We start from the raw sequence: 449,914 nt of genomic DNA, 5'->3' as shown, positions 1-449,914 counted from the left end.
CTTTCCCCAAGCCACAAGAGGGTATGTGGCACTAACAGGCCTCACTGAAGAAGCATATGGAGGAGCAGGACTAGAGCAGAGATTCCTCTACCAAATGTATGTATTGGGGAACAGATTCCTTCTTCGGCTTTTCTGTCAGAACTTCTCACTCACTCCACATGCTCAAGGTCTCTGACTGACAAAAAGATGAGGCCACATTAAAAACCTCTGCAAGGGAAGAAAATACCTGGAATAAGTGGAATAGATTTCTGCACAAGGACGTGTCTATGCCTGAGCAGCTTGAGAACAAACTTGAATTACCTCTATTATTTATATTTCTTCTAGATATCCATCAAGCAATAAAGGCTTCAAACTAAAAATGTTATTGGTATTTAATTAGAATGGAAGTACCCCCTTCCTCTAGGAATACTTATTTCAGATATTTTAACAAGGGCTATCTTAAAACATGGGTCACATCTGATAACATTCCGTTCTGAGAGTTCAGTTTTTCCCAGCACCCCTTTGCTGGATGGACACACATTATTCCACACCTTTGGCTAAGCTGGTAAAGAACTCTCACCAATTACAGAAACAGAAAGATTATCTAAAGAATGTATGGCTTTCTCTTTCTTAACCAAGTAATGATGTGCATGTGACAGCCACGGTAGTCACGTGTAAGGGGGTGAGGCCATGTGAACAGCCCAGCAGTCACGTGCTGGGGGAGGACATGACACCCCCAGCAGTCACGTGTACAGAGGGGTGGAACCACGTGACACCCACGGAAGTCACATGTATGGGGCAGGGCCACGTGACACCCCAGCAATCATATATATGGGGGCGGGGCCACGTGACACCACTAGCAGTCATGTGAGCAGGGGCATGGCCATGTGACACCCCCGGCAGTCATGTGGTGGGGGGACGACATGACACTCCCAGCAGTCACGTGTATGGAGGGGTGGAACCACATGACACGCGTGACAGTCACGTGTATGGGGCGGGGCCACATGACACCATGGGAGTCACATGTTTGGTGGGGCATGGCCATGTGACACCCGAGGCAGTCACGTGTATGGAGGGGTGGAACCACGTGACACCCGTAACAGTCACATGCCTGGAGGTAGGGGCATGTGACGCCCCCGGCATACAGAAATAACTTATTTTAACCAAGAAATGGTTAAAAACAAACTAAACCAAGCTACTAAAAATAACCGAACACAAAACTCCCAGCCACAGCTTATTTAAAATAGAGTTAAAAATTAAATAAACCTAAAGTATATTTTACAATTTAAGTCATTTGAACACTTCATAAAGCCCAGAGATAACAGCCTTCAGATAACAGTTCCTTAAGTTACTATAATAAGTCCTGTAATACCAATTCCTTGTGATAAAGTAAGTCATTGCTATTTTCAGGAGGAAATAGGAAATAGCTGAAAGAGCTTTGCACAAAACTGTGCAAATGAGAAAAACAACATCTGCTTCCCAGAGGTGACTAAAGATAAAATTGTTTCCTGGTATGTACTGCAGATACCTGGGAATACATGGTTCTGCTTGCCCTTTGGACAAGTTGGTAAGGCAAGCATTTTTCTTCGTCTATGTTTGCAAAGAGATGTTTGCTGCTGGATCCTGCTGTATATATGCCCAGCTTAGTGAATCTGATAAATTAAGGTTACTTTTCCCAAAAGAAAAAAGGAAACATACACTAGAAAAGACGATTTTTAAAAGGTATTTGTAAGCTAACTATAAAAATTGGGAGTTCATAACAAAAGTATTCTAGTGACCAAGTTCAGTATAGCCTGGGACCTTCAGAGAAGAAGCCTGGCTGGTATAACCACCACACAGAGATCAACAGTCAGGCTGCCTTGCATACCTGCTCAATGGGTTATCATATGAAAATATTTTGATACATTTATATTTTTATGTCCAGGTACTCCACATTTGGATTGAACATCATGACTGAACAAGAACTGTGACATGAAGTATGTTGCTGATCCCCCTGCAAGGTACTGAGAGACCAGAGCCTACTACAAAATGCCTCCTTACAGAAATACAGAAAGCACTGTGGTGGGAACAGCAGTTAAAATAGGTGAGTACAGAGTGAGCCAGTGCAGCAGTGCCCACACCTGGAGACAGGGGCTGAGAACTATAGCCCTGACCAGACCTGCTCACACCTGGCAGCCACTGTCATCATTACCTGCTGTTTGCAGCGTGGGACAGCACTGCCAGAGCATGGACACATCACTCAGCCTACAGTCTCTCGAAAAACTGAACAGCCACTGGGGAAGAGACCAATGCATATGAGCACTGACGTCTCTGCATTTTTCATTACTCAGTGGATATGAGTAAGACATTGCCCACACACCTCACACATTGCTCACACACAGAAGAGGGCTGGGTTGTACTTGGTTAAACTCCTTAAAACAAAAATGGTCCTTATGCCTTTCAATGCTTTATCCCAAATCCCAGTGTTTCTGCTCAAGCTTCTCAAGCATGTTTCTCTTTCCAAAAAGTCCTGCATACTTAAAATCATTGTCCTGTCAGTTTAGTGCTTGGAATAAGAAAAAAAATTGCCTATGGTGAATGCTGCTGTTTAAATTAGATTCAGAGTGGAGAAGATACCTCAGCACTAATGTGTTTCATACTAATGTGTGTGATGTGGGATTTTTCCTCTCATTTTCATAGATAAATGGTGCCTGATTTTCCTCAGTTTTAATCATTACCACTTGCAATGACAACATAATCTCTTTAATACATAAGCTCAGCTATCTAAGGTGCCTGAAGGCAATGGAATTCATCTCACATAATATAGATATCTAAAATGCAGCCATCTCAAGCTAAACTACTCACCCAAGGTCATTGCTGTGGTCGGCACAGAAGGATGGATACATTAGGGTGCAATTACTTGATCTGGTCTAGAGACTGATGAGAACTCTAGACTCTGACACAAAGCCTAAAACAATTATCTCACAGTAAATGAGTTCTGCAGAATACAGTTCTTAATTGATATCTTATGCAATTTTGTACAAAACACACTAATAGCTTTTTGTTAATTATATTTATCATCAATAGCTCCAGGCTATTCAGAAAATAGCTATCAAAACCATTCCTCATAGATTTTTTCCCTTGGCTTCAAAGTCATTACTTTTGGAAAGAAAGCATCTGTCAAATTAGAAAAATTCTGTTGATTTTATTTTTCATACTAATTCAGAATGGAGACTGAGCCAGTAGCATTTCTTAAGCAAATGTTAAGAACACAGACAGAAGCTCCTACAAAATTACAAATAAACTTCCAAGGCAAGCATCTGCCTTGGTACCTCCACAAACACTCCCCAACCCAGTGCCAGGACAAGTGAAAAATCAGTGAAGTGTGTCTGCCCATAGTCTTGATACAATCTCTGTGTTTAATGTACACCAAACTGTTTCCCTGAGCAGCTACTGATGTGTTCACACCAGTGAACCCTTGGGAAGGTCAAGTTGTGCTGAGCATCAGAAATGAGGGCTCTGCTACTTCCATCTCCATCACTGATACACAGAGTTGAAGTAGAAAAACTGAGTATAAAAGTCCTGTTTAGTCCCATACAGAGTGCTGCTGCTAAAAGTTCCCTCTTTTCTTCTGCACGGACTGTCATAAAACCACAGCACCCACTTTGTTTGACCACCCTCTTGGTTGAGAAATGCTTCCTAATGTCCAGTCTGAACTTTTCGTGGCACAGCTTTGAATCATCCTCTTAACAAGAACTCCTCTTCTCCCCCTGATTTTCTTTCCCTGTTGTGACTTTAGTATTAAATTCAAAATTGAAACGTTAGGAGATCAAAGTAGTACACTTCTTTTTAGTACCTCGTTTTACATCACAGAAAGTGGACTGGTTACTGTAGTTACCTAATTTGTCATAGAGTTGTAGGATTCTCTAAGAGAAAATGCACTCAATTTCCCAAACTTTCTATCTACAAGTTTAGAAGATACATTTAGAAAGGTATTTAAATCTAAGGTCTTAATGTAATAATCTCAGCACTTTTGTTAAACACATAAGAATATTTTGCAAATTTTTATGGTTGAGAAAGTGTATTTTAAATTTGACATATGGTAGTTTTATGGTCATTTAGCATTCAAGCAAAACCAAAAGACTTTTTTTTCCTAACTTAATATTAGTTTTGTCCATTGGGTTTCTGCTGTTCATAACTTCGTAATTTCTTGTTCATAACTTTGCTACATACTCAGAGAAAATTGTTCAACTTCATGACTTGATCCCTCATTTAACAGAAACAGAATTTGAATGGTTTACATTATTCTGGACTTTCTCTGAGTCTGGTTCCAGGTATTTCTACATAAGCAGCAAAATAGAGATTTTTTTTTTTCCACACTGACATTCAGATAACAAGTTGGCATTGGCATCCCAATACTCCACGACCCACACACTGAGGACAGGGCTTCATCGAAGACCAGCTGACAAGTAAGCTTTTATTGTTTCCTCCTGGAACTGCAAAGCAACTGAAGAAGGATCCTCTCCATCCTGGAGTACTTCTAGATGTCTCTCATTACTCCGGTTATTGGACTGAGAAATGGCCATTGGAGAGCGTGTCTTCTGCTCAGTGAAAGAACCCAGGTTTGGTGTGTGCCTCCAAATCTGACACTGGCTGGCACTGCGGGCTTGTGGAGTCTCCAGGCTGGGAGATATTCACAGCTCCACTCGGTGCCAGGGACTGGACTTTGTCATTTCTGTTCCAATCCCAGCCTGGGGTGCCTCGGTGGCTTGGCCATCTGCCAGGGCAAGGGCAGAGCAGGGCAGGGCAGAGGAGAGGATTGGAGGACATGGCAGAGAGGGGAGGGCAGGAGGGAGCGCAGCGGCCAGGCAAGGGTAGGAGCCGGGACAGGGACACGGACAGGGACAGGGACAGGGATAGGGATAGGGACAGGGACAGGGACAGGGACAGGGACAGGGACAGGGACAGGGACAGGGACAGGGATAGGGACAGGGACAGGGACAGGGACAGGGACAGGGACAGGGACAGGAGCCGGGGCCGGGGCCGGGGCTCGCACCCGCAGCAGCCGATGGCGCCATCTAGCGAGCGCGGGCGCAGCGCGGGCCGGGCCATGGCGCCCCGGGCTCGCCGCCTGTGTTGCCGCTGTCCGGAGCCAAGGGCAGCTCCTGAGCCTTGGCAGAACCATTGTCGCTCGGCAGGCGCGGATCCCCTCGGCTCGAGGTGTCCCGGACGTGTCCCAGCACGGGAGCGCTGCGCTGCCCCGTGGGCTGAGCCCTGCAGGACCTGGGCCTGGGCCCAAGGGAATGGGCTGCCCTGGGAATGAGAGGGAGCGCCTTCAGACCCATCATTAATTTTTTTAGACGGCTGATGAGAAAATGTCCTGGTTGCTCTTCGCTGAAATTGTCTATTTTTCTAGCTCAAGTCTGTATGTAAAATTTTTTTCTTATGTTTGACCTGTAAGTGAAGCAGAACTAGTAAAGTAATGGTAATTTTCTTCAGTTTCTCATTTATTTCTACGGTTTTTTTCCTTCTTCTCACAAGGATCATCACCTCAGTGTTCCAGGTAGCCATTTGCCATAATACACGACGTTATGGTTAGTTTAAACAATACTAGCAACAAAGAGAGAGGATGTGAGTGATTCACTGGTGGTTCTGGTAATCAGCTCAATACATGGCAAATCAAAAACTGTGTGACTCCATCTCCGTTGCTAATAAAGGGATAATGTGTGTTCGTCTCATAGAAGCATTATCAGGTAATTGCTTTTAAATCTCAACATTGAAAAATCTCCAGAAATGCAAGGAACATTAGCTTATTATCATTAGAGATACAGAACTGACAGGAATTCTCCTGGCTCAATTTCAGAAACTTGTTTACACACTAGACTTGCCCCTCTTGGGGATATAAATATGGTCACTTTCATTTCCAATGTTTTTGTCATAATGTCAGGATGAAGATATTTCACTGACTGCATCACTTGTCTTTCTGTAAATGTCCATTTATTGTCTTTCAGTAAATGTCTATTGTGTTGTTTTTATGGGGTTTTTTTCAGACTTTAATGAGGTACATTTATTTCTTTACAGCTTTCTGAGGAAGTGGAGTTGCAATTAAAAGTAATATGTCTTTGACACATCTGAGAGCATCAGTGTAATTGCAAATAGTTCTGGTTTTGTTGTCTCTTTAAACTGTTCACTAAGATGTTACTGACTACAACAGGTTGAAAGACTTCAAATGAAGCAAGAGTATTCAGTTATCTGCACAATGAGTTATATTTATTGTATGGGTGGGTAGTCATGTAGATAGCATATGTGCATGTCCATCTCTGCTTTTTGGTGCAAAAGCTCACAACAGAAAGCTAATCCATCCTAACAAGAGAAGGCCCTGTTAGTGTTATGCTGGGTGAAGGTCACTGTAACATTAATTACACTCTCCTCAAATTTTACATATGTTAAGAAGAAATCTTTGAAAGTATCTTAAAAGTTGTTCTGAAAGAACTAGAAATTGCTGCTTGCTCTATTGTATAATCTCTTATTGAAAAGATTACCAATTCCAGATAAATAGCAAGACACAAATACTACATCAGTTTCTAAAACAAGCTCTGTGTTTCTGGAGTACCTTACAATGGCTAATCTAATTTTCTATAAGGTAGACTGATAGAAACAATAATAAGGAAAGAATTAGGAAATAGCTATAATAACTTCTAGATGAGTAAATGTGAGGTTTGTACTGAAAGATCAGGCCTAACAACTCTACTGGAAGGCTCCAATAAATGTGGAGAATATAGATCATACCCTATTCAAAAAGTCCTAAAACACCTGGAAGAAAGAAGTAGTGATGGTGTTTACTGATGACTCACATGTACTCATGGTCGCCAAAACTAGAGCTTGAGTATGGACACCTGCAGAAGATTTTTCCACTGCTGAGCTATAACATAATAAAATGGAAACTAAATTTGGTGCTATATAAGTCAAATTAAAATACACGTTCAGTGACAGCTAAAATTAGCAATGTATTTCTCTCTCACATGTATCCACTGTGTTTATTCCTTTCAAGTGTTTCTTTACTGTCTGAAATACTTAGCTGACTTTCCTTTGTCAGGAATTCTGACAGTTAAGAGCAATGTTTTATTTTGTCTTGGAAAAGAAAATGTATGTTTTCATAAGACATTGCGAAATGTATTCTTCTACAGAAAATACTCATTCAAGTTTCATGCCTGCTTATATAATGGTTTTCCAGCATTTGAAACAAAGCTGAAATATGACCTGTTTATTTGTATGGAATCATTCATGGAAATCGATTTTACTGAATAGCAAAAAGACACTTTCTGTGACTCTAAAAGCCACATATGTGCTTCATCTGGGATGATTTCCAGCTCTATTTACTAAGAGACTGTCTTGAGGACTTCCATACTAGTGCTTTAGTATGAGATCAGAACGTGAGTGGAAATCTGTGTATTTGGTATTCTGAAGATGTTGAGTATTTCACTTCATCTTGTGCTCATGATGGTGCACTTGGAACTAAGTGATCTTTAAGGTCCCTTCAAGCCCAAACCATTCTATAGTTCTATGATTCCACTTATTATACTTTACCATTGATTCAGATGCTTAGCCAGTATGTAGGGCTATGCCAACTTGCTTGTATTCAAATACATATTTATATAATACAAGTGATTAATAGATTACAAGGTCAGAAAACAGCTTGATAATTGCCTTCTTTAATCAGGGACCAGATTGTAAGACTCTAGATCTGAGTCAATTAATGTCAAACTGTTCTTCTACCATATCTTTCAATTATTTTACAGAGCTTATATATTTTTCCACTACCATCAGCAACAGAAACACGTTAAACTGTCTCCCTGCTTTGTTCTTGTAACATCCGCTTTGTTTCAGAAATACTGCAAGATTTCCTTCATGGGCCTGTTGTTCCTTCTCACTTAGATTAAAAATATGCTTTAATCTTGCTTTGTGTCTAAGTAATGAACTTCCAGCACTGTGTTTATCTGTGCAGCATGCTGGAAATACTTTGTCCCTCAAATCTTAGGATGCTTGGAATGCCAGTTACTTAACCTGTAAAGACCTAGGATAGGGCAGCTTATAATGCTTTTCAAGATAGCAGCCTTACAACCACCATCCATTCAGCCACCCTATCAATTATTCAGAGATGTGTGCCTTGACTTTTAGTTAGTTTAAAATAAAAAATTTGAAGTTTCTTTATATTACAACAAATTATACTTTAACATCTTTTTTCTTTCAGCTTTAGTGAAACCAGTTTAAATATCAGTTTCAAAACTGACATAAAAGTGCTATATGTAAACAAGTCTGTAGTCATGCACAGCTGCTTCCTGAGAAATTTACTTGAAACTCACTGCTGCTGAAAATGTAAGCTGGGTTTATTGTCCCTAATGCAAACTGGATTTATTTGTGCTCCTATGTAGGCTCAGCTCACTCTAGGAAAATGCTCTATGCTGCATATCATGCAGTAAATGGCAGGACTGGAGCCTTACAGAAATATGATAGATGAGGTGAATTGGTAGATTCAAGTCCAATAATTTGTGAGCATCTAGCTGATGTGCTTTTATTTTTCTTTCCTTGAGAAATGTCTCAAGGGAATTTGAGACATCTTTTGTGATGGATTTTTCATGGCAAATATCAATCCCAACCAATGAGTTATTTTCTGCATTTAAATTGGTTTTGGAATGGCATATATTGCACTTACACAAATTTTGTCAGGGAAATGCATTACAGTCTTATAAATTCAGCAAAGGTTTCAGTGATTCTATCTTGTGTGCATATCCCACAATTTGTTATTCAAACATTGTTAAAGGCTGTGGTAACAAACTACGATGACTTATTTCGCCAATGAATAACTTCTGGACATAGAAATATTTTCAAATTATACAGTATAAATCACTTATTATCTAGTTGTACATTTTAATTTTTATTACAAAGGCTTTTTCCCCCCAATATTAAACATTAATCCAGCACTTTATATTAAACCATTAAGAAAGTAATCAAGAATTATTGCCAAGATTAAACAATCATTATGCAAAGTTATAGGTGCAGTACTTAGAATGATCAGTAATTTTACTGTTTCATCTTTAGTTTCTGTTTGTAGTAGATAACTTTAGTTATGGACAATTGAAAGTGCCATCTTTTTAAGCAAAAAATTTAAAACCTGTTCTCTAAACTGTGATGAATCAGAAAAAATGTATATATACAAATAACATAGAGCTCTAAATGATAAACTTCTCTTGTGGCCTCTTGCTTTCCCTGTTCAAAAGGACATGAATTTAAATCTGAGCAAAAGTACTTTACTGCTGCACAGGGAGTAAGAGACAAACTGGAAAGAAGGGAAATTTCACAGTCTGTTAGTTTTCTTTGACGTTTTCTGCTAGTCTGGATTTTTATGGCAATGTTGCAAATCACATAGCCAACAAATGAACTGTGGAATCACTACAAGTTAGAGTTCATGAATATTCATTGAATCAATTACCATATTAAGAATGAAAGCTTGGTAGGTTTTAGTGACAGTGTTGCAGCTGTCTTCCATATTTGTACAATAATATGTAATCAAACTAATGAATTCTTTGTCTTGATAATATTTTTTATTATGTTGTTGTGATCCTTAATGTTTCATATATGGTCCTCATTGATACATTACTTAAGACTCCATTCTTACCAAATTAAATGGATTCTTTACTAAACTAACCACTTAAGAAGGTGTTTTACACATCAGTTTAAGATTCTCAGCCTTGGGCAGTATCCTGGATGAGTTCCCAATTTGAATTGTAGCTAAGGCTAGAAATTGAAATTCAAAAACTTTTACTTGATAGGAATATTTAAATAAAACATCATGGAATGTGGCCAAATGTACAAGTGTTCTCTTCAGTTTCTTGTGGTTGAATAAGGCTGGATTCCTGTTCAAGCTGCTGGAATTATGTGCTGTTACAGAGCAGTGTATGTTGTAGCCACTGTAAGAAGACATCAGACCTAAAAGCACAAATGGCCATTTTCCTGATGAATGGAGCCTTAAAAATTTCATCAGTGATGACTCCAGTGTGTCCCAAACAGAAAAGTATTTTCTCAGTCAACAGCCAAACCAACAGTATTTTCTCTTACAGATGATTGAGAATAGTAGTACTGCAAAGGAAGCTATCAGCAAATGCCTTTGTACAGGTAGACTGTGTTTTAGGCAGGCTGACAGAACAAAGGCTGCCTGTCAGTTCAACTGTCCCATCTCTCATAAACAGCACCTGAAGTCATGCTGACAAATAAGAAAATAGTACCTGAGTCTCCAAAGGAAGTCAGTATATTTATCTAGTCTTCCCTCATACTGGGTCCATCCATAGCAGCTCTTTGCTGAACTATGTTAATAGTGGAAGTAGTACAGTGGATCTATTCCCCTGGCCAACAGAATCACCCGGGATTGATAAGGTAGGACTGTAGTCTGTACATGTGTCCAGTTTAGGCAGTTTCTGTTTAGGTACAGGCTCAAAGACCTTGGAGAGTATTAGACTAGTCTTAATCAAAGAAGCTTTGTTGGGTGCTTGATGCATTGGGTAACAGCTCTAAACTCCCTTGGGTGGTGATTCCCTTATTTGTGGAGCACTTCTCAAGACTTTATTGGCATGACATGGTGTGTCACTATCCAAGAATAAACACTCTCAATACATTATTCCAGTATAGCATGCTACTGGTGTGTTAAGAGCACCTGAAAGCAGCCACTACAAAAATGAAGACAATATATTCATATTTCTCATGAATCACTACTTAGACTGTTTAGTTTCTTACTCTTTTATACTAATGGTATTTTCAATTGAGTTGTCTGTTGAAAATGGCCTGTATTGCTAAAAAATTCAGAAGAAAACAAAAACAGACTGTATCCTGTCTTTATACAGAACTAGCTGAAATCTGAAAGAATGTAACATTAAAGGAAAATTATATCTTATTATATCTTCAAAGTAAGCAGTTTACCTTCATAGTTTCAATATGGGGGCATGATATTTTCTTTAGTGCAACAAGGATTCCATTTAGCTTGTAATTTAGCAATGGCAAGTTAAACATGAATCAGCAGTGCCCTGGCAGCCAGGAGGGCCAGCCGTGTCCTGGGGTGCATCAGACAGAGCGTCGGGAGTGGCTCAGAGAATGTGCTCCAGGACACACAGAAAAGGCTTAGAAACAGGATTTCTTGAGGAATACAGGATTTATTGTTCACGTGCAAATTTGGTAAATCCAAGCCATGTTTATTTGCAGTTTGAGTAAATTCCTGTAAAATGCTTAACTAGTCACCAGGTGAATCCATAGAGCTTACTCCCATGTCAGCAGCAGAAGGCATCTCCTTGTAATTTCTGTTTTCAATGTACATGCTGTGAGACAGGACTCTTGGAAAGAAAGGTAGGTGTTTTCCTGCCCTCATCCTCACTAGCCATAAACTTTAGTGGCCATCATGCTATACTTATCTACCTCCTCCCCACCTGCACACAAATTTTTCTTTTGATTTTTAGTGCGGGGCACCTAGCAGGACATGTGGGAGAACAGTGAAAACTGCTGCAGATTACTGACTTTATGCATCGATACCAATGTTAAGATGACCTGCAAAACAGTATCATTCCAGGAGTTGTATTATATTAAGGTGATAAAGTAAATTAAATGCCTGCTATTAGTACTGGCTTAGAAATAGAGGGGGAAAAGAAAGGGTTCTACTGATTCTGCTAAACCCAACATAAGGACATTCAGTGTCAGCTATGAGGAGTGTAGTGCTCTACTCATCCTGGGTATTGTTTGAAATGGGAAGGACATTGGGTTTTAATGGATACAAAAGAAAGCAAAATTATTTAGTGATAGAATAACTCTCTTATGAGAGAGAAACTAGAAGGAAAATGCCTAAATCTGGACTGGAAAAAGCTGATGAGACATATTGGTTTAAAATAATGTTTAAAAAATCAGAAGGTTGTGAATAAAATGGATACAGCACTGTTATTGATTGAATTTTACAGTATGCTAAAAAATTAGTAAGGAAGATTTAAGAGGAAATTGATTTTACAGGGATCAAAGAAAATCCTATTTTACATATGAGGTAAGGAATTTCAAAAATATTTTAACACAGGCTCTTATGAAGGCAGTGCAAAGATGGATTAGCTAAATGTGTGGAAAATGTTTATGAGCATTTACTAAAGGCAACAATCACGGGTGTGCTCTCTAACAGATTGTAAAGGCTGCATGTGCTGGGTGTGAGGGGAATGGACCCTGAACAGAGTCAGGCTTGCATGCACTGTCTAAATAGCATTTTCTGTTGCTGTGATACAATGCTGAGCAAGGTAAAACAGTGCTTCGGGTCAGTAGAGCTTTTCATAGCCCTTATGGTCCTCTGCTCTGGGTTATTCCTTTAATTTCACTTTCTATCCTTCTCTTCATTCGGTTTGCCTTGGAGTTTGTTGCTTATTCCAGTCAAAAAGTAATTTAAAATACTGAACCTTATTAAACAGAATAAAATGGACAAAAGCCATGGATTTTTTGGGGGGTTTTCAACAAAATCATGGATGTTTCAGAAAAAAACATGCCTCATAATTTGTGAATATGGCTAAATTCCTGATGTGCCTAAGATAAGGGATTTGTGCTGTAAAAATAAAAATGTTTCATTTTTAGGATATTGTTAAGATTCTGTGACAAGCACCATGTAGTTGTCTATGCCTTTTATCAGCCAAGTGCATAAGTAGTTGCATGTGTACCTATTTGAGAGTTTGTTTTCAAAGCTATGTTATGCCACGACGTAATTGGGCTGCCCTGCAGTGCAAGTTACATCTTCTCAGATAATAGGTTCATTATTGTTGGGTGTGCAGTATGGAAGAGTAGCACTTTCTTCTGAGATGTACAGATTGATGGATGGATTTAAAAAAAAGAGTAAGAAAGAGAAATGTTGGAACAAACTGTACTGTAGACTGTTCATAGACAATTCATGTTCGATCTTCTGTTCTTACTGCCTCCTCATTTATAACATTCATTGAGAGATGACATTTAAAAACACATTAACAGTAATGTCATGGATATTGCAGTATGTTTAATTGAGTCAAAATATCTCTTGAAGTAAGTCACTCTCCTTTGCAAAACAAATGTGAGAATATATTTCTTCATTGTATAATATATCATCTTTGATAATCATTTATTTACTTTGACAATTTTGAGTCCCACTGTAAAATTCACATTCCCCTGCTGCCAAATAAACTTCATTGCAAATTAGAGGAATAAACAAAAGCAATCTGGCATATGCACTTATACATCTACCTCTAAAACTAGTCATTCACCAGCTTAGTATGAAATAAAGACACGTGGAAACTGTTCCATGCAGCAGAGGGCAGCAATAGTAAAATGGTGTAGTAAGGAGGTGATTGCAGCATGTCTAGTTTTATAATCTTTAATACAGTGTAGCTCAAATAATAAAAACAAACAAACAAACAAACAACCTGCTAGAAGAAAACAAGTTAATCCTTTATTTCTTGGTGATGTTGATGCCAGCATTTATTGTCATTAATAAAAGAAAATTATTTTCATACATAGTTTCTAACTTCTGGGCTTGAATTACTGTGGTTTTCACTTCACAAAATGATCCCTGAACTTTCTACTCTGTTAAATTGGTGTTTTTCTTTGAACGAATCATATGAGATCTGGTTCTTAAGTAGCAAGTGGACTTTTTTTTTTTCCTGAAATCATAAATTGCTCCTTCTACAGATGCCTTTTATTAGGGATTGCTTCATTACATTCTAGTGGTCAACATCCTGTTATACTGCCTCACAATCAGTGAATTCTTTCTCATTAATATAAAAATATTGGAAAGTCTTTATAAATTAAACAAGTATCAGATGCAATGAAGATGTTTGTGTACAATGGCTTTGGATCTTTTCTTTGGATTACTTTTTAATAAAATGGTTTATGGTTTTACTTCGTGTTTGTAGTTGAATACTATGTCTGCAGCTTTCCTTCATGTAGGTACTAGTAGAATGCTTTTGCTAGTTCTTGTTTTGCATAAAATTTGCAGGAGTCTTGCATATTTTTGCTCTTCTGTCAGATATATTTAGAAGTGGTGAAATTGTTAATAACTTACTGGGGTGAAAGGAATGAGGGAATTCATACAGGGACAGGGAAGGATTTAACTGGCAAAATGTAATTAATAGTACAGATGACTACAGCAAAGGCAATCTCTCAAGGCTCTTTTAGCTGTCAAGGATGTTATAGTTACAGAGGTTACAGTGCAATTTTTCTCATCCAAAAGTTTGTTGTGGAACAGGCCTGACAAACTGCCTCCTAAAATACCTCATCTCTAATGACTGTGCAGGGATCCTAGGATGACAGGTCCAGGAACTTCGATATACTGCAAATTTAGATATGACCTTCGTAACTACATACACAGATCTTGTCAGCTTTAGCCTCTCTTATTCAGGAGATCACACTGAAAGAAAGCAAAAAAAACCCTCATTCTTAAATGAAAATTAAATAAAAGAAAGAGAAAAGATAAATAATTAAGGCTATATTCAATTATGAATAATAAAGGTTGAGAAGTATTTTCTTTTCTTAAAAAACGTGGGTGAAAGAGAATTAGTGGTTTCCATGCATATGTTAAAAGGCTTTTTGAAACTATGCTTTTACAGAAAATATTCAGATTAGACACCAAAGAGTCACAGGCAGGTTAAGGGTGCAAACTTTACTGTAAAGTTTGTAGATTTTTAAATAATTGATTCATTGACATAAAGCTAGAAATTTACATTTTGAAAGATTTAATTCAGCTTTATCAATATGTTAAAGAAGAGATAGCATAAAGGAGCATGCCAAAAGGGAACAGGATCTTTTTTTTTCCCCTCTCTCACATGCATATATTTTCCTCTTTCAATGACAGTAAAGGTAATCTTTGGCAGGTGTATCTCAAATTCCTTTCTGCAGTAAGAGAGCAAACTCAAGTTATTACACACACAAAAAGTAAGAAGGCAGACAATATACCAGTGTCATTCATTGACTTTAATTGGCAAAATTTATTTGCAGAAGAGTTCCATGTCCCTCAAAAGCAGGCATAGAATCAGTGCAATGAGTCACCATTCAGAAGATGAGGAGGAAAACCAGTACATTGGATCCATCCCTTCTCCATCTGAAAGTGCTTACAGACTTACACTACCCTTTTCACTTTGTCACTGGTTTATGAAGAGTCTTAATTATCTTGCTCTTACATAAAATTACCTAATTTTCTTCTTTAGTTATTTTCAAATTTTCTGCAGAAAAAAACCCCATTTTTAAAAAAAACAAAATTCTGATTAAAAAATCCCCCAACTCTCCTTGTAGGGAGTTAATTTTGAAAATTACTTCAATGGCCTAATGCTCTGCATACTAATCCACTTAGGCTTTCTTTTTCAAGCTTATGAGTGCCAGCCATTGACTTGTTCCACTTGGCTACTTTGAACTTCACACTGGGTTGCAGATTGTATATTGTTAAATGTAAGAAAGCGTATCCAATTGTTAATAATTATTTACGTTAAATTCAACAAAATAAAATGTGAAAATTAGGATTACACTTTATAATCATGGTTTTCCAAACTCCTGTGGGGGTGTGTGTGTATGTTTAAAAAAAGCAGTGGGGAAAGGGCGGTTAGAATGAACTTTCTTCTTGTGTACTTCAGAATCTATTTCCAAGTGTGTGGAAGGTAACGCGGGAACAAGAACCACAGCAAGATCAGATCTGCAGGAGGCTTGGTTGGTGTCATACTGAACAGATAAGTTGCTTGTAGCAGACCCTCAGCTCCAGGAAAGTTTCTGCTTTCAGTGTTCACAAGCTGCTCACATTGATCCCTTCAGTATAAATCTGTAGTACACGAGAGCTTGCTCACTGCTAAGTCAAAGTACAAGCACACTTGCTTAGAAGAGAATTAGCATGGACTGCATTTCAAGACCACCTGATTTTTTTTTTTTTTTTTTTTTGTAACAGATTTTTTTCTTGTCCTAATCTATAATGAGGAGACATGAGGAGCAAAGGAGAAGATAAATTCTATTTCTCTATTTTTGGAAGAATTTGTTTAGCAGAAGGAAAGGCTTGAAAAATCTTTACAGAGAGAGTATTGGTATCAAATTGTCACTGTGCTGCAGATTGCTGTTTTGCTTAAGACGTAACTTACACGTGCTTGTGTGCATTTCTAGCTCTTGCTTTTTTTACCTCATTTTAATCAATTTGTTAGCTTTAAGCTGAGCTTATCTTTAGCATAGTGCTTTGAAGATATAATTTCAGGATTTTCTAAAACTAAAGTTGCCTTAGACCCAGCAGATACATACAGCCTAATTCAAATTAAAGGCTACAGTAACTGATAGAAGTGGATTGGCCACTGCACTAACAGTTGATACCTACCAGCAATTCTTTTCTGGGAGCTAGTGATACAAAGAATTCTATGGCCAGCACTGAGCAGAATGAACAGTGTATCTTCTTGATAAAAAAATATCCAATATTGGATAGAACAATTCTACAAGGATATATGGTGTGTTTAACTCAAACTGTATTCACAAGGTTAAAATAGTAGTTAATTTTGTATTTTCTGTATGTTTCTTATAGGCTAGAAAAAAGTAAGCATTTAATTTGGAATCCAATAGTTGCATATGTACATTTATTGTGAATACTGGTATTCAGGTTAACTATGGTTATATAGAGAGAAACAATTATTTTGAAAGTGATAAAAATTTATTTCATAAAGTACAAACATTTTTTATTATGAGCTCCATTCTTAGTAGTCTTGTTACCAAGCCTCTGAACAATGAATATACCAGGTTATATGGGAGAGATAGTGGTTTGTCAGTAGTTTGAATAAAGATAGAAGTAAGGTCACTGTCATGCAGTGAAATTTGTATTTGGCTAAATTGTTTTATATCAATACTGGTTCTTTCATTGCCCTTCCATTCCAGGATTTTCCTTTTTTTTTTTAAATTTTCTTTTCATCTTTATTAATTCAGCATCTATTACTTGAAGCCCATCTAATCACTCAAATGTTCTCCAGGCTTTCCTTAATGTTGGTACCACTTACACACTTCCTGAATTTAAGACAAAGAAATGGAAAGAAACTGTCTTCTCTCATTCTGGCTTGTATTCATGACTCAGAAATTTACGTTTTTTCTTTTTTTGGGGGGGGTAGACTAAAAGACCTTGAGAAACATCAGTCATCTCTCAGACAACAGGTTTTTGCCTGAAATGACTCTTCCATATTGTGAGAATTTCTTTAGAACTGAACACTGAGTCATAGTTTAAAAAACAAGTAAGTAATCACTTGTTATCTCAATTTCTCTAATAGTAAAAATTATTTATGAATGTTTTATGAATATTTATATAAAGAAAAAAACACACAAGTACATAAAGAACATTTGGGTGATTTTCAAGCATAAGTTAATCAGCATCATCAGGAAAGGAAAAAATCAATATGCATCAAAATATTAGTGTTCTGTGCTGTAACACTACACAATATTTCATCTGAGATGTTTAAATTAATAGTTCAACATACATGGTGGGACTGTAAGTGCTTTGGACCGGGTCAACTCAGATCAACTCAGTTTTTGAGCCCAGTTTCTTTGGAAACCTAAAGGAAAAAATAAGAAACAATATACATAACAGTCTGATAACACTGCAGAACTAAACCATACAATAGACAGTGAAAAATTTAGAAACTGATTTTTGCATCTCTTTGGTATAAGAGGAAGTGAGATAACTGAAGCTGACTTGGTGGTCTAGTAGCTGTGCTTTAATGTTTAGATACCTTCATAAAAGTTAGGCTTCTAATATTCCTAAGAATTATAAACACAAGAGCATTTTTTTAAACTATGTGTTTTCTGTGTAAAAAGTGAGCAAACTTATATCCATATTTACAGAACCTCCTTTTTTTCATACCCAAGATTCTAATATCTCCCATTCTGACTCAGCTCTTGACAATTGCTATCACTGAATACTCTTGATGGTAACACCTACATCCAAATGTATTTTGGTTTTCTTTTTCTATTTTGTTTTAAACACAACCAGACAGTTAGCAACAGAGAGATTGTGTGAGGGAGAAGTCCTCCTCAGATGGAGGCAATTAACTTTTAGATCACACTTTCCATATAAATGAACACTTCCATTTCATTTCAAAACAGTTTTCTTGACATGAAAATTATTTAATGAGCAATATTTTAGGACAATAAATGTCACCTTAATTATGTAATATCTGAGAAGCAATCTCTGGAGGTATATTTCTTGAAATATAAGAGGGTTTGCTGGCCCAGAGTGTATAGTAATCTGTAACTTCTTGCTTGCTGTTCTACTTTAATGTAAATATATTTCTAGGTCATCTTGGAAACTTTCTGCTAACAAGTGAATTTTGTATTCCTGAACTGAAACAAGATTTGTTCCAGTGCTAATACATGTAACTCAGATAATTTAAATAATATTAAATTATTTTAGTTCATTGGCAACCTTAATATATGTGATATTGTTAAGATTGGCATATGATGCCAAAAAGACTTAATTGACTGTGGTAATTTTAAAGTACTGACATTTTTTATTACAGCACCCTGGCGTTACATTGGCAGAGATACTTTATGTATTAAAATTCTCCACAAATTACATGCAAAATGTAGTTCTTTCATATGTCAATATGCTGCCTATGGCTGTAATTATGCAATGTGCACACATCACATTAATAACATGGAGGAAAGCTGCAGTGCCAGAGGATTCTCTTCTATTTGCCATAATTGCTGCAATTAGTAAAATGGAAAAAAATGCATTTGCTTAGTCTATCAAAACAAGTTGCACAGTATTGAAGGAATAAGAGTTATATAGCTGCATTACCCAGTATGATGTGAAATTCTGCAGGGGTCTTGCTAAAATTATGCCTACATCCTCTCCCTCCTACTGTAAAAATAAAATAAAGCCATTTGTCATGTTGGTAGGGCTCATGGGAATGCCCTTGTCATCTCAGAGTGAGTCCCCTAAAGAGTTTTCCTGTTCCTGTACAATTTATTCACCAGTCATTTGAAACCCAGTAAATTGCAAAGTGCAGTTATCCATGGCATTTGTGAATGGGCAACTTGTTTTTGTTCCCACAGCAGATGTGAAGGTGGGAGAAACCAGATAAGCTGCAGTTAGTCTTACTGATTCACTCAAAATGAAAACTAACTAAATAAACCCCTGTAACTGGAGAGGCCTTGCTGCATGTTCTGTGTCTAGTTATGCCATTTCTAAATTGCCTTCACTCTTTTTCACTAAGACCGTAAGTTACTCCTATATAAGCTTTCTAAATCTTAAAAGATTGTATCTGTGGGTGGAAAAAAAATTTATATGCAGTTGTCTGGAATCATGAATCTGGTAAGGAAATAGAGTTTTGAGAAGTTCACATTTTTCTCACTCTTCTTTTTATCTTATTTCTTCCTTTAGTTTTTTTTCCTGGGTCATACACCTATGCCAGCAATCAGTTACTTTCTTGTGAGTACCCCAGCATGGTAATTGTTCAAACTAATTTAAAGATACTGGGTTTTTTCTGAAAATTCTTGATCTCAGATCCTTGCTTTAACATGCCAAGGTATATAAGTAAGTGTAAAATGGAAAAATAATTTTTTAAAATTTTTATTTAATCAGAAAATTCATCCTACCTTTGGTTTTGCTGTAGAGAGTCTGCTGTCATGTTAGAATGGTAATGTACTTCACTCTGAGTTACCCTAGTTCTTCAGTTCTCAAGGTTCTTCCATGCATATTATCATTCTACAGTAAATGGAGAGTCTCTGGCTTATGAACATTGGGCATGTAGTTTTTTTCCCCTTTATCAAAATTCCCCAAAAGTCGTGCAGTAAAATCGGAATCAAAATGTTAGTCTCATAACACGAGTTACAATATTAGTGATAGTTCCTTTGGGAGGGTTTAAGATACTAAACTGTATAAATTATTTATTTTTTTTCTGTGTATCTCAGTAAATTTCTAATGGGCATCTAACTACCCACCTCTGTAATTGTCGTGGTCCCATTTGATCAGTTGTCACAGCTTTGGGATGGGTAAGTAGTGGGGGAATAATGCTGCTGCACAAGAGTTTGAACAAAAAGCAACTGATGCCAGCAATTACTTCAGAAGAGGTAATCCAAGTGCTGTGTAGACAGAATAGTTCTTTAATGACAGTGGCATTACTGAAAACAGTGCCAAGGGTAAAAAAAGCAGAGGGTGAGCCTTGAGTCATTGCCAGTGATTCTGCCACCACTGAGAAGCTAATTTCCAAGCCAGAAGGGGTTTGCAACACTTAGTCATAAAAAGAGAAGTGAATTCCCCTTTGAGATCAGCCATAGTCACCTGTACCAGCTATTATCTGTTGTTTTTTAATGTAATGAATATTTTCTTTTTTTACCATCACTCTGTAATATAACATTAATTTGTAGCCAGTATTATTATGCAATAATAATTTCTCAGAAGCTTTCAATAGTTATGAATCATCAAATGTGTTTTTAAATGTTAGCTTTTCTCAGTAAACTGAAACAACTCACCGTCTCTTTGTACACTTTAATTGGATGGAATTAATTCTTAGTTTCAATTTGTAATTATACACAAAACATCAAATTGTATACAGATAAACCTATTCTATGTTTGTTTGGAGATTGAGCAATCCCTAGAATTAAATCCTGGAAGCTATTCCCCTATTATCTGAGGAATTATTTTATTAGTGGAACAAATCTGGACATGGTTAGCTTTGTTTGACAGAACAAATGATATAAAAGCCAGAGGAAATGCATATTATCATGTGTTTCTGCTTTTCATTCATTCTTATAAAAATATTTCTATGAAAAATTTCTGTAATTCTTGTTTTCATAAAGTGGTATATTTAGAAATGTTAGTTTGAGAAATATATTTTGTAATTTATGAAGTAAAATAAAAGAATATTTAAAAGTAAGACTGATTTTTCAAATACTCAGCCATCATCACAGAAGAATCTGTACAAGTAATTGTACTTTGCATTTCTGAGAACATTTGTTTACATTTTGCATTTTCCTCAAGCATTGTCAGTTGAATTCTTTTGTAGTCACCATCAGTTGTCAGTTCTCAATCTTGCTAAAACAAGGCTGTTCCCTTTGAGCTCACCACCTTGTAGGCAGCCTTACAGACGTTTTAGAACCCAGGATTTTATATTAATCTAGCTTTAAGGAGAATGATGATGTTTCTATTACTACAGGCTTACTGCTTCACAGGATTTGTTGAGGCAGCTGAGATGATAGTCCTTCCTAACAGCACGGAAGGTGTGGAAGGTGGGAGAATGATATGACTGGTGTACCAGTCTGTAGAAATCTGTCACTTGTGACAGTTTTCACTAACTTCCAATGCAGTAATATTGTAATGGCACGGTGATGTAAATGTCAACTTCGTAACAGCGTCCCTCTGGAAAATCTGAGTGGGTGGATGGCATTTTTTTTCACCACAGGCTGAGCTATCCCAGCTTTTCCAGTTGGTGCAAATGTGACACAGGATAAGTGGGGATGAAAGAGGCTGTTTTCTACAGACAGTGTTTTGCAAAGAAAAAATACCATTTTTCTATGGATGTGCTTGAAAAGATTTCTACTTCTATTGTGTGCTCATATTTTCAAAAAAGTACTAATATTTCAATAAAAAAAATCATGTTTGTAGTAGAATTGATCAAATAATTTAGTAACACAGAACAGTTGAGTGCTTGCATTTCTTATCCATTATAATGAAATGCATTCTTTAGTAGATTTTATACATCTTGTACTTCTAAAATAGACTGTTTACATAAAATGATAACTACAAGAATATGTGAAATAAATTCAATAATGAAATGCTTAGAACTTGCAAGTACAAGAAGAACGTGTACTAATTCCTATCCACCTCCATTGTTACCTTAAGGGCAGCTCTCTCCATAGCAACTGAAAACTTTTCAAGGCAGCAATAAACTAATCCTCTCCAGCTTCCAGAGCACCATCAAGGAATTTTAAAAACATTGGACTTCCAGCAGCTAAATACTTCTGAGGATTCAGAAGGCCACAAAGCTAGATACACAAGCATTCTTTTTCCCTTCAGAAGGTAAGCAAATAGCATTTAGAAATAAATAGTAACAATGAGACATATTCCTAATTGCTAACAGTAGAATATATCTAAACACCAAAAGATTTCCTAACATCTAAAAGCACACTAACTTTTATCTAAGTGCCCATTTGAATTCAGCAGTTCTTTTTCAATTTTAAATACTTTTTTTGGCAGAGTTTCCTGTAAAATAAGGTACGTGTATCATATTGCAATTGAAAGAAGATGAACGTATATGCGGCTGTTTAACACATGTGCCTTACTATCTGAATATGTATGTTAGAGCCAGCAGCTGCCTACCAATAAAATCAAAACTTCTGTGAAAAACAGAAGTGAAACTCTTTTATATTTCTTGTGCTTTGATATCAAGATATATTACTGTTAAAGCAGAAGTTGTTTATTAGGAAGGATTGTGACAAGAGAGATTTATAGTACAATATGTCTTTTGCACCTAGAGTTAACAAGTTGAGCTTGTTTGTCTTGTTTATTCACTGAGTTCTTTGAGTGAAATTATAACCTCAGCTTTGTAATTCTTCCGTCTGAGTAGTGATCACTAATTTTTAAATACATCCTTTTCCTTCTTTTTTTTGTGCTGTATAGCTGGAGTTTAGTAATGTTGGTAAAGTGTTTTGACAATATAACCTGCTTTATATTATTGCTATGTAATGTAATTGCTGCACATTCATATTAGTATTAGACTAGCAGTATTTATTTACAGCTATTTTTGTTACTAAAAACCTGTTTTCATGATGAAATGAAAGTGAAAGCCATTGTATTTTCCTATTCTTACTGAAAAGAATTATTAGTGAATGCAATAACATAACACTAAATGAAACCCATAGACTTTATTTTTAAGAAGAGGGAAGGGCACTTTGAGACAACCACTTGTTGGTAATTCTAAAGAAGTTTTGAGGCCATGGTTGTCTTAGTTTCATGCTGTTCTGTGCTGTAAAGCCTTTACAGGCTCCCTGTTGTTCAAAAACAGCTTGTCACTGCAAATCAGCTTAGCCGACCAATTAATAAATCCTTTAGAACATACTGCATTCGCACTAATTAAAGGGTTGGGGTTTTTTTCCCTCTTTACCATTCAGATTCTTCAAGTTTCCAGTTTAAGCTGTGAAGTGCAAACAACAATCCAACATTCAGTGCAGATCAGGCACTGCAGGAAGAGGAGATGTGTTTTCTGACCAAGCATCCAGCTATTGGGGTGGTATGTTCTGCTTTCATATTCAGCGTGCTCATTGCTGAAGGACAGCCTGGGGAAGAGCATGGGCAGGATGGCAGCAATCCTCCCAGCAGAGGCTCTCTGGTGGAAGTTTTACGCATTCTCTCAGCTGAAAACACTGAGCTCCACATGAACCACTCACGAGAACTGGTCAAAGTGTTACTGGAGAGAGCTGAGTGCCCACAGCGGATTTATGGCATGCAAGAGGATTGTAATCTGGTTAGTGCTTCAATTAATGAGGGATATCTTTACAGGATCATCAGTGAGTTCTAACATTCGTTAGAGTGATACTGTCCTAAACACAATACCTAAACATGTAAAAAACTTCTTGTTGCAGCCAAAAAATTGTCCCTGTTTTGTTTCATTTTGAATTTTTCTTTTTTTTTGAGTTCATAAAGAGCTATTCCAAACATGACAGACATTTATTTTAAAGTTCCCAAGTGTTTGCTTTCCAGCAAAAATTTTTCTACTGAAACCTGGTCTAACAAAAAAGCATGAGCTTGAATTTGGGGCATAGGATTCCACTGTGGAAAGACATAGGTAAACACTGGGGACCATTCTGCCACTTTTTTTGTTGTTGTTCTGGATTTTACTTCATAAAAATAAAACCCAGACAGGATTGTCTCAGATTTATGTGCCATTTCACTGAAATATTCAAGATTATGGGGAGGGTTTTGTAAGCAGTTCAGGTCAAGGAAAAGGAAAGGCAGCACAATGAATACACAAATCCAAACTGAAACTGGAAGTAGTCCAGGGTACAGTTGCACAGAGGGATTGGCTTCTACTTAAGAATATTTTCAGAACTCAGTCCTGATTCAATGAAGAAAGGACAGGGACAGTGTTACTGAGCAACTTAGCTGAAAGGGACGACAAAGGGCTTGGTCAGCCTTGGCTTTCATTACTCTGGCACTGTTCAGTGACCTACATACAGCACTTTTTATACCACACTTATGAAGATGGTCTGAAAGGTGAATGTTTTTACAAGGTGCTGTTTTCAGCAATCTGCTAAGCCAATGAAGTAGGAATTTTTTAATCCTTTGCAGTAGACAGCTGCTTACTTAATTGACCCTTTCTAAAAATGCTCCCATTTTTCATATGAGTCCAAATGTGAAGTTTCATATATAAATTTTGTAGATGCCTGTCATTACCTAAATGGTTATTTTTTAATGAAGGAGATTATTCACTTATGTGATGCAACAAATATGCATCAGATATAGGGCCATATTGAAAACTGACAATGTATTAAACATGGGTATATAGTCCTCCTAAAATTCACAAATTCACTAAAGAGGGGACTAGGTTTTTCTCTGTCCTTTTTGTTTTTCTTCTTGAGTGGCATGTTTTTTTCTTGTATTTGTGATATATTTCTGGAGAGCATGCCCACTGTGTCCTTGGATGGATTAAATCTCAGGGGAATTTAGCTGGGACTTACTTTGGTCAGGACTGCTGCTCTGTTCAGGCATCATCTTGGAAATTTTCTGTAGGAAGACTTTGAGAACTTTCACCATTTATAATACTCCTCAGTGTCATCTGAGTCAGAAACACTGTGCACATCCTGCACTGTCAGTGGTTCTGTGCCAGCACCACAGAAACGTGGTTTTCTGTAGGAAGTTCTTGAGAGAGATGTGGCATTTTCAGTCACATGGAGCCCCCGTGGTACTCTGCTGAAATCTTCCATGATGATTTAACGAGATTTGGTAAATCAAGACAGAAAAACTGTGCAAGCAGCACTATCCTTCAAGTTCATCAAAATTTGAAACAGAATGCCCACCTTAGCTTGGAATTTTCCTTCCTCCATTTTTTCCTACTTAAGTGGGAATCACTGATTGATTTCAGATTCAAGTTCCCTTCTAAATTCTGGATTCTTTTTATACCACATGACTTTGTTTTCAGACTTTTTTTTCTTTTGTTTTTACACTCTCTCTAGCGGGCATTTAAAAGCAGTGAAGTTTGACACTTTCTTTTGACCCCCTTATGGTTTGTTGTTGTGTGGTGGCCCTAATACTCTTTGGGCAGGGGCTGGCAGCTATTGAATGGCATCTGACATTTTTTTATCTCCTATGCTCACATAAGTCATGTATTTCTTGCATTAGTAAGAAATTTTTTTTTTAACTTCTAGCCACTTAGACAAAAGAAACTTAGACTTCTGTGCCCAAATTCTGGGCTTTTTTTGTGGGAAATAAGCATTTCTAAATCAAGGATGGATGGTTATTCCTGTAAAAATATTAGTAGCAGCAAAAAAAACCCCAAACTAACAAACAAGCAAAAAAACAAACAACCTAGTGACAAATCGCTTTATATTCTCTTAATATCTCTTCAAGGGTCACTCACCATGGGCTACTGCATGGAGTAACTGCATTTTTGCAGTGCATCTACTTCCTTTAAATTAGGAATTTTCTTTTCAGTCATGTTCCTTTCAATAGCAAACAATGGATTCACTGATTGCAATTTATCCTCTATGGATTTTAAAATCTCACAGATACCTTTGAAAATCTTCCACTTCATGCCATATGTTTATATGAAACTACTGTGTGTTCATAAAGGCTGGTTGACTTGAGGTCTTTGGGACAGAAAACAGAATAAACTACTCCTAATCCAAAGAGTAATTCTCAGAGACTGCATTAGGAAAAGTTAAAGACCTTGATAAACAATGTAGGCAGGACAGGACACAGTGAATCATACTGTAATCTAGCATATTTATAAATATTTTATTTGGATATTAATATCTACAATTTTCTTTTTTTTTTTCTTTTTTAAAGATACATTATTTTGAGAATTTTTGTTAGAGCTCTTCATATTAAAAAGTAGCAGCTCTCTCAGTTCCTCCAGGGAACTTTGGCTTCTGAACATGACAATGTTTCTTTCATTAACCCAGCTTCAGTGTTGGAAAATGAACTAATGTACAAGGTGAGCCCCACCAAACAACCCATCATGCTTGTAACAGCAAAAAATTTATTCTGACAAATTGGATTCTGTCTGGATTAATTAATTTATTAAAGTGCAGTGTTGATTCTTCCATGGTATCTCATGTGTTGTAGTTTCTTCTCTGAAATATACAGTTCAGCTGCTCTACTATTGTGGAGATTAGCTGACACATCTATAACATGCTTGGAAAGAAGTCTGCTATAAAAAATAGATACAGAATAAATAACATTAATTACAAGATCTCTTCAAGAAAGATTCTTTATTTTGGACTTATTTCTCATAGCCTGAGATAGAGCTCTATTAGTCTTTTGACCTGATTTACAGATTCACTTTTGTATGAGTGGCAAAAGTTTCTGAAAAGTGTTTTTATATCAATAAAATGTTGAGAGATAGATAGATACATAGATACATAGATAGGTAGATACATAGATACATAGATACATAGATACATAGATGGATGTGTGTGTGTGTGTGTGTGTGTGTGTGTGCATACATATTAAAAAATCTCTATTCGTATTTACTCTCTAAAGCCTGCACAGGGTTAATATGTAATTTCAGTCCCTCTTGAAATGCATTTGAAGGACTAAATGGGGTTGAGACCTTATGCTGGCTCTCTGTACTGGATCTTATTGTTGCAGTTAACAGAATTCATTGAGAACCATAAAAATAGCTGTGTGATTACAGGCTCAATTATGTATCTCAGCAGTGCACTGAATGTGCTATAACTTCTGTTTGCATAGCCTCAATTAACTGCAGTTCAGCAACTGTTTTTATCTTATAATGTAAACACATATAGAATGCACAGATGAAAATATGAATAGCCCTAGCCCTTATCTCATATATTTGTAACCAGAAGCATAATCTGCTGAAGCCAGTGGATGGTTTTTGCTCTCTACAATGATTGATCAGCATTATTCCTAATTGTAGGTAGTCGCAAAACACTAAATCATAGAATTATGGAATAGAATTATGGAATAGTTTGAGTTTGAAAGGACCTTAAAGATCACATAGTTCCACTCTCCCTACCATAGAACAGATTACTCAAAGTGTCATCTCTAGGACACTTAACTTTTCTTAAAATCAAATGGGGCTCTGGAAAAAAATCCCATGGTATGATCTTGCAGCCATAGAACTGCAATGAATTACCTGCACCCTCCTCCTGCCATTCCATCAGCCTGCATCTATGTAGTTGTGGGTTAAATATAGAATTTGCATTCTCCTGTTGTCCTTCCTATCTGTATTTGCAGATGCCTGGCAGAGTGTCACTTGAGTTGAATTTCCATTTATTTTTATTTCTTCACAGTGCCTTGAACCAGATGCTTTGTTAATAATAGCTGGAGGAAATTTAGAAGACCATCTCAGTGAAGAAGTATTTGAGAAAATTTCTCTTATTCTTCTCTACTACATTCTTCATCATAGAGATATGTGTTCTTCAGAATTCAGCTTGAATGATAAGGATTATAATTTTTACCTACAGAGTATGCTTAGTTTAAGGCATGATGAAGACTGTTATTATTTTTCACGGAATGAAACTGAAGATATTTTAGCTGCAGTAAGGCAACATTTTAAAACTTCTGAAAACCAGGTAAAGAAAACATATGTAAAAATAACTTCATCATTATTACAGGTATAACGCCTTTATGCTAGTATAGACACTATACCAGTAATCAGTCCTCCAGAAGACTGGTAAATGGAAGTGTCTGAGCATGGGTTGAACACTGGAATTGTGTTGTATGTGCTGTTTAATGCTTTTCTTTGAGTTGTTTCTGGCATGTGCCCCTTCCACAGGATCTGCTGTGAAGTGGCTGGGGAGATATTGCTCTTTAGGGACGATTCCAAATGGGTACTTTAGATGCAGTTGCTCTGCCTTGGGCAGATGGAAAAGAGCACAGCTGTGTAGATGCAAGATCTTACACTTGAGCAAATACTTTCTCATCTCTGATATTTTTAGTATAGATACACTATCAGTGATCTATAAGATCTAATTGAAATAGATCTATCTATAAGGATCTATTTGAGATCCTTAAATAGAATCTATAAAATAGAATAATATTCTAGATTTCAAAGTCGAAGTATTTCAATGGTATGAAGCAGAACAGATCCATTACTGGCTGGTATAGGAGAAATAATGAATTATTTTGCTGTGATGAAATCCTTGCCATGTTCTACACTTCCATGTCTATCCAAAGCTGAATGAAATGAGGAATCTGTCCAAAGATACGGTGGCTTCCTTCAGTTGGAGCACATACATTTGAGACTAATTATCTACCAGCATGGATATGCCTTGTAGAAAGATTGTTAAAGATAAGCTTAAAGTTGCAAAAAAACCTCCATATTGAGTATTTTCAGCTAAGTTTCTAAGTTGGGAAACATTCTGTGAGTTTTCTCAATGCTGTTTAGAATTCCTTATCTCAAATAGGATCTATAAATAATAGAATAATCTAGAGTTCAAAGTCAAAGAAAAGCTTTTCCTTGTAATGGGCAATAAAACAGGATTCTGCCAGATTAGATAACTCCTAAAATACAGGTTGACCTCCTGTTTATAGCCCCTTAGATCTGTTCAATGTATTGAGTTAAATTTGGTTTATACAAAGCTCAAATTTGTCCTTTTCATTAGATTTTAATTTATAGCATATTATAGCAGGGTTTTCTGCACAAACAGAAGATGAGTAGGAGACCGGGCTGTGTCCAGAATGTTGAGAGCCTCCAGCTCCTCTCTCTGTCTTCTTTGTGAGGTCATGTCCCACCATAAATTATTCATTGACCAGTCCTTTTGGTTTTGAGTCTTGGTGAACGTGCTGATTTCCAAGGACTCCAATGGTATCTGAGCAACTGTAAAGAGGCATTGGAGGGTATTTGGAATGTCAAGATAGAATAACAACCCATAAAATGCTTTACCGAGGGTTCTGTTTGTTTATGCTGGCAGTATAATCACTTGTCAAGCCTGTCCAGTAACTGAGCCTTCACCAATCATTGACTTGAGGGAAAAGAGGTTTCTTTTATGAAAGGTACACAAAACATAATAGCATAATACTTGGAATCACAACACTTGAGTTGTGGAAGAAGGCCAGTGGTGCAGGGTAGTCATAGAAGAAAAGCATTTTTAATGGCTCTTTATGTGTTTTGGTTTCACAGAAACCAAATATCCTCTTCTTTAGTCATAGCACCTAATATCTTGTTTTGAAATAAGAGATTAAATTTTGGGTTGTGAAAATTTTAATGTATAGTGAATGAGCAGGAAGAGAAATGGCAGCCTCCTCTCTGAAGTGTTTATGGTCTGCATAAGGAGAGATGAGTGTGTATGAAATAAATTACTGCTGTACTGGCTAATCTAGCTGACTTTTAAATTTTGTTAATATGAGCTAGAAAAAATTAAATTAAGCAATTTTTGCCTTTGTTGTTTTTGTTGTTGTTGTTGCTGTTGTTTCATTCAAACCCAACTATTTGCAGTGAAAATAAACAAGAAAAGGGAAGAAAATATGAAAAGGGAGATAAATTTCTGGGCAACTGAGAGAGTTTGCAGACCTCCACACACATGGCTGTGTACCACTGCCTACTGTTTTTATTTGGTCACCCAGCAAGAAAGTCACCCTTTATCAGCAAAATTGTATGTTTCCCTATTGTCCCATATAACTACTCCATTAAAAAAACTATTGATTCCATTGAATAGGTAAGGAACTAAAAACATTTAAAGCATTATTTCTGAAGTCTGAGATGAAGAGTTAAAGTCTGTCTGCCTTAACAAAAATTCCTCCCCTTTCTTCCACTTTCTGGAAGTATATGTGGATGTAATTGAGGAGGACACTTGGAACAATAGAAACAGCAGGAAAATAACACTAAGCAAAAATAACCTGAATGAAGGACTGTACTTTTTCCCCATTAGACACTGAGTAAATGTTCAAGATTTTTAATTCTATGCCTGTTCTCCTGAAAATGTCCTTTGATTAGCTGTCCTGCTGGCAATTACAGCTTACATCTTAGCATTTTTTCTACTCTGGCTGTCTGCGAAATTGTTCTCCCCAGTTTCTCCTCCTGTCACTCTAATTATTTAAATGGAGGTGAGCAGGACTGTCTTCATGCTGTTTTCTCCTGATTTCAGTGTGTTGATGTGAGCACTCTGGAGAAAAATGCTGATATAATGGACAGAGATGGTGCTGATGAAAACACTCTTCCACGCCTGGCTGCTTTAATCCTTACTCTGGCTCTCCAAGGAGTCTGTATGGGGAAAGCAAGTTTGCCTTCACCAGAGTTCTTTATCAAATATATTTTCAGTTCTCTAAATAGTACCACTGAGCTCCAAGTGACAGGTAAGCTGGAGTATGCAAAGTTCATTTTCTTCAGGAAAATTTATTGATGGACTTATCAGAAATGCTACTTAACCATAAAGAAATAGAAGTATAGGAGAGCTCTAAGTTGTCCAAAAATATCAAAACAAAAAATGTGAAACAAAACAAAATAAATGCCGAGCTCTCAGCAGCAGCAGCTATTAATTTATGTAAAAGGTTGTGCCTGCTTAGCAGTTTTAGAAGCTACACCATCAGTTCAGGGGCCTGGTATGGATTTAGAAGGTTGTTATAGGACATCTACTTTTCCTTTTTTGTGGCAACTGCTAACAGCAACAGTTTACTAGCTTTTCAAAGCATTTTTAAAAGTTACATTAAATATGGGTTCAAGCAGATTAAAAAACTTGAATTGAGCATAGGTAAAAACATTTTTAACATTCACAGGTTACACAGAAGTACATTGAATCACAGAAATAAATACTAAAAACATAATAATCCTTAGTCCTAAACTGGGATCCTAGATTGTATTCACATAAACTGGTTTGTCAGCAAAGCCCTTCCTTTAAAATTGCCCAGCCAGATCTTGTAAAATAACTCTCACAAGAATGGATGTAGCCATCTCAGCAGAGTGCTACTAAATAGCTATATATGGTGAAATCTGGGCCCCAGTGAAGATAACAGCAGGACTGTATGGTTGGTGGAGTTAGAATGTCCTTCAGAAAAACCAAGAATATTCTTAACCAGTTTGTTACAGAGCAAGTCTATTTTAAGTCTAATCTCATTATACTGTCCCTTCAAATGTATTTAAATTCTTAATAGTAACTTCAGGAAAGAGTAAGAATTTGGAAGCATAGAAAAAGAAAATTAGATTTTACTGCATTTAGAAAACAAATATACCTGTAGCTCCATTCAGATCTGCTTAAGTAGCCAAAAGAAAGTAGTGAAACATCATATCAGAAACATTTTTGTGAGATTTTCCATTAAGATTATACCATTTGCATTTTCTGGGTAACAAGATTTTAAAAATAATGTATTATCATATGGAAAAATTCCCATGAATCTAAATTTCTTTAAAATGTATTTGTAGACAACTTTTTAATGGACAAATTAAAGTTTATTGCTTCATTTGAAAGTGCAGGGGTGAAGGAAGGGGAATAGGATAGGGCCTGCCTCCTCAAATAACCAGGCATTCCATCAGCAGCAGCAGTGTTGAGGTACATCTGTGCATGGTCTCAGATTTGGATTAGGGATCCTGGCTCTCTCCTTCCTGTGTGTTCTGTGGTCAGGCATGCTTCCCAGTTAACCAAAGGAGAGAAAAAATTCACTGTCCTGTGCTGCCCTTCTGAAGTGCAAGGGCAGCACAGCATCCTGAGGATTGATTTCAGGACACCCGATAGAGGATCTGTTTCATGGTTCAAATACCTGGCTGTGGTCGCTTATTGTGGTATTCCATTTACACAGGAAAATTTTAAGAACAGTAAAGTTATTTAGCAACTACTAGATAACCTTGTCAGAGATGCTGATTAAATCAAAGATTAATTGCCTTTCAGTCACGTCTGTTTTCTTCTGAGACAGGCATAGGCAAAACATCTGAGTCTGATATGTATGAAGGAAAGGCTGAGGATCTGTGTGTCTGGAACTTACAGAGTTAAGCAGAAATTGCCTCCAGTACCAAACTGAGAAAAGAGTATTAAAATGAGGAATTTGAATCAATGTTATAACAACCAAAAAGAAAAAAAATACTGTATTTTAAGTGTTTTGTCTTTTAAGTGTGCATTTTCCCATGGTAACATATCTGTTCTCTAATGAATTACTAGAACTAGAACAACTACTAAATGTGCTTACAGCCAAAAAGACCTGCACTGTAAATGGACAATTTCACAGTCACAAAAGAAGACGTTACAATATGGCAATCAGAGATATTGGAAGAAGAAATACTCCAGTCAAAGGAAATCATATAAAAGGAGACTATCTGAAAGGCTATTTTGAAGATCGTGAAAGGAATATGGATTGGGATCAGGTTAGTTAATTTTTATATTCTTATAGTGTTGGTGGCAGAATTTCATTGACAGAAGATAAAATTGATTTGCAAAGCATGCAATATGTCTGAGGTAAAATGTATTAGTTTCAAAAAGTCATGCAGATATGGATGAAAATATATATTTATATAGCTATATTTGTTTAACTATTAATTGGGGAGAGAACTTTGTGGATAGGGAATGTGCAATTAAAGTCACTGGGAGAGTCTAAAAATGGTTAGTGTTTCATGGAATCTGGTGTTTCTTCAAGATACAGAGGACTGAAGTAACATGGCTTTGATGTTTTCATAGAGTTGTTAGAGATTTCTTGTGGTTTTATGTCACAGAGTTTCTAGGACTCCTTAAGTGCCCTGGTAGAAAGAAGGATTGCTTTTCACTAAGGAAAACAAAGTAAATTAAAGTTTCTATGTAAGCTGCTTTTAAAAGGCTTCTCTAAATTGAAGATTGGGCATTTCCAAACTCTTTTCATAGCCATCTATGGAATCCAGATGCCTTCTTTAGAAAGTATAAAGGCTGTAAAACAGAGCCTTAGCTACTCCCCAGTATCTTCTCTCAGCACTTTGAAGGACACTGGCTTATTGCAGGTGATTTTATCTTTATGCTAAGAATTTCAAAATAAATAAATTTTGTTTATGTCAATGATCAAGATGGTAACTGGCTTCATCCTTTAGACTGAGTATCATTCCTCAGATAAAAAAAGGATACTTCAAAATATATAAATGGTATGTGTTTTGATGTATACATTTGTAATATATACTTCAAAGAAAATTTTTATATTATTTTCAATCCTTTACCATTAATGTTAATTCAGTGGCAAGGTTTCTCCTCCATTTAGGAGAACTGAATGGTGTGCAATTGACTTTTTCTGTGTGGTCATTTTATGATGGGGAGCTCAGACAAATTTCATCTGGTTAAATGCTATTCTGATAGATATTTATCTGTGTAATTGTATTGCATTCGAAATGCATACTCGATCAATACGTTTATTTCTTTGCAGCTGACCAGAAAAAAGGATCATGCTGATCAGCATGATGAGGTTTTAATGGGGTCTCAATATAATCTTAAATTAAGGTCATTGTAAATGTGTTTCATATGAATTTTAAATTATGAAGGACAGAAATCAGTAGTGATTCTATCTGTAAAAGAAGTAAAACTGTTCTCCAGCAATTGATGTATTTTTAAAGCTCAGTTTTTGATTTCTTGAACTTCTGAGATCGACTGTAACTCAAAAGATAAGTGTGCAGAGGCATTCATTATCTGAGTCTTAGGAGTCAACTGAGAGCAAAATATTCTGTAACATAAAAAAAATCACAAAGAAACATCTGGACAGAAGATAATTTCTCTTCTGTACTAATTCCTAGTTTCTAAGTGGGTTTTTTCCATTCCTGTTCTTTTTAGCTATGCCTATTTTCCTTGACATATTCAATTAGAACACTTCATGTTTCACTGCTGTGTTGCTAATTTTGTCTCCTGTTTTCTGCACCTGTGATACCCATTGTGCTTCATTAGTAGCAGATTCTGCTGCATACAAGACATTGACTCGTCTATGACTTGTGTTTGCTAACTGCATTAAGAGCTGTAATTGAAATTTTATATAGGAATAATTATTTGAAACATTACCACAGAAGAAGGGTCACTGCTTTCTTTTAAACGTCATCATTGTCTCTACAATTAAAATGTATATAAAAAAGTAAGTGGCTGATGATCTAATAAGATAAATAATCTTAAATTCCATTAAGCTGTGTCACAATGTCTATGTATTCATTTATTCTTCCTCATTAAACGAGCATGGATTTTGGAAACCCAAGTCACCCAAGTCATCCATCCATCCGTCCATCCATCCATCCATCCATCCATCCATCCATCCATCCATCCATCCATTTTTCACAGGAAAATATGCAGAAACCAATTTGCTTATTTTTTTTATATCATCCTCCAGGAGAATGCACATAGTTGCTTTTATACTGGAGATAGATCTCTGACTCCTTATGTTAAAAAGCTTAAAATGCTGGGGCTTGCAACTAGACAAGATGTAGGTTCTCATTCCCCATGTCATACAAGAACATTTTACTAGTTACACCTTAACAGCTATTTTTTATGTATGGGTGGGCAGTTTATTTTTTACAGATGAGATTTTGCTTTTCATTTAAAATTCCTGTTAATAAATTCACGTGAAAATTTAGGCTCATAGTAATCCTGGACCTCATCTTGCCTATTGTATTTTTTCAAAAAAGAGCCAACTTCAAAGTCAGATCAAGTTTCACAGAGGCATGTCCAACTAAATTCTGAATGTATCAAAAATCCGAGTTTATACAGTCTTTTTTGGGAAACATATACCAGTGCTTTATTGCCTTCATCTTGATGGACTTCTTTATCAAATTGGAGTTTTTTGTTGCTGTAACTAATACTTTTTGCCTCTCATTCTTTTGCTGTATGCTTCTGAGAAGATTCTGGTTATCTCTTCCCTCTAAACTACCTTAGATAGTCGAAGACTTAAAATACCCACCAACTCTTCTTTTCCCAAAGGGAACAAATGCAGGTCCCTCAGCCTCTCCTGGCACATCATGTGCTGCAGTTCCTAGCCATCTTGGTGGCCCTCCACTGGACTTCCCTCAATTGCCCAGTGTCTTGCACTGCTGGTTATTAAGCTGGACATAGTCCAGATGTGGACTCACATGTTCTGAGTGGTGGGCAATATTCTTTCTCCAGTGCCTGCTGGCTCTGTTCTTGCTAATGCAGCCAGTGTGCAGTCAGTGGTCACTGCCACAAGGGCACACTGGTGGCTCATGTTCGTTTCCTGTCAGGACCCACCCCAAGAGCTTTTTCTGCAAACCTGCCTTCCTCTGGCCAGTTTTCCCCAGCCTTTATTGATGCATGGGGTTATTCTGTGTGAAGCACAATAAGTTTGTCGTGGCTGATCTTTATGAAGATCTGGTCAGCCCATCTCTTTGTCTTGTCAAGGTCCCTCTAAATAGCAGCCAGACCCATCAGCATATTGACTAGTGGTCTTAGTTGTATTTCACCTGTGAATGCCATCTGGTGCCCTCTGTTCCATCATTCAAGTTGTTGGTGAAGGTGTTGAATAATATCATCTCTGCTCCAACTGGTCAGCAGTGCTGCTCATAACCAGCCAAAATCCTAATCTTCCAAATTGGTACCAGATGTCAGTGTACCCTAGTTCTAGAGTCAAAACCACTTTGAACAGGCAAAATTAAGGTCTCTTCCAAATGGTAGCTCCTGAATTGTCTTCATGCTCTCCTTTGTCTTGAAGGCAGAACAGACTAGGTCCAGGTAACAAGATCATCTGTTATGCTAGAGACTTGAATGTGGTTTTCAGAAAAAAAAGTATCAGTGCTCAATTATTTCAGTTTCTTAGTGAACCCTAAGGCATATTTTACTTCACTAATAGATGAACAAAGGCAGGAATGTGTTGGGTTTTAACTGGATTATTTAAAAGTAATTATACTTAACAACTTCAAAAGAAGCTTAAGCTTCAGTAATGAGAGAAAGAATATTTAGGAATCCCTCGGGTCTCAGATGCAGACCAATTTAAATGAAAGAAAATTATTTGTTTTTAAATATTGAATCACAACTCATCAGATGCAATTAAGAACTGAAGATAATTCCTTTAAGTAAGGTAACATATTTGATCAGGAGTTTTTCTGTTTAAAAATTTTTACAGAAATTTCCACTGGAAGTTTTCTTATGTTAACTGCTCATGTTTTTACTGGAAGTTTCATCCTGGAGAGGAAAACCCAATTCTTCATGAAAATTTTTGAAATATAAATGGTCCCATGAAACATTGCTTCTTTTGACAAAGAGATGCTCCAAACAAGAACAAAAAGTAGTTGGAATTCTGAAGTGTATCTAATAATACAATTATTAAGCAATCTTTAGCTCAATTTTGAACTATGTAACATCTAGTTTGCTGACATGCCCTCATTTAATCAATTAAAAAAGCTAACTTATTTCCTTATCTTACTGAAGATCCAGTACAAGGAAGAATCTCAGTATTGCTTTGATGTAGGCAGTATCTCATATTAATAGCACTCTTACTGCAAATAATGTAGTTTCACACGAATATCTAAGAATTTAGTTGGTATTAGCATTAAAACATTTTTCTTAACACAGATAACAACAAAATATTGAGAGATATTATTTTGGAAGATTTTTATAACATTAAGTGGCTTCAGTAGAAATTGAGCTGCTTTATTCCAAAGATTCTGAAATATATAGTAGTATCAAGTTTACACAGTAAAATATGGAAGTAATTGAAGTAAGTAATTTAAGCAACAAAGAATATAGATATATAGCAGGATGCTTCTGAGGCTAGACTGTGTTCTTCTAAGATTCTGTATTTAACCTCAAAATTTAATTGCAGGTATTTGCAATATGTTTAGTAACTGTATGTACTTTTCTACAAAGGTTTGTTTCTCTGCCAATGAACTTGTGAAGATATTTTTGAAAAACAGTTCTTCCTCCATATCTAAGGACCACTTCAAGCAAATCAGTCCAGCTATCATTCAACAAATTTTGAGTTGTTCATGTCAGCTTCCCGACTTCAAACAGACAAAGCTTCCACCAACAACTGTGGAAAGTGAGTTATGCTCTCATTAATAAATTATTATTTAAATTCAGATAAAGAGGTGAAAGGACATCTGGAGACATTTCATTCATTAATAAACCAAAACATGGGATTTATGCTGTCTGTAATTTATGCATTCTATAATTTCATAACATACATGTCAGATAATAGTATTATATGGAGAAGTGAGGGGATTCAATGGTCTATTTTATAGTATTTGGAATTCTATTTCAACATGTAAGGTTTTAAACTTTATTTTCTTCTTTTGTTAGAGGACTTATTGATATTGCCTGCAGGTAGGCAGTAACAGATCCTCATCTATGGATTGCTGGGCAGTAAGGGTATTTATTTTGTGAAATTTGCATCAGGTTTATATTGTAATCATTGCATTGCTCTTACATATAGCTTCAAGGTTACATTAGCTGGCATTTCATACCATGATGTGGCAAATGCTTGATGTAGATAAGTTTTGCATGAATGCTACTGGTGTTTCAGCTTGTGATATTTTATAGCAGAGAAGCTTTGAGGATACTGATGTGGTAAGAAAAACATCCAGAAAAACAGTAACAGGACTGGAGGACCTGTGTGATAGAGCTGGAACAAGAACTGATTTACAGTATAATTAGGTTGTTTCCACTTGCAGTGCCTCTGCTTCCGGTGTTTTCTGCCCCATCTTTTCTGTGGATTCTACTTCTCCTGTAATCAATCCTTAGTCCACCTTATAAAAGGAAAACCTGAATCTGAGCTAAGGGCTTTCTAATGCGTTTTCTGGTTGTTGTTTGGGTTTTTTTCTTACTTTAAGCCAATGATATCTGGGAAGTGGTTAAAAATAAAGGTGTTCTGGTGTAATAACAGAGACATTAACTTTGGTGGGAAATTTGGGAGTGGGGAATGACCGAAAAGGAGTAGGTGTCTAACCATAATTGCCTGCATCTAGAGGAGCATTTTTTAGGCTACAAATCAATGTCTTCGGTATCTTTATCCTAACACCTACGTGGCCGGCTTTTGATGACTAGGTCTTTTTGGAGTTAATAAAGATCCTGCTGCCTAATGATCCTTATGGAGCAGCACATGAATTAAAAAACATGAAAGGACACATGTGGATATCCCAGAAGTAAAATGCATGGGAGAACACTCATGGATATGCCAAGAATTGTTATACTAGAGACATACAGAATAGGAAGAATAATTATGGATCTTCAGTAGGCAGCAGTCCCTCTTTCTTCTGTTATCTCTCTGCTCATTACCTGAACACCTTGCAGTCTTCACTGCTTTGATCTTTTCTGTGCTACACAGATATGACTATTTTTTAGATCGGGAATCAAGGGACAAAGAAAGAAGAGAAATGAACTTACCCAGGTCACATACAAGGTTCATACAAATGCAGTGTTAAGTGGGATTCTTCCAAGTCTAAAGCCATCAGCCCAATCAATAACATTTTAGTGATCTCATAAAGGTGAGAGATGAGAAAAATTGTGCTATTCAAGTGCAGAATAGAATTAATAAGATCCCTTCTGCAGCCCTTTCCCTGTGCTTTTTGACAAAGGAAGGTTTCCATGACCACAGGGACACTTCTACCGTCTTGATACAGATAAAGGACTCCATGTTTGACCTATGTGTGACCTAGTGACCTGAGCATAGGCTCATCAGTTTTATTCTGAGCTCTATTTTACTGACAGGCTCTGCTGTTTTGGCTAAAGTCACCAAGGCCTGACATTCCATATATATCTATTAAACTCTTGTATTTGGATGTGCAGTCTGTGAAATTAACTGTCTGATTTTATGAGGTGCTGAGCACTTGCAGTGCTATTAAAGTTTGAAATGTTAAGTGACAGTTTTAAATATTTTGGCATTAATTCCTTTATGTGTATTTATTATCTGTGTTTTACCTCCCATTATAAGACTTCCATAGAAATTAATCAGGATTCATATTGTGCAAAAGGTTGGAAATGTGAGCAGCATGTGACTCTGAGGAAATACAAGACTAACATTCAAAAACATCCCATTAACCTGGGAAAAATAGGCTGGTGGTCCTGGTGTGTTAACTGAAGGGATATATTTCCACAGCAGGTTTGTAAATATAATTTGGACTGAAATGTTTATGCTTAGAACCTAAATTAGATCACTACATTTATTTGAGGTTTTAGGCCTTGGTTTGTTTACAGAAAATGATTTGGTTAAAAATGTGATATTGACTGTAAAGATACACAGGTGTGGCATATGAGAACATAGAATCTCAAGCACAAATCTGTTAATAGAGGAAGCAAATGCAGAGCAATATTCACTGTGCTGCTCTGAGTGTTTCTAATTTACATAGCCACAGTCTGTTTAGCTTGTAAGGTCTGAAATTTGGAACTACCAGACTATTACATGTAAAGCCTGAAAAAATGAATATTTTCTGGGCTTTTACTTCTGTCATCTGTTCACACACGACTAGAAAAATCTACATGGCTGTTGTGGCTTAACCCCAGACAGAAGCTAAATACGAAGCAGCCACTCGAATGCTCCCCCACTGCCTCGCCTCACAGGGGTTGGGGAGAAGAACTGGACAAAACCCATCAGTTGAGCTATGATCGATTTAACAACTGAGATAAAGTCAAATATACAATTCGTGCTATTCCTCCTCCTCCTACTTCAATCAGTAATGGAAAGGAAGATTACAAACAAACAAACAAACAAACAAAAAAAAAAAAAAAAAAAAAAAAAGGACAGAGAGAGAGAGAAATAAACCCCAAGATAAACAAGTGATGCACAGTACAATTGTTCACCACCTGCTGACTGATGCCCAGCTCACCCCTGGGCAGCAGTCAGCCCCTCTTGGCCAACTCCTCCCAGTTTCTACACTGGGCATGATGTTGTGTGGTGTGGAATATCCCTTTGGCCGGTTTGCTCAGCTGTCCCAGATGTGTTCTCCCCCTTCCCCAGGTTCTTGTGCAGCTCCTCACTTTCAGAGCATGAGACATTGGAAAGCCCTTGGCTCAGGGTAAGCAACAACCAAAACATCAGTGTGTTATCAACATAATTCTCATCCTGCATCCAAAACACTGCACTGTAGCAGGTACGAGGAATATTAACTCAATCCCAGCTGAAATCAGACAGTCACAATTAATCACTTCTCCTGTGTGCTTGTATATAGAGGTATAAAAACATATGCTCAAAAGCAATTACAAACACAAAGCAAATTCTCAAACACAAATACAAATACAAATATTGGATGATTAAAGGTGCCCTTGTTTTGTTTCATTTGTTTTTCCCTACAGAATATGGTTACAGCACTGTTGCTGTTTTACTTATTACTATTGGATCTATGTTTGGTACAACTCTCATTTTATTTAACTCCTGTCAAGAAATCTATACACTCATTCTACAGCTGTTTGTCGGCTTGGCTGTTGGAACCCTTTCTGGAGATGCATTGCTACATCTTATTCCTCAGGTAATTGTGCTTTTAAAATGTTGACACATATCTGTGTGTGCAAACATGCACACACAGAGAAAAGTTTCATTTAAGCCTGGATAATACTCATCAGTTTATAAATAAAGCTTTCCACGAAATACCCCCAGCACTCCAATTATATTTGCACTCTGTAGCTCAGAGAGAAATTAAAAATAATAATAAGTAGACATCCATGATTGATTAATTCAAAGAAAGAAGGGCTCCTATTAAAAAAAAAAAAACAACTCAGAAACCCTACAAGTTCTGTGCAAGGCACGTCCTAGATGAGTATTAATTTCTTTCATGGGACAGATTCCGTAACACATTTTAACAGAAATAATTCTAAGGTTGTATGAGCCATGCACAATCCCCCTCCACAGATTGTTCTAGAGAACCAGGCACTATCAGCCTAATTAATCCTGATGCCTAGAATTGTAATAAAATGGGTGGCATGATCTTTTCCTAAACTCATAATCTAAATTTTAAGGACAGGATAACATGTAAAACAGAAACAAATCTTCCATTGTTTATTCACTTATTTTCAACAGTCTCCTCTGATATGACACAGATGTTATGAATAGACTTGTAGTGGTCACAGAAAGAGAGCTTCTCAACTTCACTTAAGATTCTGGTTAAAATTTTCTTTATGCTCAATGCATTATCTCTGGAAGCAAAACTGGGAGAGTGGTTTAAGGAAGGCAGTTCTCACTGAGTGTCAAATAAATGTGTTTCTTTCAGCAACACTTTTAAAATGTGAAAGTATTCTCCTTTACCAGGTTTAAGTGATGTATCCCATAGCCTTTAGACTCCTCACTTTCAGAGCAAAGGAGGGCTGCTGTGCTGTGACACTAGGGAAAAAAAGTAAGCATACCCACCAACAGAAATCCATTTTTGCATTAATTATGCATTACTTAATCTATGCATTATTTACACAGAATCACAGTTACAGAATTACAGAATAGTTAGATTTGGAAGGGACATCTGGAAATCATCTAGTCCAACCCACTGCCAAGGCAGGATAACTTAGAGCTGGTTACAAAGGAATGCATCGAGGTGGTTTTGAATATCTTCAGAGAGGGAAAATCCACAACCTCCCTGTGCAGCCCGTGCCTGTGCTCTGCCACTCTCAGTGTAAAGAAATTCTACTTCATGTTGATTTGGAACTCGTGTTTTTGTTTATGGCCATTGCTCCTCATCCTGTTGCAGGGCACCACTGTCTTGGCACCCACCTTTGAGAAATTTGTATCCTCTCAGACTTTTCTCTGGACTGAACAGGCACACTTCCAGCAGACACTCCTCATAAGAGAGATGCTCTAGTCCCCTAAACATCTTTGTGGCCTCTGCTGGACCCTCTCCAGTAGCTCTTTATCTATTTTCAATATTAAGTTTCAATATTAAGATAATGCAAGTAATTTTTATAGAATTTTAGCATCAATATACTGCAAAGAAAATATATCTCATATATATAAATGGTGATTTCATAAAACTGTCCCTAAAAGTAATGTTACTTGCACCACTGAGAGATGAAGTGTAGCTATACTCCTAATGATTCATTTCATCCTCTATTATTCAGCTGATTATTTCAAAACACAATTTACCTTTGAATGAACTGAGAAAATAAAATTCTGGGAATAAAATGAATTAACACATTGTGGCTTGCTCTAGCAAAAATTAAAACATCCATTTTAATTTTTTTAACTTTATCTCTTTTGCTTTAGACTCTTGGTTTGCATAAACATGAAGCACAAGATGTAGAACATTTCTATGAGGGAAAAGAATATATTTGGAAACTTTTGGGCATAATTGGAGGAATTCATGGATTTTTTCTGATAGAAAAGTGTTTCTTTCTTTTGGTAACACCTCGTGACCAGGTAAAACTTTGTACAATTCATGCTTTTAAAAAACTCTTGTATTTTGAGATCTTGCAGTGAAGCATTGAGAATTGTTTTACAAAGTGCTCCTACCAGATTGCTCTTCAGTTTCTATTTTGCTTTGCTCTGTAGATTGTGCTTGCTTCGTGAGTGTGTTCAATATATTTATAATTCCAGAAAGGGAACAGTTAGTTGAACGTATTCCATAAGCCTGCATTCATGACACACTGGAGCAGGTGAAAAGTGTGTATCCATATGAAATAGCAGTGACAGTTGTTTGCTGTAGGTTTGAAGAGGAGAAAGGTGCAATAGAAAGATAGGTGCAAACATAAGATATTTTCAAGAATAATTTCTTAAAAATTCCAAATTGTTTTTGATCCCTGTCCCAGTGATGTGAAAATCTAATATGTTGCAGTCAGTTGGACCCAATCTTATATTAATGAGATTTCCTTGCTCACTGCCATGCTTACAGTAATTCTATTACTTTGTTTCCGTATGGCCAGAGCCTGAAGATATGGTTCTGCACAAGAATAGAATGTAGCACAAAATGTGATGGCTGATTGAGTTTCTCAGCATGAGAGACAATCCTAACGTCACTTAAGAAGGCTAAACCTTTGGTTGTTCAGTTCTACAGTGTGTGAAGACTGGCCTGATTCACACACGCAGCAATGACTCCCTATTCCCACTACTTCGAGTCAGCCATAATAATATCATGTAAGATTAACAGAATGAGAGCATTTTGATTAGGGTGATATTTTATTTACTTCATGAAAAGGAGTCCATTTTGTTACTTGTTTGAGAGAAGGGTTTTATCATCATCCCACAAATGTTTAAAATTTTTCTACAGAGAACTAGATGAATCCTTAATGTTTATATCTACATCAGCTTCAAATTTGAATTTGATTTTTAAAATAGATTGAGTTTTATTAAACCATTGTGATTGTCACTGATTTATCTGATTCACTTTTCAGGGTTTATAACATACTAAGCATTACAAAATGTTGATATTAGCCAGTGATCTTTTTCAATAGATTTTGTTTGGAAAAAAAATTCTTAAAAATGCTAAATTTTCACAAAAAGACTAAGAAATGCTGCACCTGTGTTCATTGGGTTTCAGAACTAATTGCAAAGCATCTTCATTCAGCAGGGCCTTTCTTTAGTTAATGGGCACTGGGGACATTCCCATGATCTTCCAGTGGAGTCTGAATTAAATGAACATTCAGGCAGAGGCAAATCTACTTCAACCATACAGTTGGTAGGTTACCAATATGACATACTTCCCTAAATTTATATTCTTCTTTCTCTGTTCCTCAAAAGAAATGAAGAAAATTAATGCAATAAATCAGTATTATTTTTCAGTCTTTATTGATTTTTTATTACTTGACATGATTGTCAAGAATCTCTAGATTTTGAAGTTTATAATGAGCTTTCACAGAGATATCAAGAACAGATACTTTACAGTAACATTTTTAAAGTGTGTATCAGATTGATATAACAATACACTTCCTGTATTGTTATACATTTTGTTGATAAAATTCTTGAAGATTTTCCTCCTCCCTTCTTTTTAATCACATGCAGACTCTCCATAGGAAAATATTCAGAATTTCCTGCAATGAGAGTTAAGTGCATAATTAGTGAAAAGATTAAATCCTGGACTGTTCTTGGGCATTCTTCTACAGACTTGAAGAGTAATGTAAAGACTTGGATATCTGGGAATGGTGCTTACCTATAAGAAGTTACACACTTTAATATTTGTCTGTGGATAGTATCCTGACAGATAAATCTTTGCAAATTAAATCGAGTCATAAATTTTACCCTGTTTTCTCTTTCTTTCAACAAATCTCTTCAGTTTATATCGAGTATCTCGATGCACAGGTGAACTCCATTTTACTAACGCAGTTGTCATTGGCAAGAGCCTCATGAATCACCGCTAATCTCTAAAACACAGTTGGAAAACTCTTAATAAAAACCAGATCAAACAGAGGAGTGAAGCATGTTTAGTATTTTGTGAGACACATCAAAGCTTCCTGTTTATGATAATGAATGAACATGTCATTCCCTTCAGATGCAAGATCCCCCCAAAGTTCTATACAGATCACATTATCTATGTAGAATTAGCCTGGCTGAGCTGGTTTGTACAAGAGCAGCCAATTTTTCAGAATCATGTGAGTAATACTAAGACAAACACTGGCTGACTAAGAAAAACTTATAAATCCTTCAGATCAGTAATTAGTCTTGCATTTTTGACTCACAGTTCAAAGAAGTGGCATGTGAATAAATATTGTAGGAGAAGTGGAACAATTTCTGGAATTCATATAACTGGCTCCAATCATAGGAATTAGAGACATTTATTTTTTCTTTACAATGTAGAATATGAGAAACAATTATTTTTCCTTCTCTCCTCATGCTTCTACAGCACATACCCTTCATCACAACCAAGCTAAGACCAACCGATAAACATATCCTGTTTTGTAGTCAGTCCACATCTCTGGTACAGTTTTTGGAGTAGTGGCTGCTGTCCCTATCACAGAGCTCTTGTGCTGTTGTTAACTCCACTGACTGCCATAACAGGTTTTAACACACTTCTTTGGGGGAAAAAAACCTCAGGAATTAAGAATCATTCTTTCTAGTTTCAAGCAAACAAGTTTTCTTTTTTTTTTGCTTCTCTCTCCCTCACATGAATTTCTAATAATTTCTCCAATCAGAAAGCAAAGCCCCAAGGAGGCAGGGGCAGTGAGAGATTACTCATGTTCGCCCTTACCTCCCAACAGTTGCAATATTTATTAATTAAACGTTAAGGCTGGTGCATCAGTTTATCTCTCTAGGATAAGGAAGAAGACACTGTCTCTTTCTTCACTTGAAGTAAGGGTAAATTTCACCATGGAGTGTACTCCAGTGCTGCTATGCCCAGCCAGTGTTGCCTGGTGCTGAGTTGAAGCCCTTGCTAAAAGCCAAGACACAAGACACTGGAGGTTGCACCACTCTGAAGAAAAGCCCCTATATTTTGAAAGGGGATGACACCTACTGATGATCATCATTTTCAGTCTTGTGTTTTCACAGAGAAACTGTGAAGAACATGAGCACCTAAAAGACTCCGCCTCTTTTTCCCTGGAAATCCTATGGACACATTCTCCAGCAAAATACATTCATCCAGTCATGACAAAATCAAAACATGCCATTTTAATTATAATGTCCCTTCTGCTCTTGCATTTAGCTCAGATTTTTGTGTATTCAAGCAGAAATGTGGTTTTCTTGGGCTACAACAATGCCTATGAATGTATTTCTTCCTACCTGAACTAGACTTATCCCTCTCTAGGCGAGGCAGATTTCTTTTTTATGTTTCTGCAGTACCAATCACACTGCCAGTGGCCAGTAAATTATTCTAATGATATCTGTGCAAATAACCATTGACTATCTTTAATTCAAAAACTTGAACTTAATTGATATTTTCCTGTGTTTATGGCAGCAGCTTGAAGAGACTCTTAGCACTGATCCATTATCTTTGCTTTTAACTAGAGAAGCCCGGAAGATTCTGAACCTGCTGAAGTTCCTCCAGAGAGCAAGGTGATCAGCAAAAAAAGTTAGTATCAATAAAAAGACGAGACAAGACAGGAAAATCCTTCAGACCTAAGATGGAATTGAAAGTGTGCAGCTGGCTTAGCTCTGTGTTTGCTGTGTGCTACATCACATCTTGTGGCGCCTAGCTACATAATTTAATCTCTGCTTAAAGACCTTCTCAACTGCCAACTCTGTAATTGTGAAGTTCATTAATCTTACACTGTCCTTGCTTTAGTATTTGCTGTCTCACTGTTGCAATCTATTTTGCTAAAGCCTTTGCTTAAAGGGATATAGTAAAAAATTAATACAAAACATATTTTTATAATTTTAAACTTAGCTCATGCTTTTATTTCTGAAGGAGGTGAAACATTTTTTGTAGGCTTGATATGCTAATGTAATTCTGCATCCTTCTTCTCTTACGCAGTGAAACAATAGACTCTTTAAACCAGTAATGATTTATCACAAGTATGGAATTACAGCCTCATGATGGGTCTCAGTTTTAGAGTAATCTGTTTGCTTCTGAGAACTTCAAATAACTCCTGCCTTCTGTGCTTTTTTGCTGCTTAATAAAAATACAAAAACAGAGTATAAACCAAATTTTGCCTTTAACTGTACTTTGTGACCTTGGTTAATTCAGTAGAGATGAAGTCATTCAGCTGAGGGAATAATATTTTAATTGAAATCAGTTTATTTACTATAATTAACTCCCCTTTATTTTGTGATCTCAGATCTCAGGTCACAAGTTTGATTTATTTAATTGTGCCATTATCTTCTTCTAGGTTCTAATGTTCTCTTCTGTTCTTGTGGAATTCATTTCTATTTCTGAAGCATTAGAAATCTAGATTTTAATTTCTTCACTTTCACTCCAAAAATACACAATCTAGTGCTGGTTTGAATGTAACTACATAGTTCATCTCCAGATATTTCTGTTTGGTTCAATCATCATTACCTTCTAAGCATTGCTATTGATCTTTGTTCAGTTTAATTTTTCATCATACCTCAGTCTTACCTCCATAAATGAAACCTTAGTAGGGAAGGGTGGGAGGTTATTTGGGTTTTTTTTTGGGAATTTGTAATTGCAAAAGTTTGTTTCATTACAGTTCTTTTAAATAGCTAAGTGCATAAACATACCTGGGTACCTTGCTACTGAGTGAGGTGTTTCTTCCCCAAAACTGAATGGAATCTGCAGGTCTAAGAGAGAAGCCTGACAACTCCAGAACTGCAAAGCTTCACTGTAAATGCTTGTCAAGTAGGACTGCATAAAGGGTCAGTCACCATAGATAGTCAGGGAGTGACTTAGAAAGCAAGAAATTGTCTAAAGAAAAAGATGTCTGATTGGCCCTCTCTGCATTTATCCATACTCATTCTATCAATATCAGAGAAGACCAAAGAGTATCATTTTATATATGTTATACTTAGTGACACTTTACATTTACTAGAAATATTTTTTCTGTGTTAGTCATGGAAACATTGGAAAAGATCTATTTATGCATAAATGTTTGCTTTAAACTCTTACTCTAAACTTAAAATGTGTAGTATATGGCTGAGGTCTTGTGCCCATTAGTTTTATGAAAATTACAGAATAAAATTTGCTATGAGTTCTGATACCCTATTTAAGCAAAGAAAAAAAAGTAAGATTGTTGGAGAAGAAAAGGCATTGTAGAAATAGTTAACGTAAAAAGTTAATAGTTAATAGTTTGTGTTGGAATATAATGCAGTGAGATAATTGCCAGTAACAAAGCTGCTTTGTTAGTGAAAGTAAGCTGAAAGTAAAATAAGATAAACATTCAGATTTGTTTATACATGCATCTTCTTAACTTTCTGTCAAGTAAGTTCACAAAGCTTATATCTGTAATTGCTCCACAATGCTAACCTGATCCCTGTGTTATTCTAAAACACACTGGAATGAGTTCCAGTAATCATGATATATCTTCTCCAGCAATCACATACTTGAACAAAGCAGACTAATAAGACCTCAGGGCAGGCCATGGTTTCATCCTTGCCAGTGCTTATTACAAATCACAAACTTAATATAACACAGCAATCCATTATTTCTATGTAATTCATGCTCTGCGCTATTGATTATAAACTGCCCATAGTGTTTAGAAAGAACTGTGCAAACTGGGGACATCCACGTCCGGCTCTGTAAGCTGGCAGCAAAATCTAACAAGCCTGCCAATTTTACTGAACCCACAGAGCTCCCAGACAACCAGGGAGGGTTTTCTGAATATGGTTGTTAGGCTTTTATGTGCTCTGTGTGATTTTTATAATAGTCTGAAGACTTCAGTTCTAGCCAGTTTCTGTAAGAAAAATATCTCCCTCATCACTATAAAATGGTCATCTCCGAGAAACATTGCTGGAGTGAAACCTGGTAATAACTGTATTCAGACAGATCAGTGCAGCTTCATGTTTGCTCTTTAGTCTGTCATATTATGTCTATGTGGGGTCACCAAAAGTCAGAAAAATACATATTTAGGGCCCAAATAATGACCCTGCTCCTTCAGGTATGAAACCAACCCTTTCCAAAGTGTTCTGTCCATTCTGTGTAGAGGGAGACTGGATGAGTTTCTTTACAGATGTTAGGCAGTCCTGACTGTGGATAAAATGAATGAAAAAAGTACAGGATGGGGCAGCCAATTATGTGTTGCTAAGTTTAGACATTGAACCTATACGGAGCCTTGTTGCTTCTGGAAGAGATAAACTGCCTCCCTGTGAATCTGTTCAGCATTCCACCCAGCCTGTCTCTGTTACAGGCTGGGCAGGGAGATTGTCCCCAATTCCCTGGCTTGATTTCAGTGCTTGCATCACTAGTAGCACCTTTCCACTCCTGTCAGATGACATGATGCCATGAACTCCCAGTGTACTGTTCCACACTAAAACAAGGTCACAGAACGTCATGGGAAAGACAAACAGCCATGTACACCCATGAGTGGTGTTCCAGATAGGAGCACTGTGAGCATAACTGCCATTAATTGATTGGAACAAATGTTGGATATAAGCATGCTGTAACCCTGTACTATAAGTGATACTCCAAAGCTTGTCTTTCATTTCTATCTTTCACTGTAATACAATTGTATAAAAAAACCAGACCCTGCAAATATTACTCAGTAATAGCAAGCTTTACAGGATTAAAACAATCAGCTCCATGAGACCAAATATTTATCTTCACTTTAGCTCTGCAATTCTGTGAGCAATGGTGGAAGAACTCCAAATAACAACTAGGAAGACTTGTGCAAATTTCATAAAATAAAAAAAGATTGATAGAAAACCTTAGGATGCTTCATGAGAAGGGACTCAAACCTAATTTTTTGTCTAATAGTTGACCTAGTAAGAATAAGGAAGTTATTTCCTGGTATTTGCATCTCATTTTGAATTGTTCTGGAACCTACTTTTTTTGGTTTAAAATGTATTGAAGGAAGTGTAATAACAAGGACAAATCAGATAAACATTATTTCCCTCTGATTATTATAACTTTTTGTAATGTTGTGTGCAAAGTCACCAAAAACCCCATATCATGTGTAACATAACAAAACTAGCAACATCTGTTTGGGTTAATACTCGGATTTTTATCTGTTTGTTTTTCTTTTTCAAGGTAAAACAATCAGCTTGTTGGCAATAATGGTTCTGGTGGGTGACAGTCTTCACAATTTTGCTGATGGTTTGGTAATAGGAGCAGCATTCTCATCCTCAACAGAAACAGGTGTGACAACGACTGTTGCTATTTTATGCCATGAAATTCCTCATGAAATGGGTAAGAAATATATGTGTGTATTTTTCCTTATTGACTTTGCATTTCCAGGTTTCCCAAAAAGTTCTTTCCTGTATGGCATTTGGGGGAATTCTTGCTTATAGCATCATGAATTACAGTGTTACTGTGTAGACTGATACTTTCTTTGCCCTTCACAAAAACCAGGGGAGGCTTCTGCACTCATTACTGGATGCCTTCCCACTTGACCTTCTCCAGATGCAAATGACATCAGGTCAGGATTGACCTGTTATTGTTATGGGTACAGACACAAAAATAATAAACGGTGAGCAAGACCCACGTGTGTGTGAGGGCCATGCCTTGCACAAAGGGCTATCCAAGAGTTTCAATATGCAGTAGAGCTATTTAAGCAAGTATTCCTCTTGCTACCTTTATCCCTGCTGCTAATCAAGAACAATAAGATAATAAAAGGTGTATGACCTATTTTACTAGTGGACAGGACAGGAGAATTGTTCTGTTATATATTGCCCTTGATTGACTTTTTCTGGAAAAACTTCCACCATGGCTAAAGCTGTCCTGACACTGTGTTGATGAACATTTATAAATTGGGAAGTTTGATATGAGAACTGCAGGTTCTCATTTCTATCATTAAATGACTGAAGACTTCATGTGCTGTGTAGAAAACTCCTCCAAACAAAAGGTGGGATGGAGGATTGCTGTAAAACTGGTAACTCTTGTTTGCATAGCAAAGCAAATTGAAATGCTTTCCAGTTACCTCCAAAGACACCTTCTCAGTTCTGGGGAGTAGTGCCCCACTGTCAAAGTGACATTTTTATAGTCATGGAGCAAATTATTCAAATCTTCTACTTGTGGCCTGTTATGAAATCTTTTGTTTTAGAAGAAAAATCTGTGATGGGATTCTGACGTACAACTTACTCCAATTGATTAGGACTGAAATCAGTGGGGTTAAACTCAAACTGGGATCAGAGCTGAACTCAGTCTGGCATAGATTACTCTGACTTGCAGCACCTGTAAAACACTCAAAGACCATGCTGCAATTATACCCACATGATTTGAACTGGCAAGCTCCCAGTGGAGAAAGATTTAGAAACCCTGGGAAGCCATGTGACTTCACTTTTGCATGCATCCAAGTTGGAAATGGAAAATGTCACAGAACATAGAGAACTAACAGAAAGCCACTCCTCAGTACTGTATGCTATCTTTAGGAACAGCTAAACAAGTACAAATCAACATGACTTTTTTGTTGTTTTGAGGTTTTTCTTTCATATAGAATAAGTTGTTTATAACTAATTCTACAGAATTATAAAGGCAGCCCTCCCTCATTCACTATCTTTGTGCATATTTAAATTATTTTCTTTCATATTTTATTACCAAGAGCCTTCAAAATACATTTATCAGCTGAATAATAAATGTTCTTTTTCTCTATGCAGGAGATTTTGCTGTGCTGCTAAGTACAGGGCTCCCCACGAAGATTGCAATTTTGATGAATTTTATAAGTGCACTAACAGCATTCTTAGGACTTTATATTGGCCTTTCTCTATCGACTGACCCATCCATTCAAAACTGGATCTTTACTATTACAGCTGGAATGTTCTTGTATTTATCTTTAGCAGAAATGGTGAGAACTTCAGTTTGTTTTTATATTTTCCTTATAAGCATAGCCACATCAGAGAAGAGTGTCAGACAAATGCAGGGGGATGAACTTGGGAAGAGCATGTTGTCTGCCCTGTGTGTGCATAGTGCTTAGAGAAGTAATTTGTTTTTCTTCTGTGTCACTCTCATCCTAGGTGTCATTGTAATGAAAAGGGGAAATAAAGACCATTAAGAGACTCAAATAAGAGAAAGGCATAATTGACTTTTAGAATTTTTTTTTTAAATCTTTTAAAGACTTTTAAACAATGTATTTTTATTTATTTAATAAAACATATATTTGAACCTTCAGGGGATTTTAAGATCTTGAAAAACGGATTATTTTTCCTTCTTCTGCCCATTTCTTTATATATTTTTCACCCATTGTTTAAATGCAAATTAGCTGTTTCAGAACTAAAATGTAAGATACTTATCCTGAACACTTCCTTTCTGTCCTAGGGAGGTTTCAATTAGCTCTCAAGCAATAAAAAAGCCTTCAGATTACCTCAACTTTTTAATAGTTGCCCAATATTTTTAATACTCCCAGTTCAATAGCAACGATCTCCCTATAGAAAAATCAAGTGAAGGTAGGAGGAAGGTCTAAGGACTGAGCAAAAATGTGGAGCAATCATAGCTCATGCAGATGCCTCAGACTGCATAATTTATTGAAGAGATGGATAACTGTTGCACTTGTAGCAATGCAGAACTTAAGTGCCTGCCCAGCTTTGTCACATGGCTCTTTATCCATCATGTGTTGATGTAAAGTTTCTTGCAAGCTCCTCCACAAAGATGGAACGTTTTGAGTGAGTAGATCAAGAGGGAGGGGAAAAAAGTCTCTTCATAAATTATTACTTTGATTTTTTTCCCAGGGCTGTCTGTCTCTTCCTTGTGTTCATTATCACTTTATGCCCGAGATGCTCTTTACTAGGTTCAGGCAACATGCTTTAAACCTGATATACTATTCCAGTATTATAACCTATTTAAAATTCTACTTACAGTAATTGATCTTGGGCCTTGATAGCATTTTAGTCTATTTTTGCTATTGTAAGTAAAGTAAAATGAACATTCAGTTCACCTAAGAGCTGAAGAGGGAACTGCCAAAGGATTGTGGATGTGTCAACAGTCCTGACTGAGGTAGTAAATAACAGACAAGAACACTGTGTACCAAGTTTCAGCTTGTTCTGACAGAGAAATTTGGAAGTGAGGCTCCCTACCAACTGTGTAGGCATGGTTTTACTAATGGGGCTAAGAACGATGTACACATATTTTTCCTTCAGTGTAGGATCAGCATCCATCAGGGATCCACAAGCTCCTAGAACAATACCATCTTTTTCCCTGAGTCTTCAAAGCAATGTGCCAGCTGTAAATCTCAAGAGAAAATATAGTTCCAGGCAGAGACAGGGACATGTTTTCCCTTGTTCTCAGCTTGTCATCATAATCTTGGTCTTGGTGTGAAAGGAAGAAAGAAGGGAGAGAAAGGGAAGGAATTTATTTCTCTCAATCCCTTTTATTAATAAGACTCTAATCAATCTTCTCTGCATTTTCTCAAAATATCTGCTATTGGGTGGATCACTTGTTTATCACTGTCAAATATTGCAGGAATTATTTTATTTTAAAAATTATTTATTAGCACTGTGGGCTACATACATAGATATGAATAGTTTGGTATGTTTCTATAGTACATCTCAAGAGAAAATGATACATCTCAAGTCAAAATGAGCCATTCTTTATGTATTTTCCTACTTTCTGCACAGAAATAGGTTCTCTTCTCTGCTGCACTCTCATCTACAAGCAACAGTAATCAGTACTCCTGCCGATGGTGTACAAACACTTAATAGTACAAAAAGCTTGACTATAATTTTCAGTATTTATTTGTTTTATAGGCTTTCACATTTTCATGTGCTTGTCAGAATAGCAGTTAAAAAATGAACAGCCTCACTGGTTTCTGCACTGAGGAACATTGAGGGGTGTGAGTGGAGGTTTGTTGACAGAACAGCACTGTGAGACTGGCACCACAGACAAAGCAGCACAAATCTACTTCTGTGGTTAATCAAAGGTTCTTCATTTCTACAAATGGCATTGTAACTCCATTAGCAAGCCGGGTAGATAATTTCAGGAACTGAATAAGGGACAAAAGATAAAATCACTTATCTCCATCATTTTTCCCCAAGAAATTATGCAAAACTGAAGTTTACTCTGACTAATTTTAAAAATGTTTTCAATTTTGAAGATAAGGGAGTAGTTTTTAAAGTGATTTAAACACACACACACAAAAAAGTGGACTGTTGCAGTGCAGCAGCCAGGCCACGTGTGCCCATCTTGGTAAGAATTCTTTTTTAGCCAGTACATGCCTGAGAGCCTCTCATTCCTTCTTTCAGCATGCTGCTTCCTATTTCTTCTTATCTTTTGTGCACTCATGATAACATGAGCTGGAGTGGAACAGAGAAGTCCCTTCATTAGCCTGCCATTCTTTTGCCTCTGACAAACCTGAAGCATTAGCAAGTGTGATAGCTTCCAACAGCTTGGATGTGGCACTACATTCCCTTAATTTGTGGAGTGGTTTGCATCTGCCAGTTGAATGGGCTTATGCTTCTTAAACGACAAGATTCTCTCTGCTATACCACATGCCATTTTGTTCAGAGAGAGTTGAGTAACCATAGTGGATATTGTGACAGAAGCCATTTTATTTTAACAGATAAGCAGGGATGTCACACTAGGTATGGCTATAGAAATGGTTTGTGAGTTGATTATGTGCACATAGGTTAGATGGAGGGAGCAGATGTCAGCATTGGACATGGAAAGGTTACTGCTTGCTAATTCCTTTTGAAAACTCTCTTAGGAACCTACTGTGTATGTGTGTAGCTCCTAAATTGTCACTGACAGCAATAAATAAATTGTCACTGACAGCAATGAAAATTCAATTTTGCAGTGGGAGGGGAATATTTTACTGTTTGGACAACTTTTCACTCAAGCACTGGGGAAGAGGAAAAAATAGACTGATTATAAGGATAAATAAGAAAGAATAAACATCTAGACTGGAACTCTGGATGCAGACTAGGTCTTAATTAGCAGTTTTTACACATACATGAAAAGCTCTGACCACTTAAAACCGTCAGTTCAGATTTTGATTTACATCAGAACTTTGAGGTGTTTACACTTGCTTTAGACTAAAAGTTTCTGATTATCTATAAACACTGATAAAATATAACTGCATAAGTTTCTGTACTGTAATTTAAACCACTGCCTGGTTGTAATGAAGATCCAGGGCATTTGGATTTCCCTGATATTTTCAGAAAAAACTTGAAAGTTGAGGCAGTTTTTTTAGCACAGTTTTGTTTTGGGCCCATGCCAACTTCCAGAGAAAGAAGAATGCAGAAGCAGCAGCCCCAGAGACCCCCCTCTGACAGAGGGAAGGACAAGCATAGCAAACACTCCCATTAACCTCCTTGGTCAGCACCACTCCACTGTCTCCCAGTGGCTGCTGCTGTTACAGCTACTGCAAACAGCCTCCAAAATGCACAGGAACTCTGTAGTTTTATTCAAGTGCAGAAAAAAACACACAACCAAAACCAGAGGTCAGCACCAGACTATTGCTCTGTATTTATTTCCAGAATTGATGTGGCAGTATTAGCAGTCATCAGTGATTCCCCTGAATAAAGCAGAAATATTAAGAGAATTTGAGCCTGAGGCATCATGTTTGCAAGCTCTGTTTAGACACATATTTAGTTTAAACCTTTGATAAAATACACTGTGGGAGTGAAAGGTCAATGCAGGTAGCTTTTATTAGGATTATAACCAAGTGTTGCTCTATTACATGATTTAAAACTCACAGAGAAAAGTACTAAACATGATTTTTTTCAAGCATGTTTTAAAAGTTCTGTTTTCTACTTGAACATTTACTAAAGCCCAAGCAAATAGGAATGTTGCCAGTTATTTCAGAAAAAGCATGATATACTAAATATAGTACTGAAGCAAAAAATACTACAACTAGTTTATTCCCACAAAAGGAAATCACTAATTTTCCTAAATAAGCATTTCCTTGCAGACAGATGTATAAAATTACTACAAAATATTGAGAAGTTAACAAATTTCAGAATCTTATTTATAATTCTTGTCAGTGCTAGTAAAAGAATCAAAGTGGGTAGAATTTGATTAATTTAAATATTTTGCTGTCAAGGTCAGCTTTGTCAAAATGTACAGAAAATGCTACACATTAATAACTATAGTCAGAAGCTCAGCATTTTGAAAGTTGCTTTTTTTTAAATTAAGTTTGCCTTATTTTCCCATAACTTATTTTCCCACAGATGAATGTATCTGGCTCTCATTCTGCTGTCTTATTCTTTTTTTAGCTTCCTGAAATGACTCACATTCAGACACGGCGACCCTGGTTGATGTTTCTCCTACAGAACCTTGGATTACTATTAGGCTGGCTTTGCCTCTTACTTTTGGCTGTATTTGAACAGAAAATTAAAATATAAGTTTTCTGTTGGAAATCTCGAAGTACCACTTATGACAGTGGATAGCATTATTCACAATTTTGTCATGTCTGCCATAGTGATATGTAAATTAAGTTGCTGGGATTTTATATCTGAACAGTAGATAACTATTTTACTTTATTAACTTATTGTTCAGATTTTTGTAATTATTTTTTTGTAAACATGAATGTTTAGAATTATGTTTTGTTACTGAGTTTACCAGATCCCATGCTCAAACTCACAGGAGCTTTTAATTAGTTTTTATTGAGACAGTTCTAGTTGAATGCTCTAAGTGATCTCTGCCAGTCTGATTGAAGAAAAGAATAAAACACTTTTATATGCAATAATTAAAGTGGACTAACCATAGCTGAACAATTTGAATATGGAATGGTTTTTTGCCTTTTGGTACAAAGAGTTATTTCTTTAAATCTAAAATGCATAACAAAGCTAAACTGCTGAATGGCACAAAGCAATCTTAACAAGTCTGCACTTTCTACTTTGTCAGCATAAAGATTCTCATCAGTACTGGTCCACTGTGGCAGGAAAAAAATGCCAAGTGTAAATGTTGAAGTTTATGATACAGAAATTTGGGAATACTCTTTTCTGACTGCAATACAGTTTCTCATATATGTGAAGGAACCTGTGACAGTCAAGCACTGGACTAACCACCTTTTGCATTATCTCACCTCTGGTTGTTCTTATAGCAACTGCTTATGAAGGATTATAAAAGATAAGTTTAAATTGCTTTTTCCCCACTTCCAGGCTCCACAAATGAAGGGATTTTTTGACCCAAATGTTGCTTCTGAGATGTCATATTCAAGAAACCCTTGCCTTCCTGTCAGCAATTAGCTTAATCATAGATATGTGATATGCATTGTGGAAAGAGCTTTTTCAATTGCCTAGAATGCATGCAGCTTCACTGCAACTCTTCCCATCCTGAGTGATTTTTGTGTAATTAGTCCTCTTGATTTCAAGGTAATTCTGCACAAGTTGAGATGATTCATATAATTTAGTTTTGCAGAACTGGGTCTGAAACAAATACACAAATTCTGTCCTGATTCTGATGTGCTGAGCAGCTTCCAGGAGCTATTGAGCAACACTCAGCTGTGTGATTTCAGCTTCTTACATGCTTTCAATTTCTGATGCAAGGACTTCTCCCCTACCTTATTTATACATTTGTATGAGAACTAAATTTTGTCCTTTCTTTCTTTCTGCTCTGATGAGCTGTGGAAATAGGGAGAGCAAGTTACAGAACAGACATGTATTCTTTATGAAGCAACTGGAAGTTTTCTTTTCTCTGTCTAAACTCCGTCTTGAAATATCTCTGCATTATGACACAACATGACTGTCTCACAACGTGTCCTGTGTTTATTTGATAGCTCCTAGTGAAAGTACAATTATTCTGGAGGATACAGACTCTACTCTCCTACAGCAGACTGTCAAACCTGTTAGCTCTCAAAAGCTTCATGAACACCATACTAACTTAGCAAAATAGAAAGTGAAAAAAATACTGAATTTCACTTTTATGATAGCCCGCACTCATGGGCTTGTGAACCCTTAGTCAACAACTGACTAACCTTCAGGGAAAAAAAAAATGTAGAGATAATTTTAAAAGTAGATAAGCATTCATTTTCAGTGCCTGTTAGTTATGAGAATACTACTGTAGCAAATACCCCAATGCAAATCTAGACAAACTTAGACATGTACATAACTTCAGAAACGAAACCTATTCCCAAACAATTTATCCAAGGTAACACAGGAAGTCTCTATCTGGCAGGGGGGTGAACTGAGCTCTTATTAAGGCCCAAAGTACAATCCTAGCTTCTTTTATTTAGGTGTGCAAATATTACGATTGCTTTTTATGCTGATGAACTTTGAAAGGTGAGTTGAGAAGCCATGTCTAATGCTTCTGTTTTCAAAGTTTACATTTTTTCTTGGAGCTTGTGCTTGATTTTATTAAGGTAATATTTTTAAAAAGTGGTTTCTCAGTATTTCATCTGTTTGTATTGGCACTGAGTCACTTCATGACCTTCAGCTGTGACAGTCAATTCAAGCAATAGCAGGGCATCACTGGACGTAAGCAAAATCTATTCTTGTATCAGATGGTGCAAATGAATATTGGAAACATTAATTATTTCAAAGAGAAGAGTTACCATAGTTTGAATGCTTATGTATGCCTAATATTTGCTTCCAAGGAAAACAAGATTATTAATATGATCATGTTTTGGTAATGTTATTGTATTTTGAAATATTTGTCTACTATTTATTAATGTGTCTGAAAGAGGGCAAGTAATTTCTGACAGTGTGTATTTAAAGTTGCATAGGAGCATAGGTTTCCGTCCAGATATGTTCTGTGAAGGTATTGTATCCACACTTATTAAAAAAATGGCATCTTTTGGCTAAATCTTGATCACATTTAACAACCAAATGTACTTATACAGCTTCTACCACAGGCACAGATATGTTGATCAGAAAGCCACAGAGCTCTTTGGCTTTTGTGATATTTGTCAGTAAGTGAGAAATGGTTCTGTGACCATTTTGCCCTGGTGTCAAACCTGAGCACCTGAAATCTCATCTGCATATGAAAGCTCGAATTCCTGTGGCACTTAAAACTTACTTATCTCACTACTTAAGGTTAGGGCTTCTGCTGTAAATTTCTTTACATTTGTGTCTTTAAAAAAGATACTGAAGGTGGAGTATTACTACATGTAAATGAAGACCTCTAGCTTTACAAAGGGCTGGAAACTGGTCCTATAGGTCATTGAAACAGAAAACTAAAGTTTTGTACCAAAGAGATTTGCCTGTCGATTTCATCATTATAGTCAATGTTCTCTAAAAATTCCAAGAAAAATAATGGAATATGTTTTTGTGTCCTTACAAAAGACAAGACTCTGCACAAGTTTTCTTATGATGCATTCTCTTTTAGTTTGTTTTACATCTGTAGAGTTTGTCCATAAAGATTTGAAACAGACCTGTTTTTAAAGCCAGGTACATCCTTCTGTTGCTTCAAACCTAACAGACAGAGAGCATAATATGCCAATGTTTTCATTGAGTCAAATCCTGAGTAAGGACTGCAGAACTTCATCACTTGCAGCCCTTAAATCAGGACTAGGTTTCTCTGTAAGAGGTATGCAATTACTCAAACAGATGTTATGTGCTTGATGGAGAGATTACTTGGTGAGGTTTTACAGCCAGTCAGGCAGTTCTAACTAGATAATCATAATGCTCCTTTGAAACTTTAAATACATTAATCTATAGATAAAGGAATTTTTCTGGAAGAAGCTGTTTAGCGTTTCTCCCTTTCATCTATTCTTAGTTTTCAGGCACTTAAGATGAAATGATCTTGCTTTCCTACACAGAAAACTAGAGAGAAAAGGAAGGTTTAAAGAATTTGTTAGCTAAAGTATTTTTTCTTGGAAGTTAGATGGCAGAGGGCCTCACAAAGAATACTTCCAATTCCAAACTACCAGCACTCCTGAGAGCTGACCTTGTACCTCTCTTTTCTGTATATGTTACACATTATCCAGTGACTCCTAAGATAAATAGTTCCTTCTTTGCAGTCAGTTATAGTAATGCCCTCAGGTTTCTGGAGCTCATCTGCATGTTTTAAATACTGCCATCTTTTACTGTATTTTAATACTGCCATTCCTATACTGTATTTTATGCTTTAAGCATGAATGTGGCATTTTCTCCAGGGACAGAAAAATACCTTTTTCATATAAGAAAAGATAGTTTTGGTATTTACCCTTGATTTGTTTTTCTGTCACCCTGCCATTGCTCTTGAGAAAGCGAATTATCATTGATAAAGTTTTAAACAGGTTGATATCTGTCTGATGTATGAATTAGGGCTGATACCTTATCAATGTTCGCAGCCTTTTTTTTCTTTACTGTAACCTTTTGTCAAGCCTTTCTCTCATTTTAAAAATAAGCTGCCTTCAATTGTGAGTGTACCTGTAGGAATGTGACTACAGAAAATACAAGCAGTAGTTGCACAATGGCTTTAATCAAAACAAAAAGTCCTGCTATTTATTTTACTAGACCCACCTACATTCCCTTCTCCCCAAAAGAACAAAAAATCCCCACATGGAGCTGTTGCTCTGGGTCACGTAGGGGAATGTGAGAAGTGTCTCTTTCCTTTTATGTCCCTGATAACAGGAGCGAGTCCTGCGGGAGCCCCTGCGGGACAGGGACAGGCGGGGATGCCGAGGGGAGCCGCAGGGTGGCACTTGGGCTCTGGAGCCGGAGGATCCAAGGGTTTACAGCGATCTCTCTCACCCTGCAGCAGCCGGGCACGCTGCTTCGTGCTGCCTGCTCTGGGAGTGAAAACAACCGTGAAAGCGATTCCCCGTGAGAGCGGGCTCCCGCAGGGCAATAACCCGCAGGATCCCCGCAGTCAGGGTGAGCCCAGGCATTCCCAGGGAGCTCCATCCATCTCCGCTACCGCCGCAGGGCGCCCACACGGAGCGACACCCGGCAGGGTCTCTGTGCCAGGGTCTCTGCTCTGACACTGCCGGACAGCATTAGGCGCAGGATTAGCTGGCAACCTTAATCTGCCTAGCAACCATTTACATATGGGCCCAAGATAATGCCGAGCAGCTCTAACGCAGTGCTATAGATGTGTCTATATGTGACATCGTTTTGTTCCACTGCAGCTGGCTGGGAAACACTCCTCCTTTCCCTAGGGGCCAGAAGAATCTAAATTGACCCATCCAAGAGAGGTGACAAGAGATATGCATAGGGAAATGACTAGTCAATTATTATGACATATACCATATTTTTAATTTCAGATCACATCAAATTGTCCTCCATGGACTCTCAGGCTGCAGGGTGGGCAGCAGGACAATGATGCTCTGTTGGGAGCTGCCCAGGCTGTCCTTGTCAGGGTACAGATGAACAGCAGCCATAGCTCAGGAAGCCTCTTTTTAGCTTTTCTGGAAATGACTTTCTAGTGTTTGTCCTTCCACCTGCTATGCAAATACCATAACCCATATGATATAGGCTGTTACCTGTTCTTGTCCACCACCCATGAGAATGGTTTTGGAAAGGTTTTTGTGTTGCCACCGTTTATTTCTTCAGAAAGGAAAACAGAATGTTGGAGAATTAACTGAGAATCACATAGAAGGAGATATTATTATAAACACAGTGGTACCAGTAATGCAACTCAGTTTTGGGGAGACACTGCTGTGAGTACTGAGCACAAAGACAAGTAAGTCATCTTTTAATTTCACACTGAAGTGTGTTGGTGTTGTCTTGGTGGTCTTGGGTGGTTTTATCACTAACAACTGGTAGACTGCCCTAGTTTCAGGACTTCAAAGCCGTCCACATATTCCTGTGCAAAGGCATAGTATGAGCTCTGGAGGACGAGTACACCTACTTTTTGACTGACATCCCAATCCAGAAGGGGATGGGTATTGAATTTAAGTTTACAACCTAATGCCAGCTATATGCATGGTACAGTGACTCAGGAGCAGGTAGCTATAATTATCAGCAAGTTTAAAAAGCTGTCAATGGGCAATATACATCTGGTGGTTCAGTATGCCCAGGACAGCACAGCAACATTCAGAAAATATCCACACTGCACTATAGCCATGAATGCAATTCTTTTCCCAGGTACTAACCACGAGAAGTCCCATGCATGTTAAAATCGTTTCATTACACTCCAGAACATCACTGATGATAATTTTTTGTGCACTTTGCACAGGGTTTCAGAGAAAAAGATATAAGGTCTCTTCTGTAATACGGTAAAAAACTGAACACAAGTGGTAATGCACTGTAAATTGCACACTGATTCCTCATCCTGCAAAGCAAAAGTCCTCACACATGCAAAACATCTCCCTTTTCACTTTGAGCCAAACAGGGCAAAACTGATACAGAACAGGAAAGCCAGAACAAGGAACTGTCCAAGAGAAAGTTCTTATAGATGTGTAAAATGTATAGGTGTAAATGGCAAAACAAACAACAAGTACATAAATAATTACTCTCTTCTCATTGCAGTACCTTCTCGTTGCCAAACACAAACCCCACACAATTCTCCCAAATGTTGCTGAAAAATATTGTGGCCAAGAAGTCAAGTTTTGGCACTGGAAATAGTTCATATATTACAAAATAGATTACTTTTAATGACTCTTAAACTTGAGGCAAGCATTGAAAATATGATCTATATATTCATAGGCGTATAGCTTGGAAAATACATATTCATGGTTGATGAAATCAGTGTAATTTTGTGCACAGGATGTAAATTCCTTCTGAAGTAATGAGAGGGAAAAAAGAGTATGAGAGCATAGTCCATTTTCTATAATTTCCTACTCCCATAAAACCTATTTTTCAAATTGGCTTTTTGTACTTGCAATTAGCAATAATATGCCATTTGTCTAGACAACAGAGTAGCTGAATATCTGATGTATCTGGCATTATTAGGGTAGACTAAGAAAGCACATGACTATTTGTAAATTCCTTTTGTAAATTCCTTTCTAGCATGTAATATTTTAATACACCATCAAAATTCTTAGGTTGGAGTGCACACAATTAATTAATTAATTAATTGGAGTGCACCCTTCATTCTTGACTGTGATTCCTGCTTATGGAACTGTGTTTTCTAGATGTAATTAAAATGTATTTAACTTGAGTGAAGTGGCTTTTTCTGTTTCCTTCCCTTTCTCTCACTTAATTTCTCACGCCAATATAATACCTGCTTTGTGTTAAGTTTCAGTTTTGATGGAGAAGACCTGATTTTTTTAGAGATATTTCATTACTAGAGTGTGTGTTGGATCCTGGGCAGAGAGAGTTCAGAAAGGGTGGTTTGAATTCCAAGGAACCGTAAATAGAGCAAGAGGTTCCTACAAATTTTTTTGGTTGGTTTGTTCCTTGAGGTTTTTTAACTTGTTTGTTGTATTTTGCTATTAGAAAGTATACTCCAGCTTTAAAAGAAAAAATAAAAGGAACAACTAAAACCCCCCAAAAATATTTAAATATCAAGCTGCAAATACCGACACTGGTATTCACTAGTTTACATTAGACTGCAAGTGATCAGGTCTTCTGCACATCTACAATCACTCTTTTAAAGCTATTGCTTCCCAGCTGAGACATATTAGCTGACCTTGGCCATGTGCCTAATGTTTTGAAAATTCTCAGTAAAACAATTGCTAACCACTTTCATTTCTACAGCCTACTAGTATTACAGATGAAGACACAGAAAAACAGTTTCTAATAATGGATAAATACTGGATTTAGGCAATATTAACTGAAAATTGCTGATGACTTGAAGTACATATTTACTTGCAACACACTTTTGCAGTTTATAGTTCTGCTATGAATGTAAACTATAGCAATAACAAGAGTTGCTTTTGAGTATCTTGTATTGATTTCAAGTAAGAAATATTCCATATTTTTCCCTTTAGAATTCACAACAAAAAGAGTTTCTCAGACATTAAAAGCAAACTTTCAGGTCCCTGGCTTTCTCACAAATTACATTTTTGTGTGTTCAATGTAGCTATTTGAATAGTAAAAAGGCCCTTTCCTATCTTCTGCACTTTTGTCCTACTTGTTTCAGAAATAGCTACCTTTTACAAAGAATTGCCAAACTTGCTCCCCAGGGAAATTGGTGGTTCACATAGTAAGACACATAAAGTTTTGACAGAAGAGACATTTACATTCACTATATTCATGGTAAAAAAATAGCATCAGATGTCAGACTCAAGACTTTGCTCTCTAATGCTCTTAAAATCAGTGAGACTTTGCAGCATGTAAAGAATAAACCACTTCTGAATTGGTTTTCTATTGGCAAAATTGTACTAAAATCAGTAATTTCTGCTTCATGCAATTTTAAACAAAAACCAAAAAGACAACACGGGCTTTTGAATTCTTCATAACAAAACTCCCAATTCTGCACAGTGCCTCTGTTACTGAGATCTACATGATAAGGAGATCATTTGAAATCCAGCTGGCAACCAGCACTGTTTCTCAAGTACTGAAAGTTCCTAGGCAGTATGTTTGATGAAAAACACATTGCATGTTCATTTATCCCCTATGTCTATTTAAAATCTGAGATATAAACATCTCTACTACAGACCAACTCAAAAACCCTATATCTGGTTTACATCCTTCAGTCACTGCAAGGACACTTCATTAGCTAATCCATTCTGGAACTGATTTTTAACAAAATAAAAGCAAATTCAATTTGTTAAGTTTAACCAGATCATGTAATACCCTTCCAGTAAGTCTACAAGCACAGTTCTAGCTGCCTTGTGTTATTGTTTTCTGGTGACAGATAGGCTGCTGCAAATACTTCTACCATAATTAATCTACTCCAAGGGAAAAAAAAAAAAAAAAAAAAAAGGTTGAAAGTAAACTTCTAAATTACTTGGTACTGCACCTTACAGTGTGAATTGGTCCTTGCAGCTTTGAGGTCTATGAATGTAAGACAAATAAGACAAAACAATTTCCCATGCAGTGACAGGGAAGAAGCAGTGTTTGATATGTCTGTGATGCCACATCATAATCATCAATAGTAATGTAACAGTTTTGGCTCTAGTCTGCTTGTCTCTGCCTGTTGGCTACATCTACTCTTTTCACTCTAATTATACAGTGTTCCATATTACCTTCTTAAATGTGAGAATAATCAATCAAGCTCTCTCAGGGAAAATCTAATGAAGAAGAGAGTTCCTTCACAAATGAGATCTTTTCCATTTCTCGTCTCTCACATTATCTCATCAGCTGAATTCTGCAGAATGGCAAGGAAATTGAAAGAACTTCTGCTAGAGTTCAACAGAAAGCTCAAAACGTGAGGATTTCCAAGCAGTTTTAAGCAGCGTCTTTGGCTACTACTAGGATACTACTAGGGCTTGGTTAAGTTTGTCAATTCGTCTATCAGTAGTTAGATACAACAAAAAAAACTTCCTCAGCTCTGTGGTCTTATCTTTGTACAAGACTTTGTAAGGGAGCACAAAGGCACAAAAAAGCACAAAGGGTGGAAAAGAATTGACAGTGAAAAGCCACAAATATCTGCACAGAAATTATCTGTTTCTAGGTATGGTTAATGCAAAAGGTAGCAAAATTTATTAATCCTACCTTTTTCTCTAGAGTTTAGAGGCCTTGGAGAGTGCAAGGATAATCCAGTCTGGATAGAGAGAATTGGATGTAATCCTCTCCTGATAGTGCACACATTTTCTATCAAAGATCTGCATCTGATCACTCCTCTCTGTTAGAGATTAGTTGAAGGAGCCTATTCTGACAGGCCGTAGAAATGTAATTCCAGATGAGAATACTCAAAAACTAATCCAAAACTAGTTAATCCTATTTACAGAGACTGCTTGTGCATTTTCTCCAGAGCCTACTGTTCCTTGGAGCAAAGACTAGGATCCCAAAGTGATGAATTGGTCACCAGGCTGAGGAATAAAAGCCAAAGAAGAGCTGAGGTGGGCAAACACCTCTGGAGATTCTCTAGTCCAGACACCCTAGCTCAGAGCAGGCTCAGCTAGACAAGGTTTCCCACGGTCACATCCAGCTATGTGTTGAGAATCTCCAAGGATGGAGACTGCACAGCCTCTTGGGCAACCTGTGCCAGTGCCCAGTCACCCTGTTTCAATTTGTGCCCTTCACTTCTTGTCCTGTCACTAAATACCACTGGGAAGAGTCTGTCTCCATGTTCTGCACAAGAGTTAACTTCAAGTATCCATACTCATGGGTAGGATGTCCCCAAGCCTTCTCTTCCTGAGGCTGAACAGTCCCAGCCCTCTCAGCTTCTCCTCATGCAGCAAATGCTACAAACCCTTGAGCATCTTTGTAAAATTTGCTGGCCTTGTATTTCCATGTGTTTCTTGTCCTGGGAGGTTCAGCACTGGGCTCAGCACTCCAGGTTTGTCTCATCAGACCTGAGTAGAGAGGCAATGCTGGCAATGCTGACAGACAAGCTGGACATGAGCCAGCAACCTGTCCTTACAACACAGAAGGGCAAAAGTCTCCTTTGCAAAGCTGATTTCCAGCTTGATCCCAGCCTCTACTGATGCGTGGGGTTATTCCTCCCCAGGGACAGGACTTGGCATTTTGACTTTTTGAACTTGATGAGATTCCTGTTTGCCAGTTTCTCCAGCCCATCAAGATCCCTCTCAAAGGCAGCACAATCCCCAGTTCTGTACCACCTGCTGCAGGTCACATTCCTTCTTTGCTTTTTTTCCAACTTACTACCTTAAATTCATTCCTATGGAGTTCTGAAGAGAATAGAGGAGTGTCATGCCTCAGAGCTGCCAGTAAGTGTGATGTAAGCACAGTCCTTTGGGGAGTAGGAGGAGACAGGGATCTCAAGCTCCTCCTGACAAAAGCAACAAGGCAATATCCCCAGCAACGTTCTTCACACATTAGATATCTTGCCTAAGAATAGGGATCTGTGTTTTTCTCTCAACCATCTCTGGAAAGGCAGTGGTCATACTTTTGGTCAGAGGATAGTTCACAAATTAGGCAATTTTGAAGCATGTCTTGGCTGGGCCCTAGAAAATTCTTAATTTCTAGGTCTTGAATCCTTGGGAGATAACATTCTGAATTACTCACACTGTAGCAAACTGAATTTAGGGAGCTTACCAATCAAATTGAGTTATTTAACAAGTTTATGTAACTCTAAAAATTATTAATATATAGCAACTTTACCCTGATTTTGTCCTTTCCATCCAGCCTTATAGAGTTCCAAGAGCATACAATATTCTCTGTTAAAGTACTGCTACAGACTCTGGAGATGGGAAAAGAATGAGATGAGAGAACTATTGCATATTTTATTCTAACTCTCCCAGCCAGTCCATATCCCTGCAAATTAGTACAACTTATGCTGTACAAAAACCACTAGAGCTACAGATTTATATGCTAAAAGTTTAAACAAGAAAGCATTTTTGAAAAATAAAAAGTGCAAACTCTACTTACTACCATTTTCATTTCTGCCAAAGCTATGTCAACGTGTGAAGTACGCAAACATTGTCTCATAAATAAACTTGTTTGAAAATCTGAAATTCGAAGAATGATTTTTTTATTTTCATATGTTAGCAGTTTAAGTGCTATCAATAAACTCCTTCAGCTTCCTGCACTGCACAGACCTGACTGTACTTTCCCTGCTTTTGTTAATGTCAAAATGTGCCCATCAGATAAAGTTTTCTATTTGGATAGCATTTCTTGTCTTTCCAAAGCTGTTCATAAGTCTGGAACACAGGCTTTAAAATGCCAAGTTTGTAAGATGTCTCCTTATCTGAGTGGATGTGTCCTCACTTAAAGCAATAGCCTTTTACACTTCAGAGATTGCCTTAGGAGAAACCAGAAAGAAATTAAAGGCAAATGTGCATGAACTACAATAAAAAAACCTGAATATATTTCAAAGGTGATCTCAGTGCATTTATTTAAATTAAAAAAAATATAAATCACGAATCTTTTAATTAAAACAGTTTTCAGAGATCCTTAAAGAATCACTGTAGGAAGCAGTTTACCCTGAATCTCAATTGCTTATTTCTTGCTATCAAAAAATTATCAGTGTTTACAGTTGCAAATGTAGAAACTTGCACAATACTTCCTCTGTAGAAAATGAAAATTAAATTTTTGGAAGTTCACAAATACACACTTCTGTGGTGTTTTTTCAGGCAATTACAACTAGGCTGGCATTCACAAAGGTGCTACAAGATAGAGTGGAGGGTATTCAGCAGGCTTATTGCAGCAATATTTGTTCCTATTGACTTTTTTCCAAATTGTTCAAAATTTGGTTCCTCCAGGGAAAGCTTTTATTTGCCTTAAGACTCATGGTACAATGAAAGACAATCTTTTGTGCTGTAAGCAGCTATGGAATTGTAAATTACTTCTATTCACCCAAGAAATGCTATGTTTCAATAATATTTAATCCCATGTAAATGTTTAATGCAGAATCCTTAAAATGCATTTCCTTAAGTGTAATTCCTATCCTTCTCATAATACAATTTAGTGGGTTTAAGATAAAATAAGCTCATTGGTTTGCAAACCATGGGATTTTTTAGATATTGTTTCTTGACATATTTTAGTTATAAACAATAAAACAGAAGTTGATTATATGGCTGCTCTAGAGAAACTAGTACCTATTTTCTAAATGTAGTCATTTTTTCTAGGTCAGATATATATTGCTCATAAAGTCACAGAAAATAACAGTTCATGTCATAAGTAATTTGAAAATAACAACACTTTTAGTGGTGACACTACCTGTATATTGCATGTTTGCCCCAAGAATACATTTATGGTCTGAAGAAAATCTAGAGGCAATGAAAGTGGTAGTAAATGCATTCCTATGAATACTGTATACTTCATACTAATCCCTTATTTATGGTGTGGGCCAGATCCAAGGTCGTAGAAATGAAAATTAATAGATATTTTTCTGGCAGGAAAATTTAATCCATTATTATGCACTGGATATTACAACAAAGAAAGGCTGTTCCTTTTTGGGATCTCACGGTGAATTGACAAGACATTGGCTGTCATCCTTAAATTTTTTGGATATAAAAAACCAGGCTGTCCAGTAAATATTTACATTTGGTTGTGGTTTTTTTGCACTGTGCCAGGACCAAATGAGAAAAAGGCTTTAAGACTTCAAAATCTGCTGAAGTAATATCAATATCTTCTGATTTTATAGCACTCCTGCCTTTTGAATGCATTTTTACTTCTCATTTGGGAATTCCTAGCAAGATCAGATTTTAAACTAATGGAAGAGAAAATTTGGAAGCTGCTGTGGAAAACAGGTTACTAGGGTTACTAACCTGTGAACTTGTTCTCTACCCAAGATCTTGTAGAGGTTCAGAAGCTTAGGGCATTTCAGGTCTCTTATATTTTGTAATATAAAATTTGTAAAGAAATAATATTGGCTATCTGAATTTATCTCATTTTAAAGGTTTGAGCATTTAAAACAGTGGCTGGTGCAACATCTTGACGTGAAACTTGCATTTATTTATTTTTACCAAAGTAAGCTAAGTTGCATTCATGTGAAGGTACTACTGAGAAATGGAAAAGGTGGCAGCAATGTGGCTACGGCACTCTCTGCTTTTTTTCATCTCCCTGCAGAGCAAGACAGTCTCAGGATGAGAGCAGTGGCTTTGCCTGGAACTGTATCAGGGTGGGCATCAGATAAATGTGTGACTCGGGTTTGTTGATTAGGGCTGAAATTTGGATTCTTTGGTATTACAGTGTGAAATCGTTGCATCCATACAGGGAAGAGATGTACACTCAATATTCCAACCTGCTTTTCAGGCTAATATGCAAAAAGGGCTATGCAACAGCTGTTAGTGTTGTAAATCCTCCAAAGAACAATAACCTTAGCAAATTTAGTGAACTGCAATAAACCAACTTCACCTTATGGCAGTTTTAATACTTGATAGAAGCCCAGAGCACTGCAACAATCAAACTAGAAAAATCTGATCTCCTCTCTAGAGTGACTTATCTGGCAATTCTCAGAGAACCTGACCTAATTTGAGCTACTCTTCTTGCACCTGTACTAATGTGAAATGTGACAAGAGCACTTAAAACTATTCCTGAAAAAATCTCAGGGAGAAAGGGTGGCTTGTGTGTATATCCTACCTCATTACCCCAGCCAGCAGCTCTACAAACTGAGCTGCCTTAGCTGAAACTCAAATGACTCATCATTTTAAAGACAATTGTGATTTAAAGCATGCTTCTATAATAGCTTGAAATACTCCCTATGGATTGTAAATGAGATGACTGTTTATAAACAAGAGTGCATATTGATATTTTTAATATTTTCCTTGTCTCTGAAAGATTTATGATAATAATTCCAAAATAGTTTATCCTTATAAAATACATAAGAAGAGTTTTGTTGAGAATAATTGTTTTAAATTATTATTAAAATAACTACAGCTTGCCTGGTCTCTGCCTCAATACAGAGTTCTGCTATACGAGTTTATCAATCAAAATAACTAAGTTATCTCAATGGGCTGTTACTCAGCTTAGTCACTTTAGAACAGCTGATGTCACAGAAAGGGATTTTTTAAAAATTATCATTACTTCTATACTGGCTTGCTTGCTAAGAATCCTTTACTGGACTGGATTTCTATTTATGAAGCTGAAATAAAAACCTGACTTCTTAAAAAGTTTTGCCTAGACCTGGTACATTGTGATGTGATTGTACATGACACAACTACTGATGTGAGTATGATATTTACAAGTCTCTCAGGGGAGTTTTGTTGCTCAGAAGTAACACTGGTGAATCATTATTTTTGGAAGTGTTATCATATGTAGTGCTTTTACTAGCAGCATTCTTGTGCATGAGATTGGTGATCTTAGATATGTGTTCACATAAGTATTGTTAATCTGAGAAGCTTCAATGAGTGCTACAACCAATATATACTTAAAATAACCATGATACAACAGCTGCTGTAAAATTTTAATAATAAAGTCACCAGGAACAAATGCACTGATAACTCACATTACAATCAGAACGAATACCAAAGTATTTGGAATGGAATTACATGGAATAATATGGAACAACATTGAGCAATAGTGGAACTGTTGCTTTGATGAATAGGGAAGGAAACACCAGAGAGCAGATTTGGCACTTTTAGGTGCAAGAAAGTGATAAGATTTATTACACCACCAATTAACTCCATTCTATGTGGTGGCTTCAATAGCTACACCACAGGTATTTGGTTGATTGACACTTAATATGCCAGCCTGGTAGGTATGTTTAAGCAGTCATCAGATAAATTCCAAACTGAAATGCAGAATCATACTTCATTTCTGTCAATGAACTTTTTTTTTGATTCTGCCCTGCTTACAGCTAAAACGTTTTCTGTGGTACCTCTCAGCACAACGTAGTTTTTTGACATTTTCACTTTTTTCTAAGTGGGATGTTCAGCTCTAAATAAGATTTTATCTTAAACTTCATGAAAAGCGACTGAGGAACCATAGAAGCAAAGGTCTCTTGGCATATACGTACTTGCTATAGCTAAAGGGAATAGGTTATATAAGCAAACATTTTACAATCCTTCCAAACTAATTACCAGATGTTCAAAAAACTTTACCATTAGTGCAATCAGTCCTGATGTCCTTGCTTTGTGGTATATGTGGTTCTTGCCTTTCTGACAATGTATATTACTTCCTGTAGGGCTTAAAATGCTGCAGTTATGTGGGTCTTTTTGTGAACTGCTTTTACTGCACACATTTTTACGCTGGTTTCTCTTGGTTATGGTGCAATCTGAAAAGTGCCAGCACCGAGAGTCCAACCTGTCTGTGCTCCAAATGCATGGGAATTAGTGTTAACAGAAGTTGTGTGTGGGACTCAGTTAGAGTATCCAGAGAACAGCCAAGCATAATTTCCCATTCATGACATTCTGCTGTGTTTGTCTTAGGGCATTTTGGTCTCACAGTTTCCATTTGTGAGGTCATATCCACATGGAGAAATCTTCAGTTAAATTACTTTCCCTCTAAGACAATAAGGAAAACGAAGAGCAGAAGGGTTAGAGACTCTGACAGCCCTACATTTAGCTGTGAGTTTCAGCACATATCCCACTGTAGCCAAGGATCACACAGGCTGAAGCCATAAATCAAAGCAACCGCTGGCCAGCACAGAGACAGCACGCTTCCAGCAGGGCAGAGTGCAGTGCATGCCAGCCACCTGAGAACTACCAGCTTGCTCAGGTGGAATGTGCAGCCCTGGCTGGATACCAACACTCTCCTGCTGTCCCTGCCAGCTCCCTTCAGCCTTTCTCAGTACAGACTTCTGACTGCCAGGGATGCTCCAGGACACAGCTTTACACTCTTTGCTAAACCATGGAGTCACAGAGCCATTGTTGGTCTGCACCAAGCTTTCCTCTATCCGTGGCTTCAGAAATCTTTGTGGACCAGCAGTAGTGTTTCAAAAAAAATTTGAAGGAGGGGAGAAGGTAATGAAATAATTTGGATTTCCAATCTGCAGTGATTTGCTTTCAGCAAAGCCACCGACTGATAAATATTTAACAATACATATGTTTTGTGCTAGAAATGCAAAGATGTAATCTATCTGCAGATGTCTTTGTTCACAGTATTAACATCTTGAGGTATTTTTCTGGAGAGCAAGGGAAGTTGAAATAGAGATTATAAAAATGTCTCTTGACAAGGCAGGTTCTCGTTAATCTAAGATCCCAGAGAGAACTGTAATTTCCTACTGACAAAGATAATATTCAAAGATCATGTGGCCTTTGTAATCTAACAAACAGTGGAGGGTGCTGATTTTACTTCTGCACCAGGTATACTTTTTCTGTACTTACAGCCTGAAGGCTTCACACCTGAGACTTTACAGTACTGCTCTGATACCAGTGAAATGAGACAATTTATGGTAGTGTCCACAGCACATCTATGTTAACAACATGATTCTCCTATAGCTAGTCTGAATGGCTAAGTGAAGATCAAAGCTACTTGGAAATTATTTTATATTCTATAGAAAACAATTGTTTTTCAAATCCCTTTCTGTCTGTGTTTTCTCTTTTCAAAATTTTCAGGGTTTTAATATTTTTATTTTACTAGGAATTTTAATTTGTCTCTTTCTTTTATCTTTCTTACTTTTCCTTTTTCGGCCCAAACTTGACCTTGGGTCACAGACAGATAAACCTGTGCTAAGGGTTACACGTGGGGTTTATACTTCTGCCAATGAAGTTGACCAGTCAAATCTAGCCCTCCTTTTTTGCAAGGACACTAAACCCATTTATAAAATAACTGCATTGAATTATTCAAAAAAAGTTTGATTACATTTGTCTGGGAGATAAGAGTGGTAGCAAAAAGCAATTATAAGATACTAAGTCTTGAAAGACTTCATTTTGGTTTGGAGTGGGAGGATGTTTGGTTCTGTAATAAACTGATGCTATACACTTATTGTAAATGGCTCCCAGTCTGACAACTTTGAATGTAATACAATGCTACTTCTCACTCTCTGAGCTCTGAAAATATAGTCAAACTACATTTTCATATTATACTTAAGTTTATTTTTCAGTGTTTTCCCTACTGAAGTATATGTTCAGTAAGGAAGATGTGGAAGTGTTAGTGAATGCTGAATGTTCCATTTCTCTGGTAGGTTGCAATATAATATTTTACCTCCTGGGTATTTTTTGAAAGATTTTTTTCTGCTAAAGGAATTATTTTAAAAACACTTTGCATTTATAGTTTTTGTACTTGTTTGTTACATTTACACTCAGTCCACCTTTTTAATGCTTATGTCACTCATCATTAAAAGACAGTTGCATGCACAGACCAACTTAGCAAATAGTAACTACACCGAGAGTGTTTGTTTCTGTTTTTAAGGATATTTTGGTTTGTAATCTGTTTAATTACCCCAAAGCCAAAAAAGGTAATTTTAGAGTGTGTCAGATTTACCACTGTGTTTTCAATTCTTTTTGTCATGTTTTTCTGTTTGGAATTGACTTTGTTTTGTTTGGTTCAATACGTTTGGATTTTCGCTAAAAGATGTGTAGTATCTGTGTAGCAAATTTTAGCTACTTCTAAAATGTAAAGCCTTAACTAAAAATAGGATTACTCTCATAAAATGGGATCTGAATTGAAGTTCAGCAGTAGTAAAGAGCAAACCTGAAAAACCCTCTTGGCGTGCCAAGTGATCTTAAAGGCACTCAACTCAATGGACTTTGTATGTTGCACCTGGGACCAAAGAGTAAAAAGAGTATGCAACTTTTTTCCCTAAGAAACTCCTGTAAGGATGCTTGTATCTACAATATATATCTGTCAGGAAGTTCCTGTAACCATCCCAGGCAGAGGATGTGCCATCCCTGAAAGCATTCACAGTCAGATGGGACAGGGCTCTGAGCAACCTGATATAGTTGAGGATATCTCTGCTCGTTGCAGGGGTGTGGACCAGATGAGCTTTAAATGTCCCTTCCAACCCAAACTGGTCTGTAATTCTATGATTCTTTGATCATGAATGGTCTTTATTCTGAACACACATTTTGATAGGACAAGGAATGAGGGGTAAATCTTAATTTTTAATCAGACGGTTGAATATTCCAAGAAGTTTGAAATATGCTGAGATTTGATTCCTGTTCTTAAAGAACATTTTAATTTATCCAATGCCAATCAATATTTTGGTTAAACAGCCAGTACAGTCTCACCTTGGAAACACTGAATTGTTCTGTACTTCTTTTTCCTGACCTGCAAGTTATAATTTCACTGGCTAAGTACAATATTATTTCTAATCAACATTATATTTTAAAATGTTTTAAAAAAAGAAGATAGTATTTAAATTGTACAGTGCAAGCTATTTGGCAAAATTAATAATTAATAATTCTGCAAGACATTTAGAATAATGAAAGCATTAAATGTACTGGAGCACATATTTGTGCAAGAAGGACTCCTATCTTAGAGTTGTTTCTTCCCTTTCTAATGGAAGCATGGTAGCAAATGCAAAACAGTGGTGAATTTTCTGACAACATGCAGAATGTAGCTATGCACATGGAGATTATATATAGACACTATAGTAGATTGTGGTAAATGAACTTTCATTGCAGTGGCAAACAGCAACATGAATGTTAATTAGAAGGAGTTTATAGGCTTGTTGCACAACAACATATGTGCAATCCAAGAAAAGCAGAGCAGACACCCAGCTACGTAGTGATCTAAACTGCAGTGTGAAGGAGCACTTAGGAGCAGCACCTAATCTGTTTATGAACTCCCAGAGCAAGGAGGATATAACAAGTTTCTTTCTTCTACGTGATCTGCATGTAGATACTTTGGTGTGCATTCTGTTTTCATTGCTAATTGATAAAAAACATGTAAAAGCCCTTATTACGACTTTAACCTTGTTTATTTAGGGGGGGAATAAAACAAAAAGGAAAAAACACTTACTCTGGCAGAAGTTCCTAGTAAAAGCCGTTTTAGTTTACACTAATGGCTGAACAAACACTGAAAACAAACTGATGCCTCTTCCAGAAGGAAGTGCACAGCAAATGAAATTGGAATTGCTGGGTGGGTAACCACATTCAGCTGGCCACTTTGCTGCTTTGGGACATTGCTGCTTCAGCAATGGCTACTCTTCAGAGAACTATTACACTGAACATATGAGTGAGAATCAAGAATTAGTCTTGTTTTAAATTGGCATAGTGGATTTGAAACAGCAGGAGTTCAGGAGTTGATTCCTGAACAATAGTTTGGCTACAAACAGCTAAAATTTTGTCTCTGACCATCTCACTATGTTTACTGTCATTGTTTCCTTTATGCTGAGTGACATATAGAGCAAAACTAAATAAAACAGAACTGTTTTTTTGTAAAAGCATGCAACATAGATTTTCCTCCAAGAAGCAACCTCACAGTGACCGAACATGAAGAGCCCAGAGATTTACACTGGTAAGTAACATTTATGACATTTGCCAAATTACTTATGCAAGCAGCCATTCACCTACATATTAGTCTGTTGTTGAGAGACTTGCTTTAATACACAGTGTTTTCTTTTTTTTTTTCTCATGTGTTTGATCTATCTAAATGTTTTGTGTCAGCCTGTAGAAACGAAATCATGGGGTTTTGTGAAATATAGAATAGAATATGAAATCATGTATTGAATAGTAGATGAATATTCAGAAGATATAAGCACATTAACTACAGTAAATATTGAATTACTGTGTATAAAGTGCTAGACAAAACTTGCATGAAATACAAATTTTGTTAGTGTTTATAAGTCATACTGAAATATGTTCAATACATGAGAAATCATGTTTGGGATTCTGGCATCCAGTCAAAAACTAGTGTAGAGCACTTTGTAACTTATGAAATGTTCTATAAAACTAATGAAGCTACATCCATGAATGATTTTTAGGATTCCTTTTGCTACTCTGATATACAGCTCATTCACAAATCTCGGAAAACTAGGGCTTAAGTAACAGCTGAACAGGAATGGTTCTCTTTTTTGATGCTCCTGTCTTCAGGTGGATGTGAAAAATTGCAGGACTTCCTGAGCTTTGAGTGAATAAACAGATGCACACTGATTACATCAGAAAAAAAAAAAAAGAAAAAAAAGAAAAAAGAAAAAAAAAAGCAACGGCATGAAATTTATTTGAATATTGTCCAAACAAAGGCTGTAAAGTCTCATCCGTCATATATTTTGTTCTCAGTAAACTCCTTTATGGCTAATTACCAAAGACCATGATCTGCTTCTCTTCTTGAGGAGGAAATTTTTTAAGGCTTTGCTCATTATCACTCTTTGAAATGTATTTTTCTTCCTGTTGTGCTAGAATATGCTCCATGTATCTTTGCAGAATTAGGTCTCCGGCTAACAGGATGTTTCTTTAGTATTTGTTGCCATGGAGCTGCCTCTGCCTACTGAATTCACCTGGGCAGACTTCAGATGGCACACCAGAGCAGTCTGCCACTAACACCTGTCTTCAGTGATCACAGAGTTTCACAGGTGCCATAAGGAAAAGCAGTTCTGATCAGATTTCCTTTTAAGGAATTGTTTCAAGTAATACTAAATATTTGGTTTTTTATGGATGCTTTGTGAGATCACTGATGGCCTGAAATGACCTCCTTGAAAGAGCAATGCTTCCTCACTTTCATTCTTTGCTGCCTTTTTCAAAAATATGTATTCAGGCAACTAATCCAAGAGTGAACATGGATGTGTTTCACCATGGCTTTCACCAGGAGCAGCAGCTCCTGCACTCCCCACTAGTAGCACAGAGTGGCTTGATTTTTAAAGTCCTGGGTGGCACAGGCTTGGACACCAACACATTAGCTGTTGCTTTCAATAGATATGTGATTTTAGAAGTTGATTTTTTCCTATTGTTTTTATAAGTGTAAGTCCATCATGAAAAAATAAAAAAAAAAAAAAAAAGGCTTTTCCAAGCTATTCCTCCTGCAAAATAGACCAGAGTAAATTTGAAGGGAAATTTATTTTCTTAGCATGTAATGATGTAAGGAAGCCATACAGATTTGAGAAACATGTCATAGGAAGCATTTGAGTATTTAAACCATATTTTAAAATAGATGGTTTCAAAATAATATAATAGTATATATTTGCTTTCAAAATGTATAGTACATTTGATTGATACTTGCCACTGTTTTCTTTGCACATGACTGGGATCAAAATGCTGCTATTAGGCTTTTGGCATTTTTCTCTAGAGAAGTCAGATGGGATGCTGTTGCAATTTTACAATAAAAAATTATTATGTCAGTACTAACTTGATTTTTAGGTTTTTGAAGGACATTTCACGGATAGTTATCTCAATAAAATTCAGGGCAGCATGGAATCAGAGAAGATGGTGGAACCTTATGCACCATTTCATGTTTTAGGGGCACAAAGGTTCCCCTTGAAAAATTTTCTCTGGAAATGGATAACTTGGTTGTGATGGCAATTAATTGACTGTGGTTATTATAGCACTTACATCACAGTATTAATGTGACTGCTGATATTTTATTTCTCAGAATAATTTTTCTTATAAAACTTGAAGGGTGCTTTATTGAAAATCATTTTCATACAGCATGAGAACTTCAGTTTTGGTAAAGATTGGGTGAAAGTTGAGTAAAAGAACCTTACAAAAGAGGCAAACAAAAGCTTGAAGATTTGCCTTTCCTGGCCTCCTTTAGCTGCATAAACTCAAAGTACTTACCAAAAATTACTTTCCTGAAATCAAATCAGCATTATTCTGCAGTAATGTTCTCAAAACCAAGTCTTTGCAGTTTGATGTTTATAGCTAGGCTGCCTTAAGGGCTGGTGTGCTGCCAGGAAGGAATTTTACAGCCCTGCTCCAAGTTGTGTATCCCTGCTGTCTCTTCTTCCCCTTTCACCCTGGCAGTTGCACTACTCAGTCTTCATGGTAGGATGGCTTGTGGAGATAAAGCAGCAGATTTACCCTATGAAAAGGTAATTAATTTTCTGCTACATTTTACCTTTAGGTCTTGAGTGGAGTCCCCCTCATGCTCCAAGAGCCAAGCAGTGAGCCATGGAGGATCAGATTAGCACAGCCAAGGCAAGGAAGGAGGGAAGGAAATGACATCTGGCAAATACTCCCTGTTAAAACTGACTTGATGGCAACATGGAGTGGTGCCATCATCGATTTGCACTTCAGATCTGTGCATGTATAAATTGGCAAAGAATTTCAATACTCTCAGATGTATTAACTGCCAGCAGCCTTGGTAACGATGAGTTAACTGTCAACCACATTGATGGCTTTGCAATCTTCACACTGCCTAGAGGTTGTCACTGTCTTCTCTTACACCATTTATTCTGAATGAAATTTTGCTTCAGTGCCACAAATAAATGATTGTTGAGTTGACAAAAAGAGAAACAAAAAAAAACCACCTCCAAAACAAAACAAAACAACCTACCCAAAAGCAGAGAAGCCCGAACTGAGCACAGGGCTCAATGAAGGGTGGAGGAAAGGCCATCCCCAAAGAGCTGTGGAGAGCTCAGATGCTGTCCTTGGACACAGGCCACACACAATCTATTAAAATCTGTCTCTCATGTCAGTAACTCACATGGGCTGAGCATATTTGTGGGTGAGAATGCTATAAAGCCTTTTTGTGTTCTTGTGATTCAAGTATTTAATAAGAGAAAAATGATGCTATAAATAGGAACACCATAATTGGTAAGGACTGGGGATACAAAAGGAGATATGCAGTCTCAGTTATGACAGGAGAGCAAAGAAAAAGCAAAGAAAACATCAACTGAAACCAGCAACTTCTGCAGAAGTGCTTCATCAAACGTGAACTTTGTATACAAGCCATCGACAGCAAATTAGGCTCTTGCAAAGTGAACAGCTTGCGAGAGGGAGCGTGCCTTTTTTGGTCACGTTTTGCAAAGGGCTGAAAATATGTGCTTAGTAGGTGTTGTGGCTTTTTCAAGTATGGCGAGCCTTTCTGTGCATTAAAAGCATTTTTTGCCAGTGTTTATATATTGCTCCTATCTTCCATCATGTGGAAACCTTCCTCCTTCCAATCCTGTCTCCTCCTGAATACACTGTAAGAGTATCAATCAAGGCTTTCTTAGGTGCATGGCACCTATATCCAAGAATAAAACATCATAAACACGAGCTGGGAGAATGGATCAGTTCATTAAATCCAGCCAGGTGGTATTGTGCTCTGATACAGACTGATAATGGATTCAAATGTGAGCCTGTCTGGAGTGGCTTTCTTCAGGCTTGTGTGAAAGATAAAGTACTAAAATAAGAGGAATCCCTTTAATTTGCACTTGTGACAGGCAGCTTCCAGTTTATCACCGAAAAAGATGAACTATGTCTGTTTTGAGATGTTAAAACCAGGAAATCAAGTGAATCCTTTTTTTCACAATATTGAATTCCTGGCTATAATTAATTTTAGGCAGGAGGTGGCACAGACTAATAGATGGCCAGCATTACTTTTTAACTGAAAGTCCTAAAGAAATTCTCTATATCAGGACTTTAAACTTATGCTCAGTTAGAAGCATTTTATTAGTTTCATAAGAATAATTGTAAACTCATTGGGCTGTATTTGTAGAGGTTTCTAATGAAGTCCCTTGGGTCTAAGTTATTAGCTTTTAGCTGCACTTGCACAAATATAAGCCAACCCTCCTTGGCCTATTTTTGCACATTTAGGTGATAGTTACAGGCTAAACTAAACATGTACTTGCCATACATGGGTAAAAAGGTTAGTACTTGGTGCTGACACCACATTCTTATAGTGGTGGTAAAGAGCAATTAAATATGCAAAGTAATATAGCCCTCCTTGCTTTGAAAGAAATCTAAACTCTCATGCAAAATCCAGCTATTTTTGGCACCCAAATCAAGTTATCTTGTTTGTCAGCCTAAGCTTTTGGGGTTGTTTTTTTAAAGAAAAAAAAAGGCCTATGAACAAAACAGCTTGTGTTTTCTTCTGGTTTTCTAACATTTACATGTTTATAAAAATCCAAATAAGCATGCACAACACCTCTCCATTGCAGATAAACGTGTAAATAAATGCAGCAGTGTGGTTTTCTGCTGAGAACAGGTTAGGCATACCAGGTTTCTTTTCTCCCTGAGAAAGAACAAGCAATTTAGAATCTCTGCACATTTTTTTTACACATTGACCCTTATCCTGGAGCAGATGTGGCCAAAAACAGCATGCAGAGGGATGACTGCATGCATATGTGTTCAGCTGAAGGATTTTCACTGCACATTTCAAGGTTAGAGAACTTGGATTAACTGCTGAACAAAAGGGGTGAAAAAGAGAAAATACAATTATTTTTCTATGCTAATCTTCCAGCCACTCATTACATGAAGGCAATGAATGATAATTGCTGCTAAAGAACAGTTATGTAGAATATTTTTTTCAGAAAGAAAAATCAAATAAACTTACTAAAAATTCAGATGTTATTTGTGTGTGGGGGGGGGAAATTTCTTTCCCGAGTCTTTGCTTTCTACAGACCCTATATGTGTGTACATAAACAAGCAAAATCATTACCGTTATATTTTTCTAATGGAAAGAAAAAAAAGACCAACAAATCATAAAAGATATGACCAAGCACACAAAAAATGAACTTCAATTGATATATTCAAGCTCTAATTTATAAGAGAATAGAAATACTCTTTCAATCCAGATTCACAATTTATGGTTTTAGAAACTGTAATGTTTCAAAAATGATCACTAGTACACTTACAGAGGGATGGTATACTTAAAAAATGCTCTTATTTATATACACTTTCTACAGAGTGAAAATCCAGAAGGCAATACGAAGGGCCACTGTTACATGATTAAGTAACTTCCACTCCCTTCTCTGTGTGAGAGAAAACAGGCAATCCCTGACAGATGCCTGAAAATATATCAAGTAAATGTACTGAATCATGGTGGATCTGGATCGTCAAGTGCCTTTCCTAGAGCATGGCTTGAAACAGAAGGATAAATTGTTCCAAAACTATAAAGGTGCTAGAAATTAAAAGACAACATCTTTCAATAATAATATGCCACCCAGCAATCATTAACACGAATACTGTGTTTAGGTTTTTCAGTAAATTCCTTAATAATGATGATGGTCACAAAAAGTAGTTCCATTTAAACAATCTAATTTGTAAGTGTCAAAGAAATAACTACTTCAAGGCCTCTGTTAGAGGCTGAAGTATGCATTTTTCACATCAAATGTCTAAAAAGAAAATATATTTCTGGTTATAACCACTTGAAGAATATCTGGAAGCAGTCCAGGCTCCAGCATCTTTATAGTTTCAACATTGTACAGCATCTCTATTGAGTTACTTGAATGAAAGTTAAGCAATAAACCTCCCACATTTCACTTTAAATTATGGTTCTGTTTTTTCATGGACAATACCTTAAAAAATTCTAGAAAATAATTTTGAAATGTTGTCTTCAAAAATAAATATGAAACTTTTTGGACAAGTGAAAGTTCTTCAAACCTCAGAGCACTTCATTTTGCAGAGAAAGCTAATTCCTTCACAAAAAAAAAGGGCAGTTCCTGTAAGATTTTCACTATTCATACAAGAAAATCCATAGGGGTAAGCCAATTCAGAAAGGAAGCTTATTAGCTATTATGAAAAATTAAATAAATCAACCATGCAATCTGGACAAAGCTTGAAAGTACTTCTTGAAATTGATCTGGCTTTTGTGCTGTCTTTGGTTTGCTGGCTTCTTTTCCTGAAAGTGACTTTTATTGCTTTTAGTAACGGCTGTAATTTTATGTGTGTGACATTAGGCCAGTCAGTTTCTAGACTTAGTTTTCACTATTGTAAATCAGCGGAGAAGAGATTTCACAAACCATCAGAGAGTGATTTTGAAAACACAAGTTTCCCTCTCATGCTGCATGGGGCCCAGCTAGGTCCCATCCAGTGGAAGAAAGGCATCAGCCCATTGTGGGCTTCACAGGGTCACAGGGCTTGGTCTCTCTCAGGACAGGCATAAATTAGGCTGTCATAAAATGATCTGTCATTCATTAGAAATGACAGATCATCTTAGGGGTGGAGGCTGATTTTCCCAGACCAGATTTCGAACAGGTCTTTCAAAAGCCTCCCATGGGGTACCTGGTGGCAAGACTGAGATTGTGCGGACAAAGGTTATACAGAATTATACAGGGGACTTCATCTCACTCATCCTTTGTTGATACGTGCACAAGAACCTCCAAGTACAGCCAAAACCCCCATCAACATATGGAACTTTCTGTGTCGAAGTGCCGGGCTCTCACTAAACCCACAGCTCTTATCCGATGCGGGCTGAGGAGGCCATGCCGTGCTGCCAGGGTCCACATGTCCGGCAGGGCAGAAGGGAAACCAGGGCCCGACCGCACCCCCACAGCCCGGGCACAGCCCGGGCACAGCCCCAGCTCGGTGGCTCGGCCGCGTCCGGGCTGGGCCGGCGCGGATCCCGGTGTGGATCCCATCATGGATCCCGGCGCGGATCCCTGTGCGGATCCCAGTGTGGATCCCGGCGCGGATCCCGGCACAGAGCTCAGCGCGGATCCCAGCGCGGATGCCCGTGCGGATCCCAGCGCAGATCGCAGCGCGGATGCCGGCGCCGCCCCCGCCCGGCGCTGCCGGAGGGAGATGCTCGCTGTCACTTTCCCTCTTCCCCACGCACCGCCCCCTGCCCTCCCCCTCGCCCGCCGCCGGCGCTGCCCCGTGCCCGGCGCCGAGCGCTCCCCGCCGGCAGCAGGCAGGGCAGGGCAGGGCAGAGCAGAGCGGAGCCGGGCTGGGCAGGGCCGTCCGCCCGCTCCTCGGCATGGCCGAGCGCTGAGCGGCGCCCGCCGCCCCGGCTCGGCTCGGCTCGGCTAGGCTCGGCTCAGCACGCTTCAGCACGGCTCAGCTCGGCTCTGTCCTGCCGAGGGACTCGGCGCCCAGCCACCCGCTCTGCTCGCCAATGGTCCAGAGCGACATGTCCAAATCGCCCCCCAGCCCGGCGCAGGAGGTGCAGATGGAGCTGCTGGACAATCCCGTGCCCACGGCGGCGGCAGCGCAGGTACCGCGGGCTCGGCCGGGGCGGCGGCGGGCGGGGGCGCGGGGCAGCGCGGCGGAGGGGCCGGAGCTCCCCTCCTTCAACTTTGCTCACCGCCGGCAGAAAAGTTTGACGGCTCCCCTAAGACACCCGAAACGCCTGTCTTCGTCCCCACCCTCAAATGCCGTTTAATTACCATCCATGGGATGCTCTGTGCCGTAAAGAAGGATCGTAAGTCAAAAGAACCTTGCGGTTATTTGGAGGATGAATATGTAAGAATACATTGTTACTAAGCTGATCTTCCGCACATGTATTACTCGCAGGGTATGGCTATTTTTCCCTTCTCCTGTCACCTGTTGTATCTGTACCTGATGCTCACCACGCACGGCTGAAACCTCCCTTGCCTGTTCCAGGGGCTGGTGACAGTCTGTAGGTGAGGGAAGGCGATTCACACCACTTGTTCAGCAGGAATTTTGGGGAGGCTGAAGGTGTAGAACAGGCTTCAGATTTATGCTGCTCGATTTCCATGCAGAAGATGGTTTTACGGTCGACTCAGAAATTTTAACAACTCAGTTCATGTGCAGTATTCAGGTGGATGGGTGATGAGAAGGAGGCAGGGTAAGGCACACTTAGAAAAGACTTTATATTTTGAAAGGTTATTTCTGTTTAATGCATTAATGTTGTATAATATCTTCAAGTTTGCAATAATTGTCTACAAAGATTTCAAAGTGCTGTTTTTGACCCCAGTAAAAGGGTGGTAAAATCTGACCGTGTGCATTTCGGATTACAAACATACATGTTCTTGTTAGGACAGTTTTTTCCTTTTGGGGTGCAGTTTTTACTGCTGCTGCTAAAGCTATCTCTGATGGTTTGTTTGAGAAGGTGGGCCAGCTTCATCTCAGAAGTGCTCGATTGATAGAGGAGAATGCTGTCAGTCTGTCAACAGTCTTGGTGATTGATCTTTACTTACTCAGGCCTGGTGACAGCAGAACAAAATCCAGGCACTGAAGCAGAGACTAGGTTAAACTAAAAAAGAAAAAGTGTCTCTTTTGGATGTGAATTTGTCAGTAACCTCCAAGCGCAGAACAGATTTCGGTGGGACCATATGCTTTGCCAGCTTCTCCAGGAACAGTGGCAAGGGAGCTAATTCCTGACCTACAAATCCCACCCTTTTTATATCTTTTCAGCCCTAAGCACAGAATCAGCAACTGTCAAATCATATGGTACCTCTCTGCTGTGGACAAATGTCAAATACCGATCATAAAATTGTTTTCTCAACTCTCCTTTTTACTAGGCTTAAAGAATAGGCTTAAAGAGGAAGAATAGTTTGCTAACACCCACTTTATTTATGTTTCAGGTATTGCATTTATATTCTGTTTTTTAAAACAGGTTTCTGAACATTCACAGCCAAAAAGATTCACTTTTTAAGACAGTGATAATGCACCTTTTTGGTTCTGGCATGTTTTTCAGTTTTTGGAATCCAAGTCATTAGGCAGAACAGGAATCATCTTTTCAAAATGTACTTGTTTTAGTCATATATAAACCTTTGGTATAGAGGAAATAAGATTATGGAAACAAAAGACCCCTTTGTCTGAATAATACTGCAAGTTAATTTCTTAACAAGTACTGCATTTAGAGACAATTATTTTGATTTCAATTCTTGTTCCATGAACATTTTAAAAAACCCAATATTGTAAAATCTTGCTGCTTTAGAACACACAGTGAAAAGGAGAGGCTTAATGAGGACATGTGAATCATCAATTAGATTGCCTACAGGTACTTCAGTTTTGTGTACCGCTATCTTTTTCACGAAGGTAATTGAATATCAATCCTAGAAACATTTCCTGCCAAATAATCTGTCAGGGAAGAAAAACCCAAACCAACATGCAATCTTATGGAGTGATGTCACTCCTAAAAGTGTTCACTCTGAAGTGCTTCTTCTGGGAATTATGATTTAAGGAAATATTACTGGAGAGCCTTTGTAGAGTTGTACCAAATCACAACAGTTCTCTTATCCAAGAATTTTACTTTTGCAGAGCTAAGATTTCTTCTAACCTATCTAAACATCATGGTCAATATTTTGGGTTGTGCCCGTCCATCCATTTTGGCCAGACTTGTCACCATGGGGCAGAGGAGTGAAATGTAGTTAACACTCTAGAAGTAGTTCGCTTAAATGGCAGTTAAATATGTGGAATATTCCTGGATAGCATCTGTGTAAAAATCTATTTTGTATTTTCATAATGCATTTTCCTAACAAGATTTGCAAACAAAATAAAATCTCTTTGGGCGTTGATCATGACAGTTACACCGTATTTTTCCAGGGATGTTCTTTGCAACTGGGACAAGATATTGGTATATTGTTCTGTATTACCTAAAATTCTGTGGTTTTTAGGTCCATATGACTGTGAAAACATAGTTCTAGTTATAGTTCAGTATGATCTTAGTCTTAGATGGATCTCGGTCTTAGAAGGAATTGCAATGTAGTTTCAGATGTCCAGTTTTGTGCAGACAAATCTGCATGCTAACAGTTACACTGTGGACTTGTTCACAATGTCCAGGTATATGTCAGGCAAAGTGCTGGTTTTAGGTGTGGCCCTTTTGTAATAAAAATAGCATTAGATTTTCTGAAAGAAAAGCAGCAAACTGTTCAAAGGTGATCAGGTTTTTTTTTGTTTGTTTGTTTTTACTCAACCCCAATCTTTTTAGTTCTTTATTTAATGAACCCCTTATTTTTAGGAATCTGAATTAGTATTCAGTTTAATAATTTTAATTAACCCACATACTATTCTGATGTGTTTATAGTGTTTATAATATAACATAGCACATTAATGACTTACATGATAACTCTTAGCCGCTCTTCTTTTTTCCCTCCCTCCCATGTAATTTTCTTACGATTTCAAAGTCCCTCAGTCCTCAAAAATCATTAGATTCAATTTCTGTTGCTGTTTTCTCATCACAAAGCTTCCTGTGCTGTGCATTAGGGACAGTCATAGCAAATCAGATGAGTAAATTACACAAAGACATTTCAAAGAAAACATAAGGAAACCTTCTGTCAAGCAACTACAGACTACCTTGTGGAGGAAGAAGATATCTTACACTGGATGAATTCTTCCCAATTCTTCATTATTATTTTCCTCCTGTCCTTTTTTTTGCCTGCTTATGCATCATCTGTCAGTGCCTGTCCCAACAACCTGACGCATTTTAAGTGAAAACAATTCTCTTCTTGATTGTTTTCTTCAGCTCTTTTACCTGCATTTAGATTTCTCTGTTACATAGTACTGCTAAATGCTTCTGCCTTCTGAGTCTAAAGGTTTCATCATCCTTGGAGTGCTTGACTTGTTTTTCAGGTTGCATTGCAGAAGGTAAACTGAATGCATGAGGCTAGGAGACAGGCTTGTTTGGTTTTCCTTCTGTATCAACTGCGACTGATGTTAAAGTGAATTTTAGAGTGATGTGCATGTGGTGACTCCATAAAATCAGCTTAGCTACAGGCCCTTACTCTGGGTGTTGTCCTTCCTGAATCTCCAGCTACCTTCTCTGTTATATAGCACCATCCCTTCACTGCCTGTCTTGTAATGAGGGATGGAAAAATATCCAGAGATTTATTCTCAGCAGATTAATCGCACTGCCCTCTGCTGCTTTCAGCTGAGTTGATTTATCACAATTCATATCGTGTTTACCTGTTCTTCAAACAAACATTTTGCAACTATTTCCCAGTACTGATTTGCAAGAATATTTTGTAAGCCATAAACAAACAAAATTTATATCCCTTTGCTTACTTAAATAATAATAATAATACCCATTTGTTATAGAGGCATGGAAGGTTTTACTCTCTTCTGGCAGCACCCCTAGAAACCAGATCCAATGTGGCAGCAATTCAGTGGAGGATATACAAATGAGGAAGAGATAAAATCCAATTCCATTTGTTGGACTTCCTCATGGCCCTCAGCCAGAGGTAGTGTTTTCTCTCCTGATGTGGTAATCTCCTTTTCAGTGTTGTATTCCTTACTGACAAAAATAAATTGTAATAGTCCTTCACTGAAGAAAGCCCTTCATATTTCAGCTATTACTTCTCTGATAATTCTCTGCTCTTTGGGAGTTTTTTTGCATTATCCTATACTCGAGCAATAAAAGGTGATTTTGCATGCTCATCTCTGCCAGAGATGTTTTCCACTAGGGTATTGCACATTATCAGCATAAATGGGATATAATAGTTGTTCTTTACATTATCCTAGAGTGGAAAATCCCTCTGAAACAGTTCAGCAGTTTCAGTCCTAATTTATTTATTGGGTAACTGTCTTCCAGAGGCAGTCTCTGGTTTTGTCTTGTTTTGTCTCTATGGATGAAAAACTCCTGAGCTATTCCAAGGCTGGCTTCTCTGGAGTCTCAGTTACTTTTCTTCTGCATCTTTTACTCAGGTCTTTCCTGTGCTGGGATAGAAGAATTTAACAATCAAGGAACCAAAATTGCCTTCCCTGCCCTCCAAGAGGTTGCCTTGGTCTCTGTCCTCAGGGTAGCAAACCCTTAGCAGAGGGAAATTGTCTCACAGTTGGCTGTGGGTCGCCAGGCATCCTTCTGTCACAGAGTCAGGTCTCTCTCTGTTTGCTTGTGCAAGTGGAGTACAGAAATCCATGGAGAGCAGGTGGGGAGGTACAGGCATGTGGCCTACAACTCTAGTTGCCAGTTTTTAAAGGCTGCAGGAGGCACAGTGGGGTTTGGGCATGAGCTTCAGCACCTTCTGCTGCTGTGTGCTCCTGTTTTGCTGAGGTGGGAGCTGACATCTTCATCACTGGCATTACAAAAGCAGGTTTGCGCTGGGGTGGATTTTCAAGCCACTGGGGAGGAGGAGAGCCAGCCAAGTTCCCAGCTTCTTGTCTGGCAGGTGGAAAGTGCCAGATGACCTGGTCTGAGGCCAGGGTGACAGCACTGGGACATGGCTTACAAGTGTAGGAACTGGTAAGAAGAGGGCTGTTTCTAGATGAAGTGTTGGCAAGGCTTTATCACGGGCCAGCAGAAAAGAGCATCTAAGATATAACCATTACAGATTGCTCGGCAGAAATTAGTTTGCTTTTATTTCAACGGTGAAAAAAGAAGCATCTGTCAAATACTTATTTATATATCATATTTGCAAGTTTTAAGAAGACAATTATTTGTGGAGGTTTTATTTGGGGGTTTTGTTGTTTTGTTTGGATGGATTTTTGTTTTGGTGCAGGATTTTATAAAATGACTGAAATGGACTTTGCAGACTATCTCTGTAACTTGCATGAACTTGATGACTGCATTTGAGATCTTCCATTTGATAGGATTCCTGAGGGGAGAGGGGAAGTCCTGTCCTTCCTGAGTTTTTTCCCGATAGGAAAAGGTGTTTGGAGAAATCCAGGTTTTGAGACCTAAGCTGGGGATTCTTTTCTGCTATGGGGACATGAGTCTGTGCTCCTCAGGCACCTCCTTTGCTGAAGGTGTGTCACAGAGCAGGGTGCCTGTCACAGGGCTGCACTGTGGTTGACCACAGAGGGTGACTCAAAACCCTTCTCCCGAGGTGGAGGCAAGCCAGGATATATTGCTGTATCCTACCTTGCACTCTTGCCCTCATTCCTGTCATGGAAGGGAGCTGTGGATTAGTGGGGAACACATCACCAAGGTCCATGTACATATTCCAGCCTTTGGCTCTGTGGTCAGGAAGCTGACCTCTACTCCTTTATGAGATTAGTATGATTTGTGGTGCAAAAATCAGAGATATTCATGTCTTTTTCTGTTGAGTGAGGGTGTGGGGGATTGCAGCTATGCAGCTGATGCTGGAAGGTTTAATTTCTGAGGGGTGGTAAGCCTGGCCAGTGGCCAGAAAGGGCCCAGGGGGTCTGACCTACAGGGACATTTTTTTCCTTGTTGTAAGGAATTGCTTAAAGTGGCAGTGGCTGTTCTTTTAAGGAAAAGATGGAGCTGGATAAGTATATTCTGCACTGTCCTGATGTGCTGTGTGTGGAACATAGGCATCTTTAAACATTTTTGAAACTTTCACATGGGCAGGAAGAATACTTAGTGCATATTTGCATTTCTGATCTTCTAGCAATTCCCTAGTCCTTCAAGGGGTCACTTTTTACCTTTAGGTGTTCTTTTGATTTTTGTAGTTGGTCCCTTGTTCATCTGAGATGATGTAAGATTCAGTGTAGCACTGAAATTTTGTTTTCTTCTTTTGTTTTCTCCAATTTATTTCTTCCATTTTTGTTTAAGGACCTGACTTGGTGTCAGTGACTCTACTGCCTAAATCATCTGTACCCTTCCTGCATGAGACCAGTTTTTAAGGGTTTACCTCTACCACCTGCCATTAGTCTCAATGACTGGTGTGCTATTTTACCTATAAAAATAATTAAGTTAAATAGTTAAGGTTCAGACACATCCTTTGTATAGTCTTCACCACTGTTTTGCTATAAAATACCATTAGAGTGGTTACTGGTGAAGGGCATTTTAAGACTTTCATTGGAGACCAGTTCCCTGGTTGTAGATAGTTGGTAATTTTAAATGTTTTATATTTCCTCTTCCAGATGATAGTATTTTGCCTGCAGGGATAAACGATGCCTTCTGCTTGTCATGTGTGTTACAGGATTAAATGTTATGGATGCATGTGTTTTATGTGTTGAGACAGAACCTCATTAAAATTAAAGGGTTTCACTGAGTGACATTGATCTCATCTGTTTACAGTAACAAGTAATTGTGTATAAAACTGTCAATTATCAGGAAACTGCAATGTATGCCTTTAATGCTTCATATGATTCCCATTTTTCATTTGATTACATGAGCTGAATAATGGTTGCACAATGTCCTTTCTAATCAGAAGTTGGAAAGCAAAGTCTTTCTTTGCTGTGTTAAGTCTTGGTTGATGAAATGCTTTTTACAAAACTACTTTGGTTTGGGTTTTGGTTTGCATTTTTTTGGTAAGGTTTCATGTTGTTTTCCAGGTATTTTATGAAGCTTTAGAACATAAATGTGTGTGTTTCATTTCTCATCTCTGGCAACTCAGCCAATTTTAAAAGAATATCACACATCTGACTAATAAACAAAGCTACACTTCTGATCTTGTAAACACTTTCATGTATACATAAGTTTATGTTTGAGTAAGATGTTCTGCTAAAATGCAGTGAGGACATTACTGTCAGCAAACGTTTTAAAGAGGCTTGTTCTCAGGGCTGGAGTCAGTTGTGTCTGTGACAAGTGATGGTGTGCCAGCCTTGCCCTGCTGGCTTTTGGGGTTTTGCCACCACTGGGCACTGTGTCCTGGGGTGCTGAGGTGTTTGGTCTCCAGTGGTTGTTCTGTCAGGTACAGCTGCCTTATAGGTTGACTGCCCTGTGTTGCTGCTTTTACTGGCCAATGTCCTCATGTCGTGATTCAGCCCTTTATTTTTAGCTACTTAATTGCAGCCAACTGCTGCACAGAACACAGATAAGGGAGTGTATTTTAACATGAGAATCACAGTAACATATTGGGGAAAAATGTTCTGTTTTTTTTCCCTGAGAATTGAAAGTAACTGATCATTTTTTCTTTTATATATTTATTCATTTTAATGATTTTTTTTATAAAGGCTTCATTCTTGCATTAAGATCTTATGGAAAAAAATACACACGAAGAAGCAAAACATAATGACTATGATATGATGAGTATTCAAACTTTTCCGCACAGCAGAGATAATTAATAACTTTTAATAATAGATAAGATTGTTTTGATTACGGAAGGCTAATCTCATCTTCAGAAGAAAATTTCTGGCATTTCTGACTGTGGGAATAAGCTTGAAAAGTATGGAAAACAAATGTAGCCCCTAATTAGCATCCTTTCAAGTAATGAGAAGGGTCATCAAATCCCAATTTTCCCACATACCAAAGTTGTCCCCCATTCTTCTGACTGAAAACTGCTCGGTGCAAAGAAGCAGGTGTAAAACTGACTGTCTACAATCTGTAGCCACAACCTGCCATCATGTCAACAGCTTTTTTGTGTTTAAAGTTAGTATGTAGCTCATACTTCTGAAGAGTTTTCACTTACAGAACACTAGAACAAAAATGTGCATGTTGCTATGCACACAAAATAAACTCCTCAAACTGAAAAATCAAGGTGAGTTTCAGCCTGAGCTGCATTTGCTGTGGTTGCTAGAAATAAATGCTTTTATAATTTCTACACAGACAAAATGCACACTTCTCTATCTCTGCCTGTAATATATTCTTTTTCTGCTCTTGTTTGTTTTATCCTCATCACTCTAGACTCAGTCCCTCTTTTGCCTTTCTCACGATTTTTTTGTGTTAGCAAACTGAACACTATGATACTTTAAATAAAATACATATTGTAGAAACTGGAGACAAATGCAAAAAGGGTGACTGTGAGAGAGACTATGTATACATGTTTTTAATTATCTCCTTGGGAATTACACAATGTTGTGCTGTACACCATTAATGAAATTGCCTAGATAGTGTGGTCTTCATGTAGATCCTTTATATTCTTGAACTCCTTTGTGAATGTTAGAAATTCTTTATTTTTTGGTAAGTATTTTTCTATATTCTTCCACAAAAATTGTAGGAAAGGAGTTCAGAATATTTGTGGGTAACCACAGACAATTGTCTCAATGGGAACCATTCATAACAGGTAAATTTTGGCTTAAAGATGCTATATTTGAAGAATACTGCTGTCAGGGATAATTTTTATGTATTTTAGATACTTTGATATTATATTAAGTGGAATATTATATTAATTATATTGGGTGGAAAAAGATGGTTCTGGTAGAACTATTATAACTGGAGAATATTTTTAATAATGTGCTTGTAACAGTGGTTTCAATCTACTTAATTACTCTTATTGATCTAGGAGGACCTTTTCATTACCAAAAAGTTCTTCAGTTATAAAAGATTCCTTTTAGAAATGCAACCATGTAAAACTATTCCTGATAGAAATTTAATTTTATATTTTGAGACCTGCTGGGTTACAGTTCTAGACTCATCAGAAAGTCCTACTTTCACCCCCATAATGTTCAACATTATGATTTTTGTATAGTTCTGCCCTAACCAGCATGTGCAGAATCAATTTGGGTGCCTTTCAGAAATTTCTTACATGGTGTTTTGCAGTTTTGAAAATATCATATGAGCTTGGCAAAGTATCTTTCCCTGAAATCTGTTTTTTGAGGGATACAACATTGCTTTTGTTTTAGGTCATTGTTAGGTTAGTGAGATAACAGATACTATTTTTGCTGAGAGTGTGTCCAGCTGACAGAACTACTGTTCCTTGAGTCATCCTTTCTAAAAGATTTTGGTGTATTAAATTTCAACCAGTGCACCAAACTCACCCAGAATCAACACAGTTACCATTTGAGATTGTTCTCTAGCATCTGCTGGAGGCAATTACCAGGATTTGTCAAACGACCTGAAGTTAGCAGTGGCTATCTGTTGTCCTCCTCAGATAGTCTTAGACTATCTTAGGCTACTAAAATATTTAATCACACTTACCATATATGTTACTGCTAAGAACAGCACTCACGTTTTGAAGACATGATATTAAAAATCTGCCAGTATGAGATTTTAAGTGTTTCAGCCTGCACTGGGGCCCACTCTTCCCTACCATGTAAGTTCAGACCCAAAGCTCAGAAAGTTGCACAGCCCAGAGGTGGTGTCATGGCAGAGTTTACAATCTACACAGTTTGCACTCATTTACACACAATTAAGTGGTTGCAAATAACATAGTTTTGCACAAAACAAATAGCTTTTTGTGGACACACTCATGCATTTGCTTTGTTTCTAAACCATGATTTGATTTGCTGTGTTTCTAAACCATAGTTTTAAAGTTTTGTTTTAGCCAACCGTAGCTTTCTCCTCATGTCTCTTTAAATTCCTAGTAGATAGAAGTGATGCCTTGCTTTTTCGTAGCATTACCCCTTTCCCAGTTACACATATAGTCCTTTTTTATTGTTATATTGCTTTTACTTTCTCGAACTTATTGTAAAAAGATTATTATTGTAAAATGTCCCTCAGTTGTACGATTGTATCAACAAGTTGTTTGCCACTTCTTGCTGTTTAATGTTCCCTCAGCTGACTTGGCTCATAGCTGTGACGTACTGGAGGCTGCTCCAGTGCCTCCTTTCCTACCTTGTTTGCTTAAACTAACTGCACAACAAACTGTACTTTTTAATCACTGTGACTTGGGTGAATAATGCTACATCTATGTGAGTCTATAAATACTTTTCTGAACCCAAATGTGAAAAAATCCCAACAACAGCAAAACATTTAGGGCTCAGTTGACCAAGCCTGGTGAGCACTTTGCACATACATCCCGTCAGTTACTTACTGAATATGTGCTTATTGATTGGCACAAAGCTGATAATCTGAATCCCTGCTAGCCTAGGAGACACTGGAAGCTTTCTGTGCAACACAAACTAATGCTGTAATGATGTTTCTCTAATCTGTGTTTTGTTTTTTGTTTGTTTTTTTTAACAGTCTTATGGTAAAGGGGCAAGAAGAAAAAACCGATTTAAAGGGTCAGATGGGAGTACATCTTCTGACACTACCTCCAACAGTTTTGTACGCCAGGTATGGGTTTTCAACTTCTGAAAGAGTGGATGGCTTGCTGTTGTAAATGTTCAAAATATAATTTTAATTTTTTTTTCAAGTTGTCAACTCAGAGTGATGCTATAGTCTGAGAAATAGCAGAAGTCTCTTCTGGCACAATGAAAAATATTTGGTTGCTATTGTTTTGGTCTTGGTATAAAAATACTTTTTCATTTCTCATTCATTTCCATGTATAGTAGTTATCCTTATTTTTGTTACTCTAATGCTATCAGGTGATTAAAGCTGGAGGAGGAGGCAAAGTCTGATGGAAGTGTCTAAAGTGTCAACATTGGGAAGAAAGAATTAAAACCCTACCAGTCCTCAGGATTTTCCTGCTTAAAATAGTGCTGCATGAGGCAGTGTTAACCTAGATCCTTTCCTCCCACATCCCAAGGTTATTTTAAGGCATGGGTTGGAGGGGAAATCCCTGGCAGCATTTGTCCCCATTGCACTAATGCTGGAAGGAGCCTGGAGAAGATGGGATGGTGTTGTAGGCTTCCATGCCCCAGTGTCTGTCTCCTTCAAAGGGAGATCCTGGTGGAGCCTGGTGGGGATCCCAGACCAGTGTGGGTGCTTGCAGGACAGCTCATGCTGGCCAACAAAAGGTATCTGGAAGTGTATCCAGAGCCCAGGGTGGCTCGGGTGCTACTGAGGTTGTGCTTGTGGGGAAGGAGGGTGTGTGCCAATGAGCAGATTGGTACCCAGAACACCACAGTGACTGAGCCTGTGCAGTTTGAAACAGTTCTTCATGCCCAGCTGATTCAAGTCCTGGTATCTTCAGTGCAGACTTTCCCATCTTTTTCAGCGAGGTTCTGGAATTTGGGAACTTTCATAGCAGAGTTTTGAGGGTTTTTTTTACCATAAGCAGGCATCACACCTTCTCTACTGGCTTGTTTTGCATGTTCCTTCATCCCAAATTATTTAATAACTCCATTGATGTTACATTCATTGTGTCAGTACACATCTTCTGTTCACAAAATTCTTTCACTTTGTCCTGCTGTAATTGTATTGGTCGGTTTTGTGGCAGGCTGTGTATTTGTTAAAGTCACGCCCTCGTTGCATTTCAGTGTCTGTAAGACATAGACATGAAATATTAATTGATCATGGGAGTTTTCTGTGGAAATAAACTATATCAAGGTGGAAACCCTGGATCTAGGGAATTACTTGTTTGGGACATTTTGTCCTATCTTAAAATACTGTGAGTCAAAATAGTGTTTGAGAGTACCAACAGGATCTCCCAGTTCCAAGGAATCTTTGTAAGGAATTCTGTGTTGCTGTTTTCCTTAGCTCCTTGTGGATGCTCAATTCAGCCTGGAACATTTTTAGCAGAGTATGAATGTTTATTTTACACCAGCTGCACATGCTTCTTTGCCTTTCTTGTTTACCTAAATGAAACCTGAAGTTGGTCTCAAGTATCTCCTCTTGCTCCTCTTGTCATGGTGAGGAGCAGGACAAAGAGGATCCACAAGGAGGTGGATCATCAAACCAAGTAGGGATGATAGGTGGGCTCCTGTAGTCACTGGAGATCACAGAGTGGGAGGCATGGTTTATCAAATCTCCAAAACTAGCATAGAAAGCAGGTTTGGTGAGCTGTAGACTAAGTGTGTCTATATCTTTCCAAGGGGTTTAAAGGGAATGTGACTTCAAATGTAGATTTTTACAGAAGAGATTTATATATTTCCCTGAAATAAAATTTAGTAGTTACTCAAGTGATGTAATACAAATGACTGGATGGTGAATAGGCTTCTGTGAAAAATCAGAGCTTTCACAGATTGCTGAAACTAAACTCAGTTTTGAAATTATATGGTCACTGAAAGAATGTTAAGGGATAAATCAATTAATGAATAAATATATGTGAAATAGTCCAGAGTAAATTTAAAAAAAAAATCCCCACAAAACATTCCTAGCAAGTTATATACAGGCAGAGCTGTTCAAGTTCTAGCAGATGTATGAGAGAAATGCCTCTTCACAGTTACTGCTGAGGCATTTATGTCAGAGCTTGGATTCCATCTTCAGCAGGTTTTCCTGCTCTGGTTCTTCTCTAGGGACAGCCTGGTTTCTCTTGCACTGAGGAAGAATTGCCACCAACATGACCAGGGTGCCCAGTGTTCCAGATATTAAACAGAATGGGGGCAGAGTTTTCTGCTGGCTCAGCTGTTGTGCTCTTCCCAGAAACTCTCATGGTCTACATATTGTTTATCTCCAGCTATCTTGCAGGGTATTTTACATGGTATAAATGAACATAATTGTTTTGCAATAACCATTTACTTGCAGGGAAAAAAAATCCATTAATTTTGTATTTCTCCAAGATGGATGAAAATTGCTGAAAAGCAGGGCAGACAAATGAGTTTAAACCTTATAGAGTCAATGATGTACTGTTCATTTCCTGTTATTTTATTTTAGTACTCTCTTAAAACTAGGAAATAAGTTCTTGCTTAAAAATGAATTTGTGGAGTTGTTTAATGGGAGTTTTGATGTAGACATGGGATACACACAACCTGTTTGTTTCAGCAATGCTTATGTTGCCTATAGCTGCCTTTAGTTTCTCCAACCTCCTTTCCCTCCCTCAGTTCCTGTTTCCTTTCCTGTTTACTTTTTAACTTCTGCAACTTTTATGTGCATCTCTACACTGAAGAAGGAGTACTCTGCACTGAAGAAAGAATGCTGGGGTTCTCCTGAAAGTTTTTCATTAGGATCTGTCTGCATTCCTTATAAAGAATAAAGAATGTTTGGAAAGTGCTTTTGTGTCATATTTAGCTGGGGGAGCTGTGAGAGGTGTACAGGTTCTTGTCATAAGCACTGATGGAAAGTGGTAGTTCCTAACACAGAAATGTATTTTGGCTGGATAAAGGAAGAAAAATGAATCTAGTCCTAAGGAAATGTTATGCACATTGAAGGCAATTGAGGTATTTGGCAAGAGCAAGGACATAGGGTTCAGTCTTTTGAATCCACAGAGCTGCTGGGCATTTAAGTTAAAGCTGCTGCCGGAGGGAGGGACTTTATTGTTAATGTTGATAAAACTTTATTGTCTGGGTTTTAGTATTTCCTTAAGGACATATGCCCCTCTTGCTCCAATATATACCCAGCAACTTCCCTGCTAGGCATACCACATGCTACAGTAATAAAAATAATGCCAACTTTGTACTCTCGCCTTCAAATGAAACTAAGTAGCATTCAAATTGCTTGAAAACTCCTGCTGTTGTATAAGAAGAATGAAATGTCCTCTGCACAGCCCTGTGTGCAATGATCTTTTCCATTTAAATCTGTTTTGTGGCGTGCTGAAGTAGAGCAGAGCAATCTATCCAGTATTGTTTCTGATGTGTATAAAAGAAGACTTAAACTGAAGCAAGAGCATCTGTATGTAATATACAAATTAACCCCCCATTCTTTTCAGTCCAGTTAGAGCTCCTTTGTTCTGTGAATTTTATGTGTTGATACAGATTTTTATTATAATTTTTAGTTGTGACACTATAAAACCTTTGAGATTTTAGAGAAGTGTTTGGATCATGTTCTAGTTGTTTGTTACAAATAATGTTTGTTTAGTTTTGTCTCCAGCATGTTATTGATGATATTTGAGCTTAAAAAAATAACAACAATTAGGCCTTCTTTTTATTGCTAGCAACTACTGCTTGTCTTTTCAATAACAGGAGATGAAAATTTTTTCCTCTCTGCTATCTTGTGAAGTTGTATTGGCAATTAAGCTGTGTATTTGGAAAGCAGAAGCATCATTGCACACCAATCAGCTCCTAACTAAATGTAATCAGTTGTCTTTAGGGAACTAAAGGACATTGTGTTATATAGTTTTCATCATCTTTTTTGAGCTTTGGAGTGATAAGCAGCTTGTTCTTAGGGTTAGTTATGAAAGACTGAATTGGATTTGATCTGTAGTTGTTGCCATTTTGACTGATGCTTGGTAATGATTTTGTTCCCAAGGGTTTCTTCAAAATACAGATCAGACAAATGTTTTGCACACGTCACTGTGGCACTTCCCAGGAACATTATTTTAAGCAAATTGCATGTTCTGATAGCATTACATATTTTGTGGTTGTGCTGCTGGACCCATCTTTGTCAAGGTTTTATTTTAAATCGTAATGATTAATCAGAGAGGCAGTCTAAGTTGTTGGGATTTTTATGTATTGCAAAGGCAGATTAGATTGTGAAATAGGCTGTTGTCTATAGACTGGCTTACAGAAATATTTAAGGTTTTACAAATCTGTTTTTTCTCCTTTAAATATTGGCTTGATGCCTGTTATACTGTGCTCACTCAAAAACACAGCTATAAATAATTATGTAGGGAATTAATTATTCTTCTGCTTTCCTCTAAGGACGTTTGCCTAGCTGTGTAATTACCTATTGAATTTTATGAATGGTAAAACTAAGATTTGCTCTAAAAACCAATTTGAAAATATTGACTTAGTTTTGCTCATAAACATGCCTCTTAATCTTGATTTCACCAGAGAACTGGGCCATGTCAGAAATGTATTCCTCTTGTTTTAATTGCCTTTTTTCTTCCAGATGTAGAGCTCAGCTTTGATTTTTAATTTTTTTTTCGTTTTTATGAGAGGAAGAGCTTACGTATTCAGTGAGGCTGTGCATTTACAGGCTGAGCCACAAAGAGCTGCTGTAGAGTGGGCACAGATATTAGCTTTGGTCTTCATGCCCAGTACTAACAATCTTAGGCTGAAAACCTGCCTGTATTTAACCTGCTAGGACTATTCTTTCTTCTTAAAGACTATATGTGAACAACATTGTGGCTAGCCAGAAAATCTGAATAAATAATTACAAATATGGCTCATTTGCCAATTAAAATATTCTTACATCCTTTGTGTGCCTCAAATTATGAGACATATTTTGCTTGTAGAGAAAAAAGGAGCATTGCAGACTTGCCATTAGCTTTTATCCATTAAAAAAGGAGGTATGTGAAGCACTTTTAGAGGTATTGTGCAAATACTGATTGTAATACATAAAAATATATACCTACTGCTCAGGTTAATTTTCTCATCTCCTATTTCTGATGCAAATGTCTGAGGTTGTTTTGTTAGATTTTTTCTGGTCTCTTTCTGCACATTTCACTGAAAGCCACAGCGGTGATGCTTGTGGCCTGTGCTTACTATTGTGGTTGCATTGAAGCCTTACACAAGTGATAAATTCTAGAAAGTCTGCTTATTTCAAACACATTAAAACTGTTACTTTGTGGAGAATTGATAGAATTGTGGTGCCTTATGTTATTCACCATAAATTGTAAGTTATTGAAAGGAATACATAGCACTTGGATAAAGCAAACTTAAAGTGAGGTTGGCATAGGGAGTGTGATGTCTGTACTGCCCTGTTCTGGTGTTAGCCAGTGTGTGACTTTAAATCCTGGGCAGGCAGGATTTCAGGGTGACCTGCTGTTTGTATTGAGCAATGTAAATCAGTTTTTAGCCAAATCCACTGAGACTGCCTTTGTTGTGATACTACTCTAGGAGTAGTACTAGCATGGGAAAGCAACTGTTTTTTATGTACTTCTTGTTGTATGAAGTACACCAAGTTCACAGTGGGGTGAAGAGCTTAGAGCAGTGCAGAGATTCATAAGAAAATGTCAGTTCAGCTGTTGATGTAGAGTTTCATTTATGGCTCATAAATGAATAAGTAAATCGTTCTCAGTTCCTCAGTCATGTGGTAAAAAGCAGTTGGATGGGGAGTGGGAGGAGGACAGCTTTTAGAAGAGGCCTGGATTGGGAGAGTGGGGCTGGAGGAAGGGACGGGGGAGAAAGGGATTTTCCCTTCTGATGGTACTTGTGGAGCTGCAGACATGGAGGGAAAAATCACATTAGGCTCATTGAGCTATAGATTTCCTCGGCTGTAGTAAGAGTTTGAAAAGTCTCCTTTTTTGGCCTGGAGAGAATAGAACAGATGCCCCTATAAAGCACGGGATTTTGGCAGGCATGACTGGAGGGGAGATGGCTGAGAAAAAGCTGGCAGAAAGGAAGTTCATTTGTGGACTTCAATTCTTTCATGGGCCCTTTTTTGCCTCAAATGGTTTCTAAGAATAGAAATCAAAATGTTGCCATGTGTTTAAAAAAACCCCACACACCCTCTAACCAAAACAAACAGGCAAAACATCTTAATGCTCTTCTTACACGTCCGTTTATGCTTCTTGTAGCAGGGTAAGAGAAAATTACCGGGGGGGAGAGCAGCTAAATGAAATGCTTTATAAAAACAGAAGGGTAGGAGCTCTCTCTATAGCTGTGAATGGGTGTACATGTTTGATCTTACTCTGCATGAGCTGCAGTCAACACGTCCTTTTCCAAGCAGCAGTGGAAATTTTGAAGGTGGGGCTCACACCTGATGTCTGCTGAGATGATTGCCAGCATTGCTTTGGGCTTGCTAACGTGGTGGGTGGGTGCTGAGAGGTGTCTGAGAGGATCCGTGGCTGCTGTGAGAGAACAGGGGAGATGCAAGCTCTGAAGGGGGGTGGGTGGCATCCCTGGGGAGGGGCAGCTCTTGAACCTCCTTCTTTGGCATTCCCGTTGCTGCTGGCTATGTGCTTCTCTGGTTCTGTAAGGGAGAGGAGGAATGGGGCTTTCCAGTGGCTCATTTTGGGCAGACAGAGGTTTGAGGAGTTTTTAAGCATTAAACTGGTGAAGGATTTTTGGTAAAGATACAGTTGGAGACTCTTCCATCATAGTGGATGACATATGGAATGAGCAGAAGGCCTAAACTGGGTTAGGCTTAAGCCTTTCTCTTTGGCCAAATATCTTTATGGCTGGTGATTGCTCCGTGACTGTTTCCATCTTTCAGTTTCTAATCAGAGTGGGCTTGCAAGAGCTGAACCTCTCAAAAGCCTTACAGCTGTGCTGGGAACCTCCTTGCCTGTATTTGCTGCTCTTTTATGTGGGGTATAGCAGGAGCACCAAGGAAAAACTATGCAGCTGTAAAAAGTTAAGATCAAAATTAGGAATAGGATTGAGTGAGAATCAAGTGTTTTGTTTTATTTTGCCCCCTGCTTCTCCCAGAAAATTCAGTGTGGTTTCCAGTTCTTTGTGCAGCATTGTCTATTAATTTGTGGTGAGGTGCAAGGTTTGTTATAAGCTATCATAGATGTCTTCTAGTTATAGTAAGTACAGACATACAAAGTATCTGCAATGGAAGAAGGCTTTTAGTGCATATATTATAGCTAATGCAGAGACTGTAAAAATGTTTTATGAAGATAAATGCAGTATATTTTTGTAACTTTTACTTACAGACCTATCTAGTTAGAAATTTTTTTAACAAGGCCTTACAATATGGGGGTTCTTTTTAGAAATAACATATTTTAAGTCACTTGCAAAATTCAGTTTATAATTACATGGAAGCACGTTGTAAACAATTGCTTAGTTCCTGAGGTGTTTTTGTAGTTTTCAATATTGCATTGATTTTCAGGGTTTGCATTTACGCTGCGTGGTTTTGATTGGGACCGAATGCCTAACACAAGGGAACAGTTTGATCCTCCATAAAGCAAATGTCATCTTCTGCTCCAAAATGCAAGCACATTCATAGAAAAATAACTGCTGGGTGGCCAATGTGCAGCAAGCTGCTTCAATTTCTCCCCATCGTGAAGATGAGCTGCTCCCAGTCACTGGCAGGGCTCAGGGAGTAAAGAAAGATCCTTTGCAACTATCCAGGAGGATTTACTGGATCTTTTGTCTTTCACAGTACTCCACTAGTACATTCCTGCTTAAACTCAGGAGTGCTCAGTTCGTCCCTCACTAAATAGATACACTGCAAAATATATGTGCTATTTCTCTTCAGTTAGTCACAAAATTGCCAGTTTTATGGGCAGTTGCAGGAGAGAATTGTCTTCTCCTGGGCTATGTGTTTAGACCGTATTTCCAGTGCTGATTATATGTTACTGTAGACTTGAATGTTGCTTTTTTGTGTGATCTCACTCAGACTTCGCTGGAATACTAGATTCAATGAAAAGATTTATGCTCCAATACTTTTAAAATTAACTGTAAATCGTCTCAGGAATTTACAATATTTTTTTTAATCAAATTGTGGAGTGGCATCCATGTCAGCACAATTTAGTGAGTTGTTTCCACTGATGGTCACATAATATTTTAGTTCCCGAATATGACTGGCCTGAAAAAGAGTAGGATGTGAAGCAAACCTAGGTGTATAAAAACAGTCCCTTAAAATCTGATATTGTAGAATACATGAATTCTTTTTCCTTTGCCAAAGAAAGTAAGTAATTAATAATGCTCTTGAGATGTGCAGTGTTATTTCTTAGCACCATATAAACTTTTAGTCCCTTAAGTGTTAAATGGTTTTAATCATATGGTTGACTAATAGGATAGTCAGGTCTTGGATAGGAAAGAGAAGTGATTCCTGCAGACAGGTGGGGAGCTGAAAAAGGGACGATGGATGAAGTGAAAAAGGCACAGGAAAGATGAAGTGAAAAATGAAAAACACATTTATATATGCCTTTGATATTCTTCCTCCTTATTGTGTTCACTGCTGTTTTCAAGTTTTCAGTTGTTTTGCAGTTTGAGACTGAGGAGTCTGTTGCAGGATGAGAAATAGCCTTCTCTTTTATTCCATCTTGCATTTAATTGGTGTGTCTTTTAAATTAGAAATACAACTGTAAGCCATGGTTGATCAGATGGATCTCAAAAATGTCCTTATCAGATCCTGCTTTTGCAGGGCCTGAGCTGAAGGCAGACATCATAGTTCCTGTAGAAACAGTGAAGCATAGCTAGCTGGGTTTATTTTTCCTACAAAGGGTGGAAAGTACAGCATATGTTCAGTAATCTCCCCTTGCTACTTTTCTAAAAACATGTTATTGCATGTGTAGTTCTCTGAAAAATCAATCACTCTTTGTCCAACTTCTTTGACCTTATTTATATTTTAGGAATCCTTTTGAAAACAGTAATGTGTCAAGGAAATGTTTGTTTATAATAAGAAAAGATTAAAGACTATTTCAGCCTTGTCCTTGAAATAATTGCTGAGAAAATTGCCAGAGTTAGTAATAGAGTTTAATCAGAAGTTGGTTGGTTTTACACGTTTCTTTTCAAGAGTAGCTACAATTTATCCATCATCTGCCATCTAAACTGAAATCGAAATAAGGTGCTTTCCTAAGATGCTGGTATTGTTAAATAAAATGCTGAAATAATGTTAAAGCAAAATTTCCCATGCTTAGGAAAAATAATGGGTGCTCAAACTCCATAAGCAGTTTGAAGATATTAAAGGTTAAAATGTATAAATCTTCATGTTCCTGTTATTATCTGAGAAATGTGAACAGTATTTAAAATGCTGTTACAGACATGGCAAAGAAATGAAAACACATCAGTAGATTTTAATAATTATACTGTTACTATGCTTTGAAATCTGAATGTAGAAAATTAGTCAACACTTTACACAATAAATAAGTGTGATAATAAAGTGTGGTGTTGAGATAAAGCCTTGGAATGAGATGGCACAGCCAAGTGAAAGAGAGACAGCATCATTTGGAGGCCCAAGAAGCAGTGATTCATTGGAGATAGTCTGGAAGAATTGGCAGTGTGCCGTGTGCTTTTTTTTTATGGAAATAACTTAACTCTGGAAGGTTGAAGATTTTTTCTAGTCTTACTGATTCACTGCTCATAAACAAGAGCTACTCAGAACAATACTTGAATTTTTTTGCACAGTCTCAGCCTCCATAGGATATTTATTTATTTTAGAAAGATTCCTGGTTGATTGAACTACACAGGAGTATCACATTTTATCTTTCTTGAAAATTTTCTTACTCAGAGTTCAGCTCACAATTTACTTAATTTGGTGCTGTAATATGCCTAACAGACAAAAAGTGGCAGAATCCTGTTTAACACAGAATTTGGGATTTAATCTGGTATTCCTCCTATCAGAAATCTGCTTTCTGGTGTGGCAAAGTTCATTCCATCAGCTCAGTCCTTACACGGTACTCAGAGAATCCTTTGGTCTCCTGTGACATGTGATGTCACACTGTCTGTGTTATCCTACACCCTGTATTTTCTCTCAAAGCAAGTTCAGCTAAACCTAGGGTTAATTTCCAGCATGCATCAAATGTGTATCATTTGGAGAATGTCCTATTAGTTCTTAAATTTTTGGAAGGGTAAAGGGAGCCCAAAGCCACGGGATAATGTGTATTTTTGATACTAAGTCTCCTGCTTGTAACTGTAGCCGTGGTTGATTGTTGATGTGGCAAAGCACTTGTGGGTGGCTTACATTTAGCTAGGAGTTACTAATAGCCAGGGGAAACGAAGAGATGAAATAATAATGAAACCCACTGTTGCAGTGTTTGCTTCATTAAATAAAAGAGAGGAGGTTCATCCATGGGAACAAGCATACAATGTTATGATTTTAGGAGATGTGTGCATCATTTGTTTTTTTATCAACGCTGCAAAACAGAAATCCCAGCCTCAGTTCTGGAGTCTGTCTTCTCTGATGGTTCCCTAGGGGTTGCTCTGTAATGAATCTCCTTGTACTGTGCTTCTGACTAAAGACTGCAGCATATTGTTCCGAGGGTGGCATTGATCTTTTCTGTTTTTCTAATTTTTGTGCTGTAAAGTACTAACCTGTTTAGGCTTGCCAGTGCTGTTGGTTCTGCAGTCTGTTTGCAAGTAAAGACAGACCTTGCCCAGATGAAATTAGGATCTCTGCTGTTTCCATTACAGTTTTAATTTTCCCCCTTTGGAAAATTTGTAGTCAGTCAGCTTAAAATTCTGGATCAATTTATGCATCCAACAAGAAGAGTCCTTGATTTAGACGTTGAATGACCTCCTCTTACTGCCTGAATATTTGGTAGATGGACTTGGGGGAAATCTTATTCTTAGGTTGTAAAAAATTTAAACAGAAAGTTTCTAGGCAGACTTTCTTGGCAGCATACATAAGATTTTATTTTTCACGTTAGGAAAGTTCACTGTATTTATAAGACTGGCATTATTCATGGTTTTTCAGAACACGTGCTAGAAGTCAAGCAGCTGCAACTTACAGTTAATCTGACAAAAATTTACCTCTGCTTACTCTGAGTACTACTCAGGGATTTTTCTCTGCTAGCTAGAGAGCTAGCTTTAAGGCTTTTTGAAAGGTCTTACCAGTGTGGTAGTGCCAGCTGTGTTGCAGGACCTTAACTTGGTCTTATTTGTACTAATGGACTTTCCTTTCAAAATAAATAAATTTTTCTGAAAAAGTGGTATTTTAGTGGTCATTCAAGAGTTGGAAATACAATTTCCCTTATATTTCCAGGAAGACAGGATCTACCTGAAAATGCATCATCAGTTTTATTACATAAGTTATCCCCAAACCAGAGCCCTATGAAAATCTGAAATGTGTATGAACCCCATCTCTGCCAACTTGAGGAAGTGCTTGCCATTGCTTTGCACTTGTTTGGCAGGAATGTTGTCAGCCACGGGGACAAGGAGACTGCCTGAGACACGAGGGCGAGCTGCTGGGGAGTCATTTGCCAGTGCTGTGGCTCCCAAGCTGTGCTGGTGCTGCTTTGCTGGGCCAGTGAGGCTGCACAGGCTGCTCAGCTGGTGGCCAGGGGAGCGATTTGGATGCTTGGTCCCAGCAGGTGCCCTCTCAGCCCCAGCTGGTGTTGCTTGAGTGCTGCTTTGGGTCATGTGCTGCATGCAGCCTCAGAGGACTGTAGCAATGGTCCTGTGGATTTTTACTGTACACAGGACAGCCCCTGGCTGAAGAGTGTGGTTGAAGTCCTTATCATGCCAAAAGCCCTCAGACTTGGATGCCTTAGTCCCTCTGGTTTTGCCCACACTGTGGGAAGCCCCTGGGTTGGGAGCACACCCCTTGTGCAGCATGGCAAGCAGAGATGCATGTAAACACCATTGCCTTTTTCCTCAGCCCTACATTGTAGTTTCCTTGGAAGTGAAGCAGTTTGCAAGGAGGCCCAACCTGCTGTGTGTTCCAGAAGTTTCTGAGTTTGTACAATGGCTGGACCATTTTCTCCCTGTGACTGCTGGACATTTCTCCCACATGCTGACACCTGTCTTGTTGGCATGGATGTCCTCAGCTGCTAGCAGGAGACTTCAAATCCTGTCTCCAATGAATGTTTTGACAAAAACTATACTGGAAATCATGATATCAGCAGGTGTCAAGTATGAGATAGGTCAGGAAGCAGACAGAAATGGAAATTAAGGTAATGTGTCATCACAGAGAAGAATTCCCAGTCTTTGTAAGCAGAAAACCCAGAATACCAGGGTAAACAAAGGGAAATTTTCCCACTGTGGCTACAGACATTTTACAGGACCCATTTGCTGCTGTATAGAGTATTCTAGGGATTTCGGAATAGAACCAATTTATCAGATTGCTAGCAGTCTGTTGTTTGTTAGGTCTCTAGGCACCCTAAATGAGGGTGACTGAGGCATTTGGCTAAATGTTGTTTGCTCCTTATATGGTGTATCACTGCCATTTAAGAGAGTATCTATTAATTACTATCCACTTTGCAAACTTGTCTGTTTTTTTCATGAGAAGATAGGGTACAATTTGAACTGTTCTATTTTAGAATCCTTTTTTTCCTTTTATCCTGATTTTCTTAGGAGAAGAGGAGAACCTGGTACATAGTCTCTGTTGCTTAGCTCATTTAGGTTGCTTCCAGTGGATGCTGTTGGCATTAGGCAGGGAGGAAAGTACTTTTTCACTCTCACCCAAGCTAGCAGCATTATTGTGTGTGCTTGATGGTTATGGAGACAGACCATCTCTTCCAGAAGTTGATTTGTATTGCCTTAATTAGTCTTGTACTCTGAAACAGTCTCCAGAAGAAGGAATTGTAGTCCCACTGAGTGCTGGGGGAGCATTAACTGCCTGTGGTTGGTTGCTGTGAATGGTCTCTTCTGCTCATACCTGTGTCTGATGCTCAGGCTTTCTTCTTGGCTGATGTTTCTGAAGGTGTTTAACATTGACAGCACCAGTGTAGCTATTGAGCACAGATTCAGCACACATTCAGCAAAACACATACAGTGTTTTCTGTGTCTGTACATCTTATTTCAATGGACACCTTTTGCATCTATTCTAATCATATGTTCTAATACCTGTGGGGTGTAGAATACAGCAGCACATAAGCTGTTTTTAATTTTATTGCTGTTCTGCATTTAGGAGTGACTCATTGCTTTGGAGACTGAGTTGATAAAAAATTTACACATCTCATTAATCTAATACTGTAATTCCTGAGAAACATTACACTGAAAAAGCCCATTGTTCAGATGGTGCATGGTAACTTTTACTCTATGGAATAGTACTCTGGTCTGCATGAAACCATCCTAGGTGTAATTTTCTAGCAAATAATAAAACACAAGGAGTTCTTTACAGAAACCAAGAAAATGATGCCTTGGAACTCAGACCCCAGGGAGAACTGGATCAGGAGTTTTAAGAGGCTTCAATTTCATTCTGTTAGTCATATGATTCATTGTCATTTGTATCAACCTTGAAGCTTTTCTGAACAATTTCATTTTTTTTCCTTTTTCAATATAAATCTAATAGATTGATGACAACCACCTGATTGACCAAGAGATTGGATTTTAAACTATTGTAAAGCTCTTGTTTTATGTGATGGCAGTCCATAATGTGACAGCATAATAATAACAACAAGAGGAAACCCTTATGCATCTTTGCTCCCCTTTAGTTTTATGATTCTCATTTAGACAAATTTTTTAATGAAGAACATAGCTAAGTGAGCTACTTTAAAAATTTTTAGAACTAAGTTGATTATCTTCTTGTTTCACTATTTGTTTTTAGTTTGTATTGGAATATAGTGTCTCATGTCTTCCCTGCTTCCCTCCCCCTCCCAACAGAAAAGCCCAACACCAAAAGAGCTAATGAAAGGTCCCTACAATCCATTTTTGCATATAAAAAGTTTTGAAAGTAAGGAGAAACTGAAAATAATATTTGACGTGGCAAACAATCATTCCCAATATTAATTGTAATGGAATGTGTGTAAAGCAAAAAAGCAGGAAACAAAACCCGTGGAGAGAGCACTGGAAAACACTTGATCACAGTCAGTCTTCAACCTCTCATTTCAAAGACAGTAGCACTAGGTCAGTTTTACACCTACTTTCTGGAATCTGGGCAGCACAACTCCATGCGAGCTTGAACATCTCCTGTCTGGAGCAAAAGCTTGGTGTTTGCTGTAATATCCTTCAGGATAAGTGCCAGAGTTTGCAGCGTTTTTGTTTCTTCTGGGAGTAACAGTTTTGGTGTAGTAAAGTTGTTATGGTAATATACTTAGGATAAAAATTCTGAATGTGGTAAAATGTATGGATAGTTCTTAACTGAAGTCAGACTCCCTGGCTGTAATTTTTTTAATGCTGTAAGAAGACAGCATGATGAATTGCACATGTGAGTGAAGCTTTGCTTCACTTTTTTTAAAGTTATCCATAGGATGTGTGTGTGTGTGAGTACTTTATTTCCTTTTTGTCTGGAGGGCATAAAAATAGTTCTCTTGCCCTGGATTGTGGGAAGACTGGTGGGCACCTGATGTGTGAATTTAACCCCCATTTTCTGAAGGACAATAGTCCATGAGTTGCAGTGATTACTTTTTTTTGACTCATGTAAACGACATCTGCTCTGTTCAATGTTGTAATGCATTCCAGGAACTTTCTGTTTATTGCAAGTACAAACTAGGCACAGAAACTCCAATTTAAGAAATATTTCTTTAACTTTCTATAATCTGAGATTTTGACATCCAGTTTAGGTTGGAGAGTATACCTACATGCAATTCAGTCTAGTAAGTGGTGTTTTAACATGTCTTGGTTCAAGACAGAGAAATATAAATGAGTAAATGAGGAACAGGTAAATTGTATGGACGTAATTACCTGAAATTGTGGGAGAAAACTGCATAGACTGCAAACTTTTGGTATTTGTGAGTGTGACTTCCCCTGATCCTGATGAAATTCAGACTTAATAGACACAAGTGAGAGTGGCTGTATCTTGGAGGAAAGGCTCTTGCTGCCTTGAAGCAGAGGCAGCTGGTGCTTTGCAGTGACCAGTGCTGCAGTTCTGCGTGGGCTGTGAGCATCTGTCCTGCTGTACGTAGAGGCACTGGTTTGTAAATTAGTACATCCTACTCTTAATCTTTCTTTTTGAGCCCTGCTTTGTTTCATAGTACTTTATGCCATTGGCATTTGATTTTTTTATCCTGAGACTTAAAATTTAGCTACTATGTTAAGAACAGTAGTAAAGTAAGTGTCCATAATTTACTGAAGAAAACCTGAAATTGTATGCATTTAAGTTTTTTATAGTAATTTTTTGCATATATATTTATTCAAAACATTGGGAAAAAAATTCTGTTTGCCCTACTGGTGCTCTCCAGCAGTTCTACATCTGAGCTTTATACATTGTTCCACAGTTGCTGTGCTCCAAGTCCTTCCCTTGCTGCCTCCACACCACATTGTGTCATCCGTTTCTTTATCTGATAACACACAGCTATTCACAAAACACTGATCAAATTGATGACATTGAGTAGTTAGTATACTTTTAATTCTGGAGGCATGCCTTTTTTCTGTTCCTTGTACAGCACTTATGCTATTTCTTTATTTCTTCTACCCGTGGAATAACTTGGACTTTCCACCCTTATGTAAAGATGCTGGCTGCCATGCTAGACTACCAAAGGCTTGTGAAAGTTAAACATATTTCATTTTTATTCTTACTTTTGTGGGAGTTTTAGATACACAGACTGGTTCTGGTCATGATGCTTTTACATTTATGGCTTTGTTTTTGCTTGACAAGAAAGGATGCCAAATTTTGTAAGAAAATTAAATTTTCTCTTTTCTGGGATCAAGGTGCATTATATATAAAATATTATGCAGAAATCTGTGCATTGTTTTCTAAATTATGAATGTTTATTTCCAAAAGTAATCCAAACTGAATATGAACTGTAATGGAATAAAATAATGAGAGGATGAGGAGTTTTAAGTTTTCTCAGTAATGTCAAAAGTTAACATGCTAGTTGTCTGCTTTTAGATAGTGGAGGCATCACCAAAAGTGTGTTTTGATACCACTGTTGTTATGAGACCAAGTGGAATTTTTGCTTTTCATTATCCATGTATTTTCCTCTGAGTAATCTAAAATAATTACCTTACTTAATATTTTGGATACAGATTCTAAAACATATATCTGTCTGGACAATTTGTGAAAGGCTATGTGACCTGTATGTTGTCCTGAAAAAATAATCATGGACTGACTAAAATTTAACCTCTATTAGCTTGTTGTTTCATTTGCATGCTAAGCAATTTTAAAAAATTGTTTTACTGTTAGTCTGCATGCATTGTTTAATAAGGAACAAAGTACTACTTCTTCTGAATAAACCCGCAGGAAAATAGTTGAGCAGTATTAGCAATGTTACTAATAATTGATTGTACCAATTATCAAGTTGCCATAATGGTTTCATAATGAAACCTTGTTTGTGTAACTTAAGTTTTTAATATATAATGTGCTATATGCTTTTTACCTTAAGAGATGTAGCAAAAAAATGAATTACCTTTTTCCTAAAAAGGAAGTAAACAAATATGTTTTTATTGCAATTGTTAGTTTATAAAAATGTTAATTAAACGCATTAAATTGATTGAAGGTGTAGACAGGTTTGTTCTTTGCTTTTCCATTTGTCCTTTCCGTTCAGCTTTTCTAGTACTATGCATTTGGTTGCATGCATTTGACAGGTAATCTTCTTATCAGAAGCTTGCATTATCTTCTACTTAAACTAGATGACTCTAGTTAGTAAATTCCTACCACAGTATGTCCTGTTTGATGTACCACTAAATGGAATTCCCACTGTGTAACTCTCCTTCATGTTCCTTGAGCTTTGATCCTGAGAGCTCCAGCAGTGTGTGAGTCCCACCACAGTGGACAGAGTTTGAAGTTTATCATAATGATAGTTTGGGAGGAAGGGACCTTTGAACATCATCGCGTGCTACCCCAATAAGCAGGGACATCTTCACCAGGATCAGGTTGCTGAGAGCCATGTCCAGCCTGGCCTTGAATGTTTCCTGGTGTGGAGCATCTACCACCTCTCTGGGCAACTTCTTCCAGTGTCCCACTGCCCTCATGGTAAAAGTGTCTTCTTTGCATCTAGTCTGAGATGTGGTTTCCTTCCTGTCTGCTCTCTGTGTTCTTGAGGATGCTTGCACAGTGGTAGAATTTTCTTTCTTTGTCTATTCCTGTCCCCATTTTGGAGTTGTTTTGAACTCTAGAGATTACTGGAAGCCTCAAAAAGACTCCTTGGACCACACTAGTATCAATGAACGAAAGCTCAGTTATCCTGAATAATTTGTATCAGTTTTGGCTCTGTCTCATCCTGTAATTCCTAGAGCTCTCTTCTAAGAGGATCCACTGTGCTATCTTTTGCCCATAAGTCACTTCTAAGATAATTCTTTCAAGTAAAATGAAATCTATTCTTTAGTAGATACAGCTCATGAGCGGAGTAAAGGATTGCTCAGAGTGGCAATTTAAAAACAGGACTGTTTATAAGCAGGTGTGTTTCTTGTTTTATTCACTGGCTGGGAGCAGGGTTCAGGTGTCTGTAATCGTTCCCTGTGAGGGCTGATGCTATCATGACCAGGTTCCCTCTGCAAGGAGCACTCTGTCCTTCCCCACACCAGAGTGGACAATGGAATCTGCTCTTGGAGATGAGACAGGGGGCCCAACACTGGACAGGATGCAGGAATCAAATATTTCAGATGTTGTAGAGGACACTCTAAATCTTAGATCCAAGGGTGAGCTGGAAACAATTCCTGTGGAAGAAATCCAAGACCTTAAACCTGAGGATTTGCAGGAATCTGCTCCTGCTGAAGCAACACAGGACAGTAAACCTGGGACTGGACAGGTACAACAAAGGGATAACTGTGGATTAAAGGTCTGGGGCCTTTTTACAATTGCAGTAATGTATTTGTTAGCAATTATAGGCACACTGTTTTTCAGTTATACTGGAGAAGACTTGCTTGCATTTTACGAATTCAGCCTGCTATTTCTAGAGGTTGGATATGCCAAGCCCCAGAAAGGTGGTGCATGTCATGGGAATCCTTTTTGCTTTAACTAGGCAGAAGTTTATGTATGCTACTGTCATCTTCAGGGGGATTGGGTGGAATGAGAGTATCTATTGCAAGCTGACCTACATAGCCAACTTCCAGGTGTAATGCTGAGCACTCTCCATAATGGATAAATTGAAGCTGTCCTAATATGAGAAGAACTTTTGTGTGCCGTTTGAAATTATTGACCTCAGTTTAGAGAGAAGCTGGAAACAGAATTGTTCCTATTTGTGGTGTTGCGTTCCTCTGCAGAAAATTGCATTCTACTTTGATATCACAGTTCATGGAGAAATGTGAATATTGAGGGCTTCAAGTAGAGCAGGCATAAAATAGGTTTTCTGCATTGGAACAAACGTAAAATATTTTTTCAGTGTTTTTTAAGTGAAGAAAAGATCTCAGGAATGGGAGACAGGGTTTGATGACTGGTCCTGGTGATCTGACCTTTCACTGCAACACGAATCTTTGCTTTTCCGTGCTGCAAGAAGCAGGTGTCTGAAATGCTGGACTGGGTTCTTGCCCAGAAATTGTCTCATCTTAATGTTTCTCTATTAAATTTCCCCATTTGTATGAACTGCTCAGTTAGTGCAGCAGGCATTTGGAACATCTCCTAGGCACCAGGTGAGTGCTTACCTAGCAAGTATTTTCCTCCAAATCAGAGTCCAGATCTACCAGTAGTTGGATCTCAGCCTGCTATCTGCATCCCAAATGGGTGCCTTTCTGTTCCTTAAATATTTGTTTTGTGATAAATGCTTTGAGTTCTTTTAATCTGAAATTTTAACCAGCAGTCCTATCTTGAATGTGAGACGTCTGTCCCAAAGAAAATTATCAAAAATATATTTTGTTGCAAAAAGTCTAGCTAACAGATTAACTTCTTTTATCTCCAGTATTGTTCTTTTGAAAAACTCTTTAATCAAGAAATGTTAGGAAGAACTGCTTGTCAGAATGAAAAGATGAGTCTTGCTTCTGGATGAAAGAATAGTTAATAATACAACAAGAAAATTATCAAGTGTCTCACATTACAACACTTCACGAATCTGAAAAAGGGTTTTACAGAGTGCCTCGACTCTGTTGGAAAATATGAGCTTCTGATGTTGAGGGTTTTTCTTCTTTCTTGTTGGAGGTTTGAGTGTTGGGGAAAAGGGTCGGGGTGGATGGTTGTCATCTCCACCAGTGTGACATGCTGTCAGGATTGTCAGCAATGAAGCTTCATGCAGCTGCTCCTCACTCCAACAGCAGTGGGATTGGGGAAGGAATCAGAATGGTAATAGGCAGAAAACCTGTGAGTTGAGATAAAAACAGTTTAATAAGAAAGCAAAAGCCGCACACACAAGCAAAGCAAAACAAGGAATGAATTCACTGCTTCCCATGGGCTGGCAGGTGTTCAGTCATCTCCAGGAAAGCACAGCCCCAGCACGTGTGATGGTGACTTGGGAAGGCAAATTCCATCACTCCAAATGCACCACCCCTCCCCCTTGCCCACTTCCTCCTTCTTCCCCAAACTTTATATCCTGAGCGTGATGTCACATGGTCTGGAACATCCCTTTGGTCGCTTTGGGTCACCTGTCCCAGCTGTCTTTCCTTGAACCTCCCATGTACCCCCATCTCCCTTGCCAGTGTGGCAGTATGAAAAGCAGAAAAGTCCTTGGCTCTGTGCAAGCTCTGCCACAACAAAAACATCTCTGTATTATCAACCCCGTGTTCAGCACAAATCCAAAACACAGCCCATAGCAACCACTGTAAAGAAAATCAACTGTACCCCAGCTGAAACCAGCAGACTTGCGAAAACTCAGGTACTAAAGTTTTGAAGAACAAGTGCTTCTGAAACAGGGCTTTCTTTTTACTTCTAAAAATGATTTCTTGGTATGAACAGACTCTAAATCTTAGCTTTAATAATTGATTTTCCTATTTGTAAAATAACTTTCTTATTTACTAAATGAAAAAATTAAGTGTGAGGGAATTCTGAAGTTACACTTTAACAGTGCATCTTTTGTATCTCTTTATCCAGGTAACATTCAGCGTTGCTGAATGCAAGATATGATTGATTAATGAGCAGTTGTAGTAATGTGTCCTACATTCTTGAGGCTGGTTTTTAATGCCAAATTGAGAGGAAACCAGTGTCACTGTGCATCTTCAAATATGGAGTCAGGAAAAGACAAGGGTTATTTTCAAAACTTTGAGATTTAATCTTGGCGTAGTTTATTACTTTTCTCTGATGCTGCTGAACATACATTTTCAGAACACAGACACAGCGCTGTGAAAGCACCGCTTTGGCACAGCCCTCCCCTTTTCTTTGTTTAATAGCTGGGAACAGTTCTTGCTGTTTCATTCTGTAATGTTTCCTGAGTTCTTTTTGGTGCTGCTGACTTCATGTGCAGAACCTCATGTGTTTCAGGGTTGTATGTGTACATGGCCCCTTTCAAAATGAAGCAATTAATCATGTTGATAAAGTTGAAAAATTCTTGGCACATGCACAGAAGTTCTTTGCTTATATTCAGAAGCTCTTTTTATTGTTTTTAAAACTCATCTAAAGTACATCCCAGTATTCTTTAAGTTCCCTGAGCATTTAATTTAGCTAAAAAATAGATGGAATTCATTAGAAAATGTGTTCTCTATTAGGAAATTTCATCTTAATGCTTTTAACTAGATATAAATAAGTTTAGAATTATTTCCATTAGTGTTTTGATGTGAGGTAAATGAAAGCAAAGAACTATTTATAAAGAACTAAGGAAAGCTATTGTTAGTAGTGATACAAAATGCTCAATCAATGCTTTTAAAAATATTTCTGCCTTTTTAGGACTGTCAAGAGGCAAACTTTCAGTGTATTCTGGACGCTAAGCACTTGCATTATATAATGATGTGTGTGTAGTTCTTGAACTTTTAAAATAATGTTTAGTTTATGAACTTTTCAACTTGAGATACAGCAGATTCTGCCTGGTGACAGAAAGTAAACAGAAATTAGAACCTGCAGCTTCATTAGATGCCTAGACTAAATACAGTTTGTTTTCTAACGAAGCAGTGTGAATGCTATTCATTCCCCAGTCTTTATATTCAGGGAATTCTGGTAGATTTATGGATCTTGAGTGTCTTTTTCTTTCTGTTTCTTTGTCTCCCTCCCTCCTTTTCATTTCTGGCATCATTTCGTATGACTCAGATATTCCACTATTCTCTCTTTAAAGTGCCAGTAGTGCTTGCAAGAAATGCCAGTGTAATGGACTAGGAAATTCTGGTTCCTTTTCTCTCGAAACAATCCAGGCTAGGCAGTGGCCAGCCCAGCATCATCATATAGATGAAAAAGCCACCATTTCTTACCAGTCTTAGCCTATGAATGAGGAATCCTTAGTGGCAAATGACTGCCCCTAATAATAGCAGAATTATGTTCAGTTAGGGGAGCCCAGCCTGAATGGGGTACAGGAGATTGTTTCCCATATGATTTCCTGTAAAGTGTACATGTGCTTAATTAAGAACAATTAACAAAATGCTCAGCCAAGTATTTGGGGTTTATTACTGTCAAGGTGTCCTTCTGCATAGCCTCTTGTGGTTTTCCATTCTGCACTGTTTACTCTGCTCCTTTTCTCCATGCAAATAACTTTATAGATTTCTCCAGGTCAGTCTAACAGATCTCATGTAAAGAAACTAAGTTTGATTCAGATGGTCTCCTTGGTATAATCTATGCATTTATACTACAGTTTCTGCTGTTGGTGCTTTCTTTGGATGCAATTAGAAAGCATCCCTAAAAGGACCTGGAATCTGCAACATTGGCTCATTCCCAACAGTTGTTATATCATCCCTTCTTCGGGGAGTGCAGCTGTGTGTCATCTTCACATATGTTCAGAATACATTATGAATGGATGTTGCTCTTTCCCAAAGAATGTGCAGCTCTTGTTTGTGTTTGTGATCAGGAGCAATTTAGATTGATCATAAACGTGGAGGAATTAGTAATGGTGTATATGACGCATCTGAAGCAGTCTGATTTGTGTTCACTCTGCTCAGTAGCATCTTGCTTGTCAGAATTTGCAATGCCCATGATAATGGTTTTCCTTCCTTAGGGGGATTTGTGTACAAATTTCGAATCATGTGAAAACTTATTTACAGATCAGACTGCCTAATGCTGTGTGTGTTTTCCATGAACTGTTTTAATTGGAGTTGAAATAAGCCAAAAATCACAACAGCTTTCTTCTAGTCTGCATTAATGATCATTACTCCAATTAATTGTAACAGGGTTCACTTGGACATGGGGTAATGTCTGTATGATTGGGACCAGTGTTATTTACTGTTTTCATCAATGATAGATGAAGGTACTGAGTGCAACCCTCAGTGAATTTGCCAGTGACACCAAGCTGAGTGGTGCAGCTGACACACCTGAAGGACAGGTTGCCATCCAGAGGGACCTGGACAAGCTCCAGAAGTGAGCCATAGGAATCTCATAAGATTCAACAAGGCCAAGTACAAGGTGCTGACCCTGGGTTGGGGCAACCTCCAGTATCAACACAGGCTGGGGATGAAGAGATCAAGAGCAGCCCTACTGAGAAGGTCTTGGGGTGTTGGTGTCATGAAAGGTGGGACATGATCCAGCCATGTGCACTTCACTCACAGCCCAAAAAGCCAAATGTGTCCTGGGCTGCACCAAAAGAAATGTGAGCAGTAGTTCAAGGAGGTGATTCTGCCCTCTACGCTCCACTTTTTTACTGTGAGGATGGTGAGGCACTGGCACAGGTTGCCCAGAGAAGCTGTGGCTGCCCCATTCCTGTAAGTGTCCAAGGCCAGGTTGGATGGGGCTCTGAGCAACCTGGTCTAGTGGAAAGTGTCCCTGGTTATAGCAGGGGAGTGGGAATTAGATGATCTCTGAGGTCCCCTTCCAACCCAGGCCATTCTATGATTTCATTATGATTGGTGCTTGAGCGAGTCCTGCTTTATAAATGTATCATCCTGAATCTCAAGCCAATAACTGGAAATTATTTGGCTTCTCAAGCTGGCCTGCCATTTATTACTTTGCATGTCTGAACTTGAGGTAAGCCATTAGTTTGGAGGGTGAGTGTTCCATCAGGAAACAGCTGCTTCTTACAAGCTGTCCCTGGCCATGGTCAGTAAAGGTGGTGTTAAAAGAGGTGAAGCAAGTGTGCTACATGACTTACCTTACAGTGCTAAAACCCTCCAGAGTCACAGCCTACCCAGCCTGTGTGAAACCTGTGTGAGTGGCTGGAGAAGTATGAATCATTGCTCATAATGAGGAGCCATAATTCAGGCAGATATAAGTACTGACTCAGGGGACACTGAATTGTGAAACAGAGAAGAGCAGATTAGTTTCAGAGGGGCCCAGCAACCTCCCTTCAGCAAACCAAGGAGTGGAAAATGGCACATTAAATGCCAAATGATCCAAAATACGAACTCAAGTTATACGCAGGATTTCAGATGCTGGATGAAAATTAGGTTTCATAAATCAATACCAAAATTTTAGGAGGAGAAGAAACCATGAGGTTGAGATTAATTTACAAAATGCTTTTTTTGAAATCAGAGCATTGTGAATCAGATTTATTGTTCATGTCTCCAGTTACATAATTTAGACCTTACGTTATCTGAAATACTTAATCACATCAAAAGTGTTTTGTTGCACTTCAGTATTTATGTGGTTAATGGTGATCATCACAAATTCCTTCTCTTAATTTTAATGCTAAAAACACCCTTTCACCTACTTTGGCTCCCTCCCCTCATTTTTTTAAAGCTGCGCCATCTAAAGTTGTTCTTAATGACTGTCCAAAAGGCAGTCTCACCTAATTTGTCTAGTTTTTCTAATCCTTTGCTTTTGTTTTGACGTTTTATAATAGATTAAAGACTTGTTTACTGTTATAAGACCTTCCTGCTCCAGTTTACATTTAATCCTTGTTCAAGTCACCTTTTAACTTTCCTGCTGCAATAAACTGACTCAACTGCCTTAACATGCCTGAAGTAATTTTTCTGTCACTCCTCTAAAATTTTAAAGTTTTCATCAGCAGCATAAAAGATGCGTGGATGTTTGTCCTGTGCATATTCTCACTTAATCTTGCTAATAACCATAACATCATCTACTTGCTCTCTCTTTACATTTCTTTGTAGGTTCAAAATCATGTTGACCTTCTAAGCTACAGACCTGCTTAGAAAAAGTCTTTCTGTGACACCAGTATTGTTTGTGATCCTTTCTAGTTTGCTTCTTTCCAAAGTATTCAACTATTACCTAGTTTCCCCTTTGGCTTAAATTAATTTAGTCAGGTCAAGTTTCCACGTAATTGCATCATCTCCATCGCTGTTTATTGCATCCTAGATTTTTCAGATTAACCTACCAGTGAAGTGACCACTTCGTCAGTTACACGTTTTCTGCAAAATCATTGCCTTATTCCATCAAGTTTGGCAGTGCAGTGGAGATCCTAAAAATTAAAATTTTGTGCTGAATTTGTGAAAAACAGAGGAGGGTCTGTGAAGCAGACAGAAGGGGATGGTTCCACAGTGCCGATGGGTGAAGTCTGACCTTTGCCCTCCCTTTATGGCAGTGGTGGGATGGCCAGTGGATGTGAAGCTTGTCATGGGGCAAAAAGCACATGTGTAGGTTCAAGACACCTGCTGTCACCTGAATCTGGCCCTTGCAGAGGTAGGAGAGGGTGCTGGTGTAAGCAGGGAGCACTGTGATGCTGCCCAGAAGAGGAATCTGGTGCTTGAGGAAGCTTAGGGAATCTGGGACACTGGCTAATGCAGTGGTTGGGATGTGGAAATGCCCAAGGGCTTAAGACAGACCAGTGTAGGATTTCCTAGTTTAGGCTACCATTAGCTCCACTGACCTGATCTGAGCTCATTTACCATCCTTGGGTTTACATATTAAATATGTCATGGTCTGGGCTACTAATTAAACCAAAATGTAGCTGTTTGCGCTTTGCTTTTTTTGTCAAATGGTTGTTTTGTTATTTTTTTCATTTGTCAGTGTGCTAAACACCCAAATCTATCTGAAAAAAATATTTTAAAGTTAAGAAAATAATTGCAAAATCCTGTTTTTTTCCAATGAAAAGTTCTAACAGGAGATAGTCACAGCTAGAAGCACCAAGCAAATATTTTAGAACAGCAGAAGAAACCTAGTGTTGTGTTACTTTGGGTACCATATGACAAAACTGGTTAGAATGGTGTTTGAGAGCTAAGCCTATATTTTCAAAGATAAATCCTACACAGTTAGGCAGCTAATGCATTATTCATGTGATTCTAGGGAGAGGTATAGATTTCTGCAGGTAGTTCCATATGGCTGGCCAGAGCAGTATATGTAGTCATTCTTGCTGTTGCTTGCCATTGGGAAACATGATCAGGATGGCATCGTGCTGTTACTCACCAGTTTAGACCCTCTCCTCAGCTATGCAGAAAGCCACTGGACTGTAAAATGCAAAGGGGGAATGGCAATGAGAAGATAATAATTTTTATGGAATTTTTTGATGGCAGGGGTTCAGTTTTGAATAACGCCATTTAATGCTTGTGTGTTCCTGTATTTGATATTTTTGTCTAACGATTATTTTATTTCTTAGAAACGCTCTAGCAGAAATGTTTCTAAACATGTATATGAAGAAGAAAGGGATAAAAATACTAGATGGCCTTCAGCTGCATGTTTTAGAATAAATTTTTGAAAAGTTACCAGGCTTGGCTTTTTCTGTGTTCCTTTCTGTTGATTTTTTAAATAATATCTTCTAAATAATAATGCATTATGATATAAATATAGACATTAACTCATATTGCATGCCCTCTTTAAATGATTTGCTCGTTGAATTTGCTCTTCCAAAGCTATTTGTTATAAATATTTTGCTGGTGTCCAAGCAGTGTTCAGGTAAACTTCTAATAAAGTCTCTGAAGTCTGACATAAGAGGAAATTTGTTATGGTTATATAAAGGTGGGTCTTAACAAAATTAAGGCACTGGGCCATGGAGCATTTGACTGTGAAGCTCAAATGTTAGTATGAATGTTTACAACAACGATGTTGTAGGTTTGACTTCATGAACATGAAGGAAAATGCTATAAAAGCAGATTGTTGGAATATTTAATTCTTTGTGAAGACTGCTTTTCTTAATGGCATGGAAACTGGGTTACTTGTGTCCCCTAACATTGTGTTCTCCACTAATGTCCAAATGATTTTAATTTTTACATAACCTTTGATTTCATGTACTTCTCTCAAAAAATGCCAGGAATAATTTTAACTTTAAGGCCAGAAATGTATAATTTTTGTCAATATAGTGTCTAGCATGTCAAACTGTGATATTTGTTACAGTATTACATGAAATTTTATGCATTTTATTATGTCTGCTATTAGCAATAATTTTTTGGAAATTCAGCTTATATTTTTATAGTTTATTTGAACAGAAATATTTTTTTGCTACTGTTCCTTCAAAGTATAGCCACAAGAATCCTGTTTTGCCTGGAGAATTAAATTAAATATTTCTTCTTGTGATTCAGAGAGGCATATCTTTACCATGCAAGGAAATTAAATTAAAAGCTGTCACACCTTACAAAGTTTTCATAGCTGGCATTTGATGGCATTATAGCTAGATTGCAAGAATTAATAAATATTGTGTCATTAATAAATTGTCTCACTGATCAGCAAAACATACCACTTCAGCTGCCTACAAAGTGGCTGCCAGCAGTTCAGCTAATCAGATTATAAGCATCAGTGTCCAGAGAGATCTACTCTTGGCCTCCTTCAGAAGATGATCTAGTCATATATAAAGCAAACACTAAAAAACAACACATTTCAAAATGGGTGATGGAATTTCATATACAGTATTCTGTACATTAAATGAATTCACCAGAACTCACATTTAATTTTTTGACAAATACTGTGCATTCAACTGTAAACTCCGTGAAGGTGAGCTACATGCTGTAGTTGGCATCTTCTGGAAATCCTGCTGAAAGTGATAAAAAGTACTCAAAGGTGTTATTGAAAGTTGGCAAGAAAGCAGAAAGACATTACAAGGAAGTATTGCTCCAGATATGTGAACATGATGGATTCGTCTGTGGAATATAAAATTAGGTTTTTGTTTGGGTTCTTTTTTTCTTTTTGGCCAACACATTAAAGAATATACACAGGATAAGCTATCATAGGAAAAACAAAAAGAGGAAGGCAGTCAGCATCAATATTATTGTTTGAGTTTTTAAGTGCTTTTTTGTTCTCTTTGGTTTATTTAAATTATTTTTATTCTTGCAACTGAAGAAGTCTTCAGCTATCTTAACTATAATAATCAGAGACAATGACTGAAGAATCAGAAGAGGGAGGATAAGAAATCACCACTGCTTCAGTAATAATTGATTTAGGATAATGAGCAAAGCATACTGTAAATACAAAACAGGAATGCATGTGCATTTGGGACATTTTAGAGCAGCTGCTATAGCTGGTTTCTGTAATTCTTTCTCTCTTCATGATCTCTACTGAAACAACTCTGTGTCCCTGTGTTTATTGCACGAGGGATAGTTCTTCATAATTGTTACTGCCCAGGCATTGTCAGTTATTTATATAGTAAAGTAGCACTAGAATTTCCTATAATACATGAGAAGTTAAAAAAGAAATCATCAGAATGTAATAATATTAAATGTGAAAGTACAATAGCTTCAATAGCTTTCTTTAGAAGTAAATGATAGTGTTTTATAATGTAGGACAATAGTATGCTCTATTTGGATAATCTGGTTTTGTGATATCTGTCAACAAATATTCAGGGAAACAGAAAATATATCTAGCTCTAATTTATAAAATACCAGTTTTTGTTAGAGAAACATAATATATATGTATCTTTTAATGGCTAAGGTACTGTGTCCATAATTACTACAGAAGAATATTTTTTGTTCATTTAAATAAAGCCAAAGCATTTGAAAACTTTAAATATCATAGATACATCATGAAATAAGTTTGTCTTTTTTTTCTTCTCAGCAGTCAGGCTTAGGTCCCTTTGAATATGCATGTTTATCTCTTGACATTTTGGCATTAGAATAGCACAGAGATAGATGTGGCTGTGCTGAAGTTACCATGCCCTGCCAGTATGTGTGTATTTTTTTCCTAATATGTATTCTGCTGCATGGACTGGCCAGCAGCACGTGTGAGTGTGTGCAGAATGGATCCCTCTTTTTGTCTTTTCAGATATTCTCTGAGGATAAGTCTTTTGCTGCATGTAATTATAATATCCAGAACGTATTTTCTCAGTGACCCTAAATGTTGCAGATCTTTTTATTCTTGTATTCCTGTGTCAGCCAAGGGATATCTAAGCTTGAGGACACAAATAGATGAAAAATATGTGCTTCTATAATTCTGATTTTGTCCTTCACTCTTTAATGTCTCATAAAGTTTCTCAATAAGTGAATAAACAAAAGCATGGCTGTTAGTTGGTTCTATCTGAATTAAGCTGCAGCGAGTACATATGGACTACTAAATCACTTACTCAAGGATGCTTGTAGATAATCATTTGTCAGTTGTGTTGACTTTGGCTCTGATGAGAGGAAAACTGACTTTGACTACAGTGCAAAAGTGTTCTGCATCCTCTAAATTCTGCAGTTAAAACAGTTAAGACACAAAAGAAACTTTGTTAATGAATATTGAATTTATGTTATCAGTCTCATTGAATTAAAAGGAAGATTTAATAAGCCAAGACCAGTGTTAAATGGTTATTTAGCATATTTAGGAAGAAGAAGATGCATAATTACTATTTTTTTCTGTGTACTTGGCCGAAATGGCTTTGGATTTCAAAGAGTTATATAAAAAAAACCCCCACAGTTCTAAAGAAATTCTACTATGAAGGGTAGACCAGCAAGAAGCTTAATGATGCTTTCAGTTTACATGCAGTTGTGTGCAAGTTACACATAAATTGTAAGAAAAGTCAGATGACAGTGAACTGGTTAATATTTACAGAATTGTATTTTTGGATACAGAACTGTTGGTCTGGAAAATGAAATTCCATTTTTAATTTCTAAATATGTTTGTTCCCTCTGCTCTCTGAATTTTATATTTAGTTCAATACACATGACATGGATGCTAAGTTTACCTAAAACAATTATCAATCTTGCCAGCCTTGACAAGGTTAGGGGAATAGTTCTGACCTTTTGCAGTGTCATTTAAAATTGAATATATCTCATGCTGCAGTGTTACAGATATCAGACATGAAGACAAACTTTGCAATAAGAGTAGTTTTGATCACATCTGAAACTTCACCATCTTGTGCTGGAAGTAGATCTCTGTTCCCATGGGATTGTTTTGTGTTTAAGATTCATGTGTGATATTTTAGAAATTTTCATAAATTTTAATTTGTCTGGTAGTGCACATACATCCTCATATATATAATCAAAGATATTAGGACATAATGAATGATCAGCATAGAATTCCCAGATATTATAAGTTGTACAGTAGTTGTACAATTGCAGGGAAGAAGTTCTGTGATACTGTGAACATCTGAGAGTATAATAATTATTAATGCTCATTAACTTGGTAAGACATATATTTTGAAAACACAAAGCAAGTTGGATCAAACACTGTTTTTAGTAAACATTTGTGAAACATTTTTATTTCATTTTAAAGCGATTTGTTTTTTTTCTAAATTGTCATTTTCTTCATGGGTGGCTCTTTTGCTCTCCTGTTTCCACTTTTGAGGTTTGAAAGATCAAAAGTGAACAAAACTCGTAAATTTTCTTTGTGCTGAATATTTACATGATATTGCTGAAGGGACACAAGTCAGCTCTTGTTTGCTGCAAGATTTCAGGGTCTTCTTTCTTTATTGAGAATACTGTAAAATTTGGAAAGCAAGTAAATCTCCTCATTATGGAATGGTTTTGGTAAGCATGATGTAAAAGCAGAAGCTCGAGGTGTGCCCCAAATATTCCACAATCGTTTACGGTTTTGTAGGGTCCAAACCAATGGTTGAAACATATGTGTGCTTGTAAACATTTTGTCCAAAACTAAATCTTGAAAATAAATAAAATAAATAAAATAAAAACCTTTCTGTGTACAGTGGAGGCCTACAGGGGCAATGGCACTGATTTTTCTTGATTTGCTGAATGATTTCTGTGATGCTGCAGGATTGCTAATGGAGAAGTAGCCAAGACTATAATCTTTGGGTGTTAGTGACTTCCTTCCAATTAAAGGCTTCCTCCTTAGCATTCCACAATCTCCCTACTTCTTCCTTTCCTAAGTGCTAGTACATTTTATAAAACTTGTTGCTATCAGAGGTAAAGGTGTAGTTTTTCTTCAGTTACTCTTCCATTTCTTGCACATTGTCCAAATCTATTAGAAGATAACATTTTTTATTGACCTCTGGGTAAAAAATGAATAAGGATTGTCAGTAGTGCAAGGTACTTATGCAGCCAGAGGATATGTTTTTGGAAGCTGCTCCCCACATGTATGTGTTATCAGGAGGGATGTACATCCTAAAATTTGCTTCTATGTTCACTGATGTTAGAAACGTGAAAAATCACCATACGTGTTTGTGAGCAAAATTATGGAAACAAAGCTTTAGATCTATTCAATTTTGCCTATATCTGTGAAAGAATCTACACTGACTACAGTTGGTTGATATTTTTCAAGATAATTATAGATCCAAGCTAAGATTGCTTGGGTGCTAAAATTACTTGCACATCTAAATAAATAAGATATCTTTGCAAAAGGGGTGAAGAAGGGCATGAAAGACAGTATTTAGCACTGGATTGAACTCTTCTTACAAGACTCATTCTGAACTCTTGTAGTACTGTACTCAGTTGAGTAACTTACAGCTATGAGTGCCACTGCAAGCCTATGTTTCTTATAGAAATAAAAGCACCTAGTGATGAAAATCTGACTGTTAGGTTGTATTTTTCCTGTTATATTTTGCTGTCTGGGTTAGGCCGAGTTTCTTTTTCATATGGTGCCAGAAGACCAGACACTGGTCTTTTGTGTGGCAGCTTTTGTCACCAGAAGGAACAGCCCTGGGGAGACTGTTTTCTTCCATGTCTGAAGGGTGGAAAGGATGGTGACAGAGGAAGTGCAGCCATTGCCACAGCAATTTATTAGCCTGTGTGCTTTTTCCAGTGCTCTTTGGATATAGGCAGGGAGTAGGTTTTCAGCCTTGATGAATATGTAGCCATAATTATTTTCTCTCAGCCACCACCTTGATTAGAGATTTCTCTTTCTTATAATCTTGGTGTCTCAGGCAGAGCAGGGGAGGACAGTGTGTGGTGAAGAAGTCACCAGTGCTGCCATCTGGTCATCCTTCTGTCTTGTCCCAGGGAAGTGACAGGGGAACATGCAGACCATCCAGGTAATAGGCAGCATCTGTGGTTTGGTCCAGTTGTGGTTTAGTTTCCAGCTGTTGTGGAAACTCTAGTGAAGAATAAACCTGACAGGATCAGATTGCCGTGATGTTTCTCTAGTGCCCCTTCCCCATACTAGAGAACTGAATTTTGTTATTCCAGATTGCCCCTCTCTACTTTGCATGAGCCCAGGAGGCTGGAATACCCACCTTCAGCATGTGGATGATAGATGTTCTGCAATTTCCCAAGTGAAAGAAATGCGCCAATGTCAAGAATAAGTCTTATTCACTGATTGTTAGTTCTATAATTTATTAAAAGCCTATGTATATCCAGTTAATTTCTACCAAAAATTACATTTAATGTTAAAATAGTTCCCTATGTGAAGACTCTCTTTTATATTCTCTGGATTTAAAACACTGAAAGAAGAGAGTGCCTTGCATAATTAACACTGAATTTACCTTCCCCTCACGTGTGGTGTGTGTTAATATGATATTATTCTGTTCAGGACATGAACTGCATGACAAAAATGCCTCCCTGATTATAGGGAGGGTTAATTTCTTTTCTCTTTGTTGTTTTCCTAGATATGGATTTGTTTGTTTGTTTTTCCCAAAAGATAGCTAAGTCTTTATTTATTTATATTTTATAAAAGGTGTGGTTAAATGTTTCTATCTGAAATGCTATCTTTGTAAAAGCAATTCTGTATAGTAGATAGAAGTACTGGATGTATAGTAAATCCCTCTTACAGCATTTGAGTTTCAGAATGAAATAGTAACCAAATACTTGATGAGCTCATGGATTCTGGACCTTAAGGGTCGTATGTCTGGTGTCTGAAAATCATTGGCTATTTAGAAAGGGTGTCTTGTAGTGATGGAGATAGTGCTGTGAGCTTTAATTAGTATTTCAGTAAGTAAAAGTGTTTTTTTAAAAAGCTTTTGTAGATTTCTTCCACTTAAATAATATTTTGGGACTAGAACAGAATGAACATTAAGGAGTGATATGTTGAATAGTCTTGTACTGCTAACATGAATAGTCTTCCACTGTGCAAAATCCCCCATTTTGTTTCCTTTGCTAGGTTTTCTTTTGATTACAGATGGCCTGTGTGATAGTTGCTATAGAAACCAGACCATTTTACTTCAATCTCTCTCTGTTGCTATGGTGTGCAGAGAGCTGCTATGTGTAAAGTGTCATTTAGATTTTTTTTGTGATACCCCATGTAATAGTTAACTTGCAGTCAATACTCTCTAACAGCAGATAGAGTAATGTGACATGCTAATTAATGCTTTCTGCCACCAACTGTTGGATTCAACAGTTTGGCAGAAATTAGTTGCAAAGTTAATTTAATGGCAGATAGAGCTTTCTTTAAATGTTCTAATATTAGAAGAAAATAACTCCATTAACTCACTGTTAGGCAGAATTGTTTTTCCTGCCGTAGCACGCTCCCTAACTGAGGACAAGAGTGTAGAAGGCACCCAGAGCTTCTGCAGACAGAAACCTCAGGTCTGCAGGGAGGCTCGGCAGCCGGAGAAGCTGGTTTTGCAGCCTGCAGTTGCCAGTGACAGCTGCAGCCTGCCGGCAGTTCCCCAAGGCAGCAGCAGCAGCAGTCGGGGCGCTGGGTGTGAATGAGCTGGAGCGCAGCTGTCCCGGCCTCCAGCCTTCATCCTGCTGCCAGCCTGAAATAAAACCTGTCTGGGTGGGGTGTAAGACTTGTAGCACTGCCATGGTGCAGTCTTCAGAACTGGCTTTGGCAACTAAAAATGAAATCAACTTCTATAAGACTTCCAAAACTAAATTTTCAATAAATGCTACAAGGGTGGCATGAATGAGTCCTCAGTGAAGATGATGATCCTGTCCTTATCCCAAGGTGAAGATGAGATTATTTTTCTTGCAGAATAGTTGTATCTAGGACAAAAGCCTTATGTGAAGCAGGTTAGTGAGGATATCTAATACATACTATGGCAAAATGTTCAGTGATCAGCTGCCTGCTGCCAGACTTGGTTAGTAATAGCTCCTACTTAATTAATTTTGCTCCAACCCCAATTGCCAATGCAGCATAAAAGTACCAGAGGTTTCCCTGGATCTGCAGTGTCAGGAGGAGTCCCCGTGTTAGGAGCAGGGTTGCTCTTTGCCTCCCCTCTGGGGTGACCACCCCCGGAGGGGCTGTCCTGGGGGGACCAGCAATCAGGATCAGTTTGTGCTGGATGGCACAGCACCTCAGCCTGCAGCACTGCCGTGTTCCCCTGGAACACTCTGTGCTAATGAAGAGTTTCATTTGTTCCTGAGTATTGTCACCCCAGAGAGGCTCCAAAACCCTCCTTCCACTTTCCCTGCCCAGTTTAGGAATGTTTAGATGCTGCTAGCTACGTCCTGAAGCTTCATCAACCCCCTGCTCTGGGACCTGTCTCTTCAGAAGGGAAAATGGTGCCATCAGGGTGCATCTGTGTATGGCTTTGGTAAAGTTGTTTCAAGGGAGAGACTTTGAGTTATGAAAAACAACTCATTTTGAAACAGAAAGTCTTAGTGACAGTCCCTTTTCAGATGTGAAATCTTTAATATTATTTAGCCTCCAGTAAAGAAGAATAAAAAAGCTTGTTCCGCTTAGAGGAGTTCTTGGGAAGTGAGATGTGCTCTCTGGAAGTGCAATGAGATATACTTTCATAAACATCAGGATCTCCTTTTCAGATGTGAAATGTTCTTTAATATTTTTAATCTCCAGTAAATAATAATGAAGAAAACTTTTTTGTTCTGTTGAGAGGAATTCTGGAGAAGTGATGTGTGCTCTTCAGAAGTACAACAAGATAAACATCATCATCCCTCAGTGTCCTGAACAGACCAAAGTCCACCCTCCAGAAGTCCAAGGCAGAGGTTTTTTTGACCCCCTTCTTAATTTCACCCAGAATCAAAAACTCTTTATCATTTTGTTGCTGCTGTGCCCAAGATGAGCTCAGAGCACCACATCTCCCACCAGCCCTCCTCTGTTCATAAACAGCAGTCTAGTGGAGCACCATCCCTGGTTGGCTTGCCTGCCAGCTGTGTCAGAAATCTACATTCCATACACTCCAGGAACTTCATATACTTTCTCCTCTTCACTCTGAGTTTCTAGCAGTCTTCCAGCAAGTTTAAGTGTCCCAATAAAACTTCATCTTGGTTTTTTCCAAGACAATAAATAGATGAAGTTAAATGTGGTGAATTTAATTTTTTCTTAATGTGATATACAGTGCTGAAGTTGAGTAGCACAGATGCCCATTACCTGCCATTGGAGCAGCTGAATCAGGAGGTAGTCATGGCACTTACACTTTCCACTGTTTTTTGGGTTTTTGTAATCACTTATTTTTTTGTTTTTGCAAGTGAGCCTACTTTGTTCTTGTAATTGAGCCTAAACCTTAATGATTGAAGCTTCTGGTTTCAATCTCATGCCTTTGTTTAGAAAAAAATATGAATTTTTGCATCTTGGAGAAACATTAGATCACAGAACTATGAGTGCAAAGCACAATTCCTGATGCTGTGAGAGAGGGATCTATCTATCATGTTGAACTGGCTTCTGGATTGCATCCCTTCCAACACACATTACAAATGGCACTGGCAGGGTTTGTATTTCTCGTGGGTGAGTTGCTGAAAGAATAGGAACTCTTGGTCACAGTCTGTAAGGACCATGAGTGTGCTCTGTTGTATTCTAATAATATGGATTTTCACAATTGAAATAATTTATTAATATTTACAAAGGAGAGGATAAATTCCATTAAGGAGCCAATACTATATTGCAGACCCTCTAACAGTAAAGTAAATGCACATTTCAGCATAACTTTTCATATTAAAAGTTAAAGTCTTGCTTAACTAGTCTGCTTAATTAAAAATTAAATCACCCAAGGTGCTACAGCACTGACAAAAGCTGTCTGAAGCTGTTTCTATAGGAGTCAAAATTGAAATGGAGGGCAACATATGTTTTTGTTCTACCTCATGCATTGTTTTCTTTGTTGTTGTATGTGAGCTAATGAAAATGAAAGACCTCTAATCTATATAATTGAGCCTAGTCATCCAAGATGTATTGAGAACCTGACATCTGGAAACATCAGGGTATATTAATTTTGTTATTTTAAATGGTTATGGTTTAAAAGACACTACTTAGACACCACTAAGACTGCTGTGCTGTGTTTATGGTTTGTACTTCTTTCAGAATCAATCATTGTCTTAAAATGTATGTCCCTGTGGATAGTATTGAACATAGGTATGCAGATAGATGCTCATTGGTTAGCAAGTAACATATAATCCAGAGATTGTTCTAAAAAACCGGGTTTTTATAAGTCATAATTAAGTTGCTTTTTTGTACCACTACTATCTAGGGAAACAGAAAAGTCATAGTAGCCATAGAAGTCACAGTTCATTACTGAGTCACACGTAATGTGTTCTTGAGCAGGAAATGTTACTGGCACCATGCTGGCAGAAATAATTTTCAGTTATTGACTGTACTGCATTTAATTGTATTATTTCAGGCATGTCTTGATAATTTTGAGTTCAGTTTTGCTTTTTGTAGTTATGTAGCAACTAATGTAGAAATTAACATAGTCTTTACAGATGAAGTATTTTTCATTTAGTTTTTTGTATGTTGAGCCTGTGTGCAATATTTTAGTTCTTAAGTGACTTTTAAAAACACCTGAAAGCCAACAAATAAACAAATTGAGGTTTTTTTAAAAGACCCTTAAAATACCCTCTTAAAGGTTTAAAAACTCTAAGACCCTTTTCCAAGTCTTTATATTTTATGTACAAGACTACTTCCTACTGAGATTTCCTTTATACCTCAAGGAAGGCTTTGTATTTCTGTCTTTCTGGTTGTCTTTATCCCTCTTCAGCAAAAGTGAGACATCTCTTGCTTCTCTGGTTGTGATGAGCTGTATTGGCTTTTAAAATCTCAGCTAATATTGCTGTAAAGTTGGAGTAGGACTGCAGGATGTCTTGATAGGGTCAGAAGAGGAGCAGAGGAGCAAGAGCTTATTGGTGCCACTTCAGAGAGAGACATCTCTGTTTGCAAATTAGCATGGAAATAGACTTTTTTTTTTTTTTTCTTAAAGAAAGGTTAGACTCAAAATAGCACCCTAAGAGCAAAATTACAAAATCATGCCCATGTGATTTGTGGGGTTTAGGTCAGTGTTTATTGCAGGCAAAGTATTACCAGTAGTGCAAGGGTTTTATTTTTATTTTTAAGAGATGTTTTATGTAGCAGTGCTTTATAATTAACCGTAGGTAAGGTAGGTTTCTTTTACATTTGTCTCAGTAGAGTACAAGATGTGGTGTTGCATATACATGTATTTCTAGAAGTGGAAGTTTCTCTGTTGAGGAGTTGAATCAAAGTGAAATGAAGCTACTTGTGAAATTATGTTTATTGTATCTGCTGAAAATGGTTGTAAGTCTAAATCATTTGCTTCTGAGTGTGGAATTTACTTTAGTGGCTCAGCATGCTGTGAATATTACCTGAACAGCCTTTTTATCAGTTTGTTGATTAATATGTTGTATTTATTATTAGTGATAAAGTTCTGGTTGATTTTACTAATGGCTTTCTTCTGTCCTTGTGCTTTTTCCCCCCCCCCCTTTGTACTACTTCTAAAAATTACTTTGCAATCTCTTTGGAACACATGCTTTGCTCTGTTTGAGTTCCTTGAAGTGCTGTGCACAGTTGGGAACAATGAAAATTATCAAGCATTACAAATAATATCTCAAGTAATATTCTAGATGGTGCAAAGTAGACAAGATTAAACTAAGGTGGTGTGTTGGGTTTTTTCTCTATGTTTTGGTGGGAGTTTTTTGGATATTTTTTGTTTGTTTTGTTTAAGGAAAAGAAATGGAAAACATATTTATAATTTTAAAAAATGGAAAGGAAAATTATCCTTACTTGTTTTCTTCCAGAATTCTGGAGCTGTTTTGGGTTAATTTTAGCATTCCCACCATTGCTCAGCGGTTACAATTTTTGTGTAAGATACAGCGAACAGAACTAAATTCCAAACCAAACTTGCAGGAAACAAAACTTGCTTGCTACATTTTAACAAAAATGGTGAGCATACTGTAGAGATTCCTAGTGGCAATTTAATCTACACAATTTGCTGGAGCATAATATAAATTCAAACAGCAAGTCCATAAACGTGCTTGACAACTAATTACTTCATTCAAGAGAAAACTGCCTCGTCCTTTGTTTGATGCCAGAACCATTCTGTGCCTATTGTGTGTGTGGCAGCAGCTGTATAAAACGATTTCCTATACTGTGAATACAGTTAATTGCTGCAGCTATTGCTTCCCATGGTGGAAGAAAACCCCCATGCCATTTGAAGGGAAAAGGAGAAAAGGAAGAAAAAGTCCTTCAGGATTGGAATTGTAATTGTGAGTTTGTTTTCTCCAGTCTTTGTCAAGGTAGTTCGGCTCTGAGCCTGCCAGTGAGTGGAAGGTTGCTGTCCTTGTGAGGAGTGCAATGCCAACAATGTGACATCTGTGAACAGATACTCATCTCCATGAGTCAGTGGTGGCCAGTAATGCTCTTGGTTATTCTCAGACACAGGGCTGTGTAGAGAAACGTTTTTCATGAGATGCATCTTTCTCCACGGTGTGGACCTGTTTGCCACTTCATTAGCACTGTTACTTCTGTATTTAATTTGCTGAGGGAAGTGACAGCTTAGTGTGTTCGAGGCACGTCCTCTTTCACCTACCCTGCAAAAGTCTCAAGCTGCTCAGAATGTGAAAGATGTGTTGAACTCTTTCTTCCTTGCTCCTGTTAACCCTCCTTACTCTCTTGAAGATAAAAATAAGGGAATAGGCTAATGTATAGATTTTACCATCTGTCTTTGTTTTTTCTTTAACCTTTTTGGTATTTTCTATCTATAAAGTAATTATAAGGATGGGTAGATATGAAAACAACACTTTTCAAATTGATTATTAGTGCTTCCTTTAGGAACCACGGTTGAGTCGTGTTTCAAAGGAGAAAGAGCTATAAATTCAGAAGTAGTTTCAATCTCTGGTATAAAAAAAGGAAAGCTCTGAAGTATTTTAATTCCCCTTCTGAATGTTGTGGGTTTGTTAGTGTCTGGGTTTTTTTCAAAAATCAGCTCACAAACTTACTATGCTGATTACTGGTGTCACATTATAGACAAGCTGGAGAGCATGGCTAAGCATAAGATGTACAAACTTTCCCATGTCTGTGATCCTGGACAGATAGAATTTGGGACACATCTTTCTGACTCATTTCATCTGTGAATGAAACCAAGCTGGTAATCATCCAGGAGCAGGCATTTGGTGTGTGCCACATGATAGTGGTGTTTAGCCTGTTACCAAGTGTCTCAACTTACCTGATGCTACGCAGGAACACATCTACAATTGATCTGAATCCAGCTGCACTCTTTGCTAATATAATTTATGTGCTCTATTGTAACCAAAGCAATATGCAGTCATAATCTAAATCAGCCATTTCGTGAGTGAAGTAAACTGCACTACGAATCCTCCGTGGAAAAACAGTGAGGATGTAAGATTGGTCATGGAAGGTTATTTTTGTCTTTTGGTTCTGATTCTAAAACGTATTAATTATTGTGTGCAATTAGATGACACCTAACTTCTGCCCTCTGCAATATGTGAAGAGAATTCTGTCAAGCCTATGACAATCATCTTTTTTGTAAGAGGAAAAGTTCTAAATAGAGTGAATGATGTCAAGTGATGGCAGAAAGCAAGATTTATGTAACTGCTTGTAGTGACCTGGTAGAGCTGTGATGAGAAGAGCATAAGTACTGTATTGCTTTTTAAAAGAGCTGCAGGATACATTTATGGAAGAGATTGTCCTTAAGTGAGGATAGGCACTCCTGAATTAGCAGAAGTTAAGATTTTTATGCACTGCGAAGAGTAGGTGAGAGACTGAAGGGGATAGTGGAACATCTTTTTGCATAAAGATTTGTTCTGTTTTGACTTTCATAAGCAGAGATTGAAATACCAGAGCTGAGGTATAACACAGAATGTGAAAGGGTATGCTGGCCTCTCTTTGCCATTTTTTAACCATTCATGACCAGCCTCAGTGCTGGTGTTGAACAGATTGAAATTAGATATTCCTGGGCCACCTCAAGCCTTCTTCCAGGGGTAAAGTGGGGTAAACTGGACCATCTGCTCCAGAAGCAGGTCCCAGTTCTGGAACCGCTGTGGATTTTAGCAGGAGTGCAGCAGTGCCAGGGACTGTGCTGTGCAGTGTGTGGTGAGGGGCAGATGTGTCCTGTCCCCAGCTCTCCTGTCACCCCAGCAGTCACTTTCCTTCCAGGACAGACTGCTGGTGAGTGTGGGAAGGGGCCTGTGTTTGTTCATCTGGGAAGGTTACCAATGCCAATTCCCAGTCTTTCCCTGGGGAGGGCATGGTGGGCAGTTGGAAAGCATTTGGCTAGCTGACAGCAGAGCCCTACAGGATATTAAGCTACATTGTATATTAGTAAAGTTAGCGCAGCGAAGTTTAAGTTCTGGCTCTGCTTCAAAGTTTTTGCCTTCAAGGCACACTGTATTTTAATTTAATTTAATTTAATTTTATTTTATTTTATTTTATTTTAATTAAGTAATTTAAGAATACAGGAACTACACATTTTGTAATCGAACAAACAAAATATTTGGGGTTCTTAATACATTATTTAATGAACTGTTCATGTCTGTGTAAAAAAGTTTGATTTTTTCCATTTATTGGAACCCAATCTACTTTCTTAATCTGTAAAAGGTCAAAAATTATTTTATAAAGGACATGGTTTGAATTCTGACACCTTTTTAGTTATTTGCTCAGATTGCTTTTCAGAATGGAGCTTCTATTTCTTGGTTATTTTAGTCACCATTTCATGTCAATCACTATATTCATTGCAGGATTCAGAGTGGCATCTGTAAGGAACTGTAAAGGTATTAGCAGCACAGAGCACTACAGTTCATTTTCTATATTATACTTTTGTTTGCTACTGATAACAGTTTTTGACTTGATTATGCCTCTAGAAGACAACAATTTATAGTGACATGCTGCATTTCACAATGATGGACTGTATTCTTTATGATTTGTACGTTGCCTGGCTATAAAGCCTGCACTCCCTCTTCTGCTACTCTTTCCTCATTCCAGTCAGTTTGAACTTCTGATCACTCTGTTATCAAAACAATATGCCATCCAAAGAGAGAAGCCAAGATTAGTCAGGCTTAAGTTATCATGTATGGAGTCTGTCTCAGGAGACAGGGTCTTCTTGACACTGCATCAGGTTTCAAGCAAAGTAGGACTGTGAGGTTTAAAGTGTTTTCATTTCCAGCAAAATGCTTTGGTGCCATCTGAATTCTTCCAAGCAACAAGTAGCCAGAGGAAGTAGAGATTTCATTAGTTAATACCTCAGGGATATCTTATTTGTGTTCACAAGATGTGCCATCTGGAAATTCTTGTTCATTCACATGTTGCATCCTTTTTTGGACACTGAAGAGATCCAAGGTGCTTTATTTCAGTTGCTTTGGAAGTGCTTAAAATAAAATGGGGAGAAATATTTGAAAGTCTCTCTTAAAAATAAATTAATTAATTAATTATGAAAAAAATCTGTTTCCATCTGAGTTTCCCAGGTTACCCTTCTTTCCTATGAAACCAGTCCAAGCTTTGGAACTGCTTACTGCTATGGTCTAAGCACTGCCTCTTTTTCTTCTACTTTTCATCCATTTATCCTTTAAAATTCCCAAGAAGTCACATTCAGAAGCATATCCTTCTCTCTCCCTCTCTTTTTTTTTCTGCTCCCCAGCCTTTACCCATCGGAGTGTTCAGTGTGGTCTGTAGGAACTGAACTTTGGGACCATAGCCAGCTCCAGACAAGAATACTCAGCACGACCATTGTGGTCTCGTTTGTCATGGGGTATGTTTGCTGGGATGAGGTCTCCTGGTTCAGTTGTGTTTTGCTTGCACAGATTTGGGAAAGGTCTCTGATTTGGCAGAGCCCAAAGGGTGGCAGAGGTGTACCTTGTGCTTTGCTGTCTCTCTCTGCCTCCTACCCCATGACCCCAGCCTCGGAGCTCGAGGATTTCTGAGCTTTCATTGTCTGGGGTGTAGAAGCTGCCCACAGAGCCAGGAGCTGGGGAAGCCACATCCCCACAGAGAGTGGCAAAGCTCGGAGAGTGCCACAAAACTGGTAGTAACGTGTGGTTTTTTTCACTTGCCATTGCGTAATGCAGACATTCTTTTCGGGTCTTGGGTCAGTTTGGAGAAGAATGTTTTGAATTACTTTAATGAAGTGTGCTGAAATTTTAATAATAAAGTAGGATTTATTTTGCTGTTTCAAAATCTATTGAAATATATTTAGCCTTAGTTTCTAAGGCATTTTGTCCAAAATTGAGGCCCTTTGTGTAATGGTTGCCATGTTTATCCCTCAGTGTTTCCTATAGAATCCACACTTTCTTTTTACTTGGCTCTTATTTAAGCAAATCTGTAGGAAATTAATGCTTAGTGAGGTCAAATACTATCAAGACTGGCAAATGAGCCCAGTACATAGAAGGAGACATAAGTTTTAATAGGAAACTGGTCTGAAAGGAGATTGTTCATTCTGTTTGGTTGGAAATAGTGAAATATTGCCCATAATTTGCAGAAAATCCACTCATATTGCACGAGCTGCTTTTAATTTACTAGATTTATTTTCCTAGAAAAAATTTGCTTTAAATAAGCTGTGATATATATTTTTAAAAATAAGTTAGTGGTTTTTTTCCCCTTGTTTTGTAAGAAAGAATTATCACTGTGTACTCTGACCTTCTTAAAAAATGTAGTTTGTGTTGCATTTGAACTTCTCCATTCCCTATATTATGGTTTGCCAATCAGTAACAACACAATTCAGTAGAAATATATTAGACAGCTGTTTTCCAACAGTCCAACAAGTCTGGTAATTATGAACAGAATGTTTGAAGAAGGCTTTGGAAGTTAGTGAGACTATTGTAAGAGGAAAGTTTTGTTATGCTGGTTTTTAAATGTTATAGTTAATGTTTACGTTTTCATAGCAGCACATTCTTAAAACTTTTCAGGATCTTAATATCTATAAAAGCTTCACAAAACAATTGTAAAGCATCTTGTAATTGTCTTTTGAGCACATTTATTCGGCTAGTAATTAGAACAGATTTAGAAAAACAGTCTTCAATAAAAAATGCACTGGTTGTGTACTTGCTCACAATACAGAAGTAGGTGTTAGCATTACTTCCCTATTGTTTTCTAGAAGCTGAACATTAAGTAGTATAAGAAATAGAGATTATGAGTTCTTTCTTTAAGCAAAAATACTACTGTAAGTCAAGCTTAGGCAAAATTCTGTGATGTTTTGTGTTTTTAGTGTTTATGGAATCAGAGGAGGATTGAAGTAGGAAGGTGTAACTGGAGATCGTTGAGTCCAACCCCTTGCTCAGAGCAGACTCTGCTAGAGCTGTTTGCTCAGGGCCATGTCATTCTTTTGAGAATATCCAAGGATGAAGACTGTCCCTGGGCAGTGCTTGACCACTCTCACTGTAAAATAGCTTTCTAATAATTAATTGGAATTGTCTGTATTTCAGATTGTGCCCATTGCCTCTTGTCCTGTCATGGGGCATCACGGAGTTGCTGCTGCTCTTTACAATGTCCCTTTGGGGATGTAAACATATGGATAAAGTCTCTTCTCTAGGCTGAGCATTACCAACTTTCTGTCTCTTTCATGTAAGGTGCTCCAGGCCTTTCATCATCTTCATGTCCCTTGGCTGGACTCACCCTAGTATGTTCCTGTATGTTTTGATGATGCTGTGTTTCTCTGGACAAGAAAATTTTCTGAAGGAAAGAAGGTTTGCAACATTATGCCCTGTTTAAAGAATGTGATGAACTCTACTCCTCGTAAAGGTGCTGTGAGTGATTTGGAGCCCTCCTGAGATACAGGGACTCAGTGGACATTATTGTAAGCTGCTTCCAAGTGACCTGTCAGCAGGCTCCTGCTTTTAGGGGGCAGAAAAACAGAGGTAGCCAGCTGTGGGAGTACCTTGCTCTGTGTCTTATGCTCCAGAAACCGGATTGCTCAAATATGCTTAGCAGGTGCCTTGTTCTTTTGTTCCTCCTTTATGATCCTCTCCTCCGTCCTCACATTGCACTTTGGATAAGAGACATGCAGCAGTTTAGGTTAAAAACTCGGAGCACTTTTGGCTGCTTCTTTTGGCTGCTTCCTGTGACACAGAAGCTCATAGATTTTATAGCTGCGTCACTGTGATCAGTGGTTTACTGACATGTTAGATGTCACACATCTAGGAATGGGAGTGGATGCTACTGAGCAAAAATACATTCCACATCTACTGCGTGTAGCTGGTAACATTCCAAGGGGGCAGTGCTCACTGCTTTGGAATGACTCGTCCTAGATCTGGTTTGTTCTGTTTTCTTTCCTCTTTATTCTGAGAGGAGTGTTTCTTAATGAATGTCACATAAAAGAAAATGCAAACTAAACAGTGATGATACTCAGCATTAGATATTCCCCCTTTACTGTAAAAAATGTGATCAAAACTGTTGAGCATTTGCTGTTTGCAGTGATTGTCTCACATTTCTTCATCTCTCCAGTCTCCCTCCCTTGCAATGCTGGAGCCCCAGTGGCTTGTAAAGAGCTTGATATGACAAGAGCTTACCATTAGAACACACACTCAGTATAGTATGTTTGTAATTTTCTGACTGGTCAAGTAGTTTAGCTTAGTCAGAAATCCTTAAGTGTGGAGCTCACAATACTTCTGTCCTGGAGCTAAGCAGATTTGTCCCATAAAACAGAAAAAGCAAGCCAGGATCATCCCACCTCTGTTCAGTCTTTGGACACTTCATGCTCCTGGCTCATGACTTGCTTTTTTGGTAGAGGGGGATACTAATATTGCGAGTAGATTTTCACTAAGTGATCGCTCCGTAGTTCTTTGGGAACCATGGGACAGGAGAACTCTTCTTCCAGTCTTTTCTTTAACATGACTTCCAGGTGAGTCAGATGGGGTTTGCTTTGCAGTATATTTGTGGAGAGTTCATGGATCAACTAATGTTCATTTCTTGTCACTTTTAGCTGTACTGGAGGTATCACTGAATCCAGTACAGTGGGATGTGTAAGTGTAGACAGCATGGAATTTAATTTAAAGCATGAATCAACAAGCAGATATGCTGAAATAAAGAGAAAAAGTAAGAGTTAGCCAGAAAAGGCTAAGGAGAGGAAAGTACTAAAATAAAAGGTTAAAAGACTGTCTCTCTTTGTAAAGTATTTGCAGAAATTCAACCAGATGGAGAGTGACTGTGCTGGATTGAAAGGCAGAAAAGCAGCTTTTATATTGAGAAACATAAGGAGTACTGTGTCTTCTGTAGTCAAAAAGATAGCATTACTGTGCCTGCTGTCAAGTCAGAAGATATTGTATGTGTTAGCAGGTATTCTCTTCTAAATTTAATATCTGGATTTAATATTTTTACTGTGACCCAGTGTAGTAATTACTTCATGTGCTTTCAAGAACATTAGCCTAAATGATTTTACGATCTTTTAAGGATTGTAATAGATGGATGAAGCAGTTTTAATTCATTACAGATAATGTCATAGAATAGGTTTATGATTACTGAATTTAATTTTACCTTTACAGTTTTAAAATTTTCTGTGTCTATTTTTAAATAAGCCTTTTGCATTCAAATAGAAAGATACAGTCAAGTTTCAAACAATTGGTTATTTGGCCAACTTTGCCACCTAGCGGCTGCAATTAAATAGAACAGCTCGCTTTCTGTATTTTCAGAAACTGTAATGTAGCACAGGACTGACTGCTGTCTTTTTGTCCTTTGCATTGAATTATTCGAGGATTTTTGAATTAACATAATATTCAGGTGCAAGTGAAGCCACTCATAGTATGTTATGAAAATTAACACTTTATCTTCTAATGTTTAAAAGCTTAGTATGCAAGTACAGGAGAGTTTGATACTTTCTTTCTCCTTTTTTTTTTTTTTAAAGTAGTCTGCTTGTAATAGAATCAAAAGAAAAAAACATCATCGTTGATATTATCTCTTAGGAAAATATGTCATTTTAGGGCTTTGTTTGTATCTACTGTGATTTTTTTTCCCTTTAATATCCCTATATATAAAATATATTAAAAAAATTATCCTTCTTTATATATCATCCTTACAATGTAAAGAGGAGAACCCTGCACCTGCAGTGCTTGTGATTCTATTATGCTTTATAGGCAGACTGAGTCTGTGTAAGTATTGTTTTCTCCTCTTCCACTTGCTCCTAGTTCTGATACAGAACTAAGTCCAAAAGAAATAGAAATTAAGCTGGCTGTAAATTGTAATTTTGTATGTTGTATTGCCTATATTCCTGTGAAATTCTGCTAAAACAGAAACTCTGTAACAGCTATTTCCTCAGCCTTCCTACCCTGCGGTAGCACAGGTGCTGTGAACAGCTGCAGTAGGCAAGAAATGTGTGGTGGGTGCAGTAATGACCCCTAAAACCTCTGGACAGTGTTCCATCTGACATCTTCCCTCTGGACTGCACAAAGACACAGGCAGGGACTTCCCCAATTTGTCTGTAAACCTCCTTTCCCCCCGCCCTTTTTTTTTTTTTTTTTAAACCCAGAAATGTTTCCTCTTTTTTTTTTTTTTCTCATATACTTTGAGCTGACCTTGTTTACGCTTAGGAGAAATTGGCTTAAAGAGAGGTGTTGAGGGAAAATTAATTCTTTCAACAGAAAAAAAGTACATCTTTATCCATAACACGATCATTTGAAATTAAATTTGATATTTAATTTTGAAAAATATGATTGCAGCAAATAATTTTTTAGACATGAAATATTGTCTTTCAGTCTCTCTTGAAAAGTCCAAAGGAAAAAAGTAGCTGTTGTCTGAGCAGCGGAGCTTCAGAATCATGATTTTCTTTTGTTCTATGTCCTTTTTATGTTATATATCCCAATAATTCTTTCTAGGCAAGTAGCAGCTTGTGCTGTGACTCTTTCAAGGTATATGTGTGGTGACTTCCTACACATGTAAGCATGATATAGTATTGTGGCAAAGCATGAGATGCTTATTTATAATTTAATATGATTTTGCAATTATCATGGGTGTGCGTATCTCTTACTGTATCCATCTTCTAGTAGTTGCCAAGCCTGTAGAAAATATCCTTAAATTTCCAGTCTTTGAATTATATAGTCTGACAAGTGGAGAATCTGATGAGGTGGTGAAAGGGAGGAGGATCTGCTGCATGAAAGGAAGAATCAGAGAATTACGTAAAGCTTAGTTCCCTAAAAAATTTATCTGAAGAGCTTTGGGAAAGCTATCATGCATCTTGATCAAAATACAGCCAAGAAAGCATTCTGCATACAATAAGAAACTGAAACTAATAAGATATAGCATGGACATCTTCTTAATATTTCATAGCATTCATATTATCAGGTTCAGTGTAGCAAGTTATTTAACTTTTGGAACTTGTTCAATAATTCCCTAAAGTACAGGAACGAGTAGACATAGAAGCAGAAAAAAAGGGAGGCGGGAGTTCAGATTGTCTTTAATGAGAAGGAAACAAGTCCTTGACTTTTGAGCTGGGGACAAGGGAGAGGTGCTGATAGTATCTGAGATGGCATGAGAGATGACCTTCACATGAAGGAGAAAACAAAGATGACTGGGTGTAAAAACAGCCAAATGTGCGTTGCTAATGAGATTTCTGATAGCATCTGTATATGCATGATGTGACCTGAACTGGGGGCAGAACATACCCCAGTTGTCAGTGGAAACAGTAGGACTGGAGACAAGTTGGAGCTAAAAGAGAGAATACCACATAGAAACATGGTGTGTTCACCTGTCTGACAGGAAAACCCAAAAAGCAGGCTGCCACTACAGAGGGTGATGGATCCAAGTACAGAATCACTAGAAAAAAAAGTTGAAATACAGTTGATGTTTCTGGATTAAAAGAGACAGAATGAACTGCAGGCAAAGGGAACAATGAGACATAAAGAAACTCAGCTGATGTGAAAACAATGTGTCTGTAAGCAGAAATCCCTTTAAAAAAGATAGGGTGGATACCAGATCACATAAAATCTCCTCCTGCATTAAAGTGATGGTCCTTCTAGCACAGTAGTCTATCTCTGACTGTAGTTAAATTTTTGCTAGTTAGTGTCTGACAGCCTGTTGGCTTTTTGAGGGCCCTTGTTTTCCTTGGTTTTATGGAGGCTATGTCCTTGACTAGCATTTGTGTCAGTTTATGTGACTGCTGTCCTTGAATTTGTCCCCTCTTCTCCAGTAATGTCTGTGGTACTGCCAGTGGCAGCAAATTCCAGAATTTTATGCCTGATGTTGTAAGAATTATTTTATTTTATTTGTTTAACTTTTTAGGAAATCAGTTTCAAACAAGTCAAAGTTTAAACTATGAACTTGCTGGTTGCAATTCTCTGATGTAAATCTGTATGAGAACAGCTACAGCTTGGATGATAGCTTGATGGATTCATATAAACCTAGGTTAGTGATCGTCTGAAGGAAATGGTTTATTATCTGTCTTTGGAGAGCTTTTAACATTGAAAAATGACCTTGAAAATGTTGCAGTTTGCTTTACATCTCTAGATGAACAGGCACAGTAGGGTTTGCATACATTGCTTCTTTTCAGGATCAACTCTGAGAGACTGTTTTATTAAAGGATAATTTAAAAATTATTTAAGTTATTTTTGCTCAGTAATTACGTGTGCATGGATGTTTTAAGCAAGATCTAAATATTGCTAGTTAATACATGTAAACCAGCAAAAATAGCATAGTGATAGGTTACTAAATCAAAATATTTCAGATTGAAAGGGTTTTGCTCTTTTTCAGTCTGTTTAGAAATAGTTGCATGCAACTTCAGCAGTTTTAAAAGAAAATAAAATTAAACATTGAGCAATACAGCTCTGAGGTAGAGGCAGCCAGCATGAGACTCTTTTAATGAACATAGAGACTCCTTAGCACTGATACTCTTTTCCAGAGAAACGCTGGAAGAGAAGGCATTTGTAACATGAATAAAAAGTCAACAACATTCTTTTCTGATGCAAGACAGGAAGATGGGAGCCATACTTTGTAAAAGCTCATTGTCAGTGATTAAATCAGCAAACTATTATTTAAAAATGTTATCTGAATGTGGAATTCTTGAGCTAGTATTGAGTATTTTTTTACAGTAAATTTAGTTACTTAGTTTTTTTACTGGACAATAGAGATCATATATGGATGATACAGTAGAGTTATCAGTTTGGAATACTGTTGAAAAAGCAGCTGACTGAGGAACACTGTTATGGTCTTTCAAGCAGTGGAAGAGTTAGACATCCACAAAAGCAAGTTCTTGAAAAGCCTTGGGAAGAACTGAGTAGAGCACGTGGTCAGTAAAATGTCATGTGGAGAAAGATGACACCCCTTGAGAGAAATAATTTTCTTAAGTTATGTCCAGCTGTTTCTGAGAGCCAAATTTTTCTTTTTTTTCCTTCTTCGTGTGTGGTTTATTGCACAATATATAGGAAATGCTTTGTTAAAGTTGAGCTGGTTTTGAGACTCTCATACAGGTTTTTTACCTGTAACTTTGTAAGCAAAGTAAGTTTTTTGATTTGGTTTTGATTTTTAAGGGGGAAGGACTACATCACTTTCTCTACAGTTTAGAAAACGGAGGGATTCAGAAACAGCTTATTCTGCCAAAAAGTCTGAGATGTTTTTGTTATGATTTCTCTGTCACCATAGGCCCTTCCAGTTTAGCACAGATGCTTAAATACTTAAAATGTTTTATTTGTAGGTACTGAATGGCTTAAAAAATCTCAAATCAGCTTCTCTGAAGTTCTTCATGTTAAATGGAAATAAGTAATTTAATCTATATAAAGACTGACCAATATGCCAAAAACATTTAGCAAAAAATAATACATTATTTCAAAAGCCCTGTCTCTGATAAACTGCTAAGAAGTGAGCCTGAAAAGCTTTAAAAGGATTAAAGTTAGAAGAAAATTGATTATTTTGATGTCAATTTAGGAATCTATTTACATGCTTAGACTGAAGTTATGATGCAACTGGTAAAATCAGACTTAAATGTGTGTGTGACATTTTAGGGGCGAGGCCTTTCTGATGGACTGTGACTTACACTGAATATCCATACCACAAAGCTGACAGCCCAGTAAATTGGATCTTAATAATCTTTTAAGAGTCATCCTGATTAGGGAAAGTTTTTAGGGACTGGAAGAAAGCAAATATAAGCAGGGTGAGAAGGGTGAAAAGAAGAAGGAGGATCTGAGCAGCTAGAGGCTGGTCACCTTTCCTTTGATCCCTGTGGAAGTGCTGGAAACCATGATTAAACATGTGAGGGATAAGTGGATGACTGGGAGGAGTCAGCATACATTTACAGAGGGCAAATCAGGCTTGACAACCTTGGCAGCCTTTTATGATGAGATAAATGGCTTAGAAGACAAGAGTAGAAGGGTGGATGCTGGTTATCCTGCCTCTGGTGAGGTTTTACAAGGTGTTTCCCAGCACATCCTCATACACAAAGTGATGATGGAATGAGTAAGTGGATGGAAACCTGTCAGAACTGCCAGACTAAACTGTGTTTAGCAGCATGAAGTCCAGCCCAGACTGGAATCCAGTCACCAGTTTTGTGCCCCTAGGGTGGTCCTGGAGCCAGTACAGTTTAACCTCTTTATTTAATTGTCTGGGTGATTTATGCAGAGCATACCCTCAGCAAGTTTGCTGATGCTACAAAACTGGGAGAAGTGGGTGATAAATTAGAGGGTTGTGCTGCCATCCACATGGACCTTAACAGGCTGGATAAATGGTCTGACAGGAGCCTCATGAAGTTCAACAAAGGGAAAGGCAACATTGTCCACCCAGAAGAAAACAGCCTCATGCACTTATGGTCCACAAAGGAGCTTTGCAGGAAAGGCCCTGGGATCCTGATGGAATCCAAGGGAGCATGAGCCAGCAATGTGTACTTGCAGCAAAGGTCACCAGCCTTCTAGGCTGTGTTAGGAAAAGTGCTGCCAGCAGGTAGGAGATGACCTCTCTCTGCTCAGCACTGGTGATACAAATCTGGAATGCTTCATCCACTTCTGGGTTCCCCAGGACAAGAGGGACATGGACATTCTAGAGTGAGTCAATCCAAGAGCCAGAAAATACATGCAATTGTAGTTAAATGTAAGATAAAGCCTTTTCATTCCCGTGGGGATAGTCAAGCACTTTAACAGGTTGCCCTGAAAACTTATGGAGCCTTCATCCTTGGAGGTAACGTGAAACTCAGATATGGCCCTGAGCAGCCTGTTCCAGCTGAGCCTGCTCTGCCCAGAGGGTTGGACTCAGTGATCTGCAGCAGGTGCTTTCCTGCCTCAACCCTTCAGTGGATAAATTGAAATAATAATGTAGTGGAACTTATCTGTAAAGGATCTTGAAGGATCCACCATAGGGTTGACAGTAATTTTTTCTGTGATCTTTTATAGAGGGTTTGGAAGGGCAGGTTGTGTCTTGTGTTTTGGGTTTTTTTCATCCAGAAGAAGGAGTCAGCATGGTTTTATTTTGCCATTGCTTTCCTTTGGAGTGGATGCAATGCCATTTGAGGTAGCTAGGGAAGCAGTGCCTTGAGCTTGCTGGCACTGAACACTTCAGATCCATCTCATTATCTCTGGACAGTCACTTGATCACATTATGGAAGATCTGGCCATGAACTTGAGTTGACTGTGAGCTGGCAAAGGCTTCACCCAGACAATACTGGTTAGCTGAAGAAACCAATCAAAGTAAATGATAACTCTTCTGTGACAGCCTCTTTTTCTTTCCCCACCCTTCAGTTTATATAACCTGTGAAATGAAGCACTTGAGGACAACACAGATAGCTGTATCACTCATTTACTTTCTAAAGGTTCATTCCTATTTCCCTTTCCATGCCAGCCTATTCATTTAATTTCAGATAAGAACTTTTGTCCTTTCTTCCATGCTCTTTTAGCTTTGGAGAAGCTGCATCTAAAAACTGAAAAACTAGCCTCACTGATTACTTCAAAACACTTCTAAATTTTCTCCTTATTTATTGTATCTGTTGGTATATATTTCACTGTTTTTTCCTGCTCGCCAAGTGCCTGCACAAGTCTTTAAAATATTTTGTATGTGTCTGATAAGCTCCTTTTTTGAAGGTGCTATCATTTTGCCCTGTATGCAAAAATAAAATCAATCCTTGACTACATTAACCTTGGTATTGTCTTAATGATAATGGCTAACTGAAAGGTCATTGCAAAAACATATCACAAGAAAAACAAGACTCATAGAGTTGCTTTTGTTTCCATGTTAGAGAAGGGAATAAATTTCTTTTACTGGCTTGGTAGTTTTCTATCTTTCAGTGAGATTTTCAGGGTTTTAAAATTATTTTTGGGTTAGATGCCTTGTTGCACTTTCAGTTTAAGGTAACTTGGGTTTTTTTTATTTAACAGAAAATGTAAGTTGTCTGATTCTGTATTCACTGCATTGTCCTACAGGGACTGTGGCAAAGTCATATTTGCTGAACACAAAATTTTACTGGATTTCAATTTGATGAGTTTGACTTGTGTCCCTTCTATCCCCATATAGTCATCCTTTCCTTACATCTCCGTAAAAAGCAACACAGACTCACATTTTAAAAATTGTCTTTGGTAATTGTTTGACGTAGAGGCATGACAAAGTATTTTAGTAATTGGGAGTAGGAAGGGAGAGAGACAACCAAACAATTTTCCTGCCTGTGTTGAAAGGAGAGATTTAATGGGTAAATTATGAAGTCTTTGATTGTGAGAATAGTTGCAGACTAATTTGAGTAAGAGTTCTGATACTGGCTTTGTAAGACATGTTCGTGGTTGCTGGGAATCTTGGTGAATTTGAGGAAGAATTAAAAACATAGATGGACTTACGTTCCTCAGAAACAATTGAAACTTCTAAAATTAATTGCTACCTCTATTATTGTTTCCTTACCAGTGCAAGAAACACTTATGTGAAGGCAATATTATTGGTAATTTCCAAATAAGTTTTGCAATTCTTTAAAACGAGTTGAATGTATAACATATACTTGATGCATGGCTTTTATATTTGTGTTATTTTATGTCTGGATCTTCCCCAAGAGTAAAAATAGTCATTATAATGAGAGAATTTAGTGAACTGGTTATTGCATACATATGTAAGCTACCTCTGCATTTTTCTGTCTAAATTGATTTCATTAGCTCTTTTGAAAAGTGATACTTTTTTATGGTAAAGCATGTCCTACTTCAAAATGCTTTGTTCTTCCTGCTAGTTATCATTATTGCTATTATTAATGGTTTTATTAGAATAACTCTAAGCAGTCCTAGTCTGAAAAGATTAATGGTCTTCATTGCTTATTGATCTGATATTCTGCTTTTGAACTGTGAAATTGCTACAAGGACACTTCCTTATGGGTCACTGGGAAGTACCAACTTCTGTTCTTCTGCTAAAGATAAATCAATATATATCAGACTGTGAGGTAGGAGGTAGAATAAAGATAACTTAGATTTAGGTGTATATATTAGGTCCTTACATCCACAATTTCCTGTTTTTAATTTTATTAGTCTTATTATATTTTTTTAAGATGCTGAGAGCATCTGCAGGTCCAGCTGAGATGAGTTATCAGCAATACATCTTCACTAACAATTGTGGCTTTACACCAAAAGTACATTTGACTTGAAAGGACTAGTCAGCCCATTGGTGTCCATAGAGATGGATGGTTATTAGTTGAAATGAAAAAGAAAATACAAAAAACCCCCACCCAAACCGATCTAGCTGGTGATATTTGAGAGGCTAAACAAGCATTTTTGTCCCCAAAGACACAGAGATGCTTAGCACCACTGATTTTTGTTGTTTTAATAGGGATGTTGCATATGAAAAATAAGTGTTCTTGAAATTGGCAGGGGGTGAATTTTAGTTACCAGACTTTGGGTTTTTAAATGTTAACTCTTCATTACATGATTTCATCACAGTCAGAGGGCTTCCTACTCCAATAGGCAAACCCCTTACCTTACACTGGAATAAAACTCTGACCATTCAACTGGCTTGAGTATCTGTGAATAACAATAATAATAATAATAATAATAATAATAATAATAATAATAATAATAATAATAATAATTTTGCCCACACACAGCTTGCCTTCTTTGGAGTCCCCTGTTTCAAGCTTAAATCCAAACCAATCTCTGAGGAGTACCAGTTTTCTTTTCTTTACCTTCTTGGGAAGATTTAAGCCTTTCATTAGTCATCGTATCAGAACCTGCATAAAGACAGGATAGAGATAGCTTAATCTCTAATAGTATAACCTCTGATTTTCTCATTGCAACTTTAAATAATATTGTAGTATAATAATACTTGTAGTTATAACTTGTAGTTAATATTACAAGTATTATTTTAGTAATGATAACTATTATTTTATTAATAACTCTTTTAATTCCATTACTTATCCTAGTTTTCAGCAAAATGCCAGTGCTGAAAGAGTTAAGTATACCTCAGTGTTAAAAAAAGTGCCTCATCTATTCATCTGGCAGGAGATGCACAGTACTGGAGATGTTTGAGACTCTTAGATCACTGCCATAAAGTAGTTAAGGATGGAGTTTTTAGATATAATGTAGCTATTAAGCCTTTTCAGTATTGGAATACTCAGTCTCTCCCATAAGAAAAGTGATGAACTGTGATCATAAACAGGTTAATTTAATCTGGCCTGATTTCAGAAGTGTCCCCTTATTGCTTTACGGATAATAATTTTCATTATATTTGTCTTTTCAAAATCATTATCTGTAAGTCTCAATTATCCAAGTATTTAATTAGTTCTCTAAGTGCGTATTCAGAGTTTTAATGTTCTGTCGAGTTCTTTTTGTAAACAATATCAGCAGAGGAGACTGTGCCTCTGATGCAAGTCAGGTAGCAAGGCCACTGAGCAGTCCTGCCTCCAATTCATGTGAAACACGTCTCGCCAGACAAAGCATCTGCCTGTTTGGAGGGTGGTTCTGTAGTCTCACGAATCCAGAGTGGATTAAAGTCTAGACTCCGTCGTTTTTCCAGGCTGTTGGGAAGGGTTAAATAACAAATCAGATATGCCTAAGGTAGAGCAGAGGTAATGCTGAAGCAAGGATGCTGTTGCTGGTTTGTGCTTTGGGAAGAAAGCTGTAATAGCAGCAGCAGCAGCAGCAATAACAACAGCAGCAGCGGCAGCAGCAGCAGTAAGAGACCTTCAGAAAGCCGAGGTTGCAGTAGTCTGAGATATAAAGATCCTGTTATGTCTCTGTCTCTCCTAAGTTCAGAATGGTTCATACAAGCCTTACGCCACGTGTAGTAAAGGATGTACAGGAATCTGGAATTTGCTTTGCAATAACTGGATGCTGAGGAAATAAAGACGTGCCTCTGGATTTTTGTTGGGTTTTTTTTTTTCCTACCTTTCTTTTTAAATCATCGGAAACAGAAGAGATTGATTTACTCAGAGAAAGTAAGTTTCATCTGTCGTCATGATAATTTAAAGGGATAGTTTTGGAGCTGAAGGGTGACCGTTTTGCTACCTGTTCCCTTGCACCTGGGACTGAAAAGTGAAGAGCAATGGACAGTGTCTCAGAGGAGACAGGAATGACGGAGGCTCGGTGAAAGCACACGCTGATTGCTGCCTGCTGTCCTCTTCATGCAGTGCTGTGGGCTGGTGCACCGACGGCGAGTACGGGTTTCCTATGTAAGTTTTCATTCCTATTAGAATGATGTTGGCTTGTATGTTCCACTCCTAATATATTAGATGGTGTGGCATGACTGAGGCAGGTATTTTAATGCATAGCTGAATCAATGACCAGAGCACTAAGTACCTGTGAAGTAAGTTTTTACAGCCCAGACACACGGATCTTTTTAACAAGTATGAGTCTTGCCGTCTATTTTCTTGTAACTTGTTCATGTTCTCAAGGATGTGTTTTTAAAAAAAAAAAAATACCTGTAGTATTAAAAGACTGGAAGCCTGACCATTCTGACTTCTTCTTTTAAATAATGTATTTATTCTTGCTAGTGGCTCTGTGTAAGTGGAGTCATTAGAAAAGGACATCTCTACTTATCCATATATCATAACTGAAAATCAGTTAAAGTTATAAGCAATTATGGGCTGGGAACAAAAATTATTGGAAAGACCCTGAGGAAATGTGCAAATAATCTTGTTAGATATTTCTTTTGAAAAAGAGCAGTTAGTACAGTGGCAGAAGTACAGTGGCCTGATGTTTTGCATGGTGTATTTGCTTTCCAGAACAGGGTGTTTCAATACTCAGGTATGATATGACTGCTCTGTCTTGCAAAATGGCTGTCTCCAATAAATTCCAAGGAAGGCCAGCACCAAAGCTTAAGTATTAGTAATGAAAAAGATCAGAAATATATCTGAACTATACTCAGCTGACATGATTACCCTCACGTAATTAATTTATGTTTTAACATTCCTCTTGTATTCTTCTGTTCAGTTGTCAGACAGGATAAGAAACAGGAGGTTGCAATGATCAGGATCAGCAAATTGAAATTGCTGACTATTAGCAACAAGCAGCTTGTAGCTTGTTGCACAAGAAACGAGCAAAGATATCAGGAGATATATTTCGTTTGTCAGAATTACTGTGGGTTTTTCTGTGCCATAGAAAAGTCTTTTAGAAATGCTTAAAAATTGACCACAGCGCAAGCAAGGTCATAAATAGGTGCAATCTAAATCAAAGTTTGTGTAGGGGGTTGATGAAGAGAACTGAATATTTAAAAAACCCTGTCTTTCCTTCAGAACAAATTGCAGAGATGTAAACTGGAAATGTGAGTGTGGTCATAGTTGTTTTGCACAAAGCTAATTTGACTTTGAGTGTATTTTTTTTTCAGTTGCAACAGTTGATACTATAAGAAGCAGGCAGGATTATGGAGTATCAGATGAGATAAAGGAAAGAACTTAAACAGTACTGTATTTTGTATAAATTATGCAAAACACAATATATAGTTACTTTTAACCATCAATTCAGTATAAAATCAAAACTTGTATATCACTTATGCAGATACTTACTTGATAATTCCAGAATTGTACAGAAGTTGAAATATAACTACATTGAAAACACTTCTTGTTAGCTCCTCCGTGTCTGTGGAGTTTAGGGCATATGATAATAATGACCTCTTGAGATGCATCACCCATCCTTTCTTTTCTCCTTGTTACTGTTACTTAGCAGTACCACCAGCCACTCTGACTAGTATTATCTAGACAGAATCCCATTAAATCCATAATTTCTTGATGTTTGTGGGTAAGAGAGAGAAAGGTGCTTAGTGGGTGTTTTATAAAGTAATAAAGTTTGTACCTTTTTTGTATAAAGGGTATTGTGCAAAGCTGATGGACCTCGTGATATTCTGAATATCTCACTAAGTGTTTATAAAAGAGAAGGTTGCTCACTCTTATGAAATGAAGTTTGCCCTTGATCTTTTTGGTCTGAATGCTATTACGTGAAAGATGACCGTGTTCTTAAATAACTTAATTACAATGAAAATTCTCTCTGTTGTTTGAATCCTTGATTATCCAAACCTGTTATTATTAAATTCTTTTTGGCACTCCCTATGGCATTGGACTAATTGAGGTTGTACTGTGTGATTCTTTTGGGATGAAAGCACTGAAATTAAAGTGAGCCACGATATGACCCTTTTTATTAACGTCTGAATCACTGGGGAAAAGCATTAGACTTTTATTCTGGGTTATTAGTTTACAGTTCTGAAGTTACTTATGAATAGTAGTTGTGAATGATCTTGGAAGTTTAGGTTTGGCTTTTTTTTATTTTTTGGGGGAGTTTAGGTACTTTATGTAACTGAACGTATGACCAAACGTAACTGTCTGTTGTGTGCCAGCAATACAGCTCATTCTGATCTGGGTCCTAAAATTTGTGCAAATCTTAGGCATAATCAATCCCTTTGGTGATGTTTTGGGTCTGGAATACACCTCTATCTACCCTTAGTACACAGGCTCCTATTGTTTCTTTGGAGGAGCAGCATTGTTGGTAGAGAAGATACTTGTATTGATATATTGCTCCTTTCTGTGATCTCCTGCATGTTGGACTGTCATGCACAGAGATTAGCCCTGCCTCTGTGTGCTGGGATAAAACTGAAGGCCTTGATGGGTTGTATCCATCTTTACCTCCTCTCCAAGTTTTGCAGTTAATGAGTGGCGTGCAGACCGCACAATGTTAACAAAATTAAATCTGGCTCAGGCATTCTTGCTTGGCTTGCCTGGTCATTGACTCTTCTTTCATCCTGGCACCATGTAATGCCTGAATCCACAAAATTTCCACTCTTCCTCTTCTGTGGTTTCTTTGGATGGGTAATCAGGGTGATGGGGGCATGAAGTATCATTTAATGCAATTTGTTTAACATGGTGTGGAATAATCTGCATCTTCTAATGGTAGGAAGCATCATATGGACTGCATGCTAATACTCAGTTCCAGAAATAAAGACCCTCATACTGGGCATTTTCATGGCAAAAGCCGGAGATAATTCCAAGTAGTATCTTCACCTTATTCCATCAGTCATGTCTGTGGGATAGGGTCATGCCATTTGTCAAATAGGATCTATTTGGAGTAGTATAGAGGAACAGCTGGGTGAAGTCCTTTGTGAATAATCTCATGTCTTTCTGGAAGTTTAAAACATTAATACTAATTATATGAAATGTTTTCACTATTCTTACTGCCTGCATGGTATGAAACATCTAAAAGCACTGGAGCCTGAAGACTGAGCAGTTTATTTTTTTTTTTCAAACTTTACTCCAGTCTGGCCACTGTTGGTCCAGCCATCAGGAGAAGTTGCAATCTGATGGGAGTCACTCAGAAATCTTGTACTGTCTCCAGCTCTCTGTTCTCCCTGGAAGAGTCTGGAAGTGAAGGCTGTTTGAACACAGAATCCAAGATAATTCCAGAGTCTGCATGTTTCTGAGCACAGCAATTCTGTCAGCCACTTTGCCTGACTGTATGTGTGCTGCCTTCTCTTTCTGCTGCGAGTGGTCTCATTTGGTGTCGTTCAACTTGCCAACCCAACTGGAAAAATTGGTTTTGTGGCAACATAATAGAGTTGACTGAACTTTTTAATCCATGGCAAGTGAGATCAAGGAGGAGGGTCTATATAGTTTCTTGAAAGACTGTTCAAGTCCCTGTGTGTAGAAGGGACCAAATCCATGTCTGGAAGGCATCTGCTGGAGCATACAGACAGGTAATTTCAAGCCCCTTGAGCATCACAGTGTACTCAGAACCTCCTGGTTTCCCTGGATGCAGGTGTGTTTGCAGAGTTCGTGTTTATTGCTGTTTTTACAGCTATATAAACAAGGAGTAGGTGAGTGTGGCCAGGGAGGATCAACACACAATAATCTGGATAGGCAAGCCATTGATTGGTATCCATTGTACTTCAAATAATAGCTTAAAATCCTTAGCTGTCTGGATTTCCAGATACTGAATTTAATACTGATTTGTTTGAAAACTCATGTTGTTGACTTTCTGATTTTTATTTTATTTTTATTTTTTGGTTCTTTTTTAGAATTCTTGAATTACACTTTTGTTTTTATGCTTCTGTTTATGTGGAAGGACTATTCATAATAAGTCTGGGCTGATGTTTTAAATATTTTTCTCAGATATATAACTAATTTGATAAAGCATCAAGATGATGTCTGGAAGACAAATATTCATTACTCTGGCTCTAATCTTAACAAAGGACTATTATAATTTGATATTTTTAAAAAGGAAATTTTAAAAATGCATTCCAAAACAATATAAACTTTATTTGAATATTAGTAGTGAAATTTATGGTATGGCTTGTCCTGTGTATTTTAGTTCAATGTAATTAAAGGACCTCGGTATGGTTTTGTTTCAAGATGCTTCTTTCCTAATGGTGGGGACTGTAATTGGAGAGCTTTCTGCCTGCAGCAGTGAGTGGGCTCCAGACGTCAGGCTTTTTGTGCCTGTGTCTGGAGGATATTTCAGACCTCCTGAGGGAATGTTCTCTTTTTGGTGTTGTTAGATTTGTGCTAGGGGTTTTTTTCCTGTTCCTTTTGAGACCATAATATTTTCTATCTATCACTTAATACCAGATCATTCTTTATCATAGCAGGTGCTGTCCTTTTCTTTATTTCTTTTGCTTTCCCTCTCCCTTTCTCTTCTTCATTGTTGATTTATACTTTTTTCCCTAGGTAGATCTTTTTTTCACTCTTCTCCACCATGCTTCTCATTTTGACCTGCAGAATTCTTGCTTCACACTTCAAAACTTCTTTTGCTTCTGTTGACATTAGTCTCAGTCCAACATGGCCCCTGCCTGGGCTATTTCTGTGACCCACCCCCCCAATATTCCTGTGCCATCAGCTCCAGACTTGTATCTACCCCTTTTCTTCATTGCTGCCTTTGTCAGTTTTCGTGGAAGTTTGAACTGTTCACAAGGACACAAAGAGGAGTTGCAGGCTAAGGCAGCTGTGGGTAAACTGTTGTTAAACTGAAACTGAATTTACATCCATGATTCTCTTCTTTGTGTATTGTTGGCAGAAAAGCACACGCTGAGAAGGAGGAAAGAAAGTATAAACAAGTTGTGGTTTACTGATGAAGACGTTTAAAGGAATTCTTTTAGCATAAAAAAGTTACATTTATGTCTTAAGGCAATTGGCTGGAAATGGGAGAAGTCCTTTAACTTGTTTTAGTGACTGCACTGCCCTTAAGGCTGGGTGCCTCAGTACTGTTAGGAAGAAACTCATAATCTATGGAACTGGGGGGATATTTTCTATATTTAGGTTGTCTCTAGGAAGTCCTTTTGCATTTTTTCTGTACCCTAATTGTCTTATTTTTTGTTTTGGTAGTATGGGGAGAAGACAGTCAGTGAATAAAGTGGAATAAACCAATGTGGCAATATTTAAAGGGAAAGTGATTTGAACCAAGACTCTGTTACTCATTGTATATCAGCCAAACCAGGACTGCCAAACTTTGCACTTCCAAAATTAAAACGAATAAATTCACTTTATCTACATTTACTCTCTTACATCTGTCTAATAACCTGTCTTCATTATGCTGAGGAATAGTATTGAAGCTAAACTCTTTTGATTGCAGCTCCAGTCCTTTCAAGTGAAATATCACACATTTGTTCCAATTGTTTTTCCTTTACCATCATTAAGTGGCCATAGTTTTTTTTTTACTCTGTGGCTCCATTTAAAAGATTTTATAGCACAGTTTTTGGACTACAAAACCTCTGTTTCTTGTCTCTCTTCTTTAAAATTCTTGCTGCATTTCGTAGGTGCAACCTTAGAATTTAATTAACTAGGAAAAGGGGCTTCTTTTGAAAAATAATATTATATTTAGGAGAATTAAATGGAACATTTGCAGCTCATTGTGCATTCTGAGGTGAAACTATATAGCAGTATGGCTGGTGGATAAAATACTATGACAATATCTGCCATAAAGGCCTACTGTCATTTCTTTTTCAGTCTGGGTATAATGTAACTGCTTGAGTAATAGATTTAAAATATTTAAAATTTCGAGGCAGCAGCAGTATCAAAATTTTAATTTTATACTGAAGCAAAGAAATAGAGAATCCCATTTTAATTATTTTTCACTACCCTCATCTTTTAAGACTGAGTTCATATTTTCTTTGGTAATTCTATTACTATTTCACTGTTGCTTCAATGGAACATTATTTTGTTATTCCTTGCTAATTTGGGTGTATCAAAGTAGTGGCATTATTTGCATTGTTTCTGGCAAGAAAAGCTCAGATGTGTGCATCCAATTGGCTTCCCTTGTGAACTTCTCTTCTTCCATCAGTAGTACCCTTGACTTGAATGTTATGCATATTTTAATGTTAGTTTTCTAGTTAGTATTTAGATCAGGTGTTTTTAAAAAGGCTTTTTCACAGGTCTGAAACCTGTGATATATTACTGAAAATAAGTTGCAAATAAGTTTCAAATTTTCAGTCACTGGATGGTCTGTGATTAGTGAGATTAGTCTGTGACTGGAGATAGTAAGTGGGAATTGGGATTTGTATCTTCTGTCTCCAAACCCACCAGTGATTCCTCCTGTAGCTGTGAAAAAAATCACATGGATAGAAGCCTGGGGCATTTCCTTTCCATAAAACGTCAGGAGAATTCTGCTGCAGTATGTGTGCAGAAATATACTATTTTTTACAAAACCTGGATAAAGGAGTATTTCTTAAAAATAAACACTTAAAACTAGCTTAAGAGATTGTTACAAGTAAAATGTAACCCATTTTCACACTTAATTTCTTTTCAGCTTTTTCTCCTTTGCCTTTTCTCCCACTTCATACGCAGTGAACTTTGCCATTCTCATTTTATAAAATGTTTTTCTCTTTTGTTCATAGTGTTCTATTGGTTTGGTTCTTTTGTTCTTTCCTGAATATGTTTTTTCCTTTCAGCTGTTACTTTTTCTTTCTCCTCTTCTTGAGTACAGGGTCTTTGAGAACAATACTTACTGACTTCAATGGTGGAGGAAACATTTAACTATTCTTGGCAATTTTAATGCATTTTCTGATAAGTTGGCATTCCAACATGAGTGTGAAGTCATGAAAAATTAACTGGCTGTCTTACAATACTAATGGAGTCCCCTGAATTCTCTATGGAAGAATGCCATACTTAATGTCTTTCCTACTATCTTTATACTAAACCAAAGTGGCAAAATTAGTAACTTGGTAATAAGGAAATGAGAGGAAGATAAAAGAACACTTTTAGGTTTGAATGGAAAAGATAGATTCATGAAGTGCTGAACATAGCAAGAGTGCTTCACTGAGTAGGAACAGTTCTGGAAAAAGTCTTGTAATTATTCTGTTGTGATTAAACATCCCCTTACATCAGGAATGTTGAAGGAATACAGAAAAGTTTTCTGAACAAAGCTCTGGTAGAACTAAATCTGCTCAAAGATGTCAAGGGCAATAAGAAAAACTTGTATTGATGATGAAAGAAAAACAAGGGAAAATGTGGGACCTCTCTAGACAGAAACAGGAGACCTGGGTGCTTGGGACATGAAGGCTGAGGTACTTAATGGCTTTTTTGTCTCATTCTTCATTGAAAAATGCTCCAGTCACACCAGCTAAGTCACAGAAGGCAAAGGCAGAGACTGGGAAAATGTAGAACTGCCTGCTGTAGCAGATTAGGTCTGAGACCATCTAAGGAACCTGAAGGTGGGAAAGTCCATGAGACCTGAGGAAAATGCATCTGTGGATCCTGAGGGAACTTCCAGGTGAAATGGCCCAGCCACTATCAATCATCTCTGAAAAGTCATGGCAGTCCAGTGGAGTTCCCATGAACTGGAAAAGGGGAAGCATAATTCTGTGTGTTATGGAACAAGGGAAATAAAGGTATTATTGGTGATAGATAACATGGCTTTACTAAGAACAAGTCATGCCAGACAGATTCAGTGTATTTCTACAACTTGATCAGAGTATTGGTGGCTGAGGCAAGTTGGTCAGAGCATGGTGCTAATAACACCAAGGTTGTGGCTTCATTCCCTGTACAGGCCATTCACTCAGATTTGTACACAATGATTCTTTTGGGTCCCTTCCAATGCAGAGTATTCTATGAATCTACCTGGACTTGTGCAAAACATTTGATGCAGTCTGGCACAGCATCTTGGTCTCTAAACCGGGGAGCCATGGATCTGGCACGTGGATAACTCAGCACGTATGGAATTGGCTGGATGGTTGCACTCTAAGAACTGTGGCCAGTGGGTCAGTGTCAGAGTGGAGACTAATGATGAGTGAAATTGCCAAGGGGTTGATTTTGGGACTGGTGCTGTTGGTCATCTTTGTCAGCAATATGGACAGAGATCCATAGAGATCCACAGAGATGTCTGTGGCACAGAGATCTCCCTCAGCAAGCTGGCTGACATAACAAACTATGTGGTGCATTCCACAAGCTGGAGGAAAGGGATGGCATCCATAGGCATCTTGTTCCATCTGGGAGGTGGGGCTGTGCCAGCCTCATGAATTTCAATAACACCAAGTACAAGGTCCTGCACCTGGATCAGGGCAATCTCAAGAGCAGGTAAAGGCTGGGCATAGATTATTCTGAGTAGAATGAGAGCAGCCCTGAGGAGAAGGACTTGGTGTCCTTGAACCTGAGGAGAAGATGTTGGTAGATGAGAAGGTCCACATGACCCAGCAATGTGCATTCCAGACCAGAAATCCTGAGTTGCATCATCAATAGAAGCAGATTGTCCAGATTATAGATGTTAATAATTCTGATGCTTACAACATTATAATTTCTGTCCAATTAGCCAAGCATGCAGTACACACTTGTGTAAGAAACAAAATATTCATGGAGCTATGGTAGCAGGTCCTTTATACTGAGTGTGCTGTAGTAATGGTTTATGCTTACTCTTTATTTAAAAATAGCTAGCCACCAGGGATGAGTAGTTTTTACACACTCTTCCTCTAGATGGAACCACTCTGCTGTTTCACTTGGATGAAATACTATTTGTTCAACAGCTGAATAATCTTTTGCAGTGTGTATTTGCAGTCATGCATCTATGTTCACGTGTGCAAGTGTGGCTTGGAGCAATCTGCGTGGCATTAGAGCGTGATGCAAGAGAAGGAATGCTCCTGGGGTTTGTGCTGCTTCTGGAAATAAATAATTTGAAGGTAGTGTTTGCACGCTTTGATCTGTTACAGAGTAATAAAAATTACTATCTGTATGGGAATAATGACCTATTTATTCTACAGCTGGTGAAATGTTTCATCTTGTCCATCATCTCTGTAAAGCCTATTTCAGAGTTTATAACAAGACTTCTAGCAATAACACATCCAGTCTTCACATTTTATAATCTTTTCTGCTTATGGGTTTGTGCACAGAGCTTGGTTGACTATAGGAGACATTGATACTTCTATTTACAGTAGAAACATCTTGCTTCATTTATTGCTTCTCTATTTCCATTTGTTACTTCCAGAAACTATCCCAGTCAAAATATCTTTCTTATTCTTTGCTAACACTTTTCCCATGTTTTCTGGTCATGAGTTTTTTTAGTAAGTTGTGTATGCAGTTTTTCTAAGATTCCTCTGCTTTTACTGATGTAAAAATATTCTGTTTACCTCTTGTTTTTCCAGTTGTTAATATGAGCTACATGTATTACATAATACACTCTTCATATTGCTTTCATTGAATTATAAGCCACAGATTTTACTTACACTGGATAGTTTACTATTTCTAAGAGCAGCCCTCTTTCTAAGGCCTGTTTCACTGCAGGCCATGCAAAAGAGATTCAGAAGATAGACGAATTGGATTAATTATCTTTCTAATCAGAATCAAACATAGTAAAAGGTTGTCCAAAGGAGAAGAAAAAAAAATGTTGTAGTGTAGTTAATTTCATGTTTTTTAGTCTTAATTTTCTCATGGAATACTGAAAGTGTGCCGAAGAAGCATGACATATACAAAAGCAGCATCAGTAAATAAATCTAAGATGCTTGTTCTTGCTCCCCAGCAGCTAAGGAAAGAAAGGTTCAGTCATGCAAGTCTTTAAGAACTTATCAGCAAAAGTCTAATTGAGAGGTAAGAAATCAGATTAATGTAGATCATGTTTGTATGGAATAATAATAAGCTACTTGAACTTAAAGAATTAGAGACATGATAAAGAGAAAGTTAGAGAGGATGTCAAAGAGAAGTCAGCAGACCTGGAGGAGGTTTGCCAGGTGTACAGAAAAAGAAGGTGGAGAGGAGTCGCACTCATGGCACCTTCTTCTGTGGAGGAAATGGTTAATATTGTTAACTACTGCACGCATTTGATTAGAGATATATGTTTAATTTCATTAGAGACACATGTTTTCATGTGTCTAAAACCACAGTACCATAATTTAAGTAAAAATGGACAGCAGAATTTTTGCAAATGTTGTTTTAACTATATTGTCTAATGATTGCTGGTAATTGTTAAAGTATTGTCATGTTTATCTTTTGAATTGTCACTGTGCCATTATTTATTAACCTACTTACATTCTAGTAATAGTCTTTCTCTACAAGGATTAACGTATTTGCATAGTTTGCATATGAATTACAACACATCCCTTAGGAGAGGACATCAGGTGCAACAAGTCACCGAAGGGCATAAAAGAGAGATTTAAAAAAATCTTATCCTGACTGGGGCAAAGGAGTGTGAGTTAAACCAGGCAAGCCCATGAAATGATACCTTGTCTAAAAATGAAATATTTGCATCTCTGAGGAAACAAACAAGATTTGTTTTGAGAGGAAGACTAACCACAGAGTTCTGAATGTTGGGAGGAAAGAAATTAAACCTCAGTGACAAATGTTGAGGGAGAATTCAATGTTCAGGTTAATTATAAAATGCTAAATGCGTTACCAAAAACAGGTACTCAGTGGGAGTTGCACCCTAAGGTAAAGATATGCAGAAAGATGGAAAAGGTAATAGAAACACAGAAGTGTCTGTGGAAAGGAAAGATTCAGCTTCCTTACCTTTGTGTTCATTAAAAATTTAACTGTTGACTGATTTGGAAGGTTTAAGGAAATATTTTTCTTTTTGTTTTAATCTTAAACAGGCTTGTGTCAAGGGTTGGAAAGCTCCTGGGTAATAACATACCTCATCCAGGCCTGTTGTGAGTCAAACAATTCATTCACTCTATCTTTTAAGAAATATTATATTTGTGCAAGGTGTGTCCAGGGTGAGCAATGGTGACAAGGTTTGCCCTGGCAAAGAGTGTCCTAGGGTCACCTGAGTCTGTCTGTCCCACTCACTGGTGGGGGAACTGAGACAGCAGTTTTTAAATGGGTCTCCAGTGAACTTGCCAAGAAAACATTTTAAAACCCTCTCCCTTCTTGTGATCTCTGATGATACATTTTCCCATCCATATGGGGTAGGATTTCTGAAAAATTGAAAAAAAAAACCCCAACAAATCCCTCTCATCACATACAGACACAAAACCCCCAAAATTGATTAAGAAGGCTTCTTAGGAAAGCTGGAGAATTGCACAGCAAATCTCCCCTGGTCTGAAATGCAGTGACCTGGCTCAGCCTTGCCTTTGCCAAGCAGCTGCAGACACAAGACTTCCTGCAGGGGACCCTTCCTCCAGGTGTGCATTTGAAAATGTGGTGTTATGTCAAATATCTACCTTTTATTTTATTCTTAATTTTGAATTTGCTTTGATTTCAAAGAGATAAGACATTGTGTCATCATGTTTTCATCCTAGTACTGTTACTTACAGTGAAGGAGTTGACCCCAGCCTTAGATATGTTTCTAAGCCGGATAAAGTGATCCTTGAAAATTTTTAAGAAAAATGCCAAAGTACTGTAGACTGAAATAAACCTCAGACATGAATCGAAATGAATTTTTCTCCAAAGAGAGAAATAAAAAGGAGACAGAGCAGAGAAGATAAAAACTCTTTCCAGAAATAGTGATATTTACCTGTGGTACAGGCAGAGATCACAGAGGTGGTTTTTGTTCAGTGAGCTCTCTGCAGTCACTCATGGCAGAGCTCTGGCTGGATTCAAAGGAAACATCTCTTGTCTTCTTGTAAAAAGCTTGCTCACAGTACCAGTTGTTATTGTGAGGCTGTGTCTCAGGAACACTGAACAGAAGGACTTTCTGTACTCTTAGAGAAATGGCATGATTATAGACAGAAGAAGTTATTTTTCTTAGATATTGTAAAAAAACAAAAGGAATAGTGTAGCTGTTTGGCATTAGGGAAGTCATACATATTCTAGAAAAAAAAAATCAGAGTACATGAATGGTAGATGAGACAGAAAAAGGGTTTATGACTCTTGCAGTAAAATAAAAAAGTTGTTCAAGAACTGTTCAACCAGCTGGAAATAAAAAAATTGTAAAACTGCCAAAGTCAGTGAGACCCAAAGCAATTTGCTGATTGAATGATGATCACATGTACATGTGCCTGTGGGTTCTGTTTAGTTTCTGTACTTTCGTGTTGTAAATTTAAAGCATTTAAAGCTAAAAAGAGACAAATTAGACCACAAAATAAAACTTGTAGTGTCAATAATTTCTTTAGAGCTTGTATTCTTTTTTACTGTGTGTGACAAGTCTCGGGAGTGCTCTTCAAATACAAAGGTGTATGAATAACAAATTGGCAGTAACTTTTCTGTCACTTTGCTTCATAGATTGTGGATTTCTGCCCTAGAAGGTGGAAAATTATTTTTTTAATTTCATTTTTTAATAAATGATTGCAAACTTGTTCCTTGATGTAATACAGCAAATTACATTAACAGTTCTTAATATAAGAATTTATTTTGCCTAGACAATTTGTGGATGCCCCATTCCTGGAAGTGTTCAAGGCCAGGTTGGATGGAGCTCTGAGCAACCTGGTCTAGTGAATGGCATACTGCCCAAGGCAGGGGACTTGGAACTGGAAATTCTTTGAAGTCCTTTCCAAACCAAAACATTCTGTCATGCTATGAATATGAGTGACTAAATTATTGAGGTAAATGCAAAACTCTCACTGTGATTTCAAAAGGTTAACTTTTCAGTTTGAACTTCAGAACTCAGTGTGTTTCCCAAACTGAGTGGTGCAGTGTGGTATTGTTATCATGACATTACAGACCAGATTGTCCAAGCTGAAGGGCTGGCCAGTGACAGTGATCATTAGGGCCAAATGAAAATTGATTATAAGAAATTCTTTCTTTCTGGACTGGCGAATTGTTTACATTTTCCAATAAGAAGTGGATGAGAAAAGAAAATGTGTCAGTTATTCACAACTCAGTCTGGTAAAGTCTGTTGCTCAGGGCAAATAAATTAGATGAATTTAAGGCCTATTTGATGGAATTCTGTAGGAGTCTTGCCAAAACGAGATAGAAATTCCATGAAGCTGGAGAAGGTATGATCAGGACTATTTTCAGCCGCCAAGGCTGGTTCTCCAGTTTTGGTTTCAGCTTGTTGAGGCAGGATGTCTGTGCCCAGCCCAACACCAAGAATATATGGGAACGTGTATGCTAGGTAAGGCTGTTCTCCAAATGCTCTAAAGTCTCAGAGATCAGTGTGAATATGTGGCTTCACACAGTTTGTGAAAATGAAGTTTCAAGACTTTGCTAGTGGCTGCACTTTGCTGTAAAGGAGGACAAATTAGAGACCCCAGGAGAAGCCATTGCTGCTGTGCTGCTGCATCTCCTCCTGCCTCCTTTTGCCTCCTTTTGCCTTCTCCTGCCTCCTTTTGCCTTCTCCTGCCTCCTCCTGCCTCCTTCTGCCTCCTTCTGCCTCCTTCTGCCTTCTCCTGAGGAGGAGAAGGAGGCAGCTGGAGTGATGCTGCCTCTTCACCAGCTTAAATTAAAGATAGATTGCAGTCTCAGTGCTACATATTGTGTAACATGTGGAGATAAACATGTTTCTGGCAGGTTATGAGCTTTATAAGAACCTCTCCCATTTTTCCTTCACATAAACTCTTCTTGGTTTGTGGAGTGGTCTGTCCCACTGGCTCTTGTGATCTCAGGAGACCATTCACTGGCACTACTGACAGCAGGACACTCCTGTTAGCCATAAATTACTGCCCATCATTGTGTCATGTGCTGATCTCTTTCATCCTTCAATGCCCGAGATGTGCTCCTGAGCGTGCTCTGCTGCTGGAACATTTAATTTGGTGCATGAGGGATGATGTAATTTGTGGCCTTTTTCCAGTACACTACTCTTGATTATATTGGATTGTGTTGGGCAGCCAGGGAGGATAATCTGTGTATATAATACATAAATATTACCTGGCCAAGCTGAAATTTATTTAATTACCTTTTCTTTGTCCCCTCTTCTGTCTTTTCTCCCCAGAATGTCTCTTTGACTTTGACTACAAGGGTACTCTAAGCCAGAGCCAAGTGTTTTCCCTTGATCTATTCTGGACTGGCTGCTCTGACCACTCCTGCTGTCTTCCCTGAATGTAGGTGTTATGACATGAGAAGCAGAGGTTCAGATCCATCATACCATTTTGCCAATAGCAAAATACAAATAAGCATGAGAAAAGAGAGATTAAAAAGAGGCTGTATAAACCAGAATATTTTTTGATGCATGGTCTTCAAATAGTGCAGTCTTTTCTTTTAGTAGCATTTTTGAGAGCATTTTTGTTTTGAAATCAGTGCTTTGCAGTATGTTGCTTGTCCCTGAGGAATGACGTGACATGGTAGGACAGACTCTGATTTGAACTGGCTTTTCACTGATGATTTCATTGATTAAAGGACAATACTGTGTGAGCTTGAAATGAAACTGTCTCTCTGAAAGGTTTTCACAGTTCTAGTAGTGATTTTGAATATCACTCTTCTAACAGCCATTGTTTTTAGCAATTTGGGCTTGAAATGTTTGATGGTGTTGTCTAACAGCAACATCTAATAAACTCTGTTATTGTTATAGTCTAGGGTATTTGGCTTTTCAGTCCATGACATTTTTCATTTGATAGCCACAAGAAAACAGGATCATCTGATGGTGTATTTAATTAGAGTTAGAAGTAAATAAAAAGTTAAAACAAATTTTTGTTTCCCCAAGCACTCCTGTACTTTTCATGGCTTTGCTTGTGTGTGTACAATGTTTTAGTTGTTTTGTTGTATAAAATACTGCAAATGAGTCAGCTCCTTTTTTTTTTTTTTTGTCTCTGTGTATATTCTGAAGGAACTGTTCGAGTGGTCATAAGACAAAGAACAGAAAAATAAAAAAGAAAATATTCAAGTAGTGTCAGTAACTCGTAGTAAAGGATATTACACAGCTATTCAAATAATTTCATTTAAAAGCATTTATTTAATGTATATATTTGGATGACAGATGCACATGAATAGGTTGAGGTAGTAGGTTCCATAGTGCACTCACTGTACTTTGATTTTCTTATATAAGAATTGTACAAAACTTTTTAGGAATAGAAACAATTAATACATTTTAAAAAAAGAGATACGAGAATGCCTTTTGCTCACTAAGGAATTTTGAGGACTTTTGTTTCATAATAGTATTATTAGAATTAGCGTACTACTTCAGGAATTGACAATTTTCTTAATATGTAGTACGCCTTTTACAAAAAGATTTGATTTGCCATTGATTACTGATAGTTTCTTTGGATTATTTCTCTTAGTGATTTTGAATAGAGTTTAATATGTGACACTCACCAACTCTTAAATTTCAGTTCTTTGAGTATTTCTAGTATTTCCATTATTATTTATATACAGTGAACTGAAATACCACTGAAATACTACATTTACATACTCTAAGCTTTCCTTTGCCCTGAGCATGTAATTAATTTTCTACTAATAAATATCTAATATGAATTTTTCATTCACCTCCAAAGCACGATGCAGAAGCCAGTAAAAATCAGATATTTTTTCTTTCCCTTTCTTGTGGTGAGCCATTTCTTTTACACTTTCCTGCATTATTAGGAAACTTTGTTTTTTTGTACTGCTGAATGCAGCAGTATTCAGGTATGGAAAGAAATGGAAAGAAGTTTTTATCCTACCAACCTTAGAAACTAACTACAGGAACAGATACTGTATGTTATTAATATCCATAGAATTTCTTCCTGTTCTGAGAAACATCATTTCTGAGTCAGCTGCAGTATCCCAGATAATATACATTGAAAATACAATGATTATAAACTATGACAAATGCTGAAAAATTATTTTTAATCAAACTTTGAGTTATGTGAATTGTGGTTGGTTTTACAGCTTTGCAGTTGGGGGCTCATTGTAAATGCATCCCATGTTCTTCCCTCTGTGCTGGGCTGTAGCAGCTGGGCAGCAGCCTTCTTGCCTTGCTGCCTGACTCCTGCTTTCCTCCCAGGGACATTGACTCTGAATTGTGCAGCTGAGAGGTTTTCTACATCCATGGCCTATATTCCAGAAGATTTTGATTTAGAATGAGATTAGAGGAAATAAGCTGATCCTTGGAGAAGCACTAGTTACAAATATGATTTGGCCTCAAGCAAGGGGTGTGTTTGCTGCTGTCCTTGGTTTTGCTGGCCAGGCTCAGTGGTGGTAGCACTGCTGGCTGGGGACAGGGGAGGGACAGGAGTCAGAGGATTTGGAGGGAACCTCATCAGCTGGGCTGTGCAGTCTGGAGTCACTCGGTGGCAGGGGGGTGCAGAGCTGTCAGGGACAGCGCTGTCAAAGCTGCAATATCTTTCCACTGTCAGTAAGCAGAAGACTGACCGTGTGTCTCATCCTTTCTGCAGCCAGGCCATTTACTTCTCTGTGTAAAGAATAGCAATTATGGTTTGGCAGCCCATGTCACGGTGTGTTATGTATGTAAAGGCTTTTCTTTAGTCATCTTCATTAGCAGGGCAGTCCTGTCATGTTCTAATTGCTTCACAAACTTTAATGAGCAAATTGGCAGCATTTCTTTGCAGTCTTATTTCTATCTAGAGAGAAGACACAATAATTCTAGCATCTGCTTATTCTGAAGAGACAAAATGAATGATTTGAGTGATATGCATCTGTTTCAGCCACAGCTCTGAACTGAGGACAGTTGCTGTGAAGCTTGTTGCAATCAAAATCAATGCATACATTCATATGGTTTCTATTCTGATGGTGATGGAACTTCTGGAACTTTTATTAAAACTATAAAAAAAGGAAAACCTGTCATAAGAAAGCATTGAGATTATAAGTGAATTATTTGAAAGCTAAGACATCCTAGAATTATGTGTATATGCTGCAATGTGGTAAATAAAGACCAAGAACCAAATGCTCTTTTTCTTAGGTTATGATGATATTCATCACTGGATGGCTGATACTCAAGGAAAAAAAATTATTTTCTTGATGTGAAACATTGCTTTCTTTCTGAAGGCAGAGCTGACAAATGTAGGGCAGGAAGAGAAAGGATAGTTTTAAGAGTAAAATGGAAATAGATTTGGTGCTTACTTGGCTTTTGACAAGGCTGACCATTTTGCTTAAATCAGAAATTCTGTTAACAGTCTAAGTATCTTGTGTACCACCTTACCCAGCTTAAAACAGGCCTGTGATCTCAAAATTGAAGTGGTGAAGATTTGTTTGCAGAACTGCTGAGTATGCAATGCAGGGAAAGTCCACAAGTGTGCTCTAAATACAGAAAGCATTACAAAATGTTAAATTCTTGAAAGGATCAGACCAGAATCCTCTCAGACTAGATTCCTCATTAACTAATGGACTCATCTGGAATATATATATTCCAGCTATCAAATGACAATAACAGCAGCAGCCTCCCTCACATGCATCTTCTGAAAACGTGCTCATTAAAGACAGAACGATGCAGAATATTTCTGTCATTTTAGGTTTATTGTTCAGCGTTGTTCCTCTTATGAGCAGCTTCTGTTTTCTACAATGAGATTTGTGTCCTCTGGAATTAAATATTGCATTATGGGTCCTACGTATATTCTGGAGTTTCTGGTCTTGTTAGCGTCTAATTTTTCAACTTTTATTGTTTTTTATTTCATTATATTTTAGCAGTAGGATTTTTTTTAATGTATGCCATTGGCAGTAATTTAGCTGCTTAAAGTAAAATTCAGTATTTCAAAATCCTTCTGTGTGAGGGAATAAATTTAGTTCATTTTATTTGAGCACGTCTGGCAAGCCATTAGCAGCTGCTGCCCTAAAATTCTGTGAACTGAGTTAATATTAAGAAGGAGAAAGCTCAAATGCCAGCTGTTTTTTGGCTTGTATGTCTAGGACCAAGTGGATATTTATTGTCACAGTATATAGGGGCAGATCTGATCTAATCCATTCCACACTAGTGACAGTACTGTAGGACACCTTTGTATTAGATGCTAATGTAATAGACTCTAGACATATATTCTTTAACTTTAGAATGGAATAAAGTAATTTCTCTGTGAAATACTTTCTTTAATATGTCTAGACGTGGTATATTTGAAACAGAACTGTTTCTAATAACTGTTTAACATCTCAAAATTGAGAATTTTTCACTGCATAAAGTTTCCACACTGCTGGATTTATATCCAGTCATATACCTTTGTATTCCATTTGCCCAACTACTAGAGTTTGAATCTCAGTGCACTCATTGAAGGCAATCCTCCACTCTTTTATTTGAGTCCAAATCATTTAAAGCTACAGATAGTGCTTCAGCTCTGTGATACTGAGAAGACTGATGAAAAATAGGGGGATCTAATTAAAAACTGTGTGTGTATAAACCTTCTTTCTAGTATATGCAATACAGAGTGTAGCAGACTTAGCTTCTGATTACCTACAATGTGGAAAAGAAATAAGCAGAGGACTGTAATTATTTTAAAATCAGGTAGTTTTAAAACAACTTTTGTTTTTTAAACTGTATTTAAAATATATATCTTAAAATATATATTTTATATTAAAAATTTATATATTAGATATAGATATATTAAAACCACTGTATTTCCAGTGGGAAATACACACATTTCATCTCTGTCCCAGTCACATTGTCAGTTTCTAGAGTTTCTTTTAACAAAATAAGAAGTTTATGTTGTCACCTTGAAAAGGATCTTAATATTATTTTAATACCCACAAACAAATCACAGATCATCCACAAATTGAATTCTTGCAATCATAAACCCATTGCATTTATGCAAATACATTAAATAATCAGTGTAAAGTGACAGATGATGCTAGAAGCATAATCTAGGTCTGTATCATTAGTAGATAATAATATTAAGTTATTATTTTGGAAGTCCTAGAAAAATGGTATGTTGTCATGCAGACTGCATCTGTCTGTCATATTCACAGTGTCTGTCAGCTGGACTTAATTTTGTACATTTTTTAATGCTTTTTATCAGATTGCTCCCTTGTTCTGTGTCACCATCTTCTTTTTTATTTTGTGTTTTGTTTTCTTCTTTTCAAGATAAAATATCACTATTGTAGGATGGTACTGTACCTTTTTACCTCATAGCTCATATTCCTATTTAAATAAATATATATATTTGAATATGGTTCAGGTAGGTCACCTTCCTTGTACATTTAATGATACACTTTGGAAAAAGCACATTTGAATTAAATGTTCTTGGTGAGCTGTGCAGATGCTGTCAGTAGGATTTGCAGATGTTATCCCAGGGAAGGATGATGCTTCTCACCAGTTCAGTGCTCAGATACCAAGTGGGTACCCTTGGACTGGATTCACATCTGAGCAGTACACAGAGCACTCCAGGTACGTAGTGCCACTCTGATGCTTTGTGGTGAATCTGTGAGACTCCAACAAACTCTTCCATCTGGAAATGGCTGGAAACACTCCCCTGTAAATTCATGCAACTACTGAAAACGGGATCCCTTTTCTCTCGTTTATAAAGACAGTGCAGTCTGGCTTGTTTCCACTGCACTGTTTCTCCTTTAATGGACTGCTCCAAATGCTCTCATAGTGTGCAGTGAAGCATAAGTATTTTGCAAATGGTACTGGCCCGTGTGCTGAGTGAGGGAGCAGAGGTCTTCCTGTATAATCCGATTTCAATCAACTCACTCTAATCACTACTGATAGTTGCAAAATTTAGCCTGGATCTGCACTGGTAATCTAGATTGACAGGAGGTAAAAGTAAAAGGACAGAAGGGCAGAGGAACAAAGAGCAACGAGCAGGAGCAGTGATTTCAGGCTTTGCTGGCCGCTCTGGGACGCGTCCGTGCCGGTGCTGAGCCCGGCGCTGCGGAGGTGCTGCGAGAACAGAAGAGAACAGAACTGAATAGAACAGAACTGAATAGAACAGAACTGAATAGAACAGAACTGAACAGAACTGAACAGAACAGGTGCCCTCTGCGGGGCTGGAGTGGCACCCACCACGCCACGGGCACAGGCACTGCAACAGGTACCTGCCCGAGCTGATGGCATGCATTATTTATTGATATCAGGATCCTAACTCTCTTTATTGCTCTAAAGATCCTGGGGCTGTGAAATATTCAGGCATAGCAGCAGGTAAATGGTGCAGCCAGCAGCTGTGTGTGTCTTTGACATCCTCTGAAGGCGAGTGGCTCCCAGTGCTGGGCTTCATTCTCCTGCAAGATCAATGCTTGGCTGGAAGCTTGGAGGATAACTGGACTCTGCATTTTGTCACTGGGAAGGTGAAGTCTGCGAGAGTAAGTCCCTTCGACTTTTGCTTTTAACTTTTCAAAGAGAAGAGCCAACTTTGGGTTTCATGGATATACAGAAATACAGCCATCTGCTGCTGAAGACAGATATGTCTCACTTTGATTGGACTGTACATCGGGATGGAAAATGACCTTTTTAATTGTTACCTGACCACATGCTCAGTGTGCCTGTGTCAGCCAGGCTAAGGAACTCCACATCCTGGGGTAACCAAGGCACCTGGACTACCCCTCCATCTGACTTTCCATGCTGGTGGGGCTGTTGTTGGTCGTTTCAGCCTTGCATGTTGCCATGCTAAAAACACCTAAGGCTAAAAATGTGTCCTGGGTAAGTACATAAGTGTGAACAAATACGGATTTTTCCAGTATACATGAATATGCTTTTCTCTATATATGTGAAAGTATAAACTTAGACTGACGTGTAGGGTAGGTGAAAAGATTATAAATCATTAAAGATCAGAACTGTTTAAAGTATTTCTAAGAATTAAGAAAAAACCACATTATTTTGAACACTGGTGTTTGGAAGGAACTGTGCTAGGAAATATAACAACGACAGACTTTCAACTTGTTTATTATAGATACTTTCCATCTATGCTAATGAAGGGTTTGGACTACGTACTTTTAAATCAGGTGAAAGATTTTTGTGGCTTTCAGGATGCAGACTTAAGACTTAAAAAGTAAGGTTTAAAGATTTTGAGGGGATTAATGAATAACTGTAGTTTAATTTCTGCGTTTTTATATTTCAGTGGTTTGATGCTGTAGGTGTTCTATGTGATATGATTCACATCTTTAAACACTATTTGAAAAGTCCCAGGAGTTGTTTTGGTGCATTGTAATAAGTTATAATACACAGCGGGATGATGAAGTCCACGTTCAGTGTCTTTTCTGTTGACTTTCTTCTTTTTTCCCAAGAAAATACATTATTATTTTGTCCTTATCAATTATTTTTGTATCAGAAACTAGACTTCCTGTTGGGGAATAAAGTAAGAAATATAATTCCTGAGTTAACAGTGCTCTTTGCTCACCTCCATCGTGTATGATTATACAATGCTAGCAGTGCACAGCCTGCTCTATTGAATAAACACAATATCATCAAATCCCAGTTCCACACAGATTCCTGGAAATGCTGGCAGCTGCTCAGTAGACAGCTTTAGGGCTTCTTCAGTGACCTCACCGAGTCCCAAATATTGCCCAAAGTGTTCCCCATAACTGCATTACCTTGTCTAAAGTGCTGTGTTTGTTCAGAGTAAAGGATGTCACTGCCAGCTCTGAGGTTTAGATACCTTCCCTCCCCTGCTGTGACAATGCATTACATTTCAGATTACTTAGAAATGGAAGTGTGTCCATGAAGCAGGCTGTGGTTGCATGTGAGTTGAGAGATGTTTGTATCCCCCAGTTTCTGTGCTGCATGATAAACTGCTCACATACAGAGTGTCTCTTCTTGGAAGTAGAAATCTCAGAATTCTTTATCTGTGATGGGCTCCAGGTTTGGCTATGTAAATATAAGGTATATTTAGGTATTTAAATACCTGTTTCTGGTGATTATGTTGGAGAATGCTGAAGAACTTACTCTTACCCATAGTTTTGCACTGTGCAATAGTCACCAAGGATGAAATAAATAAATCCTTTCTTTCTCTCCATCCTTTCATTACCAATTTGCATTAAAAAGGGAAATAGATCTATGTTGTCATCAAAACAGTAAATTTTGGTAGCTGTTTCAATTGGGTGATTGATACAGAGTTTATCTATCATAGCATAGTCCTGCATTGCAGACATTAATGACCTTTAATTGTTTCCCTAAACCCAGAATTGCAATTGTGAAATGTATAAACTATAAACTGATTTGAAAATTCCAGTGCAAAAATGGCAAATTACATGATTGTAACTGTGAGCTATATAAAGAAATAGATGCAGCGTCCAAACCACTGTAGCATCTGGGATTACTTCTACTTCATGTACCATTTTTTCCTTTCAATGAAAACCACAAATAAACCTGCAAAAATTATCTGTAAGGATTTCTGACTTCATTTTTAACTAAGCGTATTCTATTAGTGACTTACCATTGTAACTGGATAGCTGTTGGAGCAAAAACAAAAATTAGTGGTTATAAAAGGATAGAGATAGTTTTATCTAAGTCTTGCATTCATCTCTCCCTTTGGTTTTCTTGGGGGGTGTGTGTGTTAATCACTTAATCTGTCTTTTGCATTATAATATAAAAATTATTCACTGCTAAGTCATGGAAGGTGTTACTTCCTTAGTAAGTATAATTTGTGACCAGTACTTTAATTGAGAAAAAGAATACCTATTTCTCTGAGGATGATTAAAACAAGTAAAAAGAATAATGAGGGTTTTTTTCTTTAATGCTTTAATATTTTGAAAATCTGACATACCCTACAGTGAAGTACAAGGGCACCTTAGAGAATCAGATACCTGCTCAATGTATCACTTGGTTTAAATCCCAACAAGTGGAGATTAACTTCAACTCCTTGGAAATCTGGATTTTGACTCTGCAAGTTTTACCTGTCTGGGGATTTGATCTTGACCTTTTTGCATATTCAATGAAAATACAAGGGTCCTTGGCTGAATCACAAAGATAAAAGTGCATGATAAATATTTTGGCTGTAATCTAGCAAGTTGCTTTGACATCTGCTGAAATTTCAGTTTAATTTTCACCAGGTTAAAACGTGAGATTTGTACCACTTTTTGGCACCTACTTCCTGAATCAGTGTTTGCTAAATCTTTGCTGTTCTGTAATTGAAGTTGTCATTTGATCCTTGTATCTTTAGGATATGATGATTTAAGAACAGAAACTATGCTATGCTGGTGTATCTTTTTACAAAAAACCTGCTGCCTGCATAATTTATAGTTCCTCTTCAAGGTACCTACTAAGTGCCTTCCCCTGTGAAAAATAAAACCCAAACCTTCTACAGCCTTTAAAAACTAGGCAGCTTCTGCAACCTTTGCTAAAATTTTGCACCACTGTGTCTGACAGTCCCTGACTGCTGCAAGGACCCTCACATCAGAATCTGCAAGGCTTAGAAGTTAATATCTAATGTCTTTCAAGAGCTGAGGAGTCATCAACTTTTTAGTGGGTTGTTGTTTCTTTCCCAGAAGTTCTTTAGATATCCTTTGATAGATCTCCATGTCTTTGATACGGGTTCTGTGAATATCAGCTTTGGTTTTGTGCTAAAAACAAGATGTGTGGGGTCTGACTTTTTAAAGGCACTCATTGGTCTTCTAGGAGCTGTGGGACTTTAATTTTAAATTACGTAGAGAATGTTTTCACTTCTCTCTCTAACGGCTTTTGGTGCTGCTACATGTTAATATTTTTGAAAATGACTGGGAAGAACTGAGGCTGACCTAGACAAGATGACTGTAAAATCTGTTTGTCATCTAGTGCCTTGGGGTTTCTTATATTTGATTTGCAAAATGAATTCATTTAATTATCCCTAATGGAATAATTTTGTTAAATTGACTCCTATTGACACAAATTTAATTTTCATTGTCTAATATAAGCAATTTGATTGTTTGTTACTTTATGTAACAAAGCTACCTTTGAGCTCTGTCACAAGTGTAGGTAGACCTGTACCTGTGGAAAAGGCAGTAGGTTACAATAAATGCACCAATGGGGCATGGTGTATTTCTTTAAATTATGTTTTTTACCTAAGCAGCAGATGGTTGCAAGAATTGAAAAGAAAGGAACTTTGAAATTTGAAATACTGTAGCATCTTCAAAATATGGTTCTATGCATGTTAATGAAAGATGTCTCCCCCATGGTTTCTGTAAACTATTTGGCTAGGCTGTTATACCAGTATATTAGAGGTGTAAGCACCTTCCAGTATTCTGTAAAAGACATTTAATTGTGACCTGATGTAATTTTCAAGGGTACCACCATTTCAGGGTTCTAACTACAGCCATTTTTACCTACCCAAGCATCCTCTGGCCTTTTCAGCCATACAAGCCCTGCTGGAGGGCTGCAAACCTTGACTCTGTGCCAAGGCAACCTACTGAGCAGAAAGGTCATTGAGCCACAAATATCCAAAATAAATTCTAGCTCTTTAGCTGAAAGCTGTAGAGCTGCCTGCCATACTCTGCTGTCAGTAGTTATAGATTGTGGTACCCACTGCAAAAAGAGAAAAGTCTCTGTGGCTCTTTGGCAGAGTAGCTCTTCTTCCCTGAAACACAGCATGGGGTGGGTAGGAAATTTGCTGCATTGTTTTTACTGTAAATAAGATGTTTGTGAGTTCACACATAGTATATTTCTACTTTTATTGGTATTAAAATTGGGTTGTCAGTGTTGGTATTAAAGAGATAAATCTTCTCGATTGCACAGTATCTTTTATCTCTGTCTTCTTACTTAAAAATGCCCTGTTGCACTCCTTGTATCACTCAGGTTCAAATGAGTGGAGTTTACGGGGAAAAAGACCGACTTTTATATAATTAATGCAATTATAATTCCTAGTGAATTCCCTCAGCTAATAAGAGGGATTGATATCTCTAGCTCACGTTATTACTTAAATAGTAACATGGTGATACATGCAGTGATACAAAGGTACAGAAATTGAATGAGAAAAGAAGAAAAATAGAATGTAAATAGTGAAATATGCTTGAAATACCACAAAATGTGAAAAAAATTGAGTGTTACATAGTCAAATAAAAAGGGAGAGCAGGGGATAAAATTCTAAGGGAGAAAAGAGAGGAAAAGAAAAGGACATAGAAAAGAAAATAGAGCTTTGAATCTTAAGATACGCAATGTTATTGGAAAGGAAGGATTAAACAAACACAGAAACACAAAGAGGAGGCTACGTGTGGCTAAATTAAGATCTCTATTTTTGTACAGTTGGAGTGTGCTGGGTTGACCTGGGAAGAAGAAACTGGTCAACCCAGCACATTGGGTCAACTTGAAAATAGGAAATGAAACAAGTAGTTCAAAGGAAAAGACAGTGGAAAAAGCTTGGAAATAATAGGAAATAATAGGAAAGTTATCTGAGGATGATTTCATGTTTACCCTGAAACATGAAAGATAATGGTAATACAAATGAAATTTGATGTGCTTCTAACAAAGGAAAAAAAGTTCCCTCAGATGAGTTTTCTTCACTTGAGTTTCTCGAGGCACATGGATGAGAGAAAAACTTGGAGAGAAGTGCCTGCTATTCACAGGCTTTGCTCTGGGTTAGTATTGATCTTGTGAAGAGACTGCAAAAGTGCATGAAGGTGAAGGAAATATTGAAGGTGCACACCTCACCTGTCTGTGAGGCAGTAATAAAACTACTGCTCCTTTCACAGCACTCTTTTAAAATGTTACTAAAGGAGGGTAAGCTAGGGTGAGATGGAAGGTCTGGGGAGAAAGCTCCTGACTCCAACAATATCTCCCTGGACATAAAGGTGTATCCATGCAATAATTGCAGGAGTATGTGGCATAAAAGACAACTAATTGATTACTCAACTCTGGCTTACATGGAGGACTTTCATCCTTTGATAAATCATGGGTTTTGGCATTTAAAGATTGACACAGCTGAAACAGCTCTAGATATTTTTTTAATCTGAAATGCACCACTATTGGTGAAAAACAGGAAAAAAAAATCTTGTGTGTTACATTGCTTATGAAGTTCTGTTTCTTTTCAGCAAATTGGTGGGTTGCTGTTTTGGTTCTGTCTTGTCCTGGTCTAGTGTGTGCTAATGTGATACAGTACTCATTCTATCAAAAAACATTGACTGAAATGACATTGTAATCTGCCTTCTTTGTGGTTGTTTTCAAGTCCTTACTTTCTAGTGGAGACAGCTCTTAGCATTCCTGAGTAATAGAGCAAGCTTCCTCAGCAAACTTCTTATGGCACGTTTGGCTCTCTCTGCTAGCAGCACAGGTTTTTTTCTATTAATAGAGGCAGGTCTGGGTTGTCTCCATTCTTCAGAGGCAAACCTTTTCTGAAAGCTCCTGGGGCTGCTGGATTGTCTTCCTTTGGTTGCACAGGGCTCTAGTGGTGTTCTGCAGAAAGATCAAGGGATTCAAAGCACTAGGAAAGAAAAGGCAAAAAGCGTAGCTACATATTATCCCTTCCTCTGTTTTTTCTGGTACTTATTTATCAATGTAATTCCCACTGATTTTGGTTGGAGCTACATTCATAATCTGATTAGCAGAAAGGTCATCAGGACATGCAGAATTTTCAGTAGTCTGCTGTAGGCAAGAGGACTTGCTTCTCTTGACATTTCAGGAAGTTTTCCCTTGAGTGAGGGGAACCAGGGTTCTGCCACACCCCAGAGCAGCTGGGCTGTGCCAGGAGTGGAGCTGCATGGATGGCAGGATGGCATGGATGGCATGGATGGCATGGATGGCATGGATGGCAGGATGGTATGGGTGGCACAATGGCATGCATGGCATTGATGGCATGGATGACATGCATGGTAGGATGGCAGGATGGCATGGGTGGCAGGATGGTGGGGTAGCATGGATGGCAGGGTGGCATTGATGGCATGGATGGCATGGGTGGCACGGGTGGCAGGATGGCATGGGTGGCATGGGTGGCATGGGTGGCAGTGTCTGCAGGAGCACAGGGCTGGGGCTGCACTCACTGTGCTGGCACTGCCAGTCTGGGCTGCACGGGCGTGACCCATCCCATCGCTAACGCTGCTTGACTCTGCCTGGATGATCTCTGACATTGAAGCCTGCAGTCAAATCTGGAAAGTATATTAGTGGTGCATTCCAAATTGGAATCTATCATTAATTTTAGCAGTTCTGTACAGTGTGCTGCAGTCGTGACTGCCAGGCAGCAATTTTAGAGTCTTGAGGGTGATTTGTGTTAAAGGTGGAAAGTTGTTATTGACTGACTTCATACAACAAGCACTTATCCCAGAGTACTTTTTTCTTAAAACTGTGTAACAGCATGCACAAGCATTTACCACTGATTTCTAATTGCTGCTTCTAATTTCTGTGGACTTTTGTAACCTCACAGATATAATGGGGAGGACAAGAGGAATATGCTTTCCACTTTTTAAGAGGTAAAAGTTTGGGTGGGTTTTTTTTCTGCTACCAAGAGCTAATAAAAAACCAGAGGTTAACAGTAGAACTAGTCACAACTGATTTGAGCTGCCTTGAAGTGTCTTGAAACTTTTAGAAACTTTCAGTTTTTCTGGGACAGAGGATAGTGTTGGAAAAAAATACAAGCCTCAGTTTGAAAGTAATGTTGTCAGAGATTAAATAGAAAGTGGAATTACAGATGCATCTGTGGATAAAAGAAAATGGTGTCTGTTTTTCTCTGCAGTACTTGTACTGGCCTTGGACATTAGAATCTGGATAGAGGAATGCCAGCTGTATACTCCAGTGGTTTCATTATTTCTATTGTAATTTTATTTTTAGTTTCCTAAGGTTTTTGCCTCTACTAAAATTGGAGGTTCTTGCAACATAAATTTATAATGTAATTTTCCTATATTTGAATTGCAATGATTAAAACTGATTGGGGTTGCAATTTATGGCAAATTCTCAGACATATCTCACATTTCTAGAGGCATAAATGGGCCCAGAGTGAATAAAGTGTAAATGGTTTATTTTTCCAGTGATGCATGACAAATTTAAACATGTAACTCCAAAAGCGTTTATGAATTCTTCACTCAAAACATTAGTGCATTAATGGGAAAATTATTCTTAGAATTATGGTAGCCAAGGGAAACAGAAAGGTAGTCAAAAAAATGAATAGTGGACATTTAGGACTGAAAACATACTGCAACCTAGGAATACTCTGTAAAAACTGAAGAAGATGGAGAAGTTTTAATCTTTTGAACTTGCTTGATGTTATAGCTGATAGGGTGTTGTGTGTGTGTGTGGTTTTTTTGTTGTTGTTGTTATTTATTTTTTTTTTAGGTGCTGTATGTTAAGACTGTATAATTTTCTGTTTGAATTCATCTTGCTCCCTTTCAGAAATACTTGTCCTCAGCACAGTTGCTACATCTCAGCTGGGATTCTGCTTGTGTATAGATCTTGTAATGTCCTGTTGGTATTGTATCCCATGGAGTTATACTGCTCTTCAAGTAATGTGTGATACTGAATGAGGATTATGCATATAATGAAAAAGTCTGCTGAGAAATGTTCCAAAAATATACCCATATTTTAGTAATAATTTTGTGGATACAGTTGATCAGAATTTAATGGAAATATAGTCATTATATATAATGACTTAAAGCATTCTGTATCTGTGTATTTCTTGCTATGTATACTCATTCATAGGAGAATATTTTAATCTAATCATTAATTATTTTATACTGAATTCATAGGGGAGACTGATTACTTCAGAAGTCTTCTTAAGTTCTGTTTTTACAAGGCACCTGTTGTTGAAGGAATCTACAACCAGGATTTCCCTTGTGGAAGTTGTTTTTTGAGTATTTAGAAGCAATTTGAATGTAACACTGTGAAGAAAATGAAACCAAATAGATCATGAATTTGTATTATTTATCATGGTAGAAAAAGCTGTGATAAAAATCAGTACAATTTAAAAAAAAACCAGCAGCACAGTTAACATAGTTGCTCTGGATGATCATCAACTGTCAGTAACCTGTGTCAGTAAGATGTTTTCTTTAGAAAAAAATATTTATTTATTTATTTATTTGTTTGTTTGTTATTAAAGAATAAATTATTAACACATGAACACTTTTTAACACAATATGTAATAGTTGATTACTAGACTAGATAAATCTGGACAAAGATATGCAAAGGTGTGCCATATATGGAGGGGGAAAAAAGGTAAAAATAAAAAGTTACTTATGTGGAAGTGTATGCAAGATATTCACTCACTCGCAGTGAAAGTCTCTCTTTTCTATTATACATGATTTAGAAATGCTTTCAGTCACAAGAGGACACACTGTGGAAATGAGAGAAGAGATTCAAAGGACATTAGGGAGTGAAGATAATTCGGCCTGGAAAACAGGAAAGCAGTAAATAGAACTGTAAAAGCTCTAGAATTCAAGGATTCAAAAGTCTGGAGCTGTACCTAGAGCCTGTCAGTAAGATCTGCTCTGCAGAGGCTTAAGGGCTGGCCTTTATATCTGACTTCCCACTCTGCTTCCTAATTTCTTTCATTTTATATTAGCTTTGGTAAATAAATGCCGGGGCAGTATAATAGATACAGTATATTGAGTTCTCACCCTATTTCCAGGCTGAATGCCGTTTCCTCATTTCAACATCTTTGGCTTTTCTTCCATGAAAATCCCACTCAGATTTCTCCCGTATTGTAGAACCTGGTTCTTGGATGCACAATATTTGCAGTCAATTTATTAAGTAAATTAAATTTTATAAACTTCAACAGACATTTTGATATTTTCTGTAATAGACTCCGTTGAATCTTCCAGTAATTTTGAAGTTTCATTGTGTGTTTTCCCTCTGTATCTACCCTGTGTTGAATTAAGAAGGGAGCTGGCCCTGTTCAGTCTGGAGAAGAGGACTGAGAGGAGACTTTCTCTCTCTCAGTATCTGAAGGGAGGATGTCAAGAAGATGGACCAGGCTCTTCTCAGGGGTGCCCAGCAATAGGACAAGAGGCAGTGGGCAGAAACTGGTGCACAGGTAGTTCTACCTGAACATGAGGAAGAACTTCTTTACCATGGGCATTGGAACAGAGTGGAGTCTCCCTCATTGGAGATATCCAAGAACCATCTGGACACAATCCTGTGCCATGTGCTCTGGGATGGCCCTCCTTGAGCAGGGAGGTTGGACCCAGACCCTCTGTGGTCCCTTCCAACCTTACCCATGTGCTTCTGTGGAAGACATAAAGCACTTCCTAGTGTACGAGGTACTCCTATTGTGAATAAGAATAATATTTTTGTTAAGTAACAGCAAATGCCACTTCTTAAAATACAGCTAGTAAACAATTTGAGATAGATGCATTCAAAGAACATAATCTCCTTAAGACTGAGAGGCAGCTCTCATAAAAAAAAAAACAAAACACAAAAAAACTGCCTATAATTGTGTTGGGTCATTTGAGTACACTAATATGTGATATTATTGTATAGATTTGTTCACAGCTGCACTTCTGAATGTGATTTCATGGTGTTAAACTCCAAGTACCAAACGTTCTTACTCTTTCTTTGTCTGAAAAAGGCCATTCAGATGTCCTTCAAGTTCAAAGTTCCTCCCTGAAGATGTACAAATGTCTAAAGACATCAGAAAAAACAGAATGAAATCCTAAAAGCACAAAGAGAACAGGGAAAACAAAGTACTGCTATCCCAGCTGCTGATAGCTACTTCTTCATTTATTTTATATTGAAGGCATCAATCAGGTACAACATCATCTGAGAAACTCTTTGCTCTTTATAAACCATAATCTCAATCTAGTCCTAGAGCTGTTCTTGCCTGTTAGTGAAATGGGATGTTGCTGGAATGCCTTTATTAATTATTGCCTTTATTAGTTGTCAGAAATTAGAACAACACTTAATATGGTCTGCTGTGATTCAGACAGATGAATAAGAGGCAGAAGCACCATTCAAGAACTCCTTTTTTCTTCTCCTCACAAAAATCTTGATTTGCAGACTTCAAAGTTGCTCACATACTGTACCTTGTTTCTCACGGAGTACACAACTAATTTTTGGTTCTGTTTCATTTATCACTTAGAAAACAGTGCAGCACTTCCTTGTAATTTTTATCATAGTTTCTACTGTACAGAAATTGAGATTGTATTTAATGTTTTGATCTCTTTCTAAACACTGACAAAGCAGGGATTTTTAAGTACTTAGTGTGTGTATTCGTGCATTGAATTCTGTGCTTGGAAGATATTAATATGTCATGATATTCTTTTGAGTCATTAGCAGCTGATAGAGAATAAAACTAATGAGGCAAAATATAACTATAGAATAGATATTAATTTCCTCTTAGCATAATTTAGGAGAAGATTTTTTTGTAGGAAGAAGAAACATCATCTCCCATTGCCAGCTATAGCAGATTTTTAATTCAGCAACTGATAAATTGTATTCTTTCATGGAAAACAAACAAAATATCTATTTTGAACTGTAAAAAATTTTAATGGCGTATGAATCTATTATTAATGTAGTATTAGGGCCTATAGTAGTTTCACTTAAGTAGCTTTAATTTTAAGAGTTTTGACAAATTTTTGTTGGTTTATTACAATTGTAAAATGCTTCTCAATATCACAGAAACTTGTGTTAGGAAATTTTTCCCATTGTAAACAGAAATTAAACAAGCTGTATGCCAGCTATTTCAGCTCTGACAATTGGGCCCTTGCAAGGTCACTTACAAAAGCTCATAAACTTAATTGAGTTCTCCTATGAGCTTCAATCTGAAGACTAAGTAGAAAAGTGTTGGATTGCCAGATATTTTGAAGTGTTCCCAATGCTTTGGCCAACAAAGCAGCAGGAGAGAGGACAGGGCAGAACGGGGATGTGCTCTTCAGTTCCTGGCAGAATGACACAGTGGTAGGGCAAAATCTATTGAATGACTTTCCAACTTTGTTCTGAACAAACTGTACTCTCAAGTATCATTTCAAATGTCGTCAGCTCTGTCAAATGCTTAGTATTGTCCTGTAAGGTTAAGTAATTATCTCTGAATGCTTGTTTGAAGTCAGTAAATCTGTTCTGATGTAACCTCCGTGTGCTGTGTAACTGCAAGACAATGGGAGGTATGGTTATACTATATTTGTGATGAGAAAAATAGCATCAGTCACACAACATCTTTCTCCACTGTCACCAGATCAGACACTTCAGTCTTTTCACCTGCATTAGGAATGACAGGGAATGTGGGCTGCACTGTAATGCATATGTTATTGACCTGTTCTCCTCCATCAGAAAATCTCAAGTTATCAGTCAATCATCTCTGTACAGTGTTGGATTGGAAGTCTTTTAAATGAAAAAAACTGATGTCTCACTTTTCCAAAACAAGTGAGAAGTTGGTTTTATATCAGCAAGTCCAGTGACCAGCAGCAGCCCCCAAGTCCCTGGGCCTGCAGACTGGGTGGTGTGACCAGGCACTGCTGCTCTCTGGGGTTTTGAATGGATCTGTGTGGAGCCTCCAGCTGCTGTGCATGATTTCTAGGGGAAGGACCCAGATTTGGGGTCACTTAATAAGTACCCCCAAACACCATCAGTCACTGCATCAATCTGTCATTTCTTATTATCCCTTCTTTCCCACCCTGATTCTCATCCATAAAAACAGCTGTCCCCTAATTACTTTTTTTCCCATTTTGTCCCAATTTTGGTATGTCTGGCATTGTTGCCCAGGTAATATGGCCTTACAACACCTTACTGACAGGGTTACCTGCACACTGTGTGCACACCTGTGCAGGTTTGGTGGGAGAAAGTGTTCATGTGCTGATGGGTAAATGAGGCACTGGCACCTCTCTAAATCTGAACTGCTGCTGGGACAACAATATGCTAAGGGGTCAGGTCCCAGTAAGGATGCAGGTTTTAATTTAAACTGGTTTTGTGGGTAATTAAAAAGCTCATGAAGAAATGGTTTTTGAATTGCAGCCTTTCCTGTAAATTTCCCATATCATCTTGGTAAATTGGAAAAAGATTATTTTGAGAGATGTTTTGTAAGTGACCTCTTCCAAGGGTCAAAGTTTATGGTTTATTTTTCAAAGTACCTCCTTTGAAATTTGTTTACAAGTAAAATCTTAAAAATATGCACATTGCCTTGTTTAGAAAAAAAGAATTAAAAAATCACTTTAGTGAAGATCTAAACCCCACTGAGTAATTTCCGCATATTGATGACTGGAATGTCACCAGACTATCTCATGATTGTAAATTAAGGACTTCTTTTCACTTACAGCCAATGCTTTTAACTACTCCCTTGTATCTTTTCTCTAAGTTTATTGTTGCTAGGGGAAATGCTTTGAATCCTATGAGAAATGTGGCATGTTCCCACACTAATGGAAACTACTGTATTTTTGTACTAAACAAGTTTTCAAGGAATAGGAACTCCTCATGCTGCAAGTTACATCACAAGTAATGAGCGCCTTGGATCTGGGAAATGATGTTCTCCTAGTGATGGTTTAAATTCTCTGTTGTAAATACAGCACTTTTAAGAAAAAGGAATGAAAAAGCTCTTTAGCAGTAACTCAGGCATTTCAGATTAGTTAATTATAATATTGCGTGATAGTCTTTGAACTTAAGGTTGGGGCATTCACGACTTCTCTGGAAAACTGGTTCCAGTGCCTCATCAATTTCACTGTGAAGAATTTATTCATAATGTCTGATGTAAATCTCTCCTTCAGTTTAAAACCATTCCACTTGTCCTATCAGTGCATGTTCTTGTAAAAAATTCCTCTCTAGCTTTCCTCTCATGTCCCTGTACATACTGGAAGGGTAACCTGAGGTCTCCTTGGAGCCTTTGCTTCTCCAGGCTGAGCTGCCCCAACTCCTGCTTTGTCTTCGTAGAGTTGGTGCTCCAGCCCTCTGATCATCTTTTTGGCCTCCTCTGGACTCAGTCTGACAGGTCCCTGTCCTTGTGCTGGGTGTCCCAGAGCTGGGTGCAGCACTCCAGGTGGGGTGTCTCTCACCAGAGCAGAGCACAGGGGCAAATCCCTCCCTCACCCTGCTGGCCACACTGCTTTTCATGCAGCCCACAATTGGCTCTCTGTGCTGCAGGTGCACTGTGTCTGCTCATCTTGAGCTTCTCATCCACCAACAACCCCAAGTCCTTCTCTTCAGGGCAGCTCTCAGCCCATTTTCTGCCCAGCCTGTACCTTTGCTTGCAACTGCCCTGACCCAGGTGAATTTATCATAAACACAAGACTTAATGGAACTGTTAAAACTGTAGTTTAGGTTGAAATTTTCAAGACTTCTCAGACTGTAGTTTGTAAAAATATGTTGATAATTCCTCAAGTCCGTAGTAAACTATTTCATGCATACATTCTGATAGGATTTTTCTTGTATGAATGTGCCTCACTAAAAAGGAGGAGGTTAGAATGGTTCAAAACCATTGTGCTTCCAAAGCAAATGCTACCTGTTGTTTCTGGTATCAGCCATGGCTTCCATCAAGTTACACAAAAAGTAGCCTAGTTAGATGTCCACTTCTTGTGTGGTTGTAATGTGCAAATTGACAGAAAATATAAAATCCAGAGAGAAAACATTCCTCCCTAAAGATGCCAAGTAGTCAGTGTGTTAAGGAATGAGAAGAGGTAGAGTTTTATACCTCACTGATGCAGAGGACTCTTTGCTGACTGATAAATGCAAGATTCCAAATGTAATGTTTATGAACATAGGATAGAAAATTACCTGCCTGTTGGATGGGGACAAACTAGGTTCTCAATTAAAAGGGTGGCCAGGCTGTTCTCTTCTTAAGACAGGAGGAAAGGATTTTAGAAAAAAAATTAAACCTTTTGAAAATCTGAAGGTGGAACTATCTGTGAAAACCTATCTTCCTTTTCATTAGAAAACTACCTAGAAATGAGAAAGGATTGCAGAGTAAAAGCATAAAGAATAAAGTTGAATTTCAAAATAATTCAGCAATAGCAGAAATTATTGACAGGAAATTTATCTAATAATTAAAGAAAGACATTATTTACTATTTATTTTAAAGCTGTCATCAGTTTCTACTTGCACATTCATTTTCAGAGGCACTGTGAAGCTACTGAGAAACACAGGTTTGTGTCACAATTTACTTAAAGAATGCATTCACTAAATGCTGTAGAGTAGACAGACCAGTGTAATACTATGTGCTCAAAGTCTTCAAGTTGGTTACAGTAACTCATGATACCTTTTCAAGTCTGTGCTTAAGGTTATATATTTTATTCTTTCATCAATATATTATTTATCCTCTGAAGTGTGACTATCTATCTGTTGCACAAAATGTTACAACTGTGGCTTCACCCAGACCCTCTTGAAAGGTCTGGGGTCACATTTTGTAAGTTATTCGTGGCACTTTCATCCCTTGCAAGTCATGTTTTGGTGTGCTGTGTTTCTTAACAGTGTTGAACTTACTGGTCCAGTGACTGGTCAGTTCTCTGAGAGCTAAATGGGTGCAACTCCTCAGCAATTCTGCCAGTACTGCCAATATGAGGTTTTAAATTTTTAATTTGCATGTCTAAGGATTGCTTCACCTGTTTACAGCTGTGAATTGGGACAGTCAAATGCTTTTATTTGTGGGAATTTATCATGATATACAAGGAGGTGCTTGGGACCATTTACTGCATCCCTCAATTTCCTCTAGAATTGTCCCCAGGCAGTCAGCCTTTTCCAGGGTTCTCAGGTTCCTGGGAGAAAATTCTTCCTTCATGATGGCAAATTTGTGGTCAGACTGGGGGATCAGAACTTTAAGTCTTATAATTTTAGAGAGTTTTTACTTATTACCATGGGTCCCCTGATGTGGGCATGCTTGACAAAATGTTAGTAAAGTTCATCCGTCTGTTGAGCTTGATGTTTCCTTGGTCAAACACAACCTCCAGGCTGAGGAGCCCTTAGAATTCATACATTTGTGAATGTGAACTGGGGACTCAATGGAAGGAGAGGAGGGGTGTGAGAAATACCTTCAGTGAGACCCATTTCTGGCATTCTTCAGACATAAAGTCAGCATATTAAAAAGAGCTGTATTTTTAGCCAGGATTGCTTCCTAGCAACAGGCCATTTACTGTACTGTGGGCTTAAAAAGTATTAAATAATTTTAGCTTTCCTACATTTAACCTCGATGGATTACACTAATGCCTCTAGGCTCTTTTCCTGTGCTGTGCTGTCTGCCTTCCGGTACAGCACACCACTGCCAAGGCCAGGCTGCTCTTAACTCAGATGCTGTGAAACTTTTTATAGCATAAGGATGGTAACATAGTTTTTGCTACCTTCCTCCTAAGCAACTAAATAAGTAAATAATTAGCAGCTCAAGGGATTGCTATCCAAAGGCTGCCCTGATAAATACTTTCACAATTTAATGGAAAAAAAATATATTTTACTGATTATATTTTTGCTAATACTATTATTTGAATTTTAAAAAATTAATATTAATTAATTTCCTTCTAGTTCTAAATATTTAAGACATTACTCAGTGATTTTCACTGAATGGTTAAATTTTGACTTTTATATTCATATTACAATATTGTTCTGTAGAACTTATTGCAAAAGTAGTTTTGATTTTCAGCAGTGACCAATGTGCATATCCTGCTGAAGACAAATAATTAAACTGTCTGCTTGATCAGCTTATTTGCTAAATAAAGCCTGTATTGTTTAAAGAGGATACTTTGACTAAAGTAGTTAAATGGTCCAGATCTGAGAGTGCAAGAAGGCAAAGGTCATGAAAGTCATTTTCTTCCATATCCTCCCACCTTCTAAATGCTGATTAAATCTAAAGAAAATCATCTCCTCAGACAGAAAACCTGCCTTTCCATTGGCACAGTGTAGGCACCTAGATTAAAGACAAATTTACTTTTATGCACATTTTAAATAGCTAGAAATTGTTATAGAAAGAAGCAAATAATAAACCTTCAATAAATTCCAGCCAGTGACTACTCCTGGTAGACTTCAAAAATATCCTAAAATTAACCATAGAATAGATTAACCAAAGTATTTTAAGGTACTTCAAATTACTGTAAAATCCTAAAAGTATTTTGGAAATATTTTAATTTTATTTTAAAAATTTGAAATATTTGTATCTTCTCCAAGTATGCAAATGGTAGATATTTGAAATATTGAGTTCTCAAAACACTTAAAATATTCTTTATCGTTTAAAAGAAACATGTATTGATTTATCCCTTGTGACTATACTTATGTCCCATTCAGCCCTGAGGTCAAAATATTGAGTATAAATCTCCTGTGATTTGGGAATTTTATATTCTTTACTTACCTTTTTTTTATGTATGTTTTCTAGTGTGTACTTGCTAGGTCTAGGCTAACACTGATTTTCCAGTGTTTCTGGAAGTGATAACCATTCTTTTTGCCCTCCTAGGCTTCACATTTAAAATGTGAAGTAGAAGTCTTTGGGCCGATTTTGTTGTTATTTATGCATGGGTAAAGCAAATCACAGCTGTCAAGTTTTGTGCACGCCATGGAAGATGTTTATGCAAATCACTGAACAAGTCATTATACATGCTTAATGCAATTTTGCATATGATAAAAACCTTCCATTTGAAAAACAAAAATGCTGATGAAAAAATGAGTATTCACTCTGGTTGGACAAGTCTTTTATTATGCACGGGGTAAACATAAATGGTAAACACATTGCCCTATTGCCATGTCTGAGTTCTTGCCTGGTGGGAATATAAAGGTTATTTCTGTCCTGTTTCTTTGCTTCAGGTGCTTTTCTGTTTGATTACCAATTAATATTAACTGTGATGAGTATGTAATATGGAAGCTGGAACTGAAAACTCAGGAATCTGACAGATGTGAGATATGTTTCACTGTTACTGAGATGCAAAGGGAAATCATCAGTGAATTCATGATACTCTTTGTTACCCAGACCCAAAGATGTGTAAGGTTCTGAAGGGGGGATTGTACTTCTTCTATGAACATACACTCTGAATTTGAATGTTTCTAAAAATCAAGTCCTGAATCAATTATTCAAATATTAATTTTTAAAATTCAAAATTACTAATTTTGTATTTGTGTTTCAGTAAAAGTAAATAGAAAAAAAAAAAAAAAAAAAAAAGGGTGTATTCCTAGTGTTCTACAAGACATTACAAAATATTCCAAGACCCCTATTTGGCCCGTGCTCCCAAAAAGGAATGATTCAAGAAGCTCTAACTAGAAATGATGGGACATGACCTTCAGCACTTCTTTCCTGCACCAGACAAGGTGCTTGAAATTGGCTGATTTTCCCTACTCTTCATATAGCAATTTTATTATTTTTATTCCATTAAAAAAAAAAAAAAAGGGTCTCATTATTTCCCATGTTTTGTTGCAGTAGGCTGCTCCTGTTTGTGCATTTTCCGAAGCTGCCAGGTGAAGTCTGGTAAGGGAAGAGTGCAGAGATGCTCTGTGATCTCAACAAGAGCTGAGCTCTTCTTTGTCTCAGGAGTAAGTGCTGCTTTCCCATGAGAAGTTTTGGAGTGTGGCAGGAAGGAGTTTTCAGGGTTGAAGTGCTCGTTTTGAGCTCTATCCTTGCCAGATCCTTTCCTGGATCTGGTGCTGCCATCCTTCACAAAGGTGGGGTGTTTGGGCATGGGGCTGCCTTAGCTGTTTGGCAGGCTGGACACGGGTCAGGGTGGCCTGGGGTGCCATCACCCCCCGGAGCAGTGGAGGGGTGGCAGGAATTGTGGCCAAGTGCAGTGCTGTGCCTCCCTTCCCGTGCTCCAGGCTCATTCCTCTGGGTGCCCAGCTCTGTGTAAGTGTGTCCAAACACAGCCCACACTGCCTGTCTTGGTGGGAGATTGTGCAGCTCTGTTCTCTGGCCACGGTAATGAATTATCCCTTCTTCAGGATTGGGATAGTTCAATCTAAAAATGCTGTATGGTAAATATTAGGATTATGTTAACTTTAAAACATTCCACAGGGTCTTTCTGTATTGTGCCAGGAAGATTTCAGCCCTTTCAAAAACTATAGTTTGGGATGCCCATTAATGCCTTGTTTTGTATTGAGCATTCTATTCTCTCTTTTACTTATAGTTTGACATGAGAAAATATAAAATCATTGAATATATTTCAGAGCAAAAAGACAGGCTGAAATTTAGTGTTCATGTTGGTATGACAATGGGCTGCAGAGCACTGAGCTGAAAACTGTTTTGGAAGTCTAAAGTTGTATTTTTCAGGCCCTGAATTTCCAAAGAGAGAGAGAGAGATGTTTCAATGCCTTTTTATATATGCTTTAGAACCTAAGCAGTTCTTCCTGCCTGGCATCGAGGCTGCCCAGAGGGCCTCTCAGTGGTCTGTGCTGGGAGGTGCAGAATCAGCTCCTTAAGCTGCTCTTCTCTTCTGCCTTCTACAAAATCCTGCCATACAGTGAGTTTACACTGCTGTCAGCACATTATGTTTTTATCCTTCCAAGTTTTATATTGTCCCAGTTTCAGGATGAATCTCAAGAGATTTTAGTAGAGAATAAGTGAGAGAATAAATCTCTTAATTTTCCTTAGTACATCTGAATAGATTAGTCTGAATTCTACACATAAGAAAAAGACAGTAAAGTAATAGTGTTAAAATTCAAGGATGAAACACCATCCTGAGTTCTCCTGAAAAGTAGCCTTGCCAATGCCAGCAAAATGACCTTCTTGACGCCCATTCTCTTCTCTGCTCTGAAGAATTTTTGTATTCTTTCGCACAAACTTTTGCTTACTCGTCCCCTTTCTAAGGATTTTGATGAGCTTCAGAAATATTTATAGCTGCCTGCAGTGTTTTATGATATAACATTATCAGTTTCCAGTTGATGGCATTGGTAAAAACCCCAAGTCTCCAAGTCTTTTACAGATAGGTGGTCTGGAATATAATGTGATGAGGGGCATCCCAAAAGTCTTTTAATGTTTCTATGTTAGGTTTGAGATTTAGTGTTCTTTTGTGGTTCATGGTTTATAAAATTGTATTCTAGCAGAACTTAGAAAATTATTTTGCTATTGAATGCAATCTATTTACTGGGAAAACTTAAAAAAAATATGTATGCTGAATATATAATTAAATACCCATCAGAATCTGTTTTGTTGCACATTTGCCTGAGTATTAGCTCTAATATCTGTTAAGATATCTGTCAGAATTGAAGAAAACTGCATGTTTAAATACTTGGTTGACTTGATAATTTTATTTTTCTTACTAAAATTGTCTTCAAGGAGGTGTAGTGGAGTATGGAGTGCGAGGGAGAAGATATGAATCTCCTTATTCTTCGACACTGGGTATTTTTAAAGGCTTTATGTTTCTGCTTTGCAAAGAAAAAGAAAAGAAAAGAGAAAGATAAAAAGAAAGAACAAAAAAAAAAAAGAAAGAAAGCCAGCAGTCTCATGACTGGCAGAGTTAAAAGTTAGTTTTACCAATGTCATGGTTTAACTCCAGCCAGCAGCCAAGCCCCACTCACTCCCCCACTGGAGAGATTGGGGAAAGAATTGGAAGGGTGAAAATGTGGAGAATTCGTGGGTTGAGAAAAAAACAGTTTAATAGGAAAAGCAAAAGCCACACACACAAGCAAAGCAAAACAAGGATTTAATTTGCTGCTTCCCATGGGCAGGCAGGTGTTCAGCCATCCCCAGGAGAGCACAGCCCAAGCGGGTGTAACACTGACTTGGGAAGACAAACACCATCACTCCAAATGTTCCCCCATTCCTCCTTCTCCCTCAAACTTTATATCCTGAGCATGATGTCATATGGTCTGGAATATCTCTTTGGTCACTTTGAGTCACCTGTCCCAGCTGTCTTTCCTTGAACCTCCCATGCACTCCCAGCTCCATTCCCAGTGTGGCAGCATGAAAAGCAGAAAAGGCCTTGGCTCTGTGCAAGCTCTGCAACAACAAAAACATCTCTACATTATCAACCCCATGTTCAGCACAGATCCAAAACACAGCCTTGTACTAGTCACTGTGGAGAAAATTAACTCTACCCCAGCTGAAAGCAGCACAAACAAGGATATTAAATTTGAGTGTTTTCAGCAAGGCAGTGGAAAACAGGTGAAGAAATTGTGTGAAATTTAAGCTGTAAAAAAAAAAAAAGTGTGGTCTTTAAATGTTATCCCTGATGCTCTAGGGAGGGGCATCCGTGAAAATGGAAAGCTATGTCATTCATATACATTATGTGATGAAGACATGAATATCCTGAAAAGTGTAGCTGCATTTATCTGCATAATAGGGAGTTCCTGGCTTCGGCATCAGGTATAGTGACTTCTCTCAGCCTTGCTGAGCTGCCCATTTTTCAGAGCTCTGCAGAAACAGCAAGTGCTGCTGGCTGAGCTCTTCCTCACCTGCACAGGCAGCTGGACATGAAGCTGATAAAGCCAGGCTGCCAAAGAGTGCAAAACCCTGGGCTTGGTACAGAAGCTGGCCCTGTTTAATCCCTACATGGCATAAAGGGGAAAACAGAGTACTTCTTCCTGGAAACAGCAGCAGTGCCCTTTATTCCACATAGATTATAGTGTCAGCACAGCAAGGACCTGAACCTGTAAATATTTAGAAAAATAACTTCCGTTTATTAGAGAGGGCCAATTTGTTTGCAGGATCTGTTTGGTTTTTTTTTACATCATAGTTTTCTATGCTAAACCCTCACTACAGGGTTATAGGTAATGAGTTGTAAGTGTAGCTCAGACAAGGAGATGAAAAATGGCCTCTGGACATGTCAGCCTTGGGGCAAATGATGCAACCAAACCTAAACTCTCCCCTGCTCTGCTCCAGCAGCCTCTGGAATAGTCAGCCCATCACTTTTCCCTATGTTCCCCTGCCCTCACAGGCCCTTTTTCTGAGAGCCGGGAGCTAAATATTGTAAAAACAGCTGCTCTGCTCTTGCTGCTCTGCTCTTGCTGTTCCAGTGTCTGACTTTAAACTCAGTCCTAAGACATGAAGCAAACAGTTTTATCTTTATCTTATTCATTAGATGATTCTCTGGCTGCCTGTTATCTCTTTCTAGCTGTTCTGCTTGTAATTTGTAATTTGTGAGGAACCTTTTATACATACAGTAAATGAGAGGTGATGCTGCCCTTGCAAAGACTCAGTAATTTTCAAATGAGTGTCCCAATCCACAGGCAAAAATACTTGTAGTTGGTTCAGATTTCTTTCTAAAAAAGATTCCATTGTCACCATTTCTATGTTGTAATACATGTACAGTCAAGTAGAAAAGGCTTAGAAATTAAATCGTAGCATGGGGCAAACTGATTCGATGGCATTGAAATGTCATTTCTGGAATTATCCGGCTTACTGGGGAGTGTTTCAAGGAATAACCTTCTGGCGTGGCAGACTACAGTGGAGGGATTAGATGTGGCTTGTACAGCAGGCCAAATTCTGCCAGTGTTAATTAGGATTGAGTGAGCATAAGTGCGGACAAGAACTGTCCCAGTGATTGCCATTTTACTTTTTAAACTTCTGTGGCATATTTATTTCCATTTCCATGTTACATTATTTATTTCCATATCCCTTTGACTTACAGAAAATAAAAGATAATCAGATAGTGTGTTGACAAAAATCATTCTATGAAGTTCCAGCATTTGCTATTTTTTTGGTGAAATTTAGGATATGTTTGGGACCCTGTTTTCAAGAGAAGTACATCTGATTTTAATTTTGTCTAAAAAACTGGGTGATATTACCCCTTGAGCAGGACTTAGAGTTTTGAAGGTTTATGAAAACATCCTTAGAACATAATTGAATGCTGTTTACATGGAGTTTTTCAGAAAGGCAGGGAGGGTCCTAAGGAAGCCTCAAAGTGAAGAATAGGTGCTGAGCCTGCGACTCAGTTCACTCAGTCCTACAACCCTCCCTGCTTCTGCAGGGGCATGGAAAGAGAGAAAGAAGTTGAGAGCAGAAGGTTTTGGATTTGACTCCCAAAACCTGTCAGCAGAAGAATATGGGAAATTAGGATGGACAAGCTTTACCTGAAAATCTTAGCATGATGCTTTGCATGGTTCCTGAATTGCTATTTAACAGTGTCAGAATGAAATTACTCGAAGACACAGCTTTGAACTTCGAGTCAATCTGAGTGTAGAATAGAATATGCAGCCCACTGCCTTCTGCTTCAAGAGACTAGAAGAAAACTGAGCTGATTAAATAGCATTAATACTGTTATTTTCAATAATGTTCTTTAAACTGGGGCTCCTTGCTATTTTTAAGAAAATTAGATCAAAAGTTCAAGTGCTAAGAGGTGATATAATTATAATAAGCTTCTGACATAGTGCAGGGAACTTTTGGAACTGTGGCTACAAGGATGACTGTGACAGATTTAATGGTGTTCAGTAGGAGCTACCGAACAGCTTACTGAAAAGAGAATCTAGGGCAAAGAAGAGGTACTTGTATTTAAATTATTTTATGAGGAAATAAAACAATATGTGAGCTGTAATTAGGCCTCTTCATTTTAACCCGTGAGAAAAATGCCAATGTGCTCGTGGTGAGAAGTGAGGAGGAAAGTGTACCGGGTTGCTGGATGATAGATCATTTAGGGGGAAGGGATGTTTCCTTGTCTGCCTTCTACTGGGCAGCTGGCAAACTGCTAATTTCGCAATAATTTCCTGAAGTTCATTGTGCAATGATTAAACCAGTTTTTAAAGACTTCATAATTCTGTTATATAATTGTTTGATTTGCAAGTATGTGGCTGAACTTGGTCAGGTTTAAAGACCAGAAGCAATTGTTTCTAAAATCAAGCAGGTATTGTGTTGGTTTTGCAATTTGAAACAGTGACATTCAAGATTTTTAATTAAATCTTTTATATATTTTTAATGATATTTTTAATAATGTAATATACAGAATAGCAAGAATATTAACTGAATACTAATTGAATAATATCCAATCTACTGGAAAAAAATCTGGCAAGGCTTGAAGCCCTGTAATTTGTGAATGCTGACTTTTTCTACAGTTTTGATATAGATGTATTGTACTTCATGGACCAAGACTTGAGCCTTATACAGTAACTCATTATTTGAGTTTTGTCTGCTTCCTTATTTAGACAATTGGCACTGGAAAAAATTTTAATGACAGCCTATGTTAACCATGTTAATAGCTTTCATACTATGTAAGCAATTCAGGGATTTTAATATTATTTTTCATAAGGATCCCCTGGTATTTATACCTGCCTTCATATTTTTTTAACTACTTTTTTGCTACTGTGGAGAAATGAGAATGTTTAAAATCAATCTTGTGATTAACTGATAAGATAAGATAGGAAAAGAGGAGAATTCACCAGAAATCACCAACTTTTTGTCAGCCTCCCAGGCACCCTTGTCTCATCAAGAAAGGTGCTGGCAGCTGTTTGTTTGTGTTAAGAGGGGATGGCATTTATGTCTTGTGTTAAATCCTTGATTGACGCAAACTGCCTAAATCTCCTTAGGAAGAAGCAATCAGAGAGAGGCAGGCAGGGCGGGTGGGCACAGTGGAGCCGGGACAAGTGCCCTGCCCGTGGAGGGACAGCTGGGCAGCTGCAGACAGACCCTCCATCCCTCTATCCCTGCCCTGCCCATGGAGGGACAGCTGGGCAGCTGCAGACAGACCCTCCATCCCTCTATCCCTGCCCTGCCCATGGAGGGACAGCTGGGCAGCTGCAGACAGACCCTCCATCCCTGCCCTGGTGCCCCCTGAGCCTGGCCATGGCTGCAGGGTTGGATGGGCTGGGCAAGGGCTGAGCTCTAGGTCAAAATGATTTCTTGAAATGTGACTGCGCTTGAATTTCCTCTCACAGCAAGAAAAGGAGTAAATTCTAAAAACGACAAATGTGAGGGAAGGTTCTCTATGGGAATTTCCCCTCAATGGTCCATGTTGTTGGTTTGGGGATTTTTGATGAGTGGAGTCACAGCATTCTGCTTCCTTTAAGTAATCCCACCCTGCAAAGAAGGGGGGAAATTGAAATTCTGTTTAGTAGCAATAGTACCTTTCCATCTCATTTTAAACCAAAATAAAGCTGGTAGTTTTGCAGCCTTTTACATGACCTGTTTCATGACCCTACTGGGCTCGGTGGTGGCAAACTGATAGCAGAGTCTTTCCTTTCTCTCTGCACTGTTTCTCACACAGACTGATGAGGAAATGTATCAGGAGATGAGAAATACATGAAAAAGGAGAGAGGGGCCTCTGAACTCTCCATCAAAAGGTATCTGTCACAAAATGTCCTGTAAAACAGCTTTCAACCAAAAATACTAGAGATGTAGCACCTTCTAAATGACCTGACTTTTCCACGTATCTGAATTATTTATATTCTTCATTACAAATTCATTTTTGTCAGGGCTGAGCTAATAGATTTACAACAGAAATAATTTTGCACGTAATGGATCTTTATTTAGCTCTACTGCTCGACTGGATTTCATAAGGAAAAAAGAATTAAGAAATTTTTTTTGAGGAAACTGTATTTCCTGACAGTTCTCAGGTAAGGCTCAGGTCTTTAAACTGAAAGCTATGTTACTGTTTGATTAAATTATTGTTATTGGAGTGTTTTAAGAAAACAGGATTTAGAGCATGGGTTTACTTGTAGGTTTTTTGTTTGCTTTTTCTAGGAGCACCAATATAGGAGAAAAACATAAGTTGACCTAGAATGGCTTAAAAGGAAGGAAAATCATACTGATTAGAAAAAAAAGTCAAAATATGGTGACAACAGTGAACAACATAGAGGTAGAAGGAAACAATAATACAAAAAAAAATAATCCAGAACTGAGGGTGGGCTTTTAATTCACTAACAGCTGGCTGAATAAAAAGGTGGATTGAAAAAAGACTGATGCAGAAGTTATTGTTTGAAACAGAAATAATCAGAAAAATTGAATTCTTAAAAATTCATCTGATTTATAGATATTATTTAAGGGGCTAGAGTTGGCCTTTTAATATATTGAGTTGTAGTGAAGTGGTAATTGAAAATATTGGTTTAATATCTTTAACTCAGGATTCATTGTTGTCAGACCACAAAACTCTTCTGTTTCTCTGTGTTGCCAGCAACATTTGCACAGAACATGGAAGACTGCAGTCTGATAAAGAGTGCCTCATCTCTGACTTCATGTGCTGTCAATGAAACAAATATGTAACGATTAGGAATTCAGTCTACAAATGTATTTTAGTTTCTCATCTTTTAAGGAAGAGGTTCAAAAGATTAATTCCATGTTTCCTCACCATCCAGGAGCTAGAAAAGGGGTGTCCCTCCTCCCTCTCAGTGTCTCAGCAGGGTGGGCAGAGGCTGTTGGGTGGGCAGAGCAGCACTGAGCAATCTGCAGCCATGCATCAGATTCAAAATCGCTCCTGTAGTAAAAAATGCTCTGTTAGAAAATACTTGCATTTGATTCATTCTCTTTTCTTCCTTAATCCCCTTCCCTTTTTTATTTGTTACATAAGAAGCCTAATTGTTTTTATAATTCATATTATTTGTTTTCTACAACGTATTCACCTCTCTGCATCGTGAGCTAATCCCAAAATATCTGTTATGTACCAGAAACAGCAAATGTCAGTTTTGTATTCTGTTTTAGTTTGGTGGTTTGGGGTTTTTTTCTCTTTTCTAGAAGCTTCTTTCTGCAGCCTCTTGTCTAAATGCTGCCTAGCAATCCTGTGTATTCCCTGGATCTGGGACACAAAATCATTCCCTTAATTCCTGTCTCTGATTACTTTCTGATTCTGACCAGTGTCTGGAGCTGAAGCACACAGAGTTTGTATGTTTGATTTGCTGTGCAACTGAAATCTTTTATCAGCCAAGAATAAAAAACAAGGAAAATTACCTCACATCCAAACCTCTTCTCTGCAGCTGTACAGGAGAAAACACAGTCTTGGGGAGCCATAAAGTTTTAAATATTCTGCAGATGCTCCAAAGTGAACATGTGCTTTGATCTGTATTATGTTATACTGATCTGAATATTCCTCTGTGTAAAAGTTAGTAAAATTTTGTCTGGAAAGGCAAGGAGAAAAGAAGTGGTGGTAGGGGTGGGTCTGTATCAGGGAAAATTTGTCTTAAAGAGGTTTATAGAAATAAACTCAGGTACAAAAAAATAAATATGTATTTTGCTTAATGGATATTATCAGCAAACCTGCGTGTAAAATGCCTGGAAATGTGGTAAAATCTGTGTGTAAAATGCAAAGATGTGTATAAAACTCAGGCCTTAAACAAACATCAACTGCATTAAACTAACCAGGCATTTAAATGACAGTGCTGCATCCAACACAATTTGTTTTGTTTTAATAATTTCCTTTCACATACTTTACCAAGTCTTTATGGAAATAATTAAGTGAGAAGTGAAAAAGTAAGAACTGAGATAAGCTGATATTAGCTGTGCTCTGCCTCCTGAGGGAATGAGAGTCTGTCTTGTAAAAGAAAACCCTAGATGAGCAGGTAAGGATATAAAATAGAAATAATTAATTTGGCGTAGAAACTATGGTGAAACAATCACCTGAAGGCATTTTAAAATACATTTGTGGCCATAAATGGTGTGTGGCTCTGTCTATAGGAGTTGCTGAAGCTGTCTGGCACAAAGGCTGTTTTTATAAATCCGAGCTGAGGAGCATCAGAGGTTTCCTGGCAAAGGAGCACAGCTCTGTAGAGCTGTCAGAGCAGTCCCTGGTGTGCATTTGGCCAGGACTAACTCACAGACTTACAGGCAGCTCTTCGGGGTCTCCTGGGAGACAGCACAGGCCAGGTAATTCTGTGGGACAGTTTGGATTCAGCCATCCTCTCTGAAGGGGAAGAGAGTTAAATACAATGGGCTTGGCAACTCCAAGGCAGTTGGCTTTGGTCCAGGAGAATTGTCCAGGCGTGTCAATGCATTAAACCCCACTAAGAGGAGCCAGGAGTACTGTCCCATGAGAGTAGCCACCAGTTTATCTTCTGGGGCTGGGCAGGGATTGCCCTGCTAACTGCAAGGAGCAGACCAGGAGCCCAGAGGAGACGTCGTGATCTTTCTCCAGCCCTTTGAGGTACCTCTATGCTTATTAAGAACCGTTTCCATTTCTGCCCTTTTATCAAAGATGGTATTTGCAGTGTTAAGACTACATTTTAACAACCATTTGTAAGTCATTTTGTGCTTGATAAATCACATAGCAGTAGAAGCTTTGAAAAATAGTTTTATTTTTTAGCTGAACAGCTGATCTGAAATGCAGTCAGTGGTATTGCACTATCAAAAAATATTAAGACTCTTTGGTCTCCATATTCTACTTTTGAAAATACTACTATCAAATGTTCTGTGTTGAAAATGAAACTTTTAAAAACAAAATACTGGCATTAGCTATACAGCAAATTGAAACAAAGTACAGTGTCTGCTGCAGCTTCCTGTTATGGGCAAAATGAGGTTTAAATGTAGGGTATATCGTGTCCGTGAATCATGGAGAATATTAAGGAAATAATCATGGGAAAAATGGACTGAATTATATTAGGAAAATAAAATAACACTATCAGCTGAAGTCTGTATTCTCAGAGATAATGTAACTTCCTGGGCAGTTCCTGCTGTCTTGGGCTGTCCCTCAGCTGCCTAGTTAATGGTAAAAAGCTCAGTTAATGCTGTGGGGAAAACTCCTTCCCATAACCCCATAGTTGACAGTGCAAATGTCTGTACTGGCCTATGTAGTTTAGTGAAATTGCACAGCAGTTCCTTGTGCATTTTTTTCTCCTGTTTACAGTAATATAAAGGCAATGGTTGCACTTAGTACCCCACTTTTGGGTTTGATGTTCTGGGAAATTTGTGCTGTAACACAACAAGAGTTTGCATTTTATTTTACCAGAGGGAAAGCTAAGTCTGTGATCACAGGAGCAGAACCAGAATTAAAAGAGAAAAACATAAAAGGAATGAAAAGGAAACGTTAAGTATATTTAACACCAGCCTCTTTCCCTGGAAGATTTTGCAGAGGTATCTCTAAGCCCTGAAGGGGGCTTAGGGGCAGCTTAGCACCATGATGCTTCCTGGGTGTTATGTGTTGTATCAGCCCTTAAGCTAACTTTGAAAGTTGAAGAACTTGCTGTGTATCTCCTTTTCTTCTCTTTCTTCCCCTCATCTATTAATTTAGTGTTTGACATAAAATGTGCTGTACCAAATTAGATCAAAGATTTATTTAGCTGTTTGCAATATTAGCCAGTAGCAGAAATAGAGAGAAATACAAGCACGAAGCAAGTGTACAGTGATATCCTTTCACATAACAGTTTATTGCCCATGAATACTGGCACAAAAACTGCAGCTGTGGTACTATTCCTAAGCTTTATTTAATGTGTGTTTACCGACTCTCAATGGATTTGTATTCCATGAATGTGTTGTGTCCACTCACTTTCTGGGTCCAGTTCTGTCATTTGCTGTGTATGTTACCAGACAGCAATATGGTTTCTGAATTTACACAGCAGATGGCTGTGATGGCTTAAGTTTTTTCTTGACAACTGATCTTTAGATCAAAATGCAAGAGGAGGGAATGCTCCTGTCTGAAGGGCTTTGCTTGCATTTAAATTCTGTCCTACTCATTAATTAGCACTTTTGTTCTACTTTAAAAAAGCTTTCTTCCTTTTTGTTGTCATTTGAGTGAATGACAAATTTTCTTCATGTTTTCCTGAGATTCCTTACAAGAGATTCTCTTCTTTTGAGCTGCTTGGAGGTGAGACACTGATACTGGGAGCAGGAGGCTTTCTCTTATGCACTAACCTTTGGTGCTACAGGCAACAAGAAGATTGCATTCTCCAATTTCAAATACTGAGGTGGTATTGTGTCCCCTTTTGCCTGTGTTCTGCCTGCTTAAAGTCTTATCTGAAAAGTAGGAAAAAGGCTACCTTAATTTTACTGTGCTTCTTATTGTGAAGATCAATTTTTGGAGCTATAGATAATGCTCATGATGACCTTCACATTAAAAGAAAAAAAAGTTAATAACACGGGTTTCATAACAGTACAGAAGGCCTGGGGCCTAAATACTCAAGGGAACAAAGAGAAGAAAAAAATATATTTAACACAGTAGATCAGTAAACATTCATGTATCTGAGTGCTGAAAAATGTAGGAGCTCCCTGGAAATGAGAATATGATTATGTAGGTGAGGACAAGGGAATTCAATTAATGTTGACTAAATGCTTAATTGCTTTATTTTGCAGTCTAGTCTTCTGTCAAAGTAGGTTATATGTGTAATATATTGTATATTATATATTGAAGTTTGGTATGACTGTGGTTTTTGTCGTTCTTTCCCCACTTAAAACTAAAAAATCCAAAGTACAGTGTCTGTTGTTATTCAAAAGAGTAAGTTAGCATTCTTTTTGCTTGTTACATTGTTTTCTTGAGCCTATTTACATGACTTAATTGGCAAGTAATTGCTTTCCTAATCCAGATAAGTAGTGTTGAACTGTGAATTGCAAATCCCAGTGCCTTTTAGATTCATGGGTGGAGACTGCTGTTTGCAGAGGATCACTGAAAATTCTGCATTATCAGCCTAGTAAGCTATGGTTTCTATTGATACAGATAGATAATCTCAGATATTTGTATACTGGAGTATTCTGTGACAAATGGTTCTCCAGTGGAGAACATGAAATAAATAGAGTGTGAATAAGCCACTCCTATTGCATTGATAGGAGTTTGGAAAATAATTTTAAAACTGCATATTTTTAGTCCTTGTAATGAACTGTTGTGCTGACCTATTTTTGATATAATCTTAGAGGCTGTAATCTGAAGACTGTTCTCTGATTCCCTGTAAATCAGTGCACCTTACTCTGGTAGTAGTTCTGACTTATCCATTTATTTCACCAAGATTTTTTTCTATAATAGTAAAAATGAATCCTTTGCAAGGATTTAGTGATAATCCTGCTACCATTTTATTGTTTGTGCATTTACAAGGATGGATATAGATATCCTTGTGTGATGTTTCTTATTGTCAGTAGAAAAAAAAAATTAATTTAAAAAAATTTAATTTAAAAAAAAAATCTTTACTGTAGGAAAATTATGCTTCAGGAAAAAGCAGATTATAACAGTTTATCATACTTCTGCATTACCTATAGCTTAATGGGCTGTTATGTGCTATCAGATTTACTGTTTGATAGCAATCCCTTCCAAACTTGACTGAGGAGTTGCACATAGACAAATATGCATTCACTCACATATTAACAATTGCTTTGTGTGGGCTCTGCAGTGGTGCAGGGTGTCTTTTGTGCTTTAACATTAGATTGCTTTTCTGGCTCCTGAGTAAGAGCACAGATCTGGAATCTAGAATTTACACAGTATATCATACTTATATACTTATATAATAATGCTTATCTATAATACTTCTATACTTTGTATAAAAATAATGTAGGAGAAGAGTACTGACCCTGGGACTTCTACCTTCCAGCAGTTCCTGCTGTGCTTTTTATCCCCTGTGCATATTAATTTCCAAAGCACCAAAGTTTAAGAAAAAACCACACCAGACTACATTGGAGGTGTATGTCATACAAAATTGCAGTATTTATTTCATTTTTTTCTTGGAGAATATGTATTAGCTGTTCCAAAATACAGGTGTCTGTTAAACAAAAACTAATTTATACACACAGAAATTGTGTCTGCTGGACTTTGCATAGTTGAAATGGGGCCCAGATGTTGCAGTTATGTAAGGGCCTAATCTAAAGCCAACCAAAGGGAGCCTTGTGGGCTTCAGATCATGACAATAAGAATATTTTCAGAAGAATTAACATCGAAGGAGATTGCAGTAAGCTAACATTGTCTGTAGCTATTATAAGTCTAAAATAAAAATATACAAATGGAGGGGTGTGCCTTATTTACTGTGGATGGAGTTAAATTTGTATTTTAGTGGGGAAAATGTGTCATGAATTATCTGTAACAAAAAAACCCTTTCATTTAAATGTTAAGCTCAACTATATGTATCTTAAAATACATCATTTCTTCTATTTGCTTAAGTAATTGTGTGGGAGTGGTTAATGATTAATATTTTTAATGTGAGATGCTTTTGAAGTAGATCTCTTTTCTGTTTTAAAACTGATACAGCTTTACATTGCATAGCTATTGCTATGCATTGAAAAATAGAAATTAAACTCACAAAGGGATTTACACCCTTGGTGGATTGTTTTTTAAGGCTTTGCAGTGGTGGAATTGCCCCATCACTGCACTTTTATCCATTTCATCCTAATGACTGGGAAAAACCTCCACAAAACAAAAAGTAGTTTCTGACTAAGCCAGGTATGTCGCTGTCCTCCTGGAAGAGTCTGACAGGTGCTGGGATGGTGGAGGGGAAGGAAGCACCTGCGTCCAGGGATGTACCAGGGATGGGGGCAGCAGAGGAGCGAGAGCTCTGCTCCTAGCAGTAGTGTGAATTTATCTAAACCTTCAGTTTAGCTGGTTTATATGATGTTTGCGTTTTATGTTCTGCACTCAGATTCCTGTAAATTTCCTAATCTCTCAGTGCCATCTTAATATTTTATCTAGTGCTGAAGCTCCTTCTCTGCAGAAGCTAAAATCAAACTGTAGGTACTCTGTGGGCCCTGCTTGTCTAGCCAACATTTAACTGTGAAGTGCTGTTGTGCACTGATCATACTTGGTGAATCTTGCAGTAAGCGTCATGAAAAAACAGGAGTAAATTTAAACATCTTGAATCCTTCATTTTCCACTAAACTTATTTTTGCAAAGCAGTGTGTACACGAAGATGCAATAATCCACTCTCAGATGTAGTTGATGGTTTCAGGAGCAACAATTTGCAAGACATTTTCTGCAAGTTAGCTGGTCAAAAGTGAGGAAATTAAGGTAGTTCTTGGTAAGGCAGGCACTCTTGTTGTGCTTTTCAGCTGTAAAACACAACTGTGAACTTTTTTGTTCTTTTTTTGTTCTAGTAGGTATCTAACCAAGTCAGATTACCCTTATTAGAAAAAGCTTTCCAGTCTTTTCCCTGTCTGTTATAACCAGTAACTCTGCAGGCTTGTGTAGTCACCCGTTTCAAACCTTAAAACCTATTTAACAATATTTGGGGGTTACATAATTTTCTTCTTTATTCTGTGACATTTTTTTTTATCTTCTGCCCTCTCCCAGTTACAGAAAATAGTTTACTTTTCATTGATCACAGAAAGAAAAGCAAGAGATTGATGTTAAATCCAGAACAAACTTTTCCTTAGAGGCAGGAGACCCTGCTTGTGTTTTTTACTCAAAGAGAGCAGAGTGTACTGGGTAGGTGATCAGAGAGGGATCCTAAAGGATCCTCACCTGGGCCCTGCTGTGTCAGCCAGCATGCACAACAGGAAGCAAACTGCCCTTTGGTACAGGTCTGAGAGGGAAAGGATGAGCCTGAGAAACCTTTGTGAGCTCTGACATGTGCTGGGGATCTGAGCGCTCTCCTGCTGACAGGGCTTGGGTGGGTTTGTGTGTTTTCTGTTGACAAGCTGTTGGAACCATTTAAGAGTCTGAGTCTGGTCTGTTTGCTTATGAATTGTTGTCTCTGTGTGAGCTTTGACTAATTTTTTATCTCTCAACAAAAATTTTTAGATTTTATTGATCTAGATTTATATATGTCAAAATTCATATATATCAACTTCACATAGACATATACAGTGTTCTGCTGTCTTGTGATAAATAAATGAGGGATTTTAATACCTTGGTATCTTTTGGAAAGGCTTTGGTTCTTCTAAAAGGGGAAAGAAAACTCCTCTAAAGCTGACTTTTGCCAGGTGAGAAGAGCTGATAATATGTGTCACTTATAGGAATGGCGAAGGGATAAATATTCACCTTCACATAGGAAAAGGGAATAGCTTGAGTTGTAGTTAACCTGAGCTCTTTGTATGGGGTGCTTGAATACCTAAAGGGCCAACTGAGGCAGCTCACAAACATGAAGTTATGTTTTGAGAACTCGTGTGAGACTGATACTTGATGACTGAATAAAAGTAAGTGTGATATCTGAAGTAACTGAAGAAAAACAAATGCATTACCTGCCTTTAAAATGGGAAAGAAAGGCAAAACTGAAAAATCTTCCAGTATATATATATAGGTATTGGACTTAAATATTCAGATTTATGAGTTGCCATGTTCATGTATATACTCATCAGCAAATGTCAGATAACATAATTCATAATGAGGCAGAATTACAATAAATTGCCTTAATTTGTTTGCCATATGCTAAGCATGCCCACATGTCCACATATGGATCAGCTGATGCACAATAACTTGGAGATGAGAAAAATTACTCATATGTCTTAAGGTTTTACCAGTTCTGAGTTAATGACTGTGTGAACTCTTAAAAACACTTTTTTGATCTGGTTTATCAACAAGAACTTTTATAGACAGACATTCGTCTTGCTTTGTTACACAAAAAGACAAAACCTAAGGAGCTTAAACATTTACAAGCAAGCTCCTGTTAGTATGTTACTACTTAGTTAATTAGTACTTCGGTTTTCTCATGTGCTTAATGGCATTTATAGTCCAAACATAGTAAAATTTTATAAAGTTGTGTTTAAAATTAATTGAGACTTCTGATGAAATCACTGTGTAAATATAGAGTATTAAGATTTAAAGTTGAGGCTACATCTCCATTAGAACTATACGAGATTAAAGAATGAATTAGAATAGTAATTGCTGAATTAATTGTGTTCCTGTTCTCTTAGTAAAGATGTGTTTTTCTGTAAGGGGTTGAAGGTCTTTGTTCTAAAGCATCTAATTTGTCAGGTTACATAGCAGATACTTTTAAACAAATCTGGCACTTCTTAGGTGATGATTCACCCTTTTTTGGGGGGCAAAAAAGGGTGGAAGTCATCTAGCACTTACTGCATATTGGTTCCATGCTGTTTGCTGCTCAGAAGATAAAAAAAGAAAAAAAAAAAGAATAAAAAGAGGAAATTCTATTCTATGACTGAAAGATTTAGGGAGCTGTAGAAACTAAGATTGGTACAGGCAAATTTTTCTATTGCTGTCTCTACATTTAAAATTATCTCATTACTGTGTTTTCTACTACAAAGTTATTTTGTTTCAATATTATGATACCACAATTTGCCATGATGACAGTGCGGTCTTGCAAGCTTAGTTTCAGTATTCTATAAAATCTGCTGAAGGGCAGAAAATAAGCCTCTGGAATGAGAGCTGCTCTGTCCTAATTGCAATATTCCAGCTGGGACTGTGATTGTGTATTCTTCAGAATAGTTCTGATTTGCCCCAAGGTATTTGTGTCCCACAGCATGTATTAAACTTTTTAAGGATAATAAGTTTGCTAAAAAGCTTGCTCAGTAGTTTTAAGCTTAACCCCCCAACATTATTAATACAGTATTGCATCAGAAATTGCTATACTTCTCACAGCCTTCTAAAATTGTATTCATTGAAGTTTACTGTTTGCTTCCTTGGAAACCAGTAGTTGTTTCAACATTTTGAGTTTAATACTCATCCTAGAAGTGCCTTACAGAAGTCAAAATAAATTGTGCAAGAGGTTGTCAATGTTCTGTGTATTTTTCTTCGCTCAATCTATTTCAGGTAAATATAAATGTCTATTTCATGAGAAATAAGGACAAAGTTTCTACTTATTTAATTCTCTTTTGGCATCCAAAGTGGACCTAACATGAATACTGAATTCTGAAACAGTGGTAAAATGTTAAGAATCCTGCATTCCCATAGTCCACTTAAAAAAGAAAAAAAAATCATAGAAAACCCTGCAAACAAGCAACCACCTGATCAGGTATTAACCAAAAATCACTTCTTTTTTCAGTGACAGAGAATTTTTTAACAATATGGTATGCGAATAATATAAATAGGAAATTACATTTTAAGAGGTTAACTTTGTATCGATCAGTCTTGGTACACCTTAAATATGTCTGTGTGAAAAGTATTAGGAACCAGTTAATGAAAATGGAAGCCAGTCTGAGGCCCTTGTTTAATAGGAAAAAAAAAAAAAAAATCTGGTTTGATACTTATTATGAGACATGTAGGTAGGGTCTGCCCTTCCCTCCCCAAGTACTGTTGGCTTTAAAGAGTCTACCCACAAAGTCAGTATGAAGAGTTTAGCCTTTGAAAATAGACAGTGTTTCCAGCTCTCATGGGCCAGAGGCTGCACTTTGTGGGGCTTTGCTTGCCTCGCATGCTCACTGAAGACCAGTCTTGAGGCTCAGGCAGAGGAGAAGATTGCCCAGCTCATTGAGCAGCTGGAGCCAAAACAATGTTTGTGCTCGTTGCTCCTCTGAGGAATCACTGCCTTGATATTCATTATCTCCGTGGTAACACAGGGAGAAAGTGGCTTCTCTGGAGCTCTTCATCTGTTTGTACCATTCCTTGCCTGTGGCTGCCTGCTCCTTTCTGCTCTTTATTACTCCAGAAACCTCAGACCAATACAAACATGTGTCTTTTGTCCTTAATTACTTCTAACCTATGCTCTTATTTTAAGCCAGTTGACCTTAATCTTGCAAATTCTTAAACTCATTAGGGCCAATAATATTATGCATGTAAGTTTTCCTGATGATTTCAGTAGACTGGCTAATATATAGAAGTATTGCCATGACGAAGTGTCTAGTGAGAGTTTTTTAGGATGATAGTTTATATAAAAATCATGATTAAGGCTCATTTATATGTATCTTCTACCATAATAGGTCTTCTACCTTAAATATAGTCAAGCAGAATTTTCCATTTACACAGGAAATTTCCAACTTAAAACTATATTTACAGCTTGAAATTCCACCATAATCTTTCTGTGGATGGGGGAGAACAAATGAAATATCTGTATCCACAGGCATCAGTAGATTGGTAGATGCGGTGCTAATGCTCAGATGCCTTTCCTGTTTGTGGCTGCACAGCAGCTGTGTGTTACCAGGGGGCCATGCATGTTGCAAGGCACACATGTGAGAGGAATAAAGTGTGATGTTACTCCAGCAAGTGTGCAGGCTTTGTCCTTACAGCAGCTGGCGTCACCATGAGCACGGAGCCCTCCCACTCCTCCTTGGTAATTGATGGTGACAGGCTCTCTGCTGAGCTGTCCCTAACGTAGGGACTGAATCAGATCAACAGCTGAGAGAAACGGCCAGCAAACAGTCTTGCTCCGTGTAGACTAAAGCTGGGCCCTTTGAACCAGGCCTTAGAAGTGCAGGTATTTGCAGGAATGGTCCATGTGGGCTGAGGGGCTGGAGTTTTCGCTGGAGCGCTGCTTTGCGTCGGAGGCTTTGCTCCCGTAAGAAGTGTTGCTGCTGCTGGAAGGGCTGGCCTGCTTGGAGCGAGGCTGACATGCTTGACAGACGCCTGATGTCTCCTCAAACTAAGCACATTGCTCCTGGGGTAAGCATATGTAGTAGGAGTACAGGCCAGATGCTCGGGAGCCCTTTAATTTTACAATGCGATGTAGAGGCTGGCTTGCGAGTTAATTTAATTACAGTTAAACTGTTTCACTTTGTTCTCATTTAGCCAAGCTGAAATGTTGTTGAGAAATGTGCCGGCCTTTTTGTGGAAGTCCAAACCATACTTTTGAGCTTCCTTTTTTGAAACATACTAGCTTGACTTACAGTTTGGAAGAACTGTAAAAAATTATTTAAAGGGGAGGGAAAACACTTGCAGGTGGGTCTATTAAACTAACTACTATTAAAGTAGTTAGAAGTGGCTTGCTGTTTGTTCCGCGATTTTGGGGATTTTGCTAAATTGTTTTCTTCGCAATATGAAAGCAATGGGACTCTCTGCTGGCAGTAGCTTGAAGTACATTCTCTCTACAGACACAAACATTGTACTCTCTATTATTTTTGTTTGGGTTAGGTTGTAACACATTCATAGATCTTGGTTTGGCAGCATTTGACCAGGTATGTGTATCTGGGGCCAGGGAGCTTTAGTAGCAGACATCCCACTACAGCTGTGGAATATAATTTAAATAGATGACAAATACTATTTTTAGAGTTCTAATGGATGTGCTTTTTCTTTTTACACTGTATAAAATAAAGGATGGAGATTAAAATAAAATCAACATAAACATAGATTTAAGGCGAATGTTTGGCTCAAGCTTGCTTCTTTCTATAACATTTATGAGATATTTGAATGAAATTGCAGTAAAAGAAGAGTACCTTAATCATAACAGTAGCTTTCCAGAGTTGTTCTGAGAGAAGTCAGAGGCATTGTCTTGTGTAACAGCTGCTCCACAGTTTTTTTCTAGAAGGAAATCAGATTTGGATCATTGCTATTCCTGGGTTATTTAGGGATCTCCACATGGGAAACTGATTAGTTATTGCTAATATCCATTCTGCTCTCCTCTTACAGACAACTTGTCTTTTTAAACAACTTCTTTTTACTCCAGTTAGACTATGCTCTTATGTTTGTGGGGGAAGTAACACAAGAGTGGGTCTTACAGGAAGTGTGCCATGAAGCAGGAAAGGGTACAAATACTACGTACAATTCCACTGGAATTATTTTTGGCATGGATGTTCAGACTAGTAGAAATCAGCTACTAATAGAATCACAGAGCCATTTAGCTTGGAAAAACCCCTTACAATCATTGAGTTTAAGCATAGCTATAGCTGCCTTTAGTCTTTTCTTATCTAATTAATATAGTAAAAAACTTAAGTCTTTATGTTTTAATTTATATACAAGCAATTATTAAGAGTTCTGCTAAACAATATGCATTGAGATTCTCTGACAATCCCAATATTATTATAGGTGGGGAGAAATCAGAACATAGATTATTTTGGTGGAAAAATGTTGCTGTAAAATGAAAAAACAAATCAAATTGGAAAATACTGTTTTCCTCAAGAAAACCAATCTGATATTGAAACATAGCACATCTAATGTACATGTTCCCTTGCAACATTTTCATCTTTCTGTCTGCTGGTTGTCAAATAATGTCATCAAGGAGAAGCTGTGTTTATCTGGTCTATAGAGTAAAAGGAAGCTTTTCTCTCATATCACATGGTAAAGAAGTCCAAATTCTCTTTAGTACGATCATAGAGGTCCTGTTAGACCAGAGGAAGAAGTTATTGTTTGACAGGGTAGGGGAATCATTGGGAGTGGTGCTGTGGATGTACAGCCCTTGTAAACAGAAGCAGCAAACAAGCAGGATAGGTGAAGTGAAACACAGATGGAAAGGAGTGAAAAGGAATTCAGCCATGTACATGGATCCCTCAGTATTTGATCAACCCTTTTTTCAGCGTGATAGTTGATGATTATTCTGTTTCAGTTTCTCAGTTTTTATTCTAGTCTCCAGATATTTCATGAAGGGAAGTCTATTTTGCTTTGCTACTGTGAATTTTGGCTGTAGTTACTTCTTGTTCAGAAGCACTTTACTGGAAGTTGTGGTTGCAAATTTTTTTAGCAGTACTAGTCCTCAGACATTATCTAATTGCAAAAACAAATTGTTTAAATATCTAGGAGAAAAGTAATCAGGAAGACTAAAGAAGAGATATAGCTTGAGAACTTTCATATTGTTGGCATGAATAATTAAGATTAATGTTGATGATAGTCTTTGAATGGCAGTTGTTGCATCAAAAGTGGATTCAACTTGTATAACTGACTAGAAATTCAGTTAACTGCTTTATGGGTATATTTTTCTAAATTTCCAGATAACAGAATGTCCCTTGCAACATGTTGACCCCTGATGTGTTCAAGTCCATTAAAATGTTATAGTAGGATTAAATAAAAGATTACTTACTGCATAACCACTGATATATTTTCGCCACCAATAGTTATTGTAACACAGAAATTCTGAAGTATGGAAACTTCAGTAACTGTCAGAAAGTGTAAGGACATTTTGTCCTTACCTCACCCTCTATGCAGAGAACCCTGCCTTTTTCCAATTTACCCAAATTTACCTGAATTTATATTTTTAGCATGAGTGAAATATATATTTGCTGCTAATGTTTTTTATTCAGTTTTCAAATAGCAGTATAAAAGCCTAGGAATTCATAAACTTGAAAGGGCAAATTCTGCTATTTGCTTCCCAGGATCCCTGGTGTGGAGTTGCCACACAGGAAAAAAAAAAAAGAGGTGTAAAAGGACAGGAGGAAAAGTTTTTTGAAACTTCAATTGCATTCAGATATCCGTTTTATAGGGTATTAAACCACTGAGATACTTTAATTTTTTTAATATATTTTTTTGCTATGGGGCAAAATACAGAAGATGTCAGATTTTTGAAAATAATTTGTCTAACTGCATATGAATTTATAAATGTTTGCAATATTTTAATCACTGATCGCTAAAGTCCTTTGTTGTAAGTGCAGTATTTATTTACAAATTTATTTGTGCCACTGGTTCTGCATGTGCGTGACACAAAAGCCTGTACTCATAACTGCTTAATAACTTCAACCAGTGCTTAGTGACAATGATGATTTGAAAATTTTCTGAATAAATGTTTGCATTGCTTTTCATGGCATCAGCTTATATTTAAACAAGCTGCTGAGTATTAAAGCGTACGGACAGTCTTTGTATAACAGCTCTGATTTCTTAGGTTTATTTCCTAAGACAAGATTTATGCAATCCCACTTTCCATCTGTTAGTTGTGCTTCTCAGGAACTTCAGGGGCCGATTTAAACCCGCCTTGCAGAGGTCTCAGAAGCACAGAGTGATTAAAGCAGAACTTCCTGGGGGCTGGAGGGGCCAGTGGGGGACATGTAGAGAACTCTCTGGCCTCTTCTGGCATCTGGAAGGCAGCATCCATCCAGCTGAGGAGCACAGGTTTAACTCTGCAGCAGAGCAAACAAATGCTCACTCCTGTTCAGCTCATGGAAAGGGAAGGGAAGTTCGGGGAGGGGAGCTGAGGGTACAGAGCATGTGGTGTGTAGGGAAAATGGGAGAGAGCTGAAAGTATTGTGGAGGTGTGTGTGGGAACCCAAGCTTCATTACTTCTGCTGTCACTAAACAACTTTTTTGCTTCAGCTCATCAATGATACACTGCATTTTGCAGTATTTTACTGGATATAAACATCTAATTTTTTTCTGAATGTTTTGAGGCTGCCAAAAGGATGCTCTCAGGTTGATGATTTATAATATTCATCACTTAAAAATTACTAGCTGGCTAGTGAATGGTATTGGTAGAATATTAGTATCAGAAGAAAATACAATTTTAAAGATCTGCTAGATATAAAAGCTAAATTTCACTCTGAGTATGCTCATGCTGATCGAAGGATGCCTGTAGAAAGACTCGCTTACAGACACAGCAATTGTCTTGGTGTCTTCTCAGTTTGACAAAGTCCTTGGTCAAGTATATATTCAAGTATATATTATCATTTCTGTGCAATTTCCACAGTCTTCAGTACACAGTTCAGCAGCTCACTTCAACAGGATAGAGTTTCCTTGAAAATCTCTGTGACCAAAACATGCTAGGGCTTTGCAGTTTTCTCTCTTATTAAAAGCCTTACAGTTGGGACTAAAAGACCTTTGAAAGTCCCTTCCCACACAAAATATCCTCTGATTCTATCATTTTGCCTATTTTTTAAGAAACATTAAGTGATTGATACTTATTTGAAAGGTTCTCGTTGGTTTTCTTCATGTCACATTTGCATATACTTTTTTGTTCTTGTAAAATGATAAAGTCGTTTCTATAAGCTAACAACGAAACAAGTATTTTCAAACTATGGTATTACTTGAAAGAGTCATCTCTTCAATATTTGCTCTCTAGAAACGTTTAAATTAATTAGAGAGAGGCATTGGAAAAAGTAATTTTTGAAGTTTAAAATACTGCTTTTCATGAATATTTCCAGTTTGTCTTGGAAACAGGGTCACTTTGGTGTGTAAGAAACAGGCTAATGCTTGATTACATAATAATTTGAATAGCTGATGCTATGGTGGAATGCTGGAAAAGGTGCTTTCTTTTGCACTTCCTGCAAAATTCAGAGTAAATCAGTGAGCAGCCTTGTAATGGCAGAAGTATTTTATTTTAGGAGAAGTTTAAGGTGTCAGATCTGAGCTACTTGAGAGAATAATTTCCTTCTTAAATTTTAAAAGCAACTTTCTGCATTGATGCTGGTTCAATGTAAATCCATTATTCTGTTCATGTCATGGAAAACAAAATGTACAATTTAGGTTCGGTTTTATGAATTTAGGAGAGGAGAAATTCTTGCATCTTAGAATTCAAAATATTGTCTTCTTATAGGTTGTTACCGTATTGAGATCAACAATTATAGATTTAATTAGAATTCTTATATTATTGACTTTTTTCTCACATGTTAAATCAAATGTCTAGCAAATTTATTTTTGTAGTCAGGAGGAGTTTCTCAGTTACTTCAGAAATCCTCATCCAATGCACCTTAGTATCATAGATTTGAACGTATAAAAGGTAGCGGGGGATGACTTCTGAAATACAGGAACAGGTTTTAAAGTCTTGAAACTCTTTAAAGCTCTAGACAGGGCGTAGAAAATGGCTGAATGCCTCTCTTGGAGTGTGAGAGTCCTGCAGTCTGGGACAGAGAAGTAGAGCCCCCCACAGAAATGCAGTTTGAGATATGCTCTTTGCTTGGATACACGAGCCCAGTGCTGTCAGCATGGGGGAACCAGGCTGTTCAGAGCATTCTCGGGAACACCGATCAGGAATTGTGGCAAGAGGGAGGGGAAGAAATGCAATTGGAAAATCACATTTGTACATTTTACAGTTGTATCTAAATTATAACTGAGAGGAAAAAAATGTCTTTTCAACGTAGAAGGAGAAAGACCTTTGCACCTACTTACTCTCTGCCAAGTTTTCACCTTCTTACTCTCTGCTAACAAGGTCTTGTTAATTTAAGTGGACAAGGAAGACTGACTGAAAGTACCTTACCTTCGTGATGCATCTCATCAGGGCAGTTCTGAGCATGTTGTTGTAACACATTGTATTAATTCTCTGTAAGGAGCAACTTTCTGCACTTATTTAATCCTTTGCATTGCAAACTGCTGTCTCTGCTTAGTTCCTCTGGCCTTATGCTGGTTCCTCTGGCCGTGTTTTCACTGCAACACACTGCGAGTTCCTAGCCAGGGTTACACATCTGCCTCCCTGCTCCTTAAACTGAAATACATTTCTGTTGGGCCAGGGTGACACCCAGCCTCATAGGTGAGAGAGCCATTACAGCAGCACATGTGCTGCTAAATTCCACTTAATTCCTATTTTGAGCTCCGAAGTGGGTCCCAAGAGATATCTAGTCCTTTCTGCAGAGACAAGTTTTCCAGCTTTCACATTTCACCAGAACTTCTTTCACTGAAGCTTATTAAATTGCACAAGGTAGTCTAGAAAAAATTAATTATAATTAATACAGATTTTAGGATTGCAAAACTGTGACCATCAGAAATATTAGAGATTTCAAAAACAGTAAAAGTGAGAAATGGGAATTGAGATTTGAAGAAGGGATGAGGCCAAAGAAACCACAACGTTTAGTGATAATCAATAATTTAAATTGATGGAATTGTGGAGTGATGGTTTGTGCCAAAAATGCATAAACAAAGGCAGAGTAAGCCAAAATGACTCCTGTGGCTGGCTGTTGTGGCTTTCCTGATTAGATGCATTTTATTTTCTGAAATGAGAACAGAATCTGGAGGTATCAATAGCACAAGTTTTATAAGCACTTCTGTAAATGTGATTTTGAGATATGGCTGGACGTTTTAAAAGCCAAAACCATTTTAAAGGCACAGGGGCTTGAATATCTCCTCTGTGAACTAACAGTTACTAAGTTAATTGCACAGCAATTGCCCCAGAGGACACCCTGTAAGTGGACCACAGTTTTCAAGATGTGGATGTGGCCAGAGGGTAATATTCCTACTAGTCTGGGGTAGCTCCTGTGCACAGCTATGAGCCAAAGTTATCCCTCAGTCTTCAGCTCTGGGCACTCCGCATCTGGCCATGGTGGAGCTGCTCATGGCACTTGAAATATTTCAGTTTCCCCAGAGGCAGGCAAGTGCTGAGGGCAAGAGGTGAAAGCCTTTCACTGAGATTAAAAACCCCTTTGTCTAATGTTGTGTTCATGTATGGGTAACACTATAAAGTAGTAACCTTTCAGTGGAAGTATTCTTTAAGGAAAAATAGCCAGCACAAGCTGTTTCTACAGTACTGTGTAAGTTTTATATATTCTACTTCAAGATATTAAATGTTCTCTGTGAAGGTTGTTTCTTCTATTGATATTCTTGTGCTTAAAAGTATATTAATCTCCCTTTTTGCAATTAATACATATAGCAAAGTGAACATTATCTCCTTTGTAATACTCAGGGTATTACTTTTTAAAATATGGTTGTTGAATTAATTTTTTCTTCCAACCACCTAAAGCTATGACAGAATTTACTGCTGTTTCAGAAGTGTTTGGCAGCACATTCAGCTGCAGTTGACTTCTGTGACCATCCTAGACCAGCAACATCATGTTGAGCACTAGAATTGTTCTTTCTATCTCTCTCCCTGTTCTCTGTGTTTCACTACAGCAAGGCTTTAAGAAGACAATGTTCCACATGACTACATCACTTGTGAAAAATAAAAATAAAAAATCTTGCCCACGCATGGGAGTAATCACCTATAGGCAGATTTTCCAACTTCATAGCATTTATAACACCCCTGCAATATCTCAGTGATGCAGAGGATTTATAATACAACAGGTATTTGTATTATGTATCTGTAATACAAATGTTTTCAAACATGCTGTGTTCCTGACACTCATTGCGAATTGGATTAGATGTTTTAACATCTGACTGCAGGGAGAACAGCAGCTTGTTATTTCTGTGGCACTGTGAGAACATACTCTCGTTATCTTTCAGTGCAGCAGGAGATAGCATGTGCCCCTAATGTATGTATGTTTGCAAGTTGAGAAGTTAAGTCTGCTGTTAACGTTATCACTGCTGTATCCAGAAATAGAAAAGTGCAGGCAGATTGGATTGTGTTAGAGAACAGTAACCATAATAACCAATAACAATTTGCAAATGATAAGCAGCTTTAATGTTTTAAAATAAAATTTATATAGCATTCCAGTACTTCCATGGGCATACTTATGGATTTTATTATTCATTCATTTGAAGCTTGGTTTTGAGATTTAAGATGTGACATTAACCTTAAGGAAGTGTTTCATTATTGCATCTTAAATTAGTTGACACTGGTTTATTATATACCTAAACTAAATCTCACAGAATAAAATTTTACTTAACAACCCTCTTTCAGATGTACACCATCTGTAAGGGAGAATTACAAGCATCCTACATGATGCATGGAATTTTATGGAAGGAGATGGATTTTTATTTTATAGTTGGATGTAAAATGGATAAATTCAGAAAAGAAGTACAAAGTCTTCTTGAAATGAATGCAGTGTATCTTGCAGTGTATTTGGAATCTGCATCTTGTTCAGGGATGCTGCCCATCACTTCTTCTGATATGAAAATTAAACAAACAAACAAATGAACAAAACCTTTTAACTTGACCCAAACCATGCTATTTCTTTTGAGAGATGCTTTTAAAAGAAAGGAAGATACCATGCAAGAGAGGGAAGTAGTCCAAATTGTGTCCTGGCCCTGCCATCCCCCTCCTTGCCTACCCCCAGCACAAAAATAAAAGTGTTCAGCATGAGTCTGGGAAACTCCAACTGAGTTACTTAACCTGTCATGAAAATGTCTGAGCAACATGGTGCTGTGAGCAAGCTTTTAACTCTTCTGGGTTAACATGCTCTCAGTCTTCCTTGCTGAGGAGTCCTATCATTTCCATAAAACACTTGGATGTTTCTTAGAATGTGGAGACACTGCAGTTACCATCACACAGCATTCAGAGAGTTACAGTGGCAATGAGAAGAACTGGAAAAGACCCATTCTTCTAAATGTGCTGATGTCCAGAGGAACAAGGCAGCCTGGGCTTCAGATCCATGCCGTAGCTCTTTCAGGGCAGTAACACTCCTGAAAATTTAAGTTTATGCTGCTGGAAGTGTGTTGCCCACACTTAGAGTGACCCCTGTGGGATAAAATCAATGGGAGAGCTAAAATTCATAGGAAAAAATTAAAAAAAATTAACTGCTAATCATAATTTTCACATATAAATAACGTTGTTAAGAAATTATTCAGTGCTGGTGTGGGATGGGATGGGATGGAATGGGATCGTTTGGATGCAGGGTAATTAAAGCTCTTGCTCTTTCATGCCATATGTGAGGGAACAGCTTATTCAGAGTTTTTTTGCCAGAAGTTCCCTTAACCTGAAACATTCATATTTACAAGAAACAATTCTTGTTGCTAGCTGTGTAAAGGAGTTACAAGCTGTTGACATTCTTCTCTGGCATTTGAATTTGAATCTGAATTAGGTAAGAGAGAGTCAATTGCTTTCCATTAGAGTTCCCAAAGAAAAAAAAACGTTGTTACTGTTGGATACAAGCTGAAAGATTCTTGTTTATCGAAAGGTCTGTTTAGTCTATTAACCTTGACAACCATGTCAGCATTTTTTTCTGTTTGTTTTCCCAAAGGCACTGTGTTGAAGTACTATGATATACAAAGCTATTTATAGTGTAGACACTTCATAGCTATGCTTAAAAGACATGGGTCAGGGTTTAAATACCAGAGTTAAATGCTATTCTCTTTGACAATCTGAAAAGTCATTACACTTAGTCCTTGAAAATTAATATGGAGAGATGGAATCCCTAAAATACCAATGTGAATCAGATAATTTTTAATTTCACAGAGTGGCTGAGGTAAAAAGGAACCTCTGGAGCTATTCCAGCTACCTGCTCAGAGCAAGGCCACCTAGAGCTGCTAACCCTCATGTTAAGCATGTTCAGATTGCTTTTGACTGTCTCTAAGGATTGAGACTCCACAACCTCGCTGGGCTCTCTATGCCAGTGCTCTCTCACCCTCACAGTAAAATAAAAAAATACAACAAAACAAACCCTATCACAAAAAAAAATTCTCCATGTTCAAATGTATTTTCCTATATTTTAATCAATACTCATCACTTTTTTTCCTTTTCATTAGGAGTCACTGAGAAGAGTCTGGCTCTGTCTTCTTTACTCCCCTTCCACCAGATACTATACACCTTAATAGATTTTTATGAAAGGAAAAGATTTAGGGAAGCAATCAGGGAAAACAAAGTCCACACATACTGACACACCTGTATTTGTGCCTATTTGCCTCTGTTAACACATGATTAATGTTGCTATTTCTGTCTTGGCTTCCACAGATGAGCAAGAGCTACTTTAAAAGTGCTCGTATACATTGAGTAAGTGATTTACTTTATCTTTGTGATTTACTTCATCATTTCAGACTGTAGTCTTGACTCTCACAGTCGCAGTATTTTATTTTTCTTTAGTCTGAATGCTGGTTTTTAAGGCCCAGTCTTCATCAAGTTGCCTTGTTGTAGCTCTGTGTCACACATCTGCAAGGACACGTGCTGGAAAGTGCCAGCTGGGGAGAGGAGCAATACCACCCTTAGCTTTGTTTCCACCTACCATTTTTTAGACCTATTTCTGTGCTTTTGACACTTTCTGCCTTCATCCCAGTTCCATTCTATCCCAAAAAAAGAGTAGCAACTTTGTCTCTTGCTGAAGTCTCCAGCTTACAGGTTTTCCAGTGGCCTATATTTGCTTGATCAGCCAGTTCTGCCCAGGCATCCCTGGTCAGCATTTCTGCCCTGGTCCACATCATTCCACTCCTTCCTGGTTACCTCCTAGCTTTAGGCTAGTCAGGTAGCCAGCTGTCTCTGTGAAGACCTTTTCAAATCCTATTGTGCTCCCTGCCTACCATTAACATTTTTCTTGCGTAACCTTAATTCCTGTCTGCTGGCCTGGCTTCTAGACTCTCCTCCCTGTGGGTCACAGTGCTTCCATCCATCCTTGTTCTGTGCTCTGGTTTTCTGTTTTTCCCATCCCACCACCTCTCCGGCCCCATTGTTCACAGATTCCTTTTTCCAACCTCTCTGTCCCTCTCCATGCCCCCCTCACACTCCTCCATCTCCTCCACTTCTCTGCTCACTCTTTCTGTGTGGATCATGGAATTCTGTCTGCAAGGGTCAGCACTGTGAGACTCTGCCCACCCTCTGCTGGCCAATCCCTTGCCACACTAAGGTACTGGGGGAATGATGTGCAGCTAAAACCCTGTGCTGTCACTTAGCTGGGAGAGGAGCACAGGTCATCCAGCAGTGCTTTGCTAAGTTTAAACACCCTCAACAGAGGTGGCATTTTTGCAGACTTCTAATTCTTGAACCATAAAAGCTCTATGCAAATTTGCTTTGTGGAGCTCTGAGACAGACTTTGGTACCTGTCATGATGTTTCAATTCAAGAGAGCAATAAGCAATTCAGCTTATATACTGTCCAAGCTGCCAGACTCTGGCTGCTTGTGCTATCTGTAGTAAGAATTACTTGTGACATGAAAGTCACTTATGGTGACAGCCTGAATAATGCCCTAAGTCTCTGTTGAGTATATGTGAACTGCAGTCCTCTCTGATTTCATATTAATTCCCAAAGTACGGGAGCTGATGAAATGACCAAAAAAAACCCACCATAATTTTAATACATAGAAAACAATATCTTTTCCTTATTTTTGGCGTTAGGAGTACTTGTAACATTCCTGCTGGTTTTTTTTTTCCTCCAGATTAGTTGTGAGAGCCGTATCCAAAAAGGAGCAATCAAGCTACAGCACCCAAATTTCAATTGCTTACAAGAGCTGTATCAGACAAGCAAAGTAATGCATGATGACACTGGCTTTGCCTGGTATTGACAGGTGTGGTTTCACATTGAAAACACTGTGCAGGAAAGCTTAGGCAATTACATTAAAGTTAATAAGTGTGCGTGACCACATTTATTCAGCATCAATTGGAACAACCAACTTAGACAAGTGGTCATTACTTTCCAGTAGAGGTGTCTGATGCCTGTTAGCCTCCATGCAGGAATGGTGCATGTTTTATTTACGCTCTGGGAATGCACTATTATGGTATTATTTGTTTGAAGCGTGATTTACAATTGATGTAATACAAAGTGACCAGTTCAGCTGACAGATTAAACTAATGGTATTTTGTAAACATATGCTTGGATATAAAATTAGTACCTTCTGATTTCTAATTTGCCCTTTTCCAACCCTTTTCTTGGGTTTGACTCTGCTTGTGGATACATACAAGAACATAAAAAATCGAGACTCGTGAGTCACATCACATATAGTCAACAGAGGACTAAAGGTCTGTTTTGACAGAGAAAACAGATTGAGAGAAGAATATCCTACTAACTCACGCAAAGAAACAGTTAGTCAAGACAAGATCTATTTAAAATAAGCAGGGGATGATGCAGGGGAAAGAACTGGGAAGATATTTACAATGTATTTGAACTGCTTCATTTGCTGCTTTTGTTAGGAAAGAGGTCTTGTTCTTTCTTCTGTGGAAGAGAAGGGAATTGAGTAGCACAAACTGTTTTTCAATGCTATATCTTGTCATGATATGTTGTGTACATTATATTAACTTGATTATAGAGATAAATGGGCAAGCATACACCCACACATTTCCTCCTTAAGACATTAAGTATTCCATATATTTTTCTAAGTGCTTATGTATAGTTCTGGTTATAGGATATAGTGCTAGCAGCAGTATGAACTATAAGGAATTGAGAGGACTGAGGTGATAAAGGATGAGTTTCATAGAGCTGTTTGAAAGCAGTTTTGATCATGGTTGTGTTATTGGATGCCTACTGGTGGCCTCTTCCTCGGTTGTAAAGAACAGCCTTTGCTAGAGAGCAGTATTTCTGCATGCCTGGTTTACTTTTTGCTGTATTCCTAAACTGTCTTCAGTGGGATTTGTTTGTAAGCCCCATTTTACTATTAGTTTGGGAATGCAGTTGGTGAATTAGTCTCTGAAGTCTTTTCGTTGTGTTTTATTCTGCTCTTTGGCTTCTTTTACTCTTTCTTGCCTGCTCTACCTGTACTAGAAGTTGGCCAGGAGCGGGCGGGCCCCTGGATTCTTCTTTCCCGGTGTGGCATTGCGTGCCGGCTCCGCTTCCCGTGCGCCGGAGGGAGCGGGTGTAACTTTTCAGTTTACCTCAGTGCCATTGTGCTGCAGAGATAAAGTTACACCGTGTTTACAGAGCGCTCTGGGACTAATCCGTGCGAGGAAGCAATGAAGCTATTCTGGGCTGTTTGTTTATTTGTTTGTTTGTTTTTCAGAAGAGATTTTAAGATACAGATAGTGAGATAGCTGCATGGGTTTCTGCAGCACGGTCAGAGCAGCGAGGGGTTACGTGTGATCCGAGCTGCCCGGGGCTGCCGGCTCGGCCCGGCCGCAGCAGCCGCCCCTCAGTGCCCCGGCCGCCGTTCCCGGGCCACACTCGCGCTCTCCCGGCCGCGCTTTTCCCGCACACAGTTTGGGCGGTGTCTCGCCAGGCGGGGCAGGGCCGGAACGCAGCGCTGCCGCCCCCCGCTGCCCGCACCGCCCCGTCCCTCAGCCCGCACCGCCCCATCCCGCCCCGTCCGGCCCGGTCCCGTCCCGTCCCGCCCCGCTGCCCGCCCCGCTCCGCCCCATCGCTCTGTCCCGCACCGCCCCGCACGGCCCCGGCTGGGGCTGCCCGCACCGCCCCGTCCCTCTGTCCCGCCCCATCCCGTCCCGCTGCCCGCCCCGCCCGGCCCCGCACGGCTCCGCACGGGCGCGGGGCTCCGCTGCCGCCCGCGGAGTTTCGCAGTTTTCCATCCCGCCGGTCCCGCGGCCCTCGCAGCAGAGTCTGAGTTCATGCCCGAGCGCCCCGGTGCCTCAGGAGCAGCCCAGGCGTGGGAAAGCAGCCTGGGAAGCCTGCCCGGCTGGGACACGGGAGCTGAGGATGCCGTGCAAGGTCTGACTTAAGGCGGCTGGGCGCTCTGGCAACTGGTGTCAGACTGCGAAGGAGTAACTATGTTCCTTTTCGGCAGCGAGGAGTACGAAGTGGTAAGATGTAAACTAGTGATTTTTTTTTTTTTTTTACCTCAGTCGTTACTTACTTTCAGTGTTCCAATCTCAGAGTTTATTAGGCAGCTTTGAATTTCTGTCAGTACCTTTTTTCTGTGTTTGAACTTTAGTATTCACCAATTCCATTGCTTTTTAAATATGACCTTTTTCTTCAGGTTCTTCAGATAGTGAGGTACTATTTGCTAGATAAAACTGAATCTACTTTCCTTGTCTTGTTTATTGCACTGTGGTGATACTGAAAGTATTTAATTACTGACTGTTATGAGGCTATTTGGACTCTGAGTTAAGCAAATCCATGCCTCCAAATAATTCAGATTTTGTCTCATAGTTTGCAATGTTAATAGACTACAAGGAGCTAACGGAGCCAGCCTTAATAGTACGTTTGTAGGCATGTTGCCAAACCATTTCTTTTGTACAGTACAAAGCATGTCATTGTAATGTACTGCAGTGTCCATCAAAAGAAGTAGCTTTTTGTAAAAACCCAAACATACCCACGTTAAGATCTGACACTCTTTACTTAAGTATGTGTATAAAACAGTGTTTGAAATAAGTTGATGATGTCAGAGAAGACCAGAAGAAAACCACTAATAGCTCCACACTTCTGCATGACATTGTTAGCTGACATAAAAGTTTGCAGTTTGCAGCCTGTGGTTCAAGTGCTACTTGGTAAGAAAAATGGATGGATTCTTCCACCCACACATTGTGACCGAGTCCAAATATGAGGAGCTTTGGGGAAGAATAACACTGAAAAATACGTATGAACTCTACTATAGGACATCAAAATAAATTTCACAAGCTAAAAAGTGCTACATTCTTTGCATATAACTGGCAATTGCAAATGTTTTGTTTTGATTATTGAAGTTGCTCTTTGAAGTATGAAAGGGCCTTTTATGGCAGTCTGGGTTCTACAACACATTTCAGGGAATTGAGTTATTTTGGATTTTTTTTTTTTTTTTAATTCCAACCAGATATGTTTTTGAGATGCAAGAAATGTAGAGGACATTCAAGAAAATAATTTAAGTGCAGCTGTGTGCGCATTGAACTCATTTGTGCATGTGTGACTTGCACAAAGTTTCACAAACCAAGCTAGGGAGCTGAAAAGAACTTAGTTTTTCCAAAGCAGTAAGCCACAGGGCACTGCAGTGATTATGATATAGAATGTTTACTTGTGTGTAAGAATTGTAAAGCAGGAGAGAGTGTCAAATGTTGATGCTTTTTTTTAATTGGTTACATTTAGATATTCGTAAAGGGTTGCAAATCACTTTTAACAAATTTTCCTCTTCATTCCATTGTATCCTGTGGAGTTACTTCCTCGTTCATACAGCAAGCAAGTCTGAAATTTTAAAATGTCTTGAAAATAACGTAGATGACTGAAGAATTGCATTAGAGCTCTGGATTCAAATATCAATCTCTTTATCTGATGCTTTTTCAGCTTCTCAGAAATCTTGAATTATTTTGTGTCATAGAAAGTAGTTTAATGTTTGAGACCGCTTTCCCAGGCACATGAGCCATCTCGTTCCAGTCCCTTTTCTATGACATAGCTGTGCAAAGTGAAATAGCATCAATAGAAAAAGTAAGAAGCCCATCATGAATTATGTAAAATTAGGGGTTTTTATTTCCTTTTTTTGTTTTGTTTTGTCTCTTTGATATCTCTAGATGTCCCTGAAACTGAAGAGTAATGATCTGCTCAAACAAAATTGTCACTAAGTGAAAACTAAAATATCATTTGGGTTGTTTCTTCTTAGTTTTTCTTTAGAGTAAGACAGTTAGGGGAAAATAAGGATGCACTTTTTTGGTGTTATTTTGGCAGCAAGAGTGATGAAGATATTTGCTTTACTTAGTGATAAGTAAAATAGAATTGATGGTGTACATAAAGCTTGAAGAACACTTTAATTGTTCAGTAAAAGCTAAATCAATGTGAAACTTCTATCTGTACAGATCTGTTGTTCATGAAGCCATATGCTCTGTACTGTGGAAAAGGCATTTGTTTTATCTTCCCACACAATTACTTGAGTCACTGAAGGACAAAGTGAGTGAAAAGTGACAGAGAAGAATTTTAGGGTTTAATTTTAAGTTTACTATTAATTTAAAGTAGTTTTAAATAAGTTAAAGGAATTCTAGCTATGCATATAAAATTTGATTTTTATCCTAGGGAGGAGACTACTGACAAAAAGAAACATAGCATCATTAAAGCATCTCTTAGAAGAATTCAGTTAATCTATCTCTTAAAACTCAGTATTTATATAGAGTAATAGAGAAATGGAACTGTATGTGATCATTGTTTGCATTTCATGTGCACACACAGAAGTCCACATGAGCATACACACACATTTGCAGAAACGTATCTGAAGTGGTGTTCTAACTCAGTTGAATTTAATAGCAAAATGCCACAGACTGGTACCACCAACTTTTGCATCCACTTTGCTTCGTTTTTGTTGCAATGTATAAACAAGCTTGGATTATCAACTTACTCTGAGTGCATAATAAGTCCAGATATCTGACAGCACTGATAATCAACTTTGATATCATTTCCCACCAACCCCAGCTGACAAAGATAATATTGCTTAAGAGCCAGTTATCAAAAGAAAAAAGCTGGTGTTTATGACCACTTCATATTGAAAATAAAAACAAAGTGTCATGACACAGTGACAAAGGCTGTATTTTTGAAACTAATAATAAAACGAGGTAGCAGTGGTCCTTTCCTATTTTCATTAGTATTTTCATAACTGTTCTAACTTGGGATGCACAGTGTCTTTCACATTACATTTTAAAACTTTAAGTAGATGCTTTTTAAGCTCTTATGACTGATGAAATAAACATATAGTATCTTTTTAGGCATTCTTTGTCACATACCTGGCAAAGTAAATTTGTTTGACTATAGTAAGCGATTTAATTTCATAAATATATGAAACTGTAAAAAGCTGCAGGCTTGGCAGTTTAATTTGTGGCTATAACTTGTTTGTTTAGCTCTCTTCCTGTTGGTTTGCGAAATAAATCTCTGGTTAAAGGGAATAAATAAATAAATTAAACGGAATTGGAGTAGTTCATCAAAAAAGAAACAGAAAGAGGAGCTCCTTTTCACAGATGCCTGGTGGATCATAGTCTGCATTACCCTCCCAAAACAAAAGCATCTAAAACTTACTCCCAACAGTTTTTGAGTTCCACATATGGGATGATGGGACTCCAGATGGTGCTTGCAAGTTTGGGAGGCTGTCCTGTGGCCCCGAGCTGCACTTTGCCCAGCAGAGCATTTCCCATGGCTGCAGAGCATCTGCTCTTCCTCCCTCAGGTGGGCTTTGCCAGGGCTGTGGGTGCTGGGCAGCTCCAGCCACATCCCTCCTGCCTTCCCAGGGCCCTGATGGAGGTGTGCCAGGGCTGATGGTACCAACTTGTCCCCAGTTGGGCACAGGATACCTTTAGTGTTTTGTCACTCCTTCCTGCCAGCCATCTCACCTGGCAGAGACTTTGGGCTCTGTTGCATTAGCATGATCCAACACTGTCATGGCAAGTGTAGGGTTAATTAGGATTACTTCTGAGGAAAACCTAATCACTGGAAAGCTATTCTTTTGGCAGATGAATTCAGAGGCAGCAAGTTTTCTTGGTTATTTGTCATTTAGGAAAAATCGTTGGATTTCATTCACTCTATTGCATGCAACTTTTAGATTTTTGCAGTTTTTAACTTTCCTAAGAAACTCAAAACTTGGCTTTTTTTTGATCTCCATAGATATTTTTCTTGGAAAACATCCTTTCAAAGAATGGGAAACCTCTTTATAAGTCCAGTGAATTGCTTATGATGTCCAAAGCATATGTTTTAGTTGCCTTGGAAATCCTGCATTTGTCACTTGTGTTCTCCAGGCAAAAGTTTTGAACTTGTCTATTTAAATTAAATCTTCACTTCTGTTGAGTTTGCCTATGCCCTCTTGAAGGATGGAGCACTTCTTTTGGAATATTAAGTATGATGTTGATAAATGCCAGTTATACTCATGGCTCCTGCCAGGCAGAATTATCTTCCAAAAAGTATGAAAATCTGTCTGCTAAATTTCTAAAGGAGGGGAATATCTTGGAGCAGTCAAATGTCATTCAGGTTTGAAAAGAGTTACATTTTGACTGTTCTTCATGAATCAGACAAATCCCAAATCTGTGTGTACAGCCATTTTGCTGATAAGGCTAATTTTCAAGGGAAAACACCACCTATTTTAGAAATATTTTAAGTCCTAGCAATCAGTAGGGAGAGCACAGTAATGTGTTTACTCTGAATCATTGCTACTTACCTTATTTCAGAAACTGAGTGAAGGGAGAAAACGATGTTGTTTAAGATCAGAGAGAGTCACTTGTAACTTTATAGCAATGGTAGTTTTCATCATACTGTGGATTGACATGGGAGTGTATCTGAAAACCATAAATCAGAATTGTTTCTTTGGGAACCTCTCCCTTGAATTGCATGTTTATTATTACAAGGATAGTTTGGCAAATTACCTGTGGCAGAACACTGTAAAAATTTAAGCTGTAAGATTCTGGAATGACTTTTCTACCTTCACATTAGTTCTACCTAAGGCAACAACGTCTAATGCTGCGTTCAGATAGATAAGTTGTGCAACACGTGAGTGTAACTTGAAGTACAGACTTGAAAGGCAGTCAAATTAAATTCAGAGGTTTACTTCAGAGCCATGAGTCCGTCCTTTGTAAAACCCCTTGACTTGGTTTGTTTCAAGTGACAATAGCACTTGGTTAATTTTCAACTGCAAATATTGTACAGCTGCACAAGAAATGGAGTTATTCATGCCTGAAACCGTGTGTTTAGTGAGAAGAACTCTTATGTGGAAGAAACAAGTGCTTATATGTGAAGATAGATGGGCTCACATCCAGAGCTGGATGTAGATTTGTGAAACAGTCACCCTTAGCAAGCCTTTTTCCCGTGGATTCTCTGCAGCAGCCAAAGTGTAGAAGCAATACAGTTTTCTTCTCCTAAATTGGAAGAACAAGGGTCATTCTGTATGGCATCATTCCCCATGACTAGCTTGGAGACCTCGCAGCTGTGTTTTAAGCACTGCATATGAGTTTGGGGTTTCCCCAGGGGAAGCCTGGGAGAGCTGCTGGTTTTGATGGTGTAGCAGAATGGCTCCTGAAACAGTTTCAGCTTAGAATAGGGAAATACTAGAGAGGAAAATCTTAACAAACCCATGCAGAGGAAAGTATTGGTCATTTCTGTGTTACTCCCAAGACACCCAGTGTACTTGCCAGTTAGTGATTTGCACAACTGTAGTGACCATAGTTTTTCCCCCAGAGAAAAGCCAGTGTTTAATCTAACATCCTGTAGTTTATATGAAGTAGATTTTTTAATAATGATGTTACTATTTGACCTTAATATTGTTTCAATTTCCTTGCCTCCTGTCTCAGTGACTGAGAATGGAACCTTTTTTATTTCTGAGAGTGTGTTGAAGGTGTTTATGGTGTATCTGACCTTCCCCTGCCTCTGCCCCCAAAATCCAACACATGAACAGTCAATAAAGAGGTGGGGAGCTCTGTGGGGGCCATGGGTGGAGGCACGAGCTGTAGGACCTGTTAGGTACGTGAGTCTGTGAGCAGTAAATCAGCTGTCCCTTGTGTAGAGCTCAGAATATTAGGTTGTTTTCATGTAGGATCCTGGGGAGAATGGAGTTCTGGGAGATTAAAGACAAGGTTTCTCCCTACAGGAAATAACTTTTAGAAATAGATATTTCCAACAAAAATATGAGGCAAGTCAATGACTGCAATTTATCTGGAGCCTTTTGTATTGGTTTAGTGCCAAGTGGTGTCTGAATGCAATGAAGGAAGGGAATGAGCATTTCTCTTATTGTGGAGGAGGATCATGGTGAGTGCATGATGTTTGAGAAGCAGATTTGTGCCTGAGACACGTGTGAGAGGGAGCCCTGTGAAAATCAAATGGTTTCTGACATTTAGAAATGAACCCAAATGACCAGCTCCAGGTGATAAAATAACAAATGAGAAGTTTACTTCTGTTTAAGGAGTAGAACATAAGAGAAATGGACTGCAAACAGTGGCCTGGGTTGGCAGGACCAGTGCAGTTCACCTCACAAACACAAAGAAAAGATAACAAAATCAAAATGCTTAAAAATCCCACCAAACTGTTTGAAGGAGTTCTGAACCTCTCAGCTACTTTTCCATTTGTGAGACAGCAGTGGGAAGGAAGCCTCTCTCAGGACCTGGCTTCTGAGTGTATTGATAGCACCAAGGCCTGATGAAATCTGAAAATTCACCTATTGGTCTTGGTTTCAGTTTATTTCCATATGAAGGAAATGACTGTGATAATGACTTACTTCCAGGTAATGCACTGATCAGCCTCATGCTGCACCAAGCACTTTACCTCAGTGATGTGAACCAGCATGGACTTGGCAAAAAATATAACCTGGTAACTTAGTGATCAGGAATACTTGAGTTTTTCTATTCCATATTCATCATTTGTTCTACAAGCCTTGATCTAAAAAAAAAAAAAAAAAAAAAAAAAAAAAAAAAAAAAAAAAGGCTATTTTTCAGTGAGGAACTTGAATGAAGCTAATGTAGCCATAAGAAGTGTTAATGGTAGGAGCATAATGTAGGCAGGGCAGTACAGAGTTAGCAACAAGCTAGTTAGTTGGACTTCTCTGATTTATGTAGCTACATACTTAATTCTTGGATTCGTCTGCACACCTGTGTGTGTGTCCAGGCTTTTGGAAATTATTTACAACTTCCTCCCTCTTATGCCACATATATTCATACTTCTTATTTAATTAAATGTCAGGAGACCTGTGTAGCTAGCGATGTCCTCTGGGTAAAAGATACTAATGGCATGTGGTTGAATCAATCAATTTATAATGCTTGGGCTGGAGTGCTGTTTGGAAAAGTTAAGATATTTAGAAGGTGTCTTGAATGTCTTTAGTTAAGGAAATGGGACATGCATATGCTGTGCATGTATATGGTGAAAAATAAATCCAGATCTTGCAGTGATCCCAATGTTCTGCCTCTAACAATAGCGTTACTTTAAAGTTCGTTTTCCAGTTAAGTGTTTGTGACGTGCATTTTGATGTCTACGTTGTTTAGCCTGTGGATGGATGTAAGGTAGCAGAAGGGGTAGCAGAAGGGTTAGCAGAAGATGTTTTACGTGCAAAATGGAAATCATGACTTCCCTACAGCACATATGGAAAGCTAAAGTCAAGAAGGCATGTTCTGTTTGCGCTGTCTGCCATCCGTGCCGGCTCGCCTGGTGCAGCAGACTGCCTGTTTTAGGCTCTGCCCTGGGTAGCACAACTGCTCTCCCATCAATGGTGTGAGGTGGGGTCTGGCAGGCTGCATAGCTTGTTGCTCTCTTGACCTTTCAAAACTCTAGCAGTTACAACAGCTCAATTAAGCACTCCTAGCAGGCAGGCTGGATATAATCTAGTGTCATTTTGATAGAAACCTTCTGCACAGGGAAACCAAGGACCAAAAATCCTAGTTCAGAATATTTGATAAGAAGTTTCTTTGATCATCTTTTTGGGGCACAAGTCCATTTTTCCCCTTTATTTTCCTCTTCTTTTACCGTTGAGGTTGTGTGTTTGTGTCTGTTTGGGAATATGTTTTTGTTTTCCAGTTCGTGATAATAAGTAAGATGATTTGTTCTGATGTACAAATTCAGAAGCAGCTGATCAGAGCAAATCTACGATTTATTTTTATTCAACACTGGCTCCTAGGAAGGCTGTCACAGAGAAAAAAAATCCATCTACCTCTTTATTGAAGTCATGGACATCTATCGTCATAAAGACATGTCTTCTCTAAATTATAAACAAGCTCCAGCAACTGGACTGACTAAATGAAATGCTGTTTGTTTACTTACACTGCATGTTACTTACCAGATAATTACTTCAGCTGATGAATAAGAATTACAAAGTCCCAAGGATAGGTAGCACATCTTTAATAGGAATCATCAATTCTGTTTTCAGAAATCTTTCATTTACACAGAAACGGGTAATGATAGCCATGCTTTTTTATTATTGTTTATTATTTTATGCATCTCTGATCAGAGATTAATGTCTAAGATTCTGCTGGGAGAAAATTTAGCAAAACTTGGGTGTTTTCATTGCTGTAACTACCGAACCATAGGAACCAGCCATTTTTAAATGTTTTTTCCCTGAGAAATAAAAGATTAAAATCCCAGGGAAATTCTCCTGTGCACATTTCATTTTACATTGTCATTTACAACACAGTGTGATTCTATACTTATTATATTCTTAATTTAACAATGCATAGGAAATTTTGGCATTTAAATTTCTAGGATTCAATACTATGTTTTATGGTTTATGATACAGTTTTAGAGTTGTGTTAGAGCTTACAAACGAGTCAAATGGAGTTAGTAAGAATTGGGGCTAATACCTTTTTTAAATTATTATTTTTTAAGGCAGTTTCTGTGTTTTCTACAAATAACTATACAGATTTTCTTGGTAAAAATAAATTCTTTAAACCAAAGGTTTTTTTATTGGTGTAAGCAAAGCAATTCTGTTTCAGAAATAAAAAATGAGAGTACTTCCTACTCAGCTGAGTGCTTAAGTCTAAGGACAGGTAGACCATTACAAGAATTTTTAAGCAGAGGGAACGTTAATAATAGGCCAGTTTATTATTTAATGTATCAGCAAGGCTGATACATTAGTATTACTAGTTGAGTATCATAAGAACATAATTGCATTTCAAAGCTATTCATTTAAGTAACAGCTAAGTATAATAGGAAAGATCTCTACATGTCGTTTTATAAAGTATTTTTGCCTAAAAGGAAATGACAATCTTAGTTTTTTCTTCACTGGAGGTAGCTGAAGTTTATTACATGTGCAGAAATGGGCTTTACTAAAATTGACTTTGTGCACAGAATTGTTTCTATCTACTTGTGGAGGCAGCTCAGCAGGCTAATTTTTGAGGCTAAATGTCAAACTTCAGAGTTTATTATCCTAAGGTGTAATTGCTCTTAGAACTTCTTTTCACTTTTATCTGGTGTAGGAGATTAAAAATTAAAACTCTTTTTAAAGTTGCAAAATTTAAATCCATGGAGATTGTCAGACCTCAACTAGACAGGGTCCTGAGCAATCTGCTGTGGCTTTGCCTATGGTACTATTGAGCTGGAGGTTGGACTAGATGCCCTTTCCTCCATGTGTCCTCTCACCAGTCTACTTTTTTTCTTTGATTCCACTGATAGAATGCAGGCTGTATAAAAATCTTTAGGGCACAAAGGAGGAATCCCCATGTTTTTTACATCGTTAGTCATAACTCATTCTTAGAAATTTTCATCTTGTCTAGCAGTTGCTCATGATTTAATTCCTGTTAGTGAAGGATGCCCAGCATAATTCTGAAATTTTGGGCCTTTAATCTTTAATTCACTGTGATTTTTTTGCCTTAATCTGTATTCCATGTAAATATGGATATAATAAAGTGAGATATGAAAGCAGCATTAGATTGTTGCTCAAATATAGTCAAGTTATTATATGTATCATATTAGGTTCACCCCATATATTTAAGGACGTTGTGTTGTTTCCCTTAATTCCTTCTAAAATGGAATAATTCATATTGTGTGCTGTAATTCTGTTATTCATTATAGACATCCTGGCAAGAACATGGGTGGTCTTCAGACATGCTTAAGTGAAATCATAAGGTTCCCTGTACAAGACCTTAGTACCATATGTGAAATTTTGATTTTGCTGGTGGACATTTCACTTGAACTTGACAGTGAGAAAATGTCTTTTTTCTTTTAAATAACCACCACATACAGCAATTTCCTGATCATTTAAGCTGCTTTGCCTTCTAAGAGTTTCCCTATGCATGGATGAATGTTATCCCCCTCCTCTTCTGCCAGGAAGGAAAAATTTGTAAGGAAAAATGAATAATTCAGTTTAGCCATGTCTTTTTAGTACAAAACAATGTTCTCATCACTTTGAATCCAGAGGTTTGGTAGAATTTGCAGGCATGAATATCTGGGAAATGGTCTGGATGGGACTGTCCTGGTGTGCTGAGGGACAAAACATAATTCAGCTGATAACCATTTCCTATAGCTGTTTTAGCCTTGTCACTGTATGAATAAAATTTGAGATGTTCCTGTAATCAAATGCCTCTTAGTAAAATGCATACATTTTAAAAAGCCCCAAACACTGCAAATTGTGCTGTTTCACTTTAGGGTTATTTAAATAAACCTGGACATCTGTGTCTGTAAGTGTAGTGGGAGATATTAGTCCTGCCAGTTACACAACATGTTTTGTGGATCAGCTTGACTTGTAACAATTGAAAGTGTTGTCCTTGCACTTCTCTGGTAGATTTTATGATGTGAATGCAATGCTATTCAATTTAAATAAAGTCTGTTTTAGCATAGTCAAGAGAGGAAACAAGAAGGAACTGCTATGGAGATCATAGTCAATGATAATTTTGAAAATTAACAGGAATAAACAATACAGACACCTTTTCAAATAATGAAAAGATCCAGGTCTGCAGACAACTGACAAAACATGAGAGGTTATAAAAGAGCACACTTGTGTTACTGTGCCAGCTTCAGCAACAAACATTTCCTTTTCTTCTGCATGATGAAGGAAACAATAAGCCATGATTCTTTTTTAAAGCATAGTAAACATAAAAACTTTGAACAGGAAGGGAGATGCTAACTGTAGGAATTATTGCTCATCATGGATGGAATAACTATTACAGAAGGAATAATGGAAGGAGTGCAGTGCAAATCAAGAATGACATTCTGGTTTACTTAAATGAAAGTTTTTTATTTTTTGTACTAAGTATTTTGGCCTAATTGAAATCAGTTAAGAAGAAATGTAAAATTAAAAAAATAAAAAGGAATAAATAAGATACCAAATCTCTCTCTCTTTTTTTTTTTTTTTCCTCCAAAATGGAGTTTAGCTGGCAAAATACTGAAAGCCAGGAGGATTTCTTAAAAGTGTGAAAATCCTGTCTTGAATTTAATGGTGACTTCTGACTTTTACCTGAGCTGGGAATCTAGCATTGTGTCTGGAGAATCTTTGAGGGGTTTTGAGTACAAATGTATTTGAATTGTGGTATAGCAGTGCATGTACAACCTACTGAATGGGTCATAGATGTGACCTAGGAGAGGCGATGCATCTTGGGTTTCTTTAGCATTCTTAAATTTTTGCCTGCCCATGCACACTTTAGGACTGACTTCATGTAAAGCAGGGTGAACACAGAGCTCCTGAAATGCTTGTAGGCAGAAAAAAACATCTGTGGCATTGGATTTCTACCTGTGTGCTTCAATTCAGAAACCTAGAACTGCTGGATATTTATTGGCTGGCTTTAATGGAAAGCTTCATAGAGTACAGAGGTGATTAAATGTTATAAAAATGTGTACTGTTAAAAAAAAACACAAAAGGAAGATAGTAGCTTACAAACTATCTTTGTCATGCCAGGCATATAAGCCCAAATTACATTGTGGTAAATTTTTTTGTTGTTTTTTGTTATTTTTATACAGTATTTTTCATCCTAGAAAAGATATTTTTCTGCTTTTGTAATCTTTTTCTGCTAAACTGGAGAGTGGCAAGAACTAGAAAAAGTTCAGAAATGCCCATTGGCCTGCCATCCATCTCTTACATGCTTGAAATACTGTCTCATATTTCTCTTCTATTACCGTGACATTTCTCCTCTTGAAGCTTTGTCCTTCTTTGCTACTTTGTCATGGTGCTCATCCTCTGCATAATCTGAATGATGCCCAACATCCACCTACCTACTTTTGGCTGTTCCTTGTTCACTCTCTTTATCTTAGGACTCTCATCCAAGTATGAGTTGTTTTCCTAATTAGCACAGCAGAGTGGCAATCTCAGAGCCACCTTTGTCATATTCCTGTCCCTCAGTGGGAATCCAGCAGTGACAGCAGCACAGGTACAGCTGATATGTTTGGGTGGTAATTCCTCAAGCAGAAACTGATTCCCTTGAAAACTGGAAGAAATACAACTTTTGAATGAGCATAACTGCATGAGTTTAAGAAGAAAAATAATTTAATTTCCAAACAATGGATCCGAGAGGAAAAAGCAGGCTCTAGCCAGTGTAGTTCCTGAAGAAAACAAACTGTTGGGGTTGACATAGGCTTGCTTGTATTTCTTTGATGAGAGTTAGCACACCATAATTTGAGACCTTAAGACTTGCAGGACTGAAGTCTTTCATCACTACAGGTGCTGGAGACTCATTTATTACCAGAAACTTGCTAGGGTTGTGTTGGAAGAAATCTCTTCATCTGAGGGATTTTACAAAGTTGATTGATCCTGCTAGCATATTAATAATATCTCTTTATAACAAAGGGGGATACTGCTTGCCTTAAAATTTTGGAACAAGTTGACTGTTGCATCACAAATCTGAAAATGAAGGTTTGTTTGCCCAACGTGTATGTTGACTCTTTTTCGAGAATAATTCTATTATATTTCTACAACAGAATAGAAATTCTATAATATAAATATTTCTATAATATAATAGAAATTTTGATTTTATAGATTCTTTTGAAATCCCATTCATTAGAGCATCGCTGCTCTACTGTGACCAGTTTTGGTGCCCTAACAGAAAGATGTGGATAAATCAGAGAGGGTTCAGTGAAGGCCTGCCAGGATGGTTGCAGCTGGGTCACTTGACTTGCAGATACAGCCTGAGGGAATGGGGCTTGCACAGCCTGGAGTCGGGATCCCTCAGCGTCTACAAGGAGGTTATCAACAGCAAGGAGCTGGGCTCCTCAAGGCCTAGCTCCTCAGAGGTGTGTGTGGCAGAGCAACAATACAAACTTCTATATTCTGCCAGTGTTCAGTATTGCAACAATAGATGAAAGAACAACCAGTGGTCTGAAAGGCGGTGTATCCTCTAGAAGAGGAAATGGCTCAGTGAGGGATATGATGTAATGTGCTCTCCTGACCCAGGCAAAGTCTTTCTGAAGCAGAAGGAATGTTCCTGATGTTTCTCTTATGTCTGAAAAACAGAAAATGCTTCCAGGTTGCAGTAATTTTAGAAACCTAAGTTCAGTTGTTATCTTGGAAATTATCTGTTGTATTTTTCTAGCCTTTGAATGTCCCAGAACACAAAAGATATCCCAGCATTGAATTATGAAAATTCACCACAGCATTTGCTGCTTTTATAATTTCCTTGCATTTTTCTTCTGCAGTTCATTTATATTTCATTTCCTTTCAGGTTAGCGTGTAATCATTAGCACCATCTTCAGAAGCAAGCACATTTCTGTTTCCATGTTGCCTAAAACATACCCTGCCCTTTTAACCCTCCCATCTTCATTAATGCCATCTTCATTAATGCCATCTTATCTTTAGAATTAGCATAAATCCATAGTACAAGATCTGTTTTATCTAGGAGAAAATACATTTAGGTTTATTCAATATTGTATATTCTGTATCATCAGATGGTTTCCTTTTATTATGTTTTGTTGTAAATAGGTAGTGTATATGCTCTTCACATTCTTGCATTGCCTTGCAGATGAAAAACATGAGCAATAACATACAGAGGTTTCAGTCATTTCTTAGTAAAGAGATGAGGATAGAGTTCTAAAAATGAGCAGACTCAGAATCACAAACTATCTCACTTTCCTTCTTTCAAAGGACAGTTGGTGGAGCTGTGCAAGCAGTGACAGCCGTGTAGAATGGGATGGGAGAATCAGGCATGTAGTGCTTCCTTTAGCTGGGTACCCTCATCCACTCTGTGTGGATGTACTAGGTCAAGTGGCTTTTAGAGACAAATCTGAATGAGCCAATGGATGTGAACAGTTGGCATCATGCAATCTATGCATTAACTGATGTATTTTTGTTTTAGAACGAAAACTATGAAAATACATGCTGGAGAAAGGGAATTTTTCAAGATTATTTGGATAGGTGATAGATAAGAGGGACAAAAGGCCTTTCCAGAGATCTTTTCATTCATGTAAAGTATTGCAGACTGTCATATTCTTGAAATCAGATGAGAGTAATTGTAATGTGTAAATAGTGAAAACTCAGCCTCAACCTCCTGGTAAAATCCCAAGCAGTTTGCTCTGCTTTGTTTTATGCTAGACCTGGTGAATAGATAATGGGTATAAAGAAATAGTCAAGGAGTCTATGAGGATGAAGACTAAAGCAAAGGATTAACATCTGAAACCACAAGGACTGTGTAGCTTAGACACTCTTGGAAAGTGGGCTTAGATTCAGCCCATTGATGAGGATGTGTGTATTTTTTGTCATGTTTATATCCTGAAATAATTGATGCCAGGCAGTAAAAAACTGGTTACTTTGTGTTTCTGGCAGTATCAAAAAGAAGGCTGCAGATGCTTAAAGGGTCAGTGTGTCTGCAAGAGACACCTGGGCTGAATGACAAATGAACTCTGTTTTAAGGACTTTGAGGTTTAAATAAGCCTGGGTGAGGGAAATTTAATTAATTCCTTAGTCTTCATATGCATAGTTTAACAAAGGTGTTAGTAAGAAAACCTCTCCTAATCTAAGTGAACAAATGGCATTATTCCATGTCATGACAGTCATTCAATGTTGTTAACAAGAGACCATGACTAGAAAAATCAAAATTTCAGTTACAGATGATCTGGAAAATAAACTTTTCAGTAGACAACTAGTGTATGAGAGTGGTTTCTTCAGAGTGTATGATTGTCAGACTAACTCATTAAGAGAGGGCAAAAAAGATATTTATTTAAACAGACAAAAACTGTATTTATGGTATAAAATGAAGGGTAGCAAGCAAAAATATGTATAAAAGCAGTTACTACCTTTGAAAGCTGACAAAGTTTGAGTGCTGGAGCTTGAAGTTATCATTGGCACAGTTGAGAGCCCTTGGGTAAGGATTAAGGTACAAACAAAGCAGATGTCATTGTAGAAGATACCTTCTATAGGGCACTCAGCTAGGATGATGACACTGATTAATTATTCTTTAAGGAGTTAAGGGATAGTTCTAAATCATCCATCCTTGTCCTTATGGGGGACTTCAACTTGCCAAATGTTAATTGGGATAACTACAAAGCTAGCAAAACAGGTCCCTAAGATTCCTAAAAGATCTGGATGATAACTTCATGGTACAGGTACTCGGGGAACTGGCTGGGAAACACGCCCCTTGATTCGATGCTTGCAAACGAAAGGATCTCATGAACTGGTAGTTGGTGACAGAGACCATGAAGCAGTTGAGTTTAAAATCTGGTGACAGGAGGAAAACTGTCAGCAAAGCTTTACCCCTAGATAGGGGGAGACCAGATTTCAGGCTGCTCAGGGAACTGGCGAATAAGATTCCCTGAGAAAACGCTGCTGAAGATGTTGGGATCCATCAGTGCTGGTTGCTCTTTTGGCACCACCTCCTAAGGGCACAGGAATGGGCAATTTCAAAATGTCAGAGGTCCAGTAGGCAAGGCAGAAGGCTGGCTTGGCTGAGTAGGATCTTCTTCTGGAGCTAAGGCAAAAAAAGCCAGTGGAAGAAAGGTCAGATGACACGAGATGACTGCAGAGATGGTGCTTATAACTGTAGGGAGAAAACACATGCAGCTGAAGCTCAATTAGAGTTGTCCCCCACTGATGTGGGGGACAATAAAAAGTGTTTTTAAAGAAACAATCTAATAATAACTTTTACCCATTACTTGATGAGTATGGTCACCTCACAAACAGGGACATAGGAAAAGCAGAGATGTTTAATGCTTTCTTTGCTCCAACAATGATGATGGGCTTTGGAGGAACCATGACTGTGAGAATGATAAACTCCAAATCAGCTCCAAATTTGTGCAGGATTTGCTGCCTGTCAGCCTGTGGGGCTTGAGATTCATCCAAGAGTCCTTAAAGAGCTGGCTGATATCATTGAAAGACCTCTCTCAATGATATTTGAACAGTCCTGGTGATCTGGAGATGTCTCAGTTGACTGGAAGCTGGAAAATGTCCCAGTTTTCAAGAAGGGCGAGAGGGATGACTCTGAAAATTACAGGCCTGTCAGTCTCACTTCAGTGACTGGTAAAATGTTGGTAAATGTTATTCTGGGAGTTACTGAAAACCACCTGAAAGACAATGGATTGTTGGTCACAGCCAGACCACTTCTTGAGAGGAAGCTCCTGCTTGACAGATTTATTTTCCTTTTATGACAATATAATCCATCCAGTTGATCAAGGAGAGCCAGTTGATGGCATAGTTTTGTATTTCAGTAAGGCTTTCAATGCTTTCACAGTGTCCTTCTGCACAAGATGTCCAGCTCACAGCTGGATAAACACTTCATTGTCATGAGTGAGCAGCTGCTCATGGGTCAGGCACAAAGGGTGACAGTGAATGGAGTGACCTCAGACTGGGGACCTGTCACCAGTGGGGTTCCACAGGGCTCCATCCTCAGCCTTGTGCTCTTCAACATCTTCATCAATGACTTGGACCCAGGACATACTGATATACTGAATAGGTTTGGTGATGACACTAAGTTGAGATGAGCTGTTGGCTCTCTTGAAGGCAGAGATGCCCTGCAGAGAGATGTTGATAAATTAGAGGAGTGTGAAATCACCAACCACATGAAGTTCAATGAGGGAAAGTGCTGGATTCTGCACCTGGGATGGGGCAGACCTGGATGTACAGACATGTACAGACTGGGGAAGGAAATGCTGCAAAACAGTGCCATGGAAAGGGGCCTGGGGGTCCTGGTCCATGGCAAGTTGGACATGAGCCAGCAGTGCCCTGGCAGCCAGGAGGGTCAGCCCTGTCCTGGGGGGCATCTGGAGTGCTGGGGGCAGCTTTGGGTGTCTGTCGTGTCCAGTGACAGGACCAAAGGGAATGGCCTGAAGCTGAATCAGGGGAGGCTGAGGCTGGATAGCAGAAAAGCTTCTTCCTCCAGAGGGTGGTTGGGCACTGGAACAGCTTCCAGGGAAGTGGTCGCAGCACAAAGCCTGACAGAGTTCAAGAAGAGTTTGGAAAATGCTCACAAACAAATCGTGTGATTTTTGGGGATGGTCGCTTATAGGACCAGGAGTTGGATTTGATGATCCTTGTGGGTTCCTTTCAATCCAGGATGTTTTATGATTCTGTGAAATAGTAAAATAGGTAAGAGTTCACTGTATATGTTAAACAGAACCATTTTTAATAAGGTAAAAAGCAAACAAGAAAGCATGCCCCCAAACCATCAGTTTTTTATTAAAAATGTTACATTTGAAAACCAAGTAGGGCCTGCATGTATGGACATAAAAGATAAAATTCAAGGAAAATAGGGTTTTTTTTCACTTCAGAATTCTCCACTGGTAACAGAATTTCATGTTGAATTTTCAAGGAAGCTATTTTTAAGTATGCAGAAAATCTTAATGACTTGAACCAAAATCCCAGATAAAAATATACTGACGATCTGGAACACAGAATCTAAATTGGCACTTCTAACTGAGCTGAGACAAATTGGGATGATGGTTGCCATGCTTTCCTGCAAATTCTTTCCTTTTCTAGCTTTCTGTTTCCTTGTTGACATCCCAGATGTGTTTTCCATTTTTCCTCTTTTTTACTGTCCACTTTAATTTCGTGGCTGACCCAATCTTTGTCTTTCTGTCTGTGCTCTGTCCTCAACACATAGCATTTTATATTCTAAATGCTTTATTTTATGAGTTGTCATTCTGTAATTTAAAATCCTTCCTTCATGTTATTTGCTGCTTATTAATAAATACAATCAGAAGTTATATTTCCATTTTTTCTTAAACCCTTTAATTTTTAAGCCCCTTCTGCCCCAGTAAACAGCACCACAGGTCAGCTTGTTGTTACGAAAAAGTCTGCTTTACCTTTACCTAAGGTTTTAAGTATCTAATCAAGTTACCAGAGTTTTCAAAAACTCTGAGTCAATCAATCAATCAATCAATCAATCAGAGTTTTCAAAAACTCTGAGTCAATCAATCTGTGATAATATCCATGTGTGTGCTGACAGTCTGAGACATAAGTGAGATGATTTAGGTTAATGCTGCTTGCAATCATTTCCTTGGTGTATTTTTCTTCCTCTGACACCTGTCTCCAAGTCATTCCACTGGCAACATCTTAGCTCTGTCATCACTCTGACTTTTCTCTATAGCTCAAAATCATTAATAGTTTAGTGTCATTCTCTAGAGCCAATTAACTGTCTCAAAACATCAAATTCCATTTCTTTTCCCTTAATTTGGGGGATTTTTTTAGTTCCTTTTTTAAAGTTCTCAATGATGTGATTATATTATTGATAAAGTTTCTTTAAAAAAATTAATTTGGCGACCTCCTTCTATTTCTGTCATCTGTCATTGCCCTCTTCCTCAAAAGCCCTTACTCTTATTTCATAAATGTGAGACTGTCTCGGTCAGAATACCCAGAGCTACCAGATTATCCTCCTTCAGAGGCTTTCACAGAACTAATCTCTGCCATAATACATATATGAAACTTACTTAAAGAACAACCCACTGTGGTTATGCAAGAGATGACTCATAATGCTGGTATCGAATATTTAAAAATACTTTATTTTCTCTTGCATTGCTACCTTGATCCCTTTGTTACTCCTTTGTTGTTTTTTTTTCTGCTCATATTCTCTCAGCCTTTAGACTGCAAGCTTGTTTAGGCAGTGTTTGTCATGCACTTTGTGACTGTGCAGTGCCAAGCACAATGTGGTCTCAAGGAGTTTTCTATCTTAGATGTTTTTGAAAATAAACCAGGTAAACTAACATACCAGAGCATCCCACAGACTTGGGAAAAGTTTAGCTCTGACTGTGAGGGCTCTATTTGTTTGCAAACTAGGCTGAGCTCTGCGGCTGCCTTTTTGCATAACTTCAAAGATTTTCTGAGAATTCTCCATGAAAAGACCATCATTTCTCTAAAAATACCCATCCATTCTACTTTTTCTTAGCGAAACAACATAGAAGCAAACATTTAGGCTAATATAATGAAATGGGAGAGCAAATGTGTGGGTTTGCTTGGTGTGGGCGCTTATTTTGGTTTTGTTGTTTAGACTTTTCCCGATAAAGTACCTGGTACAGCTGTTTATCTGGTTCCTGAATGTCAAAATCTGTCTTCTGGAAACCTAAGAGCTGTTTACAAAAACTCTGCTTTCAGGCAGCTGTCAATTGGATTAGCGCCTTGCAAACCTGTTAATGGCGAGCTGGATGCTGCAATCAAGCTTGCCAAAGTCATGTTAAGGGTAAAGAGAAGACTGATTTCCTATATAATCTCCTTTTTAATCACATTGCCACCCTAAAGCTCCCAGCTGTTCTGAAATTTCAGTCCTGTGATTTGAACATCCCCCATGGCTGTAGATGCCATAGCAATCCCACACTAGCTCTAAAGAACAACAAAAACATTCTAATCAACATTCGATTTGGTTTTTAAATGCAAACATAGCAGAATATTTCAGTCCCTACTGTAGGAGCTGGTAGCCCTGCTTGGATAGTAATTGTCTATTTAAATGTAAATCTTGTGGCACTGCACTGCAAGATGTATGCCAAGAACCAGGCAGGACATCAGGACTAGACTTTGCCAGGTTGTGAAGCATCCCTGACCCATACACAAGGAATTAAAAATTCCTGTTTGATAGTGCCTTAATGAAAGCATGGACTCTCCTTTTTCTTTTGCTAAAAGGTATTTCTACAGTTTGTCATACACTTCATATATAACTCACAAAAAAATTAATTGAATTAAATTTGGTCTTTCTGTCTACCTTGAGATAATTAACATCCATATAATATTATATAGTATTCTCAGAGCATCGTTTTGTGTTTTCTTCAACATAATTCAAAATAATGGCATTGTTTAGACATCTGGAGAAAACTTCATAGGTAAGAAATTTTCATGTTCACTACCTGCCAAAACTGACCTCTGTCAAACTGAGGTTCCTTCTATTCATGGTGCATTTATGGGAGAACTTCTGACTTCTGACTCTAGTTTAGATTTTTCAAGTTGATCAGTTTAGGATGAAACGATAATCTGTTTTTCCCTGACATTATGTGCCAATGTCAGCAGTTTCACTTCATACTAAACTTTGACGTTTCACATTTTTCTGAATCAATTTTTAAAGATTTTAAGAGAAATTAACATTTTATGGAAATACTATTTTTCTTTACTGCAGTTCATAGCAAACAAGGAGTTGCACATCACAAGGACATAATATTCTGTCTCAAATCATGTCCTAGTGGGACATTCTTACTAGTGCCACAGGATAGGAACATAAGCAGTTAACAATATCTCTTTATAAATTTAGAATATTGAAGTGATTTGTTCCTCTTATTGGCACAGTGATGCCTGAGCTTCCATATTCAACATATAAATCAAATTAAGACATAAATGCATTTCTCCTTTTGGATTTAAAAGTCTCACTAGCATCAAGTGAATGAAAAGATGAAAAATATATCTCAGAGAAAACCCCACTTCTATAAATTAAGGATTTTATATATGTGTGCAGTCACATGTATTTCTTTATTCCTAGTAAAATCCCAACGCATGTTTGCTTACTGCTTCATGCCTTCATTTAATAAATAATAATGTGAAAAGTCTTTACTTGAAGGAACTTGGTTGATCTTTCTAAGAAGATAATTACTTGAGAATTTTCAGTAATCTGGAAAATTATCTGTTCTAATGATATCTAATTTCTAACTGGACTACCCTGTTGACTTCAGTCATAGTACTCAGATTGGTTTTACTCTTTAAGGGAAAAACACAATATAAAGGCCACAACTGAACTGGTGAGAGTAGTGATGGCTGTATTAACCCAGTGAGAATTTATCAGTCAAAATCTGTACTCGAGCTCCAACTGCACTCATGAAAGTTAAGCATGGGTACAGAAAACTAACAAGAAAAATAAGAGATCTAATGGCACTACAGATATTACCTAAATAGTTTCTACCTGCAAGTAAACAGAAATAATTAAAAAAACCCCTTTTACTTAAGGGACCCAGTCTCCTAAAGATGATACACTTCTGCAATACTAAAAGCATCAGACAATTATGGTCTTGAAGAAAAAGGAGCTCATAATATGATCACATATGATCACTTGCAGTGTGAAAGTATGAGTTTGCACTATAAGAATAGCTCATAAGTAAGTGGTAAGATAATTGGGAAATACTTGTCAAGCATGTTATTAAAACAGGAATTTATTTTTCAAATGAACTGTAAACCTGCCTGTAAACCTGCAAAGTAAGGAATAAAATAAAAAGAAGAATAAATAGATGGAGTAATTATTAACATGAATTATCTTACTTTTATTAGACAGTTTCCTGTGAAAGATGAGGAATTGAGGCCTGCAGTAACATATATTACATACAGATATTACTGCAGCTCTTCTGTATTGCAATGGAAGGAGATGGAGACATAAAGAGTTTCACAATTTCAGAAGCTCTTGGGAAAAGCTTTCTGCTGTTATCCAGAATAACCCCAAAAAGCTTCAAAAACTTCAGTAACCCATGGAGGAAATGTAGTTTCCTTGGTTGTCATGAATGGACAATGCACATCCACTTGTGATTTTTTTTTTTTTTTGAATAATCAAGATATTTCTATTATAGTTTCATCATAGTTTTTGTATAGGATTAATTTCTTTTTATCTTCATGTGATTGAAAGCATTAGTAGCTCATACAAAAATACTCAGGAGTTTACACAATTAATTAAATGTAGCTGGATGTTCCTCCTTTTCCTGTATTATCCAGCTGTGAGTTTTTTCCATATTCAAAAAGCCAAGAAGCTTCCAGCTTTCCCTTTCCACAGAAAATTTACATGACATGTCTGTACCATGGGGAAAATAAATGTAATACTGAGTTTGATTCATGCAATTTGTCAATGCAATTAAAATAAATGGAATCACTCTGATTTTTTGGATGTGTGTTGGGACTGTGGCCAACACAAGACATGACAAGCACTGTAAATGATCTCTGTGGCTGGGAAGATGAAATTCAAATTTTAGCAATTCTAGCCTGACCCTAGAGGTCTTTTGCCCCCTTAGGGGAGATAGGAGTTATGTTACTGTGCTTCATGGCTTTTTTAATAGGCTAAGGACTGTTTAGGTATCATCCCTTGTGGATGAAGGACAGTAAAAGTGATGCTCTGCTGCTTGGTCAGTGTCAATTATTGTGTGCTCACCAGAGAAGTGCTGTAGGAAGCAAACACCTACGCTGTCATATGATCTCCTGTTAATGGCTGCTCTGTTTGTTTTACTCTTACTTAAAGGAAGTGTTGGTTTATGGCACCATTCCTCATGGCAGCAGTGGCACCAAGGAGCTGCAGTGCTGGTGGGGAAGGGTTTGGATGTGCCCTTTCTTCAAGGAGGATTGAGTGTTGAGGAACTGTGGAGTATCCTGGGGGCTGGGACTCTGGGGAGCTCATCACAGTCTCAGCTTTCATTAGTGCTGTGATCACATCACTGGTTTTGTCCACAGGCCACTGGTATGTCAATCATAACTGGATTTAAACGCTGCACTAAACTTCTGTCTGCTTGTTGATGCTCATCTTTTCCCACTATTTCCATTGGCAGCTTTGTCAGAAGTTGTGGCAAAGGGGAGTTTTAAAGAACAGCAAAATTTGACAGGCTTTGGGGAGGTTACAGGGCCTCTGTATAATTTTTTAACAGAAATTACTGAAAATTTAAACATTTTAAAAATTTAAAGCTGAGCATTTTATGCTCATAAATTAAAAGAATGCAATACAGAAATTTTAAAAATGCAATAAACTTTGAGTGTATTTTGTTTTGACTTCTGCTCCTATTGCTCTAGCTCAGGGAGCATTTTAGTTTTGAACAATGACCATAACTTAGCAGATGTATCTGAACTCTGAAAAGCAAAATATTTCTTGGAGAATAATTTTCTTTATGTCAGTTCAAACACAGTTTATTAAATTCTATGCTGTAACTATTATGGGCTTCAGGAAAGAAAAAATTAAAACATACGTAAAGTTAAAAGTAGCTGTATTTAGAACTGTGAGTTTAGTGACAAGTATTTTTGCTCTAATAATCGTGAAATGTCGGCTGCTGCATCACTTGTGATGGGCAATTTCATTGTTGTACAGACACAAATCATGGCAGCATGTGATCATTCCTGGGATATGCTGACATACTGCAGCATGTGCATGACCACTGGTTTCAGCTGTAGTCTCTATTTGCAGTTTTTCTTGTAAATCTGAATTTATGTCAAAGGCGGGCACTGCAGTCAGGTATGGTTATTTCTTTCACCTAGATTGTTGCATGCTCATCAGTAAAATATAAACGTTCTAAGAAAACCTGTGTTAGCATGTCATTCCCACGTCACTTTATTACAGGGTAGAGGGTCATTCTGAAAAGCAGAATAGTGAAATTTAAGGTTTTGTTTGGCTTTTGTCATATTAGGATCTAATATTTATGTGTTATGTGGTATGTTGCAGTTATTCTTTGCTCCTTTTCTCTGCTAATGTAAAAAAAATATATACACCGTAACTAGGGAGTTAAATTCCCACTCAACAGGCATATTTTTGGTTTCTGTAAGGGAGCTGTGAGTGGAGCTCAGTGCTTTGCAGTGGAGGGCAGCACTCCGCGACAGAAGCAAGCATCCAAGGGAAACGTGGCTGGCAGCAGACATCCATGACGGGAACGAGACCCTGTACCAGCTCTTCCAGTTTCACAGGGACCTCGCGTTTTCCAGCTGTTTACCCTTGAGATGTAAAATGGCAATTTGGCATAGGCTAGCAGCCTGGTGTGATGTGAGCATCTGCGTAAAAGGCTGCACATATGGAGCATGCCCAGTGGTATGAACAGCCTGTTACCCCACCCCCAGCCAATCTAGGAAGAGATGAAATGAACTTTGCACTTGCAAATGTCACTGAATACATTTTGCACAGGATTTTAAAAGGTTCTTTTACAAGCACTATTTTTAACAGCCAAATCCGCCCCCCCAAAACAGAAAGGAAAAAGCCCTAGGTATTTTTCTGTGATCGATCTCAGTTTATGATCAGCTGAAGTATCTCTCACAATATTTCCGAAGCTGGTTTTATTTTATGTTTTTATCACTGAAGTTGAGATTTTTTTTTTTTTTGGAGGTGGTGTGGATTTTTGGGAGTTTTTTTTAATTTTTTTTTTCTTTTTTCCTACTGGCATGAGAAAATTTGAGAATTTAATTGCAGTAGAATACTTGGAAACAGTGAGGCTGGAAGCTTGAAAGGCAGAGGGAAGAGAAGGAAGGCTCTCACAGCAGAGCATGGATAGGAAAGGAGCTGTGATTCTGCAGTGCTCAGTGTGCACATGTTTTATGAGATCAGTGCCGGGCGCTGCAGCTGCGGACAGTAACTGAGCTGTCTGGCTAATGAAGGCCACCTGGATCAGGCTTCTGAAAAGAGCCAAAGGAGGACGTCTGAAGAATTCTGATATCTGTGTAAGCCCTGCATTTTCCTTATCACCTTATATTGTGTGTATTTCAGGGAGAGAGAGAGGAAAGGCGGAGAGGAGAGCACAGTTGTTTTCATTCTGATTGAATTACCAGAACTCTTATTTTGTATGCAGGGAGATGCAGAGGGAAAGCAGAGCTGTCATTATTTATAGAGCTTTTCTGGCATTGTGGCTGCTTCCATTGTGGTGATACAGGGACATGTGTTGAGTCCAGACGGATTTTATTAGTTGGAAGTTGATTTGTGGTCATTTGCATGTTTTGCTGAGGGGCAGAGATGGATACGAGCCATTTGCTGTTCTGATGGGGAAAGTGTGTCAGGTAAAGAGGCTGCCCTAAAATAAAAATGCATAGCAGAGGTTAAATCTCTTAGCAGTGATATTGTGTAATGGTAATTATTGGTACTAAATTTGCATTTTGATTATAGAAAGTCTGTTTGCTTGCTATTTCTGTCACTGTTTAGAGTTCTAATTTTTATGGAGCCATCCTTGAAGCTGCTGTGTGTCCTTCAGCCCTGCACTGCACCAGTGCTGTAAGTCTCCAGAGAAACTGGCTCTGCTTGCTGAAAAGCACACAAATAAGAATGCCGAGATAGGGCAGAAAGTTAAACACTGGAGAAGACACCTGCACTTTTTGAAAGTTTCCAGAAGAAAATGTTTACCTGGACATAATTCCTTCTAAGTGAATTTCCCTTTTGGACAGTTAGTCTCTTTTCAGGGATACAGAAGTAAGAGAAAAGGCAAAGTGTATAACCACTTCTACTTTTATTTTTTTTTAAACATCCAAGGAACTTGTGGCATTATTTTTCCTTTTCTTTTGCAGGGTTCGGCGGACTCCTACACCAGCCGTCCATCTGATTCAGATGTATCTCTGGAAGAAGACAGGGAAGCAGTGCGGAGAGAGGCAGAGCGACAGGCCCAGGCACAGCTGGAAAAAGCCAAGGTAAGGTGTTGTTTCATGTTACAAACTCATAAAATGCTCAGCTTTAAAGCAGGGATTGAAACTAGATGATTTTTAAGATGCATTCTAACCCAAACCATTCCATGATTCTTTGTCATCTCATCCATTAGTTATTCAATGTTTTTAATGTGTTGACATATAGATTAGATCTCTTATAAACATTCCAGACAGCAGTTGAAAATACATGCTCCATGAAAAATTACTTAGAATCAGTTTTCTGTAACAGGCTCTTGATTGACTTATGTATTTCAGAGCATTCTTATTTAAATGTGTGAATTTAAATTTAAATCCTTTTATTAAATATAAGCAGTTGTAGGAGTGTATAGGGTCAATCCTATGAGTTCTTACTGAAGATGTTTCTGAAAGTTTGCTGATGGATTGCCAGGGCAATTAATGCTTTTAAAGTGTCAAAAGTCAGCCCTTAAACATCCTGTTTATCTCCGTTCAAAGAAGGATCAGTCCCAACAAGTCATATGTAAATAGGGAGAATCTGTTACAAGGGTGTTTTTTTCCTAAGGACTTCACTGACTTTCTTTACAGTTTGTGTGTTAAGTGACCCCATGAGTCATTTGCTGTAGGTCTTCTTCAGATTTCTCCTCTCTCCGTATTCCTGGCAGATAGTGACAATGTAGTAAGAAAACATTAAAGGAGCCTTATTTTTTTGCTGTGTGTTTATGTATTTTCCATGAGATTTATTTAGGACTGTGAAGGTTTTAGCAGTGAAAGTGATGGGCTTGTTTCTCTTTCATCTATGTTACATCTTTAAATAATACTGCACCTGTAAAAACTGTACTCATTTATTATCAGTCATTTATCATTTCATTCCAGTTTTTCTTTTTTGTATGCTACCTGCCAGGTTTAAATTTATTACTGTTTTACAAAATCTGGTTTTTTGTTCTAATATGTTTAAATACACCATTGAGATTCCTCCTTAGATCTACCTGATCTACATTTTTCCCTCACTTTCTCTCTGAGTCCCCTTCTCCATTTTGCCTTGTTTTTTAAAATTCTTTATCTCCTTTCCATCTCCTATTCCATTTAATTCTCCACTGCCAGCTGTACCTCTGGCCATTTATGCCACCTGTTTTACAAGGGCTCTTTGGAAATCTGTGAGCCCAGATCACTGAGCTCTGCAGCTGATCGTGTGGCGAGCACCAGCTCTGTAAATAATACAGTACTACAGTGCACAAGCAGACATCTTCGTCAGGGCAGAAAACCTGAACAGGGAAGCCAGAAATGTTTTTTTTTTAAATGTAATTGTTGACTGATATTTAATAAGAGCTCCTACAGCAGCTTTTTAATGAGCTGCTGGAATGTGCCAAGCGTAGGAGATGCTGAACATCTCTTTGAAGTTGGATCTTGCTGTTCTGGGATCAGTGTAGCAGAAGCTCAAGAGAAGCAGCTCACTTCTTCCCTTCAGCCTTTTATCTCAGAGATTGCTGATTGTAGTCAGGAGTTTCAGTTTTATCAGGGGTGAGTTTTGTTAGTTTGAGGTTTTTTTGCTCCTGGGAAAAATGATAAGGGCTGCCCTGAAATTCAGGTGAAGTTTTGAATTTTATCAGTAAACTCACAATCTTTAAAGGAAGAGTTGAAGTAATAGTATCTTGCAGGCTAATCAGGGTAGCAGTGCAGTGCTTACTGCTGAACTGATGCATCCCTTAGCAATGAGTAAATCTATGAGAGTGTTGCTATGGGAATTTGGCTTACTGATGCTGGCTTGAATACATGGACAGCCCTTATGTAATATTCATGACCTCTAGCACAGCTGCCATTGTAGTTTGTAGAGAAACTGCTAGCAGACCTTGACTTCTAAAAGCTGTATTTCTATACATAAAAGCAATGTTCCCACTCCAGCTGGCATGAGATATAGTCTCTAGGTCTGACACCGTATGAAACTGTAAGACAACTTGTGAACAGTCAAAGTAGTAAAGGCACTGCCAAAACCAACCTGCTGTAACAATGGTTATTCCAGTCACAGAAAACACAAAATTAGTTGTTTAAATATTTTTTCCTTTAAAATAGATTAAGGCTGGAATTAGATTAGTATTTTTGTTTCTCTAGTCAAATATTAAAAGGCATTCCAAGATGTAATGTATGGAAATAATTTTACGTAGAGGCTGTAATAGTCTAATATTTAGTCCAGTGCAATATTTAAATTAATACTATTAAATAAATACTATGTACAATCGGTGTTTTTGTTTGAAATAAGTGGTTAAAAATGTGTTTAAATTAAGCCTAACTCGGTAGCTGTAAAATATGACAGGGTGTGGTTTTTTGCCTTTATTGATGGCTCAGTCCTTCACCTCCCTGAAACACAGTAAAATTAATGAAGCAGTAGCTGCTGGTGGTGCCTCTGGCTGCTGTCAATCCCCAGACCTGTTTGCCACAGGCTGCAGGTTTGCTGCCTGCTCCCCACGGCTGCCTCGCCTTTGCCCTGACCGACTTCCAGGCAGAGCCAAGTGACAGAGCTGCTTTAACTTTTGCCTTTTCTCATCGTGAGAGGAAGTGTTGATCCTTAAAAAATCATTACAAATGTATTTGTCACAGGAATCAGAAGAGGGTGACACACATGAATAATGCAGTGGTGGAGGAAAGATGATAGTGAATTAAAGGTAGATAAAAAACTATTGAACTGTGTCACGCAGTTAATGAAAACAGTTAAATGACATCCATTTTCCTTTATTACAGCTAGGGAAAACACCTTAAACTGAAGATAAAAATATACTGATAGAGAACACAGTGCCGAATTGTTAGGACAATTTTAAGATTTTTAAATTTGGATTTTTATAGCATCTAAGTGCTGTGTGACATGGAGTCAGAATGTATCTCTGATACCTATCCGAACAGGGAAAATAAAAGCAAAAAAACTTGTGAGGAAAGGTACATTCTGGCCACTTTTATTTATTTATTTATCTATTTATTTAATACAAGAATTGCTTCTCTGGAAAGTGGTTAAGCATATTTTGCTGACTCACTTTGGCATGTGACTTACTGTAAGGAAGGTGGGGCCAGGGGCGCATGTTCGGAGTCATCCAGGGACAGAAAATTAAGAGGCAGCTGATGAGGCTACCTGCAGGCCAGCATCTACTCTTGAGGGAAACAGATCTGAAATTAAGCTGTTAAGCTCGAACCTGAGATGAAATGTTCTTGATTAGAATAGTTTAGAAATAAAAATGCAAAAAGGCTGGTATTTTTTTCTTTTGGTTGGTTGGTTTTATATAGGAAAAAAAAATTCAAAGCATTGAGGATTTCCTCAGTGTTCTCCTCACAGACCATAACATGTGCTAAGTTTAGGATAGAGAGGACTGGTGTTGTGGCCTGGTAGGGTATGCTAATAATATCCAAATCTAAGGGCTTCTGATGGTATTTTGCTGAGTTTCTTACTTCCACAAAAACGTGAATCTGCAGCATTAACAAGCCAAAAAAATAATGACATTGTATTTTATACTAATAATTTAAAAATTGTCATTTCTACAGTCCAAAAAGCTTTTTCGTTGTTGAAGGATGATGATTCAAAATAAATTATAGTAAGTAAAGTGGGTTTTTTTGTCCATTCCTTGTAAGTATTCAATTAAATATTCCTTAAAATATTGCACCAAGTGAGAGGAATGAGATCAAAGGAAAACTGAAGTAGTAATAAGAACTTTCAATCCAGTACTAATTAAGCTAAAGGTTGTACTTCAGAAAGAGGACTTCAGGAATTTTTGGCCTTCTCCAGTGCTGGTAAAATCAATTTAAATATTCCATTGATTTGTTTTGCCACAAGTACTTCATATGTTTTGAATCTAGTTTTTAACTGAGGTATAATTAGTCAGATGTTCTGTAAACCTTTCTTCTCTTCTGCAAAAGTAGCTTCTTTCTTTTTTTCAGTCTCTTCAGATTTTTATATTTTGCCTTTTTTTCTTCCCATGACTTTAGAGCTCCTTATTCAGAAACAGTTTCAACAGAGATCTGTAGAATATTTTCAGCATTTTAGAATTTTTTTTTTCAGTTATTTCCAGTACATTGGGTACTGAAAGTGCTAGTTAATAATTCAGGTTCTGTTTCTCACATGGGACAGCTCTTTGTTCTCTGTTAAGGATTGTTCTCAACATCCTGTGGTCCTAAAACTTCTTAAATGACTGTCAAAATGAGACCATGGCCTTTGAGAAGTAATTGTGCTCATAACAGGAAGTCTCATTTTCCCTCGACTCTGTTTTGTCTGCATTCCACCTAATGCTCCACTGCTAGCATCCTTTTAGGAGTTTGTAAAAATTTGAAATATATGTAGTTCTAGTTTTAAATGTTGTTGAAATAATTTTTATGTTTAGATGGTGAACCACTGAAATTTTTATACTAAATGACCCTTTTCTGGGTCTGAGGCAATGATATGAGCTGTCACATTTTGCTTTTTTTGATGTGTGCTGTAGTAGTGGTGATGGCTTGTGACTGTGAGTAATAATGCAATGTCTTAAATGTAACGCATTGCCTCCATGCATGGTTTGGGACCACAGCTTTGAAATGTGTAGCAGGCTGGGATAATGCCTACATAGCTCTGTGAGGCTGAGGGCATGAAAAAGATTGTCAGATGTAATTATCCAGTGCAGTGTGCCGAGACTAGTTATTTGAGTATTTATTCACTCTCAGACAGGTTTCACAGCCTCAGAATGACCCTATGCTGCTAGCAGGCAGCTGCAAAGCTAGTTGAGGTATGTCTACTGAAGCTGCAGTAGCATTTTTGACAGGCCAGAAGTGCCCATCTCCTTGATGTGCATCCTTATATTATGTCAGCTTGTCCCCTCATGGACATTCTTTCTGTTTTCTCTCAATTATCAGAACGTCATGGTGCTGAACAGCAAACAAAGCTATAGCAACACAGGATAGTACTGTGAGCTGTTGTGTGTGGTAATATATTTTTCATTGATTTCTTCTCATTTGCCCTTTTGTTTCAGAATATTTTTATTGCATGTAATCATTTAGATCACTAATGTTGTGTCTTGTAGTTGCTGGTATCACGTGAGAGCTGGCACAGTGGAAAAAGAATGAGTTGTTGATCCCAAAGTACGGTTGCATATCTGGTTGTTGCTTAGCTGCAAGTGAGTTCTGCATTACTGGATCTGCTCACATCGGGTTGCAGATATTATTTTTCTTAATTTTCTTCATTAATTGCTGCTGTTTTTTCTTAGGACTGTAACACTGTGATGTAAAGCAGTGTCCTTTTTATTCTCTGTATAGGTCACAACCTATAGTTTTTTCTTGTGTGTATTCATGATTCTATTTTGTCTTCAATTGAACTATATACACTAATACCTTCTATCATATTGCTTTTTTCCCTGAATAGTTTATCCCTTCTTACCGTTGGGCTGTGTTGTTGGGAGCGGGAATTCTTTCTTCCAGTAGGGTCTCACGTAACCTGGAATCAAATGTCCCAGAGACAGTTCTGTCTCTAATTAGAAGACATCTGTCATCTCCCATTCATACTCTGATTAGAATGATGAAATATGTTTACTAAGTAGCATTTCTTCTTCTGCTTCTTGGGTTTGAGTAGAAAAAAAGAGTGCAGGGATATTAACACAGCCTACATCTATATACCTAGCTGTAGCTACTTTAGTATCCTGGCTTTCTTCACATGATAAGGAAAAGAGATAAATTTTCCCCAAGGCATGGAGGCAATACTGAGACAGCGTTTTGAGGTTCGGAGGACAGCCACAGCTCTGTCTGCTCTTTCACCTGCTGCTTTTACACGAGCCTGCACCCTTGGTGAGATGTCTTTGTTCTGACTTGTTCTGTGTGGTTACATTACCACATAAAGGGCAGCAGTGCCAGTGGTACTTTGTGTACAGCTAAATAACTTCTTTATTAAGAGCAGTGCGAAAGAAGTGTTTTAACTAAAGTAGGTGTCGTAAGCCAGGTGCAAACATCCTCACCTGGATATTTTTTCTGCTCCTTGTCCCACAGGTCTCTGGCACACCCAGCCAGTGAGCTGTCAGCCTCTGCTGCAGACTAGTACTGCACAGGTCACAGCAGAGATTCCTGAACCCTCATGTGCCTGCATCCCACCTGTGGCTGCTGAACCAAGCTGCAGATAAAGTGTGCTCAGGCCAGCCCTCCCTCCCTGTGGCTCGGGGGTGGTGACTGATGGGTCTGGGTTGATGCCAGATGCTCATGTGAGGGTCAGCAGAAGCTGCTGAGTGTCATGGGAATCATACAAGAGGATGAGAAGTGGCCTTGGGGATGTTCTCTGTGCCTAGTGGGGAGTGTGGCATGGGAAAGCAGGAATTAAGGTATGTTTTTGCAGGCTGCTCAGGCTGGTACAGTGGTGAGCAGTTTCACTGACAGCAGATAGAGGTAGATGCTGCTGCTTGCTCTAAGCAAAGTAACTTCTACTTAAGACACGTATGATCTGGTTCCTTAACTTTCTTGAGGTTTATAGGGTCTGATTTACTTTTTCCAACATCCAAGACACTGTAATCCAGAACTTCATTTTTATTAGCAGTTGCTCCACCTATTAGATGTTTTAATGATTAACATATGATTTTTCTACCTAAAAGGGAATAATGCTTCAAATGTAGAGGCAAAAGTAGGATTTCAGGGCACGAACCATTGTTAAAAGTAGCTGTAAGCTGTGTGATGTTTGAATATAAATGTCTGTGGTTCTGGACCTCTGACCCTGAGATCAATTCAGTTGGTCAGAGCATGGTGCTAATGATGGGTTATTTACTTAAGATCCTTGTGGGTCCCTTCCAGCTGTGAACATCCTGTGAGTCTGTAAACAGGAGCATAAAGGAATTGTTAAAGAAAGACATGCACATGTAATTATATCTGTGTGGGCTTATACATGTATGTGTGTGCATTATATATATCCATATACACATCCCTGTGTGTGTATATGAATATACCTTCGGTTATATAGCTGCATGTATTGGATAACTTTCACTGGTGACTTGAACTGGCCATTTATGTTCTACAGCTGTACAGCTCCCTGTTGTAAAATGGTTGGTTTGTATGCAGGGAGAACTGTTGTACCAAAGTATGAACTTGTGCAAAAATGCAAAGGTTTTGTCAGAGAACAAAGTTATTGTGTGGTCAGAGCTGGTAGTGGACTGTCATGGGGATTTTGGAAGCAGGAATGAGTTGGAATAAGGACTTCAGTGCAGGCAACGAGTATCTCACCTCCCAGAGGTGCCCCAGTTCACACTGACACACATGATGTGGCACAGTGCCTTGGAGAAAATCTTGTTTGGACAACAAAGCCCTGTGCTTTCTGCTTCCTGTGCTGAGGGGATTATTTTCCAACCAGTTCAGGAGCTAACCTGATTTCTGTTGGAGCAGACACCTGTCTGATGTGTATTATTATGCAGGGGAGCACTTGTCATCTGCAGTGAAAACAAACCTCCAGACAGTTCTTGAGTCCTTGGCAAAGATCTGAATCCCTTTCTTTCTCACTAACCCAACCTCCCAAAAAATAGGAAAAAGAAAAAACCCCAAAGTATCTACAGTCTTGGCTATATATATATAATCAGAAAAAAAATGAAAGGAAGCTTCAAAAATAATCTTTTTTTCATCATAATTGCAACTTGTTTTATAAAATTACATGCAAGATGCCAAGGAGTTCTAACTATAGGTAGCATTAAAGTGCTTTGATACAAAATTAGACTGACATTAGATGCCAATTCTAAAGTGTTTCCTTCGGAAAATTTAATATTAGTTACATAAACTAGTCACTGGTTGTATAAAACTTTAAAAAAGTAAGTAGGAACTCAAGGAATACTGTAATACCTGGGAGAAGGATACTCTGTGTTCCCACGTTAGGAACATTCTAAGTTCAAAACTCATCTTGAACTATGAAGAGTGTCTAGATTCTGCATCATTCAGAGTATTAGAGAAATTATTTTAAAATGAAGATTCAGAGAGGTCAAACTGATGCTTTTCTGCTTGTGTTCTTGATATGTTCTGGCTATTTTCTGGATGTGTTCCTGCTTTTTTTTTTTCTATATACTGTGTAAAGCCAGTGCATATCCTAGAGTAAAAAACTTCTCCTAACATTTGCCTGTGGACCCTGCAGAAAGCTCTGAACACTTCCTCTGTATATTAACCTCCAATCCTACTTTGGCATTTTCCTCCAGGATTTCACAACCACATGGGTTGTATTCCCAAATTAATGTGATAAACACTCTATTTTATTTTCCTAAAATAATCAGTCCTGAGGTAAAATGTATATACTGAGATGCATTTTAGGCTGCCACAAAACATCAAAGATTAAAGAGACATTTATCCTTTGTGAAAGTGTAGATAACCATTTTACCCTTCTCCTTTCATTTTTGTCATGGAAATGTCGCCAATGGGCTTCAGTCCTGTAACTTTCACAAGTACCTAGTTTTATTTTTACTTACTTGATCGAAAATATTCAGCTCTAATAACAAGTAAGCAAGCAAGCAAATACTTTTATTGAATCTGATATGAAATCTTAACATATAAATTTCAAATTATATTCTCTAGCTTTAGATGAGATAGTAATCACTGAAATATTATTTCTTGGAGATACTTTTAAAAATGCTTTCTTCTCCTTGCTAAATAGCTAGAGGATGATATTTAAATCCTATTATATTGTTAGCAAGACCTGCAAACAGTACCTGTTTTAAAAAATTATTCAATGTCATGAATTACAATGGTGCAGAAAATTCAGATTAATATTGTTGCGGAGAATTCAAGGGTTTCTCCCATTTTTTTTCTTTTTTTTTACTATCTCCAGCTTTACTTTTTGTAATATTCTCCCTGGCCAGATTTGAGTGATTTTAGCATACTGTAATTGTTATATTAATTTTCAGTTTATTCAAGTGGTTGCCTGTCATAACTGACATTAAAATAAGAACTTCTCATTCAATTATTCTTTGAAGTGAGACTTCCTCTTGCTTGTTGGTATGTAAATATGTGAGTTAAATACATTTTCATGAGATTGCTCTTTAATATAATTTTGGAAATCTTATCACATGAGATACATAATTTCAAGGAGATTTGTTGTTTACATCTAGAATACAGAATCCAGTTTGAACACTGATGATTTATTTTCAGTATTTTGAACAAATCTGCATTTGACAGGTGTGAAAAGCAGGGATGCACCCCATGGTTTGAGTTTTGTTGTGCAAATATACTTGTGTTTTTGAACTGCAAGTCCTCCTTTTTCAGTGACTGAAGGAAAAGCCAAGGGAAAAACAACTTGAAAGGGAAGATGAAGGATCAAACTGCAGCTGCTTTGATTATTTTGACTGGAGATGTCAGATTGTTAAAGAGAGAGATGTGCCTGCTGCTTTTTGTCTATATATATTTGGCCAATTACCTAAAAACAAATTCTAAAAATTTTTTGGATTCTAATATTTCAGTTTGGGTAAAATATGTGAACACAAAGCACCTGGGGTTAGTCCGTGTCCCTATCACCTCTGTCATAAGAGAAAGGCTTCCTCACTGAAGTGAAAATGAGAAGTGCTGGGAATCTGCCATCTTGTAAATCAGCTGTGCATATTGCTTTTAATAATCAGCAGTAATAAATGGCAGGAATTGGAAAGGAAAATCTATTTCTGGCTTTCAGAAGCAGTCAGATTATAGATGAACGTATCCTTCCCAGAGGAGCTATAAGGGAATGTACTGCATTTATCCCAGCTCGCTCATTACTTCAACCCTTTTATTCCCTTCTGCAATGAGGCATGTGGTTCACTCACAAAATACACATTGCCTTGCATTCTGCCCTGGTGTTTCCTGGTAGTTTAATCCAATTGAGATATAACACTGGCCCACCATGGAAGTGCTCCACTATGCTGCCTTTATAGTAGCCCCAGCATGTTCAGTGGACCTGGTCTGCTGGGGCTGAGTGTGGACCTGCCTCATCCAGCTGCCTTCCAAGGGCTTGAGCTGCCTTCTGCAGGCACAGGGATGTGATGTTTCCTGGCAGGAACATGAGGAAGAGGAGTGTTTTCTGTACTTGTCCCCATTCACCTGGCAGTGACCCGGAGGACCCAGATAACTCCAGCAGCCTGTGCCAAAGGAGATGGGATGCTTTCCTCTGGTAAGGTGAAGGAAGACACAGCTATGCTGGTGTACGTGGCTGTATGCATGTGAACTCTAATGAAACCCTTACTTTTTTGTCAGAAAGGAAGAAGTTCCTTATTCCTAGATTTAAACTCAGCATAAAATTGCCAGGTTAAATCATCCCGGGTAATCCATATCCACCCTGTTTGCCTTCCAGAGCAAGAGCTTGTTTTGGCATTGGGCTCAGTGCTGGGTAAAATCTCCGTGGGAAGCACTCAGTCCAAGAGCTTCTCTTGGAAGCCCATGGTTACAGTAGAGGCCTGAGAACAAGGAGGGGTTAGGAAAGGATAAAGGGGCAAAAGTGGAAAGGAATTTGGAATTCTGGAAAGGAATAGACACTGTGTGGACTGACTCACACAGCCTTGTTATGTGATTCAGCTTGAAGAAAATCCAAGAGGAAGGATAAACAGGGAGCTGTTCTTGATTTGGCATTCTTGAGCAGGTTTGAAAGATTCAACTTCTAATTTGTATTTCTCAGACTTGACAGTATTTCCCTTGCACCCTTTGACTGTGCTGTGTCTCTCTGGCAGCACAGTTTCATGGCAGTGCCTTTGGCTCAAAGCATTGTGTTGAGAAGTTTCTATCTGCAGCTGCTCAGTTCATTGGTTTCGGGAAGGTGATTTTGAAGCCAGCTTAGTTAGGCCCAGTGTGCACGGTACAGCCTTGTAGGCAGTGGTGTGCTGTGGTATGGGGAGTGCTCCAAACCACAAGGCTGGAAAAGTGAGCTGAGAAGTACGCTTTTCAGCTGAGAAATCCACCTTCTCCTGTGTGAGTTGGGATCTTGCTCTTAACCTGCTGCTGATCACAGTTTCTGATGCAGCAGCACTTGCTGGGTGTCTGTTTACCAGTTGCAGTGAATTGATTACTGTTAAGGACTTTCCTTCAGAAGATGTCTGATGTGAACAGAGACGTGGCTACACACTTGCTACTTAATTCCAGAAAAATGAGCAAAACTTAAAAGGTCATAAAGCAATGCACCTGCTTTATCTGCTTCATTCTGTCATGAATGGACAAGGTGTTATTTTGGTCTGCAAAATTGCATTTCAGTGTTTCCTCCTGAATGCCCTTGCAAACCCAGTAGAAATGTTGTCTAATGCAATCTGGTGGATAGTTGTGTTCCAACAGTCATTTTCTCCCTAAACGTCAATGTATGTTGCAGCAATTTCACTCTATTCATGAGCTATAGGCTCTCTGCTGTTTCTGCAGGACTGTTACACACTAAGACAGCGATGAAGACAACCCTAATTCAACAGCTGGAAGATATAATGTAGATGCCATCCTGTATGCATCTTTCATGTCATCACAAGGACAGTTGTAATAGCTTTTTCTGAATTTTGTTCACACTGGGTTCTTGAAGCTATGTTCATTAATTCTAGACACCATGAATGCCTGCTCTTGTACATGACTTCCTACAGAGTCTCCCTGGGTGTTTTAATGCTGACTTGAAGTTCTCACCACAGTGATCTGGTGACATGAAAGACCCCCCACACTACATGTAATAAACCATACCCACTCTTTCATGAGAGCCTGGAATTACAGAGATGAAAAGCCACTAAATATGTTGCAACTGTTTCTGGTTCTCAGATGTTTATACGAAACTAAAATTCATCATATCTGTATCAGTAGTATAAATTTTATTAATTGTCAACGCAGAAACATTTCTTCTTTTGAAACACTATAAAAAAATTGATGCATAACTGATGTTTTCAAGTTTCTTATGTATCTATACAAACCAAAATAACTTCAAGTCATAAATTTATTTATTTGAAATGATACATAAAGCATGTATTTGTTTTCTGAGATAGTTCATTTAGGTGCTCATGTAGAGTATTCAATGTCAATACTGCTATGATGTCTGTTCAGATTCTGTTTATCCTTATAGCACCAAGCTCTAGATAAAATAAAAGAACTATGTTAGTTCTTGAAAAAAACAAACAAAACCAACACCAGAAAAAGAAGTGGTGCTTTTCATCAGTAAGCTCATTTCTTTTCAGGAATTTCTATAAACCACAGGTAACACAGGAACCTCCATATCAAAACCCACAAACAATTTTCTTCCCTGTTAAAACTATTTGTTTTGTGTTGAATAGTTTAAGCAGAAGTAAAAGATATCAAGTGAGCAAGTGCACATAAGGATTTATATGGCATTAATACAGCTGGAAAAAAATTCATGTACTGATCCCTCTTCCAATTCAGGCCTAAGGAGTATCTAAGTGTTTGAGAGATACATGAGACACCCAGGTTGGATACCATTCTTCTTGGTTTATATCAAGGGATCAAGTTAGCTTCTTTCACTCCAGTTTTTTTTCAGTCTTCTTATGGAGCCAACCTGAAAGTTTAGATGGCGATAAAAGGACAAGAGGGTCTTATAAAATTAGTTAAATCTGGTAACACTTTTTTTTCAGTGAAAAAACTCTGAATGGAAATAGAAGATAATATAATATTTTGGGACAGTTCAGAGCATACTGTTTGAATTTAAGTTTTAAATTAGGCAGCTAATCAGGGTCTAAGAGCACGCATTTATATTGTTCAAGGAATATAAATTTAATTGATCAATCTGATCAAACATATTGGTTTTCAGAGTCAAAATCTGTTTTTGTAGTTTTTTTCAAATTTTGGAGAATTCTAAATGTTAAAAACACTTTTTACTTCTCATTATTGTTGATTTTTGCTTAAATAAAATCTCCTTAAGTTATTTTCTAATAGTTTTTTCAGTACATTCAATATTTTTTGTGACTTTGATTTTTCACATTTTATATATAAAGTTTGAGATTTTTAGTAAATTACGAGATCTTTGATACAGTAAAAAGAAGATAAATTGTTGAAGACTCAGCAAATTAAGTGTATTATTTCTTCTTGCAAGCGTCGAGTAGCTGCTGTGTGTTGCTTTAGCTACTCTGAGGACAGAAACAGCTTTAGCAAATATTGAGCCCTGTGTGAAATCAGTATCTAGTATGCATGTGAGAGAAACCTTATGCAGAAGTGGGGGATGCACATGTTCTTGCATAACAGAGTCAAATTTAGCAGTCAGTTGAATAACACCCAAAGAAATTTCATGCTGGAGAGTAAGGCTTCTCTAATTAGCTGTAAATGGCCAAATGACGAGTGCTAAACACTTTATTACAGCAGTAAAAACCTCTGCTGTAAAGCTTCCCTCACTATCATATGTAAGGAACTGCTGGGTGTGGTGGTCATTGGTGGTACAGAAAACATAGTTAAAAGCATCAGTAAACTACTGCTTGTGGTTCCCTGCACATTGTTTGAGGGACTCTGTATTTGCAGAAAGTTATTTCATTTTGGAAGGGGGCAGAGAAAATAAAATATCTCCAATCTTTTTTAAGCATTCTGCAGATTTTTCTGATCCTTTTGTTCACTTCTGAATCCCAACACATGCTTCCTCAGTGTGTCCCCTCCAGAACGACCAACAGAAGCTTTAACACCAGAGTCTCCTCCCGTCTGCTTTTAGAGGTAGAAAATATTTAAATTGCTTCCACTCCCTGACCAATGGCTCAAACATTTCACATCCTTTCTAAAAGCCAACTCAGGCTGGCATGGAAAGTGAATGGATGCTGACACCATAATGACACTGTCTTGCTCCCAGTATCTGCTTTGAGACCTGGTTTCAGCCCCATTAAAGGGTGAATTTCTGGGATCAGCTTCATGACAAAAAAAAAAAAAAAAAAAAAATCCAATAGATACATTTAGTAACACATACAGCACATTTAAATTATTAATTCCTCTCAGGGTCAAATTAGATAAGTATATTTTAATGTAATTCTAGAACTTATAAAAAAGTGTTATATATTAAATGGACCTTAAATCTCTCCTACTTCCTCTTAAGCTGAGAGGAGGTAGGCTGCATATGCAGAAATCCAGTTTTGAGCAACATTTTGTTTACTGTTAAATCTTTAAATTGAAATATTAATTCTGTATTCAAGTCTTGGCTTAGTCATTATATTTAGCTTAGTAAAAGTAGAAGTTAGCAGATAGGCTTTTAATTTTTTTTTTAATTACTCTGATCAGTTTAGAATGTCTGTCAAGGCAGGCACTTATTACATGTATAATGTATGTATGCAAATAGGAGATACAGGTAAAAAAGTGAGTCTGCACTGACTGTGGAAGAAGCCTGTTTGTTTGTAAGTAGGCTGCAGCAAATTTCTGCGTGTTAAATAGTGACAGAAAGTCTTTCAGCCTTAAATCAAAATGTAGTCCATGAAGTTAAGTGCTTTTATCCCACAGTTACTTTAAGAAAGACATGAATTATCAACTAAATAAAGTTTACATTTTAAAAAGGAACTTATTCCAATATTCCAAATATACTGTATTTAAACATGTTTCTAAGCAGAATTAATTTACTGTTATTTTTGTTTCCCATTGGACTACACTAATCAGTTAGTGATGTAAAAGTTACCAATTTATTAAACATGAATGCTATGATCCATCTCTCTTTCTGGAATAGTTATTATGTGACTGCATAGTGAGAATGTTGGCTGAAAGGAATTGAAAATATGCATAATGCCATGTCTGAAGGTCATTAGGAATTAGGGCTCAATTTCATTATTAAAATACCCTTGAGAGTTAAAGACTTCTGCTTCATTTCATAAATAATGAGCACATGACATCTGATCCAGGGCCATTCATCTCACCTCTGTATTTCTCTAAAAGGTACTTCATAGACTGGATAACTGCTTTATATTTAGATGTAAGTTGACTAGTCCTGATTTCTTCAAATGCAAGGTTTATCTAGATTTCATTAGAACAGAGGATTGCAGCCAAATCAACACCTTGTAGGACAAGTACAAAAGCTCTGGTTGGTGCTGGTTTTACCCTCATTTTCTTGGTCTCTATATTTTACCTGGCATCTTACTCTCTTCAGATTTCTAATTCTTTCCTTTCCCCATTTCCTTAGCTTCTCCTTGTTAGTCATGATGAGATGGTGAGGTGTCCAATCCCTGGGCAGCCTGCTCCTTTGCTTCCTGCTTGGCTGGAGCGTCTCTGCAGGCAGATAGCAGTGCGGGGGACAGGGAGGGGCTGGGAGCTGCTGCCTCTCACGTGGGAAGAGGAGGCACCAGCATCACAGTAAGAAAGTGTCATTCTTGGGAATCTTGAAAGCTCCCTCTTGTTTAAAGAGGAGAGATGAAATTATGAGGGGAAGGCTAAGACTTGGTTAGCAGAAATTCCTTCATCACCAGTAGTTGGCTCCTCAGCTGGGGAAATAAAACCAACTGTGTAGACAAGCACGCATCATCTTTCCTGTATTGTCTAATCTAGTTGCTGGTATCTTTCTGAACTGTCTTCATTCACATCTTTGCCAAGCAATTAGCAAGTTCGCTAAAATTCTCAATGCCAGAATTAAATTGACTTGAGGGAGAGCAGGAAACTTTCTTCTTTTTACCAGCAGTGAGAAAAAGGATTGTTAAATGTGTGAATTCTTTCCAAATGCACACTTGTATGATTTCCTTACAGTTCTTTGGTGGCTTGTTTTTTTTGTATTCTCATCAGGAATAGAGTACTTAATCCCTTCCATTTCCTTTTTAGTATATTGGTTTGGTTTTTGGAAGTTAGTTGGCTTTTTTAATAATCCTGCAATGTTCAGACATTTTTCCTCTCCTATAAAACAATTACTAGTCCACAGAATGAGAGTAGTATTGCTACTGCTGCTTGATTCCATGTTTCTTGTTTGTTGGCTTCCTTAATGTTGAAACTTTCCTTCCTGTCCAGCTTGTGTGTTGTGATTACACAGACTGTGAGGTTTGTGCAATATTGGTAAATGCAGTAGTCTAGTCCATTAAATACATATCAAATAGAATAGGACATATCTGTAGTTGATACATTTTTAATTACTGTGTTCTACTTGATAGAAAAACACAGGCAAGTTGGCATTTCTGATATTAAAAGTGTGGTTTACCATTGCAGATAATGCCATCACATTCATCTCTGTTGCATTTACTTTCCTCACAGTCAGTTTCCCTTGCTGAGCTTCCTTTGTTTATGTTTGTTTATGATGGAGGAACACTGTCTTTCCATAGAAAAGAAAGTGCCATGGTTGCAAATCTAATGAAATGTGAGGTATTAAACTGTTCATGCATCAAGCATATTTTTATAGATATCCTTTAAAGATTCCTGAGTAACAGGGAGAAGTGTTTCATGTGTTCATGCCCTATTTATTGGTTGGATCTCTGAGTTTCCCAAGGTACTGCTTTCCTTTAACCACCAGATATGTTCTGCATGATCACATGATGGTTGGCACCAGGTTACAGATCAGGAGCGCCTTGAAAGGATTATTCACTGTGGTAGAGAATTTGCAAACATTAATTTGGGAGGGACTCTGATTTTACAGCCCCCAGCATTATATATGGAAAGGGTACTCTTGAATTCTGGATGTGGCTCTATTCTTCTGTTTGGGAACATTTGGTACTTTCAAAGGCTAAAACCAGCTCTTGGCAGTGTAAAACTGAACAATATTTAACCCAAAAGATTCCTCTTATCCTTTTCCTTACCAGACGTATGAGCATGCAAATGAGAAAAAAAATCAATGTTTAAATCTGATTTCTAAGATTTATAGTCTTGCATAAGCAGAATTTTTTACAAGTTTTACCTTATGGTGTTGCTTAGTTTGAAAATTAGGGAGACCAAGGAGAAGGCTAGCTGCAACATCAGCTTGGAAAAAAATCAGTGTTTCAAACTTAATTTTTATAAAAGAAAACAGAATACAGGTACAGCTTAAGTGACATAGGAATGATTGTGTCTGTCCCTGGCTCATTAGGTTTATTTTTGCATTTATACTATACTTTAAAAAGTATAATAAGTAGAATTTTAATAATTAGCCCACATGTCTACAAATAAATTTTTTCTCTATACAGAAAAACATAGATATAACCCCAGCAAAGTTTGGTTTTGGTTTATTTATTAATTGTAGTAATAAAAAAAGTTAATGTATTTGTGACTTTTGAAAGGAGTAGAATGAAGATAGGTTAAGTATGACTGAAGATATTTGGCTGGATGCTCCTTTGACACTTTTGAAGGAAAAATCTGAGTGATGTGGAAAAGAACCATGATTAAATGCTGTCCATTCATCCAGCTAAGTTTTTTTGTTGTTTTGTTTTGTTTTATATTTTTGCATATTTTTGAGGAGGCAGAAAACCTTTGAGCTTTTTCTCTTGTAATCTCTAGGGAAAATGAGCCAAATTCTATGTTTGGCTTATAAACACCAACGTGATTCATTTGGGGAAACTGAAGTCTTGGGAGAAGTTTTGTTGAATCATTACCAGCTTTTGACTCGTAAAAGGAATGGACAATAGCAAGCACTTTATATGGAAGGCCAGGAATTTATTGTTAGTTTAATCAAAGAACTATTGTTATTCCAATTTCAATAGTTTAGAATTACATGCAGTTAAAAGGCTATGCACTCAAACTTTCTGGTATTTTCTTTTTCACCTCTGCACCACTGGTTCCTAAGGTCAGTGGGAGCTGTGATTAGGGTAGGGCTTCAGGGAGACATCACAGCATCCTCACTGGTGGTTTCTTCCTCTTCCGTATAAGATCCATCATGAATTGTTCTTACCTGTTTGTCAGCACGCTTTGGGGCTTGCACTGGGCTTTAATTCTCCATTACAGCTATTGCTGCTGTGTGCTTTATGTGTGCTGATAAGGGTTCTTTGTTCTCTTTTTATCTCCTAACACTGTTTAATACTCAGTGCCTGAATTGGACTTGTTTAATGGCCAGTCTAAGAACACTGTGCAGGTTGCTTTTAGCCCTTGGGCCCTTTATTGTAGGGACACAGAGAGTTCACTCCACACATTATTTGTTATTCCTATAATATATCCGTAGATGTTACACAACACAGTTGTACAAAGCAAAGCAGAAAGCAAAGTGTGTGCTAGTTACCGGGACTTTGATAATTTCTGATAGGAGCAAGTCTCCCGGCAGGGAAGCAGAAGACCCTTGGATCTGTGGTGTTAATTTAACAATAGGCTTGTGGCCTGTCACAAGAGACAGCACAACTTTATTTCTTTGTCTGCAAGGCCTGCAGAATGTTGATGTTTATGTACTCCTTCATTTGCAGTTGATACTTCTTGCATCTTTTCCTGTGAGCCTTTGAAAGAAGATTTGCAGAGATAGCAGAGAGGCACTATGACAGCACTGAAGGCTGAGGGGCTGGGCAGAGTTTTACTCAACAGGGTTGAGCAGGAGAAGGGAGAGAGGATGTGGTGAGAGTTTAAGATTAACACCAAAACCATTATTTTTTAGGTGTGCTTCCAAGTTTCTGAGCCTTTAGGCAACGTTTGGGAAATATTTTCAAGACGTCTTTTACATTCGTAATGACTAGAATATAAGCCTTTTTTATTTTTATAATGACAGTTTGTATTGTACCTAAATTATAAAATTTCAAAACCATGGACTTAAAGAGTAAGAACCAAATGATCCAAGACTTAAAAATTATGCATATTGGCTGCACTACTTGCTTTCATAAAGTCATTGACTGAGGGGGAGGGCAGAAAAGTGAATGTGCCTTGTTATTTCACCTTTGAAAACTGTCTCCTAGTGCATGTGGCCATCTGTGCACCTCTGCTTCTACAGTTCAAATCTTTCTTTTCTGAATAACTTCAGCAAGTAACTTAGATACTCCAGCACATTACTGCCTTCCTGATTTCAAGGTTTCTGGGAATTAGTGGAAACAGTGACAACTGGTGAAATGTGATTAGTGACATTTAGAAAGTTGATAGCATCTATTTCAAATTTTTTTGTGACAAAGACTATACAGAGCCTCATTTTCATTTATTTTTTTTCTTTCTGAAGTGAGTTTGTATCTCTGAAAACATTCTAGAATACATCTTCAAAAGAGGCAAATGCCCAGAAAGGAGATTTCCATCTATCAAGAAGACAATGAAAATGAGTTTTGAGTTTGCTCTCCAGTTAGGAGTTTTCTCTCCAGTTGTGATCAGCTTTAGCACTGTCTGTCCAGAAATTTCTGCAAAATTTGTGTGGAAAGGCTTACAGAAAAGCCATATAGCATATAGATTTAGTCACTGCTGTCAAATTTCTATATTTAATCAAGAGTTATTATAGAAATACTCCTTTTAAAGTAATAACAGTGTCACATGAGGATTATCTCAGAGGACTGTTTGTATCTCTTATGGTTATGACCTAAATTATCTATATTTAGAATGCATCACAGATCTGAATACCTGTGACTTCATATTTTGTACTGTGAACCTCAAGGTTTAGTCAGTCGTGAATGCATGCAGGTAGCAGTACAAGCTTCTTTATTGTGGTCTTTTAGATCTGTGAAACATTTTTCTATGGTAAGATGCCCCCATTTTTCAAGCTGGTTATACATCAGAGGAAGAACAAAGAAAAACGCTTTGCCATGGTGTTAGTCTATTCATGCTCACATGCATTATTCTTGTAAGAATTTACTGTGCTGATAATTTTGTGTTTTTAAAGAAGAGACTAACCATTTCTTCCTTGAAAGATGTGTTACTCAGGATTTCTGTCTTGCCAGCTTCTCATTCAAGACTGGTTTTTCAATGTGATATTCTTTGCACATGGAAGTTACATTTGTGATTTCTTAATTACCCTTTGTGATGTTTGGTCATATTTTTGTCCAGACTAATGTCAAATGAAAGGCAATTTATGATTATTGCATAAAAGTAATGGCCTTCACAATTGATAGGTTTGTCATATTACTTGCAAAGGTTACTAATGGAAATAACAGCATTGAATGGAGGGCAGTAACCCCGCTAAATTGGAATTGATCATATAGTCATATACTTGGATAGCTAATTGAAATTCAAGAATCTGGTATTAAATGCAAAATTATTACTGGTAAATTAATGCAATGAGGAAAAGAGGTGTTTTCTGATTTGAACACTCTTTGTTTCATTATCACATAAAGCATATTTTTATTTTAAATTACCAATAAATATTATTTCAAAGCAGCTGGTTTATCACACTTTGAAAATAGTCAATTAGTGATTTATGTTCTCATGTCCTGAGAGTACCTTAGAGAATATTTTAGTATTGGATTTTACCCTATAGATTATTGTACATTAATGAATTGTGCTTCCAGTTGTCCTGGAACTTTCTGGTGGATATAGAAATTGTCTCCCAGGATATCTCAGGGCAAAATTGAACATTTGACTCCTTACAGGTTTAGATAAAGCTGCTACAAAAAGACTGAGAAGATTAACTTTCTCTGAAATGCAACAATTTCTGGAAAGTGATTGCTATTATTACTTCTTATATAACTTAAGTAAAGTTATTCTTACACTTTTCTAAAAGTAATTTGCTAATAATTTGATTCAAGCCTATGACTTTCTAATCCAAATCAGTTTTTAAGTGTCATCGGGGGACAAGAAGTCTTCAACTTTTGATTAGAAGAGTTTAGTTACAATTTGGAACAAGTAAACTAAATAAAAATTTAGAGTCTGTAGCACAATTTCACTTCTTATGTTAGAGAAAAATTTTGATAGAAAACTGGTCAAAAGGCTGGACAGAAAGGCTGGAGATCAGTCATTCATGGGCTGCTTACACAATCAGTAGATAGTGAACTGCTTTCCCTTAGCTTGCTTTCATCAGCAGCCTTTCCCATATGATAGCCAAGGCTGGGAAGCAGCATTTCTCCTAAGTTTTAGTGGAAATATCTGCTTCATCTTAACCTAAACTGTCTTGTTGAGTAAGATCCTGTGTAGTATTTTCTTAAATAATTCAATAATGCACATCCTGGGTGTTCAATTTTGTATTTCAGCTGAATTATGCAGGAGGGTGAGGAGTGTTGTGCTTGAGCAGAGGCAGGAGGCTCCCAGGAGGCCGAGCAGGCTCAGCTCCAGGAGCCACTGCCCTGGGGACACAAAGGCAGAGCAGCACCAGTGACAGCCACCCTGTCCCTTGGGGCAGCAGCTGCCTGTGCCCGAGGGAACCGGGCTTCCTCCTTCCTCACCTTGCCATGTCACTATCCATGAACTCCAGAAAATTCAGTAAGGATTCATTATCTTGAGTTTTGATCAACACAAGTACAAATACAGAAATTCCTCAGGGTTTTTTGCAGTTCTTACCTGCTTTTTTCACTTAAGTAATTTGTTGTCATGGTGTGCTGTGCTGTTCATTCTTCCTTGGACATGAATGTGGAAAATGGCCATGCTTCAATACACTTTAAGAGGAAGGGTTTGTCAGATATTATCTTACTGCAAGGGTGGTGTAAAACCAAGACTGATCTTGCTCATTTTAACTTACCAGGGAATCACATTAACTTCTGAGTTAACTGAGCAAACTGAGTTTGTTGTGTGATGTTGGCAGGATGTTCCAACAGTGCAGCCATAAAATACTCGCTCAACAAATGCTATTAACTTCCATCCTCTCGGAAACCAGGGAGCCAGGAGGGAGCAGGGCTGTGATACTCAAAGGAGAGCAACAATTGGTAAGAGCACTGCAGTGGTCAGTGAGATTTCTGAGGAGCAGGGAGAGCAGCCAGGTTGGAAAGGCTGAAGCTGGACTGGACAGTGGAGAGGGATCGTGATTTTTCACTGTACAGCCTGTTAGCAAGGACAGCAACAGAGGTTTTGGCTGCAGCTTTGCCCTAACGTGGAGGAATGGGGTTAGGAGCCTATTGGGAACTTTCTAAACTGCAAAAAGGTCTGTGAGGGCCAAGAGAATGCTTGTGGTTAAAGCTGGAGAGATCCTAGGTGTCCTGGTGGAATGAGGGAGGATATTCTGGGTCAAGGGCTACAGTATTCTTTTCAAGCCCAAGAACTAGTGAAGTTCATAGGAGTGGCAGATCTGAACTGGCATGTCTTCATTGCCACCTACATTTCTGTCCTCTGGCTGGGAGCACATTTACCCTGTATTGTAAGTTGCCTCTAAAGGTGACAGAAAAATTGCACATGTTAAAAAAAAAAATGGATACTGTAATGTTAAGATATTGTAATATTGTGTGTTCAAAGTATACCCTTTATCCTGTATCTCAAAGACTTGAATTACTTGTGAATGTTCTCATTTTCCTCTGTATGTAAAGGAAAGGGTAGCAATTTCCAAGCCTAAGAAGCTTTTAGTTCTTTCCTCCATATGCATTGCCCATTTACAGAAATGCTAGGTCTGGCTTCGCATGCTTTCCTGGCCTTTTGGCCTTTTTCTATTCTTGGCACTGGGTGCAAGTGGTTTTTTTTAATAATGAGCTGGTTTCTTTTTCTTAAAAATCAGACGTTGTTATCTTGAATTTCGTGTAACCAGTTACTTATGTGTAGGATGAAGACAGGAAAAAAAAAGAAACAGATCTATGCCCCTGTGGTCTAATAAACAAGTTAGTTTATAATTGGAAAAAAAAATCGAAAAATGAAAGGTAAAATATTCACAATACTTGAAACAGTTAATGAAATGCTGATGGGAGAGAAATGACATGGCCAGGGAATCTAGTGGTTTGTGAGGTTATTGGAAGCGAAAGCTAGTCAGCTACCATTACCCTTTGGTTGACCACTTTGATATGGCGAACAAAAAGGTTAAAGGTTTCATGTTGTTTGCCTCTTCCCTTTTCCTTCTGGGAACAGTTGCATCCCTTTTCTTGGCTGGATCAGCAGTAATGTCCTGACCTCATGAAGCATTTTCCCAGGAATTAAAGTCCCCTCCCTCTGTTCCCTGCCCTCCTGCATCCCATGGGATGGTGCTTCTCTCAGCCGCCTGACTAAATATCCCCCCCAGGGAAGGAGGATGTGTCTTCCAAGGACTTTTCACTGGGGTGGTAGGATTTTCTCTTTCCAGAGAAGACACAGTATTTCTGATAAAGAATCTTCTGGGTGCTTGTCTCTGCTAGGCTTTTAAAAGCTACAAGTTTTTCCTAAGTCTCTCCGGGGTTACTGGGTCAGCCGTGGCTTCTGCTTCCCAAGGAATTCGTTGGTTGGTGTTGATGTTAACAGTTCCAATCTGGTATAATGTACTAAGCCAGTGAAAGGCAATGAGCTCTTCACTGCTTGAAACAGGGCAGAAAAACACTCTCATAGGTGGCTTGAAAGATCACAGCTTTTTCACAGAATGTCTTTATGTTACCTGTTGTGAGTTTAATGTTTAACTGAATTTGATATTTAGGATAAAAAATATAGTTTGTAGACTCTGGATCTTTTTTCATACTGAACTCTCCTTTGTTGAAGCTGTTGTGTTACTGGACTACCACAAAGATCTCCAGTGCTACTATTAAGTGCTGGTTTTATGTGACTTTGCCTTTTTGTTGACTGCCAAGTGTGGTGACATTTTTGTTTTGGTTGTGCTGTATATACATTTGCTTTTTATCTGCTCACCCATCATCGCAAAATTCAAGAGTTCTTTCTATTAGTACCAGACTTTTACTCCCTCTATTGAATGATAAAGTAAGAGTCTGAAAACTTTGTGGGTGCAGAGGTTATGGTGTGTGGGAAGGCTGCTTGGGTGAGCACCAGACCACAGTCATGGGCACCCAGTGTAAAAGTCTCACACTTTTCCTTTGGTTTACTGCTTTCCCATAGTTTCAGTGGTTCTGAAGGTCAGAGCAAAAAAAAGTACAGTCTCAATGCAAAGACTGTTGTAAACAAACACCCTGTTCTTTTAGAAATCAGAAATGGCCAATTTGATCCTGTGCAGGAAAAGAAAAAAAAAAAGAAGAAAACCTGTGAGCAAATAACACTAGTTCTGGTAAATCAGAAGGCTTTGGGCTTTGTGGGATTTATGAGAACATTAAGTTTCATGGCCAGAACACATTATACTGAGCTGGACACTAAAAAAGGGGGAATATTTCCAATTTAAGCTCTGTTTATAACTTTTGCCTTGTTGCATAAAATGAGGATAAACAAAAGGAATTAATTTACAGTTGTAACTGATGTGAAAAGTTCATTGGTGTTTGTTTTGTACCTCCAATCACAAAAATGTGAACAGCTGGAAAAGACAGAGTTTATACTGGATTTTTTTTCCTAATTATTTATTTCTTTTTAGTGTTATGCAACAAAAACCCCCAAGTCAATATACAGGGTGACAGACTGGTTGCCTGAGCAGCAGGTCACTGCTTCTGTCCTGGCACTGTAGCCAGGGCCAGCCCTGACATCTAGGGCTGTGTTTGCCAGTGTTCCTTTGTTTGATGCCACCTGGCTGCAGTGCTGTGGCCAGGGAGGATGGAGGCATGACAGAAATGTCTAACTGAGGCCAGGCAGTTCTCAAAATCAAAATGCCTCAGCTATTTTGGAAGCTGCATTTTGCTGTGACACTGATTTTTTTAAGATTTTAGTGGCTTTCCAGATTTTCCTTTCTCTCTCTGGCCCCTGGGTCTATCATATACACATTTTAGCAAGAAGGGCTGCCGAACAACATAGAGCATGAGCGGTTTTGCACTTTGGGTATGCTTGTGACCTTCCTTTGTTGCTTGGCACAGCAGTTGAAGGCGATGGGGAGAAGCACAGGTGAAAAAGGAGGCAGGGAAATGAATTTCAAAATATATTTTGAGCAATAGACTCCATCCTTACTTTACTAGATGCTGTGGTTTTGCCAGCTGGGGAGAGCTGCGTAGTAATCATGCCAGAGGTAAAGCTAAAGGCCAGATGTACCAGTAACTCCTTGTACTGATTGTCTCCCTGAGCAGTGCTGAGATGCAGGGCAGTACAGCTCATGTGTTGGGGCTGCTTCCAGTGGCTCAGCAAACTCAGTCACCTGCTGCTCAGAGACAAGTGACAGGATAGCATCCCACCAATTTCTCTCCTAACACACTCTTTCACAGCTTAGGCTGTCTCGCTCCTTCTCTCTTCTTTGCCTTTTTATTCATTTATTTTTCCTCTGTGCCAGTTTTTTCAGTCTTCAGGGTGTTTTAAATGTCACATTTCTGGCGGGTGTAAAAAGCTTTTTTATGAGTGAGTTCTAACACTTCCCTGACTGGCCTATGGAGGCCAAGTCATCATCACCCGACCCCCTGTGTTATCTTCCCTGCAGCAAATAATCCTGAACAAAATGCCCTCTGAAGTGCCACCTTCTCCACCTCTCTTGGCCTTTCCCCTGACTGTTGCTTGAGAGTGTGGGTGTTGAAGCCACTGCACTGCCTGGTAGCTTTAGGATTGGGACCAGCCTAGTAGTAGCTGATAGCTGCTTTTCTTTGTGTGCCTTAGACATTGAGGGTTGACTCTGGGGGAAAGCCTGAATACCCATGTTAACCTCTTGGTAATGTTTTTGGGCTCAGCAATCCAGGATGTTTTGCTGTTTTTCTAGCTCCTTTGAGCTTCCATTTCCTCACACAGTTCCCACTTTGTTTCTGTCTTTTTGTGGTCTTTTAGCTCACCTGCTACCACTGTAGTTGACTTGATCTCTTTTGTTTCCCTACCAATGCAGGCAGCCCCCTTAGATCCTGTGAAGGATCTAGGAGGGCTCTATGGGCCACTTTTCTGCACTTTCTGTGTCTCAGTAAGTTGCTGCCTGATCTGACCTGCTAAAGGTGGCTTCTGCTCTGAGTAGTCTTTAAGGCTTGTTACCCGACAACTTAGTAAATTGTTCAGTTGAAATAAACCCCATCTTGTGTCTTTTAGGATCCAAGAAAGAGAAATATTTTCTTCTGTCACTCTGTGTCTAGTCTTTTTTTAATTTTTATGTTTCTCTCTGTTCCTACATCACTGTGAGATGACAATGAATGCTTGTATGAATTTTTATATATAGTGCTTAGAAGCCACGTTAATGAATACATTAGAAGGTAATTGAGTAACAGAAAAGGGTAATTAACTAATCTACAATATATGTGTATGGAGCTTGCTTGCTTTGAGGAAAAAGAACATAGGTAAAAAATGATTTATTAGAAATACCTCAGTTAATAGAAGACAATAAGACAATTTTGAGATATGCAGGAGAGAAGATTTATTGTGCTCAACTCTGTGATGTACAGCATGAGTTTGACCAAGTGGAAGAAGTGAATCTGAGAGGGAGTTTGAATGTTTTGTGAATGTAAAGTTCTGCTGTCCATTGCCCTGTGGTTGATCCTTCCTTCCTTCCTTCCTTCCTTCCTTCCTTCCTTCCTTCCTTCCTTCCTTCCTTCCTTCCTTCCTTCCTTCCTTCCTTCCTTCCTTCCTTCCTTCCTTCCTTCCTTCCTTCCTTCCTTCCTTCCTTCCTTCCTTCCTTCCTTCCTTCCTTCCTTCCTTCCTTCCTTCCTTCCTTCCTTCCTTCCTTCCTTCCTTCCTTCCTTCCTTCCTTCCTTCCTTCCTTCCTTCCTTCCTTCCTTCCTTCCTTCCTTCCTTCCTTCCTTCCTTCCTTCCTTCCTTCCTTCCTTCCTTCCTTCCTTCCTTCCTTCCTTCCTTCCTTCCTTCCTTCCTTCCTTCCTTCCTTCCTTCCTTCCTTCCTACCTCCCTCCCTCCCTCCCTCCCTTCTTCCCTTCCTGTAGTATTAAATGATCACACTTTTGACATAGTAGCTGGCAAAAGCTGGAGATAAAGTCCAAAAAAACTGAAAGAGTTTAGTAAGGCTTGACATATTTTTTTAAAATAAACTTATATAAATGTGAAAAACTTCAGAGAGTAAAATATAATTTAAACATATTTCAAGGCATTCCCAAGAAGTTTGTTCTTCTACCTTATAGATATTTGCATAACTTTTTCTTGCAACCTCTGAAAGTTAGAAAATAATAATTAGTTTTCTTTGTTCTCCCTGCCATTTTCTGCACCTCCCATCATCATTGCTGCTCCTGGCAAAACTATTTGCTCTTCTTCCTTCAACCTTGTCTTGAAGTGCTGTGTTCAAGACAGTAGAGCACTGCTGCATGGGGCCCAGACCCTCTCAGTCTGATTGTTTTGGGCTGTATGGGCTATATTCTTGCCTGGTCATCTTCATGAGGTACTGACTTGCACATGTTTGGCGATCATTCCTAATTGAGATCCAGTTCATAAATGCTGTCATTAGGGCAGCTATCGAGTCTGAAGTGCTTCTTTCATAGAGAGTACATGAGCGTCTGGCCATTTACATCTATAATTTTATGCTGATTTTTCCCCTATTTGTTTCCTCTGTTGTATTTATATGGCATAGTTTCAAGTTTTGAACTGTCCATCTTTTTTCATATAGTTTAGTGTGTTTGTGCCTTTAATATTTCAGTGGGAACCTCTCACTTTCCTGAACTTTTTCCTTGTGTTGCCTATACTTGAGGATGCACTGCAAGTGTATTAAAATCTGCTTTCACATAGACTGTTGTATTAATTACCCTGTTATCAGTCTTTCCTGAACGTTGTGACTTTTTTCCAAATCCTGATCACTTGTTTTGTTCTACTTGCATGTTTTAAATTTTCTACCAACTGATTAGAAACAAACCTAGAGGAGCCCCTTTTATTTTGTTTTCTCTACTTGTGGTTTCCAGCACACTCAAAGATGTTACTCTTGCCCTGCTTGATTCCATTCTTCATAAATGTCTATGTAGTTTAAGTATGCCATTAGGACAATGAACTCTCTTCATATAATTGGTAATTATTCAAATAAAACCCTTATCATCTTTTTCAGGCTTGATTGTTTATAATGTGTCTCTTTCATGTCCCTTGCTTGGGTTGTTTGTTTTGGCTTTTTTGCTGATTTTATCCTTAAATCAGAGAGTTTCAGTGGTCTCTCTCACAGTGCATTTTGAACTTCAGAGAAGGCCTGTATATTTATTGTGCTAGACAACATATTTTTTCTCCTATCTCTGAATAGGAAATGTTATCTTCTTTGTGTAAATTCTGATTATGCAGTTATAACACTTAACACTGTTAAGATATGATTTTTGTTTTTCGGTGGACTTCGACTTCATTTAGTTGCCATATTGTTGAGAGCACAAAGTGACAAAAAAAGTTTGTGTAAATTGTTTAGTGATACCTAAACAGATAATTGTCTTCAGTTTTTAATTGGGTGCCAATTAATTAGGTGAACATCTGTATTTTTTCATGTGAAACCAGTCTTTATAAACCCATCATGATATCAAACACTATTAAATAAGTTATTTTACAGTGACTATTTGAAAATTTAAGATAATGTTGCTTTAAAGTAATACAAAAATTAAAAATCTGTGTAAAGTTAATATAGTGTTTATTCATTTTAAGTAATTTTTAGTCTCATTATGCAAAAAAAGGATTCATTTTAGAAGAAAACAATTAAAACATGCCTTTATCTTCCAGTGTCTGACTCAAAAAATGACACAGCCATGAAAATACATACTAGAAATTTAGACTTTGGTACCAGTCAACCAATTTTAAAAGTTCATCACGCTAGCAAAAAAGAGTATTTCTTTGTGATGAAAAACAAATTTAAAACAAGATTAAAATGTGTAATTTAAGTAATAACACACTGATTTTATTGTATTTTGTTTTTCCATTCTCCACATCTTGCAAAAAGTTTTTGTTCACAAAAACCAAAATATTTAACAGCATTTCAACTCAGTATTCTGCTCTTAAGCTTCATTCTAGTTTCTTAGTTTCTTTAAGTAAATATGGAAATAAAATATGACCATTAATAAAACTAATTTAAATTTAAAAAAAAATTAAGAGCAGAAGTCCACCATCTGTTTTCCTGTATCTCTAGTGTTACTTTGTGCCCATGGGTTATACCATAAAGCCATTTACAAGCTTCTGGTTGACAACCAGCAGTTCAGAAAGGATTACAGATCTCCTTGGAATATAGCCATGGATTTTATATAATTTTGATAGTACAGGAAAAATAGAGAATTTTTAAATTGTTCTTTTATAAGCTTTAGAAGTATGCAGAGTTTTAGTTGCTTATTAGGAAATCATATTTGGTGTCCAGTAATGTTTTGTATTGCATGTAAAAAGGCATTGGTGCAGAGTGTATTGAGGCTCGCTGGCATGCACAGAGCTGCCCCACCAGATCCAGAGTGTGCATCACCTCTTTATAGGGATAGGGACTTCGGGGGAAAAAATCAGGAAAAAATGGGACAAAGAGGAAAAAAGGCAAGGGGTGACTGATTGGCCACCTGGAGAAAGAGGTGATGTCCTGCTTAGTGTCCTCATCCTCCTCTGGGTGCTCTCCCCTCTACAGTGTGTGGTGATGAGAAAGAAACTAAATTTTGAATTTCTCTGGTATAAACTAGACCGTATAAAATAAAGGCAAGACTGTTTGGGGGTTGGAGGGGAGAAGGGCCAATTCTCATGCCAGTGGAAGTCACTGCCCAGGAGAACTTGCTGCAGCAGCAGCAGCATTTAAAATCCTTCATGATGCTGAGAGTGTAAATGGCAGCTGCTTATGAATAAAGCACTCATGTGTGCTACCTGTAGTGTGTGGAGAGCACAGCTGTGTGCACGTAGGTGGCTGTATCATATAGGGTTGATTCCCTGGTCAGACTGAGCACAGGCTGCTCCACTAGCTTTGGTTCAGCCTGAGGAGTTATGCCCTTGCATACCCACAGAAAATTCAGTCCACAGAGCTAAGGAAAGTAACGTAAGTTTAAAAAAGTCTAGAAACCCAAATTAGAATTCTTACTGGCACTTTGCATTTTGTTGCCATGTCTCTTTCTTACAAAGAGAAAATTGTTACAATTCTGTGCCATTTTATTTCATGATTTTATAATAACTCTTGCTGCATCCAGCCTGGAATTAAACCTTAGCAGTTCTATGGCTATAATAAGAATAAGGTTTATTGCCAACTAATGTTTCATCTGCTGGCTGGATGACTAGCTGTGCACCAGCTGCATAATGTATTCTGTAAGGATATCATCATCACAGCACTTCACTCTTGCATGTCATACACCCACCAGGAAACATGTTTTATCTTGTGCTCTGAGCAAGGAATACAAATGAGATGTCTCAAGGAAAAGTAAATAAGAATATTAGGAAATATTAAAGTAAATAAGAATATTAGGAAATATTAAAGAGAAGTAATTCTTTTTTTAGCTTGTTAGCATGAGAGACTGTTTTTGGACAGGGACGAAATGAGAGCTCCCACAGATATTTAGGTGCTGATGATGGACTGCTTTTGGCACAGCTCAGACACAGAATGGCCCAAAGCCTGGCTTTTAGCTGTTCTTTTGTTGGCTTCTCCCCTGCATGGTTCTTCCTTGGTTCCTGGCTTATGTCAGAGAAGCCCTAGTACTGCTCTAGCTTAATTCTAAATCTTTGTAGGACTTATTTTTCTGGCAGAAAGGCAGCCCCAGAATATATGAGCAAGAAAGACCATGGCTCCTCCTGTACTGGGGCAGGAGAACTGCAGTGCAGCAGCAGCTGTGCTGGTGCTGAACCTCCTGAGAGCTCTTTTGTTCAAAGACAAGGGGAAGGGGTTAGTGCTCACTGGTCTCCCAGATGTCCACAGGCACAGTGGTGGCCAGGCTGAGGAGTCAAGAATTTTCCTTTTCTCCAAAGCAAGAAAGGAGTATTACAGCATCAGGAGATAGAAGATACAGGAGTATTATATTAGATGAAGTTGTTGATGTAGAATTTATTTTACTTATGTGTGTTATTCTGCCAAAATTATTATATTTGTCCTAATAGTATATATGTTTTGTATCAGCTTCATGTAAACTTTGGGTTTTTTTTTTAATAAGATGAAAAATTTTAGATAAAACTACATTTCTCATTAGCTTTGCTTTGAAAAGCTCTAGTTCCCAAGTCTCACAGTTGTTCTGCTTCCAGCAAATATTTGAACAGCAGAGCCAACGTGTGCCTTGGCTCTAGTGCTCTGTATCTTACAGAATATTAAACCATTTGCAGTCTGTTAATTCTATGCTGGAAGTTTCAGGGTGTTTTTGGCAATGGATATAAAGATTTCAGTCATACTGACAGTGTTTGAAAATGTCAGTGTGACACTAGAAAGACATTGCCGGGGTGATCCTTTTGTTGTTTGTTTTAATTAAAAAAGCAACATAGAAAACTGCGCATACGCATGTAATTAAATAGAAAAACATACAAACCGTGTATACAATGTCAGGTGCTCCAAAGATAGAAAATGACATGGTCAAAGTGTTTTGTGCTGTCTTAGCTTTCCTGTGTGGATATATAAAGCTATAGACTTTACTGTATAGTCTGGTTATATTTTGTTGTTAATTATTTTGGTTCTCCTTTTTGTCATGTGATTGGTGCATTAGCTCCTTGCTTGTGCAATAAAGACAGGCAAAACATTGATGACATTTTAAAAAGAGACAAATAATCCTTTAGCGACCACTTGCTTTTCCTCTTTTGAACTGGGAATTTGATGGCAAAAATTAATCCATTGAAAAGTTCTTGGATGCTATGGAGAGCTCCTTGTGTTTCGCACATTCTTGTTTTTTTTGCAAGGAAAGATCCTCCTGTATGCAAGTAAGATACAGAATGTATTGCTCTCTACAACTACCTGGGAGGAGGTAGGTCTCTTCTCCCAGGCAACCAGGGACAGGACAAGAGGAAATGGTAGGGGAGGTTCAGGCTGGACATCAGGAAGAATTTTTTAACTGAAAAGAGTGCTCAGGCATTGGAATGGGCTACCCAGGGAGGTGATGGAGTCACCATTCCTGGAAGCGTTCAAGAAATGACTGGACATGGCACCACTTAATGCTGTGGTTTATTGGACAAGGTGGTGTTTGGTCAAATGTTAGGCTCAGTGGTCTTGGAGGTCTTCTCCAGCCTTAATGCTTCTGTGATGCTGTGATTCTAGAGTGCTGAGGTGAGAGAAGATATATTATTATGAAGTTAATGGTTGAACAATAATACTATACACAGTGAGGGCCAAATTAAAGATACCACCACCATTCCCCAAAGGTAAAGGTAGCCTCATTTTCACTTTTCTGAAGTCTGGGATGTTTAACTTTGTTAAGCTTTCAAGTTTAACAAATACTCATTTACCACAGCTTTGAATGTGCTGGGAATATGTGGTCTGTGTTTATGTAATCTGTACCTAGGCTGTCAGGGAGATTTGCAGTATAGATGCCATTTTAATTTTAAAATGAGAAGTCTCTCAGATAGTGCAAGACCTACATAAACATTAGATACCCAGGTAATGCATAAGATAAAATAAGCTATGGCCACAAAATGTAATCCTTTGAAAGGGGCAGGAACCTAGAGGCAGCTGTAAGTGTTTATGATATCCTCACATAACTTCTCAGTTTTAGTTCCGCGTATGAGTTAAGAGCTAATAGAACATTTGGCTTTTCAGACTATAAAATATCATCCTTGGAACATATAGCCATGTAATTCCTGGAAACAAAATAGTCTAGCTACAAAATGTATGTTTTGAATAAAGGAAGAATTTTTCAGCATAGTTTCTTATAAAAACATGCTTAAAATGTTATGTAAAAGTGAAACATTTTAACAAACATTAATCTTTGGCTCTAGCAGTTGTGGAGACTTTCTGAACCAGTTGAAAAAATGAAGTGCAGACTTAATTAAATATTGGAACCAGCAAAAAAACTTGCATGAATAACACTGAATTAAGAAACAATTTAAGCGAAGCAGCATTTTTAAAGAGATTTTGGTAATAGAGTGTACATTTTTAACCATTGCATTGCTGATTTATTTAGTGTTTACTTTAGCTTGCTGTGTCACAGAATTTTGCTTTTCCTGGAAAATTTTTGTTTGTGAAGAGCCTGAAAATGTTACTGCAAATCTTTTCTCTTTATGAACCTCAGTTTAGCCAAAAAGCTAAGATCTGCTAAAATGCTGTCTCATAAGCTTAAGATGTCTCATAAGCATAAAACATCCTCATTGTGACATTGAAAAAAGAACTTGAAATCCCAGCACAGTATTTTTATTGCAAATGACAGTTTTCATTTGTTGGCTTTTGCTGCCAGAATAAGCATGTTTTCAGTAAGCACAAACAGACTTTTTCAGCTGTGCCGGTTTCCAGCGGTTCCTGTTTACTCCCCAAGTGGGTGGTATGGAAGAGCCACCTTTCTGGCACACTTGCATGCAGACAACACATGGCCACCATCGAGTTTTGGCATTATGCTCTAATAAAAAAAGATCCTGCTCATATGAGAAAGCTTGGTGTGCGTCAGTACAGCTATTTCAGTCTTTGCTGCCTCCTGAGCTGAATGTCAACCAACATTGGTGACTCTATTAAAATACGATTTCGCAAAAGGAAGTAAGAAACATGACTTTCAAGCTGTGTGTGAAGATGAGCTAAAATAGTAACAAAAGTATCTCTTGAGAGTACTAGAGGACAAAAAAAATATTCTCTGAAATCTACCTATTGTTAAGAAAAAGTGGATCTGGCAGACTCTCTTTTGTACCAGCTGGATGTGTTAAATTTTCCCTTCTCTTCAACATTGAGAGCAGGCATTGCTGTAGGAGGGATTCCAAGGAACTGGAAGGATTCAGACTTCCTCAGAAAGTTTCTGCAGTGGGCCTCTATGCTAAGGAAAGTCACAGTTCAGCTTTAATAGCAGAGTTTCCATGCAGCAGCCCTTAGAGCCCGTGTGGAGTCCGAGCGGGCGGCTGATGGCGCGGGGGCCTCGCACCACGGCCACCAGTCCTTGCTGGCTGCTCTTGCAGGAGGCACCAGAGAGCAGCGGTTGTGATGTGTCCTCAGCAACAATTCAGTGAGTACTTTACTTTGTAAAGTAGCAGAGCAGGCACTGGTAATGGATGGACATGGTTCATGTTGCCCTAATTTTGGAAACAGATGGGAAAATGTACTCAGATCAAATAATTTTGTGTTTACTACTTCTCTCCCAGATCCTTCTGAAAGAATCTGTGCTATCCAAAGCCATTATAATTCAGAAGAGTTTGGATGTCATTGTACCACTGTACTTAACGACAATTGTACTGTGCTTTGTTCTTACACTGTACTTGTTAGCTCCTTCACTTGGTTGGAAGTCCTGAATACAGCACAAACCCTCTTTTTAGACCACTAAAATTAAAACTGGTAATTGATAAATTCTACTTGTAATAACACTTCATTTTGCTTGTACTGGACTGTAAAACAAAGTATTTGTTTTCCATTATGAATTTCTATGTTCCTCAGTCATTGATATGTGAGAGAACCATAGTTCCTGTATGTTTTTTTCACAACCACAGTGGTCAAATACTGGAGCAAGATGCACAGAGCAGTTATGTTATTCTGTCCTTGGAGGTGTTTAAGACTCACTGGGATGTAGCCCTGAGCTGCCTGATCAAACAGACCTGTTTTGGGCAGGGGTTGGACTGAGAGACACCAGATGCTCTTTCCTACCTCAATTATTCTGTGATTTTGGCTTCCTACAAGGCTTGTTTGGTACACACACCTGTGGCTGTAAAAGAAACCTGATCGTTGCTGGGAAGTCATATTTTTGGTTTCTGCTTTTAGTGACAGCACACCTCTATATGCTCCTGATTTTCTGTTGGGACATTCATGAATTGTCATTGCTTCCTTAGCTATGAGATTGCTGAGCAGATGCTATTATTAGAGACTGGACAAATTCTTATCTGTCATGAGGTTCCAACAATAATCAGCATTTAGGATAAAAATTTCCTGTAAATTGTTTGTGTTCTCAGGTTGGTTTGATTTTTCTCTCTTGTGTAATGGACGCATAAATTAGTGTACAAAGTAAAAAAGGTAAAATAGAGCAGTTCTTTTATTTCTCTATATTCTGTATATTATGTAATTCTGTAAAACAGAGGTTTCAGACTGCTTCTGCTTTATATATTTGACTCTATGTCATTAGCAGGGCAAAATAAAGTGAAATGTTTTCAAGACAGCAGTCATTAGGCCATCACAGTGTTATTGATCTTTGTCCTGCATGGAGTATTAATATTGTTGATGGCACAAATACTGTGCACAGGGCTACTCTGTGGAAACAGTGCAGAACATAGGCCACCATCTGTCGTATTTGCTCCCCACTAAGAGTACTAGTGAAAAGTTCAGTAGTAGTAATCACCTTTCTTCAGATGAAAGAAAGGATGTGACTTTTAAAATTTTCATGAGTGCAAACTTGTTAGTGATTTGAGAGACACCCATTATATTCATTACCCAAGAGAAGAATAATTCCTTACTTCCAGGGTAAGGTTGCATGCAGGTGTGAAAAGTGCATAGGATGACGGATGAGTAGCTTTATGTAGAAACAGGGAGGGAGTGAACTTGCTTGAGACACATTTTCGGAACTTTAACACAGACACCAACTTTGGCAACATTTTGTCAAAATGGTAATCATTTTCTGAGTCAGTTCTTGTCTTAGCTGGCATTGCCTTCATAAAGGTGCATTCTGATTTCATTTAAACTGGTGTAAATATAGAGGTGCTCTGCTGTGGGAATGATATAACAGATCAGAGATCAGAGATTTTAGATCAAGCCCAAGTGTAGAGGAAAATTGTTTGGAAAATGCTTTCATCGGTTTTTCTACATCCTGGTAGTGGATGAGGAATAGAGATACTTTGATTGTCAAGCAACAATTCCAAAATTAGTGGCCATGAGGGAGATGACCTGTTCTTTGGGCAAATTCCATGACAGAAAATTTGCCTTCCTGGCTGGGATCCCCAGGGGCTGCTTCCACTGGCTTTATTGCACAGCATAAAAAATCTGAAATTAGTTATCGGAAAAGAAAGGCCCTCTTATGTTTTAAGTACATTACTAGAGAACAGATTGTATTATTTTACTCTGTTATTGAGGGAAATATTTCTTGAATAAAAATTCAATCAAGCAGGTACAAACTTGTTTAAACTGACAAATTGACCGAGATAGATATAATCTACAAATGCTGTTTGCATTCAATATGAGTTAAGCATGGCACAAGGAAATAAAAGCAGTAAAGTATAATAATACTGTAAATAGTATTAAATTAATTATGAGAGTTGGTATGAAGATGTGTAAAGTAAATATAATTTGTAAAGGAAGAGGTGAGATCCAGATAGAAAAAGAGAAAATTCGGTAACGTTACTCTAGACACACTTTAATTTCTGTCCATTACCAAAAATGTACTGCCAAAGTTGGTTAAACAGTTGTTGAATGAGATTTTGTTGATTTATATTCTGAGTTTATATAAGAAACTGAAATTGGTTCATGAAGAGCCTCACTCCAGAGTGTGTTCCCTGCTGCCCTCATGGTATGGGTGATGGTAATGTTCATGGTCTGATTGTTCTCGTAGGTTTATTGAGCTGGTTGAATATTGTCCTTTTACTGGAGAAAAAAAGAAATGCAACGTAGAAGTGTTAATTTTGAAAATAAATGAACTTTTCCAGGCTACGTTTTTTTCTCTGGAAAGACATGACATATTAAACTGTTTAACATCTGGGAGCATCTGTCCATGTAGTCCAGCCTGTGGATTAACTGAGTGCTAAACTGCCATCCCATTTTCATGGAGATTTAGAGAATGAGCAGCAAGTGCTTAACTGTTTTGACCCAGTCTTATTTTAGAACTGCAGGGTATGTAAGCAAATGCTAGATACATTTTGAAATATACATATGCATATGTCAATTTTTTTTTTTTTACATAAGACCCTAATTACATAACAACTGGGCTTTTTTAGTTCAAGACAATGTAGTTCAGGAAAAGTACTTAATTTGATAGTGCTGTAAAACTTTCAGAATTATTTATTTATGTAAAAAGGCTAACATTTAACTTCTATAAATTAATTAGGTTTTAATATTCAATTAGATGAATTATTGTAGTCTAATCCCATGATAATTTAGTCTCTCTTTCTACCAGTGTGACATGTGTCTAAAATGGGACATATCATTTCTGTGAATATCTGTGACTCAATGTTCTGCATTGTTTTTCTGCTCAGAGTTTTAGATTTTTTTTTTTTATGGCAGAAAATGACAGAGAACTTTCACCTGCTACTTTTCTTTCATGTTCAGATAGTTCTGGAGTAGCTTCCATTGTATTCTTTTTCTTGGGTAGTCAGGTGTTGTCTTCTAACAGGAAATTTTAGATCACTTCTAAGAAGTATGTCAAGGACATTAACTTCTTGGAGATGTCTGTTGCAATGCTGCCGAGATTTTAAAGTCTTTAGTCAACCTAAAGTCTTTCATCCACTGTTACTTTTAGGAGTAAGTCACAGTGGTTAAGCAAGTTTTTTATATTTGCTGGAGGATATAGCAATGTGAGAATGGATAAGCAAACATACTATCCCTCCTATCAGTGTTTGGCACAGATTGTTCCTTAATTGGTCCATTCCTGTTCTGAGATATATTTCTACAGTGACAGGTCATTGTGCCTTACAAAATGATCATTCTTAATAACAGGGAATGATTTATCTGATTGTTTCTATTTGATGGTAAGTATTGCTTAGGAGATTTGACAATTCAATGCTTATTCATATCTGTGTTTTGAGTGTTGAAATTAGTGATAGCATAGAAAATATCGACTCTGTTAGTCTGTAATTTTTACATTCAGGAAGATTTTGAGGTTTTTAGGAATATTTAAACCGAGTAATTTACGGTATCTTTTCTTTTTGAGGAAGATTCATGATATCACTGAATCCAGTACCTGACTAGTTCTGTAATAGTTTGGTATCTTTTATGTTGGGTAACAGTGGAAGTGACATTGAGAAAATTATAAAGAAGATCACTAAGATATGAGTTTGAGCTATTAGGAAGTGGACATTTCCACTGTCTCAACACTGCATATCAATTGATATGCAGAAGTCACCAAATTTTAGTTTTGAATGATTGTTCTCATAAATGCCCAGTTTCAGAAATGTAACCATGAATACATAACCATATCAGGATGTCTTTTTAACAGTTTATCTGGTTATGACAAAGTGGGCTAAAGGTTCAGCCTGGGGTAGGACAGTGGTGGATCCTAGGGATACTGTGTGATAATCTCTGTGGGGAGAGCAAGCCCAAGCTGTTGTTTAGCCTAGAATAAAGCAGAAGAAATGTTGTTCTCCTGTGAAATGGTTGTACCTTTGATAGTTGCAGTCTGATCTGGATGTAGTCTGAGTTGTAGGGCTGAGCTGAATGGCATATTCTATTACAATACCTGTGCAGAGAGGTGCTCAGCACTGGTGGTGCTAGTAGGAAGAATCTGTGCAGGTGTGAGGCTTGTGTGTGACTCTTCTGGCAACTGCTTCTTGAAAACAAAACTTGGGAAAGTCCTCTAACTCACTGATGTCAGCTAGCAGCCTAAGAAAGAATTAGGGAAATGAACAGATCTCTGTGTGGCTGATGATCTCAAGGCACTTTGCTCCACTCTCAGAGTGCAGTGAGATGACTTGCTTAGGGGTCACTGGCAACTGCTGGCACCTCTTCTCCAAATTTGCAATTTCCCTAAACAGTTCTTGAAGGCTGAGACTGCCAGGGCTGCACTTACAGCAGCCTTAGAAGGATCCTGAGATGACCACATGGGTGCCCAGTCAAGAATGGTGTGGAAGGAGCAACGTTGGTGCAGTGCCATGCTCCTCTTGCAATGCCTTTTGCAGCCCCATGGTCTGTGGAGCTTAGGTTTTGTAGTTCTTGAAAACCTACCTTTTACGGCAGCCCCCAAACACAGAACTTGCAGCAGAACTGCAAGCAGACAATATTGCATGGATTGCCAAGTGGATTGTGATTACTAATTACTGATTTGACTTACCTCAAAATCTGTACCAAAAATTTTTATGCTATGAAATATGTTAATATTAGTAACTAATGTCAGTAAAAAATAGTTGTCATTATGTTTTTCATGGATGCATTGAGGTTCTTTTTAATTTTTATGATTTTAAGAGCATAACATACTGAAATAATCTCTCATCTGTTTGGACATATGTATGTGTTTGCAAGGGAAATCTTCATGATGTTCATCTTTTATTTTGCAGTCAAAACCTGTTGCATTTGCAGTTCGGACAAATGTTGGGTACAGTGCAGCTCATGAAGATGATGTTCCAGTCCCAGGCATGGCCATCTCATTTGAGGCTAAAGATTTTCTTCATGTTAAAGAAGTAAGTAAAACCAGAGGAGTGAGTGAATCACTCTTTAAGGCAATACTTGAGTAATAGTGCTGCTATTTTGCAATGTTGATAACACTTCACATTGCCAAAGCACTTTACAAATGTTAAAGAAGCTAACAGTGTATAAGGAATTGAATGTTCTTTTAAATGCTATTCTTGTAGAAGCAATGGCACAAATTTCTTGCAATCAAATTAATGAAGTTCAGAAAGCAAGTACTTTTCTTCTCTAGTAAAAATCACTTATTTATAGGTTTAAATGCCTATGTCTGACTATTCAAAGATGAAATATTTCTGGGATTTTTCTAATCTGGTACTGTGAGGGTTTGTTGTGATTCAGCAGCCAGGGGTTGCTTCTCTTTTATTTGTGTGACTGCATCTCAATTAACCCCAAAATCCTCAGGCCTCCTGTTTTTTTACCTGAAGCTACTTCCCTGGCACAGACAATATTTAGTTAGCAGTTACATGCTGGAGAACTGGAATGATCTTTCAGGATAATTTCAGCTGTGAATAAATGAGCTGTGCATTTGCTGCATTGGTTTTCTTTTCCTGTAGTTTGATTTTGACAATTTTAAATTTATACTGTTTCAAACACCTAAAGTAATTTTCTTTCTCTGCTCCTTGCAAGACACTCCCAAACAAGTAACTTGGTAACTTTCACATGCAGCTTCTATAGCCTGTGCTCCCTTTTGAATGACTTACTAATTTTAAAAAATTTCCTAGCTTTTGGTCATATTCCATTGTGGTTTGTCTCAAAATGGCCCATCTGGATATTGAAATTTTTAGGAAAAGGAATAGAAAGTTAGTTTAAGGTTGAGAGCAACCTAGCCATACATTTGAAATTACATCTTTGCCTCATTTTAGACTATCAAACAATCCCTCAGTAGTTATGATTGATGAGGCACAATGATTCTGCTGGCGCAGGTGCTTTGGGGAAGAACAAAACATTCCTAAAACAGAGCTAGAAATGCAGGTGGACAGAGACTAAAGAAACACAAGAAACAGTCTTGGCTAATGATCGTAATTTTTCATATATATTAAAGACACTAAAAGAGAATAATTTTGAATCAAACTGTATATGGTGAAGGAATATGCTTTCTGCCTGATGATAGCGTAAAAGAATTGCTCTGCTCTGCCTTGTGACAAAAGAAGAGATGAGCAGGCACAGAGTCCTGGCAAGAGAAAACCATCAGTCTTCTGAGTGAGTCTTGAAGCACTGGAAAATACAGCTCAGTTTGGTTAGGTTTTGTGTAGTCATCTATTCCATCTGCACATCAAATGAAGTGGTAATCTCAGACTTTACATCAAGTGTTTCCCCTGTTTCCATATAAACCAGACACACAGGGTTAGCAGTTTTCTGTCAAAAGTTAATGCATTTTTTTTCACAACAGAACTTAGTCTCAGATGTATATATACGTAGGAGAAAATCTGGAAAATCTGAACTTTTCCCTATCTCCAAAATGCCTTGAAAGGAAGCTTAGCTCAGCTGAGTTCTTACAATGTCTGTGGCTGCATGTAACACTGAGGGGTGGAATAATAGATTAAAATGTTCTTGCAACCCCAGGTGTAATAGAATAAGCATTCAGTGCAGATTGCCTCTAAAAGCACCTGGTTTACTCTGTAAGCTGCCAAGGAGAGGTGGTTGTCTGCTGATGCTAGTCCAGAGATGTGTTGGGAAGGGACCCTGGGACCAGGCCAGCTGCACCTCTGGAATGGCAAGCTGAGAAGGAATCCACAAGGAATCAAACTTGGACTTAGACTCTTGCCCTGCATTTGGCAGCAGCTGCTGTGTCTGGGTGGGTTCAGGCTTCTTCAGAGGGTGCTCCAGGCCCAGCCCTTCCCTGCACAGCCGTGTCCTTCCCCTCCATCTTCTGTGCCTTACCCTGCTTGTCCTCCAGGGCTCTGTATCCCACCAGGTATTGCTCCTGCAGTACTTTTGGTGCTCCCTACAGTTAATGCTGGGGGAACTGAATTGTCCAAACTTTAATTATTTGTGCAGATTAAAGAAAAAAAACACATTAGACCATAAAATGCAGTGTTTTATATATTTTATACCTAACTTGTTGCTTGAAATAAAGAAAGCTCAGTTAATGTCCAGTAGCTTCTGCCTACATAATGATGCCATACTGGACCAGTGCTGTCCTGTTCTTGTCTGCAAGGGCTGTTCACCGATTTGTGCTGCTGAGAGGGCTCAAACAAGAAAAACCTGCGTTCAAAATGTACATGGACAATGAGGAAAAGTACTGCAGTGATTGAGTATGTGGGAAATTTATCATCATTATTAGGTTACATTCATTAAAACTCAGTACACATAAGAATGATGGATTCCTTCCTGCAAGAAGAAACTGCTGCATCATAGTAACTTACGAATCTTCTGAGGCTTTACTGTGTGGTCATCATTTTGTTCTGTGTTTAATTAATTTTTGTATTTCCCTTGGCACTCCAAAAACAGGTGAATTACAGAGAATCACTCACCCTAGCCAGCACCCTGAGAGCTGGACACCTAAGATTAAAAAAAAAATTAAAAATATAAAATAGTATGTGTGGTATTATTCACTCTTAAAAAAGTATCTTTTACTCTTCATATACTGACACAGAATTTGTCTTTGAGACCTTACAGAAGTGCATTCCACATGCTTTTATTTCTTTATGAAGAAGAAATTTCTATGGATTTAGGATTTCTATTGCTTCTAATAAAATTAATATTGTTGCATGGTAATCTATTGTACTGTAGGACAAAAATAGTGACTGTTCAGATTTTAATGTAATGGTGGTTATTAATTGTCTATCTCTTCCTTTTACCAAGTTAATGATTTGGTTAGCCATTTGTAATGAAAGGTTATAATTTTAATAATATATTTTAGTCTAATACAGCTTTGAGAAACTGCTATTCCAGAGTAGCTCCCTATGAAATGCTGGTATTCTTAGTCATAAATGCCTCCCATTGGATGAATATTTTAGATCTCCTTATGTTTTATGAGCTTAAAAGTGTGTTTATTTTAATCTCTATTTTTTGTTAGCTGGAATATTTTACAGTTGGTCTCAAGCATCACAAGATTTCTATAGTTGCCAGAGTGAAAGATAATACTGCAATTTAGCTTGTGTATCAGTGATCTACCAATGATGGTAAAATTAATTTCTTTTAACGGGAGCCCACACATTTTACATGTTTTATTCCTAACTATACACTTTTTAAAGCTTCTTACTGTATAATTGAATATCCACTATAATATCTACATTAATAGCTTCAGATTCAAGAAAGCTACTTTCTTCATATTCAAGTGTTCTCTTAAAGTGTCATATATATTCCAAATTACCCAATATCCTTATTTGATGGTGGTTATTCCCATGGAACACTACAGGTATTGTGTGTGGGGCCCATACCTGAGTGACCTATTCTCCTTCAAAAATGCTGAATAAATAAGAATGGAAGAAGCAAATAGTTCTGTTGTATAGATCTCTGCAAAACAACCAACCTCCCCCACATATGGTGGGGGGGGTGTATGAATAAAGGTGTTGAATTAGAATAGTCAATATCTCATGTTTAACACAGCTGAAATGCAGTTATTTGGGCTATCTGGTGGACTTGTGTAATTGTTAGGTTTTTTTAGTTATGCAAAGATATCCATTCCTTGTGGATCTATCATAGTAAGTTTAAGATGGAGATCACATGAGCTATCTGAAGTAGAGTATATATAAGAAGCCAAATTCAGTTGTATTTCAGAAGATTTTAGTAAGAAGTGGGGGAATTTGAGAAGTAGTATTTTTTAATTTAAATAGAGAACTGAACAAAATGGAATAAGAAAAATAGATTATTACAGAGCTATAAAAATTGTAGCAGTAGGTGAGAGTAGATTCTAAGTCTCTGGTGCCCACCAAGGAGAACCATGAAGGGAGAGCACAAGCAGTTCTCATGTATGAGGGGAGAAAACTGAAGCAGGAAAAAATAAAGATGGTGAAATGGGTAGAAATAAAAACCAGGGAGAAACATGAAGACTTTGCAGGAAGGTTTCCACCTAAGGACTGTGGATTTTAATAATTTGAAAGGAATAATTATTTTAATGTATTTCTGAATATTACCACAATTCTTCATTGCCAGAATAACATAGCACAGTGATTAACTGCAGGGAAGAATTACAAAAAATAGCATAGCTGCAAATTAAAGCTAATAACAAAGTTATATACAGCAATTTCTTAGTGTGTTATTTTTTTCCTTTTTTTTTTTTTTATCTGTAGAAATTTAATAATGACTGGTGGATAGGACGATTGGTAAAAGAAGGCTGTGAAATAGGATTCATACCAAGCCCAGTCAAACTAGAAAACATGAGGCTGCAGCATGAACAAAAGGCAAAACAAGGAAAATTCTACTCCAGGTAATAACAATAAATCATTAATAATAGCTTTGGCTGTGATACAACTTGGAAGTTGATGCTGTGTATCAGTCATATATATGCTTAATTATTGTTAATGGCAGTTACAAACATTTTTAATTGATTAAGGAATTAATATATAATTAATTATATCATTTATTATATAATGTATAACATTATTTTATACATTATATTGTTAATTAATAAACATCTTAGTGTCATTGCTATTTGGGAGAAATAGTAGACATTTAGATTCGTGATCTGTAGTGGCTTTTAACTGAAATAGTTTCCTTCTTTTTTCATATAATAATTGCTAATATACAATGCAGTAAATACATTTAATATGTTCTAGTAAGTTTTTGACTTAAAATTGATTACTCTAAGTTCTGTAGCATTTTTAACTTGTTTTGATCTTGCCATTTCTAAACACACTTAAAGCTCATTATAGAAATTACAGAAAAAGTTAAGATGAATTTACTTGCAAGCCAAAGCCAGTGCCTGTTAGTTAGCTAGTAGGGAACAAATATCTTGTCAAATTCATTGCCTACAAATGTAGCTTTTAAGAGCACTACATTTTATGATGGAAGTTTCATGCTAAGTCATTTGTTATGTCTGACTGCAGCCATCATTGCATAGGAAAAAGGATTGTTTCTAGATATTCTGAACAATACTACAAGATAGAATAATGTCACCTTTACTGTAGAAATCTTAGTAAAGTAGTTTTCTAGTAACACCTGTGAAGGCAAATGTCACATGTTTCCCTTTGAATATAAAGGAAACAAATATTCCCAGTGTATTTGAGTGGGAAGGACCTGGAATTGAGCTAGGAACCATTTGGGAAGCCAGAAATGCTTTCCCATCTCCATAGGAAGGGCAGCAGTGTTTGTAGAGCATGTCTGGAGTAGGACACTGTAATCGTGCAGTGCTCAGCTGCATTCACCAGCTGTGAAAATGCCTTTCCCATGAGCATGCTGTCCTCAGCAGAAGGATGCTGGATTCCTTATTCCTCCAGCGACACTTCTGGGACAGCCACATCTGTCCCAGTGATTCAGTTCCTTTCCAAATCCATTCTCCAGAAATTCTCACTGAAGATAACATTGTCTTACACCAGAAATGCATTAACTTAGTGCTTATTAATATTTCAAGATAGAGAAACTGGAAACTAGTACTATCACATGAATTACTTGAAGAGTGAAATAACCTTTCTCACATTCTTTCCAGAGCTTTTGTCATTATAGTAACTGAAATAAAAAAGAGTAGAACTGTTGTTTCATTTTCACAACTTGGATAGGTTTTCACAAAGCAGAACTTGATAAAACCTTAGACTGCTTTAACTTTGTTTGAGAGACTTTTTTTCTTAAGTGCAATATTGTATTGAGAAAGCAAAATAATTTGTATGTTAATTAAATTGAAAAGATGATCAACACAGTCTTATTTTCATTAGGAATTTATCAGTAACAGCTAAAGGAAACAGTTGTGCTCATTAGCTTAAGAATTACTCTTACTAATGGGTAGTAATATTAATTAATATATACCAGTAGCCATATTAATTGCTGAATTATATTAAGATCATGAGGAAGTGAGAGCAGCAGAATGAATTGCATAGCAGTATAGGAAGTATGATTGATATGGTTGAGTTCCTCAGGTCTCAAAATGTACACACATTTTGTGTGACATGTATATTTTATACCACTGCCAGAAACACTGTTTGTCTCACAGCTAGCACCTCATTTAGAAGGCAGATAATAAATAAACTAGATTAAATATTGAGAAAGCTACAGAACTCCAAGCTAATTTATTACTTTACTCCAGTAAATCAGGAGGAAACTCTTCATCCAGTTTGGGTGACATCGTTCCTAGTTCCAGAAAATCGACGCCTCCATCATCTGGTGAGTAGGTTGTGAACCCTTTGGTAAAGAGACTCATGAACTTAATCTGTTAAAATTCATGTGTAAATCTTCTTATTCCCCATTCTTCGTAGGTAAAGCCCGAGTGATATGTTACCAGATAAGGCTGGTTTGGGATTCTTTTAAGCAATGGAGTCAATGCCAGCAAGTTGAGGCAATGATAATTGCTGGATAATTATTAGGGCAATGATAGTCCCCTGATAATTCAGGGCTGTTAATGCACAAAATTCCCTCTTTGCTTTTACCACAGAATTTTGTAGCAAAGACATAATTGTCTTCTGGTCTGAGCACTCTTACTGAACAATAAATACTTTCTTGTACAGGAGAAAAAGCAGCAATAAAAACAGAAGTTCCTGAGAGGTTTCTGCAGTAGCATCAAGAAAGGCATTATTTTCAAACATCAGGAACATTTAGTTTAACAATTCTGATCATGAGGATGCACTTCACGTAATTCTAAGATACTGGATATTTTTTGCCTTTGACAAATTTTTCAAAGATACTCTTTTGTACTTAGAGCATCAACATACAAATTTAACTTTAATTAGGTTTGATTCAAGTGATATGAAGCAAATACATGGCAAGTTCATGGAGGATGTTTGCATTAGCTCCACAAAAAAGCACAGCAGAAGATCACCAAAAAAATTTCTATTGAATTCAGCTGCTGTGTTGCTGGATGTTTTATCTTCTCATGTACATTGTAAATACCTGAAAACAGAAAATATTTATTAATGTTGCTGGTGCCTTGTATACTAGGGCAAAGACACGGATCTTCCAATCATATTCATTTATATGGAGTCTGGTCTACAGAGCAGGCATCTTTAAATGAGCCTGAAGATTTTAAAGTATTTACTTGGTCATTTAAAAGGGAGACAGAAGAATTAAATCATGTTTTGTTAGTGGCTTCATTTTGTTCAATCAATTGTAGAATATATCTGTCTTATGAAACCATGGATTTGTTAGTAACAACAAAAGTTTATTGCAATTGCAGTTTGTTTATAAAAATTCCGCCTCAGTTTAACTTCTCTTTTATTTTGAAAATATTTTTTGTATTAGTTTACTAATGTAGGTCTGTAACAAGTGTGTAGTACACACCTTAATCTTTTATTTTCTGATGGCTTTAAACTGATGTGTTTACTGTTCAGGCCAACTTTTTCAACAACTGCATTTTTGTAGTAAAATTGTCCTTGGACGTATGTTTTAATTTTATAGTTAGAGCATCTGAAATGCTGTAATATTATTTGCTATCAAAAAACCACTTGAAGATCAGTAAATATATTTCAAGAATGTTGCACAGAATTCAGAATTAAGAGCACAGATATCACCTAGATTACCAGCTGACTGATACTACCCAACCTCTAATTTTCATTACATTGAATTGTTTCTTCAGACACTGTCTTTCAAGAAACATGTTTTTTTGGAGAAAGAAAGAAATCTGTTGAAGTTTATTCAGTTACTGTGAAGATTTGGAAAATATATATGGATAGCGTATGTTAGCTTATTCTCCAAGATTGACTCTCTTGGTTCTCTTGACTCCAGGATTTTGAGTCTACAATAATTTTTTGCTTAAGACATCCTAAGAAAGGTGAAAAGAGCCATAGTTTGTGACTAAAACGCGAATTCAAATTATTTCAAAGCATAATTCAATTATTATTCCCACACCTCCTCTCTTTGAAAGTATGATCAATTACAAATTTGTCAAGTATTTAGTTGAAGAATACTAACTTACTTTGAGTCGGGGATGGGATTTTCAATATAAAATCATGCCACAGAAAGACCAAAACAAAACAAACTCACAAACGAGATGAAGAACCAGTGAAAAACAAATGAGAGGCTCATATCCATTTAAATAATCAATATTGATACAGCAAACCATCCATATAATCCTGTTGGGCCACCAAACCGGGTAAGAATAATACTGAAAATGATTGAAAAAACCCCAGTGAACTAAAGATAGTTAACAGCAAAAGAACTGTCACAGGAGATGTTCCATAGTGTGAAGACTGCGAATGGAAAAAAAGGAGATATTGGTAACTAGCTGATCAAATTCTGCATTTCTTTCTTACAGGAAAAGCTTAAGGTAACTGATTTTTCTTTACTGATAATATTGATTGAACATAGAGCCAAAGGAGTTTTAATGTGTCTTATTGTGAGTGATTTACAGCATCTGTGCTGGCCTATATTCAAGAAAAGATAATATGTTCTTTTTATACTTATGAAGAGGATGAAGGAACAGTGTTGCTAGAAGGAAATGTTACATGATTTCTGTGGCTGTTTTTAGGAGCAGGATTGTAGAAACAGGATGTGGATCTGCTCACTGGGTTTTTCCTGGGAAGGGCAGACTCAAAGGCACAGTAACTCAGGGAATGTCAGGTATCAAGACATTAGATCTGTAGATAATTCAAACAGGAGAATGTCCTTCATGCAAACAAAAGAGATCACTGCCCCAAGTGTCTCTTACATCAGTAGCTGCACGTAGGCTTGGCAGAAATATTTATTTGTTACATAATTTAATAGCCCATGCCACTAAATTAGTTGATAGCCCACTCATGAAGCAGATGAAATCAGGTCACTAAGATTGTTTCATAATAATTTACAATGATTAATTAAGGGTTTGGATAAAGTCAATATAAATGATTCTGCTTACAGATCTATTTAGGGTTAGGCTCAGTTTGACATAATGGCATGGCAAGATATGCGTGTGTTACCAGAGGGAGTGCAGAGGTGGGTAAGATCTTCACACAAGGGTAATATTGTACAAGTTTGTGGTTCACTTTTGTGTATCTACTTGGCTTTGTGAAGACAAGTTTAAATCACTACCTAAGATCAGGATCGATTGTTGTAAACAAGAAAGATTTTGTTTGGTTTTGTTTTATTTTAGATGTAGTTGGCAGGTATCTGTTCTACTCAGCATTCAGAATAATATGGCTTTGCATTTTGAAAGTGTATTTATTACTGAGTCTGTGAGGATTCCTGTTGAAACTGTTCTTACTTACTTGCTAAAAAGGGTAAATAATTTGTGGTTATGGTATAAGCATTTTTTTTTATGTATTCTTTTGGTAGACTGAACAACAGTTCCATCAACAGTTTATTGTATTCACTTCCATTTCACCCTGCCTACATCTTCACTCTTTACATAGGATCCATATCTCTGAGCTAAGCTGGGATAAATTTCCTTTCTTCTGCTATCCATTCTTTGTAGTTTTCACTATTAGTAGATCTGTGTTTAATTATTTCTAATAAATGTATCTTATGAGTGTGATGCATTTTTATTTAAAGACATTAAAAATGCCAGTTGTAGTCCATCCTGAGATAAATGTAGATAACATTGTATCAATATCTGGCTGATTTTGCCATATAAAGTTTTTCTTCTACTTCTTCATCTCCCATAGACACAGTAGTGACATTTCAAATTTCAATTGATGATACCCATTTTCAATTAGTGCTCATTGCTATAAAATAATCCAGATGTTGTTGGCCAATTTCTGTTGTTTACATTGGTGGAAGTCTTATCTATTCCAGTGAATGCTTTGGATTTACACTGGCGTAACAAGAACAAATTTGGCCATTGGTCTATTTCGTAAATGTTACAGTAGCTGTTACAGATTGCCTTCTGTCTTCTAATCCTAATGTACTGCACCTTTAAATTTTTCCCCTTTGTTTTATTGTGTTTTTTTCTCATGGTTGACTTTTAATTTTTTTACAAAATTTATTTATTTATTTATTTATTTATTTACTTATTTATTTCCCTGGACAGTTTTATTTCTCTTTACCTGTAATTTCCTTTTTAACCTATCTTTACTTTCCCTGTCATCTGATAATTCTGAATTGTTTGTCTGTATATAGCTGTAGACATAGATGCCACTGGCTTAGATGCAGAAGAAAATGATATTCCAGCAAACCATCGCTCCCCCAAACCCAGTGCAAACAGTGTAACATCACCCCACTCCAAAGAGAAAAGAATGCCCTTCTTTAAGAAGGTAACACCAACTTCCAAGCTCCCATCTGTCCACCTGCTCACCTGCACTGCGTCGCATTTCTAGTCCTGTTAACTGTCTGCGTCCTCTGACCAGCCAATAACATGCATGCTTTGTTGTTCTTTGTTTCTTTTCCATGCTGCTGTAGCTAAGCAGAAGCAGAAATCGGTAAGTTTATATCGACATCCCCTGTGTTTATCCTGCCACTGGCATCATTAGCATTATGGCTCCAGATGAACAATGCAGCTATTCTAGAATTAAGGATGAAGAGATGTGTTGAGCTGATAGTGGATTCATTACAGGAAAACAGGCAAAAGTTCAGTGTGTCTGTGCAACTCTGCTACTTACTTATCCTTTTTGATGGAATAACAGGACACACTTAGGAGGCCTTCTAAATGTTTGAGAAAATTATTTCTAGCATTGTAATGCACCTCTCTAGTGCATGTATATTCTTTCTATATCTTTCTCAAGGTTTTTTTTGTTTTTTTCTTTATTACTCAGTCTATTGAAATCATCATTGGAATCTATCAGATACTCAGTTGGACTTAGGAAACAAATTGTCAAATACGTTGTATCTTTAATTTAGTCTGTACGCAAGCTTCTAATTCACTAGGTGCAAAGTCTGCAAGTGCACAAGACCAGTGGAAAACCTCAGACTTACTTTGACAATTTAAGTTTTTCCTGTTGTCATGTATAAATTATCAGCCAAATGTTCTTGCCATCCATCAGTGAGACTTTTTTAGTATCTGAGCTATTGGAAATGGTACTGGTGGTTCCCAGGAGAGCTGATGTCTCTCCACAGATAACCCAGATAACTACAGAGTTATGCAATTGGCATCCTGTTGCAAAAAACTGCAATTCGTTTCTAGGACCTTTGCTGGAATAAATTAGCAAGACATTAGGTAGCAGCCAAAGTGTGTAGTGAAATACCACATTTTGACCTTTTTGTTTTAAAATCTTTAGTCTTCCTAGCTCTCATTCATTTGGTTTTAACCACTCACTTAAATATACAGGTAATAACAGACTGTTATAGTGCTTAAACAGTGACAAGTGACATTGTTGTTCCTGCTGTGGATGCTCTCGTGTTTAATAAATAGATCTTTGTTTCTGTCTCTCTTTTTTTGAACTCTTTAACATAGTATTGAATCCTTCTCATTTCCAAAGTCACTACTATTGGCTTCAGTTTGGTCTGTTAAGCCTGGTGTGGAAATCAACAGCGGGTTCTTCCTTCTGAGTAATTTCTTACTTAATCATATTTTTGATTGGATAAAAATTATAAGAGTATGTGTTGACATGTATTGGATGCTATCTGCATAAGCATCTTTCAAAGATGCAGCTTCTAGATGAACCACCTTAGACCTGGATGAGGGTTAGTCCCACATCTTTCTTTCACTCTGTGGTGCCTCTTTTCTTCTGTATCAGAATCATTACTAGTATTAGTGGGGTTTGTAATAGTGAAATTTAGAGTACATACTGGATGGCCATCCCAAAGTAATCTAGATAGTCAAACTATTGAGTAAAAGCCATATGGTCAAGTCCGCCAGCTTTTATTCTGAGTTCATATTTGAATTTGAATCTGCGATGAAAGATGTGTAGTTCAGTGCCAGTCTCAAAAGTATTAGATTCTCTAGTGCTAAATTGAAGAACTTTAATGCTTCCATTAGATAACTTCTACTCAATTTTCTGCTGACAGCTTCATTATTTCAAGCTGTAAAGATTAGAGAAAAAATGCCCATTGCAACAGAACAGATTTTTAAAATACCCCATATTCCATCAAATAAGGTAATTTCTGTGCTTGCCCTGATTGTCAAATAGCTGGTTAACTTCTAGCATGAGTGCCTTTGGTTAAGTCAGCCACATTAAGACAAAGATCTGTTGCATCATGCTAAGAGCACTTGCACAACTGTAATGAATTTTTCTTCGAATCTGTCTCAAATACGCTTATCAGATTATTAAAAATGTTAGCGAGAACAGTGGAGGACTGCTTTTGGATACAGGCCCAGCCTAATTGCAGGGGTTTGCTTTGAAACATGTTGAGTCAGATTCTGTACTGTGAAAAATTAATTCATCTCACATGCTTATGATGCCTTGGGCACTGGTATTCATTCTCATGTTATTAATTATCTTGTGAAACTACAGGTAATAAAAAATAAATTACATTGAGGGACATTCACAAAAATGTTTTCTGTGTTTTAGACTGCTTTAGACTGCTGCTTGTGTAGCATTGTGTGCTGTCACTGTATAAATGTCTGTCTTTGTGGGTTTGTGTTTTGGAATGTATATACTTATTTTAATGTTATTGCGAAAAACCTTGGGATACATTGAGTTCTGGAACAATGAACAATGTCTGTATTCTGTGATCTTGACTGATGTATTTGTACTATGTAAGCATTTGAAAAATAGATCTGGCATTTCTTTTTCTGTAACACCCACACATTTCTGGGTTTGGAGTTCAATCTTTTTTTCCCCAAGACAAACCAAAACCTTCCTTATGAACGAAAACCTCTTTCTGATAAGACCCCATTCATGGTGATATACATTAAACAGCCACTTGCAAAAGAATAAAAAATACCAAACTCAACAGTTTAATTTTTTTATATAGCGTTGTGATAACCATATAAAATTTTTGCAATCCTTAAAAGGAGGCAATCTTTTTATCTTTGTATGTTAGAATGCTTTTTTAGAAATTGTGCATGATACATCAGTTAGTATTTTGGTAAATATGGTACTACCAGAATCCATTCTTGTGTGGTGACAAGAACTTCCCAAAGTGGAAGAAATGCTATCCCAAGCTCTGCTTATGATAATTTTCTAGAAATACTAACTTGATCAGTCATTATTTTGATTTAATTTGTCATTGAATTGTGGGTGCAAATGTGGACGTCAGACTGAGTGCTGCCATGGGAATTTACAGTGATGTCACAATGTTTGTTCAAGCCGTGGGCAGATCTGAACATTAAAAAAAAAAGCTGCATTATGCTTTTCTCATCTCCTTTTTAAAAATGTTTCTCCTTCATAATTTCACATATAAAATTTCTGTTGAAAACAGATGTCACAGCTGTAGAATTAACCATTTCAATTCGTTAGTTGTTGGAGATAAACTTTTCCATTTACCCGTTAGGAATTATGCAGTAGGAAATGTGCACGACCCAGAAAAAGAGTTTTTAACTATCCAGAGTAAATATAAAAACAGTAGGAAACCGTAAAGTCAAAGAAAAGTTTTTTCAAAATAAATCCCTGAAACTCTTATATCCTTATCTTGTGCTACCTGTTTCTGGGAAAAGTTACTGAATCTGAGATTCCTGTGACATTACTGGAAATTCAGAGTTCCTAATACTGTAAAGAGTGTATAACACTTTCTCTAGGTGCTGTGATGCTGAAAACTATTTCTGTTTTGCAGACAGAGCACATCCCTCCCTATGATGTAGTGCCTTCTATGCGACCAGTAGTTTTAGTGGGGCCTTCTCTGAAGGGATATGAGGTAATTGATTGTTGTAAATGGTTTCATTTTTGACAAAATATTGTGCTTCATTTGTATTTGATAGTTTATGGCATAGGCAAACATCAGACAGTTTTTACTCCTACTGAATAGCTGCTTATTTGTATTTTACTTCATGTCAAAATTGAGATTAAGAATAAATTCCATTCCAATCCAATTGTTCAGATACAAGATTTACTGTCAGCTTTATTATATAATATTATTAGCATTAAGTATTATTAATTCCCTATGTGATTATTAATTTGTTGGTTTTTTCCTTCTAGGTAACAGATATGATGCAAAAAGCATTATTTGATTTTTTAAAACATAGATTCGAAGGGCGGTAAGTACTTTGCAATGCAAATATACTTGAGGTTCCATTTGGGTTCTGCCAGATTTTTAAGAAATAATAACATTGGACAAAATTAGGAATGAGAGCTAATTCCTTGATCAGCAGACTAGCTAATGTGCATTGGAAGTTTCCTTGACAGAGCATGCAGAGGCTGTACTGCAGTGGGAAGTGTTCTGGGGCATATATTTGTTGAGAGTGGAAAAAATGATGTCTTCTTCTTGATGACTGTGACATTCACACTCCAAATTGCTAGATGGTTATCTACAGATTAAAAAGTTATTTTAAGTATTTTTCAAGTGATATCTCATCAATGCTTCTCAGGTTTTGAGCAAAGTGACAAGAGCCATGGTTCCTCCTCAGCTCTACTTCCTTACTTGGCATCCAACTTGGAAAGAGTGATATGGGATTCAGACTATCTGGTGTATGGGATTGTCAGACTTTTGATCCCTCAAGATAGGAGCTTGGTTTGACAGTGGTTCTGGGCTCTATAGTGGGAAGTTTTAAAAGGACTGGGTTGAAAGGGTGGGGCAGTCCCCCACCTTGCTGAAATATGGTCACCCTTGGCAGCAGACCAGCTGGACTAGCTGGGTTCTGATCCGAGTGGTTGCAGTACACTAGGCTGTAACACAATGGGATTTGTGTTTGAACCTCCAGACATTACTGTGGTCCAGATATCAAATCATAGTCTGTCCCTAAAAGCAGTGCCAGGGTCTATAACTTCAGCATCACAGACCCATGGAGTAGACATCAGATGCATTCTCCAGACATGATTTTATTGGTATTGGGTCGGGCTCCAGATTAATGTGTCCTAATGGGTTGTCCTAATTGGGTGGAAAAATCGTGAAAACAGGAAGATCTTATAATAATATCTGTAACTTCAAGGAATGTTCTATTTAGTTTGGAAGTGGACAGATCCATAACACTATTCTATGTGTCCTGCTGCTGTCAAAACTTTGAAGAGGGAGCTTGAGGTATTTTGTCAAAAACTTCAGTTCTTTAAAATACCAGGCAGTTTAAGCTGGTGGATTTTCTCAGTCAGAACAATGATGTAATACCTAATCACTTTTGTGGTCCCTCTTTATATTGTCAAACCCTAGATAACATACCTTCAGAACTGGAAGCTAACAAAACATTTGTTGCAAGAAGAATATTATTGCATCTTTGTCTTTAAGTATTTTAGAGCATGTGAGATTTTCAGGTGTAGATCCAACTGTGGCAGGATGAATCCACAAATACTCCAAATAAAATTTATGTCTATAGCAGCCGATTTGAAGCATCCCAAACTTCAGTAGCAATTGGAATCTTTACCTAAGTTCCTAAACAAATTTGCACCAGAGATTCTCAGATTCTTGCTGCTGCTCTGAGCTGCCACACTGCTGTCCTTGCTCTCGTTGCAATTGTTTCGCAATATGAACGTACACACCCTTTGTTTTGAGAGCAGACTTGGTCTTCCTGATATGATATTTCTCAAAGACATGAAAATGTCCTCAGAAACATGGTAAAAAGTCTTAAAATGAAAAATAATATTTTTCACAGATAGACTGATAAATCTAGCGTTGTTCAGTATACCATTATTTCATTTAAGAAGGTAAAAAATTTCTATTGCCTGTAGGAAGAAAGACTGGCAGGAAAAAAATCGAAATCAACACAAAAAACCAAAAAGCTGTAAAAGTTTGTAATGTCCTTCCATTAGCAAATAAAGAAAAGCAATACGTATCCCAATAAACATGTTTGATTTAATTTTAAGACAAATGGCATTATCTGTGAGCAGCTGTGCCAGAAATCACAATCTTTGGTTATGCTTTTAGCTTAAGTTAAATCACGCCTAGATCTCCAAAACTATATTACTAATCAGTATTGTGCACATAATTCTTTTTTTTCATATTAACTTCTGGCTCTGTGGCATTTTTTAGATAAGTGCATACACATGTTGAGTTTATTGGGAAATGGCCTATTGGATTACATTTCAGAAGAGCAAACAGCATCTGACTGTGCTTGCTAGAGAGGAGCCCTCCCACTTAGCAAATCCATTTCCTCTTTTAAATTGCAAGTAAAATCCTACAAGGAAGAACAAGGGAATTTCATCAGTCTGATTTGACTCTCAACACGGAAAAATGTGACCTCTAAACCTGATTAGACCAGAGAGTTTGAAAAGGAACTTAAGGGTGTGTTTTGACCATGTAAAGCAAAACAAAACAAAGTAACTTTTCCTACGAAGAAGAATATGCAGGAAGTTATGTAGCAGGTCAGTGCAACAACTGAAAGTCACTGAAATAACTTCTTTCATGGCTTGTCTTTTCTCATAAACACAAAACAACCTGCCAGATAGTCAACCTAGACTTTTCAAGTATGTGCTTCTCCAAGTTACAGTTCCTATTTTTAGGTGTCTAGCATATTGCTAGCATGAATCTTTCTGGAAAATTAGAGGTAGCTCTTGCACTCTGTTAGAAAAACACATGCTAGTAAGCTGAACAGTAAGAAAGCCAAAAAATCCCAAACCAAAACAAACAAAAAAAACGGAGTTATATTGCTGGACTCATTTCCCTGATAAGCCTTACCTTTACCATTTAATTCTGCATATCCCTACATGTCTTACAGGTATGGCTAAAGTAAGCCAGGGTGTCATTCAGTGCCCTTCAAAAAGTCATAGACAGGAGAAACCAGCCTGGTTATGCTGGGGATAGTAGTGAAATGTCAGATCCTCACCAGACCTGGAGATCCCAGAGGAGTCCCATCTTCTGCAACAATCCTTGACCTCCTCCTGCCTCCCCTCTCCCCAGGCATGTGTAGGAGGATGACTTATCAGTAGTTATTGTAGCAGTGTTAAGTTATTTAGTTAGCAGTATTAAAGTTTTTTCTCTGTTCACATTGGATGAAGCATACTGTGCTGCTGAGAACTTACTTTGCTGTAGTCTTAGCCATCTTCTAGTGTTAAACAATAATTCCCCCCGCCACACCCCTGAAAGATAAATAACGTTTAGTACTATTTTGCTGTATTTATTTTTCAGTATATCAATTACACGAGTCACAGCAGACATCTCGCTTGCCAAACGCTCAGTATTAAACAATCCCAGTAAGCATGCGATAATAGAGCGATCTAACACGAGATCAAGCCTAGGTAAGTACCTGTAATGATGCAATCTACAAATTGCCTGTGAAGTATGCCACTCTCATTTCATGTGTGTATGCTAAAAATAGCCTTCTCTCTGCTGTGAGAACATCACAGTTCCCATAATTCAGAAATCCTGGCGCTAGAAATAATATTAAAGTCACTATCAGGTAAACTTCCTAGAGTGCTGATTTTGGTTTACTCTGCTTATGCTCGGTTTTCATGTTTTGCTGTTTGTCTCAGTGGGGAGAGGCAGCCATCCATATAAAATCTGAAGACATGTTCTTCTGGTTAAATAGAAGTGACAGTTTTCAAATACTTAGAATTATATGGATATTATTGATATTATGCGTTATTTTTGATAAGATTACCAGTAGTGATAGCTACTGACATGAAGCCTGAGAAAAATTATCGAAATACATATTTAATGAATTTTGTATCAGTTTAAACTAAGCGTAAGGTTAGTACAAAAAAAGAAAAGATGAAAAAAGGGACATGTTTTTAAAAAGCTGTATAGCTACATTAAAAGCCTAAATATCTGTAATATCTGTCATCATACGTGAATATTTTTGTACTGAAGCTTGTCCAGTTTTATCAATAATGAAACATTTATTACTCAGAAAGAAAAATAAGCTTAGCTGGGAAGTTTTAATTAAATGTAACCATTTACAGTTCAGGTGGCTGCACTTGAGTTTCCCATCCCAAGATGTCCTTACAGTTAGGAGGAAAAGTTGGTCATTTTGGAGTCTTAATTCCTGACTGCCTTTGCCTTTCCTCTAGTGTAAAATGTATTGTATCCAGGACTCTGCTGCTGTCACTGGTGCATTCCCTATGTAGAGACACCTGGAGACAGCCAGGAGGTCTAGGGGAAGGTTCCCTGTCCATGGCAGGGGGCTGGAGCTAGAGGATCTTTAAGGTGTCTTCCAATACAAACCATTCTGTGATTCTAAGATGAATCCTGCCAGGAGTCCACATACTCGTGTAAGGCTTGACTGAGTGTGTTGATTTGAAAGCAAAACCAGTGAGAGACTCCAAGTCAGTAATACAATTTAATAGGAAAAAGGACAAAAAATAAAATACATGAAATAATACAAAAGAAAAACCACCGACAGAGTCAGAATACCACCTGCCACCCTGTCAGTCAGGGTGTTGGTAGCAGTCCGTATAAATGGTGGCTGCAGTCCTCCTGGATGACAGATGTGGTTCTGTTGAAGCAGTGCTCCTGTAGAAGGTGCAGTTTTCCTCCGAAGGTCCAGCGATGATGTGGAAAAAAGGTCCCACTTCCCTCTGGGATCCAGTGGAAAGGAACTGCCTTCGCGTCCCAAACCCCAGTTTTTTATCTAGGTAGGAAAGGCTTGGCTCCTGCCCTTGGCTGGGGCATCTCCCAATGGGATGATGTAATCTTATCAGTCACACAATAGGACTTAATGGCCCATGAACGGAATATATCTTCTGGAGGAAGGATGGGTTGTGAATAGATAACGATGATCATCCCCCTGATTTATCAGATGGCACATCAGCAGAGGATATCTCCCACAGAGATAAGGATCACCACCCCTCCCACATTTCAACAGATGGTGATAGAATACACATTTTTGCATTGTACCCCAGGACACTGTGATACGGGACAAAAGACCCATAACAAATCCTGCACAAATCCCCCATCCAACACCAAAAAAAAGGGGGGAACTTGCTAGGTCCCAGGTGAATATTCCAGTCATGTTTCTGCCTTTACAGAGCTGCAGGTTCCTCCTAGTAGCCTTTGGGAGAGATTGGTTTCCCCTGAATACAGCAATGAATCTTGCAAAATTAGAAATTTTGCGGAACAAGAACTATTAAATAAGTTCTTATCAGTTTTGTAACAAAAAAATTTCCAACAGCACCTGAACTGTGACTGAATATTTAAAGTATGCCTAATAGAGTAGTACTTTTTAGAATAAACTTATCCACCTTAAAAATTTTTACTTCCCTCTCTTGAAAATTTGTTTCATAAAACCTTTGCTTTCAGCTGTATGGAGGCTGTGAATTTTTGCTTGAAAGTGGTCTGTAGCTTCCAAGTGTGTCTTATTTTATGTGTTTTCAAATATCAAAATGCAATGTACTGTAACAACATAATTAATATCTTTACACACAAGAATATTCTTCTGTGTGAATTTCAGTCTTATCACCAAAGACTGTTTCATAATCTAATGAAAAGATAAAGTGTCATTTATTTTGAGTAGGACTGAAAATGGATAATAAATATAGAAGTCAGCTAGTCATGGAACAAACAGAATCATGATGATTAAGTTCCAGCCTCATCAGCAAAGCTTGTGCAATTTTGCCATACTGTACAAATACATGCAGCAGTAAAAGCTGCATATATTCATTCCTTATGCTAAAATATTTTCATATGCATGAAACACCTATCACAAAATTCTACACAGGAAAAAAAAATCAATAAAATGTAAATGCTGCCTAATCTTGTACACCTTTATCTCATGTAGAACGATACTCTTGAGAGCATCAATATTTTTTCTTTGTGTCAAGGTACTTTTTCAGATGATGGTGTTTAAAATGGGAGTTCTGACAGAACCTCGGTTTGAGACACCCAAAAATTGACAGTGTTTATGTTTATATGCAAATATGTGGATAGATAGGTAGATGTGTGTCTAGTTCTTGTAACAGGCCTGTTGTTAACTAAGATTTCCTGCTACATATCAGGTTTTCAGTTGCATATAATTGTTCTAAAAATTAACTGATTTATAAATTAACTTTGAAGATATTTGACAAGAGCAACTGGGTCATTCTAGCATAAAGTTAGGGCAAAAATTAATTTATTAATTATGCTAAAATATTCTCAAACCCTTTTCTTTCAGAAGCTGTACTTCCATTGTTCTAGTAATCTACCAGCGTTTTGAAATTTGGTAGTGATCTGAACAATATTTCGGTTACATGTTTCTGGGCAATTTTATGAAAATAATGAGAAAACTTGACCAAATTATTAGAAGCTGCTGTTAACACATGCCAAGCTTTGCATCTGAATTGCTTGAAGACTCAGCTTTCCTTGGCAAGGTCCAGCAATGATGCTGAGCAGAACCTGCTCCCAGCAGACTGAATCAGGGCAGCCAAGCAGAAGTGAGGTGCAAAGATGCTCATTGTTAAATTTGCAATCCCTCCTTTGCTGTGCAGCATGGGGAATGGAATAAAAAGTCGTGTACTTTAAAGATGTTCCCCTGGAGGAACAGGTGGCTGGCCAGGCTAAGGCAGGAAGGCAAGTAGTGAAAATCCATTATGAAAAAGGTTGGACTTAGGGAGAAGGTGTTGGGATAGTCAAACCCACTGATAAAGCACCTCCAGGTCAGTGCTCTCTAGGCATAGGATGAACCATGGGAGGATAGAAATAAGACAAGAAGTCAGGGAAGGAAGTGATGTGGCAGCAGGGGAAAACTGAGATAAAATAAGCTGGAGTCAGAAAAGGTAACTGCTTTTTAATGACAGTGGGAAAACCCTTGCAAAATGCAAAAGGAACAAGTAGAAGGCATGTTACAGCCTGTTCCCTTGCCTACCTGCAATGTACCTCAAGGCAGAAATGAGAGTCAGAATCAGAAATCATTGTAGTCTGCTGGTAGGTGACAACACAGGACTGCTGTGAGTATTTAGGTGACTGAAGTAGAAGAGGTGAGTGGGAATTTCACACTTTATAGTGGATTGGGTTTTTTCAGTTTGTGTGATGAATTTGCTATAAGTCAACAAAATACCCTATGAAAAGAATATTATTAGTTTTACAAATTCAAGTAGTGCAAAATAAAGGTATAATAAGAAGGCTAATTGTGCAGCTTTTTAGTATCTTTAGGTTATGTATGCTGTGATCCAATCTTTGACTACTTTAGACTACTTTACCACTGGTCCTCTGCCTTAATATTCTTGAAAAATGTATAAAATAGTGTGGGGAATTGGATGCAATGCAATTGCCCCAGTGCAATAATGCCTTTTACTGCTTCTGATACAGAACTGCTGTAGAGTAGTGGATTAGTTATTTATAGACTTTATGAAGACGACTGTTTTTTCCCGGTGTATGCTTCAAGCATCTTTTATAGAAATGCTGAGTGTTGTAGCTGAAACAGAAGTTAAAGCTTTGGACCTGTCAGATAATAGTGTATACCATCAAAATCGGCATGTTTCTGACTGGGACTTGGAGAAGGGAGAGGGAAAGCAAGCAGTCCTTTATGGACTACTGGAGCTCCTGTTGGGTACCTTGTTAAATATCAGCCTTGTGGATCCTCATTCCCCAGAAGTTCTCTCATTTTAGGCTCTGCTCTTTGCAGACATTTAACTGGGGAGGTATTCTTTTCATTCCCAGCTTAGCTCAAAGAATTTTTTTCCTTCTCTCAGGTCAGTACTGGTACTCGGTACTGACAGTACAGAGCAGCAACAGGAATGTCCTGAGTCTTAGTACTGACTTGTAAAAGAAGCCTCAAGGTTGTGTTCCATTTTGGAAGAAAGAATCCCCAGGAATCAGGACTTCCTGTATTTCTATTCTGAATATAATTTCTACTGGTAATTACTCTGAAAAATCAGACACTACATTTCTGAAAATTAATCCCACCAAATTATTAATAACTTGTGATTATTTGTAATTCAGTTTTCTCTTTGGAATATTTGAATAATTCCAGTTTCTCACCTGAGATGTTTAAAAGGGAAAAATCTTTTTTTTGCATATACCACCAAAGTAAGCTCCACAAAATAGCCCATAAATATTTTATGCATTCTGTTTTCAGAGAAGGATTAGAGCCATGTGTTCTAAATGAGATGTGAAACACGTATTTGACAATGAAGAGAAAGTAAATTATTCAACGGCTTCTGATAAGTTGACAGTGTATGGAATTGCATACTGAATGAGAAAGCAACTCTAAAGAAACAACTATATTATTTGTTCCTGAATGTGCTCTCTTATAATACAGGTTGCAAAAGATTTGGTTTAGGAGAGGTATTTTGGCATTTCATATTTTATTAGCATTAGCTATCTAGCCAATAGTATTCTCTACTAATACAATTTTTATAGATACATCATTAAATCAAGACTCACATCACATTAGTTTCTTTTCTAGTATTTGCTGCAGGTCTGCTCAGAGTCCTGGTAAATGAATTGTTTCTTTACCTGTATTTCCCTTTTTATGAAATGAAAATAATATGATCTTTTCACTGAGAGTGGAGAGGGGGAAGGAAGAAAAAAACACAGAATTTAAGCAAACACTAAATTTGTGCTGTTTTTCTTGTTTTGTTTTTTCTTGGTTTTTTTTTCCTGCTTTTTTGATTTTTTTTTTGTCCAGACTATCTACAATAACTTAGTTCTGGCCTATGTATTTAAAATTGGTATTTATCACAATAAAAATTTGCTCTTGTTAAGGAAAAACTATTTTTGTTTGTTTGGTTTGGTTTGTTCTGAAAGGATCTCCTGGCTGCACAGCCACGAGATGTGGGGAGATGAGTTGCTCGATTCTCTCTCCTCCTTGAACAGTCACTGGCACACTGACCTGTGTGGTTTATTCCTACAGCTGGTAAAATTTAAAAATGCCTTTTTGCAGATACATATATATATATATATATATATATTTGCTTTATAATATATGTAGCAAATATAGCTCCTCAGAACTGCTTTATGTTAATCCAAATCCCTCCTTCCTTCCAGACTCAGTGGAAAGCTATTTTTTTACTCATCAAACTTTGTCTAGTGGTACCTCATGCAGCCAGGCCACTGATCTACCCCTCATGCTTATGATCACGTTTGTGAACAGAAGTTGTAACTGCAGCAGAGAAGGCTATTTCTTAGACTTCTGAAAAGATTTTGTTGCTTTTTAACTATTATATATTAATAGTTAATATTAATTTAACTATATATTTTAATAAGTGTACCATCAATTACTTAAGGTAGTACAAAGGTACTGTGCCTGATATATTAATACCAAATGCTTTTTTCTGGGAAATACATGTATCTGTTTTTGAGAATTTTTACCTTATCACCCAATACAGGTCTGCAATGTTGTACATAGCACATAAAACTGTGAAGTGAACACCATTCTTAATAGACAAACCAGAATTAATTTCAAAGAGACATACACCAACAATGTGATAATCAAAAATAGGAATAGTCACAAAGAACTGGATTTACAGGTTTATAAGGGAGTCTCAATCAGCTTGTAATGGTACACACACCTATCGACTGACAGTTTGCTTTTGTAATGGAATCAGTTAAAAATAGACTTGGGATTTGACTCATTGGAAACCAATGCTGCCACTGAATATCTAGTAAAAAATTAATGTTCTCGAGAACTTTTTTAAAATTGTGTGTGACTCATAAAGATTTAGGTGGATAGTACAGTCTTATTCCTCTCTCTCCTGGTTTGAGACAGGACACTCTCTAATTAAGCTTGTTGTGATGTAAGAGAAATGTTTGCTTGTCAATATTGTTGCATGTTTTAACACGTGAGAAGTAAATTGAAGGAAAGGGCAAATTTCTTTAAAAGCCTAGAAGAAATCTGTAGTTCTGAACAGATTTTTTTCTCCAAGAAGGTACTGTACGTGGTTAAATCATATTCATCTGAAAATCACCCAAATTGGCTTAGTTAAATTTTTATATGGACACATGCCATTTGCAGAAACTGAACCAGCTTTGTGCTTTTGCTGCATTTCTTTGTCAAAAGAACCCAAACCTTTTTCTGTGTATGTTACACTTGTTATAACCTTACCTCATGCTGTATGCTTTGTACAAAACCTGATTGTGTTGGCTTTTTCCATTCTTTGCTTCATTAATGCTCTCCCTTTCCAGATGTTTTAGGTATGTATACAAGCTTGCAAATTACTTTTCCTGCTGTTTTGTGTTCAGTGCTTTATTGTACCTGACAGAACCACCATGTGTTTCTTGCATCTGGCCCACTGACAGACAAAAGCCAATCCTGTGCTGTGTTGCTAAGTCTTTCTTTTAGGAAAACTTGCTGGTTTTCCTTATTTATTTTCAAGTAATTCTAAAAATAGAGTTGACATTGACAAGTGAACACTACAGACTAGGTTTTCCTTATTTCTGAGATGTGTGCACCTAATCTGTGTGTTCTAACACAGATGTGTGACCGTGGATGTAAAATGTGTCATTGTGTTCATGGTAAATCGATTGCCATCATGTGCCTGGGAGTCTGTTTATTTGCTTTCCATGTGCATATGCAGTAACCTGTCAGGCATTACACACACCCAGTTTGCATGTGCAATTGAGTACCTACCTTTGGAAGGCTGTCTCTAAAAAGTGTATAGAGCTTCCATTCACATCATTAGGTTGATAACCCAAAGTTTTCTCTGCTGAAAATGAAATATAAATGCTCAAAGAAATAGTAGTGGATCAGCTGTGCAAATTTCAGCCTTGTGATTTATTTTTCCTTTATATTTGTGTGAGAACTAAATTGAATGCTTTAAACTATAGTATCAATTTATATGTATTATATATACTGTATATTATATACATATATGATATTACTATGTATTCTCCATTCTGGTAATTTAATGACAATTGTGGTATAGAATAAGTTTCAAGTAAAGGCGTCCTCAACTATAAATCAAAGATAAATTTAAAAGAGTGCTAGCTAGGCCTCATAAAAATCCTTCATTATTTACAGAGACCAAGGAACAGGAATGCAAAATTTTGGCTTAACTAAGAGTGCATTTCCTTCCCAAAGTCTCAGAGATCTAATATAGTTTGAAGAAAATAAAGGAGATGTTCAATGTGTTATGGAAAATCCTGATTGTCCCTTTATAATTTTGTCTTCAAGATAGCTGTGACAAATGTCCATAACTCTCACTCTCAAATGTTAAATATGTTAACCTGGTAAACCTGAACCTGCCTTGAACCAGAATGCAGTAAAATAGCATCTAAGAGCTTTTGGGTTTTCACGAGGATGTAGCTATACTTCTTTTTGCCCACAAATAGGGAAAGAGTAGCATGAAGCAGTTACAATTTACACTGAACCTGTTATAATTTATCAGTCTTGCGTGTCCCAAAATACTCTTTCATCCTGCTGGGTCAGCCTTGATTTTCTTAACATCTAAGGTCAGAGTTTGCCTAATGAATTCTTTCGGTAGTTCTGTATTAGAAGTTTGTTACTAATTTTCCAGTATTCTAACTTGCAAATAAGGTTTTGACGCAATGTAGGCAAAGCATTTTAATGAAATTTTCTCAAGTATTTTCAAAGGGTATATGAGGGAAAAAAATTCTTGATTTCTGTAAATTAGAGATAACTCTTAGCAGCTTATATGTTCTCATGATACTGTACAGAAATATGTGTGATTGATAATTACATTGAAACAAAATATGTGGTCAAAACAAAGTAGTCCAGCAATGTGTAGAAGAACATCTAAGGTTATGGATATCTGTGTAATAGACAGGATACTTGGATAGGTAAATAAAATATTTTTAGCTAGTTAGCTGTTTATTTAAGAGTACAATTTGCTTCCCTTAAAACTATTCAATTCAACTGTAGGTTGAATTGATCCAGGTTTTTCCTTTCTCCTGGGCTGGTGGAACTGATTAAAGTTGGTGTTTGTGTCCCCATTTTATCCAAGACTAAAAGTTTGTGTTGTTTAACCAGAATGCAAAGAAGTCTGGGTTCAGTTCTCTTCTGTCCTAAGAGAGACATGGAATGATCATTGCCATCACCATTGTCAGAGCTGTGATCACCTTTAGGATGTTTGTTGGTTGGTCCTGCTGAGTCTTATGCACTTTGCATAATAATTAAACTTTCTCTGGAGAAGGAATTGGAATCCATGTGTTTTACCTCCCACTCTGTGCATCAGGCTGCAGAGTCAGTATCTCTCCCACTCAGTGAATACGCAAATGTTTTGTGAGTGGCACACCATCAGCAGGAGGGGTTGAATAGCCAGGGATGGAGAAGTTCCACATCCTATCTGTGAGAAAGGCTGAACATTTTTATTTATGCTTGTTCTGAAAAAAACAGCAGTCCAAGTGAACACTTGATGCCTATGTATGGACTAGATCAATAAAAACCTGTAGCAGTGCAGTGAGTAACGAGGTACGGTGCACAAATAACCAAGTTATTGTCAGTCTGACATGATGATATCCATTCTGAGCTATGCAGAGACACTTGCTTGATCCCCTGGACAAAAGAAATGTTAGACTGCTTCTTTGCCCAGTTTTCCTATTACAATTACTCCTTAGCAGAGTGTAGGGGAGCTTGATGTTAGGAGCAGTGCTGTGCTGCTGCATGGCACCTTCTGGAGCTGCTGTGGTTCTTCCTGGCACAGTCATTTCAGTGCACCCTTGGGCAGTGCTCAGCCACTTGTGTTACTGTTGCAATCTGCTGCTTTCAATCTTTTCCATTCATAGGCCATTAAAATTTACTTCCAGTTTAAATTTGGCATAAGAAGCATCATTCCATGAATGCTATTGTTTTGCTAGCCCAGAGAAATGAGGGAGGAAGTAGACATTTTTATATGTCATTCAGTATTTTTAAGTGACACTATCTGTTTTATATTTTCACATAATTACAGTGCTGCATTTCAGGAGATGTTAGTCCATTATAAATAGATCTTGGTTATGTTGAGGCTTCCAAACATGACATTGTTTCCATCAATACCACTTGGACGTGTATGTACATAAAAAGCCATCTGAATCCTGCCTAAATTGAGCCTCAGCCCGCAGGAGGAAAACCCTGCATTCTTGCAGCACCTTGCCCCACAGCTCTCCTTCAGCAGAGCCCAGACAGGAGCTCCAGGCAGAGCAGCAGACATACTTCTCTCCTTTCTGCCTTATCCCTTGCAGGAGCCCCATCTGTTAGGCATGAGTAACACATGCAGCCGCTTTTCCTGGAAAATATTGTCATCCTCCCACTCCCACCCTCCCTTTTTTACGTAACAAGCTAGTGGCTAAGGTGCTTGGTGGAGATCAGGGAAATCTAAGTATATCCACAAAACTACATTTAGGATAGACATTTGATTAAAACACCTGCAATCCAGGTGTCTTTTGACCAGTTGCCTGAGGACTAAGCTAAAGCATTTATTCCCTCTTGCTGATGTTTTTCAAGACTTTTTCCTTCTTAGCTGGATATACCGGAGCAGAGGCAGAAAACATTCTGCTCCCCAGCACTGAGACACCCCATGGTGTAAAGAGGGTCATTTAACCCTGCCTGGAGACTGTGGGACTGAACCTTCCTGCCTGGGAAGGAATGGACACTGCCCAGCTCCCTGCCTGCCCAGATCAGCAGTGCTGCTTGAGGGGAGGGAAGAGGAAGATGAGAAGAAAGAGGTCAAGCAATTATATACGTGTGGGGTTTCTTCTTAGCTTGCTCTGCTGTGCTCAAACCCCTTGTAGCTTATTGGATCACCTTGGTAGCCTCTGGGCCTCGTTGCTTTGTTTCCAGTGAGCACAGATCCCTGGTGCAGTCTGGGGTAGCCTGCTGTGACCTGCCTTCTGCTTACAGCAGTATCCCATGGACAGAGACATTGGTGATTTTTCACTCAATATGAAGCATGTGTATACACATAGACGCTCACAAATGTAAATTAAAAAATTTAATTCTGTCGTTCAAGCTCATGATTTTGTTCTCATTAGAGACTTATATGGGCACAGCTCAATAATTATCACTTCCTTTTTTAATTTTCTTGGATTTTAGATATGACCTGTGCTCATTTCTAGCAGGTTTTTTTGGTGCAAGACCTTCTACATTGTTTTGAGACACTGGGATAAAAACTACATTTTTTTTCCTTCACCTTTTTTATGGAAATCCTAAGGTTGTGTTAAACTTCTCATTACTTTAATTATAGTCATGGAGTTTATTGGTTAATTATTTTTAACCAACTGTGTTTGTATAAAAGAATTAGCATTAAAAAATGGCTACTGATAGCTGTTCTGCTTAATTTATAAAATTATTTCAAAGCCATTTATGTAAGGTGTTGCTAATCATTTTGTATTGCATACATTGACAGAGTTGTGTTCTTTTCATTCCATGTGTCTGTAATATCAGGAGCCCTTTTTAAAAAAAACTAGAATGCTTTGTGTCTGTGCCTGTTGCAGTTGAAATCATAAGTTACATATCTGTTTCAATTAACAAAACAGAGCCACTGATACCATAGACAGAAGACAAGGTCAAATTTAACAGGATGTAAAAGTACTGTGCTCAGTTGAGAGTATGTGAATTTCACTGCTCCTTGTGAAGATCAAAATTTCTTTGCTGCCTCAAAGCAGTATTTTGTGCTTCACTTGGGCCTTTGCAGGCCAGATGCATGTCCATTTTGCTTCTCATCCCTCTCATGGAATTGCTATTTCATCAGGGTCTTGCTGAAACAAACTGCTGGCATAGCCACTGCTCTGTCAGGCTGAGTGTCCCAGTGACTCCTGGCTGCTGTGGATGCAGCCCAGGTTTGCAGAAGGGTTGTGTTACTCCAGCTGTGTAACATAGAGAATGTTCCTGTACCATGGCATTACATAAGTAACCCTAAGTTCCACTGCAGTTCATCATGTTATTAACGAATTGACAGAGAAATAAAATGTTGTTGTATCTTTCCCTGTATATTAGATGAGATTATTGTAGTGAACTTGGAAAGATTTTTTCTTGGAATTCACTTGTGAGGTCCAATTGGTGTAAAGAATATTTGTCTGCCCCAAAATGGGGTAAGCAATTTACTTGTCTTCTCATTCCACTGAATTTCTGTTCAAGGTGCAGTAGTGATACTGGTATTTAATATTTGGAAGTAAGTTTAAATGTGCTGTATTTAAAGTTTTCTGGGAGATGTGTACTTACTGTTTCTTAGAGCTGACTCCTTATTGTATGGAATATAGTTGAGTGTTCCTGTCATTTAAAATATGTTCACTTTCTGGTTACCAAGGAGACCATATGAAATAGATTGTAAGGGTCACTTTAAAATTCGGTAGCTGATTTCTGGGTTTGAGTGTTGTAGCTGGGCTGTCAGCATTTCATGATGATTGTCACAGTAGTTCTAATTATTTTATGCCTCTCATGATTGGCAAATACAGTTTATTGGAGTTTAGTGTTATAATTTCACTCTTATGCCTCTCCAGTAGATAAGAAGGGGCATTATTATAAATAGATGGTATTCATGGAGGTGGGAAAATTGCAAAGCTATTACTGTACTGCTTTGAAGATACCCCACTGTCACTGTTCTCAGCTCCCTATTTTAATTACCGGTGACATTTCTGTTACTATCCCCACATGACTTTTTGAGTTCTTTGCTTACTTTGGGCAAAAGTCTGAGAGAAAATTCATGTTTAATGTCTTGTTGTGAAGGAATTTTTGCAGGTAGAGAATTTGGTTTTTGAGAGATAATGCTAAAGAAAAATAAAAATCAAAGCAGTAGCAATGGATAAAGCCTTTGTTATCTAGAAAGAGAAGCTACTATTATGTGAGTAATTGCAACAGTCTTGTAAAGTTGGAATTTAAAGGAGATTCAAGCAAAATGGAAGTTTTTCCAGGAGCTAAAGAAGTACTCTAAGGTACTGGAAATCAGGACCTCTTCAGCTATTCCTGTGGCATTTTTCCCATCTACTCCTGACTGGAGAGGTAGAAGCACATGTTTTAGTTCACCAATCATTCAGTGGAGTTCCTTGAACTTTTCTTCTATACCCAAATTAAGAAAAATAATACTGAAATACATTTTCATCAATGAAAAAGATCTCTCCCCATTTTCAGACTCAAGTGGAAACTATTGGTTCATAGGACCATAGTTACCTGCAGTTATTGCTGTGGGTGTGTTTCACAATAGAACATACCCTGAGGTGTACTCTGCCCTGGCAGAGGGCATTTCAAAAAGTATAGCAGGAAATCTAGTCCAGAGATATGTTCTCTACTGGCAGAAAAGTGCTTTGAGCAGTGTAGCAAACACTGCTTCCCCAGACAAAATTATGATACAATGGCATAGAGACAGATTTTGCTGGTTATAAATTGTCTTGAACAAGAGTTTTTAGCAGTCTGGAATGGCCTTAAAATGATACTTTAACTAATATTGTTATACTGACTAAAGTGTTGAGCCTGGTTTGAAAAAGGAAAAGCAATCTAAATTCATCATCAGAACAGTGTGACGAATTATCTCTGATATGTTCATTCTAGTTGTCACTTGAACTTAAATTAGGGATAGATTATTGACTATCTTCTACTAAAACTCTGAGACAGTGGTATTCAGTGATTTCAGCAGTATCTCTATGTGACAAAGTTGTAGAAAATGTAATTGGGAATGTGCCAAGAACCATCAGAAGTTCTGTCTTAAAAAATGTGGTCCTAATTCAGACAGCAGCGAGACCACAGTGCTTTTATTGACCAGCAGCAAAGCATGCACCATTGTTTTCCAATACACACCATGCACATCTCACAATGTTCACTGCTGTAAAAGACTGATTGTATGTGCCTCACCCAAACTGCAACCACAAACAGTTGGAAGTGATCTCTAGTAAATCCAAACCAATGTCCACCTCCTCCAATAAAGGATATCATCTATATAATATATATATCTATATATCATATATAGATTTTCTAATGACCATTTAGATATTCCTTTGTTTATAAAATTACCATAGCAATCACCTATTGATTTGGAACCAAAATAATACTGGGATGTCTTGCTCTCTCTTGGAAATTTTGCAACCTTTTTATAGTACCTTATTTATTCAGTTGCTATTCTAAGATAGAAAAAAATCAATCTCTTCATATCTCTTGAAAGAGACGATTTGATTTAGAAAACTCTCTCTCTAGCCAGATCAGATAGGTTGTGTTTTCAAGAAAAACTTAAGCTTAATAGATAAAAGGCCAATAATATAATTTCAAGAAACTCCCTATTAAATTTTTGGTACCTCTTCTTGACCTTTAAGTCTCTTTTGGTTGTCTTCTAATATTTTCTTTGAATGGGCTAGATATCTAATCTAGTTTTGGTTCATGAAGCATGCACAACCTTTAAAGGGAAACCTATATGAATTAGTCTTGTCTGGCCCAATGACTTTCTTTATAGACTTGCATAAATCACCCAGCTTCTCTAATTCCTCTGCGAAATCGGCTGATACCAAGATTTGAGCAGGAAAATGTGATTTCATTTTAAAGATGATTTTGCTATTATAAGATATAGTTTTGTTTCAGTGGGGAATGAAGACAGTTTCCACACCACTTGTGAAAGCGGATGCAGCCCATCTGTCTTGGAGAGGTTTGCCCTGGAAAGTACTGCCAATCAGACAGGGTGCTGAGGAGCTGGGAGCATCACTACCAGAAGAAAAGATGATTTTCCACTTGGGAAATCAGCTTCCCACAGCTCCTGAGATTGTCAGGAGGATACCATAGCATTATTTGGATTATTCAGTTATTTTCTCTTATAAAAATGTTTTACACATAATAGCCAAATTTTTAACATGGTACCATTCTGAGGTCAGTAGGAAAAAAAAAACAAAAACTGTTTTCCAGAGCTTTGATGAGTTTAAGTAAATGGGAAAACAGTAGTTTCTGCTATTACAGTATTCAGTACTTCTTAATGCCTATCTCAGGCACTCTAGTTTGAGCAAACTGGTTACTGGGTAAGATTGAAGTCTGAGCTGACATTATTTACATGTAGCAGATCTGTGGCATATTAAGGTTGCCATTTGATACAGCAAATAAAAAAAAAACCGCATTCATACACCTTTTTCTTATATACATGGTCTGGGGTCATGTAAGAGGTGTTATCATTATCCCTCCAGGCTGGAATAGCAGGAGCTGGGAGGTGAGAGAGGCAGGCAGTGGCTGCAAGGGCAGCAGAACAGGGGTGAAATGTTCTCATTAACACTGTATTCATTACCCTACTGTGCCAGGGACCTGCACGGATAACAACAACTCCTCCAGCCAGAGAAAGAGCAACACACCCGTCTACTTCAGTGTTACATTTCTTAAAGCTAATCACCTCTTAGTATTTTCATAACTCTAATTTTCTACATTGCAGCTGAAGTTCAAAGTGAAATTGAACGGATTTTTGAATTAGCCAGGACACTGCAGTTGGTAGTGCTTGATGCTGATACCATTAACCACCCAGCTCAACTGAGCAAAACCTCTCTGGCTCCCATTATAGTATACGTAAAGATTTCTTCTCCTAAGGTAAATATTTTAGATACCTTCATGTTCTTTCAGGGGTTTTGGTTTTGGGTTGGTTTTTTTGGGCTTTAACTTAGGTTCAGAGTTGCTTCCCATTGAATAACAACACATTAATAATCAAAAAGGTATCTGAGCTCTAGTGTTAACCAAAACCTATTTTGGAAAATATGCTGTAGCTTCAATGAGTTTTTTAATTGGAATTACACTTTTTAGTATCAATCACATTAATGCTCATGGTTTGTTAAATCAAAATAATATGGAAATGAAAGAATGATTTTCACTGAATGAGTATCAGACTGATTGCTCAGCTTTAGTATCTGATAATATGCTCTTTCACTGTGGGTAAAAAAATAATGCACAGACCTTGTCTGGAGGCATTTGAAAGAGAAAAATGAATTTGTGGGAAGAGAACTCAGGAGACCAATTTAAAAAATTCAACGTAGAAACAAATGAAACCAGAAGCAGAAAAAAGGCAGGAGCAGAACATTTTAGTGCTTGTAAAGGAAAGGAGATATTTAGATGTAAATGAAAACTAGCACATCCTCGATGAGGGAACATGGGAAATGTTCTTGAAGCCAGTAAATGAAGAATTTGCTCTGCTCATGTGAGCAGTTTCAGATCTAAACATTTTAAGTGGTTATATATGTATAATAAGTCTGAGTCCGCTCACTTTTTTTAATGTCTTATGTTTCACAGGTTTTACAGAGGTTGATAAAATCTCGAGGGAAATCTCAGGCCAAACACCTTAATGTTCAGATGGTGGCAGCTGATAAACTGGCACAGTGTCCTCCCGTGAGTTACTGTTAATTTATGTCTTGTCTCTGGAAGGTGCCTTTCTTTTGAAGCATGAAGTTCATTACATAATTTTCGGGAATGTTTGCCCTCTTCTGGCCATATTTAACTATTGCTTTTTGCAGAACACCTCCTGAGGTCTTGGGGCTCTGCACTAGGATGCCAGGGAAAAAGAGTCCTGGTGACAATCAGTTAGTAGGATGTGTGCTGATACAGTCCGTGCTTCAGTAAACTGAAATTTGTTTTACTCGATAAGTTTTAGGGGCTTATTGGTCTAAAACAGAACTCTCTTAGTGACTGTGCTTTATCTCTGGTAGTTTAGAGTAAGGCCAATGGTTTGAGTAGCTTCCTCTGGGACATCTGTCAGCACAGCCCACCACTGCTGATGTTCTTGGTCAGGGTTTTGGCAAAGAGCTGAGTGGTACTGCATTGCTGGCAGCTCTGCAGTTCTTCAGATGTGCACTGAAGCAAATTCTCTAAATTTCCACCTATAACACCCCAACATAACACCTATGACACCCCAACTGTGTTTTAAGCCTGGCATGCATTGCTGCCTGCATACTCAGCTCTGAAGAGTATGGGTAAGAAACCAGAAGATGGGAGAACAATTCAGTTGCAGATATAATTTGCCATAGTTACAGAGCTGAGTGAAGGGAATGTCATCATCATTTAGGTTTGAGCATCTCAGGTAGGCAATGCTCAGGGCCCCAGGAAATCAGTGAAGAATGCTGGAGACCTGCATAGGCCCTCAAAGCTGCCTTCTGCTCCCTGACCAGGGAAGAAGTGGATGAAACTCCCCTCCTAACTTTAGAAGACTAAAACTAGACTGTGTGACTCCTCTCTTACCTAATATTTACGTGACACTTGGAAATGGAATGATCTGTATTCTTACTGTTGTTAGTTATTGGTCTTAGCTTGCCTTAGTTTTCTTATAGTTATCCTACAGAGAGATTGTATCCCTTTCTTGCAATTCTATTTTTTTCAATGGAATTAATTCTTAATTAATGGAGTTAATTCTTTAATATTTATCTGCTCTTTCTGTAAATTTAAGATTTGTTCAAGCTGCTTCTTCCCTGTCTTCTTTGACTGTTTGTGCATTCCTGTGTGGAAGTCACAAGGCCTTGCTTTAGCAAGTGTAACATTAGTGCTAGTTATGGTCTTTTGTATCAACTGCATTCAGAAAAACAAGCACAGGTGAAAAAAGGGTAAAATATCTTAATGTAAGTCTAAAAATGTGGTTCATTTTTGATTAATGGAAAGTATGATCAATGTCTCTAGCTGATCTCCCTCTACCTGGTGATTATTCTCACTTAAACCTCTCCTTTATCAGGAAATGTTCGATGTAATTCTTGATGAGAACCAGCTTGAAGATGCTTGTGAGCACCTTGCTGACTATCTGGAAGCCTACTGGAAGGCCACACATCCACCTAGCAGCAATCCTCCTAACCAGCTTCTCACTCGCACACTTGCAACAGCCACTCTTCCTATTAGCCCAGGTCCAAATATTAATTTACAGGTACAGTTTTTATGCCATCTCTTCTTTTTCTTCAGTCAACTTCTCCTTCCAAAGCACAGAGTTAGGCTGATACTAGAATATGCTGAATATTTTTTCCTGTTGTTGATAGATTAAAAGCTTTTTCAGTAGACATTCACCCATTTTCAGTGTAAAAGGAAAATGCAAGCATGTTACTGTTAATGCTATTGTATTCATAGTAGCATGTGTTTGTGTGTTAACTAGGGGGCTGGTTTTGATTCCAAGGACTAAACTGGCCTGACTGAAAACATATGTTGATGTAAAATGGAATACTTCAGGTTTTATTGTGCCCAGGACACCGCTGTGCCAGTAATATGTGTACCAGCCACAAGCATTTTTATAGCTGGCCATGTGTAATCCAGTCAGAGAAATCAAACTAGACTAAGACTGTGCACATTCCATCCAGCCTCTGGTAACTTTCTGACTGATGGGCACACTATTGCTAATAGGGAAATCCCAGCCCCAGAGGCCCTGCATGACAGACTGGGCTGTGTACAGGGCAGATCCACAAATGTTGGAGGGAAATCTGTTCCAGTCTTCCCATAGGCTGTAGAGTTGTAGAGGCTGAGGATGACTGACTGTATTAGTAAAGACTCAAGGTCAAAGTGGCCCTTCCAGTGTTTCCTTTGTTCTTTTATTCATTGACCATTGCTGTGAAAAGTACAAACTCCCTTCAAGCCAAACTCTTACATCAAATCCAAGTCCTGCTGCACTGCACATTGTGCAGAGAGACCTTGAGGGACGCTCTGTTCTCACCAGTGAGAGCACTCTCCTGTGCTCTGGGAAAAGCAGGCTTTATTCCTGCCTCTGCACTGATGTGCCTGTTGATATGGGCATATTATGTCCCCTCTATTCTCCTTTGACTTTTGGTTTGTCTAATTTTATTGAGGTGTTCAGCATAAGGGGAGGCTCTTCTTTGGATATGTGTTGCGTGATATGAAATGAATATTTCACTACTTTATTATACGTAGTGACTCCTTGAGGCTGAGAAGTTCACGGAGGGGGATAAAATATATCTGTCCCAGATCAAATAAAGGCTTACTACATCTAAATTTCTACCTAAGATCAATATATGCCCATAAATTTTATACATATGCAAGTTACAATTCATAACTTTGGCTAAGAAAAATATCTCCTTTCGGGTAATCAAAGGAAAAAAATGTATCTGCACCCAAATTAAAATGCAAAAAAGTCGTGCTCATTTTTTATGGTTTTGCAAAACAACTTTTTATGTCAAATAATTTCTTTCTCATTAGAAAACCACAGACTTGACAAGTTTGTTCTTTAACAAGAAAAATTTCTTTAGCTATCTTGGAGGGTGAATCTCCTCTTGCTTTCAGACACAGTTGCAGGAAAAGAGACTGTAAGCTATAGCTTATTTCTGCCTTTTTTTCTGTCCTCAGAGCTGAAACACCTTGAAAAAAATGTGAGCTGGAAGAATTTCTGAGTATGAAATTCAGTATTGTTGTGTGCAGCCTTGCTAGATAAACTTTCTTTGCTTTGTAAACCTCTAAATTATTTTGCTCAAGTTTTTTTATGCTTTTTGGGTGTGGATTTATGGCTCACATACTCATTGTATTAACCACATTTTCTGGAGGAACTATGCAGAGTTTTAATAACACTTTTCTGAATGCTGTGCTGTCTCCTTACAAACTAACAGATTTTTATTTTAAGGACTAAAAATGATGGTGTATTTTCAGTTTCACGGTTTGTTTGTAGGTCTACTAATACAGAAGTATGAATCAACAGGGGTGCCTTATGGAACATAAAACTTTTCTGTTCCTTTGGTATAATTTTCCTACAGTACATCTTCTGCTTACATCTCAGACCTGAGCTTGTCATTGCCTTGGCACAGAGTGGGTCTGTTTTTTAATGATGGTGGTTGAACCCATTCTTTCAACAGTGTTAAGACCCTGTGTTTAGAGAATTTAAAGTCTGTGCCGTTTTTCTGGACTGCTCTGCAGGAAAAAGTGACCAGTCGTTTGGTCTGGGGGAGCCACATGTGCACTGCAGAGCATTGGAGTCATCTTCCCCTGGGGCCAATGCAGTGCCCCTTTGCCACAAAACATATTTGGGGTTTGTGGTTTTTAAGTCCCCAGTGTACATTGTAAAGAGGGATTTGTGTTGCCAGCTGCCAGAGGGGCATTTTTACAGCATGAAGCTGCCTGTGTGCATTGCATGGCACGAGGTGCTTGAAGGCATGAGGCCTCCTGGGACAGCTGGAAATGAAATAGGCAGACACCTATTACACCTTGTGTCTGCCTGAGGGAGAGCTTGGGAACAAACTTGTATGGAAATAGTTGGCTGACACCAAAAGGACTGGAGCAACCTCACACACATATGGTGCAGGGAAACAGGGACCACTGGAAATAGGGAGCAAGGCAAATTCACTCAGTGGACAAAGGCTTCTCTCTCCTCTTTCAACATTGTTTAAACTTCTTTCCAAGAACCCCTACTTCTTTGAAATAGGATTATCTCAAACTTTCTCTATTTTAGACAAAAATTGTTATGAAATTGGCCCCTAAAATTCCTGCACTGAAGAATCTATTCCAAATCAGAGCCCGAATTTGGTTATGAATCAAAAATCTGGACTCTAATTCAGATTCAGACATTACCTGTTCAGTGGCCCTGTAATATTTAATGAAATTTACTGACAATGAATTTGCCCATAGATACAAAAAGCCCTAACACTACTCTGGAATTGCAGGTATTAGTTCGAAATTTATTCATTGTATTCTTTCACATGTGCTCTTCATAGCACAGAAAATGCATTCTGACCTTGTAAAAGTAGCAGTGTTTCCAATGCGGGTTCAAATTTTGCATTTGTTCTCACCACAGCAATGACAGATTTTATTAGCCATGATTATGTATAAGTACCTGCATTTGAACACATGAGAATTATATATATTATTATATTATTATTATGGGTTTCACATGTATATTATGTTTATATGCCTTAAAACCAGTCATGGTGATGAACTGATAAAAGTTGTGTTTACACATGCAAAGCGGGCACTGCTTTGAACTCTTTTGCTTTTAACTTAATTTCATTTACAATTCACCTCTGTTGAGTCATTTCACCTTGAACAGATCTATTCATGTTTACAATTATTATATTCCTTTCTGGCAAATCAGAATCATCTTGAGAATCATAAACGCAAGAACAAATAAGAAATTTGACTGCTATTCCTGTTACTTTGTTCTCATCTATACCATTTGTTTCAAATTAGAAACCCAGCTTGTCTCTCAGAAATTTACGTAACAAAATGTTGTCTTAGAAAATTAAGATCTGTGATATTTACCAAATTGCTGATTTGAAATATGCTGCTTTTTATAAGTTTCTGATTAAATACAGATTATTTTCCTTTCCAATTTCCTGTAATTTTACTTTTTGGGTTGCTAGGAAACCCACCTGCCAGGATCTGTGGCTGAAGGACAAAATTCCTCCTTCTCCTAGCTCTTTTCCACAAAATAGAAAGACAGAAAGAAGATACGTCCATGAGCTGCCCTGGGGGCAATCCTTATTTTTAGACAACTCTCAACATAGAAGCACAAACTTAAGACTAACCTTGGTATTCAGAACGGTATCACAAACAAATGCCCTTACAACTCTGGTAAAATCTGCATTAATTTTGAGGCATCCGAGATGATTTTGTCTTGACAGTCTTTACCTCATCTGAGAATTATAATTACATTTCAATATTAACTACTAAAATTTTTACAGTTATTTCTAAAAAGTCCTTAGCTGTGGTTTGGCAATAAAAGCAGGTTAATGTAATGGAACCCCTAAATGAGGTAAATAATGCCACTTGTTCATTTTGCAGTGATTTCAAAGCATTTATGCGGGTGAAGAGTAGGTTTATTACCTGGTAATTTTTATTTCAGTTTTTTAATAGCAGTGGTGTGTTAGGAAATTTTGTATGTGATAATATCACTCTCCTCCTGCTTTTCTTGGCAATGGGCTGTATTCTCAAGCTCTTAAAATTTTAAGATCAATGTTTAATTTTTCATTACCAAGAAGGAATGAAATTATTACTGAGAAAACAGAAGGTCAGTGATACTATTAGTATCATAATACAAACTTTATTCATACCAGATTCAATTGCATTTTTTTTCCTTAAAAAAAAAGTTACTCTATAAGAGCCAAGGTTTTGTACTTTGGTTCTTTGCTGGAATCTACCTCCTCAGCCCTCTAAAATCACTTTCCCATAGCAGCTGTTTCCAGACACGCATCTATAAACTCTCAACTGAGATATGTCCTCTCCTGGCATGAGATCTCCTCTCAGTTTTTCTGCAGTTTGTGCTGTTTCTGCATGCTCTCGTTTTCCTTGGAGGGTGGTGGCAATTATTGCTAACTGGAGTAGTCAGAAACATCACAAGAAATGAGAAAGTGCCGCAGAATAACCCCAGTGCCACCCTCCATTCTGATGCGACTAGAAAGAATTGTTTGTATTATAATACTGAATTTTCAGTAAAAATTGAATACTAATGGTTTCTTTCCTAGTTTAGATTCAAAGTGGATTGTTTTGTACTTAAATTTGATCGGTTTCATGGTACTTTCTAGTTGAATTTGATATCGGGGAAGTTTTCCAGTGTGTACCTCTTGACCTTACTGCTGGTTCTGGTAGCAGGGATCTCAAGGAGACCAGAGGAATGACCATTCGGTCCCTGAGCGCAGCAGTTCCCACATTGAAGAGGAAGCACGGGTCGAGCCCACCAAGAAATCCCAGCACCGCTCTTCCTCCAGCCAGCACCACAACCATCGCAGTGGTGTCAGAGGCCTTCACAGGCAAGAAACTTTTGACTCAGAAACACAAGACAGCAGAGATTCAGCTTATGTAGAGCCAAAGGAGGACTACTCACATGAGCATGGTGACCACTATGATTCTCACAGGGATCATAATCACAGAGACGAGTCCCATGGGATCAGTGAACACAGACACAGAGAATCCCGGCACCGCTCAAAGGAGAGGGACCGCGAGCAGGACCACAATGAATGCAACAAGCAGCGCAGCCGTCATAAATCAAGGGACCAATATTGTGACAAGGATGGGGAAGTGATATCGAAAAAACGTAACGATGCAGGAGAGTGGAACAGGGATGTTTACATCCGACAGTAACTCTTGCCTCTGGCAGTCTTGTGTTTCTTTGAAGTCTTGTAACAATGCCCCTTGAAAATATCTTGGGTTCTTCTTTGCAGAACATATGGTATCCTTCTTCTGTATGCTGATTTGTATTGCTGTTGCTTGCATAGCAATAGCATGAAATAGAATATTCATATACTTATTTTTTTGGTTAGTGCTATATGAATTAGTGTAGTACAACTGAAGAGTTCCTGATGTTGTACTATGACATTTTTCAAGCTGTTTTTGGTAGCTGCCACTTGAACAATATCTGTTGCCATCAAGGTGTTGTTAGTGTTTTTTAAAAAAAAGGTACATTTGATGTTTAATAACTTCCCATGTATTCAGCAAGCCAGGATCAGCACATAAAAAAATCTAAAACTTTTTGTCTGCTCTGATTTTTAATTTGTATGCACTTGATTTGCATATTGATTTAAGCACCACTCTGTTGCTTGTACCTCTGGTGGTCTCCGTATGAAGACAGAATTCAGTCTTGCCTTACACACAGGGGATCATGGAGTCAAAATCTATTTTCTATGTACTGGTACTGTGTACTGTATATACAGTTTATAAATGTTATTTCTGCAGACACCTTCTTACTATATAAGTTTGATCACACTGTTTTAGAGTCCTAATGCCAAGTCAGCAGATTTGCTTTTGAATTACTGGCAACTGGAACTAGCCTCACTTAGGAAATCTGTAACAGTGTTCAATCTAAATATTTTTTCTTCTGTAGCAGAAAGCTTATACTTATTGTAAATACGGATGAGTGCTTGAGATAAAGGGTGTAACTCTTATACCATATGCTGTCCTTGCAAACCAAATTTTGCATTTTAAAGTTACGGTAAAGTTAATGAACTTACCACTATAAATTATTCTTCTCTGTTCAGGTCATAATTTTGCAATGGGCACAGCTTAATTTTTGTTCTACTGTCAGTAAACAGAGCACACGTGTTGGAGGTGTGGATGTGAGTGGGTGGGTGGTAGATTGGCGTTTGTGTGGGTGTGCACGTTAGGCAGCAAACTGCGAGAATCTACTGAAGAAAACAAAGGTTACTCAAAAGCCCAACAAGTCTATTTCTATGTTCTGTCTCTTAAGTTAAAAACCCAAATTGCATTCAGGGCATATGAGGGAATTTACTGACCCAGGTAATTGGGAAAGCATAAATCTGCTGGCTCTTTGTTGAGACTTCAGGAGAGTAAAATCAGGCAAATGTTACTGTGAGTTTCACTGGAAATGTAAAATCTTCGTGTTTTAGAGTATTTGTTTTAGTAAGAAAAGTTTACACAGCTTGTGGAGAGTTATTTTGTTGGAAAAATAAATTTTTGTAGCTTCTCCACTTTTTCTACACTTGCCAATTCTCTGCATTCCCACTCTGCAGCCAGCTCACTGTTTTTCCTTCACCAAAGCTGTTGTGCTGCTGATGAGAGCATAGAAAAAATGACTGTGACTCTGTTAGGAGCTTTCTAGAGAAAATGCATTGAAATCAAAGGGAGTGAACACAGTTTGTTTTGCACTGAACATCTGTTGCACTGGTAAGTGGGGGGAAATTCACTATTATTTTTGACTCCAGGTTCCATACCCTTGCCTAGTGTAAAAGCTGTTCTGCATCACATTTAGTCTTTGTAGTACTTGTATGAATGAAATACTTTTTGTATTTCCCTGTAAATAGCACATTATATAAAGACTGTAGTGTGATAATAATTAGTTTAGCTGGGAGTTCTTTTTATTTATTATTTCAGTTCTGGGAATATCAGCATTGCCTGATTTTGAATATCATTTTAGTGAAATGGATAAGATATATGGCAGGTGCATGCTTTCTCAGCATCCTAGCTCAGCATCCAAGAAACTCCCTTTAATATTCTCTGCCCTTCCTCTCCTACCCCTCTTCCTGATGCTTTATAAGCATTTTTACACCAACCTAAGAGTGGGAAATTCTGCTGTCAGTTATCTGGCCATTCCTCCCAGTGCTGCTGACTGTTGTGGTTATTCAAGGGTAGGTTTTGGCTCAAAGCATGAACTGTGGGGAACACAAGAAAAAAGGTTATTTTTCTAAAAATAAATTCGCATCATTTTTCTAAACATCACTAAATGGCTTTGTAGAGAAAGGAAGAATAGGTAAGTAGATCTGTTGGATATAAAATGGATATAGAAGAGTACATAAACTGGTTTTTGATACAAGAGAATTTTCAGGGTATCTGTAAAAAATTATATTAAAAGACTGTTGTTTGAGTCATATCAGATCACGTGTAAGTGGGAAGAAAGTGATATTGTCTTGCTCTGTATAGCCTGGCTTGAGCTAATTTACCAGCTGCAGTAAATGGTGTTGCTCCCTGCAACCCATGGCAGTTACATCCTCTAAGAAGTGATTCCACTTCAATACCTTGAATATTTTGGGTTTGTTTTTTTTTTGGGGGGGGCGGTTTGGTTGGGTTTTGTTTTTGTTTTGGCTTTGTTTGTTTGTTTGTTTTTTATTTTTGCTCCAGAGAGTGTTTATTTTTCAGCTTTCTTAAAGTATTTTTTAAGGAATATTCGGCAGAATTTCAATGCACTGAGTAGTATATGAAAACTATGGCATAGGTAGTTGTGTATAGACAAATAAATGAGAAAATAAATAACATAGTCCGAGCCCTAGTATCTAAGTATGGCCTATATATTGATTCATGGAGTATAAACATCACAAAAAAAAAAAAGACAAATCCAAATCCAACTGGTCATAGAATTGTGTTTTATATAGTGCTGCTATTTCTGTATAGACAAAATACTAACAAACACGTGTATTTCTTAGGCAGACTCACTGAATAGTTTTATTAGCCTTGCTGAGATACTTTTTTTCAGTTTCCGTTTTAAGAGTGACAAATCATTTGTAATGTGAGCTTGTACTACATATATTGCACAATACCACCTGCCTGCTGAGCACTACTTTGAAAAGCACTTTAACAGAGTTATGTCAATAAGAAGCTTTAAAAATACTCCAAGTGGAGGACATATCAAAGATTATTGTGATGAAATGTCTTTGCAAGGTTTTGCCATTAGAAAGTTTAATATTATTGGTTGCATTAGGATACTAATGAGTTCATCTTTCTGTATCTGGTTTCAGGGATTTTGAATCTGAGAAATGATAGAGGTCCCAGTGAGCACCAGAGTCTTATGGATGTGTGGTACAACCAACCTGTAAAATTTCCATTCAGATTAACTAAAAAGATAATAAAACTAGTGAAACTGAAGGAAAAGGAGGAAGATAACATAGTTAAGTTATATGTAAATCTGGGCAGCTCAACTCTGTATTTTTCTAAAGAATTTCAGTATACGGAAGGGATGGGATGCATTTCAAAATCTGCATGTACATGTTAGATGTTAACCTTATTTTTGTGTGTTTTGTCAAATCCCTGTTCATCAGTGCTGAGTAGCCTTAGTCTATCCTTTACCAGTTGTCTAGTGTCACACAGATGTTAAGAAAGAAAGAATTCTCTTCCAGAGGGACTGGACAGAGGTGACAGTAAAAGCCTCCAGACCTGCTGAAGGACAGGACAGTGGGGAGGAATAAGCAAAAAGGTTTGTGCACAAAGGCAGCATCAGTACAAGTTATAAGCTGAAAAAAAACCCTGTTTTTACTAAATCAATCTATAAATTACTGCCTAGAATTTAAAGAATTCCTCTAGAATACTCATGCATTCATGTTCTTTGTCTGGCATCAGGAGTTCAGAATTTGAAGAGAGTTCCATAGTTTTTGCTTCTCAAGGAATAAAATTAAATACATGGTTTCTCCTAAGGCTCTGGACCTGTTCAAGATAGTTTTAAAGCCACAAAGTTTCGGTGGGGAACCTGTTTTTACAGAAATCTGTATACTCCTAGCCTATGGCCCTTATTATAAATAGAAGATAAGGAAATGAAATTCCACTCATTGAACCCTGAATAAAGGGAAAGGCCCACCCTTACTTCTCCCTGCATACCTGGTTACTCATCCTATACACGCAGTTCCTGCCCGGGTCTAATACTCTGCCCCTTAATACTTTGCCTTTTACAAATCTGGTAGCAATTATCATTTTTAAGCTCTGTTGTTTTGTCAAGTCATGCTCACGTTCTGTGACACCTGGAAAAGGTTTTAATGGGGTCCATTATCGTTCCCTCAGCTGGAATGGAGTGAGTGGTCTGACTGCTTTTAATCAATGTCTGTTCAAAGGAAAAGAGCTGGTGTACACCACCTCCTGTGTTTGTTAGTTACTAAAGCCTCTTCAAAATTTATTTTGATTTGTGGTTACATTTGACCTCTGATTGCTTTAAAACTTCAGGCTGAAAGCTGTTTTCCAAATGTTTTTGACTTTAATTCTAGTCCATCCATAAAAATCAAGGACATTGCAAAAAATTTGATTACAAAGTCTAAACAGAAAAATCATTTTTCAGAGTGTAATATAACATTTCTGGTGTACATTTACTTATATTTATTACTTTATTGCAGATCTTTCACCAAAATCTTAGTTCTTCTATCACCTGTAAAGTATGTGGGTGCCATTTTTACTGTGAATGTTTTTAATCAAATGTTACTCAATCAATTTTATTGCTTGGCAATTTGTCTGTAATTTATTTCCCCACTTTTATATAACAAACTATTACATATGAGCTTACAGTAGTTTTATAGACAGTTTCTTTTTATAACTTACCACCCTAGAAACGTATTCCTACGCAGCCCCAGAAAAGGTTTATATCAGATATAATAGAGATTAAGCAGGTTCTTCTAACTCATCCATATTCTCAGTTCTTTATTCTTGCCACTTTTATCTATCATGCATACCTACTCTGCAATGAATTCTAGGAGTACAAAATTGGATTTTCACTTAAACTTTTTATTCATGAACAATCAAACACAAAACCAAAGTTCTTTATATTTTAAACTACCCACTCTAAAGTCATTCCTTGATTGATCACCTTCACCAGCCCATTCCTTAAAAAGCATATGAAATCCTGTGATCCAAAAAATTGGTCCATTCCGTGACCAAGAATGAAACAAGAAAAAGCTGTATCATAATCTCATAATATATGAGGCTGCCTATTTTAGTATCTTTATACTGACCAAGATAGATATTTAGATTTGGCATTATTACTAATCACTATTTCTGCAAATAGAGAAAACTACTTTTCAGACTTTCTTAACGACAGGATCTGATTGCATGCCTAATCTATTTTGTAGGTTTAATCTTTCATTACAATGACAAAAACTTTTTAAATTTAATATATAAATATCTCATATATATATTAAAAGTATATAAATATATTCCATTGTGCTTCAGCATCAACTGGTGAAACACAATGATTCAGTATGTAAAGATTATCAGGAAAGTAATCATATGTTTAAAAAATATATAACATATATACACCATCTATCAGAATTGTGTCAATGAGAAAGCATTCCTACCACTTCTAAATAAAGTCATGGTAAGATTGGATAGGAAGAAAAAGGGCATCCATCCAACTTTAGTTATGTAACTTAGCCATACCTGTAGAAAAAGGATGCTGGCTCCTTCAAGGGTTGGAGCATCTTAATTGATTTTCTGTTCTGACCTGGCTGATGGAGGTCACTGCCCCATTACCTACAGGGCCCTTGGGGAAACAGCTGAGGCCAAGCCCTTCAATCTGCTGAGTGCTCTCCTAAGGCTAGCAGTCGAATTTGGCAGAAACAACCCTAATAACTGAAGTTCATGTATCAGTAATTTTCTTCAGGTCTGCTCTGCACTTACACTGGAATTAACTACAAGTTAGTTAATGCCTATCATCCAAAACTAAAGAAAGTGGGGGAAATGTCAACAAATATTCCACTAAAAATTCAGCAATTCTAGTTGTTTCAAATTCAGCATTGCACAAATCCTGCTACTGAAACTGGAGGTAAAGTTCCTTACTTTATATGAATACACAGACTTCAGTATATAGTTTATGTGTGCTGATTAATGTTTACAAAACTTCTTTATCCTGCAAAAAAGAAAATGCTTTTTTACTAGCACTGAGTTAAAGATTTCAACACATTCTTACAATAAATGATTAATCCCTTTTGTTCCCAGGTAATTATTTTCACCATATTTAGACTAGAAAGATTATAGCATGAACTTTCATGACTCTAAATAGGATATCTCACCAACTACTGATGAAACAAAATTACTTTAAATCTTCTTTAGACATGTTGTGTTTAATGGCAAGGAATGACCAAGAGAAGTAGAGAAGTACTAGACAAGAATTCCATTTTCCTATCCTGCTAGGATAGGCCTTACAGAGGAAGTACCAGACAACCTTGGCAGGACAGAAGAAACATTTGGTTTTTATTCAAGAGCAGTAGAAAACATACAGTATTGAAACATTTATGGAAAATATAAGTAAACAAACCAGACTACCAAGAAAAGGGATTTTATAGATTTGTTTTGATTGCGAGCAAATACAAAAAGCACTTCTGACATAGATGGACAAACGATAAAAGAACTATTGTTCTTCTTAATCCAACCAAAGTTATGTGTGAAAAGACAGACATTTTTCAGAAAATGCTTTTTAGAACTGGAAATTGATGAGTGAGAGGAAAACATCAAACATACACAGATGGTCAGTTTCTGTTTTTCCATTGTCCTCAACTTTCCCTCTAATTTTAGTGCTATTGTCAGTTCCAGCAGGACTGAGGATACTGTTGAAACTGGAACTGAAGAAGAATTTTTTCAAATGCATCTAACATCTTTAAGAAATTTAGATTATTTAAACTTTGAGCAGTGTACTAAGGCAGTTTTCATTAGCATGCTTTCCCAGTTTCAATTTTCATTTGATTTTAGCTGGTGATGCTTTCTAAACAATAAAGAGTTAATATCCTTAGTTGTTTGAAAGGTGATTTGCAACATTTCAGATGGTATTATGCACTGTTTTCTGTCTTTTGATATATTAATCATAACTGTAGCCCCTTCTGTTACAAATGTTTGATTTTAAAACTGTCACTTGTCAGCCAGTCCAATAGGCTATTTCAGAACCAATACAGTTTATGCATGGGAAGTTTGATGTTGAAACAATATTTATTTACATTCCCAGAGTGAGATGGTTTAATATATTCATGCTGCTATAAAAGACATGCTACAAAGCCTAATCGTATTTTGTGTATATACTATGTGTACAGAGAATCTTGCTTGTATTAAAATAAAAGAGAAATGAGGTTCTAAGTATCAATTTATAAAACAGTTCTTTGCAAAATGTTGCAGTCTTTTGAGAAGCACTGTTTAAGGAAACTGAGTGTGGGTAAACCTCCACAGAAAATACCCTTTCCAAAATCCATTGTAATAGTTCTTGTCTATTCTATTTATGTTTGCATTTCGTAAAGTAGCTTACATCCCCTTCCTACACTTGCTGCACCAGGTAAGGGGAAAGCAGAGCAGACAGCAGTATGAGTGAACATAGCTGTCATTCAGGCACTGACCCGCTGTAAATACAAAAGCAGAGGGAGACTTACAAATGACACTGCCCTTCCCCCAGCCATGACTTTTCTTCTGCAACCTGTGGCTCTTTCCCATCAGAACAGCTGGCAGATTTTAGTGCTGCCATAGCAACCCTGCCGTCAGCCTGTTGGCTTGGTAACATTGCAGCAGGAAGAAAGGCACTTCACGTCTGAACTGTTCTTAGACTCACTGAGGTATTTTTTTCAGGTTGCATTCCCAAATCCTTATTTACTGTTCGATTTAATAAATTTTGCAATGAAAAATCCTATACAGTCCTTATTTGCCAATGAAATCAGGTCATCTTCTCTGGAATCTTGCAAAGAATTAATATTCACTCCTTGCAATGTCACAGCAGATGGATCAAATCTCTGCAGAAGTTTCAACTGATCAAGTGATAGTCCAGCTCCCTTCATGCCTTCTCCTCCAATGTGGGGTTCCTGTTCAAGTAACAAAGAAAAGCAAATTACTATATCTCTGAAGTTCTTAAATGCCCTAAATGTATTCTGCTGAGGATAAGCAGAGCTACCAAACAATTAACATGGACAAGCTCTGCTTATATCATCCACGCCAGAAGATTCAGAAGTAATGTGGCTTCTTTTCTTGCTTTCATCTGGCCAATGTTATACAAACATATATACGAGATTTATACAAGATATATACAAGCATTTTGAGGAGGTGGTGATGCCTCTCATCCACTTTTTCTCAGTAGTTTTGAGCACTTGTTGAGGATAGGGGCACAGGTCTAAAATGATTCACCACTCCAAGGGCTGAAACATCCCAAGAAAGCTGTTACCACCAGACAGCCAGTCTAAAGGGTTTAGCTTGCCACTCCTAAATGATGCAGCACTTCTGTGTATTGACTTAATAGCTGTGACTTAAGTCAAAAATAGTGAGTCCTTAACCCATTAGCAGTATCATCAGTAACAGCAGCAGAATCCCAAAGACAGCTAGGTTGGAAAAGACCTTGGAGATCATCAAGTCCAACCTATGACCTAACACCACCTTGTCAACTGTATCATGGCACCAACTGCAATCCAGTCCTCCCTTAAACACCCACAGGGACTGTGACTCCACCACCTCCCTGGGCAGCCTGTTCCAATGCCACCCTTTCTTCCTAATGTCCAACATAAAATACTGGGTTTCTTCACAGTAAAAACTTCAACTGGAGAGACCAAAAGCCCTAGTCCAGAATATTTTACTGCCTAGAGAGACATCATTTTGGCAGATGATGCAGCAGAAAAATATAACTTTGAGTTTTCTAGTCATGTAATAAGACTAACAGATAAATGGGACTACTGTTACATATGCAAGTCTATGAGGCAGAGAAAAAAAGAAAGAATCAATTTCAAGAGATGACATTTGGCTTCAAAATCCTGGAGAGGAGAAGGACTTAAAATCCCAGCCCTTTTCTCAATATTTCTTGTGAATAGCCTTGACTGCTTCTATTTAATACCCCAATTCCTGAAAAAAAATTTAATTCTTAGCTGGATTGTTCTTTCAATGCATTCAGTAAGGAGATGGAACAACGTGTGCAAACGCTGGCACTGCAATATCAAAAATAGATCTCCTTTGTCAATCTAGTCTAATGTAGTCCATAATGCAGCCTACAGCAGAGCATTTTTTCAGCCATCACACTTTGCTAACACATGAGCTCACCCAGCCAGCACATGATGTGAGTTAGCTGCTTAACCACGTACTGCATGCTGGAAAGCTGGGCAGCCAAGGGGCTGCACACTGATTCTTCCTTTCCCTCAGCAGGATTTCAATGCTTTCCAGGTAAAAGCCACAGGTGTCTATTGCAAATTGAGAGAAGAGTAACATATAAAGGGAGACAAGGGTAGTGACTTGATATAGAAGAAGGAGTGAAAGGTAAAGTCTAGGGAAAACAGTCTTCCACAGATTCAACTAACTTGGTTAAAGACAGACCAGTGTCTTCCTCTACCTTCTAGTTTTTCCTTCCAGTTAAGTTACTGCATTTAAGCTGATCTAGAGTATCTCCTGTGTAAACTCCTAAGAGGAAGTCTGCACAAAGGAGCAGATGCCATGTGCTAACCTCCACCTACAAGAACAACGCCTATGGCTCCATCTCCTGTTTTTCCCTTGCTCACATTGCACAATATGCTTCTAGAATCTGTTGCCAAACTGAGAAAGTGGGAAACAGTGGACTGGATCAAAAAGGAGGCACCCACTGAGACTAAAGAATATGGAAAATAAATACATAAAGGAACATGAGGTAAGTGGACCCTAGACTCCTGCTTCATGTTCACTGGAAAAGATCACCTTAGTTTACACTAGCAGGGAACTGGTTATAAGGCACTATAAATTATATGTGGGTAAACAATTCAGTGCCATCTCATTTAAAATATACTATACATAAAAGATTAATTTTTACAGATATGGCATTTGTGTGTGAAAAACAGTGCTTTATACAAGACTGAGATATTACTGGTGAGAGAAGTCTATACAGAAAGAATTAATCTTGCATTTGAGTTAATAAGGCTTCTTAATAAGGTTTTGCTTTGTCATTCTATCATGGAGAATTTTTTATGCTGTTAGGTTAAATGTATAATCTCAGTTGAAATGTCTGGAACTGAAAAATAATTGGATGGTGAGAATAGACAGAAGAACACACATAGAAAGCTTTCATGAAGAGCTTCAGTTCTGTTAAATCTTTACCAGCCATAATATTAATTTTTCATTGTGCAGCTATTGTATATACATTTTTTTAAATTTCAGTTAAAGGTTCATCTAAGCTTCTTAAGACAGGTACAAGTCATCACAGAAGGTGTAACCTAAACAGGGAGAGTTACACTTTTCCTCAAAGCCATGATGATAAAAACTACCCCACCCAACTCATCATCAAAGACGAAATGGGGCACACATGGTCTGATGACAAACCCCCCTGAAGTACTATTAAAGGTAACAGATATTTCTGCATTATATGAACTGTAGCTGGTACAGATAAAAAAATTGTAGTGTCTCCCTAGATATTACCTCCTCCCAGACATTGTAATGGTAGATACTGACTCCAAAAAACAAAAGGTACATTCTTGGGACACTGGGCCTGAAATAATTTCTTTCCCTCATTCCTTTTAAATAAAGGAAATTAGCTCCCATACATATAACATCCTCCTTTGAAACACAAATTTATTTTCATTTATGTCCCATACTTTATATGCAAGTCTTCATGACTTCAGTGGCATAAATTAAAAAAAAAACAACTTCACCTCTCCTGTTAATGTGCAAAAGAAGAAAAGAAAATATATGCATTAAAGAAATTGCAAGATAAATTTTAACCTGTCTGACCTATCTTTTGTACTTGTTGTGTTTTAAAAGACTGTTGTACAAATCAAAAAAAAAATACACAGCGGGAAATGATGCCTAAATAAAGCTCAATTAAGCACAAAAACAGACTTTTAAAAAGCCTCAGAAATCCTTCTGTTATTGCTATCCACAGCAGTTAAAAATGTCCATGGTGAAAAAAAGATTTATTGATAGTAAATATACCAGATAACTTTACAGTTCCCAAATAAGCTCACTAGATTGTGTGAAGTACTCTGAAAATAGTATTACCTGTGGATGAAGCTGGAGGCATGGAAAAGTTTTCAGGGCCCAAGCAACTTGCTCCTCATTTTCAGAAAGTGTAATTGTACATGTACTATATACTAAAACACCTCCTGGCTTCAGCAACTTCACTGCCTGCAGGGAGAAATAAACAATATTTCAGCTTATTTTTAAATTTAAAACTTTCATATTAAGCAACATTAACTAATAACCCATTTTCCTAGAATAATAAAACTAAACACTTAATTAAACTCAAACCATTAAAATACTAATTCCTCTCGGGGAATATAGCAAAGGATAACATGGGTTAGAAAGATTCTTCTTTCCATATAGGCATTATAGCTCATGCAGTTTATTAATGTCATTGAGATGATTCACCTTGTAAGGTTTGTTATTTGTACAGCTCTGCATATCCCAGACAGATTAGATCTGTTTTCACCACCTGCTGCCAACTATGGATACACAATACTTATGTCAGTTATACCAGACGTCAATTGTTTCCATGTATTTGGCATGGAAGCTGTATCCATGGTGCTTTCCAAGATGTCATTCACTTTGAATACGTATCATTCAGATTTTGACAAGTTTCATCTTATCCTTCAGCATCAGCCCAAGCACACTCCTTAGCATATTCCTAAGTCACCTGCTCTGTGACTTAGACCCTTGCAATTATTAGAATGTAAAACTGAGGAAACTGAGGGAACTAAAAAAAACACAAAACGTTTTCTTTACTGTGGATTACATATACCTTTCCCATGCTCCAATGAACTGGCTTCACCTAGCAACAGATCTGGTAAAGCTGAGAGGTTAACAGGACCCTAATACTTCCTGGCTGCTGAAAAGATAGGGAAAATGAGGCACCGTTTTTGGGGTAAGTTTTATGCTGCAAAAGCATTGATGTTCAATTATCTACTCGATGTATAACACATACCACAGTGAAAAGCTTGCGCTGTAGGGGCGGATATGAGGTCACTTCCTTTAAAGTTGAGGAATAAGCCATGTTTGGTCTCTGTCCCATCCCACTACATGGAGCATCAAGAAGAATTCGATGAAATGACTCTGGTAAGAATGGAGGTCCTTCTGTAAAAAGCAGTTTATGTAAAACGGGGCTGTTTCCTTCCTTGAGACTTCACTGTAGGTAAGGAGAAGCTGTTACTTCTTCCTTGACATAAAACATTCATGTGCTATAGATAGTGTTCTGCAAAATTATTCTCAGCTAGAGACAAATCTCAGCACTGCTGGTGGTAGTTTTCATCTCCCAGAAAACTAAACAGTTTCAAGTTCTGTGAGCTCAAAAATTATCCCTCTAGACAATATTTCTTTTTTAACTTAATTTAGTAAATTGAAAGTAAAATGTAAAAGTAATCAAAAAAGTTGAAATATGATTGGTCAGAGATGCTGGGTACACAGTTGTACACTGCAAATATACGCTGTAAAGAACCACAGTCAGCTCAAAAGTGTGCAAACCTTTACTGAGACAAACCTGTAGTTAATAACTGAGACTGCCTTACAACAATTGGCTTGCCTATATAATAACTGTTTCTTGTGATACATGCATAGCTATATAAAATAAAGCACTTCATAACAGCATGAACTACTGCAAGTTCTAATGTGTGAGACATGCTGCCTCCATGGCAGAACAATTCAAAACGATTGTGAACAGAAGAACAATTTCTGAATATTACCTGGATGACAATATGTATCTTCTATATGCAGGGCCTATCCTTTAATCTGTACCACAGTGGCTCAACAGACCAGAAGTTTCTGTCTCCTCAGTGCCAGGCAGATTGGCTCAGCATCACCAGGTACTACTGCTGCCAAACTTGTATTATCACACTACTGCTTCTTGCACTACAGAATGAGTCTATCTGGTTTATCTACCTCTGATCCATTACTAAAATGTTCAAAATATGTCATTTGTTACTTGCAGGGATGTATAGAAAAGCCTTTATTATCTCTCAGTATTACAGCTTGCTCTTGTTCATCTCTGTAATTGCTACTTGCCACCTACAATATTTGATGTTCATAAAAAGACTCTTAAGAAAGTACCTTTGTTCCTCCAAAGCAGGAATAACTGCAATGCACAGGGACAAAGAAGGTGAATTATGTAATCTGATTCCTACTTAGGCTCACCAGTGACTGAGATAAAATAGACTGAGAAAGAACAGCATACTTTGCACAACAAACTAAAAATAATCAAGGCAGCAGATACCATTTAAATCATTCCATCATGGGAACAGAACCAATATCATAACTGCATCACTTCAGAAAAGCAAATGAAATTACTTAAAATAATACACTCTGCTTGTATATAACTTTCCCCTGAACAGCTGAACAAACATCAATGAACTAAACCTTGCAGCACTCCTGGGAGTTAGGTATTAATAACCCCATTTTACTGATGAGGATTATGAGGCAAAAAAGTGAACCAAGTCTGCAAAAATAATTTTCTTCTCAGACTAGCTCAGAAAATTCCCAGTACGGGGTTAAATGTGATCATGAAAGAAGCTTTAAGTCTTTGATATTATCTGGGAAAAGAATGCATTTCCTTTGAGAATATTAGGCTGTGACAAGGACAGATAATTTCACTTTTGTATTCGCTTCATAGAGAAGCTGATAATCACAAAGGAGTAGAAAATAAAAGTGCATTCACAGTGCTGAAGCAACTTAGGTATCTGCCAAGATTTCAAGGACTTGTAAACCTGTGACAGGTTTAATACTGTTTTTGCAAAACATTACTATTTTCTTCTAAAAGCTACTACTACTCAAAATGTTTATTTTACCTTGTTTATCCTCCCTCTTCTCAACTGAAAGAGCCTTTGTTGCATCATAGCAAAAGGCCTTAATGCAATTCAACTGTAGCAATTCAGCATTCTGCTTGATTTTCTTGACCTTGTTAGCTGTCTTGTCCATGGCTATTACTTCACCCTGAAAAAAATCCCAAAGTCTTCATCAAAAGCATAGGGATTAAACCAATGTTTCTGATTTCCTTTCCCCAACCCTGGGCAGTGTAATACATAAAGTATAGTCCTCCCTACAGAATCATTTTATTCTTAAGTCCAAATTCTTGCAGTACTTGTTCCCACAAGTTTTCTGCAATAGCTGCATTAGTCTGAAGCTGTGCACACTCTAACTGCTAGGCACTGTCACTCTAAGGGATGCTGTAATATCTGACTTCTGGCCGGTGGTTTTGTTGTTTCTTTTTGTTTGTTTTGAGCTGCTTAACTGGACACTAAGATAAAATTTAATCATTTGAAATAGGGTAGAAACCTGAAATACATGGTAAAATAGGTCAACAGGTTTTAAATTTGTATGGAGAGGGTAGGAAATATGATCACACTCCATCTCAGTGCTGAAGAAATGAGGCCCACAGCCATGTCTCTGACTTGCTCAGGCTCATAACATGCTACAATACTTGCAGTACTTGTCACTCAAGTTACTTCGGAAAATAGTGTAAATACTAGAATAAGTTTAGAGTTGAGAGAAGCGAAATGACAATTACACGTGATTCCTTTCTCCCCCAAAATAAATCAATAAAGACACACACCACTACCCGCTTCATGAAATCTGTGAACACAGGCGAAGTAAACAGTAGCATCAGTAAAATCCAGAACAAAACAATCCAGCGACCAAAGACTTGTACTAGACTTGCTACAGCAAATACAATATGCTGAGAAAACAACTTTTTCTATTTGGTGATGGCTCTCTAGAGGCTTATAGAAGAGTCACATGACTAAGATAGTTTAAGAAATAAAAAAATAAAAATCAGTAAAGGTAAGCTGTTACCTGTATGTCATGTTAGGGAATATGTAGATCTAGGACTGAGAGCTAAGAATGGATTTAGGCTGTGTCAATGGTGTCCATTCTTCAGCTACTGTGAGCCAAATCACCTCCTACAGGGCACTCAAGAACCATGTCACTGCTTGTCCCCTAACATCATTCAACCTATTGCACATGTACATTAGCACCTGACTATGCTTCCAAGTCTTGTCTGTTTCAAGAACAGTGGATTTGCTGCACATCTCTGCATACTGCAGAGATAAAGAGATGACAGAATCATAGAATGGTTTGAGTTGGACGGGATTGTCAAGATCATCTAGTCCAATCTCCCTGCCATGGGCAGGGACACCTTCCTCTAGATCAGGTTGCTCAGATCCCCATCCAAGCTGGCTTTGAACACTTCCAGGGATGGGCTATTCACAGCTTCTTTGTTCTTTTCTCAAAAGAAAAGAACAAGCTGGAAGACAACTCTTCTTCATTTCGCCCATGTCAGCCACTACCAGAACAATTACTTAAAAGTGTGGAAAAAACAGTGGTCTAGACTGGGATGTGGATAATAATAAATTCTCAAGCTTTAACTATTCCCAATTCTTATTTAAGAGCTCTTAACATTACAGAGTAACTTTACATCTTGGTTATATAATTTAAAAACAATATAGCAATGTTTACAATTATATCACAAAAAATAGGAGTGACTTAAGTATTCTGAAATGTTAACAGTTTAATACGCTGTCTGTGAAAAATGAGTATGGAAAATCTGTGAATGGAATTTAGAATCCAAGAAGTGCTTTTTTCCATATGTTTATCTTCCATATCTTAACTTAAAATTATATACTAAGAAAATGAAAATCAAGTGAGATAAATATTCAACATCTGTATTCTTAATCTCTACCACTTCAGGTGCAGGTAAACACAATCAAAATATGTAAAGTGACTAAGAAAAAAGCAATTCTGCAAAGTTATACAAAATGTAGATAGAGAGATGGAAAAAAGTATAGATGTAAATGAATCCATGACATAAATATATGATTTGCAGACTTCCTTTATCAAACTGAAATTCTTTACTGGAAGCTTTATATATGTATGTAATAAATGTCTAATGCATTTTCAATGCCTTCTGCCATTGTTCCATACTGAGGGAAGAAAAAAACTTCCACAGACAAACCATCACAGAACTGAATGTCTGCCTTTTCTCAATACATTCATACCATTACATGCTGTGCCTTCACAGTTATGCACAGACAACTGTCAGAGTACTGCATAATGTAACTGCAAGACTGCTAACCAATCGGATGTATTCTAATAACCCTATTTCAACTGAAATAATAAAGCCTTACAAAATCTCAAAGGAAACGCTACATGCTTTTCCCCTCTCCTAGAGAAAAGTAACCTGCATTTCTGTATTTCACTGTGCACATAACATTTTAAGATATGCAAAGTTGTAAGCCTATATCTACATTCTTATTACATTCTTCTTTTGTCTTTCTCTACATATTTTTTTTCTTCTTCTAATTTTTATTATTTTCTCATGAGACAGTTTTGGATTTGTGACATTCTACCCTAGAATGACAAATTCAGACTAGAAATTCAACCTAAAATCTTATCTCTACGTAGAATTTATAATTTTTACTGAGAAAAGTCCTAATCGGATTAGGAACTTTTAAATACACTTTTGTAGAGAGTTGTTTGTTTCTTTGCACATAGTAGTAACCCCTGATTTTTATGCATCTCAGTTTCATGAATCCAGCGTATTCTTGCATAACTATGTTTTGCATGTAAAAAAATCTGTGATTAAAAAAAATTCAGTAACATTTTAAAAAGTGAAATTAAACATATTTCAACTGCCAATTTGTAGCAAGTAAGGTTTTAAAGCTGATGATGAATACTTGATAAAGACGGTCTGTTGCCCATTATACTGATGTGTAGCAAAATACATTGGTAAGTAAAATGTCAAAATATTAATTGTTTGCTGCTGTAAATTACCTGTGCATTCTAACAGTTAAGTGAAGAGAGCTGTAAAAATAAACAGCAGTCACACTTTTTTCCTTAGAAAATTCCGAATTACTTCTCTTACCTGATCATGCATTAATGTTGCAAGATGGGTTGTTTTTCCTCCAGGTGCAGCACACATATCCAAAATTTTCTCTCCTGGTTGAGGGTCTAAAATATGGCTCACAACCACAGAAGGTAAATTCTATCATAAAAACAAATATGGGATAATTCAAACTTTATACTTTGCATCAATTCCTTTATTAAGGAATAGCAAACACATTTAAAAAAATAATTCATTCAGCACTGAAGATACCTATGATTCTGCTCTCAGTTCTTTAACAGAAAATGAACTATTTGTATTATATATAATCGACAGTTTATGTCAGAAGTCTCCAGTGGCTCATTTTTTATTTAAAGCTATGTCTGAGTATCTATGACTGAAGTTTAAGAGCTCGTGACTAAGGAAACTACAGTGCTAAAAGTCCAAATAAAATAAGCTGATAATGGCATAGAGCAGAGCAGCTCTGTCTATTACAAGTATTTTATATTAACCTGTTTGTTGGAACATTTACTGTATTAACATATTGCTGCAGCTAAAGAACAGTAAGATCAAAATGCAGAAGTCTAAATTTGCTGAATTAAAGTAGCAAGAAGCTGAACTGTGCTATTAATTGTATAAACAGAACAGCTGCACTGAAGAGAAATAATGTGCAATAATTGTGCACCCTAGACAATATGGAAATACTTTCTTCTTAGTTCAACACAAAGGTATAAAAAACTTTTAAAGTTGTCTTTAGTACTTAAATGGCAGCTTCAAGTCAATCTAATATTTGGAGATTTTCCTGATTATCTACAGAATGATGTACCTTGAAAGGGGCTCATATTCCAGAGTTCATAGGCAGATCTCAAAAACTAATAGTTCTACACAGAGTATCTGTGCAAGAGGAATTTCTACATTTTTAAGTGAGTATCTCTTGTGTTGCTTTGAAATCTCTTATCATATCTCAGACACAGTATGATTAAACCACCTACATACAGTCAGTAGATACTCTTTTCATTTTAAATGCTTTGTGTTCCTCAAATCCAAAGACTGAATTAGGTGCTATAATGCACAAGGAATGTAGAAACCATGAATGTGTGCTAAGAGAATATTCATGATTCTGTAAATAGTACAGACTTGGTTTTGGAACAAACATACCTGTAAAAACAAATGACTAGGCAGCACATTGTCAAATGAAGGACTAAGGTAGACTGGCTCTATCATTCTTACACCCAGCCCCCTGAAAAACATGAAAAAATAAAATTCAAATAGTCAGTTTTATTTTAATAGTAGTCAATTAAAATCATTATGCTTACAAATAGCAACTTGAGACAACAATCTTACAAAAATGAAAGAACAACCAAGCAAAATACTTCTATGATTTTGTAATGTGATATTCTTTAAAATGACATCATTTAGTTGAGTAAATCATGGCAAAAAATGCATTACATAATAAATTGGAACCATCTCTAAAACTGCCTAAAGCCAGTTTCTGGTTCTGTACACAGGATAAACCAAGATGTAATCCAAGCCTTGATACTGTAAAGAAATGCATAAAACCAGACCTAAACTTCAATCTGTAACTGCTTTTGGCTAGCCATGTGCATGCACTAGGGCACTGGCATGTGGTTTCCTACTTAGATTTTTCTCCATTTCCTAAATTCCTGAGATTTCAGTCAAATCACTATAGAAATCCTATATGAAAAGCCTTGACGGAACATTGATTTGCCTGCAAAGCTATAGTTTCAAATTAGAAGTCACTTAAAAGTTTTAAATGTGGATGAAATTCTGATGCAGATTTGTTAACCCATATACCAGGAAATGGATAGCAATAAAGGGAAAATCATGAAAAAGCAACACTGAGTCTACAAACTAAAGATTACTAAAGAGAACAAGTATTATTTTGCATGTACTGGACAGTCCAACGAGAAGGAAGGATAGGAGAAATCAAACTTGCAGATACCAGATTTAGTGTTACATATTGCTGCTTCATATCACCACCTCAACAGGTACATCCTACCACTATTTCTACTATATTTAAGCTCCCATAATTTAGAAAATGTCTAGCAATGTACCTTTTTTTATTAGAACTTTTGTAGCTTGTTCTCAGGAAGTAAAGTCTTGGTCATTAACTTGACGTCCATAGTCTTTTACATTATTTTTATATGTGTTTTAGATGACACAACAGGAATAAACCATATGTTTCATCAACAAAACAGAAAAGCAAGTAATCTTGAAATAGGTAACTACTTTGGCAAATGTTAGTAACTTGTTTAAGATACTTGACCTTATATTCTGTCCTTTGTCCCACCAAAAAAAAAAAAAATTAAACAAACAAACAAACAAAACAAAAACGACAAAAAAACCCAAACCTCTACAGATATTTTTAAAAGATGGAGAAATTGACAAGGCTGCACTTCTGTTCCATCCGCAGGCGGAAGTAGTACAACACAATTACACAATTTACCAAAAGGAAATTTTGCCAAAGTGAGAATATTTGTCAGTTCTGTTTGACATTACTGAACTGAATGAGCATAAATTATTAAGAGACTCCCACCTATTTCCTCCTACCTCTCAAGTAAACTGATATCTAGATTCCACTATGAAACAGCTTCCCAAAAATAACTGCAAATCCCAACAGGCAAAGCCATCTTGTGACTTCACATAGGGTATAAAATAATTCAAAGTGTTTTCCCATCTTCTTACTTCCCTTTGCAAATTTTTACATATAGATTGCAATTACTATGGACTTACTTCAATGGGCCACTTGAACTGAAGATTTCACTGCGACTGAGTTCTGAGATCCCATTTCCAAGGAAAACTTTGACTCCATCAAATTCTTTGGCTCCTCTTTTGCATTTCCCTTCAATATCTGAATACACTGAAACCACATCTCCAGCTTTCACAACTGCACAAAGAAAAATGGAAAGCCTGAAATCATTATGACACTTAACAAAACACTAGTGACCAAGTAACTTCGGATTTTCAGTACACTACTTACTTCAACTCTTCTATCATAACAAACTTCACATTTTCTAAAAGTAATCAAAGAAGATCAACTGATATAAAGCTTGAAAGTTTTACACAGTGAATGATGGCTACCAAATGACTGGACTGAGAGACACCAAGCTGCAAGTCAGGCACTGCACCTTGTTTTCTTAGAAGCTACACAAACCTGCCCTTTATTTATCATGCCAGGGTCATCCATAAGTTTTAAGCACACTCTTCAGGATCCTGTGTGTGTGCTCCAAGCACACAAGTACATGAAACAACACTGCTCACCAGCATTCCATAAACATAAAGGTTAGGGTTTGATTAGTTCAACTAAGCTCAAAGCCCCCAGACATTAGTTTACCCTCATTTGGATTGCAAGTTTAGTGATTAAATGTGTCCTTGCTGTACTATTTTTTTCCCTACTTGGACCATCTGTGCTCAATACAGCCTTATTATATTTGGCATCAAGTGGGTAGTGTGCCCTTTTATTTTATTTTCTTATCTGCAATTCCCCTGAAATGTTCCATAAGTTTTATAGTATATTTATTTTCTTTGAATTGATGTTACATGCATAATTACATGTGGCAATTATGATAAATCACTAGCTGACTCAAAGAAGGATTTAAGTATTTATGGGGTAGTCTAAATAAGCAGTTTCAACAACTGCTATGCCAATATACTTATTTCATTATAAAGACCTAGATTGAAAAACTTTCCTGTTCAGTGAATTGGACTTAAGCACAAGCTTAAAACTTCTTGAAGGTTTTTTCCTGAAAGGAAACAAAGTGACTTGATAAATGCTTTTCTGACTCATTTTGTTTAATAATAAGAATCAAGATGATCACTAGATATCATCACAATAGAATAAGGGAATCATCCAAAATTATACTGGTTTTACATAAAGTTAATTTGACATTTAAATAACAAAAACAGGTTGCTGAACAAAAAGCATGCATATGTAGGGTTTTTTTATCTTGTCTCACAACCATTGATGCATAATTTCCATTTCTTAAGAATCTGACATAAAAACTGAAGATTCTTCTCATCAATGAAAAAAAGATTTTTACTACATCTCTCTTACATAAGCAAATGAATTGCCAATGGATTAGAAAAAAGAAAATCTGGGGTTTTTTTTGATTTGTAACTTAAAATCTAACAGAATCATGAAGGTAAGTGGCTTTGTGACTCAGCGAAGAAATAAAAAATCTGTATCTATTAAATAATCAAGATAAACCTAGTCACCATCCATATGTGGAATCCCATTTATTTTTTTACAAGACTGCAAAGCAGCCAACTTTATATTCAGCTTCACATCCATGTTAACAGTTACAGTATTCAGTAGTGAAATAACTCTTACAGAAACCGGTTTTACTTTGAAAATTCTCTTTAAAAGTACTTTGAAATGAAAAACAAGAAATTGAAATCCTTGAGAACCAATACTTCAGCTATGAATTATATGGAAAAATGAATTTAAAATGGGCCATGCCAGTGAGAAATAATTACATATAACTTACTACAAGTAAAATGAAAAATAGTGAAAATATAAAAAAAAAAAAACCAGAAAAACTTTAAAAAGTGCCATTAACCATAAACTACAATTGTAAGAATAATTTCAGCTGAGAATAGAAAACAATTTTGTGTCATTATTCATTTATCTATTATCCAAGGGTGACACTTTAATTGCCAGCTTTACAACTTAATTAGGTGTATTTAGAGAACTCTTACATCTTGAGGTGGATACAATTCCAGGGACATAAACATGTGCTCCTCGAAGTACTGCATATCCACACTGGGCTCCCACTATGACTTCAGACGGGTGTTTTTTTAAATCTCGCCTAGAAATACAGAATGTCATTGAGTGAAAAAGAAAAGTATACCCAAAAAAACCCCACCAAAGACTCCCCAAATAAACTCTAGTTCATAAATATGGATTTTGTCAGCTATAATAGAGAATAGCAGTTAACTATCGTGTATTACATTTAAAATATTTATTTTAGTCCCAGAGAAATCAAAGGGAAGAGTCGAGAAGAAAACTAATCCTCAAAATAATGCAGATTCTGGCACATTCTGCCACTATTATTAACCTGACACAAGAATACAAACTATACTGGGATGGAGAAATAGTCCTCTATCCCTTCCTATGCCAGATGACTGTGAAGTGATTTTCTGTGTTTAAAAACTACTGAGTAGCTCTTGATTCCACTTGATTTCTTCCAGTGGAAGAAAACCCTGCCTGTAATTAGCTGTAGTTCTATATTCCACTGCAATAGTTCTTCTATCTACTACCTAACTGGCTTTCCAGGGAGGATGCATACATGTCACTTTTTCCCTATAAAACATTAGTCTAATAAATAAGGACAGAATTCTATGTTTTCCTTCATTTTTAAGGACTAAAACTCTGACCTGGTTGGTATATGGACTGTCCACCAGGTAATAGTACAAGCGAAGTTGTGCCTCAGTTATAGTGAGTTAGTTATCATAATGGTTTAACAAGAAATCTGTAAGAAGATTGTGTTACACAACATTTTAAGGCTAAAGACTGAAAATTTCAAACCTGGGTCCAATGACAGGAATTAATAAAATGTCCTGAAGTTTTGGGTGCTCGAGAACTGGAACATGTAGTCCTTTAAATTGCTGTTTCATTAAAAGAATATAATTAGTAAGCACTACTAATAAACCTAATATTTCAATACTTAATTAAACAGAAAACTGTTTTTTCATTCATAATTTATAGCTGTCGAGGACAAAACACAAAGGTAGTGAAAACAGTTAAAAGCAGCTGGGAAATAAGTGCAAGGGGATATTACATATTAAAACTACTGGTATAAAAGACTAAACATTTAATAAATTCAGAAATAACAAGACCACAAAGAGATTAACTGAGAACTGACTTCAGAGAGTGGGAGAGTGTTCTGACACTCATAACCCTATCACTGGTTTTTGCTTTCTTCTGGAAGAAGGCTGAGTTGTTGTCAGAACACAGAACATACAGTGACACCACCTTAGAAGCCTGGGTGTATTCTCTGTTAACTCTTAGATGTTATTAGTTATAAGCCACTCTAACTCTACTCATTTATTGCTTTTCTTACTTAATAGGCCAGGCTGGCAGTACTTTTCATTTTTCTTGTCAGCCCAAGTTTGGGTACTGATAGCTGTGTATTTAGCTGGAAAAAAAAGCCATTTTATAAAGGTTTCTGGATTTAAACAAAATTATGTCTTTTCATCTGACCCTTCTAAAATATAACCTTAAAGCATGTAAAACCATAAATAATTTGCATCTAATAAGTAAGTATTTTCTCTTAAAAAAGGAAACAATCCATTATCATACTTCTGCTCAAAAGTGTTATGTGGTTTCCTTTTCTAGCATGTAATTACACTTGAACATACAAGAAGCTTGTGAAAAGTTAGTCTTAAGTCAGTTTTCAGCAAAGCCTTTTCCCTTGAAGCAAAATATAACCCTGCAATACCCATTTCCAGATTTCTACGATCAAGCTAAAATTAGCAAAACTCATTACCATCCCAGCCAGCAGAACACTGTCAACTGCCTCTGCATCACAGAAATGTCTTGGCTCCTGTCATGCAAAAGCTCCCTGTACACCCACTAGCATTAGTAATTTACTTAAAGAACCAGATCTTTTTAGACAGAGTGAAGATCTAGGACACAATTTCAAAATAATACATTTCCTAAACATAATGGTATTATGAGATAAACAAATGTTTAAAGTAAAAATCCAGAAAATTATAGAATACTAAAAACGGATTTAAAACCAAGAAAATACAATGGCTGCAGGGCATCACTATGGCTCCAGTTTCTAAAACATACCAATTTTCTCACTTTCCTAAACAGTTTTTCCAGTGAGATATACAGGCATTCTCCTTTAGTGTTAAAAGAGTTCTAAGCATGCTGTGAGCTACCCTTTTAATCTGTCATCTTCTCTTATGACACCTTTACATTATTTACCACAGCAGTACCTCAATCCTTTCAAGGGTTTGGATCCGCCATAAGAAAAAGAGTTGGATGTCTTTCCCCTCTGTTACTGCCTTTATTGGAGGGATGAGATGAGGGATACTGGTATATAATGAATTTTCATTGACTGTTTAATGCTGACAGGAAATCAGTGTGGTTGTATAATGTTAATACCACTGGATGCATTGAGGTAAGGTATATTTTCCAGTAATGACAAGGTCTCATGTTCAGATGAAAGATTAAATACCCTGCTGTTTTTGCCCTAACAAAGAAATTGCACAAACCTTCTGGATCTCTTCAAACAGCAATTTTTTCACATGTTTCACTGGGGCCAAGTGGGTATTTACTCTTACAGTTGTAAAAGCTGGTGGATGAGATAGATGACTTAATAGAGATTGGTATTTATTCTCTGCCTCCTGTGTGCCTAAAGCAGTGATAAGCTGAAAGTGAAAGAAGAGATTTTACATTAAGAGATTCACACAGAAGCCTCTTGCTCAATGCTAAAAAATCCCACTAAGTAAACATTCCATAGAAATTGAGGGATATGGTTGCATGGTGTGCAATAGTGACAAATGTCTATGTCTGGAAGCCTAATTCCACTGGAAACCTCATAAATTTCTTGAAAAATGCTTATGGGAAAAACAGCTCTATCTAGTGTAAACACTTTGCAGCAAGTATCAAAGCAGCTGCTAGAGAGTTCTCTGCTATTGTACATAGACCAGCCCTAAGGAAATGGAAGAGTAAATTCAAATCTATGAATCAGTAACTTTCATACTGATAAAAACGTACATAAAAAACCAATTTTTTTATCCTTGGCATTAGGAATTAATAGATTGCCTGTAACATATATCTCACTGGGGTAAGGGAATATTTCTTGTCAATATTACGTGGTTAATATGTGCTTAATTATCTATGATCCACTCTTCAGTGGGATCCAAATCTAAATTGTCTGATTTATATTCAATTTAATTTAAATATTTCTATGCTACTTTGGAGACAATGAGCATAAACACTAATTTCATATTTTAAATACAAAAATATTTTATATAAAAAACTCAGCGTTTAATGTGAATATTTTATTGTAAGGCTATAAAGTTACACAAAAATCTATTAATTTTTGATGGTTAGGCGTAACTATGTCACATACCTCATTATTTCTGAACACTTTGGTGAGATACTCTTCAACTTCATATTGGAAAGCAATTTTAGGGAAAAAGGACATCTTCCTTTAGTTTTTAAAATCTGCTGGAAAGGAACTGAAATAAGTATTTTTTTCATTATTCTTATCATAGTCTCTAAGTTTATAAATGTAACATAAGATGTACCCACAAACTAAGCTGTTGGTTCTGATTTTTCCTATTTTAATAATAAAATTTTATTGCATCCAAATTTCCAACTATTGGTCAAGATATGGTTGCAACACTATTCTCAATTACAGAAATTCTTCTGATCTTTAAATCTTCAAGATATCTGGTGAAAAAATACATAGATAAAAGGTACAGCAAATTTCAAGATGTTGCTTTAATTTCTCTTGAAAAGCCCAGCTATGAAGTCTTATTGTTGCTCAGTCCTGGTATTTTATTCTTTACCATTTTTCTCTGTAGGATATAAAATACAGTTATCTTCCCAAATGGTATCTGTCCACTCCTCTATTTGTATTTTGAGAAATTACATACACTTCATTCTGAGACTACCTAAAAATTTAAATTTGCTTACAACATAAACGGAATGAAAGAGAGAACATCACTTTATTCCACTCATAATAAGGAATTTTGACTATTGAAATACATTTTCATTGTACTAAATATACTTAAGAGAAGAGAGATCAGAATGTTCGGTATTCATTTTATTTGAATAAGAGTCTATTTGTCACTTTTATCATACAAAACCCCTGATTTATTTTTTATTTTTAATATTTTTGATTCAATTCAAATCTTAATGCTAGAAGAATGTGACCTTATGTAGACTTACTTTTGAGTCCAGATAAAGACAAAGCTTCATGGGTAGGAGTTTCAAAGCCTTATTCGCAACATTAGCGGCTATTGAAAGAAAGAAACTGCAATTGAATTAACTTCTTTTTACAGTCTAACAAAAATGCCAAGAATTTACCTTGCTATTGCCACGAAAACTAATAGTAGTACAATAGTACTACAATCTAACAGTACTACAACAGTTCGATACAACTGAAATCACTACAGCTCAGTTTTAACATTTCAGAAAATGTGGCACATCACGTGCTCGTGTCCTAGAATGCCTACATGACAGCGGAAAAAAAGGATCCCCACGTGGTCCACATTTGGGAAGGGTTTTCTTCAGAAGCATAAAAACCTAGCCTTTAAAAAAATCCCACACTTCTAACTTTTTTAAAGAATTGGAATCCTGAAAATAACTAAACAGACATTTATAAGCCCTATGTGTGACTTCAATATCGACATTTCGAAGGCAATCTTCCAGGCTGGGGAACAGGGACAGATGCTTTTAAATTCAGCTACAGCAGGAAGGAAGGCGGATGAGGGACACTGCCTAATGCCCCGTCAGGTACAAGAGTCACACTTCAAACATTCAGCAGGAGGAAGGCTCGTACCTGAGCGTTTTTTTTCTCCAGACCTGCTGTGCCGTACACCCTACCCCTGAAAAGGCATGACGGACTTTAGAAGAAAGCCACTGATTTTCATGTGCCTCGGTGGGAATCTGCAGCGGGGAACGCGATGCCGGACCAGGGCTTTGATCTAGCTACTCACATGAACAGTGCGAGCAGTCACACGCAGCCCGCAATAGAGATGCCGAGCAGCATTTTCAAACCTCCCCGCCCACCCTTCCCACACGAGGAAAACGACAGTCGGGTCATCGCTGTAGGGAGCAGAATATGGGGCTCCCTCCTTTATTCTCTCGCCCACCCCTCATTGAAAACATCAGGGAGCGGGGAGGAACGGGACTGGCAGCTCTTCGCAGCCCCCCGAGGCCCTGCGCCTCAGCCCAGAGTACCCGGGAGGCGGCCGCACCCCAGCAGGACGCGCCGCCACCTCAGCCACGACGGAGGGCGAGGCACACACAGGCCGCGGCCGGACCCGGGCGGCCACAAGAAGGGCGGAGCACACCGGTGTCGGTACCGGTGCCGGGCCGCACCGCGCACAGCCCTCCCGCGGCGGCGGGCAGAGCCAGTCCCACCGCCCCACACGCACCTACCGCCAGGGCCCGCCGGCCCCGCCTCCTCCGGGGCGGCAGCAGGAAGTGCCGCCTGCAGAGTCGCCATGGCAGCCGGGCACGCCGCGCCGGGGCGGCCGCAGCGCCAGTGCGCCTACCACGGCACGGGGAAAGCGGCAGCAAAGCCCAAGGGGCGCCCCACCTTATCGGACAAGACGTTGCTGAAATGGCTTCATTTTCATTTATTATTGTTTTTGGGTGTTCTATGAAATTTTGCCGACCGGCTTTGTACTTCCACCTCTTCTGCACCTAAGTGCCCGCGGGTTCGCTCGCTAGGACGGAGCCGGGGCCGTGCTCACTGACTGCTCCTCACCAAGGTGCTGCTGAGGAAACCCGGTGGGTACCCACGCAAGAGCTCTCGGTACAGGAACCTGCTGCACAGCCCTGAAAGCGAATTCGCTGCTTCCACAAGTTTTGATATACACAAGAGTACCGCCTGCCCTGAAACCCTCAACCCTTCCCAACGGCAGAGGCCGTGGGGCGGCCACAGCACCGCCGGACTGACGGACACGGGGACGGCAAAGGCACCGACCACCGCGGCGGAGGCCTAGCGCTCCTGGCGGCATTAGTCCCTTGCGGGGCGGCTCCGTCCTCCCGACAGTGCCGACACCAGACCCCTGGGCTTTCATTGCCGTGCCGCCACCCCGCACACACGAAGCCGCCGCCGCCATGACGCCGCAGCGGCGGGGCGGGGCCGTGCGGCCGTTGGCGGGGCGGGGCCGTGCCGCGTGCCCGCCCCTCCGTGTGCCCGCCCGCCGCTCGGCGCTGCCCGGGCCGCTGCGGGAGCCTCCGCCGAGGGAGCTGGGGGATCCTTCACCTCCGCCGCCGCCGCCGACTGGGTGAGCTCGGAGTGCCCCGGGCGCTCGGTGGGAAGCCGAGGCCAGGCATGGGCCTAATCTTCGCCAAGCTGTGGAGCCTCTTCGGTAGCCAAGGTGGGCGCGCGGGCCCGAGCAGGCGGCGGGGCGGGCGGCGAGTGGAGCCCGCGGGGCTGCGGGGGCCGCGGGCAGCCGTGGGGGCTCGGGGCCGGCTCCGCTCGCCAGGCTTCCCCTGAAGGCCCGCCCAGCCAAAAGTTGGGATTTGTGCCGCGCCGTGAGCGCTGGTCCCGCGGCTCCTCATGCTCGGGGCCGCTTTGTTTGAGTTGCCGAGGTGGTCCCTCCTCTCCGCTCCTCCCCGGCCGCGTTAAACGCGTCGTGTGCCCCGGGAGCCCTTCAGGGCTGCGTGCCCGGCATCCCCGGCGGCCGGGACTCCTGAGGCTTTGATGGACGATGACGGTCCGTCTTGGCTTCGCCGATCCTCCTTTTTAAGTCGAGCTCTGTTATTAAAATCATGTTATTTTAGTCTTTATTAAAAGGAAAGGAAGAACGCCAAACATGTAGGGGCCTTTGAGGTAAAGATCTGTTTGTGTTTTGGCAAAGGTGCTGGTTAAATACAGTTAGTGAACCAAGAAAATCAGTTCTCTAGCCAAAAATAAAAAGGTCGTAAGGGGATAGTATCGCTTTCCATACACTCCTGCCCAGTTCATCCAGTCCCACAATCATGGCTCATGTTCTAATCCAGAATCCAGAACTTGCATCTGCCACCGCCTTTACCTCAGACGGTTATCATAAAAGTAGAAAATTATTTTATCTGTTTATCGGGTTTATCTGTTAATTTATTTGTTTAAATTATTTTTTTTTACCTAGCTATCTTTGGTTAGAAAATCAAATAGTTAATAGTAACATAATTTTGCCTGCTCCAAGCTCAGGGCCTCAAGGTAAAACATAAATAATAAGTTCATTAATTGTTCTCTCATCGAGTTTCCAAATGTGTACCTCATTTCCACTTTAAAGTTACTGAAAATGCAGATAAGCCTTTTTTTGTGCAATGCTCTGTTGCAAGTTTTTGGAGGCAGAAGCACCTGGTGTACTTTCATAGTTTTGTCCCTGTGATTGCACGTAACCTGTTCTAATTCTGTAGATACCAGAGCAAAGCCTCTGTGTGTCTGCATATTGACATCTGTGTATCAAACTGTCTTTCATGGGATGGGATTGGGATCCAATCTCAGATCATTTATTTTTCTCATGCATACACCATCCTACCACATCATTCCTGAAGTCTTCTAACAGAGTCTTCTGAATTTTTTGCTGATTTCTTATTTTCCTGAACTGTCAAACCTGTTTGGCAAGATTCAATGTTTCCCCTATCCTCCAGGAAAATATTAAGTACCCTTTTTTGTTTTCCTCAAGCAGTGCAATTTGCAACTCCTTTTCTTCCATGAAGTATTCCAAAGGCTCCAAAGAGATCTATAAGGAGATAACTGGTGGCATATAGTGTTTGACTCTATAGTAGCTTATGAAGTAAATATTTATCTTCAGGAAAACACATTGTCTTGGTTATTGTATAATATTTCCCGGAAGAAAAGTTGTTCTTCATTGTGAACGACCCTGGCTGGATGCCAGATGCCCACCAGAGCATCTCTATGACTCTCCTTCTCAGCTGGACAGGGGGAGGGAAAACACAGCAAAAGGCTTCTGGACTGAGGTAAAGACAGGGAGAGATCGCTCACCAGTTCCCATCATGGACAGAACAGACTCAATTTCTGAAATTAATATAATTCATTACCAGTCAAATCAGAGCAGGTTGATGAGAAATGAAACCAAATCTTCTGAACACTTGCCCTCCACTCCTCCCTCATTTTTTCCCAGGATTAGCTTTATTTTTGGTTCTCTACCACCTCCCTGCAGAAGGGAACAGGGAATGGGGGCTGTGGTCAGTTCATCACATGTTGTCTCTGCCAGTCTTTCTTCCTTATGGGGGTGTCTGCATCTCCTGTTCCAGTGTGGGATCTCCCATGGGAGAGTCCTCCATGGGCTTCTCCAATGTGTGTTCTTCCCAAGTCTACAATTCTTCACCAGCTGTTCCAGCATGAGTCTATTTCACGAGGTGCGGTCCTTCCTGGACGGGCCATTCCAGCGTGGATCCCCCACAAGGTCACAAACCTGCCAGCAGACCTGTTCCAGAGTGGACTCATGCTCCACAGGTTCTTGCCAGGATCCTGCTCCAGCATGAGTGTCCAGTGGGGTCACAGCTGCCTTTGGGATCCACCTGCTCGAGCATGGGGTCCTCCAAGGGCTGCAGGTGGATCTCTGCTCCCCCATGGGCCTCTGTGGCTGCAAGTGGATCTCTGGCACCTGCAGCACCTCCTCCCTTTCCTTCTGCACCGACCTTGGAGTCAGCAGAGTTGTTTCTCTCACATATTCTCACTCTTCTCTGTCCATAACTACACCTGTGCAATAACCTTTTCCCATCTTATCCCACATGTTATCCCAGAGCCATTATACCTGTTGCTGATGGCATTGGCTGCATAAACATAGAAGTATCTAGGAATTTTTCACAGAAAACGCTGTGTAGCCCTCTCCACTATCAAAGTATTGCATTGCAAACCTAATGCATTCATATACTTAGATGGTTAATGAAAAATTAGTCTCACAGTTAAATAGATGAGATAATACCATGAAATATTTACTCTTTGGCATTTATCTCAATAAGAGACTTTAAGGGTGTGTTCTGATCTGAGTTTAGTGCTGGATTTGTCATTTGTTTCATTTTTGCTTTATTTTGTTTTGGTTTTTTTTACCTCTTCTTCCTGTGTAACCACAGAAAAGAAAATGAGTTTCATTTCATGGCCAAAATTGAAATTTCAATCTAGAAAATTTGCTTCAAACATAAATTTTTGACCTAATGGGAAATTATTCTCCAACTACACAACCATTTTCTCAAAATAATATCATTACTAATAATAAAGCATAGTAATTTTTGGTTTGATTTTGGTTGCTTTTCTAGTTACATCAAATCTTTGATGATTCCTTGGAGAATTCACAGGCTGTCCTGTGAAGCTGCTTGTTGAGCAGACTAGGACAGTAATTTACACATTGATTTTGGCGTACAGAGGGAGTATCCTAAAGATGCAAATAGAGTCCGCTGTGTGAGGATCATGGCGTCAGTTCTCATGGCTGGTGTGAGTTGTGTGATAGTCTGCAGCACTTGAGACTGGCAAAGGTAAAGGTGAAACTAAGCAAAGATTTGAAAATTTCATCTGTGTTCTACCAAGTAGAGCATGGGAGATGAGGTGTGCTTAAGTCTTCCAGCTCTCAATATATATTGTCTCACAATCAAGTAGTAATTGAATGATGTGAACTGAAGTAGAAATACTTTTGCTCATAAAAGAAACAGTTGTCTTTAAAACAGACTTTTGTCATTTTTCTACATGACTTTCTAATGGCTTCCTGATAATTTTTCCTTTTTTTTTTTAATTGACAAAAAACCATTACTCAAGTATTGCTTTAATTTAGTTTAATTTAATTTAATATGCTCTGTAGCCGTTTAAAGTCTAGTTACTAAATGTTGTAAGTTCAGTTGAATTTACTTTTATTAGTAACTTACTTTTAGAAGTTTAAAAAAATCAGACCTCAAAAATTACCTACTGGAGCTATGATTCAGTAGTCAAGTGGCACATTATTCTAAGCAACATGTAGTAGTGTGGATAAATGGTGGCGCCATTAAGTTAATACCTGTGTTAACATGTCTGAATAAAATTTGCTTGACTTACTCCATCAATATTACCAAGATAGCTCTTAATTAAACTGTGAGTTAAAAATAGAAGTGAATGTCAGCAACCCTGATAAAGAGAAATGACTGTTATCAATACATTTTTTTTTATGTGGTGGTAGTGTTCTTTGAGAAGCTCATAGATCTGGGGTTTACTTTTTTTTGGAACAGTAATTATTCAGCGTCTTACAGGTTGCGCTGAATAATTGCTACAGTTATTAAAAATGGCTTTAAGAAAAGTAAAAAAATAATAGGCTCTAATTCAAGATGGTGGAACTTCTCTAACTCCACAGTTTACTTCACTTAGACAGTTCCCAGTCAGGTTAGGAGAGACCATTATCTGGAAAACCAGATGGCTTTTGGTTCCGTTGACTGCTAAAAGTTATTGACAATTTCTCTACTTTCTTGTAATTTGGGGATACAAAATATATTTTAGCAGCTCTTTTGTGCTTAAGAGAAGACTAAGTTAGCTGTTAGTGTGAAGAATTAGTCTTTGTATTGAGACCTCTTTGACCTCCAGAATTATGCTGTTCCTCCTGCCTTCTTTCTAGCAAAATTCTATCTGCATTCTGTCTTCAACTTTGAGGTCTCCAGGATTGTTGCTCTTTGGAAGCAGATGAGCATTTTGTTTCACAGCCTGAAAGCTATTGGTACCCATTCAGTAGTCATTTCTTCCAAATATGTTAGCAGTCTCATCATTAAAGTATTTAGAGTTTATTTATTTTCATTTTTAACTGTTTCAAAATACAGGACAAGGCGAATTGAATCTTCAGTTTTGGGCCCTTTTACCACAGAGAAATATAGATGAGTAAGGGAAGAAAAGAGATATTGTGTCTTTCTTCTAACATCTGCAAGAAGATGATCTTCACTGTCCTGTGTTTTTGTAAAACTAAACTGCCAGAGATTTTTAAACCATATTACATATCAACTTTTTTAAACAGTGTGCTAGAAATGGTTGATGAAACCAAGAAGTCCTTGGATTCTTTTAAGGAGTAGTCTAATACTGTCTTTTCTTTTTTCCCCTGCATATGCCTACTTCTTCCACTTTCCCCGTCTTCCCTCCCTCTTTCTACATAATTAATAAAGACTCTTCTCTTCTGCTCTCTCAACTTTGCTATGGATTCTCTTCTTCTTTTGCCAAGAACATGGTGGACTGGGAAGATATTCATGAATACAACCTAAACTGAGTTTGAATACCAGCCAGTGAAAGGGAGAAACTTGGGTTAGTCTGTAAGTACAGAACACAAATAAATCACTGCCTGTGATTTACCCAGTAACTGTCCTTCCTCCTAAGTGTGGCATCTGTCTTCTCCTAGTTGCTCTTGTAAACAAGTAGTTGTTGTGCTAAAAATTCTGTTCTGTCTCAGTTTGGAAGTTTTTAAGCTCGCATGTTTTTCCTCTAATGCACATATATGTGTAAATCTCCTGTATTTTCATCAAACTAGACAGAAATTCAACTTTTGATACTGTTTATAAGTGAAGAGTTTCCATTACTATGGTTCTGGAGTCTTCTACTTGTATGAAATACCCATGATTTCATCTTACTATTTTCATGCCAAGATCACTGTTAATTAACACTTGTGTGACTGTTAATTGTTTGTGTTTATTCAATCACTATATGAAACACCATTTGACTATGAAGTAACACAGATAAGCTGTGCCTTTTTTTCCCAGTTAGTGTTGCACCATTCACAACTTCAATGGCTTTCAAAAGCAGTCATCTCAATGGAGGTTTTTTCTTCATTACTTACAGTAGTGTGATGTTGTTTCATCCAACACTCCAATCATTCACGACTAAGATGGTGTGTTCTGATAAGCAGGTGAGAGAGGAGTGTAATGCCTGATTGGAATTTCTTTTCTTTCTTGAAAATAACTTAAAGAGAATGCTGCAAAAGTAGAATCATCTTCTTCCTGGCAATAGTTGACACCACATCTGGTTTGAAAACAACGGGAGAGTATTTCTTTGTTGACCTTTGAAAGATCTTTAAATTTAACTAAATTTGAAAAAGAGATGGACAGTCCAACTACTAGGCATGAATTATTGGCATTGAAAGTAGAGAGGATTTCATACTATTTATGTACTGGGAAAGGTTATTAATTACTGATGCTGCTGCTAGTGGGGCTAAAAGTACTCCTACATTTACAGCCAGGAAATGTTCTTTCCTTAGAATATGTTGACAGGATGCAGTAGTAGGGGAACTGGCACAAGGAAATACATTTTACCATCTGTTATGACCCTATTGCATAGCAAAACTTACGAAAGTTCTAAACAAGAAAACACTTTATTATAATAATATTCAGTGTAAAAAGATCTAAGTTACTATATATATATGGATTTTTAACCAAAACACTTCTATTTTTCCTTAAACCACCCACTTTTGGTGAAAAAATCATCAATTTGATACTTGCGATAGATCTTCTGATCTAGTAACTTACTTGATCCTGTAGATCAAATGTGGTAGCCTGTAGGAAATCTTTAAACTGTGAACCATGTTTTGCTTTGAAATAAGTGCCCTAGAATTATAAATGTTATCTCTTTAAAATTGAGCTTATTCACAGAGTTTTTATGAATCCATTTGCAAATTCTTCACTCTCAAGTAGTTAGCTTTTTTTGTTAGTAATTGGATCAGTATGTTGTAACTTCACACATGTCATTTCACTCATCTTCACACAAAAGAACCACCATTCTAAGTGGTACTACCGGATTTGAAATTCTGAGAGAGATTATTTACAAAGAAGCATATAAATTCTGGAGGACTTTTTTACTAGTTTTGGTTGGTTGGTTGATTTCTGTTTTGTCTCCCCTGTGCCTGGAAAAAACAGTATTGCAGGAATTGCAAGATGACTTCTGTGTGCTGGACTTCACAGCAGGTTGGGGCACATGATGTTTTCTTTCTGCTCAGCACTGATGAGACCTCACCTGGAGTACTGTGTCCAGTTCTGGACTCCTCAGTACAAGAGAGTCATGGACGTACTGGGAACAGTCCAGTGATGGGCTGCAAGGGTGATTTCACGTATGGGAAAAGGAGGTGCAAAGAGAGCAGAGCCAGACTTGTGTTAGTGGTGCCCAATTACTGGACTGGGCAGTGGGCACAAACTGAAATACAAACGTTCTCTCTGAACATCAGCAAACACTTTTTCACTGTGAGGATGACTGGGCAATGACCCAGGCTGTGGAGTTTCCATCTTGGATATATTAAAAACCCATCTGGGCATGGGCCAGTGGCTGTCTAGGCTTCTGGCTCTGTGGGCCTGCTTGGGCAAAGAGGTTTGACCAGGTGACCTCCAGAAGTGTCTTGCAGCCTTGGCCATTCTATTATTCTGTGGCTTTTCAGTTCAGAAGTTGCAGAGTTAGAGTCTGTGGCCTATTCAAAATACAGTTTCCTCTTAGGTTTTACTGTGTGAATAATGATGGCACCTTAACAAAGGTTTATTATTGATCCTTGAATGTTAGGGTAATATATTTTACAGTCTTAGGGTATTTGTTGGTATTCTTAAGGTGATACACTGCTATGGATTATATTTTTAATTGTACTTTTCTTTCTAAAACTAGATATTATAGATAAAGTAATCATTAGTAACCAAACCTTTATTAGATGTGCAGTGCTGACATTTCCTGAGACTGGAGTCTCAAGTGAAGACGAGACCTTGTTTGGCTTTTTTTTTTCTGTCCTGAAGTCTCCACTAATCTGTGGTGAAGTATTGAAATAAGAAAAACAAGCAGTTACTTTCTTCAATAAAGGAGAGTGATTAACCAGAATTATAATTATTGTTGTTTTCTCTAATTTATTTTTGTCTTTTTTTTTCCTTTTTTCTTTTTTTTTTTTTTAATATGCAGAGCATAAAGTAATCATAGTGGGACTTGATAATGCTGGAAAGACTACTATTCTTTACCAGTTGTAAGTATATGAACTAATTGTTTTTCTGTTTGCATTTTATTATTTGTGACTGTTTAATCTTTGAAAATTCAGCTTTATAACCTGGTGGAATCTCCAGGGCTCTAGATCACACTTTGTACCTTAATGATACGAGTTGTTCTCAAAAGAGTAAATATTTAAAGGATAAGCAAAGGAACTGCTGTGCTTTAAAACTGGACTGTAAATTGAACAACAAATTCGTACATCCAAGCCCAAAGTGAAGTGCAAATCTTTTTCCCATGAAAACCTGTTTGAATTTGTATGCATAGAAATAATCCTGTTGCCACTAACTGCAGAAAAGAACACAATTTTTAAATTAAGGGAAATTCTAGCCACTCTGCAAAAGTCAAAAAATATTTCTAAATGTTTCTCAATTCCAGTGTCTAAAATTTGTGATGGTGAATTCATAAAAATAACATTCTAGCTTGCCTATGTTCTACCTTACTCATTTTCAAGAGCATTATTGCACCCAAATCTTGGCAGCATTAAAGAATATCCATAATAAATTCAAGAGTATTGTCAGGACCACGATTACTATTGTATTTGTGGAAAAGGAGGAGGATATAGATAAATTAATATCCTTGTATTTGGATATCAAAGCAGCATAGTATGTTTTTCAAAAGCATACTATGTATGTATGTATGTTTATGTATTCATAAACATTTTGAGCAAGCTTAGAGGTGGAACAGAGACATTTTCAGCTAAGCAGCCAAACAGTCCTTTGGGATTTAATATCTAGTTACTAAGTCTAGTGCTTTGATAAAATTATATTCTGATTTATATTTTGCACAGTTTAGTGGTTTTGTATTTAGGATCTTTAGATCCTACTTTAAAACAAGTGCATTTTAAGAGTCTGTCAATGTCCTTTAGAAAGATAGTCCTAAAACACAGATGCTTATCCATTTGTTATGCCTTTTATGTGCTTGTTTTTCATTGCTGATTTCTTTAAGCATGACTACAGTCACTGCTTTCTAAAGTTCAAATGTATAGCTTTTATTAAATATGTCTAATTTTTTATTCTTTTACGTCATTTTACACATATTTACTTTTTCTACAAAAGTTTTGTTATAACTGAGCTGTAACAAGTCTTGTGCATTTTGCTGACTGGTCTTTGTGGTGTGATATTGTTTCCTTTAGCTTAATGAATGAAGTAGTTCATACTTCTCCAACCATAGGAAGCAATGTAGAAGAAATAGTGGTGAAAAACACTCATTTCTTAATGTGGGATATTGGAGGACAAGAATCATTACGGTCATCGTGGAATACCTATTATTCAAACACAGAGGTATGAGAAGTTCTTTGAAATCTGCAAATCGAATAAGTTTGTTCGAAATTATATGTATTTATTAGGAATATTGCTAGACTTTTGTAAAGATTGCAGCTGCACTGTTTTTACATTTTAATGAGGAAGAATAAGTTTAAAAAGTGTGAGGTATCTCTGGTATGCAGTCATCTTTCTGGTAATATTTGAAGTATTTTTTCTGTCTACTTTACACTAATGTTGTTTGATCTATGCTATTAAACTGTGAAGTCAGATTTTTCCTAGGCAATCAAATGATAATTAAATACATTTTAGATCAGATTTTTTGCTTGCTTTTTAAAGTAGATTATGAAGAAAATTTTGAAATGTAATTTTCAAACTTTGTAATGATTTGCATTGGTCATCTGGGCTTCTGTACATCCAGTCTGAATAATTTTGAAATAATGATAATTAAGATAAGGAATGAAACTTTTCTAAACCTAGGCAGCAGTATTTAAAAAGCTCATCAGCTCGTAACTTTTATCCAGAGGAGGAAGGAAAGTCTTGCTGTGCACTACTCATGAGGTATTGGCAAGCTGCTGTTGCTGGAAAGGTTGGAGTAGAATTCAGCAACAGTTGATTTTTGTGGGGTTTTGTTTTTTATGACAGTCTTTTGAGGCTAAGAGGTTATCAATACAAAAAGGCACCTATAATCACTGAGAACTCTTCTTGAGACATCTACCTTGATGTAAAATATTCTAGACTTAATTTCTTACCATTGCTACTAAAAGCAGAGACCTCTTGTAGATACTTCTAATTGTATAAGTGTTCCATCCTCCTGTAACATTAGCTTTTTTATCTCCTCCTTTTTTTATATCTTTTCCTATCTCTTGGAGAGAGCTGAGATCAATGATCTGTCCTATATCTACTGTAAGCCTGATAATGACATCTCAACCTTCGGCTTTGGTATTTTAGACTAATTTTTTGTTTTATCTGGAAAAGTGCAGCTACATCTAAGAAACACATGAAGATAAAGAGACTTCTGCCAGCATTATCTGGTATAGAGCAATAAGTTCTTGGCATTTATCCCTTGAGTATGTTTGATTTTGCAATTTGGAGAGATGCATATAGTATTTTTCTGATACTTTCGGGATGTTCTTTGTATATTTGAAATCCAGTGCCTTGTAGTACTTGGAAAGAAGAACTTTCCCTTTACTTAGAAGCTTTGTCTGCTGGAAACAGTTGAGGAAGAAAAGAGATCTGTTTACTATGCTAATCCTAGCCTCCCTCATATGAATAATTCCATTACTGTTCCTCCTCATCTGCCAGGCATCTCAAAGTCATAGCAGCATTAAATTGACTTAGGTTTTCATACTTTGTGGTCATTTTCAATGGCTGATGAATCCCTTTAATTTTATAAGGCAAAGTGATTTGTCAAATCTGTTGGAGAATTACAGCAGTGATTTCTAATTCTCCTTTTTTTGCCACTGTCTCTCTTTTCTCTCTTTTGTCACTTTTTCTTTTCTAGTGTCCTCTGAAAGTGTATGTCTTCTGTAAGAAGACTTGTGGTAATGGTCTCTTGAAACTGTGCTTTCTGTAATTTGTATTTACATGCTATACTATTGGTGTTTTTCCCTAGTTCATCATTCTGGTTGTTGACAGCATTGATAGAGAGCGACTTTCTATTACAAAAGAAGAACTTTATAGAATGCTGGCTCATGAGGTATGGTGGGGAGTTGGGATAATAGTTTTGTTGAGAACAGTGAAATAACATTTCGTGTTTCCTGTGTTAACAAAAATAATACCATCAGAAAAAAAAAATCGATAATAAGTGTGCATTCAAGTTGATCCCATTTTAAAATGATGTAAGTTATAAATAAGCAGAAAAATTATTATAACGCACCCTTCTAATAGGACTTGCTTGATTGTAATCAAGTCAGTCTTTACTTTGCAAATGTCGAACTTGTGAAATACACTATTTTTCATATTAATGTAACCAGGTATTATTGTCCTTTGCCCTGACTATTTAATGGAGTTGCCTACTTTTTTTGTTTACTTTAATCCTGTTCCTTAAAATTAAGGAGCGTATATCATACTATGGAACAATTAATTTCTGGTAATTTTCCTTCAGAATTATTTATTTGTATTTTTATTATGTATTATCCTGGGGACTGCTCAGCATTGGATAAACTCACTCAAACATCATTAATTGACTTGTACATTGGCTTAGGTAAAGTGTGTAAAAATCTTTTGTGATCACTCTGAAGCTGAATTAAGGTTGTTTTAAATCTAAATCTTTTCCTTCGTTTTTGAAAGAAAAGGATTTAGTACAGTTCTCTGAGAGACTGGTGTTTCACATAAGTGAGCTTTTGCTTTACTGTTTAATATTAATTGTAGTTTGGGTCTAATAGTAAGGAGTAAATTCACTACCAAAAAGAGTGGAAAATTACTTCTTGTGACAAAATTTTCCCATGTAGTTTTTTAGTTTCCAGTCTCAAACTATTAAGAAATTGTGATCTACCATCTCTTGAAATCAATTAGTAGGCCTAGACTGGACTACTTGTAGGGTTGAATTTTCAGCTGTAGATCATAAAGCTTTGTTGTCTTCAGGGTTTTTTTCTCTGGGTGGAAAAATAGTCTCAAAATTTAATATCCATTTGAATGTATTGAACACTTTTAGTTGCAACTGCCAGCTTCCTGAGTATTAGATTTGTTTACCCTTCTGCACTTTTAAAGCCATACATTCTAGTTCTTATGTCATTGCTATTTGGAATGCTAAATTCCATGCTGAAACAAAACAATTTTTATTAGTTATTAAAGCTGAATCATCATTGTTAGAGCTCCCTTTTTGGAACACTAGGGTTAAACTTACAGGAATTCTGAAAGCTTTCTTAAATTATTACTGCTTTAATCAATATGAAACTTCTTTAATGAAGTTAAAAGCAATTTCAAGGGACTGATATCTAGTAGGCTTTTCCATTTGAATAGTATTTATTGTAGGACTTGGAATGTTTAACCAGAAATAATTACACTGGCTGAATGATTTGGAGCATTATAAAATCTATTTTGACAAGACTTTCATTAGTTATGTACAAGCATGTGGTCAACACCAAAAGGGTACTTATATAATACATTACAATTTCATTCTCTGTGGTGGTGAGCACTTCAGAATAAATTAGTTTTCTCAGCCTTACTGTAATGAATGTTTAGTGTAGTAAGATGGCTAAAATTCCATGCTCCAGTGTAATTGTAGATGAGCTTGCATACAGTTCTTTTAACAAATGAAGTTAGCACAACAGCCTTTTAGTTCTGTGTGATAACCGTTCTGAGGACTCTGAATCATTCCCAGGATTTACGGAAGGCTGCGGTTCTCATCTTTGCGAACAAGCAGGACATGAAAGGCTGCATGACGGCTGCTGAGATCTCTGCATACCTCACCCTCAGCTCCATAAAGGATCACCCGTGGCACATCCAGTCCTGCTGTGCTTTGACAGGAGAAGGGTCAGTGCTTACTGCTTACTATGGCAATTCCTGGAAAATGAGAATACTGAGTTAGAAGCCTGCTGACACCAAAGTGGGTTTTCTGAAAGTTCAAATTTTCTGAACTTTGCAGTCAGAGGGACATTTTGAACTTCTCATTTTATTAATTGAACCTCGTGGGTTTTTTCATAGCTCAAACTCCAAATTTGTATTTAAGTCTTCCATTTGTTGTTCAAAATCCCAAACCAAAAACCAGACACCACCCCTCCACCTAAGTATGTAGCTGTTGACATAGCTGTCTACTCTCTCTGTGCTACTCTCTTACTCTTGTGTGTTTCTGTATTTAAAGAAATAAGCTACTGTTTTCTTCCTTTATATTCTAAACTACAGGAAGCTTCTAAGCTGGGGGCTTGAAGTGGTTTTGGGTTTTTTGGTTGGTTGGGTTTTTTTGATTAGCATTGAAACATAGTTTTGATGAAAAGTTACATAGATCTGTCATAAAACAAAATTGTTACCAATATTAAACTTTTTGTCTATATCTGGGTAATGTAGCTAATTTTGAAAACTGTGTACCTTATGGCAACAATTGCTAAAATGGAAAGCTGGGCTGGTCTTAGATCCTTAGTCTGTAAATATCGAAAAACATTTTTGGATTCCGTTTAACAAGTTGGATAATATCTTGCTTGTATGGTGTGAAGTGTACTAATTTTTCTTCTAGATTTTTAAAGCAGTCTTGTAATGTGTGATATTTAGAGGGTTTTTTTTTTTCATCTGTATTGTAAAAGCTTTACAATAATGTGGTCTTCTGACATCAAAAATAGTGAATCCAACTGAGTATGTGGGAAGGGAGAACATCTACCTCACTTTCTAGCATGAATTATTGTCTAATGTCATAGAGGTGTCTTGTAGAGTGAATAGTGGCATTAACTTCCTTAGGGTGGAACATGTTAGTGAGAACAAAATGGGGGCTTTTTCATGGGGTGGGTGTATTGTTTTGTTCTGAGAGTTAACTCTACTTTCCTTCTACCAGTTTTGCTGAAGTCACTTTTGAATACACAGGTTATGTACTAACTAGGATCTTCAGCCAAGTTGACATTTGAAGGAAAGTAATAATTAATAAATATGAGGTTTAGTTTAGAAATAGTGGTCGTCCTAGGCTGCTTCTTGTATCGTAAAACAAAAAGTGATGAATATTTAAAATACCTTCAGCTATGACAGCAGTGAGATCAACTTAGAAAAAACATTTCCAGAGTTAGATTGCTGAGCTGAGTCTTTCTTGGGAAGATCTGACAAGAATCTGGGGAGATCAGCCTGGTGTGAGTGAAGCTCACACCCTGATTTACTGTGCAAAGGTAAAGCTCAAAGGGGTATAAACTAGGTAACTAGATCCCTAGAAAATCAAAGGAAAGTCTGTCTTCTAAAATGGAAGACTTTTAAATGGAGATGTAGATTAGGAAGCAGATTAGATCCCATGCAGTCTTAGTATTCAATGTAAACTTTTAATTTTGTAATGTAATTTTAGAATTCTTGATGTACTGTCTTTTCATGAAACAATTCTGTCTGGATAATCTGCCCTTTATCTTTTAGTATTAGTATGTAAAGGTCTAGCTTTCTGTAGAAAAAGAAAAACTTTTTTGTTTCCATGTGCTTGTGTGTAAGTATTTAAGGATAGTGTCTTTTGGGTTACAAAGAAAAATAATAGAAGTACTGCCAAGCTTCCATAAGATAGAATGCATGACCATTTTCATGTCACTAAAGCCTAAGTAGACTTAGTTTAAAACACTGTTTACTCTGTTCAGCTTTCAATCCCATTTGCAGTTGATTTGATTTATTTTAAGTAGCTGTTTTTACACATAAAAGCAAGTAGAAAGTACCTTCAAGATGCTGGAATAGAACTTGTACCAATTATAACATCTCTTATCTTTCAGATTATGCCAAGGCTTGGAGTGGATGACCTCCCGTATTGGAGTGAGATAGCTTTTTTCTTTTTTCTTTTTTTTTTTTTTTTTTCTTTTTTTAATTCCTCCAAAAGAAGAGACTTCTATTTATCCTGTGAACATGTACATTTTTCTGTACTTTTGGCTGCTGCGGCAGTGACCGATGTTTAATTTATATCAGCCAACCTCTAAGCTGTGCTTGAATCAAGTGCAGCTGAACTGAAACACAAAAGTATTTTCTTAACTTTTTTTAATACACTAATCTTCAACTGGATGAACATATATGAATCTGGTTTTAAGCATTGAAATTCCTCTGAATATGAATTCTAACTTTTTCAATGATAGCTTTTTAAAATCTGTTTTATCATTGTCAATATTTCATATTTTCTCTTTCTAAATAGTTGTATAACTTACTAACATAAATGAGCACATTTTATTTAATAATTAAAAGTAGTGTTTAGGCTAACTTTACTCTGCCATAGCTTTAACCTCAAAGGATAACCATATCTCCAGCTGGACTTCCTGGAACATTAGTAGAGTTCTAGTCAGCACGAGAATTAATAGTTATGAATGCAAATTTTTAAATGGTTAATGAACTAGTTATAGTTAATATTGTGGTGGCTTTTAATCTGATACACAATTGAACTTCTGCCTTAAAAGAAATCTGTTTCAGTCTGAGTTTCTCTGGTATGTAGTTCTAGGACATTCTTATATTCTTCTACTTGAAGATACATCTCTGTACAGTGCATAAAAATATTAGTACTAAGTGCTGGTGTCGTCATTTAGAACTTAAATACCTTTTCAAAGATAAATGGGTAATTAAATTTGGAATCCCAGCGGCCAGTGTCATGTGTAGACTTGCTGTATTCTGCTAAAGTTTTAAATTCTGTATACATGAGCCTTCGTCACCTTTTAATGAGAATGCTGTTTCCTAAACGAGTACATAATCAAAAAGGGAAGCCAGATTTATAAACAAAACAAAACCATGGTGCTGTATCTATAAACTTCAGAGTGAAGGTAATCTTGACACTTATTTACCTACTATCATACATGTTTTCAGATTCTGTTAAAGAGAAAATATTTTGCCTTCATTTTTGTTTTTGGTCTTATTTGTACAAGCAGAGAGCTTTGACAGTGTTTGAGTTAGCTTCCTTCACCTCAAATGTGGAAAACAGGTGGTGAAATAGTGACCCAGTAACGGTTAATTCAATTTGAAGGAAATTAAGTTAAATGTAAAGATAATCTAAAGATGAGTTAATTGAGACCATTAAGCATCAAATAAACCTTACCACCAATTGCCCCAAAAATCCCCACATGAGGATTAGAAAAAACCCAACAAACAAAACCAATAGTGGACACTCAATTCCTCACAAAGTCCCAGTAGCAGTCAGGTACCCAGCCTATCTAAATGCTTGGCAGGTCTTCCAGAAGCACCGTTCTGCACTTGAGCATGCCTAAAAGCCACATGGAGTTTGGTTACCAGAACCGTTTTACAAACTGACTGTAGGCCTTTGATGACAAAATGTTTTTGTTAAATCTTGTTTTGAAAATTTAAGCACACTGAGTTTTCTTTAATAAAATTTTAAGCTTTGTAAATTTCAATTTGCTTCCATTTTATTTAAATAAAACGTAAAGAAATTTTTAAAATATCAGCAAATATGTTGTCATAATTGTTGGAAAGATTTTGAATACATGTGGAAACAGTGAGTATGGTTGAATGAAGTTGTGTGTTATTGCCAGTTAGCAAAAGTCGCATTTAGGACTACATTGAGTGTCAAGTCAAAATGTTCAGAAAATAATTAAAATCTGTGAAAAGTAGTGCATAAAGAAAAAAAAATGAATGCAAAGCAAGGTTAAAATCTGATATTAAAGCTGCTTGCTGTGACGTTCAGCTGTTTAATGTGTGAAAATAAGATACGTTGTGCTCTTAGGGAAGCAAATTATAAAGGAAAAAAAAAGATGGTATGCATGATGTGTCTTGTTTGGTGACTTAAAAATAAACCTGAAAATAAATCTAAATTGCCGACTGAAATGATGTAATTCAGAATGTAATCCTGAATACTTACAAAGAGCACTAGCTGGATGTATAGTCCTTTGGTTGTTTGGGGGTTTTTTTTGAAAAAGGTGTGATTTTGTATTTAATGCTTTCATACTAAAACCGTTTGTAAAGCTATAGTTTGATTCCTAAATTACTAAATTACCCGAGATAATACATATAAGTTTGAATAGGAGGAAATGGTCTGGTTGTAGACATTAGAATATCAGAATAATGGACGTTTTCTTTTAATTTCGTATCACTTAAGATCTTTGAGTATCTTTACAGAATAAAACATTCCTGACAAATGCTATGATTTTTATCACCTAACAGCTTCATTTTCTGCAACAGTTTTCCGTTGATAATATTGGTTTGTTCACAGCACTATTGCTGTGATTTTTTTTTACTATTATTATTTTTGAGGGGAAAATAGCTTGGTATGGAATTTTGGGGAGCCTATTTTTAATAACGTCAGAACCTAAACTAAAAGTTATTTGATCAAAATATTTTTTAAGGGTTGCCTTAGAATACTGTGTGTGTCTTTGCATTTCCAAATACTGCATTATGTTTGCTAATTTGAATGTAGTAAATATGTTGCCGGTAGTTTTGCACTTTGAAAGTATTCTGTGTTTAATATGCTGTTCACAAAGAACAATGTTCATCACCTTAAATTCAAGAAATTATGGTGTCCTGTGCACATTTATATTGTACTGCTGTAAATGGGTTGGCACATGGCTTTTTATTTGTTTATTTTTTTTATTTTTTGTCTAGGTGGCAAAGAGGTTCAGTATCCCCAAAGCAGGGATTTTTTCCAGCTCCTTAGACACACTTGTCTCAGTAAGGCGAAGAGGACTTGGGCACAGCTGCTCAAAATATTTGTCAGCAAAATAAAATTGAGTTGTTCCGTGAAGTTAGATGGGGTTTTTGTTTGTGAGTACTCTGTGGTTTAGAGGTATTGCAGCAGTGTAGCCTTGTCACTTTCATTTCATCTCCAGTCTATTCACTGGGGCAGAATGGGGGCCTCCATCATATGCAGCTGTAGCCAGTTCATCAGTTCAGAACATCTTGGCTGGACACCTGCTTCCTTTCATCTCCGAGGAGCTCCAGCTTTGATCCTAAAGAGACTGTCACATCGTTTCAGCCATGGGAAGCGTGGGTCTTTGTTTGTTCTAGTGAAGGGTGTTTATTTTAGAGGACTGTTCCCTTTCACAGTAAGAACAAAACAAATCCAAACAAAAGACTGGAAAAAACTTGTATGGACCTTTGTGTGTACATTTGACTATGCTTAGCATTTAGCTGAGCTTGCTCTTTCTTTTTGTAGAGTCTGCCTTGCAAAAGAGCCTGTAAGGCAACAGTGAGGAGAGCAGGATGAGAACAACCTTCAACTTCCTCTAAAATTACCTTGATGATCTTTCAGCATTGAGTGATTCTATATTTTGCTTCATAGGGGACAGTGCACTAGAAAAGCTGCATGCTGTTCACACAGTGTGTGTGCCCACCCTGCAGGCAGGAGAATGCAGCTTTGTGTTAGGTTTGTTTCTTGCTAGGTGTGCTACTCCTCGGTTCAGTTGATGTTTGTTTGGCTGGGTAGATACACATTTCATACAGAACATTTTCCTCAATGTAACTGAAGACTTGCTTCCAGTTGCACACCAGTTTGTGTCCCCTAGATGGCAGGAAAGGATCAGTTTAACAGTGCCTTACCTGCTTTATTTATTTAGTGTGTTCTTCGACATCTATGTGAAAGACGTAAAATGCCTCGGTAAATGAAGGGGCTGTGTACCAGTAGCTGAACTGTGGGGATCACACTTAGGTATAATGGGGACAGCATAAAGGAGAGGAAAGTTGGATCACATCTTCGGTGGGAAAAAAGATTACAGTGAGGTTTTAAAAAATTTGGAACTGTTCTGTAGTTTAAAGGCATTTTGTCTTAATTCTTTATGGTTAGAATAATATTCCAAACCTTCTATTGTTGCTGCAACTGCAAATGTAGACCACAAAAAGAATGAATAGACTTCCTGGCATGTTTCATTTTAATAATAACTTTTGTCTGTTGCCCATGACATGCTTGATTTTTTTTTTGAACTTTGGTTGATGACAGTTGCTCCTGCACTGCTACTCCTCAGAAATTGCAAGGATCTGGAACATCTGAACTGTCACCTTGCAATGTGTTTTGCTTTGATGATGATTTGTAGTCTTTACTATATACTACTGCACATGAAGGCTAAATTCAAGTAAAATAGTAGTCCTGTTGCAAGATTTAGATAATCTGTAGTGTAAGTAATGCTCAAAATAGCAACGGTTGCAGTGGGCAGTACCACCAACAGGCTTTCATTGCCCATGTTGTTTCTTGTGCAGTTGATAAAATGTATGTCATATTTGTATATTTCTCTTTATGCAGTGTTTTAAAAGGTTATTTACATTATTACTGTAACTGTTGACAAGAGTATTGTCTAATAATTAGCACTTCTTTTTTATGTCCACATTGAAAATAACTGCTGGCCAGTCTTCATTACAGGTGGAATTGACTTGTATGGTCTCAAAGGGCTCATCCTCCATGCTGAACAAGAAAACAAATGGTGAAAAGTGTTGGGGCATCTCAGGAGGGAGTAAAGTCTGTAAGACCATAATTTCTTGTATCTTCTAAGCATATTCTGTACTGAAGCAATGAGCAAGAACTTCTGGAAACTCACTGCCTATTTTGGCAGCTCATCTTTTACTAGAAGCAAAAGTTAATCTGTATGTACAAGTTGTACCAAAGAATTTAGTTGAAAAAAATTTGGATATCTGGTGGGCCAGGTGGGAGCAGCCATGACCTAGCTTACCTGTACTCCCCATTCTGTTCCCAAAGCCACTCAGATAGCTGTACTGACAGGCTTTCAAGAAAGCTGACCTGGAGATCCCCACACCCTGAATGTATGAGTGCACCTTCTGTGTGGGTTGTTCAGCCCACAGAAGCCGTCTCCAAAGCCCTACACAGAGCACACCGTGCACTTGCTGCATCCACAAAGAATGAGGGGGGTCTGCCTCCAGAGATGACTTTGGTCTCACTGCACTCCTCTCCTGAAATGACTGTGAAGTCACTGGGAGCTGAAATGAAGTGTACCAAGATAAACCTCAGTGGATGTATTAATTGAAATTTTCAGATGTAAATTTCAGATTCACTGACATTTTAGAATTAAATTAATTAAAAGGCACTGTTGGGAAAAAATGTCTAGTGAGTTCTTCAAAAAATTTCAGAAAACATGCTAATACTGATAGTGACTTAAAATTTTGGTGGGTGGCTAAAACTGGTCAAAATCTTTGACAGTTTTAAGAAAACTATTACTTTTCTCAACAAAGCTCTGGTTTCTGGTTCCTCATTTTTCAAGGCTGCACTTTTAAAGCAGTTTTTTCACTGAATCACTTGATTGCTTTTCATTTTTCCATTATCCCATATTCCCTTTGAGGTTTTATTCCCTTCTGTAGAGTAGTTCACTAGTTTAGGCTTGGAGCTTTGCTATTCTAATCTCGTTGAAAAAAGACTTTTTGGTGAACCTTGAAAGTTTGGCAACAAGGTGTCTTCAACCACCAGCAATAGCCCAGTGTTGGGAAAAAACTTTGAATGCTTTTTTTGAAAATAACATTGCTAGACATTTGGTGTTGGTTTCAGTTGAATATGCTACAATTAGAAGCTGAAGAAGCCAATTGAAAGATTAATGTTCAAACTTGTGGGAAAATAGGCATGACTTGATTTGTTTGAAAGGTATATATATATGTATATATAAAAATTTCTCATATGTAATGGAAAACTGATGTACATAGACACTGTAGTCTGTCCAGTGAGTATTGAACAAGATTCATATTGATCCTACAGAGGCCTGAGCTCTCAGTTCTTAGCACTGCTTTCCCATCCAACAGTTGCTTTGGATTCAGCACCTTTCAAAGATAAATACAACCTCTTAAAATATTTTCCCTTCGCTCTTTTATCAGTAAGTTGCAAGCCAGCAGCTACTTGCTAGATTCCATTTTCTGTTTAGTAGGAAATGTAATGTACTTCTGTTCTGGAGGAAAATTGGTAAGTAATTACTGTAGAATTAAATCCTATTGCTTCTGTGAAAGTAAACAATACAGGAGGTGTCTGGGGAATTGCAGTAGGATGCATAATCCAACAGTACTCATTCTTCTTTATAGAACTATCTAATTAGGAGTTAATGAAAAAATATTGGACTGCTTGTAATTCCGTACACTGATTCTCTGCAAGTGTGGAAAGTTTCTTTGCTTCTTCTGAATCTTTTTACGGTTTTGCTTTTGTTTTTTAGCTGCAGTGAAAATGGGATCTTTCATTAAAATGAATTGTTTATGTCTTGGTAATAAGCAATTAAGTTCAGTACCTTTTTAATTCAATTGCTGGTTTGATTTGCTCTTCTGTGCAGTCAAGACTTTCTTCTAGATTAAGTATAGATTTACCATTTTTTCCCAAATTGAAAAAAAAAAGGGAAAATTTTAAAAAAGGTTAAGGAAAGTAAAAAGGGTTAACTACATATGAGTTGAAATAAGGAGCAAAAATACTTTTTTCTGAAGGCAAACCATGTGAACCTGTTTGCCTTGTTCTGTGTTTCCTTTGTGAAAAAAAAAGATTTTTGAGATTTTAGTTGTGCTGAACAAGTACTAGACAGAGGTACCATGTGTGAGCCACGGGCTTTGTATTCCAAATATCCTCTTCTAGTTCTATTGATGAAGTGTCAGCTGAGATTTCTCAGCATTGAATGCAAACTCTAAGATTCCTGGGCAGAGACCATATTGGTGACATGAACCACAGCACACTGCTATGCCCTGTTTTTACTCTGCCAGGAATTCTGATTTAAACCAAAGACTTTCCCCACCAATTATGAGGTATAAAGACAATTTGTCCAGTACACTTACAATGCAAGAAGTAAAAATTTATCTATTGATCCTAAAAATCTAATCTACATGAATAGCAATGAATTCAGGGTTATGGACAAAAATACTTGGGAGATTCATAAATATTTGATTGTTCTGAAACACAGATGTCAGAGGCTTTGTTTTTAAAGCCTAGGACTAGAATTGGATAGAATTTTAATATTGCTAAAATTATGCTAAAATGTTTTTGGAATTTCAGGCAAAATAGATCTAACTTGGGTAGTAAATCTAGTTAATTTCAAAGGAACAGAGCAATAAAACCCCTGAAGCAGGCATTACCTGAAGGTAATTGACTGCATCTATGAGTTAAATGTTCCAAGGAAGACTGCTTTTAGCTGACAAGGTCAATTATCCCCTCACTGTGTCCTCAATGCCATCACTGTTTGGGTGGTACTGGCATTCCAAACACATCGAAAGTTGTTGTATAAAAATTCTGAGAGCAAAATAATGTTTCTTTAAATAAAAGTCCTATTAACTCTTCTTAAAAACTCAGATATTAAAGAAATTAATGCACTGAAGTAGTACTTATCCAATGGATATATGTACTTCACTTTCAAGTGATAGTTAGCTACCCACTGTCACTTTCTGGGGGGTGGAATCTGATAATGGAAGTTTTGTGGTTTTTTGAAAAAACATTGACTGTAAAATGGCATTGTTTGATAAATGGAGTAGTTAAAAAGTTGTACCATCTTTGTATATGTATGGAGCATCCCTGGAAGCCGTGTTTCATCGTGGATGCAATCCTGATGAAGTAGAGACAATTTCTGTGGGATCAAACAGGCAGTGCTGAACTGCATCGGGAATCAGTAAAAGACTGGTGCAATGGTTCAGATACCAGTAGCAAGGTTCTTCCTTGGTTTTGTTTCAGATGTCCCAAGTTCAGCTGGCATGTCCCACAGAATAAAACCTCACCTGCTCTCTGTGCCCAAGGAACATAAAGTAGATGCTTTCTCAGGATGTTCCCTGAGGAGCAGCCTCAAACTCTTCACACAGCTGTTTTGGGCTCCCCAGTGAAGAGACACAGATCATGACAAATCTTTTACTCTATTTGAGATATTTGTCCTCCCCTTTGGTAATTGTATAAATTGTACCTTTTCCCTCATTTTAGTTTCCTGTTCGTTTATTTCATAAAGTTCTTGGTTGGAAACAAAATCTTTATTACAGGATTTGAATTTCATCTTTTTTCCTGAAGCTTTTCTCTCAAAAGTAACAATTACAGTGTCCTGATCACACCAATCTGTGTCCAATTTGAGGTTATCGTTCTGCCTTCTTTAAAATTGATAGCCCATTGACTTTGTGGTGCTGTGTTGTTCATTCTTTCCAGTATGGGAATAATGCTGTTTCCAGTCCTGTTCATGCTGTTTATACCCTGCTAATGTTTGCATTTGCTTGGGAAATCATGGAGCCTCTTATTATTTTATTTTTAAGTTATGTGCATATTCTTACTTTGTAAATCTACCGTAAAATTTAGTGTTCTGTGCAGCTTTTTGTCTTGTTTAACTCCAGTGATAACCTCTGCAAGTTGTGCTTCCCTTTCCTGCTCTGGAATTTTGTTATGTTTGCCATAGTATAGGTTGCACTGTAGATCCTAAACTTCATCTCTACTTTAGTGATACTTGAGTGGGAAATGTATTATTTCCCACTCAAGATCAATTAATCTTCACAATTATGAAGATCAGTTTTTTCCCATACACATTTTTTAATCAGATTCCTTCTAGATTAAGTTTAAACCCCATGTTTTTCTTTTCAGTCTTTAGTCAGAGGCTCCTTCTACCTTCACTTACTCTTCACATTGTTTATTTCAATGTGTGCTGAAGCTATTTCAGAGCTAGTTGATTGCACCAGCAATGTCCCATGGCTGTCTTCCTTTCTCTCAACCAACTTCTAGTAGCCAGAAATGGAAGTGATGCTTTAAACATTCTTTTTTGTCTTTCACGTTTCTGGAACGTTTCAGCTGTTAACAGAAACTCAGAGTAGTTTTTTAGCTTCATGTGCCCCAACACCTTACCCATAGATTATTTAGAAGGAGATGCTGGCTGTCTTACAGTGAAATGAAAATGCCTTGAGTCTGCCCAGGCAAGAAAACATCAAAATTTGCATGAGTCAAAACCCCTGTGGCAGCTGGGTGCTGGAAGATGTATTTGGAGCTCACTATTGTCAGTACTTGACTGGAGGAAGGCCAACTTTAAATGTAGCCTTTGAGCCTTGTCCCATTGTCTTGGCCTGCACTTGCTGGGGCACTGAGCTTGCCCACATTGTCCTCTTCAGCCACAGTCCCATCTCTGTGCCCAGGGCATTGGTTTGAGCATTCATATGACCATACTGAGAGTCAGGAAGCTTATTTGGCCAAGAATCAACCATTGAGTGACTTCAAAAGGAAATAACAACGTTGGCAACGTTGGTGGTAACAACATCCTCTCCTGGCTTTTCCTGAAGGAAGCAAGGTGATGAGATGTAGGAAAGAAGCAACCCCTTTGCAAACCAAAAATTGTCCCTTCTTCCTTCCCCCCACAATACACACACATGGGAAACCTCTTGCATTTAAGCAAGTGAGAAGTTTCATCTGTGTAAATTGTGCTTTGGATGAATGGGCAACATAATCAAAAGCTGCTCAATTGTTTTTACTTCCCAAAACAGCCTAAAACAAGATTTAAAAATGCCTAAGTACCTTTCTTGACAATGTTTCAAATTTAAGCTTCAAGCAAAAATGTGATAGGAAAACAAGCATCTGCTCTAATTTCTCAAAGCTCACTGAAAGCTACAGTTCAATTCAAATTCTGGATTTGATGTGAAAAATATAAGTAAAATATAAACCCTGGTGTTTAGGAACAAACAAAAACCTCACAAAACCTTTTTGTCACAGGTCTTGCTCAGCTTTTCCATAGCCTAATATTAAGCTCAATGACAGCTAAAGTATTTTCTGAGGTTTATTCTTTGGTGTAGAAAAACCTTTAATTTACCCGCTGGGATATCTGAACTGGCGATGGAGAGCTGTCACATCGACTCTGATTCTATGTGTCAATCTGCTAACTCTCATGCTGTTCAGTGCTTTATTCTCTTTATAAATAAAGTGATTTCTGCTGCTCTGCATCAGATTTCTGAAGCACATACCATGATAATAGGACAATCAAATGTCATGGGGATGAAATTTAGCTATACTACTTTGAATTCAACAACCAGTTGACAGATCCTGTGTTTCTGTTATTTAAATCCTTAGGTTTTTCATCCCAACAAGAATACTGTAATCAAAGGAAATCAGGGTGGGATTGGAGCTGGGCGAGTGTGTGATGCAAGGGGAAGATTTAAGCGCAGTAAAACTATACAGGATGGTATTTTATAGATAATGCACAGACATAGAACTGGACACAGCTCTAATTTTTGTTCTGTTCTTTGTTGTTCTCTGAATGTTTGGCTTTTTTTCCTGTGGTTTCTTTCTCTCCTTTCCTTCCCAAACTTCTAAGTGAAGCATCAGTTTAGAAGATTTTGAGTTTCTCTTTCAAGATTTGCATATTTCAATGGTGCTGTAGATAAGCTTAATAAATTGGACTATCTCAATAGCATCAAGTGTTATAACTATAAATGGCATTCTGAAGTAACCAGTCTTTGTATTCCATACATTTTTCGTGTGAACAGTTTCCTCAATATAAAATAGTGTTTAGTATCTTGACACTTGTGCAAATACAGAAAATATATCTTAAATTCTTCCCACCTGCACCAGTCCTCCCTTCTGTTCTTCGTGTCAATCCAGCATAATTGGGGTTTTAAAATTTAAAGTCTTAAATGTGTTTGGTAAATCTAACTATATTTTAGTTCAGCTTATTTTTGCAACTCAACTTTCCTATCAAAACTATCAAAATATAGTGTCAACATCAATTATAGACTGCTTCCCTGAAAGAAGAGGCCTCTGTACCATCATAGAACAATTGGCCTCTTAGGTTGGTTGGTTCAAACCATATTCTGTACATAAATGTCTGGTTTCAAATTACTGAAGTAAAAAGATATTTTCATTTCAGACTTGTTATATTAATGAAAATAATAATATGGTAAACATCCCTCAAGTTTCTTTTCTCAATCATGACTTTAAGATAAAAAATATCAATGCCATTGAAGATAATATTAGATGCATGTACTTATGACAGCAAAATGTGCTTTAAAAACAACACTACTTAGGTTCTACAAAGGTATTAAAGAAAGACATTTCTCATGGAGAGAGATTTAGATGCAATTCCATGACTTCAACTGCAAATTGGAAGCAAGGTTTGGGATTGAGTATCTTGGAGGCAGTGAAAGTTAAAAGCTGGAAGAACAACATATTAACTGCTACAAACCATGAATACTACAGGTGTTGAGTATCACAAGTGTGAAACACCTCTAAACATTCTCACTGTTGTACAGCAAGGATTGCAGGAGTGGTTGACATGCTGAGTCAGTTGCTCCTTCAGTTGTGAATGAATTCATCATTCAGCAGATACCCTGACAGATCTGCACTTGTGTAATGATATTTCTGACAGAGTTTGCAGTTTATTCTCTGTGCACTTAATGTTTCAAATTATAATCTAATATTCTTCAATTCTGACAACCCTTCCACTGAAGCTGTAGATTCTTACCTGTCTTACTGATCAGTGATCTTCCATGATAATCAGTGAATTACTTTGGCAGCTGATCATATTTTGTGCTCTATACTGGATTGTTCAAACTGCAGAAGTCTCACATAAGATGCTTATCACCATCAGCAATGAGAATGAAGAGGAAAAGCAATGAGAATGAAGAGGAAACAGTAAAATGCAATAAAATTCATTAAGGAAGTGCAATGTAGTTTTCTATGGCTTGCTGAAAAACTTAAGTCATGTTGGTGATATAAATAACTTGTGAAAATTTAATGTGCTGCAACACTTCCAGTATCTTAAATATACTTTACTGAGCTAGAGAATAAGTTCATCAGTAGCTATCCATCCTATTAAAGCTCTCAAGGTTCTGCTAAACACAAACAACTGCTGAACAACATTTATTTTGTTTTTTTGACTTTGGGAGTCACCAAAAGTACTGCATGTGACTTAGTGCATGGAGTCTGAGTGCCATTTAAACTGTCCAAATATGGAGCATGCATTTTTAAACACTAAGTAGATGTTAAATAATAAAACCTGTTTTATTTTCCTTGTGTACACCACCTAATGTATAATGAATAGCTTTAAGGGCTGTTCTTGAGTGTGTTTGCTTAATGGGGTTGCATTCTGTGTAGAGAGCTTCATCTGAAATGTGTACTGGCTTGAGCTATGTGCAGCTGTGCTGAGCTACTTGGGATTGCAGAACTTGCTATCTGTAGGGAAAATATCTCCTTAAAAATACATAATGCATGCCATTTAAATTGTGTTTGAATATGAACAAAATTATGAAGACAGCTGTGTTTGAATATGCATTCTTTGTCACTATCTCGCCCTGTAGGTTTATGTATGCCTTCACGCCCATAAGAAAAGAGGAGTAGGATACATTTGCAAAGAAATCATTTTGGTTGCTTATTAAAAACTTATTAACAGTTCCACTAGTTTCTGTGAGCAAATTAAGATTTTCTGTCTTTGTCAACCCCAGCAAAAACTTGTGGCCTAGCCCAAAAAGTTTAAAATATGCAAAAAGAATCTAGTAGGTCTAGTGATGATGAAAGTATTGCACTGAACAGCAGTGCTTGGATAATTCTTATATGTTTACATTGGAGCCAGTGTATTAGTATGGTTATTGCTAATTATACTTTGAGTCTGCACAGAGATGTTGGAGGTGTATTTCATTAAGATTTTAACAGATAATTGCTGCTGTGAGGAGAGAGCCATCTTAATGTAACTGATACCTGCTAGGTGACAGCTAACACAGGAGAAGTAGACTAGGCTCGTGATGTTGTAATACTCCTGAGTAAGTTATGTGTGAATGTTGATGTCTCAGTTAATTTTTCATTTCCCACCTTGGTTGCTTACTCTCCCACTCATTTCACAGTGAAATGTTTATTCAACCATTTCCTTATACCAGGGACTCTTACATGAAAGGACGTGAAGAAAATGTCATGTGAAAGGTCTGGAGAGCTCTTATGCAGCAGAAAGCTTTAGAGCAGTTAGGAGTTATTGCAGGCACAGCTGAGGCTGGAAAGACAAGACCTCACTGATATGGCTGAAATTAGCTGCTCTGAGGAGAGTGGGGCAGAATTGCATATGAGGAGCTCTCCCAGCTCAGTATGTTCAGGTAGCAGCTTGAATTCAAATCTGGTGTGGGTCATAAGTTGAGTTTGCACCCTTGTTCCCAGGGGACATTTATCTACACACCAATGGCACGCTGCAGTTTGGCACAGTAGTAGTGTTAAAAAACCTTTCTTAGAGACTGCCTGCCCTGTGTGTCCTCCTATTATGAAATCAGTTCTGAGTAAATCAGTCTCATTCATCAGGACGAAAAATTAAAAACAAACAAAAACCCCAGCTAAAACCAACCAGCCAAACAAAGAAAACTAGCACACAAAAAAGGAAATAAATAAAAGATAAGTGTTGTCAAACAAGAACTGTAGTTTTTTTTGTACACAGTCGTTCAGTGATTTCAATACATAGGTAATGTTATTTTTTTCTTCTTTCTTTTTTAAGCACATCAGTCAAGAAGGAACATTTCAATAGTAATTTTTTATCTATTCATTGCATCTTATTGTTTTACCTTAAATCTCATTAAAAATGTCCTGCACGATTAGGAAGCAATAATCAGATTCCTCCCAAGAGTAGACTTTTATTTCAGATAAAATCCAAAGACAACTGCTTCATAGATTTCTTTCCATACCTACTACAGGTATAATTTAAAATGTCCCTTTAACTATCTCTACAGTTTGTAGATTCTGTTCAAATATTATTTAGATTGTTATCTTTGCCAACTAGATTATTTCAGGAGCAAAATACCATGACAGAAAGTAGCAGCAGCTGGTGCTGTATTACATAGAAGGAGCTGCCATGGCTGGGGTATGTCCCATGTCCAGTGTTCAGGTGGGGGAACAGACCCTTACATTTCCTCCATCCTGTCACAATGCACTTCTTCCCTTCACTGATCCAAGTGGGGTTAGATATCAGGGATGTCTATTCCTGAGAGATTCAGGCACGCTGACGTGTCCACGACATGCTCATAAAAACTGCATAATTGAGTGCTGTGGGAAGATAGAGCTTCAAGGCTAGTGCAGAAGGCAATCTTTCCCAATGAATTGCACCTGTACTGATTACCAAGGAGTAGAAACAGCCTTGCCTGCCCAATGAGGTTGGGTGTTATAAAAGTGTGGGCTAGCTGGCCACAACTTGTACTTGCAGTTGGAGCTTGAGACCCAGAACCTGCTGCAATTTGGGATGGAATCTGCTGGCTGCTCTGTGAGGAGGAAGGGACATGTGGTTGTGCAAGGGGACGAGGTAAGGAGATGAGTGAGGGACAGGTTTGGGTTTAGCCAGTCATGCAGAAGGAAGCAGGAAACTTGCAGAGAGAAGGAGTCAGTGCTGTGTGAAGCAGCTAGTAAGAAAAGGAATCAGAGTTGCCTGCAAGAAGGCATGAAAAGCTTTTAATAAGGGACTGCTGCTGATGTTAGTTGTCTCCATCTTGACGTAGTTACCAGATAGTACCTCACTCCCAATCTTTCATCATTACTCTGCCACTGTATCCAGACTCCGTCCTTGAGGTGCCTGGTGCTCTCTTGCCCATGAAGCAGCCACCACCTCCTTGATTAGGAGGGCCAGAAAGCAGCAAATGTAGCCAGGAGTGAAAATAGGGTGCCAAGGACATCACCTGAGCATTGGTCAGCAAGGGAGAGATGAGGCAATTACAAGTGCAGCAGAGCAGAACACCTGTGGTGTAGTTCCAACAAAACAAATTTTGATAATCCTCCCACTGGTGAAAAATGCATATTTGTCTCCAAGATTGCAAGCGTAGCAGATTCTTTTCCAGATTATCCAGTTTTTCTTGATTCCCTACAACTTCAGACTGCTTTTCTTCAGTCTTCCCACACTGTTGCATTCTGAAAACTTTAACAACTTCTACCCAGAGTCCAGTTGTTTTCGTGTTAATGAGGGTTGTGTGATTTGGGGGGGTTACATACTTTTTTTTTTAACATTTACTTTGAGTGACTGAAATAGAATGAAGGCCAGAGATGTGGGACATGCCAGATGTCAAAAGATGGATTTCACCAAGACTCTTTAATTTGCCTTTATTACTACTGTAGAGTCATTGCCTGGGAACACTTACTTAAACTACTTTCATTTCTTTCCTATATGTTATTTTCTATACAGGTAATCCTAATGTATCAGAGGATATCCCACTGTTTTTTTTAACTATTACTTGGCTTAGGGTACAGAGTCGCCACAAAAAAATTCTGAAAATAAGACATATGAGATTGGTAAAAGAAAATATAACAATAGGGAACTGAGAGTAAGGGAGCGAAAAGGAAAATTAATTATTTAAGTCTTTTTAACAAAAAAGCAACAAGGTACTGTAGTTCAAAGGGAAAAAAGACCAGTTAATTGGATTTGACAAAATTTAAACTGGAATCATTTAATGATATAGCCTTTCTGATACTTATGTTTCCCTGAAACTGTGATGAAAACATTTGGGGAAAAAAAAAATTATTGCATTTATACATCCTGTCTTTCCCAAGCTACAATTTCTCTTTTTCTTCTCAGAATCAATTGCTGAAACCCCTACATCACTGCTACTGTCAACAAAAATTAGTCATCATTTAAGTGACAATGAAGAGGCTTCTGATTTCCATTCTGTTCATTTATAAAGAAATAAATTCTCAGTTCTGCTGTTTGCAGTTAAAGATGCAATAATGGCCAAATCTCCAATATTTTACACATATACTTGCATCCACAGGAGTTGCCAAAGTTTAGCGTGGGAGCTTCTACAGTCTTAAGAGGAAGCTTGTCCCAAGACTTTCCTGGGCATTTCAGAGGTGAAAGGAAAAACTCTTGGAAGTAATTTATTTCTTTCCCCCTCTGCCTAGATATGGACAGTACAGGTTTGTTTTATTGCAGAGTGAGCCTCTTGATAAGAAATAAAATTATAAATGCCATTCTCTGCCTTCCCTCTCATGCCAGCTTAGCCCTCCACCTTCCTACTTGAACCTGCCTGGGAAGAAGTGAGAAGTCTGGCTGTTCCCTTCAGTATCCAAATTCTGCCCATGGTTAGGCAGCAGCAACCCAGAAGAGCCAAAAGCGCTGAGTGTGCCTCCTTCTCCCTGCAGAGCCAGCAGTGACACAACAGGGACATCCCTCATCTTTGCAGGTTAGATGCTATCATGGTCCTCAGGTGTTCAGAGCATCCAGGAACATAATTCAGTAACACAACATTTCTCTCTTCAATCTTCGGATCATGACACAAAGTCAATGTGTGGATTGATCTCAAGGCTGCTGCTGTTGGAAGTTACTTTTGTTTATTTATTTTCCTTGTGCAGAGAGGTGCCCATGAGTGTTCTTATTGGCTCAATGAATTGCAGAAAAGTTTCAATCACCATGACATGAAAACTTTCTTTGCAATAGGAATTATGAATTCTTCATAGCATGCCCTGTTATAATTGCTTGTATCTTGAGCTTACACTCTCAGTACTTTTCTAAAAATAGCATCAGCTGTGTAGGAGTAAAAGGGAAACCCAAGGTGGCTTAATGAAACAAGTTTCCTGTACTTACCAAGTTTCAGCTTTCTTGTTTATTTTTAATAATCACTATTGCATTAGATTAGTCACAGGCACCACAGGAAGGCATGAAGAACTGTAACATTTCACAATCTAAGGAAGATATTTGTGGTAGCTGAATTTTCATGTATTAATATTAGACTATGACACAGATTTTTATACTCCCATCTCTGTAACAAGCAAAGAGAAGGATCAAAGCTTTATACCCTTCTGAAAACAGAGGAGAAAGAAAGAGATAAAGGTTATTTTTTGAATATATTACCAGCAAATATTAATGCAGGTTGCCTAAATGACAAGAAATGTCAAGAAAAATTAGAGTGGATATTTTCTTCCATTATATGAATCCATATAATTGATAGTTTTGTTTCTTCAGTTAGAAAAAAGTTACTGTGAACAAAATAATAATTGAAATAATATAACTCGGGAAATGCAAGGCAGCCACTGATCTTTGACAAAGATCTACTGTGTTATTTCTTAAAGTAATAAATTGCAGAAAAAGAAATGTGTGCTTCATATGATTGACTGACTCACCTCCCCTCTTTGAATCATAATGTCTCATTTAGAAACAATGCAATTGGGACATGCACTGTGTAAAGAAACAAATTTTCATGTATTTCTGCTTAGATCACATGTGCCTTTAACTGGAGAGTTTTAGCCTCACCCTGTTTGCATGACACAGTAGGGAGTGTCAGACAATAATATATGGTGTGAGAACCCATGTGCAGATCTTAGATTAAGGCTCATCAAGATATCAGAACCTTCTGAAAAAAATATTTTTTGCCTGTTCAAATAGAAAGCATTTTATCTTTACTTAGAGTTAACACACTTCTTATGCATGTGACTGTACTTGCCTCACTGGGCAGGAATAATCCTTTGAGTGGGTGCAGCCCTGTTTGGAAGAGGAGGCTAGAGTGGGTTTGGAGGGGCTCAATCCCCTTTCTGAAAAATAGCTTTGGTTTTAGTAGTCATGAACTGCATTCATAAATTTAAACTAATTTTTTTTTTCTCAGAGAACTATCCCAAGCCACTTCCACAGTGCTAGTAGCAGCACTGTCTGCAGTAAGCTGCTGAGCAACCACTGGAAAACTGATGCTCACACAATGGCTGGGCATTGAGAGTGTTTAAAAAACTGAAAACCACACAATAAAATTCATTTCTTCACCCAGAAGCTTGAAAAATGAAAACAGATACAATGTTTTGCATAAGATTTTGCTATTGCTTGTTTCAACCTGGTTTTAGTAGGCTTAAGCACATGATTAAGGCAACTGTTTAATCAGACTAACAATTACCTCACACACAAATATCATCATTACTGAGAATTTTACAGCTAAAAAAACCCAATTGGACAGTTTCAGTTGATACAACTGTGTCCCTTCTGGTAACTGATTATTTCCTCAGTATTTTTCCCATTTGAATTTTTTCCTTATTTGGTAATAGTAATATAAACTGAAATTTCATCGAAAACAATTAAATTGATCTCATAGAACTATTACTTATGGAAATACATAAGATTTTTTTTTCCCTTTATGGTTTTGTCCACTGGTTTCTAATAGATACAGGTTGAAGCAAATCCCAGTTTTAAAAATATCTCCAGAGTGCTATGATTCAAAAAATAGTTTAAACATCTACTTCAGCAAAACACAAAGTTCTTGCTGCAGGTAATAGTTATGTGCTCTCTGAAATCCTGAGGGCAATATCCCTGCAGATTTATCTAGCTTTCAGCCCACGTTTTTAACTTACACACCTAGGCATGAGGGGGTAGCAAACTTCCACAGAAATGGGAACTGTCGAGCACTGATGATCTATGGCCAGCACGAGATTTAGAACAACTGTAATTTTTACACTCATTCCATCAGCCTTGCAGCCATACTCTTTGGGCATTAACAACTCTGCAACAAAAAGTGGTAAAATTAACCCAAACAAACAGAAAATTGCCTGTTACACAATGTGGATGAGAGACATCAATCCTTAACTCAAGACTGTTAAATATTTTTGTTGTCAATGGTTAAGATATTTGCTCTATGCTCCTTCTGCAGTGGTCTGAAAGAACTAGCACGTGGTTCCCTTGTTCTGTGCTAGATGTCAGCATTAGGATGACAACTCTTGCCCTGTTCACCTCTAATTACATCTACAAGCTGTTGCTTGAAGGTAATTGTGTGTGATTAGCTCAATTATAGATTTGATACTAAATCAGATTAATCCCATCCTATACCATCATTTTTTAGAATAATCAATAGCCCGTTGAAAGGAGTGCATTTTTTTATTCTGTTTTAGTTTATCAGTAAGTAGGCTTAAAAAACGCTGAGTGTTTGTGTACAATTCATAAGTATTTGGGAAAAAAAATATTGTGAAAATAATGATGTTTTTCTATGGAATAATACTTCCCTAAAGTAGGTGAGGGTTTCTTGGACATTTTAAAATGCTTGTACTGCACTGATATGTGTTACAGAATATTGGACAAAGTAAATGAATATACTAAAATTTCATGATTTGAAATGGAAAGCGTACAATCTGAATCTTGCTTGAATATTACACCAAAAGGCTTGCAAATCCAGTCTAGCATATCTTCAATGATAAGTGTAAAAAGTGAAAAGAAGAGTAAAAGATTTGAACGTGGGGTGGTGTAAATCATCTGTGTGGGGTACATATCATGCTGCTTGATGCACTGGGCCAGCTTTGGCTTCAGTGAATGAATCAAGTTATAAACATTAATGGATGCATCTCTAAAGCTGAATTAAGCCCTTCATATTACCTCCACCTACCCGTGTGTGGCTCACTAGCTGTCTCAAAAGCCAGTGCTGTGGAAATGTGTTGGTGCACAGTGCCAGTGCGGAAGGGACTCTGTCATTTGTCCTCTGAGCACTGATGTGATGCTTGCCAACATAAAGGCAAATGAATCAAAGGCTTGTGAAGACACTAGAATAAAATAACTTCTGATAAGATGATCAGCAGTAAATTACCAACTCCTGAAAATAATATCCAAAAAATTAATATCTGGTATATTGTTGGCTAAAAGACTCTTCCTTAAGTTCTAGATTGCTAATTGGCAATGGTGAGATTTGTGTTTGCCTGGTATAATTAATTATCTTTTAGCTTTGTAATTTTCTTCTTCAGCAATTTGCAGCTGACTATTCTTTTTCACTCTTACTTTCACTCTTTCTTACTTATAAGTACCTTCTCTGCATTTTGCTGTAGAAAAGATAGGTTAGTAATTTTTTTTTTCTTACATTAAGCGGTAGCATAATCTTTCTGATTCTTTTTATTCATGGAGGTTTCTTTTGCAGAAAATTTTAATAATCCTTTTGAAGCCTCTGAACTTTCATGTTCTATAAAGTCTAGTCAATTTTTTATTTCACACCATCATGCTTAATCTTTTTACTGCTAAAAATTGTTCCACTTTGGTAATGGGCATGTCAGTCTTCATCACACCAATACATATTAGCTCTCATCTCCTGTGCTTATGATTGACTTATCATAGTTTCTTCTTTTTATCTTATAAGCAATCTGCCTTTTCCATTTTTTATCATATATAAAGCCATTTGGCTACTTTTATCTTGAATTAAATCAGGGGATAGGATAGCTGGCAGATAATGATAGCTCAGTTTTTCATTTGATAATGTTGCATTTTAGAGCACAGAAGGAAAAAAACAATGTTTGTTGTCCTCTATAGAAATATACCCATCTAAAAAACAGAAAGTGAGCTAAAACTTAGAGAAGTGTTTGGTACCCAGAAATACATCCAGAAATGTAGAACAATTTTATAATAAGGTAAATGATTGTCCTGTAATTTTTATGGTATTCATAAAAAAAATAAAGGTAAAAATCTGATGGACCATGCAAGAAAAAAGTCATTTCAATACCTAAAGTAGTGAAAATTCCCATTTGGCTTCAAGCTGCAACTGCAACAGAGACTGGAGTTCAATAGGTTCTGGGTTATGTTTGGGTCATCTGATGTGGGTGTTGTGGGTTCTCAAAGGGTAACTATGGCACTCAACACCAGTATTTAGAGGTGAATCCCTTACATTTTCTTGTGTCATTCTGGCCTAACAACTTCAGAGTATATTATTTTTGCCACAATTTGACAGGGTGATATAAGTCCAACGGGTACCATCTTTTGTATAACTTCAGTGAAAATTGTCATGCACGTGGAGCAGAGACCCCTTGGCCAAGGAAAAGCCAAGCTTTAGGGGCAGCTTTGGCCAGCACAGAGCACGGATGCCCTGATGGCACCTGGTGCTCATGGGCTGAGTCCATGCCCAGTGGGGACCTGGGCAGGAGCTGGAGAGTGCTTGCAAGGCTTCACATCAAATCCTGCCACTCAAGTCAGTGGGAGATCAGTGCAGATCAGGAAATCCTTCTGAATTCTGAATCAAGGACTATGTTTTGTCTGAAGATGAATAAGGTTGCTCTTAAAGAACTCTTCCCTGAGCTACATGGTTAGAATTGATTTCCCACATTTAAATTTCTTTCTTTCACTTCAAACATTGTATGAAAGCATAACTGCAGCAGACAAAACATGTCCAAATATGAACTTAAATTGCAGTCAGATCACACTATGTGCATTTTCCTTTTCATACATTTTCTTTGTAGATATATACTTCTTATTTGCTTTTATTTCCATTTCTTTTAACGTTTTTTTTCTAGTACATTTTCTCTAGTGCAGCATGAGCTTTCTATTTCTCTTTCTAAATGGAATGCCTAAATCTGCTTGCTGTAATTTACACGATACTCCAAGGCATCAAAGCACTATTTGGTCTGTTTTGCTTTGTGTTTTTTTCTGCACTCTGCCTTGGGGCTGGTATCAGTTTCTATTAGGAGTCTCATTGTGAAATACTCTACCACCTAGGGCTCCTAAGTTTCAGGTAGCACACAAGAATACTTTTCCCCCCTTATTCACAGTTTCAGTGTTTTCAGACTCGCACTCAGTGTCATACTGATGATAAAATATTGCATCATGGAAAACTTGCAATTACTCTTTATATGACAAATATTCCTTATGCAACAGTCTGTGATCCTTTCTTGTTACTGTGCCTCTGTGATGTATTCCACAGCTTGTAGCTTTAAAGGATTCTAATATTCCTTCTGAAAAAAAAAATTCAACAGATAAATTTGTCTTTGATCCCATTGGTCAATATGACATAAATATTTATCTGAACAACTTGTTGTTTGTACAGAACACTAGAAAATTCAGCAGTGAGACCACCTGTTTTGTCTTCCACTTTAACTTGTCCTTGTATTGTGTTTCATTGACTCCTAGCAAAACTGAAGCTTGGTTTGGTGTGTTGGCAAGATTTTATAGATTGTTTATAGATTCTGATACAGAATTTTAAAAGCCTGTATTCAAAAATTTTAATTTTCATTTAATTTAAGGGTAGTTGGGCCATATTTCAGATGTACCCTTTAGGAATTTAAGTAGTTTCAGTCTAACAATAAATATACACTGTGTTTAAGAAAATATGATAGTTTCTTTACTGATACTGGAAATATAAAAGGGCGATATAGAGAGACCAGTCTGATCACACAACTGAGTTTTCTTGCATTCTTTCCTAGAAATCAAAGGGTCTTGGGACAATGAGTGGGTAGATTAATTTTACCTGCACTTCTTGGATTATTTGTAAATTTACTGCAGACTTTTGTCCTTTACAAAAACTGAAGTACTGGTAGATATTTGGGTTATTAGAAAAATTCTTGTACAGAAGCATGCAGCAAAAAGACACACTTGAAAATTTATATTTTCAGCTTTTGACATAGATGTTTTTATGTTTCAGTGCTGAAGTTATTGGACAGAGAACTTTTTCCTAATTAGATAATGAGGTAATAAATCATTTGTTTCAACTTTATTGGGAGAATAATGGTAGCATTCTGCCACTAATCCTGTTTGCAAATTGCTCTGCCTGTCTGCCATTTGGAACGAGGTCTTTGCATTATAACAGTCTCAGGATGCTATCTTCAGCAGTAGAGATAAAGTAGGAAGTTCAAAGGGGTCTAAAGGCATTTCATGGGTTTCTATGCCAGATTTTATACTTTGAAATGAGAACATGGTTTTGTTTTAATAAAAATCCTTATGTTTTCTTGCTAAAAAACCTCTTTTGTGCTTAAAAGGAAGTTTATCATGCAGAGAAAATTAATAAATGTCTGTTTGACAACTGGCTTGCAGCCAGTGAGGCCTTAGGGAAATACTTGGGTGCAGAATGTCAATTAGGTGACTTTATTCCTGTCATTAAACAATTTTACAAAAATTAACTATTTTCTACCAGTTTTTATGCCCCTGGTATCTTCATTTATTCTGAACTGTACTCTTTCAGTACTGCAGGGTCTTGCCTCTAACTGCTTATGTAAATTTTTGCACAGCCCTCATATATGCTTTATCTCTGTATTTGATGACAAAAATAATCTTATTTTTAAAGAAGGAATGGAGGGTAGCCTACAAGTGCTTTAGCTAAAGAGAATGTTTCTTTTGCTGTGCAGGTGTATGTCCAGATGTGCTGGATGGAATTTCTGATAATAATTGATAGCTATGCTTTTGATTTAAAAACACTCTATCCATATGAAAAGTAGGCTGGAATCTTGTTTCTGACTTTGAAGCCACTTATTACAGCAGGGTCTGAATTCAGTGTTGACACTGCTCAAAACAGGAGGCTGCATTAGATGAAAAGCCTATTGTCTCACCCTGTAAGAGGATCTACTGCTCATTTATGCTCTCCTCTCCCTCAGATTTTGGTAGTGATAGGGTAATTTTCCTGTATGAAGCTTTCAGCCCTGCTAACTTCACTTAACATTTTATAAGTCAATCTTTAGCATATTATTTCTTTGTCTTCATTCAGTATATTTAATAGAAGCGTTTTTCCTACCTTCTGTTATTATAGGAGAGCTTTCTTGCTTTAGAAATGAAGTAGAGTAAGGACTTTCCTCCTAGCACTGCCATGATGTGCCTAATTTGCAAATAGCTCAATTCCTCTCTTGGGCTTTACATAAAATTAGTGGGAACATTTTTTTTATTACATCCTTGCTAGAATACTGTTGGTCATATAATTGTCCACCTACTAATTAAAAGGATGTGTGATAATGACGAGACAAATCTCAAAGGCAATTCTCAAATTGGGATAGGTCAAGACCCCAAAATGTGTTCTTTTTAATTAAAGCCAGAATCTATATGAATATTTAATAAGACATTTCATGGAGACCTTGTTAGGACTCTATCTTTTCTTAAAGGGAGGAGAGGAGCAACCTGCCTCAAAAGACCAGAATAGAAGCTGCTCTTGAAGCTTCTTGAATTCTTCTAGGACATTTTAAAAATACTATCTACAACACAGAAGTGGTAAAAGTCTCTGAAGTGAAAAATGAAGGTGGAAATAGAAAAAAAACACATCCTGTATTTGTGATCAACAATTTAGTTTATTAGTGCAAGAATTCAGGGAGTATTTATTTTAAATATGCTTTTCCCAAATCAGCTAAATCATTCTCAGACAGATGGATTTTATTTTCCTCACTCTTACTTAGTGGATATTCCATTTATACCTTTTAAACTATGCCCTGATTTTAAAATTGTATTGCCAACCTGAAGCATGAGTAGCTAAAAATCAGTGTGAGTGGCATGAGGTTTAAAAGAAAAACATGCACTAAATAAAGCGATACCATTGTGTTTACCAACACAGTTTTGATCCTTTTCAGATGATTCAGTTCTCTTCCTTTATTAAAGTTGACAAAAGTTTATTATTTTTCTTTTAAAATTAAATTCAGTGCAATTCATGCTTGATTCCCTAACTCTAAGTGTTGCTAGAGTTATGACAAAATTTGGAAGCTGATAGGAGTAGAAGTCTTTTTATTTTATATATTTTTGTCAGTTTTTCATTTCAAGAAGTCATAAAGAAAAAAAAAATCTTTCAAGAGTCAGTTCCTGCGCTATTAATATCCTCTTAAGTTTGAGGATACTGAGGATCCTGTACCAGGGTACAGGATGATGGTTTCTGAAACCATTCTGCTTTTGAAAATAGGTTTTAGAAAATGACAAAAACCTCTTTAAGGACAGAAATTTCTATAATAAACTATAAGCTTGTGATTAATTGTTTCCTTGCTTATATGTAAAATTTTCTTTGTTAAATAGCAGTGTAGCATCATAATCCTAAATGTTGTGTCAGGAAGTGTCTTGAGAAAGAGGAATTTCATATAGTGTTGAGTACTGCACCAGCTAAAATGCTACTTCTGAGAACCAACATTTCTACCATGATTTTTACATATTGCACTCATTCAAGTAGGAAGTTTGGAACTGCATAAAGGCATGCTTTTCTACTTGTGAACAGATGAGGAACTGATTGGGAACACCTCATATTTTCTCCTTGGTATAGCTACATAACTAACTATAGGAGCACAAAATTCTCCTTTGCCTCATGACAAACGGTGCTGTTGATTCTCAATTGTGTGCTGTCATTTTGCATGGACTTGTCTTGATCATTAATGAGAACCTACAGGGAAAAGGATGGATCCAACAAAAAGAAAACATAGATAATTGGTGGAGTGATGGAGCATGTTCCCGAGCCTTGCCCAGGTAGAATTCTGGCTCGTGGTGAGCTCTCAGACCAGCTGGGAAAAGAGGCCAGCATATGCAGAGAGGCACAGATCCATGGTTTATTCTATGAAGGCATCCTATCTAGCATATAACCATGGCTATTGTTTTACAGGGGGTTTTATATCTTTTAAGGGTTTTACAGTTTGCACCAATTACCAAGGGAATTCTACTTTCTAACCAATCCTTGAGGGATTTTACATTCAAAGCTGGCCTATGGACACTGAAAGAGAATGAACCACTAATATTGAAGATAGATAAGAGGGTCTACTAAAGGGGCGAAGATAAATTCCTTTTTGTATTTGTCATTTCATAAGCCATATTTTATCTCTAAGCCATGGTTTTCCAAGGAGCTTGTTCTGAGGATGCAGGGAGACTTTCTTCCTTATGAATGTTTTCTGCTTCATCCGCAGTGGAGTGCAGGAATTGAATCTCTGTTCCCTTTCTTTCCAAGTGAAAATAATGGGTGTGGCAAGTGCAGGCTCGGCATGGCTGCTCTAGCTTGACCTATGTTGGTTCCTTCTGAAGGTCCACCCCTGCCATGGGCTGCACTCTGGAGTGAGTGCTCAGGACAGCACTCAGAAATCACAGAGGGAAGAGATTAGCTGGTATGGGACTCGTTAGCATTAAGGATGCAAGAGAAAAGATAGTCAAAGAAACTGATAGGAAATGTGCATCAGGCTGTTGCAGAAGTATCTGTGCATTTCATTTTAACCTCTCTCTCTTTCTTTATTTTGTATTTTCTTTGATCCTACCTAAATTGGGCTGAATGGAATTTGACCAAAAATTGCTTCCAAACATCCTTTTTATCATTAGGAAATGTAGCAGATACCAGGGAAGGAGATGGAGACCTGAACAAATATTAAGTGGCTTTTTCTTCCTATGCTCCTTCAGTTTCCACAACCTTCAGGTCTTTTAAAGTTATCCTGCTCTCCAGAGTGCTTCCACCAAGTTTATTAAAGTGTCCATGAAACAACATGTGAAAAGCAGATGATGACCAGCAATGTTTGACTCTCTGGATTTCACTCAAAACTCTTGAAGACAGTGCCTACAACCCTCCTTTTCTACAGTCCTGAGTGTCTGAGCTCCTGAGTTACAGCTCTCTCCATCAGCAGAGCTGGGACAAGCTTCAGGCCCCATCCTGGGCTGAAGAAACCCAGAGGGGGGATAAAGTACAGTCAGTTCTTGAATGAGCAGGAGAAAGAAAAGCTTGCTAGAAAAAGAAGCTGCAGGAAGGTCACGGAGAAGATGGAATAAAAATTCCCAAGTCCCGTGTTGTGTGACATATCCTGTACAACCATTTTAAAATAAAGTAGGTCAGATTGGAGATTTAACTGAAGTTTGAGAAAGGATGAGGACTTATAAGTACTGGAGATGATAAAAAATTTTGTTCTGTCTTGCATCAAATACGACAATTATTATAATAAGAGAAGCAGAAGTTTTAGTATCAAATTAATAGTTATTAATCATTCTATATTAGCATATGAAAACATATAAACCCTTCTACTCAAACTCATATTGCATTCTCTTCCCTACCTCCTTACTCTTTCCAATAAGACATGTAAAAAATATAATATTAATATATTATAATTTTAATATTATATCAATAACTACTTTACTCTTAGTTCCCAAAAATGGCTGAGGAAATGCTGACATGCTTGTCTTCTCAGTTGATTCTTTTGGGGGGTGGGATAGGAATCTGGCTAGCACAGAAAGCTTTCTGCTGTAAAACACCACAATAGATTGCTTACTCTTGATTTTAAACTTCTTTAAATCACATGAAATTGACTTTTCAGGAAGGTCTCAATCTAAAATTGTTTTCCCACATATATCCTAGTTTTCTGATTTTTCTCCCATTTGTTAATATCTGCTAAAGCATCAGCAGACATGGATGGGATCACCAGGGAAAAGTTCATTAATGCTTCAGATAATAAGCTAAGCCTCCTTCTCCTTCTATTGTTTCAATAATAAATACTCTATAAAATCAGAATTTCAATATTTTTACTGCAAAAATATATGTAGTCATTTAGTTTACTAGAACTATGGGCAGTCAGTGAGGCAGTGCCTTGGAACCTCTTCTCTCTGGATTTTTGAGAAATTTATTGAGAATATTTTAAAGAGAAAGGTCCAGTCAAAATGTAGCTGATATTACCTCTACAAAGGTGAAACAACACTCCTGTAGCCAGATTAGCATTTTACATTAACACATCCACCAGCCAACTGTCCTGAGCACCTCAGTTGATCCTCCAAATGGAAGGATCAAGAAAATTTGTTTTTTTATTTCCTTTTAGAAGTTACTTTATCCTACGATGTAATAGGAAAATTGGTTCCCTCTGACTCCTCTCCATGTTCATATTTTATGATATTTTTCATTGTCCTTTGCTGTATAAATTGTCACATGTATTGTCTCCAGTGAGAAGTCTTCAGGTAACACCACAGAAGGTGAATGTCAGGTCACACTTTGAGCAGAGCCCTGTCTCTGGGGTGTGGGTGTTGAAGTCCAGAGACACTAACTGATCCAAATTAAAAATACCCTTAGCAATTTGATGTTTATGACACCTTTTTCACCCCGATGACACTGCAGATTATGAATAGAGAATAAATTGCTGCACCTACACTGACACATGATGTGCTTCAGGGCTGTAGACATCAGCTGTTGAATAAGGGAGCATGAAGTGAATAACACCACATCTAATTAACACAGGAAGGGGCATTCAGTTAGTCACAATGTAATCTGAAGCTGTTTTAATTTTGTTTCAGTTAAGTTAAAAAATGTGCTGTCTGTAGAAGCAAGATCACAGCAGATAAAATAGTGATGATGGATTGCTTACATTACTGAAAATATTTCTATGGTTATCTTTAAACAGATTTTATCAGAAAAAGTAATATTTAATTCTCTGTTTAATAATATTTGCCTGTACAGTCTGATCCTGATGATTTTAAAACCTAATAAGGTAAACATTCTTCCTTGAGGTCTAGAAATGTTCTTTTTTTTTCCCCAATTGTAAATTAGTTTCTCCCATCCCACTTCATCTCAGGAATCTTTCACATAAGCAGGGCCCTGATTTTCTGGGAGATCACTGATTTTAAGTCTCTTTTGGTTGTCTTCTTGGTTTTTGTTTTCTTCATTGGGTTTTGTAAGTCTCTCAGCTGATACTAAGGCATTTACTAAGAGGTAATAATGACTTTGAAATAAATGATTGGTCGTTACCCATTTGATTATTTTTTTACTCATTGTCTCCTAGAATAATAATTAAATGGCAAAAATATGTTGCTTTTTAAATTCACTAATGTTGCTTGTCACAAGGGCAAGAAGGCATTAAGCTGGTCATACTGGCTACAATGTCTTGACTAAATAGTGATTTGTATATTACTTTTTAGTTTTATCCAATTATTTGATATCTGAGAAGCTTTAATCACAAACAAGGTTATACAGTATTCTCCTTGTCTCTGCTATAAATGTCCTTGTCATACTTTTCATAGGAGTTTCCTGGCATAAATATAGTGTTAAAAATAAAACTGGCTCTTGGTGGACATTCTAACAGTGTTTAATCACTATTTCAGCACCCATTCTGAGGATCAAGCAAGTTCTAATTGCACAGAAGACTGTGCATATCAGAAAACAGCTCTTGAATCTCACACTTTTTCTGAGACTCACTATTTCTGAGTGTACAGTGTGGTGGTAGTCTGGAGTGTTCATGGTGACTCTGACCCTCAGTAAACAGCTACAGTAGTTAGGGCTGGCTGCTATTTTTGGACTTTCTTAGCTGTGATGTTTTTAGCTGGGGAACATGAGCGTCTGAACACACAACTGTGTGTCCCTAAAAAGACACTTTTCTGCCCAGAGGCAGATGTCCATAGCTGTAGTGGGAATACAAGGTAGTAAAGATTTGCAATGAATCCTTAGTTTGAAGTTATCCCTTGAGGGATGTAATTAAAAAAAAAAGTTTTTCTTTCTGCCTGTCAGTCTTGATCCTTCCTTTTCTAGCATAAGTTAAGCAGAAACACTTGAGCTGGGGGTGGTCTGGGATATGCTGTCCCTCAAATTTAATATAGTGAGATATTTGGATGATTTTCATGTGCATTTCTGTTGACTCAGTACTTTCCTTAAGAAAGATCTTGAAAATGAAAGTAAATAGTCAAGCTGTGGTTCAGTTTGGAATGGTTAGTCACCAATTCTTTTTACTTCTAAAGCATTTAACCAATTGTCTGCTACAAGCAATAGTGGTGAATTCTGGTTGTGTGGATAAGGAAGAAGTGATCTGTGAGTGCAATCCCTGCACATCTCATGTGACCTGAGTCCAACAACATTGTTCAGGAAAGTGGATGTCCAGAAAATGTAGCAGACTTTGTATAAATTCCTCAGTTTGGTATTATTCTGAAAATAAATCTATGTTGTGAGAAGTTAATTAGTGGCATCAATAGAGTGATGGCTTCTTTAGCATTGTTTGCCAGTGCATGGGTGTTCAATGATGGATTTCTCCCTTTGAAACATGGATGTTTTCTCTGCTAAAACTCCTAGCTGTGCTCAGAAGCAGAGGCAGAAGGTTTGCAAGGATCAGGCTGGCTATGAACTCACTTTTCCCATTTTGGTCAAGACTGAGCAGGGATGTTGAACTAAACTCACTATGGTCCCTTACAACCTGATAAATTCTGTGATTCCATCTAATCTGTAAAATCATAGCTTCTTTCCATGGAAAGAAATGTTTGGAGGAGGGGCCAGTGTTTGTTAACTTTACCCTGATATGGAGTCAGTATATGACTGGAGCACTCTGCAGAGAACCTAAAATATGCTCCAGAGGATGATGAAGCAGAGGAAGCTCCAATAATATAGAAGTGTCCTAATGTGTTCCCACAATGGATATCGTGGAGTATAAGATAAATTATTTTTGTTGTTTACTACTTATGATATCTCCTAAAGCTCTTTGTGGAGATGCAACAAAAGTGCTTGAAGGAAAATGATGATTTCTTAGAAAACTAAGAGATTATAGCAACCTGGACCTACAAAGAACATTATCTCTGAGTCCTTAAAAGTACAGCCTCCATATATGAAATGGTTTCAGGAGAGTATTTTTCCAGGACTTTTCAGAACTGACACCGACTGCTCACATGGTTGTCAAGAAAAGAATAATTTGGTGCCATGTTCCCAACATTCTACTGAACTAGTGTTAGGGCTTTTGAGTTCTTTGACTTTCTGTTTACTTGATTTGATTCAGTATTGTAATTTGATATTGATATGATCCAACTAATTTCAAGGGCTTCTAGCTACTTGACAGTGCTGATTTTGCAAATGAACCAGAGGATGGTATGGTGATTGATTTTTATTTGTGTGTGGATCAGAGGTTAGATAAATAAGTGTATCTCTGGAGAATTAAGGTGGCAACGCACATTCTTTTCTTGGAGCATAGATTTTATTTTGGAAGGCTACAATATTTTGTGTATGTATTAGAATATTTGATCAATGTCTACAGATCTATTACACACAAGAAGTCAAATTAACTCATCCTGTTATTCTATTTTGCTGTATTTTTTATGAAATCTGTGAAGAATTTATATCAGAAAACAATGTGCTGAGATTTTATGTTCCAGGAGTTCTATTTTATTGTTAATTTGTTTATTATGTTTTTGTTATGTTTTGTTTCTTTTTTCTTGTTGTGGTGGTGGTTTGGGGATTGGGTTTTTTTCAGTAGGGAGAAGTTTTACTGCAAACTGAAGATTTCAAACTACAACTGTTTTCCACCACCACACATACACGTAAAGATATTTCTATTCTAATTCTGGGGAAAGGTGTCTGTTTTTGTTTCTAACCTTAACAGAATTATACAACAGTCTTAATGAAATTATACAGTCATGATTTTGTAAATGTATTTTTTTCTGCTGGGAACATAATGATCTGCCACGAGATGGAGTATTAACTCTGGATTTTACATATTCTCATATATCCTTCAGTAACTGGAGACACAGCACATGTGTTTGAAATGTGAAAGTGGCAAGGCACAATTCAAACTCTTCTATGCTTAACTAGTTAGGTAACATGGGAGACTAGGGAGTGAAGGTAACCAGAGGTGATATTGCTTTATATTGGAATAGTCTATTTATTAGTTCTAATAATTTTATGGTTAGTTTTAAGCAAAAATGGGTAGCTGAAAATGTCTTTGTTCATTCCTTGCAAACTACAATGCAGAGCACAACACTTAGGAATGGCAATTACAGAGCTGAGGCTCTAGCACAGTTCATGTTTTTAGCTGTGTTGACTTCACAGACCCCACAGGAAAGTCAGCAGGAAGGATGGCTCCTCAAACTGGTTGTTCTCAGCAAAAGCCTTCTAAACTCTTCAGTCTCCTAGCTCTGCATGTTGCACTGTTGCTGCAGAGGATGCTGTGGCTTTTGGTCCGTTTCTCATTTGCAAAATGGGTGTGTTGGCTTTGCAAAGCATCTTCCCAGAGTCTGGCACCTCCCAGCTCCCTCACTGGGGCTCACGTTGAGCTGCATCCCACAGTGCTGCTCTCGCTGCCCACCTCTGCCAGCAGCAAAGAAAAACTGGAATGTTCAGGGTGCACTAAGGCAGACTTTAGCTATCACAAAATCTGTTTCAACCAGGAGTGGAAGCAGATGTGGAGAAGTGACCATGGGTACACACAGAGCTGTCTGGGGCTGCACAGACAGCAGCTGGAGCTCCATACCTCTGTAAATCCTTGGCTCTTTGAAGTTTTCTCTCTGCTCCTCTCAGCCTCTAATGTCAAAAGAGTGGCTCAGAAGCCACACAAGAGGAACTAACTCCAATTTATTATTTTCTCTTCAGACAGTCATTTCTATATGAGAAGAAAGGGCACAGGCCAAAAACTGTGCATGGTGATTGGCATTCGATGACAAACCTTTAGTTGACAACTCAGGCTATATCAATGTGTGCCTGACATAAATTGAGCCTTTATAAATGTGCTATTAGGTCTATAATGCCAAAAATTCATCACCTCCCTATCTCACCAGCAGTGATGTGCTATAGTTTTGAGAGCAATGGCTCTGCCTTTTGCTGTGCATTGTTCTTGATGGGAAAAGGGCTCCTACAGAGACCTGATGCTTATCCCCACTGCCCTCCACCACCGCTGACTGAGGGCTTGTCTTGCCAGCAATCACTCATGTTCACAAGGCTTCTTCTGCCACAGATAGTAGTAACTCTTCCTGGGTGAAGTTCAGCCCTGCAGGATGGATCTGGTGAGATTTGTATAACCCTTCTCTCTAAGGGCAAATGCTTACGCTGCTTTTTAAAAGTCGAATTTTCTGAGAGAGCATTGACTGAAGCAGAGGTAAAGGGAATAACTCATAAAAATTTCCCTAGTATGGTGCTCTAGGAGCCCCATTTGTTTTAATTCACTTGTGTTATTTTACATGAACTTAGAACTCTTTTTCCCTAACATGTACATTTTGGTTGTTTTAGTGCATATTTGTGTTTGCTGCCACTGTTTTTCTATGTTGCTAGCAAACAACTGTATTCAAGATTGCAATAGTTTGGTCTCTTTGATTAATATATTACATAATCTTTCATAATTTTTGAAATGGAAAATGTAAATTCCTTGCATTTATCATCCAGCTTTGTTCAAGGTGTTCTCCTTAGCAATTCATCAACATACCAGAGATGTCTCACTGGTGTGAGGTATTCCTGCCGTTTGAAAAAACTCAGGTCTGATTTCTATGTAGCCCCTCCATAATAAATAAACATTATAATGTTCAACATTATAATGTAAAGATGGAAGCAGCTGATGTGTTCTTGTTTTCTTATTTATTCTAGTAGCACAGGTGCAAATCTTGTAAAGTATCAGAAGAGCTGTAAGATGAACTATATATTACTCAGAGCTTTCCACTCCATGTAATTTCAATTTGAAAAGTACTGAGTGAGATGTAGTGCAATAATTAAGAACACATAATTTGTAATTATGGAGAAGCTGCTAAAACTGACACAATAGCATTAGCATTATAAAACTTGTCTGTTCTGTTCATAGTTGTTTGTTTTGGTTTTTTTGTGACATCACATCTTCATGCTTTTCATGTTCCAATGTTTTCTGGAATCTAGAGAGGAACGAGTCAGATAATTCCACCTCTGGAGCATAGACATAATTGTTTTTTTCTCTGGATAAAAGCTTGCTGCAGAAATTAGCAGTTTCCTTTGGCTAGGGCTGTGCTCCTTGTAATTTTATGTCTATTTTTCATCTCAGTAGTCACAGCTTGAGATCTGAGTCCCCTTTTTAACTACTGTATAGAAAAACAATCACAGAAGCTGATAGAAAATGGTTTCAGCTTTGTGCTACAGCATCAAGTAATGTTAGGATCGGATGCCTTAAGTTACACAATAACTTTTCAAGGAACTGGACACAATTTGGATGGCTTTCAAAGATTTAGGGCACTCAAGGCCCAATAGGGCATGTTAGTTTCAATTAAAACTCTAGATACTCATCATGTTGTAATAATTGTTTGATGATTGTGCTTTTGAAAGTTATATTTAGGCTGTCATAAATCTCACACTAGTTTTGTCTTCTTTTGTTCGAGGGTAAAGGTTTCCTACAACTAGCCTGTGGAACTTACAAAGCAGAAGCAAAATTTCACTTCTGGTTTTTTGGTTGTTTTGGGTTTCTTTGTCCTGCAAATTGCTAATTTAATTTGAGGTATAGCACCAGTAAGAAAAAGGAAAATTCAATTAAGCAATCTATCTGGTGAAGAAGAACATCTGCATCTTTTAGTTCCAAAAGTGGCATATATTATTTCTTTTTGCTGTGTGTGTGATTGCTTCTGATACGATGAGGCATGATAATATTGATTTAAAAATACATTAATGTAGGTGTAGAAGAAGGGATTACAGGTGACCTCACCTCTGATAAGTCACAGTTGTGCTAATTACCAAAGAAAAGGAACAGCCTTGCCCTCAATGGGTCACAGCTGTGACTAATAAAGATAAGTGTGATTAAAGGGGTGGGTTTGCTGGTCAGAGGAAGCCTGAAGGAAGAGGACCTGGAGGAGGTAGAGGAACCCTGAGGAAGAAGGAATGCTCTGGAGAGACACAAAGAATAATGAAACAAGGAAAAGAGCTGCTGCAGTAGAAGATGTGCTGTGAGGTCAGTCTGGGTGTGCTGGAGTCAGAGCCAGCTGCTGAGGCTGCAGTCACAGCTGAGCTGGTGAAAGCTGTGCTCAGAGTCTGCAAACCAATGACTGCAGTCACAGTGCAGCAGGAAACAGCCAGCACAGTCTGCACTTGGACCCTACAGCAGGAGCTTGCTGTAGTCACAGTCAGGATGGCAAAGCTCTAAAGTATAACCTGGGACCCTTTTAATGCTGTTGAATGAGAGTCTGTGTCTTGGCTCCTTTCTACACTCTAATGAGAGGTGTAGTGACGTACATAAAAGCCTTTATTTTTAATTTTTTGTCTATAATATATAAACTGTTTATATAGAATGGTCCAAAATTATAAGAGATACTGTATTATTATGTTTTGTGAAAAGAATGAGATATGTAAGGAGTGTATTTTCTTCCTTCATAGAACTTGCATGTTGGCTACTAAGGACATGGTGAGAGCTGAATGTGGAATTTCGGTTTCCCTCTAAGATATTGAAGGATATGGCATAAGTCTTGAGAACTGGAAACTCTGACTGCATTCAGTGTATATTATAAAATCAAAATTAATTTCAGTGAATATAGTAATAGTGTGTAAAAACTAGAAACTTCCCCTCCTTTTTTTTAAAGATCCACTATTAACCCACAATGATAATATGATCTTTTAACTAACACATTATTTTTATTATATATTTAATGGGCTTCCTTTAAAGCTTTAAATGGGCACTTGCTAATGTGTAGTTCAGATTGGTGGACTCCAAAACTTTAAGCTTTTGATGAAGAGCCACAGAGTTTGATTCTGTTCTGAAGTTTCTGCAGCATCCCTGCCTGTGTCAACTAGCAAAAGCAAATTTAATGAAGAGAAGCTTGATGTATGACTTGGAAGAGGAACAAAAGTATCACCATCTAGAACTAATTAGAGTTATGGCTCCTGCAATACTTGTTCTGCCCATAGTCCTCAGGGGAAAAAATTATCATAAAATGCACATATAGAGAGGTTGTGTACATGATGTGCCAGCAATCTTCTATAACTTCTGTTGGAAAAATCCATATATTAATTGCCAGACTATAAAACAAAGCAATCAATAATCAAAAGGAGCAATGTTGTAGCAATATGCAAAGTTGCTTCTGTCTGTAAATACAGCTCCAAAAATTGGGCAAAAAATTCGGCTATAGTAGATTTGTTTGTTGAAATTCTTGGAACACTGTCTAGTATCAGATGTAGTTTGAACTGAACAAGTCAAGACATTATCACCATTTCTGCAGTGAAAGGAATTTTCAGCAAAGAATTAGAAACAATGCACTAAGTCAAGTGGAAATTTTTATTATAACTCTTGCATGCTTCCAAATGCTGATATCTCCTTATTCAAAGGATTATTTTTCCCAAATCTTTTTATGTCAGAGTGATAGAGGGTTATTTGATGGATTGCTTACAGGCTAATCTTGGGAACTGTAAATAACAGCTTTTTAAAAACAACAAATCTATCTTAGAGCCTATGAAAAGCAGTTTAGGAAAATTCTCATTCTCATATCAGTATTGCTTTCAGTTTTTATACATCCATTTTTTTTTTCTTCATTTATAGTTGAGTTTTTATTTAGATAAGCAACATATACCTGTCCAAAATAGATCAAGAGTATTTTCCTTCTTCTTCAGTCTGTTATTTGCTGGAAGTTCAGTATCTTTGATTTTTTTCCTGTCTGTAGAGCCAATCCCTCTTTCATGCACTTTATCTCTGACAGTGTTGCAAACTTCAGAATTTTGCAGCTTTGACAGATACATACTGAACTTTGGTGTAAAACTGTGGTTTCCTGTGTCTGTGGGGGTTTTAATCTGGTATGCTGATGAGTATTTAGTGCTATTTGCTATAAACACTTTTAAAATGTGGTTGGTAAAAAAAATCACTCACAAAAAAAAACTCAGACAAGAGTTTCTTCAGACAAACATCCTGAAAACCAATTGTTAATTTGTATGCTGCAACGAAGATGGTTGGTCTGTTAATGGAACTGGAAGTGATGTTCTGGAGAAACACCAGCCTGAAGGTAAATAGACTTCCATGCCCATTTAATTTAGTATGGCTGCATGCTATGAGAAATGGGTCATCATTCTACTAAAACAACTTTACTTTAATTTTTGTTCATTTCTCCTGCAAATAGGAAGCTGTCCATGGAAGTGCTGCTATGAATAAAGGTGAGCAGATGTAGTACAGCCTTTCAGGGTGGGGTTGATGTGGAGAAACAGCATGGAATGTTTAAATTTCTGGTAAAACAATTTCTCAAACATAAAAAGATTGAGCAAATGAGTGAAAGGAGACTGAATAGATTAAATTAATCTGAATTCTGCCTTCCTTTCTCCCCTTTTCCTCCTCCCCCCCTTAGTTAGCCAGATACAAAGTACACAAATGGCTTTTCCATGGCAACTTTAATTGACACAGAATATTTTGCTATGTCAGGGAAATCTACATGAAGGAAATATTGCAGTAGAAGTGTACTCAGTTTGAGCATTTTAGCTTTCAAGAGACATTTGATGATCCTTTCATTCATCCTTATCAACACAAGTGAGCTTGAACCTCTGTTACTGCAAAATTATGTAAAAATTTCAGACTTTTTCTGTTTCTTGTTATGAAGTCACAAGCCACTGAAAGCTTGCTCTAAGATAAGCTCAGCATAATTTACTTGGAATTAATGAAGCTATATCTGCAAGAAATAGCCACCTGACAGCTGCAGAGTAGAAAATCAGTACACTGTCTACAAAGAACTATTAAGAATTTTCTAAAACTGGATATTTAGGTCATTGTTGCCAAATGGAAGTTGCATTGAATAACAAGATAATTTGTCAAAGGATATCAGGCTTGTCTAGGTGTGCAGCTTGATATGATAGAAGGATAATTGGACTCACCAGTCCTTGAATAAAGAACTTCAATAGATTTAATTCAGAAGGATCATAATTAATACTGTACAAATCTCAGTGTATTCATTAGCTGTTATGATAGACTGATCAAAGTACAGGCGCCTATTGCTGAAATCACCTCCACGAACCTCTGCTCATAGGAGAACTGGAAAGCTTTCAGAGAATTAATGAAGAAAGATTTGATGCAATTTTAACGTGTTATGGCAACCATGCACAGCAAAACCACTCCTGTCTGAGCTTTTCCTGTGGAAGAAACCTTAATTTGTGTTTTCTACAGTATTAATAATAAGGTGTTCTGAGACCTTCACCATAAACTATGTAGAGAAGGTGTCAAAGGTAACCTGAATAGCTTCTTTGAATTTTCCCTGTTTCATTCTTAGTTTGTTTGGCTTTCAGTTTGAGAAATTTTCACTTCTGTACTCCCGAAGAAAATGGGAATAAATACTGTTCCTTAGTTATTTCTGCTAAATGCTTTTGCTTTTGAGGAAAATCACACCCTTAGCAATATGACACCACAAAAAAATCTACTATGTGACCTAATATTCCAATCTTCCCTGGCCTTTCATCAGCCTTTTTTAGCCTTTTTCTGCTTTTCTATCTTTTATGGATTAGGGTCACTGACTCTTTGGTTATATGACTCCAGACTCACATCTGAGTCTGATTTTTTGTTGTCCATCTGAAATTATCAATTCGCAATGCTCCATCCTTCAACTGAGGGTGATAATTCTCATAATGAATTGTGGTTCAATCAGTTATGTTTAAAAGATGTGCAGATTTCTCTTCTAGACTGTTAAGTAATATTTTCCTTTTCAATTTTGAACACTTTTTTTGGTGGGGAAAGTGGAATCATTTAACTGCAGCTATCTGCTTTTCGTGGCTCTTTGGCAGCTCTGTTTCTTGTCTTGTGTAAAAGGTTAGGGTTAATGAAGGAAAAAACCCCAAAACCTCTCTGGTGCACCTGCTGCCTTTGGTCTCAGCTAAATTCCATGTTAGTATTGTTAGATGTCATCCAAAGAAAAAAGTCCACTAGGACTGAAAAAATTACTATTGAGATGAGTCCAAGAACTGAATGCAAACGAGGAAACGGCAAGGTTCTTTTTATACAGGTTGCTATAGATCACATAGGTCATATAGCCCTACATGGCAGGAGGATGAGAGAATGCTGAGTGATTACACTTTACAAGGAAAAATAATCTGGAATCTCTCATTAACAAGTCACTCCTTGAAATTGCATCATAAAGTCTGACTGCCCTTCTTAACATTACTGTGTGTGCAATTGTGTGTATGCAAATGAAACCAGCATGAATGTACATTTTATATCTCTGAGGTTATATATTGTTTTGTATGAGATTCTACTATTTTAGTCACATCCTCATGGGGCTAAAAGCAGGTGGCTCAATTTCTGACTTGTTTGGCATATCCTTTCTGATCAGCTTCCCATCTGTATGATTTTCATGGTTAAAAAATAGAGCAGGGTACTACAGCAATATGATAAATTCAAAATTATATTTAATAAATAGAAATTTAGGAGTAGCCTTTCTCATAGGGTTTTTTTTGCAGCATATTGTAACTGATGGTAGCATACACTCTATTACCCAGCCCTGGCTTTTTTTTTGTAATTCAGGTCATGTTTTCCTTAACTGCATTTTCTCTCATTAATAGTCCAGACTTTTAAGACCTGTAGCAGCAGGAATAAGTCATTCCACTAATACCAGTATGTCAGAATTTATAAGAGCTTTGTTCAAACTGTTCATAAATGCCAATAATGACATAGTCTCCTTGAATGTAGAAGTGCTTAGATGGAGCTAATGTCTTTTCTGAAATCCCCCACTGACTTGTGAAGCCTCCTTTGCAATCACATTTAATCTTTTGCTAAAGAAAAAGGTCTATGATGGCCTCACCATCCCAGTGACCTCAAAAAGCCAAAGCCACACCTGCACACATGCATGAAACACCAGATTACCTGAAGCTCATTACAGTGAACAGCTCAAATGAGTTGTTCCACTAGCTGGCACTTTTAGTAAGTGTACTTTAAAGTTATAGGTTTTCTTTTCTTTCCTTTTAAGCCATATATTAATTTCATTGAATAAAAATATTCATATACATGCAGGTAAACTACTTCCATTCCTTACCCAATGACATAGACCAAAAAAGAGATTTTACTCTATCAAGATATTCTTGACTTAATCAAGTGGCATCCATTCAAATACATCTTTGATGCTAATTTAGCAACAAAAATATTTGTTAATATTTGGGTAATTATGTGTTTCAGTATAATTTATTCATCTCTAATAATCATTATAATTTAGATACAAATATTTAACCCCCAAACTCCCCTATATGTGTTAATAAAATACATCTTGGCAGGAGCTCTTTCATAGATGCATTGGAAGAGCAGTGAAGTCACTTATGAATATGATTGATGTGAAGGTGTATATTGCTCCAGTCATTATTTCAAGTTACTAAGAACCCCTGACTCCTTCAAAAGCAGGCCTGAATATCCTCAACCTGGTACAAACTGCTGACCTGGAGACAAACCCCTTGGCACATGATATTCTGGCTTTCATAGTTTCTGATGTTATAATTTCACTACAGTAGTTTGAAGTCTTTCTAATAATCCCACTGCATATATTATTTTTAGTGGGCTGCAGTGGTATAAACTACTTTGCTTCCTGGATTAGCACAGAAACTCTAGACTTGCTTAAGACAGAATTTGGGAATAGCTGCTGAGGTGTAAAGAAAATTGTTTGAGAGAAATTAAGTTAATGCAATTAAGGATCTTAATTTACTTGGAATTTTTTGTTGTTTTTTAAAGTTATGTATTGGTCTCCACTACTGTATTAACTTTTTTGTGTGTGTAGGACTGGTTCAAAAGTTTTTATCTCTGAAAGAAATTATTTTTCAATTAAAAAAAAAATTATTTCCTGAGAACTAGGAAGAAAAAAGGAAATTAGCTGATAGATAGTGGCAAGAACCTAAAAATCTCTATAAAAGTGATGAAATTTCTTGGCTCTTTATCAGTTGTAAGTAGTACTTTTCTCAAAGTCCACAGAGCCGTGCCAAGCATGCAACCACAATTTAGCAGATCAGCAGGCCAAAATTAAATAGCTATTTAATGAAAACATAAATTATTTGGTAACATCTTGTTTCAAAGACACATTTTATTGCTGAAGGAATAGGAGCTTGTTTATTTGAAACGGTTACATTGCAAAGATAGCCATTGTGTGATAGCCATAGTCTCCTTTCTTAATTCAATTTTTTCCCTCCCTGAAAGAACACAAGTTAGCACATTGCTATGGAAACACAAAAGATGTATTTTTCTTAACAGAGTAATTTAAATATAAATTTAATTAAAGCAATCCAAAAGGATGATTGCATATTAATTTGAGGAGTAGGCATATAAGTTTGCCCAACATGCATCCATTTGACCATGATGATTACTCATTCATGCAGTCTACAGGCAGGACAAGTCACAAGTTAAGTCTGCTTAAGTCTCAGCTAAGGAAAATTAAAGGGAGTGGCATTGCTTCCTTTGGCTACAGGTTTGGGGTGGACAGGGTGCCACAGCCTGGTTTTCAACTTGTGACCTCTTAAACAATGTCAATTTGACCAGGTGTCTGACTAATATTTTAAAATAAATTTAAATGCCTTTTATATACACTTGTAGCTAAAATAGATAATGGCATTTGTACTGCTTTAAGAAATGAGGGCTTAACCAAATTAAAATGAAAGCTTTATAAGAAGACCCAGATAAGCCATGCAGAATGAGGATAAGCTCAGTCCTCTGGTGTGTGCAGTGTTCCCAATTTTAGTGGAACACAATTTCAAGGGGAAATGCTGCATGTAGTTCAGGCTTCAGAAGAGAGGAGTAGACCTTCATGAGCCTAAAACTGATTTAGTGAGACAGTTCCTTAACTTGAGACTCAATGGTTCAATTGAAAAACACCATTTGGTTATAAAAGCAGAATTTGAAGACACAGGTCTTACATTAACAATTATTTTATTTGTTAACATGCAAATGTATTCCAAGTGTTCTGAGTGTCCCTACAGTGATATTTCTTTAATAAATATTTTTAATACCGTTTAGTATAGTGATATATTGGGAAAAAGACTTGTGTTTTCTGCTTTTTTAGCAGCTACAAGTTAGTGTTGTAGGAAATAGGCATCACCTGATTCTATGAAATGAAGAGGAAGTTTCCTTTCAGAAGACCCAGAGTGATAAATACTTTTTGCTAGTTGAGATAAAAGCAAACTTTGAGTCATGAAATTGGGGATAACTAAAATGGGGAGTTAACCATCCTCAATTTAATCAGAGACTGGAATTTCATGAATGAGCATCCATTGCTGATCATAGCCTGAAAATGTTGCTCTGGGTTTATGTGGCAAGGTTTTGGTATCAGGATGGCTGCAGAGGTGGCTTCTGTGAGAGGACCCCAGAAGCTTCCCCCATGTCAGACAGAGCCAGTGCCAGCTGTCTGTGAGAGGGATCCACAGCTGGCCAAAGCAGAGCCCTCTGGTGACATTGGTGTGACAACATATTTAAGAAGGGTTTAGAAATGCTGCACAAGGGCATTTGAGGAAGAGGAGTGAAAAATGAGGACAAGGACTGTGCAGACACCAAGGTCAGTGATGTAGGAGGGGTGGGAGGTGCTCCAGGTGTCAGAGCAGAGATTTCCCTGCAATTTGTGGTGAAGATATGGTAAGACAGGCTGTCCCCCTGCAGCCATTCTGGAGCAGAGGTCCAGAGGAGGATCCCATGCTGGATGAGCTGGATGCCTCAAGGAGGCTGTTCCTCCATGGACAGCTCATGCCAGAGCAGGGTCCCGGTGGGACCTGTGACCCAGAGTGGAGAGGAGTCCATGCTGGAGGAGGTTTGCTGGCAGGACTTGACCCTGAGGGAATTCCTGCTGGATCAGCCTGTTCTGAGGGACTGGACCTTGTGAAGGGACCCCCAGTGGAGCAGCATGTGGGAATGACCATGTTGGGGAAGTTCATGAAGGACTGTATTCAATGGGAGGGACCCCATCCTGGAGCAGGATGAAGTGCAGTGATCACAATTATTGGCCCATGAGACTTTTTTGTCATATTTTTCTCCCCTGTCCTGTTGAGAAGCAGGAGATTGGTGTGCACCAGGTATCTGGGCAAGATCCACCCATTACAAAGGTAATTGTCAATTTGCTATCCACAAAGGAGTTAGAATCCAGTCGTAGCAGGATAAGTGTTCCTACCAACCTTTATTAAAAAGGGTGTCCAATGGTCTTTAAGTGATTAAAGTGCAGCCTCAGAATTTACTAAGGTCAATTAATTCTCAGTTTCAAAGACTATAACTAGAAAGTGTTTGCACAAGCAGTAAGAGGGGTAATCAGAAGGGCCATGCCCAGGGTGATGGGTCAGATGTGCCTTTTGGCCTCACTGAACACTCTAAAGACACAGACATGCTTAAGAAAATTTGTCTGGAACCAGTTAATTTACCTCATTGTCATTTTCTCATTGACTGAGTCTATTTTTCATTATGTTTAATCAAATCAACAAGAACCTGGTAATTTATTTCTTAATTAATATAGCCTTATTTTTTAATACTGATGAACATTCTCTTTAGGAAATTCAGTCATTGATGCCTAAAAAGAAACCTGCAATGACTGCAGAAAATAACATTTTTTTTCCCTACTCAGTAAATGCCTTGTAACGTTTACAGCTTCTGTTATGCAAAATTTTATACTAAATAATCCTTACAGCCTGTTTTGTACATAAAACCTATGGAATAATGAATACTCTTGTCTGAACCTGGCCAAGTAACCTTGTAATATATCCTTTTACATTATTTTCAGAGATCTTAGTGGTATTTTTATCTTTTAAAATGCTCTTGTCTGTGTCATCCAAGTATTGCTTCATACAATCTTTATTTATGTTCCTGCATACATATGTAGAGGGGGTTGTGTGTGTGTTTATTAGTTAAAGACGTAATATATTATAAAAAATGACAAGTGGAAAAGGAAATATCTGAACACAAAAAAATCCTCATTTTTTTTGGTGAGTTTTGTGTGTGGACCAAAACCAGCAGCTGAACAGAGGCTGGATTAAATGGGCTCCTTGTAAATGGCTCCAGGTGACATTTCAGTGTCCCTCTGCTCCACTTTGCTTTTGCATTCCTCCGAGATTTTCCTTACACAGTGAACTCTGAGTCCATGGCCTCGACCACTGTTTGCTGGACGTTTAGGCATCTATCTCTGGTCATGTGGAAACAGTGAAAGGTATGTGTTTGGTCCTGCAGCTCCAGACTTTGAAATATCACTAATATTTCAGGAGGTGGTATTTTGGAGAAAAGAAGAAAATTTACTTCTTAGGTTTAATAATGTACCAGAAATAGTACTATAGTTGAATAGGTATTAATGAGTTGTTTCTAGCTTTTTCTTCAAAAAGAGGAATTAACATTTGCAGTGATTAATTCTGAATTTACCCCATTGTTCAAAACAATGTTTCTTTCCTATGGTCTGTTCCTCCTGCTGTCATCTCCAGCTTTTGTATGGAAACTGATGTCCCTGCATGATTGTGCAAACTAGTGTAAGAAATTCCTTAGGCTTAAACTTTCCTGTGGATGGGGCTGCATTTTCACTGCCTGGAGTGCCCAGACATGAAGATCAGTATCAGCTACTGCCTCCAGGGCACCCACTGCCTCATGCATCTCCTTCTTCTTTCCCTGGCAATATAACTGCCATTAATAATTTATCACAAAAGAAGTACTTCAGAAAAGTACTTCCCAGTGGCAAGAGACAGATCCCTCAACTATTAATTCAGTGCTGTATTTAGTATTCCACACTCAAAATTCCTGAAAATATATATTACAGCTTGGTCTATGACCATCATGGCAGAGGATGGAGGAGTTGCCATTCTGACTCAGCCTGCAGGTCTGTAACAGGTCTCATTTGTGCCATTAGCAACTTCAAACCTTCAATTGTTTCCAGCCACAGCTCATTTTTGTCCACTGTGCTGATGCAGTTACTGAGTACCAACTTTATTTAGTTTGCTAGCCTTCATACAAAATGGGGCAGAAACATTAATCAAAGCTCCAGAGTAATCAGCAGGTAAGTTTCCAGTCAAAGAAAAAAAAATCTCTCCTTTTACATCATTGTAAGTGGCTCATAATTTATGTCAAGGGAGAAGTAATAGGAGCACCAGGCAGCAATTTCCTTCTAGTGGCCCATGCAAAGGGAAGACACATTATTTGTTTAGTGGTCTAGTGACAGGTGCTGGTGCCTCACTTCCCATCCCTACAAAAAGCAACAAACCAAAAAGGGCTTGTGGAGAGCTAAAAAACATGACAGTGTTTTTAGGTCTTTGGTATCATTTTATGCTTTGTAATTTCTGGAATCAACTCTATTAGATTATTCATTTATATTCTGGTTCACTATGCAAAGAACCATTTTCAATCCTTTTTTTTTTTTTCTTCATCTTTTCACTTTACTGCTGAAGCTGTCTGCCAAGGCAACTTTTAACATTTTTTCATTTATTTGTAAAGGGCAAGTTTGCAAGCACACAGGTAAAACATTTTTTCCACATCAGCTCTCCACATCGTTCTTGAAGATGCATATATTGTTTTAGACTGTTCTTTCAAATCAGACATTTTAATTTAATTCTATGGACCTACAACTTGGTGGTAATTATCAGTAGTACCATTTTTTTTCAGCATTACTGTAACTTAAAGAAGGAATACAGGAAGGACTTTGCAAACTTTTGCTTTCTTTTAAATTCTTGGTTGTCAAAGAAATGGAACTAAAGAAAAAAGATTGCATCCTTAAATGGATGAGATCTGTGTTAGATAAACAGATTATTTTAAAACAGTATTCATTTTGCTTCCAGCATCCAGAACAGACTTGTTAAAATATTTGTAAATGTTAAAAATTTGCATTTTTCTGACGCAAATCAGATCCCCAGGTATCTTGAGTTCTGAATCTGAACAAATCCTTTCTCCACTTGTAAAAAAACCAACTAGCATCTTTAAATCCCTGCTCAGGGATTTAAAGACAGTGATGTGAAGGAATATATGTTTTTTTTCCTTGATCATTTTGATCAAACATTTCTTCCCGTTGACTGAAGTGCCATTTCCAATGAAAAGTTGGATGCCTGACCAATCAAATTTTTACAAAGGAAAAATGTTCTCATAGTAAATTGCTCCCCAGTCATTAGTCATGCTTGTCATTTGGATTGAGGGACAGATTCTCTGCCATTTTCTACTTTCAGCCTTGGTGACAGGAAGACAAAAGTCGTCAGCTGTAATACACTTGCTTGTATGACCTCTGAGCAGCAGAATTTCTGTGACAAATGGCACTTACTCAGCCTTGGTGAAAGACCTAAGCCTGGAGAAGTGACATGGTTAGCTGGGAGGCAGACCTCAGTCCTCTCACACCTGTACCTGCTCCAATGAGTGCATAATTAGAGAGGAAAATTTCCTGACTTTTTCCCTCGTTCCCTCTTTGTTCTTCTTCATGCCACAGTTATGCTGAAATAGGAACTTTAGCCCTGGGGATGTAATAGCACTGATTCATCTTTTTTAACTTGAGAGAGAGGGTCACTTCTCTACCTCATGTCCAGCAAAATTTTCTGAAGGAGATGTGTGTGTGTGCGTTTGTTTTAGCGTGGTATCAGCAGTGCTGGAATGATGGTACTGGAATTCTGCATTACTTTTGCATTCTGTAGCCTTTGTCAATAGATCAGCCTTTCATTGTCTGACCTTTTTGTTTGTCTCCTGTTTAGCCTCATTAACCTTTGAGGAATGAGGTGCATTGGGCAGTAGGCAATCAAAACACAGAAAACCTGAGAAGGTCAGTGTAATATTGTGTGCAGCAGGACTTCACATAACAAAAAGGTATGTATTTCCTTCCCCTGCTGTCACACTGCTCTACTCAATGTTTCTTAAGGGAGGTATCACAACGGGTGAGTGAAGGCTGTGCTGGTTCCCTCTGAAGCATTCCTCGTCTCCTGAGTATGTAGAGGTCTTTCCTGTGGTATTTATTATGACATGTCTGCTTTTCTAGAATGATTTTTAAAGTGTAACACTTGCGAAAAACATCCGTTTGTCAGTAAGAAAAAAAGCTTCTCCAAAGCAAGGTTATGCCTCTTTAAATTAAACTGGAGCATTCAGTTCTGTCTCACGGGAGCTTGGTTTTAAAAGTAAAAAAACCCATGTCAACAGAAATTTATCTGCCAATATAACTGTTTTATTATAAGACCCTATATTGGCAAAAGTTTCTTACTAGGATGAGAAATATACAGGAGAGAACTTTGCAGTCATCTTTGCTGGTAGAAGACACAGGTGCCCTGTGGCTCCTATGACACAGAGAGAGAGAGACTGACACTTTTGACTGCAATGATTTATGCAGGAAAAGAAGCACTTTATTTACATTACATGTTTATTTATAGAATTCCAACAGTGACTATGGATTGACCATTCACCTGACCCCATAGGTTCCATCAGATGTTCATCAATCCTTTCTTTTTCCAAAGAGGAATGCAAAACACTCTTTTTTACAAGGAAGAGTGTGAGAAACTGTACAAAGAAGGCTGAAACACAAAGCAACAGTGCCCTCTATTCCCTGCACCTTGCTGTGGTGACCATTCCATAGCTCACCTGGCAGAAGGGCCCATATGGACAGGTACCCCTATAGATCCCCTATAGACCAGGCAAAGGCAGGCTTGAGCAGGCTGGGGTTACCGGGGGGTCTCCCCTGCACTTGCACTCCCCTCCATAAACAAGAGAAATGAAGGCAGCAACCCCCATCCAGCTGTCAGTGACAAGCAGCTGAGAACAGTAATATCTTCACTGCATGTGTAGATCTGCAAAGGATACCTGGAAGGGTTTAGGCAACAAATAAATGAGAGTAAAAAAGCCCTGATAATGCAGACATTTGAAGCTGTTGGACTAATGAATAGTTTATAAGTTATCATGTTTAACTGGCAGTATTGAACAATCTAAAGTTCTCCTTTTTGACTTATACCTAGGCATGATTTGTGAGCATCTACGCAATATTTGATTTTAGTTATACCTCGGGCAGATGTATTTCAGTGTCATTTAAGAAGTCTAGAGGATAATTTATCATACTCCAAAGACAAGGAGCTACTACAGAGAGTCCACCCAAGGGCTACCAAAATGATGAAGGGACTGGAGCATCTTATGAGGGAAAGCTGAGGAAGCTGGGCCTCTTTAGCCTGGAGAAAAGACTGAGAGAGCCCTACCGATGCATACAAATATCTGAAGGGCAGGTGTCAGGAGGATGGGAACAGCCTCTTCTCAGAAGTGCCCAGCAGTAGGATGAGGGTGGATGGGCACAAAATGGCACACAGAGTTCTACTGAATTTGTAGAAAAACTTCTTCACTTTGAGGACATTGGAACAGACTGCCCAGAGGTGTTAAGGAGTCTCTTTCTCTGGAACTATTCAAAACCCACCTGGATGCAAACCTGTGCAAACTTTTCCAGGTGAACCTGCTTTAGCAAGGTGGCTGGGCTGGATGATGTCCAGGGATTCCCTCCAATCCCAGCCATTCTATGACTGTAACAATATGAGTGATGAAGTAGACAGTGAATAGGACTGCACTTTGCACAACTGCTTTAATAACAAAAAGCGGGAAAATTCTACTTCATTACTGATAGATGGGTTTTTTTCAGAAGAGAAGAAAAAAAGTTATGGTAATTTTAAAGTAGACATCTAGAAAGCCTAAGGATTTTTTAGTGATGTGTGTATCCATACCTATGACAGGGTAGTTACAATCTTGGGTGAGAGCCAGCATATTTCTGCAGTTTGAAAAGAGCAAAAAGATAAAGGAAGCATACTTTTACATGCAGGGAATAATGATTTTTTTAAAATGCCTTTAAAGTTTTTTTGTTTGTATTGAAGATCAAAAAAGTTTTGGGAAAAACAAGGACTGACTTTTTTTTTTTTTTTTACTGGGATGTTTATATCATGTAAAGAGGAAACAGATTGGTATTAGTGTTACTTAGAGTGTTTGTATAAAGCTTGCAGTTTTAAAAGCATAAGTGTGTAGACCCATAAATCTGTGGTATTTATGCAGCAAATGTATATATGCCAGTTTGGAAAGATAGTCCATGGTAAGGCTACTCAGATCTCTCCATTGAACATTTTCACTGACATCAGTGACTTTGCTTCCAAGTAGAGCATAAGCAGGATTTGGTTCTATGAAGTTGTGCTCTATTATTCTTGCAGTACCTCACGTTTGCTGCTGAGAGAATTGTACAGCACGATAAAATGCACCATAGTGATAGTCAGAGCCTGAAAACTCAGTGGCATTACTCTTGTGCTCTAAGTTAAGCAAATGCTTTATGAGATCCAGAGTGGAAACTGTGAGTCTCAGGGTGAGAGACAACATCATTCTAACGGAAACTCTTCCTTTCTTTCTTAAAAAGGAAATAAATCTCTACACCTTTAATCAAGAAATGAAAAAAATCCTAAGAAACACCAAGAGCCAAGCATGGCTGAGCTTTATAGAGCCAGAATTTGGATTTTTATGGAGTATGTGATTTAGTACCACTGAGATTGAAACAGGTTGTCAGGCAAAAGATGAAGCAAGCATGAGCTCCTGAGCCCTGTTCCTGCAGCAGCTCTGTCACAACTGATGGCAGCATCTGTTCTATCAGCACTGAAATAAATATGTAAATAAGGAAGTGACCTAAACAAATTTAGACATTTCTGCTCCAGGGAAGGTACACTGGTATAGCTGTCTGGTAACAGAGCAAAGAAAATTGTGAGTTATTTCATTGCTTCATTTCCCACTTTCCTTTTTTTTTTTTTTTAGTACGTATATAGAGCATGTCTGAGAGAGCTCTAAACCCTAGAAAGGATCAAGACAGATTCTTCCAAACTGAAGGACAAGAAGTGTGAGAGGAACTAGAAAAGCTTCTTCTAACTACACTTAAACTTTACTGAATGGATAAGATTTGAGTAGCAAAGAGAATACTTGTGTCTTATTTAATAGCTCATCTCTTCCAACTATAGTTTTGATCCAGTGATGGTGTCCTGTGGCCTCACTTGAAAGACTTTTGTGCTCCCCATGGGACCATTCTGGATTTGAATAATTTGCCAGTTTGAATCTCTCACAGTCTAAATCGTATCTGACCAGGAGCTGCTGTGCCTGTGTCATTCCCCACCAGAAGTGCAGGACTGTGACCATCTCTGGGACTGGCCCATGCTGCACAGAAATGGGGTCCAGTCCCCTTGGCTCTCCTGGCAAGCTTAAGCCTTGAGCATTTAATGATACTCTGGTTTTCACACCTGCACAGAAACCACACTATCCTGAAATAGAAGCATTCCTGTAAGCATTACAGTGATGGCACTTTGAGATTTGAGAGCTAGCAGTGAGGGAAGGAGATAGTGGCTAATTCTTTCAGCCTCAGACAGGAGTACAAATTCTTTGTTTTCTCAGTAAAAAAGGCAGCAATAATAAAATCATCCTATTGAGAAGCTGATTTCCTTTTTAGAAGCTCAGGCCAAGATGGATATTCAACCATTCAACCAAACTGAAGGTTTGCAAAAGTCTGTTCATTTTGCCTGGCTTGAGGCCTCTAATTATAGAGAAAAAAAATTTCTTTGACTCCTAAAAATCACTGGGTATAATATAAGAGGATAAAAAGCTCCCTTGGACAGAGTCTATCTCTACTGTAACTCCCTGTTAGGCAAAGGGAATGTCCCTGATGTGAATTAAATCAGATTTGGTGTAAATAAGGTAGTAAATGATGCAAAATGAGATGATAACATAATGCTCTATTGAGAACTATGGAGGTATTTAAAGTTATGAAATAATGTGTACTTTGCTAGGCTAAAGAAAAAATATTTGGCAACTGACTTATTTTGTGCTATCTCCAACAAAATATAAGCTCTTTACCTTAAAAATTTACAGAAATGTTTTGGATCAACTGATTATCTATGACTCAGTGAGGAACATTATTCAAATATATCAAACATTTATGTACAGTTCTCTGCTTCCTGAGGGTCCTATAACTCTTGAGCAATGGCTGATTATAGTGCTTCCTGAACAGACAGGGAAAACATCATTTTGTACAGCTTTCTGAAAGTTTAGGATATGGGGAAAAAAATAGGTAGGTCTGGAAATTCTTCTTGCATTCATCTTTAGATATTGTTAATGCACATTTAGTTCCCTTTAATTCCTGGATGAATTTGAGATTTTTCTTTCATTTATAACCATAATTTTCCATTCCATGTTTTTAAGTTATGATCCCTTTCAACACAAGACTTTTTTTAACTGCAGCACAATGGCTCAGAGCACACAGCCAAGAAGAAATATAAGAACATGGTTAGGAACAAGGCAAGGCTGAGGAAGTAGCTCCCAAATGTAATGTCCCAGCTTCCAGCAACCTAAGGCTCAGATATTAATCTAGATCTCATTATTTTGTGTTTAGTAGTCCTTGATGTATTTCTGCTCAATTAAGGTGTCTGGTTACTTCTGAAACCAAGTAAACTTTTAGCATTCTCAGCATCTTGGGACAATGAATTGCAAAGTTTGCCTCTAATGTCTGTGGAAAAAGCATTATATTTTTTTGTCACTTGATTTTGATCACTTCTAATTTTTCTATCATGAGAAATGATGAATTGCTGTTCCTTATTTCCCTTTACTCATGTCCTTATGAAGTTGTATTAGATTTCCTTGCAGGCAATTATTTTCCAGGCTTCAGAGTCTAAATATTTTCATTCATTTTTCAGACATTTTCAGTCTGCACTGTTTTATACTTGTCTTTCTTTGCAGCTATTCTGGTTCTACTTAGGTGTTTTAGGGACAGAAGTGAAACACCCATTTAAAGTATCATGTGGATTTATTCCATAGTATAGGAATATTTTTTGCTTTATTTAATGTTCCTTTCCTAAAAAATATGAACGTTATAGTTGCTTTTCTGAAAATATCCTCTTTAATATATTATAAGGAATATTAGCTAGTTCAGAATGCATCAGTGGGTATTCATCTAGTCAGTGTTAGTTTTCCTACGTGCATTACCTTATCTTTATCAGTAATGTACATCCCAGTGCATTGTTCAATGACTTACCTCAGCATGTCCTTTCTTAGCCATTTTCTCCAGGCTATTATACTTACTAGTCTAAGTTTATATTCATTATAAGATATTGCTGTCTTCCTTTTTTTACCTTCTCCAAATTTGTGTATGCTTGCCACAGTTAACCATTTATACATATTTTGAAAAGTATCAGATTTAATTAAGCTTCCTCTGACATGCAAATGAATCTTTGATCTTTTGAGCTTATTCTGCTTCCTATTTTGCAGCTAAGAATCCACAAGACAAATTTCTTTCTTATCTTATGACACTAATATTCTATATTTTATTGAGGGGAATTAATAAAAAAACTACACAGAAAACCACAAGTAAATGATGTATTAACTGAAAAACTCTGGTCTATAAACTTATTTTGGTTAATTCTGGAGCTCTACTGATATGTGGTCATATCTACAGAATCTACACTGGTTGCTCCTCAAAATTCCCGTTTTCTTAGTGTACCCACTGATCCATTTTCTTCTTTGGTCACAATTAGCAGGCAGACAAATACCACAAATTGTGGTGGACATTGCTACACACTGCCTGAGCAGAAAGAAGAAATAGATGTGGCCTTTCCAGACAACTGGCAGAAACCTTGGATTTGCAGAATTTGATCCTCATGGGAGGCTTTAAAATCTGCCATTTAGGATCACTACAGATGTGAAGGTCGGGAACAGCTTTGGCTGCAGTGATGGTGGAGTTCAGGGTCCTGAGAGCACAGTACAAGGCAAAAAAGTGGGATCACCTTAACCTCTGGAGAGCAGTCTTTTGCCTGTGTAGGGGTCTTTTTTTGAAGTATCCTGTAGGATATGTCTCTGGAGAGTGCAAGAGAACTGCTGATTTTCAAGAATCACTTCTTCCAGGCTTAAGATTGACCCATAGCAATGTGCAGGAAGTCAGAAAAAGGCAGCAGAATGTCTGTAAGGATGAGCAAAGACCTAAATTCTGACTAAAATCAGAGGGAAAAAGGAAACACAAGACTCAGAAGCAGGCACAGTTGTCCTGGGAAGAGTATCGAGATTTCCTGTCTGAGCAGGCAGGAATTGGGTTAGGGAGGGCATCAGGGACAGCAAGAAAAGCTTTTGCGGGTATTTCATCTGCAAGAGAAAGACTAGGGAAAATGCTGGCTTGCTGTTGAATGGCTCAGGGAACCTGGTGACAAAGGACATGGAAAAGGCTCACCTCCTTCACCTCTGTCTTTTATAAGTCTTTCAGGAATTCCAGGCCCTTACAATTATTGTTAAAGTTCAGAGAAAGAAAGGTTTTTTTGGTAGAGAACGATCAGGTTAGAAGCTTTTTAAACCAATCAGACTTGCTACAGCCCATGGGACTCTGTTAGGATGCACCCCCAAGTTCTGAGGGAGTTGGTTGATGTCATTTTGAGGCCACTATTGAAAATTTTTCAAAGGTCATAGTGAGAGGGGAAGTTTTCTGAGAACTGGAATAATTTTCTCCAACCTCACTGATTCTGCATTTCCATGTTTGTGTGATTGTTACAGCTTCTACCAGTTTTCCCAGTGCAGATGTCAGAAACGGTTGTCAATATTTTACCTTCAGTGTTTTCAAAGATTTTTTTGCTAGGTTCTATTCACTCAGTACTTTAAGGAATTTAGTTTAGCAGCATAATTTATAATCTTGAGATTTTGTTTTCCTTTTTCCCCCCAATTATTTTCTGATATTAACAACTGACATTTCATTTTATGTATTTTTCTAAAGCCTCTTCTTCTAACGCTTTTATCAGATTCTTCAGTCCATTCCAAGTAAAGAAAGTTTTAGACATCACAACTTTTCTAATATCTCTACAGTGATTACAAGTATAAAGGATTTGGAAACTTCTTTGATAACTTCTTTTACACATTCATTTTATGGCTCCACAGTCTATTCATCTCTGATTTTGGAATATTTACTAAACAGTTATTATTCCATATGTCATCACCTCTTATGTGTAAGTAGTACAGCCCATAGGATCCCTGGTGTTTCAAAGGATACACCAGCTGTGCATCATATTTATTGATACCTGGGACAAAATACTCTTTATCCAAAACTGCGGTTTAGGGATATCAAAAAAGTTATACTATTTTTTTCCTTCTCTCTGGTGTTCAGAATTTATAGGTAATGACTTTGACCCCATCAGGACCTTTTCAGGTAATAGATAACTAGAAGGATGTGTATGACTGGAGAAGACTGTGTGGGGTCAAGAAGTTCAATTTCCAAAAGATCTTTAGGGGATAGAGCTAAAGATTTTAAAGGACATTACTAGACACAAGTGCAGTGATATTGAATTCTAATGAATACAGCTGCATCTTTAGAATAGTGCATGTCCTAACATAGCTATGAATTATGGTCTAAAGAATATTTGCTTTATCTTATTTAGATCGTTAGAACTTTGTGCACATTCTTTTATTTTAGCTGTTCAATGTCATTTAATCAGAGTTCTCATTCTCTAAAAAATACTATTTTTGTATTCATATATGTATGTGTTCATGGATATATTTGTTTGCATTGTTGGATGCATTTATATGTCTGTACTAATTGACATTATTGTAAGCATTATGACATGCATGCATCAAAATTGAGAAACCTCATTCAATATTTCATCAAATATGAATTCTTTTGTGTTGAATTTTGAGATTTAAAAAAAATTATTTTCTCTTCAATATAGTGACCAATAAAGAAGTAGGAAAACATGAGGTAGTAAAAAATAACATATTTTTAGTCAGTATTGAACCAAACTACATAGGTAACTGTGCTGAAAATGTCCTGAAATGAGACAGTTTTAGCACTTAAAATTTCCCTGAGACCAAGATGAAGATAGTCTATAAGAAGTATAGTTGCAGATGAGACATACTAACAAAATCAGTATTTCTTTGGATAGTGTTTGCCAGAAATTCACTTGTTCGTAAACACTGGTGTCTTTTTTTCCATCATTTCAAGGATGGGATTCCTGTTAGATATTTTCTGATTAAAATGACCGAACTTTAATTTGCCTAGCTTCATGTGGAATATAGATAATATGTGAATTCAGACTGATTGCCTCTATTACTGTCCATAAGATAAATCTGCCACTCTAAAAGTGTTTTTATCTCCAAGACAGAGAAGATTTTTTTTTTCTCCATACCGCTTCCAGTTTTGCCACAGAAGAGTTCATGAATCAATACCCAGATGTAGCTCCACCTTTTCATCAGATGGCAAGAAATTTAAAGTTGGGTAAAGCAGGCATATTGTCTGAGGGAAATAGGCCAATTTCACATTATGTTACATTGTTGATAGAGAATTTTGACTAAAATAATATTTTATGTTAAAATCTCAAATCCCAGTATTTTATTCTTAGGAATGAATATGAGCCTTGAAAAAAGAAACTGTTCATTGGACTGCTAGTTCTTCCCCCTACCTTAATATATGAGAAAGTATTTCCATGAAACATGGCTCTGAAATGGGCAGACCTTTACAGGGTACAATCATTACAATGAATCCTAAAAGAAAGAGACCAGAAGTAACTGCAGAGGTGAAGAACAGCTGAAATAAATTCACAGTAGTGTATCACTCTATGAAGTGGGTGTTATGAAGGTTTTCTTTCTTACTAATTTGAGACTATGTACCCCTGCATAAAACAGGCTTGAGATCACCATGTCTCTCACTCAAGACACACAAACTCAAATCTGGGGTAATTTGAATAGGTATATGGACAGCAGTCTTGTCTACAAACCAGTTAAAGGTGTTAGAGATAAATAATCCAATGAAAAAAGTGCTCCAACTGAGCAGAAATGAAAAGGGCTATACAAATTTTCTGATATACCTGAAATTCTGGAATAATAATAAAACAAAAAAATTAGAGATAATTTGTCAATTTGCCATTGACTGGAAATGACTGATAGTTGCATATTTTTTTTTAGGATGTAGAGAGTGTAATTTCTGTTCGTCAAGCTGGCTATGCTCAGAAGAGAATTTAATCTGTAATAAACCAGCTCTTTATTTCCCTCACTTAAACCTGTGTTTGTCTTCACAGGGAAACTGCTGTTTAAATTAATTAATTAAATTAATTATGAATGCGTAAAAAAATCTAGACTGAATTTTGCTAATGGTTAGTTAGTTCTTTGTATAAAAAAATTAGTCTTTCTAATGAGGTCAGCTTTGGTCAGAGTGATTTGTTAGAAGCAACAGACCATATTCCAGTTCATCAAAACTTCATTATATTCCAGTTCCTAAAGGTGCCAAGAAAAAATAACATCGTAATCTAAGATGTCAAGGAAATAATATATCCAAACAGTTTATGTGCTTAAAGCCTTAGTGAGGTGGTGGCGTGCTGTGCTGTATCTTCTTTTTTATTACATCGGGCCATACATTAGATCAAACTTCTGCAGGAATAATTAGGAACATAGTGATATTACTTTTATCAGAGGTATTGAAGTTATCTTAGAATTGAGAGCTTCTTCAGGCTCTTGGGGCCGTGTGGCAGGTGCCTCCTTCACGGCTGCTCAGAGTTGAGGAAGGACCAGGAGGTGCTGAGGAGAGTCTGCAATCTCACCTGCTGCCAGGTGTGTACAATCCACGGGGCCATGTGCCCCGCTCGGGACCCTCCAGGGTTTTGGCTGAGCTTTCTGCTGAGATCAGCCATGAGCTTCTCAGTCTGGCAGCTTTGTTTCGTGGCTGAACTCTGCTTATGCCCCCTTGGCATGGCAGCGCTCTGGTATGGTAATGATGGCCATTAGGAGGGTGAAAAACATGCATCAAAAGTGGCATTCTGTGGTTCTGTGTGCAAACCAGGAGATGCAGGGAAACTGAAATCTGTGCCCTACACCCTTTGAGTGCATTATTACACCTGCTTTTCTCCTTCAAAGGAGGCTCTAAAGTGATCACTAATGTTCCCTTGGTATAACCTTATCATTCTGATGAAATTCTATCTCAGATAATTGCTTTCTGCCTTCCCAAATTCCCTGTGCCATTTCAGCTGGATATGAGATTCTTTTCTCACTATCAGTTCCTAGGTGTGGTGAGCAATTGCTGTCTAGAGGCAATGCTGCAGTGGGTGAGAGATCTGCTTACATTGTCTCTCCTTTATTTATTTCCTGAGGGAATGTTGATTCTTAATTTAATATTTTTAAAATACTTCAGGAAAAATTGTAGTACGTATTGGCAAAACATTGCTTTCTTTGCTGTTTCGATGGGTCTGATACTTTGATAAAACGTGTATAAAATAGAATAACGTTTTAAATAAGATGCCTACTATGTATGGTAATTTTATGAGGCTTGTAACTCAGATGTAAATCTGTCCTATTTCTTCTGTTTCCTGGTGGTAGAAGACTTGCCTTGCTCCATCAGGCAGAAACAGGGGATGATGAAGTGAATGTACATGATAGCAGGAAGGAAGAGGATATGAGGGTTGTGCATAAAACAAGAAAACTAAACTAAAAACACTGTCCTTTTCTGAGGTGTGCTGTGAAACAGTTACATGACAGAATGACAATTTTGCTGCTATTATGCCCTCATGACTATATTGATTAACTTGTTCCACCAAAATTAAGATGTTTTCCTTGGATTCAATATAGAATTTGCTTTAGTGGAATGCTAATCAAGTTTAGCATCAGGGGAATGTATTATTTCTGGCTGAGTTACGAACTGCCCTGGTCTTTGACATGTCTGAAGTAAAAGTCTTTGCACATGTCCCACATAACTTCTTTATTGAGAGCAACTTCATTAGTAATATCATTAAATATAAGAAGGGGAATTTGGCTCCGTGTGTTGAACTAGTATACATAATTCCTTGCTACAGTTCTGTGGAGAATGATCTTTTCTGTAATTATCCTCACTGAGGGCAAAGGGAGAAATCTGTTGAATTCAAATCTTAACATATAATGCTCTCTATTCATATTGTGCTTGTTTCTGCAGCTATTGAAATAACCTTGGCAGTTACAGGGTAATGAGAAGCTTAATTAATGCTTTGTGTACTGTCACCTACAACTGCAAAGCACTGTCAGTGTCAGGAAGGGCAACCCTATCACACCCTCTCAAAATTTATGCCTGAAATGGATTTCTAGATTATAGCAGACCATCCAGTCAGACCTCCTTTATATTACATATGATATTGCATTTTATCCAGAAATTAGATTCAAAAGAATAAAAAACTGACCTGCAGAGTCTCTTACTGTTTTGGAGAAATCCCATGCGGTGGTTAATGACCTGAAATACAATCCTTATTCTTTGTTTCACTTGTTTTGGCTGAAGTTGTCAACTTCTTTCTATGACCTACGTGGCCCCTTAATGTCTTTCTTTCAACTTAGGTGCTATGTACTTGAATAATGTCATAGAGCTTTATTTTTGTTATTTGAAAAATTTTGCAGTTTAAGAAAATTATTTTAAGCCACCAGATATAGTTGAAACATTTTAATGGGAAAATATTAACTTTTGTAAAACTATCTAAAAATCCATTTCTGAATTTAATATATCAAACTTTACAGAAAAACCATTATGATAGCTGATAGACTTCTGACTTGAGTTTTAGATACTGTCTGAGAAGTTGTTTTGCCATATTTTTATTTTTTTTCTCTTTTGTGTGAGCTTTGTGCTGAAATTTCATTTTATGGGCTTGTTTGCCATTTTTAATTTTCATCTAATTCAATTTTTAAAATACTGATATTTTAGCTGAGATTTTTTTTCTCTTCCTGAATAAGTTATATTCAGAATAGTCTAGTCCTGATCTTATTAAACAGAAGTAATATCATCTTACTTCCCTTTTTCCTAGTCTTTGTTTTTGCGAGTAACTGTTATATTAATGTATTATTTTTTTGCCTTGTGGTGGCTCCTTGGGACCTGACTGTTTATAGCTCCCACACAATTTTTGTAGGTTTTTTCTGAAGTAAGGCTTGCACTCCTTATTTCCTCTTGAGAATGTTTACATTTAACTGTATTGTCTCAAGATTTTGAAAACTAATCTTTAACCAAGAAATCTATTTTATTTTGCGTGTCATTTTATGAGCAAGACCTTTATATTCTGATCTGAGCATGGTTGTTGAATACTATTAAATTTAGATGGTATTAGAAAAATTATGAGTCTCAGAGGCACTCTCTTCAAGCTTGGCTAATAAGCCAAACTGCAATCTTCTCATAATGCACTAGAAGGGCTAATTCAAATGCCTTTATTAGTCCTCTAGTCTTATTCTTCTACAGTAAAAACACTTAAACAAATTTGCCATTTAATCCAATGATTAAGTCAAATTTGCTTGTCAAGATCAATTTCCTGTAAGACAATTACAAATTAAATCGTTTGATTCCTGTAACAGGTTTTCTTCTTTGATATAAGTGGTTATTCCTGTTGCCCTCTTTGCCTTTCATGACTTTGGCACAACACTCTAGCAATATTTTAGCATTTCCCTGGAGTTCCAGATTTATTTGAAGGAGCATGGAAACACCAGAGACTGTCTGCTAGTTTTAAAATTTGACCATCACTACTAAGTGTTGATTAACAGCTTGTTTAGCTATTATTGTGAAGTCTTCCACATTTTTCAACTTGTGCATTATTCTGCATCTTCCCAAGAGTAAAATAGTATTTACTGAACACTTCAATCTGTGTGTTTGTTGTTGCTGTTATCATTAGCATTAGCATTTCCATCTGATAATAATAAAAGATTTATCTTCTAAATATGTTTAAAATACTTGGAGTTTTATTCTGCCAACAATTGGTTTTTCCTAATGTACTTAGTATCCTTTCTTACTTCTGTATACCTCATAATTTCTAATTTACTTTGATTTCCATTATCTCTTTTCCTCACTATTTTATTAATGACAGGTCTTGTTACCTAAAGAAGACTTCTAATTTCTGAGACTTTCACTATTTCCTGAAGAAATGGCATCAGAAACAGCTAGTGAGGAGTCACAGGGAGATAATTTGGGAAGCACTGCTAGTAGCACTTTATTTTATTGCAAAAAATTATGGACACGTTTCTGTCTTGATCTCAGTTTATGAAGAATTTTTTTCAATTTTGTCCCACGATGGAAGAGGTGAATTTTCCAATCTACATGGAGTTGAGTGAGAGGCAGTCAGATTCTCTTTTGTCATCTTATGCCAGACTGCCAAGGAGGAGGTCTGTAAACACTGTCTTTGCTCCACCAAAAAATAGTCTGTGCCCTTGAAAGAGAGGAGGAAGAAAATGGTTGGCAATTTCTGTAGCCAGTGATGCAAAAGGCCTCATGTGATTAATCTTGTTTCAGTCACATTTACCTGCTCAGGTCCTCTATTTGCAGTGAGACACACAAAGTTTAATTCCTGAAGCTGCAGTGGAGTGCTTTTTCATCACTCTATGCTGCCTGATAAAGAAGGCAGCATGTGAATATGCAAGGGAATGAGTTTAAAGTCGATTTCCATAATAAGGTATTTAAATAAAATTTTGCTTGGAGAATATCTGCACCAATCTAATCAAAACCGTTGAAACGAGTTTATTCTCTAATGTGACTGCTGTGATTATTATTTTCCCAAACCTACCAGTTTCAATTAGTTACATGGTTTGTTCCATTTGGTGTAAGACAAATACCAGAAGTAAGTTATTCTTATGTTATACTTATGTTGTACAGATTAAAACAATGACATTTAGTAATGCTGCTGTCACCTGAATTATTGAGCTAGTTCCCACCAGACTTGTTCAAACCCTGCTGAGGATTTGAAGCTCACAGCAGCAGGAGGCAGAAATGCTTATCATTGCATTGCTTGGGCATCCACCTTCAGTGAACCATCACTACTAAAGTTACACCTCTGTCTCAAGAATGGGACATCAGCCAAACTTCATACAGGTATAAAGACACAAGCTTCTTTTCACTGGCAAACCTTTTTCTAAGGTTTGATTATAAATATTTATAAATAACAGAAATACGATGCATTATAACAAGCGTGTTGCAAATACTTTTCAGTGTAGCCTATAGGCTTTGAAGATTTTCATAACATCTTCTGTTATTTTTTTTAAAGGTTAAACTACCCAAGCATTTGCTAAATATTTTACATCAAACCCTGCCAGTAGAATATATAGCTCAGGATTTCAGTTTGTTTCTTATTCTTTGCATCTCCAACATTTTGTAACATCTTGGATTGATTTCTAGTTCCAGAGTGTATCATATTTCAAATGAGACCTTTCCTGAATTGTTTTGAAAAGTATTATTTGTTAATCATGGTAACATAAATAATGCTATAACAGTGCTCCTTGGTATTAAAAATTGACGACATGGAATGTCAATTCAAAGAGCAGGTGTATTATTGCTCTCATGTCATGTAATTCGATCCACTGGAAACAATGACATGCTGCTCTAAAGTGTAATTAAGAATGATGCAATTCAGTCAGGCAATGCTCTCCTCAGGCTGATTCCATCTATAATAGCCTACCACTTATTAAAAAAAAAAAAAAAGTCTTTCTAAAGTGGTACTAATTGCTGTACACCTTGAGCTCTTTTGGAAACTATATAAGAAAGCATCAGGTTAAAATTACTTGGTCTTCATTTGTCATGATAATTAAGTGATAGAACATTGCTTTAAATTTGTCTCATCTTAGGTGCACATTGCGTAATGATAATATATCCTGATAGGCACTATTCTTCATGCAATCAATGCTACTTCAATGATTATTTGATTGAAAAATATGAAGATATATCTTCATAATGATATTACGTGATGAAATCAAATGGCTTTCGTTTTAGATGAAGCATGTGAAGGAATGAAAATCAAGTAGTAATTTCTTTTTGTAAATCAATGGTTTAATTCATAGGAAATATTTTACAGAAAATGTCTTGATGAACATGAGCTTGCAGGTGATCTGAGGATATTTAAATTTTAGAATTATTCCATGTACTGAAAATAAATATGCACCTTCGTATGAGAATTTCATTGTGAGTATAAGGGTAAAAATATTTTGACTCAATGCTGTGATTAATTGTGGAAGAAGCTCTTGCTAGGCAAAAATTTATTATTCTTAATCTACTGTTTTTATGCAGGCAAGTCTTTTTACTATTTTCTTATCATCACTTATGTTAACTACTGCTTTGATTTGTTTTAGTCTTGTTTAAAACTTGAATTTTTCATAAGCAACCATGTCAATGGATTCATTAACAGTTAATTACAAGTGTTTAAAAAAAACCCAAACCCCTCCACCTTCTACCTACTTGAAATGCACCTTTGTCTTATACCAGAAAACTCTGATGTATTTTTTTTTTTATTTACTTGGTCTAAGTGATATAAAGAAAAGGAAAAAAGGGATACGGATCTCAGCTTATTTCCTGAATATCATATAGTTTATTTTTAATATCTAACAATTTTAAAGCTGAGGTTATGACTGGATAGTCACTTTTTCCATGCTTCCTGCATGTGCTGGTTGCACATGCATAACATGCAAAGATATGTTTATATTCTGTATAGTCACTAAGAACAGTACAAATGCATGTACACATGTGGGAATAGTCAAGTACAGATACGTATACCAATATATATATATGTACATAAGTACAGACACTCATTCCTTTGCTTTGTAGGACATGACTGATCACTTTGACTTCCATTAGGAGGTCAGGCAAACATCTTGGCATTTCACTGTATAGGACACAACAAATGTTAGAGATGAAAACCAGGCAATTCAAAACCAATTCATGCTTTAACCCTTCACTCAATTATGGCATTTCATTTAATCTGCTCTAGGGAAACGATCATCCCTATAAAAATAAGTTTTTATACCAAGAATATGTTAGGATATTATGTATAAAGACATGTACTGTCCTGAATAGTGCCAAGATGATACTGCCACCAGCCTAAAGGAAACTATTTTTTCTAAATAAAAAGGTGTTATGTCATTCCTTGGCTGACCATACACAATTTGAAACAACTTGGAAAGAATATATTGCTGGAGGGAAGAAGAACCATTAAATAATTAACATTTATATTAGTGAAGTGTCTCTGTGGTTTATGTTCATATAAAGTGTGAGGGTCAGACTGAAGAGTGTTTAGATTTTGAAAAAGTGACAGCATTGCTGACACTTGGGCGCTCCTGGGTTTTCACTTATACTGTAATAAATCACCTTCCCCATTAAAATAAGTCTGCAGAACTGCCACACCTGTAAATTTACTGTAGGCAGTAAAATCCAATAATTTATCTTCCCACATAGATAAAAAAATCCAATTAGGACCAATCAGACTGTGGTGCCACATTAAAAATGCTGCAATTTTACCTTGGATTGTCACAAATGTGTATGTATTTAAGATGCCAGGAAGCAACAAGGAGATATTAAATAGCAACCATTGGAAGTACACCACCTACACTGAAATGACAAGGTATACTTAGGCTTTGTTTGTTTAATCTTCTCACTATCACTGTGGCCTACCCTTATTTAATATGATTCTTTTTCCTGTTTCTCTTGGGCAGATAAATAAATCTATTACGAGGTATGCACAGAGGATTCTTAAGGTAGTCTGTGCTTCTCTTCTGAGGTACCACCTTGTTTTCCCCTAGGAAAGAAATATCCCTGAAAGAATTAAGAAGTGGCTTTTATCTAGCTCTTTTGCCTTTTCTACGTGCATAACTGGATTAATTTCTAAGCTTAGATCTTTGAAAATTAACTGTAAAGTGCACTTTTTTTTTTCTGAAATTGGTAATACATTATGAAATTCAAACCTGTAAATATCAATAGTGGAAAATCAGTATATCTTTACTAGTTTTCATATATTTATAGACTTCAGGAAAGTTTGATTTCTTTGGACAGTATTCTGTATACTCAGTACATGAATTTACATTGTATATGTAGGCATCACTTGCAGTATTGTATTTTTTTATTTTATCTTTCACTAATGTGATTTTTAACCAAGTAGCTTTCCCTTATCATGTGCCTAGAAATCTTGGAAATTCTTCACTTTCAAATTCTCCATTTCAAGTAAGTCCTTTTGATGTGTTTACCCTCCTGTCTAATTACCTTGGTTTACTTCAGATTATTTTAGCTTCTTTTTGTATGGTGATCTCTTGCTTTCTCTGAGTCTAGGTAGCTTATATTTATGGCTGTAATTAAATTTTTCTTGTAAATGAAGGACTAATGTTCTGCAGAATATTTGTTGTGTGTTGTTATTACAGCTTTGGATGATGGAGTTATACTTCCTTTGCTCAGTTGATTACATCATTTCTGATGTGACATTGTCAGCTGTTATCTGAGGAGACTCTCCTCTTCTGTCATCTCCAATAAACTTATATTTTAGACATCAGTGAGGCTCCTATGACTGTGCTTTGCACAGTCATTTTACCATATTCTAATGCACCTTTTTCAGAGTCTCTTGTGCTTGCTATTTTCTGGAATGAGAAGCTAAAAATGCATTTTCCTAGGGCATTAGCCTAGGTGTTAACACAGGTCAGTCCTTCTTCCACTCTCCTTTTGAGGCATGTGGTATCTGTTGTTAAATTCTGCAGAGAGCCATATGAGATGACATTCCCATTGCATTTCCAGTAAATAAGAAGATGTGTCAGAGACCATGACTGGGATTATGGACTATAATCAACTAATCAGGTTGTTTGCACTGCCAGCTCTAGGGTACTTCTGAGGGAGTATCAACTGTATCGTTGGAACAGGAAACATTAACATTGGTCAATAAAGCACTTAGTGCTTTTAGGGGTCTCCTGAAACAGGTAGTGAATGACCTCTGTTTAAAGGGTTTCAAGCTATGTGCCTTTATTCTGTTTAATTTTCACTGTAGATATTTTGATATATAGTCTGTTTTGGAATTCTGCCTTACAATTCTATGTCGCAGTTCTCAATTTTTGAGAGACTGAAGATCCTCCTGTACATAAAAAATGTTTGTGGAGATAAGTTAATTCCTGGCTATGTAATACATAAAAATGGTAAAAGAGGTAGAAAACCCTTTACAGCCAAAAGAAAACAGGAAGCATTTTCTTGTTCCTCTCCCTCTTGTTTCTGAACTTAAGTCTGTCAGGCATTTTCCCAGCATTGTTTAGATCTGCATTTCCCATCTACTTCAGGCGAAGTCAGGAGATTTTTGATTTGTGTTTAATGGCTTATTGCTTACTAATCAAAATTCTTATCTGACATTTTATTTTTAATGGTAACTTGACACAGCTACAAAGTTAGGGAAAAGGCCCCACTCCTAGTACAAGTAGGAGGTAAATGTCTGGTGTTTTTCAGTATGCCTGAAAACACACTGTGAGGTTTATTCTCAACAGCTAGTGAGTTTCTTTTCTCATGGCAAGTTAAGAAATTGCCTTGTGACTCACTAAGAATGTTGCCTCTTGATACTCAATCTCAAATATCAGCACAGACCCCTCTTCAACGAAAATCGTGTAAGCATGAAATACAGTCAGTATTTTAATGCTGTGCTGATACACATCACTTCACAGAATCTGCACAATACTTAGACCTGTTGCTATATGTAGTGCTTTAAAAACTTCAAATTCAAGAGCCAATCACAGCCATGTTGGTGTTGTTTGGTATAGCTCTAAGAATATAATTTAGCTATCATTTAGCATGTGATATTATTATTATTAAATATGCAAATATATTAATATTTCACTGCATCATGTAGTTGGATGTTTAAAAAAAGATTTTTATGAATCTATTATTTAAATGAGATAAAGGATTATGTGGTTCTTTATGCAGAAAATATATCTCATCTCTCTTACTTTATTATCTCATTTGGTTTTAGATGAAGGATGTCAGATTGCATAATGAGGGAACGAGATCTCATTTTCACCAAGACTGCTCAAACTTAATGCAAGAGTTTCAAGCTCCACTGTTCTTCTAAGTAATAAGACTCTATATGTCATACTTTTTTGCTTGTGAAATGTGGAGTAGCACATTGTCAAGCTTCTATTTCCAAGGTGTTCAACTGCCTGTGACACTATTAATTGAAAAGACTACAGTATAAATAATGGCTTCCTGGATTATAGTTTCTTCTTGTTTTTAATAAGCATGGGATTGCTTTTTCAGGGCTTTTGAGAGAGAGAGAGAAAACTGTGTGGTCAAAGAATATCTAGCAATGATGCATCAGTGATATTCTCCTACATACAAGATGTGCCATACTATTGTTTTCTAAAAACCTAACTTCAAGTTAGGATGGATTCCAGAGGTACAACAGATTTTTAAAAATTTTTAACATAGTACATGATTTAAATCTTTTGCACACCACCTGTCTCTGGTGATTATCTTCCATTAGAATTGTCATCCTTGCATTCTTCAGGCCTTTTCTTGGAGCACCTATTTTTTTGGGCAAGCATGTGTGGCTTGTTTTGAAAATGCTCAGACTGTGTCTGATGATTCATAAATCAATGATGGCTAGGTTCATTTGAGTGTTTAAGTCTAATGAAATTATATGAAATTATTTAAGTCTAATGAAGCATAAGCCATCAGCCAAAATCTGGAATAGTGCCAAGACAGAGGTTCTGATTTTCTTGCTTTATTTGCTGGGTCAGGGCTGAGAAGGTCAAACCTCACATGCACAGCTAAGTGAAAATTAAAATAGTGCTGTTTACAATAATTCCTGGTGACATGTTTAAGAATTGTAAATTGCCCTAGGAACATGAAGCCAGATATTTAAAGACTATTCAGCCACAATTAATGGAATTTTAATTGGTGTAACAATCACAGTGGGTCACAGACATAGAAAAATAATTTCTGAAATGCAAGATCAGTAGAACAGCACATATTTAATACTTATGGGAAAGTCATTCTTTTATATTTATTCCTTCTCCCAATCTGAGGGTGAAGAAAAGCAAGTTAGAGTTTCCACAGGCATTATGCAATTTTTGGGACCTTCAGAAAGCAGATAATATCAGAACTCTGGTGCTGTTCAGGATTAATATGAGAGCACAATTTCTGGGAGGCTGAGTTAACAGGATAAATACAGATATATCAAGAAATTTTAATTTGTTGCTTAACAGAGAAATTGTCTGGGTTTGGTCCAAAAAGCAGCAGAAATTATTCCTTAATTTTTCACTGTGGTGCAGGGTGTTGTGAACGTTCAGTTGACTGACTGTACACAGTTAAGCATGAAATTCATGAGATAATTTATTTTGCTGATTGCAGAGATCATTTAATTTCTTATCTTTGAGAAGGTTTGAGAGTTCTCTCAATTGATCATTTTGACTATTACACTGCCAGTTTTACATGTTTTAAGGTGAAGATACCAAGCAACAACTTGTCCTGAATAGGGCCCTGCTCACTTTGTAAACAAACTTGAGTCATTGGCCTCCTGCTCAGGAGAGAGAGACCAAGATCTAGAATCAGATCTCCAGAGAAAATTGTAATAAAATAAAATATGTAAAAATTAGTACTAGGCTTTAAATCTGAATTTTCTAAAATTAGGAAACAAATTATTAGTTCAGATGGCAATCAGACAGAAGATATAAATTAAGGCATATCATCATTGCACATCACACTTATTGGGCTATTCTGCCTACAATAGATCTCCAGATGGTTCCCATACTTATATTTAACAGCTAACTTAAATGTCAGATAGAAACTTCAAAATAACCTGGTGAAATCACCCAAGGCAAAATGTGGCTAGTTGATGCATACAGCATTTGTCATTCCAATATGGACCTTTATTGCTACTGTTGTGTTGCCTTCAAATATTGAATTTTTAATGGCATGTAAAGAAACTTCAGTAAACATTACTCAATGATGGAAGACTATTTTATGAGTGGTTTTTGTGAAGGGAGAATTATTTTCTTAGCAAGTCTGGGATTGAAATATGAGTGATTTTAGTCTCATGAAAGTAATGTGATGCATACTCCAGAATTACCTGATCCAACCTTTCTGCAGGTATCTGTTCAATGCCTTTGTGCACATTCCTGAGACAGAAAAAGAACAGTCTGAAGATATTGGCTCAACATTTTGGTGTACATACCTAAATAAAATGATCCTTGTAGAATAGAAATACCAAAATGAATAACTGAAGAATAGGATTTTGATTTACACCTAACAATTCCAGAATTTCTTATTGAACCCTTAACTAAGAGCTATCTTTGAACCCACGGGTCTGTAATGTTCTGTACATATATAGTCTATAATTTCATTAGCACAGGATGACCCTGGGTACCCTTTGTGTTCCTGGGCACTGCTGGCCCATGGACATCTTATTTTCTACCAGGATCCCCAGGCCCTTCTCCTCAGAGCTGTTTTTCATCAGGTCAGCCCCCAGCCTGTGCTGGGGGTTATTCTTCCCCAGGTACAGGACCCTGCATTTGTCTGTGAATTTCAAAAGGTTCTGCTCTGCCAGTCCCTCTGAAGGGCTGCACAGCACTCAGGGCATCAGCCACTCCTCCCAGTTTGTGTCTGCAGTGAACTTGCTGAGGAGGCATCTCCCCCTTCATCCACATAAGTGGATGAACAAATCAAACAATGCTGAGCCCAGTATGGGACCTTGGGGGACACCTCCAGTGAGAGATCTCCAACTCTATCTTCATGCATAAGACCCTGAGGCAGACTTTTGTTATTATTAGTTTTAGGTTCTGGTTATCTGTATAGAACTCATATAAACAGGATTTGTACAGATGATCGAGATACAACTTGATTAGGTGAATGTTTTATTTATGTTGTTGATCTAAACAAGTCTACTGTTTATGTAAGCAGCATATGTACAAGACAAGCTTCCAATAGTTTCGATTTCCAGGATGAAAACCTGTGCCCCTGCAGCATGAGAATATCCAGATTTTTCTCCTTAAGCTTGCCTAAAAGATACTTGTACAATCATGGAAAGAGGGCATGGGGATACAAGGCAGCTGTGAAAATGACTGAACTGAAATGGCATTGACCATTACCAAAAACTAAGGAAATGGAACATTGGAATAGGACACATGCTGTGTAAACAATCATAAGTCTGTAGTAAGTCTCTACTGAAGTAATATGGTGCAAGAATCTTTTTAAGACTCTCTTTATTCCCTTACAATTGTCTGTTTATATTTTCTTAGTCCTTTTTTAATTGGTCTTCTTTCTAAACATTATCAACACTGCTTAGAATTTCATGTCATTTAAGTAGGAATTTGACATCTATTTTCATAGGCTGAAGGTAGGCATTCAAATGTCTTTTAAAATTCAACTTGGTCAATTTGATGACAGAAAAGAAAGCAGAAAGAGAATAAACCCATCTTTTGAGTGCTTATACGTTAACTTTGTGTTCAGATTTCAGCCATAAAGCAAAACTATGTTTTGTATAAATAGTATTATCCCTTCTTTGTTTCAAGCTTTTGTGTCCGTGTAATTTTAAAATTTTCTGTACATACTTCCTGCTTTCTTCTCTGTCATCAAATTGACCAAGTTGTTTCTCAATCTGCTTAACCCCTTATCAAATAGAAAAGTTCTTCCAACAAATTTAAGACTATTTACTTTCTCTAACTCCCTCCCTTTCTTGTTCTCTTTTCTACATTTCTCTAGTAAATGAATAATGTAATACTACCATATCAGTATTCATGCACATCCTCATCATTTAGTGATGACAGTAAATCAAAGCTGAAAACACATCTGTTTACAGAGAAATTTCCATATTTCATATACTGTATGCAAATTCTATGCAACTTTTGTTATTTCCTTGAAGGCAGAATGTTCATTCTTCTGACACAGCTAATTACTTCTATATCCAAGTTTGACTTGCTGATGAGATATATTAATGGTTTTCAATACTGCATTTGGAATCTTCTCCAAACCATGCAGTTCATGAACTCAACATACTGAATTCAAACTACTGGGGGTGGCCTCATCTTTAAAGACCCCACCAGTTTAAGCATAGTAAGTTAACACAAAAAGAGCATTACTGTAAGCAGAATGACAATAGTAAAAAGTTAAACAAAATTCTCTGATCTGTATTTCCTTGTATCTTAGTTAAATTATTGCAAGTGCTTTGGCTTGTGCTTTTTAATTATTTTTAAATGCATGCAAGAAGAAAATTTTCTTTCATTGGACATTTAAATGCTAACCTACTTTCTAGGGTTGAGCAAAAAATGTAGTGCCAGTAGTATTTTTTTTTGGTAATAAAAGGAATTTTCATTTCTTCGTAGTTTAATTGAATAGACTTGCACTGCATTTAAAAAAAATTATATATACATAACCTATGATGATTATTGGAAATTTGTCCTGTGCCTTCTAGCTTATGTACCTTTGAAGAATGTATGTACACACCAACCTATGACCTAAGAAATACACTTTTATCTGGACACTTCTGTGGCAAGAAATTTTCTCTTTCACAGATTTTATTGATATATCATATAAAGAAATCATAATTGAGCACCTGACAAAGATACATTGACTAAAAGATGCATTTCCAACAATATTGGCTATCTACCAAAGTATAGCAATAAAATCAGCAATCAGCTCCCCAGAAGAACTTTAATGGTTTTAATGTCATATAATATTTGCATGCTGTGGACTAGTGGGAAATGTGTCCATAATTGACTGTTTTAGATAGAAAGACAGCAAGAACAGTTTTAATTGGAAAAGTGTGTCAGTTCAAAAAAGAGTTCCAACAAACCTCCTAATAATTTCTGGCTGCTTATTGAGTCAAACAATACCATCAAGGCCATCTGCAGTGTTGCTCTGATTATTATAATTATGTTAATAGTTTAGTAAGTGCATTACTTGATATTAGTGGCTCCTTCCTTCAGTGCTCCAAATTCTGCAAGTCTATTTACTTAGTGGAGTGAAAGCAGAACTGAATTTTTGCTCCCTCTAAAGAAGTGGAAAAATACATTCTTCTCTACTATATTTCCTAAATAAATATCCAGTTTTTTTTTCAAGTCAGTGCTAAGTTTGTCACATTATGAAACAAAGTAGTAAATCTAATTTATTAATTAATGAATTTTCAGGAAAGTGTGATGAACAGCAGAAGGATTGTCCTTCCTTTAAAAATGTGATGGCATCAGCTTTGTCTTGCTATACCCTCTGCTTTTCCTTGGCTTCATTGTAAATCAGGCTATTTGGTCTCCTTCCTTTTATGTATATTGGAATTCCTGGAGGAAAATTCACAGCTGTAGTATGTACATTTATTAGAGAAGCTTCTCTTTAGAAGCTGATGTATTTGAGGACATGGTATTGTTTTGACTGTAGGTTTAATGCTTATTCTTTAATGTTTATGGTTATGGAAGGTCTAAATTATGATTTGTCAGCATAATTAGATATCCATCCATTAAAAGAATTACCTCATTCAATTGTTGTTCTTTTTTTTAAGCCAGCTTCTTTGCCCATAATTTTCTCATTGCTATTATAAAGCATAAGGCTGCAACAGTGCCTCAGAATAAAATTCCCTTTGGGCACATGTGCTTCTGATAGTGAAGGCATCAAGTGAATGTGAGCTGACTTGGCATACACTTGATAGCAGTAAAGTCACTAACCAAAAAGTATGACCACTTTGAATTGCTGAATTAACTATTCCTCTCCATATCCTTCAGAAAATTTAACCATTTTCAGAAACGAAATCCAGATCCATTCCTGTGTCTTTACTTTTCCTCAGCAATCTTCTTGCATGGGACAGTGATTCATTGAAACAAACCACAAAAAACTAACAGCCACTTTTCCCTTCTGTGTTCATCCTGAATCAAGCACTTGTTGATTCTTGGTAAAAAGATCATATGCCAATGCTATAAAAATATCCATACAACTGACAGTCAATCTCACCCCTCCCACAGCTGTTTTCACCGTTGTTATATTTCACTAAAGAAAACAATACATGAAGTAAAAAGCCCTTGAAAAAATAAAGAAAATTGTGTCATACATGCAACATATTTGACAAAAGGAAGTTATAAAAATTAAGATATAATCAAGGCTCTTTTTTGACAGAAGCAGATGTCTAGGTAAAATGTCAGTTTGAATAACTAAAAGAGACAAAATAATTTTTTCAATTCAAAGTATAGTGCAATGTTAATAAAAGTTTAAGAAGATTAATTAAGACTTCATTTTCAAAATAATATATAACTTCCAAAATCCGAGTAATAAGTGTACTCAGGAAACTCTTAAAAATCTGAAATCACCTGCACCTAGTTATATATATTATGCCTGAAATGGAGACAATTTCATAAGCCACACTTAAGGCAATTAAGCTCTGCCACCACCACTGCTAGTCAAAGCAGGTGGGCAGAGACATTTAAAGCCAGTTGGGCCTTCTACTTGGATGAATATTGTGACTTTGAAGTGTTGAGTTAAAACTTGTTCACACTGTGAATGAAGCAGCTCTTCATTACAGTAAATTAAACAATACCTATTTCATGTTACCAGCTAAACCAAAATAATAATAATAGAATAATTAAGGAATGGATAAAAAAATTATGGTTATCAATGCCATTTTAGTGGCATTATTTGGGCCCCATAAAGCAAACCATTAAACTTTATTTGATTTACTTTATAAATTATATTTAAGTTTTGATATTAAGCAGCAGAAGCAAGATAAATTAAAAATACACAAAAACAAACAAAAGTACCAAAAAACCCCAAGCCCTCCAAAACCCCTAGATGCATGAAGTTAGGCTACCTAATCCTATAATGATTTTATAATGTTTCAAGAAACACTGTTCTCTGACAATATTTTCATTTTTGCCTTTGAATTTTTATCTGTGTTCTAGGTTCATTTGATATTTTCTTGGGTAGAAAATCTGAAGATGGTGACAATGGAATGGTAATTATTAATATGATAAAAGTGAGTTTTGCACAAACTTAAGGAGTACTGATTATCTTCATTGATCTAATAAAAATATCTTTTATCTTAAGCATGCCAATCTGAAAATATTATGAGTTGCTGTAAAAAAGGTTTTGTAGACTGGTGGGAGGAATTTCATACTTAGATTTCTGCCATATTTACACAGTTACATTGATGTATAAGAAGAAAACAATTGTGACAGATACTCAGAGAAAAAGGAATGGTGTAATTTAAGTAAACTTAGATGAAAATATTAGAATTGGATGCCTGAAATAAAAAGAATAAAGGCAGAAAAATGGGAAAGACAAAATATTTGTTAACCCAGTTAAATATTGTACTACAGAAGTATGGGTTGATGCTCCCTATGGCAAAAACAGGTTTAGGCTTTGCAACCAGCACCAGAATTGCACTCTAGCTTAACAAGGCAGTCAAGCGTAGGAATACACAGTAATATATTTGTGAGTAGTCCTGGTGACTTCTGAAGGTCTCGATTCAAAGTTTTTTGAAATGGCTGATGAAATTTCTTTTGACTGCATGGGCTTTAAAGCCTAAGTATGGAATGAGGAGATGGAGGATGCTATCTGCATTCTGCCACAAGTATTTACTCTGCCTTTTCTGTTCCTCTTAAAAAACCCTTAAATTTTATAGAAAGAAAAACTGAATATGTTGTTATTGTCAGATCAACCAGGGTTTAATTTTTTTTCCCTGTTTATACTTTCACTTCATTTCTCAGTAAAATACAGCAAGTTATTTGATATTTAAAACAAATAAATCTTCTGTATCTGGAGATTAATGATCCTGGGAGAAATTATTATACTAATGTTGGATATATTATTTTGACAATGAAATATGTAATTTTTTAGTACTTCTGGCAAGGAAATGGATTTAATATTCTTAAACGCTTAGAAAGGTTAAGAAATGAAATGCAAATGTGTTTCTCTATTAAGCCAGTACATTTCCATCCAAACTGAAGTGAAAAAAGCCAGTATAGTGGGATCTCTTCAGATTCACACAATGCATAATATGAAAAACAGCATTCCCAGCACATTTGTTCTTTCTTTTCCAGCTCATTTACTTTTCATCTATAAGCCTATTTGGAGCTTCTATTACACAGTGAGTGATTTTCCAATTTATGCCACATTCACTCATATTTTACTTACTGTCAGTAATTAAAAGAACACTTCTTTTGTCTTTAAAGTTAATTTTACTGTCCTAATTAAGGTTACGTCTTAATCCTAGTTAATTTTATGGGAATTTTAGTTCTGTGAATGGAATAAGAGTTTGTTCATCCTCCTTGGCATTACACTGGGACTGAAATGGAAGACCTGCATTTACTAAAAGGTGGGTAGAAAGATTCTTTAACTGTGTGTGCACCATCCACATATTCTGTTATGGTCTGAAAGCCTGTTCATGTGGTAGGACTTGTTCCACTAGACGCCTTAACTTTGCACTCAGGAGCAAATCTGGGAATCCAAGAGATGCCAGTGTTACTCCACGTGAGTGTGCATGGGCAGGATTGCAGTAAACACCTGCTCCATCCTCCACGAGCCTCCTGTTGGCCAAATCTTGTATCCTGAGCACAACTTTTATGTGCTTGCATACATTGGGTGTTCCTGTTGATAGCCCTGTTTATATTCGAAGTGGCATAGTAGCTGTTGCTATGAGTCACGTAGTTATTTTTTCATGTTTCCATTCCATTCTCCTTTTTTTGGTGTTCTGGTACAAGGCCTGGACAAAAATGTGGATTTAAGTATAGGCTTTAAATTGGCTGCTTGCCTGTGCAAAGCTGAAAATCCTGGAGGCTCCCTTCATTTCCAGTGTATGAGAAAGGAATATTGCACTTCCTCTGCCACAATTTTTCATACAAATTTAAGGAAACAAGAATAAAGGATTAGTTTTTTTCTAGAAGAGGCAGCTGTGCCACAGTCCACTGGCCCTGTTTTTCTACCTCCCATCCCCAGTGGGATTTCAGTTTAGCATAGTCCAGCTCAAGAAAAGTCCCAATTATTTTTTTAAAGGTGAGCCAAATCAAAGATCAACTAGTGTAGTAGTGCTAGCAAACTCTTTGGATAAAGGCCCATTTCTCTCATTTGGGAGATTTGTATACTTCTGTGGGGGTGACAGATTTGTTTTCATTTTATTGCACAGTGCTTTCATTTTGTAAGCACTTTTAGCTGTGAGTGACTGTGGGAGGCATGTAACAGTATTATTTAAAATTTCAGAAAGCAATTCTGCTAACAAATTAAATTAACTGCAGATTGTTGCACTGAGAATTCTGACATTGTGCCCTTTAGTGGTGGAACTGCTAGCAGGGATGTGTTGCCTAAGTAACCAGTTTTAATTTACTTGTTTGGACACTTATATGGAACTTAGATGCAGCAACCCTGACCCAATCCATCTCGTACATTCTGGCACATTTCTGATCTGTTCTTTTTTTTGTCTCATTTGTTTTTGTTCTAAGGCTGCATTTCCAGTCTTAGCATTATTTTTCTGTAAATTTCCAGCTTTAGCTTTATTTTCTGTTGTAGTATGATTTTTAAAATCTCTTCTCCCTTTATTTTTTAAATCATTTCCACTCTTGTATCATTGAGTCTCTTCCAGAAATACAGCCACTTGTCATGGGAAATACAGTCATTTGTTCTCAACTAAACAAAAGAGTAATTACTCAAATGGGCATTAATAATGTCTTTCCTAGACTCTTAAATATGTATCTAAACATTAATAAAGCCCATCTTTATGACAGCATTAGGAGGACAGAATTTAAGACAAAAGCAAATTGACCTGGTCATCTGGTCTGACTGCAATTTAAATTGGCAGGGTCCATCCTTTTGAATACAGGAGCATTAAAAATTGCAATTTCTTAAAAGTCAAAAGTTAGAAGTCAGAAACAGTTTCCAGCCTCCTTATCCTAACCAGCAGAGTGTATTTGCTCTCTAAAGACTCTGTGTCTTTTAAGCCCTGGGAAACCAGTTCTATCAAAGAAAACTAAATACAAAATTGAACTCTACACTGAGGCCTGGTTGATGTTACCAGCAGGTTTTGACCTCGTTTTATTCTCAAGAATTCCAGAGAAAATTTATTTCTACAGCTGTTTATTACGCTGTCAGAAGGTAATTTATTACCACAAAGAAAGAGGAAAGTTTTCACTTAAATACCCATCTTCAAAGCCTCCTAAGATTTCATATGTTGGAATAGACTTAGCTTCCTTCAAAATGAATAGATTTTTGCTAATTGTTTTCTATTGTGCTTGAACTTATCATTTCAAAATAAAATTTGAGCTATTAACTGAAAACCTAATGTCTTTTTCACTTAGGCTTTTGCTCCATGGTGTTGTCTTGTTCCTGTTACTTCCCCAAACATCTCTGGACAAACATTAACCATTGTCATGATCTCTCTGAGTTTCCTTTAGAAAAACTAACTTTGTTGCCATGATCTCACAGGCAAAGGGACAATGAGAAAAAATTCATTTACTGCTTGTCATAACTTCTCTTTTCCAGTCTAATAATGTTTAGAGCACTCATCTACTACTTTATGTTGGATGAAACAAGATGTCAGAACACAGGACTTGTGGATACAGCGTTGTAGGCAGAGGGTGGTTTCTTTGTTAGCCTCCAAACTCTCTTTCTTGGCTTTGGTAGGTATTATTCCCCCAGCATGGCCTGGTTTTCCTCTGGGGAAGGGTTATATCACAGGCAGTGCAGTTGTCTTGCCAGTAATCCATTTTCTAGAAGGTTTGAGTGCAGGGAGCAATATAACAAATCTCTGCCAATACTTCCTGCACCTGCATCCAGCCAGCTGCAGGACCTGCCTCTAGTCATACATTCATTCTCTTTTCCTGCACATCATTTTGCATTAGATTTTGAGTTGACCTCTGATTTGGAGCTATTTATTCAAAACTTCTTGATGTTCCAATTAGAAAGAAGGTCCTTAATTTTTCATGAGTCGTTGGTTGATATAATTACATATTTCCCACCCAGGAATGCTGCAGATATGCACTGGTAGATTTATACCACAAACTTGTATTCTGTCAATTTTCTTGGTACACATCTTCAGCCATTGCTGTGAACATTTCTTTTGTGCCACCAGGGCTGAAATTCGTTAGTATCTGTCAGGTGCTGGTTGCTTGTCTCCCATGGAAAGAGTCAGCTATGTCAAAGCTGTCCATGGTTTATGTCACAGAAATTACTACAGTGAGAACTGGCACCTTGCTGGCAGCAGCCTCAGCAGAAGAACAAAGGAACTGAGGAGTGATACAGTCTGGAGTGCATTGACAAAAATCTAAAGGAGCTCTGACATTTTAGATCTCTTGAGAAGCTCTTTCAGGGAAATTGTTAACTTCTCGTCCACAGGTGTGAAATGGCTATAGGTAAGGTGAATGCTCACCATTGTACTTGGTGTATTCTGTTTAATTGGACAGGTGATGATACTTTTTTAAACTTTGTTAGCAGAAAATTTCTGCTAGTAAAACTTTATTTTAATGTAGCTTGTACAGAGCAATCTGAATTTGCTAGTAATTTCATCTCAAATTTTGGGTTTCAATTTCTATGACTAGTCAGAATATATTTTTAAAATTAATTGTCTTTAATAATACTTTCTCCTAATATTACTAGAATATTGAAGATGGACTCTAGTGTATGGTCTGTATTTACCAGATATCCAGAAAATCATTAACTGCTTGTTATAAAGTAATTTCTATTTGCTTGTGAAACATTACACTGGGCTTCTACCTCTTCAAAAACTGTAAATTTACCTGATATTAAGTTATGCAACTATTCTTTGATAAGTTATTTCATTTCCACATAATTCATGCTAAAAATGTAATTTCCTCGCAGTAATGGATGTCCAGTCACTTATTTATTGTCTTGAGAATTTTCTTTCCAAAATAGAATAGCAATAGGCAGTAAGTCAATTAATATCCATTTAGTAATCATTGAAGATTAACTGTTTAGGGTAGAGCTATGACTACCTATGATTACTATTTGATTTCTGGATTTTTGTCCTTTGAAGGTTATGCTCAAATTGATCCAGTATGATTTGAAGTCCTCAAATATCCTTGGTTGCAGTCTGTGAGGCTTTTGACCTTACAAAGACAAGCAAAAGGCTCATTAATCAATAGGTCCTTACTGGGAATAGGAACATGCTGAGTCTCAGTGATAGGTACTGCATCTTGAAGGTTTTTTAACTGTAGATTGAAATTATGTGCCACTGGTGGAAAGCACCACTCACTTTTTACTGAAAGGACTCACAGAATAGGTCCAGATGACATATATGGAAGTGGTCAAGGATAAAAAAGTCAAAATACAATTTTTTTCCATCCTTTTTCATAACCTAGTATATAAGATATTTGATATATAGTCATAGGCTGTAGCCTTCATGTCAATTTGACAACATAGATCTCAGGGCTTAATAGGGCTTATCTTGCCCTGTTTGAGCTTGTTTAAACAATTTTATACTGGCCAATTCACTGCAGAGCCATTCAGCATAAGTTGTGTGATAATTACTCTGCAGCGAATGTCTGAAAAATGTATCCATTCCCTGAACAAACAACAGCCATTTATTCCAGCTGAGGATGAGGGAGGCATTGGATAACTCTCATACTACACTTGGGAACCAAGGAGAAGGAAGAAAGCTCTTGACAGAAAGTGTGCTAAATTGGACCCAAATGAATCATAGACCAAAGATGAAGACTTTCTGAATTATGCCCCTAAAAGAGCATAGTCACCCTTCTGGTGAAGGCTCCAGGTTGTTGATGGCTTGACTCAATACACCCCCATTCTTCTTGAGGGAGATGGAAGTTGCTGATGTTAGACCCAGAGGACCATTGTAGAAGTGAAGACAATAGGAAGAAAAGAGTTAGACACCTGGAATGTCATGTACACCAACTGGATTGATGAGGATTTTCTTTGATAACTTGGACTATTAAAACAGAAGTTGTGCTATTTAAAATTCCCATATTTATGTGTTTCCTATTACTCATAGAAAATTTTGTAACAGTCTAATATATTTCAGATTTAAGTTATTTGATACTGAAATGTGACCACTGGAGTTAGTGGAACAATTCTGCCTCTTTTTAGTGTGGTGGACATCTAAGCACTTATCCTTTGGGGCAAACTTTTAGCCTAACTTAGACATTCTCAAGACTCAATTTTGTCTTGAACGTTTTGATAGCATTCAGTTAAATCTTCATTAGAATTTTTTATTTGAACTGCTGCTAACATATTTGAAAAAAATGCAAATAGTAATTTGTTCACTCAGGTGAGTTGTCTTTTTGATGTGGTAAATACCTAGCTCACAGCAGCTGTCTAGAATTTTAAATTGGTAAGGAAAAGCAATAAAAGTTTGTTGCCATACTTGAAATAACCTGTCATTATCTATAAACACTACATTCATTTTAAACTTTGTAATTCAACAAAAACATTCAATAAGTCTGATAAGGACTGAAAACTATTGCTGCTGATGGCAGATGATGCCTAACTGTGAAAACCAGCAACCAGGTAAACTTTGAAAATAAACACTGGGTGATCCAAAATCTCAATAACAACTTTGCCAGCTGTAGTCTGAAAATGTGTGGTACATCTCACTGAGCAGGGGATGAGATGAGAAAATATGTCTTATTATCTCAAATTTTAATCCTCTCAACTGCATTCAAAGCAACTCTGGCAGTAGTCTTGCTTGCTGCAGGAGGACAACCCCCGTGGTGGTGGACCCATGGCATGGCAGCTTCTCTGGCATTGGTACTCCAAGACTACAAACTTTTTCATGAAAACAAAATCTATCAAGTTTCTAGGAAGTTTATAGATAAAACCATACTGTTCTTTTTTTTCTAGAGAGCAACTGAAAGCTCCTCACTTTAATGCAGGTGTAGGGGATTGCCACCTGATGAATCATGTAGGGATAAGCAGCAGTCTGGGTAAGAATTGTAGAGGAAGAACAGGAAATTGTTAGTCTATTGGTAGACTATTGGTAGACTGCATGGTAGACTAAGGTATTTAGGAGTTTGGGGCTGTTAGTGGAATTTACTTGTTTTATTTGTTTCTTGATTTTTTAAATTTTTCTTCTGTGATTGGGGCGAATAATGTGTTTACTTCAACTACCTGGGACTTGTCTAGCCTGGCAGCTACACCCCTTTGCCAGAAGTGGTTGAGAGGTCTAGGGTTATTTTGTGTGATTGGGAGGTGGAAATAGTGGTATGGGATGTTTCTGATTCATTCCCTACCTGCAGTGGTTCTAGAAGAATCATTTGGAGCAGCTTCAGTGTCCCTCTGAGCTATATTTACAGCTGCTGCTTTATGAGAGTTTTTACAGTATTGGAAAAATGTCCATGTCTTAGTGGCAGTCAGCTTAGGAAGGACATAAAAAGGTTTGTTTGTTTGTTTGTATGTTCTGTTTGTTCACTTCTTCACTTATCCCACTGATCTCTCACTGTAAACAAAGTCACTCAAGGTACAAACTAACATTAACAAGTTGTTAGAAAGTGCAAGGAAAGTTCTAACATTTTGGGGATCTATGGGAATGTACTACATTTCACATTAACATGATAATGCGTCTAGACTGAAATTCATATTCATTTATCTTAGATTTAAGGATTAAATGAATCTCTAGATCTAAACAATTTTTTTGGTAATGATAGAATGAAAAATAGTCAAGAAATTAATAATAGTGATAGAATATTTCCTACAGTTCCTTGAAGTGTGAAACTGCTCTAAGTAACACTGAGCTCCAATTGAAAAGTGATTACTCTAAATAAAATTTTTAATATGTCTGGGTGAGTTTAAGAAGTATTACTAGGCATTTTAGACTTAGGATAGAGCTGTTTTATTGAGGCAGCACACAGTTATCCTATGATTATTTTTTTCCTCCAAGTGAAGCATGTACTCTGAAGTTTTACACAATTTCATTGTAAGTGCTAAGCTTCTACCACTAAGCTTCTGAGTGCTTTAATTCCAAGGACTCTTCCCAAAGCTTGTGCCTTCATTGCATAAAGTTGAACTTCATATTAATTTCACTGAAATTATGTTTCAAAAGAACTATTCTCTGTTCAGAATGTCATCCTTTAATAATATCTAATATCTCTGAAAATCAGGGCTGAAAAGTATCCCTCCCTTATCTTAGTGGAATATTATTTCTTTTTATATCAAGATATTGCCCTTATATTGAAGGCTGACTTACAATTGGTGGAGAAAGGAACTAATAATGCTGAGTAACCTACTTAGGCTTATTTATCAGGGCATATAAGACAAATTCAGAAATTTTCAGACCACTTATTTATTTGTGGATGAGGAAATTAAGATAAAGGGGAGTTTTGACCCAAAAAGATTTGTAATAATATACCTCCTGTCTCCTTTTCAGGAATAATTTATAGAAATATGCAGAGTGAGCATGACTGCTTGGAAATCCTCAGGAGCAGTATCCTTGCAGAGATGTCCTAAGGACAAAATCAATAATATGGGAAAGCTTGATGGGTAAGCTTTTTTTTATTTTTAGCCTGGTTACTAAGGTATATAATTTGTTGAGATTCCCTCTAGAACTTAGCAGCCTAGTTTTCAGTTCTTGGGCACGTGGATGTGTTTGAGGACTATAGATTAATATTGCTGGAGATACAAACCTGGACTGTGCTGATTAAGCTGCAGTTGTGGGAGATGAGCCCAGGGATATTGCTTTCTTCCAGACTTGTCCCTGATCTTGCTGTTTTTCCTAACTAGTGTTATGTATGACAGAAGTAGACATACCATTGGAAGGATTGATTTGCCTTCACTTGCATGCTTAGAAATTATATCAAAGGGTCAGCTTTTTTTAATTAAAAAAAAAACTCTAAAGGACTTGTTTCACTCAGAGATATACCTCTTTGGGTGGTTTGCCCTGAGAAGGTGTTTGTCTGCCTCTGCTACCTTTGCTTTTGGCTCCTGTCCAGTCTCTGGCAACCAAGGTTAGGACAGATGAGTTGAGATAGATAGAAAAACTGTTTCATTTGGTTCAGGTTTAATTTTTATAATATACTTTTCTTTCTCCAAACTTTGAAAGAAAGCTATACTCCTTAAGGATGAATGGAAAGCCAGCTCTTGTTCCAAGAGTTTCTAAGCATGCTTAAGATGTTTACATTTTGGTTCCAGTGGGGGCTGCATTATTGAAAGAAAAGTTCCAACAACCCCTGCACACTGTGACCTGAAGCAGAGCAGCCACAGGGAGTGCAGTGGATACCCTTGCAGGAGACTAGAGCAGAGGATGAACTCTGGGAGCACATCTAATACTCCTTGGCCACTGATGGGTGTTGCCATGGGAGCAGTCTGGAGCTAGTTTGAGTTAAATTCCTTATGAAACACATTTAGCCATGTGATGTAATAGCTCATAGCACATAATGCATCAGATCCTCTGCCTCGTGGGTTCCACTCTCCTGTGAGACAGTGCCACTTGCTCCAGCTCCCTTGCAGGGACCAGGGAGCTGCTTGTAGGAGAGAACAGAACCAAAATGCTTGGTAGAATGATGTGATAGAAGAAAGACAGTGAGGGGACAGTATGTGCTGAAACCTGTTGGAAGTCTTTGGTCTGCAAAGCAAATTATGAGAAAATCTTGATTCCATTCTTGTTTCTCTGAAGAAGCACAGAGCAGGCAGGAGGTAGAAATGCTTCTACCTGATCAGAGTTTATGCCAAATAATAGTTTTGCCTTCTAATATGATATTGCTTTATGGACTAACAACCACTTTGAGAATTATTTTTTCCCCTTTCTTACATTGCAGTATAAAGAAGGGCAGTTCTTGACAGCTCTTGACAGTTCTTGAAGTACTTTTTTCTTCCAAAATCTAGGTGCAGAGACAATTTGTAGTATGTCATACACCTAGGGATTTTTTAATCTCCCACTAAATATTTTCTCTGCTTTCTCTTTATCACCACCTGTGATTTCCTCTTGAATTTTATCCTTTACAAAGATGGAAAAGATGCTCCCATATTGTTTCCCAAAATGTGATCTTTTTTCAGTCTGTAATGATCTAGGACTTTGACCTGATTGTATCTAGTTCATCACACCTTTTCCTAATAGTAAGGACTTTTTTCCTCTATTAGTTGTAAGTATGGTGCTCTTGCTGTACACTGATCAATGCATTAAGTTCGGTTTTAACCTCTCAATTGATTTTACTAATTTCTTTTGGGAAATGGAGATGACTAGTAAGAACACTTACACAGAATCCTTTTATTCAAATATATTAATTTTTTAGTCCTCTTTCAAGATAACTATTGAATTAGTGCCACTTCACTGAAAACAGATGCTGTGCAATTATTGCCTTTCACATCAAAGTAAAGAATTCTGTCAATATTTGTTAAAAATTGATTTGTTTGGGGTAACTGTGATTGCTTGACTTTCTGCTGCTGTACAGAAGTCTTTCAGTTACAATTTGACAATTTAAAGTTAGAATGGTCATATGATAATCTGAATAAAGTATTTTTGGGACTTCATTCTCAAAATGAAGTCTTGTTTGAATTTGGGGGAATTATTTTAAAAATACAGTTTTGATGGTTTTATTAAAAGTTGTCTGAAATTGCTCTTGCATAAAAAATTTTGGAGGATTTTGTTAAAATTAACAATGTTTACTAAGATTTTGGATTAGATGAAAAGGAGATATATGTTAAAGATTCATACACTGGCACAGTACTGCTGCCCAGTTTGATGACATTTAAAAAAAGAAAAGCAGATTATAAGTTTGTCATTAAAAAGTTATATTAAACCTAATGAAATTTTGATTGCTCTGGAAAGTGACTTTTTTATTCTACTCTGTAAGAGTTTTCCTTGAAAGAAAGAGAGTATTTGCAGTAAAATTTGAACATTTTTGGATGGTGAAGCTCATATCCCAGTTTTTTAGTTCTTTCCTCTGTTTCATTGCAGATAACTGGCTCTACAAATACTTAAAGCAGAATTGCTAACTGCAATCCATTTTATGCTTAAGCAAATAACTTTCTGTCCACATGAAAAATGGACTTAAAAATGCAGAATTTTTCTGGCCCTGTTTCAGAGCCTGTTTGGACTTCTTTCTAAGACTTACCTTTTAAAACTCCTTGATTAAATATCTGAAACTTTTTCAACAGATTTACTTAAGTTGAAGGCTGAGTGAGCAATCTTTTTCACTTACATGAAATGTGTTTTGTCTTGCCTTAAATTAAATTAATTAGGGTAAGCCAGAAAAAATCCAACTTTGATGTTAATTCAAGCAGTTTTCTATTTTAACTTTCTTTTCCCTTTAAAAAAAACCTGCTTGTTTGCTAAAATAACTTTGAAAATAGGCATAGTGTCTGGCTTTGCTTGTTTTCCTTTCAGTCTTCATTTTCTCTGTAATACTTCTTTAGTGCTATAAAAAATACCCTTTGATTAGTGCCCATCTTCTGCTGTTCTTGACATCCTGCACATTTTTTGCCAGTTTATACTTTTCATTTTCCCTGTCTTCTTTATGTTTTTCAGGGTGCTTCCAGTTCAGTACTTAAAGCATTTGTCCTTTTGACATTCTCTGAAAGTCCTTTGCTTCTGAGTCATTTTCTTCTTTTCTATATGATTCTCAGAGAGAAAAAAACCTTTGTTGTTCTTATTCTTAGTTGACAAGGGGGCTGAATTGTTGCACTCATCGAGAAACTCTCCCTACAAGTACATAGCCATACACTTGCCAAAAGAAAAAGACACCTTTTCTTTGGTTTTGCACTTTCTATTAGACCTCCACTGAAATACCTTTTCCCTTATTCACCAAAGATCCATTGATTACACCCTAAATATTTCTGAGTATTTGATATATTTTTCATTTATTTCCACTCATAACAGATTTTATTGTGGTTTTGACTTGTTTGGGCTATGCAAATTTGCTTGTTATGAAAGTTTTAGAGCATATTAAACTGGAAATGTAAACCAATTCCTGTAAAAACTACCCTTTCACTCAGAATACTTGTACATAAGTTTATGCTGCAGGCATAGAAGTACAACAGTTGGAAACAATGCAGTGGGAGTTTTCATAAAATGAAAGAAAGCTGAAAGACAGGGAAATCCTGGTATTGTGATGTTTATCAGTGTGAGAAAATTTTAAGAAGATATAAGGGAGAAAAGAAATAAGATAAAATATTGTATGTTGGAGAAAATTAATTGAAAGCAGCTGAAATGCAGAAATATTTAAGCTTTTACAAATGTAGTAATGTGAAAACATAAGGTGTTTTGGGTTTTTTTTAATATAAGCTTCTAGTCTAATCTGTACTTACAGACTGGAAGAAAACAATTTAATGATATGCATTCTTGAAGAATATATATATGCATATATCAATGAACTCTTAATTTAGTCCTAGCTCTGCTTTTCATCAGAAAGTTTTCCAAACAGTTCTATGGCCTGAGGACAAAGCATTAAAATAAAATAGCTAAAACAATGTCCACAGAAATATTGATGAAAAGGGTGGAGCTGAACCAAATGAGCTGGAAAATGCTTTCTAGGCAGAACACAAACCTTTGTCACAATAAACATGTGCCTGCCTCTGGTGCTGGAGATAATAGGAAGTTGCATCAGACCTTGCACTTGCCTTCAGGTGATGTTGGAGTAGCAGTCTTTGTTCCCCGACAAGAGATTTCTTACATTAGGAAAATACAGATCTGCAGAACACACAAGTGATTTACTCCCTTGCAGGCAGAGTTTGGATGCTTTTCTTTACAGATACTATGGCACTTGTGCATTCCAATCAGCATACTCGAGTTACAGAGGTATATTTTGTCTTAATTCTGCTCACCAGGGCTAACAGGCAAATCAGAGTCATGCATGGTGGAATCTGCATTCCCCTGACTTGATTTTATGAATTTGTAGGTGATGAAATCGCCAGACCTGCTGGCATCAGTTATTTGTTACAAGCTGCCACTTGGGAAATGTGTTTTCATCTCACTGTTCCTATTAAAGGAGTGCCATACTTATATGACTGAAAGATTTTTTTGTCTAGTTCTCATCATTATTTGTCTTGCAAATTTAGCAATTTTCTTCTCCTTTCCCTACTAGTACTCCATACCTGGGTTTGGGGCATCTAAAGTACATAAGCAACTTCATTAAAACAATTTCCCTGATTTTATATGATGCTAGGCTGGATGAAATAAGTTGGTTCAATATTCTCTCACAAGGTTGGCTTTTTTGATTGTTTGGGTCTCCCTCCCAAGTCCTCCTCCTCCATTTGAAGATCCTTGAGTCATCAGTCTGAAGCTGTGACCAGAACCACTGTGATTTGGTGAAAGGCATTACTAAAACATCCTTGTACAAAAAGCACTGTGATGTGCAAGAGACAGAAGTCAGTGAGCTGATTCCCAATCTCTTTAATGCAAAATCAACTTTGAATTTCTTGACTGTTTTTTACATTTGATGTGCAAATTTTCATACATTTTGTAAGTATTTGTCAACTCCTTCTGAGCAAATAGAGATATTTATGAATATTGGTTTAGTAATCCTATGCTGTTTTCTTGTTATTTTCTTATCTAATGTCTTTTCAAACCACTGAGCAATAAATCCAATCAGTAAGT

At 37.5% G+C, this 449,914-nt stretch overlaps 4 protein-coding genes and 1 long non-coding RNA gene across 39 annotated transcripts; 3 read left to right on the top strand and 2 right to left on the bottom strand.

The window, feature by feature from the left end:
- Positions 1 to 13,006: 13,006 nt before the first annotated feature.
- Positions 13,007 to 20,074, bottom strand: LOC148225098 (uncharacterized). Its single transcript, XR_015802129.1, has 5 exons — positions 19,936 to 20,074; positions 19,591 to 19,699; positions 17,472 to 17,546; positions 14,814 to 14,880; positions 13,007 to 14,398 (listed from the first exon to the last, which is right to left on the bottom strand). It is a non-coding gene; the product is annotated as an uncharacterized LOC148225098 (long non-coding RNA).
- Positions 20,075 to 21,840: 1,766 nt separating this feature from the next.
- On the top strand, positions 21,841 to 57,118 carry SLC39A12 (solute carrier family 39 member 12). 9 transcript variants are annotated; one of them, XM_088160918.1, is made up of 13 exons: positions 21,841 to 22,012; positions 23,104 to 23,456; positions 27,466 to 27,747; positions 30,262 to 30,469; positions 32,293 to 32,465; positions 36,910 to 37,081; positions 40,330 to 40,502; positions 42,221 to 42,373; positions 43,518 to 43,628; positions 45,890 to 45,953; positions 49,524 to 49,682; positions 51,089 to 51,276; positions 55,637 to 57,118. In XM_088160918.1, exons 2-13 carry the CDS (start codon positions 23,187 to 23,189, stop codon positions 55,763 to 55,765), a joined length of 2,082 nt encoding a protein of 693 aa, XP_088017044.1. In that variant the 5' UTR covers positions 21,841 to 22,012; positions 23,104 to 23,186; the 3' UTR covers positions 55,766 to 57,118. The 9 variants fall into 9 exon arrangements, with proteins under 9 accessions (XP_088017044.1, XP_088017038.1, XP_088017032.1 ...); XM_088160912.1 differs by having other exon boundaries at positions 32,263 to 32,465; positions 43,521 to 43,628; XM_088160906.1 differs by having other exon boundaries at positions 32,263 to 32,465.
- A 25,170-nt stretch (positions 57,119 to 82,288) lies between these two features.
- CACNB2 (calcium voltage-gated channel auxiliary subunit beta 2) lies at positions 82,289 to 323,668 on the top strand. Of its 15 annotated transcripts, none has more exons than XM_014889579.2 (14): positions 82,289 to 82,636; positions 93,077 to 93,169; positions 243,631 to 243,750; positions 282,463 to 282,585; positions 286,828 to 286,964; positions 288,774 to 288,850; positions 292,991 to 293,010; positions 296,243 to 296,323; positions 296,605 to 296,663; positions 299,681 to 299,790; positions 314,731 to 314,882; positions 315,576 to 315,671; positions 317,002 to 317,187; positions 321,837 to 323,668. In XM_014889579.2, exons 1-14 carry the CDS (start codon positions 82,538 to 82,540, stop codon positions 322,323 to 322,325), a joined length of 1,842 nt encoding a protein of 613 aa, XP_014745065.1. In that variant the 5' UTR covers positions 82,289 to 82,537; the 3' UTR covers positions 322,326 to 323,668. The 15 variants fall into 15 exon arrangements, with proteins under 15 accessions (XP_014745065.1, XP_014745063.1, XP_014745062.1 ...); XM_014889577.2 differs by having other exon boundaries at positions 321,834 to 323,668; XM_014889576.2 differs by lacking the exon at positions 292,991 to 293,010 and adding an exon at positions 292,712 to 292,845.
- A 4,941-nt stretch (positions 323,669 to 328,609) lies between these two features.
- Positions 328,610 to 349,353, bottom strand: NSUN6 (NOP2/Sun RNA methyltransferase 6). Of its 12 annotated transcripts, none has more exons than XM_088160834.1 (13): positions 349,303 to 349,353; positions 348,092 to 348,159; positions 347,268 to 347,376; positions 346,405 to 346,560; positions 344,708 to 344,787; positions 343,879 to 343,988; positions 341,914 to 342,067; positions 340,318 to 340,399; positions 339,202 to 339,321; positions 336,131 to 336,275; positions 334,279 to 334,427; positions 333,357 to 333,482; positions 328,610 to 330,220 (listed from the first exon to the last, which is right to left on the bottom strand). In XM_088160834.1, exons 3-13 carry the CDS (start codon positions 347,340 to 347,342, stop codon positions 330,008 to 330,010), a joined length of 1,410 nt encoding a protein of 469 aa, XP_088016960.1. In that variant the 5' UTR covers positions 347,343 to 347,376; positions 348,092 to 348,159; positions 349,303 to 349,353; the 3' UTR covers positions 328,610 to 330,007. The 12 variants fall into 12 exon arrangements, with proteins under 12 accessions (XP_088016960.1, XP_088016971.1, XP_014745071.2 ...); XM_088160845.1 differs by having other exon boundaries at positions 349,307 to 349,353; XM_014889585.2 differs by having other exon boundaries at positions 347,268 to 347,362; positions 349,303 to 349,348.
- Positions 349,354 to 350,037: 684 nt separating this feature from the next.
- ARL5B (ARF like GTPase 5B) lies at positions 350,038 to 367,430 on the top strand. Of its 2 annotated transcripts, XM_088160749.1 has the most exons (7): positions 350,047 to 350,256; positions 357,750 to 357,810; positions 358,966 to 359,113; positions 360,708 to 360,791; positions 362,418 to 362,569; positions 364,477 to 364,516; positions 367,292 to 367,430. In XM_088160749.1, exons 1-7 carry the CDS (start codon positions 350,211 to 350,213, stop codon positions 367,409 to 367,411), a joined length of 651 nt encoding a protein of 216 aa, XP_088016875.1. In that variant the 5' UTR covers positions 350,047 to 350,210; the 3' UTR covers positions 367,412 to 367,430. The 2 variants fall into 2 exon arrangements, with proteins under 2 accessions (XP_014745081.1, XP_088016875.1); XM_014889595.2 differs by lacking the exon at positions 367,292 to 367,430 and having other exon boundaries at positions 350,038 to 350,256; positions 364,477 to 366,142.
- Positions 367,431 to 449,914: the final 82,484 nt, after the last annotated feature.

This window comes from Sturnus vulgaris, chromosome 1 (genome assembly GCF_052056855.1).
Source record: "Sturnus vulgaris isolate bStuVul1 chromosome 1, bStuVul1.hap1, whole genome shotgun sequence".
NCBI classification, from domain to species: domain Eukaryota; kingdom Metazoa; phylum Chordata; class Aves; order Passeriformes; family Sturnidae; genus Sturnus; species Sturnus vulgaris.
The sequence above is the reverse complement of the archived record's forward strand: the minus strand, read 5'-3'. Positions and strand labels throughout refer to the sequence as shown.

Coding starts and splice junctions, on each gene's coding strand:
- ARL5B (XM_088160749.1), top strand. CDS start 350,211: ATGGGCCTAATCTTCGCCAAGCTGTGGAGCCTCTTCGGTAGCCAAG. Junction 350,257..357,749: donor GAGCCTCTTCGGTAGCCAAG/GTGGGCGCGCGG, acceptor TTTAATATGCAG/AGCATAAAGTAATCATAGTG. Junction 357,811..358,965: donor ACTACTATTCTTTACCAGTT/GTAAGTATATGA, acceptor TGTTTCCTTTAG/CTTAATGAATGAAGTAGTTC.
- CACNB2 (XM_014889575.2), top strand. CDS start 82,538: ATGGTCCAGAGCGACATGTCCAAATCGCCCCCCAGCCCGGCGCAGGAG. Junction 299,791..314,730: donor TAACACGAGATCAAGCCTAG/GTAAGTACCTGT, acceptor TCTACATTGCAG/CTGAAGTTCAAAGTGAAATT. Junction 315,672..317,001: donor AACTGGCACAGTGTCCTCCC/GTGAGTTACTGT, acceptor CTCCTTTATCAG/GAAATGTTCGATGTAATTCT.
- SLC39A12 (XM_088160906.1), top strand. CDS start 23,187: ATGTGTTTTCTGACCAAGCATCCAGCTATTGGGGTGGTATGTTCTGCT. Junction 43,629..45,889: donor CTACTTCAACCATACAGTTG/GTAGGTTACCAA, acceptor GCTTTTAACTAG/AGAAGCCCGGAAGATTCTGA. Junction 49,683..51,088: donor TGAAATTCCTCATGAAATGG/GTAAGAAATATA, acceptor TTCTCTATGCAG/GAGATTTTGCTGTGCTGCTA.
- NSUN6 (XM_088160834.1), bottom strand. CDS start 347,342: ATGTCCTTTTTCCCTAAAATTGCTTTCCAATATGAAGTTGAAGAGTAT. Junction 333,483..334,278: donor AGCGCAAGCTTTTCACTGTG/GTATGTGTTATA, acceptor TTCTCCCTGCAG/GCAGTGAAGTTGCTGAAGCC. Junction 330,221..333,356: donor GCCTCCAGCTTCATCCACAG/GTAATACTATTT, acceptor TTACTTGAACAG/GAACCCCACATTGGAGGAGA.